General features: G+C 34.8%; 1 protein-coding gene, 1 non-coding gene and 2 pseudogenes across 3 annotated transcripts; 1 reads left to right on the forward strand and 3 right to left on the reverse strand.

Moving 5' to 3' along the window:
• Nucleotides 1-96337: 96337 nt before the first annotated feature.
• Nucleotides 96338-97160, reverse strand: LOC102955563 (annotated as a pseudogene).
• A 30808-nt stretch (nt 97161-127968) lies between these two features.
• On the reverse strand, nt 127969-352530 carry COL11A1 (collagen type XI alpha 1 chain). 2 transcript variants are annotated; one of them, XM_042998028.1, is made up of 71 exons: nt 352420-352530; nt 350483-350582; nt 348738-349008; nt 344396-344593; nt 317074-317241; nt 310643-310856; nt 307437-307599; nt 267305-267433; nt 261806-261922; nt 261395-261541; nt 261107-261199; nt 258513-258767; nt 257683-257745; nt 256136-256177; nt 255104-255166; nt 254360-254434; nt 252690-252773; nt 250465-250521; nt 246887-246940; nt 243363-243416; nt 243173-243226; nt 242950-243003; nt 241464-241517; nt 241300-241344; nt 240073-240126; nt 239561-239605; nt 239254-239307; nt 238749-238793; nt 232849-232902; nt 231663-231707; nt 230562-230615; nt 230437-230481; nt 225403-225456; nt 223271-223378; nt 220259-220312; nt 215386-215439; nt 215208-215252; nt 215014-215067; nt 214457-214501; nt 210647-210700; nt 204393-204446; nt 199375-199428; nt 196580-196687; nt 195883-195972; nt 195580-195633; nt 180804-180911; nt 176289-176396; nt 174769-174822; nt 173465-173518; nt 172863-172970; nt 168463-168516; nt 166809-166862; nt 165491-165544; nt 160242-160295; nt 159312-159419; nt 158965-159018; nt 158279-158332; nt 157202-157255; nt 151184-151237; nt 150951-151058; nt 150438-150491; nt 141093-141146; nt 140075-140182; nt 139544-139597; nt 139407-139442; nt 139261-139314; nt 137214-137463; nt 134355-134467; nt 132891-132959; nt 130571-130804; nt 127969-129349 (listed from the first exon to the last, which is right to left on the reverse strand). In XM_042998028.1, the coding sequence occupies exons 4-71, from the start codon at nt 344499-344501 to the stop codon at nt 129203-129205; spliced, it is 5568 nt and encodes a 1855-aa protein (XP_042853962.1). In that variant the 5' UTR covers nt 344502-344593; nt 348738-349008; nt 350483-350582; nt 352420-352530; the 3' UTR covers nt 127969-129202. The 2 variants fall into 2 exon arrangements, with proteins under 2 accessions (XP_042853962.1, XP_042853963.1); XM_042998029.1 differs by lacking the exon at nt 261395-261541.
• On the reverse strand, nt 336602-337146 carry LOC102965446 (annotated as a pseudogene).
• A 185469-nt stretch (nt 352531-537999) lies between the features above and the next one.
• LOC122241583 lies at nt 538000-538216 on the forward strand. Its single transcript, XR_006221840.1, has one exon. It is a non-coding gene; the product is annotated as a small nucleolar RNA U3 (small nucleolar RNA).
• Nucleotides 538217-576716: the final 38500 nt, after the last annotated feature.

The following is a 576716-nucleotide window of genomic DNA, read 5'->3' on the forward strand; positions in this document are numbered from 1 at the left end:
ATTAGTGCTAATGTGCAATTACATTAATTGTCCTACTTTACATGTGTTGGTGTCCTTTATAAGTAACATGATGAGCCCAAAGAGAAACTAATAGTGGGCATATCAATTTCTATGAAGAATATTCATGTGAGATTGTCTCTATTAGCACCCTTCAACGTACCACATCTTGATCATTGTATCTCCATAGTATTGTTCTCATCTATCATTTTGAATAGGTAACAGACCATCTCAGATGGCCACAGATACCATAGAGGTTGTTGTAAGATGTTGATCTCATTTACATCTATTTGTTGTAAGAATTCAGTATGTTCTAGCATTTATCAACCAATTTGTCATCTATAATGTTGTAAGTTTCCAGTGTTTGTGGTCTCTTCATTCTTCCATATGTGATGAAAATATAGTCAGTTTTGAAATTTGTGAATTTGTCTTACAATACAAAATTTGGAAAAAGCTATTTCAAACTATTTGGTGGGGGGAAAACAACAATTAAGAGTAGCTCTTATTTAATGGTAAAAGATATGAGTAAGAAACAGTAAATAATAAATGAATAACAAAAATGATAAGTTAACCACAGATACTGAGGTCCTTGTTTGCATTGCTTTTTAGAACACTAATTAGTTAGAAAATAAAAAGAGACCCAAATCAATAAACTCCATGCAATCCTTAGAGACATATATGATAAAAGGACACATCTGCTTTCTCTTCAAATGAAATTTATTACAGAATGTTACCTTATTTATGAGTTTAAGAAATGAAGTAATAAGGTACCAGTAGGGGAGCATAATTTTGCCTGCTGAAAGAGGAATGGAAGTTAGTATTAAGAACAAGGAAAATTCAAGGGCACTGTTACTTCCAAAGTTACCATTGTTCTTAATTGAATTTTTAAAAATATAATTAATGTAAATGTGCAGAAGAAAGAAGATGTGACTTAATAAACCATTATTCTCATTTTGAACAAGATTAACCTCATTTTAGTTCTTCTACTCTCTAGTCTTGTTCTAGAAGAGATCATATAGCTTGATATACTGGGGTTACAGCTGTAGAAGTCATTGATTAAGTCTGCAAATCTGTGATCAGACATCTCTATCATGCATGCTGTAGGGAATTGTAGTCTATTAAGACACACTTACCTTGTCCTTCTCTTTTAGGCAATTTCATTTGTCCCTTTGGAGCCCAATATCAGCCTTGGGAACCCAAATGTTCTATTTTTCAGTGAGCTTGACTTACCCTGCAGTGAACTGAGATGGGTTGGCATTCCAGTATAATAACATCAATGTTGCCCCAGTCTGTGTTCATCATAATCAAGACAAATTAATTAAGATACACAAAATAGGTAATTTGAGGAAAGTTTAACAGAAGTATTATTTCTATACAGGTTATTTATAGTAGAGCCAAGAGAGATAGTACAATATTTTTAATCTAGTAAGGAGAAAAAAGGGGGCCATAGTTATCATCAGGGGAGAAACCGCAAGTCAGGGCCAAGGTCACCAAAACCTGAAATAAAGGAACTCAACCGGAAAGGGGATCCTAAAGGGAGAAATGACCTTGGGATATATGATGCAGTCAGCCAAGGGGATCCCGGATGGAAAGATCCAGAGAAATAAATAATTCAATCTTCCTCTCCTCTTGCCCTGATATTTTCTTCTGGATGTCTCATTTTAAAAATTCAACCAATAAGCAGTGAGCAATGGATTCTTTTTTTTTAATTTTTTTTAACGTTTATTTATTTTTGAGACAGAGAGCGATAGAGAATGAATGGGGGAGGGGCAGAAAGAGAGGGAGACACAGAATGGGAAACAGGCTCCAGGCTCTGAGCCATCAGCCCAGAGCCTGACGCGGGGCTCGAACTCACGGACCGAGAGATCGTGACCTGAGCTGAAGTCGGACGCATAACCGACTGAGCCACCCAGGCACGCCAGGATTCTTTTAATAGTGTCCATACAGTTAGGGTTTTGGGGATCAAAAGTACAGTGAGGAAGGGTGAAGAATGAACCTAGAGGAACAAATAAAAACTATACTGTACCCTCTGGCCCTATACCCCAACAGCATCAATAATGGAGGTGTCCCAAGAATATCACCAACACCTTCTTCTGATGATGTCTCTGAGCCTTACCTTTCTAACTGCTGAAACTCTGTTCTTGACTTTTTCACTACGGCTGTCTGAGTTCCATACTGTTATCCCTGCTTTAGATTTGGTTGTAGGCTCTATTTGCCAGTGTTCCAATACTGCTTACTTATAGCCTTTGATTATACAGGAGACTATCCAATGGCTATAATGGAATAGCACTAATCCCACTCCTTTGTCTCCTTTGCTGCCCAATGAATCAATTGCTACAGCCACACTCTATATGATTCCATTCCACTGGACACTGCTCCGTGTATGGGCATACATAGTGATTTATACTCTTGCTCCCCTATCACTGCCTCTTCTTACTCCTGCTTCAATTCTATCAAGTGGTTACATTGCAGTTGGGGCTGTCATCTCTGTACTTTTTTCACTCCAGTGGCATCTGGCATAACTCAAGAAAGCCACTGCAGGAAAGATACCCTCCTTAGTGCCTCTGCTTCTGTTATGGATGATTCCTGTTTCATTTTATTTCACTATTCCCTTTACACTTTTAAATTGTCTAACAATGATCACAGCTGAACATAATCTTTTCTTGCAGGCACTGTCAGTATTTGTCCATAGTGAAATCCACCAAATATATGGTTTGATAGACTGCTAGAATTTAACTAGTGTAACCTCTTCAGGAAATTTGTCAAAACTGACAGTTATCAGGTTAATGGCTGTAATTCCTTTTCATGTTTCATACTCCAGTGCAATGTGATGCATTAAGTATTAATCGAGGGTTTGCATTGTGTCTGTACTAGGCCATAGTATGCTTGTGAGAGGATAAATATATTCCTTGTCCTCTTAGAGATTATAGTCTAGTAGATGATACAGACAAGTGTACACTTGTTATGGTTTGAATCATGTCCCCCTGCAATTCATCTGTTGCAGCTCTAACCCAGCATGTGACTAGATTTAGGATAGGGTCTTTAAGGAGGTAATCAAGATTAAGTGAGTCCAAAAGAATGGGTCAAAAAACAATAGGACTGATATTCTTATAAAAAGAGGAAGAGTTGCCAGAATTGTGCATGCACAGAGGAAAGTCCATCTAGGGACACAGAGACAAAGTTGTCCTCTGTAAGCCAAGAAGAAAGATCTCACTGGAAGCCAAACCTTGTGACAGACTTTCAGCCTCCAGAACTGTGAGAAAATAAATTTCTGTTGTTTAAACCAACCAATCTGTGGTATTCTATTATGGTAGCCCAAGTACATTATCACAGATTTTGGTACCAAGAAGTGGGTCACTACTGTAACAAATACATAAAAATGAAGAAGTGGCCTTGGAACCGAGTGATGAACAGAGTCTGGAAGGTTTCTGAGTTACTTGTTGGAAATAACCTAGATTGCTTCAAAGAGACTTTTGATAAAAGCCATGGACATTAAAGATGGTTCTGGGTGAGATCTCAAATCGAAATGAGGAACATGTTACTGGAAATTGGAAGAAAGGCGATCCCTGTCATAAAGTGGTAAACAACTTGGCTGAATTATGTTCCAGTGTTTTGTGGAACATAGATGTAGTGATGACCACCTTGGATATGCAGCAGAGGAAATTCCTAAGCAAAGTTTTGAAGATGCACCTGGCTCCTCCTTTTGCTGATAGTAAAATGTAGGCAGAAAGAGATAAACTGAGGAAATTGTTTAGCAAAAAGGAATCATAAAGACATATAGGGTTCTCAGACTATCCATATTGCAAACATTGAGAAAGTATATTTTGGAGAGAACATCAAGGGTATGGCTTGCCAAGCACCCCATAAGAGATGACCTATTGATTTAATCACCCATCTCAGCTGAAGCCAGGAATAGAGGTGGGATTATACCACTGTCAGTTTGGATTAAAGGAGAAAAAGACAGGAGGATATAAAAGATAGCTGTCGGAGTTTGGAGGTTTTGTTAGACAGGACAATAGGGATGTTTGGCTTAAAGCAACAAAAAGAAGAATGACTCCAAGGGCTATTTAACCAGGGCTGCCAATGCTACCACAGGTACAGAGCTCACAGACTTTGGTGGGGTAAAGGTGTCTACTCCTTGCTTTCAGGAAGTGAGGCCTCCTCTTCAATTTCAATAGGACATGGTGCCCACATTGAGAACTTCAGAGGCAAGCCTACACCCATGGTCAAGGAGGGCAGAGCCACCACCATGTGGACTTGGAAAGCAGAGCATCTAACCAAAGAGGATTATTCTCAAGCCATAAGATCTAATGAAAATTTCCTTGCTAGGTTTGGAGTTTGCTTGGAACATTTTGCCCTTTCTTCCTTCCATTCAGTTTCTCCCTTTTGGAATGAGAATGTCTATACTATGCTTGTCTCACTGTTATCCTTTGGAAGCAAATAACTTACCTAGTTTTACAAGTTCACAGCTAGTGAGGAATTTTGCCTCAAGATGAATCATACTTCAAGTTTCACCCATAACTAATGTAGATGATACTTAGATTAGATGAGACTTTAGACTTGGAGTTGATGCTGAAATAGGTTAAGAATTTTGAGGGGTACCTGGGTGGCTCAGTCAGTTAAGTGTCCAACTCTTGATTTCAGCTCAGGTCATGATCCTACAGTTGTGAGATGGAGCCCTGTGTCAGACTCTGCTCAGGGCATGGAGCCTGCTTAAGAGTCTCTCTCTCCATCTTCTTCTGTCCCACCTCCATTCACATGTGTGCATTCTCCCTCTCTCTCAAAAATAGGGTACTAAAAAAATTGACACTGTTAGGATGAGGTGATTTTACTGTGCATGCAAGAACATGAATGGGAAGAAAGGGGAAAAATACTACAACTGAATTATGCCTCTCCAATTCATATGCTGAAGTGTTAACTCCCAATGTGTTAATATTTAGAAACAAGGCCTTTTAAAGGGTAATTAATGTTAAATAAAGTCAACAGTGGAACCCCATTCCAATAGCACTGAAGAAGAGAAGAGACACCAGGAGTCCATGTGCACAGAGGAAAGGTCACGTGAGGACATAGCCATAAAGCTTCTCTCTGCAAGCCTGGAAGAAACTTCTAACTTCCAAAATTGTGAGAGAACATATTTCTGTTATTTCTGTGGTATTCTGTTATGGAAGCCTAAACAGACAATACGCAATTAAAAAAAATTAAAATGTGGTAAGTACTAGTGAAGGAAATGAAAATTTAGCACACAATAGAAACATGGTAGGGCAGAAGTCAGACTTGGCAGATTTCACAGGAAATTTCCTTATGAGATAAATCTTGTAAGTTAGTGGAAATTTCCCAAGTGAAAAGCTAGTGAGGACGTGGATGGCAGGGACAGGTAGAAAAGACTGTGGATAGTTGGAATTTGCGAATACTTCTTGGTAAATATGTATGAGTAATTCTAGCATTGGACAGATCATGACATTATGAAGAAATGGGAACCATTCAAATATGGGAATAGTCTAGAACTGATGATTGGTATCTGTCAAGAGAAAAATTTGTAGTGATTATTATATATCACATCTTTATAATTGTAAACTCAAATATATTAATAATTACATTACATATGTATGGTTGCTCCAAATCAAAGGCAGACATTGTCAGGACGCATAAAAGAATAAGACACAAACAAATGCTGCCTATAATATCTGACCTTTAAATAAAAAGACACAGGTAAGTTAAAAGAGAAAATTGTATGATGATGGCATAGGAGGACGCTGGGCTCACCGCATCCTGCGGATCACTTAGATTCCACCCAACCTGCCTAAATAACCCAGAAAATCGCCAGAAGACTAGCAGAAAGGATTCTCCAGAGCCAAGTGTAGATGAGAGGCCCACGGAAGAGGGTAGGAAGGGTGGAGAGGCAGTGCGCGCTACATGAACTGGCGGGAGGGAACCGGGGCGGAGGGGCAGCCCGCCGCCAAAGCAGAGCCTCTGAGTCCAGCTTGAAAAAGCAGAGGGGCTGGACAGAGTGTGTTCGGACAGCAAGCGGGACTTAGCATCTAGAAGGTTATAAGTTAACAGGGGATGGAGAACTATTTATCATGCTACTGGAAGTCAAAAGAGAGCTGGAGTAGCCATACTTATATCAGACAAATTAGACTTTAAATTAAAGGCTGTAACAAGAGATGAACAAGGGCATTATATAATAATTACAGGGTCTATCCAACAAGAAGAACTAACAATTATAAATGTCTATGTGCCGAATACGGGAGCCCCCAAATATAGAAAACAATTACTCACAAACATAAGCAACCTTATTGACAAGAATGTGGTAATTGCAGGGGACGTTAATACCCCACTTACAACAATGGATAGATCATCTAGACACATGGTCAATAAAGAAACAAGGGGCCTGAATAATACATTGGATCAGATGGACTTGACAGATCTATTTAGAACTCTGCATCCCAAAGCAACAGAATATACTTTCTTCTTGAGTGCACATGGAACATTCTCCAAGATAGATTACATACTGGGTCACAAAACAGCCCTTCATAAGTATACAAGAATTGAGATCATACCATGCATACTTTCAGACCACAATGCGATGAAGCTTGAAATCAACCATAGGAAAAAGTCTGGAAAACCTCCAAAAGCATGGAGGCTAAAGAACACCCTACTAAAGAATGAGTGGGTCAACCAGACAATTAGAGAAGAAATTTAAAAATATGTGGAAACAAATGAAAGTGAAAGTACAACAATCCAAATGCTTTGGGATGCAGCAAAGGCAGTCCTGAGAGGAAAATACATTGCAATCCAGGCCTATCTCAAGAAACAAGAAAAATCCCAAATACAAAATCTAACAGCACACCTAAAGGAAATAGAAGCAGAACAGCAAAGGCAGCCTAAACCCACCAGAAGAAGAGAAATAATAAAGATCAGAGCAGAAATAAACAATATAGAATCTAAAAAAACTGTAGAGCAGATCAATGAAACCAAGAGTTGGTTTTTTGAAAAAATAAACAAAATTGATAAACCTCTAGCCAGGCTTCTCAAAAAGAAAAGAGAGATGACCCAAATATATAAAATCATGAATGAAAATGGAATTATTACAACCAATCCCTCAGAAATACAAGCAATTATCAGGGAATACTATGAAAAATTATATGCCAACAAACTGGACAACCTGGAAGAAATGGACAAATTCCTAAACATCCACACGCTTCCAAAACTCAAACAGGAGGAAATAGAAAGTTTGAACCGACCCATAACCAGCAAAGAAATGGAATCAGTTATCAAAAATCTCCCAACAAATAAGAGTCCAGGAGCAGATGGCTTCCCAGGGGAATTCTACCAGACATTTAAAGCAGAGATAATACCTATCCTTCTCAAGCATTTCCAAAAAATAGAAAAGGAAGGAAAACTTCCAGACTCATTCTATGAAGCCAGTATTACTTTGATTCCTAAACCAGACAGAGACCCAGTAAAAAGAGAGAACTACAGGCCAATATCCCTGATGAATATGGATGCAAAAATTCTCAATAAGATACTAGCAAATCGAATTCAACAGCATATAAAAAGAATTATTCACCATGATCAAGTGGGATTCATTCCTGGCATGCAGGGCTGGTTCAACATTCGCAAATCAATCAACGTGATACATCACATTAATAAAAGAAAAGGTAAGAACCATATGATCCTGTCGATCGATGCAGAAAAAGCATTTGACAAAATTCAGCATCTTTCTTAATAAAAACCCTCGAGAAAGTCGGGATAGAAGGAACGTACTTAAACATCATCAAAGCCATTTATGAAAAGCCCACAGCTAATATCATCCTCAATGGGGAAAAACTGAGAGCTTTCCCCCTGAGATCAGGAACACAACAGGGATGTCCACTCTCACCGCTGTTGTTTAACATCATGTGGGAAGTGCTAGCATCAGCAATTAGACAACAAAAGGAAATCAAAGGCATCAAAATTGGCAAAGATGAAGTCAAGCTTTCGCTTTTTGCAGATGACATGATAATATACATGGAGAACCCGATAGACTCCACCAAAAGTCTGCTAGAACTGATACATGAATTCAGCAAAGTTGCAGGATACAAAATCAATGTACAGAAATCAGTTGCATTCTTGTACACTAACAATGAAGCAACAGAAAGACAAATAAAGAAACTGATCCCATTCACAATTGCACCAAGAAGCATAAAATACCTAGGAATAAATCTTACCAAAGACGTAAAAGATCTGTATGCTGAAAACTATAGAAAGCTTATGAAGGAAATTGAAGAAGATATAAAGAAATGGAAACATATTCCATGCTCATGGGTTGGAAGAATAAATATTGTTATAATGTCAATACTACCCAAAGCTATCTACACATTCAATGCAATCCCAATCAAAATTGGACCAGCATTCTTCTTGAAGCTAGAACAAGCAATCCTAAAATTCATATGGAACCACAAAAGGCCCCGAATAGCCAAAGTAATTTTGAAAAAGAAGACCAAAGCAGGAGGCATCACAATCCCAGTCTTTCGCGTCTACTACAAAGCTGTCATCATCAAGACAGCATGGTATTGGCACAAAAACAGATACATAAACCAATGGAATAGAATAGAAACCCCAGAACTAGACCCACAAACGTATGGCCAAGTCATCTTTGACAAAGCAGGAAAGAACATCCAATGGAAAAAAGACAGTCTCTTTAACAAATGGTGCTGGGAGAACTGGACAGCAACATGCAGAAGAATGAAACTAGACCACTTTCTCACACGATTCACAAAAATAAACTCAAAATGGATAAAGGACCTGAATGTGAGACAGGAAACCATCAAAACCCTAGAGGAGAAAGCAGGAAAAGACCTCTCTGACCTCAGCCGCAGCAATTTCTTACTTGACACATCCCCAAAGGCAAGGGAATTAAAAGCAAAAATGAACTATTGGGACCTCACGAAGATAAAAAGCTTCTGCACAGCAAAGGAAACAATCAACAAAACTAAAAGGCAACCAACGGAATGGGAAAAGATGATGGGCATTGAAGAGGGCATCTTTTGGGATGAGCACTGGTTATTGTATGGAAACCAATTTGACAATAAATTTCATATGTTAAAAAAGAGAAAATTGTATTATGCAAACACTAATGATAAGAAAGGTGGCTATATTAATATCAGACAGAATAGACTGCAGAACAAGATACATTAGCAGAAATAAAAAGTAGCATTTCTTCATGATTAAAGAGTCTATTCCTCAAGAGCACATAAGCATCATAAATGTGTATATACCTAACAAATGTGTTTTGAAATATGTAAGACAAAAAAATGATAGGCCTAAAAAGATAAATGAACAATTCAAAATTGTGGTTTGAGATTTTAGCAGTTTTCTCTCAGAAACTGAAAGCATAGGTAGACAGAAAATCAATACAGATATAGAAGAATTGAACATCACACTCAACCAAATTAACCTAATTGACATTTATATAACACTACACCCAACAATGACAGAATATACATTCTTTTCAAGTGAACATGGAACATTTCTGAAGATGGGCCATAAAATAAGTCTCCTTGAATTTAAAAGAATTGTCATCATATATAGTATATTTTCTAGCCAAAATGGTGTTCAATTTTAAATCAATAACAATAAGATATTTGGAAAGTCCCCAGAAATGGGAAAGTTAACAATTGCAGCACTACCCACACAGGGATTATTATTTCTATTCTCTCTAACTTGATTTAGACATTCAACACTAGTTTGATTGAAACTCCTTTGGGCATTTTTTGGTAGAAATGAATAAATTGATTTTAAATTTCACATGGAAATGCAAAGGATCTAGACCAGCCAAAACAATTTTTAGTATTATTTTGAGACTTAATTTAGAGCTATTATAATGCATACAGTATAGTATTGGTGTATATAAGTATAAACCAGCATACAAACCAATGGAATAAACTAGAGAGTATAAAAAAAATTGATATATGTGTGTCTGTGGTTTGACAATGCCAAACAATTTCAATTTGAAATGATGATAGTTTCCTTTAATGATGGGAAAATTTGATATGCATAGGAGAAAAATGAACCTCAGAACTTACCTTACCCCATGCACAAAAAAAAATCCATTTTGAAATGTATGATAGATTTAAGTGAAAAGTTCAAACTATATGTCACCTAAAAAATGTAAGAGAAAATTATTATCATATTGGTTTAACAAAGACTTCTTAGACCAGCATTAACATAACCTTTTAAAAAATTATGAGTTATGTATCAATTATTAAAAATTTCTATCATCAGGACACCTGGCTGGCTCAGTTGTTTGAGCATCCAACTTCAGCTCAGGTCATTACCTCGCGGCCCCTGGGTTTCAGTGCTGTGGAGGGCTCTCTGCTGTCAGCACAGAGCCCAATTCTGATCCTCTATCCCCTTCTCTGCACCTCCCCCGCTCATGTGCGCGCTCTCTCACGCTCTCTCGCGCTCTCTCTCTCTCTCTCTCTCTGTCTCTCTCCCTCCTTCCCCAAAATAAACATTAAAAAAAAATACTGCGATGAGATACTGTTACACATCCACCGTACCAAGTATTGTTGAGGATGTGAAACAACTGAAATCTTTCTGTATTGTTGATGGGAATGTAAAATGCTACAACCATTTGGAAAAACAATTTGGAAGTTCCTAATAAGGTTAAAAATACATTTATTATATGGCCCAAGAGTCATTTAATATATACATTACTATATTTACCTAAGAGAAATAAAAACATAAGTCACACAATGCCTTTTGATAAGTGTTTATAGGAACACTATTCATAAAAACTTCAAACTGGAAACAATTAGGATGGTCATCACAAATGAATGGATAAACAGATTGCAACATGTCTATGTAGCAGAATATGGCCTGGTATAAAAAGGAGCAAACTACTTACACACAGAAAAGCATTGGTGAATCTCTGAAATATGCAACTTATTGAAAGAAACGTATAACGAAGAGTCTTGTGACTGGGGGCGCCTGGATGGCTCAGTCGGTTGAGTGTCCAGCTTCGGCTCAGGTCATGTTCTCAGGGTTCATGGGTTCGAGCCCCGCGTTGGGCTCTGTACTGACAGCTCAGAGCCTGAAGCCTGCTTCGGATTCTGTGTCTTCCTCTCTTTCTGCCCCTAACCCACTCGCATTCTGTCTCTGTCTCTCTCAAAAATAAACATTTAAAAAAAAAAAGATTCCTGTGGCTGTTAAAATATGTCTACAAAACCTTTTTTGATGCTTCTTCCATTAAAGTGCATTCTAGAAGCACATGGGTGGCTCATTTGGTTGAGTGTCTGACTCTTGGTTTTGGCTCAGGTGATGATCTCATGGTTCATGGGTCCCCCTGCATCAGGCTCTGTGCTGAAAGCAAGGAGCCTGCTTAGGATTTTCTCTCTCCCTCTCTCTCTCTGCCCCTCTCCCTATTGAGCTGTCTCTGTGTCTCTCAAAATCAATAAATAAACTAAAAAAAAGTGCAGTCTAATTCTAGCCAATAGTCAGCATTAACCACCAGATCTGTGGGGGAGAGAATATTCTGCCATATCTGCTTTTATAGAAGAAATATTTCTGTCATTGCCGCTGTTAGGCTAGATGTTCTCTGATGCTGACCAAGTCCTCCTTCTGCCACTGTATATACTTCTACATTGTTTTTTAGTCATCAATGTTAGAGTGACCAACTTTCCTGGTTTGCCTGGGACTAAGGTTTTTGTTTTTTGTTGTTTCCTGAAGAGAGATATTCAATGCTAAAATCATCAAAGTTCTAGGCAGATGGGGATTTTTGGTCACCCTAATCCATCTAAACTGAAAGTTTAGCCATGGTTCTGGATTACCTGTCTGGAGTCATTCCAGAAATTGTACCTGATTGTTATTTCTGGTTCCTGATTAATGATTGCAGTACTCCTTTTCCGGTTTACAGTTTTCTGCATGGTTTGTAGTTGATGCTGATTACCTTTTCTAGGTCACTGTCTTGCCATCTATCGTCACTCCTTATGAATTCTGTGTCAGAGAAATATCACTTCTTGTTCAAAGTGGCTATGAGGCCGTTCAACCTGATACCATTATAGTAGTATACAGGAATAGTACATCAGTAGTGAGAACTGAGTCACTTCAGACTCTGGCTCCATTCAACTGCCTTTGTGACAGTCCCTGCTATCACAAATATCAATATTCCATGAAGACCCTATTTACTTGGTGCTGCTGTGACTCATAGCTACCTCCACCCCTTTAGTAGCACCCAGATCTGCTTGACAAACCCATGACTGATTTCACCTGGGTCCAAGCTGCCCCATCACTTTGCTTCTGATGTGACTTAAAGATACAAAAACAATGTTACCCGTGTTCTTTCCATTCCAGTACATCCCTCAAGAACATGATTCTCTGGACTTACTATGCAGTGTATTTGAACTTTTGGAGGGCACCTAGATGCTGCCATTTTCCTTTGAATGGTTCTAATTGCTGCTGATGCTGCTAAGTGTCCCTTGGTTTGCTAGCCAAAAGATCTCTTGTCATTTGCCACTCCCCACTCTCCCACTGTAGCTTACTATACACACTTCAAACCATACTATGCTAAATTCCAACATAAAAATATGACATCTTTCAAGATATTTCTGAATTAAAAAGAGTTTTTAATAGAAAAGTCAGTGTATAAATCAGGCTATCATATAATTATAAACACAACACAATATCAACACTTATTGAATATTTGTTATGTGGCCAATACAGTTATGTGTACACATACATGCATGTAAATCTATGTAGTATAGACACACACACATATATAGTATAGACACACACACAGACACATATGCATATAGGCACATGTTGTCTCATAGGTTTAGGCATTACCTTTCGAGGAAAATACTAGTATTACCTCCATTTTATAGTTTAGGTAAATAAAGTAAGAAGATTGAGTGGAAAAAAAGGAGTTTAAGTTTGTGTGTTGGCTCCACTACTAACTTGTTACAAACTTGATCTCTTTGAATAGGATTTCTCTTTTCCTGCCTTTCAGTATTTACTTTATTTGAAATCTCTGCCAGATCTTTAATCAAAACCCATGTTTGTGTAAATTATCTGGAAGGCAAAGGAGTGCAATATTAAAAATACTTAACAGCAAGTGTTTTAGAATTAGACTGAGCTGATTTTAGATTCTGGTTCTTTGACTGACTGGCTGTGAAACATGGAATAAATTATTTAACATTTATAGGGTGCAAATGGCCTCATCAACGGAAGAGGGATTTTGAGGAATTTTGTGAACATTCAATAATTGTATTTATATGTGTATATTTAATATATATATATACACAATACATATGCATTTATTATGTACACGTATATGTGTATAACTTAATACTATTCTAAACTCCAGACCAGCTTGTGAGATCTAGAAAGATTTTAATAATAATCTATATAGCCTGTATGTTATCAATTTCTTTTTAATTATTAGAAAAAATTTTAATTGCATTCTCTAAAGACTCCTAATTATTCATATAATTAATTATCATACATTTTAGAAAACTTGCATATTTAATTTTCATTTTTATTTTGAAATTTTATTAACTCTGCCCTGTGTAAGAAATAGTAAGAGACATGACAGTATATAAATGACTCAAGCATAATTTCTAAAGTGATAGCTTAAAATAAAAGGAGTTAGTTTTTTTTAATTTTTAATTTTAAAGGAGTATATTTTTTGTTAAAGAAAGTTCAATAATCATTTCAGAATCTTAATTTGTTGGCTCCAATTTAGTCTTCTAAGAGTGGCTCAATATGTTGGATCTAAGGGATATTCCTATACCTTTGGGACAAATAAGCCAAGAGCTGGTCAGGGAGAAATGTTTAGAATCTCAAACTTGGAATTTCACCCCCTTATAGAGGCAGTTTCCTCTTATCTAAATCTCTTTCATCCTGCCAGCCCAAACAGAAGCTTGTCTTTGGGAAACACCAAAATAGAACTCCCTATCTCTACCCCAGTAACCATGAGTACCTATTTATTGTTTTCTATTGTATTAAATTATTTTATTAGAATTGTATTTAGTTAGAACTTTTTTTATTTTATAGTTCTCTTTTAAAGTTTATTTATTTATTATTTGATAGAGACAGAGAGAGAGAGAGAGAGAGAGAGAGAGAGAGAGAGAGAGAGAGAATCCCAAGCAGGTTCCATGCTGTCAGCACACGGAGCTTACCTGTGGGGCTCCCTCTCACAAACTGTGACATCATGACCTGGGTCGAAGTCAAGAGTCAGATGCTTAACTGACAGCCACCCAGGCACCCCATAGTTCTTATCATAGTCTTTTACAATACCACTGACAGTGAAGTTTTTAACCATGAAGCATGACATTAGAGAGCATCATCCTTGTAGCAGATAATTTGTTGGAACTTGAAAAAAGTAAAAATCATTAATATTATAAAGATTTTAAAACTGTCTTGTTTCCTCATTATCTAATTCTCTCATTCTAAAAGTTAGTCATGTTTTAATCTGAGGGATCATTTAAACTGCCAGAACTAATTTAATCATGATCTACAATCTGTAGGACACATGTAAACTTACTTTTTGTCCTGAAAACAAAATGTTATGTGATTCCAATCACAGGTATATGAAGAAACATCCTATATTGCAAATTGGAAAGAAGGAGTAGTATTCATGGTTAAGTGTGTGAAGAAGCCAGTTTCCAAGTGATGCTTCTTGAGTCTTGGAAAATTAATTCTCAAAACATTTAACTGATAAAAGAAGGTTGTATTTCAATATTATGCATTCATTTATTAATAATAAGAAAAAGTCGAGGTTATTTAGGGTGTGAGGTATGATTTCAATGTCGTAGAATTGAGGCAGAGAAGACTTTTATTTATATGAGAAAGGTGGAATGAGCTTATTTAGATAAACTGTAGAGAGGAAAGGTTAAGTTATTTTGGCACAGGTAATATTTGGAAGCCTTAGAAAGAAAAAAATAAGTCAGAATTTGATAAACTATTGAGAGTGGTAGTTTATATTTTGTAAAAAAAGATGTGGTTGTGGTAGTACAAAAGTGTATTTTAAAACCAGACATTAGTCTAGGGAATGACAAAATTTGCTTGGCTAAGAGACTCAAAAGAAATTAAGTTGGTGTTAGGCTGCTGTTTTAATAATTAATTAATTAATTACTATCTTACATAAGAAAAGACTCTATACCTTAGAATATAATATATATATGCTCAGACTTGTTTCTGGAATTCTGATCTCTGTGTATATATCAAATCAGTCACAAAATTCTATTAATACTATCTTTCCAATATAGTTTGATTGTTCTTGTTTCAATTTTGTTCACTTCTTTTAAATATTCTGATGTTAAGGAAAGTAATATGTGGAGTATTAAATATTTAAAATAGGTAAATGAATTTATTAGAGAATATCTACCTTGTCACATCCATACGCAGTGCTTCCACTATTTTGTTATAGTGAGAGCTAACTTTTCTATAGTCAGGGTTTAACCTAAGTTCAACTGTGTATTTTCAATTGAAGGGCTTATTCAGTTTCTTTTCTTATAAAAGTAGTGAAGGAACATGGTCCGCTAGTTTCTTCCCACAATAATATCTGGGAAATGCCACAGGAAGACTGATACAATTTGGGGGAGAATTTTTTACTCATTTTCGTGTTTCTTTTCTGCCTTCCTACCATCAGTGCATCATTGCCTTGACAGTACTCACTAAGAGGGGGGGAAGAAAAGCATCACTGCTCAGCACCAGAGCAGGGGACACTAATAATCAGCTGGAACAGGGATCAGATAATAAACAGATCCAACAACAGGTCCCTCCCCTAGCTCTCCATTCATAGCCTATCTGCTTGGTGATTATAAACACACATCATAGTTCTTAGGAAAAAGAGTGCCCAAGAAGGAAGAATATGAAGGTTCCCTGAATGTGCAAGCTTCCTAAACTCAGTGTGGAAAACCCACCTGTGGTGTGGCCTATGGTTTACCCCCTACCCTCCCCTTTCCTCTGCATTACAAACACCATTCTCTAGAATGGACTATGAGTTTACAGAAGACATGCGAAAATACCTAAGCAGCATGTAAAAAGGCTATAAAAGGAAAACTACAAACTAGAACTCTATAACAGAGTTTTTCAATATATGGAAATTGGAATTTCCATATATGTAGAATTTCTCAATTTTCTTTTTTTTTAACATTAAAAAAATAATTCTTTTTTTTCCTAAGTCATGTGTGATTAAGGAATAATTTATGGGAGTAACATGCACCATATTTAGATGTACATTTAAATGCATATAATAGAAGTGAGTTTTGACAAATGCATATAATTAGGAATCCACAACACAGTCAAGATAAAAGCAGTCCCACCACCTCCAAAATAGTCTTCCTGCTACTTGTAGCGAAGCTCTTTTCCCTACTACTAGCTCTTGTCAACCACTGATCTGAGTTTTGTTTCTACACTATTGCCTTTTCCAGAATCATATAAATGGAAATAAGCAGTGTCTACTATTTATGTCTTGAGTTACATAGCATAATGCTACTGATATTCATTCAAATTGTTGCATGAATCAGGGATCCGATATTTTCATCGCTGAATAGTATTCCACCATATGGATATACCACTATTGTTTACCTGTTCACAGTTTGACAGACACCTGGGTTGTTTCCAGTTTTAAGTTATTATAACCAAAAATTCTACAAAGATGCATGAACAAGTGTTTGTGTGGGTATTTGTTCTCATTTCACTTAAGTAAATATTTGGAGTGGGGGTAGTTTGGCTAATTTGGAAGTGTGTAAGTGGACATTTAATTTTATAAGAAACTGAAAAACTATTTTCCTAAATACTCTACCATTTTTACATTCCAAATAACAACAAATAACAATTCCAGTCACCTGATTTTGCTTGTTGTTGTTTTAATTTAAGCCATTCTAGAAGCGTGTGATTGTAGCAAACCATTATGGTTTGAATTTGCATTATCTTAATGGCTAATAATGCTAAATGTCCTTAAACATGCATATTTGCCTTTAGTACCTAGTTTTGGGTAAAGTGTCTGTACAAATATTTTTCTACTTTTTTATTGGTCTGTCATATTATTATTATTGAGTTGCAAGAGTTTTTTATATAATCTGGCTGCAAGATCCTTCTCAGATATATGTTTTGCAAGTACTTTTTTCCCAGTCTGTGGCCTATCTATTAATTTTCTTTAGAGAGTGTTTGGAAGAGCAGGTTTTTTTATTATGATGAAATCCAAATGATCATTTTTTTTCTTTTCTGATATGTGCTTTTGTGTCCTTAAAAATATTTGTATAACCCAGAGTCACAAAACTTTCCCTGTTTTCTCTGAGAAGTTTTGTAATTGTAGATTTTTTCAGTTAGGATATCTTTCAAGTAGCTATTTGTATGTTTGCATATAATGGAAGGTATGGTGTATTTCATTGTTTGCATAAAACACCCAATTTTCCAGCACCATTTATTACAAAAAAATATATATATCCTTTTTCCATTGAACTACCTTCACAACCTAGTTGGATATCAATTGACCATATGTAAATGGAAGCAGTGTATACTCTTTGTGCCTGGCTTTTTTTTTTTAACTTAGCATAATGCTGTTAATATTCATCTATGTTGTTATATATGTCATTATTTCAGTACCTTTATGTTGCTGAATAGTATTTAATTGTATGGATGTGCCATTTGGTGGATCATACCACAATGTGTACAATGGATGATTCCACTTATCAACACTCCATGTCAGTTCCATTGATGTGTGCATTAATTTTTATATTATGCCATCCAAGATTAATTTAACTGTATGATAGGTCTTGAAATTAGGTAGTGTGAGTTCTCAAAATTATTTTGGCTATTCTAGAAGCTTTGCTTCTCTTTATAAATTTTTGAATCAGCTTGAATCTACAAAAAGATTTGCTGAAATTTTTACTGTTATTATATGTATGGATTAATTTGGAGAGATTTGTTTTATAATCCTTGGCCACAGTATATATCTCCAGTCATTTAGGATATATTTAATTGCTCTCATTAATGTCATAATATGTAGCATATTATCTTTATGATTTCATGGTTTTGGTACTATTGCAAATGGTATTCTATTTTAACTTAAATTTCTAGTTGTCTATTACTATCACATAACCATACATTTAATTTTAATATATCGACCTTTTATTCTACAACTTAGCTAAACTCACGTTTTCATTTCAGCAGGTTTTCGATTAGTTCTTTTGTTTTTTTACACACAATTATGTATTTTCATCTTTTTTCATTCTTTATGTCATCTGTTCTATTTTGTCATATTACATTTCTAGTGTAATAATGTATCAACTATGTCTTTGCCCTATTACACTTCTCAGTAAAAGTTGAAAAGAAGTGGTGCCATGTACATTCTTGAAATGTTTCTGATTTCAGGAAGAAAGTCTTGTCTTTACCATGAAGAATACTATTAGATGCCAGTTTACAACATTCAATTTATCAGTTCCAGTTTCAGTTTAATGAAAGTTTTCACTAAACATGAATAGCAACTTTCATCGATTTTTTTTGCTTCAATTAAAGATAATTATATGAATTTCCTTTTCAGTCTATAAATATGATGGATTACTTTAATTGGTGGTTGAACATTGAACCAACTTCAGATAACTCAGATACACTGTACTTGGTTATGAGGTAGTGTCTTTTTTATACATGTCTATAATTAACCTGCTGATATTTCATTAAAGAGCTTTGGTTTATGTTTATGACGGTTATTGGTCTGTAGTTTTCTCTTACTACTAGGATTTTGGTGTTAAGATATCAGATTTTGGTATTAAGATAATGGTGGCCTCATAAGTATGAATTGGAAAGTGTTTCCTCCTCTGCTATTTATTTGCTTTTATTTTAGTTTCTCCTTCTATAATTCTTTTTTATAGATTGATATATATTGAACTGCCTACCCAACAAGATTCACTAAGAGGTTTTTTTTTGTCTGTTTTATCTATGAAAAACTGTCAAGTTGAATGATTTCCCAGCTGTCAGTGAGCTATTCCTCTCTGGTCTGATCGTTAGGCTTTTATCCTATACTCTTCTGGAAAGTGCTCCATGACCAATTGCACATCTTTTGACAACATCTATCAAAAGTATTAGTTTCAGTCTTTCTATATCTCTTCATAAGACCTGTATTAATGAATATAATCATTAGGTTGAACAAATTTCCAGATATGTGCAAATATCATTGGATATTTTCTGGGTTTTTTTTTGCATCCTTCATGTATTTTGATACCAAAACAAATTGCCAAATACTATACTTACTACAAAAATTTGTTTCACATTATTTCTATATCATTGAATTTAATGTTTGCCACTGTGGATTAGAATTAATACAGTGTCTTAGAATATCCAAACTTGATTGTGACCAGATTCAAGAACTATCAACTATGTAGTGAAAAACTCCTCTCAAATTTCCATTCTCCTTCCTAAGAGTAGCACTGATGCACTTGGTGTAAAGTTATCCAATTCTTGGTAAGGCGGTTTTTATTCTCGGTTACATACCATCTTAATGTGGAAAACTATTATTATACTAACAAAATAGGATTTTCACAGAATAGAGCTAAACAAAAGCAAATACTGAGAGCATTTAAAAATATGTTGAAACCTGCATAAATTTTCACGTTTAGAAAGGTAAAAATCTTAGTTCAATTCTCAAGTTAGTGTTTTAAACAAATAATGATTATTGGCATTTAGGGTGATAACAAAAATTCTGTCATTGTGACTTAATGCACGAACACACTTGGCAAAGTACAAAACCTATTACCACCTTTAATAATTCATATATTCATTTCCATATGTTTCGCCTCTTTCCATGATTGTGATACCCCAAAGAATTGTGTACATTGCCTTATTTTTCATCAGTGTAGGAGGTAAGTTAGAAAAATCATAGAGAAATAGCAAAGCCCATTCTTGTTCAACAAAGACAATTTACTTGTCAGGTACATTTACAGTGTGCAAAAAGCTATATTTTAGAACTGACAAATTAGCAGCAGATATTTCTCAATGATAACATACCCAGGTAAAAGTAACAGTCATCTTCCCATGTTGTATCTTATGGCCAAGATGTGCTTAGATCTGTGGCACTCTGAGAATCTTTATAAACAGGTTACTCTTATAAAACAAACTGTAAAGATATGAACAATATGTACTTTCATATGTATTTAATAACAGGCAACACCATGCTAACAAAATAACAAAATATATTTACCTTTATAGACTATGATACAATATGCAGAGTTTGAATTAAAAACTTCACTAGGGTTGTGGCAAGTCTATATTTGCATTAATTATATGAATAGTGGACACAATTCTCCATTTAAACTGTCTAAAACTATCAACCGACTGAATATATGAGCTTTCCTACCCATTAATATGACATGGTTTGTGAAGGTGTTCCTCTCTATGCATATTTAAACAATATGGCACATCTTTCAACAATATAACATGCTTGAATCACTGCAGTTCTTGAAATAAGTATATTCATTTTCCAATGGACATGATGTATGAAATATATAGATCACTTATATACACACACTTAAGAGAGCTCACTAGTGAAAGTGGCCTGTCTACAATAATATAGATAATGACAGAGTGACACAGTGCAAATTTGATTTCAGGGTTTCCTGACTACAAGTCTAATGTTGTTAATACTATAGACTGATTTTGAGAGGAAAATAATTCATGAAAACATTTCCATGAAGCATTTGCCAGTGGAAACAAACTGAGTGTCAAGTTCACCACGTGGTATAAACTCACTTTAGGAGTTTGTGCTCTTGAATCCAAATTAGTTGCTTAACAGTTAACTGTAGTAGAAATAAAACTTAGATACATGTAAATTCTTCCTCTAAATAACTTATTTACACTAAATACTCTGACATGTCTCTAAAGCTCTCTACTATATGGTAAAGGAAATTTAAAAATTACGTGACAAGAAAAAAATCACACTTCAAGGAAACTATTCCTGTAGATAATTCACCCTATGAGTTTGTTTTCAAATAATAGACTTCACATGCTAGGTGAGAAGGTCTTTGGGTTATTTAAAAATTTTTATTTCAAACATTATTTAGGATAGATAAAAATGTTCTCACCCAAGCTCCAGGTAGCCTAATTTTTAAAAATAATACAGCCTTTCTAAAGTCTGAATTGAATTCAGAAATGAAATCATGGAGATGTGAATGAATATGTTTAGGATTATATATTACTGTTGGATAATATAATTAATGATCTGGGGTGGACTTGAGTATATCTGATGCAGCCCTGAGTGTGCAAAACTGTAGATTCTGTGATGACATTATTGTCTCCTAGTATCCCTCTGCAACTATGTCCTACGTTTTCTTTCCAATTCTTCTTTCTCTTCTCTTTGCCACATTGTTCCAAGGCTCCTCTCCAAGGACCCTTACCACAGTCAGTAGTTTGTATCTGGGCATCATTATCCAGTCACATGATTTTCACTACTATTTATATGTTGGGTTTTCCCAAAACTCTATATCCCACCCTAACATGTATCCCTGAGCTGAACTTCAAGGATGCATTCCCTCATTATCATTTCTGGAACATATTTACCCTGATGCCTCACAAATACCTCAAATGTTGTGTGCCTGAAACTATTTTATTCCCCTTTTAACAAAACCTGCTCTTTTGCTTTTCCTCCAAGCCTGCAATCTGGCTTCCAAATCAACTCCTCTCTTGACATTCACAATCACCAGAAGCTCTATTGATTTTACTGCCTTACTACCTAAAATCATTCTACTTTCCTCTCACTTCTTTTACAAGTTTCAATTATTTCTCTGTTTTTCTTGGGGGGGGTCATTTATTCATAATTTTTAGGCTCCTTTGTAAATTTCTATTGGTTTCAGAAATTGTGAGTCAATGAAGGCAGATGCTGAATGATGTATCCCTTATGAAAGGTTTCATTGTATTGCTGGCCCTCAGAATGCTGGCAGATCACCTTTCCTTGGAGGTTTGGTCTTAGGCTATGTTAGGAGTGGTCAAATTCAGGTTTGCATAGCTCTGTTTTTATTTGTTTTAATGTTGATTCATTTTTGAGAGAGAGAGAGAGAGAGAGAGAGAGAGACAGAAGGTGAGAGGGTGGGGGTGGGAGTGCAGAGAGGGAGACACAGAATCTGAAGCTGATTCCAGGCTCTGAGCTGTTAGCATAGAGCCTGACACAGACCCTAAAACAGAGCCCAACACAGGCTCGAACTCATGGATTGTGAGATCATGACCTGAGCCAAAGTTAGATGCTTAACCAACTGTACCACCCAGTGCCCCCAGGTTTGCATAGCTCTTTTTCCTATGGTACAGTCACCATTCTTTAGGTGAATTCATAACCATTCTGAGATTTAACTTTAAGCTCTGTGTATTTACTAAGGTTCATCTAACTTGGCTGGGTCTGAAATCTAACGTCTGTCTCCCCAGTACAAAATGATTCCAAAAATGGATGCTCAGCTTCTTAGCCTCCAAGCTCTGGAGTTTGTTGGGTTTATTGTACAAGGTTAGGAGTCAGCAGTGTACATGAAGGAAATTGGACATACATGCTCAGGCTCATTTCTCTGCAATTTCCTCTTCCCTGAAATAAATAAACACATTTGCTCCCAAGCCAAAAGAGAATGAAACAGAGGCAAGCTTCTCCTATTCTCTTGAAATTCACCAATTGGACATGTCACTCAACTTATCTTAGGGCAGAAAGAGATGAAGGGATGGGAGGGGCTCACATGTTATGTTAGTTGAGTTCCCTCCATAGAGAAGGAAGGTTAGGAGACAAAAAAAATGTCCCTTTAAGCAGAGTTTATAATTATGACACACAGTGAGTAGTGTCATGATGTATATGCAGACAAATTGCCATTTTAATGTAAACCACATCATCTCTTTATAGAGCTGTCAGTTGTTCATCAACTCTTATACCACCAAGAGCTTTCTAAATGGCAAAATTAAACATTTTTAATGAATTTATTAATTTAGGAAATAACTTTTTAAAATATATGTCATGTTCCAAAGAAAGCTTGTCAGTATAAAGTGTACTTTTGACATGATCAAAGCCGATAGAGCACACGGATTTTATTCAACCCCTGAGTCCAAAATACTAGATACTTTGAGAGACAGTTGAAATTAAATAAGGGGGGTGCATTTGACAAATGCATTTGCCTTAGGAAAACTAAATTGAAGTTATTTTTCTGGAATAATTTGATATTATAATGGATGTCTTTTCAGAAAGTATATAAAGACAATACTTGAATAAAAACTAGGGGTGGGTTACACTCAGCAAGGCAGCATAATGAGATAATTTTTATTGTCAAAAACTATATGCAAAATATATATGAAACTAAATATATATGAAACCATATATATGTCAAAATATATATTAAACTAAAAATATATATGAAATATATATGAAGCTGCAATATATATGAAAAACATACATGAAACTAAAAATATATATGAAATGTATATGGAACTAAAAATGAATTTTGTGGAAATAAGAAAAATTCTCTTTATGATTGCTTAAAATGGACTTGTTTATTCATTAAATTAATGTTTACTGAATATTTCTTTTATGACAGGAACTAAGCCAGCTTCTTAGGGTTGAGAAATAAATAAAATTTGTCCTTATCTGTGAAAAAAATCTGTTTATATTGTATAGTTATGCAATAAATTATATTTAAAATAATTTAGGCAACTTTAAAATTCAATCACATTATAATTTGTAATTTTGATAATGGGAAGAATTAATTAAAAATACTAATAAATATTTATTCTATGGCAGTAAAAATGGATTAGGCATAAAGCAAAGGGTTGAGATAACATAAAGAGTAATGTTTGGGGTCACCTGGGTGGCTCAGTCGGTTAAGCATCAGACTCTTGATTTCAACTCAGTTCATGATCTCATGGATCATTATCTCCACACCCAGTGTGGAGCCAGCTTAAGATTCTCTTTCTCTCTGCCCTTCCCCAGTTTGTGCTGTCTGTATCTCTCTCTCTCTCTCTCTCTCTCTCTCTCTCTCTCGCACACACAAAAGAGTAATGTTTTAACATGTATTAGAAGACAAATTTACTTCTAGAGAAGTAGATATTGGAACTTCAGTCTCATTCTCAGGGTTTATATGTTTGATTTCATCACTTTAGATCCTATAGTATATCAAATTTCAGGCCAAAGGCATATTGGAGCCTAACTAATAGGTATATTTCATAAAGAGAAAATATGGACATACAAAGACACCAGATAGTCAACAAAAGATAAAATAAACATTGAGGAAGTTTGTTAAAAGTATCACTTGCAAGGCTTAAATAATAAGCCTTGTATACATTATAAATAATAAGCAAAAACTAGTTAAGTCATCCTCAATCTCTATTTTACTCTGTATGTGTTTCAATTTAAGAGTATTTTACGGTATTCATATTTCATTCCATGATGGGGAGAGTCATTTTCAGCTTAGACATGAATTCATAAAGACTTTCACGTGTATTCTGAATTCTGTATTCAAATAGCATCCTGAATTGGACAGAAAAAAAGCTCTTGGAGAGATGCCATTAGTAAGTAAAATCATAGAAAGTATTTTACATAATAAATAGGAGGAAACAAATCTCTGTAGAAATCAGTTGATAAAGGTTTATTGCAATACTAGAATTTGATGCTTAAAGCATCAAATAAATTTCAAATTCCATAATTATTATGTTGATATAGTTATTATAGTGTCCTGTAATTCAAGAATGAAGCATTAGATGGAGAAGTTGCTAATAAGACACAGACAAGAGGATTACTAGAACCAAGGAGAAATATCAGAAATTTCAAGATAAAGGAAACCTATATTAGGGGATTGAATATTTTTGTGTATTTTTGCCTTTGAAACTTTAATTTTATTAATTATTCATTGAGCAAGTATTTCTTAATGTCCACTATGTGCCAAGTTGCAGTTTAGAGCCAAATCAAATGTTACCTTTAAGAAAATAGAAGTAGAGTAGAAACTAAATACATTACACATGGAAAGACTACTATTAAATAAAATGAACAATTATATAAATACTAATAACAAACTGTGATTTTATTTGAAACAAAAGTGCCAGGTATTATGAGAGGGAATGACAGAGGGTTTTATTTTCTCTGGGGCCCCAGAAAATGCTTTCTAGGGGAAGCAATGAGCTAAAGGTAAACATTATTGATGGGTCTATATATATTGTATTGGGTGGGCATTCACTGAAGCCAGGAATAGGCAGTGTCAGTTTATGAAAATCTGGATAGCCATATAAAATATGGAGTTTGTTCTTTTTCCTAAATGCAGTAAAAATCCATTTGGAGATTTTGGACATTTTGAAAAATGGACATGCTCCAATTTATGTTTTAAATTCATGGTCACTACATTAAGTATATATTGAATGGAAGCAAGAGTAAAAACAGGGAGACCAATTCTTGAGGATACAGTTACACACATATAAGTTGATGGTACCATGTAAGGATTTAGTGGCAATAATGTTGGAGAGATATGGATGAAATCAAGATATATATTTTTGGTGGAATCATTGAAAACTGTGATGGATTACTTGAAGAAGAAAGGAAAATACTGAGATCTTCCAGGTCTCTAGCTTGAGTAAGTGAGTGTGTGTTTTGTCAATTACAGTAGAAAGAAGAAAAAGCAGTTTATAGTAGGTAGAGTTATGGAAGATTAATCACTATATTTTGACATTTAATTGAAGATACATGGAAAATAATCAGTATAGAAATATTCAGTAGGTGGTAGAATGCACAGACTTGACCCTCAAAGAGAGGAGTGTGTGTGGAGGATTGTCAGAGTCGATAAATTGGTCATGTACGATAAGAACATTCAGGACTGGACACAGAGAAAGTCCTGTAAGTACAACTTGGGTAAGAAACAGGCAGTAAAGGATTTTAAGAAGGAACAATCTAAGAATGAGAAAACCAAATAGGCATGATTTCGTAGAGAGGCACTTTTTGTCACTTATTTTCCTAAAGCTCTCAGCAGCTTTTGATACAGCTCCTTGTTCTTCACTAAAAGGGCCTTTATAAAGGTCAGAAGAAAGGGAGTTGACACTACAAATGGAGAGATTAGTCTTTCAAAGAATGAGACAGTATCTGTCTCTTGGGCTATTATACCAAAATACCACAGACTGGATGGCTTTTAAGCAACAAATTTATTTCTTGTAATCTGGATGCTGAATCAGGGAGTGAGCGTGTCAGGCAGAGAGCGTGTCACTCTTCTTCTAGGTGGTAGACTTCGTGTATCCCGACATGGTGGAAGGCACTAGGGATCTCTCTGGAGTCAATCTTATAGTAAGAGTTTCACCGTCATGGTCCAAAGACCCCACCCACCAACTGGTATCATCACCTTTAAGGGTTAGTATTGCAACATATGAATTCTGGGAGTACACCAATATTCAGATCATAGCACTGACTGACTGATAATAGGCAAAATGAATGGGTGCTAATGTATGCATTAGTGTAGCTTTAGTAGTGGGAAAATAAATCATGGAGTGGCATCTGTTGTTTGGACTGCCAGGCATCCTTCCTGATTACTCTGACTACAGCACTCCTTTGAGGAGTGGCTTGTTCCCCATTAGGAGATTAAATGAGACTGTCTGCCCCTTCTCTGACATCCGAGGCCTGTGACTACATTTTGCATGATAATCAAATTACCATACACCCCGACCATATTCATGATCCACATCTACAAATTCAGTGTTTTGTTTTATCTTTACTAGTTTTCAAGAAAAATATGTAAGTTATTCACCAAGGTTGGCAGCAGTCTATGACCAGTCAAACTTTCTGCTCCAATATGTGGTCACTGTTTCTTCCCTTCTGTATTCCTGCCTCCTGTTTCAATTTCTGCTCTTTCCTGCTATGGAAGCTCAAGGCTCGAACATGATGCCTTTCCTCTTGGGTCTGTCTGATCTTCCTCCCTAAGGAAGCAGGCAGGACTCTGTTCAGTAGATTTCACATGTGACCCCATCACCCTGGATAATGAAGTCTCAGGAGGCCAGCATCTAACCATAAATGAATCCAGAGAAAAATAAATTTAGGCTCATCCATCAAAGTTTTGCCTAAGTTAATTTCAGTCTTCAAAAGCTATTAATCAGAGGCTGGGATTCAAATTCTGTGACTGTTCATTAGAGGACAAATACAATAAAATCTTTATCTGATATAAGCAACCCAAAATTACATTCTCTTCTACTCATATTTACTTAATTCAAGACAAGCATGGTGAATTGAATTCAGGGTGGTCAGAATGTAGGAAATAATAAATATGTCCTTTTCTATGAACCCACATGAGGTTTTGCTGGGATCCCCCTTTTGCAGATGAACACAATGAGCTGCTGAGAAGTTAAATAATTTTTCCAGAGTTGTCCACCTATGAAATGAATCATGCTATTCGAAAACCATGAAATCAATGATTAAGTAACTAATCAGTTATATGGTTAATTACATCATGTTAAAAAAATATTGGATTTAAACTTCATGCATCTTAAGACCGTAACCTGATATATTAGGTTATGTCCTGATATTAGAGTCCTAGTTATAAGAACTTATACAGTAAGGATAAAATCATAAAATAGCTGAATTTAGTAAAACATGGGGTTTTACTGCATAACAGTCCTTCATAAGGCACAGTTTGGAAAAAAAAAAAAAGACCTTTCTCTGCTTCACCAATTATTGATAGCCACCAGGAGTGTACTTACATTTGAATTATAGCATGTCAGATTTATTTTCTAAGTTGTAGCAAAACTGCACGTTTTAATTAAGTTTAAAGAGCCCACCAGGAACAATAATATTATATGAGACATGGCCAATAGCGTGTTAAGAAACATGGCATTTAGCCACTGTGCCCATTTTTATAGCTACTTAGAGAAAAAAAGAGTAGAAAAGTATTATGTTGTAATATATCTCTCATTTGGTTATAGATTAATTTCATTTTTGCATATGCCTTTAATCTATAATGAGCAATAGGCTGGATGTATTCACAACAAAAATATTTAGATTAAGTGAATAATAATATTATATAAGTAATAATTGGGATGACAATATTGATGATTATGATTTTATTTGAAGCAAATATGAGGACACTTAGAAAAAAAATTCGGGATTTTATTTATTGTTTTAGCCCAGTTTTTAACTTAAATACTTAATTCTGAGTTCTGTTCATATGTTATTAAAATAAATGTTGAAACTTTGGTATGTACAGATGTTATAATATACTGTGAATTAGGTCTTACTGACTCCAAACAGAGAAACATAAAATATTTTCCTTCTCTAAGTAAATGCTGTAGAACATTTCAAACACTCTTAAGATTTATAATAGGGGTGCCTGGGTGACTCAGTTGGCTGGGCGTCTGACTTCGGCTCAAGTCATGATCCCACAGTCCGTGAGTTCAAGCCCCGTTTCGGGCTCTGTGCTGACAGCCTGGAGCCTGCTTTGGATTCTGTGTCTCCCTCTCTCTGCCCCTCCCCTGCTCATGCTCTGTCTCTCTCTGTCTCAAAAATAAAAACATTAAATTTTTTTTAATTTATAAGAGAAAAAGGAGAACATTTAAATCAGTGAATCTTGAATTATTCAGTTATCATTTGATGATCTTCTTATTCATTCCTTTGGTTATTTATTGATTGATTCAATCAAGAAACAATATTGTAACAAGTTAGAAATAGATACAATCTTTGTCCTGAATAAAGTCAAGTTTTCTTGGGAAAAATCAAACATGTAAAACAAACATTTCTATCTAGGGAGATAAACACTGGTATATGTAAGTACCAGGTAGAAGAATAATTTCAAGAAACCAACTCTGGCTTGAAAAATCAAATGCAATATTATAGAGGAAATACTTCTGAGTGTTAAAAAGTGTCAATAGGAGTTAAACACACAGTCCAGTATAAAATCATCCTCAAAGAAATCTCAAAAATGGTTCACTTTAGTTCAACAGATATATACTGAATAATTTAATTCCATCAATATTTATGTAATTGTTATTATTCGGTAATACAAAGAAAAAAATAACAGTTCTTTCCTGTAAGAAATCCAATCTAAAAGATTAATCAAAGTAACTGAATAATTACAACCCAGGACTATGCATAATATTACAAGGAATATTGAAGAAGATATAATAAAATCTGCATGCAGCAGAAGTAGGAGAAAGTTAATGAAGGGTGAATATATAGATCTTCCTTGTAGTCTAGAGAGTGTGCTCCAGGGGTGTGAATAGGAAAGTCACCCAGACTACAAACAACAGTTTGTGCAGCAGAATTGTTCTATGTTTTGCTAGGGCATAACATTTAAGGGAAAGGTGGCGAAAAACAAAGAAAGTATGAATATATATATGCTTGCTAGGAAGCTTTGAATCACTAGCAATCTTCTCAGGAACCTCCAAGTTTGAATGTGTCCCACTAAGGGATTGTGCAAGATAATTCATTGGAATGCCTGAAGACAAACACTGTTTTCTGATTATATTTGTCTCATCTTATTTTCTGTTTTTGCTTATATTTCATAATTCCTGTAACATAGTAGATCATGTATATAGCGTATTAATCAGAGTACGTAAATGTTTTGAATAATAATATTATATAAGTAATAATTGGGATGACAATAATTGGGATGAAGAGGATGGTAGTAGAAGCTGGAGAGTCATACAAAATAGATTATAAAATCAGATACTTGCTTTGGAAAGATACTTTGGAACATTTAAGGAAAAGGAAAAGGAGACTAGTCATGACACTACTAGAATGATACAGGAGAGCTAGTAAGAGCCTGAAGTAATTTGGTTTTAATAGAGATAGAGACAAAGAGCATCAGATTGAAGAAATAATTAGGAGGGAAATGTAACACCTTGACTAATCTGATAATTGCTCACTTGTTGACCACATATGAGGGGCCACTTGCTGTGCTATGTGCCTCAGAGACCTTACTTAACCCTCATAGCAGTGAGGAGGTTGCCATTCTTCTTATGTTACTTAGCAGAGAAAAATGAAGCTTGGGGAAGTTAAAAAATTAATCAAAGTGTGCATAGCTGGAAAGTGGCAATGCTTGACTTTAAAGCCAAGTTAATAAGACTCCAGAGTCAAACTGTTAACCACTTGCCTCTAAAGGAAAAAACTGACAGAGAAGGGAAGGGGCAGGAAATTGATTCAGAGGACAGAAGTTAGTGAGAGATGGCAACTGGCACAAGGTTTCCCATTTGGTATTTTGAAGAATGGCACTGAGTAGTAATGAAGTACATTGTCCAATTGATAAACATTTTTACTCATTACATAGGGATTTTCATATGTATCAAACAATCCAGATCAGTTTAATGTTCTGTTACATGCATATCACCAGAAATGCTAAATCCTGTACTTATGTGTATCACTTAGAACCATGAAATGGTCAAAAGTTCCATTCAGACTTCAGTAATATGACAACAGTCGAAAATCTGAAAGAAAAAAAGGCAATCCCAATAAAAGAAAATAATTAGAACATAATTTGATAGAAGTACAATTATATAATGACTTCCAGTTGGAGAGGAATCTTAATAATTAATTATACATATAAATTAGTAGAAACATACCACAGCTTCCCAAATTAACCAACCGTCATTTTCAAGTATCATGCTGTAGCTTTTGTACTTTCTGAACAAATAGACTAAGCAGAATATTGGAGTTATTTGCATTTGCTTTTATTCTACATCTTTTTCCTTTCACATTTAGGAAAAATTATTTAAAAAGTGTTCTGAGATTTTAAAAAGGCCATTCTAATAAAGTCAACAATCATTCTCTTTTTTTCCTCTTCAAGTAGGTAAAATTTTCAAGTTGGAGAAGACTACAGCAAGGCTAACAGTTTTGTTGGGGAAGGGAGTTAGTGCTATTCAGAGACCTGATAATCACCTTTCTTCTGATTATCTGGAGGCATTTAGGCTCTTTGATGTTTCTATCTTCCTTGAAGGGGATGGCTGCTGCTGGACAGAGATATGCAGGTGTGTTTGCCTAAAAGACCAAAATCACAATCAAGGAAAGCTGGGCAAGATAGCTTCCTTTAAAAATGGTTTTTGGTTTTTGATGAGATTTTAAGAAACATCTACACTATTGGTAAAGGCAAAGGTATAGATCTGCGGAATACCATCGTTCTGGTGTACAGGCCAGAAAAAGGAAGAAAAAGTCAATTTATCCTTAAAGACAATTAATAGGGTGAATTCTGGAAAATAATGTAATCTCTCTCTCTTTTTCTCTCTCTCTCGCTTTGTCACACATACACACACACACACACACACACACACCACCTACATGTGCATGCACATCACTGATTGATCATTCTAAACCGAAACTAAGAAAGAATATGAACCCTGTATTTCATTCAGTGATATGTTTATCCCAGAGGATGAAGATTACAGATGATAAGAACACCCATTATTTTTCTTATTTTGCAGATATTGAAGGTAAAATTAAATTCCATTAAGCACAGCGTGGGTATATTGTAGCATACCAGCAATAATATCCATGTTTATACTTCTTTATTTGTGATTACTTAACAATTCCTAGTTAGAAAGTTATACTCTGCAATGTTTTCCTTCATTTTATTTCTTGAAAATTTTCAATTTGTATTCCCTTGATATCATTTAATATTACTTTATGTGATTAAATATCAAGTAATTTGAATTTGTACTAAACTCACCAATAGTGACACCTATTGGTGAGATGAAATTGTAAAATGGTAAGCATTTTTTACTCTGCATATAGATAGATACCACATATCAAATAGTTCACTTTATAAATTTGAATTATCTTTAAAGTATTTTTTTTAATTTTTAAAAATATTTGTTTATTTTTGAGACAGAGCGAGACAGAATATTAGTGGACGAGAGGCAAAGACAGAGGGGGGCACAGAATCCGAAGCAGGCTCCAGGCTCTGGGCTGTCAGCACAGAGCCCAACATGGGGCTCGAACTTATGGATGGCGAGATTATGACCTGAGTTGAAGTCAGATGCTTAACTGACTGAACCACCCAGGTGCCCCTATCTTTAAACTTTTGATGTTTATTGTGTCATGATTAATGGCTGAATTATTATGAATACCCAGAGCAAGTATGTCAAAATGATCCAAGCAATTAGACTACATACATCTCTAAGCTTTAGTTTATCACAATAAAATAGTGTTTCTTTTCTATCTTATTATAGATGGATTGATCAGATAACTAGCTCATTTGTTGATCACACATGCTACATGCCTCAAATACCTTACTTAATACTCATAACAGTGAAAAGATTGTAATTTTCCTTATTTTACTTATGGGAGAAAAATTAGATTTGCCAGATTTTTTCAATTTTCTATTTTTTCTTTGGGATAAATAATTTATTTTTTTTTAATTGTTAACATTTATTTTTGAGAGAGAGAAAGGTTGGGGTGGGGGGTTGGAGGGGCAGAGAGAGAGCGAGACACAGAATCCAAAACAGGCTCCAGGCTCCGAGCTGTCAGCACAGAGCCCGACATGGGGCTCAAAATCACAAACCATGAGATCATGACCTGAGCTGAAGTTGTACACTTAACTGACTGAGCCACCTAGATGCTCCAGGATAAATAATTTCTAAGTAAAATAAATTATTATTTTTATTTATTTAGTCTGGATAAATGAGTGAAAAGATCTCTCCCTCAGAGATGAAATGCTGATGAAGAAGACAATTTTCTTTCATTTCTATTTCAATCTCAAAACATACTTTGGCTACTATGTTTAGGTTTAAAACACAAATTCTTGTAAAATAATGCACTGATTGGAATCTACACAAAATGCTATAATGAAGTGAATGATCTGTATAATATTCTTAGTTCTTTCACACTATCAAATTCTCTGACACATTTCACCTTTGTTTCTTCTGACTATTCTGATATAATAAGTCAGGATTGTGTAAAAGCAGACATTGACATTTAGCCTTAACCTATTTACTTATTCATTCATTCATTCATTCATTCATTCATTTAGCTTTGTTTTAAGGAGTCTCTGCCTAGAATTGCATGAATCAATTATGTGCAGTTTTATTCATTGCTCTAATGTCTGTCTTTCACCTGTATTTTTAATTACATTTACTAGGTGAAATAAAGCAGTATCAGATTTCTGTTTGTGCACAGACATAGTGACTGTATCTTTAGTCCTCAACTATGAGCTACAATCAGCTTAAACAATTTTATTAAAATCCAATTCAAAAGACACTTTCTAGGGTTGATAAAAATAATTGTACGGAATAGCAAAAAAATCAAGATCAAGCATAGGTGTTTCTTTACGGGATTGAAGGTCACAAGATGGCGCAAGTCTGCATCCCAGTCATGGTCCATTTCTCCCCAGTTTATTCAATCATCTGTCTTGTCTTTTCAAAACGCTATTTTCTTAGGGAGAGTAAATTACCAAATCTCCCATTAAATTTGATAACATTCCTCAATTTGATCTTTCTCTCACATGTTTTCTTTTTTCCAGAATATATACTGTAGCTTATCCAGGCACTATGCAGAAGTCTGTTAGAATTAGAATTCTTGGTTACTGATGCCTTACACACAAGAATACTGACAGATAGTTAAGTAGCACCAACCCGATCTTGACATCGATCTCCACCAATACCTGTGGGGACTTCTCAAGACTTTTATAAAGATAGTTGACGATTACTGGGAAGTACTGAATCAACACAACAGGAGGTGGGGGTTGTATATATGGAAGTCCTTTTAGTTCGACTTTATACACTTTATGTGAATAACTATAAAATGTGCACAGAATTCTGATTTAAATATTTAAATATTTAGTTTCTCTTCTCACAGGAGTTTTTGATCTGATCTGGTCTAGATGCTTGTTCTCCCATCTATGTCCTACTTTGTTTGAAACTTTTTTTTCAATCACCATGTTTCTCTAGAGGTTTTGCTTCTCTCAGAAAATCTGTAAAGAAGTCTACCTACTTTCTTTTCTGTTGAACTCTGTAAATTCAGGGTCCTTTGGACAAAAGCCACTGAAAATAACTTGGGAAAATTTAGAGCTAAAGAGTTGTTTGCTTCCAGAGTCAGGTGATAGGCATATTACTGCTTTTTAAGTATTTTTATATTGTTTATTTATTTATTTTGAGAGAGAGAGAGATAGAGAGCAAGCAGGAGAGAGGCAGAGATAGAGAATCCCAAACAGGCTTGCAGTTGTCAGCACAGAACCTGACATGGGGCTTGAGCCCATGAACAATGAGATCATGACCTGAGTCAAAATCAAGAGTCGGACACTGAGCCACCCAGATGCCCCGCATATTACTGATTTCATTTTCTGAACTGGTGTGGAGGAAAAAATCAGATCCCAAATAACCACCCTCCAAAAAATATATATAAACAACCAGAATTCCTTTCTGGGATGGTGCTCAACACACTCTCCTGCATAAATAGAGATTTTGTCTTGACTGTTTAACCGACTGTATGTGGGGCTCTTTCTAGTTAACATGGAACACTTATGCTCTTGCAGGTTGCACAGCCCTGTTCAGTGGCAGTAGAAGTAAGAGAGACAAACATCAATCTCCCATCAAGCCTCACAGAGATGTAAGTAAAATTCTGTTAATGTGAGAGTTAAGACAGTTTCATACTTAAGAACTATGATTTAGATATATTTTTCTTATGGAATAATTGTGAAGAGACCTTGTGCTAATTTGCACAGTCTCACAGATGCCTATGTTGTAGGTCAAATACCAGGCTTTTCTTCCTTTCCAACTATATACTTGTTTGTTCAAATACTCTCACATGTGAAACTGTCTACAGTAATGTTAATTTCGTGAGATGAGTTCAGCTAGCTTCCTTTCTTCGTTTTCCCAACCAGTCTTACATGTCATTATTTATTGAATATCATCTCTATTCTTTATGTCTAGCAACTTGCTAATACTACAAGCATAAAAATGAGTAGTAGTCCATGATATCTGTCCATAAGAGACTTAGAATTTGATGATGTAAAGAATTTGAAGTCACTGTGGTTGTCCCAGAGATGTGGGCCTTTGTCTTATTTGTCATTGTTTTTTAACAGCTCATAGAAGTGCTCTGTATCCCATTCATTTTCCATAAACATATTAATGAAAAGTATAATACAAATACAGTGTCATGAGTATTGAAATAGAAGTACGCACTCAACCTTATTAGAGCAATGAAGGAGAACAAATGAATTGCCTAAGGGTTTCATGACAGTTTTCACATTTGAGTTGAGAGAGGAAGAGAAACCTAAAACAACAATGCTGGACATGGGGAAATCATGGAATACTGGGTTTATGGCACAGGTGTGTCCTAAATTGCTAGATCAAATAAATTGCAAGGCACAAATATTGACACTATGCCAGAAATATATTGTCTATTATATAGCATAAGGAGAATCTTGGGTGGGGAGTAAGCTAATTCATATCTAAACATTTTCTCTACACAAGCTTGTGGTTTCCCATACCCAATGAGTAATTAGATTTTTGATGTGATATGCAGTGAGAGAAAATTCAATGGAAATGCTCAGAATAAAACATTAGAGCTATTATTTTGAAATGGGATGATTAGAAAATTAATTAACAACATAACCTGTGGTTTGAGATTTTTAAAAATGTAGGTTTTAAAAATATTTATTATGTACTTCTTATCCAGAAATTAAGGTACATAAACCCTTCATAAATATATGGTAAGCTATAATGTTTTAGCTCCTTTGTTGAATATAATTTTTAAAGTAAAGGAAAAATTATGATGGTCTTGTAAAATAAGCTCCATAAGTATGATGCATGGTTTGGGGTCACAAATGGAAAAGTATTCTTTTTTTTATTAAAATGGAATTTTTTTTGAAGTGGAAAGTTTTCTGTCCATCTAAGTCATACAATCTAAATCTCAGGGTGAATATCTGTCTTAGTTAGAAAAATGGAAAAGAAAATGTTTCTTGTGGGTTTACAAAATCCTTAGCATTGCTGATTTTCAGATGTTTAATTTCACAAGTTCTAGTCAGCCAAAGGAGAGTGACTAAAAAATAAGGCATTATCATCTGTAAGGGAAATGTCAAACAGAAGTGAAGACAAAATTGGAGAAGCAAAGATTTGACCAATTCATGTCTAAAATGGCTTAGAATGATGTAGGGTTTTAATGGAAGCTAAAATAGCTATTTCTTGCATAATTAACATCCACAAAAGAGTATAGAAGGACTGGGAGGGAGTGAGCAGGGGAGGGGCAAAGAGAGAGGGAAACACAGAATCAGAAGCAGACTCCAGGCTCCAAGCTATCAGCCCAGAGCCTGGCACAGGGCTTAAACTCACGGACCACAAGATCATGACTTGAGCCTAAGTCAGACACTTAACTGACCAAGCCACCCAGGTGCCCCTACCGAGCGCAGTTTTAACTCAACCACTGCATTAGAATACATGCTACATAGCAAGTAATAGGTTTGAAATTATATAAATTAGTAGCCTAATTCTGGAACATTCAATTTCTCTAACAATTTTAGGAATTATGTAGAATGATTTCTGATAATTGCTATAACCCATGGAGGTTGCATGTAGTCCCTAAGTGAAGCTGTGTAGCAATGCTGAGAAGTAAATGGGATCGGAATGGGTCTGCCAGGGATGACATCTTGAATACTGTCAGGTGTACAGGTGAAAATGCTCAATGAAATGATACTCTTCATTTATTCCATTTGTTTAGTCATGTCCTTCTTTTTTTTCCCCATAAAATACTTAATATAGCTTAAAACAGGCATTTACATTTACAACATCTTAAAAATACATGAAAAAATCAAGAAAAAATTAGAATACTAAAAAAAGAATTATGAAGTCAGGATCAAAGAGGTTACTATGTTAGTCCAATGTGCACTGAATGGCATGAGTTTTTAGCAACCAGTGCAAAGGAGAATACTTTTACTTATATGATGCAACATTGTCAAGAGATTTTTAATGCCATATTTATCAAAAGCAGTGAAAATACTCCCAACTCTAATACTTATAGTTACATATGTATTTTTTTTTAATTTTTAATGTTCATTTATTTTTGAGAGAGAGAGACAGAGCATAAGCAGGGGAGGGGCAGAAAGAGAGGGAGACACAGAATCCAAAGGAGGCTCCTGGCTCCAAGCTGTCAGCACAAAGCCCAATGTGGGGTTGAACTCACCAACTGTGAGATAGTAACCTGAGCTGAAGTTGGAAGCTTCACCAACTGAGCCACCCAGGCGCCCCTATAATTACATATTTCTCATATGAGAAAGAAACTGGGAAATATAATGAAGATCTTCAAAATCTTTACAGTTTCAATAAAAGGGAGGCAAGGTATTGCACAGAGGCAAAGTGGCATATTGATAAATCATTTCATAGCTAGCCTGCTATTGGTGTTTGAGAGAGCACTGTATAAAATAATTCATAGGTAGTTAAAACCATATATCCTACAGAATATGCCTAGATCATTACAAGCTTTATTCAGATATGTATAGTCACTAAAATGAGAAATAAGCTTTGTCAGAATATATTTTTTAACATTTTTGTTTATTTATTTTGAGAGTGAGAGAGAGAGAACGTGCATGCAGGGGAAGGGCAGAGAGAGAAAATCCCAAGCAGGTTCCGCACCATCAGTGCAGAATCCAACATGGGGCTCAAACCCACAAACCATGAGATCATGACCTGAGCCGAAATCGAGAGTCTGACCCTTGATTGAGTCACCCAGGCGCTCCTTTGTCAGAATATTTTTTAACTAATTAAAAATTGCAACTGTGGAAAAAATAAGCTGAGTTATGATGTGAGCTCAATAATAAAAATATTGCAGTGGCACTCAAATACACACATGTGGAAACATTCTTAATCTTATTCTAATAGGTTAGTAACATTAATTTTTCTGTGCATTGTGCAAATCCATGTATCTACCACCAAAAAAAAACCCAAAAAACCTTTTTCTCTAAATGTTTAGATCATTATTTGTGCATTCATTAGTTCATTTATTAATGTTTATTAATGCCTCCTAGGGGCCAAGCACTGTTCTAAATGCTTGGGGTATAGTCATGGACAAAACAGAAAAATCCGTACCTCCATGGATCTCACATTATAGCAAGGATAGATATTCAATAAGCAACAAATAAAATAAATAATTATAAGAAGACTTTTGATAATTATTATGGAAAAACAAAAAAGGTAGAGCAGGGTGAGGGCTGGATTGCCCTTGTAAATAGTACAGTCAGAACAGGTCTCACTCTGAGAAGGTGATGGAGCAGAGATTGGAAGAAAGTAAGAGTGGATTCTGGTGAAGAACATTCATGCATAGGAAATAGACAGTGACAAGACCTTAAGGTAAATGTACCTGTGAGACGGCCTTGTTCTTCATATATAGCATGGTGATCTTTAAAAGGTGTTCTTACGCTTATATGATTGATTTACTAACCCTCCTTGTGTATGTATAAATCTTACATTCCTTTTTAGGAGGAGAATAGAAAGCATGTCACAGGACAGGAATTAGACCTCTCACACAACCCTCAAGCCCTGGAAACTATAAATAGGCACTGCTAAATCTACATAGAATTAGAAGAATTTACAGGCTACTACACCCCGCACTGATTAACGACCCCCATTCCTTTTAAAAAAATTTAATGTTTATTTATTTTGAGAGAGAGAGAGAGACAGAGTAGACAGACTGGACGGAGTGTGAGAGGAGGAGAGGCAGAGAGAGAGAGAGAGAGAGACAGAATCTGAAGCAGGCTTCAGGCTCTGAGCTGTCAGCACAGAGCCCAAGGTGGGGCTCAAACTAATGAGCTGTGAGATCATGACCAGAGCAGAAGTCAGAGCTCAACTGACTGAGCCACCCAGGCGCCCCTGACCTCCATCCTTTTAAAACACTCTTGGCTAGGCAGAAACATCAGAGTTGGCTTTTATTTTTTTTTAACATTTATTTATTTTTGAGACAGAGAGAGAGAGAGAGAGCATGAACAGGGGAGGGTCAGAGAAAGAGGGAGACACAGAATCTGAAACAGGCTCCAGGCTCTGAGCTGTCAGCACAGAGCCTGACACGGGGCTCGAACCCACAGACCACGAGATCATGACCTGAGCCGAAGTCGGACGCTTAACCGACTGAGCCACCCAGGTGCCCCCGGAGTTGGCTTTTAGACAAGAGTCCACCTTCTCCCCAGATAGCTAGCGTCCTGAGTAAAGTTCAAATTCCTTTCATCAACACTCATCTCTTGAGTATTGGCCTTTTGAGTAATGGGCAGCCAAACTTGGGATTCAGTTAACACTTGTGATACTTAAGGAACAGCTTATGGTCCAATTTATCTGGAGTTCAGTAGAGCCTGGAGTAGAGTTTATACTACATATATGTCCCAAACATTGAATAGACACATTTATATTTTTTAAATGTGTTTATCTGGAAATCAAATATAATTGAAATTCATTATATATTTCAACCCTGGTCAGAGGGGTAACATGGTTGGGGTTCCAAGACCATTACCCAGAATATGTGGGAGTACCTGCTTATATTTAAATAAATACTTCATCTTTTATATTCTATTATTAAACATAGCATACAGTATGTGAGTATATACAGAAATAAAAATATACCATTTGTTATTAGCTTGATATAAATTCCATAACTCATATACAATAATTTTATACTTCTATTAGCTCCTCTACCAAGTTTTATTTTTCTGAAATAGCTAATGAATCCTTAGGGGTAAAAAAAAGACATTCTAGCAAAGATCTTAGTTAGGTTGCCAAAAAAGAAAAAAAATAGCTTATATAGATTAATTGTAAAGTTAAAGAAAATGAACATTAAAAATTTATTTTGAAATCTCTGCTGGACTAAATAGTAGTAAAAGTTTAAGAGAAGGAAAATTTGAGACATAATGATTTTATATAATTAGTTTAAATGTGACCTTATGTTAAAATGGCTTAATCTCATATTTAAAGCATCATATTTTTAGTTTAAATCACGAAGGTCATTGAATTGAATGATTGCCAACAAATGTTTAATATGTCTCATACAAAGCAGATTTATATAACAATATACACATTTTTATGATGAAAACATAAACAATCCCAATGACATAGCCTCTTAGAATGGTAGCCATAACTGACCCAAATCCACTAATCCATCCCTTTGAAAACCCAAATGTTCTCTGTAAATTTGCCTTCTTCACCTTCTTCACCTTCTTCTGGTACCATGTGTACTTTCCTGTCACTTTATCCTGTTCTCTCATTCATAAACTCCATCTCTTCAATTAAAATTAAGACCCAGAGAAGAAATGTCCACCATGTATTTCAGAGAAAATTAGATCAAGCAGAAATTAACAGTATCATAAACTCAAAGAGTTACCCTCCTAAAAATACCCAGTGGCTGCTACATACATTTTGTGGGATGTTTGCTGCACAATTGCACCTGGCTAACGGAGTAACTAGAAACTAAAATCCACCCTGCCCTCTGCTAACCAAGTTGTGAACCAGCAGTTATAAAATATATATCCATTAAAGAATTTGTATCCAAAGTATATAAAGACACTTTAAATTTGTTAATAAGGTGAAAAACAACCCAGAAAAAATGAGGGATAGATAGGTTTTCCCAGAAACTTTCCCAAAGAAGAGATACGGATAGCAAATAAGCACAAGAAAAGGTGTTCAGCATCACTGATCTTTAGGTAAAAGGGGATTAAAACCACAACCAGAGATACTGCACTCTTATAAAAATGGTTAAAAATTTAAAAAACAACAGCAACCAAAGATGACAAAATGCTGACAAGGAAGCATATTAACTGAAGCACTCAACTCACATGCTGATGGGAATGCATAAGGGTACAGCAACTTCAGAAAACTTCTTGGCAGTTTCTTATAAAGTTAAACATACATTTACCATATGGCATAAAAGAAAGAAAGCATATGTCCATTCACATGTTTATAGAAGCTTTATACATAATAGCCCCAAACTTCAAACAACTCACATGTTCATTAGCTGATGAATGGATATATAAATTGTTGTAGTTTCATGCAGTATAATACAATTCATCAATATACAGGAAAAAATTTCAGATACATGCATCATGCTCAGTGGAAGAAGCCAGACACCATACTCATACTATATGAGTTTACTTACCTGACATTCTGGAAAAAGGCAAAACAATGGAATAGAAGTCAGGTCAGTGGGTATCATGGGCTAGGAATGAGGAGTGGTATTAACCATAGAGTGATACAAGGAAACATTTTGTGTGATGGAAGTATTCTATATCTCAATAAGGATATATTTCTCAATAGGGAAATAACTAATAGTTATTTCACAACTGTATACATTTGTCCATACTCATCAAAGTGTACACCTAAAAAGGGTGAATTTTTCTATCTATAAATGACATATCAGTAAACAGGAGTTTAAAAACACCACTTGCAAAATCATACAATGATCAAATACCTATGAATACGTATAACAAAGATATGCAGGAAAAATATTTAAAGATACCTAACTGATGTTTGGGTGGTTTAAAATTATTAAATTGATAATTCTTCTCAAACTGATCTTGAGATTCAATCCAATCACTATCATGATATCAAAAAAATTGTTCTTTTTGTTTTTCCTGTGTATGGGGAATGGTGTGTTGGGAAAGATAATTCTAGAATTCATAAGAAAATGGAAAATTTAAAGAAGCTTAGAAAATTCTAAAGATAATGAAGAACAACAGCGAAGGACTTGCACTTGAAAACTTTGATAATTATTATAAAGTTGCAGCAATGAAAACAGTATGGCGTCCGTTCAAGGATAGATAGACTACTTGCACAAAATTGAGAATCAAGAAAACACCACACATGGGGCACCTGGGTGGCTCAGCACAGAACCAGCTTTGGATTCTCTGTCCCGTTCTCACTTTGCCTCTCCCCTACTCATGTTTTCAGCCTCAAAAATAAATAAACATATAAAAAATTAAAAAAAAAACCACCCACACAATTGAGGAGGGTATTTCCTATATGGAGCCCTGGGTGTTATATGTAAGTGATGGATCACTACTTCTACTCCTAAAACCAGTATTACACTATATGTTAAATAACAATAATTTACGTAAAAATTAAAAACAAAGAAAACACCCACACAAAAGCCATCTGACCACAAATTAGATGCAGGTGAAGTGAACTTGGGAAACATGGGTGTATACATATGAGAACAAACTACATTTTGATCATAACTTCACACTAAACAAAACAAATTCTAGATAGTTCATAGACCTAAATGTGAAAGGTGAAATACACAGCTTCGCTAAAAATTACAGGAAAATAGCTTCATATATATGTGTGTGTGTGTGTGTGTGTGTGTGCGCGCGCCTGTGTGTGTGTACATATATATATGCAGATTTAAAAATTTTTTTTTTCAACGTTTTTTATTTATTTTTGGGACAGAGAGAGACAGAGCATGAACGGGGGAGGGGCAGAGAGAGAGGGAGACACAGAATCGGAAACAGGCTCCGAGCCATCAGCCCCGAGCCCGACGCGGGGCTCGAACTCACGGACCGCGAGATCGTGACCTGGCTGAAGTCGGACGCTTAACCGACTGCGCCACCCAGGCGCCCCTTTTTTAAAAATTTTTTTTTTCAACGTTTTTTATTTATTTTTGGGACAGAGAGAGACAGAGCATGAACGGGGGAGGGGCAGAGAGAGAGGGAGACACAGAATCGGAAACAGGCTCCGAGCCATCAGCCCCGAGTATATATGCAGATTTTAAACATGAAACAATAAGCACAAACAATAAACTATACATTGATAAATTATACAGAAACTATAAAGGTCTATCCATTAAAAGGCACCAGTAAGAGATTGAAAAGGTAAGTCACCAACTATGAGAAAATACTTTCACAATGCATATCTTGTTTTTAAAAAAGAAAAACTTACATCAGGTAAACCTATAAATCCATTAAAAAAAAAAACCCAGTAGATAATGGAGGATCCAAATTAAGGCCAAAAAGAATACAAAATATTCTCAACATTATTTAATCATTTACAAAATGCAAATTCTGACCCAGAAGGAACAAAACAAACTCAGCAGCCTGGATTAACTTAGAGACACTGCAGCAAGTCGTACCAATGATATCAGCTGGAATTCTCATAACTTGCTGGTGGAGGTGGAAATTGGCGCAACAAATTTGTATCTCTTTTTGAGATCAGTCATAGGATGATCTTAAACATCAAGGGAACTCCAAAATAGGACAGATCTACTCAAGTAGTAGAAAAAAGCAAGAACATTAGTGTAGGTGTTCATTTGCCTAAGACATTTGTAAGTATAAATGAAAAACGCTCAGGTGAATAAGACAAAGCCAAAGTATGTCTGGAAATTACATACATACTGATTTAGCCACAAATCCTAAAGCATTAAATATATGGAGATTCAGTTAGTAAAAGTGAACACTGGCATAGTGCCAATTAATTTCTGGGAAACTTATTCTTTAGGAGAAGTTTACCGTTACAGACTTCAGTCATACAACCAAACTTAAAGCTAAGAAAATCATATTGCCAGGGGCTCCTCCAGCAAGAACATAAAATACTTTGGCTGGAACTGCAGAGTTAGAAATGACTCTAACTCTGTGTTATCCATGTGTTATCCATCCAGGAAACCAAAGAATTGTCTCAATCATTTGTGAATTATAGGGAGGTTTTACTAGACTGTGGCCAAAGGCCCGTGAGTAATGCTCTTTATGCATGTCTTTGTGTAGTATTATATTCTCCACGCGTGTCTAGACACAAGTTGGTACTTTATTCTTATGAGGCTCAAAACATTATATACTAAATGATTGATATACAAGTTCTTCAATTCCAAGGGACAGATCTCAGGAGAAAACCAAAAATGTGATTACAGAAAATTTCAGACTAGATGGCCATAATCATCGTAATTATTAAATGACCACTCACTATAGTAACTGTCATTTTATCTGTGTGAGGAAAAGCTTCATATTTTATTTCCAAAGCTTTTTTTGGCTTGCTTTTGAAAGTGTATCCATTTAAAAATGTGATCATATAGTTAAGCCCTGCATCTCACAGAAGGAAATAAAATTACTTTGAATCTACTATGTAAAAATTAATAAAAGTTTCTTTCACCATGCATTTCACGTAGCAACTGACAGCTGTCTTTCACTCTCTAAAAATCTTGATTAAATACAACAGTAGCAAAATCAGTCTTTTCCTATTTAACTCCCTGCAGTAAAAGGCAAGGAAACAACATCATATTGTAAATCACCGTGAAACTAGCACCTGGGAACCACCCCTTACATTTTATATAATATTCTTCTCTATCAGAAGGAGCTATAAATTACCAATGTTCTCCTTCTGCATCTTGGTGAAGCGATTGGAGTTGCACTTAGAGATTCATATTTAACACAGAATGTAAAATAATGCATGGATATTGTTTGTAGTTCAGGTAGAGGCCAGGTGAATTTGCTTCTTCAGCATTTCTGTTGTGAAATCATCTATGAAGTAATGGCAAAAGTGACCAGAGAACTGAGAAATAAATGCTAATCTAAAAAAAGGTCTCAATTGAAGCATTTCATGGTACATGAACAAGAATTAGTGTTATGAATGATATAAACAACTTATCATTAGAAGAAATGTAAAAATATCACTCACTGGTCTTTTATATAATATGTTTAAAATGTTAAAGGTTCTCTATGAAAAGTAAGAGATTATCTCATGTTTTGGATTTAAAGGTGGACATATTTTATGCATCAAATGCAATTTTACAATCTAATTCTCTTTGTAGATTGATTAAGGGCAACTTAAAAGAAATTTTGCTTATATAGCTCACATCTTGTATAATCATTTATGAAAAATGAGAAAATTTTGATTTGGAACCAGATCAAAAGTATTTGATGCTTAAAACTTTCTGAAAGTGAGGCCATCACCCCCACTAAGTTGAGGCAACAAGCTGTTTGGTCTATTTCCTATTTTACAGATTTATCTCTTTCATAAGCCAAAATTTAATATTAATAGTTCTGCAAATAATAGTTGTATATCTATCTTTCCAATTAAAAAGTCTATTGTAAAATGAAAATTAAAATGAGATACCAATTTCACATGGCATGCTACAAAGAATATTTTAAAATGCAATAACTAGTATAAGGAGATGGAATAGCTTTGGATACTACCAGCTGAAGGGCTGGTTAGTATAATTATTATTAGAAGTTTCACAATATTTAGCTAAAGAATTAAGAATATATATGATCTGACTCAATACGTCTATATCAAGAAAAAATTTTAAGGAAAAAATTAGGTGCCCAAAATTATATAGAACTGGATGTTAGCAGTATTTTTTATGTCACCTAAACATATTGAGTCAGCCTAAACTTCAGAAAGCTAAGAACTGAATAAATAGGAAATGGCATGTTTATATACTACAAAAATAAGGTACTACTATAAATTACATTGTAAGAATATTTACTGTTGTGGAAGTGTTTTGAAAATAAAAAATAATTGAGTGTACAAATGAATAAAGAATAAAATTGCTCTTTAGAGATTTTCATAAAAAACATCTGATAAGATTTAACAGTCATCATTATCATCATCATCATCATCATTATAATAAAAATTTGGCAATCGAGAAAGAAATTACTTTTTATAATCTGATAAAGGGTATTTTTAAAACAACAATGAGAAGAAATTTCATAATTAATGGTGAAATGTTAAAAGCTTTCCTCTGTCATCAGGAAATAAGACAAGAATGAGCACTTTCAAACTTTGATTTATCATTTATATAGGTTGCAATAAAAGCCAGTACAGTAAGTCAGGAAGAAAAAAAAAGAGGGTGGGAAATATGAGGAATAAAATCAAAGAAGACCTATATTAAATACTGTATGTGCCATATTAATAAGACATCATCTCTCCCTAAATTGAACAAATATTTATTGAATAAATAGCTTTATTCCAGTATTGGTCAAAAGTCCAACCTTTATTTTAGGGAAAATGACAAGCTAACCAAAAATATATTTAAAAAGCCAAAAAGAGTTAAAATAATCCTGCAGGAGGGCAAATTAGGAAGACTTGCCTGAACAGATATCAAAATGATCACAACAGAGTATTTGACACAGCATGAGTTTTTGAAAATAAATTGTGGCAAATAAAACAGACTAAAGAGTCTAGAAAGAGATTCAAACATAACGGACACTTGGTTTATGACAAAAATACAACTTCAGAGGAAATGGAAGGGATATTCTGTTCAAAAAGATAATAAAATAATTGAATAATATAGAAAAATGCATCTTCTACCTTCCATCAACTTGAATAATTACAACAAAACTTCCAAAAGATGATATGGAAAACTATCTTCATGATAAGGAAAAAGTATTTCTTCAACAGGTAATAAGAAGCATGAGTTGCAAAGTAAATAACATTTAAATTAGATTACATTAAAACTATAAACCCTTCATTAATAGACAAAATGAAGAGAATGAAAGACAAAGTAGGACAATTGTCCATATGTATGACTCCCGGGGTCTTAAGTCCAGAGTATAAAAACAACTCAAAGACAGAATAGACAATCCATTAGACAACAGACTTTAACAAACACTCTACCCGAAAGAGAATACCTAAATATAAAGAAAAAAATATATGAAGAGACTCTTTTTAGTTGCCAGGCAAAAGCAAATTAAAATAAAAATGTTACAATCTATGTTCTGTTCAGAATTGCTAAAATTAAACAGAAAGAAAATTCAAAGTGTGGAGGAAAATATAGTGCAACTGGAATTCTCTACACTAGTGGTATGAGTGTAAGTCCAAGTACTTTCAAATAACATTTGTCATTATTTCATAAAGTTGAAAAAATGCAAGTCCTCTGGCTTACTAACTCCATTCCTAAGCACAAACTCAACAGAAATGTAAATATATATGGGCCAATATATATGTATAGAATCTCCATAGCTGCTTTAGTTAATTGCTAAAATTTAGAAAACCAAATAGTTTATTAACACTAGAGTGGGTAATTGTTTTTTTTTATACAATAGAATATTCCACAATAATGAAAATGTACAGACTCAGCTGCATGAAACTATGTGGATGAATCTTACAAATCTAATGTTAAGCTAAAGAAGACAGACACAAACTAATACATATCATATTATTCCACTTATATACTGTTCAAAAGAGACAAAATAAATCTGTTGTATTAGAAATTAAGGTGGTGTTACCTTTGAGGAAAGGGAATATAGAGATTAGGAGAGGTTAAAGAGGAGTCTTCTGGGAATGTTTCAATATTGTATTTGTTGTTTGGATGTAAATGAATAGATGTTTTCATTTTATAATAGTTTGTCAGATACAAATCTTATAATTTGTATGACTTTCTGTAAGTATGTATTTTAAGAAAATTATTTATTTATGAAACATCCCCCAAACTTGTAGTTGTTTTCCATGATTAGAATATACTTTGATTGTTGTAATCACAAGATATATAGAACATGCATGCGTGTGTGTGCGTGTGTGTGTGTGTGTGTGTGTGTGTGTGTGTGTGTTGGATGAGTTCTCAGATAAATGATTGTAAATTTAGGATGTTGATCCAGTGAGGGCATTCAGTCACCCGGGTCTATTAACTCATTTGGAATGCTGATAGATAATTGTTTTCTTTAATTTTTTATTTAAACAACAACAACAAAAACCAAGGATAAATTTTTCAGCAAGAAATCTTTCAGCAGAAGTTTTACAGACAGAACACACTATTCTTACCCACTCTAGTCACATATTTTTGGGAAGGGCATGTAGATATTGGCCTGACTTGCCTTTTAAAAACCCAGAAAATTATTGACAGTTTTAAGTTTTTATTTAAATTCCAGTTAGTTAACATACAGTGCAATATTAGTTTCAGGTATTGACAGTCTATTAATCTCATTTCAATCCCATGAGAAGGAACACCCTTATAACTACCTGTGAAAATATATTGATCTTAAAAAATACATTCATGTTATTCCAAGTATTAAGAAAACACTCATAAAATATATTCTTAAAGGCATGTTTATGTTGGGGTTTTGTCTGTTTGCATACTTGGCCAGTATGCATGGAAGGAGTCTAGCAACTGACCAATAGAAAAAATAAGGCAACCAACAACTGTGAGCGGGACTAGGAGAAATAGCATCCTTCAGGAAGGTAACTTAAATTTAGATATTACTGGGGCAGTCTTAGGTGTCTAAGAATCAGTTCCTATTGAAATGATGAGCTTGGCCAGAACCAAATAAATGATCAGCATCTCTACCCTAGATGTGGGTCAGGCTGAAGTACTTACACGGAGAACAAAGTTTAAGTCAGAGAATCTTATGAAGGAATGGGAAATGACAGTAGGAGGTAAACTGCAGATTTGTAGGCATCCAGGGTAGAGTTTTTTGTGATAACTACACAATTTACACATTTCAGAGAGTATGTCTCTGATCTCTGCCTTCTTCAGACCAGAGTGACTCAAAGATTGGGAGTATCTGGTCTGAAGAAGGCAGGGGAAATCCCTCAGGTCCTGAACACACTTTGGACACTTAATGAAGTGTTCATCTAGACTTTGTGTTTTAGATTTTGAACATAATGATTTTTAGAAAAAGTTTTATTTCATTTCATATCATTTTATTAAATTCTCGAATGTAAAATAACTTGCAACTGAGAATCATTTTTTTCCTTTTACTAATTTTGGTGTTTTGGATTAAGAAATAGTACCCAGAATACAAAAAAAAAAAAAAAGAGGAATTTCTGCTTTCTCATTTGTCAAGAATTTTATATTGAAATGTGAGTAAAATCAGAAAATAGTAAAAAATCAAAGAAAAAGAAAAATTATTAAAAATCAACAATTGTGGCAGTTCCAATCCAGAATTTGAAATTTTAAAATACATTGCTTTTGTTTCTCCTTTTTTTTTAAATATATTTTTTAAATGTTTATTTTTGAGAGAGAAAGAGTGTGAGCCAGGAAGTAGCAGAGAGACAGGGGGACACAGAATCTGAAGCCGACTCCAGGCTCTGAGCTGTCAGCACAGAGCCCAGTTCAGGTCTTGAACCCACAAACCACGAGATCATGACCTGAGTTGAAGTCAGAGGCTTAAACAACTGAGCCACCCAGAAGCCTTGCTTTTGTTTCTCCTAATTGATTACTGGTGATGAAGGTACATTATCTGATAAGAAAATGCCACTGTGCCTTCATTTAGATTCCTCAACATTAAAGACTCGCCACTGATAACTTTGATTCTTCCTCATTACATGTGAAAATAGTTAAAAATATCCCTCAAATTTCAATATTCCATAACTTTTAAGATATATTTTTCCAACATATTAAAATGTATTTGGATACATGGGCTTGGTTTGTTTTGTTCCTCAGTAAACAAGTCACATTCATTCTCAGGAAAGATTTATCATTTCTGAAAGTCACCTAGGTACTTAAATCATAAGCTCAAAGCAGTTTTAAAAATGTAACTAAAGATAGACTGTGACCTTTTAGAAGGTGAAAAGACTTATTTTTGAGCCATATGGTCAGCCTCAGGCTTAAGACATTAAAATTGAGGCTGGAGGGAGTTCAAACAATGACACTGATTAGTGCATATGTCCCTACATTAGATGTACCAAAAGACAGCAAGAAAATCTTTTATGACAACTTGTCTGTTGCCATTAATGCAATCCATGCAAAAGTAAAGGAATCATTCTTGGATATGTCAATGCCTGAGTTTGTTAGAACCACAACAAATTACATGAAGTTATTTGAAATATAATTTTAGGCAATATTTAAAGGGCTGAAAAACTGAACAGATCACAGTTTGGGGGACATTTATAATTGGTTTGTTTATCATAAAAGTACCTGAATTATTACATTTCTCCTCCCTTGATATTCATTCCTGAGGTATTTTCCATGGGACAAAAAATAAGCTGACCTTCTGAATCCTTGTCCTAAAGTCATGATACTCATAGTAAATTATTAATGGTAAATATCTAGACACTGAAGGCAAAATCAGTTAATTTTTAGAAAGTTACTTTACTCCCAGATATAAGACAATATAATATTCATTTTCTTCTCTGATTCTCATAGCAATAAAGTAGAGAATTCTTTCTTCTAAATAATATTTGTTTTTGTAAGCTAAAGGATATTTATAAAGATGGGGAAAGGCAATTTGAAGTGACAGCCTGTAAAATTCCATATTTATATTTATTCTTCCATGATTTAAAGTAGAACCATGATGCAAATTCTTTAACACTATTATTTCACCTTATCACTCTAGGACTGAGAGTCTAGGGGGTTCTCAAATACTTAATGGCAGGAAGAAGAATCAAATACATATCATATTTTCAGGTTTTAGTATGAAACAAATAAGCATATTAGTCTCCTTATTAAACAGATCACATCAAAGTGATAAAATATTGTTCATGATACCATACAAAGTTTTGTTTTTTTCAACTGTTATCTTTATCATCATCTATCTTCAAAACCAATATAAAATAATTCATTTAAGTGGACCTTAGATATCTACTTTTTCAAGGTGATTGCTTAACATGAGGATGGGCTAGTCTTCTCTGGGACCGGTGTGAGCCTAATTTATTGACAATGCAGTTGAATGCCCATACAGTATTGTATCCAAAAGGATATCCTGTCATTATACCTCAACATTGTTGATATAATATATTGTATTGATGATGAGTGATAATTTATGAAAATGGAATGTTAACAAAATATATACAGAGAGGACCTTTTTCAGCAAGGGAAGAAATAAATTGTAGAAGATATATTCTAATTTTGCAGAAGGGTTGAATAATAACCATCAGAAAGGAAATCTTATTGTAACAAGAAAAGGAAGTGTTATAATTTTAGTAGATGAGAAGTACAGTATATCAGATCAGTGGTCTCAGGAGACATTGTGGAAAAATAAATGAGTTAATGAGCACTGCTCAAGATTTACCTTCTTACAACCACAGTAGTGAGATAAGCCAAGGGCACAGTTTGGCTTGATTGATGAACAGAGCTAGCTATGAGCCAGCTGAGAAAGAAAAAACTCATATACTTCTATTGGTTTGATCAATTTGGAGGTTGCTTATGAAATTTTAATGCAAAAAGCGATATGTAAACAGCAATTAGATGTAGATCCAAAGGTTACTGAGCTAGTCCCATCTCAGGAAAAGATCTAGGGAACTTTTGGAAAAGTTATGTTTTGCGCTAACTCAGGCATTGCCATTGTAAATGCACTGAATATACATGAATTCATATTGTCTCACTTGTCCTATCTCAGACCTTCATGACATACAAGGACATCTTAGGGGAAGCAAAATAAACACTTTTATATATACCGATGCTAATATGCACTCAGTTTTCCCTAAAATCCAAGTCCATTGCTGGTCTTGCCTGGTTATGTAACTATGTAACCCATCTATACTTCATGGAGTTTTTCTCGAGCTCACAATAAACTAGGCTTAAAGCTAGTCATGTAAAATTAACCAACAATCTTTGTAATATTATTGCCCACAGTAGTTGTATTTGTACCAAGTGAATCTGCCTTCCAAACCAGAGAAAGACAGTTGTCCCAAATGGTGCATTAGATTGTCTCTACTGTGAATTTACAGTTTGGATCCTAAGGTCTCAGGTTAAATTGTTCTCTTGGATGGAGAAGGTATGAAACTCAAGACTTGTGGCATGGCCTTCATGGGTGCTTCAAAGAAGCTGATGAAATCCATTTACTAGGTTGTGAACCAACTAAGAGACAGATAAAAACAATAAGTAGTTGAAAATCAAAATACCAATTGTTATACAGAGAAAATCTAGATTGGAGAACATGCCTTAGTTTTGATACTACTATGGTATTTCCAGTTCAGCACATTGTTTGTTGCAACACTTCCCAGTACAGCACTGAAAACCAGACTTTCCCTCAAGAGGACATGGCTCTTTTTCTTTGAATAATAAGATCCCCCTTTCCTCCAACCAAAAATTGGAAATTCACCAATAAGATAAGCCACTCTTGTCATCGAACAAAGAGGCAGTCAGAAAGAGGACAACAATATTACTCTAATCAGGAGTCCTTCACATGGAAGGAGACATCAGGAGTAGAAAGTTGACTGGTTAGCAGAGGGGAAAGAATGAAGAGAATATTCATCAAATGCCGGTGAGTACCTAGATTCTTCACCTAAACCTGAACTTGCCTCTGTTTCTACTTGCCCTATCTAATCAATCACATGTCATCATTTTAAGTGTTTATTTCCTTCTCATTTAAATTCAAAATCGTGGATCTATTTTTAATATTGTTTACACCAATCCATAATCCTATCACACTTTTCTTCACCAAAAGAAATATTCCTAAATTCTTTTCTTTCATTATTCCTAGTATTCTCCATCACTTATAATCAAGCCAGCATTTTTGAGAGCATTTGAGAACACTGGCCCTCTGAAAGTTTCTTCAAAAAAAAGAGGACTTTCTGTGTGTTTACATCCATTTCAAAAATGCCACATGCTTTATCCCATTGTAGAGATTTAAATACTCATTAGCAGAGATGTCTTCCAATAAAGAAACTTTGTTAGTTTATTTAATACAAAATTCCCAATCTTATTTTAATACAGCAACCAAAAAACAATAGCTCTTAGAACCTCTAAGAATTAGTGTTCTGTGAAGCACACTTTGAGAAATGCTTTACCCAAATATTTTAATAATTTTCTAACTAGTTCCTAGCCTCAAAGGTAGTTATGCCAAATTAATCAACACACTTCATGATATAACTTCCCTGTTTATAAACATTCTAGGTATCCTTACTGCCTATTGAGCAAAAATAACTCGAAACCACTCAAGGTAATTTACAAAGTCAAATATAATTTTTACTCAAGTTACCTTTCTGGATGAAAATGCCACTATTTCCTAAAACAAAATTCGTGCTAAAGTCAAAAACATTCTCTCATTACTTCTTCAGAGGACAAGTAACCCAAGTACCCTAAGCTTCACTTCCCTCCAATTTTACCTTATAGCTAAAATTATGTAGCAGACCTTTCCTGACTCGCACTTCCCTATTTGTACTCAGAAACTCATTACATCCTGTGCACTTGGACATGTCCTATCTTTTTATATGTGGCTTACATACATTTGATTCATTTTATATATCTTTGATATGTGTTGTTCTACTCAATGGGCCCAGAGAAAATATAATGGAATGATTAAGAACTGTGGATCCACATCCTAGCCAAGATTACCTCATAGATATGTGATTTCAATTAAATTAATTGTTCTCTTATGTTTCTTTTTCCTTTTATCAAAAATGCAAATAAATATTAGTTGGCAGGATTTTAATGAGTATTAAATGAAAGTGTGTATGTAGGTATGATAACAGAGTTTCTGAATATGTAGTTGTTGTGATTAATATTAGATTGCAAATTTCTTCATATCAATATCAAGCTTTTGTTTCTTTGTAGTGTCCCATTTTGTACACAAGGGGATTTGCTTATGGGAAGTATTTATGAATTATTTTCTGGATTAAAAAATATCAGAACTTTGGGGCTCTTGGGTGGCTTAGTAGGTTAAGCATCTGACTTCGGCTCAGGTCACGATCTCACTGCTCATGGGTTCAAGCCCCACATCAGGCTCTGTGATGACAGCTCAGAGCCTGAAGTCTGCTTCAGATTCCTTGTCTCCCTCTCTCTGTGCTCCTCCCCTACTCATGTTCTCTCTCTCTCTTTCTCAAAAATAAATGCACATTAACAATTTTTTTGAAAAATATCAAACAAAACTTTAAGAATTCATAGGGGTCATATAATCTGGTACCCTTATTTTATTTTATCATTTTATTTTTTACATTTATTTATTTATTTTGAGAGAAAGAGAGAGAGAGAGAAAACAAGTGAGGGAGGGACACAAATAGAGGGAGAGAGAGAATCCCTAAGCAGCCTCCACACCATCAGCCCGATGTAGGCTCAAACCCCCATGAACTTCGAGATCAAGATCTCAACTGAAGTCAGACATTTAAATGACTGGGCCACCCAGGTGCCCCCAGTACCCTTATTTCATAAATTGTAAGGTGATATACTGAATATGCAGTTTACTTGCCCAGTGTAACACAGTTAATTGATAATACATGCAGGAATAGTCCTTTGAGCCAAGACCTATCAGATCCAGATTTTAATTAATGACTTACCTAAGAAAAATCTGGCAATCTACAGATGACTCAGTATTTTAGTTTACTGCCAAAGTAAGCACTTTTCATACATTATGGGGATAAAATGCAAAAATAGCCCCCAAATTCTTCTTGAGTTCACTTCCTCTAAGTAACTTTTTGTGGTCTCCCACAATCTTGCATTGGCCATGTGACTTACTTTGAACAATAAGATGTTAATTAAGTACCAACAGAAGTTTGCAAAACATTTGGCAGTAGAGATTTTCTTTTCTCAAAGCTCTTGGAACCCTCTGGGCACCATGTGAAAATGTTTACACAAGCCTGCTGAGATCACAGAAAGCAGAAATGAGTTGTTCCCTGGTAGCCCCCTCCCCCATCTGCTCCCACTAACCCGTCAAGTTGACCAGACCATGAGTGAGTCAGGCCAGGTTTAGCAGAAGATTCACCATTTGAGCCCAGCCCAAATTTCTGACCCACAGAATCATGAGGTAAATGGAAGGTTGTTTTAAGCCACTAAATTTGGAGGTGGAGTGTTACACAGCAAAAGTAATCCAAGAGAATCTACTTTGTGGATTGGTTATTAATAGGCAGATACTAAGCCTATTAATTCAAGTCCCCTCACACACAAGAAGAGCTTACTTTCCTGTAAACAAAATTATTATTTAGTTAATGGGAAATATCATAGACCCAGATATCATAAATTTGAGTGCTTCTGTCCTCAACACTTGTCAGTTGTTTGTTATATCAGATTTATTCTCTTAGCAGCTGGATTTCTTTGTTGATTATCTCTGCTTGTGACTAGTTTTTCAGCTTACCTACTGACTCTGGCACATTGTATGCTTCAAAGGAAGTATTCTATGACATAAAATGCACTTTGACAATGGCCATGAAAATATAACTGTGGCATTTGACAGCCAGCTAATACATTCAAAGAGGTTGATAATATAACATTCTACCTAGATCTCTGAAAAAAAATAATCAGCAATTTCTTCCATCCCTTAAATAATAAAAAAACCCTTCTTATGCCCATATTAAGTAAATGACCAAAGTACATCATAGCTTTGCATAAACACATTCCATAGATTTTCATAGTGCTCTTGGTAGTAAGATAGAAGAATATGATATAGAGCAGATAGGGGATAATTTGGTTTTTCCATTTAACTCAGATCTCCATGAAAGCCCAAGAAACAATTCTTTTCTATTTTTTATTTTTTTAATGTGTATTTAGTTTTGAGAGAGAGAAAGAGAGAGAGAGAGACAGAGACAGAGCACATGTGGGAGAAGGGCAGAGAGAGAGGGAAACACAGAATCTGAAACAGGCTCCAGGCTCTGACCTGTCAGCACAGAGCCCAATGTGGGGCTCAAACTCACAAGCTGTGAGATTATGACCTGAGCTAAAGTCAGACATTTAACTGACTGAGCCATCCAGGCATCCCCCAAGAAACACTTCTTTAAAATCGTCATAGACTATATCGATAAATGTTTACCAAGGACTCTTAAGGTACATTTGAATATGTAAATTATTCTTAAAATACATATATCACAAATGGTATATAATCTTTTTTGTGTGTTATTTTCAAAATACATATATGAATACATATATGTATCAGGAAAATAAATGCTTCCATGTTCGCATGAATTTTTGACATTCTTATTCTTTCCCCATATTTGTGAACTATATATAAATATGTAGGATGATACAATGAAAGTATACAATTTAACTTTGATAGTGGTCATAGTTTGTAAAAGCACTCTAAGAATTTCTGTTGACCTTGTTGCTGTGGATAGCATTAGGTAGCAGAGGATTGGTGAAGAAAAGCTACAAAAATAGGGGTGTTTTTCAGTTTTTGATAAGCAATTAAAAACAAACTATATACAGAGACCAGAAATAAACTGTACAATGGACTCTAATTATACAAGTAGTCATGAAGTAGAAGGGTATAGCCACCAAAACAAGTAAGTAAATGTCAGAGAGGCAGAAACAGAACAAGCAATCATCAGGAGAACACGGAGACAAAATAAATAAGTGAATATGTATGAGACACTAGTACCAAGATGATGTGGATTCAGAGGTAAATTTCCATCTACTCTTGAATTTGTATTTTAAATGACATACTTTATCAGGAGTAGAAGCCGATCTTCAAATTGAAGCCATTGTAGGAAGATTACAGGATATGATCCTGAAAATTTGGACTACATTTCGGCTTTGTGGAAAAAAGGTATAAAATGGGAATACAGAAATAAAATGACCAAGAATAGTTTCTTAGCCAGTAAGTAAACACATCTTTACAGAGAGCCTATCACATACGGGAACATCACCTCATTGACTAGTAGAGGACTATTGCAGACAATCTATAATGAGAAAGGAATTAGTTAAGATATAATATAAGGTATAAGGTATTAAAATATAAGGTATTAAAATAGTAATTCTTTTTTAGGTTTTACAGCTAATGTAGTTATTTTACTATATGTAATCATTCATTTAACATTGGTCAATTACTTTTGCTAGTTATCTTGATAGACCTGTTCAGTATTTGACTACTAAATGCTTTAATTGATGTTTCATGGTTCATAAATTGCATATGAAAATCAGCCTCATATCATTTTTTTCTGCCATTTATGGAATCCAAGAACCTAATAACTAATTGATCCATTTTGCTTTCACAATTGGGGCCTGTCTCCCTTATGGTGCCAAAGTCATGAGCTCATATTCTAAAGTTTACCATTGGAGTAGGGACTTTTTTTTTTTTTTTAATCTGACTAACCAAAGCAGGGTCCCTTTCTTTGGGTCATAGAAGACTCTTAAAGTTGGAAATTAGACTATTATATTTGTATATTTAAAAGGCTGATTCAAATAAATAAATAGCTGATTCTCTACTGGAATTTGAGCTTCAGGGAACAGAAACAATGTCATTTAATGTCTGGATCTCCACACTCTATGCTAATTTCTGAAACACATTGAATGTTCTAAAATTTTGTAGAATGAATAAGTCATGGATAAATGAACCATAAGGCTAGCTCTGAGTACCTCCTGTTTTGATAATACTGTCAACTCCGAAATAATGGAGAAGGTTAAAGCCAAAAGGAGACAAGGGAAAAAATTAAATTGACTTTACTCAATATTTCTTTTGACTATAAGAGTTAAATATATTTGGTTATATTATCCGGATAGAACAATGGCAAACACAAAGCCAAACAAAACCATATCGCATGGTAGAGAATACAGTCATGTTGATTGATTATTCAGAACATTCAATTTAAGAAAAAATAAGTTATATTCACCTAGAATAAAAAAAATAACTTCTGGGGTACTATGTATATCTATCAGAGTTATTTTAATTAATTTATTTTTTTAAGATTTTATTTTTAAGTAACCCTTACACCCAACATGGGGCTCGAACCCACAACCGAAATCAAGAGTCACACATTACCCCAACTGAGCCAGCCAGGCACCCCAAGTTATTTTAATTTAAACTCCTCTAAATTCACTAGCTTGAAATTTGAATGTCCTCATTTTCCCATGACAACTAACACAAGTTCTAACTTTAGGTCAAGGTTGATTGGCTGAAATGCTTGGCAACAGTTGATGTACCTATAAAACGGAATTAAGCTTCAGTTTTTTCATCTTGTTAATGATATATGTATGCAATGCCAAGTATTTAGCAATATTAGTTAATCAGGGAACCCATTGTGAATGATTAAAGGCACATTAAATATGTAATTTGTAATGCAGGCTCAGGGCTACTATTGCATTTTTGCACAAACGAGTTAATGTGTTTAAAGAAATGATGATGTTAGGCTTAAGTTGTTTTAACTTTCAAAGAAAAGGGTTTTTAATTAAAATAATCATAGACTCTCCTTGAAAAACTCATTGTCTTTGTAAGGCAAATTAAGGAATTGCATTTTGTCTTGCAATTAAGTTTTCAAAGCACTAATGAAAAATGGGACAAAAATGACCAGTATGGTTGTAGAAAAAGGCCTGATTTAATTATAGCTGATCTGGAATCAGTTCAAATTGGAGAACAAGAGGGGCACCAGGAAATAAACATCCTTACAAGTCATGGACAAGCTGAAATAATGACATTCAGCAGAGTGATAATTTGTGTTGCGCAAATTAACTAATGCCTATACGAGGAAGAATATTTTAGCTTCTTGCATTCAATTCAAATAGGTAAAGATTGTGTCACCTTTTAAATTGAATTGCACCTGACACATAAAGCTATTTTAGGGAAAAACCTATTCCTTTTAAAATTTCCAATAACATCAGCAAACCCAGACATAGGTAGCTGTCAAGATCTGACTTGCATTTAAGATAGTTTGATATATGAAATCTTGTGAGTTAATACTTTGGGATTATTTTGTTTATCAGTTCTTTGCTGTAGGAAAACTACCTGAAGATAAAGAAATAAACATTATCTATCTCATCTGAACTAGTGATTTTCAATACCTAGCAAAATGATGTTTTTCAGCTCCTTTATAAATGATAGGTCAAGGGCTTTGTACAGAAGGTAGATCATGTTTTCAAAATGAGCCCTCATTGAATAGTGATACTATTTCTGACAAAAAGTAAAGGACACATCAAGAGAGAAGATTTTATCTTTATTATTGTCTTTATTGCCGTCATCATGACAATCATCCAAAGTATTTTTCACTATAATTGTCCAAGGCATTTATCCTCAGTGTCTGCCAGTGTACAGAGCTTTTCTAAGCATTGTCATAAATAAGATAACAAAGGTGTTGTTTAACTTTTTTCCAGTCTAAGAGTTTTCATTCCTATTTGGCTTCAAAATACAGTAAATGTGAATGATAATCCTGACAAGAAACTAGAGAATAAAATATTATATCTCAGTTTTCCCTTCAACTTTGACAATTCACCCCTTTGTATAGATATGAATGAAATTAGTACTTCTTCAAATTTGAATAATAGCATTCAGAGGAAACAAGGTATTCCATAACACTTGTATCACTTTTTAGAAGTAAGATTTATAATAGATTCTTATTACCACCTGATCTAATTTCAACCTGAAAAGCTGGTAAGTACATTTTCTATTTAATTTTTTAAATAATTTAACTGAAAATTCAAATAAGATGATAAAATACAGAATTTATACACCTGGAAAAGCAACTATATTTGGTTTTGACATTGTAATTGAAGAGGTATTTCTCACACACCTAACTGATAGGAGCCCACTGGCAAAGGTGCAGGCACAGGGTGTGTGTGGGGGTTCGGGGTTGTTTGTTTCCTATAAAGACAATGATGCAAAGGGACAGCATATGTCATTGTTTCTTATGCTTATTAACTGGAGCTCAGAGTGAACTTAGAAGACCATGAATTCCTGGGGATGTACAAAACCAGAACAGCCATTTTCTATCCTATTGAGCTCCTTTTCTAGGAATTCTTCACACAATGGGTATTGTTTTAATCTTTCTTATTTGTGATGAAAACTTGTTTCATCATAGGAAATGAGGATCTTCGAAACTATGGAAACGTTAAATGTTCTCTAGGACCCACTCAGTTAATAAGCAAACAAAATGCCTCAGTTATTTCACCTGAAAAATTCAAGTCTACAAAGTTTGAGAACCAGCAACAAAGTGTTAAATATGACTGTATTATGTGAAACAAAGAGGAGAGATCGCGAGCTGAATGACTTCTCAGAGAAATGAAAGGCAGATTTGGTGAAGCACTGAGCAATGATCACTGAGAAAAAATGAGATATAGATTAGTTTAGCCAGATAAACAGAGGCTTGTGGTAGATAAAAATGAAAATAATAATCTGCAGATTATTTGTCCATTGGTGTCCACAATAAACAAGTAAATATATGAGTATTAGCAATTATAGCAATAAAGAATCATTGAAATATTCATAATTAACATTGTCAGTTGGCAGTCTAAAATAAAATGATAGAGGTGCTAGAAAATATGGAATTGCAAAAAAAAAAAGAGGCCAAATTATCAGCAAATGTACGATCATCAGATGCAAACCATGATGGACTATTTAAGGGAAGACAAATTTTAAATCAGGAACAGTCTTATAGAGAAAAAAAATCAGAGTAAAAGTTTTAATTATACTTTAGGGACTTTAGACAATAAAAACAATAAAGTTCTTGGCCTGGGAATCACAGTTTATTTTTCTGCTTGCCAAATTGATTTTTAAAATTCTACTCTGTGGGTCTTAATAAACATCATTATCATAAAATACCAATAATTTTGGCACTGCCTATATATCTATAAATTAATATATCTCACTTGAGAATTGAAGTTTGATAATGGATAAATTACATTAGTATAGTTTTTCAAAACTGTAAGGACATATTAGATTCAATCATAGAGAATCTGAACTCATAAAGCAAGATTTTTGCTTCATATACACATAATTTCATTATATATTTATTTGATTGTGAACTGTTAACTGTATTTTTAAAATTTTCACACAAAAGAAATCTTCACCTAGAGACATTTTTTGGTAAAATTTAAGAAACATGGTGTATTTCATTTCCCCAATTAAAATACCTATTTTTCATTAGAAATACTTGTGTGGCCTATGGAGAATCACACACTTTATCTTTTTAATTTTTATTGCATTATTCATTGTTTCTTTGAGATAAATAGCAAAATATTTACGTCACACATGCCAGAGAGGAAGAGGCAGACTTAAGAGAAAGGATTCAGTGTTATAGGTGAAGACCATTTCACTCCTACTTTCTATGGAGCAAGTGTAGGCAGGGGTAGCTGCTGGGGTATTAATTAAATAAAAGGAGCAAGAAGCAATGGCTTGAAAAACCTGAGATACATTTTGCAGCAAAGTCCAGTCTTCTATGGACTCAGACACTGACTTCATATGCCTGTCAGACCATCATTCAAGGACACTGGCCTGAAGGTAGTTACATCTGAATGTTCCAGAGGGACATGGATGGTGTCTGCCTAGTCCCCAGGTGTTATCTAGGGGCAGCCAACAAGGTTGTTCACCGCTAAAGAAATTCATGCTTTAGGGGCACCTGGGTGGCTCAGTCTGTTAAGCATCCAACTTCGGCTCAGGTCATGATCTCGGGGTTTCGAGCTCCATGTCGGGCACTGAGCTAACAGCTCAGAGCCTGGAGCCTGCTTCAGATTCTGTGTGACCCCCTCTTACTTCCCCTCCCATGCTCATTCCCTGTCTCTGTCTCTCAATAATAAATAAACGTTAAAAAATGATATATATAAAAAAAGAAAGAAAAGAAATTCATGCTCTGGGGCACCTAGGTGGCTCCGTCAGTTAAGCGTCCCACTCTTGATTTTGGCTCCAGGTTCATGAGTTCCAGACTTGTGTCAGGCTCTGCACTGGCAGTGCAGAGACTGTTGAGCCTGCTTGGGATTCTCTCTCTCTCTCTCTCTGCCCACTCCCCTCTCTCAAAATAAATAAATAAACTTAAAAAAAAGAAAAGAGAAGAAAGAAATTCGTGCTCAAAGGATTCCAGAAGTTTAAAAATCAAAGGAGGCTGAACTTTTGCTCTGATCATCCCTAGCACCTAATATATTACTTGGCATGTCATAGGTACCAAAAATGTATATGAATGAATGAATGAATGAATGAATGAATAATAAATGATCCTGGCCCTGAGGTTTTCCCCCAGCTTATCCCTCAACTCCACATTCCTAATTTTCATTTGTCTATAATTATTGAAGGCTGTTGTTTACTTACTATTTTATTTCCTGTTGTATAAATGTTTAGTGACTTTTATTTGCTATCCTCATTTCTTAAGGAAAAACAACTTAGAATTATTTTATTTTAATTCAATATTCACATCATTTTATTTTATTTTTCTTCAAATAGTTGTAAAAGAGGCATAACACTCTCTTTTTCACATGGTACCAATTTGACTTCCCTTATTTAATAGTTTCATGAATATATGACTGATTGCTGAGGGAAACTGAGTCACCTCTCAAAAATGTGACCACACATCTCTCACCATTCCCTTTGTACATCATACTGGAAGTCCTTGCTAATGTAAGCAAGAAATTAAGCAAAGGAAATAAAAGGTATACAGATTAAGAAGGAAGATGTAAAACTGTCCTTGTTGGCAGATGATCATCTATGCAGAAAATCTAAAAGAATATCCAAAAATAAAGACCTTCTATAACCAGTAAGTGATTATAGCAAGGTTCCACGCTACAAGGTTAATATACAAAAGTCAGTTGCTTTCCTATATACTAAGAATGACAAAATGGAATTTGAAATTAAAATAACATTTATGTTAACACCTTCCCAAATAAAATACTAGGCATAAATCTTACAAAATATGTATTAATCTATGAGTTTGACAGTTCTTACAAAACGAAACATAATCTTAACATGCAATCCAGCAATTACTCTCCTACGTATTTAACCAAAGGTATTGAATACTTATGCCCACATAAAAACCTGCACGCATATGTTTATAAGAGCTTGATGCATCATTGCCAAATGTTGAAAGCAACCAAATGTCCTTCAGCAAGTGAATGGGTAAATAAACTGTGTTACATCCAAATAATGGAATATTATTCAGTGCTAAAAAGAAATGAGCTATTAAGCCATGAAAAAATATGGAGGGATATTAAATGCATATTTAAATAAAAGAAGCCAATCTGAAAATGCTACATATTATATGACTCCAACTGTATAACATTCTGAAAAAAAAGCAAAACTATGGAGACAATAAAAAGATCAGTGGTAGCATGGGGTGGGGGCGGGGATAAATACCGAAGTTTTTTTTTTTATTTTTAAAAATATTTATTTTTGACAGAGAGAGAGAGAGAGGAGTGTGAGCAGAGGAGGGGTAGAGAGAGAGAGATAGAGAGACAGAGGATCTGAAGCAGCCTCTGTGCTGAGAGCAGAGAGCCCGATGTAGTTTAAACCCGATGTTTAAACTCACCAACCCTGAGATTATGACCTGAGCCAAAATCAAGAGTCGACACTTAACCAACTGAACTACTCAGGTGCAGCAGAACACAGAGGATTTTTTTAAGGTAGTGAAAACACTCTATGACACGACCTTGATGGATATGTGTCATTGGACTTTTGTCCAAACCTATAGAAAATACAACAAGAGTGAACCCTAAAATAAACTATGGATTTTGGGTGATTATGATGTGTCAATATAGGTTCATCCTTAGTTAAAAAAAAAAAACAACTATGATGAGTAATGTTGATATCTGGGGAAGTTATACACATGTGAGGGCAAAGGATAAGTGAAATATCTCTATACCTTCCTCTAAAATTTGTTGTAAGCTGAGGTGCCTGGCTGGCTCAGTTGTTTGGCTGTCCAATCCCGGCTCAGGTCATGATCTCACAGTTTGTGGTTTCGAGCCCCGTGTCAGGCTCAGAGCCTAGAGCCTGCTCCAGATTCTGCCTCCTTTTCTCTGCCCCTCCTGCTTTCATGCTCTTTCTCTCTCTGTCTCTCAAAATAAAAACAAAAAAAAGTTTTAAAAAAAGTTTAATTTGTTGTAAGCCCAGAACTGCTGTAAAAAAATAAAATCTTAAAATGCAAAAGCTCCACTTACTATTAGAACAAACTGAGTGCTGCTAGAAGGAGGTGAGTGGGGGGATGGGTTAAATGGGTGATGGGTATATTAAGGAGGTCATTTGTGGTGAACATTGGGTGTCATTGACTAGAATTTAAATAAAAAATTGAAACAAGGGACACCTGGGTGGCTCAGCTGGTTAAGCATCAGTCTTTGGCTTAGGTCATGATCTCACAGTTCATGGGTTCGAGCCCCTGTCAGACTCTGTGCTTACAGCTCAAAGCCTGGAGCCTGCTTCAGATTCTGTGTCTCCCTTTCTCTCTGCCCCTCCCCCACTCTCTCACTCGCTTTCTCTCTCAAAAATAAATAAACATTAAAAAAAAAAAAAAACTAACTTGAAACAAAAACCAAGAAACCAAAATCTCCAGATACCTTAACCAAGGCTTGGTTTTTGGCTTTCATTTCCCCTCATCTATGTCCCCTCATATAACTTTGTTTATTATTATTTTAAAAACCAAGAATGTTTTCTTGAAGGCTGCTTTTCTCTAAGGACACCTAAAAATTGCCTAGATGGGATATTTTGAGATGCTGTTTTTAAAATAAAATTAAAAACCAGGAAATTTATTAATATTTCAGGAGCCATTCAGTAACATAAATAATGTTTATTGGGGTTGTAAAGCAAAATAGAATTTGTTATATTAAAGAAGGAGAAAATTGTCGATTTGGCTCTCAACTTTACTCATTAAGGAATATCTTCCAGAGAATGTTCATTCAAAGACAGTGTCCATGAAAAACTTTGAACTTGATACAGAGGACTGGGGTGATATGGGACATGAAAGCAAACACAATATTTGTTTTAATAATTATAAATTTCTACTCTTTCCCCTAGATATAGGCTAACACATTATATGGAAATAGAATGTAGTCTTTTAAATTCCATTGGCCTCCAATTTCGTCATCTTACCATTTCGACTTTTGATTGTTCTTTCTTATCAAATTAAGTGAGACGCCATCAGCTCCACCTTGCATCTACTACTGTCTCGCCCCAGAGATTTTGATTCCCCCATCCTGCTCCACTTTTTCTTTTTCCAATCACACTTACTATTCCTAGAATTTAATGCAATTTAGCTTACTGTATTTTTTATGACCCGCTGCTTGTTTTTTCCTATTAGAGTGTAAGTTATTTGAAGGCAGTGATAATGTGTGTGTGTTTGGTAATTAACATGTCTGGAGTACCTAGGGACCCTTCTGGTTCAAAGTAGAGACATATTTAGCAAATAAATATTTATCAAAACTATGTTTAAACAGTGATCAAAGTAAAGCTAATAATATTTTCTATTTCCATGAGATGAAAAGTGTCAGTGTGACATCAAGGAACAGGATACATTTGCCAACTACTCAGCACAACTTAAATTATGTGTCAAAAAAGCTTTAGCTCTTTTATTGTTACTGTTGTTACCATTTCAGTGATGATTGCAATTTAAATCTCATCTCAGTTTGCAGTAAAATTCCACCTTCTGGCCACATTCCTAACTCTGTATTACATATTTGGATAGCACGGAAATTGGTCATAGTATAATCTAAAAAAGTCAGTATTATAGGTTCTTAGTATTAAAAATGATACTTGAAATCATACAGTCTCTACTCACTCTTATTTATTTATGGAAAAACTGGTCACATAGTAAGTTAGGGACAGATAAAAAGGAATAAAACAATTATATTTTCTATCCGTATAAAAAATGTATTTGGTTTTGTTGTTTCATTATGAGTACAAATTCCTGGAATCTGTGTGGCCTGCATGCAGCTTATATCATACAAAGGAATTATGTTCACTGATTTCACAAAATCACTCTGAACTTTAAAACTGAAATTTGTGATTTCTTATAGGTTCTTTCAGTACTTGAAATTTATGAACCATATCTATAAATTGTAAATTCAGCTTATCAATAACTCTATAACAGATATTAATAGAGCAGATCATTTTTACGTAGGCCTCTCTTTAAAAATCACAGTATTATTTTGTAAAGAATTAGAAGATTACTTTGACATTATTTCTTACATCACTGCAAATTGATAGAACGCTGACTTATGGAGCAGGTAGCAACAAAGATAACTTAAAATAATTTTTGTTTTAATCATTTAAGTCAATTTTATTGAATTAAAATAGTCATAAAAGGGGTCTAGTGAGTATAGAAAAAATGGAATAAAAATTACATTGCCAAATAAAGAAGCCTATAGATGTGTATTTAACTTACTTACCAATAAATACATAAATAGCAATCAACTTGACCTGGGTTTTTCCACCTTTTTGATGGAGCAGTGGTTTAGGGATATTACTAAGAGACATTCATACTTCTGACAGATTGATAGTCTGAATAATAATGAGAGTAGAATGTGAGTCATTATTTACTGTTCCAGCATTGTTAATTATTACATGAAAGAGAGAAAGAGAGATTGATGTGATTGAGGGGTGGGAATGTGGACTTTGGTTGTTCCTGGATCATTTCTGGTTAAATTTTCATCAGAAGAACTGTGCATTCCCTGAAAAATAAATAGAGACAAACGAAACAAATAAAGGAAGAACCCTAGTTCAGGAAATGAAAAGGTGGTCAAAGAAAGGTGGAAATAGAAGCAGAATTAAGAAGTGCTTGGAGCAAAAAGTAGAAAGCTTACCACTCAGACGTACCATGGTAACATTAAATAATCCGTTGCGACATCAAATCTCTATGTGACTGATTCTTGTATAGGCCAGTTTGTAGTTGACATTACTGAGTATTATGCAGAAAATAAGCACTACACATATGTATTATATAGAAACTTTGACTGAATTTGATTAAATCTTATAAATACACAAACTAAAAATGAGAATTCTAATACCTAGCCTATTTCTTTCCATATGAAGATAGTTTAATATGCCATTCATAATCTGGCATTGTTGAATTTTTTTTGTAGCTCTGAAATGTTTTCAAAGCTTTTGCAGTAAACTATTTTCAATATTTTTGAAATTTCTTCTGAGTAACATGACTTGTAGCTGAATTGCTCAATATTACTTTTTCTGTGAATTATCGCTAGAAAGTGCACAAATTAAATTTTGAGGCCTTGTAAGATTATTAGATTAATTTCTTCTCCACACACTACTTGTAGCTAAATTTTATTGTCTGACAAAAGTCAAAGGTGATGTTGAACACTTTGCTAGAGAGGAAATGGAAATGTGTGGCTCAATTCAAACAGACCTAAATAAGGGAATTGCTCACTCAAGTATTAGAATAGTAGGTGCCACTCCATATCCTGCCTCTCTTTTTGCCTCAGAAAAATAGGCAAAATTTATTTGGGGAAGCAAATCACTCGTCTTAAAGATTACATTTTCCAGGTGTTCTTGCAATTAATGATTTCCATATTACCAAGTTCTGGACAAAGAGAGTCAGGTGTTGTACAGGCCTTCACAAACTGGTTAATGGAATCCTGAAGTTCTTGCAGCAATCTTGGACTTAGAGTTTTTAACCTGTGGATATCTGATTATTTCCTAGCCCTAAGAGCTGATGACTTCCCTGAGTAGCCGTATCATCCAGAGAATGCTTACACTCAGGTTCTCTTAAGTAAGAGGATACAATCTTATATGTATAAGCCACTGATGGTACATTTATATAAATCATTGTATATAATACATTGTAAACCATTGTTATAGTTCTGAGATTGCCATGCAGGAGAACTGTACTAATTTCCTGCGTAATACTTTATACATGAGATATTTATTAGAGAAAATAAATATGTTTCATAGAGTTAATAGCTAGCCACATATATACCTTAATTATTTTTTTTTCTGATTATATGCTCAAAATGTAGTTAACTAGGGAGATAAGATAGTTGACATTTTTAAGAACCTTGAAATATAATTTGTGTAACCTTTTATTCAAAGACTTCCCAACTGTATGTAATGTTTAAATGATATAAATCTCTCTTTATTACATACCATGTGAAAATGAATAAAGACCTTAGACTCTTTCATTTACATCTGATACAGAATTCACTGAGAAACATCAATCCAACAAAACTTATTTGAAAACCTTTTTATACACAGCATATGTTAAATCTCTTTTAAATATGTAAAATAGTAGGAGGGTCATTTATTAATTTAAATTCTTTATATGTGAGATTAGGTTGATTTCAAATGAATACACATAAAGCTTGTATGGAAAATTCAACTTCCTAAATATTAAAAAAATCTAATACATTGAGGCATATGTGGTTAAGTGGATAGTTTCTCTCATAGTTAGGTCTGGATTCAGGTTCCAATAATTAATCTGCAATGTCGAAAAAGTAGGGTGAGGGAGAAAAATGCTAAGTTTAGTTTTATACATTCTGAATTTGAGGTGACTACAGGACACTGAAGGTGATGAGGAAGCAATTGATTAAACAAGTCTAAAAGCCTTGACAAAGGAGTCTTGAGGACAAAGAGTGCCACAGAGGTTTGAGAGTCATTAGCATATAGATGAGAATGTGGCTATCCAAGCAGGCTGTAAAGTTGAAGGAGCAGTGGGCCAAAAATTGCATCATGGAGATTGGCAGAGGAGGAGATACCCATAAAGAAACATCAGCATGGGCAGGAAAAAACAAGGAGAGTTGAGTCACCTCAGGCAAGAGAGCAGAACTTTTCCAGGAGGTAGTAGCCAGCAGTGTTTAACATGCCAGGGAAGTCTAGTAATACAAGGTCCAACAAAAATCTTCTGGACCTGAGACAATTGAATCTATGGGGGAAACATGTGTCTGAGAGAAGATGAAGATTGGAGAGAGTCAAAGGTTAAGCTCATGATGAGAAAATGGACATATGTAGTTAATCCTGTCACTTATGAGTAATGTTAATGTTTCTTCTTTATTTCTAATTCTTATAATTCATATTCCTGTTCTACTCACCACTGCCACTGGGGTAATACTAACAAAAATGGTTATATTCACAAATCTTGACTTACTTACTTTGAAAGAAATACTTCTAGATTTTCATCATTTCGCTTGAAAAATTTTTTTAACTTTTGATAGGAATCTTTATCTCTGACACCTTGTTTAGATCCCCATTTAGGAATGAGTGGCTCATTTCCCAGTACTGCTGGTGGATTACTCTCAGCTATCAAACTCCTATCTGGATTGCCTTGGCTTAAAGAAAGCCACCTGGTCCAAAGTATTTCCTCTGGAACATCCTGCACCAAAAGATTAATCATCTTTGGGAATGGATACTAGACTCACTCATGTGTGAGCGATCCCAGCTTCAAAAGTCCCCATACAATCAGCTGAAGCTTCCTTTAAGATTTCACAGTTCAACTTTTCCCTCTGCCTTATCCTGCTTTCTTCCTCTCTCTTCTACAAGAACTACTTCCAGGACCCCTCCCCAATAAGCCAACTGTATGATAATCTCTGTCCCAGAGTTGGCTTCCTAAGGAAACCTAAGCTGCAACAATGTATTTTATCAGATCATTAATTTTTCTGTTATCTCTAGGTTCCTAAATACATCTATTATTATTTCATTTTGCATCTTAGAAACTCCTCAGTGATTCTTGGACTACACTGGTCGTATAACTTCAGACTTAGCTTTCTGTTCTGGTGAAGTTCCAGTGTTGTGTGTTTTCACAGGAAATAACTAGTAATTGAAAGGAATTCACTATTTGCTGCCCGCCACTCATGGTTTGAGGCATGCACATTCCTGACATGGGTATTTTCTCTTTGTCTTTTCATGTGCAACCATATACTTAATTGATTTTAGTTATACTTGATCCTATATTTTCAAACTAGGGCAGAAGTTTCAGAATTATTTCAGTCCACCATGTTTCGCAAACCATAAGCGCCAAATATTCCCTCCTGGTCTTTTATGTGAAAACATATTCACTCACTCACTCACTCACTCACTGGATTATCTATATCAAAACATTTTTTTTTTCTGTAAGATAGTAAATTTTGAAAAGTTATAGAAAATTTTGAATAGCTACTCCTTGCCTTAGGTCAGATTCCTGAGAAAACAGATCTTGAGACTGGATATGTATGCAAGTGATTTCTTAAAGCAGTGCTTCCAAAAGAAATTGGTAAAGAAGTGGGGAAAGAAAAAAAAAAAAAGCAAGTAAAAGCCAGACAACTGTGAGCTTTCATGCAAAATCTCAGCTTCAGAGCTTCAGTCTGATCCCATGGTGAACTCTGAAGCCTAAATTATACTACATTGGGCCCGGTCAAAACAAGAGAGTTAGTTGGACTTTCAGATTTACTCACTAGTCAGTTACTCAACTGAGGGCCATCCAGAAGGATATAAACTCCCAAACTCCCAAACATTTTCCACTCTCTCTAGCACAGGAGTATTTCTCTGAAGAAATATACAGGTGCAAGTGTAGAAGGCAAGTATACAGAAGCCAGCAATAATAAAGTCAGAGATGATAGATAGATAGATAGATACATACATACATACATACATACATAGATGATAGATAAATAAAATTTAAATATATAAATAAATAAGTATAAATGTAACATAAACATAAATTATATATATGTATAATATCAACTTTTCTATATCAAAGTGGAGCTCATGTTTTCTAACTAAAGAGAATATTAGTGATCTTAAATTGATGAATGAGGTGTTCTTATCTATATAATACAAATTGCAAAACTGCAATGGGAAGATAAAACAATATTAACACACTGTCTTAAGGTAATCCCCTGTCTCTTTTAAAAAATGGAAGTGAGATGAAATACAGTTTATGAGAATGAGATTACCATAGTGATATATACACAAATTCAGACCTTGTATGTAAATAGTGCCTAAAGGGGATAGGATAAGTACTATGGTTGCTTAAACTGCTTTGGATGTCTCTAGTAAAGTGATATAGACATTTCAGGGAGGAAACAGTAGGTTGATTGACCTATGGCTGATGAGTGGTCTGAGGTATGGCTCAGAGTCTAAAAGTGATGGTGAACAGTTAGTTACCTTGGTCTTCCTACCGAGGTAGTTGAAGGTCCATTATCTATATGCCCACGTAACAAGTTTACAGAATGAGATCATTGGTTTTATATCACTAAAAGAAACCAACAGCAACTCATGTTGGCTCAGAGTACTTATCCTTTATGCAAGATTTTAAATTAATGTTTATTACTACATACACACATACAACCTTGATATTTTAACAATGTTGAAAATAAACAAAAAATTAACAAATAGCATTGACCTAATTGCCCCCCTTCAAGCTGCAATTTATACATATTCTAGGAAGATATTTTATTTTATTTTTTTCTAGGAAAATATGTTAAAGAAAAGCCTGCATTACTGACTTTATATTAAGAAATAAGACTCCTTTGGTCTATATTCAATGTCTTCTACTATGTACTAATGAAGTAATATATATTGAATTTTCATCAATAAAATTGAACATAATAACATCTTTTAAATTAAGGGCTGGAAATATCAAAAATTTTTGAGCAGGCCAAAATACCAAATGTTACACACAAAAAAAACTTTTAACTTTAAATCTAGATTTTTCCCTAATAGAAATACATCTTTCTGCAAATAGATTAAATGGAATAGAACATTAAAATTCTAACCTCATCTACCAATCCCTCAAGGTTCCTGAGAATCAGCTCTTTAACTAATAATAAGAAAGAAAATAAATCATCCCCTTTTTTTATATATCTAAGTGTTTAAAATGAAACTCATATTTTAAAATGGAACAACTGAGAAAAGTCTGACTTAATTTTTAAGAATAAACTCCTAACAAAACCTTTCTTTCAAGGTCACTGAAAATTAGGACACATGAAGTTAAAAATCATACTTAAACTCTTAAGAAATTTCAGAGCAAATTCTTGTCATCTTTTCTGTGGTAATTTCATAAAGCTGCAGTGCCCCCTGGTTGCTGTGTCATCTGCCACTTCTGGCCTTCCTCTGAAGAAAGTTTTGTGTCTTTCTGATATTACTCTATGAAATATTGTTGACCTTTGAACAACATTAGGGCTACGGGCACTGACCTCCTGCACACTCAGAAATCCATGTAGAATTTTTGAGTCCCCCAACAGTCCAACAGTTAACTACTAAAAGCCTATTGACCAGAAGCCTTCCTGAAAATATGAACTGTCGATTCACACGTATTTTGTATCTTACATGTATTGTGTGCTGTATTCTATGATAAAGTAAGCGAGAGAAAAGCAAATGTTGTTAAAAAAATCATAAAGAAGAGAAAAATACATTTACGATATTGTACTGTGAAAAATCCATGAGTGGGATGCCTGGGTGGTTCAGTCAATTAAGTGTCCAACTTCAGCTCAGGTCATGATCTCTCTGTTTCTGGGTCCGAGCCCCGCGTCAGGCTCTGTGCTGACAGCTTGGAGCCTGGAGCCTGCTTCAGATTCTGTGTCTCTCTCTCTCTCTCTCTTCTGCCCCTCCCCAGCTTGCATTCTATCTGTCTGTCTGTCTCTCTCTCTCTCTCTCTCTCTCTCTCTCTCAAAAATAAATAAACACTTTTTAAAAATGCATTAGTAAGTGGACCTGAACAGTTCAAACCTGTGTTAAGGGTTAACTATACTTTTAATTCTGCATGTCAGAGAAGCTTCCTTAAATGAAACACGTTACACTGAAATGAATGCATTTGGATCCTAAATGTTTTTAAAAGTAGGCAATAGTCTTAATCATTATAACATGATAGCTGGCAGTTGTTGATTCATTGCATCATTCTTATTCATTCATTGCATTTTTTAAATTTTTTGTATTGGAGGTAGCTTTATGTTTTGAGTTTCACCAGAAGAATGATTGTTTCTAAATTTACTAATATTTTTCTTCACTGTATATAGATTACTATAGATTTGGGACAAAATTAAAGCACTGATAGTTTTCAGAATAATTCATTTCTTATTTTATTTTAAACATCTTTATTCCTAGAATACAAGAAAGATAAACATCACAAATAGGGACTGATGAAAGGAGAAAATATATCACTTTTTAAAGTTGTGCATTAAATTGGTGCAGCCACTCTGGAGAACAGTATGGAGGTTCCTCAGAAAGTTAAAAATAGACCTATATATGATCCAGCAATTACACTACTAGGTATTTATACAAAGGATACAAAAATACAGATTCTAAGGGGCACATGCACTCTAATGTTTATAGCAGCATTATCAAAAATAACCAAACTATGGAGAGAGCCCAAATGTCCATTGACTAATGAATAGATAAAGAAGATGTAGTATATATATATACAATGGAGTAATTATTCAGTGATAAAAAAGAATGAAATCTTGCCATTTGCAACAACATGGATAGAGATAGAATATTATGCTAAGTGAAATAAGTCCATCAGAGAAAGACAAATACTATATGATTTCACTCATATATGGAATTTAAGAAACAAAACAGTTGAACATATGGGAGGGTGAAAAAAAGAGAGAAAAAAAACCCATAAGAGACCCTTAGAGAACAAACTGAGTGTTGATGGAGGGAGGTGGGTAGTAAGGAGGACACTTGTTGGGATGAGCACTGGATGTTGTATGCAAGTGATGAATCACTGAATTATACCCCTGAAACCAATATTACACTGTTTTTTATTTAACTAACTAGAATTTAAATAAAAATTCAGAAGAAAAAATGAAAATATTACTTTATGTACACAAAAAATAAAAGTTGTGCATTATATAGTTGTATTAGCAAATTAATTTAATAAAATAACGCTTCCCATAAACAAATAAAATGCAGACCATTAACATAAATTAATGTTAATTGACAGAATTTTAAATTAATAGAGTTAGACATAAAGATTATTTGAAAATGTGTTAATGAATTAATAATATTTTCATTAAGAGAAAATAATGAATTGGAGGAATATCAGATGGATTATTGTGTTCGTTTTTCATATTAAATAAAATATTACTCATTTATTAACATCTCAATGTGAACAATAGGAGAAAGATAATTTTAGTAGACCTTAGGAAAACAAAACCAGAATAAAGGATTTATGCAACCTTGAATTAAAGCTATTCTTGCTACTATCACACACACACACACACACACACACACACACACACACACACACACACATATAGAATCAACTTTAAAAACAGAATTCAATAAGCAATAGGCAAAAGTGGGCTCTTTTTGGGACACCTACTTGACATCTGAAATGTACCTAATCAAGTCTGTATTATCTCTATGTTTCCTTTTTGATTTAAATCATAACAATAAGGGGCACCTGGGTGGCTCAGTCGGTTTAGAGTCCGACTTCAGCTCAGCTCATGATCTTACAGCTCGTGGGTTCGGGCCCCACATCGGGCTCTGTGCTGACAGCTTGAAGCCTGGAGATTGCTTCAGACTCTGTGTCCCCCTCTCTCTCTGCCCCTCCCCTACTCACACTCTGTGTTCCTCTCTCAAAAATAAATAAACATTAAAAAAATTTTAAGGGGCGCCTGGGTGGCTCAGTCAGTTAAGTGTCCGACTTCAGCTCAGGTCACGATCTCGCGGTCCGTGAGTTCGAGCCCCGCGTCGGGCTCTGGGCTGACAGCTCAGAGCCTGGAGCCTGTTTCGGATTCTGTGTCTCCCTCTCTCTCTGCCCCTCCCCCGTTCATGCTCTGTCTCTCTCTGTCTCAAAAATAAATAAACGTTAAAAAAATTTTTTTAAAAATTTTAAATCATAACAATAAATATGTCAAACTTGTTAAAGTATAAAAACAGCCCCATATTCAATATCATTTCTTTAGGACCTTAGTAACTTGAATGTTAGCTTCTATGACTAATTAAACAATAATATTCATTGCTAAAAAAATCACACTTCCAGCCAACAAATAAATAAACAACAAACAAGCAAGCAAACCAAAACCCTCATCAAGAACCTGTTCTAATTTAATGATTTATCCTGTTGGAGCTTGTAACCCCTTTATTGAAATATCTGCACTTAATCAATACTCACCCAATGACACTGATTAGAAATATTAATTGCAACAGCAAACATGCAAAATATCCTGAATTAATCATCAATAGAATAGCAGATATCAAAATAAAAGATTCTAAAATGACATAAAGACCAATGAAGTGATTTATTATAAATATAGAAAGTATGATCTCTGTGTGTCACTTGAAGAAACTTAAATTTCACAAAGTTCACTATGTGCATTGAGCATATTAGAAAAGAAAACTTTTTACTGGAAGCATCAATTAATTAATATTCAGACCCTATTCCTGAATGCTGCATTTTCCTCCAGGGTTTCCTTTAGATGAAAAGGCAGTTGTTATACAAAAATGCTAACAAAGTGTTATGATAAACCCATCTGTGAGAATTCCTCGGTTGCTAGTACAAGAACAATTAGACGAGCTCACGTGAGCAGCTCTGCATCATTTCTTGGCTTCTACAATCAGCCGTGCGCACAACATTTCAACACTATCCTCAGAGGGAGTCATTTCAGAAACCACTGGGAAATACTCACAAAAGATGAAAGTCTGGCAAGAAAGTACTCCAACTTAGGAACTTGCAGCTTTAGACTTTGAGGCATAAAGCATTTTCAGGAGTGGTTTGACACTAGAGCATCAGAAAAATGAGGCGGAGGTGTAGGGAATGCTTTTACCATGTCATTCATTGTCTCCAATTTAATTTATTCTTCTAAGTCATAAGTTATTCATTTAAAAATTTTTTAATGTGTTTATTTATTTTTGAAGGAGAGAGAGACAGAGCATGAATAGGGGAGGGACAGAGAGAGAGAGGGAGACATTTAAAGCAGACTCCAGGCTCTAAGTTGTCAGCACAGAGCCCAACGTGGGGCTTGAACTCCCGAGCCGTGAGATCATGACCTGAGCCAAAGTCGGACGCTTAACTGACTGAGCCACCCAGGCGCCCCATAAGTTATTCATTTTAAAATGCATACGTAGCATAAGAGAAAAAAAATTGTCAATAAATTACTTTTCCCCCAAATCAAGCTTAGATTGTGAAATGAATTATAAAGAGTAGTGGTATGCTTAGAAGCAATGGATGAAAGTGTAATAAAGTAAATAAGGAAGTTTTCCCAAGTGAAATATGTTTATGGGATCATGTAGTAGAGAGAAATTAATGCTTTTTCTTAATCCAAATGTTTCTGTAGATTTTTTTTTTTCAACTATGAATAGAATTGTTTATCACACCTTTACCCTATCCCGTATGTCCTATTCTGGCTTTTGCAATTTACTAGAATCGGGAATATTATCACCCTAATCATAAGGTGAAAATAATTCCATTTCACAGAGTACAATAATGTATTTTATAGAGGATAAAGTACAGGGTCACTTTTGTATTATATCATGAAGAGAAAGATTTATAAACCCATAGAATTGTAAATTGAAGGTCAATGCCAGTGTAAATTAGTAAGACTGAAGTTACCAAAATGAGTTCTGAGGTGACCAAGAATATTATGTTTGCCAAATTTTCCTATCTTAGTTTTGAAAAAATGACCTGGTAATAAAGCCAGGTAGTAAACACCAAATTCAACAGACAATTCCCTTTCACATAAGCCCAACTTATTTAGGCCGAGTTTATACTCAATTCATTTGATGTTTAATAACTCGAACCTCTTCGTCAATAACCAGTATTATAGATAAGGAAATAGCAAAATCTAAACATTGTAGATGAGTCTTTCCATGATGAGTCTTGTGCTACTGGCTTCCTGAAATGTACTGGATAAAATGGCACATTTGTATTTCATCTCTGAAAATTCTTTTCAATTAAATCGTATCCATTGTTTGCATTTTTTCATTTCCGTAATAACTTCTTTTATGTTTATGTACTTTCTCTCTTTGGCTTCTGTGCCAACACTCACTCCTGATTTGACAGTGGATTAAAGTGGCCCACATTCTTGTTAGCACCAATAAGTGCTAAAGGCGCTGACGGCAGCCTTAAATGAAGATGGACCACCTGCTACAAAGGCCGTGTCTATATAATCTGCAAAGCAAACAGCCGTCTTAATGTTTCAGATTGAAATGAAAGAAAGCTTAGAGAATTTGTCTGCAATCCAACCTAGGTACAACCAAACGGTTCATCCTAGTGTTTGCTTAAGTTGCTTATTATTATCATTTTGGTTAAGAGACATTTTTAAAGGCTGACTGCATCCAGTATCCCTAAATGGCACTTATGCCTGTAAAACATAATTTTGTCTCTAGATATTAATTTTGTTTAATTTATTTCCGGTAGGATATGGTCAGTAAAGAAAATACATGCATTACACATTTGGTGTATAAGCACTTTTGAATCAAATTAGATTTCTCAAAACTACTATAAAAACATATCAGCCAGATCTTGAAGAGTTCACATGATGATTTTCAGTATGATCTAATATTTCATTATCTTCATTAGGTCAAAATGGAATTTTAGTTTATCATATATTCATTAGTTTTACCACTTAAAACAATAGAAATCCAACCCTCCAAAAAATAAAATATAATAAAATCACAAAAGATAAAAAAAAATGCCTTTTTTTTTCCTTAAAAAAATCATTCTGTAGATCGGTAGGAAAAAACAATAGCTACAGGCAATGGCCCTGCCAGTCTGCAAGGTAAGAAATTAAGAACAAAACCTTTGGCCACTATGTGGCTGGTATCAGGACAGGAATGAGAAGAGTTTGCCGTGGAGACCACCTCTGAACAAAGATTAAACAGGTTTCTGTAGAAGTAGAAAATCAAGGTGCAGTCATACAGCGAAGGCACAAAATTAGGTTATAAAAAGTCAAAGAAAAGAAGGGAGGCAGATAGTATTAGTTAAAAAGTTTTTTCAAAAAAAAAACTCTGTAATGATATATGGTGACAAATGTTAACCAGATTTGTTGTGGTGGCCATTTCATAAATATCACATCATTATGTTGCATACCTAAAACTGACAGTATTATGGTGTGTCAATTTTACCTAAATTTTTTTTAAGTTCTTAAATGAGAGGATCTTGTTGAGGAAGATGAATGGGAATAAATTTTACACCATCTTTCAATACATTTTTTCAGAATGTAGTTTCCAAATGTGGATTAAACAGGATTAGTCTGCATCATATGCAGCTCTTGTGGGAATGGGCTAAGAATTCTGAAGCTACATTGTATGTGTTTTAGGATTATTAAGAAAATAAACAAATGCTTTCTTGATATGATAGCCAGGACCCTCAATGTTAGAAAACAGAGTTGCAAGTATGGAAGGAAAAAAAGGTTGGAATAAATATTGTCCAGTTGAACACAAATTAGAAGTAATAGCATGAAATTATATATGATATAATAATATATATATATAATACATGAATATATTATATTCCTTCCAACCAAAGAAAAAAGGTGAAGGACAAAGCTTGAAGAGGATCCCATTAGTTAAATCTGAGGAATTTGAGCAATGAAAATAATTATAGTGATGTGTTATAATCTGTAGAATAAAATAAGTGTGTATGAGTTTACATTGATGTAAAAAAATAAATTGAGGATGGAGAAAGTTCTTATAGAAAGCATGATGGAAATAGAAAGTTGTAACTTGGAAACCACCAGGGCAGTATTAATTGTTCAGATAAGAATCACCAATGGATGCTAAAACTAGTGGAGAAAAGTATGGAAAATGGAATATTTGCATAGTTTCAAAGTATTTCCCCACTAGATACTTATTGATACCGTAACTTTACATTGGAGGTAAAGGGAAGACACAAAGTTAGCAAAGTACCACATTTAACATTACAAGTGATGGAACTGATGAAAACAATGCCTCCTGACATAATGTACCAAAAAGAACATGGCATTATTTCCATGGTATTCTTGGCAAATATGTCTAACGTGAAGATAATTACAAAGACACATCAGACAAACCCAAACCGTGAGACACTCTACCATAACTGCTCTGAATTCTTCCAAAGTGCAAGAAATGTAGAGGAATTATTCCAGATTAGAGGAGATGAAGGAGATGAGACAACTAACGCGATGCTGGAATGATTGATGGCGTTTTAATAAGGCTGGTAGATTATATAATTGCTGTTATATATAATTAACAATGTATCATTGTTAATTGCCTGATTTTTATAATTTTGCTGTGGTTGTATATGACAATGCCCTTGTTTTTGTTTTTTGTTTTTGTTTTTTAAATCACACTGAAGCATTTAGAGTGTTTGCAATTTACTCTGAAATGTTTCAGAAAAAAAAAAATAGCTGTATCTACTGAGAGACAGAAAATGAATGATAAACAAGTATAATGCCCTTGGAAAATCTGGGTGAAGAAAATCTGTGCATTCTTTATTTTATTTTTATAAATTGAAATATTTTTTTTTTAAACTTTAAATAACATCCTGGGAGAATGGGATTATTGTACCTTGGACCAAGTTCCCCTAGCAGTCAGGATTAGGACATGTTTGGGGAAAGTCCTGAACAGACTTCCAAATGCCACATGGAATGAGTTCCTGATGGAAAATAGAAGAGTAATTATCAATGAGTGGAGCAAATGATATTTCTCAGGCCAGATGGCAGATGTCTCCCAAAGAGAAGGTTTCTTGATTTCAGTTATTTGATGATAATTCTCAAGATAAACTTGTGGACAAGATAAAGAAATATATTTGCAGAACACAAATGTATATCTATAGCTTATTAAAAATAGAATTGTAAAGCATGTTGTTCCTTAGAGTGTTTTTTATCTAAATGCAATCTAAATTTAGAGGAAGTTTCTTGTCTGTGACAGAAAACTTAGATTTTAACACAGAGCTATGGAAACATTTTTTACAATTTTGATGTCAAGAATGAAGGTATGGCTCTCACAGAGACTTCTGACAAAGGTTTAGTTGAGATAGCTAGTATCTTTGAGGACAACACATTTTAAAGAATCAGAAGATTGAAATGTTGAACAAAAAATATAAAGACCTATGATAATAGAGAATAATATAATTATTGCTTTTAGATTCAATGTAAGAATTAAATAAATACAGATATGGGGATACTGACAAGACCCTGATACACGGATGACTCAGGAAGGGAGAAGAGGTTTTGAAGAGGTTAAATACCCACCTGGTTTATTTTAGAAGACCCAACTCCTGGGTTCCTGGAAGAGCTCCATGACAGACAAAGGCCAACCTGGCTTACAGATATGAGAAGAGTTTATTAATCTTTGTCTTTCTACTAAGCTTGTGAAAACAGCCTGTTTCAGAATGACTGTATCTGAGCTCAGATGGTGCAGACTTTAACCACTCAGTTCTATTTTCTTTCACTCTTCATGGAACTGCTCACTTGAGAGCTTCTGCACTCTGGCGGTCAGGGCAGGAGTCTCTATATTTTTTAAAGCAACATGCAAAATAAGAAACAGACTATACAATTTTTCATCTTATTTCTTTGCCCAGGTTTCTCCAAAGCTTGTAAATATTTCCAAGGCAGAAGGGGTGGTTGTGAGGTAAATGGCAGAATAAGTACCAGGTATTAGTTTGGAGGAAGTCATGATGAATTGACTCAGCTCTCAGCAGAAACATTGGAAAGAACAAGGAATAGCAGCCCTCTCCCTCCTCACATGGGCTGGAGAGTTGTTTTGGCATGGAAACTTTCTGCAATGGATGTTGACTTCCTGATCTAAGAAAAGGAGCAAGCAATTCAAGATAGGGTAGTTTGCAAATTCCCTTACCTTTGCCATGTCTTTGAAGCCTCTGAGTAAATCTCACCATGCATTGATTAGATCATCATGTGTTGACTGTGCATCCTAATAACTATCATATAAAACACCCCAATTCCTCAAATCTCCATAGTTCTAATGCAAAAAAAATGGATTACATATTTCTCATTGAAGAGACAGATTAACATTTCCACGGGATAGTTCAAACCAAACATGATGCCCCACAAGTTTCTAAAAATAGAAGATGGAGTAAACAGAGGGCCATGTGACCTGAGAATAGGCAATGACTGAAAACCTTTTGATCTGAAACTGGATATTAAATACAGCTCAATCTAACTAGACTTCAGTATTTCTCTGCTTAAGCTTTCACATGTACACCTGATAATGTGTACATGTGCACACTTGCATGTGCACACTGCACCCCCACACCCCACGGAGTTAGCACTAGATAACACTGTGCAAAAAATGAAAAATAAAAATAAAAATAAATGTATGGTCTATCTGACTAAGACCAGTCATTTAACCTGTATCAGGCCTCTTTAAAGGCAAAATTTTATGCTTCAAGGTATAGCTCCTGGAAATAGTCCCAAGATGCCTACCATTATCAGCTTTTAGCAGGAAATCACTGTCAACATAATTTAAACATTTGAGAAAAATGTTATTTATTACTTCCTTTTTACTTCTTCTGAAATGCCAATTCTAGCAGCCAGAACTTATATTAAAATTTATGTATTATCATATCAGATGATGCTATTTACCAACCTAGTGTTTAGTTGATACTCATATTAGATGAAAGGAAGGGAAGAACTGTCTACCTCCTTTGCCTGAATAGGACTGACTTATTTCTATTTTGTAGAAATGGATACCTTTTAGAGTTTCTCCTGCTTTAATATCTGGACAAATATTCACCAATACCCAGACCTGCAGGCCTCCTGGTAAATGTTTGCTTAACCATCGTTGTGAACGTCCCCTCTGCTAAATCCTAGGCCTTATTGTTTTGTATTTCCTAAAAGATACAATCTTCTTCCTGTTCTTTTTTTTTTCAATTTTTCTATTTCCACCTTCAGTCAGGACCACAATTTCTAACAGCCTCTTTCTTCCTCTCTCACTGTTGAAAGTGGGAGAAAAAGGTGTCAAAAAGTGGGAGAACATGACTCATTAGAAGTAAACATTTAAGTGCCTGGCAAAGCAATTTTCTATTTTTTTCCCAAAAGTTATGTTTCATCTGAGTGTATTAGAGATACAGCAGTGCTATGTAGTTTCTCCTTTGAAGATCAATAGCGTACAACACATTAGATGACCTTCTACATGACTCCATCCAAACATCAATAGAGATGGAACATGGGGCATTGTCTAGCTGTGATGGTTGGAAAATGGAATAGATTATAATTAATGCCATGGCAATCATTCTGTCTTCTGCTAAGAGCCTGCCAGCTTCCTAAGAGTTTTGCTAATTCTCTGAGTGTTCACATTCTCTCTTCATTTAAGTACAGAGGTGTTTGAAACTACAGATTGTTATCCAATAAGCGAGATGGAAAACTATCACCTGGCCACCTAAAAACATCAACATTTTGTAGAATGTACATATGAGATTTATATCTAAAAAGCGCTCATCTTTGGAAGCATAATTTGTGGAAATTCATGCATCTCAAGCTTTGAAACCCATTTGTGTACCTAGGAACTAATTAATGGAACTAAGATAACGAGTCCAAGAAAAATGATACTATTTTGATCTAATGCAGTACAGTAGTCCACTCTAATCCATTAGATAATTTTTTCACCCCATGAAACACATCCAGCCAATGACATAGTAAAAATATGATGAGGAATAGTTATTTCTGAAATTATGTAACAATATATTCTTGTTTTGCTGGTAAATAAAAGATAACATAGCACAGCTGATGCTTGTTTAAACTTTGCATACAAATATTCATGATGCCAACTGGATTCAATTTATCCTGTCTTAATTTGAATTAACTTGACAGATCTTTTGACACATGCTGAACAGACTAATTGTTGCTTATTTGGGTGCACTGAATCAGTGAACATGGCAATCAGAATCCAAGCAGATGTTCATAGTTTTTGTGATTGCCCAGAGCCTAAGGGTGGAAGAAGAGGGAGAATCATTTTGCTGATTTACTTTTGTTAGTATCTGTCAAGGCATGGGCTGCATTACAAATACAATTGTTAAAATAAGCAGACTCTGCTAAAGACTTGTGAAGAATAGATGTGAATACTAATTATAATTTTACCTTCAGATGCATTGGAACTCACAAAGTTCCTGTAATCAGAATTTGGTAATGGTAAAATTCCAACAGCACATTTATCTTCTTCTAGTCTTTCTCCCCCAATATCTTTATTTTAAATGTTATTAATTTCTTATGACTAGTCAAGAATACAGAAAACTATAGAGGAATAACTCAAACAAAATTGTATTTATTGCCCACTTTGCCAAATCTTGTATTGTACACTCTACTACATTATTTTTTAAGACCTGGATGGAGCATTACAAGTTCCACTGAACCTTTCTGTGAGTAAATGAGACAAGCAAGTTGGGTCAACTTCATACAGCCTTTACCGTTTTGTTACATAGCTCTGTGCGTTATTATGCACAGTAAAATCTGAAGTAAAATTTGCTGCATAAATTTTAAAAAATAACAATGAATGAACAAAGTAAAATTTAACAGAGTAAAAGCCGAGAGTTAAAAAGTTCAGAGAATGTAAAGTGACTTCTGAAAATTGCCAAGGATCCATTTTATCACATATTTCTTGTTCATTCGTATTTCCTATTCTATCATTTTTTCTACAGGTCTTATCTATTTTTCAGTTGGGAATTCCATTGCTTTGTTCTGAATTGATTTGTAGACTCTGGACCCTAATCCTTTGCTGGCTTCCGTGCTACAAATACCCTCTTACAACTATGACTTATTCACCTAGTTAGCGGCAGTCCTTGCTGACTATTTTTAAATTTAACATTATAAATTTTGTTTTCTTCGTGAGCTGTGCTTTTTCATTTTTTTCCAGATGAGAGGCCTTACATCTCATTTTGTGTATATATTTTTCTAAATGTTTCAAAGTTTGTTTTTACTTCTTATGGTCTTTCATACACTGAGAATTAATATTATATGTGATGTAAAGTGTCATTCTAATTTTTCTTTGCTGGGAAATAATAAGTGATTCCATCACCATTTGGTCACTATTTCCCTGAACATTGTTTTTTGCCTTCGTTTCTATATCCTCTTCTCCTAAATTTCCTATTAGAATATATGAGATTTTCTCATTCTTTTTCTCCGTTTCTATTAACATTTTCTTTTATCTCATCATTTTACTATATAATATTATCTCACCTAATTTGTGGCTCAGCAATTCTTTTTTCAGCTGTGTCCATCTGATTATCACTACAGAAATATCTGAATTATATAATTATATTAAATTGAAGAATTAATTCTCATGACTTGTGTATGTGTTTCTAGAAGTCCTATTTCAAATAGACTTCTAGAAGTTCTTTTTCAAATCATTTTCATTATATCTTATTTTTCTCTTTTTTTCTTTTATTTTAGACTTTATTTTACTTTTTTATTCCCCAGGGAAGAGAAGGAGGCAAGACAAATTTATTTGGCATCACTATTAGGAAATCTCCATCTAATACTGATTTTTTTTCCATCATCACCACCTATAATTGAGTTCTCATTATTATCTAAACTCACACTACATTCTTCTTGTTCCTCTGCCTTTATTCACATTTATAACTTAATGTCATTTTAATAATGTCCAACATAAAATTTGCCTTAATCTCTCTGTAAATGTAGCCCTTTCTCTCCTCTACACTGATTTTACCCATGAATCTGTTCACCAAGTTGTCTTCAGCATTAAGTCCTCAACAGGGTAAGGGCCACTTGGTGGGTATTTGGGTGGCCAGCCAGGAAAAGAAATCAAGCCCCAAAGAATTGAGAGTAGGTCAGAAGGACGATTAACCTCTTGATCCCAAAGTGCCTGATGAGAACTGAATGCAGCTCTAGAAGAGGCGGGTCTAGGAGCATCCTCAGAGTCTGGCACACAGGTGTTTAGTGGCCATTTGCTGCACTATGTAGCCTTGTGTTTTTTGCAAAGCCATCTACACCATACACACCAATATTTCTTCGTTTATAAAATAAGGATAAAATCACCTATGTCAGTGATGATATGAAGGTTAAAGGAAATAACAAGAAAGGGTACTGGCATATAAGAACTCAAAAGTTATAACTATTTTCCTTTTAAAAATAGCCCTACCATCCTACTTCTGTGGCGCTAATTCTGCTGTTTATTTTCATTTCTTTCTCTCACTCATCTTGGTTTCTTTCAGGACATTTTTCTAACTTTGGACTGACAAGTCATTTTCCAGCAGGTCTTGCTTGTGAGAATCATGTATGCTGAAATGAGAATGTGTCCCATAAGTCAACTATTGTATTTCTTTCTGCTAGGTCAGGTGAATTATTGGTGTAGATCAACCTGATAGTAATAAATTTGTAGTGGGGAAACTCCATGGTTTAAAAGTCTCATGAGAGGTTTTTTTTGTTCCAACCAAAGCCCAAGCCAAGACAGGAAACTTTCCTGTGGTACTCTTTTGCCAATAGAATCTAAATCCCCAATGCAGGCAGACCTAAGGCCCTATCTCCTGATTCCAAGTGAACATTAAGAGAATGTTACCATTTTATGTTTTAAAGTTTATTAATTTTGAGAGCGAGAACATGTGCAAGAATGGGGGAGGGACAGAGACAGAGGGAGAGAGAGACAGAATTCCAAGCATGCTCTGTGCTCTGCACCAAACCGGACTCCAGGCTCGACCCTAAGACCATGAGATCATGACCTGAGCGGAGATCAAAGGTCAGAAGCTGAACGAACTGAGCCGCCCAGAAGCCCCGATACAGTGTTACCATTTTAAAAGAAACAGACACATTGGACTTGATGCTGACATAAAAGTACACAACATATTTTCTTTATCCATTCATCCGTTGGTGGGCACTTAGTTTGTTTCCCTATCTTGGCTATTGTGAATACTGCTGCAGTGAGCAATGAAAGTGCAGGTATATCTTTGAGATCCCCAATTCCATTTTCATCAGATATCTGTGCAGAGTGGGATTGCTGGATCATATGGTAGCTCCATTTTTAGTTTTTTGAGGAACCCCTGTATAAGGGTTTAAATTTCTCTTCATCTCACCAACACTTATTATCTTTATATTATCTTTTTTTATAACAATCATCCTAGCAGGTGTGAGGTGATACCTCATTGTGGTTTTGGTTTGCATTTCCCTGATAATCAGTGATTTTGAGCATCTTTTCATCTACCTATTGGCCATTGGTATGTTTTCTTTGGAGAAATATTTACTCAAGTCCTTTGCCTATTTTTAATCCAGTTATTGATTGATTGCTATTGAATTGGGGAGATTCTTACATATTTAGAATATTAACCTCTTATCAGATATGTGGGTTGTCAACTGACCTTCAACAAGGATGACAATACTACACAATGGAGCATAGTCTATCTTATTTGTATTTTCTCTGCATCTATAAATAATGTTATTTACATCTCCTTATGAGATATATATATATATACATATATATATATACATACATATACACACATATATATATATAGTACCTATACACACATAAAAATACATACAATTATATTGCACTTATTTCTTTAAATTTTGCTGACTGTAGTCAATAGCATAGGTTTGAGATAAATCTACAGGGTAGCTCAGTTGGTTGAGCGTCTGACTTCAGCTCAGGTCATGATCTCACGGTTCTTGAGTTCAAGCTGCGCATCAGGCTCACTGCTGTCAGTGCAGGGCCCACTTCAGATCCTCTGTCCCCTCTCTCTTTCTGCCCTTTCCCCACTCATGCTCCCTCGCTCGCTCGCTCTCTCTGTCTCAAAAATGAATAAACATTTATTTTAAAAAAAGGTAAATCCTTTTTTTTAATCCTTCACACAATGCTATGTGAAGATGTTGTTTATTTGTTTTTATTGATTTACATTATTCTACAGCATATTTGTTTACTCTATAGTTAATGGTCTTTTGGCTTATTTCCCACTTTAAACTAATATGAACAATGTTAGTATAACTTTTTGGTAAATTTATCCTGGTTTTAATGGAGAGGAGATTCCTTAAAATTTATACATAGGACTAGAACTGCAGGCTATATTCACTTCCTGAACTTTATTAGATATTCCAAAATAATTTTCAAAACAGCTGCACCATTTTTCACTGTCACCAATAGAGTATGAGTATTCCTTCCACATCCTTGCCAATAAATTAATTGGTTATCTTTATTCATGTTTATTGAAAATTTATCTTTAATCTCTTTTTGGAGAACATATTTAAGCCACTGGCTTATTATTCAATTTATTTTTCAACTTTTTAAATGATGTTTGAGAATTGTTTTATATATTATGGATATGAGTTCATTTTTGTGTCCAGAAAGAAGAAATGAGTTTTAATCAGTAGAGAGCAGACAGGTTTCACTAATCTTTTGATTTAAAATATTTTTTTCAAAACAAAATAAATAAATAAAAATAAAGTAAAATATTCTGTTCCCCACTTTGCACACACAAATACACAAATGGTTTATTTTCTTGTTTCTTTGCTCATTTTTGGTTGGAAAATAACATTGCTAAACAGACCTCAGGGGCACGTGGGTTGCTCAGTTAGTTAAGCATCTGACTCTTGATTTCAGCTCAGGTCATGATCTCCTGATTGTAGATCAAGCCCCACCTGCTTGATTCTCTCTCGCCCTCTCCCTCTGCCCTTCCCTCACTGGCACTCTTGAAATAAATAAATAAATAAATAAATAAATAAATAAATAAACAAACAAAAAACAAACAAACAAAAAACAAACAAACAAACAGATCTCAACCATACTGCTGAGTCCCACTGTTTAACTGAAAAGACTTAACGCCCTTGGCTTTCATCGTCTTTAAAATTCTATTTTCCACTACTGGGAGTGCAAAAGCAATTTGTGATGTCAAAAGTGCAAGGCCCCAAATTTCAGAACTCTAGCTGCTTCATTTTTTGAGACAGACAATTTTTGAGAGGGACAGACCATGAGCAGGTGAGGGGCAGATACAGGGAGACACAGAATCCAAAGCAGGCTCAAGGCTCTGAGTTGTCAGCACAGAGCCTGACGCGGGGCTCTAACCCATGAGCAGTGAGATCATGACCTGTGCTGAAGTCGGACGTTTTTAACGGACTGAGCCACCCAAGCACCCTGAGTTACTTGCTCTCTTAATACCTTGGTATAAATAGTAAAGAACAAACAGTTTATATTTTTATTCTGGGTCTTTCTGTTTCTCTTGGAGTATGGGCTCAGGAGGGACTTGGTCAGCTTTCTAAGTCATCTCAGGCAACATTTTATTAAGTACATTGACATCATACAACACAGATCTCAAGCTTTCCAATCTGTTGTCCTGTACAGCCATGTACCACCCATCCCCTACTCCAGAGGCATATATTATTAGAGATTCCCCAGCCCTGCATTTTTGTTAACAGTTTTGGTATTATTTAGGACAGGGATAGCTACTGAATGGACCTCAAACAGATTAGTCAAACACGAACATATTATTAGTTGCAGGCATGTTGGTAGGAGACCTTTCTCCACTTGGTGATTCAGAGATTCAATCTCCTCTTTATAGCAAAATAGTCTGGTAGGACCTTATCATTTTCTGCATCTGATCTGGAAAAGAACAAAGAGAATGTGGTGAAGGGACAATACTTCTCAAATTTTAGGTCCATAATTGACATGCATTAAGTTTGCTCATATTCTACTCGTGAGACTTTAGTCACCGAGAAATGTACAAATGCAGATGAGATAGAAATATAACCTGTGTCCCAGAAAGAAGAGGAAATAGAGTTTGTGTCAATGGATAGTAGTTTCTGCTGCAAGTATCTCAAAATAATTTATTGTTTATTGTTTGTTTATTGGTTCTTCACTACTGGATTGCAGTTCCTCTTCATAAATGCACAGGTCCGTTTAGGGTTCTTTTTAAATGTACCATTTGTATATTTGTCTATACCCTGAGCCAAAACCATAGTATCCTATTTATTAGACTACTTCTTATAAGTCTGGATATCCACTAGGACAAATTTTCCTATCTTTTTCTACTGAATCAAATCCTGGCTATTCTTAAATATATTGCTATATAAAGTTAGATGAATATTGCTAATTTTCAACATGCAAAATAAGTTGGAATTTTAGGTGGACTGTCATCGAACTTATAGATTAGTTCATTGAGAATTGAAATTATTTTAAGTAATTGTAAATGTTTCATTTATTTCTGAGAGAGCGCAAGCAGGGTTGGGGCAGAGAGAGAGGGACAGAGAGTCTAAAGGAGGCTCTGTGCTGGCAACAGCGATCCCGATGTGGGTTTGAACTCATGAACCATGAGAACTTGACCTGTGCAGGAGTAGGACCCTCAACCAACTGAGCCACCCAGGTGCCCCAAGAATTGAGATTTTTAACCATCAAGTAGTTCTTTAAAATATTGACTCATCGGGGTGCCTGGGTGGCTCAGTCAGTTAAATGGCCAACTTTGGCTCAGGTCATGATCTCGTGGTCTGTGGGTTCAAGCCCCAGGTCGGGCTCTGTGCTGACAGTTCAGAGCCTGGAGCCTGCTTTAGATTCTGTATCTCCCTCTATCTCTGCCCCTCCCCTGCTTGCTCTCTCTCTCTCTCAAATAATAAACATTAAAAATTTAAAAATAAATAAATAAATAATAAAATATTGGCTCATCAATCAAAATGTTATAGTTCTTAGTGTGTTTTGGCTTAATTTAATGTATCCTGATAGAGTTTTATATTTTGCATAAATATCTTGCACTTCTGTTGCACTTATATTACTTTTAAACAGAACAATTTTTATTTGATTTTCTAATTGTTGCCACTATATAAAATACATTTTTGTGTATTATTTTATATGCAGTAACCTATTATAGTAAGTTAACTCTGGATTCATTTGATTGCCTAAGTATAAAACCGTATCACTTGCGATAATGAAATTTTTGTTTGTGTTGTTTGTCCATTTATTTATTTAGTCAGTTCTATCTTTAATTTGTCCTTGCTGCTCTGTTGGGGAATTCTAGAACAAGAATAAATTGCATTGTATATATGCTTTGACAGGTTAAGCAACATCCAGTCCATTCTTAGTTTGCAATATGTAGTTATTAATAGATCTTGAATGTACATGAAATGAATTTTTCTTTTTCATATTGAGGAAATCATATCAGTTTCACCTCTAAAAAAAGGGCATTGATGTAGTAGTGGATTTTGAATATTAGTACAATCTTGAATTCATGAGATATTATATAATTTATTAGATGCATATTATTTAATATATATTTGGATTTCTAATATTTTGTTCAAATTTTGCATTTATATTCATAAGTAAAATTGACTTATAATTTTCTTTCTTACTTTTTTGGTTGTTTTGTGTGGTTTCAAAATTATGCTAACAATTTTTAGAATTATTACTTCTACGTAAATTCAGAACTTTTGGCCAAATATTTTGAGTCAATTTGTTTTATTTAATTGTTATTAGAATATTCTCATTTTCTATTCTTTATTGAGTTACATAAATGTATGAATATAATTTTACATTTTGGAATATTTATTTTAAAATTGAAAATTGACAAAATACTCTGTAATATTCTATTATTGAATACTTGAAGCATTTGTATTTTTTGTCTTTCCACCTGCCCCCTCTTCTCTTCCCTGATATTGATTATCTGGAGGGTTTTCATTAGTTGATAAAAGCAATAATGTAGCAATTGGTCAATTTTATTCATCCTTTCAAAGAACCAACTATTGCTTTCACTGAGTGCGACAAAATCAAAAAGAGAAATATTGGTCTCTGCCCCTGATTCTTGAGCCTCTAAGACCTTTGTAATTTCCTGAGTAGCAGGGTCTGACACAGTTCTTAAATCCCTTGGAATTTCTTGGGTGATAAGAATGTCTTTTGTTCTAATGCTCTTGGTGGGCTCCTGGATGAGGGCTGATCACCAGAAAGACCAAGTCACGATGGAAAGCTTGAAAGTCTGAGCCTTACGTCCCATTCTCTGGAGAGGGGAGAGAAGCTGGAAATCAAGTTAATTATCCATCATTCCTATGCGATGAAGCTTCCATAAAAATTCCAAAATATGAGGTTCTGACAGCTTCTGGGTTGGTCAATGCATCCACATTCTGGTAGGATAGAGCACCCCAACTCCATAGGGTCAGAAGCTTCCAAGCTAAAGACCTGCCTGAACCTCACCTGTGAGAACTTCTGTTATCTCTCCATCTGGCTGTTCATCAGTATATTTTATTATATCCTTTACAATAAACTGGTAAGTTTAAGTGTTTCCCTGAGTTCTGTGAGCTACTCTAGCATATTACTGAACTCAAGGAAGGGGTTATGAGAACTCCAGTTTATAGCTAGTTGGTCAGAAATACAGTTGACAACGGGGTACTTGCAACTGGTTTCTGAAATGGGGGCAATCATATGGGACTGAGCCATTAACTGGTACAAACTGATGCTAATTCCAGGTAGGATCAGAACTAAACTGTAGGACACCTATCTGGTGTCAGAGAATTCACTGGTGTGGGAAAAACCCACACATCTAGTCATAGGACTAAGTGTTTTGTGTGAGTGTGAATAGAAGAAAATTGTTTTCTCCTTATGCTGAAACTCTGTTTTTTAATTAGTTGAATTGTTTATTTACTTACTTGTTTTAACTTTTTTGCCGTTTTTTTTCTAATCGCTCAGATCATTAATATTCAGTTATTTTTTATAATTTCTCTAATTTTCTGTTTTTTACTACTTAAGATATGTTTGTCTCTAAATATAGCACTAGATGTATCTCACAACTTTTGCTATGCAATATTTTAATTATTACTCAATTCAAAATATTTTTTCTTCCTTATAATTTCTCCTTTGGCCCATGGGTATTTTAGAAGTGTGCTCTGTTTCCAAATATATGGTCATTTTCTAGATAGTCTTTAACTCCCAGGTAAACTTCATTTTAGTAAGAGAATGTACTCTATGTGTATGTATCTCATGTGCACTTAAAAATTCCATGTATTCTGGGGTGCCTGGGTGGCTCAGGTCATGATCTCATGGTTTGTGAGTTCAAGCTCCACGTCAGGCTCTGTGCTGATGGCTGGGTAACTGGAGCCTGCTTCAGATACTGTCTCCCTCTGTCTCTCTGCCTCTTCCCCACTTATATTCTGTCTCTCTCCCTCTCTCTCTCAAAAATAAATATAGAAATTTTTTTAAATAAATAAATTTAAGAAAAAATACTGTGTATTCTGAGGTTGTTGGCATGGTGCTTTATTAACGTGCATTAGGTCAAATCTTCAAACATGCTCAAATCTCTTTACTCTTATTTTTTGAGAGAGCTCTTCACCTTATAACTATGGATGTGTCCATTTTTTTTCTAATTCTCTCAAATTTTTTGCTTTCTACATTTGGTGTTATGCAAAAACAAATTTGAAAGTGTTATTGCTCTGGCAAATTTAAGTTTCTATCATTTTGAGGTAACTCACTTTGTCTCTAGAGTACTTTTGGCTTAAATCTATTTTGTCTAGTATTAATAAAGTGATTTCAACTTTCTTTGGTTAGTACTTGAGTGCTTCATATTTTTTCAATTTTCTACTTTCAACCTTGTCATTTAAGAGGGTCTTTGTAGTATACATTTTCAGTTTTTTCATTTAGTTTGATTTTTTTAAAACTTTTAAATGGAACATTGTATCAATTCACACTTAGCATAATGACAAATGTACTCATATTCTGTGTTTTTCTTTCACCTATCTTCTGTATTTCTTTTTCTCCCTTGGGCTATTTTTTCTCCATTTTCCCTCTCTACTAACATGGAATTTACATATATATTTTTAGGGTTACCATAGAAATTAACAATGGCATTCACCTTATTATGAATAAAGTCGTTCTATGATTTTATATCTTTTAATGTTTTTGCCAGATTTTTATACCAAGTTTATGCCAGTCTCATCAAACATGTTGGCATGTGTTTTTCTTCCCCATTATTTTCTTAAAGTCTTTGTGTAAGAGGTTCTCAAATGTCTGCTAGTGTTCAGCATTAAAAAATATATCTGGTTCTTAACATTTTGTTTTTATTTTTAAAATAAATTTTCTTTCAATTTCTTTAAGCAATTAGATATGAGAAAGTAACTCAAGTTTCTATTTATCTTAACTCTGTGTTTGTAAGTTGTGTTTTGCAAAGAATTGATTTCATAAATTGGTAAAATCATTAGTATAAAGTAGTTCTTGTATTCTCTTGCTTTCTTTTTTAATTTCTGTAAGGTATCATGATATTCCATTTAGTTTTTCTAATGTAATTTCTTTCTCTGCTAATTTTGAGATTTGTATTAATATTTTCAAAGAAATAATTTTGTGACTTGCTTATTTCCTCCGTGTTTTGTCTGTTTTCTAATTGATCTATACTATTATATTTATTTTTTTGATATTTTTAAAAGTTTATCTATTTTTGAGAGAGACAGACAGCACAAGCAGGGGAAGGGCAGAAAAAGACAGGGAGAGAGAGAATCCCAAGCGGGCTCTATGCTGCCAGTGCAGAGCCTGACGTGGGGCTTAAGTTCATGAAACTGTGAGATAATAACCTGAGCCAAAACAGAAAGTTGGATGCTTAACCAACTGAGCTACCCAAGCACCCCTCTATTATCTTTATTTTGTCCTTCCTTGCATTTACTTTGGGCTAAATTACTTCCTTTCTCACTACTTTTAAGGTAGAGACTTAGATCACTAATTTTTATGCTTTTCTTTTCTATTATAAGTATTTAAAACTACAGATTTCTCTCCAAATTATGCATTCCCAGAATAAATTCCACTTGCTATTGATGTGTATCATCCATCTTATACATCACTGGATAAATATCTGCTAATCTTTTTCAGGATTAAAATGTCTATTTTCATTTCCTTTTACAAAAGGAATACATATAGGTAAATTTAAATATATACTTGTTAAATAAGAGTGAGTTAAAAGGAAATGACAGGTGACAGGCCAGTAGTGTTGAAATTTTGGAGCATAGTGGAGAGTAATTGAAGTCTTCATCTTGTGCAAGAAAAGCTGACGATAAGAAGTAGGAATACATTTCATTTTGTATTTCTCTAGGAGTCACCCCTAGGTCTTAGATTTCCTTACTAAAGGGTATTTCCAGTGCTGCCACAGTGGGAACCTAGGATGTACTAGCACTCTAAAAGTTCTATATGTTATTGTTCATATATTTTAAAAACAGGCAAAAGAGGGGCAAAAGGAAGAAGTCCTCCCCTAAAATAGTCCTTATGTGGTGTTACTCTTCCCCTACATTAAAGGGAACATTAAAAGTTGCATAATAACACTAATTGTCCGTTTGTACTCTTACATCTTTAGCTTTTGATTTCAAAGAAATCTAACACCCCTCTGTGATTCCTTTTGTAGCTAATTTTAACAGAATAATTAATATGTAACTATATCAGAGCTCAGCGGCATCTACAGGTTACACTTTGTGTACACTGTAATTACAAATTATGCTAACATGAAAAACTTATGTACTTAATTATACAAATGTCGGGGCGCCTGGGTGGCTCAGTCGGTTAAGCGTCCGACTTCGGCTCAGGTCATGATCTCACGCTCCGTGAGTTTGAGCCCCGTCCGGCTCTGTGCTGACAGCTCAGAGCCTGGAGCCCGCTTCCGATTCTGTGTCTCCCTCTCTCTCTGACCCTCCCCTGTTCATGTTCTGTCTCTCTCTGTCTCAAAAATAAATAAACATTAAAAAAAAAAATTTAAAAATTATACAAATGTCATTTAATCACTTTTTTTCTAAAACTAGACAAAATCTGTTTGTAGAAAAAAATCAGAAATAAAACTATCAATAGATAGACTTGCAACAAGAGGAATTTCCAATTGTGATTGCTTAATAGTTTCTAAAAAGTAGTATAATGTAGTCTTTCATAGTAATTGTTTTCTGTATGCTCTCACATTCTGAATGTCAACAGAAGTCTTTAAGTATATTTACACTAATACCATTGCATTACTAATTGGTTACCCTAGTTATCGTGTTGGTAAACTATGCTGCACTTTTTTAAGATAGGGAGCACATTTTTCTCATAATTGGATACCTCCAACCCCCCAGTACCTTGCTAAGTGCTGACAGAAATTAAGTACTGAGTAAGAGTATCCTATGAATGGGAAATTAACAAAACAAGAGAAGGTAGTTAATCATGTCTTGAAAGCCTAGAAACTCTTCCAGGCAGAGAAATAGACCAAGGCCATTTGAGATAGAGAAAATTGTTTGCAAAGGCAAGTAGATTATATTCATTTATTCAACAGATATTTATTGAGCCTATTATGCATGCCAGAGTGTTGGGATATAATCTAAGGCAAAAACATATATGGTCCCAGCTTCCACAGAGCTTACAGTTTATGAAAAAATGGGTTCAGCTAATAAATCACTCAAAAATGTGTTTTTATAAGCTGAAATAAGTGTATAAAGCAATATAAGTGTATATAATAAACAGAATTAATGCCTTCTCCTGAGTTAGTTGAGCATGTTTTATAATCCTATTTTGTCTCTACTATGGAATTATTTATAACATAGAAAAAGAATTAGTAGTTGTTCCTAGGGTTTAAACCCTTGCACAGAGTCTTACACTATATGTTATGTTACATTAATGCTGTCTACTCAGGTATATTATATCACTTAATGTGTAGAGCAAGATGCTTACAGCTAAATATATCAACTGTTCCTTCCAATCCCATGTGCTATTTAGGTCATACATTTTACTTTTAACGTATGCTTTAAGCATATAATATATCACTGTTTTTTGCTTTAGACAAAGCTATCTATTACAGCTATTTAAAGTAAGGGAAAAAAAACTGAATTCTGTACTTTTATTCATTTATTCCACGTCAAGCTTCATCCTTCTTTTTAGTTTATATACCTTTCTATCTGGTTTCATATTCTTTCTACCGAAGAATTTTCCTTAATATCTCTTGTGGTGCAAGTCTACTAGAAATAAATTGTGAGTGTGTGAGTAAATGAAAGCAGATGTTTTTTCCTTCACTTTGACAGATATTTTGGGAAGTATAGGATTTTATGTGGGCAGTATTTATTTATTTTTTAGCACTTTAAATATGGCAATTCATTGTATCTAGCTTGCATGGCTTGAAATGAGAAGTGTGCTGTAACTCTTTGGTCTTTTTGTTTAATGTGTCTTTTTTCTCTGGCTGCCTTCAAGTTTTCTTCATTTTCATTTATTTTCAGGAGTTTGAATATAACAGGCCTTGATATGTGGTGTGTGTGTGTGTGTGTGTGTATGACTAATTTTGGAAAATTTGCTGCCATTATTCAAATATTTCTCCTCTTCATTTTCTTTTCACCTCCTAGGATTCCAAGAATAATGCATTTATTAAACCAGTTAATATTGTCCAATAGCCCTTGGATCCTCTGTTCTAGTTTTATACCTTTTTTTTTTTTTACCTATCTTCAAAGCCATTGATTTTTTTTTGTCTTTTCCTCTTTTTTGTGGGGGCAGGGTATGTTGACCATAGGAATCATTTTTAATCTTTAATCATGTTTTTTATTTGCTTCTAGCATTTTCATTTGTTTCTTTCATATAGATTCCATTTCTCTGCTAAAATTACCCATCGGATCCTGCACACTGTCCACTTCTTTTATTAGTCACTTTATCATATTACAGTTGAAACTTCAATAAGGGGGACTTACAGGTACCAACCCCCTGTGTGGCCAAAAGTCCACATATAACTTTTGACTCCTCCCAGTAGCCAACCGTGGAAGGTGGGGTTGTTTGTAAATTCTTTATTTAGGCTACTATTGACTACAATCGGTGCTACCATGGATGTTTTACAGCTGAGAGGAGTTATTCACTAGATATTCTGTTGTTATTAAACACTAAAAATTAAGAAGACTGGAGGGCATTTAGGATGGGATAAGGAGAGGACACAGAAACTCAAGGGAGAACATGAGGTCTTACTCAGCTTTGTCATCAGGAAATGAGGAACTACATCAGATCTAAGTTAAATGCCAGCCTCTCCAAAAAAGTTCTCAGAAAAACCTCAAAACAATTATTCACTGGACAAAAACATGTCAATGTTTCTAGCAAAGATCTTGACATGAAACACCCAACTTAGGGACAATTATACATAGCACCATGACAGAGCTGGGATCATGACAGCCTGGCATCAGTTCAAATGCTACGGTGGACACAGAAATCTCTAGGGACTAGCTCTCACTCACAGATGAATGTGATGTTTTACAGCATAAAGATGTAGATGTTTCTTAATAGATGTCATCCAGAGGAGCTTTCTTCATGCTGCCAGATTCAAGGAATTTCTTAACTGTAGCAATATTACTTAGTTCCACTGCAGAACTCTGGGAGGTTCAGACAGGATATTGGGGACTTCCTCTTCCAGAGCCAGAATGGTTTAGAGTAGAATCACACCCACAAGGCTTAGCTAATTACCAACAAGAAACCTTTTGGTCATTATCCTTTAAAACCTTTTCAAACAGGGGCGCCTGGGTGGCTCAGTCGGTTAAGCGGCGGACTTCGGCTCAGGTCATGATCTCGCGGTCCGTGAGTTCAAGCAAGCCCCGCATCGGGCTCTGTGCTGACAGCTCAGAGCCTGGAGCCTGTTTCAGATTCTGTGTCTCCCTCTCTCTGACCCTCCTCTGTTCATGCTCTTCTCTCCCTGTCTCAAAAATAAATAAAACATTAAAAAAAATTAAAAAAAAACCACCTTTTCAAACATGGGCAAGTATCTAATTATAGACTTCTGGGCCATGTTATCATGTCTTCTTGTTGATCATATGGTTTTAGGAAAGGATGCACAGCAATCAGTTCCATGAGATCTAGCATCCCCTCCATAGTCATGTCAATCAGGTTCTCTCCTTGAGGTCCTTGCCAAAGAGATGATGGTCTCCACAATGTAGTTGGAGAATGCTTCTGGTCTGCACCAACTTCATTCCATCAATTTCAACCATCGGCACTTGTTGGAACAGTAGGTGGTTACCATCCTGGAGTTTCTGCCACTGTTCTCGTTTCTAAGAATTCTTCATCAAACTCGACTCCAGCAGCTGCTAAAACCCATCTTGCTGATTCCATCAGCAAATGTTTGGGCTTGGGCAAGCTTGGGCTTCGCTGCCATGAGAGACTATTTGGAACACCCAGAGACACCCAAAGCTCTCCACAAGTGATCTGCAGGCCAATAGCCTATTGTTGACTGGGAGTCTTATCAGTAACATTAACCACTGATTAACACATATTTTCTATGTTATAAGCATTTTATACTGTACTTTTACAATACAGTAAGCTGGACAAAAGAAAATGTTTTAAGAAAATCATGAGGAGAAAATATATTTATAGTACTGTGCTGTGAATTTTTTTTAATCTATGTTCTGTGGATCCATATAGGTCAAACCAATGTCGTTCAAGGGCCAACTGTATAGCATTGATTTTAACATTCTGCTCATAGCTTTTTGATATATATGTCAGATATGAGCCTGGTTCTATTGATTATTTTTTGTCTTTTGGAAATGCATTGTTCATTATTTGCCTTTTCATAAACTTCATAATCTTTTGTAGAAAGAAACTGGACATTCTAAGACAGTAGAGACTGAAGTAAACAACTTTTTGGGGGGGGGGTCTAGAAGTTAGCATTCCTTTCCTTCTGCTAGACCTTATTGTGTAGATTTGAAGCCATCTAAACAGAAGTGGCCTTGGCTTGGTTGTTTGTTGCTGTTGCTATCCTCAGTGCACCTTGGTCACCTAATTCCTCTGGAGATAATTTGTGTTCAGGTTGGGGATGGTTTTCTACATGGTTTTATCATTTCTGATTCATCCTCAGCTTTAGGTCTTCTCCTTTCAGTGTTCCTGAGAGTTCCTCTCCAGTCTTGCTCTATCCTGGTCCTCTTGCAGGAGAACTGTTCACCTGTTACTCATTAAGTTTTAGTCTAGTAGTAAAGTATATTCATCCCTATTCCAGTTGTAGTTCCGGATAAACAAGTATTCTGATCTGTCCCCCATTACTTTTTCACTAGTTTTCACTAATGCCCTAAAAACTGCAGTGTGTATTGTTCTTTTACCACAGTAAGGTCTGTAAGGGCAGATGGGGAAGAAGTATTTAAATGAGGCTTGCACTTCTCCTGCTGACATTACCGTTCCCCTCCCCCAACGCTGCACCATGAGAGACCCTTCCCCAGAACTTTCACCAATCTTTTTGTGAATATCTTATGAGATGCATGTGGAGAAATCTACAAGTGTAATCTCCCCCCTGTACACACAGCACCTGAGGTCTCCAAACTTCACACTGATGTGCAGTCAGCAGCTAATTTGTTAACATGTCAAGCTGCCTTATTCATATCATGCTTGGCTACATCATCCCAGGTGGAGAAGTGCTCAGGTCCTACCTATTCCCTCAGGCTTTAGTCTCTCCTTAGATTGGACATTAGTTGGTTGTGCCGAGACCTCAGTTCTTTGGTTCAAGAAAAGTGATGAATTTGCATTTTGCCTGGATTTTTGGTTTTGTCAGGGTGATAACAGAACTCTTTCCACAGCTCTTCAATCCAAGAAGAAACTGGAAAACCAAAGCCATGATTTTTATATTGATATTTGAAAGATGAATAAGAGTTTACTAAGTGGAAAAGGGTATGCCAGAAGAAATTCCCAGGTAAAGGAAGCATCATGGTACTGTTAAGGGAGCATGATATTTGAAGCAAATGAAAAAAAAGCAATGAAAGCAAGGTGGTTGAGCATAGATAATGAAAATGAAGATGGGATTTGGGGAGACTGGAGAAGTGGGGCAGGTCATGTTGGTTAGTCCTCATCCTATGAACAACTGGAATTTTGTAATGTATTGTGAACAATTTTCAGAATTTTGTAACTATATCCTGGATACACCATGGAAAGCTAATTAAAAATCATGTGGGTAGACCAATGGGGAGATATACAGTGTCCAGGTAGAACAAGATAGATCCTTGGAATAGGGAAATAGGAGTGGGTGTGGAAGAAAGATCTCTACTGAAAATAAAGAGAGAGAGAAAGAAAAAGGAAATAAAGGTAGATTTTTTTTAAGAATCTGACACATATAGAGAATGGTGAGGAGTTCAGGGTGGCTATTACAGAGGTTGATGACAGGACGTTTAAGAAATTAGGCTGGAGATGAATTAAAATGAGACTGTGAAAGACCATGTAGGCCATGCTAAGAAGCCTATATTGATTTCTTCCACATTCATTAACTATATCACAGTAAGCTCTAAGCTGAGGTGTGACAGGACCATATTAGATTTGAGGAGATACAACTTAAATCATGATCTGTGTAGACAGGATATTATTACATTCTGAACAGTAAATAGAACATTTTTAAGCCTGTGTTAGTGCTAACATATATTGACATGGTAATTGTCTTTACAAACAAATGAATAAACTATTAAGATGAAGAAAATTTAGTTTTCTTGCCACCATCCACTGTGCAAAATAATCTGTCAGTAAAATATATTAGTCATGAAATAGGAATAATAGTCAACATAAAACTCGATTTGAAGATGATGAAGATTAACCAGCTAATAGATCAAAAAGAAGTTATACTTGATAATTTGCCTTTTCTTTTTATGGTTCACTAAAGCATAAATGAAAAATGCATTATGCTTTATATCATACCAAATGTATAAATCCTGGGTTAAAAGGTAGGCATTCATTACATGTCATTTTCCTAGTTTTTAAATATTATTGTCTTAATAGATTCAACCATCCAGCCACTTATTTATTTAAGTTCTCAATGAGCACATATTGGGCACTGAAAATGTGCTTGGTACTGTGGATGCCTGGATTCTGAAAAATCAGATGACTTAAATTGTGTTCTCAAAGACTGTCCAGAAAAGAAACAGACATTGCAGTGCATCCGAGTTACAAGCTAAAGCATGCAAAGTAAGTACCAGTGTGACAGTACAAGGCAGATTGGGGCTTTATAATAAAGTAAATAAGGCAAGACTTTTTGATGTGAGTTGTCATGCATTTAATTCAAATCATTTCAGCAAAGCATTAATGAGTATGCTATTCTAGGCCCTATGTTCAGGGTTTGGGTTACAGTTATTGATAAGATATAGTCAGTGATTTCAAGAAACTTATTACCTAATGAGATGGACTAACATTGTAACAACCAACTATAATATCAAATTCTAGTAACAGTATAAACTAAGTGGAATTAATCCAAAATGAGAGTTGGAATGAGGGTCCACTGAGGAAGTGATCAGAACTGAGAATTGAAGGGTAAATAACCTCATCAGGATTGAACTGTTGGATCAGTACTTCCTGGCAGAGGTGAGAGCATGACAAAGGGGAAACAAATTAGCCTTTACTTTGTGCCCCCAGGACACTCTCTGAGGCCCTGCACCTCAGTCATTCTAAGGCATTACCCCTTCCCTTTAGACATGTGAAATCTCTGACCCAAAGAAGTAGGTACCTTTTTCTTAGATATCTCAAGCTACTATGCTGTCTGAGGCTATCTTGTTTTAAACACCCATGCTCTCAACATGATGGGATAATGAGTGAAATGGTAGGGCATACAGAAGACTGTTAAGTAGCTCAGAATAGATAAAGCACATTTCTCTTCTCTTCATATATTACTGTTCCCATTTGGGGTTTTTGGCTTTGGCTACTCCTTCTTTCAGGCTTATCATTGGACTTCATCTCCACCAGTCTGCTGCTGTGAGGGATAGCAAACTTTACCTAATCTGCCTTACTCAGGGATATGAGTAGTTTGCTGTAACACCTAGGAGGATCCCAAGTGGTCACAACCATTGGTTCTGGTCCCATCTCAAAGTTGCCTCCTCCGACACTGCTGAAGCTTTGCTCTTTAGATTTGGAAGTTCCTCTTGCTGCAGACTCATGTTTTGGGCCCCAGTGGTTACTCTTGCTAGTTTTTGATCCTTCCCCTTACTAGCCGGCTACCCTGCTGCCCATCCTTTTCACTACTCTCTGTGATACTGAACTCAACCGACCGTTTTCCCAACTCAAGCGGAAGAAGTTTCCTCTTTAATGATGTCATCTCAGTAGGGACAAAGAACATTTTCCATTTATTTTTTTAAGCCATGAATTAAAGTTAGTAAATCTGAGTTGTCATTTTGATTATTTGGCCCTATTTTATTCTGTTTTTATATGAATATTTATAGGCTACAATTTGGTCAGTAATTTTAACATCCCCAGTAAGCTATTACATATAGTCAAAACAAAGAGTATTGTTAACTTAGCATTTTGTCCCTCTATCTTTTGAGGCCTGAAATTATTCTTTCCTCTTTTTAAAACTTGTCCCATCTGACTTTCAGTTGACTCCAGAGTTTGCAGAAGAAGATGCTCTAGTCACCCAAAAGTGAAAAAGAGAAATCCTTTCTTACCATCAAAATTGTTTTTCCCTACTAATCAGGGAATCCGGTGTCACAGAGCCCCTAAATATTTAATAAACTTCTCTCAAGTTTTGTTAAAATTCTCCTCTCTCTCCCTCTATCTAAACTGCACTCTTTTAATTCATTCTGTTTTCCACAGTATATTCTTTTTTCCTTAACTAGGACCATTGTTGTGTCACTAACTTTTATCATTACATATTCTTGTGTGTGTATGTGTGTGTGTGGGGGGGGGGGGGTGCTTTTTACAAGCCAGTCCCCTCCAGTATGTCAAAAAGTACCACAAAGTATAAGAAATAATGTTCAGAACCATCAAACAGGTCATGTATCATTATTTTAAATATACTCAGAAAACATGAAGAACAAACTTCATGTGACTTACACTACATATGGCCGTGTAAGCACTTAACTTTTAGGTATTCTTCCCATAACTTTAGCAGTTCTTGGACATCACTTTCATATAAAATAAGCACAAAAAATCCATAAAATTATAGCAAAAACAGATTGGGTGCCATTTTCAGATATTTGAATGAAGTAAAATATAGCTGTCTGGTAACTTCCAATTTTGCATTGTGTAATTGAATGACCACCATATAGATAAAAGCCTACATTCACTCACAAAAGCTTAAATTTATCAGAAAACAACTTAGTTCACCAAAGTTCTTTTTCCCTATTCATTTTGAAGCATTTTTATATCCTATAATTTTCTCAGTTATGTAATATATCTCTGTCATGTTTTATTAAAACATTTAAATATTAAGTTTATTACACAGAAAATACAGCCAATGTCTATTTTCTTTTATTTAACTTCTTTTATTTTCTATTTTTTTAAATTTACATCCAAGTTAGTTAGCATATAGTGCAACAATGATTTCAGGAGTAGATTCCTTAGTGCCCCTTACCCATTTAGCCCATCCCCCCTCCCACAGCCCCTACAGTAACCCTCAGTTTGTTCTCAATATTTATGAGTTTCTTCTGTTTTGTCCCCCTCCCTGTTTTTATATTATTTTTGTTTCCCTTCCCTAATGTTCATCTGTTTTGTTCTTATAGTCCTCATATGAGTGAAGTCATATGATTTTTGTCTTTCTCTGACTGACTAAATTCATTTAGCATAATAATACCCTCCAGTTCCATCCACATAGTTGCAAATGGCAGGATTTCATTCTTTTTGATTGCCAAGTAATACTCCATTGTAGGTGTATGTATGTATGGGTATATATGTACACAACCTCTTGTTTATGCATTCATCCATCGATGGACATTTGGGCTCTTTCCATACTTTGGCTATTGTTGATAGTGCTGCTATAAACATGGCGGTGCATGTGTCCCTTTGAAACAGCACACCTGTATCCCTTGGATAAATACCTAGTAGTGCTATTGCTGGGTCGTAGGGTAGTTCTATTTTTAGTTTTTTGAGGAACTTCAATACTCTTTTCCAGAGTGGCTACACCAGCTTGCATTCCCACCAACAATGCAAAAGAGATCCTCTTTCTCTGCATCCTCGCCAACATCTATTGTTGCCTGGGTTGTTCATGTTAACCATTCTGACAGGTGTAAGGTGGTATCTCATTGTGGGTTTGATTTGTGTTTCCCTGATGATGAGTTATGTTGAGCATTTTTTCATGTCCAAGTTGGCCATCTGGATGTCTTCCGTGGAGAAGTGTCTATTCATGTCTTTTGCCCATTTCTTCACTGGATTATTTGTTTTTTGGGTGTTGAGTTTGATAAGTTCTTTGTAGATTTTGGATACTAACCCTTTATCTGATATGTTATTTGCAAATATCTTCTCCCATTCTGTCGGTTGCCTTTTAGTTTTGCTGATTGTTTCCTTCTCTGTGCAGAAGCTTTTTATTTTGATGAGGTCCCAATAGTTCATTTTTGCTTTTGTTTCCCTTGACGCCAGAGACGTGTTGAGTAAGAAGTTGCTGCAGCCAAGATCAAAGAGGTTTTTGCCTGCTTTCTCCTCAAGGATTTTGATGGCTTCTTGTCATACATTGAGGTCTTTCATCCATTTTGAGTTTATTTTTGTGTTATGGTGTAAGAAAGTTGTCCAGGTTCATTCTTCTGCATGTCGCCGTCCAGTTTTCCCAGCACCACTTGCTGAAGAGACTGTCTTTATTCCATTGGATGTTCTTTCCTGCTTTGTCCAAGATTAGTTGGCCATAAGTTTGTGGGTCCATTTCCAGGTTCTCTATTCTGTTCCATTGATCTGAGTGTCTGTTCTTGTGCCAGTACCATACTGTCTTGATGATTACAGCTTTCTAAAATAGCTTGAAGTCTGGGATTGTGATGCCTCCTGCTTTGGTTTTTTTTTTCAAGATCGCTTTGGCTATTCGGGGCCTTTTCTGGTTCCATACAAATTTTAGGATTATTTGTTCTAGCTCTGTGAAGAATGCTGGTGTTATTTTGATAGGAATTTCATTGAATATGTAGATTGCTTTGGGTAGTAACGGCATTTTAACAAAAATTGTTCTTCCTTTCCAGGAGCGTGAAATATTTTTCCATTTTTTTGGTGTCTTCAATTTCTTTCATAAGCTTTCTGTAGTTTTCAGTGTGTAGAGTTTTCACCTCTTTGGTTAGATTTATTCCTAGGTATTTTATGGTTTTTTGCACAACTGTAAATGAGATTGATTCCTTGATTTCTCTTTCTGTCACTTCATTGTTGGTGTATAGTAATGCAACCGATTTCTGTGCATTGATTTTATATCCTGAAACCTTGCTGAATTCATGAATCAATTCTAGCAATTTTTTGGTAGAATCTTTTAGGTTTTCAATATAGAGTATCATGTCATCTGCGAAGAGTGAAAGTTTGACCTCCTCCTGGCCGACTTGGATGCCTTTTATTTCTTTGTGTTGTCTGATTGAAGAGACTAAGACTTCTAATACTATGTTGAGTAACAATGGCAAGAGTGGACATCCCTGTCTTGTTCCTGACCTTAGGGGGAAAGCTGTCAGTTGTTCCCCCTTGAGGATGATATTAGCATTAGCGGTGGGTCATTTGTATATGGCTTTTATGATCTCGAGGTATGCTCTTTCTATCTCTCCTTTCTTGAGAGTTTTTATCAAGAAAAGATGCTGTATTTTGTCAAATGCTTTATCTGCATCTATTGAGAGGATCCTATGGTTCTTGTCCTTTCTTTTACTGATGTGATGAATAACGTTAATTGTTTTGTGGATATTGAACCAGCCCTGCATCCCAGGTATAAATCCCACTTGGTCGTGGTAAATAATTTTTTTAATGTATTGTTGGATCCAGTTGGCTAATATCTTGTTGAGGATTTTTGCATCCATGTTCATCAGGGAAATTGGTCTATATTTCTCCTTTTTAGTAGGGTCTCTGTCTAGTTTTGGAATCAAGGTAATGCTGGCTTCATAGAAAGAGTTTGGAAGTTTTCCTTCCATTTCTATTTTTTGGAACACCTTCAAAAGAATAGGTATTAACTCTTCCTTAAATGTTTTTTGGAATTCCCCTGGAAAGCCATCTCGCCATGGACTCTTGATTTTGGGAGTTTTTTTGATTACTAATTCGATTTCCTTACTGGTTGTGGGTCTGTTCAAATTTTCTATTTCTTCCTGTTTCAGTTTTGGTAGTGTTTGGTAGTGTTTCTAGAAATTTGTCCATTTCTTCCAGATTGCCCATTTTATCAGCATATAATTGCTTATAATAGTCTCTTATTATTGTTTGCATTTCTACTGTGTTGGTTGTGATCTCTCCTCTTTCATTCTTGATTTCATTTATTTGGGTCCTTTCCTTTTTCTTTTTGATCAGACTGGCTAATAGTTTATCAATTTTGTTAATTTTTTCAAAGAGCCAGCTTCTGGTTTCATTGATCTGTTGTACTGTTTTTTTGGTTTCAATAGCATTAATTCCTGCTCTCATCTTTATCATTTCCTGTCTTCTGCTGGTTTTGGCTTTTATTTTGCTGTTCTTTTTCCAGCTCTTTAAGGCATAAGGTTAGGTTGTGTATCTGAGATCTTTCTTCCTTCTTTAGGAAGGCCTGTATTGCTATATACTTTCCTCTTTTGAATGCCTTTGCTGCGTCCCAGAGGTTTTGGGTTGTGGTGTTATCATTTTCATTGACTTCCATATACTTTTAAATTTCCTCTTTAACTGCTTGGTTAGCCCATTCATTCTTTAGTAGAATGTTCTTCAGTCTCCAAGTATTTGTTACCCTTCCAAATTTTTTCTTGTGGTTGTTTTCGAGTTTCATAGTGTTGTGGTCTGAAAATAAGCACAGTATGATCTTGATTTTTTTGTACTTGTTGAGGGCTGATTTGTGTCCCAGTATATGGTCTATTTTGGAGAACATTCCATGTGCACTGGAGAAGAATGTATATTCTGTTGCTTTAATGAAATGTTCTGCATATATCTGTTCAGTCCATCTGGTCCAGTGTGTCATTCAAAGCCCTTGTTTCCTTGCTGATTTTTTGATTAGGTGATCTGTCCAGGTGGGGTGTTGATGTCTCCTACTATTATGGTATTACTATCGATGAGTTTCTTTATGTTTGTGATTAATTGATTTATATATTTGGGTGTTGCACATTTGGCACATAAATGTTTACAATTGTTAGGTCTCTTCGTGGATAGACCCCTTGATTATGATATAATGCCCATCTGGATCTCTTGATACAGTCTTTCTTTTAAAGTCTAGATTGTCTGATAGAAGTATGGTTACTCCAGGTTTCTTTTGTTGACCATTAGCATGATGGATGGTTCTCCATCCCCTTATTTTCAATCTGAAGGTGTCTTTAGGTCTAAAGTGGGTCTCTTGTATGCAGAATATAGATGGATCTTGTTTTCTTATCCATTCTGTTACCCTATGTCTTTTGATTGGAGCATTGAGTCCAGTGACATTTAGAGTGAGTACTGAAAGATATGAATTTCTTGCCATTATGATGCTTGTAGAGCTGGAGTTTCTGGTGGTGTTCTCTGGTCCTTTCTAATCTTTGATGCTTTTGGTTGATTATATATGTATATTTATATCAGGAGAGTCCCCCTTAAAATTTCTTGCAGGGCTGGTTTAATGTTCACAAACTCCTTTAATTTGTGTTTGTCTGGGAAACTTTTTATCTCTCCTATTTTGAATGACAGTCTTGCTGGATAAAGAATCTTGGCTGCATATTTTTCTGATTCAGCACATTGAATATATCCTGCCATTCCTTCTTGGCCTGCCAAATTTCTGGGGATAGGTCTCTTGCAAACCTGATCTGTCTTCCCTTGTAGGTTAGGACTTTTTGTCCCTTGTTACTTTCATGATTCTCTCCTTGCCTGAGTGTTTTGTGAATTGGACTATGATGTGCCTTGCTGATGGTCAGTTTTTGTTGAATCTAATGGGAGTCGTCTGTGCTTCCTGGATTTTGATGTCTATGTCTTTCCCCAGGTTAGGAAAGTTTTCCACTATGATTTGCTCACATAACCCTTCTACCCCTATTTCTCTCTCTTCCTCTCCTGGGACCCCTGTGATTCTGATGTTGTTCCTTTTTAATGAGTCACTGATTTCTCTCATTCTTAAATCGTGCTCTTTTGCCTTCATCTCCCTCTTGTTTTCTGCTTCATTATTCTCTATAAGTTTGTCCTCTATATCGCTGATTCTCTGTTCTGCCTCATCCATCCTTGCCACCGCTGCATCCATCCATGATTGCAGCTCAGTTATAGCATTTTTAATTTCATTCTGGCTATTTTTTTACTTCTTTTATCTCTGCAGAAAGAGATTCTAATTATTTTCAACTCCCGCTAGTATACTTATTATTGTGATTCTAAATTCTGGTTCAGACATCTTGTTACTATCTGTGTTGGTTAAATCCCTGGCTGCCGTTTCTTTGTGCTCTTTCTTTTGGTGTGAATTCCTTCGTTTTGTCATTTTGAAAGGAGAAAAGGAATTAACAAGGTATAAAAATAAAATTAAAAAAAATTAAAATTAAAAAAAATATTAAAATTAAAAAATTAAACACACACACACACACACACACACACATCTAATAAATGATGCTAGATCCTAGGTGTGTTTTGGTCTGGGTGTTGAAAGTGGTTTGACAGATTAGGGGAAAAAAAGGGGGGGGAAGAAATCATTTGAGAATTTTAAAAAATGAATACACTGAAGTACACTAAAATGAGATGATGGGAGTAAAATAGAATTTGAAAAGACTTACACAAAATAATATAGTAGAAAAAAATTAAAGGAGAAATATTTTTAATAAAAATTAAAAATAAAAATGAATTTTTCTCTTCCTGTTTTCAAGAAAAAGAAAAGAAAAAAAAGAGAAAAAATAAATAGTTTGAAAATTTGAAAAAGTGAATACACTGTAGTACACTAAAATAAAATGATGGAAGTAAAATAGAATTTGAAAAAATGTACATAAAAGCAAAAATTATAGTAGAAGATATTAAAGAAAAAATTTTTAATAGAAATTGAAGTAAAAATGAAGTTTTTCTCTTTCTGCATTCAAGAAAAAGAAAAGTAACTAAAAATTGAAAAAAGGAAAAGAAAAAAGATAAAAAGGAAACTTTTTGAAAATTTGAAAAGGTGAATGCACTGAAGTAGACTAAACTAAAATGATGGAAGTAAAATAATATTTGAAAAAAATTACACAAAAGTAAAAAATATAGTAAAACAATTAAAATATTTTTAATAAAAATTGAAAATAAAAATGAATTTTTTCTGTTTCTGTATTCAAGAAAAAGAAGTGTAAAAGGAAAAAAGAAAGAAAGAAAATTGAATATATGGACCTGCTAACAGAGTGAAATAGGACTGAAATTACTTTGTTTTCCCCTAGAAATCAGACTGTGCAGCGCTTTATAGTCCATAAACTAAGAAGGGGGTGAGACTTGTGTTCTTGAAGAGCAAGGTTGGCCCATTTGGGCGGGGCTCAGTGTAATGGCTCCGTTCTCTACTAGATGGCGCTGCCAGCCTACTGGGGTGGATTGTTGCGGGACTAGTAGGTGCGTGTGCGCATGTGTGGCAGCGATGAAAATGGCGTCACCCAGGTACCCAGGTATCGAACGCTGTTCTCCCTAATCAGCAATCGTGCACTGTCCTCTGTCTTCAGCTTTCGTCCACTCCCTGCTTCTTCACTGTCTGTGACAAAGCCCCAGGTAGTACCTCTCTCCTGAGTTTTGTCTCAGATGCGGCTGTTTTCTCCGGCCCCTTACTTCTGAAGGACTGCGGCTTTGACCCGTTCCGCCCCTCTGTGGGAGGGTCTCACCGAGCAATGGCTGAATGCTGGCTGCACCCAGGAACGCTTGTGGGACCCTGGTGCTGCCGGTGCCCTGAGACTGTGGCCAGGTGCCAGCCCGCCCCAGAAAAAGTTCACGAGATAGTGTAGCAGCAGCATTTCAGGGACTATGGAAAATCACAACACGCATCGGGCACCAGGCTTCACCCTTAAGGACCTTGTTCCTGCACCAGCTAATGTGGCTGTTTTCTGGGGTCTGCTAGGACCAGGTGGCTTCAACAGTCTCTACCAAATGTCCTTCCGGCAGTGGAACTGCTTTTCCCCATGTGGCCTGAGAACCTCCGGACCCCACTCTGTTCCTGGGGATTCGCCCTTCCCACCAGGGCACCACCAGGTATGGAGCTGTGGAGTTGCACCCTTTGAGCTCCCATTTACAGTTTTAATGAAATTTAAACCCTCTTCTTTCTCCTTTCTCCCTTTGTAGTTTAGTCCCTGCGGCTGTTTTCAATTTTCCACTTTCTCTACAGCTGCTCCTGAGGAGGGGTGCTTTTCCCGTATTCTGCACACCACCACCACCCCCCCCCCCCGCCCCATTCTCCTTCCTCTCTCTGCCTGCAAAAGAGGCTCCCTGCCCTCTGCTGGCTTCTCTCTCTCCCCAAGTTCACCTCTCCATGCCATGTACCTGCTGAATTCTGTGGTTCAGGCTGTGCAGATTGTTGTGTTAATCCTCCAATCAGTTCTAGGTGTGTAGGATGGTTTTAATGTTGGTCTGGCTATATTTCATGGATGCGAGACACACACAAAACTTCCATGCTGTTATGCCATCTTGGCTCCCTCAAATACAGCCAATTTCATTTGTAAATCTGAAAAATATCTTTTGCTAGAAAAAGTAGAAGGAATTCCATTAGGACCTATTAACAGCTCAGAAGTCTCAGAAGCTGGGGTGACACGATAAAAATTCTAATAAAAAACTGAGAACTTCAGTTTCAGGGAAGAACTACTCAATAATAATTTTTCAGATTGTATTGACATGTGAATATACTGTCCTCTTCCACTCTATACTTTAGAGTCTACCCAGTCTAGAAAAAACATGTCTCACTCATCAATTTTATGCCAGAGAAAGAAAACAATAATGAAAACAACTCATTTTATAATAATATTCAATTCAGTTTTATCAAAACTGATACCATTCAGAATTCTCAGCAATTATGACTCATTCTAGAAATATTGCTGCATAATGACCTATCACAAACATAACAGTGTAAAATAATACACATTTATTTTCTCACTATTTCAGTGGTTCAAAAGCCTAGGCACAACTTAACTGGATCCTCTGTTCAGGGTCTCACATCAAGGGGGCAAATAGACTTCATTCTCATCTGATTGGGGAAGGTTCCACTTCCAAATTCATCTAACTGTTAGAAGAATTCATTTCTTTTGGCTATATGACTGAGGGACCAGGCTTCTTACTGTCTGCGAATGGAAACCCATTCTCAGATCTAGAGGCAGTTGCAGCTCCTGACCACGTGGCCCTCTTCACAGGTATGAAGAGGTTCACAACGTGGTTGTTTCACAACATGGTTGTTTCCTTCCTCAAGCCCAGAGGGAGAATTTCCTGTTTACTAATCTACTAAAATGGATTTCACATTAACATAATGTAATCTCGGGAAACACATCTTAACACCTGTCGCAATACAAAGTAACCTAAGCAGGCAGTGTGAAATCCCACCACTTCTTCCATATTCTACTTTCTACAAGCAAAACAGAAGTCTGTCCCACTCAAGGGGATGAGATTATACAGGGTTTAACACCAGAAGGTGGAGCTCATGAAGCTACCTCAGAATTCCCGCTACCACACCTGTCTAATGTTCCATCAATTTCTTCTGGATAGGTCAAAGGCACACCCTGTTTTGGTTGAATTTTTAATATTTGCTTATAATTGCAGTAGTAGAAAGATCATATTCCAACTTACATAAACTCTGAAATTTCTTAATAAGAATTTACCCCATTTGATCACAGTGTATTTTCACAAACAATAAAACCAAAGGGTGAAGTCCTTTATCTGTAAGGAAATGTATTTAGCAAAGTTATTTTAGTTTTCACTTTCAAATTTTAACATAGAGTCAGTCCCTCCATTGGCTAATTTTGTATGTATGGAAACACAATGAAGACAAAACTTTTGCAATGGGATGCCCTCTTACACTGGAAATATTTGTCATTTATCTAATTCCCTTGATTTAGTTGCCCTACAGATCTAATTCTTTTCAGTGATTTCTTCTATCTTAGAAGGTAGAGCTACCCACAGAGGTGACATTTTGTCTTCCTAATTTCCCTCTTATCCCCTTAATCTCTCTAGCCACATTAGTTTCTCAATTGAGGATTGGAAACAGGACTCAGATGAGGCACCAGAGATTTTAGTGTAAAGTTTGTACATTCTTTGCTAATGTATTTAACTATCATCATTTTCTAATGCCAAAGTTGTGAAATTGGTTGTAGTAATCAAGAATGGGGTCTGTCCCCAATCTCCATAACCCCATAAGATTCAGTCATTTTATCTATTAATGACAGAGCAAAATGAGCACATGCACCCTTCTTCCTACCCATGTAAGATCCTCATGGGCTTGGCAAACATTTCACTTGAACTATGCTTGCTGCTTTTCTTTTATTTCCATTGCCTGAATGGCCTGGGCAAAAATTTCTCAGGGATGAATGGCTAAAGTGGTTCTCCATGGTCTAGTCTAATTATCCCAAAATTGTGACTATAATCCTGGTACAATGCTATCTAAAAATTTTCATCCCAGGCATCCAGCTTTAGGCCTGTAAACAAAATCTTACAGAAGGGCTCCTTTGTTCTGGTACCCCAATTTGTGACTTTATCATCATATGTTGGAAAGGCTATCTTTCCTCCACTGAATTACTTTTGCACTTTTGTCAAAAATTACTTGGACATATCTGAGTCTCTTTCTGGTTCTCTCTTTTTTTCTGCTGGTTTATTTATGTATTCTACCAATATCATAGAGTGTTAATTGTTGTAGCTATATAAGTCTTACAACCAGGTCGATCAATTCTCCCACTTTCTTCTTGTTTTTTCAAATTGTTTTAGCTACGTTAGTTGCCTTGATTTTCAATATACATTTAGAATAATCTTGTACATATCTGAAAAATGTCTAGCTTGAATTATAATAAGATTTAAATTAAGCCTGTGTAATCAATTGAAGGTTTTGCAACTTTGCTATGTTGATGCTTCAATCCATGAACACAGTATGTCCCTTCTTTTTTTAAATTTTTCTTTGATTTCTTTTATCAGTGTTATGTACCTTTCAGCTTACAAATCCTGCATATACTATGATAGATTTACACACCTATGCATTTCATTTTTTAAGAATGGTAAATGGTATTGTATTTTTAATTCCAGTATCTATGTGTTCATTGCTAGTATATAGGAATACAGTTGATTTATGCATGTTAATCTAATATACTTCAACTTTACTGAATTTATTTATTATAGGATTTTTATTTTTGTAGATTCTTTTGGAATTTCTATGTGGACAATCATTTTATCTGTTAAGGACAATTTTATTTCTTCCTTTTCAATATGTGCCTCCTTGTGTCTATCTTTGCTTCTCTTCTTATAAGGTACCAGTCTTATTGTATCAGGATCCACCTTAATCTAGGATGAACTTATCTTACCTTGGTTGCCGCTACAAAGACCGTATTTACAAATAAGGGAATATCCTGAAGTTCTAAGTGAACATGGATTTTATGCAACAGATGTAGACATACTGCCTCCCCCCTCAAAAAAAGCTTGCTTTGTCTATCCAAAGTAATATGAAAAGGGAAGTCTAGCAAGGTAGAAAACATTGCTACAATGCAACCAAATCCTTGTGCCCTATATTCATTGACATAATGAAAGCCGGGAACAAGGGTAAACTTCTACGCTTATGAGTTTGTAACAGGCTCCCCATTATCCCTATGGAAATAGTGTCAGAGAAGACCAGCTGGGGAACTGGACATTTTAACCTTCACTGGCTGGAAATAAAACGTTTCCTGCACCCCCACCCCACCTGTGTTGTCAAGGGAAGCCCATGGGAAGCCTGAATTTCTACTTCCAACTGGCAGTAAAGAGGCTCCCATCTCCCTCCACTGGGGTGGTGTCCAAGGCCTAGAGGAGAGTGAACACTTTCACCATTGCCCAGCAGTAATGAGATCACCGCTTTGTGATATCAGTGGAGACTGAGCAGGAGGGGATCTTGATTTTCTGCCCCAATCCCTGTAACAAGGTCGCCCCCTTGGTGATCTGCTTTCTTCTTTTTAAATCTCCTTGTATTTGTTTTAGGTAAAATGTATAGGGTTTTTTCAGTTGTGCTTAGTGGAAGTAATAGGAGAAAGTAGCTCTTCTCTATCTTCCCAGTAACACACAAGTCACTCGAAATTTTGAACTCCAGAGCAGTTTTAGAAAACTCTGCCGTTTAACCTCCTTCCTAAATTTCCTCAAGAAATTTTTAGGGGAGACATAGTAAAACAAAAACAAACAAACAAAAAAAAACAAGTAAAATAAAATAAAAAATATAGTGGACTGAATGCAGCACTCCATTCAGACGTTTAGCACAGTTGGTCTTGTAGAGCATGGTTCCAGCCCAGGTGCATAATACTCCCCACCAGTCAATGGAGATTAATTTCTCAGATTGTTGGAGAGGTCAGCTCATATAGCATTCAGTTGTCTGTGCTCCTTCCTTCTTAGAAGTCCAGCCCTCCAGCATGAGGTTAAGGGCAGGGAGAGTAGTCCAGGCTGTTACATCTAGATTGTTCCAAATACTTACATAGGAACCCCTGAGAGGGTTTGTTTTCTTCTAGTCCAGAGTTTTAGATTTCTGAAGTTTCTTTATAAAAAGCAGTGACTTTTTTGTTATTTATACTGAGTTTACCTGAGTCTGAAAGGGTAGCTGCCATTCAGCAGTATCACAAAGCCCTCTGACAGACAAACACTCAAGTTACCCTTTATGTGTGAAAGTCCTAATTTCTCTCTCATGATATTGTTCTTTGTCTCTGACAGAAACTCTTCCTAAAGTCTTCTTTGTGTATTTAAGGCAGAGGAAAATAAACCAGGGATATTCCGATCTTAAATTACAGATCACTTCATTTGCAAAATATGTTTTTGTGATGCTTAATTTTATATGTCAATTTGACTAGATCATAGGTGCCCAGATATCTGGTTAAGCATTATTTCTGGGTGTATGTGTAAAGATATTTCTATAAGAGATTAGTATTTGAATAGGCAGTAGACTGAGTAAAGCAGATTGCCTTCCCCAATATGGATTGACCTCTTTCAAACTGTTGAGAGTATGAATAGAACAAGAAGGCAGGGAAGAGAGAATTCTTTCTCTTTGACAGACTGCATGAGCTGAAACACTGATCTCTTGGCCTTGGAGTAGGACTTAATGCCATCTAAAGTCCTGTTTCTCAAACCTTTGGACTTGGACTAGAACTGATGCCATTAGTTCTTCTGGGTATCTTCCTATTGGTTCTATTTCCCTAGAGAACCCTGACGAATACAGTTTTCATTATAATGCCATTATGTGGGGTCAAGTGGGAGAGAGTAGCTTTCTAAGGGTAGCTTTCATTGAGATTGTTATCAACTGAATGTCCACTTTCTAAATTCACATGTTGAAATCTCAACCCCCAATGTGCATTTGGAGATAGAACCTATGACAGGCAACTAAGGAGTGAAATCATGAAAATGAGGTCTTCATGATGGGACTACTGTCCTTATAAGAAGAGACGTCAGGAAGCTTCACCATGTAAGGGCACAGTGAGAAGGCAGAAAACAAGAAAGAGGGCCCTCACCAGAAACCAACCATGGTGGCATCTTGATCTTAGACTTCCTGCCTCGAGAACTGTGAGGTGGTAAATTTTAGTTGTTTATGTCCCACAGTCTATGGTTTTTTGCTGTGGCAGCTACAGCTAACTAATACAGAGACTTTTGCTTGCCAGGCTCTTTCTAGTTCCCTGGATGCTTTCACTATTCTTGCTGAAAGAGTATAAACCATCCTACAATATAGCCTGTTTTATCTCCTTGCTTTATTGTCTTACCTCTCATGAATCTGATTCCCTTTCCTTGATATCTGAGTAATCTTTCCAATTTCTCCTGAATTAATTACTGTAAGTATTTTAGGCCTTTACTTTTTGTCTGGACAATGAATTACCTTTCTGGTCAATATTTCCTAATCTCCATCTTCCTTTGCCTCTTCTTATGCAAAGTATCAGTACTAGGTTTAGGACTTAAACGTGTAGAAGGGCCAGCCCACATGAAGCAAATGAGATAAAAGCAAAACAATGTGGAGTACTAGCAAATTAGAGAATGTGTGCCCCCGTTGAAAAGCTGCAGTTGGCACTTACATTTTGTCAGATCCTCTAAATTTTCAAAGGAATACAGAAACTAAAGTTTTTAAAGGTTAGCAACTAATTAAAAATATTTTAAAAAGGATGTATGTGGGTCAACATCATTCAGGCCAAACACCATAGGTCTCAGGGCCAGATTTCGGCTCTCTGGCCCCCAATTGAGGACTTCTACTATAATCTCTTTAACGATTTCTCCCAGGGGCCCAAGGGATTAGTATGCAAATAGTTTCTCCTGGTGGCTCATATTAATATCCCTTAGATGGCTTTGGAGATCGGGCCAATTTAAGTCATGCTTTTGGTGGAATCATGGCTTATGTCCTTTTTCAGCTCTGTCTGGCAAATAGCCCCCCCCGACTCAAAGAATCACTGCCCAGCTGACTGCCAGCAGTAGAGCAGCGCTCCTCCAAAGAACAGGACACCAGGTAACTGCCCAAATCACTCTGTCCTGAGGATGAGTCTGTCTATATTGAATAGTTTATGATGCCCCAAGCTGGTATATAGCTCTGCAGCAGCAGCCAAGTGCGTCTGTCATGCAGAATCTGCAGACATCAATACTATTGTTATCTTAGGCACCGGGATTTTATTTTTCTCAATACTTTATTTACTTCATTGAACAATATTGAATTTTCTTCTGCTTGAGTTAGGCTCTGAGACTAAATCATCAGCAGGTGCTTTAAATCGTTCTCTTGATGATTGCTTGCTTCTATTTCTGGTATCGTTTTCTCTCTGAAGTACTGGGTTGGATTTTCAATTTTGGTGGTCAGACCTGTGTTTCTCTTCACTGCAGAGGTTTAAGCAAGTCTCTGAGGCATGTCTTACTGTTTTATTCCTTGTTTCTAGTGTCCAGTTTGGGCAGCAGCCTGTGGGAGCTGCAGCCTGTTTCACAGAGTTTCAGAACAATGTGAAAGAACTTGATAGTGTGGTAAAAGAAGGAAGAAAAAAATCAGTTTAACCATACTCCAGAAGAAAAAGAGTCATGCTCAGTTTTCTTTGTCTTCCAAGATTTTCTTTGTCCAAATTCATGATATAATCATTGTATTTCCTTTAGTTAACATACTTTCTCTCTTTTACTGTTATTGAAATAGACAATTTTTTAGAACATTCTATTTATTTTTTAATTTTTTTTAATCTTTATTTTTGAGAAAGAGAGAGACAGAGTGTGAGTGGGGGAGGAACAGAGAGAGGGGGAGACACAGAATCCAAAACAGGCTCCAGGCTCCAGACTCCAAGCTGTCAGCACACAGCCCAACGCAGGGCTTGAACTCACAAACCACGAGATCATGACCTGAGCTGAAGTCAGACGCGCAACCAACTAAGCCACCCAGCCGCCGCTCTATTTATTTATTTTGAGAGAGAGAGAGAGAGCAAGCATACACACACGGACAGGGGAGGGGCAGAGACAGAGAGGGAGAGAGAGAATTCCAAGCAGGCTCCACTATGTCAGCACAGAGCCCAATACAGGGCTTGAACTCGTGAACCAGGAGATCATGACCTGAGCCAAAATCAAGAGTCAGATGCTCAACTGACTGAGCCACCCAGGTGCCCCTGAGATGGACAATTTTTATATACCCTTTGGGTCTCATTTACTCACAGATACTTACTTTCCTAGGTTTCTAATCAAAGTGAGAAGCCCTGCCGTAAATTACCTCATGTCCCTACATTTTGCCTGTCACAAAATTAATTACTTATTATTATTATCAATATTATCAATTTTTCATGTTGTTAAGATATGGCATAACTTTAAGGTCTCAAAGGTGAGGAGATTATATCAGTCAGTCTCATTCACTGTATCCCCAAGAGAAAAAATAAGTAATGTATGTTTCAGCTGAATCTATTACATGTTCATATAACCTTATTCATACTCAATTTTTAATTTCACACAGTTTATTAACATTCAGCTTCTGTTTGCCAACCATTATTTTGTAGTCGCACAGAGCAAAACAGCCCACTTGACTTTCCAAATGCAGTACCTGTTGGTCATCTTTACTCTATTTGCATGCTTTTCTTCTCATATCTAAAATATAAGGTCGAGAATTTAGTTAAACTATCAGTAGTTTAATATTGGTTGATACACTCTAAGGACAAAATCCCTTGTTTTCTTTTTTTCTTTTTTTTTAATGTTTACTTATTTTTCAGAGACACACACACACACACACACACACACACACACACACACACACACACAAAATGTGAGTGGGAGGAGGGGCAGAGAGAGAAGGAGACATAGAATCCAAAGCAGGATCCAGGCTCTGAGCTGTCAGCACAGAGCCAGCGGTGGGGCTTGAGCCCACGAACTGTGAGATCATGACCTGAGTTGAAGTCAGATGCTTACCCAACTGAGCTATCCAGGCACCCCCAAATCCCTTGTTCTCTATATTGTGAATGTGTGATCCAGAAATTTTAAGTTCCTAGGAATTCTGTCAAAATTTCTTTTGTCCAAGAACATAGAATTAATAGTTTATACTTATGAGTCTTTCATCTATTTGATAAATCAAACAAAACCAAATATTTATTTAATCCTTCATTTTAGTTTACTAAGGCTGTGCCACAAAGTGAGTGGGAAAAATAACAGAAATGTATTGTCTCACAGCTCTGGGGGATAAAAGTCCAAAATCCAGGTGGTGGTTCCTTCTGGAAGCTATGGGGGAAGGGTCTGTTCAGGCCTCCTGCCTTGGCTTATTAATAGATGGCTGTCTTCTGTGTCTCTTCACATTGTCTTTCCTCTGTTTTTGTCTATCTCTGTGTTCAAGTTTCTCCTTTTTAGAAGGATATCAGTGATACTAGATTAAAGCTCCCCCTAACAGCTTTATTTCAACTTAACTACCTCTATAAAGACGTTATCTCCAAATAAGATCACATTCTTATGAACTGGGGGTTAGAAGTCCAACATATGAATTTTTGGAGGGTATGATTCAATCTGGAATATACCTATTATATGATTAGAACTAATTCTTAGACTCTGGGGAATATGCATTTTATACTTTTGTGGGGTAGACCAAGCCAACACTCATTAAGGAGAAGTATATGATACAAAGACTATGTAACCAGAGCTGAAATTGTGTGGAAAGTATGTCTATACTGTAGGAGTGCAAAAATAAAAATAAATAAAAGTAGCAATGTGCACTGGAGTGATCACAAAACATCTGAGACTCTGATAAAAATAAATGCTTAGTCAAAAGAAAAAGGTGGACTTTAATAAAATAGAACTTAGATTAAGTGTAAGAAACGGAAAATAGCATATAAAGTAGGAGGTAGGGGTGAGAGCATAGAGGTATGAGTGAGTAAAAATGCAAGACATAATTCATGTCACAGTGAGAGGATGAGCTGGCTCAACATGTTGAGGAAAAATAGAAAAGAAGGTTAAGGTGGAAAATGAAGGATGGGCTAAATGTATTTGTATTTGAAATCTTGGGAGCAGAGTTTACAATTGATCAGGTCATGAAATAGGTAGTGACTGAAAGGTTTTGAGCAGGAGATTGACAATGATGTGGTAGAATGCAGAAATCTTCATAATCTTTTACTCCTTCCCACACTCATGTACTTTGTAATATGACTTTGCAGGTCTGTCCATTAGGAGGTGAAGACTATTTTCTCTTTGCAATGAATCTGCTGGTCTGTGACTTACTTTAACAGGGGGCCTAACACCACAGCAGTTTTGACCCTGGCCTCAAATTAATGGTTGTGTATACTTTCTGTCTCTTTACTTCTTCCTGTCCCTCTGTCTCTGTCTCTCTCTGTGATCACCAGTTAAAGACGCCTGGTGTAGTCTGCTAGAGGATAGGACACCATGTGAGAGAAGCCCACCACAGACAAGGTCATTTGTGATCAAGAGCCCTCAAAAGACCATTCCCTTGTCTGCAGACATGTGAATGACCCCAAGCAAGCAAGACCAGCCTAGCCAGATCTAGGCTGGCAAATTGTCCCATCTAAGCCATAGACTCATAAGCAATAATAAATACTTAATAATTAGGGTGCCCGGGTGGCTCAATCAGTTGGATGTCTGACTTTGGCTCAGGTCATGATCTCACAGTTCATGGGTTTGAGCCCCATGTAGGGCTCTGTGCTGAAAGCTCAGAGCCTGGAGCCTGCTTTGGATTCTGTGTCTCCCTCTTTCTCTGCCCCGCCCCCACTCACGCTCTGTCTCTCTCTCAAAAATAATAAATAAACATTAAAAAAACTTAATAATTAAACCATTAAGTTATGCAATTGTTTGTTAGACAGTATTATTGTAGTAGAAAATTCAAACGGAGACATTTGAGTAATTAAAGAAAGATGAACCTGGCAGCAATTGTAGTATGGATTAGCTTATTTGTGTGAGTATATAGAAAGTAGAGGCAGGCAATTAGAATAAAGAGTAAAAGTTAGGAAATTGATCTAAGAAGGAGCTTAGACTAGGATACTAATATAGTAAGGGTGTCATTAAAAACATTTTGAGGAGAAAAATGGCAAACTTTGTGAATTAAAAAAATGAGAGGGAAGAATTAAGGAATTTTATTTGACTTTCTGCCAAATACTTAGATAAACTTTTGCCATTTACTTTAAAAATAGTTCTAAAGTGATTTTCTATGACTCAAAGGAGAACTTGCCTTAAGCTATTTCTTTCATCAGCTTGTCAAAATACATCGAGTCATTTTGGGTTTCTAAGAATGGGAAATTAAGACACATTCTATAAAATATATGGCCACTGTTTAACGTTTCACGAAAAGAAAGTCTGCTGGGAATGATTGGTTTAAAATATAAACACCAAAGATATCCTGCATCTTGGGAGAGCAGTTTGGCTTTTTGTTATGGTAAGAGCTAAGAGGCTGCATGAGAAAATTGAGGTCTTTCCCTTACTAAGATTTCCACATGCTCCAGTTCCAGAGCATGTCAAAGATAAAGCAAGATTAAACAGTTTGCTGCCCAGCTGCCAAAGTCATAATGCTTCTTTATGCTTGTCTTCTAATCTACATCTTTGTTTCAAAGGATGTGAGATCCTAAGAGGAAGAAATCTTTTAAAACAAGCATAGGAAGCAAACCCCTATATATAACAACAATGAAGACATGAATTACTTGTTTTTAATGGCTCATGGTAGTAGTAAGTGAAGATAAAATTTTGAATATTTGATACTTTTATGGTCATGAATATATATCAAGGATGGACGAATGACAATGTTCGTTTATTCAAAAACTTCTCATCAGATGATTATTTAACTTTATTTTTTATAGGTCTATATTAATGTAGGTAATGTAACCTTTCCTTCCCTGAATTTCCTTAGAAAATTATATTTTGCTCATAAAGAACTCCTCTCAGACAAAGCATTCATTAAGAGACAAGACATTAAGTTTAGGTAAAAATTAGTGAGTGGAGAGGAAAAGATAAAGTGGAAATGTCTCCCTTTGGTTCTTTAGTTCCTGGGATTCTTTGAAAATCTACATCTGTACATCAGCTTTCCTTTTTTCCACCTAAGCGTTGCTCAATGACAACAACGTGGAGACCTCAGGAATCCTAGTGCTTCAGATGATAATGCAAATGAGGCATACACATGTGCATCACTGTGAAGGATTCTTGCTGAGAAGCCTTAAAATCCTTAGTAACGGATGCCAGTGTACAGTATGAATCCAGCACTGAGTCTGCCTCCATGTGCCCTAGTTGAATGAAGTCACTGGAATTAGCTTGAAGATCTTCCGTTTTTAACGTATGGTGTTTATTTCATAATTCATCTTTCCTTTTTGTTACGAATGACCATTTTATGTGGAAATTACTAATTGCCATGCCTTTTGTTGAAGACAGAACCAGAGTATCTGTGCAGATTTTCCCCAATATATGATGATTAAAAAGAAGAAACACAGAGCAGAAGCTACATTTATCTCCAACATAGGAAAGATCATCTATCTCATTTGATGCTTTCTAGACTTTTCAAGTTTTAATTTAGAAATAAATTAGGAACATCTCACGTCATTAAATCTTCTAACGCTGAATTAAATAACCTTATCATTCAATCTATAAATGTACTATTACCTTTTTAAAAAATCAACTCCCTAACTGTATTCATTTAGATTTTTTCCATCTTTCCAATGATATTGGATACAGTATTGCAGTGAACATGCCTTTAGGCAAAATCTTGATACATGTAACAGGATCATGACATTTAACTTATATGGTAATATCAAGTCACAGTATACCTAGACATGTGAGAACAAAGTGAACCACTGTGGCCAGAGCTCAGCCGTCTGGGTCTCCCTGTGCTCAGGTCTTGCATAATGTGGCTCTTTAATGTAAACTTATCCAAAGATGAGTGTAAAAAAAATAGGGAAGCATCCCAGATGGTCTTGCTCAACAATTTAAGGTGTTTGACCTTTATAGTCTTGACCAGTATTTTCAAGAGTAAATAATTTATCAGCTTATTGGATACAACTGATATTTTCTGAGATGAAATATAATACCATAAAATGGAATATTACAAATCAGGGTGGATCAATATGAGTATGCAAGATGTTATTTCAGTTTTATGTGAGGTGCTTGTGGATAAAAGAAAGAGAGAGAAGAGAGAGGTTGTAAATGTATTTTTCATGTGTAGTAAAACAAAAGAGAAAGACAATGCTGTATTTAATGGAAAACCACTGAGGAATTTTGTAAATGAGAGTAATCTGTCTGCATTTGTACTTCACATAAAGAAGTTTTTTTTTTTTCTCAGTACAGAAGTTAGATTTTGGGGATAATGATGGCTGGAAATAGGAAATTATATAGCAAGCTACTAAATTTTGTGGTGAAAAAAATCACTACCCAAACTTAGGCAGTAGTAACGAAGATGAAAGGGATCCACAGGTGTGAATGGTATTTAGGAAGGAGAATTAACAGAAATAGATCACTGACCAGCAGAACAGCAAGCAATTCATGATGACTCTGAATGTTTTGGCCCAGGTGACTATGTGAACAGAAATGTCATTAACTGAGATTAGGAGCACAGGAAAGGGAGCCAGTTTTGACAAAAAGCTGTCATTTCTGTGAAAATACACATTGGATTTGATGAATAGTCCATTCTTTATGGTATGAAAAGTTTCAATATGACGCAGAGGATGAGTTCAGCTGTGCTGGACTGAAGAGTAAATGGTGGATAAGAAAGTGGAAGCAGTGTTTATAATCCACCTATAAAAAGTTCCACCTCCAAATGCAGGCAACAGAGAGCATATAGATATGATTTCTTCCTTCGTGTATTTACATATTTAAATATATATTGAGTGCCTACAATGCCCTAATCTTTTTACAGCTAGATGATATTTTTTCATATAAATTATATATAATTATTTCCCAGACTTCCCATGTATTTGGTTATTCCTTATGCCCCAATTTTTACTTATGAAAATTTCAACATCAGAAGACACAGCTATATAATAAGTTTTAGCAGTTGATATCTCTATAAATGTATGTGTTCTGTAGTTGATAATGTACATGAACTGTTATTTATATAGGAGATGGGTACTTGCTTGTAGTGTTGTAAGCACATATTGTTGAAGCAATCACAAGTTATTTTCATATGTACTCTGCAATAGTATATGAGATACGAGAGGAGATACAAAGCCAATTGATAGGGTTGGGCCAGATATCATTTATTTCACTGGGATCCATCAGCTCTTCAGATTTTATAAATATAACTTTTCTTTTCTCTGATTTTATAATATATGTTCTTAAAGGCTAGCCAAGTATAGTTTAGATGTATCCGGTGAATGGCTCTAGAATATCTTTAAATGGTAAACTATAGTAATTTCTTCTTTAAAATTGTTTTATACTTGTCCCTTCCTTTTAAGTCATGCAGGTATTTTTACTGTAATCTAAATCTGTATTATTGCCCACTTAAATTTTGGGAACTGCCTTATGGCACTTGTTCCTATTGTCTGACTCAACTTCTAGATCCATCCAGCATAGAATGATCCAAAATATGACTTTTATTATGACTTTATCTTACTCAACAACCAGCATTCATTCTTTATTATCTACTGCATAATATCTAGACTCTTTTGTATGAATTTCAAGTCTTTATAACCCTACCCTAAATATAGGACTTGGCATTGTACCATTCCACTGGGATTTTATCAGACTCCTTGTCTCTTCATGTTTCACACTCACATGTGCCTCTGGAATTCTCTCCATGAAGTGTTCTTCCTTCTCTCACTCACCCACACCCATCTGGACTCCAAAACATTTTGTAGACCTACCGTCTTTCTCATGAAGCACACTTACAAATTAACATTTATTATTCCTTCAGTTCTCCACACATCTGTAGAGTCAGAACCTTGATAATAAACTGTTATTTTAGATGTGGTGTTTTATTTCTTTTATTAAACTGTAAATGAGGATACAGTGTAGACCCATTATGACATAATTCTTTTGTAAAGTTGATGGTAGAAACCTAGCCTCATCATGGTGCTAAATCATATACTTGCTCATTGATCAATTAATAATTAGATGATTATCAAGATTTCTGGTATCAGTATTCCATGGTTCAAAACCACTTGACTGTATCTTTAGAAAATACCTACTTAAAAAATTTACCCCCTTACCTGTACTTAGCTATCTCCCTCCTACCTTGTCATGTTCCTCCTTCCCTCTCCCACTCTCTTCCTGCAGTGGGGGTTGAAAGGCCAGGAGTGATGGATGGCAGGGTCTGGGAAGTTGGGAAGTCCCCTGCACAGAGGGAAAAAAAAATCTGATGAGACTTTCAACTATTTCACCAAAAATATAAAATAAAATATTAACTTACCTAGTCATATTGATTTTCTACTTTTAGTTAAATACTTAATACCTTTAGGGTTTTTGTTGTTGTTATCAGTGGTTTTCTTTTTCCACTCATTTTTCTCAGTAGTGATGGAAAAATCTCTATAGCTATGTGGAAATAACTAGGTAATAATTTATCTAACATGTACTTCTTTCTATATAGCTAATAAATTTTATTCACATAAAAATACAATTCAAGATTTTTTTTTATTAGCATGAAATTGTCAAATTGGTTTCCATACAACACCCAGTACTCATCTCAACAGGTGCCCTCCTCAGTGCCCATCACCCATCCTCCCCTCCCTCCCACCCCCCATCAACCCTCAGTTTATTCTCAGTTTTTAAGAGTCTCTTATGCTTTAGCTCCCTCCCTCTCCAGCTTTTTTTTTTCCTTCCCCTCCCCCATGTTCTTCTGCTAAGTTTCTCAGGATCCACATAAGAGTAAAAACATATGGTATCTGTCTTCCTCTGTATGACTTATTTCACTTGGCATAACACTCTCCAGTTCCATCCACATTGCTACAAAAGACCATATTTCATTCTTTCTCATTGCCAAGTAGTATTCCATTGTGTAGATAAACCACAATTTCTTCATCCAAGATTTTTAAAATACATTTTACCTTACAGAATATTAGCTATGATAACTGTTACTCAGTAATTTCATTTTCCTGAAATAGATAAGATGCCAAAACTCATATTTTCAAAGAATTGGTTACACAGACCTTTCTACTATGTTGATGTGGGGACCTGTAAATCTGTCTCTTTCTTAGGGGACTTGTTCATTTTATTTAATTCAGTCTGGCCTTTCCAGTGTTGAACATAGAAGTGTATGCCACTTCAGGGGAAAATTTCTTTGTGTGTTTCCCTCAGTGAGCCAAAAAATAACATTTTATTTATACCAGAGACCCTAAGTGATGGCAAATTAAGGTAGTAGACTCTTTAGCTTACTTTGTGCCCTTGGTTGTCACTAGAATAAGATCTACTACTAGGACATATGGTTTTTATCTTCCAAATGTGTCCATTATGGAAAAAAGCCTACTTCTTTATTTCTTTGTAGACATATATAGGTCATTTAAAAATGGGAATGTATTCAGTATATTTGTGCAACTTCCTGTAAATAGTATTATAGGTAGAAATGCCATCATCGGATAATTATAAAATAAGTCCTGGTTTTGTAACACAAAACATTTCTGAAGTTATCTCAACTTATATTTTTAGAAAGAAAGAGTTAACAGTGGTTCTGTAGCTCTTTTCTACCTCTGTTTTGATACTGAACAATCTCCTTATAAATATAGACCATGGATTTACTAGAGAGAAAATAAATGAGAAATCTGGAAGACTTGCTATGTGCCAATTACTGAACCCGGAATCTTCTAGCAGGATATACTTCTGCAAGGTTTTCAATTGTAAATAATCCTGCCATCTGTGGATCTCTGGGCGGCAGGTATATGAAGAATTATTAGTTATATGACCATTATACCAATACGAGATTAGAAATGGGTAAAATTTGAGAGACTCTAAAGCCTACTAAACTCATCCTTCTGGAGAGCAAAACATATAGTGGTAAAAGAGGATTTGAGAAGCTGTGTCTGATGAATGTGCAGTTCCTGGGTCTTTACAAGGCTTATGCTGCTGCTCCTGTTTTGTTTCCTTTGTGACTCATTTGTAAAAAGCTTGGATTTCATGGCATCCTACTTGGCAATCTGGGCCTCTGCGATCATGCAATTTGTATAATGTTTTTTTTTACATTTTTTAAATTAAATCTTTATGAAAGTTCTGCAGTGTAAGTGCATATGCTAATGGTTATGTTTTAGAAAGGAACTTACGCTAGGGTGGTGATAGTAACTGTAGGAAATCTAGAGCAGTAGCAACAATCCATTTAGCTGATGGTGTGCTAGGCCCTTAATTAATTCACTTATTTCACAGTTGCTCAGCATACAGAGGACTGTGCTTCTGGATCTTTCTCTTTCATGGACCCCATCTAAGCCCTTGAGAGATTGGCTAGAAATATGTTCTCATGGTCTTATAATTGGTATGATTTGCCCAAGTAGTATTCTTTAACTATGATCTCTTAGGAGTATTGTCTTTCCACTCCAATTTCTCTTTGGCATTTTTTTCTTGTGTTGGGTGGTAAGGAAGAAGCCAGGAAGGAGGAAATTCAATTAGAGATTCATTTATTTAGAGCTTATTGAATAGGTTTACATGGTTGGGGTATAATTATACAGCTTTCGGTTAATATTCATGTATAGTTAATGCCAGTAATCCTGGTATAGGAATGGCTTTCTGGAATAATCCTATCACCTACTGTGTTGTAACAAAAAGTGTGAGGACAGAGTTTTCATGGCATGCATGTATCTTATGGTGCCCAGAGCCTGAAATCTATTGGTAGTGGAGAGAAAACAAGGTATAAAATGTGCAGAATCAGAAGCTAGCTTGTGGAAAATTCTCACAGATTTGTAGTGCACATATGAAATAAATGTATAGAGATTTTCTTAAATTAAAAAAAAAAACCTAAGGGCACCCTAGGTGGCTACCTAGGTAGATAGTCAGGTGAGTATCTAACTTTGGCTCGGGTCATGAGCTTGCAGTTTGTGAGTTTGAGCCCTGCATTGGGGTTTGTGCTGACAGTTGAGTTCCTGTCGCCTGCTTCCGATTCTGTGTCTCTCACTCACTCTCTCTGCTCCTCCCCCACTCTCTCTCTGTCTCAAAAATAAACATTAAAAAAATTTTTTAATAAAAAAAATAACCTAAAAATTTTTAAATACTTACCAGTAACAAGATGTGAAATGGAAAGAAATAGCTCTAAGCTATTGATAATAAAAGTCATTTTTTAAGTTAGAGAAACATTCTTTCTATCGGAAATTAAATTAGAAAATTCTCATATGAAGAGGCGTTCAGAGATTGAAGCCAAAACATAAAGACATAGAATAAAAGTATTACAAAAGTAGTTAATGAAAACATTGATTTTTTTTTTCCATGTGGATTTTGTGATACTTTTGGTATGGGTCCATTTTTTAAGTTAATAAATTGTTGCAATACTTTTTTCATTCAAAATAGTAACTTCCGTAATGTTTTTTTGTATTTGTTATTTTGTATTTATTTTTAAAGAGTTATGCCAAATTTCATGTGCATCCACTCATGCCAGGTTCCATCCAAGATGAATATTATTCTCCATAGTTTATCCATACTTGGGCCAAGAGTAGAATGTCATATTATATGCTTTTTCCCTTCCACTGAATTTCTTTTTGTTCAGATTAAATCGACTATAAAGGAGAGAAAAAACTCCAACGCTATGTGGAAGGCCATATCCAGATGTCAAGGCACAGAAAAGGATAGGGGATTCAGTTATTTATTCATTAATTCTACTGAGTGCCAAATTTGAGCCTGTTTCATTTAAATGGACAAATAGTGCAGCTTCCCCAATGCATGTCAATATGCAAAATATTCTCTCCTATTGCCATATATTCATTAAATTGCCTGATGTATAGAGTTTCTCTTGATAAACATCATTACATATTACATATTATACATTTTGTGTATAATTTAGAGGCTGTATTTCAAACAAAAGATCTGGAAATATTTGTAGTGCTGACATTATGAACATATGTTTGAGACTTTGCAAAATGTTTAATTATGAAAAATATCTTTCTGAAATTTTAAGTATAACCTACCTTAATTTTGTAAACAGAGTATTACTATGGGGTGTTTTTATTTTTGACATGTGGAGAATTTTAAACATTTGATCTCTGAAGGTTAATATTTGTTTCCAGAAGTGTAAAACTATTCTAATCTGTACGGTCAAGAAACAGAATCAAAACCTTTTCTGCAAGAGAGAGTAATTTGGAACCTATTTAAGAAAGAGAGTGACTAATCCAGGTAGACAAGACTTGAGTTTATTTATACGATTCATATCTCCCTTCTTTAAAGGACATTTACAAACTTGATTTCAAAAATAAAAGAATTTCTGAATGACAAGTGTTCATGTTTTAATTTCAATATTACAGGTATGCTCTTTTGTGATAAATTATCAGTTGAAAATGTTCCAGTGAAATCTGGTATCAATTAATTTAACACTTCATATAAGAAATAAAACATTTATTTTCAAGTCTTACATATATTACTTAAAATAGATACAAAGTTCAATTTGTAATTTTTAAATTTTATTGCTATATCAAGCTACCTGGAAGAAAATACCTTAGTGGGGGAAAAAAAAGGTTTTGATTGTTTTAATAAGTATGACTTTTAAAACAAGCACTGTTAGTAACAATCCACCCATATGTTATTTAGGAATTAGGCAGGTCAAATAATGTATATTATTTTGAAAGAAAAGGAATAGTAATTGTTGGATAGGTGCAGGAAAATAATATCTGAAGACTATAATATGCAGCTTGGAATCAAATTCAAGAAGTTGACTGATTAGAAATTATAACAATGAACAAATTCATAAATAATTGCTTAGTTCCCATCTTTTAATATTAATCTGCATGATTGAAGCACACTGAAACAATGAGATAAGGTTGTAAAAAAATTGTACATCTGATTGATGGAAGCATTGCTTTGTTAAAATAGCTTCTTATACATATTTTCCTGTCCAAAAATATAAACTTGCTTATTTTCCATATATACAAGTATCCTGTGAAATTCTGGACTCTGAAAAGAAGAAGGTTGAGGTGTAGCACTGAATAAAGCATTAAAATGCAATGGTATTTTTGGCTGAAATTCAGCAAAGTTACTGTCAGTAGAGAAGAGTTGATCCAAGTGTGCTTCCAAGAATCTTCTAGGTTTTTGCCCCTATGAGAAATTTGTTGGCGACATCAAATAATTGAACTCTTCAACATCAATATATACAAAGGCATTTTATTTTTAATCAACGAAAGGGACTTAGAGTCATCAGAAATTTCAACTTTATTTTTTCATAATACATATATTTATTGCCATGATAGTTCTGCAATTGTCATAAAATTAGAGTCAGATGGAATTCAGAGACACGTGCAAGTTTTGGAAATGGACACATAGATAACAGTATAGAACTGTACATAAAATAATTACAATTTATTAAACATACTTTTAGCACATCCTTGATGGATGGGAATGAGCACCATATCTTTTATGAATATATATTGTTCTGTTTTTTTTTTCCTACAGCACCAAAGAAATCCAAATAGGAAAGGGAGAGATGAAAATTGGGAATCAAGAATAAGGCCTGTTTCCATCTCAGCCACACTATCTTATATTTTATGATTTTCGAAGCTTTTGTCATGTGATTCTGCCCCCACAAGGGCATCGGGATTTCTAATCGGTACGTATATACTCAGCAAGTTGTTTTCTATACCATCCTTATTCAAAACTTGCATGTGGCATAAAATGGCTTGGTGGCACCAAGATATTTTTTCTGTTGATTTCAGATGTTCTTTGTCCTAATCTTAGCCAAGAAAACAAACAGGACCAACTTCAAATCCAAATTTCTGATTCTGATCACCAAAGTCATTGATCATTACATCAACGATAGGTACTTGATCAATTTTCGGTGTATTGATTTCAATCACAGTTTTTTCATAGCCTTTTCTGGACTGTAAAATTAAGCAGAAAGAAAAATTTATACAATCATTTCATGCTTTTAACATATATGCTTTTTTTTCCTTAGCCTCTGAATGGAGGCAGGAGGGTAAGAAAGAAGAGAGTAAGAAGCAGATTTGCCATTATCTATGTTGTAATTAACTCTTGTTATCACTGATGTCATTTGTAGTTTTAAATTTTGAACGTTGACAGCTGCATTTAATATTTAGCTGTTACCACTCAACTATAATATTTGGATACACTGCATAGATGAAGAGAATCTTACTGAATTGATAAATACAGTTTAATATGAAAACTGATGTTAGTATTGGGTTAGACTCCTACATAAGAATATATTCTTACCATTATAATCATACAATATATGCATATATATACATGTGTGTGTGTCCATAAATATATGTCAAGGTTTCTTAAGAAAAATTTAAATACATTATAGAAATTATAGTACATAAGGTCAAAAGTCAAAGCATTTCTGCTGCTATATATTAATTTTATGAATGATTATCAGTACACTACTATTGGGAAATCCAAACACTTGCTACTTTTAATATACTTTCTTTTCTTTTATCTGTGGGTATCATACTCACTTTGTTGAAGGCATGGACCTATTTATTTATAATTGTGACCTCCCTTTAGTCATCAGCTAAACCAAGTTTTTTTAGTGTGCTTTCTGTATCATTTTCTTAAATGGAACTCCCATTGTGTGAAAAGGATGGTTCCAGAGGATAGAAATCACAAAAATGATAGTAACTGCCTAACCTGGCATAACACAGTCCCAACAGACAAGCCCTTATGGACAAAATACAGGGGTAAGTATTAGCTATGGTGTAAATGGTATAATGCTGATTCCTTTGTCATTTTAGAATCATGGATGAAGGAAGCAAATGAAATAAAGTTTTTTATTATTTTTATTTCAAGAATGACTAGATATAATAGTATTCAAATATCAGGAATAATTCCATACAAATAGCATATGATCTAAGATTACCTTCTGTTATGGCTTTTAAATATGTGCCTATATGTAATTTTCAGAGTTTGTGTGTATGTATGTGAATATTAGTGGCTTCTAAATATATTTCAATATGCCAGTGTTAAGCATCAGATCTTAAAAACAACAGACATCCATTTCATGAGAGACTCCTGACTTAGGGCCAAGCTGAGATGGTTGCACACAGCCTCTCACCCTGTGAAAGAAGGCAAGTGATTATACTCACCGCACAGCCATCATATAGTGCTTTGATGAAAGGGTTGTTGTCATAGGACATCTCCTCATCATTGGATCCCAAGAACCGCAGTGCTTTGTCATAACTTCCTGATGACACATCATACCAGGCTGCTGACTGATGACAGGTGTAGGTGAAATTTTGCCGAGCAGAGGCAGTCAGCAGTTTCAGGAATGTCATTTGCACCATATTAATGGAATTTCCTTCAACATCTAAATAGGAAAGCTGGGAATAAAAGAATAAAAAGACAGACATAGGTTCTTTTACTTTTTTATGTTATAAAAGAATAAAATCACTGTCGACAGTGAACTGTGATCCCAGAAGCATGTGGATGAATCAACTGTCCCATTTTCACTTAGGGAATGAAAGTGGGCAAGGAGGGTCATAAGACCCAGGGACAGGATTCTATGAAATCACTATTGTACTCCCACCTGAGTTACTATGAGCACTGCTTATCTTTGAAAAATATTCACTTTATTTCAATGCTTCATTTTCCTAACATTAAAAATTTCCAAAAGAAAAGCTTTTGTTTCCAAAAGATCTTTCATTATGTTTGTGTATCTTTTTATTTATTTGTTTTATTTTTTTAAAGTTTATTTATTTGAGAAAGATGGAGAGCGCACATGCATGAGCGGGAGAGGGCCAGAGAGAGAGGGAGAGAGAATCCTAAGCGGACTCTGCACTGTCAGTACAGTACCTGAAGCAGGGCTCCAAGCATGAACCTGTGAGATCATGACCTGAGGTGAGATCAAGAGTCAGAGGCTTAACTGACACCCAGTCGCCTCTGTGTATATTTTTAAATTATAGAATTGCAAAATAGTGAAACAATTAGAACTGAGGAATCTCAGTGCAATGGAAAATTACCTATTTTTGTGTTTTTATTTCACCTACTCCTTTAAAAATTTCATAGTATAGCCACTAGACCCAAAGTTTTAAACATGTTTCTGCATTTTTTGACGCCATAGTTTTCTAAGATGTTTGTCTTCTATTTCCAGCACAGATCTGCCTGTTTGTTCGTTCTTAGACAATGTACGTATTCATCACTGTGTCACCAGCACCAAGCATAATGCCCAAGACAACGCAAAAGAATATATGGTGAGTCAGTAAATACTTATTTTACATTTAGGGCAGGAAAGTAGTTTTAACTAAAAATTATTAAAATCCTTTATTAAATTCATAAATGGTTTTATTGGGTAAAATTGAAAGACTGGCGTCAGCTGCACATAGATATTTTTAAAAAATTGAGTAGGAAATTTACCTAGACTATGGATTAATGTAAAGGTAATTATCTATGGCTTGCTTCTTTTGTTGAATTTACTTAATCCTTACTGATTAACAGCTCAGATAATGAGAAGCCTTGTTCAGTTGAAGGAAAAAAAAAAACTTGGGAAATGAACAGTAAGGTAAACAAACCAAAACAACAAAAAATAACACCACACACACAGTTCTGTGTTATGTATTTTTAAATTCTACACAGGTAAGAATGTCACATGGATATTTAATATGTAACTTGAAGACTGAACTGAAGAATTATGTCAAGTGGAAAACTTCACTAAAGTTGTCAATTAACGTGTAGGTTTTGCATAAGATGAATAACCATAAAATAGTCATCAATAATAGCTTCTTAAAGAACATTAAACAGTTGAATAATTATCGGGATAAGTGAAAAACTTTCACTTAAATACATTTATTACTATTTTGAATACACATGTATTTGTAAACAGCTTTTATAATATAAATTTAGTTTTGGCATCTAATCTTAAAATACCTGTAAAAATTATTAATAGTGAACTGGTAATGGTATGAAAATATCTAAGTAAACTTGTGCAATAATCCAAATAAAAGGTCAGGTCAGTCAGTGAATTTTATTTCTAAATGTAACGATCAGAAGAAAAAAAAAAAACATTTCGCCTTCCAAAAGTTTTTACTGAAATAGAGAAAAATAAAGTAGGTTTCAAACAGAAAAAAAGATATAGAGTCTGAGACACTAAACACATATTACATTCTCTATACCTGATATTTCTAACATAATTCATTTTTATGATGTCTATCAGGTACTTAATGAAATGCATACTTTATCTGATCATATTTATTGAATTTAGCATATTTCCAAGTATTTTGATAGAAAACATTTAGAAAAATTCTCTAAAATACAACTGTGGTCTAAGAGATATAGAAGGAGCAAACCAGAGAACACATGGAATCCTAAATAGTATAACTCAGACTTTCACAGTCAGGGTCTAAGATATATAATTTGAGCTTCATTTATGAAGTTTAAGATAAACCATTTCATGTTGAGGTAATAACATACCAGTTTTCCTCTCTTAAATTCACTAAACCAGCTTCCTGGTTTCTCCTTTGGCCACGATGATATTCTTACCTGTTGCAAAGGAACAGGAAAATTAGAAAGTAGGTAAAAATTATGAACAGTATTGTTTATGTATGCATCAGTAATTTTCTGTAAGACTAAGATGCCAAAGAAGTTTTCAAATGGTCTATCCTGAATTACAGAAAATGAGATAAACAGCATGATTTGAGATATATCCTGTGACTTCCCACTTAGTGAAGATTGAGTCATTTTCTTCCTGTTTAATTGCTCAAAAAGAAGAAGGGGGGGTGGAGAACAACCTGCTGATGGCATACTAAGGGCTGTAGGGAACAAAGGTGGAACTCAGAAGCAATCCCCTGTAAAGGAACCCCTCACAATACCAGTCGGAATCAGTCATCAAGACAGATCCCATCAGTATTTCATAGCCAAGGGAAGCATCCTGAAAGTATTCAGCCAGTAACTAAGGGTGGCATGGAAGAGTCATTGCAGGAAGCAAAAGCGTAATCATCTCCTGCTGGGAAGAATGTTTAGAACCCTTTATAGATCTGCATTTATTGTTTTGCTTTGCAAGATCAGCAAAATGTAACAGTATATAAGGCTTCACTACAGGGAATTTGAGTTATCAGTGTAAAGAGAGGCATTTCCACGTTCCCTTATTTCTTTGGCAGCTACAGGAACTTTTATTATGCTTTGCTGCCAAGTTTGGATGGGAAACAGAAGTTGCTTTGTCTCCTGCTCCTACTACCCAACCTTTACTGGAGAACTTAACTTCCCTCCTAAAGAGATTAGCCACACTTAAAGCTACTTGTCTTGCCCTAAGGAGGTTCTGTGCCTCTGTATGCCCACACCATTTACTAAGAATGTGATTTATTAAAAGAATACAAATAAAGGCAACATTTACCACCAGAAACTGTTTGAAGAATACAATTATGCTAGTGAAAAGCCTTTCCCTATATTAGTAATTTGCCTTTAGCTCAAATATATTGATACTGCTAGGTGAAAATCCAGAAATCTGTTTGAAGAGACAAAACATTTAAAAAGTATGCAAATGTAGACAATATTCTTATGTAAACGATTATAAATTGTGTATTCTGAACATCATATACAGCTGTGAGTTCTGTCGTGTCATTGGAATGAAGAGTACTATACATGCACTAAAATTTAAGCATCAGCTGTGCTGTGTCATGGAAAACCATAGAATTTTAGAGCACAAGCAGGTGCATAAAGAATACATCTGGGTAAAAAAAATAAAGGAGAGAAGTATTTGTTAACTCTGTGCATCACTTTGGTGTCTTATTCATGTTTATGCAAATGAAATGCTCTAATTACCCTGTAAGAAAAGCAGATAAATGAAAATATGACAGTATAATTTTCCTGTTTAGTTCAATATTGCAAAAACATGGCAGGAACTGTCAACAATCACCACCAAAACAGACTGGTACTTACTCCCTCAGATTTTTTGTCTGGATAAATGCAAGTCTCGCCACCAGACGTGAAATTACAGTAAACTTTGAAGGAATCTCCTGAGCAACCTTGGTTGGGATCAATCCAGTATTCACCTAGAAGTAGGGAAAAATATGTCATGTTAAAATACATTTAAATAAAAAATTGATTGCATGGTATACACATTTTATTAGAAGAATAAAAAAATTAATATTGATGGATATTTTCCCACAAGAATCCCTTTTATGTTTTTGGTCAAATTGGGATAGGAGTTCAGATAGTTAAAGAGTGACCCTTTGTCTTGTCTGCATCAAAGCTTTGCCCATGTACTTCGCCTGGAACACTCTGTTATTTCTAGCCTGCCTGTTACTTTTAGGTTTCAGCTTAAATGTCACCTCCTCAAATATTAACATTTAATTATCCACTATAATAAATTACATGCATTTGGAATCAGAGAAACTTAACCCTAAATCCTATATGTATTATTTACTACTTAAGTAATCTGAGTATAATAATCATTATATTTTTCCTTGGTTTATTCATTTGTAACAATGGAGATGGTGGAATCTACTTAGCCTTAAGAATCATTTCTTGCATTACTTTAAAAAAAATTTTTGGGGGTGTCTAGGTGGTTCAGTCAGTTGAGCATCTGACTTTGGCTTAGGTCATGATCTCATGGTTCTTGGATTTGAGCCCCTCATTGGGCTCTGTGCTGACAGCTCAGAGCCTGCTTCAGATTCTGTCTTCCTCTTTATGCTTCTCCCCTGCTTGCACTCTGTCTCTCTGTTTCTCTCTATCTCAAAAATAATAAACACAGAATCCAAAGCAGGTTCCGGGATCTGAGCTGTCAGCACAGAGCCTGACATAGGGCTCAAACTCATGAACTGCGAGATCATGACCTGAGCTGAAGTCAGACGCTTAACTGACTGAGTCACCCACGTGCCCCTATAATTTTGAATTCTGTGGTAAGCATTTTTTCTCTTGATTTATTCGGTTAATATTGTCATTAAATTTCCTTCAGATAACATAATAATAGCTTAATTACTAAGATACGTCTGTTCAGTAAATTCAGTATACTCTGGAAACCATGTCCAGTGTACCTCTAATTTATTCCTCTCCTATTTTTACTGTCAAATCCCTAAATCAAGTCACCATTAATTTCTTTCCTAGATTAAACCAACAGCTCTTTAACTAGCTTCCTTTGATTTCACCTTGCTTCCTTCCAAATTACTTCAAGTCATTTTTCACTTTCCTCACTATTTTTTAGCCATAGAGACCTTTCAGTTCCTTGAAGGCACCAAGATCTTGTCCTCTTTAAACCTATCAAATGACCCATATCCTCTGCCTGAAATAACCTTTTGATTCTTTGCATGACTGGCTACCTCTTTAAGGTTTCAGCTGAAATGTCACCTCTTCAAATATTAACATCCTTTACACAAAATGGATCATCCTTACCTTACCTAAATACTCATTTTTTCCCACAGTATCTGTCATAATATGCTATTGTTAATACTTACACTTTTCCTGTCTCCTTCATTTGATAATAGTAGCTCAAGGGCATTATTTCTTCTGTGTGTCTACAAATCTCTGCCTGAAGAACAGTGCCTGGCACTGCTAAGTCAGTTAATTAATATTTAATGGCAATTAATTAACCCATTAAGGAATTAATAACGCTGGTCATTATATGGAAACCACGGGGAGCTGTGGCCCACAATGAGCTTTCCATTCCCAAATTCACAAAAATTTTTCTTGACTGCTCAGGTTCTAATTAATCATATTTTTTTATTTGTGTTGTAATCTTTTACATTTGAACTTCAGTTATGTATGATTGTCTCAGCAAGAGCAGAAGTCTGAGTCATTCTCTTTAAAATTACTGAATTACTATTGAACTAAACATATCTTTTCCAAATAAACATATTATAAATTTGAAGACCTTGGACATTAGTTTGAATGGAGTCCTTAATAGCTACCTGTGTTTTAGTTTTAACAGGCTATGCTTGATTAAGATAGGAAGATTTGATGACATTTTCCTTTATGGTGGTGGCTGTTTCTAAATCACATTAAACTTTTCTCTCTGTACCGACTTATTTATATCTCAGTTATAACATTCTTATATGATTGATAGTGCAAAATAATATTGCCCCAAGAGTAAAAAGAGTGACAAAATATTTCCATATAAAGTGGGAGATTTAAGATCACATAAATATCTGCCCCTTGTTAGTTTAGTAATTGTGTGAGTTTATTAACTAACTCATGATACTTGAAACTGTTTGCTTCTCAGGAAGGGTATGATAAGGTTTATGTTAAACAATAGGTATAATAAATTATCCTGATTATTATTACAAATGAATTGCTCACAGTTCTGATTATTTGTGGATCAATGACATAAATTTTTGCCCCAAGCTACTATGCTAAGTCTTAAATATTCTGTTCACCAAATTATTATTAAACTGATAGGTAAAATATGATTCAGTTATGCTATTAATCATGTTAACTTCATATCAAGGTAAAATAAGTTCGGTTACAGGATATAAATACATACTAATGTGTACACATGTGTGCACACATAAAACCCATTCTATGATAGTTATTACGGGGAAAAATGCATTTGTGTTCTATAATTGTCCCAAAATGATCTTGTCATAATTTAATGAAACCTTATGTAAGCAGGTAAGGATTTTCTGAAGCAGTTCTTGAATTACACAGTATAAAGGACTTTTTCTGTTTACAAGACTGGAATTAATAATCATTTAGTTTATTTAGAGTCTATATCAAACATTTAACTAGAAGTAATGGGCTGACCATGCACCTTCATAACTTAGAGGCTCAGTCCCTTTGCTGTGACATGTATTATTAACATACCATCTGGGAAGTCAGGATGGCTGAGTTGCAGGTCTTTGCACGTTCGAGCTGGGTTAGTCTGCGTACCCATGGGAAACTTCATATGTTCGATGTCTTGTTTCAGGGAGTTGAGGGAACCAAATATTTCCTCCATTCCATCTGAGTAGTCAAGAATATTTTCACCTGCATCTGCTTGCATGTTTTCGGCATGTCTTCTTGTTTTTTTGGGTGACAAGATTGGTAAAGGCTGAATGACTTCTCCAGGTGGACCCTGTGAAAGAGATAATGTGCGTGTAACTGCTTCCTAAGGTAAAATATTCTGCATAATTATTACTGATGAGGTCATTATTATGAGAAATTATAGTTGATTTAGCTTTTCAATGTTTTCCCTACTTTCAATATTTTCTCTAATTGTTACTACATATACATACACATGTTATAAATATTTATATAGAAACTGTGTTAAGTTCTTTTAAAAAGAATCTAGTGGAGATACTGAGGTAGACACACAAATCAGATGATTTCTGGAACTTCTTTTCTTTTCTTTTCCTTTCTTTTTCCTTCCCTTCCCTTTCCCTTTCCTTTCTTCCTAGAGAGACAGAGACAGCACAAACAGGAGAAGCAGAAGGAGAGGGAGAGACAGGATCTCAAGCAGTCTCTGCACTGTGCAGATCCTGACACAGAGCTCGAAGTCATGAACTGTTAAATCATGACCTAAGTCAGATGCTTAAGTGACTGAACTGCCTAACCACCCCTGGACCTTTCTCTATATAAGTAGTGTAACCCAGTTTTGTGTGGATATATTGTATGTAACTTTCTTATTTATTAATTAGTCCTTATTTACATGTCCTGTCTCCACAACTAGATTTTAGTCTCTGAAGATTAAAATACCATTTTAAGGTTCTTAACCTAACTAATGAGTTGTCTATTGTGCTTGATAATAATTTATATTATGAAACATTAAACTTCTAAAAATACACATTAATTTGCTTCAAATATAACTTAAAACTGTATAAATTAAAAAAAAAATAAATGCAGACATATTTGAATTTGCATATGTGTAAAAGTAGAACTATACCAAATAGTTACATCCATGTTGTTATGATTGTGTCCCACAAAATTCATAGGTAGAAGCTATCAGCCTCAGTACTTAGAATAAGATCTTATTTTGAAATGGGGTCACTGTAGATATAATTAGTTAAGTAAATGTAAGGGCATTGGGGGGGTATCCACCAATGGGAAACCATCCAATATGACTGGTGTCCCTGTAAAAGGAGGAAATTTGGGTGCAGAGACACACATAGATAGAATTTGAAGGGAAAAAATAGGAGAAGACAGCTATCTATGAGCCAAGGACAGGGCCATGGAATAGACCTTCCTCCACAGCCCTTAGAAGGACCTAATTCTGCCCACACTCTGATCTAAGATTTGTGGCCTCTAGAATTTGTTAGAGAATACGTTTCTATTATTTAAGCCCCCATTTGTGGTGCCTCTCATGGCAGCCCTAGCAAACTAATACACATATAGTTTGGAAACAAACTCAAGAGAGGAGACTAATGTTTTTTCACATGGATCTATCACTTAGTAGTTATATGGAGCCTGGAAAATGTCAGCATTAATAAATGTTAGAAATTATTATTGCTTTTATGATCATTATATACAGTAGGGAAAAAAATGCAAAATATCTGAACTTTTGTCTTTATTCCTAGTGTGGTCAGATACACACACACACACACACACACACACACACACATATATGTGTATGTATATGTATGTATGTATTTTTATGGCCTATAGTCAGTTGCTTTCATAAAAACATGACATTAAAAAGTATATAATTTTTGTGCAAAATAAATACAAACAAGATTATCATAATATACAGTTAACGCATCAATTAAAAGACACGCCTTGGCATGTGGATCTGATTATGTAATTAATGGAGTTGCTGTTTCCTAGAAAAATCACCACTTTGACAGAATGTCTTTTTTTGTCCTTCTTACAAATTTGGAGAAATCACCGGCAGTCTGATGAACAGACCTAAACATCACTTTTGTTCCCATGCACTTACCGGGGGCCCAGGAGGCCCTGGAAGACCACTGTCGCCCTTCTGGCCAGCAGGTCCCTGTTAGGAACAAAAGGAACAAGATAAACAGAGAACAAGGCATTTGACTAGGCTTCACTGAACAATCAAAGTCCAAAGGGAGAAGTACTTACAGTAGAGCCTTTGGTACCCTTTGGACCTTGAGGACCCTAGACAAAATGCAAAGGCAAAAGTACAGATAAAAATCTGGAGAAATCATGACTCTTTTGGTGTAAGTTTCCTTTACAAAATTCTTTTGTCTCGCACTTACGGGTAAGCCTGGAGGACCAGGGGGACCTATGGGACCAGCAGGACCTGGAATCCCCTGTAAAGAGAATCATCCAAATTAGAGTTTTCCTCAGCTATGCTACTCTCTATATTGCAGGACAACATACACTGAAAACTTAGATTATGCAAAAGTATATAAGAATAACCTGAAATTTTCCATTGTGAACCTAAGAAATAACTTTTGTAAGACAATCTGTATTTTTTTCCTGTTTGCTTCAATGTCTCTATATTTATACTTATGTAGCCTTCAGAATAATGATTTGTATGTTTTGGGGATTCAATAAATTGCTGTGTAATTAACTATTGAACTGTAATCTTTATGATTTCCAACTTGACATATTTTTAAATTATTACTTTAAGGTTAAATAAATTTCTTTTTGAAAACACCATTGACTTAAAGAGGTTAAAGATGCTCTAAATCACCCTGCTGGTCACGTTTAATGGAATGTGCACAGGTGTGTGTGCGTGTGTGTGTTTGGAAAGGAGCAGGAAAATAATTTATATCTTTACTCACTCCATCCCCCTTTGCTCCTGGAGATCCTTGAGTTCCAGGGAGTCCTCTGTCACCCTTTTCACCTTGTTCTCCTGGAGGACCAATCAGGCCAATTAAACCAGGATGTCCCTTTAGAAGGCAGAGAAAAGAAATTTGACCATATGTAAATTACAACCATATATTAAATTATAGTCATAAAGTAATTGCACACTAATTTTATGGAACATAAAAGCAAAAAAAAAAAAAATAAATAAAAACTTTAACCCTTTCTGAATGATATATAGGATTAAGAACCTCTTTCCTCTTACCTAACAGGATCGTTTACGCTTACATTAAGTGAATCTTTTGTTTATAGAGAGAAGTATTAGGGAACAAAATGCTTTCTAAAAGAATCATCTTCAGTGTTTCATTTACTGAAAAGTAATTCCCTAAAAGACCAATAATGACCATATGTATATTTGACCATATTGATCAAATAAACTGAAAATTCATTATTTTAATAAGCATGATATTTTATATGATATGATTTCTATCCTTCAGAGACTCTGTGGTCTTTAAGAGACATTTGGAGATTTAAAAATGACCCAAAAAAACATTAACGCCATTGTAAAAAGGCTTATTTTCCATAATTATTTGGTGCAACTCCGTGTACTTTCTGGAAGATCAAATTACTATTTCAAAAGTATTCTAGTTTAAATTTGTTATTTTCATGTTTAAAAACATAAAATGGGCATTTTGTTATTCCATCTGTTTATTTTCTGAAGAGTTATTTTAGTATAACCATATGCTTTCTCCATATGGTTCCTACAAGGGGACATTGAGAAAATATAACAATGGATTTGAATACATTTTTCACTATGACTTTGTATCTTTTCTCTTCTCTAAATTCATCTGGGAAGCAGAGGATTGGAAGCTTTTGCCTTGGTTAAAAGGACAAAGATATTCTTTGAAATTTCCTTTTGAATGATTCTAATCTGCAAAATTATTGTCTCTGCTATTAGCATATCAAAATTATAATAACACATGCTTTTATTCTCACCTTCTCACCCTTGGAACCGGGGTCACCTTTGAGACCAGGTAAGCCAGGAGGTCCCTAAATAATGAGAAATAATAAACATACATAAAGTAGGCATGAATTAGAGAATCATATTACTATCCATAGGGCAAGTTTGGTTTTGGTAATATGACAGAGTTAAAAAATAATTAGTAATGCTTAAGGTTTATTTATCAGAATTCTAAATAATTTTGTTTAAAATTCCATGGCTTGATATTTAACTTAACATTGGTTACATAAATATGCAGTTAGAAATAAGACTTGATTTACATGGACTTACAACAGAAAAAGAATAAATTTTTAAACACACTAATTTTAGAAGAAGGGATTTCCAGAGTACACATCGATTCAATAAAATATTTTGGTGCTAAGCTCAAATAAATTACAATATTTCCTAGAAACTTAAAAAAAAAACCTCAATAAATTTTTGACAGTCAAATGACATTTGATAACCACTTTTCCTAAGCAAACTCCTAAGATAGTATTTTTAACTATAATTCCTGAAAAATCTTTTCAAAAATATTTTTAATGTTGATTTATTTTGTGAGAGAGAGAGAGAGAGAGAGAGAGAAAGAGCACGCGCGGCGTGCAAATAGGGGAGGGGCAGAGAGGGAGGGAGACACAGAATCCAAAGCAGGCACAGCCCAAGGCGGGGCTTGACTCATGAACCAGAAGATCATGACCTGAGCTGAAGCCGGATGCTTAACCGACTGAGCCACCTAGGCACCCCAATTAAATCTACAAATCATTTAAATAAAAGATTCTGGGATGCCTAAGTGGCTCAGTTGGTTAAGTATTCAACTTCTGCTCAGGTCATGATCTCATGGTTCATGGGTTTGAGCCCTGCAGCAGGCTCTGTGCTGAGAGCTCAGCACAGATTCTGAGCTTCAGAATTCTGCTTCAGATCCTGCTTCAGATTCTTTGTCTCCCTCTTTCTCTGCTCCTCCCCTGCTCCTGCTCTGTCTCTCTGTCTCTGAAAAATAAACATTTTTTAAAAAGTGATTTGTAAATTTAATAATAAGGTAAATAATTTTTCTCATATAATTATCTCTATCCTAATATTTTTTATGGTCCAAGGATAAGGTACTTATCTATTTTGCTAAATCGTATTTTTATGAAAATTATGACATGACTTCAACAACTAACCCTGACCCTACCCATGGAAATATTCATATTGATTGCTTAACAAACTTAAAAAAAAAATTTTAATGTTTGTTTATTTTTGAGAGATAGAGAAACAGAGTGTGAGCAGGGAAGGGGCAGAGAGAGAGGGGGGGAAACAGAATCCAAAGCAGGGTCCAGGCTCTGAGCTCTCAGCATAGAGCCCCATGTGGGGCTCGAACTCAGGAACCACGAGATCATGACCTGAGCTGAAGTTGGACACTTAAGAGCCACCCAGGCGCCCCACAAACTTTTTAATACAAAAGTCAGGGTACTCCATATTGAGGACAACACAAAATATCCTTGTCCTGAAATTAATGACAAATGAAATGATGCAGGCAAGAGATTCTGTCAGAAGAAGTGTAACTGACACTAAAAGATGGTTAGTATGTGATTGATGAAATCAGAGCCAAGATAATGTTACAAAATATAGGTCACAAGTGCCTGCAACAGAAAGGCATTGGTGGGGGAGGGGGGGAGGCAAAATATTCATACAGTTTCTCTATAAATAGAATTATTCATATTGGACTGAATTTTAGAATTATAATTTCAATAATGATTTAACATAGTACATAGAAAGCAAACTGTTTTAACTTGTAACAAGGTATACCAGGAGTGTTCACAATTGTATCTTCTTCAAGCCTACCATGAGTGATTTTTTTCCTTTCTCTACAGACACTGCTTTGGTGTGAAAGAAAATGTAAGTGCCAGTCTATAATTTTTGTGAATTTAAAGTATTAAGAGCGATAGGTCTGATCCAAGTAGTATGATGTAATATAAAAAGTATGGGCTCAGAATAGGATAGACTTGGGATAGAAGCCAGCCTCTCTTATTAGCAATTTAAATTAGCTAACGAAAGAGAGCTTCAGTTTTCTCATCTATAGATTGAGGATTATAATTCCTGTCTCACGAGATCAAGTAGATGAGCCTTTTCCATTCCTTAGTTTCTCACATCTATATCTTAAACTGAAATCCTGATCATCAGGAGAAAGTAAGAATAGCTTTGGTATCAATTAGTACTATGTAACAGTAGTATTTGGGGCTACTTAAATATATTTAATTTGTTTTAATTCATGAATGAATCTGAAATTCTGTAAGTATTGATATAAAAGTGGGAAATTTCTCTACATCATTCCATTAACAATAGATAAAAATCATTTTCATAGAAGATATGTGCTATTTTAAATGTGAATGTGTCTAATAATATTCTTCAAAGAGAAAATTATTAATCCTCAGGCATAAATTTAAATTAGTTCAGTTTAGAATCTATTTTGTATAAAAATAACCATGCCACTTTGTTAAATCTCTGACAGACAAATGTAGATCACAAAGAAATTATATTCAAGTATATTCTAAGGCTGGGTTTGAAAACCTAACTTTCACCTCAGTCACTAACACCCTATCATAGTGGATATCAAAGTGTGACCTCAGACCAGCATCATTAGCATCATCTGTGAACTTATGAGTAAAGCCAATTCTTAGGCCTCATCCAGACCAGCTAAATCTGAAATGCTGGAGTGAAGAGACCAGCAGTCTGTTTCATAGGTTTGATACTCATTAAGGTTTGAGAGACTTGGCTCCGTGGCATTAGGTCCCAAATTGAGTTAAATCAATATGCAAATCAGAACAGCATAAAACAATCTCATTTATGTTAAAATAAAAGCAATACCTATTTAGTTCTACTAGTTTAATATTTTTTAAAGTAAGGTAATATATTTCATATCTACTATTTTCTGATCTTATCAGAAATGCATGATGAATCATCAGTAGGGAAAATAATGTTGCCCAATAGCACATTTTAAAAGGAATATAAATGAGTAATGGAAACTCTCAGAATTTCTTGAGACCATGTTATCATCAGGATAAATGCCGAAGACTCTATATGTTAGAAAAAAGTGGCATAAAAAGTATGAAAAAAAATAGTTCTGATAAAAATGTAACTGCATGAAAGAACCATATACTTGTACCAGTAGCAGAAACCCTTTAAGAATACTGGTTAAAACTGATGTATGTCAATTAAAGTAAAAACATTCTCTAGGTTGAAAATATAAAACTCTGCAGTGGCCAGATTTTTTTCTTTCTTCACTTCTCATTTTACATTCAAACTGTTTGAGGCATGTGATATACTTTACAGAAATTTTGCTTTAAGTGGGAGAACTGACAGATGTTGCATGCTGAATATCAATATTCTTATTTTTCTTCTTTCCAAGATTCTGTTTAAGTTAGTTAACATATAGTGTAGTATTGGTCTCAGGAGTAAAATTTAGTGATTCATCACTTAAATACAACACCCAGTACTAATCGTAACAAGTGACTTCCTTAAAATGCTTCCCACCCATTTAGCCCATCCCACCACCCTCCTCCCCTCTAGCAACCCTCAGTTTGATCTCTATAGTTAAGAGTCTCTTACAGTTTGCCTTCCTCTCTGTTTTTATCTTATTTTTCCTTCCCTTCCCCTAGGTTCATCTGTTTTGCTTCTTAAGTTTCACATATGAATGAAATCATGACATTCGTCTTTCTCTGACTGATATCACTTAGCACAATACACTCTAGTTCCATCCACATCATTACAAATGGCAAGATTTCATTCTTTTTGATGGCTGAGTAATATTCCATTGTATGTATGTATGTATGTATGTATGTGTGTGTGCATACACACACACATACATACATACTAGTTCTTCTTTGTTCATTTATCAGTCAATGGACATTCAGGCTCTTTCCATAATTTGGCTTTTGTTAATAGTGCTGCTCTAAACATTGGGGTACATGTGCCCCTTCAAATCACCATTTTTGTATCCTTTGGATAAATACCTAGTAATGCAATTTCTGGATCATAGGGTGGTTCTATCTTCAACTTTCTGAGGGCCTCCACACTGTTTTCCAGAGTGGCTATACCAGTTTGAATTCCCACCAGCAGTGCAAGAAGTTTCCCCTTTCTCTACAATGGACATCAATATTCTAATCACTGCTTCATTCAGAGTCTCAAGTCTAACCACCCTTTAGTTGAGTAATCTTGGATCTATTACTTATTATCTCTGAGCTTCATTTATGAAAGTACTCTAATAGTCATAACTGTGTCATAATATAATAAAAAGCAGACCTGCAAAATTACTGTGTAAATAGTGAAATATAAATATTAATTACTGATATTTGTTTTTTTTTATATTACAAACAGTTATCAATCAGCCCTCTCACCACATTCTAGTAGTATAAGCTAAAATGACAAAAAAGAAAAAGAAAGAAGGGGAGGAGGAGGAGGAAGAGGAGGAGTATTGGAATTCTAATTATTCAGGCTTAATGAGAAATATGCTAGACATTATTTGTGTTTACAATGCATCTTTCTTTTCAAATTTTAGAGACAGAGTGCAAACATGGAAGTGAGGCGGAAGGAGGGAGGGAGAGGGAGAGGGAGAGGGAGAGGGGGAGAGAGAGAGAGAGAGAGAGAGAGAGAGAGAGAGAGAGAGAATCCTAAGCAGGCTCCATGCCCAGTGCAGAGCCCGGCATGGGGCTTGATATCATGACACTGGGATCATCACCTGAGCCGAAATCAAGAGTCAGATGCCCAAATGACTGAGCCACCCTGGGGCCCCTATAATGCATTTTAAATCATTTCTATAAATGTACATAAAGGAGTTAGAGGAAATGAGTATTAATTCCTAGAAGCTAATAATTTCGTATGAACTTGCAAACTTTATCTGAGGACACATTTACCAAGAAAAATCAGTTTCTTAACATTTTCATCAGTTGGAAATAGAAACTGGTAATGTTATGCTATTGATAGCAGTTATAAATAACCCTCCAAACTTGGGACATATCAAAAATATCAATTCTTCACATAAAAAGATTATTCCAAGTACATATTTCTATTTCTTATTTAGGCTATTGTAAATTGAGAAACCCTAGGGAAATACATAATTCATAAGTTATAAAGTGAAAAGGAAAACAGGGATGATACATCCTTAAGTGTCTAGAATACACAATCAAACATTTTCCCCTGCAGTATTATATGCTTTACAGGATATTTGCTTTGATATGCATCTCAAAACTCTAGTGCATTGATGTTGAAAGAAACTGCAGATCTTGCACTTTATTTAGAATGCCATATTGTGAAAGAATGTTTAATTTGGTAAAAAGCAAATGCTTTGCTGTTTAAACCTGTTTAATCATTATGGAATACTACACATCTCAACCCTATTTACAGATAGTTTAGATGTAGCATTAAAAAACAAACAAACTGCAATTCAGTAAGCCATGTACCATTTTTTCAGGCATTTATGGTTTGAAATAATGCTGTCGGATAGTTTATATTTATCAGTATGTGAAAAGAAGGAACGTATGATTATACTGTGGTAATTTTTCATCTCTTTTTTAGCTATTTTGGAACAAATAGGTTCATCTAATACAAGAACATGAAATAAAATAAAGTGAAAGTTCAAAACTAAAACATATTCTAATCCTACCTTCAAAACATAAAAATTAGTTTAAAATTATGATATCCTGTTAATTTTGACTGTACACAGAGAGAAGAGAACGTAGCCACAATTTCTGTTCTCCTTAAAACACTGTTTTATTCCATTTAGTTTTTGTTGACTATATACTCAAAAAAATCATTGATTCAACTTAAAAAAACCCTCAAATAAAATTCTTATATAATCTCATCATTGTCCTTAGCTTTCTGTTAGCGCTCATATGTACTATTTAGTCTATCCTCTCAGTTCCATATGGTGATTCTAATTATATATGCACATAAAATTCATGCATATATAGAAGTTTAATTTTTACCCTGAGAAATGTCTAACTTTGAAAGTGAAAAATATATACTGTACCTTATCTAAACTCTAGTATATCTAATTACACAGAGGGGGCAAACACCAAACATATTATCATCTTAAAACTTTTAGAAGATGTTTCATTCCTGCCCCAAAGAATTTCCACTCCAAAGGTTGATATAAAATTGTATATAAAAGACCTATAAAATATCTTGGCAAGTAACATTAAGTGTATAAGTGTATAAATACTCTGATAAAACAAAAAGCCAGAGAAAACAAAACAGCACCCACACTGCTCCGTTAGATAGAGTGCAACTGTCTAACTGGGTAGCTGCCTGTCCTGAATGATAAAAGCAGAGCAAGTTGTACTTACTGAATAGAATAGCGAAGTAGCATTTAAAAATTGGGGAAAGGGGACTGTCGTGGTTTTGTTTGACTAGTGGACCCTACAGCAGGAAGTTTCAGGCAGCTTCTAGAAGAGGAAAAGAGACCCAAAGGGTAGCTGCAGAAATGCAATGATAACAGACTTCTGAAATTTGTGTGGACATGGATGTGGGTGTGAATATATTTATAATTATAATGAGGAGAAAACACATTATGGAGGAAATATTCACATGAATTTCACATGGATTAATTTCAGAGACTAATGCAAATTTGTATGGGTTTTAAGACGTCTCTTGTTTTTACCTCCCACATTTTTAAGCCTCCCAGACACATTTAAACCCCTCTTGTCCTTATTTAATAATCTTACCATATTTCCTATGAGGGAAAGGTCCCCAGAGGAGATGGCATTTTAACAGTCCTACTCTGAATATATTTAGCAGCATTCTCTGCTTGATTCTATTATAGTACTTACCACTTTATACTCTAACTGCTGTAAGTCAGCATAATTTATTTGTTGGTCTTTTCGTTTGCTTCAACTGTGTCTTTCAAAAAATTTTATTGATGGTATAGATGCATGAATGAGGTCAAATTTAGTTTTTTTTTTTAAGTAATCTCTACCCCCAGGGTGTGGCTCGAACTCAGGACCCCAAGATCAACAGTTGCATGCTCTAGTGACAGAGCCAATCAGGTGCCAAAAATTTAATCACTTTTCACTAAGAATATGAAATTGTTTCTTTTTCAAAACACTATTTCATTCAATTAATAATTCTTTGGTGCTCCTAATGCCAATTATGGCCTAAGTGTTTTACATATAACTCATTTAATTAACATAAGACCCCCATGGGGTAAAAATATATTAATAATCCCATTTAATTCAATTAAACTTCATAACATCCCATGAGGTAGATTCTATTGATATTCTAATTTTTCAGATGAGGAACCTAACACTTAAAAAAATAAATAACCTTCCTGGGGCACCTGGGTGGCTCAGTAGGTTAAGCATCTGACTTCAGCTCAAGTCATGATCTCACTGCTCATGAGTTCAAGCCCTGTGTTGGGCTCTGTGCTGACAGCTCAGAGCCTAGAGCCTGCTTCAGATTCTGTGTTTCCTTCTCTCTCTGCCCATCTCCCGCTCACACTCAGTCTCTTTCTCTCAAAAATAAATAAACTTTACAAAATTTTTTTGAAAAAAATAAATAACCTTCCTAAAGCAAGTCAGTGGTAGTATTTGTTTGTGAAAGCAGGGAGCTTGGGTTCAGGGTCAAGGACCTTAACCAATAACCATGATAAAAATTGCCTACTAAAGTTTTTCATAGCTGAGTTGAAAAGCTCATTAAATTGCCATAAAATGCATCTTGAAGATGGTTTCTCTGACAGTCCTCACTTCACAAGGACTGACTAGCATTTTCATTAAAATTAGATGTCATTGTCAAAGTGGTTGATGCTATGAGAAAGCTGCAATATATTCACGTAAGTACTCTCTGAGAAAACAAGCATCCAGAGAAAAGCAAGTCACCTAAACTGCCAAATTCCGATGCCTTTCATTTCACTCTGCTTAAAAGGGTTTGAGTTGTTCAGCCCCTTGCTCTGTAAACTCACATCTATCGGAGAGTCAGAAATATAAACTTTTATAAGCTGGAATCAGGTGGAATGTCTGATGGTTTTAATTTTAATATTATCTGAAGGAAATCTCCAGCATGATGTTTTTTATTTCATCTGGAGAAAGGTCAGAATACTTACTGGAAAATCTGAAATAACAAGAAAAAAAATCTCTGGCAAATTTTAAGTCTACATTAAGGCGCATTTTTTTTTCCAGGCACTGACTCTGCAGTTAGGAATTTACCATATCTAAGGAGAATTCCCTAAATAGTGGTGTAGACTGGGAACTCACCCAGCTTCAGCCAGGCTCCTGTTATGCTGAGGGGGTCACCTGCAGATGTGATAATCTCCGGCTTGAGGTCACTCAAAATTTGATAATGTTTATCCCTTTACTAAAATAAATGATCTTTAACTTTCAATGACAGTTAAAAAAATAACCTCTGTAACACTTATGAAGTATTTGGTATATATTGTGGCATTTTTACTAAAAGGAATGACCCACATTCCTCCTCATAATTAAGATTATGAATATCAGTTTTGATGGCTCTCTGAGCATGTATCTGTCAGGTAATTAATATATTCATGATAAGAGGTATTTTTGTAAAATTTAAATTGGCATAAGGAGGTGTTTGACTATTTGAACCAACATGCATCACACCCATAATGCTGTATGTGTTATTTGCTGTTTTGATTAATCCCTTCACGCATAACTATTTTTGGACAATGAATTTCAAACACCTCTACCATAAAACAGAATCTGTCACCCAGAAGACAATGATTTAAGGCGAGACTTGGATTCTCACTTCTGTCCAAATTTTGTAGGGAGGATAGCCTTGGCACCTATAATAAACTCCCATCTATGAACAGTATGCCGGTCAACAAAGTGCTCTGTTGGATTTATAAAGCCATGTTTGAACACAGGGTTGATGATTGTAACCCAGCTTCAGTTGTAATAATTATACCTTTCTCCACTAATGGAGGTTAATGTTTTATCTTTCAGCCTGTGTGACTCACGAAGAGAACAATTTATTTGGTGAAGGGATCACTATGTTCCTGTGCCAATGTCATTCTTTTAAATGAAGTGCCAGGAAACTAAGTGTAATTGCATGCATTTGGGGGAACTGTCCACATTTGGAAAAGAACTGGCTGGGCCATTAGTGGCATTTTATTCAGAGTGGAAATATTTTTTTTTTCTCCAAAGGACAAAAAGGAAAGATCTGATCAAGGGGAAAAGTTTCCAAATAACCCATCCCTTAGGATTACTTTCCTCTTTTTAGGTCTAAGTAATATGCTTTCTGAAATATTGTACAAAATATAAACTATTTTGTAAGACACAATTTTGGAAATTCTAGCCTGTGAACAATTTTGCTTCTGGAGCTTTCCCTTTCAAAGTAACAGAAAAGACCATACTCACCATAGGACCAGGAGGCCCATCTTGACCTGCAGCTCCAGGGAGACCTTGCTCTCCCTATGGAAAATAAACACAATTGATTTTTTGATTAACAAAAGCATACATATTTCTTCATTTCAATTTTGGAAACACAAAAAGAAAGCAAGAAAACATCATCTATGAATTCCATCCCATGGAGAACATCTACAAATGTTATAAGCAATTTTGAGTGTTTTTACTTTGTGTGTCCATGTCTAGATGGATACATGTATAAAAACTTCACATTGTTGAGTTCTTAGGGTTGGGTTTTCTCTTCTGCCTTTCTATGTTGGAATTCACCATGAACTTACTAAATAAATGATATCTTTAAATATTTTAAGAATATCTGACTTTAATGATTACATGACATTTACTGAATTCCTATGAGACATCCACACGATTACTTATGAAATAATGCTGTCATAAATACTTTCATTCACAATTTTTTGGAAATGAAACATTATTTTCAAAATGGCGTCTTTTAGCACAGGTGCTTACCACAGGGCCAGGGATGCCCCGAAGACCCTCTGGACCAGGCTTTCCAGCAGGTCCCTGAGGACCAACTGGGCCAGTTTTTCCAGGTGGGCCTTCAGCACCTGCTTCTCCCTGTTAGAAATAAAATGTGTGAACACATTAATAATGAGAAAAGACATCCTGTATGCTATTAAAAGTACTGAAATGGGTATTGTTCAATGTATAAGCCTTTCAAACATAATACTTGTATATCTTACCTTGGCGCCTTTTTCTCCTTGTCTTCCCTCTGCACCTGCTGCTCCAGGAGGGCCCTATAAACATAAAAGTACACGGAAAATATATATCGCATATAAGAGTAATGTAACTGAGGACTTATTCACAAATACTCCAGTTTAATTTGTAACAGATTCTAATAGGGACTGCGTATAGCTATTTAGTTTAAAATGCAATGAGAAAAATCAAAACCCTTTTATATAAAAACTTTCAGTTAGAATATTAAACATAAATGAAGCACACATTGACAGATAATCACACACCAATGTAAGGAAACAGTAAAGATAATTTCTTTAAGAAAAGCTGATGACTTAGTTACCCTTAGTGTGTTAAATACTCAGGTATCATTTATTATGTTGTATAATTAGGAATGCATGTATCAGATTTCACTTTCATCCTTAAAGGTATTTTAAGATTGACTCCTTTTTTTTATTTTTAGGCTCCTTTCTTAATCATAGAACATCCATATGTTATGTATACATTCTTATAGGATCATGTCCGAATGAGAGCAGCACATTTAAAATCTTGACTGTCAGCAGAAATTTTATTTTCATTTTCTGGAACTATGCAATTCACATAAATAAGTGGCATAAAAATAGTTATCACTTTTTAAAACCTAATATTAGAGCAAGAGCAGAAAAAAAAATCTTCACTCTCCATATGTCATCCAAAAGCTTATGAGGATATCCTGGTGTTTGCCTGACTTTTGTATAGCTGCATAGATTGCTATGGAGAGATGCTAGTTACTTATCTGTTTAAAGCTATTCATAATACTCCTCCTTGACTATATAGGTATCTTTGTAAGATATCTGTCTACCCAATTCTCTTTAGTTCTTTTTTCATTAGCTTTGTGACTTTTAACAATTTATTAGCATTCCTGAACTTCATCCATAAAATATTACCAATAAAAATTCTCTTGCAATAGAATTGTTGTTAAATTTAAATGAGATAACACACGTAAAAGTATTTTTCAAGCTTTCTTGGGTAGTGGTATCAAACACAGATATGGAATCTGGGGCTTAAGGGCATAAAGCCTGGACTCAGATTTCCTGACTTCAAATCCTCGTCCCGGGCACCAATTAGCCTTGTGATCTTTAGAAAGTTATTCGCCAGGTCAGTGCCTCAGTTTATTTCTCTGCAAAATGTGGATAAGAATAGGAGGTATTTCCTAGAGTCATCATAACAACTTAATGAACTGATAAAGGTAAATGGCATATAACAGTGTTTGGGACGAGAAAACACTGAACAAACATTGGCTTTGGTTCTATCATTTGTAACATTAGCAAATATTATAATTATTATTATACATTAATGTATTTTACCTATACTTTTCACCATGTTGGCAACCTAAGAGTCAGGTCTAACAAAATAAGCTCTCAAAATACACTTGTTGACACCATGTCAACAAATTATTTTTTCCATGCATGCTGTTTCTAATACCTGAAAAATATAAATTCTATGTTTGCAACAACTTGTTTTAATTGGAAATTTTTGAGTTGGCTAAAAAATAATATAAGATGATCCTGTAGTATGTAATCAGATTTTGATACCTGATATTCATATTTCCTTCTTACATTTATATAGTCATCTGTGAAATATAAGACATTTCTAAACCTTGTAACAAAATGATGAGAAAAAATCATTTATAATCATTTATATTACATGATATAACATTCAAAGAAAGTATCAAAGAAATCATCATTTTTTCAATTATAACATAATTGACACATCTAAATTTTGTTTCTATTATATTGGATCCTCATGTCATTTTTTCGTAACATTTCAAATCAACAGAAGCTGGGCACTTGGTTTGATAGCTTAATAGAAGCACAATACAAATGCTTTTGGCCTATAGAATGACCCCCCAATATACATTTTCAATTCATTCAAAGACATAGAAGATTTACAATTTTATTATAAAACATTAATTTACACTCATTAACTGAATTTTTATTACTTACCAAGCATTAAGATTCAATTTAATGTTGAAATTTTCTGCTCAAGTTCAAATATAACCACAGAAGGTTTAAAAAAGAAACTTCATGATCTCTAAGAAACAGCATTTCCTTTTTCCCCAGACTCTCTCTCTCGTATTCCATCAGTTACGTCAATTTTGTAATGAATTGTACTCAAAATCATCAACTGAGATTGAGGTTGGAGGTTGGGGAGAGTAGGGGAGATGGTGTTAATTGGTGAAAATAAGGTGATGCAGGAAGAAGACTCCTCTCTTTCAGGTGCCATATTAATATGCTAATAGTGAGCACAAGCTAGTCTTTCATTCGGTCTTTTAAATTCACATTTAAAAGGAGTATCAAGCACTTCATCAAACTCGGAGCATTCTGTGAACTCATTTATCTCTGAGAGAATCAACGAATATAGCATAATTTTCTCAATATCATCATGGTAACTCTATTGTGCCTCAACCAAAAGGTAGGAAATGTATACATTTTGAAGCAGTCTCTTGAGGCAGCAGCATTATGCTAACATTAATATATGCTTAAAACTTAAGTGCTTCTTTTTAATTTCATGCTATTTATGCAAGAGGATTTCTGTATAGAAGCATAAACTTCAAATAATTTAATGTTAAAATGCCATAAGTTATTTTGGTGTGATGTTTAAGATATTAACGTATGCAAACCAAAACAACCATAATGACTGTGATTTTGGAAATAGAAATTATGAGATTCAACTGAACAATGGGCTTTTCCTTATTCTGTCCTTTTCCTTATTCCTTATTCTATGAAACTTCATAGAAGTTTCCCTTAAACTCGTGACATAAGGGTATGGAATTTTTCGAAGGACTTCACTGACACACATGAACATAAAGAACAGAAGATTTATAAATATCTAGCTTTGGAGAAAAGCTAGTCATCAGCTGTCTAAAAATGTAACAAAAATACTGCTTTTACCACAAAGGAGAAAAGACAATCTGAGTTTGAAGAGCCTAGAGAATTTAAACACGAGTAAACTACAACACAGCCACAAAATTTTGATTCAAATAGAGTTTCTCCATCCCAAAAGGACTTCTTCCTTCTCTGAATGAACGTCTGGTATCTGTCACGGTGGAAATCCATATTAAATGGATTTTCTCTGTTCTTTATCTCATTTTTCCCATTTTCATTTATTTCTTATATAATTTTTCCAGATGGCACAGAGTGTTTTTTTCTGTTTTGTTTTGTTTTTTTAAAGAAAAACTGGGATGAAAACACACTTTTTCTAGGGGAATATGAAGTTTCCTTTGAAAAAAATTAATAATGCATATGGACAAATTCTTGTCTTACTTACTTCTCATATATCTGCATAAACAGATGGGCAAAAACTTAATCTAGTGAACTACTTCCTGTACTTTCATGAGTGTTCTGATTAGAAAATGCCTCCTAAAACATAATACAGTAAAACAGGCCCCAGTTAATTCTCTACCAGTAGCCATGGTTACACAGGATTTTCTTCACCATGAGAAATATACTTCTTATAAAATACACAACATAACCTCTCTCCACTATTCACATTTTACAATATTATTCTATAATTTATCTCTTATTCCATTCATGTAAAAAATATTTAAATTGCCCTTGTGTTCCAGAAATGTACATGGAGAATACAAAAAGATAAAACAAAACACCAAAAAAAAAAAGACAAAAAACAAAAAAAACAAAAAACCATGAAATCCTAAGGAGTTCATGAAGTTTCATTATGAAGTTTCATTTCAGAAGATAGACACCAAAATTAACAAAGATAGTACATTATAAAATGTGCAGAGATGAGGTAGGTATATAAAAATAGGCACAATGTTGTAGTTTGACAGTAGGGAAGGCTTTCCTAAGAATCTAATCTCTGATCTGAATCTTAGTGTGGGTTAAATGTGGAAGGTATCTTTTGACCATTCACATTCATGCATAAATGCCTAAGGATGGAAAGAATATATAATGAGAATATATGCACATATATAACAACATGTATGTATGTAATAAGAATATATATATATATATTATGAATAATAATATATATATATATATATATTATATGGTGTATATATACAGGTTAAAGTTTTGTCTGCATTTCTGTTAATACTGGAGTCTTTAGAATTCCATTTAATGGTGCATTTTGAGCAGTTTCAAGTTATCATGTTTAAATTATTTTAGTGACCTCTAGGAGGTTTTTCAATAAAAGAGCGTGGACCTAGCTCTTGGTTTCAAACAGCTATAATGATAACTTGAGTATCAAAATTCCATGTTTTATCAACACAAACCATACAATCTTCTAGTGCCTTAAGGAAATGTACATTTATTCTCTAGTATTACAAATACATGACAGAATGTACATGTACTACAAATGACAACTTAATTTTCCTACTTGTTCAATAACTGTTAGAATGTTGTTTCTCAGTATCACTGCCACTCGTAACATTCTGGTCAATATTCTATTAGGAACGTTTAGTATCATTTACTCATCCATCTAGAAAGTTTTAATGGCATTCAGACTGCAGGCAAAAATAGGAAGGAGATCTCAAAAATCATGTTACACTTTGTAATTACTTTCTAAGAATAACAGCCCAGTGGTTGCTGTGTGAGACATTTTTTTTTTCCACCAAAACCATGCTTCAGGGCTGTCAACAAACAAAACAAAAGCAATAAGAATATTATTTAGAATATTGTTAGAATATAAGAAGAACAGGGAAGGTGGAAGGTTAAAAAGCACTTGGTCAATGAAGAAACAAGTGTATTCAGGAAGATGTTTAGTATAAAATAAATTTATTTCTGGCAAAGGAAAATGTTTATAAATATTGACTCAAATTTATATTGCTGAAGGAGAAAATTAAATTCTGTTCCTACTCTGTGAGAATGTGGAGTGTGAAAATCCCACTAAAGCAAAACTACCATTAGAAAACCACAGTAGTTCCAATGGCTCTGTGCCTTTGGATTACTGAAAGGGGAATGAACCTAAGAAATACATTTTGATGTTTACCACATATTTTGTTTGCAGGTAGGTCAGAAAAATAGACTGAAGGAGGGATAGAACACTGGATAATGACGTAAGTATTGTAAGAGGCAGGTCAACAGAAATGGTTTCATTATGAAAACAGTACAGTAGTAAGAAAAAGTTAATCTCCTATCATCCACTGGAGCCAATATTTTTTTTTCAATATATGAAATTTATTGTCAAATTGGTTTCCATACAACACCTAGTGCTCATCCCAAAAGGTGCCCTCCTCAATACCCATCACCCACCCCCCATCAACCCTCAGTTTGTTCTCAGTTTTTAAGAGTCTCTTATGCTTTTGGAGCCAATATTTTGAACAAGATCTATTTATTTACATTTTGCTGTAGTGTTTTGTTAAAATCCTGCCATGGTTCCAAATCAGAGAAGTTTGTGTCAAGCAAGCTAACATTACGTGCTGATTCCTGGGCTCTTTCTATTGATAGTTGCACTCAGATTTTTGCAATGTTTTTAGCTAGCAATGGACTTTGGCGTCTCATCTCCCTGTAGTTGCAGTTCAGGGTTCCATCAGTCTTTTACAACAGACTGCATTTGTACAGAGGGGAGACCTAAGCACAGGGAAGTGGGAAACTACTGTCTATTGTGACTGATTAAATCTGTCACTAAAGTGTGTTCCATTTAAATAAGTATTTTGACAAATGTAAGAAATTACCCTATTCTCTAAGACTTATATTTTTTCAGCATCATTATAATATGTTGTCTACAGCTTAAGAATATTATGTTTATACACATAGTAGATGAGTGGATGTTTCAAATAAAGAATTTTATTTTTAAAAAATGTTTATCTATTGAGAGAGAGAGAAAGAGTACATGCATGTGTGAGCGAGTGGGCAAGGGCAGAAAGAGAGAGGGAGAGAGACAACACCAAGCAGGCTCTGCACTGTCAGACGCCAGGCTCAATCTCATGAAATGTGAGATCATGACCTGATCCGAAATCAAGAGTAGGATACTTAACCAACTGAGCCACCCAGGTGCCCCTCAAATAACAAATTTTAAAAACTTACTCTTTTTCCAGGAGGACCTGGTGGGCCAGCCTCACCAGATGGGCCAGGTGGACCCTATAAAATGTGAAAAATAGCTTTTAATTGGGCATTGTTTTATGGTCCACAGCATTGTTTTCTAAATCTGGACCGAATCCAAACTTCTTTCTTCATCTCCCCACATCTATCTTTCCCGGATAATCTCAGCCGTATTTCAGATTCCTAAACTTCCTCTAGATATCTATAATTAGAGCTAGTAAATTCAGATGGAAAACTTTTTCATAGCTGGAAGAAAGTAACTCAAATTCCTTCTTCTTAAAACTGTGCTCTTTTTAAAAACTGCTAACTTATATCTGACAAGCAGCCAGTAGCCATACTAATTAATTGAATCATATGATTAATAACTCTTCTCATATCACATGCATTTGTGAAACCATAAAACTGTTACTTCTTAATTTCTTCTTGTACAAAACCAGCATTCTTATGCCAAGGAGTACTCAGCATGTTGGGCTATGATCTGCAAGTCTTATCTACACAGAATAAGCCTACAAATATCCAGTGGGGATGGCTCTGGAGACAAAGCTATATTAGGGGTGTGATTTGTCTTTGGCTCCTATTTAATTTAGTGCCTTCCTTTACCTCTTCCCTAAATACCCATATGTGGCCAAAGCCCCTGTTGAGTCATTCTCAAAGTAAACAAAATAATAGTGATAGTCCAATACAATGCGGAGTTCATTTAGGTTAGAAATTGAAGTGCAATCATGCTAATGATAGGCTGATAACATGGCTGTCTTCATTTAAGCCTTATTTGTGTTTTTAAAATAACTCTTTATTTAACACAAATGGATAGATACTGAATTTGACATAATACAACAAAATCATTAGTATGACACCACTACATTTTTTATTATGAAGGTTGCTTATATTTCTTAAATCACATCGAGTAAGAAACTCCACGTAAGTTTGAACTGAAATTCAATGATAACTGACACTTCTTTCAGAAAAATGTGTACCCACCTAGCTATGCTTTTGAAAGTTTGATTACTTCTTTAAAATGTCTTGGGACTGTGTAAAGAGTAAATAAAAACCGTGCTTAATTACCGGTTGACCAGGATCTCCGTCTTCACCCTTGTCACCACCAACACCATCTTGACCCTATAATGGGCAATAGAAAGTGAACACAGATATTTCTCACTATGAATTTGATTTTATTAAAAATAAAAGGGTATGATATCCTATCTGAGTCCCTGAGATAAATGATTACTAAAGGGACAAATAGAAGTATTACTAAATTCTTTTGATTGTATTTTAAGGATTGTGGTATCTCTCACTCTTTCGACAAAGATTTGTGAAACTGCTACCACATCAAGTTTAAAATACAGTGTGTTGTTAATACAAGAAAAGAAGAGGATGTAATTAGTGTAGAAGGCCAGTGGATCTGTTCACCATGAACAAATACGGCAGTTTGAGACAGTATTTGCACCAGAGGAGAGACAGAAATAAAAGCAAAGATGCTGCAACTTTGAAATAAGAGTAATGTTTCTACTCAGATAATCAGTTCATACAATGCAGCAAAGTCTGGAAAACTAACCCAAATGAAGAAAATAATCATGCAACAGAGGTCTAAATGTCTTCAACTATATGGATTTTATAGCTGCAGTTTACATTTTCTTTTCCTTTCTGTTTTTGGGGGGTCCAATTAAGTAATCAAGAATTTAATTATTAACAACCAAGACACGGGTAACCTCCCCATCAAAATAATTCCTTTATTTTCCCATGATACTTACTGCAGGGCCAGGTTCTCCAGGAGGACCAGGATCTCCGGGAAAACCAACAGGACCCTAGAGGGATGTTTTTAAGAGAAAGAAGATAAATAAAAATATTTTTCATAAAGTCACAATATTCTGATGTTTAAGAGCTAAGTCATGGTAAAACCGTATGAGAGGATTTCCCTTCTTCCACTAGAAAATGTTCAAAAAATGAAATTAATCGAGAATGCTTATGCATATATGAAATAAGGAAAAGTCAGCTTCACCAGCTATGGGCCAGAGTTTCATGATTTCTAATCTTTCTATGAAAAACTCCTAAATGGCTTTGACATAGGCTCTACCTGAAAGGGACCAAGCTCACTTACCGGGTTACCCTTAGGGCCATCGTCACCTGGTGGTCCCTTAGCACCAGGAGGTCCAGCAGCACCAGGTGCACCAGCTTCTCCTTTCTCTCCTCTTTCTCCTTTGGGGCCCTACAACAACGTAAGAAAAAGAATGATTACCTTATAAGCTTTAAATCAGGATTTCTTAGTCTCAGCCCATTGGGTCAGATAATTCTGCTGCTGGGGGGCTGTCCTGTGCACTGCAAAATGTTTAACAGCATCCCAGGTCTCTACTAATTTGATGCCGGCGTGTGACATCAAGTGTGACATTCCTCCTAGTGTGAACCAAAAGGTCTCCAGACATTGCCAAAATGTTTCCTAGGGGTCAAATTCACTCCAGGTTTAAACCAATCTAAATGAGAATTAATACAATCCTACTACAATTCATAAATGTGGGTTTGATGTAGCAGGGTTTGTGTCCTTCGTGGACAGCCCCCTCCCGCAAATTGTATAAACAGCTTATAGTTTTAATGTTCTAACTTATGCAAATGTCATTTTCTTTCAATTTCTATGTAAATCAAAATATGCGCCGGGTATGCAAGATTATTAAACAAAAAGGCTCTGCATTTGTGATTGTTTGTAATGGGTTGGAAAAGAAAAGTAAATAACGGAGTTACAGGTAGGAGTTAAGTCACATGTTTAAAATACTCTAAAAGAGGGATGCCTGGGTGACTCAGTCAGTTAAGTGTCTGACTTCGGCTCAGGTCATGATCTTTCGGTTCGTGGGTTCAAGATCTGCATTGGGCTCTCAGAGAGCCTGCTTCAGAAATTCTGTCCCCCTCTCTCTGCCCCTCCCCACTCTCTCTCTCCCTCAAAAATAAATAAGCATTTAAAAAATAAAATAAAATAAAATACTCGAAAAGGAATTCCCAAACTGTTACCATCCCATGTTGACAATAGGCCAGCACTTACGCCTGTGCCTGCTTCCCCAGGGGGCCCTGGGTTCCCTGCTTCTCCAGGCTCACCCTATAAAGAAGAGAGGAAATGAACTTCAAAACACAGAAATGATATTTTTATGCTTGTAAAACTGCTTTCAATGATGGCCACGACATTTTAGACTAGACCTTAATTCAGTATATTGTTTAAAAGTCAGTAAAAGACTTTAAGAAGGAACTTTTCTTATTACTGACCTCAGTATTTTTATTTCTCAAGTGAGGAGACAGAAGTCGGTGTCTCAGCAAGTAGTTAATAGAGCATTAACCCAAGTTACCACCAAACCACACAAAACAGACATCTGCATGTTTCCTAACCAATTTTATATTGTGCTTTTGTGCTGCATCAATATTCATATTATAATTTAGTTTATTGATTAAATAACTTTCATTTTTACTATGTTAATTTGCTTTATCTTTACAATAACAAAAAAGCAAATCAGTTGGTAGTATACTGATTCTATATTCTATAAAATATATTTAATAGAGATCTGAGATCATAGAAAAGTACTGTACTTATAAGATACACAAAGATACTTAGATACTAATTAAAACTCCTCTTGAGGATATAAATATTATAAATTTGTTCACTTTTATGATCTCCTTGTATAAATATAGATGGCTAGAGGTGCCTGGGTGGCTCAGTCCGTTGAGCATCTGCCTCATGATTTTGGCCCAGGTTATGATCTCACAGTCATGGGACTGAGTACCACATCAGGCTCTGTGCTGACGACACAGAGCTTGCTTGGGATTCTCTCTCTCTCTCTCTCTCTCTGCTCCTCCCCTGCTTGCTCTCTTTTTCTCAAAAATAAGTAAACAAACATTTAAAAAAGTATGAATGGCTATTTCCTAGCTTAGCAGACTAATAAATAAACCTCCTAGACTAGCATGTTTTAGTTATAGAAGTCTATTACTAATTTTCTACACCTAGAAAATTATTGTATCCAATTACTCTTCCAAGTGAAATAATGTTTCTATGTTATTTTTACATGATGTTTTATAATAATGCTGTATTCCTACACAAAATCAGTGGAACTAGAAATTTTGAAGTGGAAATAGTTTTAAATTTAAAAAAATGTGAGGTCTGAATTTCCTTTAACTTTCAACTCTGCTCTTTCCAGTAATACTGGTATAAACCCATTGCTCCTAATTTTGGTTTGAAATGCATTATATTAAATATAAACATAACTCCAGGGGAAAGACTGTTTGGTGTACATAATTCCTTATTCTTTGAGAATATGCACATATTTTAATTTCTTGAATTATTTGCATCATGATGGAAATATCAAGTATTTTCTAGGAATTTATTAGTAATACTAGTGTGTGTAAGTTATTTTATCTCTCAAGAGGAGTAGCAAATACCTATTATTTTAGATAAACCTTACAAGAAAAATATTATGTTTACATTATTTAAAAAGCAACGAATATAAGCAAAATATAAAAAGTGTGACTAAAAATATGTAGTTATTTCCCCTGTAGTTCCAACTTTGGTGATATCACCATGCATAAGAAGATGTTTGTATTTGGTCAATAGATGACCTATATTTTCCCCCAGCTTTACTTAGATATAAATAACAAATAAGAATTGTATATATTCATAGTGTACAATTTGGTGTTTTGATATACGTGTACATTGTGAAATAATCTATCTCGGGTGGATAGAATGATATATAAGTAATAGTTTTATGACCCATGATTCATAGCTCTGAAATAAAACTTAAGCAGTTTGTCATTCAAATCAACTGTAAAATTCCATATTAAATGCTTTAAATTTTAAATATACACAATATACTGCATGATCTCACTTATACCTGGAATTTAAAATAGCCAAACTCATACAAGCAGAGAGTAGAATGCTCATCACCAGAGGCTGTGGTGTTGGGGGGGGATGGGGAAACGTTGGTCATAGGTTACAGACTTTCAGATACACAAGATGAATGGGTTCTGGAGATCTAATACACAGAATTGTGAATATAATTAACAACACTGTATTGTATGCTTGACATTTGTTAAGAGAATACACTTAAGTGTTCTCATGCCACATTCAAAAAAGGTAATTATGTGAGGTAATGAATATATTAATTAGCTTGGCGTGTGGGGATTATTTCACAATGTACACATATATCAAAACACCAAATTTTACACTATGAATATGTACAATTCTTATTTGTTATTTATACCTCAGTAAAGCTGGGGGAAAATGCAAGTCATCTATTGACAGGGTACAAAACATCTTCTTATGCATGGTGATATCACAAAAGTTGGAACAAGAGGGGAAATAACTACATTTTTTATGTCACACTCCGTATATTTTGTTGTTCCGCTTTAATCTTTGTCCAGTGTAAAGTTAAACAAAAGTAGATTCTGTAAGGATTGTTTCCATTTTACTGAGGGAAATGATAGGTGGTAAAGAGATGGATTTAAAATAATGATCGAAATTTAAAGACAAGTTTTTACTACAAAGTCTCTTCACTTTGAGAATAATGCATTAATATTCATTTGCCCAAAATACATTTGAAAACCACCTTTGTGTATATTAGAGCCAGTATGCATAATATAAATAGCCATTACTTAAGATAAAATTAATATTATCTAAAATGTACCATATTAAATCTTTTGAAAGGCGATGGGACAAAATTACAGGTAGCAAAATAAAATATTGCAACAAACCATATTATATAAATTGAATCTGCATTTCTGGCATCAACAAAGCTACACCATATTTATTCTGAAGAATAATAACTGATATACAATGATATATATCCTGTGAAGAACAATGCATATGAAGGAGGTTCTAGATTATAAATTTATTATTACTTATGTAACATTTTACCCCTTTGTAACACTTATTCAGGTTAAAATTCCCTTCAGAAGGAACAACAAATTGTAATCTAGTCACAAAGTACACATTAAATATTAAGGTAATATCTTTGTTAGGTAGTATTTCCTTGTTTTGAGGAGATCATTGAAGTGCAAATCCATCTATAGCAAATATTACATTACATGGAAAACACATTAAACATATTTAAGCAAATTGGAGCATGACTCAGGATATTAGTTTTCTTTTCTCTCTTTTTTTATTGAATTAGTGATTGGGAATAAATTTTCCAAAATAGAAATGGGGAGGCATACAGCCAGAATCAAAGCTGATATCGGAAATCTGTAATCTATAGTAAACTATATTACCCTAGATTCTGAAGAAAAATTATAATTAGAATTTTATTTCTATCATGCCACAGAAAAACAATTTTAATAGAAAAAAAATTAAAACTCTTTTTTAGTGTATCAACGTTAGATCAGGTACATTTTAATTATAAGAGGTTAAAGCACTATCTTGGTTCACTGTATCATTCTCTTAAGACTCCAAGATAGACAAGTGTTACCAGATAGTTTTTAAACAAACAGCTTGGCCAAACTCCAAACTTTTGGCATCCATGTTTGTCACCAAAAGTAACATGAGATAAAATCATAGAAGTCACTGAAGTATTTAAACCTGTTCCTACTGTACCCACAAGTTTGAGGAAACCAGTAAGATAAACTGAAAAGGCTATTAAATTTAGAATTAATTTATTTAGAATTATTTCAGAATTTTCTATGTGGACAAAACTAAAACGAGAAAGTACTTGCTACAACTATCTAGTCAACATTAAAGCCAAGGGAAGAGGGGCACCTGAGTGGCTCAGTCGGTTGAGAGCCAGACTTCAGCTCACGTCATGATCTCCCAGTTCGTGGGTTTGAACCCCGCATGGGGCTCTGTGCTGACAGCTCAGAGCCTGGACTCTGCTTCAGATTCTGTGTCTCCCTCTCTCTCTGCCCCTCCCCTGCTCATGCTCTGTCTGTCTCTCTCTCTCTCAAAAAATAAGTAAACATTAAAGCCAAGGGAAGAAAGGGGAAAGGTGTGAGTCTGTCTTCATCTGTCTCAGACAGTTTTACCCTCAGAGGCCTCTTGCCTTTGCTGCTAATTCTTCCCATGACAACTGCACTCAATGAAAAATGTGCTTTAAATTTTACCTCAACTCACACTTTTTCAGCACAAAACATTAAATTTAAAAATATAAATGGTCAGTAAAAAAACTACACTGTTTATGCAGTAAGAATTAGATAATTTTAAAATGCTTCTAATTTCGTAATGAAGAAAGTATTTGAATAGTTGATAATACAGGATTAATTATAATCAAAATGGTAGAATGTGAGTGTTCAGTAAATATAAACATCAAAATACCACATTCTGATCTTATTGCATTTTTTCTGAGGGGTAAATCTTTTAATTAACATAAAGTAATTTAAGTCAAAAAATCTTTAAGACCAAACAACAGAATCATTTTTAGGATATGTCTATACTTCTGATATCACTTAATAACTATAAAATTCAGGAAATACATTTTTTCACCATATAATATTTTATGGTATGAAATGCAATTTTCATCCCTCAAAACTGGCAAATAATTTATATTTTTAAATAAAGCAAATACCAATGTCAATTTTCTTAAAAATTGTATTAAGAAATGAGCATGGGTACATAAATAAGAAATCAGAGAATCATTTGACATTTTTATAAAAAGAAAGTTGTTTTAAGTGAAATGATTTTCAGGAGAAAACGAAGTTATTCTGAGCCCAGATGTTATGGCACATGCCAAGTATTTTGAAAAGTGCCAAAGGCAGGTCATATTATTAGTAATGAAAATATAACTCCAAACATGACAAAATGAATGATTAATTCTTTTGTGATTCAAAGGATTCTTTTTTCCTGTTTAAGTCAGTCACATCAACCAATCTCTTCTTTTTGAAGAATGAGTGCTACTTAGAGACATTTAGTCTAGTCAGACATACATGGGAGTAAATCCTGACTTAGTTTCTAAGGACAAAACCTTGATGCAATTATTGAAATTCTCTAAACTTCAACTGTCTCAGCTGAAAAATGTGGATAATAATAATACCATCATCAGAGGTGATTGTGTAGATTAAAGGAAATAATCTATGTATATTGCTCAACACAATATCTGGAAATAAAAATCATGATATCTCAAAATCATATTTAACTAATATTTATATGAATAATTTAACTAATAATATGAATAATTTAACTACTAGAGTGGATGGGCTGTGATTCATATAACTATGTATAAAATACTTAAAAAGAGTACTATTAGATGCACTTAAAATATTAGCCAATTTCATCAAAGTTCTTAATTCTTGCTGTTTCAAAGTGTCTATCACTACATTTCTTACCTTTTCTCCAACACCACCAACTGAACCAATGGATCCTGGGGGTCCTTGTGGTCCCTGCAGTGGAGGAAAAGGAATACAGTTATCCTTATTCTTGTAATAAAATAACATATTCATAGATACATATCTAGTAGTTCTCAAAGAGGGAGAAGGATATGCAAGATTATTCTAAGACATTTAAACGATGGGACAAAATGATGCTCTTTATTGAGTTGCCAAATTTACTAGATAGCAAATAACTGAATTATATTATATGGGTTTTTAATTTCACCAGAATTTTGAATATGTGACAGAAGACTTTCCAACTCTAGTCATACTGGCTGATACTCAGATCATAATTTCATTCTTTTTCCCATTGAATAGGTCAGATTTAGAGGATAGCTTGTAGATTTGGGGAGTGCATCTAAGTATGACTCTGGTTAAAAATTATGTAATCCAGGGGTGCTTGTGTGGCTCATTCAGTTAAGCATCTGACTCTTGATTTCAGCTCAGATCATGATCTCATGGTTTGTGAGACTGAGCCCCACATCAGGCTCTTTGTGAAAGCATAGAGCCTGCTTGGGATCCTCTTCTCCCTCTCTCTGCCCCTCCTCTGCTCGTGCTCTCTCTCTCTCTCGCTCTCTCAAAATAAATAAACTTAAAAAAAAAAAAGAATTATGCAATCCATGCAAAAACCAATCTGAACCATCTCTTAGCCTTTATATCATCTCTTAGTCTTTATATTACTTAAAGGGAATAAAACCCAAAAGCTCTTTTAGTACATCTGCTCTTTGTCTATTTTATCCAGTTCTGGCCTGCCTGAATTGCAACCAGGCATGACAGAAGAGCAACTAAAAACAAGAATAAATGATTTTTTCATTGTGAAAAGGTGAAATCAGAAGAGAGTTTTCAAAATCTAGAAATTTTTTAATGGTAACAATAAGATAAGTATAGCATTGCATTTCAAATCCTGTAATATTGGAAGAGTGGTTCAATTATGAAGCAAGCAAGAGAGCAGGGGGGAGACTGTCTTTATACAATTGAGAGAAAACATTTTACATGGTAAGAGGTGCACATATTATGCACATAATTCTCTAACATATTTTATAATGAATGTGAACTTGGAACTTCTTTTATACTTGTTTTAACTAATTCCCTACAAAGCCTGTTTATTTTTCTGTAAAATGAAATGTAGTGAGTAGATTATTTTTGAGCTCTTGTTCACTTAAATATTTATCAATAGTGCAATCATCTCCATTATGTCTTAGATACCATCCACCATTAAATAATACTGACAATTATGTAAGTTCAAAATAATGAACATATATTTCACAGTTCTTACATCAGCTCCATTGGGACCTTGAGGGCCTCTTGGGCCTGGAGGACCAGGTGGACCCTGTAAGAGATGAATATTAAGGTTTATTAGTGCCAAACCCAAATGCATTTCTGATATTTTCATTTTGTGACCAAGAAGTTTCACGCTCCAAAATCATAATCAGTGGACCATAGCAGGGTTATAAGTCATTCTTGATGGATACGATATCATGTTAGCAGATGATTCTCTACACATAGCTATGGGGAAATTCAGACTGCAGGCAAGCGATATGGTTAAAAATTTGAAAATTAGGCTATTGCTACTATCTGGTACAATGAATTCATAATGGAACAGAAATATGTTATACTAGAATATGCTAGAATGCTAGATTTAAAAAGGAGCATAAATTTGGAATAGAAATGGTGCTTGAGTAGATTTAAAATTTATTAATTCTACAAAAGTATTTTTTATTTGTATATTTTGTTTTTTTTATGTCAGCTCTCATGTTCTATATGTTAGAAGTGAAATAAGATTAACTACTTAGTAGTCTTCCTAAGATAAATGTACTTTCCCCTGGCTGTGCATTAAAATTACCTCAGGACTACTTTTTACAAAATACTGATGACCAGAACCCCTTACCCTCAAGGTTGTGATTAAATTAGTCTGTAGTGAATACCAGGGCATTAGTGTTATTTCTAAAGGTCACAGTTTATTTTAATGTCATTGTTGGAAACTTTCTTACTATTAGCTTTTACTAATATGTCAGAGAGAAATGTATTAATGATTCAGGGAACCACAGCAGTCATACCTAGAAAGGAGTTTTCTATGTATCTGATGCTGCTTAAAGAGTATTAGTCAGTTATGTGAGTCAGCAATGTTTATTATGTTCACTGTTTTTAAGTTCATTGTGATGAAAAGAATTATTTCTTTTTTGAAGAAAATAACATCTAAAATGAAAGTATAAAAATATCAAAATACGTATTCTGATGGAACTAAGAACTGGGGGCAATGTTTATTGAAAGGAAGGAACAATTAAAAATACATTCATTACATTTCATTATAGATTTCAATGACCTTGGGTTAATTGTTTCCTTATCCAAGGTAATGCTTAATAAACAAATATATGTATTTCAAAATTTCAGTTAACTCTTAGATTTATACTTAGAGCAGAAAGCCAGAATCGATAAATGCAAATTATTTTGTCATAGCATTCTAATTCAAATAGGATTCCTTATTAAATTAAGAATTTAATTAAAAGTACAAATATTTAATACTATGTTAACATTTGCTACTTATCCAAATGAAGGGTGACTATTATCTATTCTTTACCTGGTCCACTTCAAAGTCTGGAGCTAAAGACTAATAAATAACTGAAGTTTGGCAGTTTATATACACCTCAATAATCCATACACTTAGAAAAAATATATATGCAACAATATATCAACCACTGAATGCTGTATGTTTATAAAACATTAGTCCAAAGTGAGAAAGAGAAAAGAAAGCGATATGTGATGAAAGAAACTTCAATGGTCACAGATACAGATTGGGCAGGGAAAGGAGAAGGCATCAATCTGAAAAGTCATGGCTTTTAGGACTATTTTGTTCAGATTACTAACCCTTAAAGATATTCGTAATGTGAAAATTCACAATATCCATAATATCCTATAAGATATAAACTTACCATGGGACCAACATCCCCATTTTCACCTTTTTCACCAGGTGGGCCTGGCAGACCCTAAGAAAATATAATAAAAAAAACAATAAACGTCACTCATGTATTTAAAAAGAAACTTTTGGCCAATTTCTAATATAAAACCAAAATTAGATATAAAGTCAAATTAGAACATGAAATTAAGATTTAGAAGTTATCATGTGTCAAAATACTTGAAACGCAAGTATTAACTACATATAATAAAACCTTATATGTACATTTACACATAGAATTCATGCTTTCTATAATATTATACTGTTTGATTTTAGTTACAAGAATGAATATATCATTTAACCTGGGAATTTATGGATGCTTAATCATTTGCTCCATCTTTTATGAACATATACACATGTATACAAGGCTGCCATGGCAAAGATTTTCTGAAAAAATCTTGTCCCAAATTATTTTAGAACATCCTATCCAGGTGAGGTTTTATAGTTGGGTACCGATTTGACAAAACTCTTTTGAAAATAAAACTTCCAATACATTTCCAGGATTATAAATCTCTTCTGAATTTTTAACCTTGTTACTTTCACTTCTAGTCCTAAAAAACTACCAGGTCATAAAACCTGCTGTATTGCATTTCCTTTATTCTCTCAAATTCATTTCCTTGATATCCAATAGCAGTGTCACTACCTTAGGAAGGGTTCTGTGTTACTGAGTAAACTCACAGGGCAGGTTACACTCAAATTTCACCTATGTCTTTATGGAAAAATTATTTTATTTCCTCTTGGTCTTCCTAACTAGTTCTTCCATGCAGAACTGTTCATATTTCCTGTTTCATATCTCAACCATATATTGCACATACTTGAATTGTATACTTAAAAACACAATGATGTCACTTGTTTATATACTTACAATTATAAGCTACTTTGCAGTAATTATCAATATTTTATCTCTAGCAATTAGCAGAGGACCAGGCAAAAGTAGGAGTTCATGAAAATGTTGAATTAATGATGAATGAATGAATTCTAAGAAAATAAATCAACAGGAAAAGCTACATGTAATAAAGTGTTGATTGTAACAGTAGTTAAGACTATTAAGATTCTCTATTATTCTAAATGTTTAATCATAGAAAACATAGCTAAAATAAGTTTTGTTATATAAGATATTGGGATATTATAGGGCTATTAATATGTTGCTAATACTCTAAATATGAATGATATATAATAAGTAATAAAACACAAATATAAATAAATATGCATAGTGTAAATTTATCTGTGAAATATGTGTTTAAAATAGGCATGATAATTATTAGACAGAAATAGTAAAAGTGGCAACAGTTTTTAATATGGTAGGATTATGGATTGTTCTAATTTTTTAATGTTTTTAGTATTATTGCCATTATTTATTTACAACTTACACACTCTATATATGCTTTATTTTTAATACTTGTAAAATAGTATTTCAGACATAATCTATGTAAGAAATAAAAATGCACAATACAAAGTTCTAAATCTCTGCTGGTATTTTAGTCACTTATTAACTTGGCACTACACTGCAGTGGCTGCAAATTATTTGACCGTGACCCACAGTAATAAATACATTTCACTTATTACCCCCTAAATGTGCATGTGCAAAATAGCTGAAAGATGAGTTTCAAAAAGTAATACCCTTAATGCATAGATGATGGTGATCTTTGATATTTTTAATCTGTTTTACCTTATCCTGTTATATTTCATTTTTTTAATGCTGGTAATAACACACTATATGGTTTTTGTGACCTACTAATTCCACATGACTCTCAGTTTGGAGAGCGAGTGCTTTATTGAGTATATTTGTAAACTTTTTTTAATGTGGCATGTATTTATCTTTATGACAAAATCTTAGTTACGGATTTATAATGAACAATGTATACCAGGATTTAATCTCCTTTTTCTCAAAAGTCACTTGGATGTCTAGGAAAATAGCCAGTTATTCCCAAATGGTTAACATCATTTGAAAGTAGCTTCTAGAATCACTGGAGAAGTTCCTAGGAGGACATAGCTAGGCGGTATTTTAGAGTTTAGCCTGCCTAAAAACTACCTGGGAGAGATTGCTAAAATTTTAGATTCCAAGATGCACAACCTCGGAGATTATATTTCATTGATAGAGCACAGAAAACTAAATTCTTAAGTAGGCAGGTAGATTTTAACATTTAATATTTCAAGTTGATTTCGCTAAGTAGCATGGATTGCAACTTAAATTATAAACATCATATAAATTAATACTCACATTCTTATCTTTTGTCTATGTTTCCACCACCTCCTTTTAGTATAGAGTGAATCTGATTTGGAATCCCCAAATTGAAGAGTATAAAAATAGTAGAGTTCATAGTTTTCTTTTATTTCTGTAACAGACCCAGCTCTGTATTGCCAGCATATTTTTAGGCATATGAGTATTCCTAATATTAGCTCGATAGGGACCTCCCAATAGAAAAACATTGAAATATTTCTTTCTTTCTGATGAAGTCTGGTTATAGTTTAAGTTGATTAAGACAGAATGTTCTTATCATTAAAATTAATAGAGACATAATGAGTCAAATTCTTTTGTTGCAGGAAACTAAATGTGCTAAATGGTGCTACAGTGTTAATCAGTGTTCACATGTCCTAACTTTCTCCTAAGGAATAATTTATGCATGGAGATATTCTGTTTTAAGGTCTGTCAATTTAAAATCATTTGCCACTTAAGTGGTAAGATAAAAAAAAAAAAAAGAATTTAGGTCAAGAACTGTCCTTCTTTACATCTCCTTCATATGCAGACAAATTGTAAACATCAAACTGAAAAATGGAGTCACTTAATCAGAATATTAGATGACTATTATTTATGTATTATAATTGCTAATATCTATTCTGCCATGAAGACTCAATTAAAGGGTGCAGATGCAATTGTGAACATGTTAATTACATTAGCATCTTTTCAGATTCCTGATTTAAAGAGGTAGCTGTGGGAGAATATAATCAATTTTGTAGTGAACTAATTTCTTGAGTCACCCTCATCAAAGAGCACATTTCTTACATTTGTGGAGATGAAGGTAATTTTTCATTTAATATTTTATAAATATAAGCTACAAGGCATCTTCTTTAATCAGGAGAACTAAACTCCTAAATTACAGCCTTATAGAATCAGAGTAATCAGTTAAATGAAAAAGCAGAAAATGAATGGTAACATATTTACTGGCAGTCTAATTTTGAATGCCTTGTTGTTATTTTCAAATATGTGTGTTTCTCACACATGTTGATTTTTAGTATTCATAATTGCTCATTTATTTTTTCCTAATAAATATAAAGGGGTAAACACAAATATGAAATGAAGTTTTTGCATTTCCCAAATCTAAAAAGAATTATTTTGGATTAAAATAAAAGCAGAAAATCACAATATCATGTTCTCTGAGTGCTATAACAATAACTATGATAATATACTAATTATATTATTTACAATATAATTTGTATAATTATGTATATAATAGGCTACTTAATATTAAAAACAAGCAGTCTGTGACTTTACTTATGAAAATAAAGGCAAAAAAATAAATTCATATAAACTCAACTTCTATTTACTTTTCTACAACTTAACAAATTGTTAAGGACAGTGATCTAGATGGTTTAATTTAATCATTTCTAAAATTGTTAATGTGGCATAACTCACATCCATGTGTTACCCAAATTATCATTTAAAGCACAATTTTATAATCTCTCAGATGATCACTAGGTAGGTGTAGAATAAGTATGTGAAAGAAGAAAGCCAGATGTTTCCAAAGTTTGTAGGAAGCCGTGAGCCTCACATGGAAGAGTAGAAAAACAGCTCAGCATAGAAGATGTCTACAATGCAAAGTATTGCCTAACAGTCCGGTTGTAAGGCATATTTGAATGGAAATTTCTTAGCCTACAATGATTTACAATTTCATATTTCTTGTCCTGAATGTGCTTCACGAAATACAAATTATAATTTAAAATAAGTTATTTTAAATGATCAATCTATTGCAAATTGTTTATTTTACCTATTATTGTTTAACATTTGTTCTTGGCAGTGTCTGTTGGTAGTAGCGATGGGCAGATGGTCTTCTCAAAATGCTTTTAATTTTTGCTGGTCATCTGAAGTACTAATTTTCCTGCTATGAGACTTGCAAAAGAATCCTTCTAACCTCTCGCTTTTAACTCTCAGCCTTAAATAAGGTTGTAGTTCATTTTTTAAGCAAAATGGGAATGAAGAATGGAGGTGTAATACCTAGGGTAGGGCTAACATTTAAATAAAACAGTAATTATGGTTAAACATTGTATCCAGGCTTCTAGATAGAAAAAAGGAAAGCTACTTTGTTTTACATCCACCTGAAAACCTGGTATGAGAAGAAGGTGGACAGGACAGCGTACAAAATGCCCAGAGCATCTTACCTGAAGACCTATGGGACCAGGAGGTCCTGGGAAACCTCTTGCACCCTCATCACCCTTTTGTCCAAACATCCCCTGCTGACCTCGGGGACCTGGCTCACCATCACCCCCCTAGAGAAGAGCAATGACAATGATCACAAACTGGAAAAATCACAATTCTGATACAAGTCATCACAAAAATATAGCCATTTCTAATTTAATCAAAGCTGGTCTATTTACAAGGAACCAAGTAAAAAAGATTAAATGTCCATTATCTGCTGCAAATGCACCACTGTTTGTTTGGTTCACATTCTTTGTTTCTGGAGCATGACTGAGTTTGATTTTCTCATCTATACCAAGTAAAAGCTGTCTATCAAGGGGAAAATAATGTTCAGAATTTACTACAAATTAAGTACTTTTTAACTCATTATTCTTTTGAAATGAAGTCATAACATTTCTTGTTTATAAAGATCAGCCTGGTTAGCTATATTAGAAAATTTATATTTGGCTCAACATTAGACAGACATAGTTATAACCACACAAAATCAACTGGTTATGTGACAGTTCATAAATTTAATCAGGGAACCATGAGGATATAAATTCGCTGAACAAAGAGAAATACTTACAGCAATTCCAGGGGCACCAACAGGACCTTGAAGACCTGGAGGTCCAGGAGGACCCTGTGGTGAGATAAAAATCAGTAATTTTGAAACTGAAGCCAGAAGAGCCTCAGCTATAATAGTGCAGAACATTTGATTGATCAAAGTCTATTATGCATCTTTCTACTTCTATGGAAAAGTCTCTTGCATTTGGAGCCGTCAACCATTATTTATTTTACTTCTTGAGACTCAGACTTGCCTATTTGTAATCAGCTTTAAATTGGTAGCTATCGAAAGCACTCTCATCTGTAATGCAGTGGATATTTAAAAATGGATTTTTATGCTAACACAAATCACATTGAAGTTTCACATTTGAAAAATTTCAAAATGCCAGATTTCTTTAATGAGATATGTATGATTCAGAAAGAGCACTTAAAAGATCTATCTATACAATATTTTCTAGTGAATACTGGGGTAAGGATTCCATACAGACAGAATATAGTGATACACAAAAATTTAGAATTTCCTTCATATGAAAACACATGCATATGTGTATGCATATGTATATGTATATGCATGTATGTATGTATATATTAAGTATACCAAGCCTCCTTACATTGATACACAAAAATTTAAAATTTCCTTCACATGAAAACACATGCATATGTGTATGCATATGTATATGCATGTATGTATGTATGTATATATTAAGTATACCAGGCCTCCTTATTTGAGGAATAGATTTCAATAGGTTTATGAGTCTTACATGCATAAATATTGCTTCTTAACTGTCTTTTTTTACATACATAACTACATACATTACTACACTACAAAAGATCCTGGCACTAAAGAAAAACAGTCATTGGACTATATTGTTCATCACAATAACTGCTATGTGTTGGGAATAGTACTTAAATGTTCCAAAAGCATGGTTCATAAACCATTGGGGTACCTGAGGCATTTTTAGGTTTCCATCAGGTCAAAATCCTTTTTATAACCACACTAAGACACCATTTCTCATTAAATCACAGGGATATTTGATGCAAGAGCAATGAAGGTAAACTTGCTGATGACTTAGTCTTATTGTGAGACTTTTAGGGTTAGAAGTACTGTGTATCTTAACACATAACTTCAAAAAGAGGTTTAATTAGAACTGACTCAATCTCAACTGAATAGTTGTCAAAGAGATAATGTAGTATGGATGTTACAAGTAGGTAGTAAATACTACAGAAAAATATCCCTGGTCAATAGCCAAAAAACAAAACAAAACAAAACAAAACAAAACAAAAGTGAAATGAATAATTCCACTCAATAAGAATTAGGAAACTCACGTTTTCTCCTTTGTCACCCTTGCTGCCTTTCTGTCCTGGTTCACCAATTTCACCCTGTATTGGAAAGAGTTGAGTTAAAGTTTATCCCTAATATGTCATGCCTGCCGTTGCAATTGTCATCACTATCACCCATTATTAAATTTTACTTTAAAGTAATTCTATACTAGTGTTTCATGTCACTGTTTAACTTGTGAAATCTGGGGGCGCCTGCATGGCACAGTTGATTAAGCATCTGACTCATGATCTGGGCTCTCATCATGATCTCACAGTTCATGAGTTCGAGCTCCACATCAGGCTCTGAGCTGATGGCGTGGAACCTGCTTGGGATTTTGTCCTTCTCTTTTCCTCTGCCCAACTTGTGCTCTCTCTCTTTCTCAAAATAAATAAATAAACTTTAAAAAATGTAAAATATGGGTTTTCTCTGCTACTCTGTTTCTAGTATTGATATAGATTGATATTGATATTGATATAGTAAAGATATAGATAACCCGAAGTCGACTGAACTTTGAAGCATATTGCAACTGGATTTTTAATTCACAAAATCAATTTTATCTGAAAAATCACCACCACAAGCTGATAATGGAAGTATATTAACAAAAATATAATTACATATTAATCAAAATTCTTAGTTAATTAATTACTTCTTTATCCTGGTTTTCCAAATGCTAAAAATGTTGCACATTATCAGATTACTGGCTCATAAATTGTGTTATGGCATTTCACAACATTAGAAAACACCTTAGATACATACACGTAACAATACAGCTATGCATTTAGAATCAAAAGCTTAAGGGGCGCCTGGGTGGCTCAGTCGGTTAAGCGTCCGACTTCGGCTCAGGTCATGATCTCACAGTTCGTGGGTTTGAGCCCCGCATTGGGCCCTGTGCTGACAGCTCAGAGCCTGGATCCCGGTTCGGATTCTGTGTCTCCCTCTCTCTCTCTGCCCCTCCCTTGCTCACACTCTCTTGCTCTGTCTCTCAAAAATGAATAAATGTTAAAAAAAAATAAAAAATAAATAAAAAGCTTAAAATCTTCATTTCTATGTTTGGTAAAAGAGATGTCCAGTATTATCAAATAGGAATGTAAACTATTGTTTTTTGGTTTTTTTAATTTTCTTAAATTTAACCTATTTTAAGAATTTAACCTATTTTAAGTCTTCTTTTGCAATATCCAAGACACAAGGGCAAAGCCTATACAAGCAATGACTTCAATTAGTTTTACATTTAGTTCAGAAACACATATTTTTGAAAATAAATAAGCAATTTTGCCATGTGCTATTTTTTCTCTCTACCATTTTTCTTGTGTTCTCTTTTTTTGTTTACATCCAACACACTATTTCCTGGATAGATAATAGTATTCAAACTGTAAATTAAAACCTTTGAGCACATGGAACATGCATGAAACTTTGAAAAAACTGTCTTGAGATTTGGCATCTAATCTTCAGAAATATTAAATCTAGAATTCTTGAGAAAAAACTTGCATTTTCATAGGATGTACTCATATGGACGCAGAATACCAACCTTGTCTCCATCTTCTCCAGGCGAGCCTGCAGGCCCAGCAGGCCCTGGGAGACCCACAGGGCCTTGGACTCCATCTCTCCCTGCAGGGCCTTGGGGACCTTTTTCTCCCTGTATTGAAAATCCAGCAGACCATTACTCTGCTGTAAGAAACCTTTAAGTTAGCTGTTTATTAGGATTTTTAAGTATAGCTGCAGCAGGTCATACTCTGAGTTCCAAAATTGACAGATAAATTATTTAATGTTAGCAAGTAGAAAATATTTTCAATTAACAAATGATGACACAAAAGATACCTACATACTTTCCTGACTAAGAACACCATCCTCGCTAACTGATGAGGGAACATGAGGCAGGCTGAGGGGTAAAACACAAGTTGGTGCTTCCCTGTCCGCCCCCCCCCCCACCCCGCACCCCAGGTGGGATCTGTGTGATATTCCTCAGACACTCCTGGCTAGCCAAGAACAAAGGAAAGGGGTTTAAGTGCTTGCCATGGTGATGTGGGAAACTAAGGCAAATGAAAAATTAAATTCCCTTACTGCCCACAGCCCATTGACAAGCCCTTGAAATAGGCAAAGTGACCTCTCTCTAGGAGCTCAACTCAAGGATCACACTCTGCTAGGGACAAAAGAGAACCTTAGCTTAACATTGTCCCAACCTCCAGGATCCTATAGTCAACTTCCTTTATCTCAACTGCACCAAGATATATACGCTGGCAATCATACTCCAAACTTATGGTCCCATGATATACATCTAAAGGGTCTTGTGACTGAGGTTTTATTAAATAACAATAAATTGTATTTTCCTAGCAACAGTTTGCCCCTCAAGGTCCTGAAAACCTTGCTTTCAAAATTCCTTAGAGACTTACTCTATCCCTGACCCCCTCTCAACCTGAGGTATATAATGAGTTACCCGTCACCACACCATGCAGCTCTTCCTGCCCACGGGTCCTGTCCCCATGCTTTCATAAAATCACCTTTTTGCACCAAAGACATTTTCAAGAGTTCTTTCTAGGTCATTGGCTCTGGAGCACCCCACCATCACCCCAAAACTTCATCACTAACAATTTCTAAATCTCAGGCTATGGCCCACAAAAGTAATTGAGAGTCAACTTAGAATTTTTCCTTCAAACTCACATTTCCTAATCAAGCATTGTATATTGGTAAATCAGATGCTTGATGTTTATGAAAATTCACTGAGCTTTTACTTTTTTTTGGTGGTGCTACTGAAATAGCTGGGCTCTGAAACAGGCCTAAGAAATCATAAAATGCATTTTCCCATATAACCAACTTTTTGCTTTATGCATCAGCTTTTTCTCCTTTTAACAAATGCATCATGGATTTTCCTAGATTTTTATATTTTAATTCACTCCTGCCTTTACAGGTTCAAAATGATAAGGCTGTTAGCTTTGTTTATTTTTTGACAACAGCAATATTTTCCTATTTTTAAAATACCTCTATTGTGCAATTTAAGAAAAAAATAGTGCCTTGATAATGAAGATGACATCTATTTTCCATTAAAATTTCTTTCAGAGTATAAAGTAAACTATCTCCTAAAGGTCAAGATTTCATCAATTTTGCAGAAGGTATATATGGCTGATTGTTCCCAGTGGTTCTCTCTGCTCTCTTGTTATATAGGCTGGGAATCCACAATTCTTAAGCTCCTGCCTTTGTGTTACCCTGTTCCCTACCCTCCTTCCCTTACCACCTCCTGTCCCTTTACAATGACTAAGTTTTATCTGTTTTATCTCTTGAATGTATTTACTTTACTTTATCTCCACCACAAACACCTTATCCCAAGATACTATCAGCCTTCCTTTGAACAACTGAAATAACATTTTTCTTTTCTCACATCTATTCTCACCTCCAAACTATTCCCCATGCTGTAACCAGAGAGACAATGAGATCATCTTACCAACATTCTTCAATCAGTTTACTTGTTTACCATTCCTAAGATATACACTAAGCTGTTAGTGCAGTCTATCATTATCTATCTCCTCCTACCTGCCCAGCAGCATCTGGCCTTCCCCCTTGCACTGGCTTTCTAGAATTCCAACTCCCTCCAGACCTTTTTTCAGTTAAATCTGATTCCGTGCTACTCCTGTCACTTTGCCTGAATCTACCTAGTTGGACCCTTCCCCTAGATAATTCCTCCTCATCTTTTACATTCTACCATCAGTGTCCTGTCCAAGGAAATGCCCTGATTCCAGCTCCATTCTGTTACAAGCTGACTTTTCCTTCATATCACTAGCCACAGCTTGTAATTATACATGTACTTAGTGGTCCTTTGCTTATTATCTAATTGCCCCATCAGGCAATAAATTGTGTGAGGGCAGAACTATGTCTGTTTTTGCATTCCATTGCATCCCTCTGGCCTGTGGCCCAGAGTAGCCACTTAAGGAATATTTGTTGAGTTGATTACTTACTGACAACAAAAATAACAAACTATCTATAAAACAAAGTTAACTTGTAAACCGATTTATTAATTTCTTAGATTCCATATGACCTGGTTTCTCAAAACTTTCCCCAATTATCATGCAAGACATACCCCTGGTGTCACCTTGGAGACCTTTTATTTCCTTTAAATCAAATATTGCAATATCTCAAACCTATTTATACTCCAAAAATGTGCTGTGTTATTCACAGGGAACTTCACTATTTTAACCACATCGCTGATTCAGATACTTCTCCTTAAATGTGGATTTCTTTTAGAGCTTGAACTCCAAAAATCAATTCTTTTATACGAGAGTATCCATAAATAAGACACATTAATTCTTACCTGCCTTCATTATAGTACACATGATTGCTAGCCAAGAATCACCTGCCATTTATTTCTTCTGATACTGGTCTGTGTGGAGTCAGGAGAATATCTTTCAATTGCTCTACACCACACTAAATTTAGATTCTTCATTTACAACTCTGCAAGATGACAAACTCTTCCTCCATTATGTATGCATCTCTTGGCCCACAGTCTACGGGACTACCAGAAACATCATCCATCTCTCCTTAAGCAGTCTTTATTTCATCATTTCTACCCCTTTGCTAATATTAACAGCTGAATCTTACCTTAACATTTTGATAGAAGCAGATACTCATCCCCATGTCCTTTCACTTGGCATGATCTTGTATTTAGCCTGTACCTGTACCCTATTCACAGAATCCATCCCTCCTTACTCAAAAGTCAATTTATTTTCTGGTTATAATCCACCCTTTTTTGTGACAACTCTGGTCCACGAACATGATGATGATGGCTCACTGAAGATTTATTATCACAATTCTACAAAGTAATTTAGAACTAACATTTCATCTAATCCTTACGAAATACTGTACTTATCTTCTTTTCCTGGGTTTTGGGAGGTTAAATAGCTTAACCAAAATCACGAGCTAAACAAATTACAGACCTGAATTCCCAGCTCAATTCTGACTGGCTCAGAGTTGGCAGCTCTAGTCTACTCTGACACCCTTAACTTCCTCACTCTTCACTGATTCTTTTCTTATTATTGGTTGTGGATAAATACATGTGCAGCATAATAACAAGAGGCAATGCATTCAATTCTGCTTGTATTTCTACCTACTGTCCCACTATTTTTTAGCCATATGGCTTACTTGGGTTGCTCTACATGTACCTATCCCACTTCTTTATCAACTTCCTTCATTTGAACCCCACTGTAATTATCTATAAGAATTATCATGAATGCCCAACAGACCAAGTCCTGTTCTCTCATTTTCCTTCTACTCAGCTTTCAGTATTCGTGGTCTTTTCTAATATTCAACAAAGGATACTTTTTAATCTCTCGGCCCTCATGATGATGTGCCCTGGATATATTTTCTAGCACTCAAGGACCTTTTTTTTAAAGCCATTTTATCCACATTTATGAATGAGTTTGTTTTAATCTTGGAGGATGAGAATTTTTTAGGAAAATTTATATGATTAAATCAAAAGCAGAAACAAAAACAGAGAAATCTTGACAAAGAAACGTAAGCCTAATGAACAGACTATAGCCTATAATCACTTAAAAATAAAAATTTTAAATCCAATAAATATAAGATAAAATAATTGGTTAAATGTTTTCCATCTCATTCACTGTAGATCAAAATTCAAATTACATGAGAAGAGCAGCCACTTTCTATGGGTTTCGTTTACAGACTTTGGAAATATTGGATATGAACTTGTAATACAAGAGGAGTGAAAAGTGCATACTTCTAATATAAAGCAGCAAAGTATAGTTTTAATCAAAACTCCAATTTTATTTTTTAAAAGGAGCAAAATCAGAAGCCTTTTACATTCATAATATCCAACTCCCTCACAGGTCTTAGAGTTTCATAAAGTGTGGGAAAATGTCATCTCATTTAATTGAATTTGAAATTTTCTCTATTATAAATATAAAAAGAGGTGTGTTTATATGCCAGGCACATATGCAGAGAGAAGGCAGTGGAGTATGAAGAACTAATATCCTTGAATAAAAAGTAATAACTTGTGCAGAATGGCAGTATAATATATTTTCTCCTTGAAATTACTTACAGGAGCACCTTTCTCTCCAGCTGGACCAGGAGGACCCTGGGGTCCTGGACGCCCTGGCAATCCAATTGGGCCAGCTGTACCCGCTGATCCGCGTTCTCCTGGTGAGCCCTAGTACACGGGGAAAAAAGGTATTTTATTATTATTGATGGGAAACTGGCTTAAGAATCACTTATTTAATAGTAGAGTCTCATAGTATAGTAAATAATGTAAAGTCACTTTTAGACAATTCAAAGATCTCAAATAGGAATAGTTGTACTATTTGAATGATTAATTTCTAGCCCCAATATTAAGCGCAGATATTGAAATTAGGAAACATTGATATAAAAATTTTAATTTTTAAAGCTTTAATGTTTACAAGTATCTTTTTTTTCATTTAAGTGTTCAAAATGGTTCACAATGCTTTATGAAACACGAATCCAATAAATAACTTATATGATTTACTCCTGTATTATTACGGATTGGCAGAATACATTTTCTAGACTAGTATTTCTCAAAGCAATTTCTGGGCTTCACCTCAAACTTGCTGAATCATAATTTCAAAGTCCTAAAAAAGAGTTCAGAAATTGTCACTGCATTAGGCTACAAATATAATTTTTTACATAATAAAGTTTGATAATCACTATCCCAGAGATTGGACTTTTTCCCAGAAAATAGGTCCTTAATTTATCTTAGAGTCTGACAGGGATCGTTGGGTTTTATTATGAACACTGACAGTATAATTCATATAATTAGGTATGTCCAATTGAGTTTCAAAGAAGATGCCATATATTTTCAACTAATTTGCTTAAAAAATACCTAATATGTAAACTTAAAAAAATAACATGTAAGACATTTAAGAAATCATTATTTAAAGAAAGAATAAAGGAAATGCAAACATATTTACTAAGTCACGTAAAGCTCAAGTTAACCTATTTACTATTTCCAACTTTATTTAATGAAAAATTACAAGAATGTTGTCTTTGGATTAGATCCCTGGATGGATGGCTAAGTTATAATTTGCCATTTTCTTTTGTGATGGAACTAAATGTGAAATATTAGAAAATATGATTACTAGCAGTTTTCCTTAAAATTAAGATATTTAGATAATAACATCATTTCAAAAATCATAGAAGAAATGACTTATAAAAGCTGGAGAATACAATAGCTTAACATTTATTTTCTAACATTTTACTTCCCATATAAATGGAAATCTTTTTATTATACAAATATGAATTATTGACTTTGTTCTAATTTATATTTTATTAGGTAGAGAATCAATTCCGTAGGAACACAAGAACAGTGATAATAATGACAACAGTTTGTATCGACATAGTGCTTTACAATTTACAAAGCCATTCCACATTCATTTTGTCATTTTTATTCTCACAAAAAAACCCACTGAGTTGACAGAAGCCTTAGCATGTCAGTTTTAAAGGTGAGACCCTGTGGCTCAGGGGTCATTTATCCTTCTCATAATCATGTAGCTAGTCAAGGGGAGCCTGGAGGGCTCAGCTGGTTAAGCATCCAACTGTGGATTTCTGCTCAGGCCGTGATCTCACGGTTTGTGGGTTTGAGCCCACATTGGGCTGTGGGCTGACAGCATGGACCCTGCTTGGGATTCTCTGTCTCCTTCTCTCTGCCCCTCCCCCACTAGTGCTGTCTCTGTCTCAAGATAAATAAGCTTAAAAAAAAAAGAAAAATCATGTAGCTGGTCAAAATAAATCCTGACCTTGCACTCCTTGTGCTTTGTCCACAAAGCCACCACTGTTTCTCTCTACTGGTGATATCAGCGACTCCCAAGGGTTATTTAATTGGAATTTCTTTACATTTAGTGCCTATTCAATTGTATCTATATAGTCAGTGATTACAAAAGATTACAAAAATATTTACTACTTAACTTCCTGATATGATTTTTTCTAGCTAAATTCACAAGGTACAGAGAATAGTTTTTATGTAGCCAGGTATCTGAATGCTAAAGCAATTAAAAGGAATTAAGAGACTATAGATTTGAGATTATTGGCAATAATCTTAAGAGTACCACTAGAAAAAGTGATTTTGTCTTTAATTTTTTGTTTGTTATAGGACTATTTCAACCAGTGTTGTAGATTTTTTAATTACAGGGTATCTTAAATTTAGGAGACAAATAATTTGGAGAAACTACAAAAATATGGTGAAAGAAATCATGAAATTTAAGCTTGATATAAACAAAAAGTGACATTTTTGAGCTATAATAAGTATATATTTAAAAACAAACCCAGAAATTGTTCCTCATATTGCATAATTAATCAAGAGTTGTTTGAAAATTAAATTTTCACCAATTACATATTTCAAATACTAAAGAAGAAACAATTACAAAGTAAAATTGCAGTTTTTTAGACAATAAACATCTAGCCTCTGTAAAAATGTTTTTGAAATTCAATAATATTAAAGAATATATATACATATATATGTGTATATATATATATGTATGTGTGTGTATGTGTGTATATATATATATATATATATATATATATATATATATATATATTTTTTTTTTTTTTTTTTTAGAGAGAGAGAGAGAGAAAGCGTGAGTGGGGCAGAGGGCAGAGGGAAAGAGAGAAAGAATCTTAAACAGGCTCCATGCTGCATGAGGCTCAATCCCAGGACCCTGGAATCATGACCTGAGCAGATATCAAGAGCTGGACACTCAATCGACTAAGACACCCAGGCGCCCCTGTTAAAATATTTTATGAAAAAAAAAAAGTCAACCACAAGTGGCATAAGTATTAACCAGGTGGCATACTTTGGATGAATAATTTCAGAGGCCAGTGCAGAAGAAAAAAATAAGAGTAGAGTCCTCTAAGTATTTTTGCATTCAAGAGGTACTGCTCTAAAAGTGAAAGGAATATAAAGATTTGTCTCTACTTATTAGAGAGAGGGAGGTCAGAAGCAAAGTCTGGAGGATAAGGTTGAGGGCAAGGCGGAGGGAGGGAGGGAGAGACAGGTAGGGAAAGGAGGGAGGAGCAGAGAGAGAGAAACAGAGACAGAGAGGAGGAGGAGAGAAGAGAGAGAGAGAGAGACAGAGAGAGAAGTAGGTGGAGGAAAGGAAGAGTGAGGAGAAGAACAAGAGGAATAAGAACAAGGACCATGAAACTGAGAGAAATAGAAAGGTGTTCTTTGAATTACAAAGAGAGAAAGATAAAGCGCTTTTTTTTTTGTAATAGAAAAATATCACCAGAAGACAGTATATAATGTGACTCCCGAAAGATAAGTCTCTACTTATCTGAAACACTGGTGCATACCACATGACCGCATTACATTTCTGCTTTAACATTTTACTTGTAAAATCTCAGAAAAGGATTACTACTCATTAGTGTTATCAAAATCTAAACTAAGCATCCAATTTAAGTGCTGAGATATTTTATTTGTAATTGACTGTACAAAAAGAGATGCAATTTTGATTTGTCAGGCCATGAAATCTTTCTCTTTAATTCTGTTTGACATTAAACCCCCAAATGTTGGAAGACTACCCAAAGAAGATATCATATTAGACTGTATCGAGGTCGTCAAGTATGAGACTAGAATAAGAAATTCACTAGGAAGCAGAAACTTATATTTAAAAAATGTATTATTTTCCAGTTATCGAGCCTATTAAGCAATTATTGTGTTATTTACTCTGTATATGCAATATAATTTAATTCCAATATAGTTTGCTTATTTTTCAGATATAAATACCGTAAGGGCCTGATGTGCCATAATCCACACAAAGATCTTCCTAAGTACTGAGTACTTCATAAATAGTGTTAGAAAAAAAAAAAGAATCCTTGATTGATTGTACCACTATAATTCAAACATACTGTGCTAAATCTTAATAAATAGGAGAAAGCCATTTAAGACCACTTCTACCAGAATGAGCTCATATTCATTGAACATCCTCTAAAATGAGAAAACTTCAAAGAATATGACAATGCTTAGGTCATTCATCTTAATAGTCATTCTCTGTCATTCATATAGTTCATTTAAACTTTGTTAATCATTAGAATCTTTGCTTCTTGTCACTGTTACAAGCTTTTTTTTGTTTTTGTTTTTGTTTTTGTTTTTTATTTAACTTTCAAAACCAAAGAATTGTTTTTAGTTTGGAGAATTATTCAACACATGTGTGGGACTTTTTCATTAGGTTCCACCTTTGATTTTTAAAAGCTAACTATTCCTTCTTATGTACAGAACTCTATAAACAATTTGGATTAATGTATCTTTTTGAGAATGTATTTATCCTTGATCTCCCCCCGCCCAAATACTCATACACTCATACTCAGAATTTTTTTACTTTAGATTTTAGTATTGTAATGTGTAAATTATTTTCTCCTAATATATCATAGATTTCACTGTCCCTCTAATACAATATGCCTGCTGTTACCTCTGAATGGTTGGTCACACTTACCTTCTACCTTGGAAAGTCTTTGGTCTTTTCCTGTACTGTTTAAAAATTCTAGCCATTCTTTAGGCACAGGATGACAACTGTCTTTTCTAAAGGTTGTACTATTCTGAGAATTTAAAGCATGAAACATCCTTCTAAATGTTTCTTGCACAACTTACCGTAGTATGCTAGGCTTTCTACCATTATTTTCTGAAGGAATAAACGCACCATTTGGCATACTGAATTTTGTTCTGTAAATATCCCTATGATTTCTTCATCAATACTTCCAAAGCAGAAAATATTTACTGTATGCATCAAATAATTATAAGTAACAGCAATAAATGTAAGAACATGATAATAGAATTAGAGATATGCACTGGTCTTTCCATAAAATATATGAACATAATAGATATGTTGAAAATTTTGGGTCTAGGGGCACCTGGGTGGCTCAGTCACTTAAGCGTCTGACTTCAGCTCATGTCATGATCTCACAGTTAATGAGTTCCATCCCTGCACTGGGCTCTCTCCTGTCATCACAGATCCTGCTTTGGATCTTCTGTTTCCCTCTCTCTCTGCCCCTCTCCTACTTGCGCTGTATCTCTGTCTCTCTCAAAATAAATAAATTAACTTTAAAAAAATTAGGATCTAAATGTTTTTATGTGTAGTCAATAGAAACTTCCCAAATTTGCAGGAAGGAGAGAATCAATTGAATATATATTTTATCTAGAAAATGTGGTATTACAATTAAGAGAAATATGTATTTCCTTAACTGGATACGTTATGCCAAGAAGCTATATGAAAATAATGATTAGCCTTACTTAAGAAAAGAATGCTTACTAATTTTCTACCAAAGTCTGTTGAATATTTAAAACATTAATCAAATAAAATGTTCATGTACATCAAGTCAAGAAAGAATGCTGATTTGGATCAATGACAATGTGTACCGTTTGTAGATATTATATGCTATTTTTTATGGTGAAGCTTAACTATTTTAATTACTCCCTTGGAGCATTCATAAGATTAAATTTCAGATTGCCATCTTGCTTGTAGAACCTGCATTAAAATTAACAATAAAAACACATTACTTTCCTGCAGTTAAAATATTGCTTCATGATCTTGTCACAGATCATTAACTTTGAAACAGTAGATGAAAACAATAAGAAGAGACTATCTGGATGTATATTTGTGCCCTAAAGTACAACTGTGATTTCTTTTTCCATTAGTTATTTCAAACATTCTATAAGTCTAGATATTTCTAATAACAGCATGCTCTGCAATGATTTTGTTTTATACATCTGTAAATGAATAGTGAAAATCTCTGATGATACCTACCTATTAAGCAAATGGTCTTACAAACTTGCAAATCTTTTCAAAATATTCCCAGGCCAACTTTTAAAAGAATAAGCCTTATGAATCGCTTAGTCCCAACTGAATCATTGGAGAAATCTCATCAAAAAAAAAAATGTAAAACCAATATTAAAAAGAGAACCTATTTACACATTCCACAAACACATAGTTAGAATCTACTTTCTTCTGACACTGACTGGGAATACAAAATGTATTAGGGTAGGTATCAGCCCTTGAGAAACGTTGCAAATGCATTTTTTTCCATAAAGGGTAGACATTTATAGTGATAGAAATTATTACATAGCTCTTTAACCAGCTTAGGTAAGGAACAGAGGGCTTTATAATTGTCAGATAAATAAAATTTTCCATTTAAAACAAATGCACTTGGGTTTCAACATAGATTAAATTGATAAGTGATCAGCTCCACAAAGGTAGGATTTTTGCTTATTTTTTTCACTGACCTCCAGAACTTTGAACAGTTACTAGAACATAGCAGACCCTAAGTAAATAAATGTGTCAGTTGTATATGTGATCTTTTTCCTTTCCAGCAATGGAGCCACTAACATTCCCATCTTGAGCAAACTGACCAAGCACTCAATGGCTCACATTTCTCACCAATAAACTGGGGACAGAAATAGTTTGCCTTGAGGTTTTTGTGATGCTTCATGTGGTGATAGCTCTAAGTTTCTTTGAGCAATGTCTGTCCTAAGGTATAAATGCAACAGATCTTAAGAGAACTGTCCATGAACATCTATATATTTCAAAAATAGATATGCAATCTCAAAAGAGCGTAGTGGTAAAATTCAATAGGGAAAAAAAAAAAAACAACTAAGGTCCAGAATTTTATATGATATATTTAAGGTTATACTATTAGAAGAATGGTAGAGATTTTTCCACAGAATAATATCTTTAATCCTAATTTAAACTGTTTGTATACTTATGTTTTACATCAATGGTGAATATTTAACACATCAAAATTGCTTAAATGGAAATAGCTCACAAAAAAAGGGCTAAATGGAAATAACTCACCAAAAAAGGGCTAAAAACTATAGAAATATCATTTTCCCACTCATTTTTTCCATAGCAATGGGAACATGGCAAATTAAAAGTTTTCCAAAGGCATTCAGTAGTTGTCTTTTTGTTTTATTGTTTTCTTTGCTATGCAAAAGCAAAGGCAATAGAATATGTTGACTTGCATGAATTATAATAACCATAATATCATAAAATATTGTGATTTTAATAGTAAATATTAATCACTACAGGTCACATGTTTTCAGTTGAAAGGTGAACATTTAGCTGCTTTTAAAAGGGAGAATTTTACATTTCTCGATTTAGTTACCTTTCTTTAACTTTATGTTAGCCAATCCTCTTCTGCAGCCCTTTCCCCTAAACTTTACAATGAAAATAAAACAAGAAGCAATAGTATCAGTTTATGTTCTTGGAGCAAAGAGAACAGTGGTTATTCCTCTAACTGTTCAGATGCAGGAGAACATCCAGATAAGCATTTCCTGTTATTTTCACTGGGTGTTTCATATTCTGAAGAACGTTTGTAAAGTAAACAAATGTGGTAAACAGAGAAATGATCTCATCAGGATCCAGTTAAAAGGCAGCCCACTAGAGAGGAGTTTTATAAGAAGAGAAAACTAAGATCCAGGTTATACGGTACATCTAAGGTAACACTGTTAAAATAAGGGTAGAGATTTTTTCCACCCTTTTTTATTTAAAGCATGAACACAAGTTTTTACAAACTAGAATAATTCAAGTAGAAGGAGGAAAAAAATCTGCCCTTTCTTTTAAGGCAAACTTGACCTTCACGGCAAAAGGAGTTTGAGGAACCCCCAAACTCCCCAGATTACACATGTTGTAGATCATAAAGCCAAAAATTCAGATAAAATATCAAGCATTACCAGAATATAAAGCATAAATACTAAATGATTAAGTCAAAATCTTGCAATATCTCAGTCTTTGGCCTCTAATCCCTACCATCTCTATCCTTTGGTCATCCCTGATTGGATGTCATAATAACCTGTTATTATAAACTATAATAAACCTATATAATAAACCTATTATAATAAACCTGGATTCCAATAGAGAAAATGCGCTCTATCTCAAAAAGTATGGTATATGATGAATTAATCAGTAGGTATAATCCTTTTAAGAATATATCTATTTCTTTGATTGAGGACTAGGTAAAAGCCAGTGAAAAGAAAATTCTCTGGAATTGGGTGTAGAAAAAAAAATTAGACAAAAATAAGAATTATGATAGGAAACACATGTAAACTCCTAAGAAAGAGATGACAAGAAAAAATAATAGCACACAAAGAGGAAAAGGAGAGTCAGAATTATCAGCAGATAGTCATGAAATAGAAATCATAGGAAAGTATGGATGGCACAATTTTGAAATCTTGGACATTCACCTTTATAAGCTATACGTCTGGCCCCTTCTCATATATACTATCTCCACATTAACTGCAACCATTCTCAGGGGGCAAAATGTGGTTGTAAGAATGTAAGCCTTTTATTAAATGCACTATTCTGTTTTAATCTTCTTATTTCTAGAGAAATAACTATTGGTAAGGAGGTGGTTCCATATCAGAAAAAAACATATATATAAGAGAGTTTGTTTAGGGAATACACTTTCCTTGATTTTCTTTTGTGAAAATATAAGTGGTAGGTACAATCTGAGAATTTACTTGCATAAGTATGTTTATATATTGTGTATTTACACAAATATAAAATGTTTATTCAAGTTTATGTTCAACATGTGAGAAAAATTCTTCACTGCCTTCCTCTCTTGTCACTCAGTCCTTGGTTGCTTTCTGCTTTGTGTGTGTTCATCAAGACATCCACTTAGTAAGTACACCCCCTGAGATCAGAAAACATGCTTGTGCTTTGACTGACATCTATTACCAACTCTTGTGTACAACATCATGCATACAGTGAGCGGTTGGTTTTTGCGAAACTTTAAAAGCCCAAAGTCACAGCACCTGTTGGGATCATTTTGTTTATCTTAAGTGGGAACATTAAAAACTGTTTCTTAATATATTATCACTTCTGGTAGCACAACCTTTAGAAAATTTGCTTTCCATATATAAAACTGATTTTTATTTATAGCTACAATTAGAACATGGAAAAATCATTGCTCTCATCTTCTTTATTGTATATTTTAAGAAATTACTTATTATTTATTATGTTGTTTTATCTACTTCATATCTGTCTTCTTCAGTATACCATAAGCTATTTGCAGGAAATATCTATTTAATGAATCTATATAATTTTAGCCTAATAGACTGGCTAATGTATTCAGATATTTAATTATAGTTTTTCCATAAGAAAAGATGTATAGCAGTTTACAAAGAAGACATAAAATTTAAGAAAATATAAATAAAAAGACAAAGAAAAAGAAATAGGCAAAAAAATAGATAAGACAGTAACCTTTTATGGCAAAAGATAGTACCAACAATATTAGTAATCTAAAAATGCATACTATAGACAAATGTCCTTCCCAACTTCAGGCCATAATCTACTGATGGGTTATGAAATCAATTCAATGGGTCCTGTCCAACACTTAAAAAATTAATTATAATAAAATAGTATAGATAATATTAAAGCATATCACATGTACTTTTTTGATAGAACTGAATTTGGAAAGTTCCTAAATTTTGACCCTATGATTTCTGTAAGTCAAAGCCAAAAGAGAAATCAGTTTCACAATTCATAAGTTAAAAGGGGATGGGGAAGCTAGCTAACTGCTAAAGAAATTACAAAGATTTCTAAAGCTAGGAGTAGCAAGAGATTTCTTCTAAGGATATTCATAACGAGGGCCCTACATCAAGCAATCTCTCATATCCTCAAACAGATCCCTTTGGTTGATAAAACTCTACACATCGTAGTTCCTCCAAGCATAAGCCAATGACATCACAGCTAGACCTTTCAGAGTTCAGTAAACCCGCTTCCGTAGGATATCATAGCAATGTGACAAAGATAACCCAGACTTTATTTCTGACTGAATGGATTATGAATAAAGAGACTGAATGTCAAAAATATTTATAAATAAACATATGGACACAAGGTTGGATGGCTGGCTATTAAATATTATATTTTGCTTTGTATGGATCAGAATACATAAAAAATATAGTGTATAAGGTACAAAATTGTGACATGTACGAAGCTTAAAAATCTCACTATGAGCAAGAACTGTTAATTAATAAAACCCATACTTAAGGCTTTTAGTTTTAGTTCATCAATATCCTGTGCAATGAGGGAATTTATTTCTCTAGTAATCCAGAAATACACAGCACACCTAGGCTCCTTAAAAATTGCATTATAGGATTAATAAGCTAAAGATACAATGGAATACGGAAAACATCTATAGTCATTAAGTATTCAAACTGTACGTCTGGTTAAGCAGTTTGATCTCACATTCATTCAAATTAGTTATAAAGACCACGTAAAGGAATACTAAAGCCAGTTAGCTCTGATGTTAACTCCTGTAACTTTCTTCCTTTGAACAAAATTATTCACAGCAGTGGAGAAGGGTCAGGAAGACTTGGGAAAATGCAACTGACAGAGAGAAGTGGAGAGAGGTGGAAAGGTACAGAGAGGTAGAGAGAGAGAGAGAGAGAGAGAAAGAGAACACTTAATTAAGCAAATGCTTGCAGAGTGAGAGGCATACTTATCTGGAAATGAGTCTGTGTAATGTCTCCAAAGGGTTTTTGGCTTTTTATATCCAAAGGACCATGAACATGGATAGGTTGTTTACCTTCTCTAAACCTCTGACTTTTTGCCTTTAAAAATGTAATGATAATATCTACTGAGGTAGCAAGAATCAAATCAAATAAAATTTATAAAGTTCCTAGCATTAAGGTTTGAAAGAATAAACACTTTTGTTTTAATATTTATTTTTGAAAGAGAGACAGACTGAGTGCAAGCGGGAGAGGGATAGAGAGACAGGGAGACACAGAATCTGAAACAGGCTCCAGGCTCTGTGCTGACAGCTCAGACTCACAAACCGTGAGATCATGACCTGAGCTGAAGTCAGACACTCAACCGACTGAGCCACCTAGGCGTCCCAAGAATAAACACTTTTAACATTGCTTCACTGCCCTTTTTTATTTCCTTTACCCTTCACATTCTTTATCCACCTTCTTTCCCACAGAGAATTCATCATGTTAATATTTTTTTTTCTTTAATATGAATAACTGCAAAATCCCATCCTTCTCCATTCTTATGAATTTCAGTCCTGCATTTACCATGACATGGTCAAAATCTCAAAGGCAAAGTTAGTATGAGATTGATAAAAACTCAGAACTATCTATTATAGAGTCAAGAAATTCTACAGGTTATTTTTACCCCTTCATCCCTTATGACTTAGAATTTGGCTGTCTCTCACCAAATGACCAGATATTTTCCTCTGATATGTTGATGTCACCCGTTGATCAACATTGCAAAATAGAACTTGTGATCTTTCTTGATAAATCAGTCACCACTCCTGATTCCTTGTGTTCACTATCAATTGCAACCTAACACCATAAAAAGTCTTGAACCACAAAAATAAGAATTAACATGAATAAATTTTCTGGCTAAAATATGATTTACATCTAGAAAATCAACAGTTTTCTTTCTTTTTTAAAAAATGTTTATTTATTTATTTTTGAGAATGGGGAGGGACAGAGAGAGAGGGAGAGAGAGAGAATCCTAAGCAGGCTCTGTGCTGTCAGCACAGAGCACGATGAGGGACTCAATCCTATGAAATGTGAGATCATGACCTGAGCCCAAATTAACAGTCAGATGCTCAACCGACTGAGCCACCTAGGCACCCAACCTTTTTTCTTTTAGTCTTTTCATTTGGAATAAAAACTTTTCCCATCAAATTTCACATGCAAAAAATTGTTTTAGATAGAGTAACCAAGGCTTGGTTAAAACTTATTACGAACTAGAAGTCATCATCATGAACTTCTTTAGTACATTTTATAGCAATTATAGAAATAGCATAAGGAACTAATAAATATGAATGATGTCTTTAGTGGTTCCTCTTGATGAAAAATTTTCATTGGATGACGGATACAGAATTAGATATGTGAATTTATTATGGGAAAAGGTGTTAATTCAAAATAACTGAACACACAGTGAGCATCTGTGGAACATTTCTATTAGCAAAATATAAAGCCTTTTAAAATCTCTTGTGACTGCTGAGAGGTTTTGGGTTTCCATGTGAAAGTCTTTGTTGTTGTTGTCTTTGTTGTTGTTGATCCTGACCAGGTAAAATTGCTCTGGGAATGGAAGGCAACACTAAGCTGTCATTCCCACAAGGACACAAGCTTGAGGTATCACTCAGCTTTCATCTTTCCCCACTGCCCACATCCAATCTTAGTAATAAATCCTCCTCTCCTGCCATCCCAGTGTTTGTGACATCCGCACTGTCCTTCGACTTCCCACTGGCCTTGTCACTGGCTCACTCGTATTATGACATTGATCACAGCTTTCATGCTCGAGTCTCTCCCATTTATGTTCTATATTATACACAATGATATTTTCCCTAAAATTTATTTTTTTACTCCAAAAGACTGTATTTTTTTACTCCACTTGCTCCAAAAACTTCAAAACTTCAAATTACTTCAACTTACAACTTTAGAACTTCAATAATCATATGCCATATTATATATCTGCTCTAGCTTTAAATTATGTAAATACATAGCAGAGTGCCTGGATCCTAGCAAGAATTTATCAAATTTTAGTCCTTCCTCTCAAAGCACTCCCTTTAATAAGATCGGATATCCCCTAATGCCTTATCTTTTTTTTTTCTCACTCTTAAATGATCTTTCAATCTTCTGCACTCTGTGAAGCCAAGTTCAAGGGGCACCTCCTGCATGACCTTTTTTGCTGCTTTCTCTTCTCTGCCTCCCAACCTTGCAGAATTAATGTTTATTGTTTGTATGCCATTAGGCATCTAATCATTGACTGTCTTGCAGTGCTGTTTAGAGGTTGGTGTGTTTCTTTTCGAAAGGGTTTACCTTAAGGTCACTTAAAGGGATATGTTCTATCAAACTTAATTGTATATAAGGAAGTAGGTAGTATTGCCAAATAAATGGTGTTAAAGCTGACTAAATAAATATTAGATTTTTATATCATATTTAATATATAATTATATATGCAAATACTTGTTGATTAATAGTCTATTAAAGTATATCTCTTGTGTATACTATGCAAATACAAATACATGGATATTAACTTTTCTAAACACCTAGATAGCATTATTTGATTGGGCCCTAAAACTAAACAATTTAATTCTTGTAATGGTGATTCAGGTTTCACAGATACAATAACTTGATCTTAAAAATATATATATATTCTAAAATAAAATCAGTTTAGAATATGAAATTCTGATTAAATGGATTGCATTGTGCTGAACATTTTGAAGATTCTATGCTCAAATAAAAACTTCTGTTGTGTTCAACTTTTGTTCCTGCTAGTGCTACCAGCACTTACTTATCAGGATATTTTAAGTGTTCTACATATTTTTGCACATATAGAAGGTCAAATATAGTTATTGAAATACTTATTTTTCTTTTGAAAAAATCTTTACAATATGTCCATACCTACCTTAATCACTGTAATATGACATTTATGTGATCTTCAGCTTAAATATGTTAATCAATCACCCAAAGGAAAAATGCCATGTTCTCAGTATTAGTTATGCTATATACACTTCACTCCAATATAAGGCTTTCTGACAACTCAAATAGGTAGATATGGAATGATTACTGTCTGTCAGACACCATGCTGTGAATGTACTAAAATACAGAAACTCACATTCTAATGAGAGAGACAACCGGTTATATTCCAAAGTAATTTCTGAAACACAAACCATAACAAAGAGCACTAAGGGTGAAAAAATTTCACCAAAAAATGAAATGGAAGTAAAGTGTCAAGAGATGACCACATAGAGATTTAACATTTAAGCTTGATCTTTATAGATAAGTAGAATTTTTGTCAAGTAGAAAAGGAAAAATGGGGTCTTCTGTAAGAAGGGGAAAAGTAAATAGTATACTCTCTGCAAAGTATAAAAGATCATGGTAGTTTGAGAAGCAAGAAGTTCAGTGCATTAAATTGGGTAGAATTAGATGTAGTCAATAAGGCAAATAAAATAAGCTACAGTGACTGGCACCAAGCCATGAGGATGACTTGGTCATGCTAAGGAGTCTGTTTCTGAAGGTGGCACGGGACCACAAGAGGCATTAAAGCAGAGGAATGGCACAGTGTACCGGTAATTCTAGAACCAATGGGCAAAACTGCAGAGGCTAAAGGGATGGAGTCGAAGGCATGAATGAAGACACTATTAAGCAAGGAGAGACAGGAAAGAGTCTGGACAAAGGTGGTAGCAGTGGAAATAAAGAAAAGGGACGCCTTAAAAAAACATTGGAGGGGGCACTAATATGACTTTAACATTTTGTACTAGGAAGTTGAGAGAGGATTTAAAGCCACTTCCAGCTTTTCAGACTGGTGAAATAAAATAGAGAATGAGATGAGGCCACTAAAATTGGCAATTTGGCTATTACTGGTAACCTTTCTGAGAAAAGGTAAGACCAAAGGTAATTCATGGGAGAAAATGAAGACTGTATTCAATTGCTTTCAGAGGGATTGATCTATATCTCAAAAAAGAAAAGGTGAAGTAACAATCTGATATTTTCTCATTTTCTGGTTATTTCATAAGGTTACATTAACCTGCTTTTTAAAAGCATTGACAAAATTCAAGTCTCATCAAGTACTCACAATAAGACAAATTATGATCATTTCCTTGGGCATTTATGAAGCAAGTTAGCTCCTTTTACCTCCTGACAGTAGCAGTAGAGTAAATATTTCCAATCGTCTAAACTCTTCTGTGTCTGCACTCATTAGCGCATGCAATTAGTAGAAACCAGGCATTGACTGATTTGATTGACGTGTGTTTATTTTCTCTCCCACACACTGTGGGATCACAGCATGAGAGTAATGAAAGAAGAGCCATAATTTGCAACCAAGGGTAGCATGGCTATTTATTATAATCATACTTACAACTGGCCCTGGTGGGCCCTGGGGACCTTCCCCTCCTTTCAGTCCAGGTGCACCCTGGGAAATGAGAATAAAAACAAAGAAAATGAATCGATGTGAATTGAATATAAATAGGGGAGGTAGGATTTCTAAAATGAAGACGTTAAGAAGTGTTTTTAGACACAAATGTATATTGCTATATATATTATGATAATCAATGCTTATGCTTACATATTTCCCCTTCATTACTCATGAATAGTCAAGTCCTGAGAAAAATGTTTCAATAAGCAATCTCATTCAGATGCTTTATCTATATGCTGATTATACCTGAGCTCCAGGAAGACCTCTTTCACCTGGGAAACCACGCAGTCCTGCTGGTCCGTCTTTCCCTGAGATACCTTGAGGACCGGGGTCACCCTAAAGAATATAGTACACATTAGTCATGGAGAATAATTTCTACAGGTTTCTATAAGCAAAACTGTTATTATGTCTAACCTGGAAGTAAGGCCTAAATGTTATTCAATAATGAGAATATTGTGTGGAATGCCACATACATTATAATGAACTAATCATATTTAAGAATGTACAGGGGCGCCTGGGTGGCTCAGTCGGTTGGGCATCTGACTTTGGCTCAGGTCATGATCTCATGGTTCATGGGTTTGAGACCCGCATCAGGCTGTGTGCTGACAGGTCAGAGCCTGGAGCCTGCTTCGGATTCTGTGTCTCCCTCTCTCTCTGCCCCTCCCTTGCTCATGCTCTCTCTCTGCCTCAAAAATAAATATAAACATTAAAAAAAAAAGAATGTACATACATGGATGGCTTTATGGTAAGTGATGCTAAGTGGTCTTATGTTATTGTTCAGTCACACCTTGAAGTACAATAACTAAATATTTTACTGATATATCTTTCTGATCCATTGAAACACTGTGCTAACAGTTAGAGACCCTATGGACAAGTGATGAAAAGCTACAGTGGAAAGTAAATGGATGTTTTTAGCCAAGAAAATTCCATAAGCATGTCATACCTTTGCACCTTCTTTTCCTGCAGCACCAGGAAGACCTTGCTCACCAGGAGGGCCTGGAGGGCCAGGATGTCCTCGTTCACCTATTGGGCCAGTCTCACCCGTTGGTCCCTAAATTAGAAATCAAAACCTCATTAGATTGTGCTTTTGTTTTTCATAAAGATAACATAAACCCCAAATAAGTACTACTCCCTTTTACAATAGTTTATTATTCTCATTTATTTTCATAATGTCCTACAAAACATATAAGAGCAGCACGGATCCAGGAGGAGTCTGAAAAGAGTAAGTGTTGTCCTTGGTAAGGATCTGAGTGTACAAGGGACATACATAGGTAAACTCAAAAAGCTATTTTCTTTGTTTAATATCAGAATTGCTTCAGAATGATGCCAGTTAAAACCACAGTTTTTAACTACAGTTTCATCCCATTCCCTCTTTTTTCATATAAGATATCAATGAGTTTAGGAGTAGAAGAAGCATTGGTACCACAGGGGTAGCTACTCAATGAATCACTGCTCGATAAGAAGCCTGGGTCCCCTGGAAACCAAACAACCAAAGTAGTTCTCCTTGGAATTTCCATGACTGGAGACCTCCCTAGAGTTAATCTATATTCATTTGACAAAATCTAGGGAATGTAGCAGGGAGATCCTGAAGGCTGTGAGTTTGGGCTGGCAGTTCCTCCCGGCCAAAAGCTACAACAAATAGCCCGCTGCCTTAAATTGCTGCAGAATGCCAAAGTGAAAAATATCAGGTCATTTATGTGTCCCCTGAGTGGTGCTGTTTGGTGGTGCTAAAGTTTAATGAGCTTTCAAGTGTAAATAGAGAATGGTGACCAGTTGCTCTCTATCTCCACTTGGAATAAAGCAAAATGAAGGATTTAAGTTAAAGGCATATAAAGAGAAAGTTTCCAGATGCCAAGGTTGTTAAACAGCGGCATGTGTTGTTGAAGTTGTTTACGCATTATCATTCCCTGTTATTTTTCTAAAAATGCAACAGATTCTTTGCCTCTGGTCTTGGATACAGAGCATATCTGCCTCAACTTTGAGTGTAAATTTCTAGGTTTAAATTCTTTTATTATGTATTACTTAAAGTCCTCGATTTATCGTTAATGTGCAAATACTCCCCCGGAAAGGAACTGTTCTTGAATATCTGATCACTGGAATTTCAATAGTAAGCAATGTAAAATTGATCCTAATTTAATGGCTATCACTATTGAGAAAAATGAGCAACATGACTACAAAAAATGGAGTGAGTATTAAATATTGCAATCAATATAGTTCCTAGTAAATCACTTCCTTTGTCCTAATATAAAAATTAGGCTATTGAAATAGGACATTGGATTTTCTCTCTTAAAAGAACCAATGAAGAAAACTAACTCAATGAAAATGCATCCTCAACAAAACACCTGATACTTTTATGCCTTAAAGTAGGGAGGAACAACAACAACAAAGATCTCAGAAGCCAGATGTCTACATTAGGCAGAGATGAATTTCCAAAAGGTATAAGGTCCTGAAATATTCAGGGAAACCCCTTGATGTCTACATTCTAGTTGTATTTTAACTTCATTTATTTAATTAAAAGGAATAATTCTTTCAGTTATAGTTTTTCACAGAAAATTGCCATGAAGCCGCTTGCAGTGGAAAAAATAAGATATTTTGAAGGTAATTATTGAGGGAGTATTTTTTTTAACTAAACCTCGTAAGCAGTTAAGAGCTTGTCAGCACACACACAAAAAAGTATGCAAAAAAAAAAAATAATGCATACTACATTTTCTTTATAAAAGAACAAACAGCATTTCCCTTTTTTTGGGATTCATCTTTGGAATTAAATGATTAGCCAATCCAAGAATTCTTCATTTTTGCTTCTGTCACACATATTCCTAGAAAGATGATGCAGTTTTTTGTTTCTTTAGTTCCATATGTATTTGGATGTGCATGCTTGTGTGTGAGTGTGTGTGTGTGGATGCATGAAGTGCTAAGAACGAATTATAGGCTGAGAAAAAGCCATTTAATGCAATTAAATAATTAAAACACTTATTCAACTGCTCTTGCTCTTTTGCTATAGCAGGGGTAAAATTCCAGCTGAATAAACTAAATATGTTCTGTCCATTCAATACCACTTTGTCAGAATAAATATTTTCTATTCCCACAAATTATTCCATGATCCAGTATACTGCATCAATCATTGGGACTCTTTCTGCCACCTATGTCGAAAAAGCTATTCGTCTTTGTCATTGTTTACACATATACAAAGATTACAAACTAATATTTTATCATTGATGGAAATCATTACAAAGACAAAAATATTAAGAAACATGTAATAATGACAAATATTACAGTTTTAGGGGAAAAAAGTTGTGCTCAAAGATTTATATTATATTTGTAATATATTATACATCTAAATCTAATTTATACTCAGAAATCTGAAGTCATTTTATAATTTGAAATTCTAGGAAAATATTATGGTTGGCCTTTCTAATAAAGCATTTTGGTAGTGTTAGTAGGTAGTACCATGGTCAGGCTTTTATGTTAACTTCATTGTGAATTTTCTGACTGAATTTTCATTATTTGCTTCATTCTCTTTTCTCTATGCATCTAACTGAAATAATCACTTCAGCTAAGCAAAGTTTGCTAAAGTTTACTTGAGATAGGCCAGTGGCATGCATTTAAATCTGGTATATAAAACATAAAGTACAACATTTTGAATCATAATAAAATGGGCAGATTTTATATAGCATAGAAAAGATGAAAATATAAATAGGAAAATAAATCTTCTTAGAGAAATAAAGTAAAGGGACATACCTGTGGTCCAACGACACCCCCTGGTCCCGGAGGGCCAGTCTTGCCTTGAAATCCCTGAGGAAAGAAAGCTAGACGTTACAAAAGCATAGATTCAAATTTGTAAGGTAACTCACATTAAAACAAAGTCACTTTTTGGTTAAAAATACTCATTATTAAATGTTTAAATATAAATTATATTCTAGTTTTCTTTGAAATTCAAAATTACCGTCCTCACTATTTCACATTATAGTCCAATGATTACTTTCAATAAACTTAAAAAATTAAATAAGACATTGGGATGAAGATGAAGGAAAAACGTGTTCTTAGCCCTAATCTACCTAGTCAGAGTGAGAATTTTAACATAGCAATGCTTATGGATGAAATAAATGATGATTTAGACATTCTTTAATGTTTGTTTGTTTGTTTGTTTGTTTGTTTAGTTAGAGGAAGCAAATGGGAGAGGGGCAAAGAGAGTGGAAGAGAGAGAATCCCAAGCAGGCTCCAAACTGTCAGCTCAAAGCCTGACTCAGGGTTAGATCCCACAAACCGTGAGATCATGACCTGAGCAGAAATCCGGAGTTGGATGCCTAACTCACTGAGCCACCCAGGTGTCCCCTGGCATTCTTGAAACAGGCCACTGGCTCTGTGTACAGAGATAAATCTAAGGTCTGTCATATTAATGCATTTCTCTTTCCAGCATTCCAACGTAAAATAAAACAAGAATAGAATCAAAACAAAATAAAAACAAAAATAAAACAAAACAGGATGTAGAGTACATTTAAAAGGCAAAAGATTTATGCGATCTGAAGAGAAACCAGAGCATATGTAGAGTACATTTATAAAAAAAAAAAAAAAACATTTTGCATGATTAGTAATCATTTTAGCATTTTATCAGTCTTCTTTCTTAAAATATCCCAAAATGTAGTTACAACTGTACCTTGTAAATAACGCAGTCATTAAGAGAAAATCTGGTAGATGTAAGCAGCATGTAGCCAATAAACAAAGCCTTTGAGCATATATTTTGGTGTCTATATTTCTCTAGACTCATGGGTTATTCATCCCGTATGACTGTTTTATGATTAGCAAATTTTTCTCTCATGTAAGTTAACTTACACTTAACAGTTGGAGAAGAAGCTTCAAAATACAGGGAGAAAAACTTCAGATGAAATGAATTAAAGCAAATAGTGTTTGTAAAAGTATTTATGGTAAAATGAGACTAAAAATAATAAGACCGGAAAGCAAAGGGCAGAAACTGGTAGCCCTGTGCTTATGTAACAGGCAACTGATTAAATTATAATAACAAAATTTTGTAAGTAGGGAAAAGGAAAAGAAGCTGTATTTGGAATTACTTTACTTGACGTAACAGGGAAAAAAATAGATCCCTTCTATTTTTTAAAGCCATTAATTCTTTTTTTAAATTTTTAAAACTTTAAAATTTTATTTATTTATTTATTTATTTATTTATTTATTTATTATTTGTTTTTGAGAGAGAGAGAGAGAGAGCGAACAGGAGAGGGCAGAGAGAGAGGGAAAGAATCTTAAGCAGGTTCCACTTCCACCGTGGGGTCCTATGTGGGGCTCAATCTGATGACCATGAGATCATGACCTGAGCCGAAATCAAGAGTTGGACATTTAATGGACTGAGTCTCCCAGGCACCCCTACATCCATTAATTCCTAAGACCAACAGGGTTTGTCTTGAGATACCACTTTTAATAGCAAGACAAATTAATATAAGGAGAATATATTGTAGATTTTATTTAGTATTTTAACTTTTTTTCAAGTTATTGGTTTGGAAATTTACACACACACACACGTATATACACATATCAGCATACCTATATACATGTGTGTATGATGTGTATGTATATATACATATTTCTTTCCCATTGACAGATAACAGCTTGCTGTTCCTCTTACCGATTTGTTCACAGGGTTTATTCCCACACTCTATCTACTCGTAGATTATCTCAATAACCCTCTGGACCACTATTGTTACTTATATGTTGATGAACTCCTCTGCAACAAACTCTTCCTCAATCTCTAATCTGTGTCAAACCCTATAACTCTCTCATAAGTGCTTACTGGGCATTTCTAATTGGACCTCACACTCTCTCCTCAACTTTATATTCTCAACATGGAGCTCACTAAATGAATACTCTCCTTTGATTTTCCTCCTGTGTTCTCTTATTACTAGCAGAGAGACTAGATATCCCAGGCTTCCCTTCAGTCCTCAGACTCCGTCATTCATCCTACTGTGTCATCTTAGAACCTCTCTCAAATGCGGCTTCTTCTCTCTTGTGGAGGAGACCTGTTTTTATTCAAACTGTAGTCACCATTGTCCTTGACCACTCAGCTTTTCAGGTCAGGTTCACACACTCGTCCACTTTGGCTAGAGTCACCATCTCACTAAAGCAAATCTAATCAACTCATTATTAAGTACATATCGTGCAACATCCATTACCAACTTCTAAACAATCTGGATCTAGGCTGTCACTCTAGCTACCTCTCTGCTTTGAAAATATGTCTTAAAGTTTAGCCGTGCTGATTTTCTAACCTTTCCCTAAATAGCCCTATACCACATATTTGCATAGCCTGTTCCCTCTGTCTAGATTATAGATTACCCTTCTCCCAATTTCTGATCAGTAAATTTGACATGAAGATGTAAATGCAATTGTGAACTTCAAAAAAAAAAATTACTCTTGCAAGTTTTTTTTAGTAACTGTGAGAACAAGAACAGTACATGAAAAAACAATTGCAATAAATAATTAATGGTGAAAATCAATTGATTAAAAATCAATGTTTAATTGGGGAAATTCTGCAAACAATGTGGAAAGGAAGAGAGATGTTAGCACATCTGAGTGGGTGACGGATTTGGGAGGAGATGGGGGACAGCATAGTGTCTATGTCTGCTCATTTAAAACATTCAGAATGTTTGCAAATATCTAATAAATGTGACACAAATAAACCATGTACAAGAAAATTTTATAGTTCACAATGGAGTATGCCTGTTCAACATTATCAGCTAATAAGACTACACTTGCCATTTAATTTTGGAATTACAAGTTAAATTATGTTTTTCAAAGTTCCTGAAAACTGAGGTCAATTTGCCACATTGCATCTGCGGTAAGACCCAAGAAAAATGTTCATTTCCATTCTGATAATCTGTAAGAGACTAAGTTAATCTTAGGATCACTGTGGGATTTGGCAGTGTGTTTTGGAGGCAAATTTGGGTTGTTTCAGTATAATAGAAATTATTTCTTATTATTGCCAGTGGCCTTAAAAAGCTTTGAATTATAAAACGTCAGATGAAACTTCAAGTTTTTCTTACTCGAGACAAATCTCGATATAACAAAAGAATTTCTTCTTCAAAATAAGTGACACATATACAGCAAAATATGGTTTCTCTAGATTCTGATTCTTTCTTGTACAATGCAATCCTTTGAATCCCCATCAGCACATAACAAGGTGAGAAAAAAAGGTTCCTGACCATAGTTTGATTCACTATTGCTCTTAAAAGTGGATTTGAAATCAGGAATACAATTTTCCAGAAGTAATTCTAACCTTTGTCTATAAGAAACTACTAGATGAGAACATTCATCTTAGAATCACTACTTAATATGCTATTTGTCCTCTTTGCTTAAATTTAAATGTTATATATAATATAGTTCCTTTGGTTAGAAACAGAGGTCTTGATTAAATTGAAGACAAAAGGAATTTTACAATAGCCGCTCTCTAGGTATCCCTTCCCCAAAAGACATTTTGAAAACATTCTAGAGTCACTCCCATGACATAGCTACACAAAGACTTAGTTAAAAATGACTGACTGCAAGATTGGAGAATACATTTGCAAATCTGAGTATGGATTCTTCATTAAAAGGTTTATTTTATGCTCCTCATGCAGATGTAATTCCCCAGAGGAAACCCAAACAATTTTACTCTTTGGTCTCACTAAATCATATTTCATCCTGCTTTTGAAATCTAAGACTTTGAAGTTTACAATCTGACTAAAATTAAGAAGTTGCTACACTAAGAATCGTTGGTTGGTGAGCAAAACTGGAATTGAGTTGCTGCTGATAGATTGTTTATCCTATGCAGAAAATCATCCTGTTTTCAGATTTGTTGCTGTGTGCGCACTCGATACAACTCCAAATATGTCTTCATGCTGGCTGCATGCCCTAAAATGACTTTGAATCACATCGTCAAAGCTGGTCTGTGCTGTGATTTCCTTAAGAAATCTGGATAAAATTAATCAATGGTGCAATCCAAGCATTGATTCCAAGGAAATGTGCTAAGCTATGATAACTTCTGATTAGACTAACATCCCAGTGCAAAAGCCAGACACATGATTTTGTAACAGTGGCAGAATAAATAAACAAACCCACCAGCAGCCTCAAACTGTGCTTAAAGTGTCAGTTTCCCCTGTCCAAATCATTGTTATTCACAGAAGTTGTTCAGACATTTATTTAATGTTATATTCCTCATAATTTTAAAATAAAATTCAGATACATTTTTTTTCATTTACATTTTCCTACTTGAGGTGAGAGGATGCATTTGAGATAGTTTCAACCTAATTATAGCCTTATGGTTTCAACAGAAAATATTTCATCCCTCTGTTCTACACAGAAGAATGCATTATTTGCATGGTTAAGTATAATGTATTTCTGTTAGGGAGTGGAAGGGTGATAGGGTTGGATGGAATATATCTATAAACAAATACTTCTGTGAAAGGGTCAAGGTCAACAACTTTGCAGAGGTGTCCAAATGATAATGGGGTCTTCTCCCTAAACTCATCCCCAAAGTGCTATTATTGACAGTAAGGACAATCAAATCAAGTAACACCTCCATCCTTAAGTATATTCATTTGTAGCTGGATACAAATTTGGGTCTTTCTCTATATATATAAAATAAAATTTCAATGAAAATAATTTCTCCATTGCCCCTAACCTAGTAAAGGAGCTATTAATAATAAAGTAGCTTTCTGTGAGATGATGAGGAGCCAGGGATGGAAAATTTCAGTCAAAAGAATGGGGTCACTTACAGTCTCTCCACGTTGTCCAGGGTGTCCTGGCAGGCCATCCTTCCCAGGTGGTCCCTGAAATCAAAAATATTAAACACCATATGTCACAAATATTTATTGAACTGTTTTATAGTTTAAATGTATATGTGGGACAATCTTATCATCATATTTTCATTATATATATTTCGATGTTCTGTTGATTTTACATACAGTAGTATGTGTGTATATCTCTTTGGGGGTAATTCTATCTGTAACTGTGACCAAGAGAAAACTGTAATTCCAATATGAACATTTTACATTTAAATGATTTCATTAGCATCTGTTTTTTTAAAAAAACATTCATATAGATTTTTAAAATTTTTACAAAAAGGTTAGTTCTTCAGTACTTGACAAATGAACATTTTCCCCTCTTTTTGGTGCTCTGTTTGTAATTCGATTTCCTGTGCATCAAGATTTGTACAATAGAAAGATAGTGTCCTCTAGTGGTGGTCTGAGCTTCTACCTGATAAGAATGAAACTTCCAAACAAATTACATTCTGTCTCTCAATTTCTTCAAGTAAAGGAAACAGGGTAAGGTTTGCTCAATTTTACGTGTCATTGGGGCCAAATTTTCCCAGTTGGTTTTCTTAAATATCATCCTGAACACATCATTTTTATTAAGCACTGGACAGCACATCTACCATGTTATCACTTTCTCTAAGGGATGCTGTCTGTGTCATGACCAAAGAAATAAATGGAGCAATTAACTAAGTACTTAAAGCAAACAACTCTGTGTGGTTCCTGTGTTTTAGATACTTAGAAGAAATAGATTGCTTCTTTAGTCTGCATTATGGATCGTTCACCCTACTCAGAAACCATTAAGTATTGGGGTCAGATTTCAAAACAGATTTAATAGGTATAGGCGGAAATATTCTCACCCTCTGGAGGAATGAAAGAAATGATCATTTTAATAACTTTTTAAATTTTTTTGACATTTATTTATTTTTAAGAGACACAGAGAGAGCATGAGCAGGAGAGGGGCAGAGAGAGAGAGGGAGCACAGAATCCAAAGCAGGCTTCAGGCTCTGAGCTGTCAGCACAGACCCTAACATGGGGCTTGAACCCACAGACCGCAAGATCATGACCTGAGCCGGTCGGGCACTTAACCGACTGAGCCACCCGGGCGCCCCCATTTTAATAACTTTTTAAATGGTAACAGACATACCTCTCACTGTATGTTAATTATTTAAATAAATCTATCTTAAAAATAGATTATTTACAAAACTCTATTTTCAAATTATCAATGCTTTTTAATGCTGAGTTAGAAAAAAGGTTTGTTTCAAACCATAAGAGACTCTTAAATACTGAGAACAAACTGAGGGTTGATGGGGGGGTGCATAGGGAAGAGGGGAAAGTGGGTGATGGGCATTGAGGAGGGCACCTGTTGCGATGAACACTGGGTGTTTATGGAAACCAATTTGACAATAAATTATATTTAATATTAAAAAAATGAGATTCTTTTCACTGATGGCTTTGTTCCCCAGGAGTAAGACTTTTTTCTACATTGGCTGTAACACCTCAGGAGGAAGGCTTCCTGACGGTACCAGCTCTGTCCCTGATCTCATCTTTATTGACACACTGGTTGCCATGTGAATTAGCAGCTCTAGTTAATGACTGTTATTATGACATTTCACAAGATTATTGTTCGCTCAGTGATTTGCTCATGTCTCCCAGGATCACCTGAGTGATTCCAGTGCCATCCTCCAAAAAGACCAAAACTGGAATGCTTTTAACCAAGGCCCGAAAACATTTTCGGCCATCATTTAAACATTTCTTCTTTCAAAGCCATATATTACAGATCTATGTCTTAGGCACTATGTGTACAGTAATCTAAGATTTAGCTTTGCCCTCCGATTAAAGGTGAAACGCAGAAATAAGTAGTTAATTGCTAGTAGACTTCATGCAGGTTCAGTATTTCAAAACAGTAAATAAGGACACATTTTGTACTTTATTATTATTTTGATACATATAGGAATAAATGTGCTGCCAATTGGGGGAACTAGTAAAAGTTTTAAATAAAGACACAGAGAGTGACCACTAAAGGATAATAAATATGCAGCAGGCTTTTCCCCCGCCCATACTAAAATGCCTCTCAAATTATGTGTTTTGCCATCAGCACAAGCCATTTATATGTTTTCTTACAAATCTGTAAGTATAAATGTTCACTATCTTATATTTGCTAGTTTGAGACATATAGATTATACTTTTATTGCAAAATATTATAACCTTTTAAAACTGTTAAATTTGATCTTAGATCAAAATGACATCGCCTAGGGGTGACTGCAACACGATTTTTAATGGCTTTCCTACATATCCTGAGGGAACAGTGTTAACAGACTACATAAAACATTCATATCATCATTTTTCTTTAAGTATATATTCCAAATATTAAGTGATTAATTCTAAATAATCATAATGGCTCAATAGTCTATCCAATAAAAGAAAGTGGATTAACTACTCATGGCATTAATTTTAAAATCATAATTTTATTGGTCAAAAAACACTGCCCCTTTGATGTTGTTGAAGGGCAGTGGCAACAAATTTATCTAAATGAGGGTGTGCATGTACAGCAAGGTAATCTGTGAAAAGACACTTACTAAATAAATGTTAAGGCTATTTTTTTTACCTCCCATTGGCAAGGAGTTTTGATTTTTTGTCTTCTATAAATAGACTGTATCTTATAATAGTTATAAGTCTTAATCACCTCAAGTTAAAATTGTTCTTAAATGGAGTAACTATATGCTGACATTGGCATGAGGTTAACAGACTCTAAACATGAACATTTTAAGCACTCAATAAATAACATTTGTGAATGTATATCTATATAAATTTATATATAAAAACATATGCACATTTTCTGATTACAATGAAGATGAACCAATTAATACACAGGAAAAGAAGCTTGGCTCTATCCCTCCACTCAATTTCTTCCTTCCATATCCAAGAGATGAAGGCATTTCTGTCCTAAAAATGTTATAAAACTGCATACCAGAGAAATAATAGGTACTTTTATTTCATGCTCTAATGTTTCACTTGACAGAGAAACAGTGTATAAAAATCATTTTGTTTAGCAGTGAAAGCAATGTTCCTGAATAGTGTCATGTCTCTCCAACTAGATGGCATGCTTCTCAAGTGTAGGCATTTATTACACTTTTAATGCTTCTTAGAGACAAAATGCATGCTTGATTAATGGCTCAAAACTTGTTGAAAGATACATGAGAGAATGAACTGAAAAAGTCTGAGGAAAAATGGGTCAAATGGCTTTCTTTGACAAAAAAATTACATTATGTGAAGGAAACAATTCTTAGCAATCTGTGCAATCTGTGCAAATATAAACGGTATGATAATGTGGAAGTTATACATATCACTGGATTTTATGTTGCTAAACAATGATCTATGCATGCACATGGCTTCAAAATACTTATGAAAAACGTCTTATGTATGAAATCATTTCTTGGAACTGTATTTTCACTTCTCTACATGTGAAACGTTGCATGACAATATTACATTTGGAACGCAACTGAGATAGTGGGTAAACAACATTATATACAAGTAGTATCAATCTTACCCTGTATTTAATACTAGCTCTTTACATTAATCCTTTCATAATACTATAATACAGATAACAATCCTTTCTTGATGTGTTCACAGTAATAAAGCAAAACCGTTAGAATAATATTTCAAACAGTGTCTAAAATTATTGCAAAAAATAAGAGATTGCTTCAACTTTTAATATTTACTTTAAGCCAGTATTTTGTTAGAGAACAAACTGAGGGTTGCTGGAGGGGTGTTGGATGGGGGGATAGACTGAATGGGTGATGGGCATTATGGAGGGCACTTGTTGGGATGAGCACTGGATGTTATATGTAAGTGATGAATCACTAAATTCTAACCCTGAAACCATCATTCACTATATGTTAACTAACTTGGATTTAAATAAAATAAAATAAAAAAAAGTTGCTTTTAATGATAAATAATTCATTTTTAAACCTGTGAGCTAAAGTCAAATGTGAAAGTTATCAGTGGAAATAGAGGGTTATTTAAACTCAGTAAGAAGTTGGAGACCATATGCATTTAGTTATAAATTATTTTCAACATGCTTGAAAGTATAATGTAACCAGATGCAACATTTATTTAAAATTTTAACATCTTAATTCAGAATTTTCCAAATTGTTCCTTTATACAAGACTACTAATGGACTATATTTGGTTAACTATAATTATTAGAAAATAGAGAACTGGAATATACAATTTTTTTGAAATACTGGCATATACAAATAGTCTCACATTTCTTCATACACGATGCATGCTGTGGTTTTGTCAAAAAGACTCAGTTCAAAACCAATTTAGAACATTCAGTCAAAAAATATATATCAGTGAGCCTCTAAATGAAAATATCCAGGATGCGAGTAAAACTATTAGTAATGATTTAGTTATTTGTATCATTATAATGAAAAAACATTTGGTTCTCAAATTATTAACTGAAAATTTAGCTATACTTTGTTTCCTGCTGAGTAAATCATATTCAAACTATGTTGGTTATATTTTCAGCCAAAATATTTTTGAGCTTTGTTACTTAAAATATGGCCTAGGAGCACAGTATTGGCATCACCTGGACCTTTGTTAGTAACTTCAAGACTCATGACTCACTCCAGGCCTACTGAATCAAATCTACATTTTTTTTAATGTTTATTTATTTTTGAGAGAGAGAGAGAAAGAGCATGAGCAGGGAAGGAGCAGAGACAGACAGAGGGAGACATAGAATCTGAAGCAGGCTCCAGGCTCTGAGCTATCAGCGCAGAGTCCAATGCAAAGCTCGAATCCATGAGCTGTGACATCATGACCTGAGCTGAAGTCAGATGATTAACCGACTGAGCCACCCAGATGCCCCCAAATCTACATTTTTACCAAGATACCAAAATAATTTGTATGCACATTAAAGTTTAGACAGCATTGTCAAATGTAGACTAGAAGAGTGGCTCACAAACTTTAGCATGCATCAGAACTATCTGGAGAATTTGTTAAACAGACTGGGCCCCTCTCTTAGAGTTCTGAGTTAGCTGAGTGATGTAGGGAGAAGACTGTATGTCTAACAAACCCCAGGTAGTACTGATGTTCTGGTCCAAGGACCACACTTTGAGAACAACTTCCTTAGACATGTGGGTGCTATGGCCTGTAAGTTCGTATTGAAATTCATATTGAAATGCCTAATTCATGATGTTGAAATCCTAACCCTCAGAGGCAATGTTAGTAAGTTGGGCCATGGGTAGGTGTTTAAGTCATGAAGGTAGAACCCTCATAAATGAGATCAGTGACTTAAGAAAGAGACTCCAAGAGCTTCCTAGCCCCTTCTGCCCTGTTACCTGAAAGAGGGCCCCCACCTGACCATGCTGGCTCCCTGAGCTAGAACTTCTGGCATCTAGAACTGTGCAAAATAAACTTCTGTTGTTTATAAGCTATCTAGTCTCTGTGGGTAAACAACATTGTGTGCTTTGTTTGTTTGCTTGTTTGCTTGTTTTTTGTTATAGCAGCCAGAATGGACTAAACCAGTGATTAAGTTGATTCTAGTTCTCATAAATAAACTGAGTAGGTTACTAAGAAAAGAAAAATAAAACAACTGAGCAATGAGCATGTCTGATATTCCCATATACATTTAAGTGTGGAAATAAAGGATTTCCATTAACTTTGTGAAGATACTTGAATGAGCAAATTTTATAAAAGGGATATAATTCAGAAAGGATTGTCATTATTTTTTTTAAAAGCACGGATTATAGACAAAAATAATAAATACAAATAAACAAATTACAATGAAATGTAAGTAATGTCAGAATGCCAGAGAATGTTTAGGAAGTGATATTTTGAAGGATACATTGGATGATGGAAGACAAAAGAGAAGTTCTGATGTAACAAATATTTAAGATTCAGTAACAATTTTTAATGCCATTAGTAATATGCACTGCAGTGGAGGAGTATTTGAGAGAATAACATCCAGGTTGTTCCTGTCTTTGATGTACTTTGCAAGAATCTTTATGAAGATCTATTTGGGTTATATCAGAAACATTCAATAAACGTCATAAATTGAAAAATGTACATTCTTTGACGTCACCAATTGCAATTTATTTTTATTAGAATTTTCGTCAATATTTGCATCTAAAAATTACTTAAAATATAAACTGTGACTCTTGAAAATTTGAAAACATTGTCAAATGAAGAAATAAAGAAAAACCTGGTACTTACAGGAGGACCTTTAGGTCCAGGGAATCCAACTGGACCCTGAGGTCCTTGAGGGCCCTGAAAATAAAAAGCAGTGGAGAAATTTAAGAATATGCCTTAAAAGATACATCTTTATACTTTACAGTTTATTTCTACAGATGAAACACAATATAGCATACAGCTTCATCATCATGACAGAACTACAGTAATGTAACAAGATAATGTAAGCTAATCTAAAAGTTAAATGCATGATTTTTCACCTTATTCAGTACTCAAAACAGCACACCAATGGCCTTAAATCATGAGCACTATGAATATTTAGAATTCATAATAAAGTGAGCAGAACATAGATGTATCAAGAAGCTCCATACTTTTAACATTAGTTGGAAACATCCTTGGGACAGAATAATTCAATTCCCTAGCCACCCCCAAAAAATTATTTTTAAAATTGACTCTATAAATGTTCTGATTCCAGTCATATAAAAGTAAAGGAAAAAATAAGTGACTAATTCAGAAAGACCTTTAACTAATTTCTATATTTAAAATGTATTTTGGAAGATGCCAATATCTCATTTTACTCATATATAAAATTCTTTTGTAGATCAGAGAAAAAACGCTTTATTGTATTATTTTTCTCATTAACATTCAATCTAAAAATACATTTATAATATTGTTTTAACCTAATCTTTAATCAACCTTATTATTCAATACTTATATTTATATAAATTTAAAATGCAGTAAATAGACCCTATTATAGTGACAGCAAAATAATTGGTGAAGATAATCCTTTATGTTCCCAGAACATAATAATTACATTTCCAAAAGAAATATATATATATATATATATATAATGGAACATAATATAAATAGGATTTCTTAAATAACTCAACTAGAATAGGATTTATTTATATTTAAATAAAAAATGAAGTTTGATAAAATTGGTCTTTACTCTTTTCAGTTTATCAGTTTAGCCTTTCCAAGGGAAATTTTGTTATCATTTTTAAGCCAATGCTAGTTCAGAAATCAGCACAAATTATTGCTATTACCAGCATCTTATCTTAAAATCAAAAAGAAACTTCAAAGTTCAATATGTCATTAAAAAAATAGATATCACAGTGTAATTACCAAAAACACTGGGCAACCTTTGGGACTTACAAATTTTAGTACTCTCATTGAAGTATGAAACTATCATTCTTAAATATATATCATAATAACTTAATATTATCAACAAAGTTTTATTTTAAATATAAAATATTAGGGGGTTCTGGGGTAGCTCAGTCGGCTAAGCATCCGACTTCGGGTCAGGTCATGATCTCACAGTTTGTGAGCACCACATTGGGCTCTGTGCTGACAGGTCAGAGCCTGAAGCCTGCTTCAGATTCTATGTCTGTCTGTCTGTCTGACCGTCTCTCTCTCTCTCTCATTGCTCCTTCCCTGCTTATGCTCTGTCTCTCTCTGTCTCTCAAAATTAAACATTTAAAACAATTTTAAATATAAAAATTTTTAAATATTATTTTTTTTAGGCTATGTGTAGCAAGCTCTATTTTTCTAATTCCTTAATATGTAGTTTCTTTGCCTTCTAAATTTCTGCTCCTTTTCAACCAAAATTTGATTTTGGATTTAAATTTCTTTAAGGAAAAAAAAAATTCAAAAATCACTTCTCTACAGAATACATAGAAGAAAAAGTGGACCTGTATAAAATTCCACAAGAAAGTGTTGACATAGTCCTTCCATATTAATGAAAATAGTTTCCAGGTGATGTGGAAAATACATACTCAGTGTAAAGACAGTGTTGGAACCCAGTAAGTGTTGCCAGATAAAAACCAAGTGCCTAGTGAAATTTGAATTTGAGATAAATAATGAATAATAATATTTCCCAATATTGCAAAGGACATACTTATACCACAAACTATTCTGTTGTTCATGTAAAAATTCAAATTTAATTGGGTGTCTTAAGTCTTTTTATTTTATTTCATTTTTTATTGTTGTTTTTTGGCTTTTGCTAAATCTGGTAATCTTAGAACAACTAAAAGCTGTCTTAACTAAGTCTTTAATAATAGGCATCCATGATCCGCAAATCACGAGTATGAGGAATTATTATATTTAAGCTGCAGAGTATCCTAATTAGTAAATATATAATAGTATATATTTAAAATATCCTACAACATGTACATAATATGTACATATAATACTATATATATATATATATATATATATATATATTTATAAGCAAATATATTGTTAAAGAAGTCCATTGAAATGGGCAAAAATAGGTATTTCCATTTCTAGTTCAATAGTACTATAAAACTCTCCCCCTAAACTTCCCAAGTCATTTATTTTAAAGAAAATATTTGGTAATATCATTTCTATCATTCTTCAACTATGCCTAAGACATAACCAAATAGTTTATGATACATAAAATTCTTTGGAGAAAATGAGGATATGTTAGGGAGAAAAGGTTTCATCAACTATGCAGAATATAGGAAGTATGTCCTGTATATTTAAAATGTATGAATGCTATTTAAAAATGGTTTCCAGCTTACTTAATTTTTTTTATAATAACCTCTACTTTAAGCTTCAAAATACACTTTCCTTACTCTCAAAGTATTTTTACAATTACGAGTAATCATGCTGTTGGGTCATACTGTTATGTTCCAAAATTGTGAATATATATGGTTGATCATGACATTTTGGAATGCAGAAACAAAATATGAAAGAAAAATAGTTTATGCTTTAAAAACAAAACTCCTAGTTTTGCTATAATTTGTCAAGTGGTTCTATTCCATTTAATGATTTAGCTATTTTAATTAAATTGCATCTTCTTATTAAAATTATTTTGACCATCAAATTTTTAAAATGTGTATGTTATTTATGATTTTAAAATGTACAGGATGGACTTAATTTGGGAATAGTTCATCAATAGTGAGAGATATTTAGCAAGAAAGTTTGCTTTAATTAAATATGAACCAAAGCTTTGAAACAACTATAATTAAATGTTTATTCTTAAGTCTTATCTACTGACATTTCTGTCACAAACAGAAACTTCATTCCAAAAAATTACTTATTCTCAGTTTTAAGTGACATATCATGGGGTATTTCAGTTTTCTCTTTGTGAAACATCTATTATAAATTTCAAATAATAATATACAAAAATATATTACTATAACTGCATAATACTAAACATTGTTATAGAATATTCAGAAAGGAGTCTAATTTCTTTAACAGTAATACAGATTGAATATTTAAAATTCAAGAAGATCACTTTCAAAAACTCTGGCTACAAAAATGCTTTATTTTGCCAAAAGGAAACAAATAAAGGGCATGCTTACTCATGTATATTTAGCTTTATTTTATATAAATTGAAAATCAATTTACTAAATAGTTTTTCTATTTACTGGAATAGATGTTTTATCTTGATTTGAATGTATATCGATTCTGACTTAATGGCTACTGGGAGCTTGCCTTTTACCAGCATAATGTTGCTTCCAGCTCTATGGACAAAATGAATATCAACAGGGAACACAGGAGGACTGAAGGAGAAGGCATAGGTGTCATATGGATATTCAAAAAAAATTTATTTGGCTTGAGTTTGAGAGACATCATAGGGCAATTATGCACATTATTTCTCTCATTTCTATAACAAAATTGGTAGCACATAAGCGATTAAGATTTGTTAAGAAGTAAATTAAAAAATAAGAACTTTTAAATTCTGAATAGATTTTGCAAATTTCTGTGTACATGTATTTGCAGACACATGTACTTTTTCCCAGAAATTTAAATACTTGCAAAATATTAATATTTATTTTATGTTACTGTATCCTGTATCATACGTACTCTTTCACCAGGAGGGCCAGGAGGGCCATCACCACCTGAAGTACCCTATCAAAAATAAAAAAAGAAAAGAGAAAAAAAGAAAAATCAGTTTTGATTCCTTCTGATAGCATTTGTCCTCTGGAAGAGGAACTTACAGCAAACGCAAATAGAATACTTCTTTTTTTTTTAATATAATTTATTGTCAAGTTAGCTAACACACTGTAGAGTATACAGTGTGCTTTTGGCTTCGGGAGTAGATTCCCATGATTCATCGCTTACAACACCCAGTGCTCATCCCAACAAGTGCCTCCTCAATGCCCATCACCCATTTTCCCCTCTTCCCTGCCCCTCACATCATTCCTCAGTTTGTTCTCTGTATTTAAGAGTCTCTTATGGTTTGCCTCCCTCTCTCTTTGTAACTATTTTTTTCTCTTCCCTTCCCCCATGGTCTTCTGCTAAGTTTCTCAAATTCCACACATGAGTGAGAACATATGATAACTGTCTTTCTCTGACTGACTTACTTCACTTAGCATAATACCCTCCAGTTCCATCCATGATAGAACAAGTACTTCTAATACCTTTGGACCAGGTTTCCCCGTGGGACCTCTCGCACCTCTTGAACCTCGAGGACCCTGCATACAAGAGCAAAAGATGAAACCAATCGAGTGTCAGGCACACCCCAAAGCACAGAATCTGTTTTTATTTTTGAAGAAACTTATCTTGAAACATTAAATCCAAAATGAAAATTATTATTTTAAATAAAGCCACCCACCGTTGGGCCACGTTGACCCCGAGGTCCTGGTTTGCCAGCTACACCCTGCCAAAGACAGTTCAAACAGTTTCAGTAGGCAGCATATCACAGCGAATCATGAGTCTGGTGCTGAAAGACAGGTACTCATGCAAGAACATTTGTATGAGATAGTCCAGGACAATAGACTTCTATACCATACCCGTGCACCTTTCTCTCCATTGGCACCTGGAAACCCAGGAAATCCAGTGGAACCCTACAAAAATAAAAATAATAAACAATGAGTATGGTAACTAACGTTTTTATTTATTTATTTATTTATTTTTTAATGTTTTATTTATTTTTGAGACAGGGAGAGACAGAGCATGAACGGGGGAGGGTCAGAGAGAGGGAGACACAGAATCCGAAGCAGGCTCCAGGCTCTGAGCCATCAGCCCAGAGCCCGACGCAGGGCTCGAACTCACGGACCACGAGATCGTGACCTGAGCTGAAGTCGGCCGCTTAACCGACTGAGCCACCCAGGTGCCCCATGGTAACTAACGTTTTTAGACACAAGCTGCAGGCCTTTAGGAAAATGAACTTACAGTAACATCTGAAATCCTGGAAGCAGTGAAAGCATGAATTGATAAAATACATTTTAGTTTTTCACTTTAAAATAATGAACCAAATATCATTTCTCATATTAGAAAATAGCAATTAGAGAACACTATATAAAATAATTTCGACTTACAATTCTACACACTTGCTTCAACTTGGAAGAAAAATCTTATTTTTCATGAGCATGAATAAATATTAAAATAAGAATTTTATAAAAATTTTCCTAAATTAACATTGTTGTATTTATATATTTGAAACTTTTAATTTAATATTTTTACACCTTTAGAATTGAATCAAATCATAAAGGCTAAAGATCTTCTTCCACCTTTCTGCTTGATGTTTGAATGTGGTTAAACCTAGCTGAGAGTTTAAGTCAGGCAGTCCAGCATTAAAGTCCTGTTTTTGGAATTCCAAAGGCATAAATTCATAACTTATGTTTATCATACATTCACCTAAGTTGGGTACATTACTTATCCTCTCCAAGCATAGTTTTTCTGCAAAATGAGGACACTCACCCACATCTTATAGGTACTTTGACTTTGTGGGCGATTAGAATAAAGGAAGGCAAAGTATACAAATGATAATGATAGATAACAATAAGTATTGATTGTTTAAAGGTGTAATAGGCACAGTGAAAGCATCATACTTCATCCACAGACAGTCACATTTTACAGATGGAATATAATATAGTCCCCCATTTCATCTTGTGCATATTCCACATTTTTATCTGTTTACAGATTCCTTTGAACATGACTGTGACTGGTTTGCTTTATCGTATCATGAAACAGAACAGATTAAAGTTCAGATCTTTTCTCCTCAATGTGCTAACTATGAGACTTTGGAAAGTGTGTGCTTCCAAATACTCACTTTTCCTATTCAGACCACTTTATGAATTAAATGCAATAATGTATAAAATATCCAGCAGAGTAGTAGACATTCAGATTTTACATACTTTCCCATGTGTTAAGGGAGATATAACAAAACCTTCCTTTGACTTGAATATATTTCTTGCTTTTCTTTCTATTCATTTGGATTAAATTATCCCTAAAATAATATTTATCTAAGTGATGTGTCCCCTCCATTTCATGATAATTCAGAGTAATTCCTAATAATGTGGATTGTCAAATCCCACTGCAGATTTCTCTCTCTAGCAGAAGGACCCAGGAATCTGCATCTTTAACAATTCCTCCAGGTGATGTATATAATAGATACCAATGTATATTTCCTCCAGGAGAAAGTTGTATGTGAAGCCTTATGGGAGCTGATGGCCAAAACAATCATCCATTGTATGCACTGCTGAGCTTCTTTTTATGACTCATTTCCCAATATATTCTAATTCATGTCTATAGAGGTTACTATGTGATTCACCTGAGGACAATTGTTAGGACATGTAATATTCACATAATGGGGAAATAATGTCTGCAAATTATGTTTTTTGAAGGGCTTTCAAAGCCTTTTTCTCTATGGAGAATGAGAAGTTAGATCTGGTACAGGATTACTATGGGACTACTCTAGGAATTTGACAAGTGAGTAAAATCCAATATGGAAATAACCTACTCTACCAGATTTTATCTGTGAACAAATATTCATTTCTGTCTTGGATAGAATAGATAACTAATCACATTTGTAGAGACTCCATTCAAACAAATTGCTCTATGCATCAATTTTATTGTTATAAAATTTATTTTCTTATGTAAGTTTCTGCTCTAGGCAATTTATGAGAAAAAAAACAAAAATGCCCAATCCATCAACTAAATAGTTTGTAATATAAAGGCATATTCTTCTTCTTTTCTCACATAAGGAGTTATCACCAAAATATAAAATTTCCATGATAGGTTTTGACTTTATTTTATTTTTAATGTTTATTCATTTTTGAGAGAGAGAGAAAGAAAGAGAGAGAGTGAGAGTGAGCAGGGGAGGGGCAGAGAGAGAGAGAGAGAGAGAGAGAGAGAGGGAGACACAGAATCTGAAGCAGGCTCCAGGCTCTGAGCTGTCAGCACAGAGCCCAGTGAGGGGCTTGAACTCATGAACTGTGAGATCATGACCTGAGCTGAAGTAGGACGCTTAACCAACTGGGCCATGCAGGCACCTCAGGCATTATAGGTTTTTAAATGGAAAAAACAAACAGCAAATGAAAGGCTGAAAAGTCAAAGATTAATGGTAAAATTGGCTCACCAATTGTGAAACTTTCAAAATTATTTGAATGCTGTTTTAAATATAAAGAATCCTACATTAAAACAGATTTACTTTTTGAAGTAGTGATCTATCTTTTTATAGTACCAATGATGGTGCAACTTTCAAATACCCATTGTGATTTACATTGCTAGTAAGATATTAAATAAATTATATGTCTAACTATAGTCCTTAAACTGCTTAAGAGATTAGCAGTTGAATTTCACTTTTAGTACAATATAGATTTAAATCTATTCAAAATTCATTAGCTTCCACATAGGAAAAAAATGTGAAGATATCTTTGATCTTTGATGAGACCATTATTTTTTGTTTTAGAACTAAGAAACATTAATCATTTTTGATCATAAAAACAGTTATTGTGAAGAACAGTAATATTAAAAAATAAAAACCAAGGTTTCAGACATTTTGGTTAAGGAGTAAAGAAAAATGTTTGATTTCTCTAGGAAGAAACATTTCTCTCCAGTCACTCTGGTGCATTTTGTTAATAAAAATAACTCAAAGAATATTGAACAGAGTATTGTCATAGGAAAAACAGAAGGAAATAAGAATGTCAAATAAAAGAATATTGTGCTAAGCCTTCAAGTAATATGATAGTTTTCTGTTTTTAAATCAAAACACCACAATTGCAATTCAACTTCCTAATTATATCAAGAACTCATCAAGCAATCTAATGATAGCGTAAGGTTGTGGGTTTTGCAGTGAATGTTGTTTTTGTTTTTTTTTTTTCCACTCATAATACTTGTGAAAATGCTTGACATTTGAAAGGAAGGTAGCTAAGAGACAGGGCAGTGTATTAGAGACAATATCTAAAAGGTGAAACTTACTAATAAGCATTCTAAATGTAGCTAGAAACCTTTAAATGATGCATGTGTTATTTTTAAGTCACAGATGAAAAGCTCAAAGCATTATGTTTACCTCTTACTATACAAGGGATTCCACATTTTCTAGAAACTCAATGACAATTTATAAGACAAAACCACATAGCAAGCCTAATACAGTGTCATCACAGGACAATGAGTGAACACAAGTACATGCAGTTCACATTTGTCAAGAGGAAGGACATTCTGGTTTCCCAATGATTATCTGGGGAACTTATTAATAAATATGTTTGGAGATTATTATATAAACAGGATTTATCTTTATATACGATTCCTGTCAAGCCTGAATGGGTCAAACAGAGACAGATTGAAAGTAGATGGATAGATACATAGTCTGTCTCATGGGCATGTAAGTATTTTAATAGTAGAAACCAAAATGTATGTATTAATTTTTTTAACCACTTTAATTAACTAGTCAATGCAAGAAGTGCCCCCTTGACAAAGTTTTAAGATTAGCTTGAGGAAAATTAGCACACCAGGGTAAACATCTATTTTTAAAACCATCTATTTTTATGCTTAAAATATGTATATTTCAAATAGTTAAAAATAAAATTTTAGTTCTGTAGTGGATCAGATGGTGGCCCCAAATCCATATATCTGATATTCAAATCTCTGGAACATGTGAATGTTGCCTTATTTGGAAAAAGAGGTCTTTGTAAGTGTAGGTTAAGTTAAGGATCTTGAAATGAGATCATGTGGTCCCTAAATGCAAAGACAAGTGTCTTTATAAGAGACAGAAGAGAAGACAGAGAGAAAAAAAAGGCCACGTGGAGATGGCAGAGACAAACCACGGACTGCCCTGGTTTACTAGAAGCTGGAAGAGACAAGGAGAGACTCTCGCCTAGAGCTTTTGGAGGGACTGGGGCCCTGCTGACACCTTGATTTTATTAGGCTTCTGGTCTCCAGAACCATAAGAGAGTAAATCTTTGTTGTTTTAAGTCACCAAGTTTGTAGAAATTTGTTACAGTAGCCCTAGGAAACAAATACTGGGGAAAGGAGGGAAGAGAAAGATGATGAAAGATGTATTGTAATTTTTTTTTAAAGGCAGCAAGTGGAAATTCAAACCCTTAGGGTACTAGAAATGAAATCAAACACTGTTATCCATCAGTTATCATCCCCTTTATAACTTCTAGATATAGTAGTATGTCACTCTGGAATAGTCCTGATTCCAATTACAAGGAAGTAGCTGACAATGTCTTCCTTTTATGACACTGTCTGCTAAAATACTCCAGTCCATAATCACCTAGGCTCCCGGAGCTCCTTGTGTACCAGGCACCCACAAACCTGATGTCTTTCCCTTGTGAAATTATATTTTAAGGATTTATCATCTCTGTGTTACAAACCATTATGTATGATTAATTTCTACAAAATGTTGATAAACTATAAACATCAAGCTAATTGTTTTACCTTTGGACCTTGTCTTCCTGGATATCCTGGTAATCCTGGAACACCAAGTTTCCCCTAAAGTTAAAAAAAAATAATAATAAAGATTCTAAGTTGAATTAAGTTTAAATGATGATTTTAGCCATTTTTCTAGAAGTTAGAACCACATATTTGTACAGTCAAAGGGAAGATTTACAAGTTTTCACCATACTTTACTTACATTATATTTCTTCATTTGCATAGGGAAAAATTGTTTTGACATATTTCTAATGCTATAACGTTCTCTAACTTAACACCTGTCTAAGTGACAGTGCTTTCTTTGGGGGCAGGACCCTGAGCGAAAAAGAATTCTAGGACTCTCTCTGAACTCTTAAGCATGACTAAAGAAAATGCCTAAGCTTTTCAACATTAAAATGATTTAAAGTTAGTTGATGTAGTTAGAACTGCATTTAGATTTTATCATTTCAGCTGGAGTTAATCCTTTTTATAAAATGATTTCATTTCTCATGTAAATACAAAGTAAGCAATCCTGAGTTATTTAAGTATTTCTCACTGAGCAGTTTAAAGAACTACACAAGAAATTCTGACCTAATTTTGGGGCCAAGTTGCTTCTTCTTTTCAAACATCTGGAAAATCTGGGTTAATCGACACATCAAATGTTGAGAACTATATAGCTAAGTAATGATGATTTTTGTGGAGTGTTAATTCCTGCAGGTGGGACCTTAAATGTGCAACAATTTTGTTCCAGTGCAATGAGATTACTTCTCAAAAACTGCTAAAACAGTAAATTGCAGCAAAGTCCAAAGATGTGTAACAAATACCAAGAGGTTTAAAATGCTATACTAGCAAAATTTCACCCTGAACAAAGCATTAACTTAAAAATACAGGTAATGAGAAAATTAAACTAAATTTCTGAGTAAAGTGTTTATGGAATTTTACTGTGACTATTTTCCTTAAGATTTTATAAAAGCACACTCCATATATATATAATATTATTTATCAAAGTCTTAAAACATTGGGAAGCACATAGCATCATTGTTTCCCATGTACATTTAAACAAAATAAGAATAGAAACAAAAACAAATCCATATTACTACATGTAACAGTAAGAGAGGAACAGCAACTTTATGAACCACAATAAATATTTTACTGGATGAATCAAGGTAAGAAAATAGGAATATAGTTTATGACCTTGTTATTACAGATTGAACTAAAGAGTTGTCTGATTCAAGATCAACACTGCATAGGTAAGCAGTCTTCAGATGGAAAATATGCAAACAAGCCCTAAGAAGTATGCTTATAATGATGTCCCTTTGGATGCATTAAGTTATCATGTCTGTTTTATGCCACTGATTTCAAGGTTAATGAAATTCTCTAATTATGATCATGAAGTCTTTGTGTTCCATGTTAATTACTGTATTATAATATAGACTCTTACTCACTTTAGAGTCATTTCAAAATAAATCCAGGCAGAAGTTTTGTTTGCCTTTTCAATATGGTGATGGGCAACTTCCATAAAGGGGAAATGCTAATGAAATGTTAAAGAAGAATTGTGGGGTAAAGTCCTGATGCCTCTGAAGAGACTCTGGCGTCATTTACAAGAATAAAGTGGAGGAAGGATGGGAGGAAGTTCCCATAATAGTCTGAAACTATTGGCTAGTGAGTACTCTAAGTGGAAGGGTGATAGGGCCTTGGAAGCCTTTGTTTCCTCTCATCCTTTCCTTCCCTGCCTAAACACGATGACATTATTCATCAGTTCACAAATGACAACTGGGAGGGTGAAACTTTAGAAGAACTACTACATCAGATGATTCATAGTGACATGAGGAAACATCTTCTTACCTATGCAGTCACAGTGCCTGTGTAATCCTTATATATTGTTCTTCTGAGCCAGGATGGCAAGGAGGGAAATTAAGAGTTTTCTTAAACAGCATGGAATTCTCATATTTTATAGAATAGTGGCATGCTCAATATAGAAAATTTGGAAAGCAGGTATACATATTAAAAGGAAGGAAATCATCTGAGTTATACCACCAAGAAATAATTCGTATTTATATTTTTCTTTAGTGTACAAATAGGATAACACTTGTCATGGGAATTTCTAGTTCTTTCTTAATTTAACTTCATAGTTACATTATGAGGTGTTCACCATATCACTAAATACTTTATGATGCCATAGTTTTAATGTTGTCTAATATTACATGAAAATGTAAATGTAATGGTTGAAAATATTTTCTGACATAGTATATATAGCACAGTGGCTCTTAAATCAATGAATATTACAATTATGGGGACGTTTTAAAACATAGTGATGCCTGGGTTAACACTAGACTAAAATCAATCTCTTCAAGTTGGGCTTTGACATCATCATTTTGTAAAACACTTGCCTATGAAAATGCATGTTCATGTGAAAAAATATAAAGTGTACATTTTGGCATGAGGAGCAAAGATAATTCTACCTCTTCTAAAACAATAAGTATACCATCTTTCATTGATTCTTTGATCCATTGTTAATCACATGCAAATTCTTTTTTAAACTTTTTTTAAGTTTTATTTTATTTGAGAGAGAGAACGATAGCAACAGAGAGAGAGAGAGAGAGCATAAGTGGGGGAAGGGGGGAAAGAGAGAGAGAGGCAGAGAGAGGGAGAGAGAGAGAGAGACAGAGAGAGAGAATCCCAAGCAATGTGGGGCTCAGACTCAGGAACTGCGAGATTATGACCTGAGCCGAAATCAAGAGTCAGACTCTTATCCGATTGAGCCACCCAGGCGCCCCAATCACAATCAAATTCTTAATCTCTAATGAACGTGCAAGAGCTTGAAGGACTACTAATTCTGCAAGGCCAAGGAGAGCAGAGGGGATAGGTGACAAGGGAGAGTGAAAAAGGATCAATGTAGCCCTCTCATGGTTGTACTCCTAATAGTATACGGATATGCTTGAAACGCAATAGAATCCTCTAGTTTTCTGACATTGATGATTAAAAATATTTTTAAATGACAATGAAACATCATCTGTGAATTTAAAGTTGTTCACTGACCTTCTCTCCTGCTTGCCCAGAAGGACCGGGGTCTCCAGTTGGACCTGCTCGACCCTTGGGTCCTTCAGGGCCATCTTCTCCTCTTGGACCTACTTGACCAACTTCTCCCTGAAACACAGCGTAGCAAAATTCTTATAATTTAAAATACATTGGAGATTGAATAAGAGACATTATAGTCTATCAGAAAGTCATATTCTTCAACTCTTCATTTATTTCCTTATGTTTTATTTATGACAAAGAGGCCTGAAAACGTTTGACTTCATCAACCTTTCCATTGGTAAATAGACAACTGAATATAGTCTGACATTTGAGAGCTTGTTTGGAGGTTCTAGCAGGGGAGCGCAGCTACTCGTATACCCTTGATCGAAGAAGGGTCCTCCTGTATTGGGGAAAGTTGTCCTCTTCGACTGAGCGTGCTTCCGGAGGGACACACGTGGAGCGGTGAGGAAGGAAGGGGACCCCCGCCTAGCCAGCCAGATGAGCTGAATCAACCCTGGCGATCAATGGGGTAACAGATGTCGCAGCCAGATCGCCCTCCCATCCTAGTCTGACATTTGAAAACCTACAACAGCCTGATGCTACCATGTTTAATATTAAAGTAATTTTAACACATCTGTGTTGCACAGAGGAAGAAAAAAAAATAAGATTCAAAGTTAGATGGTATAGGGTGGCAGAATAATCAACCCCAAAATATGCCACTCTGGTGTGAAGATTAGTTTGAACTGAAAGCAACTGAGAAGAAGCAGATGTAAGAGAAGCTGCTAACAGCAGGATATAAATTTTCAAAAGTGCCCTCCCTCCCCTTTCTACAAGAAAAGACAAATGTTAATCACTGGAGACAACTAGACCCTTATCAGTCTGAAGCCAAAAGCAGACACCAGAGGAATCTATTCAACAAACTTCATTAACTAGCCTTTGTCTACCTTTAGTTTCCAATATATCTACCTTCCCACAATTTGCAGCCCTAGAAACTAAAAGTCCTTTTCCTTGTCATCTCTCTAACAATTTATTCTTCCTTTGCTGAAATGCCATATAAGCCCAAATTCTAACCACCCCTTTGAGTTAATTATCATGGAGTGCTCCCATGTGTAAACTTGAGGCACAGGCTAGAAAACTTCTGTTTGTTTTTCTTTTGTTAATTCGTCTTTTGTCAATCTAATTTTACAGGGCCCCAGCCTGAGAAACTAGCAGGTTAGTAGGAAAAAGTAATTTTCCTCTCTGACAATAGCAATTTTGGAAAACACTTTTGGAACACAAGAAAAATGCCTCCATTTTAGACTTGTTTTTCACATTTATAGTTTTAGGGACTGAAATGTGTAAATCATTGCCACAATTCTGGAAACAAGCATTACATACATTTTAGGGAAACAAAAAAATTCTGCAGTATGCTTCTTTGCTTAGATATATTAGGTATTATGGTGTTAGATAAAATAAATCTTCCCAATAAAGCATGTAGTTTAATTTACTTTGGGAAACTCGTATTTTTGTTTGTTTTCTAGACATTCATTACCAGAAAAAAAGTGTACTACTTTTATGCTCAAAAATTCAAGATCACTAATAATGAAAGTTCAAGAAAGTTGCAAATACATGGTTTCCAAGCAATAGCTCACCACAAAATTTAGAAGAAACCTATAAAACCTTTTAAGACAGAGAGGCAGAGAGAGAAGCCCAAGCAGGCCCTGCACTGTCAACACAGACCCCAATTCAGGGCTCAAACCCACAAAATGAGAGATCGTGGCCTGAGCCAAAATCAAGAGTCAGACAATTTAAACTGCTGAGCCACCCAGACGCCCTTCAAACCACTTCTTTTAAACAATTTGATCATCAACTTAGAAAATACCTATAAATAATACTACTCAACTTTATGCACACATACACACACACACACACACACACACACACACACGATGTAGAACATGGGAATTTAGTGTAATATCTGAAAGACTATATTGTCTCCACAAAAATTAACATGTCTAATCTTCATATAAAAATCAAAGTGAGCAAAGTCTCAGTACGAACATTTTTATTTATTCTGTGCTTTCTATATTTAAATATAAGGATATACACACGCATGCCTACATATACACACACATGTAAGTGTTTATTTTAGTACGAATTTTCCTCTTACTTACTCTGTCACCTTTAAGACCCATGTCACCTTTGAATCCTGGAAAACCATCTTCACCCTAAAAAATAAAAGTAATAAAACTGGTGTTTAATGATTTGCTTGAATGAATCTAAAACATGGTTATATAAAATATGAACACTGATAATTTAGGGAAAATTGTTCTGGGAAATGTGAATCCTAGCTGTGAAATCTCCTTCTCCCTATTCTAATCTTTATTGCCTGTATCCTGTCGTCTTTTTATTATTATTGGCTCCAAGTTACTCCAGGAAATTTTCCTCCAATATGTCAATTAGATCTCTGTCTTATGGGGGATATAACCATTCCCTTATAATAACATATATCTTATGCCATCTGAACACATAAAAAGTAAATATTTAATAATTATCATTTTAACTTTGGAATACAAGGACTTTTGATTACCAATTAAAATGTTTTTACCCTTAATTTTATACTAATTCACACCAAAGAATATTATAGTATGCATTTTGTATCATGTGCTTTAGATAAATGCCTTGTAGCTCAACTTGTATTCTATATTACAATCTCTTTTCAGATGTAAAATAAGCAAGCCAACATTATTCTTTACATGTCAATAGAGAATGTTCATTATCACATCAGTTCAGTAATACTGAAAACTGGGCTTCCTTTAGTAAAGAAAGCAGAAATATTTCATACTATTCTGAGTGAAATTTAGATTTTTAACAGTCAGCTTCATAGGGCTGCCTGGGTGGCTCAGTCAGTTAAGCATTCCACTCTTGTTTTTGGCTCAGGTCTTGATCTCATGGTGAGATCCAGCCCCACATCAGGCTCTACACTGGGTGTGGAGCCTGCTTAAGATTTTCTCTCTCTCTTTCTGCCCATCCCTCCCTCAAAAAAAAATTAAAAATAAAGAATAAATAAAAGTAAGCTTCATGAACAAACTTAATGTCTCTTAATTTCAAGAAAAAAATTAAATTCCTAAAGAATAACCATTCAATTTTCAATAGCATTAATTGAGCATTACTCTGTTCTGAGTCCATGTATGGAGTATTTTGAGATTTTTAACAATAAAAACTAAGATAGAACATTTGCATTAACTTTGATACACATGGAGATGGATGTTCAGATGATAAAAACATGAAGATGATGATGGTTCTGGTGTTGGTGGTAGTGAGGCAAGAAGCTATTTGAAGAAGGTTTGACAGGGCAGTTGGTATCTTAATTAGGAGTTAGAGAATGGATATTACTTAAAAAGTTTGAGGAAAGGATATTTCAGGCCGAGTATGAGAACAGAGCTAGGAAGATTGGCACATATACTTCCACATTCTGCTGCCAAGTGACCTCTATAAAAAACAAAACTGATCACACAATTTTTTACTTTAAAACAACTCAATGGTTCCAAATTGTTAATAATGAATATAAGCTGCCATCTCTCCCCTCCCCTTCTGACAAGCATGATCTAGCCCTTGCTTGTTCATTTTGGCAGTCATATCTTTGATCTTGAATCTCTCCTCTACCCCCTACCCAAATGCACTGAGATTGAGTTCTAGAAAAAATTGATTACCTATATTTCCATTTGTAATTTTTGCATTGGTTGCCATTGTCATACACACACCTGCAAACCCTTTACCTTCTCTATCTACCTCTGTCTACCTTTACTCTTCTTCCAAGACTCAGTTCATAATTCTGCTGTGAAGTTTCCTATGACCTCAGTCTTTCTCCCACCTTGAAATTAACCTCTCTGTCTTGTGTGCTCCCACTGAACATTTATTATCAGAACATGCCACCCTGCACTTAGTAAATCATAGTTTTTTTCTTTTATTAATTGGTAGAAAATAAGACTTATGCCTAATTAGCCTCTGTGCTTCCAGTGCCTCATACATTTTTGCTCCTCAATAACCATGCCATTTAATAAACATTTACTAAATGGACCCTTACTAAGTGAACATGCCTCAGTGTCTGTTTAGCAAGGTATGTTAAGATCCAGAACATATTAGGTAATTATGGATATGAGACCTAAACCTGGAAACGGGGTCCAATCTGGTATCTTGCTTAAACCTAAAAATTATGACAGGTCTAGAAAGTTACCTTTAAGACAAAAGCATGACGTTTTCAGTATTCTGGCTATACAGTAGCCGTGTAAGTAGGATTCTTTCTGTACTGGATGCAACTGGGCAATAATAGAGGCTTAAAAGCTGAAAATGACCATTTAACTTCCTATTGACTATTGTCTTCATTACCTTCTCTCTAGAGAGAAAGGTAATTACACAGTTGCCAAATTTAGTTTAAAGAACACTGAAATCTAAGTCAAAAAATCAATAACAGATTTTACAATTTTTCCAGGCACAAATTTTTGTTTTAGGAGAGAAGATCATTGACTATAAGCTATTTCTGGCACATCTTTGTTTTCAATATGTTCACAATTAGAAAATAAATTAGAAAAGCAAATAAGAAATAAATTAGAAGATTTAAATTATTAGGTGTATCCTTACAATAAGTGGCATTTTTTAAAACAAGTGACTCTATCAAGTTACTAAGCTTTTCAGTCCTAAAACTATCAGGTCTGAATTAATCTTCAGAAAGAAAAAAGGAAACAGTTTTAGGAGAGGGGTAAACAAGGAATTCACCTATGCCATTTGTCATTGGGTTATGTTGCGTAAGGTCTAAGGAACACATCTGTCTGTACAATGAAGAATTCTAATTCTAGTTAGGGTACTAACTTGCTTTTTCACCTTTAGTTAACAATTAACATTGTTATGTGTAAAAAGAAAAAAAGTTTCAACATCCTTCCTTATCTCTTTCAAGAAAAATGGCCAATTATAAACATTCTCAGAAAAACAAAATAAATAATAGATATTAAAATTCACTAATATTTAATGACTCTTCACAGTTTGAAAATAGGGAGAATTTGTATTAGAACAAAGTTTCCATTAACTTTTATATGAATTTCTCTAATCTAGATAATATGTTATTAGATTTGATAAAATAACAGGTATAAATATAATAAAAGATACAAAAAAAAGTATTGCTGAAAATTATCTTAGCGATTTTTTAGGACAATGTTTTTATTTTACACACTTAAAATAAGACTCAGTAAATTAAACAATCTGCCTCAGTTTACCAGTCTACTTAGTATGAGAACTAGAATTGGAACTCAAAATTTTTATAGCCCGCGGCGGGCTCTGTGCCGACAGCTCAGAGCATGGAGCCTGCTTCAGATTCTGTGTCTCCCCCTCTCTCTGCCTCTCCCCAACTGGCTTTCTTTCTCTCAAAAATAAACATTAAAAAACATTAAACAACAAACATTTAATTTTTTTTTTATTTTTAATTCTTTTTCTCTGCATCTACTTGTTGCTTCTGAGATCACACACCATTCAAAAAAACCAATAATCTCCCAATTGTTTTTCTACATATAAGCAGTATACATTATTTTCCTGTGTGAATTTCTCTTCACAGGTATCTCATCATCTATATTCTTACTTACTTCTGTCATTTTGCCACTATCTCTTTTCCAGCAAGTTTACAACTTTCCCACCCCAATTAACCTTTCCTTTAAACACTGTCTTTCCTAAACTCTTTGGAAGGCACTTATTGCAGACAAAAATTTGAATTAACTCTTAAATGTCTTAAGAAATATTGCAAACAGAGAAAATGCTTATATGTGTGTATATATGTATTTTTTTTTGCGTAGGCCATCTGCAAATAATTACAAGTTCAACCCTATCTGACCAATCATTGGGCTCAACTACCAACTCAATAGGACATTATCCCTGAAGTTCATCTGTGATGATCAGAATGAATTGGGATTCTTATCAAAGTAACTGAGTTCATTTCAAATTCATAATAATTTTTATACAGTAGAACTGAATATAGTTGCATTACTTAACAATGCCTCAGTATGTTACTTTTTATTTTTTAGAAAAAATTATAATGGATATAATAGTCCCATCCCTTCAGTCCTTGTTTTCCATTCCTCATTGGTATCAAATCCACACAAGGTGCTTCTTTTTTTTTTGGTGCTTTTAATAACATTATGACTATGGGAACTAAATTATCATTAAAATCAAAATTTATATTCCATAGTTTCTCAACAAAGCTATAAACATTTTATTCTAAACACTATTTTTTAAATATAATATTGTATTAAGAATAATACTGCCTGTGAGTAATGCCATTTTACTTTTTTTTTAATGTTTGTTTATTTTGAGAGAGAGAGAGAGACAGGGGAGGAGCAGAGAGAGAGGGAGACACAGAATACATCCAAAGCAGGCACCAGGCTCCGGAGCTATCAGCACAGAGCCTGTTATGGGGCTCAAACCCACAAACCGCAGATCATGACCTGAGCTGAAATCAAGAGTTGGGCACCTGAGCCACCAAGGTGCCCCTGCCATTTTATTTTAACATAATCAGTGAAGGATCTGGGGGTTCTACACTTACATTAAACATTTATGTAAACAAACAAACAAAAAAAACACCTCACTTTCAGTTTCTTTTCCCAAGGACAATTAAACTACAAATGCTCTATGAAAAATTCCACATTCTTTCATTCACTTCTGCCTAGTCTTAATCTTTATTTCTTCTCATTAATATTTTTGTTTTGCATACAGTATAATATCTAAGATTTCTTCTTCCCCCAATTGATTTAGAGTACTTCTAACTTTCATAATTTCCAATGCATTTCAGCTTAACTTTGGGGATTTCAGTAAAGAAAGAAGGGAATAAACATTCCTCTGTTAGGCATATAACTGGATATGTACAAGCCCTGTGGCTAATTTATTCATAGGCAACTCTATGATTTATAAAAGGTAAACACATGTAAGAAAAAAAGGGATATAGGATTAATTCTGTTTATGACATATCTTTGCTTCTGTTCTATAATGTAGTCCTCACCCCAGGGTATAATCTTTTTTCAAAAAAGTTTCCATGATACACAGTACAAATGTCTGCTATCAAGTAATCACTTAATATATGGGGAAATTAAATAGCTGTTGAATGAATTTAAATTTTTGATCTAATAGATATGTAGTAATTAAAATCACCTAAATAAATTATATCTTACCTTTTCACCTTTAGAGCCCTTGAGGCCTCTGACACCATCTGCTCCCTATAGAATAAATTAGAAGGATTAAGTGATTGTAATATTTTTCACTGAAAATAAATGGTGTGAAAAAAAATAACGTTTACCTTTACTCCTCGGGGGCCAGGGTAACCAATAGGACCCTGTGGACCAGGAGGACCCTGAAAAAGACCCATTGCTACTTAAACATGCATTATGTTGAAAGTGCTACTCATCCACACATGGTAATTTTACCAAATAATCTACAAGAATATGATATTTTTCTACTACTGGTAAAGATTATTTGAGGTTTATCATTTGTTTCTGAAGTCAGATAGGATGAACAAACCATGTGATTAGCCCTACCTACTCCAAATTTATTGTATTATATGTTTATGAAAAAATAAGATAAACATTATCAAGAAGATGATCAAAATTTACATATTTTCCACAGCTGGCTTCATTTAATTAGTTTACCTAAAGGAAACAATTTTTTAAATAGAATATATAATTTCTATAGTAATGCTGTGTTTTAATGCTATTTTAATAAAAATCTAAAACTACCAACTCTAAACAAACTGATCCTACCCCCTTCCCTTGTAATTCAAAGTAGTACTAACAATAAATAAGCTCTTATTTTAACATTTTATTTAGATATTTTGATAATTATTGCTCTTACAATTAAATATTCTCTTGTTTAAAAGTTACCAGAGAGTAATAAAGTAAAATTGGAGTGACATAAATAGTTTAATGATATTTAGTAATTCTTACCCAGTTTCATATTGTCATTTATGGCCATTCATTCCACATATACTACCTTTGCAAAATCTAGATTTATCTCTGATCATGAGAGTATTTATTTAAAAAAGAATATACTCTAATTTATAAAATTAGTATTACAAAATTAAAAGTTATCTAAGGCACATCTGTTTTTTTAAACCTTGAATAAAAATAACTACCAGAACATTACTGTATTTAAATGATAGCAAAAGAAATCTTTAGAGAGTAAAGACATATTTAAAGGTAGAAACAAACTATTTTCATGTACTTACTTTCTAATATTCCTATCCCTAAATGATAAGAATATATATATGTAATGTTTACATATATATTATATGTTTATATATTTATACATATATACATATATATATCATAAAGATGACTGAAGTAAAGCATTTTCTCTTAGACATAAGGTGACAGGACATCTACATAGATACTCTGTGACATACCAGAGCACCTTTTTCTCCAGACTGGCCTTCTTTTCCAGGATGACCCTATATTTAGCAAAAACATATACTGGTAAGATGCAATTTTAATGGTAGTTTATAATACTATGAAATTGTTCCTTTTTTTTCAAACCTATGGTTTCAAAAGATATTGAACATTTTGCATCTGTGCATATGGCCCTAAACAACATTATAAACTGTAGCATTTGGAAGGAAACATAAGCTTAAATTTTATGGATGTAAGTTTCACCAACTACATAATGTATTTGAGAGTTTGGAAAAAGTACATAAAACAAAACAGATCATCATTAACAATTCAACTCTGGTATCAACAGTTCTTATATAGAGGCATTTTAATCTGACTTCTATTTCTCAGATTGATCAAATAATGAAATACGCACCTTCAAAAGGCAGCTAAGGCATATGAACGGGACATTTGATAATATAGCAAGATCATAAATACTAATAGTGTTAATAATAAAATTCTCGAGATTCAATAAGCAAAAATGTATTACTCCATCACAATTATACCCAATACAAATTTCGCATCTTAGCTCAAAAATCTAAGTAGTTTGAAGAGAAAAAAAAAGCATAAATAACCAATTTTTATATATAACAACTGTAGAGATAATATATTTACATTATTTATTATTACATTTGGGGTACAATAAACACTGCTATATTTCTAGAAGGAAGGAATCCCTGGAGGCTGAGGATTTTCATGGAAAGTGTTTAAGGAAATTTACAAATGGTGAGAAATTACCCCTTAGACCCTCAAGAAAGAGGTACTTTGAAAAAGAAGAGAGAATGGAAAAGTGTAATGAAAAAAAAAAGTGCTACGAAAGGTATAGAGATAAAGATGATTTGAGAAACGCTGAGAGAATAGTGAGTGGATCTGTTTGCCTGGAACTAATGGCTCATGAGGAAGTAGGAAAATCTGAGCATCTGAGATTCTGGCACCAGAGCACCAGAATGAGTTTATCCAAGAATCACTGCATGATCATTAAAGATTTTGCAATATGGAAGTAACATGATGCAATGGTATTTGAGAGGGATCAATGTTTAATTACTGGCTCAATTTGTTTTTATTACTAACTTCAGAAAAAAAAAATCACTTCTAAAACACATGTGAAACCTATTTTTGAAGATAAATATGTAGAAATTTTAATGACAAGTAACTATTACTTACAGGAGGCCCATCAGCACCAGGAAGTCCTGCAAGTCCTGGTTTTCCTTGTGGTCCCTAATTAAACAGAGAAAAAGCATCTTATTTCTCTTTTAAATGAGAATAATGAAAAATATAACTTTTATGCAGGAATATACTATTAATAAAATTCTTAACTCAAGTCAATGGTTTTTATCTATAAGCAACAAACATTTAAATAACTATTAAACATATGTGGAAAATGATATATAGAGATAAATGAAAACCAAATTTGACCTACATCAAAAACATGCTAGTTTTGGCCTGCTTAGTAGTCCCAAATGTATCTTTTTTTATTAACAAATTAGGTTTTGCATACCACAATAAACTAGAGCTTAGAGAATAAAAAGAAAAGCAATATAGATCAGAAATATATTGATTTATATCATTGAAAAATAAACAATGCACATGTCTATCAAAGATACTGATATGTATTGATTGAAATAATTACATAGTAATACTTATAAAATATAACTAATTATTAAAATATGTGAGAAATATATTATATTGTGACAGTTATTCATAGGACATAAAAACAAATCTAATATTTTGATGTCAAAGTTCATAAGCTAATATGCAACCAACAAATAACAACAAAGTAACTATCTATTCAACACATCACTCTTAATTTCCATTTGACCACAGAGGGTTTCAAATCTCTTTTAACATGCCACTACTACAGTTGGAACATAGTAAGAATCACTATTGCAAAAAGTAAACTCTTTCTTGATAGGAACATGGGCATTCTGCTGAGAATAATTAACATATCAAGTCTCCAGAGTTCAAACAAGTATTGCTTACTGGTCAAGTTATTAGCCAGAATTTAGAAACAATTGAAAGGGAAAACATATATAAGCAAGCCTAGATAGTGGACACAATTTAGCATTTTTTTCATTCTCAAAGGGTATTTAGGAAAAGCATTACATTTATGTAGATTTACAGTATAATGTTATAAGAGATATAACTTAAATTACAATAGAATAACAAAAAAATGAAGATATCCTTTAAATTGAACAATTTTTATTTTATAACTGAGGTTAACTGCCTCTCATTTAAAAGATTTAAATGTTTCAATCCCGTTTACCACTCTGAAAAGTCATTTTAAGTCAAGTAATCTAACATTATGTAATAATCATTGTAAAACAACATATTTTTAATGGCAGTATCTTGTCTGTGACATACATTATCTTTTTCTCTCAAGACAATTGTCTTATTTCTTGAAAACAAGATGTTGACTACAAATGCAGAACTATTCCATTAGTTATTCTTATCAACAGACACGATATCTCCACAACCATCACCTACACACAAGACTACATGGATTTTTTGTTGCTGATATATTTAATGGACTAGAAATATTAAAACTCTTGAACTATAAAATGATTTTTTAAACTGAGTTAACCATTCTGACTGATGTGAGGTCATATCTTATTGTAGTTTTAATTTGTATTCCCCTGACAATGAGTGATGTTGAGCATCTTTTCATGTGTCTGTCAGCCATCTGGAAATCTGAAAAATGTCTATTCATGTCTTCTGCCCATTTCTTAACTAGATTACTTGTTTTTTAGGTGTTGAGTTTGATAAGTTATTTATATATTTTGGACACTAACCCTTTAGAAGATATATCATTTGCAAATATCTTCTCTCATTCTGTAGGCTGCCTTTTAGTTTTGTTGATTGTTTCCTTCATTGTGCAGAAGCCTTACATTTTTTTTTTATTTTTTATTTATTTTTAAAAAAATTTTTTTTTTTTTTAACGTTTATTTATTTTTGAGACAGAGAGAGACAGAGCATGAACGGGGGAGGGTCACAGAGAGAGGGAGACACAGAATCTGAAACAGGCTCCAGGCTCTGAGCTGTCAGCACAGAGCCCGACGCGGGGCTCGAACCCACCGACCGCGAGATCGTGACCTGAGCCGAAGTCGGACGCTTAACCGACCAAGCCACCCAGGTGCCCCAGAAGCTTTACATTTTGATGAAGTCCCAATAGTTTATTTTTGTTTTTGCTTTCCTTGACTCAGGAAACATATCTAGTAAGAACCTAATGTTTATAGCAGCATTATCAAGAATAGCCAAGTTAGGAAACAGCCAAAGTGTCTATCAACTGATGAATGGATAAAGAAGATGCAACACACACACACACACACACACACACACACACACACACACACACTGGAATGGTACACAGCCATAAAAAAGAATGAAATCATGCCATTTGCAACAATGTGGATGGAACCAGATAGTATTATGCTAAGTGAAATAAGTCAGTCAGAAAAAGACAAATACTATATGATTTCACTCACACATGGAATTTAAAAAACAAAACAGATGAACATAGGGGAGAGAAAGAGAAGCAAACCAATAAACAGACTCTTAACTATAGAGAACAAACTGATAATTATTGGAGGGGAGGTGGGCAGGGGGATGGGTTAAACAGGTTATGGGTATTAAGGAGGACACTTGCTATGATGAGCATCGGATGTTGTATGTAAGTGATGAATCACTAAAGTCTACACCTGAGACTAATATTGTACTATATGTTAACTAGCTGGAATTTAAATAAAAACTTAGATAAAAATATTTTTAAATTTTTTTTATTAGTTTTCTTTATTTTTGAGAGGTAGACACAGAGCATGTGTTGGGGAGGAGCAGAGAGAGAGGGAGACACAGAATCCGAAGCAGGCTCCAGGCTCTGAGCTGTCAGCACAGAGCCTGACTCGGGGCTCAAACCCATGAACTGTGAGATCATGACCTAAGCTGAAGTCAGATGCTTAACCGACTGAGCCACCCAGGTGCCCCAACTTGGAGAAAAATATTAAGTTAAAATAAATCCATCTCTTTTATTTTTATTTACTTTTTAAATGTTTATTTATTTTGAGAGAGAGAGAGAGAGAGAGAGAGAAGGAGAGAGAGAGAGAGAGAGATGGAATGAGGAGTTATGTTAAGCAAAAGATTAGTGTTTTTTTAATATACCGTCCATTTTAAGTCTCAATTCCATGAAATATCATCATGGGTATGGGTAAATTAACTAATGTTAATATATGAGAGAGTTTCAATATAAATGAACCCAGATCCATATCCATGTCTTCAAAGTCCTTGACTTTAATCTTTATTTTGTGTCTTGTTATTTCATTCTTAACTCATAACATTATATAATAATATTAGTTTTCTGTAAAGAAATTAACATGTGAGTGATGTAAATTCTGACGTCATAAATTAAATCACAAGAAATATTCAGCATATATAAGTTATCAAAATGTCAGGATAAAGGATACTGTTGTTTTATCCAATTTAGTTAACTAAAAAATTTTATCAAATATTTTATCACAAATATAATAAAAGTACAGGCTATAATAACTTAGGGAAAAATATAAAAGTTACTGGGAATTTAAAATATATGACAATAGTTAAGTTATATCTGTTAGATTCTACCATGATCCAACTGAAAATATTATTCACCAAGTTTTGGGAGAAAGGGCTCTTGACCCAGAATGAACACAATACAGTGTATCATAAAAAAAAAAAAAAGTAATATAGATGCAAAATAAAATGTAACATAGATGCAATATAAACAGAACATGCTTCTCTTGTGTTCTTGAGTTCCTTTCTTGTTTTGATAAAAAGAGACTATCTTTGAACCCTCAAATTAGATACATTCAGACCACAGAAGGAAGCAGCTAATGCTTAAGACAGCTTTCTTCTTACCACAAGTACAATGAACCAAATCTTGTATTTTCCCTTTGGCTTGACAAAGGGAATTCAGATATTCTAGTCTACTTTAACAGCAAATTCCTCTTAGTAATCCAATGCATGGTAGAAAACTTGATAGGCATATGCCTCAAGTACAATTTATTATGAATATATTCTGGTCATGATGAGCTAATCTAAAGTATGGTAAAATAGGCCCAAATTAAAATTTCTGATCTAAAGTAAAGATTTGAGCACACCTGGGAGGCTCAGTCGGTTAGGCATCTGACTCAATTTCAACTCAGGTCATGATCTCACAGTTTGTGGGATCAAGCTCCATGTAGGGCTCTGAGCTAACAGCATGGAGCCTGCTTGGGATAATCACTCTTCCTCTCTCTCTCTGCTCCTCCCCCACTTGCATGCACACACACACTCTCTCTCTCTGTCTCAAAAAAAACAAAAACAAAAACAAAATACAAGACAAAACAAAAAAAAACTTTAAAAAGAAATGTCTTAAAGTACATATGTGAAATCACCTTTGGTACTTTACATTTTAAATACATAGGGCAGTCTCCAAAAGAGCTCTAATACTGTACCATATAGAAAATATGCACAGAAAAAAAGCACTTGAAAGACAACTTAAATTTGATGTTAATTCTCACAACATAATAATAGGATAAATAACTCAATTAGAATATTACCAAAGTATGTGAAAAGATATTTTACCAAAGAAAATAGAGAAATGGCCAGTAAGCACATGAATAGATGCTCAATATCACTAGTGGTTAGGGGAATGGAAATTAATAGCACAATGAGATACCATTTCGCTCCAAGAAGAATGACCATAATCAAAAAGAAAAACAAACATTCATGAAGATCTAAGGAAACTAGAATCTTCATACAATGCTGATGGGAAGGAAATAATGGTGCAACAGTTTGGAAGCTTCTTCAAATGTTAAGCATTACGTGCAGCATATAACCCATGGTAACCTATGTATCTACCCAAAAGAGATCAAAATTTGTCCACACAAAGACCTATATGCAAATATTCATAGCAGCACTATTGATAGCAGCTAAGAAGCTTAAACAACTTGTAAGTCCATTACTGCTGAACAAGTAAACAAAATGGAGTATATTCCATTAATGGAAACCATTTGGCAATAAAAAGGAGCAAAAAAAAAAAAATGATGTATGCTGCAACATAATAAGCCTCAAAAACTTTAAGTCAAATGAAAGAAATCAGACTCAAAGGTCACATATTATATTCATTTATATGATTAAATTCATATTTTATATTCACTCATGTATTTCATTCACATTAAATGCCCAGTAAAGACAAATCTATAAAGACAGAAAACAGATTAGTGGTTGTCTAAGTCTAGTGGTTGTCTAAGTGGGTAGAACACAAGTGCATATTGACATTAAGTTTCTTTCTGGGGTGGTATAAATGGTCTAAAATTGTGATTGTGGCACAACTCTATATATTTACTGAAAATCATTGGCCAGTACACTCACAATGAGTGAAATTTTATGGTATGAAATTACACCCCAGTAAAACTGTTTATTTTTTTTAAATTATATGTTCACATAAATCAACACAAGTAAGGGGAAAAAGACATTAAAAAGAACCTGTTAACATTGTACTGTAACTATAGGAGACAGGAATATTACTTAAGGAATCTGGCAGAAGAAATCAGAGAAAAACATCTTTTTAATCAAAGATTTATTATTTTTTTGATCCAGACATTGAGTTATTAACAAGAACATTCTTTGCCATTTATACATAAAAAATGGTGGGAATCATAACTTCACAATTTTCCCTTAATCAGATCTTCCTAAAAAACCCTTTGTCACAGCAAATCTAATGACATTTTTTAAATAATGAGAAAGAAAAGGAGAACCGAAAGGAAGAGAAAGCATTCATTCATTCCAGTACATTTCTAAAATTAATATAGCTGAGAATGTCACATTTGGAAGCTATCCAAATGGAAATATGTGATATTTTATCATTTATAGTTCAGAGATGCATGAATGGCTTCCCCTCACACTGTACCCTCAAGGTTTTACTCCAGATTATTTCCTTATGTGCTGAGCCATCTCAACATCTTATCAAAACCAGATGGCAAGGCATTGCATCTGGCTAAGGTTGACAACCCGAAATTGGTTGCCAGATTACTAGAACAAACAGAGTAACTTACTTTTTCACCAGGAGGACCAATTGGACCTTGTGGACCAGGAAGACCCTATTTTAAAAGAATTTATTTCACATGTCAGGAATCACATCATAAGAACGAATTTTTTAAAAAAGTAAAATAACCTTCTATTTCACATGCAATGAGTTATGAGAATCTGTATACATTCCCCACATTTCCCAGAAAGTTTTGGAACACTATGAGGCATTTTACACAAGCTACTCTTTTGGCAGCGTGATTGTAATGTGATCCGATTCAGACCCTTCTGCAGGTGTGGCTTTCGCCCTGGCATTCCATGAACACTGAATGACTCATTTTATTCTTGGAAAAAAGGGGCCTCTGCACATTTGCTTAATTTAAAAAAAGGTGGGGGGGGGGAAGAATTGCCTTCCTACTTTCACACTGTAAACATTTTCAGCCCTACACAGAATTTTTGAGGCTGTCAGTTTTCTCACGAAAAGATACGATCTTACCCCATTATCTCAAAGGAGCTGCAGTGGCTTAGACTTACCTGAGGTCCTGGATTCCCTTGCTGACCTGGAGGTCCAGGCTCCCCTTGGGGACCCTGCCACAGGAAAATATAAAGAGTCTTTAATAGGGCTATTTCGCATAGTTTTTTTTTTTTTCTTCTCAATTGAAAATCAGTCCCTAAATCAGTTTTCCCTATGGAGAATCTGAAAAATCTTGGAAAATATTAATGCTAGCAGAACTTAATGGACTTAGCAAAATGTAAGAAATTTTTTAGACTTAGCAACAAAAGTGATTTGTTAGAACCTAGATGGCAGAAATGAGTTATTTTACAGATGTTATCTACATACCATGTTTCCTTTTGGTCCTGGGGGGCCGTCTACACCTGCAATACCCTTCAATGAAGGAAAAAAATATATATATATATATGTATATAATATACATATGGATGTTTATAAGTTTAAATGCCTCAATAGAAAATCAAAAGACTAACCTAATAGCATGGCACCCACTAGTCTAGGGTGACTAAAACTCATTTTAGGATTTAGAGGAGATGAGATAAAAGGTAAGGTCTATATTCTCCTTTCTGTGTCCACATTGGAGACAACCTAGCAGCATTTTGTACTGTGTGTTGGAAATTTAACATGAAACAGTGAAGTGGATAAACAAAAAGGAGGAGAAAAGAAAGAAAGGGGTAGAGTGGAGAATGATCAGTGTAACCAATAGGCAGCATCATTAGGTCTCAGAATACAATAAGGCAGTAAACACTTAGCTGTCTACTGAAAGCTGTCATGGCCTTGGGCTTTAAAGAGTGACAACAAGCTTTTCCTAGAAAATTCTGAATATTTCCAGCAATACATACAGGCTGCCCTGTAGGTCCTGGAGTCCCCCTTGGTCCCAGCAAACCTCGAGGACCCTAGAAGGAAAAAAAAAAAAAAAGCATGTCCTCATAAGGAATGCGCTCAAAGTACACTTCCTCCTCTAAAGACATTTTAATGCGATGTTTGGAGCAAAAATATCTATACATCTTTTATTAACACATGGCAAGTAGTGTTTAAAATACCATTTTTATGTAACACAAATATCTCATGTTTATGCTGATCCAAAAGCCAGAATGGGTAACAGGGAGTTTTAGCACATACACTGTGTATCTCTGATTCTATAAATTTACATATAAATTACTTGGGAAATTGTTAAATAGGAAATAATTTCATATTTTATGCCACTTTTGTGTCATTTTCTGATTGGAATGGCAATACTGAATCTTACTAAGTATTATATTTCAATCAAATAAATTATACAAATAGAAAAATCCTGATTTTCACTCATTTCATATTTAGGTATATTTCTTCTTGAGAGAATATTCACAAAGGGAAAGAAACAGACAGCTGGATAACTATATATACAGATTATAGAAGCCACTCTCCTGAGAGAAGATTGTTTTTAATTATTATTATTTAAAATTAATCAATATCTCCTTTTCTTTTTTCCCCTCCTCTATCTTCTTTTCCTTCTTTAGAAAAATCAGTACAGTAATTTATTACCTCTCATATTCCCTTGAGCTATTATGCCTTTGCATTGACAGGCCCTATAATGTGGCAAGCTTGGACTGAAATTAATAGGCCTGGGTTCTAGTCTGGTGTTTTGATTAGTTTTGGGTAAACCTTCCCAATTCAGTTTCCTCATTTATATAATTTGGTGGAAAAAAATAATATAATTTAGCACATGTCATCCTTATATATGATATATACTAAGCTTGTAAATTTTTTGTTTCTTCTGGTTATGAGATCCATTTATCCTAAACATATAGATTCTGGGAGCTACTGATGATATAAAAAATAAAATAAAACAAAGAAATAGCAACAAAAACTAGGTAAGTTCTTTGGCTGAAAAGATGTTACCTCTGATTTTCTCTATAACTTGGACCTCTATGTGCCTTTCTTTTAAAATGGTTTCCCATAACAACTGCCTGGTTAGCTTAGGTAAGACTTCTATAGTCACCTGAGTTTATTAGTGACTATACATGTATGACACCGGTCACTATTTTTCCAAACTAGGGTATTATTTTAAAAGAAAGAAAGTTGCTTACAGCTTCACCTGGAAGACCCCTAGGTCCAATTTCTCCATCTTCTCCCTGTCATTGACAAAATGAATGGGAGGTAATGCAATTAGACAATATATCAATTCAACAAGACTTTGTTCTCTTATGTTTTCATTTTAAATATTTCTTAAAAGAAATGAAGTTTCATATACCCTCATTCCATCTTCTCCAGGGGGACCAGGAGGACCTTGCGGACCCCGTTCACCCTATTAAACAAATACAAATATGATTAGAAAATGAAATAAAGCAGAATATTCAGAAGTCTACCCTATAGCTATCCTGCTGAATTTAACAGACCATTTGGTGGAAAAACTTATGCTTTCTTTGTCCTTCTCAGGACACTGCAAAGATAAATCATATTTTTACATTAACTGACTTTATATATTACTATGCTAGAAAAAAAGTTCCTTCAATTCTAAAAGCAAAAAGGTTTAAATAAAATACCTAACATAATTATTACAAACTAAATCATTTAGAAAGTTATTTTGATGACGATTGTTTTAAACAGAGATACACTTGGTTGACTTTATTTTTTTCTGCTTCTAAAATAATTCATAACAATCAGTACAACTCAAGACTAAAGAAATTTTGGATTTTTTAAAAAAGAATATTGTATATTTCTTTTTTTTTTTTATTTTTTTTTTAACATTTATTTATTTTTGAGACAGAGACAGACAGAGCATGAACGGGGGAGAGTCAGAGAGAGAGGGAGACACAGAATCTGAAACAGGCTCCAGGCTCTGAGCTGTCAGCACAGAGCCCGACGCGGGGCTCGAACTCACGGACCGTGAGATCGTGACCTGAGCCGAAGTCAGACGCTTAACCGACTGAGCCACCCAGGCGCCCCTGTATATTTCTCTTGACATATAGTAGGTATACAGTAAATATCTTACTAGGCTTCCATAATGTTCTCTTTTCTGTTTCTTTCTTTTCTTTTTATGTTCCTTAATTTACATAAAGTTTGTCTTATTTTCATTCTTAACTTCTGAAGAAGAAAAAATGTGAAGGTCCAAAGCTGTTCTTTGAGAGACTGCCTCTTAGTTTAATTTCCCACTAAAAATATCCCCTAGATTCCTGTTCAGCATGGTGGTTTATTTAGGTTTTGCAAATTATAAACTCTTGTGTTGGATTGCAAGCTCATATTATCACAAGAAATAGCTTGTGGTGTCTCTGTCAATGGGTACCATTTAACTTAGGATAATAAAATACAGTGTCCAGTATATTAATGACAGACTGCCTAAAGAGGACTCTATTGAGTATATGTCCACACATAAAATATAAGAGAGAAATTAAGGTGATTATCAAAAAATAAGAGGCAAAATTAAATCTCCACTCTTGTCTTTCTATAAATATATCTTCCACATACATGTACATAAAGATTATGCCAGAACTTATATTTGCATGATTAATGTCTAAAAATAATTAAAGAACTCATATTGGTATTACATGTGTAATTCTACATTGTAATTCTACTTCTCTTTCTTCCAGTATATAGTAGATGCAGTAATTTACTAAATTATTGTCTTTACAAATATTTAAATTATTATTTTTTATTTCTTAAAGTCCAATGATTCTAAAATAGTTCATAACATTCCTATATTGTCCCTGTATGCAAAGTAACAGAACAGTATATCTTACCCTGTGACCTTTGTCACCTGGCAGACCCGGAAGTCCATCAAATCCTCGATCACCCTGTAAAATAAACATCATCATCATCATCGTCATATTCCAAATCTAATTCTATACTGTAATTTAATTGTGAAATATTCATTGATATCAAGAAACTCTGTTTTAAAATATAAAATTTTCAGAGGTGAACTGACATACAAGATCTGAATATACAAATGTGTGAGCTCCTGACCTTCGCCCCAGGTTCTCCGGGCATGCCTCTTCCTCCATCAGCACCCGGACGACCCTGATAATGCCAAGAACATGACTAAGCAAAAAGGATTCCTACTGGCACAAAACAACAACAACAACAACAACAACAACAAACAAGATAACTGATGATTTCAGATGCCCTCAAAATACACAATAAAAACCAGTCATACCCTTTTTCCAGGTTTTCCCGTTGGACCAGGTGGACCTTGAACACCACGAGGGCCCTATATCAAAACATCATAATTTATTCATTTTATGGAATTTTTGATCAATAAACTGAATCACATTGAGAGAGATGGTTTTAGAAATGTATGTTCTCTTAGCTTTACCTTAATCACTTTAAAATAAAGAAAATTATTTCTTATGTAAAAGCTCAGATAAAGCAGAAGACAAAAGAATAATTTTTCTAAAAGGCTTCTTGCCACAAAAAAGAGTCATATTATTTTGTTAAATTTCTAGAGACAGCTGATTACATTTAAATAAAAGTAATAAAAAGTGATATTTTAACATTTAAAAAATTCCTCAACTACTCATTTTATTCTCAAAAACTTGAGTTTTTTTACATTTCCCTTGAAAACACTCTTAACTACCCATCTATTTTCTCTTTTCTTTCCAATCACTTTTTCTTCATCTTTCCCTTTATTTTTTGGAGATTCTCTCCTACGTATTTATTCTTTTATTTGACTTATCACATGGATTATAATTGCCATTTTTCATAATTGAATCTCCCATTAAATTGTTAACTGCTGTGGTGGTTTTAGATTACATCTGTCTTTTCTCCATTATACTCCTACAACTTAGCATAGTGACTGATACATTTTTCTCTCAATCACCTACAAAATGCTGCAGGATGATTTGGTGATCCCTAATGCAAATTATTGTCTGGAACCATGTCATTTCAGATCAAAGGTTAAATATTCTCAGTATGTTTCTTTCTTGGAGCAGTAGAATACAATGTTATGTCAACAAACAATGTCTTTTGTGGGGATTGATCTACATGTTTTTCAAAATAAAATTACACATTGGGGCGCCTGGGTGGCTCAGTCGGTTGAGCATCCGACTTCGGCTCAGGTCATGATCTCGCCATCTGTGAGTTCGAGCCCCGCGTCGGGCTCTGTGCTGACAGCTCAGAGCCTGGAGCCTGTTTCAGATTCTGTGTCTCCCTCTCTCTCTGCCCCTCCCCTGTTCATGCTCTGTCTCTCTCTGTCTCAAAAATAAATAAACGTTAAAAAAAATTTTTTTTTAAAAATAAAATTACACATTTAATAATAGATCAAATGTAGTTCTAGAGTAAACATTATATAGGCCTTTATATCCTTTTTAAAGTTAATTTAAACACTATGCATATGATGAGTGTGGTAGCAAATGTAACACACATTTGAAATTACAAATATTTTTTATCATCCTTGTAAAATGTTGGTTATAGAAATATGAAATTAAGGTTATCTAATAATTGGAGTTTAAAAGAATATACCTTTCTAAGAAAATTATTGTTGTGAAATGACTCTACCCTATATCTCAGCTGGAAAGCAAAGGGCAATACTAACAGGACAAATCTTAGTTTTTAATGAAAATGATCCTTCTTCACTTGATATTGTATCTCTCTGGACTTGAGTCAAGGAAAGCCACAAAAGCCACAAAAACTACTGCAAAATGTTTTCAGATTCAACTATTTTATAAAGGGGTAAATTTGATGAAAAATTTACAAATTTTGCAAAAGATTAAGCTCCCTAGACTTTCATATAGTGACACTTCAGTATTTTTATGCAATTCTCAGTTAAGTTCCAATGCTTTCCATACCCCTCTGGCAATATTAACCAAGCATGAAATAGAAGGCTGCCATGTTCTGAATGACCCAAATATCCTTCTCAATTTTCTTTGATTTTTTTCTAATTCCAAAACAAATTGTGGTGTAACCATATAAACGAATAACACTCAGCAACAAAAAAGAATGAACTATTGATGCACTTATCAACTGTGATGAATCTCAAAGGCACCATGGTAAATGAAAGAAGCCAGTCTTCAAAGGTTACATAATGCATGATTTCATTTGTACAGTATTCTTGAAAAGATAAAAGTGTAGTAATAAAGAAAAGATCAGTGACTGTCAGGTATTAAGGGTGGAGGAGGAGATGTGATCATTAAGTGTTGGCTCCAAGAAATTATTTAGGTTATTGAGCCGTTCTCTCTCCTGATGATTATGGTAGTGGTTACAATGAATATACACTGGTGTTGAAATTCATTTTCACCTTGTAATATTTTAAAAATAAAATTAATTTTATTAAAAAAGATTTTTTTACATTTATTTATTTTTGAGAGACAGAGACAGAGTGCAAGCTGGGGAGGGGCAAAGAGAAGGAGACACAGAATCCAAAGCAGACTGCAGGCTCTGAGCTGTCAGCACAGAGCCCGACATGGGGCTTGGAACAGTGAGATCATGACCTGAGCTGAAGTCAGACATTCAACCGACTGAGCCACCCAGGTGTCCCCCAAAATAAAAGTAATTTTAAGGAAAAGAAAAATAATTAGTGGACGGCCACTTGAGAGTTCCTTCAGCGCAATCTGAATTTCTATTTATTGAGTATATCAAGAAATATTTTCATTTAGGGCACCTAGGTGACTCAATCAGTTAAGTGTCCTACTTCAGCTCAGGTCATGATCTCATGGTTCATGAGTTCAAGCTCAGCGTTGGGCTCTGTGCTAACAGCTCAGAGCCTGAAGCCTGCTTCAGATTCTGTTTCCTTCTCCCTCTGCCCCTCCCCTGCTCATGCTGTGTCTCTCTCTGTCTCTCCAAAATAAATAAACAAATGTAAAAAAAAAAAAAGTAGAAGTATTTTCATTTAAAAATAAATGTATTTGGGGGGCACCTGGGTGGCTCAGTCAGTTAAGCATCTGACTTTGACTCAGGTCATGATCTCACAGCTCCTGATTTCAAGCCTCCTGCTGGGCTCTGTGCTGACAGCTCAGAGCCTGGAGTCTGCTTTGGATTCTGTGTCTCCCACTCTCTCTGCCCCTCCCCCGCTCGCATTCTCTCTCTCCTCCAAAAACAAATAAACATTTAAAAAATAAAGATAAAAATAAATGTATTTTTAAAACGTCACATTTTGTTTTTCTGTTTTCTAGAATGAGTATACTTCCTAATGTGCTTATATCGAATGTTTCTACTTATTATCATTAAAGGAAAGATAATACTTTTAACTTGGTATCATGTAATATAACCTAAGATCTGTTTTTGAAATTTCAGCTCAGATGTTTTCAATTCTCATAATTTCCTCAGTTCTACAAAAGGTTTGAAGTTAGCTTCTTTTAAGTATGTTAAATATTGTTTCTGAAAGTATATGCTAGGTTCACTTTCCACAGAAAATATCGTGGGTTTGAGACAGGGCCTCTAAGTAGTACAACTGCAGTAATTCTCTGCTCTGTACAATCTCAAGCCAGTTTAAGATTCTGAAGGCCTATTACTATCAAGCCTTTCCCATCCCAGCTTATTATCTTCTTTTAATATTGTTTAAATTAATCAAGTTATTGGCAGTCAACTGGCCACTAGGGATTTTTCAATTAAAGGAGGTGATGTGAACTTAAAAGTAATGTAAGTAATTTCTTTACTCATAAAACAGATGGCAGATACTTCAATTATCCTACTGGATAAAATGAAGTCAAAAATAAGATAAGTGAAATACATTAGTTTTTTTACCTGAGGACCTGGGTCACCACTCTCACCTTTGGCACCAGATGAACCAGGCCCCCCTGCAGAGAAAAAGTAAGGATATAATAATTTAATTGAGCAATAATTCCCTAACCAATTTCATCCTACCATTTTCACATGAAATGGTTAAACACTGTTCCACATATATTTCATCAAATTAGTATAATTTTATTAATTAATACAATAAAATTTTAAGTCTTTTCATTGAAATACATCTTTTCTCAGATTTTGAATGTATTCAGTGTGAAAGCTGCATTTTAAGTCTCCATTTTACACATAATTACACAGAAGCCAATTTCATGAGAAATCACATTGAAATTTTCTTTAATGTGTGTACCATCAAGTACTTATGATAATACACAAGGCATTATTTATTATTAAGCTGTGATGCAGTACAGAGGCAACACATTTTTACTGAATCAGGTATGTGCTGAATCCATTTATACAGCCAGGACTTGGTGAAATGTTATTGCTTTTATACTCAGAAATTTCTCAGACACTGAATTCTATAGCAATAAAATGTCAAGAACAGATGCTACCACCATCATTATAATTGTCCTGAAATAACGTCAAAGCATTTTTTCCCAAAATGGTTTGTTTATTTCCCAGAAGAATAAGTCTTTATGACAAAAACTTCTTACAAATGTATACATAACTCAAAAAGTGCAACAAAAACCTAGCACATTAACTGGAAAAAATATAAAATCAATTTATAAAAGTGTTGTGGGTTTTAAAAATAAATACCAGACTGTCTATTCCCCTAAAAAGCTTTAGGACATTAAAATTAAACGTGGTGATAATAGTTACTTTGTACTGAAGAAGTATATTTTAGGTGTTTAAGAAGTTTCTGATTTATTTAAATCAATACATATTCAAATAATAGTGCATTGAATCATCATACAAAAAGATCAAAATTGTGCTAAGTCTGAAAATGTTAGCTATCTAGAGCCTCCTGGTGGCTCCAAAGTAAAATAACTATTAATCTGACTCCTAAAAAATACAAAAAAGTCAAATAACAGGAATATTCTAATCTTAAAAATTATAGAATAATAGCTTTCAAGTTCCTAATTAAGAATTCTTGCAACTAAGTTTTTTCAAGAGAAAACCTGGGATTCTATATTAAATCAGATTATGAATCAATGAGTTGAACACAATTATAGGATAGTCAATTTGTTTTTAATTAATTTATTGCATTATATTCTCTCTATATAAGGACTACCTACTCAACAAATTATAATTACTTTGTCTAAACACTCTAAAAATTATCATGCAATAATTGACAGTAACAGAATTCGAAAATAACCACAATATTTTCTATGTTTCTTGCATATTTATAAGCCTCCATTTGTCTAGAAAAGCAATTGAAAAAAACAATTGAATTAAGAATTTTTCATTGGAAGAATGCATATGTTTGTATCTTAATATAGTGATGTAGACTCTGTTTCTTTTTTAAAATGTTTTTTAAATGTTTTATTTTATTTTTGAGAGACAGAATGAGTGGGGGAGGAGCAGAGAGAGAGAGAGAGAGACAGAATCTGAAGCAGGCTCCAGGGTCTGAGCTGTCAGCACAGATCTGGCCCAGCGTGGGACTTGAACTCGCAAGTGGTGAGATCATGACCTGAGCCGAAGTCGGATGACTAGCTGACTGAGCCACCCAAGCGCCCTGACTCTGTTTCTTTTATATAAAATACTTTAAGACTCTAGAATTTGACAGTCTCTAGTGATTTGATGCTTTGGAGCAAAGGATAATAGAGGAGAAAACTGAAAAGAAACAATATGATGTTTTTCTCTCAATACCTACCTTTAATATTTAAGGAAGCTAACACTTTCCACAACAAAGGCTTAGGTAGTAAAATTAATTAGTCTTGTATCCGATGTTTGACACTAAGAATGTGTACATGGTTGCCAATGTTTCCTTTCTGCCAACAAACTGGGAATGGCTGACCCTCAAACGGGTGGTGAAAACAGGAACTGTTAATGAAAATGCTTTCACTGCTTCTGCTCATCACTGCCCTGACCCTCTACAGATCTGCTGAGCTTATGCTTGTCAGGATGATACATAGGAAAATTCCTTTGGAAAATGCAGTTTTAGAGATCCTTGACTGATATTTTTAAATTATGTAACATATGGCAGTATTTCCCAAACATGCTTGACTGTAAGAATCTGCCTGGTGCACTCATTAAAAATATAGTTTGTCACTTTGAACCCTGAACCTTTATCATCAGAATCTCAAGTTAAGGGCCCAGGAGCTTTTTTTTTAAATAAAATATATAGATAATTCTTCTGCCGCAGATTTATAAAACATTTGCATACTGCTGACTTTCCTTAGTCGTAAATTTGAGTTATCACTAACAATGAAGTATTAACTTCATTTCTTCCTTTGTTAAGTAACATAGAATCTTCCATGTTTATTACTTTGCCAGAACATATGTTCTACATGAGCCCATATGATTGAGTGTATGCCCCTTCAAAATATATAAGATGTACAAATTTTAAGACTGAATTAAGATTACCATAGTTTATGTAAACTACATTAACAAACCTTTGAATAAAATACATGAAGAAAACTATTTATCACTCTAATAAGATCAGTAAAACAAACTAAATAATTAGAAGACTATTCACTTGATGTAAACTTGAATAAAATTATTTTGCTGTGTCTACTAAGTAAATCACATGTTAAGATTTTAATGTTCATAGTAATAATTTCTATAAATACCATTATTTCAATAAAACATACTGAAAGCATATAAAATCATATGAAAGAACAGGAGGAATAGCTCTTTATATAGAAAAATAAATATTTAAGAGAGAAATTATTTATTTAATTAATTGTAAGATCAATCAGAAGCAAGGTTTGACTCATGCAGTCTTCTTTTCCCTTAAGGAAAAACATGACTTGAAAAGAACCTTTGTGTTTTTTGTGAATTGCTACACTGCTCAACATTTGGTAAAAGTTTCAAAATATTTGAAGATTTTTTATATTAAAAACCACTTGGAAAATATTAGCTTGTTAGCAAGCTTGTATGGAAAAATAAAACACTGTCATTTTCCAAGAGTCTCCAGAAGACAAATTAATTTCTCTAATATCTGAAGTACTTTGTGGAATAGGGAAGGCAAACTGAAGTTTAAGCCAAGTATCCTGCTTGCTTCCCAAATTATGGAATAATTTAACTGACTTCAAATACTTTTTTCTTTTTTAATGAAAATTCTATTTAACATAAAATCAAGTCTCAATAATTTAATGTAAAACTGAATTTTAATAACTTGGAATGTTATGCAAATAAATTATAATTATACTTCAAAAATTAATAGACACGTGACTCAATTGTTTTTTTCACTGTATTTATTTGATTTGAAAATTCTTCATTGAAACTTTTTTTTTATCAAAACTTACTGAGGACTAAATTGAAATAGACTTTAAAAAGAGGAACAAAATCAAGCATAGGTAGATATGCATATCCTATTTTTATCAGCTAGAAATATGAACAATGCTTGGCCAAAGTTGCACAAGGAAATACTACTATGTAAATTTAAACACACATTATCTTATTGAGTAACCTACCACAGGACCCGGTCTTCCAGTTAGACCCATTGGGCCAGGTGGACCTCTCAGAGCAATCTAGAAAATAAAGTATATCAAACTCAGGGACGCCCTTTTTGGACAAGAATAGTAAACCACAATATTCATTTGCACAAGCTACCTGTAAGTAACAGGTAATAAACAAAGGTATATTAGCTACATGCTAGAAAGAGTGCCTGATAACTGAAGAATTACAAGCTTCTAGAATGACAAATGATCTAGCAGATTTGCTCTCAACTGTTATAGCTTGTATACAATCTTGTACCATATACTATTATGATTTATTCAATAATAAAAGTTAAAATAGATTTCAGTACAAGAAATCTAATATTATGTAATTTTTCTACTCTGAAGCATACTTCACAATAACATATAGACTTCTCTTAAACATGTTGGCACAATTATCATCGAAAATCCTTTTAGAGATGAACAATTTGAGGTGCTTGAAATAAAAAGTTTCTAGCAATATTTAGGAAAAACTATTGACAATTAAAGCCAGATAGCAAGCAAAATTGATCAGAAAATATGCTCATACACTTCTTTTTAACAAATCTCAAATTTAACATTACAAGAAAAACACATTCATTTTGTATAATCATAGGCATGATAGATTGATCACATGCACTATTGATACTGAATATTAGAAATGTGAAATTAGCATATTTGAAAAGCTGGAACAAGTGGAGTACAAAGGATAAATATTTAATAGATGTTAAATTAGTATGGTGAGCTATTTTTGAATATTAGTGATTCCAAAAGATGAATATTTAGATTATCAAAACAGATATCAAAAATAATACTGTAATAGAAACAATATGTAAAATCATATTAGAAAAGTGCACAAGATAAAAACATTAGGATCTCCAAGGTTCCACTACTGACTCACCATGAGATTTTTGACAATATACTTCTTAATCCTTGAGATTAAATATCTGAAAAATGGGAATTATAATGCTTGCTACCTATTTACAAGTAGGATAAAAGGACTAATAAAAGGAGGAATTTAATGGCCTCATAAAACATTTAAGCTCAAATAATTACCTTAAGTTTGTTGAAAGTAATATAAATTATAAGATGAATTGTAGGAATCATTAGCAAATTATTTTAAATATTTTTAGGGATGTGTTATGCCAAGGTCAAAAAACACTTAAAGTTTTCTGTCTTTATACAGGATATAATCAAATAATGGAATCTTTGCAGATTAATAGATTTAGTAAATATATAAATAAATATGAGAGTGAATTGCAACCTTCACTTATGTTTTCAGATATTTTATACACATACACAATAAAACTATATGTGTATAAAATACACAAATGATAAATTTTATATATTCATAAACTTATACAAAGTTATCACAGAAATGATTTATAGCACTTAGAAAGTGGGTAATTGTATCCATACCAAATGTGAGCCATTTATTTCCTTTTTCCTTAAAAAAACCAAAACCCCTACTACAAATAAAAGTATTATATGACTTTCAACTCTTTCCTTGTCCACTATTTAAATTTCCTTATGTATAAGACATGTATAAGATAAGATTTCCTCATGTATAAAATCTGTATAAGATAGAGACAGTGGAAGCTTTCAGCTAATGAAGGATCTATAAACTAAATGGATTTTGCAAAAACACTATAGATTATAACAATTAGAACTTAAATACATATTTGAAGGATTCTTTCCTATATGATAATGCTTAAAAAACTTAATTTGCTGGCTTGTTCAGGATATCCTGAATAATTTAGGAGATTAGGAGGAAAAAATTATTTCAAACCTTCTTCTCTTACTTTTTTTTAATCATCAAATTCTGTCTTAGCAGAGAAAAACTGTATGTGAAAAAGTGCTAGGTATAAATCCATCAGTACTCTGAAAAAATTTTAGAAAAATGTGTGTTATTGTTTGTGTGTTATTGCCAGAATTATATATGGCAATGCTGCCAGGGTCAATCATTTAATTTTAGTATTCAATTAAAGAAAATATTCTCACTGGAAAAATAGATATAATCTTAGCAATTTTTATAGCTAAAATTCAATGCACTTTTCAGAAGTGTTTTGTTTATAATAGTAGCATCCTCCAGGTGCAGACACACACACACACACACACACACACACACACACACACACACACACACAAGCATGCACACATGTGCATACACACACAATCTGACATATATCAGTTTATAGGAATACATGTTTATTCCTTCTTACCCGAGCCTGCTGAAGAATCGCCTGTGCCTGAGCTTCCTGAGCAGAGATGGTTGGTCCTTTGGAACCATCGCCACCATAACGAAACTAAGAAAATAAAGAAGCTCAAAATTAGCCATTTTCAAATAGGTGCCTTAATTACTATATAAAAAACTGCTTACTGAAAATGGTGTGGTTTTATAAAAGTACAAGATAACTTTATTATGAATCAAGATACCTAGATTTTTTGGGGGATTCTCCTGCCCATATCACAAGTTCCCTAGACCATGTTTTACCATTTATAGAAAAGAGACTTCCAATTTTCATTCATTCACTCATTCATTCATTCATTCATTTTAATGTTTATTTATTTTTGAGAAAGAGAGAGACACAGAGTGTGTGCGGGGGAGGGGCAGAGAAAGAGGGAGACACAGAATCTGAAGCAGGCTCCAGGCTCTGAGTTGTCAGCACAGAGCCTGATGCGGGGGGTCGAACACACCAACCCTGAGATCATGACCTGAGCCAAAGTCGATGCTTAACTGACTGAACCACCCAGGTGCCCCAAGACTTCCAATTTTATATTCCATAATCTTTGAAAAATCTGAAATAAGTCACCATATATTTTACCTGCACAAATGCTACCCATTTCTATTCACTCATTTGTAAAAAGTCCAAGTGTGTTCAGTTCATTGGTGTTTATAGATCAATTGTTATTTTGTTGAGCAAAACTTCTAGAATCTGTATGAACACGGAGGAAATCTTCCTTGAGATATACTCATTTGTTTACTGTTTCTCAAATAATTATAATAAGAAACTCACCCTCCCTGTATCCTTCCATAAAATTCTAAAATTCTAAAGCTTTCTTAAATTTAATTCCAAATGCAGCATGAGTCAATTTCTTACTCTACATGATTATTACTTGAAATTTTATTACATTTAAACAAATAAATCACACTTTTTCCCCCAGAGAACAAGGTCAATTTTAAAAAGCAATCTTATGGTCAAACAATTTTTGAGCAATGAATAATGACCCTACAGATATATCTTCTTTTAAAAGTATCAACTATTGTATCTATGGTGATAAATAGCATATTAATATTATGTTAAGTATCACATGAAATGTATGTTAATCATACGACTCAGGATAAAGCACATGACTGGAAATACGAAGAGCAACCTGTAAGCTTTGTTGTCAAAGTCTAATCAAACAGTGAAGGGCGCCTGGGTGGCTCAGTTGGTTAAGCATCTGACAGCCTCAGGTCATGATCTCACAGTTCATGAGTTCGAGTCCCACATTGACTTAGCTGGAGCCCCACTTCTGGTGAGCTTAAGCCCCGTACTTCTCTTTCTCTTCCTCTCTCTCTCTCACTCTTTCTCTGCCCCTCATGGGATTTTCTTTCTCCCTCTCTCTCTGCCCCTCACTCACTTGAGCCCTCTCTGTCTCAAAAAAAAAAAAAAAAAAAAAAGCCTAATGAAATAATGAAACCTTTGCTCTAACACAGAGATTGATGTTTACTAGAATTTTGTTTTAATAAAATTTTCTAGAATTTCTAAAGGCTGCATGATTTCAAATATCTCTACCACATACAATGGTTTTTAGTTAATTGCTCTGTAATACAGTTCAACAATGTTTTTCAGCAATAAGATGATGAAATGTTAAATCATCTTTACAGCATTAAAAAAAGAAAACATACCGGTAACATTAACATGGTCCCAGGAGGACCAGGTAGACCATCAGCCCCTGGTAAGCCAGGACGTCCTGGGGGGCCCTAGGAAAGTAAATCAGCAAAATTAATAAATAAATTAAAAAAAATTTATTAGAAACAGAATAACCTTTAATAACATTAGTCTACATTAACTAATTTGCATTTGTCCCTCCTTTGTTGGTTAATCTCCTTTTAGTAAGTATACCTAGAAAGGGTTGTTTTTCATTTCCCTACTTTCACAGGATTTTAATCATGCACGAAGTTATTGGCTATTCAAGGATGGAGGAAAAAAAGGGAAGGGGTTTTACAAGAAGAGTTTGTACAGACTTAACACAAATGGCCTATTCCACCATGTTATCCAGGACATGCTCTTCAAATTAGAATTCAGGCTTACTAACTCAGTTTATCAGAACCCAGCTAAATAGTCATCACAGTTTGTGGAAAACGGGTTTCAATTCAGATTAAATAACTGAATCTAATGTAACAGGTTTATCTCAGCATTGCAATTTATTGAAAATAAAAGTTTTCTTATTAATTATAACATAGATAAGTGCACATTCTTTATCCTCACTTCTAAAATTATAGTTAGAAAATTTAACCAAAATGTTGCACATTGAGTTCACAGGCTTCCTCCTCTCTCATGAGAAAGATAACATGCTTAACTTGTGAAATATATTTTAATGATTTTGATTTATGTTATATTCTTTTGTTATAAAGAGTCCCTTCACTTACCCTCTCTCCAGGGTCACCAGGGGGTCCAGTGGGGCCTTGTAGACCTGGGGGACCCATAAGACCCTATAGAGAAACAAACCATGATCTGAGTCAGATTCCTGATCTCATTATCATTCAGGCAAATTCATCCTACCAAAATCCAAGAAAAGCTCATTTTATATTTCATAAATATACACTGGTCTTCCAATCAATTTCCCTATTTATCTTCCTATAAAAAGACAATACATAGGAACCACTCTGTAGCTAGCTTAACTCTTCCTCTATGAAGCTGCTCTCAGGGTACAGGTAAATATTCCAAGGAAATACAGGAAAGGAGAACACACCAATACAAAGTCACTGAAGTAGAAGTTGGTTCCCAGTTCTTAATGAACAAATGGTACATTCAGACAATTAGACCTCAAAAATGTGATAACAAAGTTGAAATGTAGAAATCACTTAGCCTGGAGGCATTTTTACATTTTCTGGATAAAAAGTATTTAAAGGTATCAGTATAACATATTCATTTCAGATGACAAGAATTTAATTCCACAAAAGATAGAGATTTCTGTCAGATCAGTACAACTATCTGAGAATAAAGACACACTGAGCAACATGAGCCTTCCTAGGAAGTGACAATGGAAGCTGATAATCACTCCATTTGGAAGTACAGATAAGGCTGCTACTGTCTACTTAGAATTCTCAACTCCATCTATTGAGATATATCTTTACCTCTTTAATGGAAACAAGAATTTTTTTTCACTATCATAACTTTCAGATAGAAAGTTGAAAATGAGGTTAGAGGATGCAGAGATATTGAAGCCCCCTCCAAAAGAAATTAAACAAAATTTAATTCCACTGCTCTCAAAAGAATAACATTTGGATAGCCAAATCAGAAAGCAATTTAAGGCCATCAGGCCCTCTGAAAAAAATGTTTGCCTCTATAATTCAATACTCAAATTAGTATAAAATATATAAATTCAATAATGTAATAGAAATGTTATATCTGATTATTTAAAAAATCAAGATGAAAATAATCTCAACACATTTACATACCGCAGGTCCTGCAGGCCCTGGTGGTCCTTCAATAAGCATACCCTATAATAAAACAAGATAGAGATTCATTTCTAGGGAAATGTAACCTGTAACCTCTCGTCTAAGCAGCTCTAACAAAGTACATCATTGCATTTTAAAAAGTAAATTCTCTATTTCTACCATATAAAATCAATTATAAACAGTTTTCTATGGGGAAGGGAGGGAATTTAAAATGATAGGAAACATAGCCCTTGTCCTCAGAGAATCTGTGAACTAATTAGAAAAGGAATAAATATTCAGAAAAGTAATACTAAAAGGAAAATATGCTAAGTTCTCCCTAGAAGGACAAAACAAAGACGTTTGACCAAGTTCTCCCTGGCACCCAGAATAATGCCTGACACAAAGCCAGGATTTAATAACTATTTACAGTTTGAATCAAAGTATGGAAGTTAGGTGGCATCTAAGCACTTTCATTCAGGGAAAAGGGAAAAAAGTCCAAGCAAAAGAATCGGGCATAAACATGAGATAAGCTCCTAAATAGATAAGAGAATAGAGTACTATCTCAGGATAAAAAAACTCATTCCACAATGTTTATGATTCTACTTCCAGAAATTATTTTATCACTTAAAAACATGATTGTAATTTTTTGTAATAAGGGCAAATTCATTCTGAAAAATATCTGAAAATTCTTTGATGAATATATGGCATGATTTATCAGATTTTGGAGTAATACAGTAGATAGCCACTAATCTCCTTAGAGCCAGATCTTTTTAACCTATAACTTTCCTTCTACCCAGTTTTTCAATGTGTATGTCCTTGCAATTTCTGAAATGGATTTTCATGATCTTGAGGCAAACAGTTAAGCATATTTTCTTTACTTCTAATGTAACAGTTTTCCTGAGTTGCTGATTAGGGACAACAATAGTAAAATTGCTTTCCAGTAGGATTGCTTTTTACCAATATCTTGAGTAGTGAGAACATTAATATGAATTTTAAAATCACTTTTGGAGTGAATTACACATTTTCTTCAATGGAAGAACGGGAAGTGGATTTTAAAAAGAATATTTTCATATTGTTACATGATGTTATCTGGATATGAAACAAGTATCTACGTCAAATAATATATTTCTGATAATGCGAAGTTAAAGAAATTGAAGGAAGTTAGAAAAGCTAATGTCTAGTTATATCTCAACCACCAACATTTGAACCTCAGCAAAGTTATTTAAACTCTCTAGGTCTCAGGTTCCTTCGTTGAGTAAAATGAGAGAATTAGACTAGACAATTTCAGTTACTTTCAAATTCCAAAATTCATGTATCTATATTTTTTGGCTGATTGAAGTGTTACTTGCCAGAAATGACCTCACTAACACTTCTTTGCGGCAAATTTTAAATATTTGGACATCAGAGTTTTTATAATATATATGCTATATATTATAAACATATATAATATATGTAATAATTTATATACTAATTTATATAAACATATAATAACTTAAGGTGATGATGGCTCATAATATGAATTAAATCATTGTTACCAACCTTTACAATGTATTCACAACAGTACTTACAGGTTCAACTACTGCTGGTTCTCCTTTCTGTCCTTTTTCTCCATATGCACCGTGGCCATTTATCTGTTGAGTGAAAAATTCAAGCAGCCTGTCTTTAAGTAAATAAGACCACTTAAGGTTTTTTGGGTTTTTTTTTTAAGAAAATTTAATCATCTAAGTGCATTTAAAAACAACCTATTAAAACGTGTTTTAAAAATAGAAACCTATTAAAAGTTTTGATACTGAAAATATAAAAAGGAAAGCATGATAAACATTAATACAAATCTTGAATGAGATTAAACAATTGTTTCTTAAAGACATATTATAGAAAGTTAAAGACATCTGTAGACCTCAATTATCATTCCAAGGCACTAAGCAGCAAGTATCATCAAATTGAATTTAACAAAATAAAGGTGGGGGGTAAGGGGTGGAAGAAATGGGTGAAGGGGGTCAAAGGTAAAAACAAAAAATAATAATAAATATGGTACCTCTACTGAACATCACCAGAAAATATTTTTAAAAATTAAAAAATAAAAGAGTCTAAAATTCAGAAATTAGACTTACTATCCCAAATAATAATGACTATTTTAATTTTATCAATGATAATACAATTCGGATACAATTCTATTCACGATTATACTTTCAAATGAAGACTCTGGTAGTGAAGGCAGAGATACAACTGCTGTAGATTCCCATGTGGAAGAATCTATCAAGGTGTCCTAGTAGTGATAAATATCCAAAATCTACATAAAAACACAACTTGTATCTTAAACCTGAAAAGACATCAAGATAAATGTGAAAATACTCCAAAAATAAGACATACAATGACACAGAGCGTAATACTGACTTACGCTTGTTTCTGTGATATCTGTTTCTGCTGGAACACCTGGACCAAATTCTTCATTAGTGGGGCTTGTTGGTTTATCTTCATATTCTTTATATTCATAAAAATCATATTCGCCTAAATCTCCATCTACCAGGAGGTCAGAGTCCCTGCCGTCTATTCCTTTGTTTTCATATAGTGTATCCTCGGAATTTTTCCTCTGGGAATCATAATCCTCTCCAGTTAGATATTCTTCAGTAAATACTTCTTCAACTGGATTTGGCTATTAATTTAAGTTGCAAAGAGTTGAAGAACATGAAGTTTACTGTTAGTAAAGCAAGGTAAGCATTTGCAATTACAGTTTGATGGAATGTGACGAGAAGCAATTTAAAAGCTACTCAAGCAAGCCTGAAGGCTGAAAAAGATAGCCTTTCAGTATCATTGAAAGCAATATTTTTGTACGTTGGTATGTACAAGGAAATATTGCTTTCAAAGTACTTTTCCCAATAAACTGCAAATATTCACATGGACCCAACATGTGTATTTGCTTGCTCCATTAAAAAAAAAATTGTTAGTCAATTTTATATTTACTTCATGGTTTAAGATTTGAATAATGAAATATGCACAGTTAAAACTTTGCTTAATTTTCAAATCTCACAGATCATCATTAGGAAATATAACTACTACCAGAAAAACCATGTAAATTTGACTCTCAATCACAAAAATAAAATATTAATGTCAATATTGAGCCTTGTCATAGCAATTTTTAGAGTATATAGTATATAAGGAAGTATTATATCACCAAAAAGTTCTTTAAAGCAAGTAAAATATAACTTATAGTCCTCGAAATTCAAGAAATGAAATAGAATATATCACTGCACAATCTCATAAAGGGTAGAGAATAAATATGCACTTACAAGGGAATTTTATATCAATAAAACTCCTTCAGAGACAGAAAAATAGACCTAGTATAATTATCTTTTTCACATAAGTAATTCTTTATTAATAGCATAAATCTGAATCATATTTATTATGCAATTTTTAGCCATATAATGATCTTGATGAGGTTCAAATGAAATAATTTATCTTGCTACTTTTTGGATTTTTTAAGTTACTTGATTTCCAAGACATAGTGAATCTAGATGACAAAATAGCATTGAATAAATAAGTAGTAGTACACAAAATCATGTGAATAAAAATGCAGCTAAATGGTTAATTTAGCAATTGTTAACCAAAATAAAATATTTAGTAACCATAATATTTTTGTATTCTTAGCCAAAGAGGATACACTATCTATAGAGAATGCGTGTTATCCAAAAACTGAATATTGCTATGTTCATAGCTCTGAACTAAAAAGCTAGTTAAATTTGGTTAGATAAATAGGCATCTTGAATCAAGACATCCATTTCTGAAAAACGATAAATTTGGACCAGATGAAACTTAAAATCTGTTCTCCCCCTAAAATGTTATTTTTCTGAAGTATGTGTTTGTATGTCATGCACTACTGGGTTTATTTGCTTCACTGACACAAATGTTATATAAATCTTCTCACAGCTAAATTATTCAGGTATTCTTCATACCCAGTATGACAGGTGTTCACAAATTTAAACTGAATTGTACACTCATTTTTTCATGATACGAATATATCATAATATGAAATATTATGAATGTACGCACAATATGAATACATTATGAATAATATTTTTAATAATACGAGTAATAATATAAATATATTATGGATAATATGAATATTATGAATGTATGGATAATATGAAATAATATATGCATAATATGAAGATTGTTACCTTTACACCTGTATGTGCTTAAACGTTTTCATAGAAAAGAATGAAAAGGTTAAGACACATTATTTTAATAGTGTGTTTAATAATAACTAACATCATTCTCCTAACAAGTATGAAAATGTACATAGCTATTAAAATCCACTAAGATTAAATTTTCTCAAGAAGTTTGCTGTCGGGGTACCTGGGTGGCTTAGTCAGGTAAGCATCCAACTCTGGATTTCAGCTCGGGTCATGATCTCACGGTTTGTGAGATCGAGCCCCGCATCTTGCTCTGTGCCGACAGTGTAGAGCCTACTTGGGATTCTCTCTCTCCCTCTCTCTCTCTCTGTCCATTCATTCCCTGTTTGTGCTCTCTCTCTCTCAAAATAAATAAATACACTTAAAAAAATAAATACTGTTAAAAAAAGAAGTTCTCTGTCATAAAAATGCATGATTATTGGTCAGATGAAATAAATTCTAATTGTATCATTTCATGATACAATTTTCTCTTTAGAGGAGTCTCCTCCTCACAGAAAAATCATGTTGTGAATACCCTTCATCACAACATGTTGAGAAGCTTGCTCAATCCCAGGAGCAATGAAGAGAATGATAGCAGCCAATCCAGTTTTATCAGTTTGTGTCTGCATGAAGCAAAGAGTCATGTAAACCTGAATGGACTAATTTAGTAACAGTGAGCCAATGCTATTGTTTCTCTTACCTCAATAAAGGAATAAAAAGATGGAACTTCTCGCAAGTTATATTCTTCCAGAGTGAAGTATATTTAGAAATATTACACGCTTAAAAAATCTGGGCTATGATTTAATAGTGTCAATGAGCTTACCTCATTTGTTCCAGATACATGCCTAGGAGCTTCTGTCTGGTAACTTTCCTCTGTTCCATAGTTGTATTCTTGAAAATCATCAACAATATTTGCCTAGTGGTAAATTCAAAAGAAAAACAATTCTAAGAATGTAAAGTAATACCCAATTTAGGAAAAACATGATTTAACTGGGTTATCGTATTAGCCAAATGAGGATTTATCTAGTTGGGTTAGGACAATGACTCATCATCAGAGATCTTCCAGCTTATCTAGGAGAGATCTTGATTGCTTTTTCTTTGCTACCTTTACCCCTAGTTTGGCTTTTGCTGTTGCTTGATAACTTTTCTTCTTCTTGGATGCAAATTTTTCAGATTTAGGGGGTGTAAACTTTTTGGACTTTTCCTTTGAGTTAGTGGCCACTGTCCTCGTCTTCTTTTTGAAATTGGATTTCTTTTTCTGTAAAACGTGGTGAAAGATGGAATGGAAAACATAAATACAGTGAAAAGGGAAATGCAGGGCATGGATGAAAGGAAGGACAAGCAAAGCAAAATGAGCATCATTCCTTCGGGGCAGCTACTGTCAAATAAGAATCACAGTTATTGGGTCACAGAAATCAGGTGGATGAAAGGCTTACAATGAGTTTGAGGAACAGCGGACATAAGAAACCACGGAATGACAAACACTAGGACACCATATACACAGGTGCTACTTTGTTTTTACCTCAGTTTGTGCTATTGTCTCCTCAGCTACAGTGGGTGTCTCTGTTACAAATTCAGCCTCTTTATACTCTGGTTCCCCATACTCATAGTCATATTCCAGAATATCCTCAGGTGCATACTACCTCGCAAAGGAAAAAATATCAGGCGATTTTGTTAGTTGCAGGTAATACTAATAACAAAGTGGTAATCATCTTAACTTTTACGTAGGGTAAAGGTTAAGAGGCAAGTATTTAAATGTTATTTTATATTACAAGAAGTATTATACTGTCAGTGTACAGAGTATAATAACATAAGAGCAACAAAGCCGATTTTCTAAGTGGAACAGTGGTTAGGATTGTGAGGAAACTAAAAATTGTGAATATTAATCCAAACTTAATTAATATTCAAAATTTGTAGCCAATGACTTATTTTGAACACAGCAGTTATATACTTGGTCACAGTTGTTAAATGTTCTTGTTAATTTTTATTTGTAAAAATTGTTACACAAGGCTCCTCTAAAAGACTTTTAGTGTATTTCCAATGGGTACTTTTTTTCATTAAACTACATGCTTAAAATATTAAATATGGAGAATAGTCTTTCCAAGTATGAGAGGATATTTAAATTGGAAATCAGAGAGTGGAGAGGAGGAAAAGGAAATGCAAGGAACATAAGGTAAGTCTAAACCGAACACTAGAATAATGAAAAATAAAATCTAAAATTTGTTCAGAAATCTCTAATTTGCCATAGACTTAAGATCAAAATGAGCACAGAATACTAGCAACACATTAAAAGATTCAAAGTAAGATCTGTTTCTAACATATTATTCACTTTTTAGAAATCCTGCTTTTTTTCCCCTCTATCAAAAAAGCATAGCACTCAGACATTATAAACTACTTAAACTAAACTCAAATTGGAAAATGATATTTTATACTAGATTCCTCTGTACTAAAGCAATTTAGTTGGAGAGAGGTATGTTTCTTAATAGAGGGATGTACAAGACAGTCATATATACTGAATAAGGAAAATAATGTGTTCACCTTCACAGCCAAATGTCTCTATCAAAACTTTAATTTATAAACAAGAATATTGTTATTGTGAAACATATTAATCATTGGTTTTAAGCAAAATAACTGTAAATACACTAAGTAATACATACAAAAACATTAAGCAGTAAACTCAACAAGCTGTGTTCCTAGTATATACAAGCTAAAGGCAACCTATTTGGGTTTCCCTTAATATTATATTTGATAAAATTTCAATTATATCCCAACTGGAATCTTGGCATTTCAAAATTGCCAGAAAATCCTTTTTAATCTGCCAGAAAAGTAACTGTTAACCATATGTCTTTTAGAAAGTTGTGATCACTGTGCCTTCTAATTAGCTCTATTAACTATAGCAATGCAAATGAGTGCAAATTTCACAGACATATAATGAGACATGTCCAAAACTGATCTCCTGGCATCATTATACATCTGGCCCTAGATGAGCCTCACTAGAGTAAACTTTTCAAATGGTTCAGCTGAAGGTCGTATTGAAATTTGAACAGACATGTCTTTAGTGTTCTCTATGACTGTAAACACTCTAATTTGATTAGATGAACTGAAACGGACTCATAATTTTATCTATTCAGTGATAGCTTCATTATCAATGAACATCCTTTTGAAGAACTTCAACAAGAGCTTTATTCTAACTGAATTTGTACAGAATTTGGTAAATAGAAAAATGCACATATATAACACTGAGCATTTGTTTCTTAATTGCCTCTGCAATCAAGATAAAGGCCAATTACTTCTAGGAAAGTTAATGTAAACATTATTAACATCATTAAGTAAATAAAATAATTAAATACTGGATTTAGATACATATTAAAAAGACATAAATGGTGACTGAATATTGTATAGTGAATAACTTTTCTGTGGTTATGATCACTCATGTTGAAATAAGAAATAAGAAATTTATACAACTACTAGCTGCCAGCTGGAAGTAAAACACTAAAAACAAAAGATTTGATAGTCTATTTTATGCCGTAGAGTTTTAAAATTAAGCAGACTTTTCAAAATTGTGTGCATCTATAATTAATTTTAAAAACATAAGACAATAAACAAAGACATAAAGGGCTGATTTTTAATGTGCACGGTTTAATGGATCTCAAATGAAGCATGGTATTCAAAAATATACTAATGTACATTAACTTCATGTCGTTTTTCTTTTTCTTGTAGGAGGAAACATCTTCTAACCCCCATAAGCCTCTCCTCTTTTTAAACTCTTTCCAAATGAAGATTAACCAGACTAGTTGTGACTCTGGAAGAATGGAGGAAATAATATTCTTACCTCCTTAGGCACTAAAGCATATCTTTTTCTTAGAGTCTTTCAGGAGTCAGTGTAAAGAATCACTCCTTCTGTTCTTATTTCTTTTTCTAAACAGCATCCCCTTAGTCATGGTATTGAGTATATTTAGCACTTTGCTAGTATACATGAAGCTTTATAACCTATGTTTGGAGATGGCCGTCTTTCCTTACCATGGAATTTTGAAAATCTTGAAAACAGAGAGAACTAGTTGTAATAAATTAGATGAATACATGCAAAAAGACATGCATTGATGGAATGATTTCAATTTCAGCTTGGATATGTTAGTAGCCTAGCATAAATTGTAGTGAGAAGGAAGTCTTCTAGAAATGTCATAATCTGTTCTTATTTAACTTGTTAGAAAAATAGTGGCACCACTAAATATCTATGAGAACTAGAATATATGATAAATATTAAGTGCAAAAAATATTAGGGTAATATATTTGGGGAAGTACACTGGTTTTTAAATTTGTCTATAAAATACTCTCTTTGCTTTATTTTCCTTGTTCATCCTTTTAAAAAAAGAATGTCAATTGCCTACTATGTATAAGTTACTGTAGTTTGCATAATAAATTAAGAAATAACCATATATAGATTTCACATTTAATTTCTTGTAAAGATAATAGGATACTCTTACTTGAGAAAATCCCCAAACATCATAATTTTAATATCAGTTACTCTTCTACGTAAATGGTATTGTGTAAGTTCAAATAGAATTAAAGTTTGATGATATTTTGGCTCTATTTAAATCTATCTCTGTTATGCATTTCACTCTATGATGATGATGTGCCAAACACATACACAATTGAATCCTAAGAACGATTTAGAAGATGTTATTTAGAGGGTATGAGGTAAACACAATTACAAGTTGGAAAAAGCACATGAGTTAATTTATAAAAGAAACTGACATACCTATTAATCCAAATAGATTAATGAATATGCATTGTTACAAATTTGTTAATGGAAAATTAAGCAATATAAAGTGCAACATGAATGGTTGATGCTCTGTATTGCACTTTATTTTCTTTATTCACTGGTAAATAGCATTGCTTACTATGCTGTACTGGAATAACATCTGGAGATCAATTATTAAAATGCATATTTGAAACATAATGACATATTAATGGCTATAGTTCAAAATTATTATTATAAGAACTGGTTACTAATTTCGTTAACCAGTTTATTTAATAAGTGTATAACATAGGATGGTTATCTTACTATTGAAGTATCAATGTAATTTAGAATTGGAAAAAAATGTGACAGCTGATTCTTCAAAAAAATTTTTCACTGTAACACATTCAATATAGAAAGCGGTAAGAAATGCTATCTATTTTTGCATCACCCAACCAGATTTTCATGCAGTTTTTTGTTATAGCAATACATTGTTTTTCCCCACACGCTCTTCTAGTAAAAACAAGTTGAACTTCTTAATGAATGTTAAATATACGTTATCAATAACTCAAAGTAGAAAAGAGCAAATTCACTTTTAAATGAACTTAAGAAAAAAATGGATAAGAATTATTTTGCTTTAAAATAACTGTTTAACTGTCATGATAGCATTAACATATAGTAATAAAACACCTCAAGGTGATATATTAAGAAAGCATACCTTCATTCCTCCAAAAATCAGAGCCATATCTGTTGCTAAAAGGAACAAACTTATCTTTCTTAAAATAGGAGCAAAATAAATCTCATCAATATCGAACAGGTACAACATGTATAAATTTTTTAAATTTTAATACTGATTTATCACATAGTCTCTAAGATATAAAAGCACTAAACCTGATGGTATTTAACCTATCCTTTTGGAATTCACAAAAAAAAATTATTTAAATAAATCATGAAGGAATAAGAAGAATGAACCACTGGTGAACCTTCATGAAACAAGCAAACAACTACCCAAGTAATTTCTCTTTTCTCTCTCATATTTGCTTTTCTGTCAGCTTCTTAAGCCTTTATCCTGTTTTAAGAAAAACATCCATATTAAGTCATGGAAAAGATCATTGCAACAGAATTTACTGTCATACTTTAAAAAGAAAAGTGATGTCAAAAAAGATATTTCAAGCATTTAAGTGGTAAAATCCCAATTGAATTTACATGCAAACATACCAATAAATTAAAACATAAGATCCTAACCTCTTTTAAGAGTAAAACTCAAAAGGTGGCACCAATTAGTATATTTAGAAAGAAGAATGCCATTTGAGCTATTTTCAAACATAAAGACAGCCTTGATGTTTTCAAACTTCCAACCCCCCCTTCTAAAATGTAACACTCCCCACCTTGAGAAAAAAGAATCTAAGTTGTTTTGCTGCCAGTTAAAGAGTAACTTCCTTCCAGCTTGCTTGTTTTTTTAATTTCCAGAAGACCCACACCAAAGGATTTTACCAAAAAATCTGGATAAGGATGTGTTGTACTATATTTTTGTTTTTTGGGGTTATTTGATTTTGATAAAATTGCTATGGCTATTTTTTTTTTTTTTTTGGCCTGGAAGAGAATAGGGTCAAATTTCATTACAGTAAATTTTCTTGCAAAAATAGCCTGGAAAAAAAGGTTTCACACCTGAATTTCAAATACAGTGACATAATATGAATGCAAGTATATGAATATTTTTAGCTACAATTAGATCCTACTGCTTTTCATTTCATTGTTCTTTATGTCAAATTCTGTAGAAGAAAAAGAAAACGTACATATCAATGTAGCCTAGCCCTATAAGAAATAGGAAAAAAAAATCTCTTTAAGTATTCAACAGAGCCTGAAACTTTAAGATAGCTCTAATGTCACCTTCTCATCTGTGCGAATTGCCAAAGGCAAGTACACCAGAAGAATTGTCACCCTTATCTTGAGGCTGTGTGTTAATTATTTAAATGCCAAGGGCAGAAATATAGCTCTTAGAGAACTACCTTTTTCTCACCTCTCCCAAAATGAAATATGCTCATATATATAGCATATAAGTAAGGAATCTCTGTTTTTAAGAAGTTTAAGAAACAGAGTACTTAAGAGGAAAAAAATACCAAAAATCTTCCTTAAGTCACTTCTTCCTAGAACTATTAAAACACTATTAAATAGAAAGTATAGGTTTAATTAAAACTGAATAATAACGATAAGCCTCAAAACTGCAAGACTATGTCTGTACCACTGAAAGGAGAAAATGAGCCCTGATCTCATGGTCCTCACCTCATCAACCTGAGGTTCCTGAGCCTGAGCGGCCTGGGGTACTGAAGAGTCACAGTCTGGACTGTAATGCTCACAGTAGTCATATGCTGCTTTAGGGTCACCTATGATCAACAGCTGCTGGATGTCCCCCTGTCAAGAAACAAACATGAATGTAATCAGTATATATAGATACACATATATTTAGAGCAAGATTTATTCAAGACAACATGTAGTTTATTTTTATTGTTTTATTGTTTTGTGTGTGTTTATTTTTATTTATTTTTTTATTTTTTTTAATTTTTTAATGTTTATTTATTTTTGAGACAGAGAGAGACAGAGCATGAGCAGGGGAGGGGCAGAGAGAGAGGGAGGCCCAGAATCTGAATCAAGCTCCAGGCCCTGAGCTGTCAGCACAGAGCCCGATGCAGGACTCAAACTCGTGAACCACAAGATCATGACCTGAGCTGAAGTCGGCTGCTTAACTGACTGAGCCACCCAGGTGCCCCATGTGTTTATTTTTAATTACCTGAAGAACTAACACTTACATTTCAATGTTAGAAATAGCCTTATAGAACAAATGAACAAAGGAAAAATAGAGAGCAAGCAAGAGAGAGAGAGACAGACTCTTAACTCTAGAGAACAAACTGATGGTTACCAAAAGGGAGATGGGTAGGGACATGGGTGAAATAAGTGATGGGGATTAAAGAAGGACACTTGTGATGAGCACCAGGTGTTGTATGTATGTTGAATCACTATATTGTATGCCTGAAACTTATATTACACTGCATGTTAACTATACTGGGATTAAAATAAAAAATTTAATAAAAACTAGTCTCACAGATTTGAGAGAAAAATTCACACCTGTTTTACAAATTAGCTGTTAATATTAAGGTTTTATTCTACTATTTTGTGGTTCATAGAATCTATACTATATGCATCCATTCGGTAAAACAATTTTACTACATTCACAGTATATTCTTTATAAAATAAGACAAATAAAATGTAAATATTAAGCTGATAAAAAAGTAAATAAAATTTATCAACTGTAAATATATAAAGAGGATGATTATATTTTCTTTTTTAAAACTTTTTAATGTTTATTTAAAAAAATTTTTAATGTTTATTTATTTCTGACAGAGAGAGACAGAGCATGAGTGGGGGAGGGGAAGAGAGGAGGGGGACACAGAATCTGAAGCAGGCTCCAGGCTCTGAGCTATCAGCACAGAGCCCGACGCGGGGCTCGAACTCGCAGACTGTGAGATCATGACCTGAGCTGAAGCCGGACGCTCAACCAACTAAGCCACCCAGGTGCCCCAATATTTATTTAATTTTTGAGAGAGACAGAGTGTGATCAGGGGAGGGGCAGAGAGAGAGGGAGACACAAAATCTGAGACAGGCTCGAGGCTCTTGAGCTGTCATGACAACACAGAGCCTGATGCTGGGCTCGAACTCATGGACCAAGATATCATGCCTTAGCTGAAGTTGGATGCTTAACCAACTGAGCCACCCAAGTGCCTTGAGGGTAATATATTTTCAATATTAACTAAAGAGTTCAATCAAAGTAAACTGAATTACAGATGGCCAACAGGCACATGAAAAGATGATCAAAGTCACTCCTTATCAGGGAAATACAAATCAAAACCACACTCAGAAACCACCTCACGCCAGTCAGAATAGCTAAAATGAACAAATCAGGAGACTATAGATGCTGGAGAGGATGTGGAGAAACAGGAACCCTCTTGCACTGTTGATGGGAATGCAAATTGGTGCAGCCACTCTGGAAAACAGTGTGGAGGTTCCTCAAAAAATTAAAAATAGATCTACCCTATGACCCAGCAATAGCACTGCTAGGAATTTATCCAAGGGATACAGGAGTACTGATGCATAGGAACATTTGTACCCCGATGTTTACAGCAGCACTTTCAACAATAGCCAAATTATGGAAAGAGCCTAAATGTCCATCAACTGACAAATGGATAAAGAAATTGTGGTTTATATACACAATGGAATACTACGTGGCAATGAGAAAGAATGAAATATGGCCTTTTGTAGCAATGTGGATGGAACTGGAGAGTGTTATGCTAAGTGAAATAAGTCATACAGAGAAAGACAGATAACCATATGTTTTAACTCTTATGTGGATCCTGAGAAACTTAACAGAAGACCATGGGGGAGGGGAAGGAAAAAAAAAAAAAGAGGTTAGAGAGGGAGAGAGCCAAACCATAAGAGACTCTTAAAAACAGAATAAACTGAGGGTTGATGGGGGGGGTGGGAGGGAGGGGAGGGTGGGTGATGGGCATTGAGGAGGGCACCTGTTGGAATGAGCACTGGGTGTTGTATGGAAACCAATATGACAATAAATTTCATATTAAAAAAATAAATAAAATAAAAATGAAAAAAGTGAACTGAATTATTATTGTTAGGCAAACTTATATGATAATTTTATTTATTTATTTATTTATTTATTTATTTATTTAGAGACAGAGAGAGAATGAGCAGAGGGAGGGGCAGAATGAGGAAGAGAGAGAGAATCCTAAATAGGCTCCTCGTGGTCAGCACAGAGCCCAATGTAGGACTCAAACCCATGAAACTGTGAGATCATGACCTGAGTTGAAATCAAGAATTGGATGCTTAACCAACTGAGCCACCCAAGGGGCCGATATATGAAAATTTTTAAATGAAAACATAGATCCTACTATTGTGTTCTGGCAAAGGAGTCCATATTAAAAGGAACTTCTACCTACAAAGGTGAATAAGAAATGCAGAAACCAGAAAAATTCATATTATAAATAAAAAAGCATAAATTTGGTATATTTTTATAAGAAAAAATTGGAGTATCCAAGCACACATTAAAATTCACTTACTTTGAATTCTGTATAATTTTAATAACAAACATTACGAGTAATTAGTAATAGGGTTATCTAAAGAGTTCAATTTCAGGAGGTTCCCCAAACTGGCTCTGGAAATTATGTAAACAAGAGAGAAATTGTAATATCCTGCTCCTGAAACAATCTGAATGTTTCCACAAGGTCTAATTCAACATGAAACTGTTTTCTATAAATCTATGGGTCATGGCCATATTAATTCAGAACTATACTCAGGCCCAGAAGAATGTCTGTGTTAATACCTATTTGACTTGGTGATTCAAGGCCTTGTAAGTTTGAGTACATGAGAATGATTCACAGGAGAACTCCTGATTCCATTTTGAATAATTTCAAATTATTCCAGCTTTCCTTCATTTTGTTAACAGGAGCTATTTAGAGCTATTTATTGTCTGAAAATACCAACATTAAATTTAAAGAGTCTCTAACAATGAATACTAAGAAAGAATTCATAGCAATTTTATACAACAGCTGTTTAATTTTTTTCATTAAATCATTCATTCAAACAGATTTTTAAAAGTGCATATAGCATGTTCACATGTCAGGTAATACCCAAATAAGAAAACATCTACTTTATTTCCCAGTAAAACATAAAACAAAGCAGAATCAGCAAATATCCAGCTGAAAATTATACGGTTTATAGTAGTCATACTATTATTAGTGTTTCCAGCCTCAAAATTATTTACTTCCATATGTCATGAGGCAATATAATTAATTAATCAAATTAGACTGTTTCTGAGATTTTTTAGATTCTTTTTTGTAAATAGATTAGAAAGGCTCTAATATTTCCTTAATGTCTTCTGATTTTAAACATGCTCACAGCAAATTAATATAAGTTCTTAAATTTATTGATAGCCATTCTCAAACATTACCTGATCAATATACTACTGAGTAGCCACTACTGAATTATATACAAATAATTCTATAATTATATAAATGGATAATAATAAATAACAAACAGAATTCTGAATGCACAATTTGTCATTCCACTGTCAAAAAAATAATAATGAGGCATCATTGAGTACATCGTGAGTATTGGCATCTAATTAGAAATCCTAACTCTTGAATTTTCTCCAAACTTTGCCATTAACTATGTGGAATTATGCAAGTCACTTAACCTCATTCATCATTTGTAAAATGAATACATGTAGAGATCATATCTAAGGTCCTTCCCAGAACTCCAGAATTCCATACTTAATTATAGGAAATATAATGAAATAAGTGAAGCTGTTGCTGAAAGAGGAAAAAAAAAAATTCCCTATCTTATAAGCATATGGTATTTTTTAAATAGTAAATTTTTGAGAAGAATATTGGTTTTCTAACTTCTTACTTGACTTCATTAAATGGAATCCTGCCAATATTTCCACTATAAATTCTTATTTCAGGTGTTTAATATTTAGCCATAAAATATAGTACTGGAAAGAAACTGAAAAAATCACTTAAAAACTACAGTATAATTTTCCCCAGAAGGCATTTTACAGTGTTTTATGTTAATCATAGGACATGTTGTGAGACAGTCTGTAGATAAACAAAAGCACACTGACAGGTTGAATAAACTGTAAATATTTATATTCAATACTCATAAAAATTTCCGCAGCTGGGAAAGGGTGAAGTTACCAAGTAATATTGGCATCTGCAGCATACAAAGTATGAAAAAGACAGCCTCCTCCTCTAACGATCTACAAAGCCAAAATTAGAGTTGATGCAATTACCTTACTATCTACAGCTGTGTCAACTAAGTCTCTAGAGTAGTATTTGCATACAGACAGGATGAGACTAAGGTAGAAAGCAAAGCAAATGTAAGAAAACCAAATGGCACCTATCTATAAAAATGAGGTTCCTCTAAATGTCACATGCCTTGCAAAAGGATCCTGCCACATTTTTATCAAAACCAATGAATAAGTAATAGCATATCTTCTTTTCAAAACTAAAATATAATGCACATATTCTAGTAATTTCTATTTGGTTTGTTTTCATTTTGTTTATGATGTATGTGTGGGCATTGCGTGTGTATGTGTAGCTCTATAAAGCCTAGCAATTTCTATTTTCTATGCAATGAATATAATTACATTGTGTCTATGAAGTACACAAGTTAATACACATTTAGCTTTTTTTCCCATTTACAAGAGATCAGATTTATTGAAAACAATGTGGTATATGAAATTGGTCTAATGTTTTTAAGGTCAAATGTCAATGTGTCAATGTTAAGTGTCTGATTTTTGAAATTCAGCTCTTCATCCTATGTGAAACCAACCTGTGCTTGGTTGAAGTCAGTTCCCAGCGTAAGTATCCACTGAATTGTACGGCACAGAAGCTGATTCCTGAGTGTGAGCAATGGAAAACCAGCTCTTATCAGCTGTCATGTTCAATTCAGTGTGACCTGTGAATGGATTATGTGCCTGGGACATAATAAAATCACAAGAATGGCAGAGGAAATTCAGATATAACCAAAACAGCAAATGCAGAGGCTGGATCAATCTTCAACTATAATGGCTCAAATAGAGTTCACTTAAAAAAATTATTCGGCGGAGAGTGCAAGCAGGGGAAGGGCAGAGAGAGGGGGACAGAGGATCTGAAGCAGGCTCTGTGCTGACAGGCACACAGTAGTGACCCGGACGTGGGGCCAAAATTCACGAACTGCAAGATCTGACCTGAGCCAAAGCTGGACGTTTAACCCACTGAGCCACCCAGGTGTTCCAAGAGTTCATTTTTATACAGTTTATATATAAATAGTCTCTTGAATGTCAGTCTAGAAACTAGTATGTATACAAAGGCATGAAGCTTTTAATTCCACTCATAATCTTGGAAGACTCAGACTTTTAATATTAAAACTTGGATATTACTTGTATTCTAAGAGAATAATTTACTTTTGTAATACCATGAAAAATAGACTCCAAGTTATCTATTGATGATGTATGTCACTGAATTTCTTAAGTTTCTAGAATTAAAGTTTTCATCTCCCCTAATGCTGAAATAAATCACACAGCTGCAATTGTGTTCTATAAAATCATCTAGCCTCCAAATTTCCCATAGCACATTCCTGTCTCTTTTATCCTCACAAGGATAAAACATGCAGGTATTTCAATGGGAATGAATGTTTTATGAAACGCTTCTTGGAAAAATCTTGATGATAAGTTATAAGAAAATAGGAGTTACTTTGATAAAAAATATGCAGAGGGAAATAGCACTAAAGAGAAAAAGCATCTTAACCAAAACTTTGAAGGTATAAAACTGCATGATGAAGTCTGAGAAGTACCCTCAGTGCCACACAGTTGGAAGGATAGCCCTAGCTCATGATAATGAGTAGTGAGCATTGAGAGTGGAAAGGGAAAAAGAGGGGGAGCAATTTAAGAAAAGCCTTGTGTGTGAACTGAATTCTGGAAGTTATGGAGTATCATTGTTTTGAACAATGGAGGACATTGATCAATGCTGCATTTTAATAAAATTGTTGACAACATAGGAAAGGATGAATTGGAAGCAGCCATTTTGGAAGCATGGGAATCTGTTAGGAGTCCACGTAGTTAAGTTTTGAGAAACTAAACTAAGCAGAAGCAGGAACAGACAATGGAGACAGAGTTGACATATTAGAAAAAAAGATTAGGAGACTGGGTGCTGATGATGGGGTGGGTTGAGAATGGCAGGAAAGATGGAGAAAGGTGCATTAAAGAGGAATGGAAGGCAATTCTTTAATTTCTGGAGGAAACAATAGCAGGATGGCAAAAGCATTTACTCAGTTAAAAAAAAAACATAACAAAAGGAAATATTTTTGGATGAAACTCTTATGTCTACAAAATTGAATGATAATCATTGTTTCTGGAATAAGTTCAGTTTTTCGTCTAAGAAAATGGCCTTAATTTACTTTAGAATTGTATCCTTCTACCTACAGATTGTATGGTCATATCACTGAAGCCAAACTAAGCTATAGGAATCAATAAGAATCAGGGAGATTTTCTGTAGCAATTGGTATCCATTTTTTCATTGCTAATGAAGGATAAAATGAACTTGCCTAGACTTAGTGATATGGGCTCATTTGTGTCCCCCAACCCCCAACCAACCCAGATTTTTATATATTTTTTTAAGTCTTAAATAACTTCACAATGTGACCATATTTGGATATAGAACCTATAAAGAGATCATTAAGGTAAAATGAAGTCATTATGGTGGTTCCTAATGTAATGTGACTGGTCTCTTTATAAGGGGATTTAGGACACAGACACAATCAAAACAGACTACATGAAGACACAGGGAGAAGAAGGCCACCTAGAAGCCAAGGGAGAGAGGCCCCAGAAGAAATCAACCCTACTGACATTTTGATTTCAGACTTGTAGCATCCAGAACCATGAAAACAATAAATTTCTGTTGTTTTAGACAGTCTCTGGTATTTTGTTATGGCAGCCCTAGAAAACTAATACAGACTGAGCTAATATTAGTTTGTTTTTTAAATGTATACCTTGTAAGTGTTGTCTTTATAATAGAATAAAGAATGCTTTTAGCAAAGTAGTTTTGTTTATTTATAACTAGGGTAATATCTGGCTATATCCAGGAACTGGTATTAAGTAGATGCTGCAGTAATATTGGCTGATTTAATTTGGCAAACAGCTAGAACTCAGTGTACTCATAGATTATCACAAACTTAATAGTATCACCACACGTAAATATCCCTCAGTCTACTGGAGATAATATAAAGTGAGAAATGATTTAAAAAAAAAAAGTATACTCCTAAGCATAAATAAAGAATTTGAAGGGAACAAGTTTTTACATAAACTTACCAGAGGTTTAAAAAAAATCATCAAACTAAATTATGTTAGAGTTCATACTAAGTTTAAACAACCATTTATAAGACTATTTCAAAATTCATTTTAATTATGCAAGTAAAAAACTTAAAAATCAATCCACAAATTTAATGCAATTCCTATCAGAATACCAATGGCATTTTTTAAAGGACTACAACAAATAAATTTAAAATTTATATGAAACCACAAAAGAGCCCAAATGGAACAGATCAATGGAAGAGAGAGCCCCAAAATAAATCCACGCTTATATGGTTAATTAATCTACCACGGAGAAGGCAAGATTACACAATGGGGAAAAAAAGTCTCTTCCATAAATGGTGCTGGGAAAACTCGACAGCTACATACAAAAGATTGAAACTGGGCTATCTACTTACATAATAACTAAAATGAACTCAAAAATGGATTGAAGACTCCAGTGTAAGATCTAAAACCAAAAAACTGGAAGAAAACATAAGCAGTAAACTCTCTGACACTGGTCCTAGTGATATTTTGGGAGGTCTGTATCATCAGGCAAAGAGAACAAAAGGAAAAAACAAACAAATGGGACAACATCAAACTAAAAATCTTTTCCACAGTGAAGGAAAACATCAACAAAATAAAAATGCAACCTACTGAATAGTTGAAAATGATGTAGCTGATAGGGATTAACATCCAAAATACATAAAGAACTCCTACAATTCAATATCAAAAAACACACTATCTAATTAAAAATGGGCAGAGCACCTGTATTGCCATTTTTGAAAAAAAAAAACAAAAAACATATGGCCAACAGATACATGAAAAGATGTTCATCATCACTAATCATCAAGGACCTGCAAATCAAAACCACAGTGAGATATTACCTCTTAACAGTCAGAATGGCTAAAAAGGCATTAAACACACATACACACACACACACACACACACACACACACACACACACACACCAAAAAGAAAACCAAGCAAGAAATAACAAACATTAGTGAAGCTACGGTGAAAAGAGAACCCTCACGCACTATTGGTGGGAATGAAAACTGGTGTAGCAACCATGGAAAACACTACGAGTTTCCTTAAAACATTAAAACTAGAACTATCATACGATCTTGTAATATAATTTTTGAGTATTCATACAATGAAAACAGAAACACTAATACATATAAAGAAGATAATGGTGTGAGTGTGTGTGTGTGTGTGTGTGTGTGTGTGCGCGCGCGCATGTAATGGAATATTACTGAGCCACAACAAAAAAGAATGAAATCTTGCCATTTGCAACAACATGGATAGACCTACAGGGTAATGGACTATGTGAAACAAGTCACGCAGAGAAACACAATGCCATATGATTTACTTACATGTGGAATACAAAAAGCAAAACAAATGAACACAATACAAAAGCAGATTCACAGATAGAACAAATTGATGGTTGCCCATGGGTGGAGGGTGAAAGGTGATTGACGATATAGGAGAAGGGGATTAAGAGGCACAATCTTCCAGTTATAAAATAAATTAGACATGGAGATGTAATGTACAGCACAGAGAATATAGTAAATAATATTGCAAAAGACTATGTATGGTGGCAGATGGTAACTAGGTTTATTGTAGCAGTCATTTCACAATATATATAAATATGGAATCAATATGTTATATACCTGAAACTAGTATAATATTAAATGTCAATTATGTTTTAATAAAAAAACAATTCCTCAGTTTGTTCTCTATATTTAAGAGTCTCTTATATTTTGTTTCCCTCCCTGTTTTTATATTATTTTTGCTTCCCTTCCCTTATGTTCATCTGTTTTGTATCTTAAATTCCACATATGAGTGATTTAAATATAGAGAACAAACTGAGGGTTGCTGGAGAGTTTGTGGGCGGGGGAATGGGCTAAATGGGCGAGGGGCATTAAGAAAGACACTTGGGATAAATCACTGGATTCTACTCCTGAAATCATTATTGCACTATACTAACTTGGATGTAAATTTAAAAATAAATAAATGTATTTAAAAAAAACAATTCCTGGTTGTATCACTAACTCCTTATTAATGAAATTATATTTGAGTTCAACTTCATGTCAGCAATGGGAAAAAAGAACAGAAAAATGTATTCTCATCAGAATTATATATATATACACTAATATGTACCTCAGAATTATATATCTTTTGCATTTTTGCATTTTGTTTTTCTGTCTAAACTAATGCAATCAGAAGTAAAATAACACAATTAGTGCTTTCTTGATTTTAGAAAACACATATAAAGATTTTAAATAACAAGTCTGAAAATACGGAGATGATTCTTAAATCACAAAAGGATTCTTCATTTCAAATTTCATTAAATAATGAACATTTAAAATGTATGTCACAATTTAATTACTTTCCCAAGACAAATTTATCTCATACTTTTTACAAAGATCTGTTTTCTTAAAGAATATTGAAAATAATATTCAAAAGTCTAAAAAGAGGATTTTAAAACAAAATGGAAGTCATACTGAGACTTATTTAAAAAGTTAAGAAAAAAATCATAGGTCAAATATGGCCTTTGTATGTAGGTATGATTTTTCACTGACTGTCTCACAAAGTTAACAGCAGAATTTGACATTTACTTTCATAGCCTTTGACTCGACAGTAAATTTTGGGCTTATTTTTAAAGTAATTATCACCTTTTGAATATGAAAAAAAAAGATCATCTTCATCATTCCACAAAGAGTTTAACAGTTAAACATGCTCGTCTACTCCTCTAAGCAAATATGCCAGTTATTTGGAAATCATTTTTTTACATATCAATTCGACATCACCTTTTTTATTGCCTATTTTTAAGACTAAAGAAAATATCTCTCACTAGATGAAAAGAAATCATTGGTTGTAGCATCTCTATACATTCATTATTCTAGTTCTATATACAGTGACACTGTGCCAGAAATAACAGAGCTTTAAAAATACTTCCTTAGGTTTACACTGGTTCACTCCTCTGCTGTGTAACAATGAATGATACATTTCCTTGCATGAACTGAAGTTTTACTAAAGCAAAATTGGCCATTTTATAAGACATATAAGCCTAAGAGAATTTTAAAATTATGCATTTAAGTATATAAAACAATAAATACACCCTTTACTCTTTTTTTAGTTTTGAAAAAAAAAAAAAGATTTTTTCGATGTCAGTGTGAAAACCTCTTAGCTTATGACAGAATATAGCCAATCTGTACACATGTCTATTGAACAGTGAAAAATAGGGCGTCTGCTTTCAAAGTTGAAAGACAGAATTCCCTATTGAAATGGGAGTATTTAGAAAGAACTGTATTTTTCTTGAATGCAAAAGCAAACCTGCTATACAACATTCTTAATTTCAGGAGGTACTGTATGCCTTACAATTTTAGGACAAGCTACATATTTTCCCAAGACAAATTATTTTTCTTTTTTATATATTAGCATATATGATAATCTGTGTTAATAGGCACAGATACATTATCAGCCAGATAATAATCGCTTTTCTTCTACAACTTTTAATCGTAACTGACAGGGGAAGTTAACAGCCAGATAACTTTCAGAACTTTTCTCCTTGGTGGTTTACCAATCATCCATCTATGTGTTCAGTCAATAAATATTTATTAAGGCAAAGTAACATGCTGACTCTCTGGTAGAAGGAAGAGGAATAAAGTGGGAAATCAGAGTCAGATCCCATTCTCAGATAGCTTATAGCCTGGTAAAGGAGATTAATAATGAACAAAACGTAATATATAAGAAACTTATTTCTTGAGTACCTACTATACTCCATTTATGAGGAAGAAAGAAATTGGCAGCTAGCGGGTAGGGAGAGTGGGAACAACTTCCACCTGGGAAAATTAGAGCAATGATCCAGAAAGGCTTGGCATAAATGACACAATTAATGATAAAGTATCCAGTGTCTCTTTTAAATACAGAAATGCTTGGTATTCTTTGTTGGCACCCCCCAATCCTAATCACACTTCTCTCTCCTACTCTGTGTCCAAAAAACCTGACCCTTGTAGCCGACACCATTAGACTCTCACGCTGGATCCAGTTCAGACAATGAAAGTTACTATCAAGAATTTGCAAGGTGAGAAGAGAAGGAGTTGGAGTCATTTTCCTCTCACTCTCTGGGTTTATCACAGTGGTCTGGCCGCCTAACCACTACTGCCATTGCCAGAAAGCACTTCTGCATGGCTCCAGCTTTCAGTGAGCTCTGGGCCACTATTTCTGCTCCTTGCCTCTTTAGCCCTAAGGAAGTAATGCTCATCCCCAGGTTCCCTGGACTCCTTGTTCACACCTCTGTAATCACCTGAATAGAAATTCTGTTTTCTTCTGGAACATGGTGTGGGCTCACAAGGAGTGTGAGAAGTCAAATAAAGACCTTAAGGTCTTTAAGACCAAAGAAACGCCTTAAAATGGTAGCTGGCATCTTCCTTTTATGTATGTACTCAGTTAAAGGATTCAAACAATCTAGACAAAAGGCACAGTTTATAGTCTAGGCTCCTCCACTTAATCAGCCAATCTATACTGTTTAAATAAAGCCACTGGAATATAAACTTCATGAAAGCAAGAACGTGTCCATTTTGTTCTCTAAGGCTTCTACCATGCTTGGTTGGAATAGGCCTGCACATAGTGGGTACACATTAAATGTTTGTTCAATAAGTGGATCTCTGGGATATTAATTTATTCATCATTACAAGACTTGATTTCAATACCTGTAAGTCAAGAATACTATTATCTTTCCTCTATTCCCTAGAGATTCTTTAAAAATTAATATGTACTTAAATAGTTTTTAAAATGTAACATCTTCACAAACAAGGTCTAATTATTATATTATTTGAGGGCAATTAAAGGAGAACACAGCTTTGAATGGCAAACTTCTAGACAACTTTATAGACACTATAAAATCTAAGAAATGTTGCTGGAGAATCCATTTGTAATTGTTCCAATAATAAATTCCAAAGAAGTTGAGTTTCAGGAGCCTTAAAGTCATTATTCTGTAAGTAAAGCCCATCAGGAAAAAAAAAAAAAAACATATAGAAGAAAAAGAAGAATGCATTTAGCTAAGCAGAATGTGTCACTGTAAAAGCAATAGCTTTTACAATAGCATGTTTCCAGCATATGTCACTGTAAAAGCAATAGCTTAACAAAATTATACAACGTTTTCATAAGATACACCCTGGACACTAAAACTTCTGTTCACGTTTGATATTAGTGCTTTATTGTAAAGTATGATCCTTCTTTGTAGAGGCTTTTAATTGTATATCTAGGAACAAAACTGACATTAAATCTTAAACATAACATAAAATTCTCAAGAACTGACATTCATTATCAGAAGTTTAATTGAAACCTATGCTTCTTGTCTACTCAGACTTCTGAATCTGCCAAAACATTAACTCCATCGTAGTTTTTTTGAACATTCCATACGGTTAACGATTCTTTCCAAACTATTTTGTGTGGAAAAGGAAAGCTGCCAAAATGTTTAGAATTTTAGTGTAATTGAAAAATGCATCAGAGATTGCATCTTAGCTATAATTCAAAGGAAAGAATGAGGGAAACCACATAATCACAGACAGAACTGCTACTCGCACGAGACTTTACATTTCTTGGTATCCCAAAATCAGCTTCAGAAATCAGTTTTAAGAAAATGAGTAGTATTCTTATGTTACTCGAATGTACTACTTTTTGATGTACTAGCTATTCACCTAGTAACACAGAAAATGACTAAAATTGTAGAAAACATTAACATAGAAGGTGCATATTTATCTTATACTTTCTAACAAGGTTTCTTACTGAAAGATAACTACCAATGTGGCTCTATTCAGTTCAAAATAAAATTATAAAATGGTTACATATATGGTAACAGACCTTGCATCCTATTTTTTTGTTTGCTGTAGATGATCTATAGCTCTTGAGTTAATGCATGCTAGAAAGTAGATTTATTTCATTCATTAAAAAATAGTAAGTTTTGGGGAGCCTGGGTGGTTTAGTCGGTTAAGCATCCGACTTCGGCTCAGGTCATGATCTCACAGTTCATATGTTAGAGCCCCACATTGGGGTCTGTGCTGACAGCTCAGAGCCTGGAGCCTGCTTCAGATTCCGTGTCTCCCTATCTCTCTCTGCCACTCCCCTGCTCATGCTCTGTCTCTCTCTAAAATAAATAATCATTAAAATTAAAAATATATATATATATGTATTAAGTTCCAAGCACTATTCTAGGTCCTGTGGATATAGCACAGACCCTCTACACCCTTTGGAGCTTACATTCCAGAGGAGAAAAATAGAAAATAAACAATATATAGTACATCAGAAAGTGATAAGTGCCATAAAGAATATAAAGCAGGATAAGGGAGATGTGTAATCATAAAAGGTTTCACTGATAAAGAGACACTAAGACAGAGACACCTGATGAACTGAAGATATAATGCAGATATCTGGAGAATAGATTAATGGATGCCCAGGCCTCAAGGCTGCAGAAGACTTGGTGTGTTCAAGGAAAGGATGCCTTGTCAAGCACAGAAAGCAAGGAGGAGAGGAGCCTTTAATAAGGTCAGAGAAAAGGGGCAGGGGGTGGTGTTGGTTCACATATGAGCCTAAAGAATACTGAAAGAACTTTAACTTGCCCTATAAATGATATGAGAAGCTACTGGATGGTTACTTTTTAAAAGGTGACATTCCTCATTCACTTATTCCTTATTTCAACCAGGTGCTATGTGACAGGAATAGGTTTGCTCTTCTTTGCTTGAGGTTTAGAGAACAGACTAATGGATGGGCAGGACAGAAGCAGGGAGATCAATTAAAGGCTCTTACAAATATCCAAGGAACAGATAACACTAATAGCTAGAATAATAGATAATACTTTGTTGGTACTTCTGTATACTTGCCACTCCTCTAAGGACTAAGTCATACTGTAAATAGAAATTAGGTCATGCCTTAAAAAAATCTCATTTCTAAAAAGAACTTACTTAAAACATATTTTAATAATCTATCACATTCTTATATTCCTTTGAGCGAATAATAATTTCACATTAACTGTGTGTTTACTCTAAAGTTCCAAAGATATAGGAAGTTGGTGAGATAAGATTATTTTGTCCAGGATAATCCTATGGCCTTTTTAGCCAATATAAAGCTTTGTTTAAAGCACATAATTCATAAACCATATAAAAGAAAATTAAAGATTTTTAAACTTAGCTAAAATTTCAAACATCTCATGTTTGCAAGAAGGAAACATCAACTATTTGCTATGGAAATCTTATAGTAATGAGTTCCTCTGTCCCTTTACTCCACATAACCAATAAATCCCCAAGTCCTGTCAATTGCACCCCACAATGTAAAGAGACATCTCATGACTTACGGTTTATAGCCCAACCCCTCAGCATGGTATAAAAGGCAGTCCACAAACAGGCACTGACATATTCAACCAGGTCATACATCAAATGCCCCCAAACCTAATGACATTTCTTATATCTGTTGTGCTCATTCCGACCTTTCATCTTTTGTACCTGTGCCCTCATCTTTAAATATCTTTTTATTTTTCATCATTTTGGATATAGTTGTGATTCCCTCACTTGAACATTATCTTTATTATGGACACAATCATATCTTGTTACAACTATTTATTTACGTCTATCAATTATTTAAGCACAATATTTGGCATATGATGTTTATTCTGCTTCAACGGGAGAGAGTCAACTACTTAATAAACACCTGCCAAGTCACGCTATCTGATAGCTATCCCTGCCCTTTTTCCTCCCAAACACTTCTAATAAAGTCTTAACCACTACCAGGCACAGCACTCATTCATGTATCTACTAATCTTCAGGGGTTATAAACTCTGTGTCAAGCTTTGTGTTTGGTGCAGCTGATGGAATATCTAAATTAATAGACTATAAATCCTGCTTTCAAGGAATTTATAGTCTAATGAGAAAGCTAACCATTAGTAGGTAATTATAAAACAATGTAGCAGAGATACGGCAACAAGAATGCAATTCAAAATGGCTTATTCTTTGAGAAGTTAACAAAATGCTGCAGATGAACAATAAATCTTAAAAGGAAAAAAATTACAAAGAAGACGAGTATCACCTTTCACCAGGGTAATCAGAGACAAAATTTATAAAAGGGACAAAATACAATGTGACATTTTATTGTGCCCTTGTGGCGGTGGATAATCCAGCGATGCACTAAACATAAAGAACCTAACCACAATGGCAAAGTTCCTTTGACAGGACAGGCAATATCCTGTGTGACTTGTACTACAGATCTTCTATAGAGCTCTGAAATCTCAATCCAACTCAAATGAATGCTCCATTGAGTTTCTTAAAACAGTTTCAACCATGAATCTTGTTAACTATAAAATTATACTAAACTATCAATAAAGTCCCCAAATGTAGCCTGTTTTCTGCATACCACACTACAATGGTGCATATCTGACCACAGTCTGAATGGCAACAGTATACCACATGGCTGTTATATAATGAAGTACAGTGATGTCTGGAGAGAACTTCAGAAATGTCCTACCAGCATCACTGAAGCTCGCTCATAAATAATGTGGCACATTTTTGTGTGTTGGCCCCCACCACACTTGTCATACCAACTTAAAGTGCAGCAATGAAGAATGTAATTACATGTCAAACAGCCAAAAACAGATGTTCCTTTCAGACTTGGCTAAGGATTGCCCTCAAAAAAAGAACCCAATGTTATACTTTGGTCTACTGGTATATGTGGTCAATAGTCAGACTTAAATAGCTCCCCAAAACAGAAAAATCAAAAGGTGAATATCTTATTTTTCATCACAACTTTGTAAATAATTATTAATTATTAACAAAAATTATTAACAAAAATTATTAACAAAAATTAGCAAAATCTGACTTCTAAATTTGTTAAAGTAATGAAAATGTGCTAGGATAAGATACTGTTGTGCATATATATTAGACTATTTCTTCATGAGAGCCATAAGATCCCCTTTTAGAAATAAAACATACTTATTTTTTCTGTATATTAAAAAACATAGAAAAATCTATTTAGCTTTTCTATATATTAGAGAAATTCAACATGCCCATGAATGAGTGAGTCTTTAAAGCAGTGTTATTGCTGAATCCTAATTTTACATGGGTGTTTAGTATGCCTTGGGATTTTTTGCTCTAATCTGTATTGAACCTGTGTTTGTTACAATCAAGTTTTACTTGGATTGTGCTTGAATACCACCCTATCAAATTTGTACCTCGTCTTTGGTATCCACATTTGTTACTTCTCTTAATATTGTACATATTTCATGAAATTTAGAAAATAATTTTGATGTCTTACTACATTACACAAAACATTAATCACAAAACTGATTCCAGACGATGTTTTCCAAAATTAAAAAAAAAGAGCCACAGTCACATTCCCAAATATACATGTTAACTAAAGATTCACAGAACAAGAACTAAACAACCGTGGTAAAGTCAAAGCTTGGTTGTTTTTCTGTTTTGCTAACACTATGCTATTTTGACAGAGTAAGTAATACAATCCCATTCCAGAATACATTTCATTTTTTCTTTCAGTTATGGAAGTCTTTAAAATAGTACACTATACACTGAAGTCCTTTACAAAGCCAATGTAGCTGCTATGTTAGCACAATCTGCTATTTTCACCTAATTTCAGAAATAATCAAGAGAAGAAAGTTTATTTTTCAAACACTTTTAACACTCAGTCATAAGGAGGCCTCCTCTCTTGAGTTTTACCACCAGGAGCTCTACCAGGTCCTCATAGTGAATATTGGAGAAAAATTCCCTACTTCCAGAAGAAAAAAAGCTTTCATAAGGGAAAAATGAACCAGTTTTAAATACACCATGGCATTCTGTTCTTCTTAACCAGGGTTACCTTCAGGAGAAGCTATTTTCCCAGATTCTAACCTGCTGGTGTTTTATTAGAGCCAACGGAATTGGAGAAAGGGATGTACCCAACTCCAGCCCCCTTCCATGTGGCAGAAGAGAAATACACATCTCCAGCTACATGTTGCCATCCTGTCCCACCTAGTGTGGGGGGAAAGAACTGAAATGCAGTGGTAAACTTCACAATCTGGGATACAGATTCACTAGAAGACTGAGACCTAATCACAGGACTACAGAACGTTTACCCTCTCTCTACACCTTGCCAAAGCATCACCGAAGTCTTCTTTACCAAATTTCTTTTACCCAGCACATAATGTCCATTTTTTTGACATTAAAGTTAAAAATCATGCTAAAAGGTTAAAATGGCAAGTTGAAGAAATAGAACAAACATCAGAACCACACACGATCAAATATGGCAAGATTTTGGAATTATCCAACTAGCAATTTTTAAAAAACTAATACTAATATTTTAAAGATGTTAATGAAAAAAACAGATGATATGCAAGAACAGATGGATAACATATGTAGAAAAATGGAATTTATAAGTATGGATTACAAAGAAATGCTAGAGATTGAAAATAAAGAAGATTCTTTGATGGGCTTATTAGTACACTGCACATGGCCAAGGAAAGAATCTCTGAGCTTGAGGACACAAAAATGAAAACTTCCAAAAATGAAAAGCAAAGAGAAAAGAAATTGAAGGGGAAAAGAGCATGATACCCAAGAATTGTGGGACCACTACAAAAGATATAACGTACATGTAATGAGAATACCAGAATAAATTAGAGAGAGAGTAAGAGAGAAGAATTAAAAGTAATAATGACTGCGAGTTTGCTCAAATTAATGTCAGACACCAAACCAAAGATCCAGGGAGCTCAGAGAACCTAAGCAGCATAAATGCCAAAGAAAAACTACACCTAAGTATATCATATTCAACTTCAGAAAATCAGTGATAAGGAAAAATCTTGAAAGAATCAGAGGAAGACACCTGAACTATAAAGGAGCAAAGATCACAATTACGTCTGACTTCTCTTCAGAAACCACACAGCAAGAAGAGAATGGAGTAAAATATTTCGGGTGTTAATAAAAAAACCATCAACCTAGAAATCTATATCCTACAAAATTATTCTTCAAAGTGAAAGAGAAATAAAGACTTTCTCAGACAAGCAAACACTGAGGGAATCTGTAGGCAATTTTAAAAATTAGTTCTTTTTTGGGGGCGCCTGGGTGGCTCAGTGGGTTGAGCATCCGACTTTGACGCAGGTCATGATCTCACGATTCGTGGGTTTGAGCCCTGCATCAGGTTCTGTGCTGACAGCTCAGAGCCGAGAGCCTGTTTCGGATTCTGTCTCCCTCTCTCTCTGCCCCTCCCCAACTTGCACTCTGTCTCTCACTGTCTCAAAAATAAATAAACATTAAAAAATAATAAATAAATAGTTCTTTTTAAATTTAAAATTTTAAAAAATTCAAGCAATTTTAAAAGTAAGTTCTTTTGAGAGAAGAAAAAACATATAGGTCAGAGTTTTGAATGTAGATAATGGAAAGAAGAGTACTGAAGAATAAATAAGTAAAAGTTAAATAATAAGTTTTATTTTTCTTATTCTTAATTTATCTGATAACAGTTTAAAATAATAACAGCAAAAATGTATTCAAATATATATGTATAATTATACACGATTATGAAAAAATGCAACAAGTGAAAACAATGATACAAGGTATAGGAGAAAAGAATTAGGACTATTCTGTTATTATAAGTTATTTGCACTACTTGTGAAATAGTATAGTTTTATTTAAAAGTGGACTTGGATTAACTGAAAATGTATATTGCAAATATAAGGACAACAGTTAAAATAAGTTTAAAAAGAAGTATAGTTAATATGCAAAGAAGGAGTGAAATGTAATCATATAAAATATCCAATTTAAACAAAAAAAAAGGCAGACAAATTGTAGAAGACAAAAGCTAAACAAAAAATAAGGTCAACAAACAGAAAACAGTAACAAATATGGTGGATATAAATTCAAGTATATCAATAATCATTTTAAATATCAAAAGTCCAAATATACCTATTAAAAAACAGAGATTGTCAGAGGGGATCAAAAACAAGGCCCAACTATATGTTGTCTACAAGAAACCTACTTTAAATATAAAGACACATATAGATCAAAAGTAAAGGGATGGATAAAGATAATACCATGCCATCACTAGTCAAAAGGAAACAAGAATATGTCTATTAATTTCAGACAGTAGACTTCAGAGTAAAGAAAGTTATCAGGGATAAAAGGAGACATTACAGAATGATAAAGGAGTCAACTGGCAAAAAGAAATGAGAATCCTCAATGTGTATGTACTTAATAACAGAACATCAAAATATGTGAGGCCATACCTGACACAATTGCAAGAAATAGGTTAATCCACTATTATAGTTAGAAATTTTAACACACTTCTACCATAAATGGACATATCCAGCTACAGAAAATTAGCAAAGACATAGCTGAACTGAACAGCACTATCAATCAACTGGATACACAGTTGACCTTTGAACAACATGGGGGTGAGAGATGTTGACCCCACACACAGTCAAAACTCCATGTATAACCCTTGACACCCCCAAAACATGGCTATTAATAGCTCACCGTTGCCAGAAGCCTTAATGATAACATGAAAAGTCAATTAACACATATTTTGTAAGTTACATGCATTATATACTGTATTCTTAACAAAAAGTAAGCTAAAGAAAAAATGTCATGAAGAAGATCATAAGAGAAAATCCATTTACAGTACTATACTTTATATATTTAAAAAAATCTGCATATAATTGGACCCATGTAGTTCAAACTTATGTTGTTTGAGGATCAACTGTAATTGACATCTATACACTACTTCACCCAAAAACAATAGATTACACATTCTTCTTAAGCTCACATGGAACATTCATCAATGTAGGCTATATTTTGGATCACAAAACAATAACAAATTTAAAACAAAGAATCATACAGTATCTGCTCTTGGAACACAATGAAATTAAACTAAGAAATCAATAACAGAAAGTTATCTGGAAAGTTCCAAAAGTCTGGAAGAATAAGCAACATATTTCTCAATAACACGAGAGTCAAAGCTGATTATCTCAAAGGAAATTTAAAAATATCTTTGAACTAAATGAAAATAAAAGCACGACTTATCAAAGTGTGTGGGATGCAGTGAAAGCAGTTCTCAGAGAAATTTATAGCATTGAATACATATAGTAAAATAAAAGAAAAATCTAAAATCAATCATCTAAACTTCCACCTTAGGACACTAGAAAAAGAAGAGCAAATTATATCCAAAGTAGGCAGAAGAAAAGAAATAATAAAATTAGAGCAGAATTCAGTAAAAAGGAAAATAGCAGTGTGTGTGTGTGTGTGTGTGTGTGTGTGTGTGTGTGTACATCACATAAGAGCAATGTGTCTCTAGGCAGGCTAAGAAAATAAGAGAAAAGATGCAATTATTAATATTATAAATGAAAGAGGGTACATCGCTATAGATCCCATGGATATAAAAGGATAATACAGGAATATCATGAACAACTTTATGCTCACAAATGTGAACTAGATGGAATGAACCAATTGCTTGAAAGACACAATCTGCAAAACTCATATCTGCAAAAACTCATACAACAATAGATCATCTGAATAGGCCTATATCTATTAAATAAATTTATTCAATAATTAATAGCCTTCCAAAACAGAAAGCATCCGACCAAGAATGGTTCACTGGTGAATTCTACAAAGCATTTATGCAAGCAATTATACCAATCTTCTACATTCTCTTTCAGAAAACAGAAACAGAGGGAATACCTCTATCTCAGTGTATGAGGACACTATTTCCTAAGCCAAAGTCAGACAAAGACATTACAAGAAAACTACAGACCAAAGTCTCTCACAAACACAGATGCAAAAATCCTCAGCAAGATATCAGCAAATCGACAATTTATAAACCAACAATATATGAAAAGAACTATACACCATGATCAAATGAAATTTATCCCAGGTACGTAAGGCTGGTTCTCCATTTGAAAATAAGTTACTGTAATCACATTAATAGGCCAAAAAAGAAAAACCACATGATCATAGCAATAGATGAGGAAAAGGCATTTGGCAAAATCAAACATCTATTCATGACAAAAAACTCCCAGAAAACTGGAAATAGAGGGAAACTAATTCAATTTGATTTTTTAAAATCTATGAAAAACCTAAAACTAGCATCATACTTACTGGTAAGACTTGAAGCTTTCCCACTAAAATCAGTAACAAGGCAAGGATGTCCCCTCTCACCACTGCTTTTCAATACTGTACTGGAAGTCCTAGCTAATACAATAAAACAAGAAAGGAAAATAAAAGATACAAATATGGAAGAAAGAAATAAAACTATCTTTGTTCACAGATGACATGATTGTCTACATAGAAAATCCAAAATAAACACACAAACTCCTGGAACTATTCAGTAATTAGAGCAAGATTACAGGATATAAGGTTAATATACAGAAGTCAATTGCTTTCCTATATACAACCAATTAACTAGTGATTTTGAAATTAAAAATGTAATACCATTGTATTAACACTTAAAAAATGAAATACTTAGGTTAAACCTAACAAAATATGTCTAAAATCTACATGAGAAAAATGGCAAAACTCTGATAAAAGATATCAAAGAAAAACTAAATACCTGAGAAATATTCTATATTCATGGATAAGAAAATCAGAATTGTCAAGATGTTAGTTCTCCCAAATTGGTATACAGATTCAACACTCTCAGTCAAAATCCCAGGACTATGTCGTGTATATTGTCAAACTGATTCTAAAGTTTATAACAAGAGACAAAAGACCCAAAATAGAGAATTCAATATTGAATGAGTATTGAACAAAGTTGGAGAACTAATATTACTTAACCTCAAGACTTATTATGAAGTAACAATAATTAAGATGACAGTGTGGTATTGTTGAAAATAACCAAATATGTCAAGGGAACAGAAAGAAACCCTCATAAGTAGAGTTAACTGATCTCTGACAAAGAAGTCAGGCAATACAATGAGGCAAAGCTAGTCTATTCAACAAATGGTTCTAGGAAAACCAGACAACCCACGTGTAAAAAGTGAATCTAAACACAAACCCATACCCTTCACAAAAATTGACTCAGAATGGATCAATGATATAAATGTAAAATGCAAAACCAAAACTCCTAGAAGATAATACAGAAGAAAATTATTTGCGAATTTGGGTACAATGAACCCTTTTTAGATATAACATCAAAGGCATGATTCATGAAAAATAATTGATAAACTGGACTTCATTAAAATTAAAAACTTCACCTCTGTGAAAGACAACATCAAGAGAATGAGAAGTCAGAATGACAGAAAGTATTTGCAAAAGACACATCTGATAAAGTACCATTATACAAAATGCACACACACACACACACACGCAAATGTAAAACTTAACAATAAGAAAAAGAGCAACCTGATTTTAAAAAATGGGAAGAGGGAGGAACCAAGATGGCAGAACAGCATGGAAGTTTTTTGTGTGTTTCGCATCCATGAAATACAGCCAGACCAACACTAAACCATCCTATACACCTAGAACACTGATTGGAGGATTAACACAACAATCTGCACAACCTGAACCACAGAATTCAGCAGTTACGTGGCACGGAGAGGTGAACTTGGGGAGAGAGAAGCTGGCAGCAGGCATGGAGCCGCTTTTGTAGGCGGAGAGAGGACGGACACTGGGGGGGCGGGGAGAATACGGGAAAAGCACCCCTCCCCAAAAGCAGCTGGAGAGAAAGTGGAAAATTGGAAACAGCCGCAGGGACTAAACTACAAAGGGAGAAAGGAGAAAGAAGAGGACTTAAATTCCATTAAGATTGTAAACAAGGGGAATGGAAACTCTGCAACTCCACAGCTCGATACCTGGCGGTGCTCTGGTGAGAAGGGCCAATCCCCAGGAACACAGTGGGGTCTGGGAGGTTCTCGGGCCACACGGGGAAAAAGCAGTTCCACTACTGGAAGGATATTTGGTAGAGACTGTCGAAGCCACCTGGTCCCAGCAGATCCCAGAAAACAGCCACATTCTCTGGTGTTGGAACAAGGTCCTTAAGGGTGAAGCCTGGTGCCAGATGTGTGTTGTGATTTTCCACAGTCCCTGAAACACTGCTGCTACACTATCTCGCAAACTTTTTCTGGGGCGGGCTGGCACCTGGCCACTGACTCGGGGCACCGGCAGCACCAGGGACCAACAAGGGTTCCTGGGTGCAGCCAACATTCAGCCATTGCTTGGTGAGACCCTCCCACATTGGGGCGGAACGGGTCAAAGACGCAGTCCTTCAGAAGTAAGGGGCCGGGGAAAACAGCCGCATCTGAGACAAAACTAGGAAGAGAGGTACTGCCTGGGGCTTTGTCACAGACAGTGAAGAAGCAGGGAGTGGACGAAAGCTGAAGACACGGGTGCACGATTGCTGATCGGGGAGAACATAATTTGATACTAGTGACTGGGTACCTGGGTGATGCCATTTTCATCACTGCCACGCATGTGCATACGCACCTACTAGCATCGCAACAATCCACCCCAGTAGGCTGGCAGCGCCATCTAGTGGATAATGGAGCCATTACACTGAGCCCTGCCCAACTGGGCCAACCTTGCTCTTCAAGAACACAAGTCTCACCGCCTACTTAGTTTATAGACTATAATGTGCTATATAGTCTGATTTCTAGGGGAAAACGAAGTAATTTCAGTCCTATTTCAATCGGTAGGCAGGTCCATCTATTCAATTTTCTTTCTTTCTTTTACACTACTTTTTCTTGAATACAGAAACAAAAAATTCATTTTTATTTTCAATTTTTATTACATATATTTTTATTTGATTTTTTTACTATATTGTTACTTTTGTGTAAATTTTTTCAAATTCTACCTTACTTCCATCATTTTATTTAGTTAGTCTACTTCAGTGTATTTACCTTTTCAAATTTTCAAATGATTAACTTTTTTGTTCTTTTTTCTCTTTCTCGTTTCTTTTTTTTTAATGCAGAAAGAGAAAAAACTTCATTTTTACTTTCAATTTCTATTAAAAATAATTTTATTTAATATTTTACTATATGTTTTGCTTTGATGTAAATTTTTTCAAATTCTATTTTACTCCCATTATTTTATTTTGTTCTACTACAGTGTATTCACTCTTTCAATTTTCAACAGGTTTCTTTTTTTTCTTTTTTTTCTTTTTACTTTTTCTTTTTCTTCAATAAAGAGAAAAAAATCATTTTTATTTTTAATTTTTACTAAAAATATTTTTCTTTAATTTTTTCTACTATATTCTTTGTTTTGTGTAAATTATTTCACATTCTATTTTACTCCCATCATTTCATTTTAACATACTTGAGTGTATTCATTTTTTCAAATTCTCAAACGATTTCCTTTTTTTCCCCCTTTTTTTCCTCTGTCAAACCATTTTTAAAACCCAGACCAAAACACACCTAGGTCAAGCATCATTTATTAGGGGTGTGTGTGTGTGTGTGTGTGTGTTTAATTTTTCAATTTCAATGTTTTTTTAAATTTAATTTTAAAAATTTTTCTACCTCATTTATTCCTTTTTTCCCTTCAAAATGACAAAACGAAGGAATTCACCCCAAAAGAAAGAGCACAAAGAAACGGCAGCCAGGGATTTAACCACCACAGATACAAGCAAGATGTCTGAACCAGAATTTAGAATCACGATAGTAAGAATACTAGCTGGAGTCAAAAATAGATTAGAATCCTTTTCTGCAGAGACACAAGAAGTAAAAAATAGCCAGAATGAAGTTAAAAAGGCTATAACTGAGCTGCAATCATGGATGGATGCAGCGGCAGCAAGGATGGATGAGGCAGAACAGAGAATCAGTGATATAGAGGACAAACTTATAGAGAATAATGAAGCAGAAAACAAGAGGGAGATGAAGGCAAAAGAGCACAAATTAAGAATGAGAGAAATCAGTGACTCATTAAAAAGGAACAACATCAGAATCATAGGTGTCCCAGAGGAGGAAGAGAGAGAAATAAGGGTAGAAGGGTTATGTGAGCAAATCATAGCAGAAAACATTCCTAACCTGGGGAAAGACACAGACATCAAAGTCCAGGAAGCACAGAGGACCCCCATTAGATTCAACAAAAACCGACCATCAACAAGGTATATCACAGTCCAATTCACAAAATACTCAGGCAAGGAGAGAATCATGAAAGCAACAAGGGGAAAAAAGGCCCTAACCTACAAGAGAAGACAGATCAGGTTTGCAGCAGACTTATCCACAGAAATTTGGCAGGCCAGAGGAGTGGAAGGATGTATTCGATGTGCTGAATCAGAAAAATATGCAGCCAAGAATTGTTTATCCAACAAGGATGTCATGCAAAATAAAGGAGAGATAAAAAGTTTCCCATACAAGCAAAAATTAAAGGATTTTGTGACCACTAACCAGACCCGCAAAAAATTTTAAGGGGGATATACATATACATATATATATACATATATACAAACACACACACACACACACATATATATATATATATACACACACACACACACATACATACATATACACAAACATATATATATACATATATACAAACATATATATACATATATACAAATATATATATATACACACACATATATACATGTATATATATGTATGTATATATGTGTGTATATATATGTGTGTGTGTGTATATATGTATATATGTATATGTATACACACATATATATACATGTATATATATGTATGTATATATACGTGTATATATATACAAATACCAAAAGCAACAAAGACTAGAACGGACCAGAGAACACCACCAGAAACTCCAACTCTACAAGCATCATAATGGCAATAAATTCATATCTTTCAGTACTCTAAACATCAATGGACTCAATACTCCAATCAAAAGACATAAAGTAACAGAATGGATAAGAAAATAAAATCCATCTATATGCTGTTTACAAGAGACCCACTTTAGACCTAAAGACACCTGCAGGTTGAAAATAAGGGGATGGAGAACCATCCATCATGCTAATGGTAAAGAAAAGAAAGCCAGAGTACCCATACTTATATCAGACAATCTAGACTTTAAAATAAAGACTGTATCGAGAGATGCAGAAGGGCATTATATCATAATCAAGGGGTCTATCCACTAAGAAGACCTAACAATTGTAAACATTTACGCACCAAATGTGGCAAAACCCAAATATATAAATCAGTTAATCACAAACAAAAAGAAATCCATCAATAGTAATACCATGATAGTAGGAGACTTCAACACCCCACTCACAGAAATGGACAGACCACCTAAATAAAAAATCATCAAAGAAACAATGGCTTTGAATGACACACTGGACCAGATGGACTTAACAGATATATTCAGAACATTTCATCCTAAAGCAGCAGAATATACATTCTTCTCCAGTGCACATGGAACATTCTCCAGAATAGACCATATACTGGGACACAAATTAGCCCACAGTAAGTACAAAAAGATCGAGATCATACCATGCATATTTTCAGACCACAACACTATGAAACTTAAAATCAACCACAGAAAAAATTTGGAAAGGTAACAAATACTTGGAGATTGAAGAACATCCTACTAAAGAATGAATGGACTAACTAAGCAGTTAAAGAAGAATTTAAAAGGTACATGGAAGTCAATGAAAATGGTAACACCACAACCCAAAACCTCTGGGATGCAGCAAAGGCAGTCCTAATAGGAAAGCATATAGCAATCCAGGCCTTCCTAAAAAAGGAAGAAAGATCTCAGATACACAACCTAACCTTACACCTTAAAGAGCTGGAAAAAGAACAGCAAATAAAATCCAAACCCAGCAGAAGACAGGACATAATAAAGATTAGAGCAGAAATTAATGCTATCAAAACCAAAAAAAACAAAAAAAACAAAAAACAAACAAACAAAAAAAAAAAACCCAGTAGAATAGAGCAATGAAGCCAGAAGCTTGTTCTTTGAAAGAAGTAACGAAATTGATAAACCATTAGCCAGTCTGATCAAAAAGAAAAAGGAAAGCACCCAAATAAATAAAATCAAGAATGAAAGAAGAGAGATCACAACCAACACAGCAGAAATACAAACAATAATAAAGACTATTATGAGCAATTATATGCCAATAAAATGGGCAATCTGGATAAATGGACAAATTCCTAGAAACATACACACTACCAAAACTAAAACAGGAAGAAATACAAAATTTGAACAGACCAATAACCAGTAAGGAAATCGAATTAGTAATCAAAAAACTCCCAAAAAACAAGAGTCCAGGGCGAGATGGCTTTCCAGGGGAATTCCAAAAAACATTTAAGGAAGAGTTAACACCTATTCTCTTGAAGGTGTTCCAAAAAATAGAAATGGAAGGAAAACTTCCAAACTCTTTCTATGAAGCCAGCATTACCTTGATTCCAAAACCAGACAGAGACCCTACTAAAAAGGAGAACTATAGACCAATTTCCCTGATGAACATGGAAGCAAAAATCCTCAACAAGATATTAGCTAACTGGATCCAACAATATATTAAAAAATCTTATTCACCACGACCAAGTGGGATTTATACCTGGGATGCAGGGCTGGTTCAATATCCACAAAACATAGCGTGATTCATCACATCAATAAAAGAAAGGACAAGAACCATAGGATCCTCTCAATAGATGCAGAGAAAGCATTTGACAAAATACAGCATCCTTTCTTGATAAAAACCCTCAAGAAAGGAGGGATAGAAGGAACATACCTTGAGATCATGAAAGTCATATATGAACGACCCAACACTAATATCATCCTTAATGGGGAAAAACTGACAGCTTTCCCCCTAAGGTCAGGAACAAGTCAGGGATGTCCACTCTAGCTGCTGTTATTCAACATAGTATTGGAAGTCTTAGCCTCTGCAATCAGACAACACAAAGAAATAAAAGGCATCCAAATCGGCCAGGAGGAGGTCAAACTTTCACTCTTCGCAAATGACATGATACTCTATATGGAAAACCCAAAAGATTCCACAAAAAACTGCTAGAATTGATTCATGAATTCAGCAATGTTGCAGGATATAAAATCAATGCACAGAAATCGGTTGCATTCCTATACACCAACAATGAAGTGACAGAAAGAGAAATCAAGGAATTGATCACATTTACAGTTGCACAAAATAACCATAAAATACCTAGGAATAAATCTAACCAAAAGGTGGAAAATCTATATGTTGGAAACTATAGACAGCTTATGAAAGAAATTGAAGAAGACACAAAAAAAAGGAAAAAGATTCCATGCTCCTGGATAGGAAGAACAAATATTGTTAAAATATTGATACTACCCAAAGCAATCTACATATTCAACGCAATCTCTATCAAAATAACACCAGCATTCTTCACTGAGCTAGAACAAATAATCCTAAAATTTGTGTGGAACCAGAAAATATCCGAATAGCCAAAGCAATCTTGAAAAAGAAAACCAAAGCAGGAGGCATCACAATCCCAGACTTCAAGCTTTACTACAATGCTGTAATCATCAAGACAGTATGGTACTGGCACAAGAACAGACACTCAGATCAATGGAACAGAATAGAGAACCCAGAAATGGACCCACAAACGTATGGCCAACTAATCTTGGACAAAGCAGGAAAGAATATCCAATGGAATAAAGACAGTCTCTTCAGCAAGTGGTGCTGGGAAAACTGGACAGCGACATGCAGAAGAATGAACCTGGACCACTTTCTTACATTGTACACAAAAATAAACTAAAAATGGATGAAAGACCTCAATGTAAGACAGGAAGCCATCAAAATCCTCAAGGAGAAAGCAGGCAAAAACTTCTTTGACCTTGCCCGTAGCAACTTCTTACTCAACACGTCTCCGCAGGCAAGGGAAACAAAAGGAAAAATGAACTACTGGGACCTCAACAAAATAAAAAGCTTCTGCGCAGCAAAGGAAACAATCAGCAAAACTAAAAGGCCACCAACAAAATGGGAGAAGGTATTTACAAATGACATATCAGATAAAGGGTTAGTATCCAAAATCTATAAAGAACCTATCAAACTAAACATCCAAAAAACAAATAATCCAGGGAAGAAATGGGCAAAAGACATGAATAAACACTTCTCCAAAGAAGAATGCCATCTGACACATGAAATAATGCTCAACATCACTCATCATCAGGCAAATACAAATCAAAACCACAATGAGAACCACCTTACACCTGTCAGAATGACTAACATGAACAACTCAGGCAACAACAGATGTTGGCAAGGATGCAGAGAAAGAGGATCTCTTTTGCATTGTTGGTGGGAATGCAAGCTGGTGCAGCCAATCTGGAAAACAGCACGGAGTTTCCTCAAAAAACTAAAAATAGAACTACCCTACAACCCAGCAATGGTACTACTAGGCATTTATCCAAGGGATACAGATGTGCTGTTTCGAAGGGACATATGCACCCTCATGTTTATAGCAGCATATCAACAATAGCCAAAGTATGGAAAGAGCCCAAATGTCCATCGATGAATGAATGGATAAAGAAGGTGTGGTATATATATACAATGGAGTATTACTTGGCAATCAAAAAGATTGCCATTTGCAACTACGTGGATGGAACTGGAGGGTATTATGCTAAGTGAAATTAGTCAGTCACAGAAAGACAAATATCATATGACTTCACTCATATGAGGACTATAAGAGACAAAACAGATGAACATAAGGGAAGGGAAACAAAAATGATATAAAAACAGGGAGAGGGACAAAACAGAAGAAACTCATAAATATGGAGAACAAACTGAGGGTTACTGGAGGTTCTGTGGGGGGGCGGGGATGGGCTAAATGTGTAAGGAGCACTAAGGAATCTACTCCTGAAATCATTGTTGCACTATATGCTAACTAATTTGGATGTAAATTTAAAAAAATAAAAAATAAAACATTAAAAAAAAAGGTTACACTACTATCCATGATATTTTATTAAGTGATAAAAGCAAGTTGCAGAACAATGCATATAGAATAATCTCATTTTGTGTAAAGAAATAAATTTCCTTTATATTTGTAAAAAACAAAACTAAACTAAAATAAATAAATAAATAAATAAATAAATAAATAATGGGAAGAAGACCTTAACAGACAACTTACCAAACACACACAGATTACATGTAAGCATATGAAAAGATGTTCAACATGTAAGCATATGAAAAGATGTTCAACATGTCATCAGGGAAATGTACACTAAAACAGTGACATACTACCACATGCATTTTTAAAAAAAATTTTTAAATGTTTATTCAATTTTGAGAGACAGAGTATGAGCAGGGGAAGGGCAGAGAGACAGACACAGAAACTAAAGCAGGCTCCAGGCTCTGAGCTATTAACACAGAGCCCATTGCAGGGCTCAAACTCATGAACCACGATATTATGACCTGAGCTGAGGTCCGATGCTTAACCAACTAAGCCACTCAGGAGCCTCCTCATGCCTATTTTAATGGCCAATATCCAAATGTTGAACAACAGGAATTTTCATTCACTGCTGCTGGGAATGCAAAATGGCATAGCTCTTCTGGAAGACAGTGTGGCAGTTGTTTACAAAAGTAAACATATTCTTACTGTATCAGCAATCATACTTTTTGGCATTTACCCAATGGAGTTGAAAACCATGTCTGCACAAAAACCTGCATATACATGTTTATAGAAGCTTTATTCATAATTATCAAAAACTTGAAAGCAACCAAGATATGCTTCAGTAGATGAATGGATAAATTAATTGTGTAACATTCAGACAACAGAATACTACTGAGCACTAAAAAGAAATGAGCTATCATGCCATGAAGTATATAGAGGAAACATAAATGCATACTATTAAGTGAAAGAAGTCAACCTGAAAAGACTACAACTGTATGATTCCATCTTTATGACATTTTGGAAAAGGCAAAACTATGGAAACTTTAACAAGATTCGTGGTTGTCAGGATTTAGAAGAGAAGGAGGGATGAATAGGGAGAGCACAGAAGATTTGGGGGGCATGAAAATATTTCATAAGATACTGCATTGGTGAATACATGTCATGATACATTAGCCAAGATCTATAGAATGTACAACACCAAGGGTGATCCCTAATATAAACTATTGACTTTGGTTGATAATGACATGTCGGTGCAGGTTCACACATTGCAACAAATGTATTGGTTTGGTGGGGATGTTAATAGTAGAAGAGGCTGGGTATGCATGTGTGTGCACACTCATGCACTAGCATAAGGATATACGGAAACCCTCTAAGTTCTGGTCAGTTTTTCTCTGAACCTATAACAACTCTAAAAAACAAAGTGTATTAATGAATAATTTCCATTATTCCAACTCAGATAATATATGCCAACTCATATAACCCAGATATGAAAACTCTTTATAGACTTTAAAATATCTATTAAAAGTATAAAACACTCAATCCAAAAGTTTCAGGACACACTTTCTTTTTAAGGGCATGTGTTCCATTCACCAAGATAGACTACATGCTGGGTCATAAAATAATTGTCAACAAATCTACATGGAATGAGATCATATCATGTTTATTTTCAGAGGAAAACAGACATCTTCACTGAAAACTAGGAAACATTGTGAGAGGAATTAAAGAAGAACAAGATAAATGGAAAATTATACCATATTCAGGAAATGGAAAACTTAATGTTTGTTAGTTTGATTCTCTTCATTTTGATCTATAGCTTAAATGAAATTCCAATTAAAACCAAATTTTATTTAACTAAAAACCCAATTTTATTTTAGAATTCAACAAGCTTATTCCAAAATTTATATAGAATGTAAATAACCTAAAACTACTAAAGCAACACGCATAAAGGATAAAAAGTAAGAGCAGTTACCTCACCTAATATCAAAACTTTATATCAAACTATAGTAATCAAGATAGTTTGGTGTTAGTGAAAAGATAGACAAATCAATGGAATAGGATAATAAATAGTTCAGTAATAAATCTACTCATATGTATTACTACATATGATTTCTGACATAGAAGCCAAGGCAATCCAACGAATGAAAGGAAAGTATTTTTTATAAAGGATGAACTAGATATCCTTGTCTACAATCAACATTGGCCTTTACCTCACATCATACACAAATATTAACTCAGAATGAGGCATGACTTTCGTGTAAAACCTAACACTACAGTATGTTTGATAGCAGGAGAAAATTCTTATTATCTTGCTGTAGATAAAGATCTACACCTGGGTGTAGGGCACCTGGGTGGCTCAGTCGGTTAAGCAGCAGACTTCAGCTCAGGTCATGATCTTGTGGTCTGTGAGTTCGAGCCCCCGCATTGGGCTCTGTACTGACAATTCAGAGCCTGGAGCCTGCTTCAGATTCTGGGTCTCCCTCTTTCTCTGCCCCTCCCCTGCTCGTTCTCTCTCTCTCTCTCTCTCTCTCTCTCTCACACACAAATAATAAACATTAAAAAAAATTTAAAGATCTCTTAGAACACGAAACATGTAAAACATAATCACAAAATTGACAAATTAAACTTTATAAAAATGAAAAGCATTCACTCTTTAAATTAAAACGCACTATTAATGAAATAAAAAGGTAAGACATATGCTAGGAAAGTATTTGTAAATCTCTATCAAACAAACTATTAAGGGTTTATAAAAAAATAAATAACAGTCCATAATCAAAATATAGCAGCACTTTTTAATGGGCAAAAGACACTTCACAAAGATGCAGAAATTGCCAATGAAAACCTAAAAAGTGCTTGACATTATCAGTTATTTAATTAATATTATTAAATATAAATTAATACCACAATGAATACTACTACACAACCACTGGGAATGGCTAAAATCTAAAAGAATAACCATATCAAAGGTTGGCAAGGATAAAGAACAACTGGAACTTTCATTCACTGTGAGAGGGAATGTAAAATGATTAATGACACTTTGAAATGCAGTTCAACACTTTCTTTGGTTTTTGAAAAGTAAATATGCACCTACCAAATAACCCAGAATTCCATTTCTAGGTATTCAAGTTAGGCAAACAGGGGCGCCTGGGTGGCTCAGTCGGTTGAGCGACCAACTTCAGCTCAGGTCCTGATCTTGTGGTCTGTGAGTTCGAGGCTCCAGTCAGGCTCTGTGCTGACAGCTCAGAGCCTGGAGCCTGCTTCGGATTCTGTGTCTCCCTTTCTCTCTGCCCCTCCCCCACTCATGCTCTGTCTCTCTCTCTCTGTCTCAGAAATAAATAAACATTAAAAAAAATTTTTTTTAAAGACAAACAAAAAAAAATGCCCACACAAAATTTGTACATGAATGTTCATGGCAGCCTTATATGTAGAAGCCAAAATCGGGAAATGATCCAAATGCCCACCAACAGGATGAATGCATGAACAAACTGTGGTTTATTCATACACTGTAATACTGCTCAGCAATTTTTAAAAAGGCAAAAAAAATGAAATATATGATACATGGATAAGCCTCCAAGACATTATGCTGAGTGATAAAAGCCAAGCTAAAGACAGTATACTCAGTATCATTCTGTTTATGAAAATGTTAGAAAAATAAATAAGCTATAGTGATAAAAAAGCAAATTAGTGATTGCCTGGGGTTAGGGGAGGAGAAGAGATGGATTATAAAAGTGCAGGAGGAAACTTTTGGGTGTGATGGCTATGTTTATTTTCTTGATTATGATGGTTTCATAGGAGGTGTAAATGTAGACCATGATCAAATGTACACTTTTAATATTTGTGGTTTATTATACTTCAGTTATATCTCAATAAATAGAGTTTAAAAATCTCAGATGCAATGAGCTAAATGTATATATACTGGGAAAGGTAGACAAATAGGAAAGCTACCTCATCCTGTTATGTCACTCTATAGGAAAACCATGTCTACCAACGTAATTTTTTTAATGAAACTTAATTTAATTTTGGGTTTTTTTTAATGTTTGTTTATTTATTTTTGAGAGAGTCAGAGAGAGAGAGGGATTCAGAGAATCCCAAGCAGGCCCCACGCTGTCAGCACAAAGCCTGATGCTGGGCTTGAACTCAGAAATCAAGAGTAGTACACTTAACTGACTGGGCCACCCAGACACCCCCCGACATAAGTTTTTAAAAAGCATATATATTGGAAAATATATGTAGTAAAAAGATACACAGGCATCATAAAGCAGTAATCAAATTCTTACTGGAATATTTGAGATGGCTATTATTACTTTAAGGTAGGTTTTCTGGCCTCATAAAACCACTGAAATTGTGTAGCTTATATAAATTATTATTCATTGATTTCTCCCAAGAAAACTGAATGCTAAAATTTTTTCTGAGAAGTTTGAAAAAATGAAAAATTTCATCAACAAGTTTTTCCACTTAAATTGTCATTATATTCTTCTCATTGCTTCAAAAGAAAGAAATAATCTGCCCAAAGATAGAAGACTATTAAAAATAAAAAAGACTTGTAATAACCTGCTTTGATCATTAAAAAAGAAAAAAGATTGAAATAGAAATGCTTTGAAAACTTGAGTTATAATGGCTATAATTTGATATTTAGTTAAGAAAATTCCTGTTTAAAAGACTACAAAAGTAGGGGCGCCTGGGTGGCTCAGTCAGTTAAGCGTCCAACTTTGGCTCAGGTCATGATCTCACAGTTCATCACTTCGAGCCACGTGTTGGGCTCTATGCTGACAGCTCAGCGCCTGGAGCCTGCTTTGGATTGTGCGTCTCCCTCTGCCTCTGGCCCTTCCGGCCCCCCTTGCACTCTGTCTCTCTCTCTCAAAAATAAACATTTAAAAAAATTAAAAATAAAAAAAGACTACAAAAGTAATTTTATTGATAGTGAATACAGGCAATGTAGTTATTTTTCTAATTCAGCTTTCCACACATCTTTGAAGTGTATTATCAAGCTAGGAAAAAACAAAACAAACAAAACAAAACAAAACCCCAAAAGGCTGTGGATTAGGGTTGGCTGGATATTTTATGTCTGTTTGAAAGTATTCATCTACCCAGACCACGTTTTGCTTACTAAGGTCTATACCTAGATGCTACCTGTTTCAGGAGGGAAAATTTATCTAATCCCCGCAGGACAGCTTGTAAACAAGCAGTAACCCAGGACCTATTCAAGTACTTCATTTACAAGACAAAAAGACCACTTAAAACCTTTGACTGATATATGGGTCCCTGTTGCTCACCCCCATCAAAAATGTATAAGAATATTTGACATGTTGGGGTGCTGAATGGCTCAGTCAGTTCAGCGTTGAACTCTTGATTTTGGCTCAGGTCATCATCTCACAGTTCATGGGTTTGAGCCCCACATAGAACTCATGATGGTGCAGAGCCTGCTTGAGATTCTCTCTCTCCCCCTCTCTCTCTCTACCCCTTCCCCACTCAAGCTTGCTTTCTCTCAAAAGAAATAAATAAACTTAAAAGAATGTTTGACATGTCATAGTTGTAAGATGATTTTAAATATAAGTAATTAATACATTATTATTAAGAAAACTACATAGTAATACATAATTAAGTTACCCATACGTACATAATATACAACCATATACATGTATAATTAATACTAGTATTTTAAGTACTTTACATACATGAGCTCATTTTTTAAAATATATACTTATAGACAGATTACATTACTATTCCCATTTGAAGAATAAGAAATTAAAATTTACATAATTACATAGAGAAATATAATTAAGCTATTGTGAGATTCAAAATCAGATTTTTCTGATTCCATAGTCAATTTTTATATTCACTCCACTATGCTGAAATTATATAATCTGAATGATGACTCTATATATTCATTTTGGCATTTCCATATAAACTAATTCGTCATACTTTAAAAAAATCGGGTTTGCTTTTATCTGTTTAATGTTGAATTCTTAAGTATCTTCAGACTGCAGTTCAAGTAAGGCCATGTTTAGCATTTTTTCCATACCAGTACAATTCCATAAATGTAGGGTAATGTAGGGATGACAGAGATGAAATTATATAATAAACAAATTTGCATCTAAATTGGAATGATACTGTTTCCAAAGAAATGACATTTCCAGTTTTCAGAATAATAACTCACGAATGTTTTTATATCATCTCACCAATACAACTGTTTATCAAACACTAGAATATGCATGCGTGGTCCCATTCCCATCTCTTATTGTTTTAGTTTAACTTCTACACATTCAGTGGTAGAGATTCAAAAGTCTAGACAGATACCATAATGTAAAACAAAATGAAAATAAAGGTATTTGAGTAAATTTTTAGAGAATGATATATTAACATCATATTCAGATAAGACGAACTAATTTCATAAAAGGAGTCAGAAAGTTTTATTCTGATTTAAAAATCTGTGTTTGAATTACTTCTTTTCTTCATATTCTTTTTTCAAGTTGGGAAGACTAAATTGCTTTTGAAATTTATATACCCACACAATAACACAATTTCGGAATCAAAAGTTGAATTTTATGTATAATGACTTTGGATATAGTGATAATGATAAACCTTATAGTGAAGTATCTGCATTTATTTACTTTTTAAAAACTAATTGTACTTCATATGAAATAAAAGTCATTTTTATATTTTTATACTAGATATTTTATTTATTTTAATTTATTTTACTTTCTATAATTTATTTTTTTTATATTTTATATCCAAGTTAGTTAGCATATAGTGCAACAATGATTTCAGGAGTAGATTCCTTAATGCTCCTTACCCATTTAGCCCAACCCCCCTCCCACAACCCCTCTAGTAACCCTCTGTTCTCCATATTTAAGAGTCTCTTATGATTTGTCTTCCTCCCTGTTTTTATATTATTTTTGCTTCCCTTCCCTTATGTTCATCTGTTTTGTATCTTAAATTCCACATATGAGTGAAGTCATATGATATTTGTCTTTCTCTGACTAATTTCGCTTAGCATAATACCCTCTAGTTCCACCCACAGAGTTGCAAATGGCAAGATTTCATTCTTTTTGATTGCAAGTAATACTCCATTGTATGTATATATACCACATCTTCTTATATTTGATATTTTAAATAAATATTCTTTTTAAAGCTCCACAGTGTTTCATGAAACTCCAAGATGCAAAGCTGCATAATAAACTTATTTTCACTACTCACTATCACACGCCTAAAGAATTCACTAATGAGTGTTTTAAAAATTATTCTTCTTAGTAGTTTAGCAGTTTCTCCAAATAAACAGCTGGAGTTACTCCAGGATTTATATTGTAGATTATGGATTAGAAAATTAAGAATTAATTAAATAATATATAATAATCTTTGCTTCTAGTACATCTGTCTTTGGTAATTTACTAGAGGCCCTCTTGACCAGAGGTAGTTTGGTTAGAAGTAGTGAAAACACGGAAATCATTTTCATGTATTTTAGGAGTTGATACTGTAATCAGCTTATGAAACACAGAGGCTATTATTACATATTTTAAAAGATGCAACATCAGGTTCAATTATTTATTTTGAAAAAAAGAACATATTATGATAGCCTAAAACCCTAATTCAAAAACTAAACTGGGGGCGCCTGGGTGGCGCAGTCGGTTAAGCGTCCGACTTCAGCCAGGTCACGATCTCGCGGTCCGTGAGTTCGAGCCCCGCGTCAGGCTCTGGGCTGATGGCTCGGAGCCTGGAGCCTGTTTCCAATTCTGTGTCTCCCTCTCTCTCTGCCCCTCCCCTGTTCATGCTCTGTCTCTCTCTGTCCCAAAAATAAAATAAAAAAACGTTGGAAAAAAAAAAATTAAAAAAAAAAAAAAAAAACTAAACTGGACCCCAGTGAGTATGAATGTAGTGTATGGCAAAGAAAGGGGTGTATAGTCTGTATGTGGGGATTCAGGAGTAAGAGGGGAAGAGCTGTATGAAAAAGAGACATAATCAACATGTACATATAACAAATATCTTTCAGGGCAGTAAATTTTGAGAATATTAATAATTGATATGTATTAATATACGTGTTTTATTTATATTCTTATTTATATAACATATTTATATTTTTTGTCTTCTGTATTTCTTTTTTTTTAATTTTTTAAAATTTATTTACTTTTTTATTTGAGAGAGAGAGAGAGAGAGAGAGAGAGCAGGGGAGAGGCAGAGAAGAGGGAGAGAAAGAGAATCCCAAGTAGGCTCTGCACTGTCAGCACAGAGCCCAATGTGGAGCTCGAATTCACAAAATGTGAGATCATGACCCGAGCCGAAATCAAGAGTCAAACGCTTAACCAACTGAGCTACCCAGGCACCCCTCTTTTGTATTTCTGTGTATATTCTTATCACTTATGATGAACAAAATTTACTCTTAATTTCCATTGCTTTAAGTTTCATAGACTCTGTAACTATGTATAACAATAGACTAAACTAATATATGAAATGAAACCATCCACTGATATACTTTGTCCGTATTACTTATGTTCCTGGAAAATAAGGTTGTGTGTATTACAAAAATAAATTTAGCCCGTGAAACTGATGTTCATAGGTAGTTTAATTTCAAAATAGAACTTTGCGAGACTAGAAATTAAGTTAATTTGTTTATAATATTTATCTAATAAATAAATATTCATTATCATTTGTATGCAATCAATAGATGATATTGGAAGATCTGCGACTATATTATTATATATTGCCTGAATGAGTTTATCATTTAATTTAGTATGATATAATGTGTTAAAACATTTTGTTTGGAGTCAAAGACTTAGGTACCTACAAGTAGAGAAAAATCAGAAACAAACAGAATCTCAATTAACCTGAAAGTGTCATAAATGTTAATTATATTTAAAATTATGCCATAGGTTATGTATAGAAGTACAGGAATGCAACATTCTACTGACACTCAGAGTGTATGTTGTTCTTTCTATGAAAATACACATTGTCTGTGTGTATATCCAAATACAGAAAATCTTCTGTGTAAACCTTGTCTATTAATCTGTTATATATCACAGAACTTTACTTTATTACACTTTGAAATATAAATTACTCAGAAACTGGATAAAAACAATGATCAGAGTACTGAATGATGTCTCAGGAGTGCATCCTTTTGTGGGATCAGGACTCAGTGTGTTTGTAATGTTAATAATTGACTCAATGAAAATTAAAGCATGCATTACCAGATCCAATGATTGAAGAATTAAAAGAAAGAATGTAATTACCATAATTGGTGAAATATAATTGGAAGAAAACTTTTTACTATGACCTTGACATTATTTAAAAAGTGGTTTTAAAGATCTAAGTTCAGCTTTTGCAATATGATCTCTATTTTATATCTTAGAAACATTAGAAGAACAGAGAAAAGCAAAATATCTGACTTGTACATTTCCTTAAATTAATCTCCCAGAGAAGGAAGCAAAGAAAATGTTCTTTTCTCCAAGGAAAATAATACAAAGTACCAAAAGTAAAGCCATTTGCCCTTCCCAAGAGAAAAGCATGCCTGTGTTCAAATCAACCAATCTCTGTAATGTTTCCCAGTCGTTACAGCCATCATTGTGTACTCATTCTCTTACGGAACAATAGAAAACATCACCACTATACCCACAGGGGAAGAAAGTAGGTCATCCTTTCGTTTTCAACTTTGCTTTATAGCATATATTGATTGTTACAGTTATTAGCTCAATTCATCTGATTTAATAATATTCAGCTTCAAATAACGTTTGATTTATTTTTACCTCAAAAACTTCTTCATCCAAAATCCTGGTTCCAAAAACCGTGATTCCATTGGTGTCAACGATTGCTCTCTCACTTCTATCAAGTGGTTTTGTGGTTTTCTTCTTACAATCAACAATCATTGTCACAGTCTTCTTCTCCACGCTAATTGCAACCCGATGCCACCTAAAAAAGCCAATTCCTTTGTAAGCTTCAAAGATGTTGTTGCCACACCATTACTCATTTTAAAATACAATGTATTTCAAATTGTGAAAGTGAGCTGAAAATGTACAAAAAGTAGGCTCATTTATTAATCAATCAGTTAATAGGTGACGACTTACTGTTTACCCAGAATAGTGCTAGATACTAAAAAGGGTACAAGTGGTATAAAATGTACACCAGGGGTGGCTGTCTATGCTGATAAGGAAGTGACCATCCTTTGCTACACTTTGTGTTGTTGCAACAAAAGCTTAATCTCACCATGTCCTGATGAGTATATGTGATAGATCAGGGGTGGGACATGAGGTAAGTAATAGTTTCTATGTACGTAAATGTTTTCTTCCAAAAGGAATTCCACTTAATTTTTTTGTTCTGTTTTTGCTCTAGAGATCCCCTGAGATGAACTGTAAAAGGGTATGTCTACTTATTGAATGACTGCTCCATCTGGAACGACTGAACGTTCTAATTGTAAAACACAATGTGCTTCTCTGTCTTTATTCACATTTATTTCAAGTGCTTTCGTTTTCTTTTTCCACTTTAATTTCAAGACAGTTATAGATCACTACTGTGGGCAGGATCCAAAACTGAGACACAATATCTCTCCTTCTTTCCAGGGTTGGCAGGAAGTGGGAACACTGAAAGAAAGCATAGTCAATGCATGTGTGGAATGAGAGTCTCAATTCACTCTGAAGCTACTGCTCCAGCTAATTCAGGGCAGCGATGACAGGCTTAGGGGGTAGACATGGCCAGCTCTGTGGAAACATATATACCCTAATCTTACTATAAAATGGTGGGTTTTATTAACACTATCTGGTGCTAACATAAACCACTGAGTGAACGTCATTTGGATTTTGCAAACCACTCTGGTTTATATATTTTTTTCCAAATGAAAAACGCTAGATTAATATTGCAGAAGTGTCTAGGACTACATCCATAAAATAAAGTACCTAAAAAGTTGCAGGAGCCTTCCTAAAATGTCTGTTTCATGTGACTTGGCATGGCTACTGATGAGGACCAAGTATATTTCCATATACACTTAATCTTTGGTCTTTCCATAGCACATTCAACTAGCATAGGCGTCTGCTTAGTTTGAATCAAGCAAAGATTTATTTTGGAGCCACTTAATACTGTGAGAGTAAAATTTACACATATTTCTGCCAAGAAGCCTGTGTCTTAACTTAAACCATCTCCACTATTGTAAGTATGTGCTTTTCATTAACAGAAAATAAAAATGAATTCAATTGTTAAAAGTTGATTAGGACTCTAAACTTGACCTCATTGTTGATTAATTTCAGCTCTGATAATAGTGATATGTCATAATCATGGTATCATATGTAATTATCAAAATATGAAACCATTCTTAATTATTCTCTTTTTTGTACACAGTACATTCACATCATCAGAAAATCTTTTATTCAGTGTATATACAGAATCCAGTGTGTCTCAACTACCCAATCTAGAAGCTCTCTCATCTAGACTCCTTAATGGTCTCGGCTTCCACTGTCATGCAACTGTGTAGTGACCATTTTAAAACACAAGTCAGATAAAGTCTCCTTGCTAAAAACAAGGTATTATTCCCAGTAAAGCTGAAGTCCTTACTCTGCCTCACAGGAGTGTCCTCTGGCCCGTCGACCTCACGCCCAACTTTTGCTTTCTCACTCCCTACACTCCAGCCACATTGCTGGTCCTTTGCACATGTTCTTCACTCAGCCAGAAGTGCTCTTCCTCCCTATCCCCACATGGCTCACTCCTTCACTTTCAACATGACTTTGCTTAGTGCAACAATATCAAAGAGATGCTTTTTTGAAAACACCATCCCCTTAAATTCCTTACCCTGATTTATTGTCATAGCATCACTTTTCATATTCATTATTAAGGATAGTATTTAAATTCCTCATAAAAGCCTAGTTTTTCCTGCTACAAAGATGAAGTTTTCTCCATGGTCCTGACAAAGATACATTGAGCGTGGATTTTTTTTTCATCTGCATGGCCATTTCCTTCCTACATTTATGACTAAATGTCATATTTCAGATCAGGCTAATTTTAGAATCCTAGATTCAGCAATAAAATGCCAAGTAAATTTAGCAAACATTTATTTGTATTTAGCTGTTCCCTAAGTGAAAGGCAATGTTCACAATGCAGAATTCAGAATTCAGGATGATTTTCAGAAGAGTATGATGGTTACTATCAAGTCTAACTACCTCCGCCACTTTGAAAATATATGATCTCAGGCAAGTTACTTACACTTTCTGTGCCTTGGTCCCCTATTCTGTAAAATGGGTTTATTAACATTATTTTCTTCAAAGAGTTGTGAAAATTAAATGAGTTGACTACGTATAAAGTGCTTCAAACAGTACATAGCCCATATCAAGCATTATGAAAACTTCTTATGATTGTCAATATTAACATGCTTGAAAAAAAGGCAGGTCAAGTCAGGTCATTCCTCTGCTCAAAAAGTCTACAGTGACTTCCCATGTCACTCAAGATAGAACCCAAAGTGTTAGACCCATCGACAAAGTGTTATACCATTTGGCCTCCCATGGCTCATCCTCATCATCCCACTCTGCTCCTGCCACGTGGATATCCTTGACATTGCTTAGACAAATCAGCCACACCTGGAATCAGAGGCTGTGTATTTGCTTCCCCTCCTCCTGGAATAGTATATACTATTAGTTAGTATAATTAGTTAGTATACTATTAGTTAGTATATAATAGTATATACTATTAGCAAGGCATGCACCCCAGATTCTTCACCAGTCACCTTCTTAGTGAGATTTTCCCTGATCTCAATCCTTAAAATTGCACCCTCCACCACCATCTCTTATCTTCCTCGTTGTCTACCCAGACTGTAAAAGAAACTATGTGCAATTAGGTATTTTATTGTTTTGTTCATTGCCGTATCTCTAATCTCTAGAAAAAACTGCTTCATACTTTATGAATATTTGTTGAATGGTTAAATGAAATAATTGCTTTCAACATGGTGAAAACATTGAATTATTGTGTTACTTACTTCCCGTCAGCGATGTTAACGGTTCTGAAGAGGGGATAGTCTTCAGGGGCAGGTTTTCCAGTGTGGTCTTCAAACAGGAAAACAGGTGATCTCCCAACCTCAACACCAACTTGCTGAATACCATGCTCATTATATATAGATAAAAGGAAAGACTGAATTCCTTTTTTGGGTTTTATTGTAAATAATATTGAAAAATCTTCTGGAAAAGTTCCTCCTGAGAAGAGAAGGCCAAAGGCTCAGAAATGTCAAATTCCCAAATTATTCCTGGATCACCCTAATTTTTTAACTTCTTAGGTGGCCTTAATGAGTCATGTTGATTAGAAGGGGCACATGCACCCCAATGTTTATAGCAGTGCCATCAACAATAGCCAAATTATTAAAAGAGCCCAAATGTCCATAGACTGGTCAATGAATAAAGAAGTGGTGCGCGCTCTCTCTCTCTCTCTCTCTCTCTCTCTATATATATATATATATATATATATACATACATACACAACAGGATATTACTTAGAGATACAGAAGAATGCATCTCGTCATTTGCAACAACACGGATCAAGCTAGAATGTGTTATGCTAAGTGAAATAAGTCAAACACAGAAAGAAAAATATCATATAATTTCACTCATATGTGGAATTTGAGAAACACAACAGATGAACATAGGGGAAGGGAAGGAGAAACAAGATAGAAACAGTGCGGCAAACCATAAGAGACTCAAACACAAAGAACAAACTGAGGGCTGCTAGAGGGAGGTGGGGAGGATGGGTTAAATGGGTGATGGGCATTGAGGAGGGCACTTGTTGGGAAGAGCACTGGGTGTTACATGGAAGTGATGAATCCTGGGATCTACTCTGGAGACCAAGACCGTATACTGTGTGCTAAGTAACTTGAATATAAATAAATTTTAAAAAACAAGTCATGTAAATTCAAATAGTAATAACAACACAGATTAAAAAACAAATGGGAAAGGGACGATAATAAGCTTTCTCTGAAATAAATGTCCAAGCTATATTCAAATTTTAAACCTGCTCATTTAAAGCACAATGACTATGTAGAATTCAACTCAAAGTTAGGAAACAATATCAATCATTTTTCCAGGACAATATTAAATGCACAATAAGAACTTTTAAAATAAAAAAATACCACTTTGATCTAAGATTTGTGTTTTCGGCCTTCTCTAATCTGTGGCCATACACCCTCTCTTTAAAGAGGCATCGCAAGGACACAATATATGAAGGTATTTTTTTGTCATCCATTAAAAGCTAAAGAGTTTCTCATCAGTTTTTCCTATCACACAAAAGGCAATTTCATCAATAAAAAGCTTATAGCATTATAAATCTGAACTATCAGATACTTGGTTAATTTGATTCTAAATTCAAGAGGGCAAACTGTCTTTTTTTTTTTTTTTTTTTTCTTTTCCCTCTTACCACTATACTCTAAATATCCAGCATGGGGCCAGATCTACCTAAGTGCTTAGTAAGTATTTATTAAGTAAACACATCAGTTAAATGACTATCACAAATATTTCTCAGATAGTTAAGCAATGGCTGCTTGTATATGTTTTATAAAAACATTGCATGTTAAATTTTGCATTTTACTCTTCAAAAATACTTTTACATATATATCTTATTTGAGCCTCTATCTACCCTGGAATAGAAGTAAAACAGGCATTATAATTCAAAGGATGAGATTATTTCAGCTAAAAAGTATTCTGTGTGCAAAACTTGTGTATATGTGCGTGTGTAATCAGTGATATCTAGGACAACACCAGGAGCTTCCATATTCAATCCATTCATTCTAAATTCTATTCTACACGGTAGTATAAAATAATAAAAATACTCTGAATATGACTGCCACAGATTCAAATTCAAAAGATTATAGGACACCAGCAATTCTAAAACTTTATTGGAATAGGAGAAATGTTTGTGTATAAAGGTATCTTACATCAATTCACCAAAACACTATTTATAATCCTCAAATATTAAAATAGCCTGTAATGGTTGGGACAGGCTAAATAACATATAAAACATCTGCATATGCAGTGTTTGTAGACACTTAAAGTAGTAGGAGACATTTTACGAAATTGGAATTATTTAAAATGTGGAAATTAAAAAAGAGTATGTCACAGAGAAAGCAGTCAATTAATGTTAGGTATTTGGTTCTATAATATCTACTTATATCTGTATGTATTTCTATATCTTTATCCATACGTATCTATATCTACATAGATAAATAGGTATCTCCAAACTAAAAAGTATTTATTTAAAATTATTAATTTTATTTTTAAAAATAATTTACCAAACAACTTTGCCATATCACAAGTAGGTCATAAAAGCTTTGCTATCACATCAAAAATTATTTAAATATAGATATAGTTTTGTTTCATTAGGTGTCATAAAGACATCCAATTTTATTTGTATATAAATCAACAGAAGAAAGATAATCATATAAATAAAATAGAAAAGTAATAAAAAGTTAATTAATAAAACATGTTTTACCTGCTTATACTATAAATAAAAATCTAGGTAGGTAATCAGCCTGCTATTGAAGAAGCTCTATGGCCAAATTTTTCTTCAAATAAGTAGCTCAGAATGTTGAGAATCACAGGAATTCTTTCCCTAAATGTACCTCAATTTTTCAAATATCTCCTACATTGAAAAAAAAAGATGCTAAAATATTATGAGCTAGGGGAAAACAATTATTTTTTTTCCATTTTTGCAAAACCATCATGAATTAATGTCTACATAGAGACATTTAGGGAAAAAAGAATTCTAGGAAAGAATATATTCATATAAGATTAAATAAATTATAACAAATTATAATTAATGATCCAATTTGTACAGAACGACTTTTGAAATTGTCATGTGCTAACCACTAATGAGTAAAATCTTTCAATTATATAAGTATTTCCCAATTAAAAAAATTTAATGTTTATTTTATTTTAGAGACAGAGAGAGAGCATGAGTGGGGGAGGGGCAGAGAGAGACACACACAGAATAGGAAGCAGGCTCCAGACTCTGAGCTGTCAGCACAGAGCCCAACGTGGGCTCTTGACAACCACAAGATCATGACCTAAGTGGAAGTAGGACGCTCAACTGACTGAGCCACCCAGGCACCCCAAAGTATTTCCCAATTTCAAATTAGGCATTAAGATTATAATTATAATCTTTATGCTATGACATTTGAAAAAGAGAATTTAGCTACCTAAAAAATCATGACTTGATGTCAAAATGTTCAGTCTAACCTAGGCACCCCACCTTAGTTTCTTCCCTATAAAACACTAAGCAAAACTGTCGATAACTGACTATATGTATCAGAGAGAATTCATTATGATATTACTTCAACAACAGGAATGCAACCACTTACTATGTGAAATTTTATCTCAAATAACAGTGATCAGTATACATGATAAAATAAAATGTGAAAATTTCAACTTAAATAATTTATGTTTTGAAATGTATAAATGTAAAGTAAAAGCATCCACTCTGTTGAATGACTGCTGTTAAAGAAAAAATACTATTACTACTTTTGATATGCATGTAAACATAAAATCATACATATATAATAATCATAATTCACACTGAATATATCAAATTCAATACTGATTCTTAAAATGGGCTTTTAATATCAATAGATAGTGCATGCATAAATAAATTTTATATAGAAAAGTCACAAAAATTCATTATTTGATTTTAATTTTCTCAAATTGTGGTTAATATATTTCCATGTGTCATATGTCTCCCTTTAACTAAAATACCTTTTTGATGCAGCTTGGTGGTCAGCAGGATTTTGAAAATGAGGAGGGAAGGCCATTTTTGCATAGTGAGAAAGCTCACTTAATCTAAAAGAGACAGAGACTGTCTCTCAGCTTCACATCATTCACTGGTTCTGTGATTATATTGAAATACTTTACATTTCTAACACCTAATCCATTACTTGGGCTTAAATAGTCTTCTCTCCAGATAGATATGAAGATAAAGATCAATATACACAAAGTTTCTTGTATAGCATCTGTCCCACAGCAGGTGTTCTAGAGAAGGCAGATAGAACTTGTAAATTATAGCTTCTATTCAGGTCACATGTACAGTGTTCTCAGACAGTTAAATTAAAGGTCTCAAATAAGGACTTTAGAGGGCATGTACCTTAATTAAACAGAATTTTGCAGTGACCATCTGATAACCCTTCAACCCCACCCCAATACTGAACTTTCCAATACTACTACTTACTTTTTTCATTAGAAAAGAAGTCGCTATTATGTCTTCCCATAATGGAAGAAAGAGTATTCCAAATAATTTTTCAAAGATCTTTTTTACTCATTTGATAAAGAATAATATTCATTGTTTGGATGTTTTTAACTATGAAAATGTCACTCATCATTTTTATTAATTGCCGTTTCGCATTGTTTGACAGGAAGCTTTACCCAAATGGAAGATTAAGTTTAAATTCACTTGCGTGGGACGGGCGGATGAGGTCTCTATCAGAGGAGTCTCTTCCTATATGAAATAACTGTTTTGAGAATTATGTGCCTAAGCCACAATATTGTGAGAAGGGGGGAAAAAAAACCTTCAGTATAAATGAATATTGTTAACTCTCATGAAAGGAGAGCCCAGAGGCATATGTTATATTCTTTTCCACGGATAACAGAAATGATTGGATTAATCAAACTAACTACCAATTTCGAAGGCACAAAAACTGACCCTGAAGTGATGAACCAAAATATAAAAAATTAAAAATTAACATTTTGAGTATTTCTAAAGCTTTTCCATTAATGTATTTTTCCCTGTTTTTTTCTCTTGACAATTCCCATCCCTATCCTATTTCTGCATTGGAGTGCAGATAAATAGAAAAGCAACATTATTTTTACATTTGCAGCTTTTAAATTTGATTTTTAACATACTTTTATGGATTTAATAACTATTTTAATTTTTAATTCCAAAGTCAGAAAAATTGTGCATTGACATTCTTTGTATTTGCGGATTGTTGCTTTTGTCCATCACAAAGGATTGCAAAACAAGAAATATTTGGGAAAGATCAATGAATTAATCAAAATAAATGTGTTTGCAAAAATACTTTAAAATGTCCATCCATGAAAAATATATTGTTTTGTAGTTAGTCCCTTGATTTCTAATTTTTCTATTGTTAGAAAATAGTTTTTTTGTGAAAATAGATAATTCAAATCCCTTCAGGTAGGGACAGTGGAGAGGATTATATGAAGAATTTAAATGATAAATTATTTTGGGGTGCCTGGGTGGCTCAGTCAGTTGAGCATCTGAATTCAGCTCAGGTCATGATCTCGCAGTTCGTGGGTTCGAGCCCCATGTTGGGCTCTGTGCTGACAGCTTGGAGCCTGAAGCCTGCTTCAGGTTCTGTGTCTCCCTCTCTCCGCCCCTCCCGTGCTCATGTGCGCTTTCTTTGCTCTCTGTCTCTCAAACATAAATAAACATTAAAAAAAATAAACAATAACTTATTTCTGAGAGGATTCCAAAGCACTAAAAAGAAACACTTGATAGTATAGTGAATATTGGCTTTGGCAACAGACAAGACCTGGATTAAATCAAGACCCCTCGTAATATGGACAAGTCCAAGAACCTGAGTGAAATTCTATTTCCTCTTCCATCAAATAAGGATGGGAACACTCAATTCAGTACAGTTGTAAGAAAAAAATAACTGATGTGTGCAACAGCAGACTTGTAACAAGTTACTGTTTTGACTATGTGACACTCAGAAATTGTCAGTTCATCACTCAACTCCCTTTCCCTACATTATCATGATTGCAGATAATTAGTGTTATCAGGTTAATCAATATTTTCATGGAAAGAAATAATATTCACCAGGTATTTTTCAATACCATTACAAAAACTTTCCAGGTAAAGGTTTACAAACTCTCTAAACCCAGATCTCCTTATAACTGTGACATGGGGCTTTTACTCTATTTAAGAGAAGAACAGGATCCCAAAATAATACTGAATAATCTGTTTTATAATATATTCTAAAGAAGTATTTCTTTCAACAGAAACTTAAGTTAATTTCATAAAGACACTCACTAAGTATGTCTAAATCCACATGCCCATTCAAGCCACATGGGTAGTCATTATGGGTAAAACTGCCAGGTTATCCAGTGAATAAATTCTATAGGATTATATGCAAAAATGAGCTAGATATAATGTTGTTTTCAATTTTTATCATCTGGAAATAAAATGATAAATTATTAAATTTTCAAATAAACATATCTTCTGTGATTGTGTTGAATTAAAACTGGCAATTATTAAATCATCAGTTATTTCCATTAAGTCACCTTAGTGACCACAACCTATTCAGTGTCCTATATAGGAAAGAATTATATCTGCCCCAATAATTGTGCATTATACAGCATGATAAAAAGACACAAAATAATTAGCAAAGTAGTGACAGTTCTAGTAATAAAGTGAACATACCTGAAAATAATTGTTTTGTTGGAGCACTGAGCTGTGCTTGCTTTGAAACTCTGTAAGCAGTATCCGAACCTTTTGAATTCTTTCTGTTTGTGCAAAAGCCCGTTGTTTTTGATATTCCCTCTGGAGAATTGTGAAAATCTAGAGCTTTTAGTACATCGACTGGAGCAGCTGAAAAATAAATTAAAGGCAAAAAAAATTGAACAAATAATCTAGCATAAAAATGAGTATTTTTAAAAGAGAAAACTGTTTATTATTCTACTCTCAAATCTGTCACTTAACACATCTCCCTGTTATCTGGGTAGGAGACTGAGAAGTGGGGCAGCAGGTAAAATATAAACTAAAAAATTCTCAATACAAAATATCTCAAATCAAGAATATATTTGTGGAAAAGCAAACAGAAGATATTCATATTTTGGGGGGGATAAGCAGATTTAGAATTGAATATATAAAATATTTGTTACCTGGTATATATTACGTACTTAATATATAATAGAATATATGTAAATTTACAATCTGATGCATCTCCATTACAATTTATAAAGTCTTTAATCATTCTAAGTAATTTCACTATCTGGAGTTAAAGCGAAGGCCAGCATCTGGACATATTCCACTAATTTCTAATAGATTTACTATTCAACTATTTATAAGCTACATAAAGGTGATTTTCAAGGTTCAAATTCACAATGAACGTTATACATAATGATTGCAAAATGTGCAGTTACTAAGCCATATTGTACACACAAAGTTAAAAGTTGTTAAAAAGAATAGGTAACAAAACATGCCTATATTCTATTGACTTTTTGTCTTTATTCAAAAATAAAAATGTTCAGAGAAGGCTATGTGTTGGCCAATGTATTACTGAGCATGTCTGAGACATAAGTCCTTACTGCAAGTATATAGGTTCTAGTTCAGAAGTAAAAGAGATCACTTCTACCAATAGAAGTGAACCAATATTATTGATTTGAAAAGTTTTGATGTTAGTTAAAAAAACAAAACAAAACAAAACAGAATTGCTATCAAATTTCAAAATATGCTGGGATTTATAAATATACTGTTTCTGGAAGGACTTAATGAGAATGGGAATGGGACTGATTTTAGAATCAGAAAATATCATCACAATTCATCACGATCCATAAAGAGTGACCTGTAATGGGGTGTTGTTCTTTGAAAATTATGATTTCAGAGTGCCTGGGTGGCTCAGTCAGTTAAGCAACCAACTCTTGATTTTGGATCAGGTCATGATCTCACAGTTTGTGGTTTCGAGTCCCATGTCAGGCTCTGCAATGACAGCACAGAGCCAGCTTGGGATTCTCTCTCTCTCTCTCTCTCTCTCTGCCCCTCCCCCATTTGTGCATAGGCATACTCTCTCTCTCTCTCTCTCTCTCTCTCTCTCAAAATAAATAAACTTTAGGAAACTCTAAAAAATAAAATTATTATTTTTAACTATTTTTTTTATAATAACCACCAGTTCATTACAGAATACATGAATGAATGAATGAGTGCTTGTGAGCACTGTATACTTGTTCATTTCCTTAGTTAATTAAATTTTAGGGGCATTTACTTCCATATGTACAAATATACATGGATGAAGGTTTATATAATTTTCCTTTTAGAGTATAACAAGTGTAATTTCCTTTAACAATACTCTGTATACCTATTTTATCAAGCCTCTGAATGAAAGTCAACATACTATCCAGTATAGTACACATTCTTCCAAATTATTAAAAAAGAAGAGAAAAACATTCTCTTTATGGAAATCAGACAATTCAAAGGGATCATCAACTCTATCAAATATGACACTCTCTAGTTTAGCCTTGGAATACTTAAAAGAATAACAGCATTCAAGAACATTTTTGCTGTAGTCCTGCTTGTGATGGTCAATTATTTTAGGCCCATGGGGATAGTGGACGTTCTTAACTTTCTTTTCTCTTATCATAAAGTAAAAAAGAAAGTTATAATATTTTTAAATTTTTAATAATTTCTATTTTTTGAGGGAGGGAGCATGCAAGTGGGAGATGGGGCAGAGGGAAAGGAAGAGAGAATCTTAAACAGGCCCCATGCTCAGCACAGAGCCTGATGCAGGGCTTGATCCCACAACCCTGGGATCATGATCTGAGCTGAAACCAAGAGTTGAGACTCTTTAACAATTGAGCCACCCAGGCGCCCAAGAAAGTAGTAATTTTTAATAGCTTTCATGTCTAGAAAGCCTAATATGTGCCAGTCACTAAGCTAAGCTCTTTACAGACTTTTCAGAGCATATGTTCTTATCCCTACTGTGCAGATGAAGGAATTGAGAGCCAGAAAGCAAACTAAGGATACTCCTGAGATCTGGGCAAACATCAAATCTAGGCTCTTTCCACTTCACCACCTTCATTGCTCTACCCCATAAACAAAAACTTTGTAAAAGAAAGTTAAAACATAAATATAAATACTACAATTATCTTGAGACAGTTAATTGATTCCTGATGTTTATATTTGCTTTAAATTAAACACAATTTATGTTTCAGGGTCTAAATTCCTCTTAAAGAGACTATTTATAAAATTCATAGCATCTTATCTGCTTATTGTGTCTTATCTTCTTGCTCTGAGGCCATTAGCAAAAGTACATCTGAATAGGGTAAAGACTCAAGGACAGACATGAACACAGCTATGAAGGCTGTAATTCTATGAAGAAAATGATGCAGTCCCATGGTCATGGTCCCAACTGCTCATAGGCAAATAATAACTAAAATAAACTGCACATGCCTCCTCTCCAAAATATCTTTCCACAGGATGATCTTTTCCAAGAGTACAGATTTTGTCACACGTGCTTCTTCCTACTTTGAAATAGTATGATAAAAACACATTCCCTCTACAGGATTCAAAATAAGAGCTCTATTTTTAAAGCCTCACAAAATTCTTTATAGAGATGCATTATATGAAATAATTCATTCTTCAAAAATCAATTAAAAATAGGGACAAGTAAAAACCTAGATTTCAACTAGGTTTTTTTTATTTTTCTAAAAAGGCATATCAAGGGGCACCTGGGTGGCTCAATTGGTCAAGCGTCCCACTTTGGCTCAGGTCATGATCTCAAGGTTAGTAGGTTCAGTACAGAGCCCACTTAGGATCTTCTGTCTCACTCTCTCTCTGCTCCTTCCCCCCATAACTAAACATTTTAAACAATAAAATAAAGATAAAAAAGGCATATCAAGTTACAAAAAATGTAAAACCTGGTTAATCAAGTTTTAAAGTTTTTCCCTTCAAACAAACTAAATAATAAATTAAGCCACTTTGAAATCTGCCTGCTATTTGATTTCATAATCATAGCATTTAACAAATTCTCATAATAAGAATTCCATGGTTTTATACATACACACATACACATATACATATACACACACAGCAAAATGCTTCTTCATATTTTATTAACTGAATTGCAATTGTTTAAAGATTAAAAGCAGTAATTTGTTATAGCATAACTTGATATATGTAAAAAAGCAAAATTTCCATTTTCAAAGCAATTCTTAAATGCCCTTTATATTGGAATTGTTTTCTTGTTGCCAATAGCCGATGCCATAGATCATGATTAGAATTTCAGATGTGCCCAATCAGCACAATATTTTGTTAAACAATGTTTTTCCTGCCTTTTATTGTATAGTGTTGCAGTCTATTGAATGGGAGAATAAGATATCGGAGCCTAGTGCATTACTACAATAGCCATTTAACTGGTTTCCATGTCCTTTCTAATCATTCTACATACCACAACTTGAGCAAGTTTCCAAAACACCAGGCTTTATGTCACTCTGCTGCTTAAATTCCTTCAGTGAACCCAGTAACTTCTGGATGGTATGCACAGAACTTGCATATAAAATCCTGAAGATCTGAACACATCCAGTTGTCCTGCCTGTACCACCCCTAGTGTGGTATGCACCTCCATCATTTGTTTTTTTGTTTTTTTTCATTGTCATTTCCCCTAACTCCTTCCTCATTCAGCACTGTAGCTATACTGAACTCAGACTGGCCAGAACCCCTCATCTTCTTTCTCCTACCTCTGGGCCCTTGAACCCCATTTCCCCCGTCTGAAACACTTAGCTTCACTTCACCTGAGGAATACATAGGATATAAGTGATGTGTAATCTGCTCCAGAAAGCATTTCCTGTCTCCCAAAACTCATTTAGATATATGCTTACCTCTATTACAGCACTTTTCACCCTTGGTTTTAATTTTTGCCTATACTTAATTTTTTTTTTTTTTTTACTAAAACTAGAAAAGAACAGATATGTATACACACACATACACACACGTACATGAGCTCTATAAAATACTGGCTGAGTGTGAAACATGATAATGTGAAAATACATAGAAGCAACTTTCTCTGAAGTCTACAGGGCTCTCTTGTCTTGAAACAAAAAATTTGAGGGCCTACTATGTCTTTTTTATTATGTTCTGCTGATCTCTTAAACATCCCGACTCATTCATTGATTAGTCTGTCCCAAGTCTTTAATCCTTTCCCTCTGTTGCCTTCAGTGTCCACATGGATTACTGATGTAAAGGCTCACAATGCTTTGATTGTTTCATCTCTAATTAATTCCTCCTCTAAACTTCACACACTCCCATGACCAGTAAGGAGTAGATGACAGCGATACATAGTGTTGAAGAACTGGGATTGCTCTGAATCCCACCCCTGGCACTTAGCATATGTGTGATTTGGACTCAGTATTTAACTGCTTTGTCCTCAGTTTCTATATCTGTAAAATGAAAATAATAAAAAGTATTTAACTGCTTTGTCCTCAGTTTCTATATCCGTAAAATGAAAATAATAAAAATATTTACCTAAGTTTGTGAGCTGGCATTTGTGACAATGCCTTAGCACAGCGGCAGGAAAAATTATGCCTGTGGGATAAGACCTTTCTGACTATTTTTGTAAAGGTACATGACATAAGAATGTTTTTTTTTACATGGCTAAAAAAATTAAAAGAAGCATAATTTTGTGGCACAGGGGAATTATACAAAATTTAAATTTCAGCATCTACAAATAAGAATTTTATAATACTATAGCTACACCCAATCACTTATATGTTGCCCATAGCTGCTTTTGCCCTACAAGAGTTGTATAGCTGTGATAGAGACTGTATAGCTAACAGTAGCTGAAATATCTGCCATGTGGTCCTTTTAAGCTGAGTCCTAAAGGATGGGTAAAAGTTTATAAGCCAAGAGGAGGGTGACAGAAATATCAGATATGCAACACAGATACAAGACAGCATAGAGTACAAGGAAATGAAAGTAATCATAGTTGCCTGACAAGACATCAGCACTGAATAAATTTAAATGTCCAAATTCTCCCTGGGTGTATCATGGCTGCTGAGGACCTCTTGAGAAAAATCAGATATCCACCATGGATATTAAGAGCTACAATCTCCAAAGGAAACATCCACACTAACTCCTGTCTACTTCTCCTACCCCAAATGTTATGGTCCAGCTGAAATAAACTTCTCTTAGTTTCTAGAATATATTGTGCTCCCTTTCTGGGGATTTATTTTTTCAATCCTTCCTAAATTGGCTAAAGATAATTGTTTTTCAACCCTACTGTGACTAGAATTTCCTAGAGAACTTTTAAAACATAAGAATGCCTAGGTACTACATAAGAACTTATAACTAGAATGACTAGGTGAAGCAGGAGGCAGGGAGGGCAGGCATTAATGTTTTAAAAGTTTCCCAGATTAATCTAATGGGTAGCCAGGATTAAAGCCAGGTGGACTGAGACCTAATCAACCTTTTGATCTCCACCTAATCACTACTTCCTTCAGGAAATCATTACTTATCTCTCCCAGGCTTGGTTATATGACCCACTCACATGATCTCAAGTACCCTATACTCCCCTTGGATAACTCCACACTCTATTTTGTTTGCTTGCTTAATTATCTCATTTTCACTCAGGCACAGGGTATGTCTAAACTCCGTTACAAACTCATACCACCTAATTTCCCTCTCTCTCTCTGCTAAACTTATAATTTATTGTTTGATGTCTGCCTCCCCTAATAGATTGTAAACCCTCTGACAGCAAACATCAGCACTATAGATGTTCACTATAGTATTCATAAATAACATAGCAGCTGACACATAGTAAGTAATCAATAAAAGTACATTTAATGAATGAATGAATAAATGAATGACTGAGCAGCTACATCCTGCCTTAGAGCTAAAGTTTCTTTCTCACCAGTCTGAGAAGGAACATGAAGAGGGTTGGAAATGGCCTTTACAAACAGCACCTTGAAGTGCTTTCCAAATCAGATTGTTTCCATTTGATTCAAGTGTGGCAAGAACACAGTTCTCAAGTGGCCTTTGTAAAGTAGGTGCTTTCCCGCTTCTAGGGAGTCACTTACCTTACCTTGTACCTCACATCACAGGCCACATATGAGACATATTATAGGATAAATAAACATAAAACAAAACACAGAAAGAGTTATAAACCATCTCCCATCCAGTCATGGAATGCTTTGCTGCTTTAGATAAATATCAAAACACCAGGAGTGCTACTGTGTTTATGTGGTGGTGGAATGCAGGGTTGACAAAAGAAAAAGTCAGAGTCAAGTGACTATTATTATAATTTAACTATTACCAATACACTTCTCTACATCAAAATCACAAGAGCTCTTAATAAAGAGTCTAAAAGGTAGGATATGACAGGTGAATAGGCAACAGTTAATAACTTAGCTTCTAAGGCAGGAACTGCCCAACTTCTAATCCAAGTTTTTCCAACATCTAGTTCAATGTCTGGTCCAAGCATTTATTATCCCTGTGACTTTGGGTAACATACTTACGCCTCTAAGACTTAATTTCTCCAATTTAGCCTCATTTTGAGAATTAAATAGGATAAAGTATTTTAATCTTTGATGATAAGGTCTAACACATAGTAAGTCCTAAATAAAAATAGTATCTGAGTAAGAGCCAAGATGGCAGAACAGCATGGAAGATTTTTGTGTCTCGCATCCATGAAATACAGCCAGACCAACACTAACCATCCTATACACCTAGAACACTGATTGGAGGATTAACACAACAATCTGCACAACCTGAACCACAGAATTCAGCAGGTACGTGGCATGGAGAGGTGAACTTGGGGCAAGAGAAGCTGGCAGAGGGCAGGGAGCCACTTTTGTAGGTGGAGAGAGGACGGAGACTGGCGGGGGGAGGAATAGAATACGAGAAAAGCACCCCTTCCCAAAAGCAGCTGGAGAGAAAGTAGAAAATTGGAAACAGCCGCAGGGACTAAACTACAAAGGGAGAAAGGAGAAAGAAGAGGGTTTAAATTCCATTAAGATAGTAAACAAGGGGAGTGGAAACTCTGCAACTCCACAGCTCGATACCTGGTGGTGCTCTGGTGGGAAGGGCGAATCCCCAGGAACAGAGTGGGGTCCAGGAGGTTCTTGGGCCACATGGGGAAAAGAGGTTCCACTGTTGGAAGGACTTTTGGTAGAGACTGTTGAAGCCACCTGGTCCCAGCAGACCCCAGAAAATGGCCACATTCGCTGGTGCTGGAAACAAGGTCATTAAGGGTGAAGCCTGGTGCCAGATGTGTGTTGTGATTTTCCATAATCCCTGAAAAGCTGCTGCTACACTATCTGGCGAACTTTTTCTGGGGCGGGCTGGCACCTGGCCACAGTCTCGGGGCACTGGCAGCAGCAGGGTCCCACAAGCGTTCCTGGGTGCAGCCGACATTCGGCCATTGCTCGGTGAGACCCTCCCACAGAGGGGCGGAACGGGTCAAAGCCGCAGTCCTTCAGAATTAAGGGGCCAGGGAAAACAGCCGCATCTGAGACAAAACTAGAGAGAGAGGTACTGCCTGGGGCTTTGTCACAGACAGTGAAGAAGAGGGGAGTGGATGAAAGCTGAAGACAGAGGACCGGTGAATGATTGCTGATCCGGGAGAACAGACTGGGTAGCTGGCTGGCACCATTTTCACCACTTCCGCGCATGTGCATATACACCTACGAGCCCCACAACAATCCACCGCAGTAGGCTAGCAGCGCCATCTAGTGGAGAATAGAGCCGTTACACTGAGCCCCACTCAACTGGGCCAACCTTGCTCTTCAAGAACACAAGTCTCACCACCTACTTAGTTTATGGACTATAAAGAGCTACACAGTCAGCCATCTAGGGGAAAATGAAGTAATTTCAGTCCTATTTCAATCTGTTAGCAGGTACATCTATTCAATTTTTCTTTTTTTTTTTTCACTTTTACACTACTTTTCTTTTTCTTCAATACAGAAAGATAAAAAATTCATTTTTATATTCAATTTCTATTAAAAACTTTTTCTTTATTTTTTCTTAATTTTTTGTGCTTTTATGTAATTTTTTCAAATTCTATTTTACTTCTATCACTTTATCGTAGTCTACTACAGTGTATTCACTCTTTCAAATTTTCAAACGATTTCCATTTTTTCTTTTTTTTCTCTTTTTCTTTTCTATTCTTTTTCTTGAATATAGAACAAGAAAATATTCATTTTTATTTTTAATTTATATTAAAAATATTTTCCTTTAATTTTTTCTACTATATTCTTTACTTTTGTATAAATTTTTTTAAATTCTATTTTACTTCAATCATCTCATTTTAATCCCCTTCAGTGTATTCATTTTTTGAATTCTCAACCGATTTCCTTTTTTTTTCTTCCCCCCTTTTTTTTTCTCTAATATGTCAAACCACTGTCAACACCCAGACAAAAACACACCTAGGATCTAGCATCATTTATTAGATTTGTGTGTGTGTGTATTGAATTTTTTAATTTTATTATTTTTTTAATTTTAATTTTTTAATTTTAATTTTTTCTACTTCATTAATTCCTTTTCTCCTTTCAAAATGATGAAACGAAGGAATTCACCCCAAAAGAAAGAGCACGAAGAAATAACAGCCAGGGATTTAACCACCAGATACAAGCAAGATGTCTGAACCAGAATTTAGAATCACGATAGTAAGAATACTAGCTGGAGTCAAAAATAGATTAGAATCCTTTTCTGCAGAGATAAAAGAAGTAAAAAATAGCCAGAATGAAATTAAAAATGCTATAACTGAACTGCAATCACGGATGGATGCAGCGGCAGCAAGGATGGATGAGGCAGAACAGAGAATCAGTGATATAGAGGACAAACTTATAGAGAATAATGAAGCAGAAAACAAGAGGGAGATGAAGGCAAAAGAGCACTAATTAAGAATGAGAGAAATCAGTGACTCATTAAAAAGGAACAACATCAAAATCATAGGGATCCTAGAAGAGAAAGAGAGAGAAACAGGGGTAGAAGGGTTATGTGAGCAAATCATGACAGAAAAGTTTCCAAACCTGGGGAAAGACACAGACATCAAAATCCAGGAAGCACAGAGGACCCCCATTAGAGTCAACAAAAACTGACCATCAACAAGGCATATCATAGTCCAATTCATAAAATACTCAGGGAAGGAGAGAATCATGAAAGCAACAAGGGAAAAAAGTCCCTAACATATAAGGTAAGACAGATCAGGTTTGCAGCAGACTTATCCACAGAAACTTGGCAGGCCAGAGGAGTGGCAGGATATATTCCATGTGCTGAATCATAAAAATATGCAACCAAGAATTCTTTATCCAGCAAGGCTGTCATTCAAAATAGAAGGAGAGATAAAAAGTTTCCCAGACACACAAAAATTAAAGGAGTTTGTGACCACTAAACCAGCCCTACAAGAAATGTTAAGGGGGACTCTCTGAATATTCACATATATAGATGGAGAACCATCTATCATGCTAATGGTCAACAAAAGAAAGCTGGAGTAGCCATACTTATATCAGACAATCTAGACTTTAAAATAAAGACTGTATCAAGAGATGCAGAAGGGCACTATATCATAATCAAGGGGTCAATCCACCAAGAAGACCTAACAATTGTAAATATTTATGGGCCAAATGTGGAGGCACCCAAATATATAAAACAATTAATCACAAACATAAAGAAACTCATTGACAGTTCTACCATAATAGCAGGAGACTTCAACACCCCACTCACAGCAAGGGACAGATCACCTAATCAAAAAATCAACAAGCAAACAATGGCTTTGAATGACACACTGGACCAGATGGACTTAACAGATATATTCAGAACATTTCATCCTAAAGCAGCAGAATATACATTCTTCTCCAGTGCACATGGAATGTTCTCCAAAATAGACCATATACTGGGACACAAATCAGCCCTCAACAAGTACAAGAAGATCGAGATAATACCATGCATATTTTCAGACCACAATGCTATGAAACTCAAAATCAACCACAAGAAAAAATTTGGAAAGGTAACAAATACTTGGAGACTGAAGAACATCCTACTAAAGAATGAATGGGTTAACCAATCAGTTAAAGAGGAATTTAAAAGGTATATGGAAGTCAATGAAAATGATAACCTCTGGGATGCAGCAAATGCGGTCATAAGAGGAAAATATATAGCAATCCAGGCCTTCCTAAAGAAGGAAGAAAGATCTTGGATACACAACCTAACCTTATGCCTTAAGGAGCTGGAGAAAGAACAGCAAATAAAATCTAAAACCAGCAGAAGACAGGAAATAATAAAGATTAGAGCAGAAATTAATGCTATCAAAACCAAAAAAAAAAACAAAAAAACAAAAAAAACAAAAAAAACCGGTAGAACAGTAGAACAGGTTAATGAAACCAGAAGCTGGTTCTTTGAAAGAAGTAACAAAATTGATAAACCACTAGTCAGTTTGATCAAAAAGAAAAAGGAAAGGATCCAAATAAATAAAATCAAGAATGAGAGAGGAGAGATAACAATGAACACGGCAGAAATACAAACAATAATAAGAGACTATTATGAGCAATTATATATATGCCAATAAAATGGGCCATCTGGAAGAAATGGACAAATTCCTAGAAACATATACACTACCAAAACTGAAACAAGAAGAAATGGAAAATTTGAACAGACCCATAACCAGTAAGGAAATTGAATTAGTAATCAAAAATCTGCCAAAACACAAGAGTCCAAGGCCAGATGGCTTTCCAGGGGAATTCTACCAAACAATTAAGGATGAGTTAACACCTATTCTCTTGAAGCTGTTCCAAAAAATAGAAATGGAAGGAAAACTTCCAAACTCTTTCTGTGATGCCAGCATTACCTTGAATCCAAAACCAGACAGAGACCCCACTGAAAAGGAGAACTATAGACCAATTACCCTGATGAACATGGATGCAAAAGTCCTCTACAAGGTATTAGCCAACCAACTCCAACAATACATTTAAAAAATCGTTCACCACAACCAAGTGGGATTTATACCTGGGATGCAGGGCTGGTTCAATATCTGCAAAACAATTAACATGATTCATCACATCAATAAAAGAAAGGACAAGAACCATATGATCCTCTCAATAGATGCAGAGAAAGCATTTGACAAAATACAACATCCTTTCTTGATAAAAACCCTCAAGAAAGTAGGGATAGAAGGAGCATACCTCAAGATCATGAGCCATATATGAAGGACCCAACACGAATATCATCCTCAAAGGGGAAAAACTGACAGCTTTCCCCCTAAGGTCAGGAACAAGTCAGGGATGCCCACTCTCCCACTGTTATTCAACTTAGTATTGGAAGTCTTAGCCTCTGCAATCAGACAACACAAAGAAATAAAAGGCATCCAAATCAGCCAGGAGGAGGTCAAACTTTCACTCTTCGCAAATGACATGATACTCTATATGGAAAACCCAAAAGATTCCACAAAAAACTGCTAGAATTGAAATCATGATTTCAGCAATGTTGCAGGATATAAAATCAATGCACAGAAATCGGTTGCATTCCTATACACCAACAATGAAGTGACAGAAAGGGAAAGCAAGTAATTGATCCCATTCACAGTTGCACAAAATAACCATAAAATACCTAGGAATAAATCTAACCAAAGAGGTGGAAAATCTATATGCTGAAAACTATAGACAGCTTATGAAAGAAATTGAAGACACCAAAAAATGGAAAAAGATTCCATGCTCCTGGATAGGAAGAACAGATATTGTTAAAATGTTGATACTACCCAAAGCAATCTACATATTCAGTGCAATCTCTATCAAAATAACACCATCATTCTTCACTGGGCTAGAACAAATAATCCTAAAAATGTGTGGAACCAGAAAAGATCCCGAATAGCCAAAGCAATCTTGAAAAAGAAAACCAAAGCAAGAGGCATCACAATCCCAGACCTCAAGCTGTACTAGAAAGCTGTAATCAAAACAGTATGGTACTGGCACATGAACATTCAGATCAATGGAACAGAGTAGAGAACCCAGAAATTGACCCACAAAAGTATGGGCAGCTAATTTCTGACAAAGCAGGAAAGAATATCCAATGGAATAAAGACAGTCTCTTCAGCAAGTGGTGCTGGGAAAACTGGACAGCGACATGCAGAAGAATGAACCTGGACAACTTTCTTGAACCTTGCACAAAAACTAAAAATGGATGAAAGACCTAAATGTAAGACAGGAAGCCATCAAAATCCTTGAGGAGAAAGCAGGCAAAAACCTGTTTGATCTTGGCCACAGAAACTTCTTACTCAACATATCTCTGGGGGCAAGGGAAACAAAAGCAAAAATGAACTATTGGGACCTCATCAAAATAAAAAGCTTCTGCACAGCGAAGGAAACAATCAGCAAAACTAAAAGGCAACCCACAGAATGGGAGAAGATATTTGTAAATGACATATCAGATAAAGGGTTAGTATCCAAAATCTATAAAAAACCTATCAAACTCAACATCCAAAAAACAAAAAATCCAGTGAAGAAATGGGCAAAAGACATGAATAGACACTTCTCCAAAGAAGACATCCAGATGGCCAACTGACACATGAAATAATGCTCAACATCACTCATCATCAGGCAAATGCAAATCAAAACCACAATGAGATACCACCTTATACCTGTCAGAATGACTAACATTAACAACTAAGGCAACAACAGATGTTGGAAAGGATGCAGAGAAAGAGGATCTCTTTTGCATTGCTGGTGGGAATGCAAGCTGGTGCAGCCACTCTGGAAAAGAGTATGAAGCTTCCTCAAAAAACTAAAAATAGAACTACCCTACGACCCAACAATTGCACTAGTAGGTATTTATCCAAGGGATACAGGTATGCTGTTTCGAAGGGACACATGCACCCCCATGTTTATAGCAGCACTATCAACAGTAGCCAAAGTATGGAAAGAGCCCAAATGTCCATTGAATGGATGAATGGATAAAGAAGATGTGGTATATATATATACAATGGAGTATTACTCAGCAATCAGAAAGAATGAAATCTTGCCATTTGCAACTCCAAGGATGGAACTGGAGGGTATTATGTTAAGTGAAATTAGTCAGAGAAAGATAAAAATCATATGACTTCAATCATGTGAGGAGTTTAAGAGACAAAACAGATGAACATAAGGAAAGGGAAACAAAAATAATATAAAAACAGGGAGGGGGAAAAAACAGAAGAAACTCATAAATATGGAGAACAAACTGAGGGTTGCTGGAGGAGCTGTGGGAGGGTGGATGGGCTAAATGGGTAAGGGGCACTAAGGAATCTACTCCTGAAATCATTGTTGCACCATATAGTAACTAATTTGGATGTAAATTTAAAAATAAATAAATAAATAAATAAATAAATAAATAAATAAATAAACTAGTAAAAAATTTTTAAAAAGTATTTAAAAATATAAAATAAATAAATAATAAAAATAAAAAATAATATCTAAAAGCACTATGTCCTTAAATTTTCAACTTTTTTCAACATCTTTTATAGTTCATGTGAGCACCACCCATGTTTCCCCAGAGTTAGAATTCTCTTGATTCCTGCTATCCATTTCTCCTGACCACTTTGGGAAATCTACTTACAAAAGAATAGAAGACTGAACAGGTTTCCAACTCTAAAGGTCCATCAGATATCATCCAGGAAGTTCCTTGACAGCTTATGCAATCAAATGAGTTTGAATCTGTATTTTCATGTTCACATTTCCATTATTACTCTATAGCGTAAACAGACATTAATACACTATCATTGGCATTTTCCCCTTTCAATAATTTCTTTTTGTATTGCAGAACTGTAAGTTAAATACAGCAACTGTGATGTGAGTTATTTAGTAAAAGTTTTGTTAACTAAAATTTAAATTAAAAAAATAAATAAAATAATTACACAGGTTTAAAAAAGTTTCAAAAACTAATATTTTAATGTCTGTCTTCTGATACTATTTCTACATTTATATCAACACATATATGCTACATACCAACCTTGTATTGCAAACAAACATGAAGTATTAGAAAATAAAACATATTGACCTAAATTTTCCCATATTAAAAAACATAGGTTTGGAAGTTCATCTTTAAGTGACTATGTGGCACAAATAATGTCAACAGAAATTACATAAATTTCCTATGTCCCAACATAGGTCTTTGTACCTGAAATGATCAGATTTTTTTTTCTGTATTCTATAATATAATATTTGTACTATAAAATGGGATAAGTAACTGTTTGAATACATTAATAAATTGTAAGCTTCTAAGATTTTGGTTGTAGAGCTTACACTTAAATATGCCTGGGTATGGGAAGTGTTTAGAGTTCCTTTTATCCCCAAGAGATTCTATAATAAACTTAAATGTTTTGTCATTTTAAACCTATATTTAGAGAGAGTATATATCCCTACAGAAAAAAAAATGAATAAAATTAATATAAGTATCTCAAGGCTCAAGTTTTTGTTGGGCTTCTTGGAAAAACTGTATCATTGCTATTCAAACAAAGAATAACATTAAATTGATAATGACATGAACAAAGACACATATAAAAGAGTAGCCTGTAGTTTTAGGAATTTTGAAGTTAATTTCATCAAAACCAGGCACCTAAAAAGACTAATGGTAATACCATTTCAGAAAACAGAAACCCAACAATCAAATGTAAATGTACTTCCTTACAATCTCACGAAAATACCAGCTTAAAAAATCAGTTACACAGTGAAATTCGAAATTGGATAGGCCAGGGTAAAAGAAATACAAAGTGAAATATTCTGAAGAAGAAGTAATGGAAAAAGTGTGACTCCCACCACAATCCATTGTACCCACATCCCACTATGGACTGTTCATTCTAATTCTGACCTACTCGGTGGTTGAAAGAAATGCATAAATCGCAGGATCCTAGCCTCGATTTAGCACTGATTCGAAATAACAAATAAATTTGCTTTGAATAACAGAATGTATGTGCATTTCCTTAACAACATTTAATATATTTATATGTAGTGTCTTTTAGGTCTTCACCTGCAAATATCACCCATCTACTTTCTAAGTAACCACAAGTCCCACATTATTTCTCTGTTAAACCAGGGAAACAAAATACAAACTCCCATTACCATTTGATGCAATTATAGTCTCTTAAAACAACTGGATCAATGTGCATGGTGTCCATCAAATAAGTAAAATGATTTACCAAGCGGATTTTTTTTATTTTAATTTTTTCTTTTATTTGAGAGAGATAGTGTGTGAATGAGCAGGGGAGAGGAGTGGAGAGGGAGAGAGAGAGAGAGAGAGAGAGACAAAGAGAGAGAGAGACAAAGAGAGAGGGAGAGAGAGAGAGAATCCTAAGCAGCCACCACGCTCAGCACAGAACCCAACAACATGCTTGATCCCATGATCCTGGGATCATGACCTAAGCAGAAATCAAGAGTCAGCCACTCAACTGACTGAGCCACCCAGGAGCCCCTACCAAGTGGAATTGAAGTGTCACATTGACTATGTCTAAAAATATGTAAAATAAAATTAAAAACTATGGAAATTATTTGGATAAGAATGGCTTAGATGCTACCCAAATACTTTAAGACAACATTTGTACTCCTTATACTCCAAAAATAACTAATTCTACATTTTGTATAGGGTCTTAAAATAAAATCTCTACCTTTAATTTAAATAAGTCATTACTTTTTATAAATGACAAATAGACTCATATGAGAAAAATAAATCGGTAAATGAAGGTTGAGGAGGCATGGATGTTAATATCAAGTAAGAAAGGTAGAAAGGCCTCAATTAGATGATGTCTGAGCAAAGTTTAGCAAGGCCGAAGAGGCTCCTCTGTCCTGATATTTTGACAGAAGAGCATTCTAAGCAAAAGGAATAACAAGTACAAAGAACCTGATGTAGGAGTTGCCCCAAATGGGAGGAGGTGGAGGAAATGCAAGGAGACAATTATGTCTTCAGCAAAGAAAATAAAAGCAGTCAGAGAAGTAAGGGTGAAGCAGGTTGGAGGCAGGTTGTATCGGTCCTGGGGATGTTCACGGAGTTTAGATTTTATTCCAAGTTAAGATGGAAACCTACTGGAAGTTAAGGGGAAGAGAGGAATAACCTGAATGAGTTCATTTTCCAGACCACTGTGGCTGTTGTGTTGAGAACCGACTACAGAAGGCACTACAGTGGAACAGACTGTGTAGAGAGCAGACAGGAAGCAACTTGCCACTCTCGAGGTGTAAAATTTTGTCAATTTTGCTGTTTTGGACTGAGAGATGAAGTACTGGGTCAGATGCTGGATATACTCTGAAAACATAGCAGACAGGGTTGCTGATGGGTTGGATACTGGAGTAGGAGAGAACAAGAGTCAAAGCTACTCAAGCATTTTAGTTTGAACATCATGACTGATTGTTTTGCCATTAGCTGACGTGGGAAAGATGGTGAGAGGAATGGGTTTCAGGAGTTCTGCAATTCAGTTTGGGGCATGCTAATTTTGAGATGACTTAATACATTCCACTGGAAATGGCTAAATAGGCAGTTGGGTATATGAGTCTAGAATTTAGGGAAAATATCTGGGGTAGAAATAAAACTTTGGGGGTGACAGCCTATTAACTTTATTTAAACTGTAATTAATTAATGACACTTATTTTATTTTTTTTTTAATTTTTTTAACGTTTATTTATTTTTGAGACAGAGAGAGGACAGAGTATGAACGGGGGAGGATCAGAGAGAGGGAGACACAGAATCGGAAGCAGGCTCCAGGCTCTGAGCTGAAATGACACTTATTTTAAAACTCTATTTGATATAACTTTCTGTGAAAGAAATCATTATGACTTAAAAAATGCTTATAATAGGGGCACTTGGGTGGCTCAGTTGGTTAAGCATCGAACTTCAGCTCAGGTCATGATCTTGCAGTCCATGAGTTCGAGCCCCATGTCGGGCTCTGTGCTAACAGTTCAGAGCCTGGAGCCTGCTTCAGATTCTGTGTCCCCCTCTCTCTCTGCTCCTCCCCCACTCATGGTCTAACTCTCTCTGTCTCTCAAAAGTAAATAAACATTAAAAATTGTTTTAAATGCTTATATTAAATATCTTATCCTCTCAATCTAAATAGAGATCTTGGTCCAATATATGAATCCTCAAAGACAACAACACCAACAACAACAAAAAACTACTTATAATTTATGTCCTAAAACATGCTATAATTTGGATAATAACAAGAATGATCACATTTAAGGTTTAAAAATGTCAGGCTCATCTTTGTCTTTTAACAAATTTTCTAAATATGTACACACATTTTGTTTAATGTATCCCCTTATAAAATAGGAAGATAATTCATTCATATATCTTTCAAGTTCATCATGGCCATAACTCTGTATCAAGTGTGACTGTACTAATTATCTTGGAGAACTTCAGGTGACTTTACAGTGAGCTGGCTATTCCAGAAATAGCATCAAGGCCCCAGTTCTCAGGTTGTCAGAAGACCCAATGGTTGCAGCCAAGTGGAACCAGCTAATATTGATAAATATCAAAGTATATACTGGCTTTGCCAACTTAGCCACCTCCTTGTATTTTTTTAATTAGTCACATGATTCTGTGCTATGCAGAAAAATCTATCCATACGGTCTTCTGTTATGTGGCCCTAGTCCATTGTCCTAACCACAGCACTCTCCTGATAACACACACGCCCCATGAGAATAGACACTGGCATGCTATCCTTGTAGTCAGGGCGCTTAACACTGATTGCACATAGAAGTGAGTCATTTAATTTTCACGGTTATTGAACACCTTAACCCTGAACTGTCTTGTATCATAAAAAACTTCTATGAAAATTGAAAGCAGAAATAATATCACAACTCTGAGGATGGCAAAGAAAAGAAGAAATGCCAGCTGAGAGGGTGATACTTAAAAAGTTTGGCATTTCTGATTTACAGTGGCCAAACCGATTAAAATGTTTATTATAAAACTAAAATAAAAGTTTCAATACAAGCATTTGACTTTAATGTTGAGAAAAGCAATATTTGCTAGTATTTAGTTTATTACATGCTATGGAGAGGAGGATTAGACAAAAGCATTATCTATATTACAATCAGCTGATCTATCAAATCAGTTTTTGCAGAGTCATTATTGTTGGGTAATTGAATATTTATCAAATGATCTGTACATAGCAGATAAATAACCTTTTACTTGACTTCCAGTACCCTGTTATACAAGCCAGACACATTCCCATTTTTGTGTGTATTTAATTTCTTGTTACAGAAGATCCATAAGCCCTTGGATGTGCATCAAAATTATCTGTGGAGCTTTATAAAACACCTATGTTTGGAATCCATACAAAATAAATCAAAATCCACAGGGATGGGACTACAAGTGATCCTAATGATTTTAGGATCCTAATGATTTTAGGACTATGGAATGGATAAGAACAGAATACAAAAAATATATAATATTCTTCCAAATTATCCAAAATCTATTGTATCCAAATAGATGTAACCACTATTAATCTTACTAGGCACTTGAAACTTTATATACTCCTTGCTTAAAGATGATACACATAATATAATAATTATAATACATGCATAATATGCAAATTACTTTCTAACCTGAAGAATGAGTGAACTAAAATAATCATGAAGCAATAAATATAGATAGGCTATTCTTTACAATAGTTACTAAGCAAAATCAGAAATTCCTAATAGCATACAAAACCGAGATAAAAGTTTCAAAATAAACATATGACAAGAATTTTCCCAATTATTACCTTAACAGATTGATACCACTCTTGGATTAAACTGTTTTGTTCACCAGCAAACAGTGAAACGATGATTTACATTGATGTCAAAGCAATAGTACCACTTCATATGGTGTTTCTATCAGAAAGGAAACTACAATTTTAGAGGTATTCTAGTGAATCAGTAACTTCAAATATGTAGAAGCAACCTTGGAGAGAATGTGGAAAAGTGTTCTTCAAATAAGGAAAGCTAGAGAGACATCCCAAGTCTTTGACTTACAGAGAAGTAAAGAAAGAGAAGATCTAATTACTGCTGACACGACATGAGGAAGTCACTTCACACCACTGTAATTTAACTAGATTTAACCTTGTTCCAGTCCACTGGGCAATGTAAGAAAGATAATTAATAATCTAAATAGTGACAATATTACATACTGTGCATTCTGGCATCTTGGCAGACACTGGGGACAGAAATAAAACTAAATCATAGTCATTACCCCTCAGCAACTCCTTACAGAAGGCTAACATATAAATGAGTAATTTTTAAAATAATGACCTTCTTTTGCAAATTATGTATCTTTTAGTTACATTCTTCCAGTCGATTACACTCCAAACAGCTTTTAGATAATCAGATCTGACACTTGTATAGTGAAGGTAATAAGCATACTACCATATACGTGTGTCCACGTATACTACCATATATGTGGAATAAGACCTGTTGTTCCTTGTGATGGATACTGATTGGAACAGGAAGCAATTTGTAAGTGTCCTTATTACTTAATGAAACCAAGCCAACCACAATCTGAACCTTGAATGCTAACAGACACAGCTGTCAACTTCTCCTTAAATAAGTCAAAGGAAGCAAAGTAACATTTGCTGGTTTCCAGCAACAGCCCTTTTTGTTCTCCACCATCATTAGGGCTTAGGTTTATTCTTGAAAGAGTGGTATGGCCTCCACCACTGAACTTTAATGCAGGCTGAAGAGCTACCTGAATTATAACATCACTTTATGCCAAATCCTCTTTATATTCCTCCTTGGTGGCAAATTATGCACACAATTGCCATGACGCTTACTGTCGTGCAGCTGCATGATTTTGTGCATTAATATTAGGCCCCTGGGCACTATAACCATAAGTCAGGGATGCTGTGTGCAAACATCAGAACACACCATGAAGTAAGCACGGACAAATGATCAAAAGCACGGGCTCTGGAGCAAGACTGTCTAGGTTCACATCCTGGGTCTATCACATAGGAGCTGTGTGACATCCGGCACGATAATTAACTTCTCTGTTTTTCAGTTCTTTCATGGATAAAATGGATATTTTAATATTAGCTTACTTCCAGGGCAGTTATCAAAAAGAAATGAGATTCTATATGAAATGTGCTGACAACAGGACCTGGTATGTAATAAGCATGCATTTAGTGTTACGTGGAGATATCAAATCTGATCTAAATCTTGAAGTAGAAGACATTTGCTAGGTGGAGGAGAAAAGAACAGATATTCCAGGGAAGGAGAATAGCACATTCTAAGCCAGAGGAGAATAAAGGCAAGAGATTTAAGATGGCTGAAGTGCAGGGTAAATGGGGGCAGGTTTGTGGCAGGTGGGAAATGGCTATTCATGAGCCTGTACGTACAGAGGGGTCCCATCGTGAAGGGCGCTCTATATCATGCCAAACCATTTGGACAACACATTTATCTCCAAAACCAGAGAAATATTTTGAAGACTCATCAGCATTCAAAAAGAAGAGTGACAGCTCATAGGTTGTGCACCACTGTCAGACTCAAAGAGAGAGGTCAGAGAAAATACCACTTGAATACACACGGCTCTTCTTTCTCTTCAGAGCTAAGAGCACGAAGTGCAAAAGTGCTTTAGAGTTTCTTATTAGCTTTGTCAGGAATTGCAACCACTGCTCTTTCTGGCAGTCATCCTTTGGGAAGTTGTTTGTGAACAGCTGAGTGAGGAAGGAAAGCCAACCACCTCACACAGTGGAAGGTTCACGCCTGTAAGCCCGGATGCCAGTTTACCAGTCAGACAGAGGAAGGAAGCTTCCACTGACACTCTATGCGCTCAAGTTCTATGAATAGGGACCTTCATTTGCCTGTACAGTACAGGGCCATTCAAGAGCAATTAAATTTGTTTAAAATAAGAAAGAAATGCTTTTTAAGGAAAAAAAGAAGGTTTGAAGGGATTGTAAAAGTTGATTGTGCTAAAGCACTTTTACACAGGTTTGTTTTAGTTCTCAATTGTCAAGTCGTATTTAAGCTGGTCTCTTACTCTGAAATATGATAACCTTTCTTTTCTCTGAGTTCTTTCTCCTAAATTAATAGCACTGTCTCTAATTCCATGCGCAGCAAGCAAAGAGTTTATTTTACCAGATAACAGTAGGTCTGGTGATCAGCCAATGTCTAAAGAACCACTAGCCAAGTCAGTAGTAGGCCAAAGACTGCAACCGATAGATACTACTCGCTAAATCACTTTAAAATCAACTTTCATCTTTCCCGGCTAGTATTATTCAGGTTGAGTTTGGAGACAACGGAAAATAGGGGGGAAAAGCCTATAAAAATAAAATCACATTAGGGTTTTGCAAGAAAAAGAAATACATATGTCAGACGCATTATAATAAAGAAGGCTAAAACTAAACTTTATGAAAAAAACTAAAACTTTATGTTCTGAATTAAACTGCAAGAGATGTGGGAAGAAGAAAGTCCAAATTTTGGAAAGTCATTATAGTATACCAAAAGCTACACTGAAATCTACATTTAAAGTGAGAGAATTTAGGGAACACTGCAACTTTTTTATACCATCTGTGTATACCTCTCTTTCTTCTTTGCTAAGGGACAAAACTTCAATGGTCTAAAACAAAGTTTGGTTTCCTCTCACCACTCCCAACTCAGGTCACATTTCCCCAGTATCAAATGAGGGAAGTGGAGGAGAAAAAGCAGAAATGCAGATCAGCTCTCAGCCCCCACTCTGCAGTTGCCTTGAATTCCTAATGATTACACCAACTGCCTCTATTTCTCCAAAGGTAGGAGGAAAAGAAAAGTATGTTTAGGATACAATAGAATTCTGGCTTTTGAATACCTAAGTATAATCATTAAAAATGATATAAAGTGATGGGGAGAGCTCAGTACTTATAAGAACCCTGTATTCATAAAAATTGTTAGAGTTGATCATGAATATAAATATTTAGCTTCCACAGTATCTTCTTCAGGACGCTAAGGACATGTACTGCTTTTTCCCTAAAGATAGGAAAACTCTTTATTTGATGGAAAAGCTAGCCCTACCATTATTGTTGCCAGCACAACAAATATTGTGGCAACCTTTTAAGAGTGTCTACTTCTATGTAGATTAACTGTCCATTTATTCATGAGATATAAGTTGTTTACGTAGTCTCAGATGGTTTAACAATCCAAAAGGAAAATTAATTAGAATTTGCACTACTAAGTGCTCTCCTATTTTTCCCCAATGTTTGCCACTTGTTCAGAAAAAGATTATTATACAAGCAAGTCATAGCAAGTAATAATCAATTCATTATCTGATTTAGTAATAAAACCCTATATATATATTTATATATAATATATACATAATATATATATAATATATATACATAATATATAATACAGCCAATCTATAAGAAACTTGAAAGACACAGAAATTTGACAGTATTTGCAATAAATATAGAGATATATTATTAAATATATTATTTGAAATGCCTGGTCCTCCATTAACAACTTTAGAGTGGATAAAAAACTCACATTCCTAATCCAGCAATGAACGTACACGAAAGATATTTTACAAACTATTATGCTTTCTACTCTGATACCAATAATCTTACAGAATCACGTAATCAGGTATATTAACAATACAAATTATCAAAAATTACCTTCCTCCAAACTTAAGAAACTGAGAAATTTTTAAATGCATTCTATAACTCAATTTCCTATCTGATTTTCTTCAATTTCTTTAATTGAATCCACCTTCTCACTAAATCTAAACTCCAATATGTTCGTTTAAGCAATATTTGGTCGTTCCATAAAGTCTCAGATCACTATTATTTTGAGATATTTTTGTCACTATTGCTGACCTTCACTCTACTTAGAAAAACACTGAACATTATAAAATGTTTTTTTTTATTTTTTATGAGAAAGAGCATTCAGCTAATAACTTTTCTATGATTTAGTTTCCTCATTAGTAAAGCAAGAAGGGAGTAAAGAGAAACAATCTCTACAGTAATGTCTATCTCTAGCATTCTCTTTTAAAAAATCTTATCTAAACACCTTTTCTTCCCTTGAAAAATTCATCTTTTTATGACACACTCTCAACCAAGCTTGATTTGAGTTCATTCATTATCAGTAAATACACAATGCTTCAATAAATTAAGCAGAGTGAAGAGAGTTTTTTCAGAAAAAAAGCAAATTTCTAGAAAAGAAAGGTGACTACTTAGTTTAGGGAGTTTTTTGTTTGTTATTGGGGGTTTCTTTTGGTCAGAAATCCTACCCAAAAATCTGAAAAGAGATTCATGTTTGCCTTGCTATATTTTAGGGATAACTTAACTTGAATAATATGCTCCTTCTATGTTACTCACCCTGAAGTGAACATAGAACCCAAAAAATTAATTAAATAAATTGTAAGCAATCATACTACCTAGGTGTATATATTTCTCATTTGCACTTCACAATTGTCTTAACAAATATGAAAATACCTCTTACAGAGTAATTTTTATAAAGTAGAGACTCAGGTGTTTATTATGAAGTAAATTGTCACTTAAGAGATTAACAAACTTAATTTCAAAACTAATAGACAATTTTGTGATGGTGTCCATGTTTAATTGAATATATATGTGCCCCTTAATCTGTGTAAAACAAGCAGGAAGATGCTTCTCATAAGACACCTAATTTTCTTTATTGTTTCTCTATTATAGACTTTGTCAATTTTTATTTAAAAAACAAGAGGAAAGACAATATAAATAATCCTAGCAGGCACTGCATGTGTTGTCAGAAGTATATCTGATCTTTTAACTGATTTCTGATTAAGTAGCCACAGTGGCAAACTTGATCTCTTTACAAAGTTGGATTAGCACATACCCTGGAAGCCAGCACCATTTCACCTGCTGATCCTGGGCACTCAAAACACTCCAGGAAAGCTCACTACCAATTGTTAACTAGCTTTGAAAGTCCTTTATAAAATTAATCAACTTTTTGCAAGGCACAGTATTGGCTTAACCACCAAAGTTTGAATACCATTTTAATTAGTGAAAATGATTCAATTACATACTATTTTTCTCAGTATTCAATTATAGCTTAACCCTTTTTTAAACCCTTAAAACCATCACTCTTAACACAATCACAGCATAGTCACTATAAATTCCAGGTAAATCTCAGGTCCTATCTATGATAAACAATGGCCTAATTGATAAAAAAAAATCCATAAATTTCTGAGATAAAACATTTATGTCAACCACAGGAAAATATATGAGACATAAAATTGAAGTTGATGCAAGTGAATATATTATAAAAATAACACTCTTATATTAAATCATAATAAATGCTAAAAATCTTTAATAAGCATGTGAAAGATGACCAAGTTACAGAGTTTGGATTTGCAAAGTAAAATAATATGATTCTGTATGAGATTATAAATTTTCTTTTAATCCATTCACTCCAAAAACTATTCTTTGTAAGGTAGATGCTTTAGGATCCTAACTATACTTTCTTTAGAGTCTAATTTATTGGCAACCCAGAAATTTTTAAGGCTTTAATGTTTTAAATCCAAGAAATGCAAATTTTAGATGAAAATAGGCTGTTTTAAATTACCTTTTGATTTAGCAACCAAATCGCACCATTTCATTTTAGTGACATCAATAAGTTATAGCATATAATACCTTTATTTAGAAACTGGAATGAAATAATATTCATTGTTACTTCAACTGCAAATCTGATGGCTAGTATAAGAACTGGACACTGGGTTTATATTTCCCTTGTGTGATGATTCAGACCAATGTTTTCTTTTTAAACATTAGGATACTATTACTTCCTTTATGAAGTTTATTAAGTGGCAAAATGCCTTCAAGAGTACATTTGTAAATATGTAGCTTCCCACTAGGTAGTAAGCACCTAGCAACTTGATGACACAAATACCAAATCTTACAGTATGACTATACACTCTTGTAACTTTTGAGACATTTCATCAGAAATGACAAATAAAAACAACACATGATCCTTAAACTTTGCTATTTCTCACATTACTTGGTCTTATAATAATAGTAAAGGTTCTTTTTCCACCATTTACTTGACATGGAACTGAAATGTTTATTTAAAAGTGTTTCACATCTGAAGCTAGATTGAAAAGAGCCAATTTATGCAACCCAAGTGTAGAAATTTGATCTTTCTAATATCCTTAGAGCTTTAAGGAAGGCCAAATGTGGAAAATAAGACAGAAATATCTTCAGTGAAATAATCCTTGAATGCCTACAATGGTGTCTCCTGAGTTTATATTTCATCTGTCTTCATTGAAGAAACTCTTGGTTTCTATATTTTTAAATTCAGAGCTGCCATTATGGTACATTTGTCCATATGTGTGTGTAACAAGTTGAGAAAGAAGGAGTATATCTGTTCTTTCTTAATCGAGTGTCCTTTTCCAGAATCACTGTAGTCAAAAGGATTTTAAGAGGCCTATGTGCTGAGGCAGATGCTAAATTCCAAATAAATTCCAAATAAATTCCAAATAAAACCAGCAGAGGGCAGAACAGCGAACAGAAATGACCAACCCAGCTGGTGACCAGGTACCAAAGGTAAAAAGCAAACTTTTGATGGATTCCACTCTCAAAGACTCTATTTATCCTTAAAAATGTTTAAATGAATGCATCAGAATAATTAGCATAACTCGTATCAAAATTTAAGCACAGTCCTAAGGAGGCTCTGGCTGTATTTACCAGTTAAAGTCAAGCAGAAGAATAATCAACCACAGCCTGCCACTCAGGAAGGTGAACACCACTAAGCTTGGGGAAGGAACACAGACCTGGTGTGCCAGAGTTCGGCCTCCGGGAGCGCTAATTCCCATTAAGGAGGGCTCAGATCTTGGCATCTACCAGGGCCAGACTCAGGTTTCTGCTAAAGCCTGCGCATTTGGGGTTGACAACTTCTTTCTCCCTCGGCCAATCCTCGCCACCCTTCTTCCTACCCCCCACTTCTCTGTGCACTCCTGACAAAGCTTGCTTTTCTACTCTAAGCTGTTCGGGCTCTGTTAACTCCAAAGGCGTTTGCCCGCCAGTCGTGTCTACAGCACCTAACGGACCGCTCCAGCCAGATGCCTTTGCGGGAAAGGGCGGGGGAAGGGGAGGGAGGAGGCGGAGGGGAGGAGTGAAGTCGCTCTCCCTCCTTGGGTACTGACAGGGCTGCAGTCTTCCGAGCAGGTCTGGTCATTGAATATTTGGTGGTGCCACGTAGGAACTTTTCCTTACCTCTCCCCTCCCACCCCATCTCAGGCCCCCTCCTCTTCCCTCCCAATCCCTGTTCCTCCTCTCCCACCCCATTTGCTTGGCGAGTTTCATCATTCTCCAAGAGAACTGCGAGTCCAACCTGCAAGAAGAAGTGGGGGGGGGGGGCGCGAGGTGGGGGTCAAAGTGGAGAGGAGTGGACTGAGATTCAGGGATAAGTGTTCCCCCCATCTTCAACCCGTTCTTTACAACCTGCCAATTTTTTTCCCACTTAAAATCTCTCCAAAACGCCACCCACACCCACACCCACACCCACACCCACCCACCCACCAACACACACACACGGTGTTCTCAGTCTTCTAGATTCATCACCTCTGCTTTCTCTTACATCCCTAAAAGTAAAAGAGCCTGTTTCTCACTTTGTTCCACACAAAGAACTTTATCAAGGTTCATTTTATACCCTTTCTCTATATTCCAGCTCACCCTTAAAGAGATACTTCCATTAGTTAGAATCTGAAGAAACCAGAAGATGTGTTCCAAGGGCAATCTAGGGACTAGTCCTCAAACAAAAGCTCTGCACAACTGCCCTTGTGTTCAAGGTAATATTTTTCCTCTTTTCAAAGACGCTGGAAAGTGGTGAAGGGCATTTCAGCAGGCTCTGTGCTGACAGATCTTTTTTCCTGCTACCTCTTCTCCCATTACTGTCCCGCCTACATCCATCTCTCTCTCCAGCCTTCACTTCAACCTGGTGGCAGCTACAATCTGGATTTTATTTAGGAGAATTGTTTTTTTTGGGGGGTAGGGCTTGGGAGGGTGGGGGGAGGAATGGCGGGGGAGGAAGGGTGAAGAGGGGGAGGGGCACAGAATGACAAAGACCGACGGCAATCTCCCACCTCCCCAAAACCACTTTTTTCTTACCTCCTCTGACCTCACTAGCCTGGAAGAGGAAAGTCAGTGCGAGGGTTGTTATGGTGAAATTCCAGAGCCACCGTTTCGTTTTCCACCTAGAGGACCACCGCTCCATCTCCGAGCCCCGCACTCAACCGTGAACTCAGCCCTCGAAATTGCGATTGCAGACCAACTTCGTCCCTTCCCAGGTATCGTCGGGGATGTTTGCTACACAGCCATTGAGGAGGGAGAGGGGGGAAAAGTCAAAGGGCTTTTTCTTTAAAATTCGATGGTTGGCCTCCTTCCTGTGTCTCGCCCCCTCCTCTCCCTCTCGGTTGGCCCCGCCGGCCGGGACCCTCCGATCCGTCCTCCGCGGGGCCCTGCCTTCAGACTGAAGGCAGATAAGGGGCTTCAACCGAAAATCTGAGAGGACTGCGTGCCCCTAAAGGCTTCATGCCGTCAGTGGGCCGGACGAGAGGCTCCGGGCAGCCCCCTCCTCCGCCCACTCCCCTCCCGCGCCCCCCTTACCCCGAGCGAAACTGACAAGCCGGTTGAGGGTCAGACCCAATCACACGCCTCTCGGGCGGCCCCGAGCCCGCCCCCCTCTCCTCCAGCCCAAGAATCAGGACTCCTGGCAAGCCCAGCCCACCAACCACCCCCCATCTCCCGTCGCCTCTCCTCCCTCCTCTCCTACCCAAATCCCAGAGAAGAAATGGGAGGGAGTTACGCGGGACGCGTGCTTGGCTCCAGCACTTTGGGAATGAAAGGAATTGCAGGAGAGCCCCGGAGCCCACAGAGTTTTCAAGGAGCTTCTGTATTCAATAAAAACAGCTACTTGTCTACTTGCACCCGTCTGTTAGCCTCTCGTTCGTCGGCGGGGGAGGGGAGGAGCCCAGCGTCTGATTTGCCACACCGCTGGAGTTCTGGGCTGGCAGCCGTAACCTTATCCTTGTGCAAAAATCTGCTTCTTATAGCAGACGTGGAACCGGAGGATACATTGCTTTGCCCGCTCCGAAAAGTATTTTTATTTTTATTTTATTTTATTTTTTGTGTCTTTAAACTGAGAGTTAGAAGGGATGAAGGTGAGATGGAGGGACCCAGAAGGTCAAAACACTTGATCTTATAGGGAAGCTGTCCTTGGAGATCTGAAACTGACAAGTTTCTCTCTTAAATGTTTAAATTCTGCACTAGCTTCATTCAGTCTCGTCTCTTAAAGAGCTGAACTGTACCCTGAAACAGGAGGAGAAAGATGTATGGGAGCTGACATTGAGGGGGTGAGTAATTTCATTTTCCAGCTGATTCTGACATGATCCCGGATGAGGGGGCAAGGCTGAGGAGAAAAGACCAGGAAAGCATCTAACAAGAGATCTCCAAGCATTTAGGCCCACAGCGCCTGTAAAGGGCCTCAGAAGCTGACAACATGGTCACTCCACAGTGAAAATAGTAAGAGGCAGGTTTCTAAATTCCTTCCACTCACTCTTCCTCAAAGTAACCCACTTAAATCTGGAATATAGATTCCTTGGTCATTTTTTCCAAGTTTAAATTATTCCCTCCTGTTGGCTCCTTTTTGTTCCTTAATATTTCCTGAGATGTGCCTTTCAAAAATTGTCTGGAACAGAGCCCAACAAGGTAGCCAGCATACATTAGGCGCTCAGTAGAGATGGGCTGAGTGAATGGATACATTTTCCTGTTTGTTGACCAAGACTGGGAGCTTTGACCAAGACCTATGCTGAGTATTTAAGACATTTCAGTGCTTAAATTCTCAGTTAAGTTTATGAGGTGCATATGTCCACCGATCTCTAGGAGACTAGTTTTCTGTTAGTTATCAAAATATAGCTCTTGATCCATCATATTAATCAGACAATCCATTTATGTGGTTTAAAAGTTGGAAGGAAGGTCTTCAGAGACTAGTGGAGGCCCAAGATGGAATTAACAACATACATGAGGCATACAAAATGAGGCAACTAAAAAGTACCTTCAACATGACTGTCACCTTCTGTGACAAAGATTCATTCCCACATCAAGAAGTTAACCTCTTAGGTAACAGGTAAAAATAAAAACCTCACTTTATATTAGTAATGCTGTTGGCAGAATGTTTGGGATGACTTATATGAGCTGCAGAGAAATATCACCAACTAGCTTTTCAGAATCCAACCTCAAGTTATTAATACAATTTCATAAAATGATTGAATATCATATTGTGTTTAAATGTGGAAAGTACAATTACTAATTAAGAACCTTATGATGGAAATATAGGTCAATTTACCACCTTAATTATCCTTCATTTTCTGAAAATGAAAAATGTGTTTGCATTTTCAGTTTCCAAACTTTCTGAAACATGATTTTTCTGTTCAAAACTTTGTATATTTATGAACTTATTTTATAGGCTTTCTCCTAGATGTGAAAGAGAAAAATTAATACAAAGTTTAGAAACACATATTTGTGAGGCTGCCAGAATCCTAAATAAACTCAATATCCAGAGATAGATAGTTACAGTGCTTGCAGCAACATGTATGAATGGTATTCCAAATTGTTTCTTAATAGCTCCCCTGATTTACTGAGAATTCCATGGGCTGATACTGTTCTAGAAGGTGAGAAATGATGCAGTCAGTCTAGTAAGCCCCACCTTCTGGTCACATCTCAGGCCTTCTCACTGGGGTGAAAGGGTCCTTTCAGGCAAAGTGTCTTGGGTAAATAGAGTTATTACTACTTTATGCTTTCTGTACTCTGTGGTCTAAATTCCTCTGGCCAAGGCCCAGCTAGGCATAACCTGGGTCTGAATTAATGCCTCTGGAAGGAAATACAGTATATTCATGGTAACGAGTAGGTAATTATGTCTAACTCCTCTAGTCTGTAGACAGCTGCCAGACCTAGAGCCTCCCAAGAGCCAGCTCATAGATTTACAGGAGATAAATTCAACAAAAGGAAGAACAACACTAAGCAACAAAGGGAACAGAAGGAAGCTGGGAGACACATATCTTACCACCTTCAACTTCTCAACAGATAACTTCCTGGGGCATCATTTCCTAGGTCACCTTTCAGCTGGTCCTTGCTGTTTATACGTAGATTCAGAATGTAACAGAATACGACAGTTTTCCTGACCTAGGTCTTTAATTTGGAGCACAATTAGCTATATGACATTTCTTATCTTGCCACATTAGAAAACAATGTTTGGAGATGTTTGTTCAGCTTTGTAGAATTTGTTCTGATTGTAAGCCTTCAACAACAAGATGGAAACAGTTTAGAGAAAAAAAATAGTCACTTCTTGGAGCAGTTGGTTGGCTCAGTCCATTAAGCATTTGACTCGGCTTCAGCTCAGGTCATCATGATCTCACAAAGTTGAAATCCTTGAGATCAAGCCCCGTGTCAGGCTCTGCTTACAGCATGGAGTCTGCTCAGGATTCTCTCTCCCCCTCTCTCTCTGTCCCTCCCCCACTTGCATATGCACACACTCTCTCACTCTCTCTCAAAATAAATAAATAAACTTTAAAAAAATTAGTCACTTCTTTTGTAGCAGTATTTTAGGTTGACTTGCCATGGTGGCTTCTCAGAGAAACTAGGATAATAATTTGAAAACTGAGAAGTCAGATTAGGGGAATTTAAAATTTCTAAACAATCTTCAGTGTTCATAGAGCTTTAGTAAACAATGTGACAAGTTCATAGATCTCCCTTAATATCTTCACAAATATCTAGGAATCCAGAAATACAGATTGAGAGCCAATGTTTTAATTATGGAGACCTCAGTAACCAAATTGGACTGAAGAAACCTTGTCCAGACCTGGATGCCGGTAATACAAATAGTCATAAAGTATTGGAGGTAGAGAGGACTCTATATAATAAGACCTAAATCATTACAGGTACAATTAGGGGAAAGAAGAAATAGATGAAATAGCAAGATTTCAGAAAATGTGCATCATCTTTTAAATCATTTGGCATTCATTCCTCTTTTCTCATACTTATGTTTTATTCTATTTTTGTTACATACAACACAGATATGGATGTATGTAATAAATATTATATATAAAATATGCATATATATGTGCCTAGTATATGTATATACATTTTCTCCAAACATTTTACTATAACTAAAACTATTGCATCAAATTTTACTTATTGAATGAGAAATTATTACGGGGGTGGGAAACTCTTGCACACATCAGAAATACTTAAAATGTTTAAAAGAGAATTGCTGTTGAATATAATCCCTCTCTTACTGTGCCTAATGGTTTGTCTTTCTTGCCCTTTTTTGAACTTAGGTCAATTATTTTAAGAAAGAAATGACTAAGCAGTTTGACATTTATTTTACAGTTTTTCTAATACATGAGTGGTTAAAAATTAGGCTCTGTTTAAAAATGGTGTTAGTCCCTCTTACCTCACAGATGAGCCATTGTACTGCAGAAAGTGGGGGTGGGGAGAGGACAGGAAAGTTTATTTCCATAGTCCATCCTAGCTCACAAGTACCCCATAGTGATGACTGGGTGTTTTTTGGCACCTTTCCTGTGAAATAACTTACAGAACTTCAGAGAAATCCAAATTTAGCCCAATTTCCATGATAAAACAGAATCTTCAGATGAAAAGTTTGGTCTGTTGGAGTGGTGAAGGAGCCAGCTCAGAAATGACAGACCCATCCTGTTTAAAATAACCTAAAGAAACAAAATGTAATGAGCCCACAACAAGCAAAGAATATGGACTCATACATTCATGTGGTTCTCTCTTAAAAATATCTTTTAGTTAGCTATACTCGTTATCATAGTTCTTTTTCATAATTGTCCAAAGTATAGAAAAGGAATGAGAAATGAATGATTCAGGATAAAAACTTGGATATTTTTTGGACCTTTGTCGAGATATTTTTACTCTCTGTATCTTTTTTCTTCTTTATAGAATAGATTTGGCATTTGCTAAGCTCCTGTGTGTCAGCAAAAATATAACATGACTTTTTACAAAGTGGTACAGGACAGCATCAACATCTCTATCAGTAGAAGGAGAAGATGGGGTTTAAACATTTTCATGAACCATGAATCATGGCCAAAGTAAGTATCACAACAATAATATATGCCAATGACGTTTCAATGTATATGGCATCCCAACTATCATTTGAATAGTAATCATCTTGATTCACACTAGCTGTTCCTAATAAAGTAAGGTTGCTGAAGGTAAGAGTTTTAACTTCTTTAAAGGGATTATTTCCTGGGGCACCTAGGTGGCTCAGTAGGTTGAGCCTTCATCTCTAGATTTCGGCTCAGGTCATGATCTGTTCCTGAGATCGAGCTACACCTTGGGCTTCTCACTGACAGCATGGAGCCTGCTTGGGATTCTCTCTCTCTCCCTGTCCCTCAAAATAAATAAACATTTTTCTTAAAAAAGAGTTTATTTCCTCTTAAGAATTTACTCATACAAATAGTTTTTTTTAACAGTTATCATTTCATAGGATAAATAACAAAAGGAACAAAAATGACCAAATATATCATTGAGCTTTCTAAAATAAGTAGACTACTTTCTTCCACCTCTACCCTGTCTTCACAGAGTGATCTACCCACTGGCATTTGTCAGTATTTTTGACTTAAAATGATTATTGTTTCCAGACAGCCATATGTAATCTGTTTTGTGCCTCCACCATTTGTACCAATTCATTTCATTTTGGAACCAAATGCATGTGCTTTGGAAAATGAAGACTCACATAAAACAGATTTCTGAATTATATACAATATTTCTCTTATTTTTATATGACAGTCTTATACATTCTCTTGATGCAACAGCAAATGCCAAATACAAGATTTAAGGCTGGTAAATATGGTTAAATATCAAAATAGATCTGATTTTTAAAACATCTGTGATGAATAACTCCAACTTAATTTGTTTTGCAGATTCTTAGTGTTTAATAACCTTCCCAATATTACATTTTCTGCCAGTACTGGTATGGTCAAATTATTGCACATTCAGATGCTGGACAAACAATAGATCCTATTTCAAAAGTGTTCACAGTGTAATCTGTAAAGACGGGAAAATCACATATGGATTTAAATGGTTGCAAAAAAAAGCAGTATTTTATATGAAGTTATGCTTTTAAGAGCAAAACATCTTTGTCACTATAATAACTTTTTTATTTAAAGTTCTTACTTCATTGTTGTTGGTCTTCATAAAATCTTCATGAGGTAGGAATGTGGCAATTTTAATAACTTCATTTTAAGGATGAGGCTAGGCATACTCAAAGTTCAAGCTAGGAACACAGAAACAGAATGTGTGAAAAACATTTTATTTCAAACTTCTGCTCTCATTATTACTTCTTTCTTTATAAATAATGCATTTCTATAATACACATATTTTTGTATTTTGTAGCAGGCACATTATTTTTCTTATAGATTAACCATTAAAATGAATAAAATTCGCAGTACTACAAATCTTAAAACAATGAAAGTTAATGTTACTGACCTTATTTATAGCCTTAAAAAATCTATAAATCTAATTAAAGACATATCTTTGACTACATTTCTAAGAAATAAAAAAACTGTTCTTAAAGATAAATGAAGATAAGTTCTGTTTATCCCAATGCCAACTTTCAAGTTTTACTTTCTTTTGGGATTTTAAAATCATTCTATAACTGTATATGCTTCTGTAGACAGGAAACATTACTGACGTTAACCTTAAGTCATTTTATACTTTCCAAGAAGAGAAAAGATAAAAGCATTCAATATGTTAAAAAGAAGAAATATCATAATTACATCAATATTCTGTAAATGCATGGAACATCTTGAAAGTTTTAAGTATTAGTTAAGAACTTCTAACCCAAAATTTTAAAAATTTCAGGTAGAAGATATTTCAAGCCTTAGATAAATATTTCCTTCTAGACTACACATTAACTTCTAGACTACACACATTCATTCTACGTTGTATCTTGAACATCTTGGTTTCCTCTTCTCATTGAACTCTGTATGCTTTTGTTGATGCTTACCTTAATCGTGTGCTTTAATTCTGTTTAAAACACAAAAGATCCTGTTTAAGTGATTTGTCCATTATTTTAAAGCATTGGAACTTTAGATATGAGTCACTATTATTCCTGAGACCCAAGCTGGGTTGGACCCCCAGGAACATACTGGCAATACCATGGAGCTCTAACCAAACTGGAAGGAAGGGCAAACACCAGTGCCATTGATGAAACAAGATTTTTGAGGTGTGGACAATCAAAACAAAGTATGACATATTCCTTGAGGGACAGTTTACTGGAATATTCTACTAAATTAATGTTAAAACTTCACAAGATCCATTCTGCTGATATAGGTCCCATCAAGCTTAGATCTCTTCATTTCTACCATTTCATGATAATAAGGATCCTGTAGGGTTTGTGTCTAAGCTCCCATGAACTTTGATGTCAACAACCAACCAGCACTGCTTCCTGTAGTCACCATTGTATTCTCTTGTTGTTTCTACCCAATAATTCTGAAGCAGGACATTTAATTAAATTTTGAAAAATGGGTAAGAATGAAAGAAGGAAAATGTCAACAAATTCATATAAGCAATTTTAAATCATTGCTGACAAATAAATTTTTTAACTCATATGTAAACATACTTATATTGTAATGCAAATACAGACCAGCAAAAATAGTGCCATAAGTTATTCTCAAAAATATGTCATATATATGGAAAATGATTTCACAAGTATTTGAATGGAATATTGGCCTAAATCCTAGAACTTTACATTAGGGTAAAGAAAGAAAAATCTGTTAATGAGTCAATTAATTAGGAAATCAGGCATCTTACTTTGGGAACAAACTGTCACTTAAGAGAAAGTGATTTTTTTTTCCAAAATCTACATTCTTTAGTACTGTTTTAAATGGATCTCTATTTGAGATTATCATTTACATAAAAATTATGTAGTGATCAGAAATGTTTTAAATACACACACACACACACACACACACACCTTGGTAGTTCAAATGAATCACTTAATGAAATGTAAACATTATCCAGAGATTTTGTGATTGATATTATAGTGTTCTGAACAAATATGCACTGGCTTATTTAGTCTCTGACTATAGACAAAGAAAGATACTACTTACTGTTTATTGAAAACCTGGCTCAGTCTTCACCACTCTTGTCTTTAGCAATATTCCTGGGGACTATTCACAAAGAATGCCTATCCGGCCTATTATTCTCATAGCCTGTGGACATCTTTGAGTCCATTTATATTCCAAATCTATTACTAAGATATTTTCCTGAATCTTGTAGTTCCAGAGAAATTTATTCCTCAGAATTTCAGGGCCTAGGACAGGGATAAAAGGTTGAGTATTTTTGCAAGAAAAGCAATCAGCATTTGAGAAAATTAAGTATCTTGACGGAGGATTCCAGGGTACTAGAAGAAAAGAGATGAGGAGAAAACATAATGGAAACAGGAAAAAATAGACATTTAGCAATCATTATAAGTGAGAAGTGTTGAAAAAAGGGAGAGTTGTCTCAGAAAATGTTTTAAGAAGGGGCGCCTGGGTGACTCAGCTGGTTAAGCATCCGACTTCGGCTCAGGTCATGATCTCATGGGGCTCGTGGGTTCAAGCCCCATGTGGGGCTCTGTGCTTACAGCTCAGAGCCTGGAACCTGCTTCATATGTATTCTATTTCCCTCTCTGTTCCTCCCCTGCTCATGCTCTCTCTCTCTCTCTCTCTCTCTCTCAAATTAAAAAAAAAAAAAAAAATGGAAAAAAAAGAAAATGCCTTAAGAAGTGTTACTCCATGATGCATTTTCTTACACACTCCTTTCTCCTTATTTTTTTTTTAAGAAATTGGGTGACTTATAAACAAAATTTATTTCTCATTGTTCTGGTGCCTGGGAAGTGTAAGATCAAGGTGCCATCAGATTTAGTGTCCAATGAGGACCTACTTCCTGTTCATACATGACTGTCTTTTTGACTATAACTTTACATGACAGAGAGGCAAGGTAGCTCTCTGAAACCTCTAAGAGCACTAATCTCATTGATGAATGCTCCACCCTTGTGACCTAATTACCTCATTCACAAAGGCCCTACCTCCAAATACCTCCCATCACTTCAGGGATGAGATTTTAATCTATGAATTTAGAGAGGGGACACAACATTCAGTCTACAGCAAATGTCATTCATTGCATGTATCAGATAGGCAAGTGAACTAGTCATATTTTGGTTCTTAGGTAAAATATTCTGTAGGATATATATCAAGCAAACCAATTGAAATCTGTATTTACTGCTCTGAATGGTGACCCACACTAATGACAAGCTTAAGTTATTTCAATTGTATATTTTTTTATTTTTATTTTTTTTAAGTTTATGTATTTATTTTTGAGAGCCACAGAGACAGCATGAGTGGGGGAGGGGCAGAGAGAGAGTTAGAGAGGGAGAATCCCAAGCAGGCTCTGCACTATCAGCACAGAGACCAAGGTAGGGGATCTCAAAACTGTGAGATCACAAAACTGTGAGATCATGAACTGAGCCAAAAGCAAGAGTCTGGCACTTAACTGACTGAATCACCCAGGTGCCCCAAATTATTTCAATTATAAAGCTGTGATATATTAACCCCTTCATAAGGGGAAGAAAAATTTACTTTGTGGCCTAACCTAACCAGAGGAAATTCCTATTTTCACACAACCAAATGAACTTTAATAATTAGGACACAATTATAGTCAGGTTGGATATGGAGGGATGGGCACAACTTCAATATCTAGTAGACATTAGACATGGCAGGTACCAGGGAATATTATGAGGACAAACCTGAAATAAAACGTTTTAAGGATTATATCACAAGAGGTGGGATCGGGTGACAAGTTTAAAATACAAGCTTAGGGATGCCTGGGTGGCTCAGCTGGTTGATGTGGGACTTAGGCTCAGGTCATGATCTCACTGTTCATGAGTTCAAACCTTGCATGGGGCTCACTGCTATCAGCATAGAGCCCACTTCAGATTCTCTGTCCTCCTCTCTCTCTCCACCCCTTCCTGGCTTGTGTGTGCCTGTGTGCACATGCTCTCTCTCTCTCTCTCTCTCAAAAACAAATAAACATTAAAAAATAATAATAAAATAATAGACAATACAAGCTGAGTTCAAATAGTGTAGAGAATTGAACGCAAGTCTCTATTTCACTTTGCTTCTTAGGAGTGCAGACTATTCCCAACACTCAGCTGTCAGATAGGCAAACCCATATATGACCATTTAAGCAACTATCACAAAACCACAGAATTTGCCAGGGATTAAGCCAGAAATAGAACTCAAAAAATTGAGCTACAAAGTCCCACTCTTTAACCACTAGTACCACTCCCTTCCTACAGTACATTTAGTGTGAAATAGTTTTTTGGTTTCTTTTCATGCTGTAGTCAACTGAAGTAGGGTGGAAAAAATTAAAAACAGTCCATGCACTAAAAATGCATTTTTCCTTCCATTTAAGGACCTTGAATTTTTTTAAAGTAATTTAAGAAATTTTATGAAAATTAGAAACCCAAAATGTCGCTTTTTACTATTTTAGTAGTTTTCTTCTATTTTTTTTCATACTGGAGCCCTTAAACAAATAAGTGTAGACACTTTTCATCTGTGCATGAAATTAGACTATTTTTCATCTCTGAGAAATAGCATCTTTCAGCCTGCTTTCTTCAGCTCCTTTGGCCAGACAAACTTTGACAAGGAAAGATGATCAAAAAGATGAAAATAACTTTCACGTTTTAAGCCATATCGGGCTATTAATTTGTATCATATATTTTTTTAATTTTTTCCAGAGCAAAAGTAAATTAGCATTTTTACAAGCAGAGAATTCAGAGGTAAAAGCAGTTTGGTGTCTAGAGATTCAGTAATTCGTGAAAGAGCCTCTTTTTCCCCTTTCATTTCCTGTTTTTGAACTCCCTCCACTAGCACCATTCAAGCAAAGAGTAGCACTGTGCTTCTGCACAAATGACTAAAAGTGACATTCGTTATTTTATTTATTTACTTTTTGTTTGTTTGGGCAGCCTGCCTGCAGACAGTGGGACTTGGCGAGCTACATTGCCTTGCGGATGTGCTAACTCTAATTTTTTTCTGACAGAGATGATAGCTTTAATGACGCTGATTTAAATCAGACAAGAGATTTGACTCCTGGAATACTAATTGAAAATATTTGTCTGCCTCAAGGCCTACGCGTTCAAAATAAGGTTCTTTATGATCATATGTTTATCACATTTTTAATACTTGGGTGAAAAGCAAGTGATTAAATATGTATTTTTAAATTTCAACAAAAAACCCCACACCAACAAAATTTATTTTGGTGTTCAAAAAGACAATGATAGTTTGAAATGTTCTTCATTGCATATGGCTGCTTTTATTCTTAAAATGTGTATCATGTTCCTGTAAGTATGCTTATGCTAATACTAAATTAAGGGTCAAGAGTTTTGTTAAGAGAAAATTGTAATGAATTCATTTCTTGAAAAATAATGAAGTCATTTCAAATGAAATATTTTCATCCAAAAAAGATTCAGTATAAATGAGACAGATTTTGATTAAAAAAAGAGTATGAAATTTAAGTTTAACAATCGTGAAGAGTAATATTCAGTAAATCCTGACCCTGGAAAGGGTCGTTCTAGGGAACGGTCCTTGATTTCCCAAGGTTCACTCATAGAGTAATTTACTCGGGTGTTTCAAACCCTACATTCTTTTCCTCACCTCAGACCAGCTGAGCTTTCAAACCTTTGAATTCCTCTTTCATAATTTCAGCTCTTCATGGTGCTTTGAAATGCATATTTCCAGAAATAGAGTATTAGTCACAAAGAAAGGAGTCAGTTTGGTTTCATGATCAGACTTTCCCCCCCATATTTAGGGTGTCCCATAATAACTGATCTTTGAAGCAATGGAACTGGATTTCTAGACTCACTTCTTTCAGGGTGGAATTTTCCATATGGCTTTACCTGCTTAGATTCTATAGCTTTTGGTAACAACTTTTACATTGTTAATTTTGTCTTATTCATAAGGCTACACTTAATTTTCAGATCAAATACTTTTTCCATTGCAATTTATAATTTTATAATATTTTCTTCTGTGACTTGTTTTGACAAGGATTTTCTGAAAATAGTAAAACTAACTTGCCAAGCAGGATATCAAGAAATTGTGAACTCATTAATGGAAAACACTTTGTTTTCCTGCAATTTTTATCTCCAGGAGGTAATTCAATGCATACACTAAGTCTGCAATGAAAATTTGCTGAATGCATGAATGAATAGTGAATATAAAATTTTTCTATAGTTTTTAAAAAATACACGTTTCTGAGAATGTAGCATTTGGCCATCACTATGCTGGTTGCTATTGGAAACAAAAGAATTTAAATTTTCACAGAACATTAAATTTCAATAAAAAAATCAACATATCACAAAATTCATTTTGGTGTTGAAGAAGGCAGTAATGTTTATAAATGCCCTTCATTACATGTTGTTTCAAAGACTATCAGACGTAAAACGAATATGAAGATTTTAAAAATTCAATCAACTTATTTTTTTTTTTATTTTTTTTTTTCAACGTTTTTTATTTATTTTTGGGACAGAGAGAGACAGAGCATGAATGGGGGAGGGGCAGAGAGAGAGGGAAACACAGAATCGGAAACAGGCTCCAGGCTCCGAGCCATCAGCCCAGAACCTGACGCGGGGCTCGAACTCACGGACCGCGAGATCGTGACCTGGCTGAAGTCGGACGCTTAACCGACTGCGCCACCCAGGCGCCCCTCAACTTATTTTTTAAATGAGGAACTGAGAATAGATTAGTTAATGGTGTTGCCTGAATTCATTTATATAGCAGCATGTGTTGGTGAACTTGCTTTAGTATCCAAATCTCTTTGAAACCATATTAGTGTATCTTTTTCTGTGGGAAATATCCTGCCCTTTCATATTATCCAGCAGAGTAAATATAAAATTATCTCAGACACACACACACACACAAACACACACACATTTATAAGAAAATAAATATATTTATTTTATTTAAATTGTATTTTCCTATTGACTGTATGAGAACAAAAACTTTAAGGGAATATAATTACTTTTAGCTAAATAATATTTTCTCCATGTATATAAATCACTGTTTCTCAATCATTTCAATCCAAGATATGTCTATGAACTTGCCAAGGCAAATACTAGAGAGAGGGCACCTTTATTTTTTAATATCATTACAAGGTAACTATGATATTGGTAACCCCAGCTATAAATGTTTTGTACATGCATGAGCACACTATATCTCTCCACCACAGTTTACAACTTGTTTTTTCCATTAAATATTAGCAAAAGGATGGGAGGAATCCATAATGCTATTATATGCAGGCTAAGTCCAGATTTTTCTTAAATGTAATTAGGAAGCACTAACATCAGTTATTAACCTGGAGATGTATTCTAACCAAAAGGAAAAAGATAACCTCAACTTACACCATAAGAATACTGTAAACATTTTAAAATATACTCATGTGAAAGAGTAGTAGTACTTTTCTGAAAAAAAAAAAAAAAAAAAGATTAAGATTCCCCAAATTTTCTAGGATTAGCCAAGTAACTATATGTTTCTTAGCCTGAAACCACAGGGAAAGACTTGACTTTGAATGAATTTTTTGAATATCCTGTAAACATAATTTCATTCCGCTTCTGCTCTGAAAGATTAGATGGGATTTAATACTTCCAAGTATTAATTTAAAAAAAATAAGTTTTCAGCTGAAATTTTTTATTTATTTAACATATAATTGTCTATGTGTCTCAACTTTACTGGTAGTATTTTAAACGGTGTTTGGCACTATTGGTTTTTCCAGAAGTGTCAGAATCCTTTCTTGTGTACTCCCATTGTTAGCTCCTCATTTAACTTGCAACTAGTATGCTCTCCCTCAAGTAGTTAATAAAAGTTGTCATGAATCGTTTTGAACTTTGTTAGTTTAGATGATAGACCTTTGGAGATACATTATGATCTCATTTTATTATACTTGAAGCTTAGCATAATCAAGATGACTTTAGGTAATCCAAAGTCCTCAAGTGTTTCAGTAATGACATTATATTTAAATATTCAAAAACAAGGATTGCCATCTTGCTTGCACATACAGTGGAGAGGTGGGGTACTCTCCAGTATCTTTGTATGGACAGGGGTGGAGGGTGGGTGGGACATTTCATTTATCTAGTCTGGCCAGTCAACTGCTTTTCCAAAGCTTCTTGTATTCTTATCAGTCCTCTAGGTCCTGTGACTTTTTCTTCCTATCCAGCTATTTTTCCACACTAGATACTCCTATTACCTACTATAATCAATTTTCTATGGAATACTGAGTTTTCAAATCAAAGTTGAACATTAAATATTGTAGTCTTTTTAAAGTTCCTGAACCACTCCCTCCCTGCTATTATGTCACTGAGGCTTCCATACTTCCTTCTTTCAGATGTCAACTCTAGCCCCAATTCTGAACCCAACAGCTAACCAAGGAAGACCCACTATCTAATTCTGTGGATGTATTAAAGAGATTAAATTAACTCTCTGACTTTCTTTTACCTGAATTAGGTCCAGAGGGCTTTGACTTCCAAAACTAAATGTGATCTTTATTGTTTCTTCCTTACAAAAGGAGACAACTTTATTTAAAAAATAAATAAATAAAACTGTAAACTTATCACCCAAAACTTTCCTTAGTAGATTACAAATATGATTAATTAAATGGTTTAGTTAAATTTTTAATGGCAAATTAAAAGAAAATAAACACTAAGAGTAACTGAAATCCTAACTTAGGTACATCAAAAGAGCCATTGAGAACCTATCAATTTGCATTCTTTCTATACTATGGCCATATCATTTCAGAAATATATTTGTTAAACCAATGTTTATGATCCTCAGCAAAGATTTCATATATTTTAATGTATTCTATTGTTTCACAGATTCCCTCTAAATTTAAATCTCGTTTTGTCGTATAGTTTGTGAAAATGGAGAATAATAATTGCTCACCAACATCAATAAAATGCTCCAAAAACCACTTATCCTTTAGAAGGTTGAATTTTACTGAGTATATTAGATTGGTAGGTTTCTGTTAACATTCTTTTTCCCTATTTAGTATGGACTAAATACTTATCACTTAACTATTCTTCTCTGTTTACAGAATATTCACCTGGGTTATGAATCCTTATGAATTATATTTAGGGTGGTCTGTTGATATATATACCATTGCTTATATATTCACCTATAGGTGAAAAATTAGAAATTATATAGTATAGGCTATCAACATTGTTAAGAGTTAAACACTAACAGATATTGTACTATGTTTTTGTTATTGTTGTTGCTGTTTTAAAGTTAGAATGGAAATTCCTGAAGACTAGAACATTCTATTTATTGTGTTCACTGATGTATCTCAAGCTCCTGGAAGAGTGCTTGCTACATAGTAGGCACTTAATTTCTATTTGAAGAAGAAATGAATGAATGAATAAAACTTTGGGGAAAAAGTGAGTGGCTAAGGAGTAAAAATAAATAACTAATAAAACACTACATAAAGCCTCAAATACAGCTACTTTTAAATAGTTATCTGAAAATCACATTAGCAGAGGGTCTGCTTTACAACTGTGAAGAATTATTACCATATCTACAGAGTTAATGACCACTTCTATGGTACATGGCACTTAATAATTTTATATTGTTTGGATTATGTGCAGTTCCTGTATGAAAGATGCCTAACCTTGCTGGTTATTTTATCTTTCAAATAAGAATAAGTTGTGGATTTCATCAATAGCTCTTTATGCTCTACATATGGAAAGATTTTAGTTACATATACTCTCTACTTATGGAAAGATTTTAGTCACATATGCATTAAATTTGATTAGAAATCCTCAACTTTATTTTTTAAAATCATTTATTTATAATTTCTCAGCCATTTAAGGCATGATTTAAATTATTTAGTTTTAAGTAAAATTTAACACATTTTGTGATGTTTGACAGGTACCACTTCAAGCCTTTTAAAGAAGTATTTTGATTCACACTTTAAAAAAAAGAAATGTTTTAATTTATATCTTGCCTATTTCTAAAAAGGACTGGGAAACCCAATGAATTTCTAAATATTTTCATATTCCCCTTATATTTTCTGTAAACTTAGCATGGGTAGGATTATATTTGCCAATATAGACATTGACATTGAAATCAGTACAATTTTTTAAATGTTTAAACATTTCTAACCAAGGTAATAATATACCAAACCCTCTATCAGGATCCAACCAACAAGACAGAACCATTTTAAACATTTAAAACTGAGATAATTGAATTCAGGAAATGATTACAAGAAGGATGGAAGATCTATGAAGCTAAATAGTTGTCCCTGAGATTGGCAGCCAATCAGGGGACAGTCCCTAAGGTGGAAGAACATAAAGGAAAAGTGGCATGAACTCATCACCCAGTTAAAGGAGCTAGAACCACAGAGGAGAAATTGCTAATGTCAGGGTATAAGCAGAGAGGGAAGGAAAAATTCCCGGCTGCTCCCTGTATTGTATCCTCCAAGTTTGGCTAATACCTTCCATTGGCCGTACACACCAGAAGCCAGCTGATACAGCAACCTGGGGAATGCCTTCTGCAGGGGTTGTTTGTCCTTGGAAACAAAGAAGAGTCAACAGAATGGATCTGAGGGCAAGCAAGCCAGAACCAGCCTTAAACAGAACGGATTATAGCTTTGAAAAGGATGAAACGATGTTACATCGTCGGCAAACCTAAGATATTAGCTGAGAAATCATTAGGACTCATAAAGTACTTTTTTTTTTTAACTGAAAAAGGTTAATAACTTTGTTAACCAATACTAATTAAAAAATAGGAAGTGACAACAAATCCCATTCACATGGCAACAATTCCTACCGCTGCTCCAGCATTAATTCCAATGAAGAGGATGCATTCCTGTCCCGCTCCCGCTTCTACTTGTTCTCTTAACCGGCCATCATGAGGACTACCACTGGCACCACTTCTACTATTAGGCCATGGCAATAATAAATACTAAGGGGTGGACATACTGATAAGTGGGAAAAGGCTCCATGAAGAAAACAAAACACCAGATGGAAAACTAAAACTTGCACTAAAGACATATTACATTCAGATATTTAAAAAATCTGAATTTTGCAGAAGAAAACTATTCATACTGAATTCAAGATTTACCACAATTGCAATGAAACTTGAGCAAAATGATCCTGAAGTTTATTTGGAAAAATGAAAGAGTAAAAATATCAGATATATTTATTTTAATTAAAGAAGTCTGATGGAGACTTATTCCATCTGTTATTATAATGGAGTATTCATTCATTCATTTGTAAACACTTAATGAACCTCTTACAATAATGTTATAGGCATTTGTGACACAGCGGCAAACAGGGAATCTGTTTGACAAGGAGAAAATACACAAGTAAACACATAAGTGAAAAATATAATTATAGATCGTGGTAATTTCTATGAAATTGTGGGACTCAATAATAGATGGAATGACTGGAAAATGTCCCTTTTTTTAAGTTTTTATTTATTTGTTTTGAGAGAGTGAGGGATGGGAGGATGGACAGAGGGAAGGAAAGAGAGAGAGAATCCCAAGCAGGCTCTGCACTGCCAGCTCAGAGCTGGACAAGGGGCTCAAACCCACAGAACCATGAGATTATAACCTGAGCCAAAATCAAGACTTGGATGCTTAACCAACTGAGCCACCTAAACAGCCCAGGAAATGTCCTTTTGAAGAAGTGACATTTGATCAGAAACTTCAAATGAGATTCAGCCAGCTCTTTGCACAGATGAGGGAACAACCTTCCTAGTTCAACTAGCTGTGTGGCCTCAGGCAAGTCCTTTAATCTCTCTTTCTTGTTCTTCATCTGGAAAATGGGGATACTATAGTATCTACCTTATTTAAGTGTTAAGAAAATGAGTTATGATAGTCTCAAGTACATACAACAATGTCAGAAACATAATAAGCATTCAATGAATGTTGATAAGCTGTTGATAATGCCTGAAACTCCACTAAAAATGGATAGACATGAACACAAAATGTAGCCAAAAAGAAATAAAAATGTCTAATAATCACACTTTATATACAATTTATTCTTATTAACAAGCCAAAACTCAATGGGAGTCATATGATTTTATTCATTGACACATTTAAAACCATTCTATTTAAAATAACATTAAAGAGTGGACTTACAGAATATTAACTCTTAACTTAAAATATTGTTAGAATGATTGAAGGTGTTTATCTTGGAGTAATTTTTTTTAATTGAATTTAATGCTTAAAAGGACATAGTGGTGGGGTGCCTGGGTAGCTCAGTCGGTTAAGCGTCCAACTTCAGCTCAGGTCATGATCTCACAGTTCGTGGGTTCAAGCCCCACATCAGGCTCTGTGCTGACAGCTCAGAGCCTGGAGCCTGCTTCAGATTCTGTGTCTCCCTCTCTCTCTGTTCCTCCCCCACTCATGTTTTGTCTCTCTCCCTCTCAAAAATAAATAAACATAAAAAAATTAAAAGGACATAGTGGAAACTAAAGAAATTCGGTTATTGGAACTTGTAGGCAGGAAATAAGAAGTCGGGTTTCATTATGAACCTTTACACCAAGTTTCTCTGCCTACCACCTTGAAGCTCATTGAAGCTTTCATTTTCTTATATGTAGAAAAAAGTAACATGGGAAAAGATTTCAAAGCTTGTAGCATTTATCAGTATGAAATATTTTTGCATAGGGCCTCCTGGGTGGTTCAGTCATTTAAACATCTGACTTCATGAGTTTGAGCCCTGTGCTGCCAGCACAGAACCTGTTTGGAGTTTTCTCTCTCTCCCTCTCTCTGTCCCTGCCCCACATGTGCTCACTGTCTCTCTCTTTCTCTCAAAATAATAATAATAATAACAACAACAATAATAATAATAATAATAGATCCTCTCTCTGCCCCTCTTCATTGCTCATTTTCTCTCTCTCTCTCAAATAAAAATTAAAAAACTAGTTTTACATATCCCAAATCTGAATTTGCATCTGAGTTATCAATAATGATTTGAAGGTTTTCTAAAACAAGAACTGTGATATATACATTTGGGGAAACTATAATAGGCTTATATCTTGATGGGAGTTGGATAAATAAATGTCAACAACATGTTATAAGGAATGCAGAGTCAACATCATAGGAGACATGATTTTGACATTTTAGTTTTTGAAATTTCTGAAAGAATGATAATAATAGGGATATAATAATAATCCCAGTGATAAATCTCCTTTTCAGGTGTACCTGAAAAATCAAAAACATCAAAAGGAAGATGTAACTTATATATAATTTGGAATTTCCAAGACCCTAGGATACAGAATTCAGCCTTAAGGCATACCCTATGAAAGTCACATGTTCTTTTAAAGATTTCTACCAATTCCTGAGGGTTGCCACTCTTGTGATCTAACACCAGGAAAATATTTCCTTCTTCTCATGGGCAACCTACATCCAATGATGCAGCAGAAGTGTAAATGCCACACTCTCAATCCCAAGCAATTCTCAAGCTCCCTCCGAGCTCCAGGGCTTCCTGAATTGCAGTTAAACAACTCTGTCAGCCCATTCTTACTTCCTTCACTCTTCCACGGGTGTTTATCTTGAAGGCAGTCTCCAATAAATATTCTACAAGCAAATCTCTGTTTAAACCTATTTCCTGGAAACTTTACCTAAGAGGGTTGATGTCAGAAGTAATTTAAGGAAGCAAGAACAATAATGGTATTTTGGAGTTGAATCATCAGTTGGTCATCTGGCAATGAGGACCTTTTATTGGTAGTAGATAAAACATCATTAACCCCTGGCATCATGTAAATGTGCAGTTGTTAAAATGTTCATCTGTGATAAACTAGAATGGGATTTTGATGAAAGCAAATACACTGGCAGGTGCAGTATCTCAGGCATATCAGAAGTTCAGAAGTAAAAGCTATGAAACTGGATGGAAGTTGTAATATGAGATGATTAACCACCAACTAAAAGACTATGCATAAAAGCCAGAATACCACCTTGGCAGTTAATGAAGTAACCTTCATTTTTTTTTTTTTTGTGAGTGATTGGCAGAAAACAAAAACCAGCATCAGACCCAGCACATAGTTATAACAGAGTTCCAGAAGTGATTGAATACTCAAACGGGGAAAGTCTGGACCAGCAAGATGCCTGATTGGAGAAATGTAAAGGGTTAAGACATTGAATGGATACATCTTACTCAATGTTCTAGAAAATCTAGAATCAAGTAAGATTCCTCTGAACCCTTTAGACATGTAATATTATCTTACTCTATTATGTTCTGCTCTAGTGTACTTCTTTTCTTAAAGATGAGGCAGAGGTTGCCTTCTGGCAGCAAAACACATACACTGCTCTCCTCCTTTCCTGGACACCACAACATAATTTTTATATTCCATTATAACCCAGTCAAAAAGTGCTGGCCTTGCTAACAGAGGAAAGAGATGATACCCTCTTTGAAGTGGCTGCAAGAACTTGTAAGATCAGAAACTGGAAGAGTATGCACGAGACTAGAGTTTGCTTGATGAAAGAAGCAGAATATAAAGTTGAGAAAGTGAAAGTTTACCCATTTAGGAACAGTCTCCTGTATTACAACATTTAACCTTGGCAAGAATTCAAGGAAGTGGTGCTAGAATAGAGCCTAGATTCATACCAAAAGCTATGATCCATACAAAATGACATAGAAACACTAGATCTTCTGTGGAAGACAATAGAAGACAATGGAAGAATGTGTCAAATGACTCAGAGAAACACGCATCCTAAAATGAGGGTGGGGTGCAGCCTGGCTCTTTATCTAGTCATGTGGCTGGCAAAGTGTTTATTCAAGACAACCATTGTTGAAGTGATATCTCTGCAATCAAAGTTTAAATCAGACACTTGCATTACAAAAAAGAGAAAATCCAACTGTCAGGGAATGCCACAACTCTCATTTCCTTTGCTGTAGAGATTTTCTTTTTTTTTTTTACTTTAATGTAGTCTCACATGTCTAATTTGCTTTTGATGTCTATGCTTTAGGTGTCATATCCATGAAATCATGGCCAAGATCAATGTCATGAAGCTCCCCCACTCTATATTTTCTTCTAAGTGTTTATAAATTCAGGTCTTATATTGAAACCTTTAATCTATTTTGAGTTGATGTGTATATATGGTGAAAGATAGAGGTCCATTTTCATCCTTTGGCATGTGTCTATTTAGTTTTCCTACAACATTTGTTGAAGAGATGCTCAATTTCCCCACGGTGTATTCTTTGCACTCTGTGGAAGAACAGTTGTCCATATATCCATAGGTTTGTTTCTGCACTCTCTATTCTGTTCCATTGGTCTATATATCTATTTTTGTGCTAGTATCATACCACATTAATTACTGAGCTTTGTAATATATTTCAAAATCAGGAAGTGTAATACTTCCAGCTTTGTTCTTCCATTTCAAGATCACTTTGGCTATTTGGATTTTATATATTTCCATATGAATTCTAACTTTTTTTTTCTATTTCAGTAAACATGCCATTGGAATTTTAATGGGAATCACACTAAATCTATAGGTTGCTTTAGGTAGTATGGCATTTTAACAATAAATGAATATGGATGTCTTTCCATTATTTGTGTTTTCGTTAATTTCTTTCATCAATGTATTTTAATTTTCAGCTTAAAAATATTTAATCACTTTGGTTAAGTTTATTCCTAAGTATTTAATTGCTTTTGATGCTATTATAAAAGGGATTGTTTTCTTAATTTCTTCTTGGATAGTTCATTGTTAGTATATAGAAATACAGCTGATTTTTGTTTGTTGATTTTTTATCAGGCAACGTTACTAAATTAGTTCATTAGTTCTGACAAGCTTTTAATGGAGTTTTTAGGGTTCTCTATTTATGAAATCATGTTGTCTACAGACAATTTTACTTCCTCCTTTCTGATTTGGATGCCCACCCCCCATTTTTTTTTTCTCTTGAAAATTTCCCTGACCATGACTCTTAATACTGTGATGAATAGAAGTGGCAAGAATGAGCATCATTGTCTTGTTCTTGATCTTAGAGGAAAATATATCAGCTTCTCAGTATTGACTATGGTGTCAGCTGTGAACTTGTCATATATGGTCTCTACTATGTGGAGGTATTTTCCCTCTATCCTCGGTATGTTGAGAATTCTTATCATGGATGGATGTTGAATTTGTCAAATGCTTTTCTCATATCTTTTGACATGATCATATGATTTATATCTTTCATTCTATTACTGTGGTATATCACATTTATTCATTTGCATATGCTGAACCATCATTTCATCCCAGATATAAATTCTATCTGTTCATGGTATATGATCTTTTTACTGTGCTGTTGAGTTTGGTGGCTAGAATTTTGCTGAGAATTTTTGCATCTATATTCACCAAGGATATTGGCCTATAATTTTCTTTTCTTGTAGTATCAGTGTCTGATTCTATTTAGTGTCAGGATAATGCCAGTTTTGTGAATGAGTTTGGAAGTGTTCAATTTTATAGAAAGATTGGCTATATATAGAAAGATTGGCTACATATAGAAAGATATGTATACATATATACACATACTTGGTAGAAAACCCCAGTGTAGCTATCTGACCCTGAGCTTTACTTTGTTGGGAGAGTTTTGATTACTGATTTAATCTCTTTACTTGTTACTAGTCTGTTCACATAAATACTTTGTATTTCTTTATGGTTCATTCATAGTAGGTTTATGTTTCTAGGAATTTATCCACTCCTTCTAAGTTATCCAGTTTGTTGGCATATAATTGTCCATAATATTCTCTCATGCATTTTTGTAGTATCAGTAGTAATGCCCTGTTTCATTTATAATTTTATTTTAGTCTTCTTTCTTTTTTCCCTAGTTTCATTGATTTTTTTTCTATTGTCTTTCTAGTCTGTTTTTCACTTATTTCTGCTCTTTTATTATTCCCTTCCTTCTACTAGCTTTGGGTTTAGTTTGTACTTCTTTTTCTTGTTTCTTGAGATGTAGATGGTTTATGTGACATCTTTTTTCTTTCTTAATGTAGGCATTTATCATTACAAGCTTCTCTCTTAATACTGCTTTTGCTGCATCATGTAAGTTTTACTATGCTGTTTTTCATTTTAATTTGTCTCACAATATTTATTTCCTTTTTAATTTTTTCTTTGACCAGTTGGTTCTTCAGAAATGTGTTATTTAATTTCCACATATTTGTGAATTTCCCAATTTTTCTCCTGCTACCAATTTCTAGTTTTATGCCATTATGGTTAGAAAAGATACTTGATATGACTTCAATTTTCTTAAACTTTTTAAGACTTGTTTTGTTTTAAAACTTGTTTTGTGGACTAACCTGTGATCTACCCTTGACAATGTTATATGTGCACTGAATGAGAATGTGTATTATGATGCTGTTGAATGGAATAATCTGAATATGTCTGTTATGTTTATTTGGTCTATAATGCTGTTCAACTCTATGGTCCCTTATTAATTTTTCTGTCTGGTTAATCTACCCATTGTTGAGTGTGGGATATTGACATATCCTTAAATAATTTCTTAAAAATAATTTTATTATAATACAATATAATACAAAAATAATAATGTTATTGTAAATAATAAAAATAATACTATTATTGTATTCCTGTTTATTTCTCCCTTCAGTTCTGTTACTATTTGCTTCATATATTAGGTGTTCTGAAGTTGAGTGCATATATATTTATAAGTTTGATATCTTTCTAATAAATTGTCTCTTTTACCACTAAGTAGTGGTCTTCTTTATCTCTTGTGATAGTTTTTTACTTAAAATCTAGTTTTCTTGTGGGGCGCCTGGGTGGCTCAGTCGGTTAAGCATCCGACTTCAGCTCAGGTCACGATCTTACGGTCCGTGAGTTCGAGCCCCGCGTCGGGCTCTGGGCTGATGGCTCAGAGCCTGGAGCCTGCTTCCAATTCTGTGTCTCCCTCTCTCTCTGCCCCTCCCCCGTTCATGCTCTGTCTCTCTCTGTCTCAAAAATAAATAAACGTAAATAAAAAAAAAATAAATAAAAGCTTTAAAAAAAAAATCTAGTTTGCTTGATATAAGCATAGCCATACTTGCTCTCTGTAAAAAAGCTGCCAAGAAAGCCACCAATAGGTTTATGGGGACTTCCTTGTATACAATGAATCCCTTTTGCTGCTTTGAAAATTATTTCTTTGATTTGAAAATGTGATTTAATATGTTTTGGTGTAGACCTTTTAAATTCAGTCTATCAGAGCTTCATACATCTGGATGTCTATTTGCCTTCTCAGATTTGGGGAGTTTCCATATATTATTTCTTTAAATAGACTTTTTTTCCCTTTTCTTTTTCTCGTTTCCCTTTGGGAATCCTATAATGTATATATTACTTTACCTATTGATCCTGTAAACCTCCTAAGTTTTCTTCACTCCTTTTCATTCTTTTTTGTTTTTGTTCCTCTGACTAGATAATTTTAGATGCCTTGATTTTCCACTTGTTGATTTTGTTTCTTCAGCTTGTATGAGTCTGTTGAAATCCTCTAGTGAATTTTTTAGTTCAATTATTATGTTTTTTCACTCCAATATTTCTATTTGTTTTTCTAGTAGAGTTTATGTCTCTTTGCTGATATTCTCATTTTGTTCACCTATCAATTTCCTGATTTTATTTAATGGCCTATCAGTGTTTTCTTATAATTCACTCAACTACTTTTAGACCATCAACTTGAATTATTTATCAGGTAATTCATAAAGCTTTATTTATTTTGGAGAAGTTGTGGAAGATTAATTTTTACCTTTGTGGCATGTTTTTCTGATTCTTCATGTTCCTCATAGAGTTGCATTGGCATCTGCTCATTTGAAGGAATAGCACCTATTCCCAGACTCATAGAGCAGTGCCAGCAGTAGGAGGACACCAGCTCCTTTCTTTTGTTGCTAGTTGTCCCAGGTGCCCACGTTCTGCCAGTCCTTCAGCACGTGCTGTGAGATGAGGCCAAACCCAGCCTCTGATGGAGCACACTAAAAGGCTGGGACCAGAATCACTTTGCTTTCTTCCTTCCTTTGAGAGGGAAGGCTTCTGCTCTGCAGCTTTACCTAGTCTTACAAGCAGTGGTTGCTGTGTGGGATAATCCATCTCTTTCTCTTTATTCCAAGCTGTCCCGGGCATCTAGGCTCTGCTGATCTTTCAATACTCAGTATGAGGGGAAATAGAAACCAGTGCTTCAGAGGAACACACCATAAAACCAGGAGGCCAGAAAATCAGAAAAAAATCTCGCTCTCACTTTATCCTTGAGGGAGAGGCCATGGGCCAAGGAGATCTTCTTGGCACAGAGCTAACTGGTTTGAGAGAAGAGATAATTTTGGCAAAACCAATTTTCCCTTCATATACATCCTTCCTTCACATCCCTTTGGTGTGACTTTTCACAGCCTTATGTTCTGGAGGTGCTGCAACTTAACCGTATTCTGGATTTCACATTAAGCTAGTTTGATTTAAATATAATTGTCATATCAGTGTTTCTGTGGAGGAATGAGGGCTCAGGCTTCTTGTTCTGCCATCTTGCTAATGTCACCTCATTACCATTATATTAATATTTGGTCTCTTTAAAGTATAAGATACTAATAATATTGTCAGTGAAAGGCATATGATAGAAATGAATTCATTATTTTTAAATCTTGACTTTACAAGTTGCCGCATAAAATATAAAATATATTGTTCTAATTTAATGGATCTTGATACTTTCTTTTAATTGCTGTAATTGGAAAGAGTCTACTCTAAGTAATGATGATATTTACTCTTCCACTCTACCTATGACTTAGGTGAATGTTTTTCTTGAACTCACCAATATTCTCGCAAATTCAAAAAGTGGTACACATCTATATATTTTAAAAAATGACTTCAAATTCACTGAAAATCTTTGAAAGATTTTTAGGTAGCTAAAAAAAATGTTCCATTTTTGATGAATGCAGATATGAAAGTTTTGTAGGTAACACCAGTGGGTTTCAGCACGGATTGCATGACAGGAACATTTCCATATATATGTTTCAAAACACTTTTTCCATAGCATAATTTTCTATTCAAAAGCCATTGCTTGTTTAGTTATTGTTAAAATGTCATCTTTACCTTGAAGTGAGGCCTGCAAAAAATGACTATTAGGTTGGGCAATACTGGCAGCCACTTTATAATCTTTAAAAGTTTGGTAAATCTAAATTTTAGGGGGGTTAACAGAAAACGTGTAATTTAATAATTTTCACAACTCTCTTAAATACTTTGCCACCAGATATTTTTTATGATCACTCCCCATCACATGTGAACTATTACAATAAAACTTTATCTATCTATCTATTTATTTAATATAAAGCGAGTTGTTATTTTCTTATCCTTCCATGCTTAGATGAATCAAAGTATTTGTTTTGCATACATTGTAAGCAATAGAGAGAAAGAGATGGTATATTTCACAATTATTTTCAAAGTCTTCTTTTTTAACTGAAATTATCTGCATTGATGAAATCTTTGTGCCTTTTCTGCTACAAGTGCTTTACTGCAGTGGTCTATGAATAATTTTGGAAATGAATATTTCATGCAGTAATACTGTTTAACATAACTTCAAAATTATTTTTTCTTTATTGCTTTCAAAGCAGGCACACTAAAATGTTATACTTACATCCTTTTTCCAAGAAATACTATTTTTATTAAGGATTTTTTAAAATCATCTCCAGTACATCTTACTTTTACTGACCACACACACAAAAAATAGGCTTTTTAGTTTTATTATTGAGGCAGATTTTACCATAATCATAACTTGAGAAATGTTTGAAACATCTGTACTTTCCTTCAACAGAACCCCTCTGATGCTGTGCAATTTGTTTGAATTTCTCTTTCTCCAAATTTTTGGCACTATTTTCTGTTTCGTCTAAAGTACTTTCTGTTAAGTAAATACATTTTAATTTTTGAGACATAATTGTTTTGCTAGTATAATTTGAGCCATCTTACTACAGCAAGAAGAAAGGAAAAAATTTATCAAGTGGTTTGAAGTTATTTTAAATTGAGGTGGAATATATAACACAGAATTAACTATTTAAAACTGAACAATTCAGTGGCATTTAGTATGACCATAATGTTGTGCAACCACTGCTTATATATAGCTCCAAACTATTTTCCTCACCCCAAAAGGATATCCCATGCTCATTAAGCAGTTATTCCCTATCCTCCTATCTCGCCAGCTCATGGCAAACAAAAACATGCTTTCTCTCTCTGGATTTAACCGTTCTTGATATTTCATATAAATAAATTATATAAGAACTTTTATGTCTAGTTTCTTTTACTTAGCATACGATTTTTAAGGTTCACTCACATTGCAGTATGTAGCAGTATTTCATTCCTTTTTATGGCTATATATGTATACATCACATTTTATGTATACATCACAATTTGTTTATCCATTCATCTGTTGATAGACATTTGGGTTATTTATACCTTTTGGCTATTGTAAATAGTGTTGCTATGAATATATGTGTATGTTTATCTGTTGTACCTCCTATTTCAATTCTTTTGGGTATTTATTTAGGCATGGAATTGTGGGGGTTTTATGAGAATTCTGTGTTTTGCTTTCTGAGAATTACAAAGCCATTTTCCATGGCAGCTAAAAGTTAACATTCCCACTATCAAAGTATGAGGGTCAGTTCTAATTATTCCACCTTATTACTAACACTAGTTTTCATTTTGTAGTATATCCATTCTAGTAATTATGAAGTGATATCTCATTGTAGTTTTGATATGCATTTCCCTAATGACTAATGATGTTAAGCATTTTTCATGTGCCTGTTGGCAATTTGTACATATTCTTAGAAAGAATGCTTACTTAAGTCATTTGCCAATTTTTAAATGGGGTGTCTGCCTTTGTTGTTGAAGTTGTAAAAGTCTTTGTTGTAAAAGTTCTTTACATATTATATGAGAGTCTTGTAAATATATGATTTGCAGATTTTTTTTATTCTGTATGTTGTTTTTTACTTTCTTTATAATGTCTTTTGTTTTTTTTTTAAATTTTTTTTTTCAACGTTTTTTATTTATTTTTGGGACAGAGAGAGACAGAGCATGAACGGGGGAGGGGCAGAGAGAGAGGGAGACACAGAATCGGAAACAGGCTCCAGGCTCCGAGCCATCAGCCCAGAGCCTGACGCGGGGCTCGAACTCACGGACCGCGAGATCGTGACCTGGCTGAAGTCGGACGCTTAACCGACTGCGCCACCCAGGCGCCCCTCTTTATAATGTCTTTTGAAGCACTGATATTTTTTTTCCTCTCATGAAATCTAATTTACCTATTTTTTCCTTTGTTAATGCCTTTGGTGTAACATCTAAGAATCCATTGGCAAAATCATATAGATTTATCCCTATGTTTTTTGTCTAAAACTTTATTTTACCTCTCATATTTAGTCAATCTATTTTGAATTAATGTTTGTATATGGTATGGGGTAACAGTCCAACTTTATTTTTTGTGGGTGAATATCCAGTTGTTTCAGCATCATTTGTTGAAGAGACTATTCTTTCCCCAGGAAGGGTCATGGCATCTTGGTCAAAATCAATTTGCCATAGATATATGGGTTTATTTCTGGATTTCAATTTTATTCCACTGGTCAATATGTCTATGCTTTGGCTAGTACAATGCTTTGTTTACTGTAGCTTTGTAGTAAGTTTTGACATTGAGAAGTATGAGTCTTCCAACTTTGCTTTTTCAATATTATTTTTGGTTATTTAGGGCCCCCTTGCAATTTTGTATGAATCTGAGAATCAACTTTTCCATTTCAGCAAAAGAGACCATTGCCATTGATAAGAATTTCACGTATCTATAGATCACTTTGGGAACATTACTACTTTGAAAATAATAAGAGGGGTGCCTGGGTGGCTCAGTCGGCTAAACATCTGACTTCGGCTCAGGTCATGATCTTGCATTGCAGTTCATGAGTTCCAGACCAGTACTAATACCCCCGCTTTCATTACTAATTTTAGTTATTTGTGTCTTTTTTCCCCTCTGTCATTCTAGCTAAGGTTTGTCTATTTTGTTGATCTTTCCAAATAACAACCTTTTGGTTTCACTGCTTTTTTCTCATAGGAGCAGACCTTACTAAGAGTAACAGAATGTTGTTGTGTATTTTAGCATGGTTCCTTTTCCTCTCTCCCCATCAGAAGCATGAGTGGATTTTTCTCCAGTATTCACTGTGAGAATCTGGTAGAGCTACTGGAGCTAAAAATTATTAAAGTATGAGTTTATTGACTGATTTCCCCTGAAGTTTTTGCCTCAGAATTCTTCACACTGAGCCTCTGGCAATTCATCAATTACAGTTTGGATTTTCCTATCCCGATACTACTTCCTACAGGGGTTTCTGCACATGGGTTTCTGCTATAGTAAGTTGTGATTCTCTGTATCCACTTGTCTGCGTCTCTAATTTGGGGGGCAGCAGTTTGCTCTGTGACCTTACTTATTTAATGGATCTAAGAAGAGTTGTTGATTTTTCATCTTTTTACATCTTTGTTAGGGTGAACTTCCAAGCCCTTTACCTGAGGAAACTGCAAGTCTATAACTTTAATTTTTAGTGGCCTATTTCATGCTAAAAATCTATCTCTATAGCCCAAGCTCTAGAATTTCTCCGATGTGTTCCCTTTTTTATTTTTTTTCTTACATTGAATTGGAATTTCTGGGTATAATTTTTCAAAAGATAAAATGGCCAAAGGTGTCTATATTTAACAAAACACTCCTATGTATTCTATCAAATGTTCTCTAAATTTCATTATCTACTAAGAACTAAGACTTAGGCACTGGTGATGTAGTATCAAAACAAAACAGACAAAAGCCGCTTCCTATCTGGATTTTTCTTTACATGGCAGAAGACTAAAAATTAACAAAGTAAATAAGATATGTATATAAAGGCATACCTCACTTCACCACACCTCACTTTATTGCACTCCACAGATATATTGCATTTTTTACAAATTGAAGGTTTGTGTCAGTCCTTCATTGAGCTAGTCTATCGGCACCATTTTTTTCCAACAGCATCTGCTCACTTTGTATCTCTGTGTCACATTTTGGTAATTCTCAAAAAATTTCAAACTTTTTCATTATTATTATATTTGAATTGCTGCAATCTTATGATAAAACTTAAATGGCTGAGGAGTTGCTCCTCATGGGTGAGCAAAAAAAAGTATCTTATTGAGATGGAATCTACTGGTGAAGATGCTGTGAAGACTGTTTAAATGATAACAAAGGATTTAAAATATTTTATAAACTTAGTTGACAAAGCAGCGACAAGGGTTGAGAGGATTGACTCCAATTTTGGAAGAAGTTGTACTCTGAATAAAATGCTATCAAATAGCATTGCATGCTACAGAGAAATAATTTGTGGAAAGAGAGTCAGTCAATATGGAAAACTTCATTGTCTTATTTAATAAATTACCACAGTCACCCCAGCCTTCAGCAACCACCATCTTGACCAGTCGGCAGCCATCAACATCGAGGCAACACCCTCCACCAACAAAAAGATCAGAACTCACTGAAAGCGCAGATGAGGGTTAAAGCATTTTTTAGTAATAAAGCACTATAAAATTAAGGTATGTACAATTTTTTTTACATAATACTATTGCACACTTAACAGATTATAGTGTAGTATAAACATCATTTTTATATGTAGTAGGACACCGAAAAATTAATTTGATTTACTTTATTGTGACATTTGCTTTATTGCAGTGGTCTGAAGTAATTTGCAATATCTCCAGGGTAGTCCTGTATGTTAAAAGATGAAAGAGCTGCAAAGGTAAAATAAATCTGGAAAGGGGGTTGTGAAATGGGATATATTTGTGAAATTTCAGATGGCATGATAAAGGAAAGCCTTATTGAGAAAGTATATCTAAAACAAGGAAGGGAGAACCTAGGTGATCCGTGAGTTTGAGCCCTGATATGGGCTCTGCACTGACTGTGCATGACCTTTTTTTTTTTTTTTTTAAATATATGAAATTTATTGTCAAATTGGTTTCCATACAACACCCAGTGCTCATCCCAAAAAGAGCCTTCCTCAATACCCATCATCCACCCTCCCCTCCCTCCCACCCCCATCAACCCTCAGTTTCTTCTCAGTTTTTAAGAGTCTCTTATGCTTTGGCTCTCTCCCACTCTAACCTCTTTTTTTTTTCCTTCCCCTCCCCCATGGGTTTCGGTTAAGTTTCTCATGATCCACATAAGAGTGAAAGCATATGGTTATCTCTCTTTCTCTGTATGGCTTATTTCACTTAGCATCACACTCTCCAGTTCCATCCACGTTGCTACAAAGGGCCATATTTCATTCTTTCTCATTTCCACGTAGTACTCCATTGTGTATATAAACCACAATTTCTTTATCCATTCATCAGTTGATGGACATTTAGGCTCTTTCCATAATTTGGCTATTGTTGAGAGTGCTGCTATAAACATTGGGGTACAAGTGCCCCTATGCATCAGGACTCCTGTATCCCTTGGGTAAATTCCTAGCAGTGCTATTGCTGGGTCATAGAGTAGGTCTATTTTTAATTTTTTGAGGAACCTCCACACTGTTTTCCAGAGTGGCTGCACCAATTTGCATTCCTACCAACAGTGCAAGAGGGTTCCTGTTTCTCCACATCCTCTCCAGCATCTATAGTCTCCTGATTTGTTCATTTTGGTGACTCTGACTGGCGTGAGGTGGTATCTGAGTGTGGTTTTGATTTGTATTTCCCTGATGAGGAGCGACGTTGAGCATCTTTTCAAGTGCCTGTTGGCCATCTGGATGTCTTCTTTAGAGAAGTGTCTACTCATGTTTTCTGCCCATTTCTTCACTGGGTTATTTGTTTTTCGGGTGTGGAGTTTGGTGAGGTCTTTATAGATTTTGGATACTAGCCCTTTGTCCGATATGTCATTTGCAAATATCTTTTCCCATTCCGTTGGTTGCCTTTTAGTTTGGTTAGTTGTTTCCTTTGCTGTGCAGAAGCTTTTTATTTTCATAAGGTCCCCGTAGTTCATTTTTGCTTTTAACTCCCTTGCCTTTGGGGATGTGTCAAGTAAGAAATTGCTATGGGTGAAGTCAGAGGGGTCTTTTCCTGCTTTCTCCTCTAGGGTTTTGATGGTTTCCTGTCTCACATTCAGGTCCTTTATCCATTTTGAGTTTATTTTTGTGAATGGTGTGAGAAAGTGATCTAGTTTAAATCTTCTGCATGTTACTGTCCAGTTCTCCCAGCACCATTTGTCAAAGAGACTGTCTTTTTTCCACTGGATATTCTTTCCTGCTTTGTCAAAGATGAGTTGGCCATACGTTTGTGGGTCTAGTTCTGGGGTTTCTATTCTATTCCATTGGTCTATGTGTCTGTTTTTGTGCCAATACCATGCTGTCTTGATGATGACAGCTTTGTAGTAGAGGCTAAAGTCTGGGATTGTGATGCCTCCTGCTTTGGTCTTCTTCTTCAAAATTACTTTGGCTATTCGGGGCCTTTTGTGGTTCCATATGAATTTTAGGATTGCTTGTTCTAGTTTCGAGAAGAATGCTGGTGCAATTTTGATTGGGATTGCATTGAATGTGTAGATAGCTTTGGGTAGTATTGACATTTTGACAATATTTATTCTTCCAATCTATGAGCATGGAATGTCTTTCCATTTCTTTATATCTTCTTCAATTTCCTTCATAAGCTTTCTATACTTTTCAGCATACAGATCTTTTACATCTTTGGTTAGGTTTATTCCTAGGTATTTTATGCTTCTTGGTGCAATTGTGAATGGGATCACTTTCTTTATTTGTCTTTCTGTTGCTTCATTGTTAGTGTATAAGAATGCAACTGATTTCTGTACATTGATTTTGTATCCTGCAACTTTGCTGAATTCAGGTATCAGTTCTAGCAGACTTTTGGTGGAGTCTATCGGATTTTCCATGTATAATATCATGTCATCTGCAAAAAGCGAAAGCTTGACTTCATCTTTGCCAATTTTGATGCCTTTGATTTCCTTTTGTTGTCTGATTGCTGAAGCTAGAACTTCCAGCACTATGTTAAACAACAGCGGTGAGAGTGGACATCCCCTGTCGTGTTCCTGATCTCAGGGAAAAAGCTCTCAGTTTTTCCCCATTGAGGATGATGTTAGCTGTGGGCTTTTCATAAATGGTTTTTATGATGTTTAAGTATGTTCCTTCTATCCCAACGTTCTCGAGGGTTTTTATTAAGAAACGTTGCTGAATTTTGTCAAATGCCTTTTCTGCATCGATTGACAGGATCATATTGTTCTTATCTTTTCTTTTATTAATGTGATGTATCACGTTGATTGGTTTGCGAATGTTGAACCAGCCCTGCATCCCAGGAATGAATCCCACTTGGTCATGGTGAATAATTAGTTTTATATGCTGTTGAATTCGATTTGCTATTACATTATTGAGAATTTTTGCATCCATATTCATCAGGGATATTGGCCTGTAGTTCTTTTTTTACTGGGTCTCTGTCTGGTTTAGGAATCAAAGTAATACTGGCTTCATAGAATGAGTCTGGAAGTTTTCCTTCCCTTTCTATTTTTTGGAATAGCTTGAGAAGGATAGGTATTATCTCTGCTTTAAACATCTGGTAGAACTCCCCTGGGAAGCCATCTGGTCCTGGACTCTTATTTGTTGGGAGATTTTTGATAACCGATTCAATTTCTTCGCTGGTTATGGGTCTGTTCAAGCTTCTATTTCCTCCTGATTGAGTTCTTGGAAGAGTGTGGGTGTTTAGGAATTTGTCCATTTCTTCCAGGTTGTCCAGTTTGTTGGCATATAATTTTTCATAGTATTCCCTGATAATTGCTTGTATTTCTGAGAGATTGGTTGTAATAATTCCATTTTCATTCATGATTTTATCTATTTGGGTCATCTCCCTTTTCTTTTTGAGAAGTCTGGCTAGAGGTTTATCAATTTTGTTTATTTTTTCGAAAAACCAACTCTTGGTTTCGTTGATCTGCTCTACCGTTTTTTTAGATTCTATATTGTTTATTTCTGCTCTGATCTTTATTATTTCTCTTCTTCTGCTGGGTTTGGGGTGTCTTTGCTGCTCTGCTTCTATTTCCTTTAGGTGTGCTGTTAGATTTTGTATTTGGGGTTTTTCTTGTTTCTTGAGATAGGCCTTGGATTGCAATGTATTTTCCTCTCAGGACTGCCTTTGCTGCATCCCATAACGTTTGGATTGTTGTATTTTCATTTTCGTTTATTTCCATATATTTTTAATTTCTTCTCTAATTGCCTGGTTGACCCACTCATTCTTTAGTAGGGTGTTCCTTAACCTCCATGCTTTTGGAGGTTTTCCAGACGTTTTCCTGTGGTTGATTTCAAGCTTCATAGCATTGTCGTCTGAAAGTATGCATGGTATGATTTCAATTCTTGTATACTTATGAAGGGGTGTTTTGTAACCCAGTATGTGATCTATCTTGGAGAATGTTCCATGTGCACTCGAGAAGAAAGTATATTCTGTTGCTTTGGGATGCAGAGTTCTAAATATATCTGTCGAGTCCATCTGATCCAATGTATCATTCAGGGCCCTTGTTTCTTTATTGACCGTGTGTCTAGATGATCTATCCATTTCTGTAAGTGGGGTGTTAAAGTCCCCTGCAATGACCACATTCTTATCAATAAGGTTGCTTATGTTTATGAGTAATTGTTTTATATATCTGGGGGCTCGGGTATTTGGCGCATAGACATTTATAATAGTTAGCTCTTCCTGATGGATAGACCCTGTAATTATTATAGAATGCCCTTCTTCATCTCTTGTTATAGCCTTTAATTTAAAGTCTAGTTTTTCTGGTATAAGTATGGCTACTCCAGCTTTCTTTTGACTCCCAGTGGCATGATAAATAGTTCTCCATCCTCTCACTCTCAATCTGAAAGTGTCCTCAGGTCTAAAATGAGTCTCTTTTAGACAGCAAATAGATGGGTCTTGTTTTTTTATCCATTCTGATACCTTATGTCTTTTGTTTGGCGCAATTAGTCCATTTACATTCAGTGTTATTATAGAAAGATATGGGTTTAGAGTCATTGTGATGTCTGTAGGTTTCATGCTTGTAGCAATGTCTCTGGTAGTTTGTCTTACAAGATCCCCGTTAGGATCTCTTGTAGGGCTGGTTTAACGGTGATGAATTCCTTCAGTTTTTGTTTGTTTGGGAAGACCTTTATCTCTCCTTCTATTCTATTTTTTTTTTTTTAATATATGAAATTTACTGTCAAATTGGTTTCCATACAACACCCAGTGCTCATCCCAAAAGGTGCCCTCCTCAATACCCATCACCCACCCTGCCCTCCCTCCCACCCCCCTCTCCTTCTATTCTAAATGACAGACTTGCTGGATAAAGGATTCTCGGCTGCATATTTTTTTCTGTTCATCACATGGAAGATTTCCTGCCATTCCTTTCTGGCCTGCCAAGTTTCAGTAGAGAGATCGGTCACGAGTCTTATAGGTCTCCCTTTATATGTTAGAGCATGTTTATCCCTAGCTGCTTTCAGATTTCTCTTTATCCTTGTATTTTGCCAGTTTCACTATGATATGTCGTGCAGAAGATCAATTCGAGTTATGTCTGAAGGGAGTTCTCTGTGCCTCTTGGATTTCAATGCCTTTTTCCTTCCCCAGATCAGGGAAGTTCTCAGCTATTATTTCTTCAAGTACCCCTTCAGCACCTTTCCCTCTCTCTTCCTCCTCTGGAATACCAATTATGTGTAGATTATTTCTCTTTAGTGCATCACTTAGTTCTCTAATTTTCCCCTCATACTCCTGGATTTTTTTATCTCTCTTTTTTTCAGCTTCCTCTTTTTCCATAATTTTATCTTCTAGTTGACCTATTCTCTCCTCTGCCTCTTCAATCTGAGCCGTGGTCGTCTCCATTTTATTTTGCAGCTCATTTATAGCATTTTTTTAGCTCCTTCTGGCTGTTCCTTAGTCCCTTGATCTCTGTAGCAATAGATTCTCTGCCGTCCTTTATACTGTTTTCAAGCCCAGCGATTAATTTTTTGACTATTATTTTAAATTCACTTCCTATTGTTTAAATCGTTTTTGATCAGTTCGTTAGCTGTCATTATTTCCTGGAGGTTTTTTTGAGGGGAATTCTTCCGTTTCGTCATTTTGGATAGTCCCTGGAGTGGTGCAGAACTGCAGGGCCCTTCCCCTGTGCTGTCTTGACTAACTTGCGTTGGTGGGCAGGGCCGCTGTCAGACCTGATGTCTGCCCCCAGCCCACTGCTGGGGCCACAATCAGACTGGTGTGTGCCTTCTTTTCCCCTCTCCTAGGGGCGTGATTCACTGTGGGGTGGTGTGGCCCATCTGGGCTACTTGCACACTGCCAGGCTTGTGGTGCTGGGGATCTGGAGTATTAGCTGGGGTGGATCGGCCAGGTGCACAGGGGCAGGAGGGGCAGGCTCAACTCGCTTTTCCTTCAGAGATCTGCTTTGGGAGGGGCCCTGTGGTACCGGGAGGGAGTCAGACCCACGGGAGGGATGGATCCACAGAAGCACAGTGTTGGGTGCAAGCAAGTTCCCTGGCAGGAACCGGTTCCCTTTGGGATTTTGGCTGGGGGATGGGCAAGGGAGATGGCGCTGGCGAGTGCCTTTGTTCCCCACCAAGCTAAGCTCTGTCGTCCCGGGGCTCAACAACTTTCTCTCCTGTTGTCCCCCAGCCCTCCCGTTCTCTGTGCAGCTGTTAGCTTATAACCTTCCAGATGTTAAGTCCTGCTCACTGTCAGAACACACTACATCTGGCCCCTCTGGTTTTGCAAGCCAGACTCGGGGGCTCTGCTTTGCCGGCGGGCTGCCCCTCCGCCCGGCTCCCTCCTGCCAGTCAGTGTAGCACGCACGGACTCTCCACCCTTCCTACCCTCCTCCGTGGACTTCTCATCTACACTTGGCTCCGGAGAATCTGTTCTGCTAGTCTTCTGGTGGTTTTCTGGGTTATTTAGGCAGGTGTAGGTGGAATCTAAGTGCTAAGCAGGACGCGGTGAGCCCAGCGTCCTCCTATGCTGCCATCTTCCTCCAATCTCCTAATCTATCTTTCTTCCTTTTTCTTTCTTTCTTTCTTTCTTTCTTTCTTTCTTTCTTTCTTTCTTAGGTTTTAAATTATTAGCTCAATTATTACTCAGTTATTACTTCTTTCATGGACATATAGCTATTCATCTTACCTATTTCTACTTGAGTGAATATTTAGACTTTAAAAAATTGTTCTATTTCATCCAAGTTATCAAATACTTGGGCATAGAGTTTTTAAAGTATTCTATTATTTTTTAATGCCAGAAGATCAGTAAATATGACTCCTTTTAATTTTTGATATTAGTTTTTTATGTGTTCTTTCATTTTTCTTGGTTAGCCTCAGTAGAAGTTTATCAATTTTATTGATCTTAAAAAAAAAAAAAAAAAGCTTTTAGGGGCGTCTGCGTGGCTCAATTGGTTGAGCATCCAAATCTTGATTTTGGCTCAGGTCATGATCCCAGGGTCGTGCATTGGAGTCTGTGCTGAACATGAAGCTGTTTAAAGTTATCTCTCTCTCTCTCCCTCTGCCCCTCTTTCACACTCGCATACTCTCTGTCTCTAAAATTTAAAAAAAAAAAGTTTTTAGTTCTATTGGTTTTCTCTATTTTTCTTTTTTTGAATTCCATTGATTTCTGTTCTTTCATTTCTTTTCTCTTGCTATCTTTTTATTTAATTTTCTCTTCTTTATTTTTCTAAGGTAAGATCTCAGATTATTAATTTTAGCTATTTTTATTTTTCAATATATACATTTACTGCTATTAATTTCGATCTAAGCACCACATCCCTAATGACTCTGGTATTCTGCTATACTCCACAAGCTTTGACATATTGTATTTTTATTTTCATTTAATTCAATATAATTTCGTTTAATTCAAAAATTTATCTTGGAACTTCTTTTTTGATACTTGTATTATTGTTGTTTACTTTCCAAATATATTGAAGGATCTTCTCAGGTATCTTTATTTACTGATTTCCTAACTTAATTCCAGTATAGTCTGAGAACATAGTTTATGTGATTCACGTTCTTTTAACATAAATCTTGGTCTATCTTGATGAATATTCCATGTAAACTTGAGAAGAATATGTGTTCTGTTGTTGAATGGAGTATATACATATCAATTATATCATATTGATCTAATTAGTGCTGTGAAAGTAATTCTTACTCATTTTCTACCTGCTTGACCGACAGAGGAGGATTGAAGTCCCCAATTGTAACAATTGTTTCAGCTATATCAGTTTTTTCCATATGTTTTTACTTTTTGTTGTTTGGTATATACAAATTTAGGATTACTGTATTTCTTGGAGAGTTAACTTAATGCCCCTCTTTAACCCTGATGTTTTTCCTTGCTCTGAAGTCTGATTTCTCTGAAATTAATATAGCTACTCTAGCTGTTGCTAATTCGAGTTTGCATGGTATGTATCTCTCCATACCTTTACTTTTAACCTATCAAAGTCTTTATATTAAAGTGATTTCTTGTAGAAAACCTATAGCTGTAGTTTTTTTTTAAACCATGTTGACAATATGTAATTAGTATGTTTAAAGCATTCACAATTAAGTGTTGGTATATAGTTGAATTAATATTTACCATCTTTGCGACACCTGGGTGGCTCAGTTGGTTAAATGTCTGACTTCAGCTCAGGTCATGATCTCACAGTTGTGAATTTGAGCCCTGCATCTGGCTCTCTGTTGTTGGCACAGAGCCTGCTTCAGATCCCCTGTTTGTCTATTTTCTTAATTTAGGAAAGACTGGAAGATTGGAGGGAACTGAAGTGAGGACGAGTTCCCTTCTTTCAGTTAATATAAATTTTACAATTGTGTTCTGCTGAAGTCTTTTCCCTTAAAAAATAGGCCTTTGTTTTGGAGAAAGCAGTGGATGTGTTTACCAATGCTGACTTTTCCCCTCCTCCTACCAGGGACACCAGGGATTATTTCTCAAATATTCACTGTAACGACTTGATAGAACCTCCTGTTCACAATCCAGTATGGTTGGTCTTTGTATTACTACTGAGATAAGACATTCTTGAGCAATCTATCCAATGCTCCATGGATATATCCTAAGCCTATAGGCTTTCCATTCTGGCTAGTGGAAACCAGTACTTTCTCTCTGAATGTCCTGTAAACTCTAGTGTTGTGTTCTCTTTGGACTCCTGGCTTTTTCTGACCCACATTGTGGGTCCTCTTTGTTCTGGCTTTTCTCTTCTATTACGCTTCTATTACACTGCTTACAAACACTCTCCAAGCAATTATAAGGGCAACCATAACCCACTCCTCATTTGTTTCCCATCTTTCGGGGATTGCTATGCTTTTTTGTCTGTTGTCCTAAGTCTTATAAACTTCTGCTTCATATATTTTTCCAGTTTTTAATTACTTCAGGTAGGAGAGTAAATAGGATCCTGGTTACATTATCTTGGTTGGACATGGAAATCGCTCTATTTTTTTTTAATATTATCTTTAAGAGGCTTGTTCAGATTGATATTCATTATCAAGCAAAATAAAATCCTATTTTCAAGAATCATTTAAAATCTATATCAAATTGAAATATTTCTATTTGTACTCATTCCTTTAGATAGCTTTTATAAGTTTCCCAAGCTAGCACTGAACAATACCTTTCAGGCAGGCTCAGGGCTATGGTGAGGCCACTGAAGTATCCAGAGTGCAAAATTTAATAATGCACTTATTCTTAGGGTAATGAAAATACATGACCTTGAGAATTAATGCCTTTTTAAGACTGGGCATGGGAAAATGAATTCTGTTACCATTTCATATTAAGTAAACATAAGGCAAATACATATTTACTAGAAGTTCTGAAAGTGCTGAAGTACCATAGATCTCATATAAGTGCACATTGGGTACATTATTTCTTGAAAATTATGACCTGCACAAGTGGAGAAATCTGCTTCATTTAATTTCCACAAATCCTGATTAACATTTTTCCAGCATCTTAAGCTTATTATTTTAAAAATTATTGATGTTATTGGTACCTGTTATTTATTCAAGCATGCGATCACAGAAGGGGGATGGATAATAGATTTAATACTTAGGATAGGCAACTTCAACTTCTACTCTCCTCAAAGTGAAGGATTACCTCAACATAACTGGTCTGGGCTTGGTGTGACATAACTTGGAATGAACTTTAGGCTTTCCATGCTCTGAGTACATTAGATGTTCGAATTGTATTCTTAGACTACTGTCCAGTACAATAAATAGCTCTGAGAGTAGGAGTTAAGGCCTCTGAAAGGAGCTAATTCTTGAAGCAACTCTCTACCTTGTTTTTTTTTTTCTGTAACTCCAAAGATTTCAGAAATAATTTGCTAAATGTCAAAAATCAAAAACATGTAACATGTAGAATTAGAGGGGACATTTAAAACATTTTAAGCAATAGCTAACTGACAAATGTCACTTCCATGAGGTTGGAATCAGTGTACCCAATGAGGAATATGAATGTTTGTCAGCAAACAGTTCCTACTCTGAGACGTACACTCAGCCAGGCTTTAGGTGTCCAACAATGTGCAGAAGAGACACTGTCAATGCCCTCATGGAGCTTACAGTCTGTCAGAGAAGAGAGATCCTACTAAAAATACCACACAATAAATGTGAACTTATTCATATATTGTGATACGCAAGGGATGCAGCTGTTATGATAAGAGCTGAAAATAGAGACATTTAAACGGGCCAAGGTAGGTATTTGAAATGAAATCTATCTGAGTAGGAATTACCTAGGCAAAATAAACATGAAAGATAATTAAGTGGATGGAAGGAGTGAAGAGGGTATAAAGGACCAAAAGCAGATTGGTATATCTTGAGTGAAAATAAAGAGAAGGATGGGGCGCCTGGGTGGTTCAGCAGGTTAAGTGTCTGACTCTTGATCTCGGCTCAGGTCCATGATCTCACAGTTTGTGAGTTCAAGCCTGCACTGACAGTACAGAGCCTGCATGGGATTCTTTCTCTCTCCCTGTCTCTCTGCCCTTCTCCCACTCATGCTCTCTCTCTTTCTCTCTCTCAAAATAAATAAATGAACTTAAAAAAAAAGAGGGGCACCTGGGTGGCTCAGTTAGTTGAACTTCCAACTTCATCTCAGGCTTTGATCTCACAGTTCGTGTGTTTGAGCCTCCCATTGGGCTCTGTACTGACAACTCAGAGCCTGGAGCCTGCTTTGGAGTCTGTGTTTCCCTCTCTCTGTCCTTACACTGTTCATGCTCTCTCTCTCTCTCTCTCTCTCTCTCTCTCTCTCAAAAATAAATAAACATTTAAAAAAAAAGAAAAAGGAAAAGAAGGAATGTGGGGGCAACATGGCTTTGTTGATTTCTTGGAGCTGACCTAAATGAAAGCCTCTTGGTCAAGTTATTTTAAGAACAATGGAAAACCAATAAAAGATTTTAGACAGGGTAGGGGCACCTGGGTGGCTCAGTCAGTTGAGTGTCTGACTTCGACTCAGGTCATCATGATCTGTGGTCTGTGAGTTTGAGCACTGCATCGGGCTCTGTGCTGACAGCTCAGAGCCTGGAGCCTGCTTCGGATTCTGTGTCTCCCTTTCTCTCTGCCCTCATCTCTCCCCTCTCTCTCTCTCTGTCTCTCTCTCTCTCAAAAATAAATGAACATTAGGGGCCCCTGGGTGGCTCAGTCGGTCAAGCGTCCAACTTCGGCTCAGGTCATGATCTCGCGGTCCGTGAGTTCGAGACCCGCGTCAGGCTCTGTGCTGACTGCTCAGAGCCTGGAGCCTGTTTCAGATTCTGTGTCTCCCTCTCTTTCTCTGACCCTCCCCCATTCATGCCCTGTCTCTCTCTGTCTCAAAAATAAATAAACGTTAAAAAAATTTTAAAAATAAATAAACATTAAAATTAAAAAAAATTATACAGGATATAAAAATTATCATATTTGCATTTGAAAAATTTTGCCCTGGATGTGCAGTAAAGAACAGACTGGATGTGTGCCAAAGTGGATATTTGGAGACCAGTGAAGGAACAATTGAAGTATCCATGTCAGACATAATGTGAGCTTGAATATGAGTGGTGGTGACAATGTCTAGGCTCAATATGGACTCAAGAGATGTTTTGAAGGCAAAATTGACACTCTAACTTATTTTGTATTCATAAATTAGTAAAGCTGTTGACAGAAGATTCACACATATAATTAACCCCTATAGGGTGAATCTTTGTGGGAATATGTATTTCCCAAAATATCTTGCTTTCAGTACTTGATGGGGAATGGGGATTTTATGTATGAAATTTAAGACAAGTAAGGAGCATATCCCAAACCAAATTCATCTGTTAACTTTGGAGACATGTGAAAAAATACATGGAAGGAGGTAGGTAGAAGGATAAACAAAAGAAATTTTGTGATGTGGTTTTAAAAATATTTTAAAAGGAGGGGGTTTAAATCCAGAGGACTCAGAATCAAGGTCTCCCTGCTACCACTTTATGGCTCTTAAGTTGGGGAACATGTCATTTAACGCCTGGATTAACTCCATGGTACCGTAGAGCAGAGATTTAGAACATGAAGTCAATGAGTCTGGGATCAATTTCCTTCCCCAGTAGTGTTTAGCTAGTAGAATGCCAAGGAAAAAAGACTTTAAAGCTCTTTATTGTGAAAAATGATAAAGATGCTATATTGATCTTAGCAAATTGTCTATCACATCTGTCTAATTTTAAGGTTGGTGAACAATTGAGTATACGCTCATACTTTTTGGGAAAGGTTTACCCAGTCTAAATTGGTATAGTTATTAGTATTTTTAGAGCATAAGGTCTAAGACTGCAGGTTCAGAATAGGTGATGGGGATTAAGGAGTACACTTGTTTAGATGAGCACCAGCTGTCTTATTTAAGTGTTGAATCACTAAATTGTACACCTGAAACTAATATTGCACTGTATGTCAACTGGAATTTAAATAAAAACTTTCTAAAAAGAATATAGGGGCACCTGGGTGGCTCAGTTGGTTAAGCATCTGACTCTTGATTTCAGCTCATGTCATGATCTCATGGTTCCTGAGATCAAGTCCCATGTCAGGCTCTGTGGTGACAGCATAGAGCCTGCTTGGGATTCTTTCTCTCCCCCTCTCTCTCTGACCTTCCTCACTTGTGCTGTCTTTCTCTCTCTTTCAAATAAATAAACTTTGTACATCTTTAATTGCCATTGGCCACTGCAAAATATATAGAATGGATCTAGTTTTTAAAAAATCAATTTGACAAAGATATTCATTTTTTAAAAACATGTCAAAGAAAAAGATATGCATAATTTGAACAAAGCTTTCTGGGTATAAAGAATATTGTGCCTTTTGAGTATTCACAAAAATTATGAATTAGATATGAGGAAAAAATAAAGGGGAAAAGACTTTGGGCAAGTAGGACTCTATAAATTAAAAATTGCACATGAAAGACCAAATAATGCCACTAGTTACGATACATTCTTGGGAACATCTCTCAACACAAACTTGCCATCTCTAACCTTAACTTTGTGTACTTTTTGAAATCTACTTTGTAAGTGATACATGATTATCTATGTTACACGTTATGATACATTTGCATTCTATTATCTATGAGTATAATTTGTTTCAGACATCAGAAAAGTGTATATATTTCTAAAAGCCTAATTTTTTTAAAAGTGTGAAGTGTGCTTTCATAAAGCAAAAAAATTCATGTCCAGTGTATTTATTACTAAATATTACAGTATTAGCATGAATCCTCTGATTTCAAAAGATATTTTTGTTATACTTCTCTTGGCTTTTGCAAAGTGATTGATCCAAAAATTGTTCAATGCTATTTTTGAATTTTATATAGCAAAGAATGAAACTCTTTCAAGGCCATTGCTAATTTAAGCTTAGTTGGATATCTATTGCTGCAAAATAGATCATTCCAAAATTTAGTGGCATAAAACAATAATCATTTTATTATACTTACAGCTTTGTGAATCAGAAATTCAGATTAGACACAGCTTGAATGGCTTGTCTCTGTTCCATAACGTCCAGGGTCTCAGATGAGGAAATTGAAATAGTTGGATATAACTCAACTAGTTGGGAACTAGAATCATCTAGATGTGTTTTCATTCGTTTGTCTTGTGCCAATGCTGGGATGACTCAAGGTTGGGCTTAGCTGGGACTGTCAACCAGAATGTCTTTATGTGGCTTTTTGTGAACATGGACTTCCTCATGGCATGGCAACCTCAAGCCGGTAGGTCATCTTACGTTATGACCCAAGGATCTCAGAGAGTGTTTCAGATGACAAGATGAAACTGTATGGCCTTTTATGAGCTAGTTTTAGAGTCACATACCATCATTTGTACCATAATCTACTGGTTGAAGCTGTCACTAGCTTGCCCATATTCAAGGAGAAGTGACATAGATCCTACAGCATGATGGAATAAGTGTCAAAGATTATGTGAACATGTTTTAAAACTGCCACAGACATGAAGAGTAACATTGAGAGGCCATCCTCACCCCTTTTTGGATGTGGTGCGTTTGTAACACAAAGCTATTGCGAAACATCTCAGAACACTTTTAGAATCTAGATTTTGATTTACTCAGTGATTCAGTTCTATCCATTCTAAATTCCAGATTCATGTCCTTTGAATTGCCAATGCTCTTTGACCCTCTCAATTACCCTCTTAGCAAAATCGCAGCCAATAGTCTTACAGGTGCATACAAGCATATATTTTAATCTAAAGTAATAATTCAAAATACAGAATATTATATAACAATTTATTATCTTCAGTTAACTGCTATACCTAATAGTTAAAGGACACAACCTACATTTAAAATATCACTAGGTAGACAAGCATTTCTGAATACATTGTATGAAGAGAAGTTTTCATTTAATACAGATTGCTGTATCCAAGTCAGTAATATGGTATTTGAACTGTCATACTCCCTTTTCATGAGTTTTGGAACTGAGATATATTCTCTTTTGGAGAATGGGACATTGCAATGGCATTTGTTAAAATGGAATTTCACACACACTTCAAAAGCTGACAAAATACTGGAACGCAACATGTTAATGGAATGAATGAAAACAGAGAGCAGTGTATTTGGCATAGGTAAGTTTCTTTTGGCATAGGTAAGTTTCTAAGATACTACATCTGAGTGGAACTTCGTACTTTAAGAAGAATATTAAGGAATTGGAGAATATACAAAGAAGTCAGCCAAACTGATGATTAAGAAAAAATAACATTTTTAAACTTTTCAATTATGGCGAATATTCTCCTTTAAATAATTTTATATTTATATAATAATTTGCTTATACAACTAATTTTATTTATTCATTTATTTAGAGAGTGTGTGAGTGAGGAAGAGGAGCAGAGAAAGAGAGAGAGAGAGAGAGAGAGAGAGAGAATCTTAAGTGGGCTCCTGATGCAGGGCTCAGTCCCATGACCCTAGGATCATGATCTAAGCCAAAATCAAGAGTCAGACAGTCAACTGAATGAGCCACCTAGATGCTTCTCAAATCATTTTAATGCATGTAAAGTCACATGGATTTTTACAAAAGCACCAAGATTTCTTTACACATAAGGGAAATGAAGCCAGACAATGCAGCCAATTAATGGAAGAGTCAGGACAAGAATTTTACATAAAATCACATGACATTGATTTTGCTGTGAAGATTAAATCATTGTGATACTTCTAAGGATTCAGAAAAATTGTGTTTGTGTCACAAGATTTCTATAGCAAAATAAATATATATATATTTTTTTACCTCTAGGGGAATAAAAATATAAGGAAAAATAATTAAATGCCATAGAACCAACTACCTAAAGTTTGTATATGTAAACTAATATCTTAGGACTCAAAAGGCATAAAAACACTTATGATATTTCAGAACATAGACTTCTAAAAACCTGCCTGTATGAATTTTATATTAAACTGTGCTTCCTCTTGAAAATCGATCTATTCTTTAAATGTTTTTAATGTTTATTTATTTTTGAGAGAGAGACAGAGAGAGAGCATGAGTGGGGGAAGGGCAGAGAAAGACAGAGACACAGAATCTGAAGCAGGCTTCAGGCTCTGAGCTGTCAGGACAGAGCCTGATGCAGGGTTTGAATCCATGAACCATGAGATCATGACCTGAGCTGAAGTCGGACACTTAACTGACTGAGCCCACCCAGACTCCCCTTGAAAACTGATTTAAATGAGATTAATGAAACAAAATAAGCATAAATCTACACGGACAAGGAAAAAGGGAGTAGACATAACAACAAACATGTTACATCAATAAACAAACTTCTAGAAACCAGAAAATGAATGGGAAATGGTGACTGATTTAGAAAAATGGGGAAAAATAAAGCTGAGGTGTGCAAGGAAGAAGTCAATAACTAAAGCTTGGGGCTCAGGGGCACTGATATCTCTGGAGAAGGGATGTTGACCAGTTTGGAGTTTATAAAAAATATTTAGACCCCCTGAAATTTACTCTACTTGAAGAATGGAGTGTATATGTGTGTGTACACACACACACACACACACACACACACACACACGTAGAGAAAGAGAGAATATATATATATATATATATATATATATATATATATATATATGGAATAAATACCATATATTTACGTACACACATATATACATATATACATATATACATATGGGATATTTACATATCATATATATGGTATTTATTGCATGTATAAATTTATGGAAAGATTTAATTAGACATTCTCTGTATTCAGAGATAAAAACAGAAACTAAGAGTAGGCATATAGTACTGTTCTTTAAAAGACAACACTGGATGATTAAATGTTTAAATGTCAATATAAAAGTCCCTTCCACCTCTGGATTCTCAAAAGCCCTCATTGCATTGCCCTGTGGGAATTGAGCCTCAGGAAAAGAGCACAGGAAAATGATGATCTGGCTACTGTTTTGCTGTAATAAACTGTCCCTTTTCTCTGACCCAGTAGTTGTGTCTGTGTTTTCTGCCAGAATCCATGAAAATGAGGCATGCTAATATGTTAGCCTGCAGTTAGAGAAAAATATCAGCCCCTTCACAGTTCTTGGCAATCACCAATTACAAATCAGAAAATGAGGCTTAGAGAGGTTAGAAGACATGCTCAAGGCCACACAGCTAATAGAAAGCAAAACCTGGATATGAACTAACTATGTTACTCCAACTTCAAGAACAGATATGTTATTTGAATTAATGCTTTTGAAAAGAGAAACCTCTAGGTAAAAAGAATTGAGGGGCAGGGGATTTTCTAGGTATCACTTTCACATGGGATATATCAATTTTTCAGTGGCATGGACCTTAAGAATTACCTTTAAATTCTTCAGAAGGGTAAGCTTTACCTTCCTCTAAAGCAAGTGAAATTCTAAGAGCGGTATTGTTTGAAATCAGCAATGGACCTTGAGGTGTAAGTTTTTCCTAAGTACAAAATTACAATATGTTCCTTCTCTGGAAAGATTTCTGGATGGCATTGGTTATAACAATGAGGTATTAAAGCAATGTGATATTAAGGAACACTGGTCTTTATGATACTCAGCTTCATTAATAAGAGTAGCAAGTGGTTAGGCCAAACAGACAATAAAAATCAAACTGAAAAAAAACAAAAACAAAAAAACAAAAACAAAACCACAACATGATTTCAAACATGTGAAGCTGCTGCTGCTGACTAATGGTGAGCCTTGACCAGCATCTGTCTTTCCCACTTCTTCTGACTGCTTTCCAACTATGGGAACCACAGGAGTTGACTCCAGGCAAATAAAGCACTGGATGTGTGATGGTAATCTTTGCCACAAAATAAATGAGCTGGTCTGGAAAACTTCACCTTCAGAAGGATATTTTCGCTTTTTGTTAATATAATCTTTTCCTGAGGTACCTGCTAAGTAGTGCTCAGAGCTCAGTTGTATAGTGGGTGAAAAAGAGAAGAAGCATATAATATTTCCTAGAAAATCTAGAAAACCACATGCACCTTAATGGGTTTTTTTTCAAGCTCTTAACACAGTGCTAAAGAAAGAAGTTTAACTATCAAAAAAAAATGTATCAATAAAAATTCATATCTATCTTGGAACCCCAAATTCTACCATTTTTCCTAGCTTCTCGAGCATGTGAGGGAGTGCAGCAGCCATAAATAATTGGGAGAGGCAGAACAGCAATACTCTCTTGCTGATCTCTCCTCAGTAACAGTCTCAGCTCTCAACTCTGTTTACAGATACGAAAACTGAGGTTTCTAGACAGTCAAGTAGCAAGAGGCACACTCCAGATTCAAACCCAGTAGGCCCTAACTTCCAAACTACAACATTCTATTTTTTTGTCCTGGCTTCCCACTGGAAAACGCCATAAGGGGAAATGAGGACAAAAAGCACCCAAATGTAACAAACAATGCCAAAACCAAGTTTTCCTTATTTTGAAGTTTTCCATGGTCAATCCTATGTGGTCCCAAAGACTCCAAAGAATAATAAAAGGTAAACTGAAATCACAGGTTATTTAAGAGCAAATTAGGACAAAATCAAGAACTTCAATATGACAGTTTTAGCTGAGGTCTTTATTTCTTTCTTACAGGAAAATCATTGTGCAAATGAGTGTAAGAATTAGGTCAGTCCATGTTCATTAGTATGTAAGCACTATGAGATCATGAAAAAGGCGTTTATGTCATTTACTAGCAAATCCTCAGAGTGTGGAATGATGTCTAGTAAATTACTAATTCATATAAATCAAATATGTGAATAAATGAAATTGATTTAATCTTTTCTTTTTGTCTTCAGGTTAAACTTCAGGTAATTCTATTGGATTCACTCCTGTCAAAGCTTGTGGGCCAATCCAGATCATCCCTAGAAGTATATTAGAAACTCCATCTTTACCAGTGGTAAGCCCTAGAATTAACCTTGTGGCCTTATCTAGATATACCATGAAATCAAAATTTGCTCTTAAGCTACTCTGAGCCAGCTGAGCAATACATTTCTACTTAACTTCCATTGTGTAAGTCAGGCCCATATGAACAGATATTTTTTACAATCAGAGATTTCTTCTATTTAAAGCTCTGATCTTCAGTCTACCTCTATCTTCTTTCCACCAAAGCTCAACTGACCTTGTGTTCCAACTCATCAGTTTGCTACCTTGGTATAGACACTAACTATCACACCTTACCTACCATATCAAACCTATCAGGTAACATGCAATGATTTATATTACTTAATGTATTTAAACTTTTCCCTAAGTTGAACATTCTTCAAAAGAAATGACTTATGATTTTTTTAAAAATATATTGAATACTATTCATGGCTCCAATATATATTCAACAAATTTGTGTTCATGGATTAAACAAATTTTGTTTGATACACAATGTATAGAACTCATAAGGCTGAGAGAGAAAAAGGAAGCAAGCTCTTTTGTGTCTCTTCTTATAAGGGCACTGACTTCATCATGAGGCTCCATCCTCGTGACATAATCACCACTCAAAGGCCCCATCTCCAAATCTCATTGCATTAGGGATTAGGGTTTCAATATATGATTTTTGGTCTGGACACAAACATTCAGTCCATAGCGGTACCCTAATCAGAGGGTCGGGTAAATAAGAGGTCAGTGTAGACAAGAGGGGCTAGAAAAGCTTTCTGTGAATGTGGGAATTAACTATAAGCTTTATAAAGAGTGGGGAGAGTATCTAATCAAGGGACAGGGACTGTAGCATACATACAAGCAATGAAAAGATGGGTATTTTCTGAAAAGAAGTCTTAATACAGATTGTTGTACAGCCCAAATGATGTCAGTGTTGTAATGTTGTATATTGAATATTGAATGTACATCAAGAGATAAAGGGAGAAACAGACAGAGACAGAGAGAAGATGCAAAAGATCTGAAATTAGTGATAAGCAAAAACACTGTGCTTACTGGACACATAAACCACCTTCCAAAAAGGTACATTTTGTTAGTCAAGAACTCAGGAGGAAATGGGCTGAAGAGAGTTTATTAGAGTGTGAGGGTTTAAAAAACTATCCAGGGCTGGTGAATCACCCAAGGACTCCCCACAGTAAGAAGTCATTACCACCTCTAGGCCTGATGTGGCAAGGAGAAGGAATGCTGTTTTTGTTATGAGCGCACAGAGAGAAACAGCCTTCAAGAGGGACATGAGACGAAAGTTACAAACAGAAGAATAAAGCTACTGGCAAAGCCATTACCTGGAAAGGGCTGGGGCAGCTTTAAGTAGACAGATACAGACCGCTTCTCCTCCTCTCCTTCTTCCATCTCCTATTATTTCCCCTTGTTAACACAATAGTTCTCAAACAGGGGCGAGTTTGCCCCACCAACAGGACATGTGACAATGTCTGGACATTTTCTGATTGCCACAAAGAGGGAGGAGGTGCATCTTGTGGGTAGAAGCCACGGTGCTGCTAACCATTCTACAGTGCACGGGGCAGACCCCCACAACAACAACAAAAGATCCTACCTAAAACGTCAGTAATGTCCTGGTTGAGAGACTGCTGAAATAACCAAATCTAATTGGAAGCCAAAGGTAAGGGGACTAAATGATACAGCCTATTTGTTTAGCCTCTCGGGACACAAAATAATAGAGAAAAGGGCAGAGAAAGGGTCTAGGAGTAGTGAAGTGTCAGAGGATAATGAACCAATATTCTCAATTTTTTCCACATATTGGCTTTCAAAATACTCGGCTAGTTTGATGGTTATTTAATAAAAATATGATATTTAAAAAAAACATTGCTGTACAAAATAATATGCCATTTGTTGCAACATCTTGTAATTTAAAATGTCAATTTTAAAAGAGAATTAATTTAAAAGGGTGTTTATCTTTAAAACTCTAAAAGCCTTAATCATATACTCTGGGCAAAGTCAAAGGAAAACACTATAAAATGTAATTATTTCCTTAAGGAAATGGATCAATAGTTTGTTGAATTTCAGCTTAGAAAATACATTTAATATCTTTAATTATTGAATTAATTTTCCATTGAGAATAACTGATATTAAAACCTTGATATTTTTTTTTAAATTTTTTTTTCAACGTTTTTTATTTTATTTTTGGGACAGAGGGAGACAGAGCATGAACGGGGGAGGGGCAGAGAGAGGGGGAGACACAGAATCGGAAACAGGCTCCAGGCTCCGAGCCATCAGCCCAGAGCCTGACGCGGGGCTCGAACTCACGGACGGCGAGATCATGACCTGGCTGAAGTCGGACGCTTAACCGACTGCGCCACCCAGGCGCCCCGATATTTTTCTTTAAAATAGCACACTTAGTTAAATATAAAGAAAAAAATATATATGTGTAGGAAGATGAAGTCAGGTTTCCAACCAACTGAGAGCGGCTTTCAACAGTACTGGAGGAGAGCTTTCACTCTGTAAGTTTCTTTCCTACCAATGATTTCCCCAATTCTTTCCTGACAATAACTTAAATCAAAATTATACAGTGGTCTTTTCTTATGAAGTTTTTATTTTCTAAGTTGTGTCCAAGTGATACTAATTGAAATGAAATATCAATTTTCTCTACTTTTACAATAACAAATATTTGGAACACATCTGGCCATATAGTAGCATGCATCATAGACCAAGAGGTTTTGTTTATTTGTAGGTATTTAGAATCATGTGTGTATAGTCATTGTGTGACTAGAATGTCATCAGAATCAGAATTTTAACTAGCATATAAAGAGGTAATGCCGTAATTTCTCAGACTGCATTATATTTTATTTATTTTTTTAATGTTTATTTATTTTTGACAGAGAGAGGCAGAGCATGAGTGGGGGAGGGGCAGAAAGAGAAGGAGACACAGAACCCAAAGCAGGGTCCAGGCTCCAAGCTGTCAGCGCATAGCCTGACGTTGGGCTCGAACTCACAAACTCACAAGTTGTGAGATCATGACCTGAGCCGAAGTTGGGCGCCCAACAAACTGAGCCACCCAGGCGCCCGCCAGGCTGCATTTTAAAATTTAGTTCAGAAGCTCAGCATCCCACTGGTAGGTGATGGTCGCAAAACAACTTTTATAACAAGAGACCTCTTGTGTAGCTAAAAAAAGGACTTCCGGGAGTCTAAGCCAATCAACTTTATAACATACATATCCAGTTCACACTGCTTTACAGCCAGTAATTCTTTCATATACATTTAATTTTCAGAAGGTTGATTGTTTGACCGCGCCTTCACCTTAACTGCTCTGACAAGTGAAACAGGGGGTGCTGAGCCCAGCAGTAAAATCATTACAGCCCTAAAATGATTTATTTTACACCCTCAAAACAAACCTTTCCAGCTCCTCAATTGTGGTTTACCATGTGTGAATGCAGACTCTATGAATGACCAGTGACTACATAATTTAGGTGCAAAAAAATAACCATTATGGCATTTAGATCCTTATCATTATGTTGCATTTCCTGTGCTTATTTCGCAGGAGCTGGGAGACCTGCTCTTATAACAGCTCCTCAAAATAAAACCTTCAAAGGTATCAATCACAAAACCTACATGTTTGGTTTTGTGTGTGGAGGTTTTAGAAGTTTGCCATAAATTCTTAGTTGTTTTTTTTTTTTTTTTTTGCAAGTAACATATAAGGTCAGTCTCGTGCTCAATTGTTAATTAGGCAAAATATGTCTTCCTATTATAATGGCAGCTCATTGCCTCCTATCCCCATTGCTAGATGGAACATTTTTGCTTGCATACCATGTAAAAGAATTTTGTAATACATTGCACCCTTTTGTTCATTTTAAGTTTTGTATAAAAAAATGACTGTGATTTAAATAGTAGTAAAGGATATGTTTTCCTGTGGTATTATATATTGTAAACTTTAGCGTTTTAAATTCATTTTACTATAACCTCAAAGTAACAGATTTAGCTCATTCAGTTCATGGAAAATGTCAGTTCTGCTGGCAAATGTCAGATCAATTAGCCAAATAAATTTGTTTTCTGACAAAGAGTCAGACTATATTTTTAGCATGATAATAATACACATATGAAATTATACCCGTTTGAAAACCTCCTTATGTTTGAAATACCACCCTAAAATGATGGTTGAGGAAGAAAGGGCCTAATGGTGTGGAACCTTATCTGGAGTGGGTCACAAAGATAAAATTAGGTATGGACAACATGAAGCCCTCTTGGCCTTGTTTGACCAAGAAACACATTGCTTTATTTGATGCCCTGGAGATTTTTGGACCCTGGGGCTAAAAGGTCATTCTGTTGTACTATGGTGAAAGGTCAGTTGTAAAAGCAGTACTGAGAAGCACAGTTGGTGACTAAAAATGCTTTCCTAGGAAGAACAATATTAGGAAAGAATCACAAGGAAGTTGAGGATTTGAATATCAATTCCCTTAATGCTATTATGCCTACCCAACTCACTGAAAAGCTTTCATATAACTTTGGTTATGGACATAACCAAGTCTTTTTTTTTTTTTTTTTTTTTTTTTTTTTTCTTTTTTAATATATGAAATTTACTGTCAAATTGGTTTCCATACAACACCCAGTGCTCATCCCAAAAGGTGCCCTCCTCAATACCCATCACCCACCCTGCCCTCCTTCCCACCCTGCCCTCCCTCCCACCCCCCATCAACCCTCAGTTTGTTCTCAGTTTTTAACAGTCTCTAATGCTTTGGCTCTCTCCCACTCTAACCTCTTTTTTTTTTTTTTTTCCTTCCCCTCCCCCATGGGTTTCTGTTATGTTTCTCAGGATCCACATAAGAGTGAAACCATATGGTATCTGTCTTTCTCTGTATGGCTTATTTCACTTAGCATCACACTCTCCAGTTCCATCCATGTTGCTACAAAAGGCCATATTTCATTTTTTCTCATTGCCACGTAGTATTCCATTGTGTATATAAACCACAATTTCTTTATCCATTCATCAGTTGATGGACATTTAGGCTCTTTCCATAATTTGGCTATTGTTGAGAGTGCCGCTATAAACATTGGGGTACAGGTGCCCCTATGCATCAGTACTCCTGTATCCCTTGGATAAATTCCTAGCAGTGCTATTGCTGGATCATAGGGTAGGTCTATTTTTAATTTTTTGAGGAACCTCCACACTGCTTTCCAGAGCGGCTGCACCAATTTGCATTCCCACCAACAGTGCAAGAGGGTTCCTGTTTCTCCACATCCTCTCCAGCATCTATAGTCTCCTGATTTCTTCATTTTGGCCACTCTGACTGGCGTGAGGTGGTATCTGAGTGTGGATTTGATTTGTATTTCCCTGATAAGGAGCGACGTTGAACATCTTTTCATGTGCCTGTTGGCCATCCGGATGTCTTCTTTAGAGAAGTGTCTATTCATTGGACATAACCAAGTCTTAAGACCAATATAGGAAATCAATGGCCCTTGGTTTTTCTAACTCAGAAAAAAAAAACATATTTATATACATATACCATATATATTTCCTAATCTTGATCAATTGTTACATTTTAATAATATACATTCAACATACATTTATGTAACAGACATTGTTCTAGCTGCTGGGGCTGTATCAGTGGGATAAATCATATTATTGTTTCCAATTATTCATTCCTCTTGTGTAAGAGAATTCTCCATGCTCAGATTTACCACATGTATCTCCGTAAGTGTAGTGCAATTTTTCATTCCATTGTCAGTCTTGTCCATTTGACTTATTTCATCAAAGGATAGTGAGTGAGCCCATTATGTGCCTCATACAAGCAGAAGCTTTAAAAGGTATGCAAGTGTACTGGTCATGTGCTCTGACTCCTTCAATAAGCATATGCCAGAGAACTCCTTCCCTGTATCTTATCAACCTGGCTTGAGAAGATATATATAGCTCAGCACAACACAGAAAGGTCTAGCAGAGACTTGGATGACCCATAGCCCTCATGTAAGCTAAATAAGAAATAAGTTATTTCGTAGATGCCACTGAGATTTGTTAGCTATGCAATATTTACTGCAACAAAAGCTAAGGAAACCAATGAACAAAAAAAGGGGGTATCCCTACTCACAGGTTACAGTCTACACACACACACACACACACACACACACACACACACACACACATATGTAGTATATACAAGAAAATAACATTATTTGACCTTATGTGGTCAACACTATTTAAGTGTTCATATATACTTGTTAGTTTATGTTAAAGAACAGAAAAACTTGGGAGGATAGGGTTAGATGGCAGCAGAGTAGGAGGACCTTAGGTGCACCTCGTCCTGCGAATACAATTAGATAACTGTCAAATCATCCTAAATAATGCAGAAATCAATCTGAAGACTGGCAGAACAAACTCCACAACTAAAGGTAGAGAAGAAACCACATCATAGAAGGTAGGAAGTGTAGAGCCACTTGGGATAGAAATGGATCCTGGCCACTGCAGCGGGGAGGGAGCTGTGGTCGTGGAGAAGGGTGAGAGACAGAATATCACACAGAGGAGTGCATGGGAAAACAAACACCCACAGCAATTGGATTGGAAAGCAAGAGGGTCTGAATTTCATGAGTTCATACAACCAGTGGGGCTTACAGCCTAGAGCTTTAAGTCCCAAAGGTCAGCGTGCTTGGCTCAAGGAAAGCTCAGAGGACACTGGGGTTACTCTTGGAGAAAAGGTAGAGCAAACAGCCCACAGACTCACTGTGGAAACAGCCATCTCAAGAGTTCCTAGAGCACACAGTGGGGAGGTTGGCTGCTCACCTCAGAGCATATCCCAGGAAGGGAGTGTTCACGGAGTGACCACTCTGGGAACAAAGAAACTGGCAGGTTCCCTCTCCCACCCCTCAGCATAAATACAGAACCACCTGTGGGAACCAGCACAGCACCCACACTCTACCTAACTTACTTATACCAAGCCTTGCCTTCCATTCTCTGGCGGAACTGAATCACCCTTACCTCAGTCCCAGTACAGCAGACACCCTCTCCAGAAGACCATTTCCAACCCATCCAACACCATGTCTCCTGACACACAGGAGTTTTGTGACTCTGTTCTGATGCAGTGACAGATCTCATTTCACAAGCAGATCAGAGCACATCTAGTTCAATGCCACATTCAGGCCAGGGACTGCACACTGCCCATAACAGGCAGAGAGCCTCTGCAGATGATTGGCCTGAAGGATAAAGCAGCCATGACACAACAGCAGAGTGCACACAGCACAACTGAATACACTTCTGGAAGCACCAGTCCTTGAGGAACAGGGAACACTACACTGCAGGGCACTCTAAGACCTTCTTCATAAATCCATTACCCTCAAGAACAGGGGATGTAGCTGACTTCTCTAACACACAGAAACAGTCACAGAGACTTAGACAAAATGAGAAAACAGAGGAATTTGTCCCAAATGAAATAATAGGACAAGACCACGGCTGGAGATCTAACCAAAACATATCAGATATTAGTAACTTGCCTGATGGGGAATTTAAAGCAAAGATCATAAGGATACTCGCTGGACTTGAGAAAAAAGTGGAGGACATCAGTGAGACCATTAACACAAAGATAAGGATTAACATAGCAGAGATAAAGGAATCAAAAACTAAATGCAAAAGAGCTTGATGGAATGAACAGCAGACTGGAAGACACAGAGGAATGAATTAATGACCTAGAAGACAGAGTAATGGAAAATAATCAAGCTGAACAAAAGAGAGAAAAAAGAATTATGCCAAACAAGAATAGACTTAAGGAATTCAGTGACTCCATCCATTGTATTAACATTCATATTATAGGAATCCCAGAAGAAGAGAAAAGGGGGCCAGAGAATTTATTTGAAGAAATAAAACTTTCCTAATCTGAGGAAGGAAACAGATATCCAGATCCAGGAAACACAGAGAACCTCTAACAAAAGCAAATCCACACCTGGACATATTGTAATTAAAATGGTCAAATACAATGATAAGAATCAAGACAGGGGCGCCTATGTGGCTCAGTCAGTTAAACATTTGACTCTTGGTTTCAGCTCAGATTATGATCTTACAATTTGAGCCCCACATTGGGCTCTGCACAGCTGGCAGTGCAGAGCCTGCTTGGGATTCTCTCTCTCCCTCTCTCTCTGCCCTTACCCCACTCATGCTCTCTCTGTCTCTCTCAAAACAAATAAATAAGCTTAAAAAAAAAGAAGCAAGACAAAAGGAAACAGTTACATACAAAGGAAACTTCATAAGAACATCAGTGGATTTTTTAGGAAAAACTTTCCTAGCCAGAAAGGAGCGATATGATATATTCAAAGTTCTGAATGGGAAAAACCTGCAGCAAAGAAGACTCTATCCAGCAAGGCTATCATTCAGAATAGAAGGAGAGATAAAGAGTTTCCAGACAAAAACTAAAGGAGTTCATGACCACTAAACCAGCCCTGCAAGACATATTAAAGGGGAAAGGAAAGGAAAGACCAAAAATGGCAGTATGAAGGTAAAAAACACAAAAGGAGTAAAAATGAATATTTCTGTCAAAAATCTGTTTCAATAGAAGTAAAAAAAAAAAACATATTGACAAAATACAACATACATTCATGATAAAAGCTCTCAACAAAGTAGGTTTATAGGGAACATACTTCAACATAATAAAAGCCATGTATGAAAAACCAACAGTTAATATAATCCTCAGTGGGAAAAAACCGAAAGCCTTTCCCCTAAGATAAAGAACAATACAAGAATGGGGGTGCTTGGGTGTCTCAGTTGGTTAAACATCCAACTCTTGAGTTTGGCTTAGGTCATGATCTTGCAGTTGATGAGATCAAGCCCCACATCAGGCTCTGCGCTGATAGCACAGAGCCTACTTGGGATTCTCTCTCTAGCTCTCTCTGCCCCTCCCCTGCTTGTGCTCTCCTCTCTTTCTCAAAATAAATAAATAAATGTTAAAAAACATAAAAGAACAATATAAGGATGTCCACACTCACCACTTTTATTCAAGACGGTACTGGAAGTCCTAGTCACCAATCAGACAACAAGAAGAAATAAGAGGCATCCAAATCAGCAAGGAAGAAGTCACACTTTCACTATTTGCAGATGGCATGATAATCTATATAGGAAACCAAAAAGACTCCATAAATTTTTTTTAGAACTGATAAAAGAATTCAGTAAAGTTTCAGGATACAAAATCAATGTACAGAATCTGTTGCATTTCTATACACCAATAATGCAGCAGAAAGAGAAATTTCTTAAGAAAACAATTCCAAAAATATTTACAAAAATTATTTACAAAAATAATAAGATATCAAGGAATAAACCTAACCAAAGAGGTTAAAGACCTGTACTTGAAAACTATAAAACACTAGTAAAAGAAATTGAAAACAACACAAAGAAATGGAAAATAATTCCATGCTCATAGAACCAAAGAACAAATATTTTTAAAATGCTGTGCTACCCAAAACAGTCTATGCATTCAATTAAATCCCTATGAAAATACTAATAGCATTTTTCACAGAGTTAGAACAAGCAATCCTAAAAAATGTGTGGAACCACAGAAGAGCCTAACTAGTCAAATAAATCTTGGAAAAGACAAGCAAAACTGGAGGTATCACAATTACCAACTTCAAGTTATATTACATAGCTTTAGTGATCAAATAGCATGGTACTGGCACAAAAATAGATACATAGATCCATAGAATGGAATAGACAATCCAGAAATAAACCCACAATTAATGGGTTTATTAATCTTTGACAAAGCAAGAAAAAATATCCAATGGGGAAAAAAGAATATCTTCAACAAATGATGTTCAGATAATTGGACAGCAACATGTAAAAGAATGAAAGAGGACCACTTTCTTACTGTACACACAAAAATAAATTCAAAATGGATTAAAGTCCTAAATGTGAGACCCGAAGCCATAAAAATCCTAGAAGAGAACACCGACAGTAATTTCTCTGACATCAACCATAGCATCTTTTTCTAGATAGGTTCTTTGAGGCAAGGGAAACAAAAGCAAAAATACACTAATGGGGCCACATTAAAATAAAAATTTTCTGCACAGCAAAAGGAAACAATCAACAAAACTAATAGGCAGCCTACTCAATGGGAGAAAATATTTGTAAATGACATATTTGATGAAGGGCTAGTATTCAAAATATATAAAGAACTTATAAAACTCAACACTCCCCAAAATAATCTACTTATAAATGGACAGGAGACCTGAACAGACATTTCTCCAAAGAAGACATACAGATAGGCAACAGACACATGAAAAAATGTTCATAATCACTTATCATCAGGGAAATGCAAATCAAAACTACAAGATATCATTTCATACCAGTCATAAAGGCTACAATCAACAACACAAGAAACAACAGGTGTTGGCGAGGATATGCAGAAAAAGGAACACTCGTGTACTGTTGGTGAGAATGCAAAGTGGTGCAGCCACTCTGGAAAGCAGTATGCAGTATCCTCAAAAAGTTCATAATAGAATTACCCTATGATCCAGCAATTGCACTAGTAGGTATATATCCAAGGAATGCAAAAACACTAATTCTAAGGGATACATGGATTCCTATGTTTATGACAGCATCATTTACAATAGCCAAGATGTGGAAACAGCTCTAGTGTCCATCAACTAATGATGCGTAAATGGATAAAGATGTGAAAGATAGATGATATATAAATAGATAGATGATAGATAGATAGATGTATAAATATATTTATACATACAATGAAATATTATTTAGTCACAAAAAGAATGAAATGTTGCCATTTGCAAATACTGGATGGAGCTAAAGGGTATAATGCTAAGGGAAATAAGTCAGTCAGAGAAAGACAAATACTAAATGATTTCACTCATATGTGGAATTTAAGAAACAAAAGGAGCAAAGGGAAAAAGAGAGAGAGAGAAACCAAGAAACACTCTTAACTATAGAGAGTAAACTTATGGTTACCAGAGGGGAGGTGCGTGGGGGGATGGGTTAAATAGGTGATGAAGATTAAGGAGTGCACTTGTGATGAGCACCAGGTGATTAAAATAAAAACTAAAAACAAAAACAAACACAAACAAACAGACAAAAACAGGGGCATCTGAATGGCTCATTTGATTAAGTGTCTGACCCTTGATTTCAGCTCAGGTTATGGACTCACAGTTTGTGAGTTCAAGGCCCACGTTGGAATTATCTCCCTCTCTCTCTGCCCCTTTCTCTCTCTTTCTCTCTCTCTGCCCCTTTCTCTCTCTCTCAAAAATCAATAAACAAACTTTAAAAACTTAAAAAGAAAAGAAAAACTTTGGATGTTCCTGCAACTTTGTTGCAGGAAACAAAAGCAATATGTATATAAGATTGATAAAGTTTACACTTTCCATTTCCTTTTACTGATCATACTTCCACTTGAAGCAACAATAGCAAACAAAAAAATGTTATCGTTAAATAATTATTTCATCTTGCAGTGAAGGAAAGAATCTATTTGGAGAAAGAAAAGGAGGAAGAAGCTTAAATTGGGCATAAAACCCTTACATAAACCTAAATATATGAATGAAACCATTAAGGTGAATGGATACTTTTATAATGTCTTATGCAATGTCCTTTCTCAGAGTGTGAAATTGTTTAAGCCTTAGTCTAGAATATTCCTTTACACATGAGCATTTACCTCTCTTTGTGCCAAAATCCATTCATTCAATTAACACTTGCTGTATGTCTTTGATGCACTGCCAACATTCCCGTAGGTTCTGTCTGCTCCTGGAATCACAAGTATTAATGGGTTTTAGGTGTTTTATATGGTTTCCTTTTTAATATGTATTTCCTTTTTTTTTTTTTGCAATGATCTTATGAAGTTCGTGTCTCAATCCTAATGCCATAATAAGGCATTTCTTTAAACTATATAAGAAAGATTGACTGATTTAGACATAGAAAATGCACATTGATTAAAATTTTAAAATTAACAATACACTTAGAAGTTTAATTCATGACTCATCATTATACAACCAAAACTGTCTTGAAAAAGCACATGAGCATGAAATCTCCCAATATAAGGTGTGAAAGTTAAATATCATAGTGTTATAATGTTATACTTTTTTGATACTTTACACGGATTTAACTACTTGGCACATTATTTTCTTTATACATATAGCACATATATATGTTCCATAACAATAAATAGCTTAGTTTGTGTTTTAACTTCATTTAAATTATATCAGGAAGTATGTATTCTACTGTAAGATTTTTATTACACTACATTTTATGTTTATAAAATGCAGCTCTTTTGCTTTATGTAGATGAAGGTCATTTATTATGTTTTGTATCATAACGTGTAACTATACTACCTTGTATTTACCATTCTCAGTGTGACAGATATTTTCATTTGTCTCCAGTGTTTCTGTATTATGAACGACTTTATATTATTGTCCATATGTCCTGGAACATAATCCTGGAGAATTTCATGGTATATATCTGGAACTGAAATAGTTTGTAAGATGGATACTTGTTTACCTTTAAAAATCATGCCAAATTGTTTCCCAAAGTGAAGGTACTGTTTACACTCCACCAGCAGTGTATATGAGTTCCAGTTATTCACATTAGGTAATTCGCAGTAGGTAATTTTTTCATTTTCCAGTTTCTCTCATACGAGTAAGTATAAGATGATGGCAATTGTAGTTTATTTGAAATTCCACGATTATGTTTATTACACACATATTTTTTTCTTCTATGAAAATAGTGTTGTTCATATTTTCTCACTTTTGAGAATTGTATGCATTTTATCTTGCTGCTTTTTAGATGTCATTTATATGTTCTGAGAACTAATTCATTGTTGGTTATGTGGTTTGCAGTTGATTACCCTAACATTCTATGAAATATTTAAGGAAGAAGAAATCCACTTAGAGGATAAAAGACCCTTCCAAAGTCACATCAGAATATTTTTGAAATCCAATAATGTTCAACTAAGTGTTTTGGTCATGGTTTTGGTTTTAGAACACATCATTTTTAGAACATTTCTCCTTAGAATAAACATATTTTTGTGTGTGAAGGTTATATTTTTTTAATGTTTATTTTTGACAGAGAGAGAGAGAGAGACGGCATGAGCGGGGAGGGACAGAGAGAGAGGGAGACACAGAATCTGAAGCAGGTTCCAGGCTCCCAGCTGTCAGCACAGACCCCGACATGGGGCTTAAAATCACAGCCTGAGAGATCATGACCTGAGCCGAAGTCGGAGGCTCAACCGGCTGAGCCACTCAGGCACACCCAGCCGGTATATTTTTTAACTCTTGGTATATTTGACGTATTGAGTCTCCTGACTCTAGATTTTGGATTGAGGTGCCCTTAGTTACTTCCTATTGGCACTCAAGCAAGTAAAATCAATAATTTTGATTGCAACCAAAACACATCATAGGCCAGTGAAATATATAATTACAAGTATAGTACAAAACTAAAATATTACATAATTTAACAGTTACTTGATTATTGGAAAAATTCTCAGTGCATTCCCTTATCTTTGTTTTTGCCTTACCCACCCCCCCATTACATCACCAGACACTGGTGATTGCTATTAAAGTCATCAAAAAGAACAGGTTCTTAAACGCCAGAGGTCAAAATATGACAGGTTTTTACTTCTAAGAAAGTTTTCCCTCCAAACATATTATCGCTAAGTAATTTGTGTGATATAAAGATCAGTGAAAACTTCAGAACTGTAGAAATAAAATCCAATTTTAATTTTTTTTAAGTTTGTTTATTTTTGAGGGGAGGGGGAGAGGGAGAGGGAGAGAGAATCCCAAGCAGGTTCCATGCTGTCAGCACAGAGCCTAATGTGGGGCTTGATCTTACCAACTGTGAGATCATAACCTGAGCTGAAATCAAGAATCAAATGCTTAACCAACTGAGTCATCCAGGAACCCCAATCCAATTTTAATTTTTAAAAAATTATACACATAACATGAATATTAGATTATTATTCATTCCAAATAGCATCCAATAATCCATTATTTAGTGTAGTATTTTGGTGTGAAATGAATAAAGACTACATAAACTAAACTGACTCATGTAAAACAAAGAATGTCTACTTTTACCCAAAACTTTTGAATTTCAATGGAAAATGGACTGAAAGAGCAACAAAACATTTTTCCAGTAATGAAAATAGTATTTTAAACAAAAAGAGATGGAACCATATTATAACTAAGCCCCTCATGCCAAGTTTATTGCATATTCTAAATCAAACAAAAAGTTTAAGAATTTGCACCAGTGGTAGGTCAATCTCAGAACACATATACTTTTAATAAAACTCTATTGTGTTTGTAGTTGTTTATGTGTCTTCTTCATATGGTCAGCAGCTGGAAGTTATATAACATCAAGACCATGAAATGTTCTACATAATTCTCAATGCTCTCTTTATGCAAAATCATAGCAGTAGCAAAGTTATGAATTTAAGCCTTAGATAAATAATGCATTTTATTGAATTCTGAAGGAAATGACCTTAGTGTCATACAACAATACCAAAAATACCTGAGGTATTCACAAGGGCTCTAAAACTGAGAGGCTGAAAGTACAAGAGTTGGTGCAGGGATATGGGGTGACAGTTGCCACCGTGGGCTGCATGAAAAAGCACGCATTTTGGAGACAGATCTGTTTGTGTCTTAACTCTCCTTCTTACTAGCTGTGTAGTTTATTTCAATGTATAAAAGAGGACAATTACGGGGTGCCTGGATGGCCCAGTCAGTGAAGTGTCAGACTCTGGCTCAGGTCATAATCTCACAGTCCATGGGTTTGAGTTCCACGTTGGGCTCTGTGCTGACAGCTCAGAGCCTTGAGCCCACTTTGGATTCTATGTCTCCCTTTCTCACTGCCCCTCCCCTGCTTGCTCTCTCTCTCTCTCTCTCTCTCTCTCCCAAAAACAAATAAACATTAAAAAAAACACCTTTAAAATAGGACATTTACTACTAATGTAAGTTAGGCTGCAGAAACAAACAACTCTAAAACCTGAGTGGCATATAAAAAGAAAGTTTTTTCGTGTTTGTCATGAATTGACAAAGCATCCACAAATAAATACTTCAGTCCAGAGGTGACACATGTCATTTCCACTCACAATGTGTTCGCTAACACTCATCATAAAGTCCCACCCAGAGTGATGGAGTGTAAAAGAGCATTCCAACAAGGCTTCTGAAAAGCAGAGATCCAGAAATACTAGATACAGCATGTAAGATTAGTACAGGGTTGTTAATAATTTACTAATAATATGCATAAGGTTTCTAGCATAGTGTTTATGACATATAATGGTAATTATCTGGAAACATTCTTCATTAAGGGTTGGTGCTGAGCATACAAAATTAGCTTTAGGAAGAAAGAATAAAATAACATTATGAGCAGAATTTGTGTATACTTTATAGTTCTGCGTATGTTAAAGTTTCTTTGGTGATCATATTTTAAAAATACACTAAAGATATCCTTTTTTATTTTTAAATATTTACAGTGGCATTACTATACCTTGTCAGTTATCCAGCTCATATGAAATCTAGAAATTTAGTCAGAAAATCAAAGAACTTGGGGCACCGGGGTGGCTCAGTTGGTTAAGTGTCCAACTTCAGCTCAGGTCACGATCTCACAGTTCGTGAGTTCAAGCCCCACAACAGGCTCTTGCTCTCAGTGCAGATCCTGCTTCAGATTCTCTGTCTCCCTCTCTCTCTGCCCCTACCCTGCTTGTGCTCTCTCTCTCCTCAAAAATAAATAAAAAATTAAAGAAAAGAAAATCAAAGAACTTATGTTCCAGATATTATTTGGATCTTTTCCAAACTTGTTAAATATGATAGGAATGTTTTTTTTGTGTGTGTGTGTAGCAAAGCTTTAACTAATGTTCAAAGAAGAGAAACCAAACAAAAAATTTATGGTTCAACCCTTCAAATTTTTTTGGAAATTAGACCCAGAAAATTTTCATTCCCAAGGGTATGCAATTATTTGTTTACGGGGATGGGAAATAGTGTCATTCATATTTCCTAACTTTATTATTAGTGAAGGAGATAGAATGACTACAAATATGTTCTAATTTCTAAAAGTTCTGTGCTTTGTAGGTATTTCCACACAAAATGGTAAGTATAGTATTAAAATTCTTAGAATGAGCAAAGAAAACTTACTGCTATGCTTCCAAAAGTCTGCAAGACTATGAAAAGTACAGTTTAATTCCACTTGTATTCATTGAATATTTATTATAAGCAAAAAAAATTATATGTTCTCAGAATTTATTTATCTTATAACTGGATGTCTATACCTTAGACTTTTAAAATTAGACTTTAAAACTACCAATAAAGAGAAATTGATATATCTTTTCAAGGCATTTTGTTTAGAACCAGGAATAACATTAGCTTTTTGCTGAGGAAAATGGATTTTACAACCATAACCATATGTAAGACATAGATGAAACTAGACATATTTCTTGACATGGATGGAACTAGATAAGCAACATTAGTCAGAGAAAGACAAATTCAGTATGGTTTCATTCATATGTAGAAGTTAAGAAACAAAACAGATGAACATAGGGGGAGGGAAGGAAAAATAAAATAAAATAAAAACAGAGAAGGAGGCAAACCATAAGAGACTTAACTATAGAGAACAAAATGAGGGTTGCTGGACGGGAGGTGGTTGGGGGGATAGGCTAAATGGGTGATAGGCATTAAGGAGGGCACTTGTGATGAGCACTTGGTGTTATATTTAAGTGATGCATCACTAAATTCTACTCCTGAAACCAATACTACACTGTATGTTCACTAATTTGAATTTAAATATAATCTTGGAAGAAAAAAAATATCAGGTAATTAGATATCAGGTAAAAAAAATGATAAACCTTAATCAAAATTTGAAGTCCTGTTAAGGTGATAAAAAGGCAATTTAAAATGGGAGAAAATATTTTCAAACCACATACCTGAAAAAAGTACTCATATTTAGTATACTCACAATCCATTTGGAAATTGGGCAAAAGACATGGAATACGCATTTCACATAAAAAGAATATGCATAAAAAGAATATGCAATAGCAAATAAGCATATAAGCACATGACGAAATATTCAACATCATTAACCATTTAGTGAAATGCAAGTTAATACCATAATGACATATTACTACAATTAATAGGAGTTTAAAAATAGTGACAACAACAAATTTGGTTAGGATGTGGAGAAATTTCATCATTCAGATATTGCTGGTGGGAATGTAAATATAAACGGTACAGCCACTGTGGAAAATAGTTTGAGAATTTCATTATTTATTCATTTATAATGTTTATTTGTTTTTGAAAGAGAGAGAGTGTGAGCAGGGGAGGAGCAGAAAGAGAAGGGGACAGAGGATCTGAAGTGGGCTCCGTGCTAACAGTAGCGAGCCCGATATGCGGCACACACAAAAACTTGATTGAATATCAACAGAATTATATTGAGGGAAAAAAACAATCTCAAGAGGTTACATATTGTATGATACCATTTACATGATATTCTTGAAATGATAAAGCTATAGTGGCAGACAGATTTAGTGATTGACTAGGGCTAGGGACATAGACGAGGGAAGGATAAAGGAAGGCTTAAGTAATGAAGGAGTAGCCCAAGGGAAATTTTTGTGGTGATGGAATAGTTCTGTATCTTGATTATGGTAATGGTTACATAAATGTATATGTGTGATAAACTTGTATAGAAATATACACACAAAAAATGAGTGCGTGTAAAACTGGTGAATTCTGAATAAGCCCTGGGGTACAGCAATGTCAGTTTCTCGGTTTTGCTGCTGAACCACAGTAGTTTGATGTTGCCTTTAGGGGAAAACTGTGTGAAGAGTATGTGGGACCTCTCCACTACTTTTGTAATTTCCAGTGAATTTATAACTACTTGAAATCAAAAATTTTTTAAACCACTAAGTAAGAATAAAAACAACAACAACCACCACCAAATAATATCTGTAATGTTAAGATAGAATATGCATGAAAAATTCATTCTAGGAAGTGTATAGGCTGGCTAGAAGTGCATAGGAGATGTGGCTATAGAATTCTTCCATACTAGTACAAAGAAAAAAACAGAATGTTTACAGTGTCATAATATTAAAAAAGCTGTTTAAAATAAAATCACACTTCTGAGGCTAGCAGAGATTTGTTTCCCCTGGACAAGAATATCAGATCTGCACTGTACTTCTGAGAATCAATTTAATATTCATTCAGTGAAAATAAGAAGCTTCAGATAATTATTTTATTTACAGAAATATTATTGTTCTTAATAATGAATATATTGAATATGAATAATGAATTGCAATATAAAAGCACCCATATATACTCCTTTTGTCTTTTTATGAGTCTCATGGGGTTTATAAATAAATTATGTCTTGTTAATTCTGTCAAAGTTTGCAAGATGCCTTTAGCACACACACTGAAGACTAAATTGGAGTTCACAGATTTAATAAATGGAAAAAATTATACCCTGATTTTCTAGCTTTAATTTCAGAATTTCCCCATTGCTACACAAGTTTGTCTCCTAAAGGCAATATATAGATTGCTTTTATTTATAAAAAATTAAAACTTGCAATTATGTTATATTGTAACAAAGATGGAATTGTTCACAATGAATTATTTGTAATTATTTATAATATTTCTATATTTACATACTCCTTGGGTTTGATTTGTAAGGCTTAATATTGAAAATATAAATACATAAAAAAGTATATTTTTAATGGATCTTTGGGATAAATAACTTTGCAACCAAAGAATGCTCACATTTGAGAACCTTTAAAGTATTGTACCTCTGCATTTGCAGTTTAGATCACAAGGTCACATAAGATAGCATAACATTTTACTTTGTACAATAAATAAAATATTTCATATAAAATGTAAAATTGGACAACTTATGTTATTCTACTGTAGTGAAAGCATCATGAAGATGCCAGCCTATCAAAAGTAAATTTATAAAAAAATAAGTGAAATATTTAGAAAAACAATGTCAATGCTAAAATTATTCTTATCAGGGCACCTGGGTAGCTCAGTTGGTTGAGCGTCTGACTTTTGGTTTCAGCTCAGGCCATGATCTCACAGTTGTTAGTTTGAGTCCTACATTAGGCTCTGTGCTGACAGCATGGTGCCTGCTTGGGATTCTCTCTTTCTCTCTCTCTGCCCCTCCCCTGCTCATGCTCTCTCGCTCTCTCAATAAATAAATAAATTAAATAAATAAATTAAATAAATAAATAAATAGATAAATAAAAATAAAATTATTCTTATCATGTGTTATACCCAATTGAATATGGAGAACATGGTAGACTATTATGTGAAAGTAATGATCCACTGGAAGATAGAACAAAATAAAATAATAGTGTTTTTACTTAGAAAACAAACAAAAAAAGCTGCTGTCACCAAGAAAATGCTCCTCCTCAGATTGGTTACTTCCCCTTGATTGCTCCATTTCAGTTCCCACATGACATTTGGCATTTTTTATCTTGACACATTACAGTCTTAAACCTATGACCTTCCAAAGAGTTTAGCAGAGTCAAAACTATTATTGGAGAGATAAGGGGATAATTTAGTTTTTCAAATATGGTTTGTATAAATGTCAAGGCAACCATAAAAATTCAAATGGAGAGCACCTTCAAAAAGCTCCACTTCATGATATAAAAAGGAAGACCATCTGTGATCAGTATTTGATAAGTAAAAGAAAATTTTGACTGATTTTTTTCCCCTAAGCTCCACAAAGTGAATTCAATTAGGATATAAAAATCTGATGACTCTTAACATTTCAAGATTCATTAAGCCCAGAGAATTGTGAATTCATCACTGGGTAAATTTTTTGTTTATTCCCAAGTCCACTGTACTGCTCTCCAAATGAGTAGTTAATAGAAGCCAGTAAAAGAAAGTGCATTTATATTTATCTCTATAATAAATAGCTAGCTAATAAACAACAGAACCAAGAACTAAATTTGGTTCTAAAATTTAAAATAAATAATGCAGGAGGTTAACAAGTAGAGCTAATAAATTAAGAATAGTAGGTGAAGTTCAGGTCACAGGGGGTTAAGGTCACTCATACATTCTTCAATACAAGGAGAGGAAGATCAGTAACTTGAGAACAAGGGCTTTGGAAAAAGAAATATCTGAGTTGTGGTATGTCTGCCATTCATTTGCCATGAACATGAATAACTCATCTTACATCTCTAGGTTTTAGGTTCCTGAGTTGTAAAAGTGTGCCGTAAATAAGACCAATGTGACAGAAATGTTGTCAGATTTCAATGACTTCATCTTTTACAGTGTTTGTTAAAAACACCTAGCACAAAATAATTAACTATTCAATAAATTTTAACTATTTTGAGTCCTGCATACTCTCCAGAAGAATGGAAAACTATAAGATTCTCTAGACAATGTACACCCTCCGGTTGGTCTTTTTCTACTGATAGACACCTGATCTGATGGCTTTTGAGGGGGGGAATTGAAAGCAAAACACTAATTATTTTACTTAAAAATTAACCTCTTAATTCAGGTTTTGCAACCCTGAATTAATTCTTTGTAAAATGTTTGTTTACAGTTATATTGTCATAACACTAATAGTTTTTCTGTAAGCAGGTTGGTAGTGGAACTGAACACATTTGGGGTTAATGCTGATTTTGCTACACAATAAAAATTGTTATAGACCTAATCACATTATGAAAACTAGTGCATGCTTCTTGTGGGAAATTTGAAGTGCAGAAAGGAAAAAATTTGGTTCATTTATTATGGTTTGTTACCTGCTAAATTTTTTTGATTAATTTTTTCATGCACATTTTTACATGCCATTAAATTGTCAACAAAATCTTCATTTTTAATGGCTGCATAATGAATGCAGTGAATTCTGAAAACTACTTACAAGCTGTGTAGCCTCTTTGAATCTTAGTTTCCTTGTCTGCAGCTTGGTGGTGATAATAATAGCCACCCCCAAGGCTTATTGTGGGGACTAAACGAGGAAATGCTTGTGAAAAAGCTGGAATGGTAAGCTAGAATGTACTATACAAATGTTAGTTATTATTAGCTCTGTTAAGCCAGTAAGAAGAAGGAAGAAAAAATGTGATGGGGTGGATGCTGGCAGGAAAAAAAAAAAAAAAAAAAAAAAACTTTGCTGCTATTTTCTAGCTCTTTCCTACTTCAAGAGGAGGAACGGGATTTATAATAACTTTTGTTTTTGTTTTTTACTTCTGAATTAATATTGCTACAATATAATTAGAAGTAACCCTCCACAAAAGATACGCAGTAGAAGAAAAGTCAAAGTCTACAGGCAGGTAGAGAGCAAGAGGTAGGAAGATTTATATCAAGTGGTCACCCTCTATTTAAGGATTAAAACATTAAATCAGATATTCATTAGATTCCAGTTTAAATGGTATTTGATTTAAATCCAGTTAGTTAACATACAGTGTAATATTAGTTTCAAGTGTAAAATACAGTGATTCAACACCTCCATACAACACCCTGTTCTCATCACAAAAGTATTCCTTAATCCCCATCACCTATTTAATGCATCTCCCACCACCTCCCCTATAGTAATTATTAGTTTGCTCTCTATAGTTAAGAGCCTGTTTCTTGGTTTGCCTCTGTCTTTTTTCCCCTTTGGTCATTTGTTTTGCTTCTTAAATTCCACATATGAGTAAAATCATACAGTAATTGTCTTTCTCTGACTGACTTATTTCACTTAGCATAATACTTTCTAGCTCCATTCATATCATTGCAAATGGCAAAATTTCATTCCTTTTTATGGCTAATATTCCATATATATATACATACATATATATATATATATATATATATATATACACATACATACATATTATGTGTATATATATACATACATACATAATATATTATGTATATTATATATACGTACATAATATATTATGTATATAATATATTAATATTATATTATTAATATAATATATATGTATATTATGTATATTATATTATGTATATATTATGTATATATATTATGTATATTATATTATAATATATTATGTATATATTATATATTATGTATATTATATATACGTACATAATATATTATGTATATAATATATACATACATAATATATTATGTGTATTGTATATACATACATAATATATTATGTATATTATACATATATACATACATACATACATAATATATTATGTATATTATATATATATATATATATATATATATATAACTTCTTTATACATTCATTAATCGATGGACACTGGCTGTTTCCAAAATTTGGCTATTGTCGGGTGCATGTATATCTTTGAATTAGTATTTTTGTATTCTCTTTTTTTTAAGTTTTTAAAATTATTTTATTCATTTATTTTTATTTTGAGAGAAAGAGAGACAGCGTAAGTAGGGGAGGGGCAGAAAGAGGGAGAGACAGAATCCCAAGCAGGCTCCACACAGACAGTGCAGAGATCCACACGGGGCTCGAACTCATGAACTGTAAGATCATGACCTGAGCCAAAACAGAGAGTCAGACGTTTAACTGACTGAGCCACCCAGGTGCCCCATATTTTTGTATTCTTTGGGTAAATACCTAGTAGTGCAATTTGCTGAATCATACAGTAGTTCTATTTTTAACTTTTGAAGGAACATCCATACTGTTTTCCAGAGTGGCTGCACCACTTTGCATTCCCACCAACAGTGTAAGAAGTTCTCATTTCTCCCCATCCTCACCAACACCTGTCGTTTCTTGTGTTGCTGATTGGAGTGAGGTGATATCTCATTATAGTTTTGATTTGTATTTCCCTGATGATCAGTGATGTTGAGCATCTTTTCATGTGTCTGTTGGCCATCTGGATATCTTCTTTGGAGAAATGTCTACTTATGTTTTCTGCCCATTTTTAAATGGATTATTTGCTTTTTGGGTGTTGAGTTTACAAGTTCCTTATATATTTTAGATACTAGCCCTTTATCAGACATGTCATTTGCAAATATCTTCTCTTATTCCATAGGTTGTCTTTTAATTTTGTTGATAGTTTCCTCTGCTGTGCAGAAGGTTTTTATTTTAATGAAGTCCCAATAATTTATTTTTGCTTTTGTTTCCTTTGCCTCAGGAGTCATATCTAGAAAGAAGCTGCTATGACCAATGTCAAAGAGGTTGCTGCCTGTGTCCTCCTCTAGGATTTTTATGGTTTAAAGACCTGACGTTTAGGTCTTCGGTTCATTTTGAATTTATTTTTTGTGTATGGTGTAAGAAAGTGGTCCAGTTTCATTATTCTGCATGTTAATGTCCAGTTTTCCCAGCACCATAGAGACTGTCTTTTTTCCAGTGGACATTTTTTTTCTTGCTTTGTCAAAGATTAATTGACCATATAGCTGTGGGTTCATTTCTGGGTTTTCTATTCTGTTCCATTGATGTATTTCTACCAAAAAAGAGAACTACAGGGCAATATCCCTGATGAACATGATGCAAAAGTTCTCAGTAAAATACTAGTAAACCAAATCTCAAAATACATTTAAAGAAATCATCCACCACAATCAAGTGGGATTTATTCCTGAGTTGCAAGGATGGTTCAGTATTCATAAATCAATCAATGTGATATAGTACATTAATAAAAGAAAGGATAAGAACCATATGATCATTTCAGTAGATGCAGAAAAAGTATTTGACAAAGTACAACATCCATTCATGAAAAAAACCCTCAACAAAGTCTGTTTAGAGGAAACATATCTTAATAAAACAAAAGACCATATACAAAAAATCCACAGCTAACATCATCTTCAATGGGGAAAACTGACAGCTTTTCCTCTACAGTCAGGAAAAAGACAGGGATGTGCACTCTCACCACTGTTATTTAACATAGTACATGAAGTCCTAGCCACAACAATCAGCCAATAAAAAGAAAGAAAAGTCATCCAAAGAGGCAAGGAATAAGTCAAATTTCACTATTTGCAGATGACATGATACTCTATATAGAAAACCCAAAGGACTTCAAAAAACTGCTAGCACTGACACATGAATTCAGTAAAGTTATGGGATACAAAATCAACCTACAGAAATCTGTTGCATTTCTATACACCAATAATAGAGCAGGGGAAAGAGAAATTAAGGAATCAATCCCATTTATAATTGCACCAAAACCAGTAAGATGCCTAGGAATAAACCTAACCAAAGAGGTAAAAGACCTGTACTCTGAAAACTATAATGGGCACTGGGCGGCTCAGTCAGTTAAGCATCCAACTCTTGATTTCAGCTCAGGTCATGATCTCATGGTTTGTGGGATTAAGTCCCACATTGGGCTCTGTGCTGTCAGAGATTTTTTTTTCAATATATGAAATTTATTGTCGAATTGGTTTCCATGCAACACCCAGTGCTCATCCCAAAAGGTGCCCTCCTCAATACCCATCACCCACCCTCCCCTCCCTCCCACCCCCCATCAACCCTCAGTTTCTTCTCAGTTTTTAAGAGTCTCTTATGCTTTGGCTCTCTCCCACTCTAACCTCTTTTTTTTTCCTTCCCCTCCCCCATGGGTTTCTGTTAAGTTTCTCAGGATCCACATAAGAGTGCAAACATATGGTATCTGTCTTTCTCTGTATGGCTGATTTCACTTAGCATCACACTCTCCAGTTCCATCCACGTTGCTACAAAGGGCCATATTTCGTTCTTTCTCATTGCCATGTAGTACTCCATTGTGTATATAAACCACAATTTCTTTATCCATTCATCAGTTGATGGACATTTAGGCTCTTTCCACAATTTGGCTATTGTTGAGAGTGCTGCTATAAACATTGGGGCACAAGTGCCCCTATGCATCAGTACTCCTGTATCCCTTGGGTAAATTCCTAGCAGTGCTTTTGCTGGGTCATAGGGTAGGTCTATTTTTAATTTTCTGAGGAACCTCCACACTGTTTTCCAGAGCAGCTGCACCAATTTGCATTCCCACCAACAGTGCAAGAGAGTTTCCGTTTCTCCACATTCTCTCCAGCATCTATAGTCTCCTGATTTGTTCATTTTGGCCACTCTGACTGGCATGAGGTGATATCTGAGTGTGGTTTTGATTTGTATTTCCCTGATGAGGAGAGATGTGGAGCATCTTTTCACGTGCCTGTTGGCCATCCGGATGTCTTCTTTAGAGAAGTGTCTATTCATGTTTTCTGCCCATTCCTTCACTGGGTTATTTGTTTTTCGGGTGTGGAGTTTGGTGAGCTCTTTATAGATTTTGGATACCAGCCCTTTGTCAGATATGTCATTTGCAAATATCTTTTCCCATTCCGTTGGTTGCCTTTTAGTTTGGTTGGTTGTTTCCTTTGCTGTGCAGAAGCTTTTTATCTTCATAAGGTCCCAGTAATTCATTTTTGCTTTTAATTCCCTTGCTTTTGGGGATGTGTCGAGTAAGAGATTGCTACGGCTGAGGTCAGAGAGGTCTTTTCCTGCTTTCTCCTCTAAGGTTTTGATGGTTTCCTGTCTCACATTCAGGTCCTTTATCCATCTTGAGTTTATTTTTGTGAGTGGTGTGAGAAAGTGGTCTAGTTTCAACCTTCTGCATGTTGCTGTCCAGTTCTCCTACACCATTTGTTAAAGAGACTGTCTTTTTTCCATTGGATGTTCTTTCCTGCTTTGTCAAAGATGAGTTGGCCATACGTTTGTGGGTCTAGTTCTGGGGTTTCTATTCTATTCCACTGGTCTATGTGTCTGTTTTTGTGCCACAGAGATTTTTAATATATATTTGTTCATAAGTATACATATATACACATAGAGACAGAGACAGAGGGAGACAAAGAGAGACAGAGACAGAGAGAGACAGAGAGAGAGAGAGAAATACATAAGCATTTAAATGTTTTAAAATTTTTAAAAATTCTTATTTATTTTTGAGAGGAAGACAGAGCATGAGTCAGAGAGGGGCAGAGAGAGGAAGACACAGAATCTGACACAGGTTCCAGGCTCTGAGCTGTCAGCACAGAGCCGGACATGGGACTCAAACTCATGAACCTTGAGATCATGACCTGAGCCAAAGTCAGATGCTTAAACAATTGAGCCACCCAGGCTCCCCAAATAAATAATCACTTAAAAACAATACCACCAGCATATTTCATAGAGCTAGAACAAACAATCCTAAAATTTGTATGGAGCCTCAAGTATTTTTAAATATTCATACTTACAATTTAATTTCTTGAATGTTTTGAGATGCATTTTGCTTTAGACAGCATCAAAAAGCAGGGGCCATCCTTCATCCTACCCTAACTCCTGCATTTCTTTATTTTTACTAAGTTCAATATTCAAAATATTCATTTGGGGGGAAATATTTTAATTTTATAAAATGGATGAATGGTCGAAAAAAGAATGCATTTGTCTCAAAAATCTCTTGATAGTGTTCCTATGATAGTAAAACATAGAAAAACATTACAATGATATTTAAATTATTTTTTTAAGTTTATTTGTTTGAGAGAGTGCGCACAAGTGATGAAGGAGCAGAGAGAGAGAGGGAAAGAGCATCTCAAGCAGACTCCACAACACCAGTGCAGAGCCTTTTGTGGGGCTCGAACTCACAAAGGGTGAGATCAAGACCTGCGTTGAGGTCAGATGCTTAACTGACTGAGCCACCCAGGCACCCAAAACCTTCTTTCTCCTTTTAAAGAGACATAAAAATGTGTCATAAATGTATGCTGGAATTGGCTTCACTTCCTGAAATTACAACTTGGCACTCATGAAGGCTGCTTACATTAACTCAACATCTCTGAAGCTTGTGTAGAAGAATCAGTGTGAAAGGTAAGGAAGATGACTTTTTTTCTCCTCTTCTGAATATTTTAAAAGGGAAAAAATATGGACTGATATATGAACAGAGAAAACAGTGTTTTTCTGAACATCATATTTACATTCCATTTGGGGAAATAGGACTTAGAGGGCAAAATTAGCAAACAATAGAACCTCACACACAGTTGAGTTGACAAGTATTTATAGAGTGGGTAATAAGGAGCTAACAAAATTCTCCAAATGTGTTGGTGGTCCAGATGAGGACTTTAGAGCACAGAGTACCTATGTGATCTATTGTGCTTTCAAAGATTTTTGTTCAAACATTACTGAGCTCCTGTAAAGAATGGTTGGTATGTTGGCCAGGGATCAAATCTGTTAAATTCCTTGAAGACAGTTAGGCTTCCAAAGTGGACTCTGTAATAAAGGCAGAGAAAAACCAGGATGGAGCAAAAACAGAGATAAATGAGTCACTAAATGAGACCTCATTCATTGGCTGAATAATCCTTGCATCTGAAGAACTTTCTAAAGGAGGCAAATGAGATCCTGCTTAATTTAAAAAGCCTCTGAGAAAGAGTAATATTTGAGCTCAGCTTCAAAAACTCATGCTCTCCCAAGCTACAAATTGCTACAATAATTTGCTGGTTTTATCACATTCCTTTTGATCCTTTCCCTAATGATTTCAAATCATATTCTAATATATGAATTCAAATTAATTTTGTTGTCTGTCAATTTCATTTAACTACTAAGTCATCTATAGGAAACATAAGGAAATCAGCTAGCCTAATCTATGATGAAGGAAATAAATGGTGACATAAAAGGCTAAAAAAAAAAAACAATAAAAAATTAGGAAACTAAATGTAGGAGATCTTGCTTAAATAGCAAAGACTTTGGGATTGTTTCCAAAGAGCCAAAAAGATTCTTCTGACAGGAAATTTGTTGCATTGGCTCAGACAAAAATGTGCCTTATTTGTATATCTTAGTAGTGTTGCATTTTTGGATTCTGACACCCCTAAAATGGTCTATGAGAGTAGAGAGTTGATCCACTAATTGCTTTACTTTCTGTTCTTGGCATTTTGTGCTGATTAAATAAACTAACCTTGGAGTTATACAGAATGAATTAGTCTTGGGGAGCTTGAAAACTCATGTTGCTATAGCTGATTTGTTGAGTTTCATTGAGCAGGCAATCATTGATGTTCATTTTCAAACACTAAATTGAGAATTGCTCCTATAATTCTTTTTCCCTATTCTCTAAAGTTACATGTGCTGTATGAAAAGCAGAGGTAGCCACATTTATACAGACCAAGAGAATTTTTAAGCTCCATCTTTCACCCTCTTGGTCAAAACTCCCCTCTTCCTATCTGGAATTTCTTTTTTCTAACCAGAGTGTCTATGCATAGGTTTTCCTCGTTCTATGCCTTGAAACTGATACATAAATTGGACATGCTACTCAGATTTTAGTTTTGGTTTTGGTTTTACTTCTGAATGCTGCTGCTTGGATTATCCATTTTAAGGACCTGCACTGTGATGCCCAGGCAAAATCAGCTCAGCATCTCCTTCCAACTCCCCCTCCATCCATAGCTTAGGGAAGGACAGCTCAGGACTTCACCTTGTATGGAATTAAAGAATTTGACAGGTTTGTTCGAAGACTGTGATTCACTTGGGACTGCCCCATGGAGCCTGAGGGGACAAAGAAAAATTATCACCTCCTCCTTTTCCTAAGATCTAACAGTTGCATAGAGTCTCTAAAGTGCTCCTGGCCATGTTGCAGCACGTCCCAAGGAGGTTTTATATGTGTAAAAATAATCTTCATAAAGACTTAAATGACTCTTCCCTTTTTTTTTTCGTTAACAAATACACTCAAAATCACTTAACTACATTGTCTCATATACTTTTCTGGGATCTCAAGACTTGTTAGAGAAAAACTAATTTTGATTAACTACAGTTTTGTTTTCATTTCTGCATTATCTCACTGTGAAATACTCGTTGTTTGTTTGCTTGCTGTGGTGTTTATGAACCATAGCTTTGCTTGCCTTTTGATGTTTGACAAAACACCTCAGTAAAGCAGAAAATCCATTAACACTCTATTCCTGACTTGTTTCCTTTATAAGAAAAGTATGTACAGTATTACTTTCAATTTCTAGGTTAGATGTTTTCTATTAGTTCCAAAATTTATCAAATAAGTGTGTTCATTCTTTTCACAATAAAAATTAGTAGGTTTTTTTTAATAGTCATGGGTATATTTATTTATAGCTTTTCTCACACACATATTTTGATATGTTGGAAACACATCTTTATTTTCTGATATCCTTTTTTACAGTTTTAGAATAGCATTAGGAAAAGAAGAGAGATTCTAATTAATGCTATTGCTGTCCTAGAAAATCTATATGGACTGTTGGTTGAAAAAGCACTAGCCTATACACTCACTCCTGAATTCCACAAAATATGGAAATGTCAAACTTAATATATTCCAAATTTAACTTATTATTTCACCTCCAAGCACCCCTTTCTCAAATTAGTTCTCATTCTATAATCTTTATCTTTTTAAATAGTGTACAACCATCAAGTAGAAGTCTTGTGTCATCTTCAGCTGTCGTATCATGTTCTTTTTTTTTTAATTCTCCAGAATAAAATCAATAACTAAAAACTATTCAATCTTAGAATTGTTTCTTTAATCTGGATTTTCCCATAAGTTTGTACTGGTGGCCCCTTATTTTCTCTCACTTAGATTATCATAACACAACTACTTCTCACTTAGATTATTAAAATCATGCTTTAGCCACCAGAATTTCCTTCAGCCTTCCACCTTCCATGCAGCTACAAGATTCATCTTCTTATGAAATAAATCTCCATTCAATTATTCAGTTATCCCATCATTCTCTCATTCTTCCACTCAACAAATCAAGCAACACCATCTTCGAACTTACATTTGATATTGCTTTTCTTTTTAGGTTGCCCATTAGAAAATTTTGGCCACATTTATTATTTTTTTAATGTTTATTTATCATGAAAGAGAGAGATAGAGAGTGAGAGAGGGACAGAGAGAGAGGGAAAGAGGGAGAATCCCAAGCAGGCTCCCTGTGGTCAGCACAGAGCCTGATGCAGGGCTGAATCTCACGAATGGTTTAGATCATGACCTGAGCCAAGATCAAGAGTCTGATACGAAACTGACTGAGCCACCCAGGAACCCCTGGACACATTTATAACTCATCCCCTGCAAATGTGTAAATTCATTACTGAATGCATTGGTGCAATGGCTTCATTGCTCACTCCATTTTATATAACTCCTTCTTGTTTACTTTTCTATTTGGTCTCATAATTGTCTTACATCATGTAGAACTTCATAACTATGATTGTCTTATGCCATAAGAAGAAGCATATATAAAGTCATTCATGAACAATTCCAAACCTAACCTTATTGGCTTCTTAAATCATCTGGCCTCCTCATTACTCATAAGATAAAGTATAAACACTTAGCGCGGCTTCATTGTCTGTCCTCTGCATTCTTGAGCATCAAGTCTCATAACCTTATGTTCAGAAACACAGATTTTCTAAGGACTCATAGCATAAGCCCTAGCTTTTCAACTTGTCATTTTTGCTCGTACTTTCAAACATGTTATGAGAAGCGCAATTATTTCACAACATGCAAGCGAGAATTTCCTCATGTAAAAGTTATAGTGTGAAGTAAGTTTGAAAAGTGGCATATACCATATTCTCCTTATGAAGATCTTGACTGTGCAATTGCTTAAACAGTAGTATTTTTCAAACTTGAAGACCTTAAGACTCAACTGGGGCATTGTCAAAAGTTATGGATTTTTCAGGCTTATTTGAAAAAAGATTGTGGATCATATATTTGAGGTGAGGTCTATAGTTTGAATATTTGTGCCCCCCCATTCATATGTTGAAATCCTAATACTCAGTGTGATGGTATTAGGATGTGTGGCCTTCAAGAGGTGCTTAGATCATGAGAGCAAACCCTCGTGAATGGGATTAGTGCCTTTATAAAAAGAGGCCTGATAGAGACTCCTAGGCTTTTCTATCACATTAGGGCACAGTGAAAAGTCTGTAACCTGAAAGATAGCTTACACCAGAACGCAACCATGCTATTAGCCTGATTTCTCACTTCCAACCACAAGAATTATGAGGAATAAATTTCTCTTTATATGCCACCTAGTCTGAGGTATTGTTATAGCAGCCTGAACAGACTAAGACAGTGAGTTCATGAAGTCTGTATTTTGGTTCATTGATCTAAATTATTTTCATAATCAAGAAAACAAGAAACACTTGTTAAAACTCATGAGAATTCTGCAGTGAGAAACTTTCCTGCCTTTGGGCAATCCAGTGTTTGTCACGCATATTTAGGAATGGACATCTTTTTAATCTGACATCTAGTTCTTCTCAGAAAACATTTTTTGCTGGTTTTAGTTACTTTCCTCCTATCCAGGAAAATTCCTGGACATCCTTCAAGATACAGCTCAAAGAAACCTCCTCCATGAAGGCTTCCCTGGCTCCTCCTACAGAGCTCCAGCTCCAGCATTATCCCAGATATCTAGTCATGTTGTATTATTTCCTTCCTCTAGTGTCTGAGTAACTTGAGGGAGCAGAACACACACATACTTTATATGATGAATGCATGTGGTGAATAAATTAGTGAATGGCTCCATGAATGAATGGTAATATCATCAAGCTTTCTAGAATAATTATGGCCCAACCAGCACAATATAATCAAAATCAGTGTTATAGTCAAATTCCAATTTTTTTATACTAATCTAACTCATTACTGGGGCATATGTTAATGTAAGTAGTCTTCACATGTAATCTCAGAAAAAATTATTCCCAAGTTTATGACTTTCACCATTCACTATGGCAAATTTCTCTTATAAACTTTTCTTCTTTAGTCAAATCTTTCCTGGACTGCTTTGTTGTTGGTAGAATCAATGCTTTCTTGAACTGTCATCTTGGGCATTCATCACATTCCTCTTGAGCTAATAGCTTAAGTATACTTTTAGAATTTATAACAGAGAAGGACCAATTTTATAAAGTATTTGTTTAGGTAGATATTTTATACAGAAAATCTGACTTGAGTATAAGATTATTCTAATTGTTTCTTAGGGCTCTCATTATGGATTTAAAATATGGGTCCAGTATTTTTTAAAAATTTAATCTTTAGCTTGATTGTTCTCATATTTTAAAATAAATATTTACCAAATATCTCTTAGTACAAATGAAGAAAAAAATTAAAAAATGAACATTTATTTAAATTCTATGAAGATTTTTAGCAAAAGAGAGAACTTTAATGTGTATTGAAATCAAACATTTATTCTTGTGGGGTCTATTTTGGCATGATCATTCCCACATAGTTACCCAAAACAATATGCAAATATGATTTTCTCTTTTCTAGTCTGCAGACATGCAGTTTAATATCCTACTGTTTACTTTTCAATTTAAAAGTATTTTTAGCATAGAATGCCTTTTGATCAATGAATGCAGCCAATGGTGCTGAAAATAATTGTGTTTAGAGGAGCCTGGGTGGCTCAGTCTGTTAAGCTCCCCACTTTTGGTTTTGGCTCTTGTCCTGATCTCACAGTTCATGAGTTTGAGCCCTGCATCTGGCTCTGCACTGACAGTGCAGAGCCTGCTTGGGATTCTCTCTCCCTCTCTCTCTCTGCCCCTCCCCAACATGTTCTCTCTCTCTCTCTCTCTCTCTCTCTCTCTCAAAAATAAATAAATAAACATTTTTTTAGAAAAGAAAACAATTCTATTTAAGTTTAGAGACTAAAAAAATAATCCAGGATTTGTTTGGAGAAATTGATAATTAACTCTACTGCAGGAATTCTTAAAAATGCCACTTCACCCTTTAAGGGAATACATATGTTGTTATCAATAAGACATGAATTAATAACTTCATAAAGCATATTACTATTTCTTTGAATTACTAAATTGTCTGTTTTTGAGTGAAAACACAGATGTCTCTGTTCTGAACCTGCAAAATTCCCACAACAGAGCTTTACATATATAAGGTAATAAACCTCTGTTGATTTTGTTGTCTGTCAATTTCATTTAACTACTAAGTCACCTATAGGAAACATAAGGAAATCAGATAGCCTAATCTATGATGAAGGAAATAAATGGTGACATAAAAGGCTAAAAAAAAAAAACAATAAAAAAATTAGGAAACTGAATGTAGGAGATCTTGCTTAAATAGCAAAGACTTCGGGACTGTTTCCAAAGAGCCAAAAAGATTCTTCTGACTGGAAATTTGTTGCATTGGTTCAGACAAAAATGTGACTTATTTGTATACCTTAGTAGTGTTGCATTTTTCATAAGCCACTTATGAGCAGTGGTAGCCAACACATACACAAAGAAGCCACAGACAAGGAGAGAGAAAAGACACATTCCATTACACAAATGCATGTCCACTTGGCTTGCTTTCTAGAGCAATGTGGGTGCACACTAAGGAAGGCTTGCAGAGGTTTTTCAGCCCTACTTTTACTGGTACAGGGAACCACCTGCAGATGGTTTCAAGGTTATGGGAAGTCACTAGTGGTATTTCTATCAGCATGCATTAGGTCGCTCAATCTCTGGTTCCAGTTCCCATTCTTCTATTATCCAAGACAGGTGTGGTCAGTTTCCTTTGGTCTTGATTCATTGGCTCTTATTCATGGAAAACTCCCTGGTGTTTTCCTTTAGAAAGGATAGCAATTCAATTCCATTTTAGCCATTTAATTTGTTGTTAAATTAGCTGGCATGCTATGTCATAGAGAATTATATTATTGAATTTCTGAACTTCCTATTTCCCTGTATTTTCTTCAGACTATTTTACTTTAACCTTGCACTGTGTGGAATAAAATAGTTATGTCTCTTACAGGAATGCGTATGCCTACTCACAGAAATATATTTTACATGCTCCACTAGGCACATTATAAATTGGCTCCTCAGAAATCCTAAGAAACATTCCTGGATATTTAGTATTTGAAAATATTTCTCATAAATTAAATCTGGGGAGTTTAAACTTACTTTTGAGTGATTTTTTTTAAAAAAAGCATGGAGTTTTACTAACATCTACTAAATTTTATTAATAGTAGTTGAAAATTTAAGGCGCTTTCCTGTTCAATGATTCTGATTTTGTATTTCTAAATATTTATGCTCCGCCTCTATGCTCTCCTATGATCTTTGTTAATACCCTAAGTGCATCATCTAATTTGAAACAGACTTGCTCCTGTTTTCAACTATATTCAGGTTGTGGGTTAAATATATGAGATAGAAATAACTGTACAAAATGTGCATTTCTAAGGCTAGACATTCCAAGTAGGCCTTTGTGGCCAAGAATGTGAGTTAGTCTGGGCAGGAATGATAAACTTTGGTTCTTTTAAAGTAATAGCAATGGGTGTGAATCTTGAATTTAGGAGTTTATCTATTTAATTTATATGAAAAGTTGTGTTTGAAGAAGACTGGACTTGAAGGATCTTGTATTAAATGTGCTCAAGCACAAATATGATCAATGCGTGATGTAAGACCAAACACCCCAAAAGTAAGTGATGCACAAAGAAATGTGGTTCAACCTTCTTTGTCCTTGTCTAGCTGTCAGTCTCTGGTGTCAGCCACTTTATTTTGGTTGGGAAGGAAATGGGAAATTAGAGCAAGTGAACACACACATTTATTCAAAAAAGAAGACTCTGAAACAGGATGTACATGCTGTGGTTAATAACAGCAAAACACCCCTAGGTTTACAATTCTTGCCCAGACTAACTCACATTCCTATCTGAACAGCCTAGCTGGAATGTCTCATACCAGTAACCCTGCAGGCAGAAGTGATGGGCATTGACAGAAGAATGGCTTCCACATGCTTTCAATATGGAGGAAGTTTCAGGTGACAGATTGATTCCATTGGCCACCCTCATGATTTGGGAGGAGCACCAAAAGAGATACACTTTTCACAGATCTAGGTCTATGTTTTGGGGAATACAGTTCAAGTAACAAAACTGAAATGCTGTGGTAACAATTAATCAATGAAGCACATTCAGTAGCATATGTGAAAAATCCTAAAGAAGTGAAGGCAAGAATGAATGATTTAAACAAACAGCTGAGCTACAGTGTAAAAAAGAAGTCTTTATCTAAAGCCCTTCTTCCATTGTTGCAAGGAACAACTAGCCCTTAGGAAGCACAAAATAAATGGCATTGCTATAGTTATATACTCTCCAACATAGGATCAAATAAATGTTCAGATGATGCTTCTTAACTCAAGCATACACTAGAAAGGCCAAGATAGCAACATACAGTGATATGCAGCAAATGTGGGGCAATGGGGCTTATGTTATTACAGTCTGGAGAAACAAGACAGTTTAATGTAAAATTTTTAGCCTAATTAATCAGTTTTCATTTCAAATGATGTGCTGCCTGAATTCTTCTAGCCACAGAAGTTGGTTCTAAGTAAGTTGGTTCCTAAGGTAAGGAAAGGTAAACTGGCTGACCTTACCTCAGATCACCTCTATTCCTGAGGTTCAGGGGGATTAGGCAACATGCCCAAGATTACACAGTCAGAAATGTGAAGATCTAGCATGAGAATTCAGGTTTTTTTACTCCAAACTCCATATCCTTTCTCCCATCTCACATATCCCAAAAGTTATTATTCAATCCCAATTTCAGCCACTGACCATACTAAAGTTAATCACATCAGTTTGGGGACTTTCCCACTAATCTCTCAGTTTTCACTAGACCAGGATGGGCCAATTTATCTTATTTATGATTGGTCTCAAAAGCTCTATGTTGGCACATGGGTGGGCTGAAGTCATTGTAAGTTTCATGAATTTACTCATTCCTATAATTAAAGCCTATTAAATTTACTATGGACCAAAAATATCAAAGTAGACACAACACTGTGTCTCCTCTCAAAATGCTCCCAGACCAATGCGGAGACACACAATAAAATGAACAATTATAGTTAATATGCTAATACATAAACTTTTTTTTAGAAAATGCAAAAATAAAACTGTAAGTAAAACTAATAAAACTAATATTTACTGTCTGGCAGAAAAAGATAAGCCAGTGAAGGTCACTGCAAAGAAGCACAGGAGAAAGTACAGGAGAAAGCACAGAGGTGAAGGCAGGGCCAGTCAGCATCTTCCTCTGTCTTCCTTTCCCGCCCCCAAAACTGGAGAGTGTAGAAATTCAGTAGGTATGTAGCTTCAACGTGTTTATACATATTCAGTTCCTTACAGAGTGATTCATACTGTATTTTTAATTATGTTATTCTTAGTCTCTGAAATGATACCGACATGATTTAAAATTGAGAAATTAATACTTAATACTCAGACATTTGGCCCCATTTTTACCAAATTATATGTTATCAAATAAAACAATATATCCATATATTATTCTAAAAATAGTATATATGTATATTTAAATGTATAACTATCCCTAAAGAGCTTTCTGCATTTATTCTTAAGTAGACCACTATTAATGGATTCAAAAAATACATTTTTAAGAATTAGTGTCAATACTTCTGAATCCTTACTGTGGTAGAATGTGAACACTATGCATACTACTGGAATGTATAATCTTTCCACTATTTCTAGTACTACACATTTATGTACACATTTGGACTCTATAAAATTGCCTATAATCTTGGCTAATCCTTGATTCAGGCCCAGCATTTATCCAAGTGATAGCTGGAAGCAAGGCACTATGAAGAGTCTGAGGGCTGATGAGCTGTAGAATCACCATTTAAGAATTTGGCAATGTAGCAGGGAAGATAAGATTAGCATAAAAATAACACAGACTATACATTAAGTGTAATAAATCTGTACAAGTAAAATGCCATGACAGGTTTTTAGGAAGACTGACTTCCAGCTGTGGATACCAGAAAAAGCATATTAGAGTACAAAATTAAAACCCTTCTCTTTACTGCTAAGACACATTACTGAACTTTTTTTAAGGTTAGAGTTTTAGGTAGTGCTATAGAGAGTAGAATACAATTGTTAGTTTTAACTGCAATAACTATGAAATTGTAGGGATCGTTATAAAATGTACTTTTGTTCTTTGAGCTTTTAGGAAGCACTGAACAATGAATGTCAGAAATCATTAGATAGTGTAGATTTCATATGCAATCAAATATATACTCTCCAATATACCTTAGTATTTCACATTTACCAGCCTATAATTTTTGACCTAAGTATATCTATTTTCAAATTACAGCTTGTAAAATAACCCTTTACTTATTTAAGACGAAATTATGATACTCCAACTAGCTATATCCTAGACCAAATTTTTCTACCATTTTTGCCACTTGAAAATAAAGCAGCTACCTTTTCAGTACTGAAAGAATACTTTCTTTTAAAGCCATAAAGCTGTATTAATAGAATCCCAAACATTCCATAGTGGTGGCTCAACATGCTAAAATGTGAGTTCAGAAAGCCCATTTTGATCTAAACTGTTTATACTGATTTTCAGCAGGGGACTCTGAACAAGGGTCCATAGTTCAGTTCTTGAAACTGTGGTCTAGGTAGTGAACCACAGGGAGGTTGACTGGCAACTTTCAGAATGCCAAGGAGACAGGGCAAAGGGTTGTTCCTGACATTTTTCAAATGACTTTCTAAACAGAACTCTTCTATTAAAGTTTTTGAAAGGGGGTTTCAGTAGTTACAGAGCAAGATTCAGAGGTGAGGAAGTTGCTATTAACATGATGGAGAACTGCACTTGGTGGGAGGGATCAAGAATGAGAAGGAAAGAGGAGAAAAGGAGACATAGAGAAAAGAAAGGCAGAGCTAGTGGAAAAAATGACAAACGGCATTTTTTTTATTAAAGTGTCTCATTTGGGAGTTTATACAAAATTCCAAAAGCACCACATTAATACAGTGGGTTTTCTAAGATAGAAAAGGAAAAATATGTCATTAACTCAAATATTCAATTTTACTTATGCAACCAGAACAGGACAGCCACATTTAACAAAAGGGTGTAGGTGAACATTTAGATAGCATGACAACAGTCCCTGGAAAATCTGTTCTGTTATCCCTCAGTAATAATTCCTTTTTATAGATTAGCAAGTAGTCTTGTGTTGAAAATTCTGTAAGGATTTAATTGTTTTTTTTTTCAGAAACATATTTGGATTGAAATGACTTTTATTACACAAATTAATGATTCTCCAGGCACTCATGTAGAAATAACTTCTGCCTCCTTTGTAGAAATTATTTATCTCTCTTACCAAAAGGGAAATTCTTATAGAGAAGGCCCTGTATTTTGCCCAGTTTTGATGCCCTGACATTTACCACAATAGTCAACACATAATAAGCACTCATTAAGTTGGATGGAATGGAATTGTAATATCCAAATGGGAACAGAAACTACTTCCAGTCAACAGCTACCAGTCACAGTCAAGGGATTCAATTCCTTGTTCGAAATGGAGAAAAATTATAGCTTACATATGGTTGGTTTGGGTGATTTCTGAACAATGTCTTTCTTCATAGTCCTATCACATATGAAGTTCAGCTGGAGAAAAATCACAAATGAAACATCTTCCCTTGCTAATTCAACCCTGGTGATTCAAACATGGCAATAGAGTTTTGGAAAGCAGAGCTTTTCCGTCCACCTGACTGACACAGCATTATCAGTTGACAGACTCATTGCCACATGGTTATCAATTTACTCAAGCAAATGAAAAGTTCATGAATGCCTAGCAGTTGTGGCAGATGTTAACAGCGTTTGGCAGAGAGATTTAAAACATATTATGTACAAGTTTTTCATTTTTTATTACAAACTGTTTTCACTTTACTGATATGAACTTCAGGAATTGCTATGGTTTTCTCCCTTTGTTGTTCAGATCAGTATTTACTGCAAAATAGTTAATTGCTTTCAGTCCTTGCCAGTTTTGACATGGTGCAAATATTTATTTGGTATGAGTGAAATAGATCAGAAGGAGTATTTTTATACAATTTCTGTCTAGAAATGGAATTATGAAACAGGTCAAAAATGAATTTAGAATAATATCATAAAAGTATTCTATACTGAATTTTTAATAGCCAACTTATATCTTAGTATCTCTATCGTTAGACAGAAGTGGGTATTATTTTTGCCATTTTAAAGTAAGCATATGATATATGTTTAGCTAAATCTAATCAAGATGGGAAAGTGTGTATTGTTTCCTACATTATTTCCTTTTTCCCCCTTGATTTTCTATGTATTCACACCATCTTTGTTTGAGACATGCAAGGTTAAAGTGTTAAAGATGGAACAAAGAAATCAGGGTTTGAATACATATCAACACTTACACAGTAAATACTTCGGAGTTCCCAATGTGAGTCAGGCACAGGGAACATAGTTTAGATGAAAATTGTCTTCATCACTTACAGTTTGCAGTGAATTAAAAAAAATCAAATTTCTCATATTCAGATTCTCATATTATTTCTCATAGACCAGTGCAACAATGATCAAAGAGATCATGTGTTTTCTATGGATACAACATTTCTACAATTGATACCTTTAAGTGACCAACAATCCTAGACACTAGAAGGGCCTTACAAGCTAAAACTAAGGTTGTAATATTGGGTCCTTAAATTTAATAGTAATTCTTTGAAAAAGGAAAACACTGTCTTTTTATTAAAAAGCTGAGATTTAAGTTCAAATTCTAGAAGCATATATTTCTATTCACTGAGTGAAATTGAAACAAAACTAATGAAAATGCATTATTTTTTTAAAAAAAAGTTTCTTATTTTTGAGGGAGAGAGTGTGAGCCGGGGAGGAATGGAGAGAGAGGGGGACAAAGGATCTGAAGCAGACTCGACACTGACAGCAGTGAGTCTAATGCAAGGCTTGAACTCACAAACCATGAGATCATGACCTGAGCTAAAGTCAGACATTCAACTGACTAGCCATCCAGGTGCCCCAATGCATTATTGTTTTTAAAAGAACTAGTAATCAAATAGTCCTGAATGTACCTCATTGATATTTGTGGCATTTTTACATGTTCACTTCTAATCTTCTAATTTTACAGACATTTATTATGTAATTAGGCACAACAATAATGAGCTTTTTTATGTTTCTTAAATTAATGAGTCTCTGTTATAATTTCCTCCCACTGTGGCAGGCAGACTGGATGATAAATGTCTCATCCACCATCATCCCAGTCTTCCTTCTGGTGTTCACACCTTTGTGTGATCCCATCCCCTTTAGTGTGGATAGGACCTGTGGCTGCTTCTAACCAACTGAATCAGCAAAGCTGGTGGAAGGTCACTCCTGTGATTACATTACACTGTATGAGACTCTCTTGATAGCAGGCACTCTAGAAACTGCTTGCTTCCTTGATGAGGTAAGGGACCATGTTGGGACTGCTCATGTTCCAGGAATTAGAGGTGGCCTCTAGGAATTATAGGAGGCCTCTAGTTGCTGAGGAGGGGTTTCTAGCTGACAACAAGGAAGAAGCTTGGCTGTTCATACAACTACAGGAAGTGAATCACAAAAACATCCTGAATGAGCTTGGAAGCAGATTCTTCCCACGAAACTCCAAAATGAAACTCTGGACCATAGTCTTATGACATCTGAAGCAGATGACCCAGTGAAACTGTCTGGACTATTGACTCAAGAAATTTTGAGATAATAAATGTCTACTGTTTTAAGCAGCTAAGTGTGTGGCAATTTGATATGCAGCAATGGATAACTAATACATCAACTATTCTGCAACTCTTGAAGTCTAAACAAGTATAGTAATTTCTACAGATGAAGCAATAATTCATTTTTGCACTCAGCAAATATTTTTTTAGTGCCAGATACTCTTCTAGTTACTAGGGACATGGTAATAAAAAAAGACATAATGCATATGCTCTTCTTGAGGATATTTTAATGATATTTAAAAGTTATTATAGAATAACTACATAATTACAACCGTGTTAACTGAATGACAAATCATCAAATGTAGTCATTGGAAATTAGGTAGAACTCCCTCAGTGGTGTGCTATTTAGACATTCAACAATAGGCTGTTGCCAGAGGGGAGTGGAGTGAGTCCTGATTTGTAGCATTCACCTATTTCTGTGCTGTAAACACCCTCACCAATGCAATATCATTGAACATGGAGTTGAGGAGAAATGAACATAATCAACTTCTGCAACCTAGGACAGCCAGGCTCCCCACACCACTGGGGTTTCCTAAGAAAGTGACAGTTAAACAGTCTGCCAAAGAATGAATCTGACTTAACTAACAACTATGGGAATAAAAAACATTCTAGAAGAGCAGTCATCTTATCAAAGGTCTTGAACCTGGAAGAGTTTTCTTATCTGAAGAACTGAGAGAAGAATGTAGCTAGAGCTGAAAAGCTAAGAAGACAGAAATTCAAAAGCAGAGAATGAGAAATCAGAGAGGGGTCAGACCATTCAGACTGCCAAACAATATTCTATAGGCTCTTGGGATACCAGAGCAAACCACAGACACAATCTCTATCTCATGGTGTTCACAGGACCATTTATGCAATGTTAAGAATTTTAGAGTTTTTGACCTAAGCAAAAGGAAATCATTGAATTATTACTGGAAGGAAAATAACAATTTTTATTTTTATTTTTATTTTTTTTTTAATTTTTTTAACATTTATTTATTTTTGAGACAGAGAGAGACAGAGCATGAACAGGGGAGGGGCAGAGAGAGAGGGAGACACAGAATCTGAAACAGGCTCCAGGCTCTGAGCGGTCAGCACAGAGCCCGATGCGGGGCTCGAACTCACGGACCGTGAGATCATGACCTGAGCCGAAGTCGGATGCTTAACTGACCAAGCCACCCAGGTGCCCCAACAATTTGTATTTTTAAATTAAAAGAAATCTAACGTTTATTCATTTTTAAGAGACCAGAAAGAACATGAGCAGGGGAGGGGCAGAGAGAGAGAGAGAGACCCAGAATCTGAAGCAGTTTCCACACTCTGAGTTGTCAACAACGCGGGGCTCAAACCCATGAACCATGAGATCACATACTGAGCCGAAGTCCGATGCTCAATCGACTGAGCTACCCAGGCACCCCAATAATTTGTGTTTTTAAAAGTTAGCTGTTCTTTGGATAAATTCACTTTAAAAAGCATATTAATGTGTGGAGAGAAACGAATTCAGACAATATTACTCACCTGTATCAATTCCTTACTCTATAAAATAAAAATAACAGTACCTTTCAGCATAGTTGTTTGAGATTAATTCAATACATATACATTGTCTAAAGGTAGTCAGCACATAGTAAACATTCAAAAAATGTTAAACACTTTTTTTAATCCTGCTTTTCTTCTTTTTCTTTTATTTTGTCATATTGTTATATAAAATACAGGAAGAGGTCTGTGATGGAGATGCACATTTGCAAGTGGCCATGATATGAATGGTTTTTGAAGTCATAGAAGACCATATTGCTAGAGCAACAATGGTGAATGAGAAGAGAAAGAGAGCCCATGTCAAAGCCATGCAGAGCTCCAAAATTTAAAGATTGACTAGAAGCAAAGAAACCTTCTCCTTTTGGCAGTAAACTTATGTCATAAAGTATGGAAATGACAGGTTCTGTCTACAGAACTATGTTGAGCTCACACCTGGATTACAGACTCATTTCTAAGGTCATCATTATTAGAAATATGTAGAAAAACTGGATAGAGTTCAGAGGAAAGTAACGAAAATAATTAAAGACTTGAGGTTGATGGATTTATGAGGAAAGATTTAAAATCAGAATGTGGTTCAACAAAGACTATGGGGAGAATGGGTCTAATTAATATTGCAAATTAAAAAAAAATAGTAAAGATGGAGAAAAGATAATTAGTTTCCTCAGATGGAGAAAACAACAACAAAAAAAAATGTATAGCATCCTAGGGGCACCTGGGTGGCTTGGTCAGTTAAGCATCAGACTCTTGGTTTCTGCTCAGGTCATGCACGATCTTACTGTTCGTGGGATCAAGCAGTGTGTCAGGCTACTTGCATCATTGTGGAGCCTGCTTGGGATTCTCTCTTCCTCTCTCTCTGCCCCTCCCCCCCAAAATAAATAAATAAACATTTTAGGAGAAAGGAAGATGGCGGCGTAGGAGGACGCGGGGCTCACAGCGCGTCCGGCCGATCACTTAGATTCCACCTACACCTGCCTAAAGAACCCAGAAAACCGCCAGAGGATTAGCAGAAGGGAGTCTCCGGAGTCAAGCGCAGACGAGAGGCCCACGGAAGAGGGTAGGAAGGGCGGCGAGGCGGTGCGCGCTCCACGGACTGGCAGGAGGGAGCCGGGGCAGAGGGGCGGCTCGCCGGCCAAGCAGAGCCCCCGAGTCTGGCTGGCAAAAGCGGAGGGGCCGGACGGACTGTGTTCCGACAGCAAGCGCAACTTAGCGTCTGGGAGGTCATAAGTTAACAGCTCTGCTCAGAAAGCGGGAATGCTGGAGGACAAAGGGAGGGAGAGCTGCTGAGCCCCCGGATGACAGAGCTCAGCTTGGTGGGGAACAAAGGCGCTCACCAGCGCCATCTCCCCCGCCCATCCCCCAGCCAAAATCCCAAAGGGAACCAGTTCCTGCCAGGGAACTTGCTCGCTCTGCGCAAACACCCAACTCTGTGATTCTGCGGAGCCAAACCTCCGGCAGCAGATCTGACTCCCTCCCGCTGCCACAGGGCCCCTCCTGAAGTGGATCACCTAAGGAGAAGCGAGCTAAGCCTACCCCTCCAGCCCCCGTGCACCTTGCCTACCCACCCCAGCTAATACGCCAGATCCCCAGCACCACAAGCCTGGCAGTGTGCAAGTAGCCCAGATGGGCCACGCCACCCCACAGTGAATCCCGCCCCTAGGAGAAGGGAAGAGAAGGCACACACTAGTATGACTGTGGCCCCAGCAGTGGGCTGGGGGCAGGCATCAGGTCTGACTGCGGCCCCGCCCACCAACTCCAGTTAGACACCACAGCACAGGGGAAGTGCACTGCAGGTCCTCACCACGCCAGGGACTCTCCAAAATGACCAAACGGAAGAATTCCCCTCAGAAGAATCTCCAGGAAATAACAACAGCTAATGAACTGATCAAAAAGGATTTAAATAATATAACAGAAAGTGAATTTAGAATAATAGTCATAAAATTAATCGCTGGGCTTGAAAACAGTATACAGGACAGCAGAGAATCTCTTGCCATAAAGATCGAGGGACTAAGGAACAGTCACGAGGAGTTGAAAAACACTTTAAATGAAATGCAAAACAAAATGGAAACCACAATGGCTCGGCTTGAAGAGGCAGAGGAGAGAATAGGTGAACTAGAAGATAAAGTTATGGAGAAAGAGGAAGCTGAAAGAAAGAGAGATAAAAAAATCCAGGAGTATGAGGGGAAAATTAGAGAACTAAGTGATACACTAAAAAAAAATAATATACGCATAATTGGTATCCCAGAGGAGGAAGAGAGAGGGAAAGGTGCTGAAGGGGTACTTGAACAAATTATAGCTGAGAACTTCCCTGAACTGGGGAAGGAAAAAGGCATTGAAATCCAAGAGGCACAGAGAACTCCCTTCAGACGTAACTTGAATCGATCTTCTGCACGACATATCATAGTGAAACTGGCAAAATACAAGGATAAAGAGAAAATTCTGAAAGCAGCAAGGGATAAACGTGCCCTCACATATAAAGGGAGACCTATAAGACTCGTGACTGATCTCTCCTTTGAAACTTGGCAGGCCAGAAAGGCTTGGCACGATATCTACAGTGTGCTAAACAGAAAAAATATGCAGCCGAGAATCCTTTATCCAGCAAGTCTGTCATTTAGAATAGAAGGAGAGATAAAGGTCTTCCCAAACAAACAAAAACTGAAGGAATTTGTCACCACGAAACCAGCCCTACAAGAGATCCTAAGGGGGATCCTGTGAGACAAAGTACCAGAGACATCACTACAAGCATAAAACATACAGACATCACAATGACTCTAAACCCGTATCTTTCTATAATAACACTGAATGTAAATGGATTAAATGCGCCAACTAAAAGACATAGGGTATCAGAATGGATAAAAAAACAAGACCCATCTATTTGCTGTCTACAAGAGACTCATTTTAGATCTGAGGACACCTTTAGATTGAGAGTGAGGGGATGGAGAACTATTTATCATGCTCCTGGAAGCCAAAAGAAAGCTGGAGTAGCCATACTTATATCAGACAAACTAGACTTTAAATTAAAGGCTGTAACAAGAGATGAAGAAGGGCATTATATAATAATCACAGGGTCTATCCACCAGGAAGAGCTAACTATTATAAATGTCTATGCGCCAAATACCCGAGCCCCCAGATATATAAAACAATTACTCATAAACATAAGCAACCTTATTGATAAGAATGTGGTCATTGCAGGGGACTTTAACACCCCACTTACAGAAATGGATAGATCATCTAGACACACAGTCAATAAAGAAACAAGGGCCCTGAATGATACATTGGATCAGATGGACTTGACAGATATATTTAGAACTCTGCATCCCAAAGCAACAGAATATACTTTCTTCTCGAGTGCACATGGAACATTCTCCAAGATAGATCATATACTGGGTCACAAAACAGCCCTTCATAAGTTTACAAGAATTGAAATTATACCATGCATACTTTCAGACCACAATGCTATGAAGCTTGAAATCAACCACAGGAAAAAGTCTGGAAAACCTCCAAAAGCATGGAGGTTAAAGAACACCCTACTAACGAATGAGTGGGTCAACCAGGCAATTAGAGAAGAAATTAAAATATATATGGAAACAAACGAAAATGAAAATACAACAATCCAAACGCTTTGGGATGCAGCGAAGGCAGTCCTGAGAGGAAAATACATTGCAATCCAGGCCTATCTCAAGAAACAAGAAAAATCCCAAATACAAAACCTAACAGCACACCTAAAGGAAATAGAAGCAGAACAGCAAAGGCAGCCTAAACCCAGCAGAAGAAGAGAAATAATAAAGATCAGAGCAGAAATAAACAATATAGAATCTAAAAAAACTGTAGAGCAGATCAACGAAACCAAGAGTTGGTTTTTTGAAAAAATAAACAAAATTGACAAACCTCTAGCCAGGCTTCTCAAAAAGAAAAGGGAGATGACCCAAATAGATAAAATCATGAATGAAAATGGAATGATTACAACCAATCCCTCAGAGATACAAACAATTATCAGGGAATACTATGAAAAATTATATGCCAGCAAATTGGACAACCTGGAAGAAATGGACAAATCTCTAAACACCCACACTCTTCCAAAACTCAATCAGGAGGAAATAGAAAGCTTGAACAGACCCATAACCAGCGAAGAAATTGAATCAGTTATCAAAAATCTCCCAACAAATAAGAGTCCAGGACCAGATGGCTTCCCAGGGGAGTTCTACCAGACATTTAAAGCAGAGATAATACCTATCCTTCTCAAGCTATTCCAAGAAATAGAAAGGGAAGGAAAACTTCCAGACTCATTCTATGAAGCCAGTATTACTTTGATTCCTAAACCAGACAGAGACCCAGTAAAAAAAGAGAACTACAGGCCAATATCCCTGATGAATATGGATGCAAAAATTCTTAATAAGATACTAGCAAATCGAATTCAACAGCATATAAAAAGAATTATTCACCATGATCAAGTGGGATTCATTCCTGGGATGCAGGGCTGGTTCAACATTCGCAAATCGATCAACGTGATACATCACATTAACAAAAAAAAAGAGAAGAACCATATGATCCTGTCAATCGATGCAGAAAAGGCCTTTGACAAAATCCAGCACCCTTTCTTAATAAAAACCCTTGAGAAAGTCGGGATAGAAGGAACATACTTAAAGATCATAAAGGCCATTTATGAAAAGCCCACAGCTAACATCATCCTCAACGGGGAAAAACTGAGAGCTTTTTCCCTGAGATCAGGAACACGACAGGGATGCCCACTGTCACCGCTGTTGTTTAATATAGTGCTGGAAGTTCTAGCATCAGCAATCAGACAACAAAAGGAAATCAAAGGCATCAAAATTGGCAAAGATGAAGTCAAGCTTTTGCTTTTTGCAGATGACATGATATTATACATGGAAAATCCGATAGACTCCACCAAAAGTCTGCTAGAACTGATACATGAATTCAGCAAAGTTGCAGGATACAAAATCAATGTGCAGAAATCAGTTGCATTCTTATACACTAACAATGAAGCAACAGAAAGACAAATGAAGAAACTGATCCCATTCACAATTGCACCAAGAAGCATAAAATACCTAGGAATAAATCTAACCAAAGATGTAAAAGATCTGTATGCTGAAAACTATAGAAAGCTTATGCAGGTAATTGAAGAAGATATAAAGAAATGGAAAGACATTCCATGCTCATGGATTGGAAGAATAAATATTGTCAAAATGTCAATACTACCCAAAGCTATCTACACATTCAATGCAATCCCAATCAAAATTGCACCAGCATTCTTCTCGAAACTAGAACAAGCAATCCTAAAATTCATATGGAACCACAAAAGGCCCCGAATAGCCAAAGTAATTTTGAAGAAGAAGACCAAAGCAGGAGGCATCACAATCCCAGAATTTAGCCTCTACTACAAAGCTGTCATCATCAAGACAGCATGGTATTGGCATAAAAACAGACACATAGACAAATGGAATAGAATAGAAACCCCAGAACTAGACCCACAAACGTATGGCCAACTCATCTTTGACAAAGCAGGAAAGAACATCCAATGGAAAAAAGACAGTCTCTTTAACAAATGGTGCTGGGAGAACTGGACAGCAACATGCAGAAGGTTGAAACTAGACCACTTTCTCACACCATTCACAAAAATAAACTCAAAATGGATAAAGGACCTGAATGTGAGACAGGAAACCATCAAAACCTTAGAGGAGAAAGCAGGAAAAGACCTCTCTGACCTCAGTCATAGCAATCTCTTACTCGGCACATCCCCAAAGGCAAGGGAATTAAAAGCAAAAGTGAATTACTGGGACCTTATGAAGATAAAAAGCTTCTGCACAGCAAAGGAAACAACCAACAAAACTAAAAGGCAACCAACGGAATGGGAAAAGATATTTGCAAATGACACATCGGACAAAGGGCTGGTATCCAAAATCTATAAAGAGCTCATCAAACTCCACACCCGAAAAACAAATAACCCAGTGAAGAAATGGGCAGAAAACATGAATAGACACTTCTCTAAAGAAGACATCCGGATGGCCAACAGGCACATGAAAAGATGCTCAACGTCGCTCCTTATCAGGGAAATACAAATCAAAACCACACTCAGATACCACCTCACGCCAGTCAGAGTGGCCAAAATGAAGAAATCAGGAGACTATAGATGCTGGAGAGGATGTGGAGAAACAGGAACCCTCTTGCACTGTTGGTGGGAATGCAAATTGGTGCAGCCGCTCTGGAAAGCAGTGTGGAGGTTCCTCAGAAAATTAAAAATAGACCTACCCTATGACCCAGCAATAGCACTGCTAGGAATTTATCCAAGGGATACAGGAGTACTGATGCATAGGGGCACCTGTACCCCAATGTTTATAGCGGCACTCTCAACAATAGCCAAATTATGGAAAGAGCCTAAATGTCCATCAACTGATGAATGGATAAAGAAATTGTGGTTTATATACACAATGGAATACTACGTGGCAATGAGAAAAAATGAAATATGGCCTTTTGTAGCAACATGGATGGAACTGGAGAGTGTGATGCTAAGTGAAATAAGCCATACAGAGAAAGACAGATACCATATGGTTTCACTCTTATGTGGATCCTGAGAAACATAACAGAAACCCATGGGGGAGGGGAAGGAAAAAAAAAAAAAAAAAAAAAAGAGGTTAGAGTGGGAGAGAGCCAAAGCATAAGAGACTGTTAAAAACTGAGAACAAACTGAGGGTTGATGGGGGGTGGGAGGGAGGGCAGGGTGGGTGATGGGTATTGAGGAGGGCACCTTTTGGGATGAGCACTGGGTGTTGTATGGAAACCAATTTGACAGTAAATTTCATATATTAAAAAAAAAATAAAAAATAAATAAATAAACATTTTTAAAAATACCAGAATATTTGCCCAAATATTAGAAAAGGAAACTCCAACATTGAGAATATTCATTTTGTGGAAAAAATTTTCAAGGACACTGGTAAGAAATTACATTTTGAGAGGTAAAATAAGTAAATAAATAATAAAATAAATTTTAATTTGAACTCTATAGAAGATTTCTGTGTTGGTAAAAATAACACAATAATAACAACAATAATACCAATAATAATAATAAAATTCTGTTGTTTTTATTTTCAGATAACATAGAATCTCCTTGGGGGAAGAAATTTGTTTTTTTTCATGCATATATCATCAACACCTAGAACAGTGCTTGGCAGGACTAGTTAGATCACATTTTAAACAATTGCAAATTTTCATCTTTGTAAGAATCTACTAATGTTTTCAAATATTAATTTCCCCATATTAATAAAATACTATTATCAAAATGTCTCAGAAACTTAATCATAGTGGAGAGAAAAATGCAATAGAATATTATAAACCAATTTCTTACTTTAAAATAGTACCCATATAAAGTAGAATGATTTTAAGATATGTCTTATGATCCTAGATATAATTATAAAGCAGGATAAAAATGCAAAATAAAATATTTTCTGCTTATTCTGATGGTTCTAAAATGAATAACCATTACTTGCCAAAATTGACCTAGATCCAGAGTTTCAAATCTCTCATAATTTGATATAACAGGTCAGCTTTATGACTCTAACTAAACTTGTATGTGCCAACAATTTTAATATAAGGCTTTTTATGGTAGAAAAATTAACTAATTAATAAAAAACAAAAGGCAAATTTGACTTTAAATCTTAATAAATTATGATTTTTCCAATTATTGTCTTAATTTTATGTTTTCAATGTAATTTCAATGAAATAAAGTGTCTGTAAAATTCACAGAATTGTGAAAGTTATTATATGATCAATATACTTATAACCAATGTTAAGGAATGGATCTTACTGTATTGCAGTTCATTTTATAATAATGAAAATAATATAGAAAGTAAAGATTTTATGATGATTTGTAGAAGCACTGACAATACTGGCTCTATCTTTATGCCCTCCGTCTTGCTCACATCCACTCAATGACCTCCCTCAGTGCTACGTGTTCCAGACTCCTTGGACATTAATGTTTGCCCTGACCAGAATGCAGAGAGGTTTGTCTGATTTTCTCTAAAGTGGTGCACAGAGGGTGCCCTTTAGATAACTAGCAGAAATGACTGGTGCACAGGTGGCACCACTTTAAATAATTACTCTTTGACTTCACTACAAAGCCCCCACTCTATACAGCCTGTGGATTAAGGTCTGAATTGGGGTGGAAAATAGGTGTGTAGTGGTGTGGATACCCTGTCTATCTGATTCCCTCCTGGCAGTAAGTTACCCTGAATAAAACTCTGTAAATGATATAGAGTGACTTGTTTCTGTTTTTGGTCTGAAAGTGCCTTTTCAGTCAAAGGATATTTTTCTGACCCTCTCCACCTTCTCACACTAATAATAAACTAATAATAAAAGGAATAAAATAAAAGACTAAAGATTCTATAGAAGGAGTAGATAGGTTAGTATATGCAGAGTTTCTTCTTGATAATGGGAAATAATTAAGGTAGCACCTTTTATGAATTCATCACCAAAAATGCCTTGGAAGTATGAATCATCTTCTATTTATTCACTAAATTATGTACTAATCTCAAACATGCCAAAGCAGAATTAGTAAGGCAATGATAAAGTGGAAGGAACACTAACCCTTACTTTAGAAAACTCTGTCACCAATCTGATGTGTCACTTTACACTAATTCCTAGAGCAAAGCATCAGAGAAGAAAGAGTTCAGCAGCAGGGGTGCCTGGGTGTCTCAGTCAGTTAACCGTCTGGCTCTTGGTTTCAGCTCAGGTTATGATCTCACAGTTCATGAGTTTGAGCCCCACGTTGCGCTCTACACTGACAGCGGGGCAGCAAGGAGCCTGCTTGGGATTCTTTCTCTGACCCTCTCTCCATCTTGTGCTTGTTCTTTCCCTCAAAATAAATTTTTTTTTAAAAGAAATAATTAGGTATAACGATGGCCCCAAAAATCTGCATTGGGATTTACCTAATGTTTTATCCAAGGCAGAATTAAGAATACGTGCTCAACAGAGATCCGATATGGGGGTAAGAATTAAGTAGTGATAGAAAAGATCATACAAGGCTGAAAAATGTTGAAGATTACAGACATGTTGCTGAGCACTATGAGCATTCAATCAAGAGCCTAGAAATACTTTTTTGTCCTTAGAACTAAGGACACACCCTACAAGAGGGTTTGCATTCTGAAAATTCAAGATTGAAATAAGTTACCTAACAAAGATTAAAATAAAATAATCTACAGTAATTTAACTGCCAACCAGAATAAAAATCAACACCCATTAGAAAAAAAAAAACCATAGTCCTCCACTGTATCATCTAAAATGTTTAAGCTATAAATTAAAAAATAGTGGATATGCAAAGAAAAAAAAGCATAAGCTGTAGTTGAGTTATTAAAAAAAAGCATACAAGAGAAATAGACCAGATGAACCATTGAAAATAGCACGCAGAATATATTCTATATATAAATATATAGATGAATAAAATAAAAAATGACAGAAGTGGAAAGTACAATATCTATAGTAAATTTTAAAATGTTGGAAGAGTTTAAGAATGGATTTGCGAGTATAGAATAAAGGGTTAGTAGTATAATGGAAAATAATTATCAAATCTAAATAATATCGACAACACAAAATATTAATAAAAGAAAAGAGCCTGAGCAACCTCCGGGACAATATCAAATAGTCTAAGATACATGTAATTGGAGTCTCAAGAGGAAAGCTAAGAAAGAATGGGGTACTTCTTTACTTTCTCTCAGCAATGTTTTGTGGTTGTCAATATCCCCAAAATGTTAGCTGAATTTACATATATCACCTGAGAAGATGCTTTTTACAACTATTGATATACTGTGGACATTAATCATATTGTTACATACATTTATGTGTGTGTATATACATATATATATATATATATATATATATATATATGAACAAAGCCTAAAAAGAGAAGTTCAGTAACTGTGAAATAAATTAATGAATTATTACTAAGAATAATGGCTGCTTAGAATTCCATAGCAAACCTGTATTTAATTATATAAACTCTTTCATTTATCCACAGGTCCTTAGATTTTTTTGTGTTTCCTATTATACTTAAGTTTGCTGTGATCCTATTAAACATTTTAAAAACTCACACCCTGTGTTATATATGTACAGTAAAAATGTTAAGCAAAAAAGAGTAATTATTTATGTTTTCTCATGGGTTTTAAAAATATCAGGACAATAATCTTCACATGCATATGGTATATAATGTAAATAGTCAATCACCAAGTGATACAGATTATCTCACAAAACAATAATTTCTTTATTAGTGAAAAAAGAGCCAGCAGAGAGTACTAAACCATAAAATTATTCATTTATTTCCAAAAATAAAGTTGTAAAATGTCCCTCACCCTTACACTAAAAAAAGGTACAGTTCTATTTGCCTATAATGAATTTTGTAGAACCTGAATTAAAAGAAGCTATATCACAACAATTCTCTCAAATTGTGTAGATGATTTCCTCATCTACAGATTATGTGTTATAGCAGTGTAAGGAAACAGGGCTAGAGTTTGGAAATACCATTAATGAAGACAGAATATTTATAATCTTTATTGATTGCTACACTATACATTTTAAATTTGCTCCTCTGGGTCTGTGCTCCACCTTTTTCTGCCTTGCTCTGTGTCTTGGGAGGCTGACTGGGGACTACATGGATGGATTTCCTTGCCTCTTCGCTTTTGGCTGAACTACACCCTGGAGTAATTTTTTTTTTTTAAAGGAAAGTGTTGAGTCCCTGTGGGTCAACTGTGTATATCTATTGAGGTTATAATCCTTGAAGTCATTCTTTCTTATAGCTAAAGTGCTGTCCAGCCCCCACCCCTTCATACCTAGAGATGGCAACAGCTCCCCATTGTCACTACCCTAGGGTGCTCTAAAGTCCTTGTTGATATTTCTTAGTACTGCTATACATCTGCAAATGGTCCCTTAATAAAACTCTCTTGTGTTATTTCTGCTAAGAATGTTTTTTTTTTTTTCTCTCTGACAAGGCCTTGATTGATAAAATTGCAGGCAGTGATCGCGACGTAGAATTCATTGCAGTTTACTCATCACCCTTCTTACACCCTTAAATAGCATGAATCAGAGAGAAATACATGTAGGCATTGTTAATAGAAGCCAATTAATGACAGACAAAATAATGATAGTAAAAAACAGTACACACACTATAGCTGGTACAGAGAAATCTCACATAGTCTTAGAAAGTTGTGATAAATAACATTAGGCTTCCCCTGTAATTTATCAATATCTTATTATAAAGAACATCTAATCATATTTGTGTATGTAAACAATATAGAGTAGAAGTTTGTTAAATTTCATAGTCCGTTTTTAATAGAGCAGCCAAAATGATAATTTACAAGTTAGCTGGATCATATCACTTCTCTAAACCCTCCAATGACCTCACATGTAATTAGCAGAAAAAATCCAAGTCCATATAATGGTTGCATTGCCCTAATTTATCTGGTTCATGTTGCCTCTCTTATTTCATCCTCCCCATCACATTCCATCATTCTGCTCCAGCCACAATGGACCAAGATATTGGCCAACATACTAGAAATGCTTCAGTGACAGGATTTGTGCTCTTGTTCCCTCCTGGAATACTCTTCCTCCAAATCTGTCCAGCTTGTAACCTCATCTACTTCAAATCCTAGATCAGATGTTCCCTGTTGGTTGAGGTTTTCCTTGACTACCCTATTTGAATGTTCAAACTTTTCCTCATGTAGTCATCTCTATCATCCTTTTGTCCATAGCACTTACCATCAAAACACATTACAGATTTGACCATAAGGTTCTTTTTTGTTGCCTTCTCCCTACTGCAATGTAGGTTCTATGAGGGAAGATTATTGTAATTCTTTTTTTTTTTGGTGCATCTTTTGCACCTAGAGCAATAACTGTCATATTGTGGGAACTTAATAAATATCTATTGAATGAATGAATATTTGTATGGGATCAACTCATAAAGTCAATACTGTGGTACTAGTTATAAATCGGCTCCTAGATAGGACCTTTTCCTACTTGAAAGTGCTACTAATCATAAAAGTATTTATCTGCAATAATTTGATCTTTGCATAATTACTTACAATATAAATAATCATAAGTTTCATACATTAATATTAATAAATGTAGAAAATTTGGAAAATATCAGGAGGTGTGTGGACAAAATTATATTACACGTAATACACATGAGTAATATTTTGGTGTATTGTATTCTAATGTTATACAGCTCCTTGACATATAGTTACATGTCCTTCTTTTTGCACTAATATTTATGTAATGGGCAATTCCCACATTTTTTAAAGTTTTAGTATATATTCAAATATTGTAAGTATTTTTTCAATGGATTCAAAATATTCAGTCTACTAAATGGACATATTTTATTTCCTAATGACCCACCTGTTTTCACTTTTAATTATTATGATAAATAATGCCATTTATTTACATAAGTTATCCTAAGAAATCTTGTAATTATGGAATGAAAGAACAGGATGATTGTACAGCACCTCAAAATAATATATTGACAGAGAAAGTTTGTTTTTCTAAACTGACATGAACCACCACACACACCAAAAATGTCCCTTTGTTGTGCCAAAGCACATTGTGTGGTCACTATATTTTTATAACCATAAAATAGTCCAGAAAAGATTCAGACAGTTCAGCCCAGTAGTAATTTAGCAAAATGGAGAGGGAATTTAAGAGAGGCCAAATTTAAAATGGAGGAGCTAGGCTCTAGTACATTAAATATATCGGAAATACTGAACTGCTACAACAAAACAATCAAGAAATAAATGATCTTTGTAGTCAATAACTGACTACAGTAAGAAATCAACGTGTCAGTAATGAAAAGTATGATACACAAACAAAAGCATTCTACTCTGTAGTATTGCATTTTCCCCTTGCAAATAATTTTTCAGAGGAGTGCCATATTCATTCACTGTTGTATTCCAAGTACCTAAAAGAGTCCTGGCATATTGGGGGTGATCAATAAATAATTTTGGAGTGACTAAGTCTTTGTATGTAATAAGTATGTAAACACAGGTCTACACAAAATTTATATCAATGATCTAGTCAGCTCCCAGATAAAATGTCTGCAAGTCTTGTCAGAAATATGAGATATTAGAAAAAACGTAAAATGATTTTATTCTCTTGTTATTCAACTCTATAAACAAGACTGTAAATTTCCACATAAAAGTAGGCAAGGAAACTTCAAGAATTAAATTATTGATCTATACAGTCTAAATTGAAGACAGATTTGCTCAATTTTATTTATTTGCTTGTATAAGTGTAGTCACAGACAGTTAATGGAAGAATTTCATTGCTTTGAGAAAGAAGTCAAGAATTCCTTCAAATTTGATTTTGGATTTGGCTTGTGATTTACTATTAATAAGTTATTTATTGTTGATGAAGCTTGCATAGCAGTTGAGTGCCATTTCTGTTGTTGAGTCAGGCATAGCACTTGAGAGCCATAAGTTGTTTGAAATTTTTTCTTAATGGATTGAGAGATATTTCTCATGTTGAACAATCTCTAAAGCTTATGTGACAGCTGCAAATTCATTCATTCATTTATTCATTTATAGATTCAACAGATTATTTTTTCTCACTAGACCATTACAGTTAAAACATTTATTAAACATTGTATATCTTTCTGTAAAACCCTTTAAACATCTTAGAACAAAACAAATGTGAAAAAAATCAATATTCATTTAATAAATTTTGTTTAGTACTTGCTCATTGTAAGACACTAAGCTGGTTTTACAAATTTCAACAAAAATCATAAACTATATTAATGACTAATTAATTGCCTTATGAAGCAAACTAGAATAATTCCAAAACATCAGACAATTATGAAATTGGTACCATACATTATCATCCTTCTAACATTCATTAAATTACTCTGAGTGGTCTTGCTTTAATTCAGACTTCAGTCATTTTAAGAGTATGAGGCAAGTTACAATTAAGATATTCACTTTAAAAACATTAAAAGGTTAATTTTTAAAAGTTTATTTATTTTTGAGAGAGAGAGAGAGAGAGGGAGAACACAAGCAGGGGAGGGGCAGAGAGAGAAAGGGAGACCTAGAATCTGAAGCAGACAGCTCAGAGCCTGATGTGAGGCTCAAACCCATGAACTATGAGATCATAACCTGAGCCAAAGTCGGATGCTTAACTCACTGGCCACCCAGGTTCCCCTAAAAGATCATTTTATAAAGAAGATCAAGAAAGGCCAAAATCTATAGTTACATAATTACTATAACTGAGCATGATATCTGGATTTCATCTTTTACAGTAAGAAAACAATCAGTGTTTATGAGAAAAGCGTAAAAGATAAACATGTGGATTGTCAAACAGGAAATAAGACTGGATGATTTAAGGTAGGGAAGGGGATCAAAGAAAAATTATGCATTTATATTTAGAAAGAATTTAAATGATTATTTTAATCCACATTATCTTATTTATTGTTTAAACCAAGTTACATTCTATTGCTCCCATTTTATACGAGAACACTGAGGCTCAGAGAGGTTAAGTGACCACAACCTCACTCAGTTGTAAATAGCACAATTGAGACTGAAAAACAAATTATTCTTAAACTTCAAGCCAGTTCTGTTTTCTACTCTACCGGATAGAATCTGATATCATTGTTCCAAACAAACATTTTTTAAAACAGACAAAACTTAGTTATTGTCTTTTAAAAGGCTTTTTTATTTCCATAACCATCTTTCCCAGGCTTAGAACAGACACAACAAAGGAAAAACAAAACATGATTCTCATGTCTTAGAAATATTGGACTTACACTTAAGCAAAGATCAATTAAAGGGACCAAGGCACTAGTTAGCTGGTGAAAGCCTCCTGGTCCCTCCCTCCCTACAGAGTTACCAGAATAGACAACCACAATTTCTCCCCAACCTTGAAACATTTCACTGTCTCGCAAGACTTAATCGCTGTGGAAGAGGCTCTCATGTTTAGGATTTTGTCTCTGAGATGGTCACTTGTATTCCTCATTTACTTATTCGACAAAAAAACTTTTGAACTAGTTTCACAGAAAAGGAGAACAGAAAAGTCACTAAGAACTGGTAGACAGTACTTTCTACTAAGGACTTTCTATTGATGTCCCTTAAAGATTATCTTGTTGGTTTAGAAACTGTGTAAGTGGTTTGCTATATGGGCAAGTGAGTGAATAGAAGTAGAAAATATGGTCCCCCTTTGTGAAAAAATATTATATATATATAGTATATTGTATATATTAATAAATATACCTTATATTTAATAAATAAATATATTAATTTATTATAATATATAATATATTAATAAATATACCTTATATATAATATAAGGTATATAAGGTATATACCTTATATACCTTAATGTATACTATAAATTATATTTATAATATATAAATACATATTTAATAAACATGTATATTTTTACTGAGGGGGAGCATATGATTTTTAGAAAGAGGGAGGAATAGATTTAGCTTCAAGAGACCTGTATACACACACACACACACACACACACACACACACACACGGCATTCTTGACTTTTCCTGCTATTCCCTCTGCAGCCCTTCTTATCAATGCTTTCACTGTGGTCGAAAGGAGAACTGGACTACGAATGTCTCAAGGGCATATACCTTTAGTGTTAGTGGACACTAAAGCCTCATCACAGCTGGTTTGCAAGGGAAATTATTTAAAAATAATTCCCTGAGTAAGCAAAAACTGCTTCCATTACAAATAGCAAAATTTAGAGTAGACCTGACTCCTATTATTAGCCAGGATGAGTAGGCCCAGCAGCAGCTGGGGAGCCGGTGGACCACAAGTTCGAGAGTCAGAGCGGCACAGCCAGTTTGGGCTGAACACACAGTGGAGCTGAAACACATTTTTGCTTACCTTGGCTGAACGCAAGGTAAGCACTATATGAAAACCCAAAAGAAAGCTTTCTGCTCTGACGAAGCTTTGTCTGTGCCTATACCATGGGACTTGGCAGCATACTACTAGAACCACAAAAGCTAGCTGTTAGACCTTAGAAAAAGCCCACATGTAAAAACTAAAGCAAAGTCACACCATTTAATACTGTTCTTTAGATTATTAATAGAACCTTTATATTAAACTTAAAATATCCACTTTAAATTCCCACCCATTAAAGCTATTTGGCATTATACTGAACTTCGTAATTATTTAAATAAATAATAAAATAATAAACAACAAATATCTTTAAAGGCTCCTCTCTAAATACAGTGGACTTTTAATTTTTCAATAGCTAATCAACTTATTTATTAATTTATTGTGATTATTGAACAGGAAACTTACATTTCTTTTTCCTTAGACATTTTGGCTAAGTCTTTGGAAACAACCATTATAGAAATCAAAATAATTTCATAAGATGTTTTCATCTCCTACTACAAATAAAATGAGATAATGGCAGAAATATGAACAAGAGTATAAAATTTCTCAAAAGTTAATAGAATTATAGTATATTAAAAGAAGTTATCTTATACATATTTATCATATAAAATATTAATTTAAAAATCAATACACTTTATTTAAACCTTTTTGTACAGACTATAATATTTTGAGTTTATCATGATGTTTCTAAGGTTTTAATTAGTCCATTTTTAATGGCTGTTTCTTGGTGGCACTTATTAGTCAATTGACTTTATAGAAATAATTCTAAAACTATTTTTAAAAGCTAATTAATTCATAGATGGTGATACTTAAATAATACTGGATTACTTAGCAAACATGGTTTGTCAAACTATCATGTAAAAATACGATGAGTTATTTTCCCCAACAATTTAAATAAACATGTTATTTTAGTTCATTAAAAATCAGAAAGGAAAATTACAGTTTCACTTTGTCATACATTTTTCTCTGATTAATTTTTCACACACTAAAAAATTTACCATTTTAAAGTGTACGATTCAGTGGTTTTGGTATATTCACAAGGTTGTGCAACCACTATTTAATTCTAGAATATTTTCATCACTCCAAAAACAAACCTGATACACATTAGCAGTCAATCACCATCCCCCATTCTCAATCTCTCGCAACCACTAATCTTTCTGTATTTATGGATTTGCTTATTCTGGACATTTCATGCAAATAGAATCACATAACATATGGACTCTGTGTTTGGATTCTTTTACTTAGTATAACGTATCATTAGTTCATTCTTTTGTATGGCTCACTGTATGGATACACAACATTTTGTTTATCTGTTCATCAATTGACATATATTTGTGTTGTTTCTACTTTTTGGTTATTACAAATAATGCTATTATGATTATCCATGTGTAAGTTTTTCTTTGGACATATATTTCAATTCTCTTGGGAATATAATTGGAAGTACTGGGTCATATGGAAATCCTGCATTTAACTTTTCAGGGTATTGTCAATATTTTCTAAGGGGGCGCCAGTTCCACCATGTTACATTCTGACTAACATTGCATGAAGGTCCCATTTCTCCATATCCTTGCCAATACTTGTTATTTTTCATTGTTAGGTTATAGTCATCTGATCAGATTTTGACTTTCAAGACTTCCAAAGAAGAATTTATAAAATTTGCATTTGGGAGGATGGAAGAAGACAAGGAAGACTGTGAAGTTGTAAATGACTGGGAGGTTAGGCTGAGCACATGGTATTGAACCGAAGCACATTTTGCTTACCTTGGCTGAGTGAATGAATGAATGGTGGTGTCATTGTTGGAAGTAGAGTGAGAAGAAGAGAAGATTTCAGGAAAAGACTAAACAGAGACTGTTGAAAGCATGTCATCATTTGCAATAGCAGGATGAGAGCTTAGAAATAGAACAGAGCTTATGATGAATAGTTTTCAAACTTGATAGAATTAAAGCATAGAGTCTGGAGCACATGGTCTAGATTTGTAACATTTACCACTATCTGACTTCCAGCACTGACTAAACCTCTTGGTTCTTCACCTTCTCCATTTGTAAAAGAAGCACTAAAATAATTGTATGTGTCTCAAAAAGTTGTGAGAATTAATATATTACATGTAGAGTACTTAAGATGTCTCTCCCATGTAATAAATGTTAGTTATTATCCAGGTGACCACATAATTTATTATCTAAAGCAGAACACTTTAAATCTCGAGTGCCATGGTTTGGACAATAAATGGTCACACCAAGACTACAGGTATAAATAGGCATTGTCTTAGTCAAACTGGGATAATGGTCTCCCTATCATCAGTTATAATTTTTGATGGCCCAAGCATAACGACTCTAAATTATCACTAACAATCAAAATATCTATTGATAACATCCACAATTATCCATAATTATAAACAAACAAACAAACAAACAGAGAACAAAATTCAGATTGGGAAGCTAAAAGAAGTGTATCAAGATCCAGATTAGAGAGTGAAATCTACATTGGTTTTAATTAATCTGCCTGCCATATAGAAACAAAAATGGAAATTCTATGGTATGGGAATAAGTGATTTTGGAGTATAGTTATAGTTACTTTAGAAAGAGTGGACCTTGATAAATCACAAAAGGATGGGTGGCTTTGAAAATCAAGAGGCCACCTCAGAGAATCTGTTGTCTGTGAATGGATTTAAAAGGAGGATTGAAAGCAAATTGGTGCTTGTAAGCAGTACTTGAGGAGGAAGAAAGTGAAAGGCACCTGGAAAAAACTTCACTCACATTGCCACTGTGCCCAGAATGCTGGTGATGACCTAGAAATGATGTTGCTAGACACTTAGGTTTTTGAAGCTGCCATCAATATCGACAAACCCTCTGTGCACCACCATAAATATTACACAGTCAGAGAGGTCTGTCATTTGGACATAAATTCACTGTGGTAATTGCAGTGAAGGCCATGAGTCAAGGTGATGATGGCATAGTGGAGCCTATCTTATTTCAGATTCTTTTGAAAGGAAAATGGCAAATACAGAAAGTAGAAAATGGGTGATTTGTAGCCATGAATTTTCTTTTTGGAAGTAAAATTTTCTTCTTCTTGTGTTATTGTTATTAGTTACAGTAACTAGAGATGAGTTCTATAATATTTTTAAAGTTTCTAAATCGCTGGCATACAGTAGTTTTTCAGCTAATAATTGACATATGTTCTTGAAATGCTTGCCCCAAAGATGAGCTGTAGACTAAACAGAGAATCAGATTGGAATCATTGGAGAGCAGAATTGAAGACTCAGGTTTTTGGAAAATTATTCACAAGAATAACAAAATGTTTTAATATACACTGTCATATACTTCTGGTTCTTAATTTGAGTTTGAGTTGGGGAGAATATCATATTGGCATATCATATTCTTTTCAAAAGCAAAGAATTTTTATCATGAAAAAGTATAGAGCGAAAACTATTCTTCCCCCACTGAAGGATTTACTCGTGAAGGTTCTTTAGGTCTGGATCCAAGTAAAATAGCGAATTGAAAGTTTTTCTTTCATTATATTAATCTTCCCTTTTTGCTTCCTCTACATGAGTTCTTTCCTGCTTATATCCCTAGGTCAAGGAGAAACTGCATCTAATAAGTAACTGGCTATATTTTTCTCACCATGTCTCCTTTTCCTTTTACAAGATATATTTTTATATGTTTTATAAAAGAACCCATAAAAAGTAAACACAATCATCTATAACTAGTTATAACAGCAAGATATTTGCCATTCTTGGAGTTGTGAATAGATATTATTAAAATATTATTTTTAAATTAATTATCTTATTTCATTATACATACAGCTAATAATTGATTCTTCTCAAATACAACACTTATTAAGTTCAGTAACCAAACTCTTGAGGAGTCAATATGTTGTTTATCAATATTTAAATACAAATTTTATTGGAGCAGATTTTGCCTAAGTCTGTCCTTGTAACAGATACAAAGCAAATAAATTATATTAGAGATACTAGGTTTTGTGTTAAACACAAAACTGGTAACATGGTAACATTTCTCATGGTAAAAATTCTAAGAATCTTCTGATATAATTTTTTAACAGAGTTGATGAAACACAGATGACTGTATGCTCAGAAATTCATACAAATCTCATAAATAAGATTTAGAAATAAACTTATTATCTATCAATATTAGTATTGGGCCTTCATGCACTTACTGCTTGTTGGCATAGTTTATTGACTATAGTGATCATTTAAAGATCATTCTCAGTCAGCTACACCTTGGAGAAAAACAACATCGCATAGGGCGTATAAATGGAAGACAGTCCTCCAGTGTTCCCAAGAAATGTTAGTACCCTTTCTTCCCATTACCTTCATCAGGAAAGAGTATTGACAGGGGTCCCCGAAGTTGCAGGAGTGAGAAGGAGGAAGTGATATACCTGATATGCTATGTATCTCTATTAAGTATACTTAGAGTGATCATGATTTTAGTTTCTTTTGCACTTCATAAACCCAAGGGAAGTCCTGCTCCTTATTAGTGTTATATATCACAGACAATTCTGCATTGCTTGCATAATAGTTGTCTTTACTGAAAAATGGGTAATTGTTAAAATTAACACATCATCCTAGATACAAACAGTAATCAGTGTGAATCTGAAAACCAGGAGTATAATTGTTAGAAGAGCTCTAAGAGGCCAATCTGTTAGTACAACAATACGATGACGGAAAAAATGAAACAAAACAAACAGCAAAACCATCAAAAGCTAAAACTAAAAACTAGAACCTGTACAATGAAATCTCTGTCAGTTGGTCCATACTAAGTGTTCCATTAGATGCTTGGTAAAGTCATCGGTGTCTTTTAGGGTGTAAACTTGCTGAGCATTTTTCTCTGATATTTCGTCTCAGTTACAGTCCACCTACAAGGCAGTGCTATCATTTTGCCCTTCCCTCATTACCCTCACACATCACATACTTCATACTTCTGAATTCATTCCTTCTCAAAGATTTTAATCTACATTCCTTCCTTAATCTAGCATCTATTAATTGACTTTGAAGTTGAGCTTCTCATTCAAGCTTTGGCACTTTTAAGGAAATTTTTGGCCACATTAAACTATTCCTTTCTTTTCAACACAGTAATGTTTTATTAAGCTACAATAAAATAATTTTAGAAGTTTTTAAAATTAAATACAATCGTCATAGAGAGTGAAGATATCAAGAGATATTATGTTTTAGTAGCATTACTCTCATCCAAATTTGGGCAGAGGAGTGTCCGTAGAAATTAGCATTAATTACATGGTGGAATGTATTTCATAATACATCTGTAAATGCATAACACACCCAAACAGGAATAAACCTCCATAAAGCATCATTTGGTATTGCTTATCTCTTTCTACCCACATTGGATACCAGAACTTTAAGTGGTTCCTAACACTCCCATCTATATATCTATCTAAAACATTCTTCATTTTAGATTTATCTAAAAAGAAAATGATTAAAATACATTATGAAATAAATTCTACACAAATGCTGAACACTTAATATAAACAACAGCCTTTTCAAATTTATTTATATATTCTATAATCTGTGAGCCTGTAACTTTTATGGAGATGTAGAAAATATAAAAACCAAAAGAGATTCTCTTTCTTCTCATCTGCAGAATGCTGACATTGTTCATTGATCTTCCTGAACATGCCTTACTTTTACATCTTCCCAGCATTTGTCTTGCTTTCTCATTCTCTCTCTCTTTCTGGAGAGTTAAGAAGGAATTTAATGTTCTTGATCTTTTAGAAGGAAAATAACGACTACCAGATTAACACACATTCAAGAAACTCCTTGTTTGTGTGAAATCATTCACTAGTTTGTGTGTGTATGCCAGTGTGTGTGTGTTATAACTGTTAAACATTTTGAATAATAGTTATTCTACATTGAGGCTACTTTGAATTTTTTTTTCCTGCTATGGCATCATAAGTACATTAGCTTTGTCATATAACTATTTCAACTGAGAAACTAGCTTTGTCTCTTAACTTTTTCTCAAGCATTTTTTTTTAAACTAATTTTGTATACTGAGGGTGAGAATTCAAAGTGTAAGATGCCCAATGGCCCCTGCCAGATTTCTAACCTTTGATCCAGGAACTTAATGTTCCTTGTGTCACCCGCTATGCATGAAGAGACAAAACTAAATAAGGCACGATATAGTCTTAAAGAGTGTACTATATATTTTTGGGTATGTGGAGAGAGTGAGAAAAAAGAGATAATGAAATTTGAGATGGATTTCAAAAATTGCTGGATTTCCACAAGAAGGGATCATGGGAAGACAATTTTAAATAATGGCTGCAACATGATTATTTGTAATTGCACCTACTGGAAAAAATCTAAATGAAAACAAAATAAAGTAACAACTATATAAATTATAGTATATTCCATTGCAATTATAGTATATTCTATTGCATTAACTAAGTTAATGACCCAAGAAATCACTCCAAGATATAGTGTGTTTACTTAAAATTGTACATGATCACATATAATATATATTGTATATATAATATACATGTAACAGATATATTAATTTCTTTTAAAAGACTTGATTAAAATACCTCTGAAGATAGGATTTAAAGGTTTTTATTTTCTTTTTAATACTTGAATGAATTTTTTTTTTTATTTCAGACAGAGACAGAGAGACCTCATGCACGCGTGCATGCACAGGACCAACTGAGGGAGGGACAAAGGAAGGAGAGAATCTCAAGCAGGCTCCACACCCAGTGTGGAACCCAAAGAGGGCCCAATCTCACAACCCTGAGATCATGACCTGAGCTGAAATCAAGTCAGAAGCTCAACCAACTAAGCCATCCAAGTATCCTATAAGTTGTACCTTATAATTAAAAAAATATATGTGTCTATAAAGAGATGTGTAGACAGCCTTTACTTCTTTAACACTACTTACAGTTCTGGAACTAGCATAAACCAGAATTTGAGAGGGAAATAGAAGGCTAGGAGAGAATATTGCATTTGTCCAAGTGAGACAAAATGAGGGTAGTAAAATCTGGAATGAAAACAAAGACAACTACATGAACTATTGGGAAGACAATGGAAGAAAAAACAATAAAAATGTTTTATTGGAACTAAAAATGAACAGTGAAGAATCAAGAGTGCTTGCCAAGTTTTTTAGTCTAAACAACAGAAAATATGTACATGTTAGTCAAAGATATGTGGGTACTAGAAAGAGAAGAATATTAGTGAGGGTAGATGAGAGATTCTCTATTAATAGAGATTGAGATGTTAGTAGCATAGTAAGGCAAAGTCTAGCAGAATGTTGAAAATATGATTTTGGGTTTAGGAAAGGGTAGAATTCCAGATAAGTAACCAAGTGTCATCACTAGAAATCCAATTTGCCTGGGTAGAAAGAACAGAGAAGATGTAAGTATAGAGATGACTGAAGCAGAGTTTTCCAAGTCATGTTGTATCATGGAGCACTTTGGCTTTTCTAGTGAAGCCTGTGGACTCCTCAGAATAATGGTTTTATATATATAAAATAAAATATATAAATTAAAATACAGACCAATTACTTTGAAACAGAGCTAATTTAAAAAGTGATATATTAATAAAACTGCTTGCCTTTTAATACATTATATAACAAGATTTAGTGATGGGTCCAATAGCTGTCATAATTTCAAAGTAACGATTAAGCAATACTGAAATTTTTTAAATATTTATTTATTTATTTTTGAGAGAGAGAGAGCGAGAGAGAGTGAGAAGGGGAGGGGCAGAGACAGAGAGGGAGACACAGGATCCAAAGTTGTCAGCATAGAGCCCGTCATGGGGCTTGACTCACAAACCATGAGATCATGACCTGAGCCGAAGTCAGATGCATAAGTGACTGAGCCACCCAGGTGCCCCTAAGCAATATTTATTGTGACACAGACTGTCTATGTTTTCCAGTGGTGCCAAAGTAATGGTACTGTTAGTACCACTATGCTTTGTAGCCTATATTAATATTTTACAGAAATATTAAATTTCTTTTAGAAGTTAGTTAGATGTCTTTTCGTATCCAAATTAATGGATTCCCTGAATTGTGTCCAGTGATTTCTTGGTGGACATGGTTAAAAGCTCCTTTAGAGCAGTCCACATATAAGGTATGTGGAAAGATACAGATTCCTAAAACTGGTTTGGAACACAGTAGAATATATTTGGGTAGAGAGACCTCCCAACAAAGGTAAGTTTGTGTTAATGTGTAGCAATGCCAGAGGCAGCATAATTTGTAAGATCATATCCTCCAGGCCAGAATGCCACTCAAAACACTATCTGCACAAATTTGAACAAGTCGCTTAACTTCTTTGTGCCTTAGTTTCTCTACATTTTAATCTTCATAGAGTTGTGAGAATTAAAAGTGTTAGTGTCTGTCATATGGCCTGGTGCATGTAAAGTACTATATACAATATGGTCATAAATATGGTCAGGTTAATGCCTTTGCAGACTGAGCAATGCAATTAGTTATAGCTTGCCTCTATCTTAAAGGTTTTCTGCACAAATGAAAGAGACAAATATTTAGTAGAGTTAGAAAAAAAAAACTCTAGTAAAGTACAAGTCATGAGGAAATAAGTCTCAAAGGAGATAGTTCAGAAGAACAGATACTACTTGGAGGCCTAAGACTGAGACTGAGAACATACACCCAGACAGGGATTAGTAATCAATAAATAGATCATTAGTGGCCTTCTGGAGAGGTTCTAATAGATGGACAAAAGCAGATGCCAGACACTAAGACATTTACTGAATAGGCTGATAGTGAACAAACAAAGGCAAGGAATTGGATTATAGTCCTCAAAAGTGAGCCCAAGAAAGAAGAGAGACTAAAAGTTTATTACCAAATTTAATAGAAATACCCTGAGAACAGTGGATGGTACAGGGGAAGTAGTCAACAAACAGGAAAAAAAAAAAAAGATTTTGAATGTAAGAGAAAGAGTAAGTAATTGACAGAACCAGGTCCCAGTTAATGTATGTAAGAATAAGTCTTATGTAGAAAGCTTTACCTTGGAGTAAAATGGAAGAGGTCAATCCTTTTGAAGCTGGGATCTATAAGGAGAAAGAGATGAAAATCCAAGTGTTGTGATCAGATTAAAAACAAGACTTAGAAGGCCTATGCTGGATCTCCTTCACCCAGGACTATGGTGGGAGAGATTGTCACAACAGTACAGGGTAAGGATAAAGATGTAAACCTTAGAGCGAACAAGAAGCATTTTTTATTAATTGCTATAGATAATTCAACAAGTATCTCACTAGAGATGGCTATAAATATCATTAGGTAGCTACAGGGGCCTAACTGAGGTTGGGCTAAAAAGGATAGTTAGATTTCATCCTACATGTCACTACCCTAGGTAAATCCTTATTGAACAAGTTATCAGAATATCTTTAATTGTTCCTACTATGTACTTTCATTGTGCCCTGAATTTATATAATTATTTTTGTTGTATGTGTGACTTCCTTATTAGGATGTAAACATTTTAAGGACTTTTTTTTGTTCATCTGCTTATACATATTCCAATTCTGATACATAGAGGATATTGAAGACATTTTTGGTTTTAATAAATGCCTTTTATTTTCCAGTAGGACTATGTATTTGAGAAAACTCCACCTTACACTTCAGGCTTTATTTCAAGTTGAAGCATCAATTCCGACTCTAGCAAAGCCAATTTTGTTATGGACAAGTTAATGAAACCTCTTTCCTCACATGTCTTCCTATGTCTCTCAATGATTGCTCCTGCTCTTTCCATCTCACTTGTTTCTTGTTTATGGCCTACACTTCTCTCTCCAACTTGACCAGTACAGCATCTCTTCTTTACTGATACTCTGCAAGTACCCTTGAGTGCAATTCTGTTCTTGATGGGCATCCCCTTCTGCTTCCTTTCCTGACCCCTGTGATTCTAAGTGTCCTCAGGAGCTCAGCTCAATGTAAGGCAGCATACTTAGTTAGCTCTTCTAATGGATGTAAACTGGATCTGGCAACAAGGATAAAAATGAGCAGGGGAGAAATAATAATCCATATGGCTTATTAAAGGTCTGGAATTGCTTACTCCAGTATGGGAGAAAGTCTAGAAGGTGAAGAAGTCAAGAGGTATGTAAAGTTGGATAAGAAGTTGAGAAATGTCAAAAGATAAGTGATTCTCTGTCAGAACACATATAGGTGGAGGACTTAATCATTACTTCCTTTGAATATTCATTGAATAAGCACTATAATCCATAATCACAATGAGGAGAAAAAAAGAATAGGTTCAATTAGGAAATAAAATTTCAGATCAATGCAGAAGTGTCAGATCTAGATTTCATCCTTTTAAAACTAATTTCACAAAATTAGTTCAGTTCAACATAAATTAATTAATTAATTAGTTTAATTTTTTTAATCTTTATTTTTGAGAGAGAGAGACAGACTGCGAGTAGCGGAAGGGCAGAAAGAGACACAGACTCCGACGCAGGCTCCAGGCCCTGAGCTGTCAGCGCAGAGCTCATGCGGGGCTCAAACTCACGAACCGCGAGTTCATGACCTGAGCCAAAGTTGGATGCTTAATCAACTGAGACACCCAGGCACCCCTCAACATAAATTTATTAAACATAAAATAAAATTGTAATTTTTTTAATTATACAAAACCTACTCTGTGTCAACTACTGTATTTGAGTCTTTTTTTTATGATTCTTGATTATGTGCACAAGAATCTATGCAAGCTACTTTAGTGATCACACAGATCATTCAGTGATCTATTTTATTTAATAAGCTCTTGTCTAGTACTTGCTATTTATCAGGCACTCTTAAGTGCTTTACCAACATTAGCTTATTAAATCTTATGATTCAGCATTTAAACTTATTTTTCCTGGTAACTTATATGAGGATCCTAAACAGTAACTCTCCTGGAACATTCCTGTTGATAATTTTATTTAAACCAAACATACTAAATACATTTATGTAGTAATTAAATGCTACCATGGTGGACATATTGGTATTTATCCATATTAACAGTCTCCTTGAATCTCCCTTAGTACAAAAGAACACACATAATTGGATTCACCTATTCATTTCTTCATTCATGACAGCATACTTTCATTTATTCAATAAACTTGTACTGAGTAGTTGCTATGTAAAAGCAACATGCTCAGTGGCTTTTAAAAAGGACATATGAATAGGATAACTTCTTATTCAGTAAGTTTATAAACTGAGGAGGTATTCTGGGACAAAGAATTCAGATAAGACAAAAACCAAATAATGCCACATGATACATGGAAGCTTGAGAAAAAAAAAAGTTCTATAGTAACATAAAAACAATACTAGTGTGGATTGTGTAAAATTAAAAAGAAAGGAGCATTTAAGCTGAATACGTGCCATTTTAGTGATGGAAGCCCTTACTATTACACAGGCCAACAGGGTGTAGAAATATGGATGGACTTCAGCTGGATCAAGATTTTCCTGGGCTAATATGATGTGTTAACAATTGTTAGGGGAAAATCATTTGCTAAACTATCGAGAAAATGCAGCCTCTCCAGTAAAAGGAAACTTTGTCTAGTTTCCAGCAGCAAAATAGTCTACCAGTTGTACATTTTTTGTTTGTTTTACTGTTTCTGAACTTTGATTGCTGTAAGAACTAGAAATATCTTTCATCTCCAGCTGGCAATAAAGTTCTACCCCATTTTCCAAGCTGGATTGCTATAATCTTCCTTAATGAGTCTACCATAGCTCACTCTCCAGAGCCTCCAACTGGATCAGAAAATAATCCTTAGCCAGAAGGAGCAGCAGAACACCGTGGTCTCTCCATCCTGATGCAATGCTTTTTTCAGTAGTTACTACCTAATTTCTGTTCCAAGTAAGAGGTGTTTTGAAAGATTAAGTAAATGATGAGCCTTGAAAACCCATGAGCCTTGTTTTCTTCTCTCTACTTTGTCATAATAAAAACACTAATTCTGCTCCCAGAGGGGGGAAAAAAGAGCGGAAGTTCCCACAATTGCCAAGGTTTAATCAGAAAACAGCAATTATATTTTTTCAGATGACATCATATGATGTCTTCTCAGACTACAGTAATATGTGTTGGTCTAAAATATTAAAAAATACTAATAAATAAATTTTTGGATGAGGAAGTTGTAGGTGATTAGCTGGGTGGCAAGTTTTGAAGTTTTCTAACATCTGCTCCTCTTATAACAATAACATATGAATGAAAAGTTTCTTCTATGCTTTCAGGAATGTTGTTAATCTTGCATTCCATATAAGCAGGTCTGGTATTAATAACATTCCAAAATAGACTAGAAATGTCATCTGAATAAATGTCTTATGAAAAGCTAGTTAAAATAGATAACTATAGTCTCATTTTAAGGAAAACATAAGACAGTGTTTGGATTTGCTTGTATTTACCATAGTGAGTATTTTCCGTATAGTCAATGACAATAGAAGAAATGAATTCACACATTCATTGTGTATCATGGTCCTTTTTCCCCTCTTATTCAGACACTCGGTGTAAAAGGCTATCAAATTCTGCTATTTGTAGCACCTATGGCAACCAAATTGGTATAGACAGAGGAGGTCAGATATTAGATAAAATCTGTCCATTGATATGGACGTGGAATCTGGTCTTGGAGCTGTACAATGTGTGGCTTCTGATATTTCTAGGACTTTCCAGGCATTTTTCTTCCATATAAAAACTGGCATTATCTATAAACTATGGATTTTTGTAGTGTTTTGAAACAACAAAGAAGCAAGTTATAAAGGGGGTGATTTTACATTATCTATACATTAGATCAAAGGTAGAAGACAAAATTGTTCCAAAGCTCACCCCAACAATATTACAGACTCCTGCAATCTGATTCTTTAAACCAAGGCTGACAAAGCTCTTGTCACTTACTAAAAAAACAAACCAAACCAAAACCAATAACAAAACTCCAAATCAGCCCGAATTTCATAGGAAATTCACAGGGCTAATGTGACACTAACTGAAACTTAAAGTGGTTTATGGTCAGTTGGCAAGGAGACTTGTACTGGACACATACTGAGTTTTATTTCACACTTTTAAAGTTTCAAACTTTAAAGCTTTTAAAGTTTCAAACTTACTTATACAGACATAGCATATTAGTTTTAGCCAAACTGAGTAAACACATATCTTGAGAATTTTAAATCAGTATTTTAAACAATTTCAAATTTTTTGTTGCGAGGGATGAAATTTTTCCTAGAAACATTCTAAAAACGTTCTCCTCATTGATTTTATTTTGTGTGTTCAATTTAACCAGTTCATTCTATCCAGATTTGTTATCACCAATTACATAGCAGGCAATCAAATATATAAGATTCATGGCAAACGGCATTTGCAAGGTTGTGTAACTACCAGTCAATAGAATAAAATATTAGGCCTCGTTATCATACCCACTGGGGAAAAGGGGGACAAGAGAAGGATTTAAAAATATAGAAAGAGAGGCAGACAAAAAAAGAGAAGAAAGAAGAGTATGCCAGAGTTCCAATGTCTTTATGGATAAGTGTCAAATTATTCCATGTGTTACAAAGAGGCCTGGTAATGATTTGCCTGGACCCACGTATGTGGTAAAGCAGTAAACCAGGAGCAGTATTGAGATTCAGGAGGGATATTGTATTTTTTACTACATTTGCAATATTTTGGTAATTCTCTACCTTATAAACCTTGGTGGAAACCAAAGATCACCTCTCTGTATAAAAAAACTGAACATTCTGGCTTTCCCAACTAGGGTACAGCCATGTGACCAGCTTCCTAAGCCACCCATTTTAGGCTTAAATTTGGACTATGCACCCCCCTCTTTCAGTCTCTCTCTCTCTCTCTCTCTCTCTCTCTCTCTGGTAACTGTGGTAGCAATTTCTATGAGGCCAAGTTCCCTGTGCAGAAGGTTTTGTGATTTATTTTTTAGTTGGGAGCTCACATTCCTTGGATCTTTGTGGGAATAGTTTGAGGCCCGGGTAAAGGATGTGTTCTTCTGAGAGGTTACAACACAGACTGTTTTCACAGGCACAATCTTGGTCATAACACTCTGGGAACTGCAGAGAAATCGGTTTGACTAGTCTGTTAAATAGTGATTTAAATAGGCTTGTATTTAAAGAGTCATTAGCATGTCTTTTTGGCATGCATGGTGCTGATCAGTGATCCTTATTAAAGGTCTAGGATTAGGCTTGTTTAAGAGTATTTAGAGGTGGAAATGAAAAATATTAGGCAAGGGGGAACTATAGTTGCCAATATGCACATTCTGATTTTTAATGACATTTGATGCCTAGCTGAAGCCTTTTTTTGTATTTGTTACACTTAACAGTAGGTTTTTTTTTTCCTTCAGTGTAACTTTTCAAATTGAATCAGATGTAAATTCTATTTGAAGATATTTGCACGTGGATTGTGCATCAGAAGCCACAACTCCGTGTATCATCCTCTTTTGAGAATTACATTTTTGGCACTTATCCTTTGGTGAACATATGTAAGAATTTATTTTGGGTATTTGTTCATGAATGGGATTGCTGAGTCATATGGCATCTTACTGCGAAAGCTTCCCAAAATGATTATATCAATTCATACCCCAAGCACTGTATGATATTCCGGTCATACCACATCTTTATCAACATTTAAACTTGTCAGTTTATATCATCTAGCCTTTCTGATGTGTAGTAGTATCTCACTGTGATTGTAATTTGCATTTCCTTGATGACTTATGAGGTTGAGCACCTTTGTTATGTTTATTGGCCTTTAGGAAAACTAAATTTGTGAAGTACTTATTCATTTCTTTTACCAATTTTTTATTGGGCTATGAGTATTTTTATTGATTTTGGAGGAACTCTTTATATATTTTGGGTACATGTCCTCTATTGATTATATGCACTATGTAAAATTTCCACTATTTTGTGGCTTGATTTTGATTAACAATTTTTTTAATTTTTTATGTATATTTATTTATTTTGAGAGAGAGAGAGAGGGAGGAGAGAGAGAATCCCAAGCAGGCTCTGTACTGTAAGCACAGCGCCTGACCAGTGGCTCAATCTCATGAACCGCTGAGATCATGACCTGAGCCGAAATCAAGAGTCAGAGGCTCAACCAACTGAGCCACCTAGGCACACTTTGATTGACAAATTTTTAAAATTTTATTTTAATAAATTATTTGGTGTATCTTTTAAGCTTAGAGGTTCTGTGGTCTTATTTAAGAAATTGTCCCTGAAAGCTTGAAGATATTTTCTCACAATCTACCAACTGATTTTGTGTAGACTGTATAAGAGAGGTAAATATTAATTTTATTCCATATATACAAATCCAATTGACTCAGGATCCTTTTTTTGAATAAAACCAACATGTCTACACTGTTTTTAAGTGCTATCTTTATCTTAAATCAGATTTTGTTTAATATCCTTCCTGTTTTGTTTTATTGCTATATTGGTACCCATACCACAAAGTCCTAATTTTTGGAGTGTTTTGATAAATGTTATGTGCATAACTGTAAGTCTTCCAATATTTTTCTATAATATTGTCTTTGCATTTATATACACATTTTAGAATCACCTTCTCAATTTTTGACAAAACTTAATTGTATATTTCTCTATTTTATTTTTCTTTCTAGTTCTATTTTTTTCTATAAATTGAAAGTATAATTAGATGCATACATATTTAGATTGTTATATTATTATAGAAATTAGATTTTTCTCATCATTATGAATTTTCCTCTTTTTTCTAATAATCAAATTGAGCTCTTTATTATATAGTATAACAACTATCATTTGGTCATCATGCTCAGATACATTTTTTTAGCCTTTTATTTTTCAATATTTTAAAGTTAGTATCTTTCTCATGAGTCCAATTTAGACAATATTAGGCACCTAGAGACTACTCTTACTCCTTTTTTTTCCAAGATGAGTTTGTTATTTTTAAATAAAATGTCTCGGGAGCCTGGGTGGCTCAGTGGGTTAAGCATCCAACTCTTGATTTTGGCTCAAGTCATGATCTCACAGTTCGTGAGTTTGAGTTCTGCATGGGGCTTTGTGCTCACAGTGTGAAGCTTGCTTAAGATTCTCTCCCTCTCTCTGCCCTTCTCCTGCTTGTGCTAACTCTCTTTCTCTCTCTCAGAATAAATAAAGCATTAAAAAAAATAAATAAAATGCCTCACTAAAAATAATATGACTAATTACAATAAGTAAAATTTTTAATTAAGAATGATAACCAAAATATGTAAGTGATGAATCACTAAATCCTACACCTGAAATTAATATTACACTATATGTTAACTAACTGGAATTTAAACAAAAACTTGGGGAAAAAAGAATGATAGCCTGAACAGAAGAAAGTAACCATACCTCTGCAAGTTATCATGACAAGGACATGTGGGACACATAGAAGAGAATCTGAAGAAAAATCTGAGCAATACAAGAAGAGAGGAATTTCATTGCAGCATGTGGCAAAGGATTTTGAGCACTTTCTTAGATAGGAATACGGAAGATAGGAAACCAGTATCAGAACCATAATTATATATAGAACATACGTCATTATCCAACTGCTTTCTGCATAGCAAATTACATATAAATTCTATTCCACGGGTTTGGTTTAGTCATTCACAAATTGTTATTTCACTCTCTTCATAAACTAAAAACTAATGAACGAAACCATATTGATGGAGGCAGAGAAGAAAAAAAAGTAACATAAGTTTGGAAAACATTATTTTGAGTAGATACTATAAGCTTAGAGACAAAAAGAACTATGCATAAAGTCAAAAACACCAATGTGATATGCACTTGCATTTCTAGAATATAAAACGTTCTCACCCTATTTCTCACAGATGGAAAAAACAGCTTAGTTTTGAAGTATGAGAAACAAACTATAACTCTGGGCAAGGGAAGAAACTGCTTATGAAAATTCAATTAGAAATTAAGTGATGAAGCCAAAAAAAAAGGTATCTACTGGATTTGACAAAGGTCACTAATAATATTGGCAGCAGTTGTTTCAGTGGAGAAATGGAGGAAAAGTGCACCTACAGCAGAGGAAAAGTGAGTAAGAGATGCAGAGACGAAACAAAGAGATAAGTCAAAAGGCTGAAAAAGATTGACTTTGAAATGAAGGAGAAAGATAGTGTCAAAAAGAGGATGACAGAGTCAAGGGAAAACTCTGTGTTTTCTTTTTAGTTATTTTAGATTTTATATTTTTATATTTTAATTATATATAATATATACACTTGTATACATATATTAAAGGGCAGAAAACAAATAACTGATGAGGCCAAATCATTAATCACTGAGTAGAAGAGGATGAGAGGTAGTTATTGACACAAGTAGAGAGATGAGTGAAGAATAGATATGGATACTATTTCTAAATGTGAGAATCAAGTAAGGAAGTGAGAAGAAGGTAAGAAAGCTCTCATTGGATTGCCTCTGTGGGTGGAGAAAGGGAAAAGGTCATCCACAAAATCAAAAAAGAAAATGGAAATGAAAAAGCCCTTCTGAAAATGGTGATGAAGGTTTGAAATACCTGTTGAGAAGGTAGAAAATTAAGCTGAATAAGGAGGAAGGCAAGAATTGCCATGCAATGTTGGAGATCCAAGTGAGGTTGAAAACTAAAATTCTACAGAAAGTAGCAGTCTTCAAGATCATGTAATGTCCCCCTAGCCATAAAGGAGGCAAGAGTAGAAAAAGAGTAAAAGCTACTTAAGTATGAAAGAGATGGAAACATAGCTGTATATGTATAAATATTGAGTTGTGCAATTAGAGTTTGTTCAGTTAGTGGTTTATAAGTAATATCTCATTATAGAAGGAAATTTTTAAAAAGAAAACAATGAAAAAATGAAAAAAAAGAGAACAATGAATGAAACATTTCGGGTTCATTAAAGTCTGGATTGAGTGGATGCTATTGACTACTGCAGTCAAGATTCTTACACTCACAATATCTTTGAACTGATTTTAATTCAGTTAGTACTTCTTGAACTGATTCTGATTCAATCGCTCTGAGGTGGGACTGGAGATTCTACATTTCTAAGAAACTCCCTGATAACTGCTTCTGATCTGTGGGCCACACTGCTTATAGTACTACATGATACACAAGAATATCTGAGTGAAAAATAATAGTTTGTTAAATAGCTGTTTTTCCTACCTACTAAATGGTGAATGATATTTTTAACTCAAATTTGTTTCAATTAATAGTGACGCATTATTTTCCTGCAGATATTTGATATATTAGGTTAGATGGCTGTGTATCAAAGACAACATTGACATTCACAGACATGGCACCTGTGTGCTGTTCATAAACAGTGGTATATAGAATATTTCTCAGTATTCCTATGAAAGGTGATAGCTTCTGCCTTTTCCCCCCTGCTCTCCCTTATCCACACCCAGGATGCTATGTACGATGCTGTATGCTAGGCTAAAAGAGTTGTTCAAGGGAACCAACTTAGATCACATCATAGATTTGTTTTGGCATACGGGAAATCAATTTTATGAATATTTTATTTCTACAGCACATTTTTTTCCATAAACTTGTGAAATAATAGAGTAAGTCTTCTTTTTAAAAACTTCCCCATCACAGCAGCTCTGCATCTCTGCCCTTTCCCTATACTTAAGCTGAGACAATGATACTGAGGTCCTTTCTATTTTATCTTGTATCTCTTGAATCAATTGGAAAAGTTCTCATTAAACTGGGGGGTATGCTTTAATTACATGTAATGTTGTGAGGATTTCAGATTTCAGTGTTTTGGAAATAGGATAACCTGAAACTTGGATTTCACTTACTTTGGTTCAGAAAGTACATTTCCTGTTGATTATGAGTTTGTGAACATTCATATTTCATCTGAAATCCTCTCCAACACAGAAGTAGTTGAAGCTGGACTAAAATCTCCTGTGTTTCTGCATGGCAATAGTGTTAGTGAAGAATTTGCTACAAAAACAAATGACAATTTCAGCAGGAGTCCAAGTGTTTGATAAATATTTTAGTGTTAGAAAAATATGAAGAAATTGTAAAATGTAGAATTGTGTCACTTATTCATCAATTTATTTCACTAATTTTGAAAGACAAAATGTTGTATGCAGGCATTTAGGATTTAGGAAAATAGTTTTTGGTCAATAACTTAGGAGCTTTGCTTTTGATCTTAGTTAACGGTGGCTTATAGATTTGGTCATATCAAATACCACCATAAACACCTACACAATGCTGCCTGGCATGGCATGTCTAGAATATATATTACATTATTTGACATATATTATTTCATTGAGTTCTCTCAATAAAATTAGGTAGATACATACATTTTTATCTTGTAATCAAGAAACTAAGTCAAAATGTAGCAGCATTAGAATTCAAACTGAGGTTTCTCCTAACCTAAAACTAATACATATTTCAGTTTACCACATCCCCATACAATGAAGATTAGATTCTGAAATCAGAGATTTAAATTCTGATGTTTAAAAGGGGACCTTTGAGAAAAAAAAAGCGGGTGGTGGTGGACCTTAAAGCATGAGCTACTTAAAATACTTCTCCACTTTTAGAACAAACTGATGGTTGCCAGAAGGGAGGGGGTGCGGGGATGGGTAAAAGAGATAGAGGTAAAGGGGAGGTACAGGCTTCCAGTTATGGAATGAATTAAAAATTTTTTTCTTCATTTTTGATATGTAAAACTTATGTTTTCCTATTGATGGTCATTAGTCACTGCCTGAATATGCTGATTGTTTTCTGCTATAACATACTCAACCCACACCACAATACTTCAATGAGCAGGGTTCTGCTTTTGATTTTCAAAAAATGTGATCATTGTGATGTAGTTGCCCAAAAACATGAGGCCTAGTCATTGATTGCTCAATACTCTGATAACAGTGCTGACTCGGCCACAAAACTGCAATTAGGGCAATAGAACATAGGATATAATGAATATATACGTGCATTGCCTTCAACCAGACTTAAACAAAAATTCCATGGAAAGTAGTCATAGAAGGAACATGCCAGAAATTTCTTTATAAGTTTTGCTTGTTATCATGGTTAGCCATTGAAATTGTACTCTATAGTTAGAATAATATATGTCACTAAGATATTTCTCATTTACTTGGATTTGTGAGGAAAGATTATTTATTTTTGGAAAAACTTATCATTGCATTTAATACAAACCAGAAAAATGTGCCTCCCTTTTAGAAGAGCATATCATTTAGGGTAAAATACTAAAATAAAGAAAAAAATATTCTAAGACACTTCATGCAGACACAGATAACCAGAATTGATTTAAATAAACTGGCTTAAAAGAAAATTTATATGTATTGTATAAGGCATGGGTCTACTTTTATTACTCATTAATAGATTGAGTATTATATATTTTATTCTTTTCTCTAAACTATCTTATGTATTTTTTAAATTCACATATAATTTAACAGCATCCATTTATAGAAGCAAAATTGCTAGCACTTTATTTAATGAAAAATGGAATACATTCTTGTATTGCAAAAATATTTTAGTCAAACTGTAACTTCTACCCTTGTTTTCAAAGGAAGAATCCATCATCTACCTATTTAGTTACTTTAATTGCTTTAAACTCCAATTACTCTATCATATTCAATAGAGCTCACAGTATACAGCTCTTCATTATTGAAGTGTTAATAGATCAATTCATCATCCTTCTTTTACTAACTTAGTTTTTTGATTACTGAATCTTTTTTAAAGTTTTACTAAATATGAGGCGTTCATAAATTGTCTGTACCTAGTTGCTGAATGGACTCATATCTTGATTTTTATAAAGAATAATAATTGGTCAGCTATATGTCTAATTCAACTTTGAATAGTCATGCTAATTTTGTGTAGGGAAAATAGAAATTAGCAAATGTCCCACTTTATTGATATTGGGAAGTCTTCTGAGACAGAAAGAGCAAACAGGAACCTGTATATAGAAACCTAAGGTAGTATAGTCCATTAAAGTAAACATAAGAAGAAAGCAAAAAATAAAGCAACCAAAAGAGAATCGAGAAAAAAAGAACTAAGACCCGTGTCCAATTAAAATAAGCAAAACTTGCTAGTAAATTAGCATCTGCAATAATAGGAAAAATTGTTTTAACTTTTTATTTAAATGTTATTAGTTAACATACAGTGCAATACTGGTTTCAGGAGTAGAATTCAGTGATTCATCATAACAGGTGCCTTCTTTAGTATCCATCACCCATCTAGCTCATCCCCCACACACCTCACTCCATCAACCCTCAGTTTGTTTTCTATCATTAAGAATCTCTCATGCTTTGTTTCTCTCTCTTCTCTTTTTCACCCCCTTCCCATATGTTCATATATTTTGTTTTTAAATTCCACATATGAGTGAAATAATATGGTATTTTTCTTTCTCTGATTGACTTATTTCGCTTAGCATAATACATTCTAGCTCCATCCACGTCATTGCAAATGGCAAGATTTCACTCTTTCTAAGGGCTGAGTAATATTCATACACACACACACACACACACACACACACACACACACACACACCACTACTACTTCTTTATCCATTCATCAAAAGGACATTTGGGTTCTCCATAGTTTTGCTCTTATTGATGCTGCTATAAGCATCGGGGTGCATATACTCCTTTGAATCCATATTGTTATAGCCTTTGGGTAAATACTTAGTAGTGCAATTGCTGGATCATATGGTACTTCTATTTTTAGTTTTTTGAGGAACCTTGATACTTTTCTCCAGAGTTTCCATACCAGTTTGCATTCCCATCAACAGTGTAAGCAACAGGGTTCCCTTTTCTACACATCCTCCCCTGTTTCTTGTGTTGTTAATATTAGCCATTCTGACAGGTGTGAAGGGATATATCATCATGATTTTTATTTGTATTACATTGATGTATCGTACTGATGATGAATGATATTGAGTATCTTTTCATGTGTCTGTTAGCCATCTACAGGTCTTCTTTGGAAAAGGGTCTATTCCTGTCTTCTGCCCATTTCATAACTGAGCTATTTGTTTTTTGGGTGTTGAGTTTAAAAAGTTCTTAATGATTTTGGATACTAACCCTTTATCAGTTATGTCATTTGCAAATATCTTCTCCCATTCCATCAGTTGTCCTTTAGTTTTGTTGATTATTTCTTTTGCTCTACAGAATCTTTTATCTTGGTGAAATCCCAATAATTCATTTTTGCTTTTGTTTCCCTTATGTCTGGCGATGTGTCTAGTAAGAAGTTGCTATGGCAGAGGTTAAAGAGGTTTCTGCCTGTGTTCTCTTCTAGGATTTTGATGGTTTCCTATCTCACATTTGGGTCTTTCATCCATTTTGAATTTATTTTGTGTATGGTATAAGAAAATGGTCCAGTTTCATTCTTCTGCATGTTGCTGTCCCTCGACAAAGTAGGAATAGATAGCACATACCTCAACATCATAAAATCCATATACAAAAGACCCACAGCTAATATCATCTTCAGTAGAGAAAAACTGAGAACCTTGTCCCTCTGGTCAGGACAGTGATGCCCACCCTCACCGCTACTATTTAACACAGTACTGAAAGTCTTAGCCTTAGCAATCAGACAACAAAAAGAAATAAAAGGCATCCAAATCAGCAAGGAAGAAGTCAAAATTTCACTACTTGCAGACAACATGATACTCTTTGTAGAAAACCTGAAAGACTCCACCAAAAAAATGCTAGAACTAATATACGAATTCAGCAAAGTTGCAGGATATGAAATCAACATGCAGAAATATGTTGTATTTCTATACACTAATAATGTAGCAGTAGAAAAAGAAACCAAGGAACTGATCACATTTGCAATTGCACCACAAATATTAAGATACCTAGTAATAAACCTAACTAAAGAGGTAAAAGACCTGTACTCTGAAAACTGTAGAAGACTTTGAAAGAAATTGAAAAGGACACAAAAAAGTGGAAAAGCATTCCATGCTCATGGATTGGAAGAATAAACATTGTTAAAATGTCTATACTACCCGTAGCAATCTACACCTTTACTGTAATCCTTATCAAAACACCACCAGAATTTTCTCAGAGCTAGAACAAGCAATCCTAAAATTTGTATGGAACCACAAAAGACCCCAAATAGCCAAAGCAATTCTGAAAAAGAAAAACAAAACTAGAGACATCACAATTCCAGATTTCAGGCTATAATACAAAGCTGCAGTCATCAAGACAATATGATGCTGGCACAAATACAGACACATAGATCAATGGAACAGAATAGAAAACCCAGAAATAGACATACAACTATAGGGTCAATTAATCTTTGACAAAGCAGGAAAGAATATCCAATGGAAAAAAGACAGTCTCTTCAACAAATGGTTCTGGGAAAACTGGAATGTAATTTTTTATGAAATAATTTCTTAAGACACTATCCATAGGACTAAGGGTCTTCCTCTTATAGCTACTTTCCTGGTAAACCATTGAGAGAAAGCCCATTTTCTGGAACCAAAGGCATAAGCTTCAGACAGGAAACACTATATTTTCCATATTTGGTAAAATAAAAAGCCATAGAATTAAAAAGAGGAAATAGACATGTACAGCTTGCTCTCTATATTTGGCATAAACTTCTAAGATTATTCCAGTTAGGCTTCCCAGACTAGGGGTTGTGCACCCTCATAGACAAGCTAGTACAGAATTGCTTCAGATGCTCAAGGGCCTCACCTTCTTTCAGTTAGCACATCTCCAAGCTTGGCTGCCAATGGCAGCCATTGATTTGGATTGCTGTCTACAGAAAACCAAAAGCCCTGGTATAACAAGACCAGAAATAGGGGTGACTGGGCAGCTTATTCAGTTAAGCATGCAACTCTTTGACATCAGCTCAGGTCATGATCTCTTGGTTATGAGATTGAGCCCTATGTCCAGGTCCATGCTGATCACGGACCCTGCTTGGGATTCTGTTTTTCTCCCTCTCTCTCTGGCCCTCTCCTGCTCACATGCTCCCTCCATCTCTCTCTCTCTCTCAAAATAAATAAACAAACATAAAAAAAAAAAAAACAAGGCTAGAAGTAAAGATAATTCTTTTGCTTTGGTAACATATGGAAAAGAAAACGTTGGTAAAATATGAAAGTCTGAAAATGATTTCAGGGGTGAAGTTATCTGCTTTTCTGTTCTTAATACGAGACTTCAGTCAACAAATATGTGTTGATGGCATAACTTGTGCTAGGCAAGTTTTTAGGTACTGAGAATTCAGCAGTGAACAAAAGAGACAAATCCCTGAACTCATGGTGCTGACATGCTGTTGGACTTGTCTTACTTTGGGTCTGTTTTATTCAAGGCGGAAACTATACAGTTTTTTTCCTAATATGTGTATATATTTCACATGCCACACAATTCACCTATGTAAAATGGGCAATTCAGTCATTTTCAGTATATTTTCAGATTTGTGCAACCATCAGCGCAGTCTAATTTTAAAACATTTTCGTCATCCTGCCCCTCCAAAGACATCTCATACCCATTAACAAACACTCTCCTTCCCTCTCCATCTGCCTAGCTCCAGGCAACTAAGTAACATACTTTATGTCTATATAAATTTGCCATTTCTGGACATCTCATATAAATGAAACCACATACTATGTGGTCATTTGTGAGTGGTTTCTTTAACTTAACATAATGTTTGCAAGGTTCATACATATTATAGTATGTATCAGTACCTCACTCCTTTTCTGAAGCTACCTACTTTTATAGCTGTTAATTTAAAATAAGACTTGCCCTAGTTTATGCCCTTTTTAGACTTGTCCATACTCCATAGAAAATTTCAGGTTTTTTTTTAATCTTAGCTCCTTTTTTTAAAAAAAAGTTTATTTATTTATTTTTGAGAGAGAGATAGAAAGCTCACACAAGATGGAGAGAAGCAGAGAGAGGGAGAGAGAGAGAGAACCCCATGCAGGCTCCACACTCTCAGCATGGAGCCTGATTCAGGGCTTGAGCTCATGAACCATGAGATGGTGACCTGAGCTGAAATCAAGAGTCAGACACTTAACCAACTGAGCCACCAAGGAGCCCCAGAAAATTTCATTTCTAATTGAACATAGAGCTTTACATGGGATGGCTTAATTTTAGAACTAGAAAATATTTGGAGGACATCCAGTTAACTGATAGACAAGTTGATAGAGAACTACAAAAGGAAGTGGTTTGATGAAGTTTTCATAATAAGAGAGGACTGGAACCTCTGGCTTGACTCTTCTATCATAGGGCTAACTTGGTATGGATTGTGATAGTTTTATTTTCTTTTATCTGTAGGATTCTGTAACTTCTTTAAATTAAATAATTTTGATTCCTTTCAGTTTATAGACTGTTGCATTTTCCTATAAGACCAATTTTATTAATTTCTAATCTACGATGTGATATATATATATATATATATAATTTATATATATATATATCATTTATATATATTTGGTAAAACATATATATGTCATGTATATATATTTGGTAAAACTAATATATATATATATATATATATATATATATATAAAGCAAATAAGATTTTCTTTGATCACAACCTAATGCCCCATTTTATATTACTCTTACAAAAAATATGCCAAGAAATTACTCACCCTAAAAGTGTACACCCTGTCATTTCCAGTAGCACCTTCTCCATGTCTGAATTCAATTGGCTTTCCATTACATAAATTTTTAAAAGGACATAGCCAATAAAATAATACCTATCATCTATATCTATCTATCTTTCTAAACTTCATAAAATCATTCAGAATACATTTTTTAAAAAATTATAATGAACAGTGCTTGAGATTATGTTGGAAAACCAGATTAAAATTTTTCAATCTTTTCAGAATCCACAATTAAATCCATTAGCTTCCAGATGAAATGAATAGAGCAGAGTACATGTAATCTAATCAGAAGCCACCATTTTTTTTTGACAAGTATTCAACCTCTACTTAAGCCCATGTACCAAAGTAAAAGATTTATTTCAACTACTATATATCAAATTTCTTAGAAGTTTCTAAAAAAAAAAAAAAACCTTCAAAATTTGTTGAACTTAAGTTACTCATATGCCAAGGTTTTCTTATTGTCCTCATATTTATTTTATATTTTGATATTTTCTGCATGGCTTCTGGTGTTATGGCATTTTACTTCCCTTTGATTTGTTCCAACTGAAACCCCTCCCCTTCTTTCCCCAACAACTATCAGGATCTTTCGTGTATTATGTATTATGTTTCTCTGATTATTGTAATACAGTGCAGGTATCATGCTCAGATACCTCAGATACTGTGTTTCAAAATTAGACCTACCTATCCAGAGTGTTACTAGGTGCCTGCCTAGTAACTTATATAGTATACATTTTACTTATATACTTATATAGTATACATTTTACTTATATAGTATACATTTTAATTGACTTCCTATTTCACTATTGAAGGTAGAAATTGAGAAGTTATATGAATTCCATCTAAGCATTTGATTACATTTGATAAATGTAAATAGCACAGGAATCTCTTACATATGTCAGAAATCAACTATAGCCATTATTTCTTTATTAGAAATTGACTGTAGCTACTATTCATGTTGCTTACTTTTCTAAATTTAACATGTTCTTAAATTCCAACATTTCTTCAGATCTCCTTTCAGAAGTCCTTAAGGTATATATTAAAATATATATTGAGAAAAATAAAATTTGATGTGGGTGAGAGAAGTAAACAGTAAAATATTATCTCGGAGAGAAACCTGAGAAAAATGAATCAGAGAGATACTTGAATGTACATTTCAAAAGAGCTGACTGTCTCAACTGCATCAAGGGTTCCTCATTTTCAGTGACCTCAACATCACTTTTTCTCTAACCTTTCTATCAAGGTCTCAAGTTCTCATGCAACTTCTCAGTCTTAAGGTGTAAGAAGAAGGAACCAAAGTGCCTAGGCCAGCTCAATGGTCTACTGCTGAAAGCTTGAAAGGGCTCTGATTTTTAGAAAATGTTTTATAACATAATCTTTATCATGTTGAGTCCAGCAAAGAGCAGCACATACCAATCAAATTTATTTCGGTTGGCAAGATAGGGATGAGTCAAGGATTGTTTGCCTGGATTCTAAAGTCATTTTTTATGCTTTCTGGAGGTTCCCTTTCTTGCAGTCTTCAGGTGTGCAAAATGAATACTTGGACCCTACATTTGCATCTCAGTTTAACAATGATTTAAGTGTTCCTCTCCATCTGAGGTTCCCAAACCTGAGTCCTTTGTTATTGTCTTTAGAAGCTCCTGCCAAGACTCTGTAAGTTCTGTAACCTCAAACTAAATGCTAAAACGTTATAAATAAATGAATCAATTTTTTTTTCTTTTCAATCACAGAACAATAGTTACATTATCTTATTTAGGTTTCTTTAAGGATATTTTGTATTTTACTCACCTTAAATTTTATAGTAATATACATAGCAACATATTTATAGTAATATATAGAAATAGGAAAAATGGAACTAAGAGGGATACTCCTGAAACACCAGATCCTACATGACACAAGGCTCTCTGGCCAAAAGTCTCACCTGTAATTTTTCTGGTCACCAATTCCAATGTGTTGGGGGAGTTCTCTCCATACCACCTAACAATTCTCACACACCAGCTGTCCTATAACGTAATTCAATTCAGATACTATCTCCCAGTGATAGCATCATATTCCACAGGTTAAGGGCTCAGTCCTACAGTACTGCCCCCCTCCCTTCACGTGCCAATGGCAAGACCAGGTTGTCACTATTCTGACTATTTCTGTCACTATTTCTGTCCCACAGATTATGAATTGGAGGTTCTAACAATCCCCTCCTCAAATCTGATTAATTTGCTAGAGTGGCTGACAAAACTCACAGAAACATTTTACTTACTAGATTACCAGTATTAAAAAGAAATCGATAGGCTCAAAACAGCATCACTTGGAAGAAGCCAAGTCACCAAACCAAGGCTTAATACCTAACCTAATTGCAGTTTCAACCTCTCAAAGTAATGTAAGTCTTAACCTGTCAATCAGGAATTTTCTGATAAGCACCAGCAAGGTAATCTGTCACCTGGACCCTCTTCATCCCCCAAAGGAAGATGAGATGATCCACCTAGTAAGATCCCCTGTCCTTCCACCTAAGGAAAGATGACTTTGCCTGGATCATCCCTTTGTTATTGTGCTGATAACTTTCTTGCCCCAGGCTTGTTCCTATAAAAACTTTCCATTTTGTACAACTCTCTATCTCCCCTCTACTTGCTAGATGAGATGCAGCCTTAAACACTTAATAAGTCTCAGTTGAATCTTCATTCTTTAACACCAATTTATTATAAAAGGATATAACTCAGGAACAGCCAGATGGAAGAGATACATAGGGCAAGTTATGTGGAAAGGGTATGGGATTTCCATGTCCGCTCTGACAGCCACTTTCCCCAAATCTCCACACATTCACCAAGCCAAACCCCATCCTTTTAGGTTTTTATGGTGGCTTTATTACTTAGCATGATTAAATCATTGGCATTGGCTATCAATTCGACCTCCAATTTCAAACATCTTCCTCTCCACAGAGGTCATGGGGGTGGGGCTGAAAGTTCCAACCCCTGAATCAGCCTAGCAACCAGCCCCCACCCTTAGGTGTGGTCCCAAAGTCACCTCACTAACATAACAAAAGATACCTTTGTTCTCTCAGGAAATTGATTGGTTCTATTAATTTAATTGAATTTTGGAAAACAACCTAGGTCATATAAATCCTCTCTTTTAAAACCCCCAGTGGCTCCCCATACCCTTCAGTATAAAATTTTGAATTCTTACCATTGTCTCTAAAGTTCTATATCAGGAGTTGGAAAACATATTCTATAATGTTTCTATAAATGTTCTATAACATTATTTTCTGTAGTAACTACCAAACTTTGCTTTGGTTGTTAAATATAGGGGAAACTAGGTATGGGGTAGATGCGAACTCCTTGTACTATCTTTGCCATCTTTATATAAATCTAAAATTACATTAATAGAAAAGTGTACCTTTAAAATATTTTAATTAAATTTAAAGGCGCAATTTTATAATTACACCGTTCATGGATTTTTAAATTCAAGAGAATGTCTAATTCACAATAGAATGTCTTGAATATTATTCTGATTATTACTGGAGGAAACCACCATGAAGTTTCTAAAATAGAATCTTAATATTATATTATACACCCAGAATTTAAAGTTAAGCCATTTTGGCATTACCAATGTTATCAAAATTATCAAAATTTATCAAAAAAATTATCAAAATTAAATTATTAACATTTTCAACAATGGTTTGGCATTATCTTTCATATTGTCTACAATGTTTGACGTATCAAAATATTATGGTGTTGCAACAAATTCATAACATTCTGTGATTATAGAAGCTTTTCATTGATCTTTAACTTACTTCACCTAAATACGTGTTCTATTGAAATAGAATTTGGTAGGATGCAAACAATGAGAATAAGTGGACTTGTCCAAAGCAACACAATTACTTATGACAGAATCAGGATAAAATTCAAAGTAATTATTGGTGCCTACAAGGTCTAATCATGAGCCCATGTCATGGCAGGTGGACTGCAGGCTGCTTGAAGGATAGGACCTAAAGGAAAAATGTATGTCATACCCATCCAGTGTAGCATCCTCAACATGGTAGATACAGATATCAAATCAACAAATTTCCAGTGAGCTTGTTAATGAGCCACAAATAAAGGACATTTAGACACATTGGAAAAAGGGGTGTAGATTTTCTGAAATTTGACTCTTAGAAACAAATTGCTCTTTTATAACAAGAAATGAAAGCTCTGATTTTATAATGTATTCAAACTCCTATGAAAGCTCTGAATTTTATAATATATTCAAACTTCTATTTTTCAGAAGCTCATTAGATCCATTTATTGCATACTTTTCCTTTTTATGAGATTGTAAAGTTTTTATGCTGACCGTAGCACAAGAAAAGAAATAAAGCACCATACACCATCGAGTGACTTCATCTACCAATAGCTTAAAGGGAAACATAAAAATAGAAACCCAAATGCAGATGTATTCTGAAGCAATGCTGCATAATTACCAATTAATGCAAAGAGGAGAAAGTTTCTCTGATATATATCAGAGTTAAAAACTAAGTTCTGTCTGTCAACTCCATTTTCTTATGCACTATATTTAGGGCAGGAGCAGGGAGAGTCAATTGTAAATACAGAGCCAAGATAAAAGAGCTACAATAAATGGAATTTTCATTACTGTGAAATCACTGCTTTAGCAATTGCCTACTTAGAAAAATATATAGGAAAAAATGTTTACATTAAAAGTTAGTAATTTTTTATTTCCCCAAATTTCCCTTCCTTTTTCAAGTTTAAGTCCGTGTTTTAAGGCCATTTTAAATAAGTGCAAGTATGAAATTCATCGCTTTGAAAATACTAATTTATTGTCAACAGCAGTGGTGTCTTTATTTATTTAGCAGCCACCCATTTATGTGCATATTGAACAGTTATTCTGTGCCAGACACTGTGCATTAAGACTAGAAACACCTTAGATTTCGTGCTCTTATAGAGTTCATGTTCTAGTGGAGAAATCTAGACTAATAAGAGTTGGTCAACAATACTTGAGAATAACATTAAAAATAACAGCAGTCCCAGAAATAATACTAATAATTACCATTTTTATTGTCTACCCTATGTCAAGCACTATGCCATAATTTTAATCTTATTTGATCTGACATGAAACATTGGAGACGGATATTTACAAATGAGACAATGAGGTGAACAAAAATGTTAAACATAGTAAGTGGTGGTCAGGATTTGAATACTGGTCTTAGTAAAAAGTCCAGGCCTTTTAACCTTTTTTACACTGCCTTTCAAAACTACCTAAAAATTTGAGGTGAAAAACAAACCCTTTTGTAAAAAAATAAAAGCATTATGTTTCATTTCTAGAAATAAAATCTATAATCCATCTCTAGAAATGTAAATATTTAGGATCCTTAATAGGTAGTAACAAAAATTCTGAGATCAGTCATTTTGAGATAAAATCTAGATCCGTCACTAACTAGCTGTGTAAATCTGGGTCAGATCAATATTTGAACATATAATATTTAAACTTCATAAATTCAATATTTAACCATTCTTTGTCTCAGCTTTCTCATTTGTAAATGTTTGCATGAATATTGAATGAGTTAATAAGGGTAAAGTGCTTAGAACAGTGCCTACCTGTATAAGTAATAAATAAATATTAGCTATTTTCATTGTTATTAATCTGTATTCTGTGGACCAATCAGAAAAGATCTGAAGTTTTAAGGGACTCCATTGACAATCCTTGTACCTATCCCAGCAAATATCAGGGTGCCATATTCTTGTGTCTTCTTCACTACTAGTAAATATTTGTCACCTGTCTTAAGTGTCTCTTTCTCCTTCATTCCCATGGCTTCTCTCCACACTTTAACCTTCCATTCTTATCCTTCTCCTTATATTCTTTAATCTCTACATTTTTACTTTCTTCTTCCCTTTTCTTCATTTCAGACTTTAAAAATTGGCTTATAATTTCCATTAAAATGTTTACATATTTGTTTTTCCTTTACAGTGGCCCTACTGTACAAATCCTGCTGTTTAACCAGTATCCTATAATGTTCTGCAGACCATTATCTTTTTCCCTTTCTTGAAGTATCAGTGCAGATTCTAACAGAGCATGGTGCTGACAGGTAAGCATTGCACATTTGTTCATAAGGTGCATAAACTTTGTCTACTACCATTTTGTAACTTGATATCCTCCTATTCAGAAGAGTAAGTAGGAGAGAAAGAAAAGTAAATGTCTTTTTTATTTCCTTTATTTTATCCTTCAGATTCAGTCCTTTTCTGCCAGAATCTTACATTGTGCTGTTATGTTATGTCATATCATATCACATCATATCGTATCCTATCATATTGTGTTTTATTTTCAGAAACATTCAATTTGATTTGTATGAACTCTTTCCAGCTTTGAATCTCTTTCTTTCACTGTCCTCTGGACACATTACAAATGAACATGAACATTTTCTGAACTGTAATCTAGTGCCAAGGTGGAGTGGGTTCTTCTGACCACTACATTGTTATAAACAAAACTCATACCGTAATTTTTTCTCAAATGACATCACAAGATTTTCTACCCAAAGCATGAATATCTTTGGATGAGGGAGGCAACCAGAAGTGAAAATAGATGTAGGGAAATTATATATTATACTTTGTAATGTTTGTATTCAGCACATTTTGAACCAACATCTGCCCCTTAGATGTAGTCATACAATGTCTATGGATTTTTAATGATTGGGTATCCAAGCATAGAATGCTTAGAAACAATTGATTTACAATTAATACCCTTTGAAATGCCATGGAAATGAACAATTTTTACTTCAGATGTAAACAGTCAATTGTAGTTTTACTTTTATTTTTTTATTTTTTTTTAAATTTTTTTTTTTAACGTTTATTTATTTTTGAGACAGAGAGAGACAGAGCATGAACGGGGGAGGGGCAGAGAGAGAGGGAGACACAGAATCAGAAGCAGGCTCCAGGCTCTGAGCCATCAGCCCAGAGCCCGACGCGGGGTTCGAACTCGTGGACCTCGAGATGTGACCTGAGCTGAAGTCGGACGCTTAACCGGCTGAGCCACCCAGGCGCCCCTGTAGTTTTACTTTTAAAATGGGATGAAAATATATTCAAACCTAGGTGGAAACATCTTTCTCCAAATCAACATGAAAATTTTCTCTATAATTAAGACCTCTCATAAGTGTCAGCTTTGAGGACTCTTGGTAGAGAAGATATAATTCTATGAATATCAGCCACCATCTCAATAGTATCTCAAAAAAATGTAAAGGCATTGGGGGTACAATACAAACAGCAAGGCCTTCTTTCTAGGCTGTCTCCTTGCTTGCTGCTTAGGCAGGGTCCTCAGACCAGAACTATCAGTGTCACACACTCTCTCTCTCTCTCTTTTTTTTTTTTTTTTTTTGACCCTGAGATCAAAGCCTGAGCTGACATCAAAAGTCGGATGCTTAACCAACTGAGCCATCCAGACACCCCTATCAGTATCTCTTTTTGACCAATGCTACTCAAATTTGAAAGTGCTTATGATTCCAATCTTGATTCAGGAGGTCTGGGATGGGCTGAGATTCTGCATTTCTGATAAATTCACAGGTAACATTAAGGCTGCTGGTTGCTGGTCCACATGTTTACTAGCAAAGGTTCTAGAAAGCCAAGGGTAACTACTGTGGATGTACTTTAACAGCCTACCCATGATGATTTTATTTTATGATGGTACACCTTCAGTATGTATATTTGTGATGTAATTTACAAATAGCTAATATTTATTGAATATACATCTATGAGAAAAAATTTAGAGGTAAAAACTTATGAAAAAATAAAATTAAATAACTGGTAAAGTTTTCTGAGGCATGAAAATTACCATGAAAAAAAGTCAGAAGAATTTCATCAGACTACTGATGAAATTTCAGTATATATATATATATATATATATATATATATATATATATGGACACGTATTATGTGGAGGCAATAATTTAATTCAACTTCTTACTTGATAGCCACATCCTGATGATGAGAAAAAAAATCTTTTATTATTTCTTAGACAGCTTGAAAAGAAGCACTCATTTTTAATTGCATATGAACCACATTTTCTTTTTCATAAGGGAAAAAATAGTAAAATCAAGATATTTTACAATTACTAGGTTGTCAAAAATTTTGAAATTTCTATCTTAATATGTTAAGATTGTACGATTTTTTTTGGCATTTCCCTATTCTGAATGAAATAGTTGAAAATTTTACTACCTGATTTATTTAATTCCTGATAGATGTAGCATATCCTGCTTGGGCAGCATTTTGTAAAATGGGATATTGCTATGCGAATAAAAAATCTGTAACAAATGCATATGCAAGAAATTTAGAATGTTTGGAACTGCAGGAGTCTATGGAATCATCTGGTATAACTCTTTTATTTTGAAAACGACAAATCAAAAGTCCAATGAACTTAGATGATTTATCCAAGGCCCCACCCAGTTAGTGGCAGAGCTAGGACGAAAGCCCAAAGCTCTTGATGCCCAAGAGTTGTTGTTTGTTTTTCCATAACAGTTTGAATTTCTGGCTTGTTTATCTGAGTTTAACTTTTCAAGAGCCTAGAGAATGATGATGATGATGATGATGATGATGATGACGATGATGATGATTTTTAACATGTGTGGCATAAAAAGCCTTCACCCCAGAAATATTTATATACTCAATTTTTTTTTCTGTTTAGTGAAACTAAAATATTTATCAACGTATACATTCACTTTAAAAAAGAAACAATTTCAATGGCAAGTTATCAAATAAGAAATAATATATTTGTTGGAAGAAACTTATCTTCAAAATTAGAGGGTATGGGCTTTAAACTGAAAAACAAAATCAAGAAATTTGGGGTGCCTGGGTGGCTCAGTCAGTTAATCATCCAACTCTTGCTTTCAGCTCATGTCATGATCTCATAGTCATGTGATAGAGCCCCATGTCAGGCTCCATGCTGAGTGTGGAGCCTGCTTAAGATTTTCTCTTTCCCCTGCTCTCTGCCCCTCCCCCAATCTCTCTCTCAAAATAATTAAACCTTAAAAAAAGAAAAGAAAAAAGGGGTGCCTGGGTGGCTCAGTTTGTTAAGCGTCTGACTCTTAATTTCAGCTCAGGTCATGATTTCACAATTCGTAAGATCGAGCCCCGCATCAGGTTCCATGCTGACAGTGCAGAGCCTGCTTGGGATTTTCTCTCCCTCTCTCTCTTTTCCTCCCCTGCTTGCACTTTCTCTCTCAGAAAATAAATAAATAGACTTTATTTAAAAAAAGAAAAAAGAAAAAAATAAATTAAATACACATATTTGAAATGTGACTACTACTTTTCTTGTTTTGAGTATGAAGTAATGTTAAATTAAAATAATTTTCACATTATGACAAGTCTGGATCCTCACCTGGCCCTCATGGCAGGAAAGCCAGCTTTTTCCCAATATCTCAAACTATTCTTAAGAACTTTCTTGCCCTGGATTATTGAATTCTTGCTCCTCTCCTGCTTGCCTAACGTGGCCAGAGACTAAGAACCCAAGTGTACCTTTTTAAGCCAGATTTATGCAAGTGCTGGCCCTCTCACAGCCTCTCTTTGTGGTTAAAAGTTATCCAGTACCAAATTGCTCTCCTGGCTAAAGTTCAGAGCAGTTCAGCTATCTGGTGCAAGGCCATAAGCAATAGAAATTGCCACAGGCTGAAGCTCCGAGTTAGGCAGAAATGTAAGAAGCTCAGAAGTCAATTTGGCTCTGAGGTAAGGACTTTTTCAATGCAGCTGCTCATTCTTTGGGGAAGGATTCCTCCCAGTGTTAGATTCATTAAGGAGTTCCCACAGCAGAAAGAATGATCTTGAGCCTTAACCATAACAGATATTTTATTTATTTTATTTTAATTTTATCATATTTTATTTATTTTATTATTATTTTTTTTATTTTTAACTTTATTTTTTTTTAATTCTAGTTCAAAGTTTAAAGTAAAATTAAAGGGAAATTCAAGAGATTTACTATATATCCCCTACCCCCTGCCCACAACTGGCATAGCCTCTCCCATCATCAATATTTGGCACCAGAGCAGTACGTTTGATACATTGATGAACCGACATTAACACATCACCCAAAGTTCATAGTTTACCTTAGGATTCACTCCTGGTGTTATACATTCCATGGGTTTGGATAAATATGTAATGTTGTATTAATCATTATGACATCATAGAGAGTAATTTTACTGCCCTAAAAATCTTCTGTGCTCTGCCCATTCATCTCCCTCACCCATAACCCCTGGCAACCACTGATCTTTTTACTGTCTTCATAGCTTTGCACTTACCAGAATGTCATATGGTAAGAATCATACAAGGTGTGGTTTTTTCAGATTGGCTTTTTAGTCTTTTCATGGCTTGATAGTTAATTTTAGTGCTGACTAATATTCCATTTTCTGGATGTACCACATTTATTCATTCACCTAGTGAAAAACATCTTGCTTCCTTCCACATTCTGGTAACTATGAATAAAGCTGCTATAAACATCTATATGCAGATTTTTGTGTGGACATAAGTTTTCAACTCCTTTGGGTAAATACCAAGGAGTGTGATTGCTGTATCATATGGTAAGAGTGTGTTTAGTTTCATAAAAAAGTGCCAAAGTATCTTCCAAAGTGGCTGTACCATTTGCACTTCCACCAGCAATGAATGAGAGTTCCTGTTGCTCCACATCCTTACCACCATTTGATGTCGTCAGTGTTTTGAATTGTGGGCATTCTAATAGGTGTGTGGTAGTATGTCATTATTTTAATTTTCATTTCACTTATATAATGTGGAACATCTTTTCATATACTTATTTGCCATTTGTATATCTTCTGTGGCAATGTGTCTGTTAAGGTTTGGGGCCATTTTTTTAATGGAACAGCTTGTTTTCTTATTGTTGCCTTTTAAGAGTTCTTTGTATATTTTGGATAACATATTTTTTTTTGTCAGTTTTGTATCTTTTGCAAATATTTTCTCCTAGCGTATGGATTTTTTTCTCATACTCTTGACATTGCCTTTCACAGAATAGAAGTTTTTAATTTTAATGAAGTCCAGATTATTATTTCCTTAATAGGTCATGACCTTGCTGTTTTATCTAAAAAGTCATTATCATATCCAGGGTCATTCAGGTTTTCTCCTAGGTGATCTTCCAGGACTTTTATAGTTTTGCATTTTACAGTAGGTCTATGATCTATTTTGAGTTAATTTTGTGTAGGATGTAAGATGTGTCTAGATTCTTTTTTTTTTTTTTTTTGCATGTGGATGTTCAGTTGTTTCCAATCCCTTTTGTGCAAGACAATATCTTTACTTCATTATATGTTGTCTTTGCACCTTTGTCAAAGATACATTCACTAATTATGACATCTTTTAAAGAATATATTTTTCAACTTTCTTGCCTTCCATTTTTTCAAGCATGTCCACAATCATAGGTTTGAGTGTATTCCAGCATAAACTATACACTCTGCTCAAATTCCACCCTCCCTAAGACAATGTCAAGTGTAGGTCACCAGTCTAGAATCTCTCTTTTTCATACTGAAGATCGTCTTTTGCACATGGGACTGACAATCCCTTATTGCAAACTTCAATGTGCAACACTCTGAAATTTAAGATATTTTAACAATCCTCAATCTCAAGGAGAAAGATTATGGTTCCACTTCCTTTATAAATAGAAGTTTCTTTGGCTTTTAGGTAAAATTTTGTCTGCAAATACTCATGTCAGAGGATATTGCCTAAATCCACACAACACCAAATTGTAAACCCTGGGCTTTTGACATGCCCAAGTATTCTGATATACTCCTTTCAGAAAAGTATAGATACCTTTCTACATAACTAACAAGAAAGGGGAAATCTGCTTCAAAGGTGATAATACAACATATGAACAAAGCACAGTATTACTACCTTTAAATATCAGGCCAAATATAAATAAAAATAATTTAGTTAGATAGATAGATAGATACCAACAAGGGAATAGCTATAGATAGTACTTGAGAACACTGAGAATAACTTAAACTTGAACAATTGATATCAAAAGAAACCCAATATAAAAGAAAGATGAATATATGACTGTTATAAAATAGATGAGTTTTGGTTCCTTAGTTGGTGATTGATTCAAGCATTCAAAAAAGGTTTATTGAGCATCTGTTCTATAATAGAAAAGACATTTTGTCTTCATTTCAACTTCTTTATGTGTATACATTTAACTCTTTATAACTATCTTTTTAAGTTGTTCTATATATTTTAATTTCTCATTATTATCTTTATGTAATTTAGGACACCAATATTTATTGACTATGTAATAAACTGGAGAATGCAATATCGTACCCTTGAATTTAAAAAAAAATCTGTTGGGGCGCCTGGGTGGCTCAGTGAGTTAAGCGGCCGACTTCGGCTCAGGTCATGATCTCGCGGTCCATGAGTTTGATTCCCGCGACAGGCTCTGTGCTGACAGCCCAGAGCCTGGAGCCTGTTTCAGATTCTGTGTTTCCCTCTCTCTGACCCACCCCTGTTCATGCTCTGTCTCTCTCTGTCTCAAAAATAAATAAACGTTAAAAAAAAAAAATCTGTTAAAACCTCAAAATATTTCCATGTGTTTTGATAGTTATTTGCATATAAAAAGCAAATTTGGCATCTGGCTAATCATATCTTTTACCAAAGACTTTAGACTTTAGAAAACTTGACTGTCTTTCATTATCTCACTCATTCATTAAGTATTTATTGAATATTAACTTTTGCCATGCACTAATCTAAGTGCTGGAATACAACATTGAATAAACCACGTGCAGTTATTTAAACTGAGATTCAGATATCACAGATTGCTCCAGTACTCACTGATTTCAGTGTCCTAATGGACTTACAGTCTGTTATGCAATTTTAAAACTAATCATACTTATTCATCAATTTTGCATGTTTAAAATTTTTTTAATCCTCAATAGCACCATTCTAATAATATTTTGCAAAAACACATATATTAAGTAGTCATATAATGAAAGATAATTTAAAAAATATTTTGAACCTGATTTGGTGACCTAAAACATCAGTTTAATAAGTTTAGCTTTTATCCTGTAACAAGTGAGGAAACTTATTCTTTTCATTGGGTTAAGTGAATAGCCTTACTGTGTCCATCATGGATAAGAGGAGGCTTCAAATAGAGTCAGAAAAAACTGTCAAAAGTTTATAATATATAGGATGAAGGATAATTAGGAACTGACCAGAGTGACAATGGAAAAGATAAATAGAAATTGATGGATATGAAATATCTACTTGTACCTATCTCCATTCCTTTTAGGTCCCCTGCTTAGCTCTATAAAGCAGGGGACTGACCCTGACAGTCTCCATTTCCCAGGCTCCTCTTTCAGACTCTTGCTGTCAGCTCAGCTCATGATCTCACTATTTATGGGTTCCATTCCCTGTGAGGCTCAAGGCTGGCAGTGTGGAGCCTGATTGGGATTCTCTCTCTCCCTCTCTCTCTCTCTGCCCCTCCCTGATGTGCATGCACACAGCCCCTCTCTGTTTCAAAATAATAAAATAAACTTTAAAAAAAAATTTTAAAAGAAGAGGATCCCTTGGGTCCCACAAGGAGAAGCAGTTCTCTGCTTGTAGTGCATTTGGAAAAAGGGGCACAACCTCTCTATAGGGCAAAAGACTAGGAGGGCACCACTGAGTTGCCCTATTCGCTAATGTAGGAACAGGGTCACTGGCGAAGGGCAGTGAGCCTTGTTGCTGGCTTTTTGCTGCACTTTATCATAAACTCCAAACTGCTATGTAGTCGCCCAACCAGTTTCTGGGACAAGCTGGCACGGGCCACAGCACAGCGATACCCTGACCCAGAGGTCCGTGCCCCATTGATCTCTAAAATTTGGAGTTTCAAAACCCAACTGCAGCCTGAGATAAAACACAGGAGTGGACCAGATGGCAGACACAAGAGAGAAGATGGTTTGCTTCTGTGACGGTTTCCTGAAGACAGGCAGGCACAAGCTCCCTGCTCCAGTGGTGATAGAGTAAGGGTCTTCACTTTCACCCGGCACATCAGCACTGAGGGACTTCACTGAGCAAAAATAGTGCCACCAAGTGGAGGCTAGCAATGATTACACCAAGCCCTGCCCCGCTCCCACCCCAAACCCCCTTGTGGCCTGCAGGTGCATCTCCAATAGGACAAGTCAGCTTGAGAATCAGCACAGCAGGCCTCACCCCTAGAAGACAAGCACAAACCCCTCGCACTCACCAAGTCTACTGAATATACAGTGCTACAAAGCTTCAGGTCTAGGGGATATATCATCTAGCTTTGTTTGTTCCCCCCGTCCCCACCTTGGGATACAGAAAAAAAAAAGCATTTTTTCTTAATTTAAAATATTTTTTTTTAATTTTTAATTAAAAAAAACCTTTATTTTTTGATTTAGCTGCTTTTAACAAACAGACCAAAACACACCTAGGATCTAATTTTCTTTTTTTTTTTTTGACCTTGACTATATGACAATATGTAGGAATCCATCCGAGAAGAAAAAACAATCAAAAGTTACAGCCAGGAATTTAATCAATGCAGATATAAGTAAGATGTCTGAAATAAAATTTAAAACAACAATTATGAGGATACAAGCTGGGCTTGAAAAAAGCATAGAAGAAACTAGAGAATCCTTTACTGCAGAGATAAAAGAACTAAAATCTAATAAGGCCTAAATTAAAAATGTTGTAATTGAGATACAAACACAAATGTATGGCACAACAAGGATGGATGAAACAGAGGAATGAATCAATGATACAGAAGATAAAATTATGGAAAATAATGAAGCTAAAAATGATATATTCAACATATTGAGTGAGAAAAATATGCTGCCAAGAATACTTTATCCAGCAAAGTTATCATTTAGAATAGAAGGAGTGATGAAGAGTTTCCCAAACAAAAACTAATGGAGTTCGTAACCACTAACCAGCCCTGCAAGAAATATTAAAGGGGGCTCTTTGGGGAAAAACGGACCAAACACAGCAAAGACTAGAAAGGAACAGAGAACATCACCAGAAACACCAACTTTACAGGTAAAACAAAGACACTAAATTCATATCTATCAATAATCACTCTGAATGCAAATGTACTAAATGTTCCAATCAAAAGACAAAGGGTATCAGAATGGAAAAAAACAAAACAAAACACAAGACCCATTTATGTTGCCTACAAAAAACTCATTGTAGGCCTAAAGATACTTGCAGATGGAAAGTGAAGGGATAGAGAATCATCAATCATGCCAATGGACATCAAAGGAAAGCGAGAGTATGCATACTTATATCAGATACACTAGATTTTAAAACAAAGACTGTAAAAAGATATGAAGAAGGACCTTACATCTTAATTAAGGTATCCATCATGAAGATCCAACAATTATAAATATTTATGCCCCCACTGAAGCACCAAAATACATAAATCAATTAATAACGAACATAGAGAAACTCAATGATAATAATACAATAATGGTAGGGGATTTTAACACACCATTTACAACAATGGGCAGTTCATCTAAGCAGAAAATCAACAAGGAAACAATGGCTTTGAGTGACACACTGGATGAGATGGACTTAACAGATATATTCAGAACATTTTATCCTAAAGCAGCAGATTACACATTGTTTTTGAGTGCATATGGAACATTCTCCAGAATAAATTACATACTGGGTCACAAATCAGCCCTCAACAAGTACAAAAAGATTAAGATCATACTATGCATATTTTCAGACCACAACTCCATAAAATTTGAAGTCAACCACAAGTAAAAAATTGGAAAGCCCTCAAACACATGGAGGTTAAATAACATTCTACTAAAGAATGAATGGATTAACTTGGAAATTAAAGAAAGAATTAAAAAGTACATGGAAGGAAATGAAAATGAAAATACAACAGTCCAAAACCTTTGAGATGCAGCAAAGGCATTCCTAAATGGAAGTATATTGTAATTCAGGCCTACCTCAAGAAGCAAGGAAGGTCTCAAATACACAATCTGTAAATAAATCCTTACAATCAAAGGATCTAGAAAAGGCACAGCAAATAAAGCCTAATGCCAGCAGAAGAGGGTAAATAAAGAGTAGAGCAGATAAGTGATAAAGAAAAAACACAGTAGAACAGATCAATGAAACAAAGAACTGGTTCTTTGAAATAATTAATAAAATTGATAAACCCCTAGCCAGACTAATCAAAAAGAAAAGAGATAGGACCCAAATATATAGAATCATGAATAAAACAGGAGAGATCACAATGAACACCAGAGAAATACAAACAATTATAAGGGAATATTATGAAAAAATTATATGCCAAAAACCTCAGCAATCTGGAAGAAATGGACAAATTCCTAGAAACATAGAAACTAACAAAACTGAAACAGGAAGAAATAGGAAATTTGAACAGGCTGATAACAAGCAAATAAATTGAATCAGTAATAAAAAATCTCCCAACAAACCAAAGTTCAGGGCCAGATGGCTTCCCAGGGCAATGCTAACCAGACATTTAAAGAAGAGTTAATACCTATTCTTCTCAAACTGTTCAAAAAAAAAAAAAAAAAAGAAAGAAAGAAAGAAAGAAAAGAAAAGAAAGAAAGAAAGAAAGAAAGAAAGAAAGAAAGAAAGGGAAGGAAAACTTCCAAACTCATTCTATAAAGTCAGCATTACTTCGATTCCAAAACCAGACAAAGACCCATCTTAAAAGAGTTACATGCCAATATCTCTGATGAACATGGATGCAAAAATTCTCAACAAGATACTAGCAAATCAAACATAACAGCACATTAAAAGAATTATTCACCAAGATCAAGTGGGATTTATTCCAGGGCTGCAGGGGTAGTTCAATATTTGGAAATCAATTGACGTGATACACCATATTAATAAAAGAAAGGATAAGAACCATACGATCATCTCAATAGATGCATAAAAAGCATTTGACAAAATACAGCATCCATTCTAGATAAAAACTCTCAAAACGTAGGAAAAGATGGAACATACTTCAACATCATAAAGGCCATTATGAAAGAGCCACAGCTAATATCCTCCTCAGTGGAGAAAAAAATGAGAACCTTTCCTTTATGGTCAGGAACAGGACAGTGAAGTCCACTCTCACCATTACTATTTAACACAGTACTGGAAGTCTTAGCCTCAGCAGTCAGACAACAAAAAGAAATAAAAGGCATCCAAATTTGCAAGGAAGAAGTCAAACTCTCACTATTTGCAGATGACTCTATGTAGAAAACCTGAAAGACTCCACCAAAAAATTATGAGAACACATGAATTCAGCAAAGTCACAGTATATAAAATTGACATGCAGAACTATTTTGCATTTCTATACACCAATAATGAAGCAGAAGAAAAAGAGATCAAGGAATTGATCCTATTTGCAATTGCACCAAAAAAACACAATCAGATACCTAGGAATAAACTTAACCAAAGAGGTAAGAGATCTGTATTCTGAAAACTACAAAACACTTATGAAAGAAATTGAAGAGGGCACAAAGAAATGGAAAAGCATGCCATGCTCATGGATTGGAAGAACACACTTTGTTAAAATGTCTATACTACCCCCAAAAATCTAATTTAATTCAATCTTTACCACAATTCCCCAGCGTTTATCACAGTGCTAGAACAAGCAAACCTAAAATTTGTATGGAACCACAAAACACACCAAATAACCAAAGCAGTCCTAAAAAAGAAAAGCAGAGCTGGAGGCATCACAATTCCAGACTTCAAGTTATATTACAAAGCTGTAGTCATCCAGAAAGTATGATGGAGGCACAAATACAGACACATAGGTCAATGGAACAGAATATACGGTCAACTAATTTCCTTTTTTTTAAAAGTTTATTTGTTTACTTTGAGAGAGAGAGAATGAGAATGCGAGAAAGATAGGGGCAGTGAAAGGAGAGAGATATTCCCAAGCAGGTTCTGCACTGTAAGTGCCTGGATATCATGACCTGAGCCAAGATCAAGAGTGGACTCTTAACTGACTGAGCCGCCCAGGTACCCCATGGTCAACCAATTTTCAACAAAGCCAAAAATATCCAATGGAAGAAAGTCTCTTCAACAAATGGTGTTGGGAAAACTGGACAGGAACATGCAGAAGAATGAAATTGGACCACTTTCTTAACACCATACACAAAAATATATTCAAAATGAATAAAAGACTTAAATGTGAGGCAAGAAACCATCATAATCCTACAGGAGAACATAGGAAGCAACCTCTTTGACCTCTGCCATTGCAACTTCTTACTAGACACATCACTGGAGGCAAGGGAAACAAAAGCAAAAATAAACTATTGAGACTCCATCAAAATAAAAACCTTTTGCACAGTGAAGGAAACAATGAACAAAATTAAAAGGCAGTCTATGGAATGGGAGAAGATATTTGCAAATGATATATCTGATAAAGGGTTAGTATTCACAATCTACAAAGAACTTATCAAACTCAACATCCAAAAAACAAATAGTCCAGTTAAAAAATGGGCAGAAGACATGAAGAAACATTGTTTCTAAAGAAGACATCCAAATGGTTAACAGATACATGAAAACATCACTCATCATCAGGGAAATATAGATGAAAACCATGATGATATACCACTTCACACCTGTCAGAATGGCTAAAATTAATAACACAAGAAATAATAGGTGTTGGTGAGAATGCATAGAAAGGGGAACCCTTGCACTGTGGTAGGAATGAAAACTGGTGCAGCCACTCTGGAAAACAATATCTGGGTTCTTCAAGAAGTTAAAAATAGAACTACCCTATGATCCAGCAATTATACTACTAAATATGTATCCAAAGGGGTACATGCACCCTAATACTTATAGCAGCAATCAACAATAGCCAAACTATGGAAAGAGCCCAAATGTCCATCGACTGATGAATGGATAAAGAAGTGGTGTATATATACACAATGAAATATTTCTCAGCCATCAAAAAGAATGATATCTTGCTATTTGCAGCGATATGCATGTAGCTAGGGTGTATTACACTCTGTGAAATAAGTCAGGCAAAGAAAGACAAATACCAAAGGATTTCATGCATATGTGGACTTTAAGAAACAAAACAGATTAACATATGGGAAGTGTGAAAAAAAAAGACAGAGAGAGGGAAACAAACTGTAAGAGACTTAAAGATAGAGAACAAACTGATGGTTGATGGAGGGAGGTGGTTGGGGGGTGGGCTAAATGGATGATGGGCATTATTAAGGAGGACACTTGTCATGTTGAGTACTGCATATTATATGTAAGTGATGAATTGCTAAATTCTACTCCTGAAAACAATACTACAGTATATGTTAACTAATTAGAATTTAAATAAAAATTTGAAGAAAAAATGATAAATAGGTAACATGAAAAAAATGAAATCATCAACTTGATAAAATATATCAATCTACACACTGAAAACTAAAAACCATTGATAAGAAATTAAAAACCCAAATAAATGATTGGCACACTATTTTATATCTCGGAAGACTCAATGTTTTTAAGATACCTAATCTTTCCCAATTGTTCTATAGATTTAATGCAATCTCAGTCAGAATCCCAGTAAGCATTTTTGTAGGAATTGACAAGTAAATTCTAATATTTATGTGGAACTGCAAGGGGCCTACACCTAATAAAATCAACTTTTATATAAAATAAAGTTAGGGGCACCTAGGTGGCTCAGTCAATTAAGCATCTGACTTGATAGTGGCTCAGATCATGATCTCATGGTTCATGAAATCGAGCCCTACATCAAGCTCTGCAATGAAAGCAGGGAGCCTAGTTGGAATTATCTGTCCCTCTCTCTGACTCTCTCCCTGCTCTCTCAAAATAAATAAATAAATAAACATTAAAAAATAAAATTAGGGAGCACCTAGGTGACTCAGTTGGTTAAACATCTGACTTTGGCTTAGGTCATGATCTCACAGTTTGCGAGTTTAAGCCCCTTGTCCAGCTCTGTGCTGACAGCTCAGAGCCTAGAGCCTGCATTGGACTCTGTGTCCCCCTCTCTGCCCTTCCCCTGCTTGCACTCACTCTCTCTCTCTCTCTCTCTCTCAAAAATAAATAAACGTTTAATTTTTTTTAATTAAATAAATAAATAAATAAAGTTAGAAGATTTATTATCTAATTCTAAGACTTATTATAAAATTAGAATAATCAAGGCAGTGTGGTTTGGGCATAAAGATTAAGAATATACATCAATGACAGAACATAACAGAGTCCAGCATTAGACCTGTAAGAATATTCAATTTGTTTTTTTTAATACCAAGACAATTCAATGGGCAAAAAATATTATTTTTAACAAATGGTGTTAGAAAATTGGATAATTCTTACAAAATACACAAAAGCAAGCCTCTATTCTTACCTCACAGCACATATTAAAATTAACTTGAAATGGTTCATAGACTTAAATTGGGAAGACTTCTCTAACAAATCATAGGATAAAAATCTCATTCTTAAGCACGATACAAAAACTATAAAATAAGTTGCTAATTTGTATTTTATCAAGGTTGAAAATTTTACTCTTCAAAAGACACTGATATAAAAATGAAAACTCAAGTCCTATCTAGGAGAATATATTTGCAAAACACATCTACACAGGAAGGATTAATGTTGTCCAAAGAAATATTAAGCTCTGTAAAGGGTTGCATAGTATCTCCCCAAAATTCGCATCAACTCAGAACCTATAAATATGGCCTTGCTGGAAACAGGGTCTTTGTAGATGTAATCTACTTAGGATGATACCCTAGTTGATTAAAGCAAGCCTTAAATGTAATATGACTGGTGTTTTTATAAGAGGGAAATCTGGACACAGAGACACAAAAAACAGAAGTGAAGGCTGTACGTAGATGGAGTGATCCATCTGCAAACCAAGAAATGCCAGAATCCAGAAAAGGCAAAGAAGGATTCTTCCCTGCAGACTTTAGAGGGAGCATAACTCTGTTAACACCTTGATTTTGGACTTCTACCCTCCAGAACTGTGGGAGAGTTAATTTCTGTTGTTTTAAATCAGTCAGTTTGTGGTATTTTATTACAGCAGCCCTAGAAACTAATACATACTCCTAGGTTTTTACACAGGAGAAATAAAAGTATATATCCACAGAAAGACGTGCAAAAATATGCATAACACCTTTTTTTTTTCTGTAATAGCCCCAAACTTGAAAGAACACAAATGTCTATCATGTGAGTGGATACCTAAGTCTTGGTATAACCATGCAATGGAATATTACTCAGAAATAAAAATAAACTATTAAAACATGCAACAACATTGATAAATCCTAAAATAATCATGCTAAGTGAAAAAAGCCAGAGATAAAAGAGTATATTGTATGGTCCCATTTATATAAAATTCTAGACAATCCAAACTAATCTATCATGATAGAAAGCAGATCAGTGGTAGCCTGGGATGCACAGGGAGGGTGGAGAGGGATAGGAGGAAATACAAAGGGACATGAAGAAATTTTTGTGGGTGACAGAAAAAGTTCATTATCTTGATTTGTGGTGATGGTTTCATGGCTCTATACATATGTCAAAGCTCATTAAATTATACACTTTAAAATGTGCAGTTTATTGTATATCAATTAAACTTCAATAAAGCTAAAAAAATGAATTCACTGGGATGAATGCCATGAAAAAGAAAAACCCTGAGATATTTGGGGATGTGCTGGGAAGGCGCCTAATCCAGGCTAATGTTTGGAGGCACAAAAATACTACCTAGAGAAGACATTTTGATCTACTAGTAAAGGAAGAATAAAACTTATCTGGGAAAGTGGAACTTGGTGGAGAGAACTTTCTAGCATAAGGAAGCAAAATGTACAAACACAGAGGCAGATAACTTTGAAGGCCTTTCACAATTTGAAGGCTGAAGGAAAGCATGCAAGAGGGAGAAAGGGAGATGAAGTTAAAGAGGAAGCAGGAAGGATATATGAGACCTACATTCCATTTTAATGAGTTTGGATTTTCTCCTGAAGGTTATGGGAAGCTTTTGAGGGCTTTTAAACATGACATGCTCTATCTATGCTACATCTTTAAAATGGCTTTAAATACAAAAATAAAAATAAATAGCTTAATAGTCATTGGTAATACAGGCATCACTGAAAGAAAAAAATTTAAATTCTGTCATCAACTATAACCCAATTTTTTACATTATTACCACAGTTCTTTGAAATCACTGCTTTTGTTTACAGTCAAATCACTGCATTCTTGGAGCCATCCTTTCAGTAATATAAATATTAGCTGGTATCACATTGTAATGACCAAAATTTTTATTTAGAATAGTTTTCTGTAGTCTCTTTTTTGAATTAAAGACATTGTTCCATTTCATTTTAAATCTTAAATTCCTCTCCCAAAATTACAAACCTCATACCTCTTAACCTCCACCTGAAAAATACATTAGAATAATATAGAAGAATCATGGTTCTTTTAAACCATTTAAAGGACTGTATTCACACTCCTGTTAACTCTCCCTTCTACTACTTTCACCTTATGATAGTTAATGCCTGTTATATAAACTTCTTCACCTTCAAATATATACAAACATATACATGTGCATCTAAAGGATCTTGGTGCCATTTGCATTTATAAAAGTTAGGGGCACCTGGGTGGCTCAGTTGGTTGAGTGTCTGACTTCAGATCAAGTCATGATCTCACAGTTTGTGGGTTCAAGCCCCACATCGGGATTTGCACTGACAGTGCAGGTCCTGCTTGGGGTTCGCTCTCTCTCTCCCTTCTCTCTCTGGCCCTACCCTCTGTCTCTCAAAATAAGTAAGTAAACTTAAAAAATTTTTTTAAATCGTGTTACACATATATATGCAACTTGCCATTGTCACCTTAAAAGTATGTCATGGACATCCCTCCTAGATGTGCATTTCACTTTTATAATAAAAAAATACAAAATATGTATTTCCTGTTTTACCTAAGAATTATATACAGTTCTGACTTTAAAGAGCTTAAAGATTAAACTTCTCCTTAGATTTGGCACTTATCAATTACATGCAATCCCAGCCAATTTTATCTAGGAAAGTCTGAAGTAAGCCTCTATCTTGGATATTGTGAGGACAATATCACTTCCATCTCACAACACTTACTGTATTGAAAGTGATACATTTTCATAAGTATGATGAAATTATTCTTGGTTGTATTTTTGAGCTTTTTCAGATTATTCCTTTTAAAATTCAAAGACGAAAACTCCTTTATGTCATATTTTTGTAAACGGTAGGACCTGAGTTTCCTCTGTATCAATTTGAGTTCTCTACTAAGAGACAGACAATTTCATGTAGAAGGCTTACTGGGGTCTGCTAGTAGGATATACACATATGAATAAATGATGACAGGGGACTCGACAGAGGAATACAAGCTAACCTGTAATGCAGTTGCGTCTGACTTCAGCCAATCCTATTGGGAGCTCTGGAGCTGAGATGGACCTTTAAGGTTGTCCTAACTTGAGGCAGGTAACTGCTTTTATATCCCTTCATTAACCAGTCATTGACCATGGGTTACCCCTATGGCAAGGCAGTTCCTTACATCTGAGGAAAATTATTCTTGAGGGACTGAGTTGTGTGTGGTCAGTTGCAGTTATTGCCAGTAACGAGGGAATGGTCTTGAGGAAGGAGTTTAGGAAAGCTATCAAAGTATGCATTGCAATAACCAAATGTAGAATGATAAATCATAAATTAAGGTTTATTTTGGTCTTTAACCAATGAAGTTAGAATGTGCTGAGGAAAAAAAAAACTTGTTTGGCCATAAATGTATACATAATAAGTGAGCAAGTGCATGTGTATAAATATGTGTTATAATCCATCTACTTAAAAATTCTTTTTAAAACAACCAGGTCATCCAAGTCAGTCCATACATAGAGAACTATTTAGTATAATTCAAAACCAAACTGACAAAGCTAGGCAAAATGTTGATTAGATTAAATTGAATAAATAAATAAATAAATAAATAAATAAATAAATAAATAAATTCACACAATTATAAATGTTTTATTTAATATAACATGTTTTCTTTGAGATCCTTTTCTTCATGAATCCGAAAAGCAAGAGAAATATTTTCCGACTGAGAAAAGATTTGGTCACACTTCTTTCCATACTAGGGCTAAGAATCTGTGTTAGCTAGATTCCAATGTTACTGGAATATTAGAGCATTTCCAATAACTAAATTAATGGAAGATCTATTATAAAGATACATGCCATGGGGCACCTGGGTGGCTCAGTTTGTTGAGCATCCAACTCTTGATTTTGGCTCAGTTCATGATCCCAGGGTCATGGGATTCAGCCTTGCATCCGGCTCCTTGTTGAGCATGGAGCCTACTTAAGATTTTCTCTCTCTCTCTCTCTCTCTCTCTCTCTCTCTCTCTCTCTCTCTCTCTCACTTTTTTACCTATGGTAAAAGAGACAAGAGATAGCAGATATCTCATGTTATGTGAATAGAGAAACATTTAAATACATTTACACAATTGAAAATAAGATTTCTATATATCAGCTATTGCTTACATGCATGGATCTGCTCAAATACACACACACACACACACACACACACACACACACACACACACACAAGCATGTGTGCACAAACATCCCTGAATAGGTTTTAAAATTTATTCATCGACTTCAATTGTTTTTGATTTCATGATGAGATACCTATAGGGAATGGCAAATGAGTATTGCAGGAAAATAATCTGCATATGATTGAATGGAAATTAGCAGGAGATTTTAATGAGAATAAAGCAGTTATTTACAAAGACATGTTCTCAGAAGAACCCTAGATACATTGTCAAGATAAAAGATTCTAGTTTGGACTTGAGGAAAATTTAGTTTTAAGCACCAATTTTAACAAAGACAAATGGTATGTAGACCAGTAACAGAGAAGGTTGTTATTACAGAGAAATTTGAAAAGCTTTGAAAGTAATTATCTAAAGCACATTTGTCCATTATGTGACCTTATTTCGGAAGTTTACAAAACCAACTTTTAGGAAAACTATTTTTTGTGCACTTAATCAATGTAATCACAGCAAATAAAAATAAAATTTTGTACTAATGTGGACCTAGAGTTTATAGAGCTCCTTTATTTGATCTTCATGTAAATACTAAAGGGAAAGGCAAGGAAGATCAAGAGGTCTCTGTGTTTTTATCTTTAAATCCACAGATATTAATAACAAACAAGAAAATGCTCGATAAATGTTTAGTATATTGATGATAAAGAAATCTGAAGGAAGGAGAAAGAAGTCAACAAACTCACGAGTGGTGAAGCCAGAAATAAAGCTTATGTTTTTAAATGTGTGCTTTCTTTGCTATCAGTTTTGATTATTTTGAAGACCAGTAGTCTATAATTACAATTTATAATGGATTTTAAAGTGCTGTATTAGAACAGAGTTTAAGCAAATTTTATATTGTAGTACTAGAAAACCAGATATGCTTTACATATATCTTTTTATGAATTGATATTTAAATTTACCTAAATGACATGTTTCGGTTGAAACCGCCTATAAGTAATAAAATGCCATGTGGGAATAAAATGACATACAGACACTAGCTACATTTTTTTTTTTTTTTTGGTTTATTTATTTTGAGAGAGAGGTGGGGGAGGGGCGCAGAGAGAGAGAGAGAGAGAGGGGGAGAGAGAGAGAGAGAGAGAGAGAATCCCTAGTAGGCTCCACACTGCCAGCACAGAGCCTGATGTGGGGCTTAGACTCATGATCCATCATGACCTGAGCTGAAACCAAGAGTCAGACGCTTAACAAACTGAGCCACTCAGGCTCCCTAGCTACATTTTTTTAAACAGGTCAAAATCCCATGAGCCTCCAATTATAGCAGTAGCTCTGTAGTTGGAAAAAACATTTTTAATATAGGAAGGCCTCAGAGTTTAAAAGCAGTGTGGATTCAAAACCTAACCTTTTTCGAATATTAGAAACATTAAAAATATCGCATAAGAGGGGCACCTGGGTGGCTCCGTCGGTTAAGCGTCCGACTTTGGCTCAGGTCATGATCTCACAGTTCGTGAGTTCGAGCCCCACGTCGGGCTCTGTGCTGACAGCTCAGAGCCTGGAGCCTGCTTCACATTCTGTGTCTCCCTCTCTCTCTGCCCCTTCTCTGCTCATGCTCTGTCTCTCTCTGTCTCAAAAATAAATAAACATTAAAAAAAATTAAAAAAAAATATATCGCATAAGATACTATTTCTAAAGGTAAACATGCATTTCAATACAAATGAAAGAACAGTTTGTTTACATTTTTCATTGTCATATGTATATTATTTTTAAAAAAAAGAGGATCGGGCACCTGGATGGCGGAGTTGGTTAAGTGTCCAACTCTTGATTTCAGCTTCACTCCTGATCTCATGGTTCATGACATGGACTCCCCCGTTAGGCTCTGTGCTGACAAAGTGGAGGCTGATCAGTAGTCTCTCTCTCTCTGCTCCTCCCCCACTTGTGTGTATGTCCCCCACAAATGCATGTGCACACATGCACTCCTCTCTCTCTCTCGAAATAAACTTAAAAAAAAAAAAGACTATGCCATTGTTCCAGGATTGAAAATTGTAAAGAACTCATGAAAAGTACACAGGTGGTTTAGGCCCAAATCTCTAGTAAGTGTTTCCTAGAGTGTGGGCCAGATAACTCCTTCACCAAAATCAGCACAAACACTTGCTATAATGAATACTACTGGGCCCTACCACAAACCTATTAGCACAGAATCTCTGAGGATGGGATGCAAGAATCTGTATTTTTAAATAATTTAGGTAATTCTTAAAGACTCTAAAATTGAGATTTACTGGCCTTAAGGACCCCTGCCTTACTGCCCCACATGCTAATTGGAACACATTTGCTGTGCTAGAGCCAACCATTTAAAAGAGAAAATCGATGAGACTAGAGAGTCTTAGAATGTCAGTTGACACTTATATTTTACCACAAAAATCATTGCTAACTATCCTGACCAATGTCTTAAGTAAACAACAATGATTCCCTATTGCTACCAACTGGGAATTTCTTAGCATTAAATAAAACTAATTTTGGAGAAACTGTTCTTAAAAGAACCAACTTCTTCTTCTTTAAAGAATAGCTAAAACATATTTTGAACATATTAGATATATTTCAAAAAAGTCTTGCTGAATTTATTATTTGTAAGTCTATATCAGAAAAAGTAAACATGTCAGTATTGCTGATTCTCAAAGAAACCAAATCACATTTATGTGTATTATAAAATAACTTTGAACACAATAATATAAAAAAATCAACTTAGAGAGCAATATAAAATTTCTGAATTATATAAAAATAGATGATTGATTTTCAAAAATTTCTATTATTTTTATGTGTTATAAATTAGGAATAAATATAACTTTAAGCATTATATCTGGATTTTCCAAGTTTTCCACAATGAACATAACTGCCCTTAAAATAAAATAAAATATAGTATAATAAAATGATATTTTTAAAAGATTATTTACAGTTAATTTGTATGCATTAGCAATAAAAGTCCATTTGCTTGATTAATTATGCATTATGTTTCTATATTTATTCTTGGTTCATGGATGAAGTAGTGAATAAGATAGCCATAGTTATAGAGCTTACAGTCTAGTGGAAAAATATGGGCAATTAAAACAAGCAATGGTTTAATCTGCAAGAGAACTTATGGAAAGATATTCAGGAGCATAAAAACTCTAAACCCAGACAGAAGGAATTAGGGATACTTGTAGAAAGTAGAAGCCACTTAATTGAAAGTCTAAATGTTAGTAGATGATAGTCAGGTGAAAAGGGAAATGGAGATACCAGTATGGTGCTTTAGGAACCTAGAAGCAATTCAATACGGCTGGTACTTACAGTGAATGCATACGTCTGCGTACGTAAGAGGAATTGACCATACCTCTGTAAGCAGGAAGGGGTAAGATATGAGGTTGGTAATGTAAGCAGATCCTAGACAGTGAAAGAACCTGAAAACTATGCTTGTATATTTGGATTCTTTTTTTTTTAAGCTTTTATTTTTAAGTAATCTCTACACTCAATGTGGAACTTGAACCTACAACCCTGAGATCAAGAGTCACATGCTCCACTGAATGAGCCAGGCAGGCACCCTTGGTTTCTACTCTAAATAAAGTAAGAATCAATGAGCAGGTTTTAATAAACAAAATGACATCAGATTAAAAAAATGCTTATTCATTTTGAGAGAGAGAGAGGGAGAGAAAGCACAAGCAGGGGAGGGGCAGAGAGAGAGGGAGAAATAGAATTCCAAGCAGGCTGTGTGCTAACAGAGTCTGATGCGGTGCTCGATTTCATGACCAAGAGATCATGACCTGAGCCGAAATCAAGTCGGGTGCTTAATCGACTGAGCCACCCAGGTGCTCTCAGATTTGTATTTTAAAGAGTGGTGCAACTGTGCTGTAAAAATTAGCTGGATGGGACAAGACAGGAATTAATAAGACAAGTTAGGAAATTATTAGAATACCCAGGTGAGAGGTGATGGTGTTTGGAAGTAACATAGTAGCAATGAAAATGAAGAATAAGAATGGTAAGACCAGCTAATTATTTGGATATGAGGATGAAAGAAAATGGGCAGTCAAAAGTATGTCTTTATTTCTGGCTTTGGAAATGCCAGATGTTAATGTTATTTGCAGAAGTAGAGAACATAGAAGAGTCATTTGGTAGGTGGAGGAGTAAGAAGGTGAAAAGTTCAGTATGGAACATGTTAAGCTGAGGTGACTGTGAGACATTCAGGAAGAAATATCCAGAAGGCATTTGGATGTATGTGTCTGTGTTAGAGCATGGCTATGGGAGGCACCATGACATCTGATGATGATTGAAGCCATATAAATTGATTTAATCTTTCAGGGAAGTACACAGAGGAGATGGAGAAGGGGCTAAAGATAAAACTCTGACATGCCTGAAACAAATTCAAAGGGAATTTAAAGGAAACTGAGACAGGAACCACAAAGATCAGAGATACATTAGACAATCCTGCTAATGTAGAATAAATTGATTTAAGAAAGAAATGATTATATTGTCAAATATAGCTATAAAGTGAATAAAAATAAATAAGTAAAGAATCCATTGGTTTTAGCAACAACAAAGTTATTTCTCACCTTAATGAGAACAATTTTATTCATATTATAGAAAAAGAAGCAGATAATCCTGGGTCAAGGAAAGAGTGGAAAGTAAGGATGTGGAAAGAATATAAATTACACTTTAAAAAAGTATGGGTGTGGTGTGCCTGGGTGGCTCAGTGGGTTAAGCGTCTGCTTGGGTCATGATCTCACGGTTCGTGAGTTTGAGCCCAGTGTCGGGCTCTGTGCTGACAGCTCAGAGCCTGGAGCCTGCTTCAGATTCCGTGTCTCCCTCTCTGCCCCTCCTCTGCTCATGCTCTGTCTCTCTCTCTCTCTCAAAAATAAATAAACATTAAAAATTTTTTAAAAAAATTAAAAAGTATGGCTGTGAAGGAGATTACTATACAGTACCAAAATGTGTGGATGTGTGTCTACATATGTGTGTGTGTGTGCCTGATATTAAAAAAAAAAAAAAAATAGGAGCTTCCTCAGCTATTTGGAATAGCTGAAAGAATGAACCTACGCATAAAAGCATAATTTAAAATATAGAATAAGAAAGAGTAGCTAAACTAGATATTATTTGCCTGAAATGTTGAATACCATTGTTGAAATTAAACTTAGAAAAAGTAATTCTTTTTACAAAATATATAAGGTTGAATTCAGAGTGACAGTTTTTATGCAAAGGGGGGAAAGACCTTCACGTCAGAGTTAATATGTACGAAATACTAGTTGTATCTATCACAGCAGCCCCGAAAAGATGGGAGAGGGTCAGTACATCATTAATTTAGGGAGCCAAGATCAAAATATTTTTTTTAATTTTTTTTAATCTTACCCATCCACCCACTAGTAATATACTTTATTTGCATATCAAAATTGATCCACGGAAATAGTAAAGATAGTATAATAATTTACATACATTTTAAGATCTCTTTTCCTCACTTTTTTCTACTCATTGTAACTACATGTAATCTTACAACAAAATATGTCTCCTTAAACTCACTTCATTCCTCCTCCTGATAAAACCTCTTCGGCTAAAGTCCCATACAATTTTTCTTACTCTCCTTTAGGCTTATTTATACTGTGGTTTTGCTAACAAAATAGTGCATTCATCAACCTACAACACAGCAGTTTGTTCAAAATAATTCGTTTTTCTTCTTGAATGTAAACAATATGTATATAGAACTTTCAATATGAGGTGAGCAATAAAAGTAACTTGGCAAGCCAGTTATTTCTAAAACTGTAATTGTAAATATAAAAAACAAACTTCCATCAACTATAATTCTTGGAATTTTTTTTTAGTGTTTATTTTTGAGAGAGAGAGAGAGAGAGAGAGAGAGAGAGAGAGAGGCAGAGAGAGGGAAGCACAGAATCCAGAGCAGGCTCCAGGCTCTGAGCTGTCAGTACAGAGCCTGATGTGAGGTTTGAACCCATCAACCATGAGATCATATGACCTGAGCCAAAGTCCAAAGCTTAACCAACTGAGCCACCCATGTGCCCCAATCCTTGGAATTTTTAATTGGTTTAATTAGTATGCATACTTGAATACTTGTATCTACTGTCAAGATGTGCTTGATTGTAAGAGGATAAAAACTGCAAACATTTTAACATTGTATCAGTGAACAAAATATTAGAATATGACAAACCAATATATTTATTTCCTACAAAGGAGGAAGTGAAAAAACATCATCTTAAACAAACTTCCCCAACCTACTACGAAATACTAAAATAAATAAAAATAATGGATCCTTTTGGGGCTTGGAATCCTATTTTCAGAAGCAATCTTTTTTGAAAGCAATGGGCATGCTAACACTACCAAAATAGTGCCAAGAAGTTAAATTTCTTCTATGTATTTTTTTAACGTTACATAATTTATTTTGTCTCTTCCCATTGTTTCCTTAAAAAATCTTTCATAAAATGTGTCAACCTGTTTTTTAACTAAAGATAAGCCTTGGAACTAGAAAAAAAAAAAAAGATCCTTTCGGTGATTCCTTCCTTCTTATAAAATATTCTGTTAGAGGGGTGCCTGGGTGGCTCAGTCGGTTGAGCGTCCGACCTCGGCTCAGGTCACGATCTCACCATGCAGTGAGTTCGAGCCCGGCGTCTGGTTCTGGGCTGATGACTCAGAGCCTGGAGCCTTCTTCCGATTCTGTGTCTCCCTCTCTCTCTGCCCCTCCCCCGTTCATGCTCTGTCTCTCTCTGTCTCAAAAATAAATAAACGTTAAAAAAATTTTTTAAAAATTCTGTTAGAGAGTAAAAAGAAGAGTTATAATTCTATCTTTGAATAGAGCTTATCTTTATTCATCCTAAATAAATTCCTGCTGTGTGTACAATTTTGGCAAAACTACTAGAATCTCAGCTTAATGTCGGCAGGTGTCTTTTGGGTACCCTGTTTTATAAATAAATAAATAAATAGTTAAATAAATAAATAAATAAACATTGTTTAAATCAATGAATGAGTTTCATTCATTAATTAATCCTCATAAAAGTAACCATGGCCTTAGTTTTAATTTTATGAATTAAAAAAAGAAATAAAACGTCAGAGTAAGTAAATGTGAAAAAACTCCAAGTTGCTAAGTGGCTCAGTTGATACTCAAACCCAGGTCCTCTGAAATTAACTTGTGACCTTTGATCTTATAAAATCAGCATTTTAACTATCACATGACATACACTTAACCAACTCTGATAATAACTGTGATTTAACTCTGATAATACTCTGTGAAGTAAATTTTTTAATTGCCATTTTTTAAGATGAGAAAATTAATACCCTAAGATTATACAACTCAGTAAGTGATCGATTTGGGAATCAAACCCAACCACAGAAAACTACAATTTGGGACATAAATAAGTGATTTGGACACTTGGTTTCAAGGTTAAAAAAAATCTTGTCATAGGAGGCGACTGTCCTATGTACCATATATTTTGCTATGTTGATAAATCGTATTTTACTACCTGATCTTTATTTCTAATCTATCAGGTTCAGTTTATGACTGACTTTATTTGGGGGCTAAAGGGTCTTAAATTCTAGCAATGTAACAAAGAGAAATATGTTGATTTTTATAACTTTTAACTCTCTATATTATTTCTCATCTTCTTTTGAACTATGAAAATAGTTTTAAACTAAAGAAACCTTAAAAGAGACATTTTGTTGCACATTGCTGTAAGAATTTTGTGGCTGACTTCACAGCTGCTAGCCCCTGACCTCTTAAATGTTTTTTCAGCTTTATTTTCTTCCAGGAAAAAAAAAATATGAGGCAGGAAAGAGACTTTTAAAAGAAAGCCTATCTTGGAACTTATCGACTGAACAACACCTACATTTGAGCAGAAGTCCAAAAATTAGGTGAATGCCACATTACTCACTGCCTACCCACAAAGGTGAAGCCCTTTACAGCCCAACCCTAGGAGAGTGAGTCGGTGTGGGACGGACCTTAAAAGTGGCTCATTTTCTATTGTCCCTTTCTCCAAAGGAAGGCCCTAGCATGTGGGTATTCCTTTGTCCAACTCAGTCACTGGAATTTGATGAGTGTTGTTGGCACCATATCTTACCACACTGGCTACCCTGACTTCCTCAATGACTATGTTACAATAAGGAGGGAAAAACTTAAAGAAAGAAGGAAGGAAGGAAAGAAGGAAAGAAGGAAAGGAAGGAAGGAAAGAAGGAAGGAAGGAAGGAAGGAAGGAAGGAAGGAAGGAAGGAAGGAAGGAAGGAAGGAAGGAAAGATGGCAAACCTGACTAATCGAGCCCACTGATCTTAATGTTGAACTGTTGAATTTACAGGATTAATGAGGCCATTGAAAGAAGAAAACAACATATTTCAACTTAGGGTGGATAAGGCATAAAGCATTTTTCCTACCCCTGCTAGCATCACTTGCAAATTTGATTGTATTTATGCCTGCAGAGAAGATCCCTAGGCTTTGAGGATAGGGCCAAAAAGAGCTTTGGGACGTTTTGTGCCTCTGAAATGTGCATATTGGGTCTTTGGGTTTTCAGGGAAAGGTGGAATTTTGAGGATGTTTAAGGGTTTTGAGTACTGCTTGCTTTCATTCTTCTTCTGGCTTAAAATTTCCTTCCATCCTTCCTTCCTTCCTTCCTTCCTACCTTCCTTCCTTCCTTCCTTCCTTCCTCCCTCCCTCCCTCCCTCCCTCTTTTTCTTTCTTTCTTTCTTTCTTTCTTTCTTTCTTTCTTTCTTTCTTTCTTTCTCTCTTTCTTTCTTTCTTTCTTTCTCTCACAGAAGTTGCAGTTTCTGTTTAGAAGTTAACTTAATTTTTTCTGCATGCTATCTTAGTAACCTAATACAGGAAGAATTTGGAAAGCTAATACAGGAAGTAAATAAGCCTCAATAATTCTGTTAATTTAATACTCTGAAATTGTTTCTGAGCAACCATAGGAGAAATCATGCAAAAATGTAAGCTTTTAAAAGTCTCCCGATTTAAATATTATTGTTTCAAGACCAAGATGGGAGATTGGGCGTACCTACTTTCCTCTCCCCCCAAAACCCTTTAAAATGATAAAAAATCTATATTGAAATGATCATTATTAGGGGATTGTTCATCTTATTTAATCATTATTTCTCAAAGCATTGTCAGAAGGCTACTTGGGAGCACTTCCCTGATGAAGAGCCAGAGAGGCATTCACACAGAGAGGTGGTATGGAGGAAAGAAAGGAGTGTTGGATTACACAGATAGGATAATTAACTGAAGGACTGCTTATAAAGCAAATGGGACTACCTTTCCCTATTTCATGTGTATCAGCAAGCTAGTTGTAGCATCTGATCCCAACACAGCCTTGAGAATTGGTTTTTGAACAAAGGGAGAGATTGTCCTGACTGGTGGGGGAGGGGTAGATTTAAGGACAATAGGGTTTTGAGATAATTCTGGAATACCACAAAAGGAGCAGAAAAGAAAAAATAGATAGGAAATCTCAAACCATGCCCTCCTTACTTCTACTATAAATGAGAGCCTAAGCCCATCTGTCCTCTCCCCAGTTAAGGTCAGAAAGAAAAGCTTGCCTCTTGACAAGACCCATGCACTTACAGAGCACAGAGTTCAGCTTTGTTATTCAGTATCTTTGTGTCAAAGTGGGGATGGGTGGGGGGAGGGGAGTGAGTGGGGCATTTATTTGTAATTTATTCAATAAATAAAATATTTACTGTCAAGTGTGTTCTACACAGTGGTAATATTGCAGTAAATAATGCAAAGATCCTGCCCTCATGGACCATACATTACATTCTAGTAAGGAAACATGCATTAAACAGATAAACCCAACTTCTATACTCTAATTACATATTGCTAAGTAAGAGAAAGAAAAACAAAGCAGGATAGGGAGTCTATCAATGAAATGGGACTGTGGCGATGGATAGTGTGGTCAGGAAAGACCTGTTGAGGAGGTGATACTAAACAGAAACCTAAAAAAATTAAAGGGAGAGCCATACAGAGGAAGAACATGCTAGTCAAAGGAAAACTGTTGTTTCGAAAGGTCTAAAGCTAGAGTGAAATCAGTGTGTATAAGGATCAACAAGGCCAATGTGTAAGCAGTGAATTGCATACTCCAGAAACTCATGAAAACTTCCTATGTTCATCCACATCATCCCTTATGTACAAATTTGAATAATCAACCATGGATCAAGAGATCCTTAACAAAACCAAAATTGTGAAATAGAAAGACCAAGATTAAGGAACATCTAAACCCTGGTGAATAGGGGGTTGTATAAGGGGAAATGGATTCTTAAAATTTTTAATTTTAAGTAAAAATGCTAAGATAGCCATAAAATAATAATAGGTAGCTATTAAAAAGAGACCAAGATTGAGATCTTAGAAACGAAACTGATGTGGGGCCGCTAGCAAACAGTCAAGAAAGAATTCTTGAGATATTTTCAGTGCAAAAAGGTGCTTTCATTATAGCATGGGGACAGGACCCGTGGGCAGAAAGAGCTGCACTTTTGCTGTATGAAGCTGGTGGTTAGTTATATGCTTAGTATTCAAGGGGGAAGAGATGTGTAGGGAGTATTAGATCATATATGTCTTCTTCAAGTTTCTAGTTGAAAAACTACTTTTGCAAGATTTCTCTGGTGCTTATCATTCAGTTTGATATTAGCTATCAGTGAAATGTACAGGCAGTCATGAGACCCTTTAAGAATGTAGCAACCAGTAAGTATTTGATCAGAACTATGCAGGCTATAGATCAGCTTTCTGGGCTAAAGGTGAACATTTTTCTGCTTCTGTCAAAACTATTAAAATACTGCTTTTAACTTTTATACATATAACCCTGTACTTATAGAACTATAAATATTCTTTTTTATGAAGTACAACTGGTAAAATATTCCTATAAGCTAATCAGAGTAGACTGATCTGAGCCCAAAACATAAGGAATGGGTTTCAAAAGAAAAAGGTCAGTGTATTAGGCATTGTTTTTTTCTTTCTGTTGTGCTGATATGTTTTCAGGCACACACCAATCACACACTCAATTAGGACCATGATTAGATATTAGCTTTTTATATTTAAAGGCCAAGCCAAGTTCTTAGCTTTATTCCAGTGATTCAAATACTGTATTTGGAAACAAAAACAATAGGGTACAAATGTAAGTATTCAGACTCACTTTGAGCATTTGAGACTTTAACAAAGTTACCAGGAAAAAAAAAAGTTCTCCTTTTTCTCTGAAAACTAATGACCATTCTAGTAGAGTAGGGGAGGGTGACACAGGGCAAGCACCTAGGGAAAATACAAAATGTTGCTAAAATTAATATCTCATATTTAAATTATTCTTGAAGACTATCCCCAGATTTGTCTTGAAGACTATCCCCAGATTTGTCATTCATTCTGGGGTGCCTTTGCTTTCCTTCTACTTTTTCATCGATTACCTGTATTTTACCTTACCTTCAAAACCTAGGGCAAATTTTATTTGTATATAGCTATTGCATGAAGATTTCTTAGAGCACTTAGATTTTTTTCTTTAATCATGTTAAGGTTTGTGATTAAGGTTATGAATTTGCCCATTTTGTAATACGCCATTAGATTAGCACTTTAGCACAGGTAGGATAGGCAGGATCTACTTTTTGGCCACAAATGACTGGCCACAATGCTGAAATTTTGCCAATAGAAATGTGTTCTATTGGAATAAACATTATTTCCTCCAGTCAGTTCAATTAAAATGCAAATACCACAGATGATATAATATGTTAAATCTTTCACAATGTCTTGCCACTGTCTAGTCAGATGGCTTTCCTCAATAACAGTAAGGGCAATTAAAGGATGCACACACTTTCAAAGTATTTGTTAGCCTGAGAATATTTAGCAATGAACAACAGAAAGGAAAAACTTTGAGGGTGACTGGGTGGCTCAGTTGATTAAGTATCTGACTCTTGATTTCAGCACAGGTCGTAATCTCATGGTTTGTGAGTTTGAGCCCCGTTTGTGAGTTCGAACCCTGCATCAGGCTTTGTGCTGGTAGTGTGGAGCCTGCTTGGGATTGTGTCTTCCTCTCTCTCTGCCCCTCCCCTGCTTGCTCTCTCTCTATCTCTCTCAAAATAAATAAAAATAAACTTAAAAAAATACAAAACTTTGAATTAGTAGATAAAAATCCAAAAAAAAAAAAATTTATGTACACCTGTGGGCGACTACCTACTACAAAATTTTCCAAGTGGTAATTTTAGTTTCTTACACTGGTCTATAATTTTATCTTCTGGATGTTTTTTGTGCCTAACAAAACTGCAACTTTGTTTAAGGGAAATCTACCGTAAGCCAAATATTGTTTCTATGATAGTATTTAGACACATAAGAATTAAGAATAATGCTTGTTATTTTAAAATGTTTTGCTTATTTTTACTTTCCTACAATATGACTAATAAAATAGTGTGAACAATATGGTGTGTAATTACTTATAATCAGTATTGCTATAAATTTTATAATAAACTGTCATTACCATGTGCCTTAGTCCACTCAGGCTGCCATAATAAAATACCAGAGACCGGGTGACTTAACCAACAGAAATTTATTTCTCACAGTTCTGGAGGCTGGAAATTCAAGATCATGGTGCTAACCAATCCATTTCCCAGTGAAAACTCTTCCTAGTTTGCAGACATCTGCCTTCTTATTGCTTCCTTACATGGCATGTGTCTCTCTATCTCTCTCTTTCTCTCTCCCTCTCTCTCTGTGTGTCTGTGTGTGAGAGACAGAGAGAGACACAGACAGAGAGAAAGAGACAGAGAGAGAGAAAACTCCCTCTCTGGTGTCTAGTGTCTTAAAAAAGAAAACAAAACATTAATCCTATTGGATCAGAGCCTCATCCTTATAAGCACTTTTAACCTTAATTACTTCCATTAAGGCCCTATCTCCAAATATTATCACATTGCTGATTAGACTTTCAACATACAAAATTTGGATGGACAAAAACATGCAGTCCATAAGACTATGTAAGTGTTGCACAAGACTCAGGGATATTCTAATGTTCATTGAATAATAAGTATTAAACATTGCATCCTAAGGTCCAATAAGAGATATTACTAAAATTAATATTTCTTATTAAAATTATTAACATTTAACAGATGTTTGATGTTGCCATGTCTCTTGGTGTCTCTTGCAGTTATGGAGAAAAATGAGGAGGAGAATACTTATGGTAGCATTCTCATAATTATTATCATTTTAAGTGATATTTTGGAGAATACAATGAGAACTCATAAAGTAATGAATCCCAAAAGGGATTCTACACTAAATGTAGATTCAATAGGGTAAGTCTAGTAACTCTTACCTTAATCTATTTGGCTAGATATCTAGTCAATTTTAACTATTTTTTAAAGTTTATTTATTTTGAGACAGATTGAGAGAGAACAAGTGGGGGAGGGGCAGAGAGAGGGGGAGAGAATTGCAAGCAGGCTCTGAGCTGTCAGCACAGACCCTGACACAGGGCTGGATCCCCAGACATGGGGCTGAATCCCACGAACTGTGAGATCATGACCTGGGCTGACATCAACAGTCTGATGCTTAACCGACTGAGCCACCCATGTGCTCAGTTTTAACTATTTTTTAAAGTTGTGTTTCTAATGGAAAATTCGATGGGTGCCTGGGTGGTTCAGTCAGTTAAGCATCCGACTCTTGATCTCAGGGTCATGAGGTCAAGCCCTGCATTGAGCTCCACGCTGGGTGTGAAGCCTACTTAAAAAAAATGTAAGTAAGTAAATAAATAAATAAGTAAAAGAAAATTATAATTTTTTTGTAGGGGTGAGAAGGGAGACTTTCAAAACCCTAATTCCCCAACAGTTGTGCATGATGTAAGAGCAATCTAGAACTCTCTATAAACCACACTGTGAAACAAGATATCTCAGAGTTGAAAAGAGGTTGGCCCACCATGGAACCTCTATAGTGAGGGCTAAGATGACCTTGTAATAGAAACTGCTGAGTACCGAATTGAGAATGCAGCTGAGTTCAGAGTGTCCCCCAATATAAGGCCTAGTTAACCAGTAAGAGGGAAGGATTGATGGGACACCCATGGTAAGCACACAGACCATAGACTTCACCAACCTCAAATGAGATCAGATAATTAAAGGAGTTTGTCCCATCTCTTTTCCTAGGCAAAAGATGAACTCATTTAATCATCACAAAAACTCCAGGAAGTAATTATAATTATATTTCCCAGATCAAGATGGGGAAATAGAAATTCAGAGAGATTAATTAACATGGCTAAATAATTGCTAAAAGATTCCAGCTTATTCAAAAATAATACCCAATTTTCTTATTTCATTTCCATCTTTGTTCTACCTCCTACATGAGACTGTTACTGTGTATCCCTATTTTATGACATTTTTGGCTTAATTAAATCTGTGAATTTAGACCATGTTTAATTATTCTTGAAGAAGTCAAAAAAGCATTTTCAGAGGCAATATGTTCAAGGTATTTAAGAAATACATAAAAAGGAAAATGTTTTAGGAAGCAGAAAAAAAAAATGTGCTATTTAAAGTCCCTCCACTGGACAAGTATGATTTAATTAAAAAAAAACTAATTTAAGGGGTGCCTGGGTGGGTCAGTGGCTTAAGCATCTGACTTTGGCTCAAGTCATGATCTCACAGTTAATGTAATTTTCGAAGTTGTCACTTTTTTGTCCTTTAAAAGGAGGATGCAATTTATTTTTGCAGTAAATAATTTATTTAATATTACTCACATTCTAACTTTTACTTTTCAACTAATGTTATCCATTAGTGATGTTGTCAACATATTTTGATAAAATTGTTTTGAATGAATTCCTGCTACACGAAGGGTAATACATAGTCACTAGTTTCATAGACACCCTGCTGAAATCTCCATGGGATTTTCAAATTTGAAAAAACTATCCTGTTTTCTTGCCAAAAATATATATATAATTAAGCTGTTTTTTATGAATTTTGTTCAGTGCCTATTGAGTTAGTTTCCTCAAATGATATATAAATCTAAATGCTTCCATTTACTATTAATGCTTTAATTAAGCATTGCCAACTGCTGTGGCATTTTACACATGCCCCAATAGGTTAGTAACTTAAATAGCTCAATGTTCTTGTGCAAATACAGTTGCTTTTTGCTGCATTTGCTTTCTTTACACTTCACTTGCAGAACTTAAGGTGAAATCAGGAAGATGAGTCTTCAGAAATATTTAGAGTAAATAATTAGGCCAAACAAAAACCCAAAGATAAGCGTTTATAGCTACACAAGTGTTTGAGAAATCGGAAAAGATTTGTTTGGAACCAAGGAAAGAAAGTAGAACTCTGAGAACAATAACCACATTCACATTTTCTAAGTATTAAACAATGTAATTAAATATCTATTCAAAGAAGAGTAGAGAATGTGAGCTAATTAATGATGGTAAATGGAAATATCTGATCGTATTTGGAAACAAATTAAGAAATTTGAGTAGAAAGATAACAAAATCAAAAAGTAAAGCTTAAGTAGTATAAAATAAAAAGCAATCCTTTACCAACACAATCAACTTCAAAGAAAAGAAAAATAATTTCCTATTTCAAATATAATGTAAATTAAAAGTTTAGCAGAGATTAACTAGCAGCACTACTTCTGCTATTTCAGATTAGTAGTTGACTTGCAGTGACCAGTGCTCCATCATATATACATGATATTCAAGTTGAAATGTACTTTTTTTAATACATGAGCAAATTGAAGTCTAGACTGGTTACTATACAAACACATATTCAAAACATCAGAGTTTAGACTTTTCTACTGAATGTTTTCATTCAATGACCTTCTTTTTAAATTCATTCTTGCAAAATCTATGTTCTAACTTAGGCACTAAATAATTATGACAAAATGACATAAATGTTTTGATAGAGGTGACTTTTGGCACAAGGATTTTCATTTAGCTGTTTTAAAAGATAAAAAGGTAAGGGAAACAAAAATAATATAAAAACAGGGAGGGGGGACAAAACAGAAGAGACTCAAATATGGAGAACAAACTGAGGGTTACAGGAGGGGTTGTGGGAGGGGGAATAGGCTAAATGGGAAAGGGGACTAAGGAATCTACTCCTGAAATCATTGTTGCACTATATGCTAATTTGGATGTAAATTTTAAAAAAAATACAAAACAAAACAAGTGAAAATAAAGAAAATTAATTAACTAATTAAAAATTTTAGAAAAAGATAAAAAGGTATTTATTAGCTTTGAAAAGATGGGGGAGGGTATAGCATTAATAAAAATATAGAAGTGTGAAAATGTCACCTCTTTAGAGAGTCACTGGAGTATAATGTGCATTGGAGAAATCATTTTCTTCTTTATATCTTTGTTATATCACTGCACAACAAAAACGGAGTTTTTGATATCATAAAGCTCATAGGACATTACAGCATGTTTTTTCATAGCACCAATGAGACATGTTTACTAAATAAATTAACATTTTCAGTTTGACCCATGTGACAAGCATATTTACATCCCCACACATGGACCAAATAACTAATAACATATACAATGTGCCCTTGCTTATACAAGTGTCTATTTCAATACTCAAAGGTAAATCAACCCTAAGTCAAGCAACTAGAACCAAAAACTTCATGTCTTTAGTAAATCTAGACCCTAGCTATACTCCTTAGTTGCATAACAGAATTCTAGTGGTGACCCTCAGTCTTCTCTTTCAGGTAAATGTTCGACTGACCTGTCATCACTTTTTTTTTTAATTTTTTTTTAACGTTTACTTATTTTTGAGACAGAGAGAGACAGAGCATGAATGGGGGAGGGTCAGAGAGAGGAAGACACAGAACCTGAAACAGGCTCCAGGCTCTGAGCTGTCAGCACAGAGCCCAACGTGGGGCTCAAACTCACGGACCATGAGATCATGACCTGAGCCGAAGTCGGATGCTTAACTGACTGAGCCACCCAGGCGCCCCTGACCTGTCATCACTTTTAACTAATAATCTACTTCTTTATCATCCTATGTCCTTATCAGGTTTTGTAGCTCTTTTAACAGAAGCATGAAAGTCAGGAAAGGAAGAGAGCCTATGTGCAAAGGTATAGCCTTCTGGATGAATGGGCAGAACACCTGGGATCATCATTCATTTGAATGTCCTGCTATTCTAGGGAATTTTGAAAAGACTCATGAACAGAATCCCACATAACTTATCAAGTTTGGGGTGATAGGGGAAGAGAATAGTCTATTTAAATGACACTTTTTTTTTTAAGTATGAGTATTTTTATTTATGTGTGTGAGAGAGAGAGAGAGAGAGAGCGTGTGAGCTGGGGCGGGGGAGCGATGGGGGTGGGGTGGGGTGGGGGAGAGAGAGAATCTCAAACAGGTTCCATGCCTAGCATGGAGCCCAATGCAGGGCTTCTTCTCCACTGTTATACTCTTCTTAAGGTAGGGATTGTGTCTTAACATCTCTGAACTTAGCACAAAATAGCCATACAATAAGTATTTTTTTAACTAATTTGAGGGAACTATTATAAATAATATACCTGTATTATAAAACATCATCAATAATACTGAATGCAGGGAAATATTATAATTAATCTAAATGTTCACTAAACAGGTTATCACACAACCATTAAAAAGATATATATTTTCATGTAATTTTTACTGAAATACCATGATACGAATTACATACAAAGTATTATACCAAGCACTTCAATTTTTTAAAGCCTAGTGACAAAATTAAAGGTTAGAAAAAGTTATACTATTACTGGTAATGTTTGGGTAGTGAGATGATAGAAGATATTGTTTTAGTTTTTCATTACCTTCCTCTGCATTTAGCAGAGCTTAATATCTATAACTTTTATAAAGTGAGAACATAAAAAGATAAATTAAAAGAAGTTGCTTTTTTTAATTCCAACATCTATCAAACAAGTGTTCATTTATTTATTTTTCAGCCTGGCATCACTAACTTATTAATGACAATTTATTTAACATTCTAGTGACGTAGGTTAAAAAAAATAGAAATACAGGGGGAAGGAAAGAAAGATGGAAGTAGTAGGAAAGGCATTTACAATGTGTAAATATTAGTGTCTCACTTATAACAAAATCAAATACTTTTCAAATATTCAGCTATTTGGCAAATTTGAATGGTGTTCTCAGAAACATAAAAATACAGAAAAGAAATACTTAATTCTTTGTAAAATATACTCTGTATTACATTTCATGATATTACTTCCTTATACTCAAAATGTTCAAAATTTTTTCACTTTCTCTCTTTGCTTTTGTAAATTTGATATTGTGCCAAGAGGAACATCTTCCAGCTGAACAAATACATTTCTTCTTAGTTCAATGGAGCATTGAAATGTACACTGCAAATAATTTGAAAATAATTTACAGTTTTGGCCCAAACACTAAGTAAATTTTTTTTTGAAGACTTGCCAGTTCCCCTCTACCTGGTTAATCAATTTTTGAAAGATGTACAGCTTCATAATGGTTTCCCATTGCTTTCAGTACACATAAATCAAGGAAAGATTAATTTGATTTTTGATTTTTTTTGGCTTGTATGTAAAGTAATTAAGCTATGGGTGGGGTCATTATTATTCTTGCACTTGATATCACTCCAGAATGGCAAATCACTTAAATATGTAATCACTAGTATCTCCTATTTCAACCTTAAGCCTCAAAAATGGTTCTATTCGGTAATATATAATCTTTCACATGGCTTAAGAAACAGGTCTAACTAAACAACAAAAAAAAAAGTTTGCCAAAAGTACATCTGGAAACAATGTTAAAGGCATGGATTTGTATGTACAGAATCTTGTAGGAGGGGTATATTTCTACATAAAAAGCATACCTTCATTCTATTGTTTCACTTAAGAATCAATTCTAACTTTTCAATGTTCAGTAACAGTTTAATATCAGTTGTCACTTTAGGGGAAGCAAATACTGTCATTGTATACTCAAGTTAATTACAGTGACGGATGTTGGGTTTCATTTCTTGGTATCATCTAGTTAAGAAAGAGCAAATGCAGAATGTCAGTTTATGGAAATTGTGTACGTAACAGACTGAGGTTTCTCGGTATGTTCCTACTGCAGCCAGTTGAAATGCTTCCATTCCTCCCCTTGAGTGTAATAAGAGAACGCTTTTCAGGCTTTGAGGCTGCAAATGCAAACCTCTTCAGTTGTATCTTTAAAAACAACTATCAAATAACTCTCTGGTATGCTCCATTTTTCTCTTCTACTCAGAATTTGTCCTTTTCTTATATCTTTTTATTTAGTTTGGCCTTCATCCCAATATCTGTCTCCTCAGCTGGTACCAATTTGACTCCTAGGTTCTCCAGAACAATATGTGCTTCGATAAGCCAGCTGGCCACAGAAATCTGATTTTGACAATTACTGACACAATCAGTTGCTGCCTGTCTCATTCCAAATGTGCAGGCACTCCCACACCTGGGCATATACATATTAATGATAACTTATTTTTTTCTGGAGGGCATTCTCTGATGATGGAAAAGAGAAATCCTTGAAAATAATCAGTGATGATCCAAAATAGAAAATTCTGTTTTGGTTACTGAACAAAATAAAAACAATAAGTAAAACTGAATAAAAGTAATGAAATTCATGTACCAGTCAGCCGTATGTTCATCTACCTGTGCCATCTTGCTATCAGACAGAATGAGGATTCCTTCCCCCAAAGGCTTCTCCTATTCAATCAACTCCATACATTATACTCTCTAGCCTTAAATTTCTCTTTCAATTGTAATTTTCCCTGTAATGTCAGTAGTTAGATATTCTTAAGTCTTGCCTATTAAATAAGAAAAAAGATAACTTTTACTTAATGCCATATCTCCATCTAAATAATAGCATCTCTCCCTTCTTTTTCTTATTTTTTTTTTCAACTTTTTTTTTTTTTTTATTTATTTTTGGGACAGAGAGAGACAGAGCATGAACGGGGGAGGGGCAGAGAGAGAGGGAGACACAGAATCTGAAGCAGGCTCCAGGCTCCGAGCCATCAGCCCAGAGCCCGACACGGGGCTCGAACTCACGGACCGCGAGATCGTGACCTGGCTGAAGTCGGACGCTCAACCGACTGCGCCACCCAGGCGCCCCACATCTCTCCCTTCTTAATCACAATTCAGCTTTTTAAAAAGTTCCCTATACTCATTCCACTGAATTATCTTCAAATCACCTCTCAATCATCAGGTTGTAATGCCTTCAGTTGCAAATAACAAAAAAGAAAAGTTGCTCAAACAACAAGTGTTTTTATTATCTCATCTAAAATAGTCCATAGTTGAATGGCAAATCCAGTAGCTTCATAATATCAGGGCTTTGTTTCCAGTTCTTCATGATTCTCCTTGTTTTTCCCTAATGGTTAAAAGAATATTTCTGCAGTTCCAAGCATCAGGTCCCTATAAATCAATGTTGGAACAGGAAAGAAGGGTTGGAATTCCTTTTTTTTTTTTTTAATCAAGGAAGAGAATCCTTCCCAGAAGGCCCCAGGACATTTACCATTACATTTAATGATAAAAACTTGGTTACATATTTTTCAGCAAAATTAATTGCCTGATATTTTCACTTAAATGTCCCAAAAGAGCTTCAAATTTAACATATACAAATATCAAACTCATCTTACAATCATCTTAATGAGTGAAACCTGCATATATTAATTTTCTGAGATAAAAAATTTGCACCTCACCACCAACATTCAATTAGACAGAAAATTATAGATTGTGTTTATTAATACTTCTTCAGTTCATCTCCTTTCCATCCTAACACCATTAATTTGGTTTAGGCAAGCATAATATCTTGGTTGAATTAGTACTGCTTGCTAAACTGATCTCCTGCTTATCATTTTGCCCCTTCTTATACATTCTCGTCATCCCTTCAGGAATTCTTTAAAAAAACCAAGTGGATCATGTCATATCCACCTATTTAAGCCATTCAATACATACTGGCAGCCTTGAAATTAAGTTCAAACCTTAGCAGGTATCTGAGGCTGTCTGTAATTTAGTCATTACCAGTGTTTCTACCTTCATTTATCTAATGTGGCCCCCAATTACACTAAATTATCTGCAGTTCTTAAATCCCCCATACTCTCTCTCTACTATGGTCACAAATTGTAGCTTCTTAGAAAGAATGATTTCCCAGATCCCAACCCCAATCGCATTTGACCTGGCTAACTCTTCCTTCAAGACTCAGCTCAGAAGACTTTCTAAGGTCTCCCAACTTTTTCCCAGTCTAGTTCAGGTACACATTCTCTGTGCCTTCACTATCATAACACTTCACTTTTTGCATTGTCATTATCTACTTTCTTATCATTTTTGTTTATTGCTTCTTAAGGCAAGGGTTGTGGTATCCTCTGAACCAAGATACTACCTAAAGCATAAAGAGTACACAGTGAAAGTTTTTGAATATGTTGTATGTAAATGCCAAGTTTTTAATGCAAAATTAAAATATATAGTCCAATAAAGATAATTTTTCTATGCGTAGGACATCTTACAAAAACAGAAAAATTAAATTTCATTTCATTATACACTATATTGAAAACAATAAAATGGTTACTTTCAGGAAAGTCTAGAATAAGAAACATAGCTATACTACAATAAATTATACTGGGATTACTTCTACCATATTCCTAACTTTTCCATTCTGAAAATAAATTCAATTCACTAAATTTAATTAATTTTTTTAGCTTTATTTCACTTTAATTTTTTATTCCTTGTTAGTTACTTCTACTTTTGCTCCTATGGTTCACCCCACTCTTATTTGTCAAGTACCTTCACCAAAAATTTGTAATTCTTCTTAGTATAGTTAGTTAGGCCTGGCCCAAGGCTGGGGATCATGATAAATAATTCAACAGACTGAAAAAGTAGTACAAGAAGACTCAGTATAAAAGACCCTTAGAAAGAAAAACAGATAACACTCAGTATCATGGTAAAACTCCACCAGCATAAATAAGGGATTAAGGGTATCTTTTATGCACAAATTTATTGAGGATTTTAAGTAAGCATTTACATTGAAAAAAATTACTTTGATTAGATTTATGCTGAAAATACGCTCTAAATATGGTTCTGTTTTGATGCTTACAAGAGAAAAGAATTTTCATTAGTTAATTAACTCATATATGGATACAATCAACAAACATAAATTAGTTGCCTACTATGATCAAGCAGTATGTTAATATTGATGGTGCAAAGATAACCTAGCTGGGGAAAAAAACATAAATATAAACATTAAAGATAAACAAAAAAATATTTACAATGTAAAATAATAGTGGTATCAGCACTGGAATCACATGTTGCTACTAATGTATGTATAGAAAATCTTAGCTTCACTAATAATCCATTGTGGGTCTGTTATTTTTAAAAATGTATTTACCATGAGTACTAGTTCTTGAAATAATGAATTCCACAGGTTTACTATTCGCTATATAAATTATTACAGTTTAAATTATCCTAAACCTTCTTTTCTGGAACTTTGAACTACCTACACCAATAATATTTGTTGCGATATCAAGTCTCAACTATGGACCAGACAAGGTGCTTAATCCTCCAACTTATATGGTCTAATTTAATCCTTAAATTTATCTTGGAAGAAAGTTATTGTCATTCCTATATTATCTATAAGAAACCAAAGCTCTCTGAGACTCAATTTAACAGTGAAGGACACTTCAAATTGCAAGTATCAGAAGTCCCAAATGAAAATTAATAAAACTAAAAGCCTTCCCAGTGCATCTTCAGTCTCTGACTTTATTGAGCAGCAGTATGCTGTGTTAGCTCTGGAATTTACATCTTCTCTTTTCAACTCAATGGGTAGTTTGAAAGCCTGGGTAGACAAAACTCTATACAATCTTCTCTTTTCGGCCACAACTCTACAGAAGCAATTGTCCCCTTGTGATGCAGGAGTATAGAACATGATGATCTTGATATTACCTGCCACCTTGCCTCTGATTGTTAGTTTGGGTAGCATTTCCATCACACAAAGACTAAGATTTCTGGTACTTCAAACATCGTAAATAGCAAGCCCTAGGCAAAATTGGTTTTTGTAGAACAAGTATATTTCCTTTTTTCCCTGCTTCCAGATAGACGAGTTTTAACTAAGCCTTTTTGATTTCTGAGTGTCTTTTACTAAGTTCAAAATGTAACTAACATACTCCAGCATGCTAAATTTTTTCTACCAAAAACAAAACAAAGCAACCATATTCTGCAGCCGTAATAGACTCATTGTTTAAATTCCATGATCTAATATGCTACTGCATATTCTAGTTAGCTATTTTACTGTAAAGAATAAAAATTACCAATCTCCCAGCCTAGGATACAAGGTACCTCACCACTGTATATATTTTTTCTACTCAACAAGTTTTAAAATTTTAGAAAATATTACTTCTAACTTTCCTACATTCTGATATCAAAATCTGAGTGAGCATTGTTTATTACAAACACTGAAGTATAAGTACATAAATCAAAACCATCTCCAAATGACTTAGGCAAAAAAGGAATTTATTGGTTCTGAGAATTCTCGAAATAGGGCCTATCTTTGGCACAAGGGAACACAGGGCACAAATAATGTCATCAGGACTCACTTTTACACCTCCTGTCAGCAACACCTTCCCTAATGGACTTCAATTTCAGGCTACAGGTGGCAAAGAGGCAGCTGCTACAGCACCTAGCCTGGACGTCTCTCAAGTAACGCACGGTGATAGAGCACCACTTCTGCGCTAGCAGTTCCAAGAGAAGCCTCACTGCCTCTTACTTGCCCTGATCATGTCTCATGCCCACGCCTAAGCATTGTGATCTGAAGCAATACGATCCACCGGTTAACTCTGTGTAAATTCTCTTACTCCGACTCTTGAGTCAAGGATGAGAACCAATCTAAATATACAGAAAGAGAATGTAGAAGAGATAAAAGACCAAAGTAAAGTTGGGGACTTTGACTGGAAAAGGTAGAAAGTGAGGTAGAACTCCAATTAACAGAGGGCCACTACAGTAAGACTGGATAGCTAGCATGTGATTAGAATAGAACTTGAGCCTGCCTAAGTTTCTAAGAATGAACCATTCTGTAACCCTAAATCCAATAGTAAGGGCTTCTATAACTAAATCAATGATCTAATTCCTTATACCGTTAATATTTTCTGGACCTTCTCCTTTCCAGAAAAATATCATAAAACCTGTTTTAAATGCATTATATTACTTTGCCTGTAATTTTTTTTTAAATGTTTATTTATTTTTGACGGAGAGAGAGAGAGCATGAGCGGGGGAGGTGCAGAGAGAGAGGGAGACACAGAATCGGAAGCAGGCTCCAGGCTCCAAGCTGTCAGCACAAAGCCCCCCGTGGGGCTCAAACTCACAGACCGGGATATCATGACCTGAGCCGAAGTCGGATGCTCAACCAACTGAGCCACCCAAGTAGCCCTGCCTGTAATTTTTTTTTTAATTTATTTATTTATTTTGAGAGAGAAAGCATGAGCAGGGGAGAGGGGAAGAGGGAGAGAGGGAGAGGAGAAGAGAGAGAGAGAGAGAGAGAGAGAGAGAGAGAGAGAGAGAGAGAGAGAGAGAGAGATGCTCAGCATGGAGCCCGATGCAAGGCTCAATCCCTAGACTGCAAGATCACCACCTGTGTCGATTATCAAGAGTCATACGCTTAACCGATTGAGTCACCCAGGTGCCCCTCTTTGCATGTAATTTTTATCATTGCTACTTTTGTGTGGTGATTAACAGCAAACAAACAGTGTGTTTTCAGTTCATCTTTGGGCTTGTCAACTTCAAGAAATAGGCCCTTCTTATCTGTTACCATCCCTTAATCTAAAAGGGACAATCAAAAGAGAGTGCAAGTGAATGTCATGCTTACACAATTCCAAAGAAATAAAATTTATCAAAGTAGAAACATATTTTGATATTGGCATAAGGTTCCCCTCATTTGACCAAAGAAGTGGTAATAAAAAAGAAGCAGTGAACTAATGGTAATAGTCTGAAAAGAGAGTGGAAGAGTCGTATACTCTTGCATCAGACAATGAGAACAGGCATGAAAAATGCCCAGATGTGCACTGGTATATGTTCTGGACAACTCAGGCCTAAGGCCTACACTGAAATATAGTGGAGCAGCAGTAATGAGAATTTTTTTCAAAGTACAAATGGAAATGAGGAAGTACAAAGTAAAAATTTTATGAGTTCTCAAATTCAAATGTTGCAGTGATTTGCAAAAGCAGGGCTGGTGGCATATAAGGAGCTTGGGGATGGTGGTGCACCTGGGCCCTCAGTCGGTTAAGCATCCGACTTTGGCTTAGGTCATGATCTCACAGTTGGTGGGTTTGAGCCCTGCGTCAGGCTCTGTGCAGATAGCTTGGAGCTTGGAGCCTGGAGTCTGCTTCAGATTCTGTCTCCCTCTCCTGCTGCCCCTTCCCCATTCACACTCTGTCTCTCTTTCTCTCTCAAAAATTAACATTAAAAAAATTTTTTTAAGAAGCTTGGGGCTGGGGTGCTGGGAATTGTAATTTGAAAAGTGTGTGCACTATATAATTACTTTAATCAACACACCTCACAGTTCCTTTTGGGAAAAGAAAAAGCCTTAGCATCATTTTTCTACTACGATGAGAAAATATCTTGAAATTAAATTAAATCTGAAATAATGGGTATTGAGGAGGGCACCTTTTGGGATGAGCACTGGGTGTTGTATGGAAACCAATTTGGCAATAAATTTCATATTAAAAAAATAACAACAACAAAAAAAATTAAACCTGAAATAGTTTTGGATACACTCCTAATATGGAAGGTTTTCAAAAGGTTTGAAGCTCTAAAAATTGGTAAAGTGTTCTGAAATCTATTTAAGGACTATCAAAATTTCCGTGATTCATGGGGCTCACAAATTAACTAAATAAGCTACACTCCCACCCAGAGGGACATTCTCTAAATCCCTAAGCAGAAGAAAAAACTAATATTTATATAAGCGTGTGCAGTTTTCAGGGCATCTTTAAGATCCTCCAAGTGGCAAATGATATGTTTTATTGTGTTGAAATTTTCCAGTTTATGATATTGTTTCTCCTTTAATCAGAGCATTTTGTATTTATATTCTAAATATATTAGCTTTGTATGAGAGAAACGACATTTTCTAAGATTTATTTCAAGATTGGCTTCATCATTTGCCCCAGCATCTGAGAAACTTCACGTATTTCTTTAAATAAGTTAAAATTATCTTTAGTAAGCACCATTTTAATAATAAGCAACATTTTATAAAGACAATGATAAATTACTTTAAGGCAGGTTGGATAGTTCTCTAGCTTTATATCCTTCGCTGGATGGCCCTCCCAACACCTAACAGAGGGCTGTACACAGTGTGAGTGCTAAGTTAATTTTTATGAGATATGATTCAGTGATTGAACACATGTGGAAAAACAATATATTACATGCCTCCAGATTTTGCCTTTGTTAGCTGAAATCATAAGGTAGGCCACAGAGTTTAGTACAGATAATACGGGTACATTGTATGGTGACATATACTGCAGTAATAAGTATAACAAAATGATATATTAAGTGTAGTTAATTCAATAAATACCCACTGAACTTCTGTCATGTGTCAGGCAATATGTTAAGAACTAGGAATATATTAGTAAACAAATAAAAAACTGTGCATTCAGGATGTGATGGGCTAAGAGATGAGCAATATCTCTCCTTATTTAAAATTTTATTTTATAGAGAGAAAGAGTGCAAACAGGGGAGAGGTGTGGAGGGAGAGAGAAAGAGAGAATCCTAAGCAGGCTCCACACCCAGCCCAGAGCACAATGTCGGGCTCGATCCCACAAGGGATCATGTGGGATCCCAGGGATCATGACCTGAATGGAAATCAAGAGTGGGACACTCAACTAACTGAGCCACCCAGGCACCTTGAGCAATCTCTTAATACAATGTGTTAGATGTTAGACTTTGAAAAAATATTTGTCTAATTTCTTATTAAATTTGGGTATTTTAATAAGAACAGAAATCCAGTATAGATTTCTATTGTTTTTCTCAATGGCTCAATTTAGAACAGATTTCCATTTGTTTGAAGTAGTAATTTTGAGGTTAGAATGTTTCCCTTAACCTGAAAGAAGTTCTCATATATTTATTATATAATATTACCTGTGACAACTGTTTCACAAAAAAATAGGTTGCAAAATCATAATAATTGCTCCTGCATAGAACTAATAATAGGCATTAATATTGTTTTATGCCTTAAAGCTACTTTTCCACTTTTCATACTGCTGTCGTGACTTTAGGAAACCCACATGACTTTTGGGAACCTGGGTAAATTTGACTTATATATTATAAATTCTTGCACATTGAATTGGGAAATTGGCATAGAGCAGAATATTGTCTTATCTTTTGCTACAGCTGATCCAGGAAATGTGAAATGAATAGGATTGTAGTTTACTGAAAAGACCCTTGGATTGGAAGTCAGAAATTCTGTGTTTCAGATATACCAGACGGCTTTCTTCAACCTTGCATACTCACTCTATTGCAATTGTACACTGACTTTTATTATGTTTAGTTGCTTATTACATTTATACACTATCTTTCTATCAAAGTAAACTAATCTTTTACAACATGAAATATAAATAACAGCGATGTTTTTTATTTTTTTATTTTTTTTAACATTTATTTATTTTTGAGACAGAGAGAGACAGAGTATGAATGGGGGAGGGTCAGAGAGAGAGGGAGACACAGAATCTGAAACAGGCTCCAGGCTCTGAGCTGTCAGCACAGAGCCTGATGCGGGGCTTGAACTCACAGACTGCAAGATCATGACCTGAGCCGAAGTCAGACACTTAACCGACTGAGCCACCCAGGTGCCCCATCAGCGATGCTTTTTAAATTACTGGTGAGATTATGAAAAGGAATAAAAATGGAGTAGGTCACATCTTGAAAGTTATTGTGCCACATTTTTTACTGGGCACAGTCTGCTCCAGGGACAGAAAAGGCGGGGGGGAGCCACACTTTTGTCTGAATGCTTCCTTCTAAGATATATTACTAATATTCTCAAGGAGGAGACAAGTCCAACATTGAGAAGTCGATGTCTTAGAACCCACTGTTCTAACCCAACTTTATTTTCTCCAGGGAGTGTAATGGGTTGTGGGGGGAAAGACTAACCATTTGGAACTTTCTACACATAATCTGTTTATTCATTCATTCTGCAAATATTTGTTGAGCATCTTCTATACACTCACATACAAAGATGAATAAGTCATGGTTCCTGCCATCAAGTATCTCAAAGTCTAACAACAACAAAAAAGTTTATGAAACTATTATTTTTGAAGTTTTTCTTTTGATTATTGCCTAGAATACTAGAATGGCCCTGCTCTAGAGACTATCAAGACAGAAAGGTTAATCTGTTAGTACTAGAAGCATGGAAATTCTATGAAGAGAACAGCAAGAAGTAGTAACACACAGAGACAGGCAGAACAGACAGAACAGGCAGACAGACAGACAGACACACACACAAACACACACACACACACACACACACACACACACACACACCCCACAACAAGCCTAAGCCTACACTGAGTATGAATGTAAATTCAGGAAACAGGAAACAGGAAACACACTGAGAAGCAGAAGCTCACGTTCACGAAACTTTTTATTTAAGGCATCTGAAATGCTTGGAACTGTTCTATGAAATATGTGGCTTATGAAAAATAAAATAAAATATACAAATATAATTAAAGAGTGATGAACAAGTATTTCTCTAATAAGTTTTGAAAGTGTATTAGAAAAATTTTGAATATGTATTAGAAATATTTAAATGAATATTTAAATGATCACTGACATCAGTGAATTATCCATATTTTTACTCTCTGTTCCCTCGAATAAGGCTCCAATAGACAGGTAGGTGTTGGCTGGTGAATGCAGAAAATATTTTTGTCTGTGTATTTGTTTTGGGGAGAAGAGGATGAACACTTCTTAGAGAATCAACAAATCAGCTGCTTAGTAATTCTACTCCTGAACTTTTGGAAAGAATCATAACTTTCTTACAACGGTTTCAGTAAAGATTTCTTCCTAAGATTCCAGCCAACAATACTCCTCAGTCAGGTATGCTAGACATTGCTGTGAATACTGGGAAATAAACCAAGAAGAATAAATTATAACCTTAAATTGTAAGCCAAGATACACACCACTGTAAAATACTGCTCTGTAATGTTTGGCTCATGTAAAGAAGGTGTACCCTTTCAATTCACTGGAAATATAGCTGAACCACATTTTTAGGTCATTTTCTGATTAATTCCCATTTCCAGGTGAGGAATAACACAATTATAGTGGTTATCTTAGTACCTGCTTTTTCATGTCCCTCTCCCAAACAGTTCTCTTGCACCTACTTTTGATATCTCACACCTAGGTTCTTAACCTGAGTCCTCTCATTCATAATTCTTGAACTTCTGTGTTGCCTTGTTTAGCTTGGCAAAAAAGGTAGTCCATTATCTTTGATTGGGCTCCCTAGAATTACACCCTGAGAGGATTCCATGTGAGTGTGGGGGGAGGGGACCTGCTAGAGGAATGAAAAGGGAAGGAGGCTGTGTAAAGGTGCAATATTAAGTAAGTTCAGCGGAAGGTACCTTTGACTCAATATTTCAAGGAAACTCTGGAAACAGTATGGATTAATCATACCTCAGAGCTATCCTTAACAGAAGATGGAAAATTAAGACCTACTACTTGCCAGTCCTTTCAAGGGCTGCCCCCAGGGGGCGATAATTCCCAGGCATTTCTGGTTCTCAGGCAGCATAGGCTGAATTGGTTCTAACAACCTGAGGATAGTCCTCCAAAAAAGATAACAATCATGCTGGCTAGTGGGAGATAAGTCCCCTGGGAGCTTGTGCACATGAAAGTAGCAAAGGGATCCAAAGGGGATGTGGGTGGAGTATTGACAGTGTCTGCTTCATGTAAGTAATCACTATCATGTATTTAAAAATATACTTTAGACTATCAGAAAATCAGGATCTATTCCAGCATTTGTCACTAATTAAATATGTGTTTTGGGGTACTGTGTTTATAGTTTCGGTTGTATTAAAACTCTTCTGACTTAAGTCAATGAAACAGAAAGCCATCATAAACCAGATTAGCCAAATAAAGTATAATTTATCAGTTTGTATAGTTAAACCATTCTATTAGCTAGAGTTTTGCCTTATGAATCAGAGGAATTGGATGATATTAATCAGTACTACCTTTCTCTCTCATCTCTACTTTTCTTTGTGTGCCAATTCACCTTCTCCCATATACTGGGAAGCATTGCCTCTGTCAATTCTTGACTTCATTCCTCACGATTTCACCCTCCTATTCTCATGGTTCTATTTTATTTTATTTTATTTTATTTTATTTTATTTTATTTTATTTTATTTTATTTTATTTTATTTTACTAATGTTTATTTTTGAGAGAGATAGAGATTGAGAGAGAGAAGAAGAGTGCACACGTGCAAACAGAGAAGGGACATAGAGGGAAAAGAGTCAATCCCATGCAGGCTACTTGCTGTCAGTGCAGGTCTGATGGGAGGCTTGAATCCATGAACTGGGAGATCATGACCTGACCTGAGATCAAGAACTGAACACTTAACCAATTGAGCCACCCAGGTGCCCCTTTCATGGCTCTCATTTAAAATCTAGTTTTAATGTTCACTTATTTTGAGAAGGGGGGGGGGGTTGGGGAGGGGCAGAAAGAGAATCCCAAGTAGGTGCCATGCTGTCAGAGCAGAGCCTGACTCGAGACTCGAACCCGAATACTGGGTGATCCTGATATGAGCCACTATCAAGAGTCAAGAGTCCTAAGCTTAATCAACTGAGCCACCTGGGGAGCCCCTCATGGTTCTTATTTTAAATTGCAAGAAAGGAAAGACTTTAATTGACCAGGTTCGATGAAAGAATTTGCTGGCTCTAGAATTACTGTGGCCAGAGAATGAATTATTATATTTGTCCAGCATAGGACATGCAACCATCTTAGAAAAATCACTGTGGCCAGAAAGATGAGGTCATATAAGATTACAGCAGCTCTGATTTGGAAAATATGTTAGAGAGGGCAAAGAATAATTCTCTAAAAGAAAATAGGTCCCAGAAAACATAAGATAAGCTGACCAAAGCAAAAATACATTTCAATATCACATGAATTTCAGTTTCCTCATTAATAACATGAAGTTCAAACATTTGTTACAGTTATTTCACAAAATTATTTTAAGTGCTAAATATGATTTATCAGCAGAAGTGCTTTATAAAGTATAGAGTTTTGTTAGTGAGCACTACATGACACTCACACAGAATGTTGAACCTCTTATACCAGTTCATCTAAAATATGTTTTTATATTATTGGTAAGTACAAAAAGATGACCCTAGAGTCTTCCATGGTGGATTTTCTAAGTAAAACCCAGGTTTAATCTCCCTGAAAAACTGAGAAGCATAAATCTTGGTAGCATCCAGACTTCTTTTAAAGACAAGAATAGGGGAACTGTTTACTGAAGGAACAGGAAGGAGCAGCTAGGCTCCTCACCAGTATTTTTACAAAAGGTATTAGGTACATCATCTTAATAGCAGAAAAATCATCATGATATCACTCAGAAGCTGGCATAGTGCCTTTCTTGAAACAACCATAATAACAACAACCTCCAGGAGTCCAAATAAATAATTTCTTTCTTCTGAAAATAAAAAAAGGAAGGAAGGAAGGAAGGAAGGAAGGAAGGAAGGAAGGAAGGAAGGAAGGAAAAAAGGAATGAGAGAGGAGAAGGGAGGTAAAGGAAGAGAAGGGGAGGGAAGGGAAGGGAAGGGAAGGGAAGAGGAGGGGAGTGGAGGGGAGGGGAGGGAAGGGAAGGGAAGACAGAAAGGAAGAGAAGAGATGAGGAAAGGGGAGGAGAGGAGAAGAGAGGAGAGAAGAGGAGAGGAGAGAAGAGAAGGAATGTTTTGGGGGCTCAGTTTGTCCGGTTAAGTGTCAGACTTTGGCTCAGGTCATGATCTCACGGTTCGTGGGTTGGAGCCCTGCATCAGGGTCTCTGCTGTCAGTATGGAGCCTGCTTCTGATCTTCTGTCTCCTCTCTGTGCCCTGCTGGTTCTCTCAAAATAGATAAATAAACTTATTTTTTTTTTAATAAATGTTTTGTACTCTTTCCTATATTTTTCCTAATTACTCAGACTAAAATTCCCATATACCATCAGTCACAAAATTTTGTTCACATTCGCAGGCTTTACTGAAGATTTGCTCTGACCTGGCTATTGATTGTTATTCAATGCAGACAGAAAGGTGATATAATCCTAACCCTTAAGGTTCTCACAGTTAAACTGGGAGGTAAAATACAAATTTCTCTCTTTCAATCTGTCTTCCTTTTTATTTCTAGGCCCCACTCCGTTTACTCCAGACTTTACCACATCATGCTTATATTACAGCAGTAACCTTGAATGGGTCTTTCTGCCTCCAGTGTTAACTTCAGCTAACACCCAGTCAGACTAATTTTTCTAAAACAATTTCTATACTGTATCATTTTTCTTAAGGAAAAAAAAGACCATGTCTCTAAAATTTCAATAAGATAATGTTCAGTTACTGAAATTTTAGATCTGTGGGGAAAGTTAAAGAATTAGCACTGAATTCAACTCAATTTTGGATAACTTTTACAAATAGGAGTAACAATTAATAAGCAGAAAATAATTAAAACATAAAATTCCTGGATCCTAGATAAATATTATAGGAAGTACAGTGGTCTTTATGTTACAGCACTGAGGAATAAAATAAAAATTTTGAGCAATCATAGAAACATAAGTGAGAAAGCGAAATAAAATTTTATTTGTATCTGCAAAATACTGGGAAACTGAAAGCTGAAAGATCAGTTAGGAGGCTAACGCAACTACCTAGGTAAGAATTAGTAATAGCCCAAATTTGAAAGGTGGCACTGACAATGGGAAGAAAAGTTCAGATGCAAAAGACATTATGAAAGATAAATTCATAGAACTTGATGACTGAGCCAAGGAAGAGGGATGTGTAAAAACTATTTTGAGGTTTTGGGTCGGGGAGAATACTGATACATACTACAACCAGAATAAGAAAATCAAAAAAGGAGTAAATTTGTTGAAGTTTCTTGAGAAGATACTGTGTGTTCTCTTCTCAACACATTAAATGTTCTTCAACTGGGCATCTATTGTTCTGGCCATTTACCATTCACCATGGTACTTTTAGTAGCATATGTATTTTTCTTTGGCAAACCACTGCTCCTTTCATCCTCAACTGACTCCTCCTCCAGTTACCAAATGGGCCATCAGTCTGGAAGACTGCATTGCATTTCCATAGATCCACTGATTAATTCGGGGGCATATATGACCCAATTGGAGGCAGTTTTACAAAATAGTATTTTGCTGTAACAGTTGGGAGAGAAACAAGTGCTTTTTTCACTCGCTTCTTAGCAGTTAGTATGGTGTGACTGGTGAAAATGAAGGTAAGCCAGCAAAAGGCAGTGATAAAAATGGACCGAGCCCAGTTTCTGATGACTTTGTTAGAACCTTGAATTCAGGTCTCCTGTACTTTCAGTACACGAGAAGACAAATTCCTTTTGGCCTTAAACAAGTTTACTCTGGTCTGACAATTAAAAAGCACAACAATTTCTCTACAAAAGCAATGTGCAGAAATGGAGCTCCTTATCCTACAAACAAATTGAGAAGAGAGGAGGAGGGAGGAAAGAAAATAAGAGCTTCCTGAAAAACTAAATCTTATCTTTCATGGGAAGCAAAAATACATATTTGCCCATTTTTAAAGGTAAATATCTGTTAAATTTTTTTCAATCTTTTCTCATTTCTCTAAGTATATGTCATAGTTCTATGGACATGTGCATTTGCTAAAGTATGTCATTACATTTACTTGATATTGCAATCTCCCTCAAATCCATAAGCAAGTCTTTCTCTGACATGTGTTCTTTCATAAACCCACAAATTGCTACTGGAGGGGTAATAGTATATTCCCTCTTTGGAGTGTTGGTATTTCCAAAAAGGGCCATGTCTTCATTTGTACCCTGCCTTTTCCATTAGAATTCCAGGGAACGAAACCCCAGAATCAAAAGTAGGAAGATGAATGCTTGAGTAACCGGCATCATCAGCACATGTGGTATGCTTCATTTGATACTTTCTTTAAAAAGTAAAACCAAAGTCTACATTTTTTTACTAAAATGACTAGTTCTTGTCTTTCCAGGAGCTGATCTGTTCTTTTATTTTTATAGACTAATGTTATTCTTTCAATAAATTATTTTTTCTTGCTTAAGTAAATAATTTGCTTGCAAAATATATAATAATAATTAAATTAATTTAATATTTAATTGTAATTAAATATTATATTAAATGTATTGTGTATTATATTAAATATTTTAAAGTTAAATATTTTAATTATAAATTGCATAGTTAAATAAATATAATTATATCTATCCTAGAATGAATTAATAAACAAAAATATGTAAAAAAAATTTCTGCACATATATGTACTCTGCTAATATATGTTTTATGCAAAAACAGATTTATAGAACTATATCTTGCAAATAAAAGATGACAATGGATACAGTTCAATTACTTTTCAATGAAATGATGTTTTCTTGTCTTTAATGCAAAAGAGAACTTAATATTTGAATTAATCAATCAATCAGGAAAAAGGATTTAATAAGTTTCAGTTTTTCAGCATTACAAGTTATTTAGAATAATTACATCATAAAGCCCCTTTATTACCAAATACACAACCTAGATAGTGATAGAAAATAAATGGAAGAATTAAGAAGGCAACATTAAGCTGAAGGGAAAACACTGGCAAGTACATAAGCTAAAATAGCCAAAATAAAGATGAACAACTTCTGAACCCTTCCTACTGGCATCCCAGATTCAGCAGGCATTCCAGATTCAGCATGTGCAAAACAGAATTTCTGATCTTTTCTTTAATGCCAATTCCCAACAAAATCTGCTGAAAGCCATCTTTACCATGTTGACTATTCACCCATTCCATTTGTTCAGACTAAAATTTTTTGTGCCATCTTCAAATCTACGCTTTCTCTCATATCCACAACTAATATGAAAGGAAATCCTATTGGATCCACCTGCAGGCTATCACTTCTTTTTTTTTTTTTCCAGATTATCACTTTCTACCACTCTTTTGCTCCCACCATGGTCTGAGCCACCACATCTCTCATATGTGTTGTTGAAGTCACCTTCTAATTGATTGTTTTGCTTCTGCTCTCGTTCCCTTATGATCTGTTCTTAATGCAATAGCCAGAGGTATCCCTTTAAAACTCATCAGGTAATTTCACTCCTCTGCACAGTAAAAATAAAAGTCTTCATGAGGGCTTACAACATTTTACAGGACCTGCTATTGCTGTGACCACACCTGCTATTGCTGTGACCACCTCTTTGCTGTTGCTCAAACATATCAGGTAACAAACCACATAAGGAACTTTGTGCAAAACCTCTCTTCCTGGAAAGTTCCCCATCCCCCTCATTGTCTTCAAGTCTTGTTTCAATTGTAATCCATTTTGTAAGCTATACTCTGATCATCCACTTGGTATTGTATCTCCATGGGGTGCCTGGGTGGCTCAGGAGGCTAAGCATCTGGCTCAGGCCATGATTTCATGGTTCATGGGTTTGGGCACCAGATTAGGCTCTCTGCTGTCAGCACAGAGCCCACTTCAGATATCCTGTCCTCCTCTCTCTCTGCCCCTCCCCTGCATTCTCTCTTTCTTTCTCTCTCAAAAATGAACATTTTCTAAAAATTAAAAAAAAAAAAAACAAATTGCACCTCTAGATATTTTCAGTCCACCTTCCCTACATTTTAATTTCCCATAACACTGTCATCTTCTTTAAAAATGTGAAATAATCTACCTCTTTATTTTGTTTATTGACTGTCTTTTCTTGCTCTTACATAAGCTGCACAAGGGCAACAGTCCTTGCCCGTTTTGTTCACTGACTTTACTCCAAGAGCCTAGAACAGATGCTGAATAAATATTTTTTGAATTAATTGAATAGAAGCTGCATCATGCTTGTAGAGGCTAACGCATAGATTTGGAATGAAATTATATTACCTCTCATTTAAATCTGACATTTTTAAACCTTTTATAAAGTCTTAGTCATTACAGCAACAACATATCGTGGATAATGTTATCACCCCACTTACACTTGAAGAAACTAAGGCCTAAGTAACTAAAGAAGATCACATAATTGATAAATGATAAACCCAAAATTTGAACACTTGTTATTTGAGGCAAGAATCAGGCATATTTAACACTCTGTCATCTTACCTTTATTGAATACATTTGGGCAAGTCATTTACAGGCCATGAGCTTCTTTTCTCTCATCAGTTAAATAGGGATACCAGTGTTCCCCATATATTATTGCAGTAAGAAGCAGAGATAATATTTGTATTATTTGCCTGGCAAATAATTGTAATATTGCAAATATTTGTAATATTTTCCTGGGAAATAATAGGCAGTAATTAAATGAAAATAATATTCTAATCCTTCCCATATTTACAGTAAGAGATGTCTTAAGTAAGCTCAATCCTTGTGGGATGTATCTCTCTCTCTTTAAAAAACATGCAAGAATGAGGTCAGGGCTCAATGTAAAGGATCAAGAAAATTGTTTATTCAATTTTAATTTAGAACTTAGGCTAGAAGTCAAAGTTCTTTCTCAAAGAGCAGAACTAGGCTCTAGCTAATAATAAATGGTCTGTTTTCTAGAGTGTTCTTTATGCATACTTCCTTAACCAAGCAGCCAGGGTCACAGGGATCTTGGGAAAGATTCAGTGACTTAGAGAAATCTATCACAGACCCAGATGGAAAGCCAGGGGCCCCACATCTCCATTTCACTCTACCACTTATCCACCAGGTACTCTTGAGTATATCACCTCTCTGTGCATTACAAACTATAAATGAAACTCATAGAGCTAATGCTTACATAGTGCTGACTCTGTGCCAGACACTCTCCTTGTATCTTAGCTCCTTTGATCCTCCAAACAACTTTCCAGTTAGGAAAAAGAGACATCACTGAGGGTTGGGGTCACCAGATGATGACGAGAAAGAGCTGATTTCCGAAGGACAGAAAATTTCCATAAGCAGAGAGGCAAGATTACATTTCCAGAGGAATGACAGCATTGATGCTGTGTTAATAAACATGCATTGAGTACTGGTTGGCAGACATCTGCTAATGCTCTGTGCATTCCAAATATATATGTAAAGCATGACTTTTAATGGAAGAAGTTTACAGATTTTACAGCCTAGATGGGAAGAAAGACAAGGAGGCATTTAATCATTGTGTAGGGCCAATTGTCACAAATATAAAAGAAACGCAACAAAATCTTGGAAGCAAAGAGAAAGGAAAGATCCACTATTTTAGTGGAAATGAGAGAATATTTGATAAAGTACATGATACATGAATATGAGAGACAATGAGGATTTTGGTAAATAAGGATGAATTTAAGGACATTCCCAGAAGAGAAACAATCTCAGTGTAAACATGCTTGTATAAAGAGCAAATGGCTCAAAGACAGAAATGCATGAAGAGTATAAAGGGCATTAATGAGGAATGTATACAAAAAGACTTTTAATAGTGTTATTGTAAGTCCAGTTAAAGACTATAATACTTTCAGGGGTCATTTCTATAGTTCATTACTAGAGAAGATTCTCTGAACGTGAGGAATACCAGAAATCATGAGAAGGAGATGCAGTGTCCTTTCCTGAGCATGAAGCTGGTTTTGAGTGCTGCTTTTACAGCTGCTCTTTGCCCTTGATGATTGTTCTTTTCCTACTTTGGGTGAATAAAAGAGAAAGGACACCATCTGAGTGGTTTCTAAAAAAAAAAAAAAAAAAAGTAAGTCCAGTTTAATGAGAAAAATAAATGGTTGAAAGGAGGGAGAAAATCTTCCTTGCAGTTCAGGCAATTAATTCTGCTTTACAAATGCTGTGTGTGGGGAGGGTGTGTGTGTGTGTGTGGGTGTGTGTGTGTGGGTGTGTGTGTGTGTGTGTGGGTGCGAGAGAAAGAGAGAGAGAAATACAGACTTAGTAGTTGTTGTACACATGGAACTATCACTGAGGAAAACCAAGAGCTTGCTGACATTTTCTCTCTTCTCTCTCTAAATTGCCACATCATAAGTACTTCACTTTTCAGGGAAATGTAGTAGACTCATTGATCCCACAGTAAAGCAAATTTATTCTTAAAGGACCAAAGTAAATACAATGGCTTTAATCAGCTCTAAGAAAACATACTCAGCATTCTCTTCCTTCCCCTGCCTCAAGTGTGTTTGAGGCAGTGCAAGGTCTAAGTTTGAGCAGATGGATGGAAGTTTGAGCAAGTAATTACAAGCTGCAACACAATTTCCTTAAAACGACACACATACTAGACAAATACTTATTTGTGGTTATAGAGTGGGTAAAGTTACTATAAAAATAGTAGCACACCTTATAATAGTGCTGTATGCCATAATTTACCTTTGCTATATCTGAAGTGTCATATCTTGTTCCAGACTTAATATTTAGTAACTAACAATTTAATGTACAAATCTCCAGCCTAAGAAGCAGAATAATTAGAAGAGGCAAGCCCCCCTTTTTACATGGAAAAAGTATAGTGGACCATGCAAAATGCCTGAGGATTATACAGAAGAGAGAGGTGATTTTTAGTTATGAAAAATGTCTGGCAATTTTCTTTCTTTTTTAAGTTTATTTGTTTATTTTGAGAAAGGGAGAACAGGGGAGGGGCAGTGAGAAGGGGAGAGAGAGAGAATTCTAAGCAGGCTCTGTACTGACAGATGCAGGCTCAAACTCGTGAACCCGTCAGACATTTCATTGACTGAGCCACCCAGGTGCCCTGGGGAAATTTAAAAAATAACTCTTATCAAACATATAGTAAACTCAATGCAGATATGCAGAAAGTATATGAAAGTAAATGCCATAAGCACTTTTTTTCTAGAATGTCCAACTTTGTTGATGTTTCTTTCTCTGAATTCCTGAAGTGTCTTACAGACATTTCTGAATTGAAAACAAAAATTTGGAAGCTTATTATGTGTCTAGGAGAAACGCACCTCTACACACCATAGTCTTTAGAAGTCTACAGCCATCTCAGAAATACTGCTCCTGACCGTTCCATACATAAATTCCTATCCAGCACTAAAAACTACTTAGTTATGCTTAAATGTTACATGTGCATGAGCACCTTTTTTTTTAATGTTAATTTATTTTTGAGAGAGAGAGTGTGAGTGGGGAAGGGGCAGAGAGAGTGGGAGACACGGAATCCAAAGCAGGCTCCAGGCTGTGAACTGTCAGCACACAGCCCAATGCAGGACTCAAACCATGAACGGTGAGACCATGACCTGAGCCAAAGTTGCTTGTTTAACCGACTGAACCACCCAGGCACCCTACGTGAGCACTCCTAATTTGATGTGCATATATCCTCTAGAAATAGGATTAAAACCTAATTATTGTAAGAAATGCAGTCAAATCCATCACGTTTCATCCACCAAAGGTCAATGCAATAACAGAATATGGTCAGTCCTTTCAGTTTTATGCTTTGAAGAAAATGAGCATTGAGACAATTGCTCTTTTTTTCACCATCCAAAATAAAGTCTCTCATTGAACAACAAACAAAAATAATAATAAAAAATACATCAACAACAACAAACACATATCCTACGCTATAGAAAGTTTGGGCACATTGGGGTTGATTAAATGTTGGCTAATTGAACAAGAATCTCCAAGGATTTGACTCCTTTCTCTAAATTTATTGGGAATATTCCATTTCATTAAAGTAGTTTATTTGAACTTTCTGGACACCAGCTTCACCACACAACAAAGGGTAAGAGTCTAGAATTCAGCTCACTTCAAAATATCAGAGCTTATAAGACTCTTCAAGGGCAAAAGCTGTTTCTGGCAGTTTATACGAGATGAGATCTCTCAGTTAAAGGTGACACTTTGTGGGTTTTTTTCAAGACCTATAAGTGTGTTGGGTACTTACAAATGAGATAACTTAGATAAGAGAAATCAAGTATACACATTATTCCCAATATTCCCTTATTTTCCATCATTTCACCTTTTATAATTTTGGTCAAAAATTGCAAAAGGGAATGCAAGAACCTAGATGCTATCACAGGGCCTAGCACACTGAATTCAGGAGGGAGGGAAGGGCAGAAGGAATGAGGAAAGAAGAAAGAGAGGGATAAACAAAAAATTTCTACCTAACCAGAGGAATATTTGGTGTGATCTCACATAGACACAAATTTGAGGCATCCTTCCAAGAACTACAAAATAAAGGAAATAAGATTGCCTTATGAAAATTAAATGTTAACACTATCCTATAATCCCTAAGAACAAAGATAAGCAAATTCCCTTTAAACAAACAAGATTGGTTCACTCATATAAAAAAAAAGTCTATTAACATATTCAAAATATTATTAACATATTTGAAGAAGAACTAATTATTCAGAGGAGCATTTACAGTCAAAGAATCAATAAAAGGAGGGCCTGGAAAGCAACCTGTGAATAAGGCTTGTCTGGAGACTCTTCCCATGGACTTTGATCATATTTAACAAAGGAGATAGATGCATAAGGCTATCTTCATTCAATACCCTTTAACGAAAGAGTTAACTAAACAATTCCTTTTTGTTTTGTTTAATTTAGTGACATTAAATCAACTTCTGATTAAAATGTACAGTCTCCTTGTAGGCTTCCCAAAGGATAAAATGTGAAAGTGCCATTGAAACAACACAAGAAAGCCTTTAAAAGGAGCACACTAAGAATGTATAGTGCATCAAAGACATTATGGATGGAAAAAAAAGAAAGTTTCAAAATGTCTCCTTTTGGGCGGTGAGTAACCTGAACACAAACCATTTCAGGAAGGTAGTAGAGCTGAAAACCTGATTTCCATGAGCTGTGGAATGAGAGTTCAGGAGAAAAGAGCCAGCAAAGGCAGATAAGTTATCAGTGAGCATTGCTGTGAAGAAAGGACAAGAGAGTATCTAGATCTGGAAAGGCAAGGAATCAAGGTGGCAATTAGCCAATTTTCAAATCTGAAGAGAAAATTGATTTGGTACCAATACAAACAAGCATTAAAGCATGGAGGTGATAAAGATGGGATTTGTTGCTAATTATATCTCTTTTCTCCGTGAACTAGATCATTTGTTATAATTAAGAGGGGCTTTCATTTAAACAGGAATATAATTGCTCCTCCTCACAAAACTCCACTAAAATTCCTTTATAGGAATAAAAGGGTTTTGTTTTATTGCCTTTGTTTTTGGTTTCTGAGGGATAGAGCAAGAGAACATGACCTGGAGAGGGGCAGAGAGAGAGGGAAAGAGAAAATCCCAAGCAGGCTACATACGCACTGTGAGCACAGAGCCCCAGACAGGGCTCGGACCCACAAACCATGAGTTCATGACCTGAGCTGAAACCAAGAGTCGGACACACAACCAACTGAGCCACCCAGGTATCTGTGAAATGTTGTTTTTTAATGGAAAGGCAGACAGAATGAAAAAACAGACAACAGTAATAAAGTGATCAAGCAAATGGAACTTTATCATAGAAGAATGATGTATAGGATTCTCAAGATGTTGATGAAGGGAGCTCCCAGGACATTAGTGCATAGGTTTTAGAAATCAATCAATCCGGGTGGTAAAGAAAGTCTGGGCTCCCCAGGAGCATTTAAATTGTAGATTAAAGGCAAAGAGATTATAGATACGTAGATAGCAAAAAAGGATATAGGTAGACAGAAAGATATATAGACAGATGCACTGATAGATTATTTGATGTGGTTGACCATTTGATGATGTTATGTAATTCTTTCAGATTTGGAGGAAAATTACTAGCGAGTACATTGAAACTTAAGCAAAAGAAATACTGAAATATTTAAAATTCTAGAAAAAGTAAAAGTTATTCAAGGACAGAACTATCATCATGGGTGACATGGTGGTTCAGCTTAAATAATTTTTATATATTCATAGGCATGTAAATGTTGATTTCTTATTTTAAACAAAATTTTTAATAAATTATATTGAGAGTATAGTGGAGAGGAAGCATGTGCGTGTGCATGTGTGTATATGTGAGAGAGAGAGAGAAAGAGAGAGAGTAAGAGAAATGGAAAGAGAAAGAGAATAGGGGAGAGTGAGTGTGTTTTGGATAGATCATCACCATGTATTGGAGACCTAAATACTCAGCTTCACAATAGGAAATCTATAGATTTTAAATTTTTTTTAATGAAGAAATAGCAGTAAAATACATTTATTTAAAATTAGGAGGTTTAGTCTCAATAACTAGAAATTAAAAATTGTTTTTGTGGAGTGGGAATTGGGTTAGGCAGTGGATAGAATAGAGCTATTATTATTATAAGCCTTTAACTACAATGTGACTCATTAAACTGAGTAAGTATATTATTTTAATTAAAATAAAAATTTAATTGAAAAAAGTAAGGGAATAATTTCAAAACTTTCAGGGAGCAGAATTAGCATTCTAAAGACTTTTAAAGAATGAGAAGGAAAAAGAAAATACCTATAAAATTGAGAACAGGAGCCGGAGGGAAGATGGCAGCGTAGGAGGACGCTGGGCTCACCGCGCATCCTGCTGATCACTTAGATTCCACCTACACCTGCCTAAATAACCCAGAAAACCGCCAGAGGATTAGAAGAACGGAGTCTCCGGAGCCAAGCGCAGACGAGAGGCCCATGGAAGAGGGTAGGAAGGGCAGCGAGGCGGTGCGCACTCCACGGACTGGCGGGAGGGAGCCGGGCGGAGGGGCGGCTCACCGGCCAAGCAGAGCCCCCGAGTCTGGCTGGCAAAAGCGGAGGGGCCGGACGGACTGTGTTCCGACAGCAAGCGCAACTTAGCGTCTGGGAGGTCATAAGTTAACAGCTCTGCTCAGAAAGCGGGAAGGCTGGAGGACAAAGGGAGGGAGAGCTGCTGAGCCCCCGGACGACAGAGCTCAGCTTGGTGGGGAACAAAGGCGCTCACCAGCGCCATCTCCCCCGCCCATCCCCCAGCCAAAATCCCAAAGGGAACCAGTTCCTGCCAGGGAACTTGCTCGCTCTGCGCAAACACCCAACTCTGTGATTCTGCGGAGCCAAACCTCCGGCAGCAGATCTGACTCCCTCCCGCTGCCACAGGGCCCCTCCTGAAGTGGATCACCTAAGGAGAAGCGAGCTAAGCCTACCCCTCCTGCCCCCATGCACCTTGCCTACCCACCCCAGCTAATACGCCAGATCCCCAGCACCACAAGCCTGGCAGTGTGCAAGAAGCCCAGACGGGCCACGCCACCCCACAGTGAATCCCGCCCCTAGGAGAAGGGAAGAGAAGGCACACACCAGTATGACTGTGGCCCCAGCAGTGGGCTGGGGGCAGGCATCAGGTCTGACTGCGGCCCCGCCCACCAACTCCAGTTATACGCCACAGCACAGGGGAAGTGCCCTGCAGGTCCTCACCACTCCAGGGACTATCCAAAATGACCAAACGGAAGAATTCCCCTCAGAAGAATCTCCAGGAAATAACAACAGCCAATGAGCTGATCAAAAAGGATTTAAATAATATAACAGAAAGTGAACTTAGAATAATAGTCATAAAATTAATCTCTGGGCTTGAAAACAGTATAGAGGACAGCAGAGAATCTCTTGGTACAGAGATCAAGGGACTAAGGAACAGTCACGAGGAGCTGAAAAGCGCTTTAAATGAAATGCAAAACAAAATGGAAACCACGACAGCTCGGATTGAAGAGGCAGAGGAGAGAATAGGTGAACTAGAAGATAAAGTTATGGAAAAAGAGGAAGCTGAGAGAAAGAGAGATAAAAAAATCCAGGAGTATGAGGGGAAAATTAGAAAACTAAGTGATACACTAAAAAGAAATAATATACGCATAATTGGTATCCCAGAGGAGGAAGAGAGAGGGAAAGGTGCTGAGGGGTACTTGAACAAATTATAGCTGAGAACTTCCCTGAACTGGGGAAGGAAAAAGGCATTGAAATCCAAGAGGCACAGAGAACTCCCTTCAGACGTAACTTGAATCGATCTTCTGCATGACATATCATAGTGAAACTGGCAAAATACAAGGACAAAGAGAAAATTCTGAAAGCAGCAAGGGATAAACGTGCCCTCACATATAAAGGGAGACCTATAAGACTCGTGACTGATCTCTCTTTTGAAACTTGGCAGGCCAGAAAGGATTGGCACGATATCTTCAGTGTGCTAAACAGAAAAAATATGCAGCAGAGAATCCTTTATCCAGCAAGTCTGTCATTTAGAATAGAAGGAGAGATAAAGGTCTTCCCAAACAAACAAAAACTGAAGGAATTTGTCACCACGAAACCAGCCCTACAAGAGATCCTAAGGGGGATCCTGTGAGACAAACTGCCAGAGACATCACTACAAGCATAAAACATACAGACATCACAATGACTCTAAACCCGTATCTTTCTATAATAACACTGAATGTAAATGGATTAAATGCGCCAACCAAAAGACATAGGGTATCAGAATGGATAAAAAAACAAGACCCATCTATTTGCTGTCTACAAGAGACTCATTTTAGATCTGAGGACACCTTTAGATTGAGAGTGAGGGGATGGAGAACTATTTATCATGCTCCTGGAAGCCAAAAGAAAGCCGGAGTAGCCATACTTATATCAGACAAACTAGACTTTAAATTAAAGGCTGTAACAAGAGATGAAGAAGGGCATTATATAATACTTACAGGGTCTATCCATCAGGAAGAGCTAACAATTATAAATATCTACGCGCCAAATACCGGAGCCCCCAAATATATAAAACAATTACTCATAAACATAAGCAAACTTATTGATAAGAATGTGGTCATTGCAGGGGACTTTAACACCCCACTTACAGAAATGGATAGATCATCTAGACACACGGTCAATAAAGAAACAAGGGCCCTGAATGATACATTGGATCAGATGGACTTGACAGATATATTTAGAACTCTGCATCCGAAACCAACAGAATATACTTTCTTCTCGAGTGCACATGGATCATTCTCCAAGATAGATCACATACTGGGTCACAAAACAGCCCTTCATAAGTTTACAAGAATTGAAATTATACCATGCATACTTTCAGACCACAATGCTATGAAGCTTGAAATCAACCTCAGGAAAAAGTCTGGAAAACCTCCAAAAGCATGGAGGTTAAAGAACACCCTACTAACGAATGAGTGGGTCAACCAGGCAATTAGAGAAGAAATTTAAAAATATATGGAAACAAACGAAAATGAAAATACAACAATCCAAACGCTTTGGGATGCAGCAAAGGCAGTCCTGAGAGGAAAATACATTGCAATCCAGGCCTATCTCAAGAAACAAGAAAAGTCCCAAATACAAAATCTAACAGCACACCTAAAGGAAATAGAAGCAGAACAGCAAAGGCAGCCTAAACCCAGCAGAAGAAGAGAAATAATAAAGATCAGAGCAGAAATAAACAATATAGAATCTAAAAAAACGGTAGAGCAGATCAACGAAACCAAGAGTTGGTTTTTTGAAAAAATAAACAAAATTGATAAACCTCTAGCCAGGCTTCTCAAAAAGAAAAGGGAGATGACCCAAAAAGATAAAATCATGAATGAAAATGGAATTATTACAACCAATCCCTCAGAGATACAAACAATTATCAGGGAATACTATGAAAAATTATATGCCAACAAATTGGACAACCTGGAAGAAATGGACAAATTCCTAAACACCCACACTCTTCCAAAACTCAATCAGGAAGAAATAGAAAGCTTGAACAGACCCATAACCAGCGAAGAAATTGAATCGGTTATCAAAAATCTCCCAACAAATAAGAGTCCAGGACCAGATGGCTTCCCAGGGGAGTTCTACCAGACGTTTAAAGCAGAGATAATACCTATCCTTCTCAAGCTATTCCAAAAAATAGAAAGGGAAGGAAAACTTCCAGACTCATTCTATGAAGCCAGTATTGCTTTGATTCCTAAACCAGACAGATACCCAGTAAAAAAAGAGAACTACAGGCCAATATCCCTGATGAATATGGATGCAAAAATTCTCAATAAGATACTAGCAAATCGAATTCAACAGCATATAAAAAGAATTATTCACCATGATCAAGTGGGATTCATTCCTGGGATGCAGGGCTGGTTCAACATTCGCAAATCAATCAACGTGATACATCACATTAACAAAAAAAAAGATAAGAACCATATGATCCTGTCAATCCATGCAGAAAAGGCCTTTGACAAAATCCACACCCTTTCTTAATAAAAACCCTTGAGAAAGTCGGGATAGAAGGAACATACTTAAAGATCGTAAAAGCCATTTATGAAAAGCCCACAGCTAACATCATCCTCAACGGGGGAAAAACTGAGAGCTTTTTCCCTGAGATCAGGAACACAACAGGGATGCCCACTCTCACCGCTGTTGTTTAACATAGTGCTGGAAGTTCTAGCATCAGCAATCAGACAACAAAAGGAAATCAAAGGCATCAAAATTGGCAAAGATGAAGTCAAGCTTTCGCTTTTTGCAGATGACATGATATTATACATGGAAAATCCGATAGACTCCACCAAAAGTCTGCTAGAACTGATACATGAATTCAGCAAAGTTGCAGGATACAAAATCAATGTGCAGAAATCAGTTGCATTCTTATACACTAACAATGAAGCAACAGAAAGACAAATGAAGAAACTGATCCCATTCACAATTGCACCAAGAAGCATAAAATACCTAGGAATAAATCTAACCAAAGATGTAAAAGATCTGTATGCTGAAAACTATAGAAAGCTTATGCAGGTAATTGAAGAAGATATAAAGAAATGGAAAGACATTCCCTGCTCATGGATTGGAAGAATAAATATTGTCAAAATGTCAATACTACCCAAAGCTATCTACACATTCAATGCAATCCCAATCAAAATTGCACCAGCATTCTTCTCGAAACTAGAACAAGCAATCCTAAAATTCATAGGGAACCACAAAAGGCCCCGAATAGCCAAAGTAATTTTGAAGAGGAAGACCAAAGCAGGAGGCATCACAATCCCAGACTTTAGCCTCTACTACAAAGCTGTCATCATCAAGACAGCATGGTATTGGCATAAAAACAGACACATAGACAAATGGAATAGAATAGAAACCCCAGAACTAGACCCACAAACGTATGGCCAACTCATCTTTGACAAAGCAGGAAAGAACATCCAATGGAAAAAAGACAGTCTCTTTAACAAATGGTGCTGGGAGAACTGGACAGCAACATGCAGAAGGTTGAAACTAGACCACTTTCTCACACCATTCACAAAAATAAACTCAAAATGGATAAAGGACCTGAATGTGAGACAGGAAACCATCAAAACCTTAGAGGAGAAAGCAGGAAAAGACCTCTCTGACCTCAGCCGTAGCAATCTCTTACTCGGCACATCCCCAAAGGCAAGGGAATTAAAAGCAAAAGTGAATTACTGGGACCTTATGAAGATAAAAAGCTTCTGCACAGCAAAGGAAACAACCAACAAAACTAAAAGGCAACCAACGGAATGGGAAAAGATATTTGCAAATGACACATCGGACAAAGGGCTAGTATCCAAAATCTATAAAGAGCTCACCAAACTCCACACCGAAAAAACAAATAACCCAGTGAAGAAATGGGCAGAAAACATGAATAGACACTTCTCTAAAGAAGACATCCGGATGGCCAACAGGCACATGAAAAGATGTTCAACGTCGCTCCTTATCAGGGAAATACAAATCAAAACCACACTCAGATATCACCTCACGCCAGTCAGAGTGGCCAAAATGAACAAATCAGGAGACTATAGATGCTGGAGAGGATGTGGAGAAACGGGAACCCTCTTGCACTGTTGGTGGGAATGCAAATTGGTGCAGCCGCTCTGGAAAGCAGTGTGGAGGTTCCTCAGAAAATTAAAAATAGACCTACCCTATGACCCAGCAATAGCACTGCTAGGAATTTATCCAAGGGATACAGGAGTACTGATGCATAGGGGCACTTGTACCCCAATGTTTATAGCAGCACTCTCAACAATAGCCAAATTATGGAAAGAGCCTAAATGTCCATCAACTGATGAATGGATAAAGAAATTGTGGTTTATATGCACAATGGAATACTACATGGCAATGAGAAAAAATGAAATATGGCCTTTTGTAGCAACGTGGATGGAACTGGAGAGTGTGATGCTAAGTGAAATAAGCCATACAGAGAAAGACAGATACCATAAGGTTTCACTCTTATGTGGATCCTGAGAAATGTAACAGAAACCCATGGGGGAGGGGAAGGAAAAAAAAAAAAAAAAGAGGCTAGAGTGGGAGAGAGCCAAAGCATAAGAGACTGTTAAAAACTGAGAACAAACTGAGGGTTGATGGGGGGTGGGAGGGAGGGGAGGGTGGGTGATGGGTATTGAGGAGGGCACCTTTTGGGATGAGCACTGGGTGTTGTATGGAAACCAATTTGACAATAACTTTCATGAAAAAATAAAATAAAATTGAGAACAATGTTTTATCCTGATATTAGACCTTAAAAACTTTCCATCAATGTCTACCACAGTTTCAAAAAGTGTACCTTAATACCCAAGCATATTAGATTGTTTGCTTACCAAAGATGCCTTTGATCACTACCATAAAATCACTCCTCTACTCAAGGATATTAGATTGTTTGCTATACCCAATGATGCCTTCGATCACTACCATAAAATCACTCATCTACTCCATCTGTCAAAATTCTAGCAATCCTTCAAATACTGTCTTAATACTTTCTCATTTTTTCCCTCCCATCCTCAACCATATGGAATATTTTCTCCTTGTGATCCCATTGAACTCTTATTGAATTTACATGATTTCATCTCATAGTTTTTGTATATTCATCTCATTCTAAGCTGCTTAAATTTTGAGGTTGTGTTATTTATTTTGCATTTCTTGGGTCAACTAACAAAACATTTAAATTTGTATTATCTACATATGTAAGTAATACATTATTCACTTCATGGCTGTGAAGAGTTAAATTGAAATCTGACAGGCAATTCTCTTCTGTTTTAAAGAGAAATGTTACTACAATGCTTTTATTTTTATTATTATCATTTGTTTAAATTACTTATATTATTACTTATACTACTACTCCATGTAAGTTGGTTAAGAAAAATGAAATAAAATTGAGGATTTAAGTGTTTTCATTTGGATATTTTATCTGAAAATTCTTTTCATCACAGTTACAGAGGTAAATACTCATTTTCTTTTCTTTAATGTCTATACATTTTTTAGAGGAACAGAGAGAGAGCACCTGCAAGCAGAGGAAGAACAGAGAGAGAGAGAAACAGAGGACTGAAGTGAGCTTGAACTCACAAACCACAAGACAGATCATGACCTGAGCCAAAGTTGGATGCTTAACCAACTAAGCCACCCAGGTGCCCTACTCTTGGATTCCTTTAAAACTGAATGTATAAGCACAAAATAGCCATAGAGATGGTATATAATAAGCTGTGGATTTATCACATCACTAGTTACAGGTTCATTTTTTATTAGAATTTCTTTCAAAACCAGTAAAGAGTGGTCTTTAGTCATTGTTAGAATTGAAGAATGTTTATGGAAATAATAAAAGTCATTTCAGGTAAACAATTGAAGATTTATGTTAATCAGTAATGATAACAATTTATTTTTATTAAATTATTAGATACATTTACTTCTATTGAAAAAATAATGTTTATTCATTTTTTGAGAGAGACAGAGACAGAACATGAGCAGGGGAGGGGCAGAGAGAGAGAGGGAAACACAGAATCCAAAGCAGGCTCTGGGCTCCGAGCTGTCAGCACAGAGCTGGTCGGGGGCTCAAACTCACAAGCCATGAGATCATGACCTGAGCAGAAGTTGGTTGGTTAACTGACTGAGCCACTCAGCTGCCCCCACGTACTTCTATTTTTAAAAATGACTATTAATTATTAGTCATTTACAATATTCCAGGCACTCTGTTGATGTTATTTATATTATTTATCCTATATAGTTCTCACATAAATAGCAGCAGATAGAAAATAATAGTAATACACAGCGCTGACTATATGCTAAACCCTCATCCAAAAGTTTTTTACACAGACTAAACCATTAAGCTTCACAACTCTATGAAGTAGGTACTATTACTATTGCTTCCATTTCATAGCTTAGGAAACTGCAGCAAGACAGGTTAAGTAACTTCCCTATGGTCTCTCATGTAAAAAATGTAATACCAGGATTGGAATCTAGGATCCAGAATCCAAGCTTGAACTGTTATATTAAATAGGCATCCTTATTTCTATTATTATCCTCATTCTTTGGATGAGTAATCTGAGATTTAGAGATGGTATGTATGTGGTAGAACCAGAATTTGAACTCATCTGTTCTATTTAATAAGTTTTATGTCACAGACCTAACATTAAAAGAAAACAGTATTATTTAACATATTGAATTGGGGCACGTGGGGAGTTCAGTCGGTTAAACACCTGACTTTGGCTCAGGTCATGATCTCACGGTTCGAGAGTTTGAGCCCCGTGTAGGGCTCTGTACTGACAGCTCAGAGCTTGGAGCCTGCTTCAGATTCTGTGTCTCCCTTTCTCTCTGCTCCTCCTTCACTCATGCTCTGTCTCTCTCTGTCTCTCTCAAAAATAAACAAACATTAAAAAAATATTTTAAATAAAATATTGAATTAAGAAAACAAAACAAAAGGTCATAATGTATTTCTAAATTCTATAGTTATATTTTATACTAATTTTTATGATTCACCCCATATCTGCACATTTCTTTATCCATCATCAGAAAATTTGAGGAACTTAAATCCATTGCACATTTGTAAGTCTTTTATAAATCTTAGGGACAACATTCTCAAACACTGACTTGCTTATTCTTCAACTAATATTTTTGTATTCGAATCAAGTATATTTTTATAAAAATACCCATAATTGCCTTTTAAAGCACTCTGTGATTTTTTTAACTTGATTTTATTTACTATTCTGTTCTGGGCTACAGGTTCTGCTGCCCAAGTAGGCAGCTGCCATGTGCAACTTCAATGGATTCTTTCTGATGTCCCAAAATAAATCAAATTATACAGCAAGCAGGGATATCACTGAAGTCTATGTAAATAAAGATATATAAAAAAATTAAATATAACCTGTCATTTGCCTTGTGACTATTGAAAGTAAAACCATTCATGTTGTTCCAAATAAAACCCCGGAGGGTCACAATTTTTTTTCTAAGAGGGTGGCAACTAAGAATGAACACTTTTTAACAGGGAGAGAAAAGATCTTTTGAAGACCTGGTCAGGCCTATTCCCCATGATTCCTCTTTGCTTTACCATATCCCAGACCTGCTCAGAAAGATTACAGGACTTTCTTTCATCAAGCCATACACCACTGAGAGTAACTTCAAAGTGAATTGTCACAACAGTGTGCAGTAGTCTGTAAATACATAAAGCATACTATGGAAGCTGCTCAGTGTGTGGTTTAAAAAAAGTTTTCAAACAGAGCAGGTCAAAGGCATAGCATCTCAAAAGCTTTTTGTTCTTTATTTTTTTTACTAATCATAGCATGATTTCTCAAGGAACCAGTTTCTGGAATTTTCACATCTTCTTCCTGTAACTTTATTCTTATCTCCCCCCAACTTGCAATCGATGACCAAAGTCTCTGGTATATCCCTCCTTTCATATCACTTCAGGATTTCTTCAATATCTTAAGGAGCTTTCCTGCCTCAAGTTTCCCTTCTCTTCAATATAGCCTATACAACGCCAATAAATTAATTCTCTGAAATCTGCAATTTCTAGTGTAGAATCCTTGTCCAAAAAACTTCAATTTTTCCCAAATTCCAGAGAATAAATCCAAATTCAATATTCTAAGAGGAGAAATCTGCCTGCTCACCTAAAACAATCTTCTATGTTAGTCGAACTGCTCAATACATCATCTCCACTTTTCCCTCCAAAACAAAACTCCACAAACCTTGAGAACCTATTCACTAATTTAAAACACATTGCTTCACTTAAAGTGTCAACTCTTCCTGAAGTCTTTCCTGAGAATGTCAGGCATCAGGAATTTTTTCTTCCTCTGACTTTCTGAAGGTGGTTCCCTCTGTTGCTCAAAGATTAAGAACCTAAAAAGGTGCTAAAAAGCAACCTCAATTTTTTTCCTTATACTTCTGATTAGTACTTTTTTACCAGAGAATGTAAGTTGTAGAATATATAAATAAATTTATTTTAGCTAAAATATAACTTCAAAAATAAAAGCAATGTGATTAGAAATAGGATGATTCTTTTCAAAAACAATTTTTTTGAGAGAGAGAGAGACCAAATGAGTGTGGGAGGGGCTGGGGGGTGAAGAGACAATCTTAAGGAGGCTCCATGCCCAATGCTGAACCGGATGTGTGGCTTGATGTAGGGCTGCATCTCACAACTGTGAGATGGATAGAGGGCTTGATCTCCAAAATCAAGAGTTGGGCATTTATCTAACTGAACCACCCAGGTCCCCCAGAGATATGATGATTCTTAATCAAACCAAGGAACGTGTATTTAGGAGCCAGTTCTGAATTTGAGATATAAGCTTCCTATTTTGTATATTGCTTTATAATAACAGAAATTGAGTTATTGTATTTGGGGCAAATATAACCAAATGAGCCATGAGGCTGAAATGAAAAGTAATTTTTGTTATCATAAAGAGAAAAAGAAGTAACTAAAAACTCTACTTCAACAGTTCGATTTGTATAAATAAATATTCCTTTAGTAATAGACTTCAAGATAACTGTCAAGATTTTTCTTTTTTTAGACCAATATTGAAGACATCAACAATGATGTTTTCACCTATGTAAAAAATATTGGTTAAAGTTTGTATGAAACATGAAAAGACCTTGAATAGCCAAAGCCACTTTGAGACAAAAACAAATCTGGAGGCACCCAGATTTCAAACTTTCTTACAAAGTTATAGTGATAAAAAATATGGTATTGGCATAAAAACAGACACATAGAACAATGAGACAGAACAGAGAACTCAGAAGTAAACCCATACATATATGATCAAAAAATTTATCACAAAAAGCAAAGAATATACAATGAGGAAAAGATAGTCTCTTCAATAAATGATATTGAGAAAACTGGATATACACATGCAAAAGAATAAAACTGGACAACTATCTTACAGCATGAACAAAAATTAACTCAAAATGAGTCAAGGACTTGGATGTAAGGCCAGAAACCTTAGAACTCCTAGAAGAAAACTAGGGAATAAGCTTCTTGATATCATTCCTGGCAATGATTTTATGGATTTGATACATAAGCAAAGGTAACAAAAACGAAATAAATAGGTGGGACTACATCAAAATAAAAATCTTTTGCACAGCAAAGGGAACGATCAACAAAATGAAAAGGCAACCTATAAAATGAGAGAAAATATTTTCAAATCATATACCTGAAAGGGAGTTAATATGCAAAATACATTTAAAAACTCATACAATTCGGGGTGCCTGGGTGGCTCAGTTGGTTAAGCATCTGACTTCGACTCAGATCATGATCTTCCAGTTTGCGAGTTCAAGCCCTGCGTCGGGCTCTGTGCTGATAGCTCAGAGCCTAGAGCCTGCTTCAGATTCTGTGTCTCTCTCTTTCTCTGCCCCTCCTGCACTCATGCTCTCTCTCTCTCTCTCTCTCTCAATAATAAATAAACATTAAAAATTAAAAAAAAACCTGATACAATTCAGCAAACAATCTAATTTAAAAACAGGAAGAACAGAACAGAGATTTTTCCACAGAAGATATACAAATGGCCAACAGGTACATGAAAAGATGCTCAAATCACTAATCATCAGGGAAAATGCAAATGAAAACCACAATGAGAGATCACCTCCCACTTGTTAGAATGCCTATTATCAAAAAAATAAGAAATAATTAGTGTTGGTGAGGACATGGAGGAAAGTTACCCCTTGTGCACCACTGGTGGGAATGAAAATTGGTACAGTCACTATGGAAAATAGCATAGAACTTCCTCAAAAAAATTAAAAATAGAACTACCATATGATCCATTAACCCAGTTAAGATATTTACCCAAAGGAAATGAAATCACTATCTGGAAATGATATCTGCACCCCCATGTTCATAGCAGCGTTATTTTCAATAGCCAAAACATAGAAACAATCTAAGTGTCCACAAATAAGTGAATGAGTAAAGACATATATATAATAATTAATATATATTAATATATAATAATAATTAATATATTATATATTATGTATATTATATATATGATATACATTATATATATGATATATATTTTATACATATATATATACATATATATATATATATATATATGCCCTCATATATATATGAGGGCATCATGCTAAGTGAAGTAAGTCAGACAGAGAAAGACAAATACTGAAGAAAAAATGAACTCATAAATACTGAGAACAGATTGTGGGCTGCCAGAGGCCAGGGGTGGGGGGATGGGTGAAATGAGTGAAGATAGTCAAAATATACAAACTTGCAGTTACATGAGAAATAAGTCCTGGGGATGTAATGTACATACAGTAGGATGACTATAGTTAACAATACTGTATTGTATATTTGAAAGTTGCTAACAGAGTAAGACATAACAGTTTTCATCACAAGAAAACAAAATTTGTAAAAAATACCTATTAGATTAATACAGCTTTTTATATAACACTAAAAGGAACTTTAAGTTTAATTATGTATCTTACAGAAAAATTTAAAAATTAAAATTTATGTATTTTTAAAAATATAGGCAATAATAATACGATTGACTCTGTGACCTTCTGGGACCTACATAATCACATGATTGTATTGCCTCATATGTTAATACTGTAGAAATTATTCCCCTATACCATGATAATAGGTTTTGAAATTTCTTATACTTACTTAATATCATCTTAATAGGAATGGATATTTTAATCAGAAAACAAAGAACAGGGATTAACAACTTCAACAGTAAAGTCAGTCTTCCTTCCTACTTCCTCCTTCCTTCCTTTTTCTTCTATTCTTGTTTATTCTGATCAAATCATTCTCCATTTCTTTTATCTGTCTTTCCTACTAGCAAAAATATTGCATCTATACACACACACACATACACACACACACACACACACACACACACAACAAATACACACATGTTTGTGTAAGCCATGATCCTGCAATTAATCATTTCATACGTCTCTGACTAAAAAATTAGGATTAATTCATACTATGAGAGAAAAAGAATTAAATGGAAATTATTTTAATGTTCAATAAGATAGTTATGGCTGTAACTAAAGTACACTAAAGGGAAATGAAAATATTTTAACATTATAACGATTAAAAATACTGACTGTAGGCATAAGAAAAAGAAAAGATTGATGTGTCATTTACCACAACCAGATGTCAAAATGCATTTTGGTCATATAGCAAACACTGTTAAAAAAAATTATTACTGAAGTTCAAAAGACCATGAAGATATGAAGATCATGAATTTTGGTTGGGTGATTAAATGTGCTGATATTAGCTGCCTGTAATTAACCTGAAAATATGCTGCCTAAATAATCATGTTATACATATCATCTCATGAATAAAAATGATTCCACTAACATTTCTTTCAGTGTGTCTACTTTCATTTTTATTGAAGATGATTATCTGTTTTGAGCAGACACCCTGGCCCTCAGAAACTGATGGTCTATAGTCCAGTATGGGATATGCATAAATACATATAAATAAAAATATACATAAGCATATCTATGCAGGATCCTTTGTTCAAAAATTACTAATAAGACAATAGACCTTTAAGCGAAGCATGTAGTCTTTCTAAGCATGGGCCCTACTCAATTGCCCAGGTCATATATCCATGAAGTCTGCCCTGCATACAAAACATACATTTGCTCATAATCCTGTATATTTTCATGGGTCAGATTAAAGTAATTATTTATCCAAATCTCATTTTCAATCTAGAACAACAGGGTGAGACAATACTTATTTCAGGGAGGAAGTCTCTGAGTGTTTATGACCAACAGCTAACAAGCTATAGATAAGTAGTTTGGGCAGAAAAAAAAAAAATAGTAAGAAATGTATTAGAAGAATTTCAGGCCTATTGGTATAAGTAGATCTCTTAAATAATATATAAGTAATAACATGAATTAAAATTAAATGTTACAAAATATTCTCTTAGCAAATTAATAGAAGCTTTTTATCACACAATAATTTTTTGAACAACACTATATTACAAATTTTGAATGGTCTTTTAGAGTACTTTTAAAAATGTTTTTATTTATTATTTTAGAGAGAGAGAGAGAGAGAGACAGAGTGCGAGCAGGGGAGAGTCAGAGAGAAGGGAGACACAGAATCCGAAGCAGGCTCCAGGCTCTGAGCTGTCAGCACAGAGCCCAACAGGGGGCTCAAACTCACAAACCATGAGATGGTGACCTGAGCTGAAGTCGGATGCCTAACTGACTGAGCCACCCAGGTGTCACAGTTTAGAGCCTTTTTACTTTTATTTATCTCATTCCAAAAATGTATTTATTTCTATAACATGTATTACTTAAAAAAAGAAATCAACAATTTAGGTCAGGTTTCAATCCCACATTTGACTTTGATCCTACAAAGACTTTGTACATTATTGAAGTCAGAGATGCTCTTTCTCACCCTTGAACTCCAAAAGTGCTTGCTGTCTTACTACCCAACATATTCTGTCTCCTATAACAATTATTTTATTTTCTAGATTGTAAACTTCTGTGGCCACAAAACATGTCTTAAATGTCTTTATAAAAATCACAACACCTTCAAAAATGTCTTAAACATGGAAGGAGTTCAATATAGTAGCTCTATATGGCTCTATCTTACGTAGATAAACGAAAGTGGTTTAAAATGCTGTGTACTACCTTGTATAAAGATCAAGAAGGTCAAATATAATTGTCAGTATGTAGACAGTTTCTTGAGTATACTGCTGTGGTTACGATATAATGAAAAAAGATTACTTTGTTCAAAAAGATTGAGTTTAGTTTGGCTTTCTAGAAATGCCAAACTGCAAAAAATTAAAGTATTGCATTTCTCCCAATCTTTATATATATTCTTAAGTTTCCTTTTAAACTATCTCTGCAGAAGAAAACAACAATGTATTTTCTATAATTATAATAATTTATACCGAGAATTTGGTGAAGAGAAAACCAACTCAAAAGCACCCATTTTTAATATTTACTTATATTTTTACATATATATCCTATTATTTAACGATATTGATGTTTTCCATTCAAATAAAAGAAATGTCCAATGCATAAAAGCTTACTGAATACGTATTTTTGAAATTGATACAAGTTTATAGTTCTATGATTCTTTATTAATTTATTATTTCCATCTTTTCTTTGTTCTTTTCTTCCTTCTTCCCTGACTTCCTTTCTTCTTTTCAAATGTAATAATTTAATTTAAAAGCTATTAATCAAATTGGAACAAGGTAGACATCTAAAAAGGGAGAGAGCAGTAGCATAGGATGGAAGTCATACGAGAGGTGTTATTGGCAGCTTAGCATGAGATATCAGAGGCTGAGAGAGGTTCAGATCACAACCGACTGGGGTGAGAGTGTGGATAATAGAGTGGCAAGGATGGCAATGAGAGCTTTGTTACATATAGCAAGGCTTGATCATATAAGCAAGTATATTGAGTCTCTCATTGCTGAAGAAAGAAGTTATAAATAAAAAAATGAGAGAGAACTATAAAATTTTATTGCTGGTATTGGACTAGAATTAGACACATTGTGAATTTATGGTTTTTGATGCATAAAGACAGGAGTAGTAATACAGCTATAGATTTGATATATTCATATTCATATGTGTGTGCATATATTCATGTACTTCCCTAGTTCTAAGAAGTCTTGTTAGCTGCAACACTACAATAATAATGGGCACACCTCGTGCTTATATCTTGGTTTCTAACTAGAGTAGTCCCCCTTATTGGCAGAGAATATATTTTTTAGACCCCAGTGCATGCCTGACACTGCAGATCATACTGAGCTCTATATAGTCTGTTTTTCTATACCTACGTATCCATGATAAAGTGTAATTATAAATTAGGGACAGGAAGAGATTAATAAATTATAAATAATAATAAAACATAACAATTAAAACAATATACTCTGTGAAAATGAGTAAAGGATACCTCATTTCAAATGGAGCCAAGAAACTATGAACAGAGAGTTTAATGTAGGTGCCACTCCTTGCAGCCTACGTAATCAGCAGGGAGAAGGAAAATAATAATTACTTTAACAAGAAAGGACATTTTTCACATAGGAAGTTTATCCCTAGCTTTTAAGAAAAAGAAGGGAGATCCCTCCCTGCCCCAACAACAACATATTGACCACTGCTTGCAATCAATAGAAACCACCACAACTTTGAACTTGTTTTCTCCAGCGAACTTTTTCAACACAACCCTCCCCAGGGTGTTCCTAAAATCTTTAAAAGAAAATTTTTTTATTTAACATACAGTGTAATATTAATTTCAGGTGTACAATATAGTGATTCAACAGCCCAAGTGTCCATTGACTGATGAATGGATAAAGAAGATGTGGTATATATACACAGTGGAATATTACACAACCTAAAATCTAATAAAAGTTAATCTTCCCTTTGTCTCTTTGGACTTGTCTATTCTTCACCATAGCTTGCATGTGCCAAATTACAACTCCTCTGCTATTCCCAAACAAGCTTGTTTGCTAGTAAAGTAACTGGCTATTTTATTTTTAAGGATGACACTGTAATAAAACTTACATGGTCTCTCTCTCTCTCTCTCCCTCTTTTTCTCCCTCTCTCAAAGTATCTTATTGTACTGTACTCATCCTTCTTCTTGTGATGATGCGAGATAATAAAATGCCTAAGTGATGAGATGAAGTGAATTGAACGATGTAGGTATTGTGATGTAGCATTAAGTTACAACTGACCTTCTGACAATTTGTATATTTGTATGTTGAGGTATACTGATACCTCAATAAATAGGAATTGTATATATTTAAGGTATACAACTTGATAATTTTATATATATATATATATATATATAGTAAAATGATAACAGAAATTAAGCTAATTAACATATCCATAGTAGTAGATTATGTCATTATAAACTGCATATATGTATGTATATATAATAACAGGAAATAATCTATAATCAAGACACTCTCTGCTATAAGCTACATCTGAAGGTAAGCTACATATGTGTTTCTGTGTATGTATGTGTTTTCTATAATAGTCTTTGTAAAGTCAGTCTATAAACTTGCTTCAGTTGCACTAGGTGGACATCTCCATATCTCCACCATGCAATTCTTGATACATAAATATTGATTGAAGTTACAGCTTGTTCAGTCTCACATGGACAGAGCAAAGTCTATTTTACAAGCTGATGATATCCTTTGCTAAAAAGTTCTCTACAATTATTTTAGCTACTATAAGAAGTTTCTAATCAAGCCACCTTCTTCATATGTCAGGAGAATATTTTGAAGTGTCACTGACATTTGGAAATAATGAATAATGCATTATAACCAAAAATATTAAAAGCTCAATACAAAAAAAGGTTTTAATCTTCTAATATTAGGGAGAATACATATTTTTCCTAATTTATCAAGAAAAGGCATTGAGTCAAGTGATTACAGTGAACATAAAACAATAATTGGTCTTACAAATTACAAACTATTATCAATAGCAATGTGCACATGGTTTTTATAGCGTGCATTTGCCAAACTCTGTGTAATAAGAACATGCCAGATTAAGACCTTCATAGCCTCTTACTTGAGTCCTAATTGAAAGAAACAATCAGATCTTGTTTTTTTAGCCAGATCTGTCATTTGTGCTTCACATAAAAGAAGAGAGGGTGCTGAGGCCATCATCAAAATCACAACTGAGAATCCAGCACAAGAAGAGTCAATCAAAAGTATTCGTCTCATTTACTGTAAAATATTTTACTCTTTAGAGCAATAATGATTGTAATATCTGAAGATTCATTGAGAAAAATAATTACCAAAAAAGGTAGTGAGAGTTCTGCTAAGTTTTATAAATATCATGTGTTGTATTTTTATCTCTCTCTACTTATCACACTATAAGTTTACATAACACTGAAGAGTCTAATAGTGCATAATACATTATTTTTTAATATGATAAAACTGTTCTCTCAGGACTGTAACCAGCCCTAAGAAACTATAATTTCCTTGAAACATCTTAGCTGTTTTTGAGCTCAAGAGAATTAAAGAAGGTGATACTTCCCTGTGAAAATGTTGCCCTTTAAAAATATTCCAATAGGGGCGTCTGGGTGGCTCAGTCAGTTATGTGGCCAACTCTTGATTTCAGCTCAAGTCATGATCTCACAGTTCAGGAGTTTGAGCCCTGCATCCGGCTCCTGTGCTGCTGACAGTGTGGAGTCAGCTTGGGGTTCAATCTCTCCCTCTCCCTCTGCCCCTCCACCACTCTCTCACAATAAGCTTTAAAAATATACACGCCAATAAATAAATAGATAGAAATATTCCAATTCTGTATATGAAAAAGCACAGCTTCTTTTGTATAGGATGCAGCCTGGAGCCCTGTCTGCCCAATTAGACTCATTTCTTTCCACTCATTGCTGTACACTTCACACCATGGTTCCTCATCTCAGGCTTTTCTTTATCCAGATTCCTTTTTTTTCTTTCCTTAACCACCTCCTATTTATTTATCCTTCAAGTACTACCCAACCTGTGAGTCCTTTGTGCTGTGAACCCTTCCCTCACCCCATCCCAGTGTTCCCACCTACAAGAGAGATTTGTCTCTGTATTTCCTCCCCACATTGCATCACACTGTCCCTATCCACAAATGCAAATGGACTTCCCTCATTGAATTCATCATACTGTATTGAATTTATCTTGTTACTCTGTATTTCCCTTTAGTCTGTAAACTACTTGAAGTCAGGGCTTATATACTGTTCATTTTTGCATCTCTCACACCATGAGCAGTAGAGTTTCTGTCGTTTAGTATGTTTTCTCTAAAAGTCCATTGAATTTAAATTACCTCAGGAGGATTGTTCATATGATAAATAAATGAATTAGTTTGTAAACTATATCAAAGACCCATAAGCCAAATGTTGGTAAGATTATGTTTTAAAGTGTGACAAACAATATTTCTCTAAAAAAAGCATGCTGCTCTACATGAAATTTACAAAGGTATGAATCTTGCTAGTTGCTCTTTGAAGGACAGCTCTTATTCCATTGCAGTCTACATGGTTCAAATAGATCTGATCCAATCCTCTGGCTCAAGAGTTAGGTACAAGATCCAGGTCTTTACAATCACAGTACTCTGTCCCCTCCTCCACCCCAGCCTCAATTACTCATTGATTCAGGAATGGGCAGTGACTCAAGGTTGTTCAATCAAACTCTCACTGAGATTTTAGCTGGTAATACAAGAAAAAAGGCTTTCTTTCACTAGTACTGCTAGCTGTAGGTTCTCTGGGGCTATAAGGATCATATAAACTCAGAGTTTTCAGGGACTGTTTCTGCTGCCACATACATACTGTAGACTGTAATTGGCCCAGAGGAAATCACAACCAAGGACAGAGACAGAATATTCTATATCACACAGCCCACACAACTCCCTGAATTTTGGTGATTAGACAAGAATAGGCATCTGTCCTAAAGACACTCAGCCTTGTGATGACCTAGGATGGAGAGGTTTTGGCCAAACAGCCTACCCAGTAATAGTCTCTTTTTAGGAATTTGAATTGCAAAATATACACAGATAAACATAAATCACTACAGGAGTTAGGACTTCAAGAATGTACACATGGGTTCAGGAAACAAGAAGGGTTATGGAGAGGGCCAGGAGAGAAATTATGAATAAACAGAAGCTAAGCAGTAAATAGAAGCTACTCAGAGGAAAACATTGAGAGAAGCCATTTGCGGAGGAGAATAAAAGTGAGAAAAATCATAATTGCTAACAATTATAAAGTATTTGAATTATGTCCCAGGCACTCTTCTAAGCATTGTAAGTGGCTTATCTCATTTAGTATGGCAGCCATATTGTAAACATTCCTTCATACTAACTGCATTCATTGAGTTCCTACCATATGCCAGGCACTAACAGGCACTAATCTGAGATTCAAGAGTATAGTTATTGAAGAAAAAAAAAAGTTATTTGAGAACTTGGCATTTATGCCATATCACTTAAATTCTAACACACTACCTGGAATAGTAAATTATTATGAATTATTGTGGACTACTGAATGAAGTCACAGGGAAGAAATAAATGGCTATTAAACATTTGACTATGCACCAGGAATCGTGTTGATATCCTTGACTTAGCTTTTATCCTTTACACCATGCAGTTATTCTATGGGATAAGAATGAACTAGGATAAGACATGCAGGTTTTCTAATATGCCTTTTTATTCTAATTATGATTAGAACATAACTAGAATTCTCCCCCCCTTTTTTTTTTCTACTTTGATAAAACTGGCCCATGATAAATTGGGAGAAAAATGAAATGAGAGCTGAAGAGATTACTTCCACCACTGTACATTTTTAAGTAACTGAGATCTTTGAGGAAAGCCCTGGCATTGGTATCATTCATTAAAATTCTTCTTATTGTATAGTATATGGTAGAAAATAGCCAAGTGTTTCTATTAGTTTTTAGATTTAGTGAGCCCCCTTTTTTTTTTAATCTTTTTAATGTTTATTTTTGAGAGAGAAAGGGAGAGACAGAGTATGAGCAGGGGCGGAGGCAGGGCAGAGAGAGGGAGACACAGAACTCAGAGTGGACTCCAGGCCCTGCACTTGTCAGCACAGAGCCAGATGCAGGGCTCGAACCCAGGAACTGTGAGATCATGACCTGAGCTGAAGTTGGGCGCTCAACGGACTGAGCCACCCAGCAGCCCCATATTTACTGAGCTCTTTAAACATACATTTCTTTCTCCAGAGTGTGAATATAATTTTACATCAGTAGAATCATAAAATTGAATGTTTTGTTTTAAGAAAAAAATATTTAAATAACTTGCCAAAGAAATTAAAGATGGCAAGTGTTATGCAAAGGTTCATAAGATTTAAAGGTAATATTAGAACAGTTTTTCATTTTGTCCAAATAATATCTTTTCTTCTGGATGCATTAACCATTCCTCCACCACGTTAATTTGTTTTTAACAACTTGTATGCACACTAGAAAGAAAAAAATGATGTTCACCAAACTAACATTCTATCAAAATAATTATTAAATTAGACATAGCATTTAAATTTTCACAGAACAAGACTACTGATTTTGCAAAAGAGTGTGAAATATGTAGAGCTGTTTCTCTTGTTCTCTGTTGGTGCTTTCTACATAGTTTTATTATATTCCATGGTTATGATAAACTAGAAAAAAATAGCAACTATGGCAATTTAAGTCCATTTATTTTAATTCTGTGTCTATACTGTACAATTTGGGTTTCTTGCCATTGACTAGACATTTATTAAGATACAAAGGCATTCAGGAAAAACTGTAGGGTATCACTTTTGAAGGTACAATTTTCCTAAAACACATAAAGTGTACTTTTCCTCTGAAGGAATTGTCTGTATCACTTTTTTCTAGAGATCATTTCCTTCTATGTTCTGAAATAGTTTCTAAAATTTAATATGCAAACATCATATGGAAAAATTATTTTTCCAGAATTATTTATTTATCAGTACTTCTTTAGGGTAAAAACTATTTCATAAAGAATTAATTTTGAATACTATTTTATTTCTAAACAATTGCATCAAATGGGACAGGGTAGATCCCAAGACCCACACCAGCTATCTAATTTTATCAATTTGCCTACTATTTGTTGATCTGCCTATTCAAATTTATTATTAATTTCCAGTATCAGCTTTCAAATATAAGTGAGCACAGTCTCCAAGATGCCAGGCTCATTCAACCTTCATGCAACTTCTCAGCATAGGCCTGCTTTTTGTGTAGCTAATGTCATATTAGCATTGAAAACCTACTACTGTGTGAAGAGTAGAAGGGAATAATGGCTTTGAGGTAATTAATTTATTTTTTCCTATTCTTTTCTCAACAAAAAGCAGACTTTCACCTATAGTTGTTACCTCAAGGAAAGATCAGATATATTGTAAAGCACGAATAGTCCATGGTCCCCTCTGTTGTGATCCAAATATCTAAACAAGCACCATCCAAAGCAATGTAATGCAAACTGTACATGTAATTTGAAAATGTATAGCAGCCACATTTAAACAACTACAAGCAAGTGGAATTAATTTTAATAAAGTATTTTATGTCATACAAATATATTTTGAAGGTACGATTTACAAATTAATGAGACAGTTTACATTTTTTAATATCAAGTCCTTGAAATCCAGTGTATATTTTACACTTAGAGCATATTTTAATTCATGTCAGCCACATTTCAAGACATCTATAGCCACTTGTGGCTCCTTCTTTGGCGATGACAACAATGTAACAATTGTTGTATGGTCTATCCTATAAAGAATACCCTGATTTCAGAGCTGTTAAAATATGTTCTAAGAAAGTGAAATTTGGAGCTAATGGAAAAAGCTAGTCCATAATAGAGAGAGAGAGAGAGAGAGAGGCACACACACAAACATAAACACTCACACAACATATGTATGCTATATCATTAATGCAAAATTTATTTCTTACTGCGGGTTCAAATAAAAAATAAATAAATAAAGGCATCTCCTCTGACCCAAATTTCTCTTTCTTTCGAATGAGTTTTAACAAGTTGTTTCTTAGATATCCCCCATAAAATTTGGCACCTACAAATCTAGTCACACCTACACAGATAGCATGAGTGTGTAAATTTCAAAAAGAATATCTGTTAGAGCACCAAACTTTAATGCTATATGCATTTCCTAATTTGCCTTATCCATTTAACTTTGTTTTTCTACTTTCTCAAATGAGCATCCAAGTTAAGCACAGACAGGACATAAACTCTATTAAATAATTTGGAACATTGGAAAAATAAAATTGTTTCTCAGATTTTGTAAAAAAAAATCTGGTTAAAATATTGTATGCATGATTTAACCAAATATTTGGAATGTTGACCATTTCTTCTGAAAGTTTATTTTGTAAAAACTGTTTTGTGTATTTACCTTAAAATGATTAGGAATAAATCATGATACATAAAAGACATAGAAGAAATGATCTTGAAATAATATAGTCCTATAACTTCAATTTATAATGAAAAGTTGAGTTCCAACCATGAGAAGTGCCTCACCAAGGACCACCACATTTATAAGTAGCTGTCATGACTAGAACACTGGGAACTTCTTAGTTTTATCCACTTAAGCTTCAAAATTCTGATACTTAAGTTAGAACAATTTCTTGTTTAGATTTTAGTTTTTAATATTGTTTTTAAAATAACAAAAATTTAAATAGCTAGTCTATTATTTATACTAAACTACACAATAATCCTGTTTATTTTCTATGGTAATCTTCATATAGTTCATTTTTGATATAATCATAAAATTAAAATGTCAATTAAAAGTTTAATATGATGCCTAATGCATCACAGTGTAAAGAAGAAATAAACTAAATTATTTACACATGAACTTTAGTCTCAAAATAGGATACGTGAACTGGGAAATATCTGGTTTATCTGCTCACTTCCTGACAGAACTTTCTTGCCTGAAATGTTACAGTGTGAAATTTTATATTTTTCATTAAAATGAGAATAAAACATCTTAATCTTCATATGTCTCTCACTTGCCATTTTATATTATTTTATATTTTAGTTTGAATAGAATTCCTATCATGATTTATTTGCTTTCTTCCCTCTATTCCTGTTTTCACACATTGGGCTGAATTATTTCATTATAAAGTGCTGAATGGAATTATACAAATTTAGACATCTCAAAACATTTGCTACATGCAGCTGGACTTGGGTAGAACAGACTGGCTTTCCAGAACTCACACACACATGCACACATACAAACAGGTCACACTGAAATGAATGAAACTATTCATGAAAGTAGCGAGAGGGACGTGTGCAAACTTTGAAAGAACTGTTGTTCCATATATACATATTCTACCACATTTACCGTCTTTATTTGTGGAGAGCAAATGTTTCTGTCCTAAGGTTTACTCCATTTAGACTCTTATTCATTATTCACCATTTCATATTCTTTTTTTTTTTCTGGGAAATGATAGTAGTTTGCATATTTAGCTTGTCCTTCACATGAAAATAAACAGCACAGTTAACACACTCCCAGACAAGCTAAAAGCAGCAGTTGAGAGAGTTGAACTGACAGTTGAATTCATAAATTCATTTATTTGAATATATGTTTTTAAGACTTAAAATTGGACTGGGTTTTCTTTCTTGTAAGAATTCATTTCTTGTCAATATTTTGAGCTTTTGCCGAATGGGGAGGAATGTCACATGTCATAGTACATTAATTCCAGGAGATTCCAAAAACTTTTTCTTCTAAAAAACTGGAAAAATTCAGTTATCAAATGATTTAAAGACTTGAAGTAACATTTTTAAAAGGATTTCTTACTTAAATATATGTTGATGTTTCTCGAGTGGGTTTATAATAATTATTTTTTTAATGGAATGAAAGTTTAGACAGGGGTCTGTTTCCCAAATTTAACTTTGTTTATCATTTTCTGTTTTTCTTTCCTCTTTTTGACCATTCATTTGAATAATGAACCCTTCCTAAAGCAAGAAAATAATCCAGGTATGCTGGATTTAAAAATTTAGAGCTAATTACCTCCAGAGGGCCCATGGCTTTTCCCCACCTCACCACAGCCATTTTTTTTAACCTTCCCAAAAATCCTGTATTAATGTCCAGCTATAATTGTTTCATCTACCAAATATTTGTTGCTTATTATTATTGATCCTTGTGGACAGGTATCATGATATTTTTAACAAATTTTATTTCAATAATTCAATTGATTAAAACATTTTGATTTACCAAATATTACCTTTTCTCAATATTTAGAACTGTGTCTTGAAATATAAACAAGTTTCTCTGTGAAGACAAGGGAAACATGCAATGATACAAAGAAATAAAATATACTGGGTGGTTTTTTTTTTTCAGATTTTTAAAGTTTACCTATTTTGAGAGAGAGACAGAGAAACAGAGAGAGAAAGCACGAGTGAGCGGGGGAGGGGCAGAGAGAGAAGGAGAGAGAGAATCCCAAGCAGGCTCCACCTGTCAGTGCAGAGCCTGACACAGGGCTCCAACTCACGAACCATGAGATGATGACCTGGGCTGAAATCAAGAGTTGGAGGCTTGACCACCTGAGCCACGCAGGTGCCCTATACAGGGTGTTTTAAAACCATAAGTATTTTATATGATTAGTGTCCCTGGTGTATGTGAAAGTGGAATCTGGTTTCACAAACTATTTCCTTTCCCACACAACTAAGACACATTTTATCTCCCTTTTCTTCTGGAAGATAAATACAATACAATTAATTCTCCAGATAAGGCTTCTTATTGTAAGTAATTCATACTTACCCTAGATAATTTCTCTCTTCTTCTGGAACTCTACCTGCTCCTAATTTAGACCACCCGATATTGTGCCAGGCCATTCAGCCTTTACATTTTTTAGTCTATTCTTTTGTTTTTATCAAGCTTTACTTTGGTCAGTTCCTACTGCATTCTCTTCAAAGTCACTGTTTTAGTTTAGTTTTTGTTTTTTGCAAAGTTCAACAGGTGTTTAACCCATTCATGTTTTTAAATTTCAGATACTACTATTTTTCAGTTCCAGAATTTCCTTCTGTTTTTTCCCATAAATTTCATTTCTTTACTGATATTCCTTATGTTTCCACTCAGTATATCCATATTTCTTTTAAATCCATAAGCATATTTTTAATAGCTGTTTTAAGGTCCTTCTCTGTTAGTTCCAACATCTGTGTCATCACAATGTCTGGTACAGGATTCAGACAAACACATGGGACAGATTTTTGGAGGTTCTTCTTTTTGCAGGTCTCTCCTTTCAACCTCACAAATTCAAGCTGCTCAGAAGCTCTGTAATACAATCTGTGCCCCAGCAAGACCTCTGTGCTCTACATGGGCTCTACTTCTGTGTATTATAAGTCTAAAAAAATGCTTCTAGACAGAAATCATATGTGCATAGCCTGTGTGGTTGTCCTTCCTCAACGGGATCGAAGTATTAGGGATTGACGTTTGTTTTAGAATGTCTAAATAAGTAGTTGCTTAATATATATTGTCCAGTTTTTAGTTTATGGTTGGAGTCTAGTCCTGTACCAATTATCGTATCAGCTGAGAGTAGAAGTCCAATGAGTTTAATTTTGACAGTTATCACCAATTTACTTTCCCAAAGAACAAAGCAATTCAGATTCCATCAGCACGTAAGTACCAATTTTTCTAAAAATTATCTAGTTATAAAGACCATTTGTCCTTTTGATTTCAATGTTTACAAAATCAATATGCAAAAATATCGTGTTACTTTATTCTAATTTACACTTCCCTAACAACTGAAGCATGTTTTTGTTTGTTGGCCTTTTACTTTACTCTGTATAATGTATTCATACACTTCACCCATTTTCTACTGAGTTTATCTTTTTCTTATCCATTTATAAGATTCCAAATGCTTTCTAACAATTCATCCAATCTTATTTTGATTATTCCATTCTCTGCAAATTGTCAATATATATATTTGGTTTACAACACACAAATTTTGTTTAATTGTATTTATATGCATTTATTCACCAAATGAATTACAAATACCATACATTATAAAATTATGCATTACATTTAATTAATAAATATTAACCACTGAGCAATTTCTTCTGGTTTATATGCTACTCTTCTGCAAGTAAATGATAATGAGACCTTTTTGATGTCATTTTTAAAAACTGTCACAGTAAATACCATTTGCTGTAGTGAAGTGATGATTTAGTATTAAGTCTACTACAGTTTCCAAAAGAATCTAATGACAGTCCCAAGAATTGGCTTAGACACTGGGAAAAACTGACTGTTCTATATAAACTACTGTATTTCTAGTAGGCAGTTTTAATAGCTTGTGATTCACTCAGCATAATATAGCTGCAAGATTTCTTTCAAAAAATGTTTTGGTTAAACTGGAATGTAAGAGAAGAGCCTAAATTAATTACTATAAAAGTTTGTCCAAATTCTGCCATGTGATAGGTATGAGCTGAAGAGTAATGTCATGTTTCCATTATGTAGCTAAATATTTCTATTTTTAATATTTAACTAGATTTCAGAGTGATCTACAAAACCATTTACGTCCAAAAGTTACTTGAGAGTAATGTTTCATATAAGACACATGTCAAGTCATTACTGTCAAGGTTTTGAAAATAATGAGCAGTTGAGATTTAAAAATATGAGTCCTCTTTAACATAGATATTTGACAGATTGATGCAAGCTCAGATAGGTAAAATTATGATAAAATAATGTAAAAGGTAATCATATAATTCAATAAGTAAGTTAATTGTAGAATCTCCAACCATATAGAAATATATGCCTGGAGAGACATATGTGAAAGCTAAGTATGGCATATCTGAAGCATTTTATTTCAAACAGACTATAGAAAAAATTGTCAATAATATATAGTCCTTCACAAAGGAAGCTTATAGCCTGATGAAAGAAACAGATGCATATATATCAGTAACAACAACATAATTATATTTTCCAAGAATACGTCCATGCAGTTTCCATGTGTTGAGTAGTGTTTTGATTGGGTATAGAAATATAATCAGCTTCAGCACATTCGCTTGTAGTAACAAGTCTATGTGAAATTAATGTTTGATGTATAACCTCCCAAAAAGTCATGGCTCAAGGTATTCCAGGGAAGAAGAAAAATACAATGATAATATTAGGTGAAACTTTTGAATACCTATTCTGTCTGCCATTTTTCCAACTGTACCATTATGCCAACAAAATTATTTTCATTAATTTATTTAATATTCACAAAAAGTTTATAAGAAAATTAATTCTGAAATTGAGAAGAAAGGGTTATGTTGATCTAGTGAATTATGCAAAATTGTCCAACTAATAACTGGTAAAACTGGGACTATACCTAAGACATGTCTGCCTCTAAGTTTGTTTACCCTGAAAGTAGAGCCTGAGAATAGGACATTCAAAGGAGAAGGAGAAATAAGGGAAGGAGGATCTGGGAGAGACAATAACAGCATCTACCAAAGTAACACAGACCCCCTTCCTTTCTGAGGGATCTGAGTCCCTGATTACCACACTCTTATCAGATCATGGTTGCTATATTCATCTGTTAACAATTAAAAGTCGGAATAGATGCCAAGTGGATCATGTGAGTTTCAAATGTATTCCTCTCTATCCCCATATTTTGTAGCAGCCCTACCTCCCTAGAATGATCAGGTTTAATTACTTCTGACAATAATAATTCCTTTTTGTTTCTTTTATTCTGCTGGCATCAGAAGATCAAAGTCAACAGTGGAAGTCACAGTTTTAAGTGCAGTGACACTCTGTGTCTCCTGGTAAAAGTGTCCCTCTTCTAGGAACTGAGCCTAAAACCATAAAGTTTATTATTACAGAGACAGCAGGAATGAATTGCCCCAAAATGCATAACAATGGGATCCACTGGTTCAGATACATATTTTATTAATCAGAGGTGTCAACACTGTGGAGAGCTGAATCAACACTCATAGCACATTGAAGAAAGAGGCACTACCCTCAATAAAAAGATCTCAAAGGGCATTTTTAGCATCCACTACAGTCTTAGTTCTACTTATAATTTTAGTTTTATTTAACTCTTCTTTTAAATGGGAGTGAATTTTACCATCCCCCAAATATGGAGGACAGATAACTTGTCTCTTTAATTAGTAAGTCTTCAAAGTAAGAGAAGCTATGTCAAAGATCTTTTATTCACACCTGCATCTGCTTTAGATGATAAGATCTTAGATTAAATGACTGAACATCATAATTGGATGAGTCTTTGGACATCTTGGGAGAGTTTATTTTGGTTCTGCATTGATTGTGAGTTATTGGGGCAAGAGGGTAAATTGTGAAAGACTATCACTTAGATGATCCTCAATAAGTAAATAAATAAATAGATAGATAGATAGGTAAACCACGCCCCCTGACATTCATACCCTTATGAAGTCTCCTTCCTTTAAATCTGGACCTTATGATTTTTCAGTTGCTTTAACCAAAAGAATGCAGTGAAAATGACACTGTGCCAGTTTCAGGCCTAAACCCTAGGCACTGTAGGATCTGCTTTTGCACTTACCCTGAGGTTCCGCCACCCTTTTGGAGGGACACTGTGGATAATAGAAAGCCCATGTAGAAAGGGGGAGACCTTAAAACTACACAGAGATGAACCAACAGAGACCCTAGATCTAGTTGAACTTTCCCAATCAGCCCAACCTTTTCAAGCTTTCCTAACTGAAGTTAAGACCTATACCCAGAGAAGCCATCTTGGAACTTTTAACTTCAGCAATAGCATAGAACAAAGACAAGTTTTCTCTGCTGTGTCATGTCTCAATTCCTGACCCACAGAACTATACACAAATAAAATGGTTATTGTTTTAAGCCATTACATTTTGGGGCAGTTCGTTACACAGCAATAGATAACCAAGTAACTAGGAATTTTGCTCCTTTATGATGAGAAGAAACCTGGTATGGTGTACTTCAAGTACAATATAATAAAAGACTTCAATACTGAGTGCCTACACCATAGTATGTTGTCACATTGTTTTTCACACTAAACTTCAGGTGCTGCATTATAATTTCTGAGCCACTATTCTTTTTCTTTAACATATTTTTTCAAACAACTACAAAATTGATCAAATGCATAAACGCATTGCATTTTATAACAGAACCACTCAGCTATAATGGATAGAAAGCTTATTTTTTAGAAATCTGTTTTCACTCAGGGATTGTAGATTTCATTGTGCAAAGCCTTGTGGGAATACTTCTTCCTGGTCTGCATTCCAGTAGCCTTTTTATTTCCTGTAGCTGTGTCAAGAGCAGTAATAGAAACTCAAAAGAATGAAACAGGTTACCTTATGATATGCATACCATATGGTTTCACAGTCTTATCCCTTCATTGGTTTAGAAATTAATGTATGTGATAACAGTAAATTGGCCAGCTAATTACTATCCCTTGTGTATAACTGTGTAACTTAATGGATATTAAATAATTTAAAAAAGTGACCTTTCTTCTCATATATTGTCTTTCAGATTTTTCTGTTTGTGATATCTTAACTACATTTCTTAAAACCTTCTTCGTGGAAAGACATTAGCATTCCATCCCTAAGGTTGTAAGGAATAGCCTTAGCCAGGTCAAGAAACAGAAAGAAGGCCAAGAAAGCACTGGCAAAATAAATGAAGAGGAAAGTAGATTGAGTGTGAGGTAAAGAGAAGAATTAATGACAACTCCCAGATTGTTGGCTTAAACAACTGCTATTTACTCAAATGAGAAGAGCTGGGGGAAATGTATTATTGTCCAAAACATCTATATTAGTTGTATTATTTACATATAACAGTTACATGAGGAACTGCTGTTCTACATGAAGTTGGAACATAAACAAGGAGCTCTATATTTAGCAAAGGAAATAATTCCACCTCAATATAGAACTAACTAGAAAAATCCATGATAGAAATTAGCCAATGAGTTAGACATAGACTTGTCTATCCTCCTACTGCAGTTCTAAAAGAAAAAAAAAACAAAAACAAAACCTTCTAGCACAAGGACACAGCAAGAGAGTCTAAAGTTACACTTACATTGAACAAATAGTAGAGCTTATTTTTGTGGATATATCTTTCTGTATATAAAAAGAAGCAAAGCCTTGTAAAAGTTTTTGTAGCAGAATAGAAAAGGAACATTATCCTAAACATTCCAAATAAAGGCATATTTCTGAAAATTGTAACCAATAGGATACAAAAATTATCCTAGAAGATATTCAGTCCATTTAAAGATATGCAAATACTATTCCTCTATGAAACAGATCCTATAATTGATAAGGGGAAATTAATTTTAACAAAGAATGAAAGTGGAATTAACAAAAACCAATGACAAGTTGAAAAGAAATTTTAAAATTAAATAGTTAAGATAAAATTCACATGGAGACAAAAGAAACAGAATCGACACTAAAAAAAACAAAACAAAACCCTGAATCACTGGTTTTCCAGATAGAATTTATAAAAGAATAAAATTATAAAAGAAAATTATATAATTATAATTATAAAATTATAAAAGAAAAGGTCCTATAGAAGACAGATTGGTTACCAAGCCTGAGAATTATGAGAATACCCTGGTCAAGAATTCTGAAAAACTGAGAGTAGGCAATAACTCAGTATTAAACAAGAAAAAATATTTCTGATTTTATTTGTGTCTTCACTCTTTTTTTCTTAGTTAATCTAACTAAAGGTTACAACTGATACCATAGAAATACAAAGGATCATAAGAAACTGCTATGAACAATTATATGTCAATAAATTGGATAACCTAGACAAAAGGGATAAATTCCTAGAAACATATAATCTACTAATTCTGAACGATGAAGAAATAGAAAACTTGATCAATAACTAGTAATGAGATTGAATCAGTAACAAAAAATCTGCCCCCCCCACCCCACAAAAAACTCTCCCAAAAAAGAAAAGTCCAGGACCAGATGTCTTCACTGCAAACATCTACCAAGCATCAAAAGACAAATTAATACTAATCCTTCTCAAACTCTTTCAAATAATTGAATAAGAGGAAACACTTCCAAACTTACTTTATGAGGCCAGCACTACCTTGATACCAAAGCCAAACAAGGACACTACCAGAAAAGAAAATTACAGGCCAATATTCTTGTTAAATATACATGCAAAAATACTCTACAAAATATTAGGAAACCTCATTCAACAGCACATTAAAAGGATTAAGTGATCCATGATCAAGTGGATGTATTCTTGGGATGCAAAAATGGTTCAAACATGCACAAATCAGTAAATGTGACACACTACATAACAAAATGAAGAATAAAAACCATATGACCACCTCAATAGATACAGAAAAAGCATTTGACAAAATTCAACATCCTTTCAGAATTAGAAAAATAACATCCCAATAAATTAGATACAAAAAAATATATACTTCAACCTAATAAAGGCCATATATGACAAACTCACAGCTAATATCATATTCAATGTTCCAAAGCTGAAAGCTTTTCCTATAAGATTAGTGTATACCTGTGCCACTTATAGTCAACATAATACGGTATATATAGCCAGAGAAATTAAACAAAAATAAAAAAATAAAAGTTCTCATATTTGAAATGAAGAAATAAAATTGTTTTCAGATAACATTATCTTATATACAGAAAACCTTAAAGACTACACCAAAAAACTGCTATAATAAACAAATTCATAAAGTTGCAGTATACAAAATCAACATACAACAATCAGTTGTGTTTCATGTACTAACAATGAACTGCCCAAAAAAATAATCCCACTTAAAATAGCTCAAAAAGAATGAAATACTCAGAAATAAATTTAACCAAGGAAGTAAAAATCTGTACGCTGAAAATTGTAAGACATTGATGAAAAAAACTGAAGAAGACAAAAATAAATGGAAATATAGCCCATGTTCATGGATTAGGCAAATTAATATTATTAAAATGTCCATACTATCCAAAGTGATCTATAGGTTCAATGCAATCTCTATCAAAATTTCAATGGCATTTTTCATAGAAATGGAAAAAAATACTAAAAATTGTATAGAACAACAAAAGACTCCAAATAACCAAAGCAATATGGAGCAAGAAGACCAAAGTCTGAGGTATTACAATTTTGATTTCAAACTATATTTTTACAAAGCATTAGTAATCAAAACAGTGTGGTACTGGAATAAAAACAGACACACAGAAAATGAAACAAAATACAAAGCCAAGAAACAAACTCATATGTGTATATAATCAACTAGTTATAAAAGGCATCAATAATACACAATGGAGAAAAACTGACTCTTGAATAAATGATGGTGGAAAGACTGAATATCCACATGCAAGAACAAAATTGGATCCTTTTCTTTAACTATATATGCAAATAAACTCAAAATGGATTAAAGACTTAAACATAAAATCTGAAACCATAAATTTTCTAGAAGAAAACATAGGCGGTAAACCCTTTGACATCAGTCTTTTTTGATACGACACCAAAAGCACAGGTAACAAAAACAAAAATAAACCAGTAGGACTACATCAAACTACCAAGTTTCTGCAAAGCCAAGAAAGCCATCAACAAAATGAAAAGCCAACTAATGGAACAGGAGAAAATATTTGCAAACCATATATTCAATAAGGGTTTAATATCCAAAATATATAAAGAACTCCAATATATTAATAGCAAAAATACAAGTAACCCATTTAAAAAAATGGGCAAAGAACCTAATAAATATTTTCCCAAAGACATACAAATGGTCAACATGTTTGTAAAAAGATGTTCATCATCACTAATCATCAGGGAAATGAAAATTAAAAGCACAATCTGATATCAGATACCTCACACTTTTTAGAAGTCTATGATCAAAAAGACAAAAGATAATAAATGTCTGCAAGGTTCTGGTAAAAAAGGAATCGTGCGCACTGCGGGTGGAAATGTAAACTTTTTAGTCATTATGAAAAACAGATGGAGATTAATCAAAAAATTAAAATCTGATCCAGAAATCCCACTTCTCGTGTACACCCATAGGAAATGAAATTATCTCGAAGAGGTATCTACACTTTCACATTTATTCTAGCATTATTCACTATATCATGATATTGAAACAACCAAAGTAACCATTGACAGATGAATGAAAAACAAAAATGTGATATGTCTATACCTGTATTTATCTATATTCATACTTATATCTATGTACATGGAATATTATCCAGCCATAGAAAAGAAGGAGGTTCTGTCATTTGTAACAACATAGATGAACTTGGAGGGCATTATGCTAAGTGAAATAAGCCAGACAGAGAAAGACAAATAGTGCATGGTATCACTTATATGTGGATTCTAAAAAAATGTTAAATTCATAGGAACAGTGAGTAAAAGAGTTGGTTGCCAGGGGTTGGGAGTTAAGAGGAAATGGAAATGGGAAATACTGGTCAAAGGGTACAAACTTTCAGTTATAGGATGAATAAGTCCTGGGGATCTAATGTACAGCATAGAACTACAGTAAATATTTCTATATTTTATACCTGAAATATGCTGACAGTAGATCCTGAGAGTTCTCAACAACAACAAAAAAAGTTAAAAAAAATCTTTCTGAACTGAAATATCATTCAAGTCTATGAATAAAAGGACTAACTTCATGAACCCAAGAAAAGCAATGAAAAAATGACCCAAAATGAAGTATTAGCACTCAAGCAGAAACAAAAAGGTTACCCATGAAAGAACAAAAGTTGAACTGGCCTCAAATTTCTCTTATGCATAACTGAATGCCAGAGGACAACA

The sequence above is a fragment of the Panthera tigris genome, chromosome C1, assembly GCF_018350195.1.
Source record: "Panthera tigris isolate Pti1 chromosome C1, P.tigris_Pti1_mat1.1, whole genome shotgun sequence".
NCBI classification, from domain to species: domain Eukaryota; kingdom Metazoa; phylum Chordata; class Mammalia; order Carnivora; family Felidae; genus Panthera; species Panthera tigris.

Bases quoted from the DNA above. Each gene is read 5' to 3' on its own strand.
- COL11A1 (XM_042998028.1), bottom strand. From the start codon at position 344,501: ATGGAGCGGTGGTCCTCTAGGTGGAAAACGAAACGGTGGCTCTGGAAT. The intron at 310,857-317,073 runs GTATGTTCACTT...TTCTCTTCTCAG, and splicing joins AACAAAACAATTATTTTCAG to GAGGAACTTTTCCAGAAGAT. The intron at 151,238-157,201 runs GTAAGTTTTTAA...TTATGTTTATAG, and splicing joins CAGGTCCTCCTGGAAAAAGA to GGCCCTCCTGGAGCAGCAGG.